The 576,716-nt window shown below is 38.2% G+C and overlaps 31 protein-coding genes, 2 long non-coding RNA genes, 2 pseudogenes and 5 gene segments (V, D, J or C); 22 read left to right on the forward strand and 18 right to left on the reverse strand.

Moving 5' to 3' along the window:
* Positions 1–17,097: 17,097 nt before the first annotated feature.
* On the reverse strand, positions 17,098–101,657 carry tmem104 (transmembrane protein 104). The gene is made up of 10 exons (XM_030142099.1): positions 101,417–101,657; positions 99,723–99,789; positions 96,657–96,778; positions 93,427–93,508; positions 89,403–89,496; positions 87,864–87,947; positions 77,115–77,214; positions 73,793–73,889; positions 37,728–37,821; positions 17,098–18,143 (listed from the first exon to the last, which is right to left on the reverse strand). The coding sequence occupies exons 2-10, from the start codon at positions 99,765–99,767 to the stop codon at positions 17,380–17,382; spliced, it is 1,482 nt and encodes a 493-aa protein (XP_029997959.1). The 5' UTR covers positions 99,768–99,789; positions 101,417–101,657; the 3' UTR covers positions 17,098–17,379.
* On the forward strand, positions 35,513–48,090 carry LOC115424703 (uncharacterized). Its single transcript, XR_003936123.1, has 3 exons — positions 35,513–35,523; positions 37,048–37,053; positions 47,897–48,090. It is a non-coding gene; the product is annotated as an uncharacterized LOC115424703 (long non-coding RNA).
* Positions 101,658–102,809: 1,152 nt separating the features above from the next.
* On the reverse strand, positions 102,810–113,714 carry LOC115424702 (5-hydroxytryptamine receptor 3A-like). 2 transcript variants are annotated; one of them, XM_030142101.1, is made up of 10 exons: positions 113,522–113,714; positions 112,129–112,350; positions 110,214–110,380; positions 109,093–109,137; positions 108,896–109,005; positions 106,566–106,738; positions 106,320–106,480; positions 106,030–106,240; positions 104,250–104,408; positions 102,810–103,228 (listed from the first exon to the last, which is right to left on the reverse strand). In XM_030142101.1, exons 2-10 carry the CDS (start codon positions 112,166–112,168, stop codon positions 102,951–102,953), a joined length of 1,344 nt encoding a protein of 447 aa, XP_029997961.1. In that variant the 5' UTR covers positions 112,169–112,350; positions 113,522–113,714; the 3' UTR covers positions 102,810–102,950. The 2 variants fall into 2 exon arrangements, with proteins under 2 accessions (XP_029997961.1, XP_029997960.1); XM_030142100.1 differs by lacking the exon at positions 113,522–113,714 and having other exon boundaries at positions 112,129–112,662.
* A 554-nt stretch (positions 113,715–114,268) lies between these two features.
* Positions 114,269–124,569, reverse strand: tsen54 (TSEN54 tRNA splicing endonuclease subunit). Its single transcript, XM_030142065.1, has 12 exons — positions 124,502–124,569; positions 123,468–123,626; positions 122,144–122,207; positions 121,966–122,049; positions 121,774–121,872; positions 120,170–120,222; positions 119,916–120,023; positions 118,343–118,805; positions 117,589–117,724; positions 116,115–116,175; positions 115,752–115,865; positions 114,269–114,822 (listed from the first exon to the last, which is right to left on the reverse strand). The coding sequence occupies exons 1-12, from the start codon at positions 124,555–124,557 to the stop codon at positions 114,672–114,674; spliced, it is 1,548 nt and encodes a 515-aa protein (XP_029997925.1). The 5' UTR covers positions 124,558–124,569; the 3' UTR covers positions 114,269–114,671.
* A 5,554-nt stretch (positions 124,570–130,123) lies between these two features.
* LOC115424795 (pentraxin fusion protein-like) lies at positions 130,124–134,931 on the forward strand (annotated as a pseudogene).
* Positions 134,932–139,849: 4,918 nt separating this feature from the next.
* LOC115424680 (pentraxin fusion protein-like) lies at positions 139,850–142,698 on the forward strand. Its single transcript, XM_030142066.1, has 3 exons — positions 139,850–139,901; positions 140,971–141,208; positions 142,287–142,698. Exons 1-3 carry the CDS (start codon positions 139,850–139,852, stop codon positions 142,696–142,698), a joined length of 702 nt encoding a protein of 233 aa, XP_029997926.1.
* A 2,751-nt stretch (positions 142,699–145,449) lies between these two features.
* On the forward strand, positions 145,450–150,176 carry LOC115424796 (Ig mu chain C region secreted form-like). The segment is given in 4 exon segments: positions 145,450–145,699; positions 147,488–147,637; positions 148,157–148,189; positions 149,630–150,176. Coding segments are annotated over 4 exon segments (769 nt in total).
* Positions 150,177–153,216: 3,040 nt separating this feature from the next.
* Positions 153,217–181,009, forward strand: LOC115425009 (uncharacterized). The gene is made up of 3 exons (XR_003936150.1): positions 153,217–153,739; positions 156,862–156,990; positions 180,251–181,009. It is a non-coding gene; the product is annotated as an uncharacterized LOC115425009 (long non-coding RNA).
* Positions 155,572–166,127, reverse strand: LOC115425008 (CD209 antigen-like protein C). Of its 2 annotated transcripts, XM_030142437.1 has the most exons (6): positions 165,902–166,127; positions 165,710–165,808; positions 160,364–160,549; positions 158,215–158,357; positions 157,118–157,218; positions 155,572–156,987 (listed from the first exon to the last, which is right to left on the reverse strand). In XM_030142437.1, the coding sequence occupies exons 1-6, from the start codon at positions 165,975–165,977 to the stop codon at positions 156,843–156,845; spliced, it is 750 nt and encodes a 249-aa protein (XP_029998297.1). In that variant the 5' UTR covers positions 165,978–166,127; the 3' UTR covers positions 155,572–156,842. The 2 variants fall into 2 exon arrangements, with proteins under 2 accessions (XP_029998297.1, XP_029998298.1); XM_030142438.1 differs by lacking the exon at positions 157,118–157,218.
* A 10,747-nt stretch (positions 181,010–191,756) lies between the features above and the next one.
* On the forward strand, positions 191,757–212,712 carry LOC115424797 (immunoglobulin lambda constant 6-like; the record flags this gene model as incomplete). The annotated part of the segment is given in 3 exon segments: positions 191,757–191,787; positions 192,657–193,100; positions 212,663–212,712. Coding segments are annotated over 2 exon segments (360 nt in total), but the record flags the coding sequence as incomplete, so codon positions are not given.
* On the reverse strand, positions 194,570–197,060 carry LOC115424164 (immunoglobulin lambda-1 light chain-like). Its single transcript, XM_030141268.1, has 4 exons — positions 196,989–197,060; positions 196,581–196,905; positions 196,129–196,163; positions 194,570–195,077 (listed from the first exon to the last, which is right to left on the reverse strand). Exons 1-4 carry the CDS (start codon positions 197,026–197,028, stop codon positions 194,749–194,751), a joined length of 729 nt encoding a protein of 242 aa, XP_029997128.1. The 5' UTR covers positions 197,029–197,060; the 3' UTR covers positions 194,570–194,748.
* Positions 200,276–202,800, forward strand: LOC115424161 (immunoglobulin lambda-1 light chain-like). Of its 2 annotated transcripts, XM_030141265.1 has the most exons (4): positions 200,276–200,361; positions 200,445–200,770; positions 201,189–201,222; positions 202,272–202,799. In XM_030141265.1, the coding sequence occupies exons 1-4, from the start codon at positions 200,322–200,324 to the stop codon at positions 202,598–202,600; spliced, it is 729 nt and encodes a 242-aa protein (XP_029997125.1). In that variant the 5' UTR covers positions 200,276–200,321; the 3' UTR covers positions 202,601–202,799. The 2 variants fall into 2 exon arrangements, with proteins under 2 accessions (XP_029997125.1, XP_029997124.1); XM_030141264.1 differs by having other exon boundaries at positions 200,283–200,770; positions 202,272–202,800.
* On the reverse strand, positions 203,816–205,712 carry LOC115424798 (immunoglobulin lambda constant 6-like; the record flags this gene model as incomplete). The annotated part of the segment is given in 2 exon segments: positions 203,816–204,416; positions 205,682–205,712. Coding segments are annotated over 2 exon segments (360 nt in total), but the record flags the coding sequence as incomplete, so codon positions are not given.
* On the forward strand, positions 212,188–212,547 carry LOC115424799 (immunoglobulin lambda constant 6-like). The segment is given in 1 exon segment: positions 212,188–212,547. A coding segment is annotated over 1 exon segment (360 nt).
* A 1,522-nt stretch (positions 212,713–214,234) lies between the features above and the next one.
* Positions 214,235–217,146, reverse strand: LOC115424165 (immunoglobulin lambda-1 light chain-like; annotated as a pseudogene).
* A 6,469-nt stretch (positions 217,147–223,615) lies between these two features.
* Positions 223,616–226,531, forward strand: LOC115424163 (immunoglobulin lambda-1 light chain-like). Its single transcript, XM_030141267.1, has 4 exons — positions 223,616–223,735; positions 223,819–224,144; positions 224,562–224,595; positions 226,025–226,531. The coding sequence occupies exons 1-4, from the start codon at positions 223,696–223,698 to the stop codon at positions 226,351–226,353; spliced, it is 729 nt and encodes a 242-aa protein (XP_029997127.1). The 5' UTR covers positions 223,616–223,695; the 3' UTR covers positions 226,354–226,531.
* Positions 226,532–228,008: 1,477 nt separating this feature from the next.
* On the reverse strand, positions 228,009–243,022 carry LOC115424802 (immunoglobulin lambda-1 light chain-like). The gene is made up of 6 exons (XM_030142220.1): positions 242,983–243,022; positions 242,574–242,899; positions 242,123–242,156; positions 240,838–241,082; positions 239,207–239,393; positions 228,009–228,080 (listed from the first exon to the last, which is right to left on the reverse strand). Exons 1-5 carry the CDS (start codon positions 243,020–243,022, stop codon positions 239,310–239,312), a joined length of 729 nt encoding a protein of 242 aa, XP_029998080.1. The 3' UTR covers positions 228,009–228,080; positions 239,207–239,309.
* Positions 228,011–230,152, reverse strand: LOC115424800 (immunoglobulin lambda constant 6-like; the record flags this gene model as incomplete). The annotated part of the segment is given in 2 exon segments: positions 228,011–228,512; positions 230,113–230,152. Coding segments are annotated over 2 exon segments (369 nt in total), but the record flags the coding sequence as incomplete, so codon positions are not given.
* Positions 234,999–255,530, forward strand: LOC115424801 (immunoglobulin lambda-1 light chain-like). Its single transcript, XM_030142219.1, has 5 exons — positions 234,999–235,084; positions 235,168–235,498; positions 235,898–235,941; positions 237,732–238,175; positions 255,480–255,530. The coding sequence occupies exons 1-4, from the start codon at positions 235,045–235,047 to the stop codon at positions 238,058–238,060; spliced, it is 744 nt and encodes a 247-aa protein (XP_029998079.1). The 5' UTR covers positions 234,999–235,044; the 3' UTR covers positions 238,061–238,175; positions 255,480–255,530.
* Positions 252,486–255,535, forward strand: LOC115424162 (immunoglobulin lambda-1 light chain-like). The gene is made up of 4 exons (XM_030141266.1): positions 252,486–252,605; positions 252,689–253,017; positions 253,436–253,469; positions 255,043–255,535. Exons 1-4 carry the CDS (start codon positions 252,566–252,568, stop codon positions 255,369–255,371), a joined length of 732 nt encoding a protein of 243 aa, XP_029997126.1. The 5' UTR covers positions 252,486–252,565; the 3' UTR covers positions 255,372–255,535.
* Positions 255,536–256,468: 933 nt separating this feature from the next.
* LOC115423470 (immunoglobulin lambda-1 light chain-like) lies at positions 256,469–258,992 on the reverse strand. Its single transcript, XM_030140302.1, has 4 exons — positions 258,873–258,992; positions 258,464–258,789; positions 258,013–258,046; positions 256,469–256,970 (listed from the first exon to the last, which is right to left on the reverse strand). The coding sequence occupies exons 1-4, from the start codon at positions 258,910–258,912 to the stop codon at positions 256,642–256,644; spliced, it is 729 nt and encodes a 242-aa protein (XP_029996162.1). The 5' UTR covers positions 258,913–258,992; the 3' UTR covers positions 256,469–256,641.
* An 11,987-nt stretch (positions 258,993–270,979) lies between these two features.
* On the forward strand, positions 270,980–277,028 carry tspan10 (tetraspanin 10). The gene is made up of 3 exons (XM_030142423.1): positions 270,980–271,235; positions 272,891–273,459; positions 275,876–277,028. The coding sequence occupies exons 1-3, from the start codon at positions 271,146–271,148 to the stop codon at positions 276,180–276,182; spliced, it is 966 nt and encodes a 321-aa protein (XP_029998283.1). The 5' UTR covers positions 270,980–271,145; the 3' UTR covers positions 276,183–277,028.
* A 718-nt stretch (positions 277,029–277,746) lies between these two features.
* Positions 277,747–279,348, reverse strand: LOC115424930 (retinal cone rhodopsin-sensitive cGMP 3',5'-cyclic phosphodiesterase subunit gamma-like). The gene is made up of 4 exons (XM_030142330.1): positions 279,257–279,348; positions 278,475–278,673; positions 278,348–278,388; positions 277,747–278,246 (listed from the first exon to the last, which is right to left on the reverse strand). Exons 2-4 carry the CDS (start codon positions 278,630–278,632, stop codon positions 278,170–278,172), a joined length of 276 nt encoding a protein of 91 aa, XP_029998190.1. The 5' UTR covers positions 278,633–278,673; positions 279,257–279,348; the 3' UTR covers positions 277,747–278,169.
* A 5,996-nt stretch (positions 279,349–285,344) lies between these two features.
* Positions 285,345–293,682, forward strand: ccdc137 (coiled-coil domain containing 137). Of its 2 annotated transcripts, XM_030141611.1 has the most exons (7): positions 285,345–285,520; positions 285,700–285,845; positions 286,528–286,753; positions 286,956–287,038; positions 287,882–287,961; positions 288,056–288,292; positions 293,551–293,682. In XM_030141611.1, exons 1-6 carry the CDS (start codon positions 285,450–285,452, stop codon positions 288,254–288,256), a joined length of 807 nt encoding a protein of 268 aa, XP_029997471.1. In that variant the 5' UTR covers positions 285,345–285,449; the 3' UTR covers positions 288,257–288,292; positions 293,551–293,682. The 2 variants fall into 2 exon arrangements, with proteins under 2 accessions (XP_029997471.1, XP_029997469.1); XM_030141609.1 differs by lacking the exon at positions 293,551–293,682 and having other exon boundaries at positions 288,056–289,086.
* LOC115424382 (G-protein coupled receptor family C group 5 member C-like) lies at positions 290,604–296,841 on the reverse strand. Of its 3 annotated transcripts, XM_030141608.1 has the most exons (5): positions 296,711–296,831; positions 295,614–295,615; positions 293,566–294,569; positions 291,689–291,789; positions 290,604–291,367 (listed from the first exon to the last, which is right to left on the reverse strand). In XM_030141608.1, the coding sequence occupies exons 3-5, from the start codon at positions 294,542–294,544 to the stop codon at positions 291,281–291,283; spliced, it is 1,167 nt and encodes a 388-aa protein (XP_029997468.1). In that variant the 5' UTR covers positions 294,545–294,569; positions 295,614–295,615; positions 296,711–296,831; the 3' UTR covers positions 290,604–291,280. The 3 variants fall into 3 exon arrangements, with proteins under 3 accessions (XP_029997468.1, XP_029997467.1, XP_029997466.1); XM_030141607.1 differs by lacking the exon at positions 295,614–295,615 and having other exon boundaries at positions 293,566–294,559; positions 296,711–296,841; XM_030141606.1 differs by lacking the exon at positions 295,614–295,615 and having other exon boundaries at positions 296,711–296,840.
* Positions 296,842–302,878: 6,037 nt separating this feature from the next.
* On the forward strand, positions 302,879–306,984 carry btbd17b (BTB (POZ) domain containing 17b). The gene is made up of 3 exons (XM_030141764.1): positions 302,879–303,125; positions 304,586–304,871; positions 305,209–306,984. Exons 1-3 carry the CDS (start codon positions 303,032–303,034, stop codon positions 306,281–306,283), a joined length of 1,455 nt encoding a protein of 484 aa, XP_029997624.1. The 5' UTR covers positions 302,879–303,031; the 3' UTR covers positions 306,284–306,984.
* A 3,495-nt stretch (positions 306,985–310,479) lies between these two features.
* map2k6 (mitogen-activated protein kinase kinase 6) lies at positions 310,480–322,399 on the forward strand. Its single transcript, XM_030141944.1, has 12 exons — positions 310,480–310,835; positions 314,472–314,541; positions 315,895–315,943; positions 316,023–316,136; positions 316,362–316,481; positions 317,058–317,174; positions 318,215–318,266; positions 318,376–318,503; positions 319,197–319,274; positions 319,457–319,596; positions 320,246–320,291; positions 320,460–322,399. Exons 1-12 carry the CDS (start codon positions 310,817–310,819, stop codon positions 320,535–320,537), a joined length of 1,011 nt encoding a protein of 336 aa, XP_029997804.1. The 5' UTR covers positions 310,480–310,816; the 3' UTR covers positions 320,538–322,399.
* Positions 322,400–347,812: 25,413 nt separating this feature from the next.
* On the reverse strand, positions 347,813–353,560 carry LOC115424212 (inward rectifier potassium channel 2-like). Its single transcript, XM_030141331.1, has 2 exons — positions 353,408–353,560; positions 347,813–351,254 (listed from the first exon to the last, which is right to left on the reverse strand). Exon 2 carries the CDS (start codon positions 351,017–351,019, stop codon positions 349,703–349,705), a length of 1,317 nt encoding a protein of 438 aa, XP_029997191.1. The 5' UTR covers positions 351,020–351,254; positions 353,408–353,560; the 3' UTR covers positions 347,813–349,702.
* Positions 353,561–356,200: 2,640 nt separating this feature from the next.
* On the reverse strand, positions 356,201–367,843 carry LOC115424803 (inward rectifier potassium channel 16-like). Its single transcript, XM_030142221.1, has 2 exons — positions 367,778–367,843; positions 356,201–357,360 (listed from the first exon to the last, which is right to left on the reverse strand). Exon 2 carries the CDS (start codon positions 357,332–357,334, stop codon positions 356,201–356,203), a length of 1,134 nt encoding a protein of 377 aa, XP_029998081.1. The 5' UTR covers positions 357,335–357,360; positions 367,778–367,843.
* LOC115424213 (5-hydroxytryptamine receptor 3A-like) lies at positions 367,024–370,979 on the forward strand. Its single transcript, XM_030141333.1, has 9 exons — positions 367,024–367,122; positions 367,199–367,341; positions 367,470–367,514; positions 367,598–367,704; positions 367,807–367,976; positions 368,302–368,417; positions 369,552–369,762; positions 369,852–369,998; positions 370,080–370,979. Exons 1-9 carry the CDS (start codon positions 367,059–367,061, stop codon positions 370,343–370,345), a joined length of 1,269 nt encoding a protein of 422 aa, XP_029997193.1. The 5' UTR covers positions 367,024–367,058; the 3' UTR covers positions 370,346–370,979.
* Positions 370,980–371,248: 269 nt separating this feature from the next.
* On the reverse strand, positions 371,249–377,347 carry LOC115424769 (Golgi apparatus membrane protein TVP23 homolog B). Its single transcript, XM_030142195.1, has 7 exons — positions 377,263–377,347; positions 377,019–377,092; positions 376,782–376,926; positions 373,465–373,554; positions 372,820–372,945; positions 372,612–372,740; positions 371,249–372,050 (listed from the first exon to the last, which is right to left on the reverse strand). The coding sequence occupies exons 1-7, from the start codon at positions 377,272–377,274 to the stop codon at positions 372,027–372,029; spliced, it is 600 nt and encodes a 199-aa protein (XP_029998055.1). The 5' UTR covers positions 377,275–377,347; the 3' UTR covers positions 371,249–372,026.
* Positions 377,348–378,700: 1,353 nt separating this feature from the next.
* LOC115424768 (proton channel OTOP2) lies at positions 378,701–382,297 on the reverse strand. 2 transcript variants are annotated; one of them, XM_030142193.1, is made up of 7 exons: positions 382,282–382,297; positions 381,336–381,706; positions 381,105–381,241; positions 380,939–380,997; positions 380,550–380,695; positions 379,598–380,445; positions 378,701–379,513 (listed from the first exon to the last, which is right to left on the reverse strand). In XM_030142193.1, exons 2-7 carry the CDS (start codon positions 381,703–381,705, stop codon positions 379,343–379,345), a joined length of 1,731 nt encoding a protein of 576 aa, XP_029998053.1. In that variant the 5' UTR covers position 381,706; positions 382,282–382,297; the 3' UTR covers positions 378,701–379,342. The 2 variants fall into 2 exon arrangements, with proteins under 2 accessions (XP_029998053.1, XP_029998052.1); XM_030142192.1 differs by lacking the exon at positions 382,282–382,297 and having other exon boundaries at positions 381,336–381,786.
* A 1,321-nt stretch (positions 382,298–383,618) lies between these two features.
* On the forward strand, positions 383,619–391,088 carry ush1ga (Usher syndrome 1Ga (autosomal recessive)). Of its 2 annotated transcripts, XM_030141849.1 has the most exons (4): positions 383,619–383,977; positions 387,193–387,646; positions 388,200–388,996; positions 390,247–391,088. In XM_030141849.1, exons 1-4 carry the CDS (start codon positions 383,814–383,816, stop codon positions 390,248–390,250), a joined length of 1,419 nt encoding a protein of 472 aa, XP_029997709.1. In that variant the 5' UTR covers positions 383,619–383,813; the 3' UTR covers positions 390,251–391,088. The 2 variants fall into 2 exon arrangements, with proteins under 2 accessions (XP_029997709.1, XP_029997710.1); XM_030141850.1 differs by lacking the exon at positions 390,247–391,088 and having other exon boundaries at positions 388,200–389,000.
* Positions 391,089–391,214: 126 nt separating this feature from the next.
* On the forward strand, positions 391,215–395,634 carry LOC115424523 (tripartite motif-containing protein 16-like). Its single transcript, XM_030141848.1, has 6 exons — positions 391,215–392,497; positions 392,695–392,790; positions 392,886–393,119; positions 393,440–393,611; positions 393,776–393,844; positions 394,820–395,634. Exons 1-6 carry the CDS (start codon positions 392,096–392,098, stop codon positions 395,353–395,355), a joined length of 1,509 nt encoding a protein of 502 aa, XP_029997708.1. The 5' UTR covers positions 391,215–392,095; the 3' UTR covers positions 395,356–395,634.
* Positions 395,635–395,757: 123 nt separating this feature from the next.
* amn (amnion associated transmembrane protein) lies at positions 395,758–397,300 on the reverse strand. Its single transcript, XM_030141852.1, has one exon. It carries the CDS (start codon positions 397,182–397,184, stop codon positions 395,787–395,789), a length of 1,398 nt encoding a protein of 465 aa, XP_029997712.1. The 5' UTR covers positions 397,185–397,300; the 3' UTR covers positions 395,758–395,786.
* Positions 397,301–401,906: 4,606 nt separating this feature from the next.
* Positions 401,907–404,029, forward strand: LOC115423950 (proton channel OTOP2-like). The gene is made up of 6 exons (XM_030140991.1): positions 401,907–402,288; positions 402,368–402,504; positions 402,600–402,658; positions 402,738–402,862; positions 402,969–403,759; positions 403,859–404,029. The coding sequence occupies exons 1-6, from the start codon at positions 401,949–401,951 to the stop codon at positions 404,027–404,029; spliced, it is 1,623 nt and encodes a 540-aa protein (XP_029996851.1). The 5' UTR covers positions 401,907–401,948.
* Positions 404,030–404,552: 523 nt separating this feature from the next.
* On the reverse strand, positions 404,553–414,847 carry hid1a (HID1 domain containing a). Its single transcript, XM_030140990.1, has 19 exons — positions 414,690–414,847; positions 413,857–414,006; positions 412,909–413,079; positions 411,616–411,732; positions 409,303–409,409; positions 409,106–409,222; positions 408,820–409,027; positions 408,658–408,714; positions 408,426–408,566; positions 408,247–408,337; positions 407,955–408,106; positions 407,774–407,852; positions 407,446–407,610; positions 407,118–407,345; positions 405,988–406,139; positions 405,825–405,911; positions 405,639–405,730; positions 405,367–405,525; positions 404,553–405,284 (listed from the first exon to the last, which is right to left on the reverse strand). The coding sequence occupies exons 1-19, from the start codon at positions 414,753–414,755 to the stop codon at positions 405,221–405,223; spliced, it is 2,403 nt and encodes an 800-aa protein (XP_029996850.1). The 5' UTR covers positions 414,756–414,847; the 3' UTR covers positions 404,553–405,220.
* A 29,226-nt stretch (positions 414,848–444,073) lies between these two features.
* On the forward strand, positions 444,074–512,870 carry bahcc1a (BAH domain and coiled-coil containing 1a). The gene is given in 32 exon segments (XM_030140749.1): positions 444,074–444,287; positions 447,343–447,667; positions 477,731–477,913; positions 484,440–484,565; positions 484,774–486,797; positions 486,800–487,082; positions 487,636–487,750; positions 487,838–488,037; positions 488,399–488,557; positions 490,020–490,288; positions 490,645–490,987; positions 491,947–492,897; positions 494,225–494,394; positions 494,578–494,714; positions 494,910–495,023; positions 497,958–498,072; positions 498,386–498,617; positions 498,739–498,933; positions 499,870–500,046; positions 500,181–500,464; positions 501,284–501,364; positions 501,865–501,997; positions 502,088–502,202; positions 503,962–504,037; positions 506,313–506,421; positions 506,538–506,654; positions 506,746–506,811; positions 506,814–506,897; positions 507,764–508,381; positions 508,384–509,003; positions 509,512–509,748; positions 510,715–512,870. Coding segments are annotated over 31 exon segments (8,715 nt in total). The 5' UTR covers positions 444,074–444,287; positions 447,343–447,495; the 3' UTR covers positions 510,925–512,870.
* Positions 512,871–539,670: 26,800 nt separating this feature from the next.
* Positions 539,671–549,768, forward strand: fscn2a (fascin actin-bundling protein 2a, retinal). Of its 2 annotated transcripts, XM_030140748.1 has the most exons (7): positions 539,671–539,825; positions 539,921–540,760; positions 542,870–543,026; positions 543,125–543,246; positions 543,365–543,532; positions 546,605–547,318; positions 548,102–549,768. In XM_030140748.1, the coding sequence occupies exons 2-6, from the start codon at positions 539,938–539,940 to the stop codon at positions 546,808–546,810; spliced, it is 1,476 nt and encodes a 491-aa protein (XP_029996608.1). In that variant the 5' UTR covers positions 539,671–539,825; positions 539,921–539,937; the 3' UTR covers positions 546,811–547,318; positions 548,102–549,768. The 2 variants fall into 2 exon arrangements, with proteins under 2 accessions (XP_029996608.1, XP_029996607.1); XM_030140747.1 differs by having other exon boundaries at positions 539,671–540,760.
* Positions 549,769–562,118: 12,350 nt separating this feature from the next.
* Positions 562,119–573,337, forward strand: LOC115425010 (transmembrane protein 235). Its single transcript, XM_030142440.1, has 4 exons — positions 562,119–562,798; positions 564,783–564,860; positions 565,391–565,528; positions 571,325–573,337. Exons 1-4 carry the CDS (start codon positions 562,624–562,626, stop codon positions 571,567–571,569), a joined length of 636 nt encoding a protein of 211 aa, XP_029998300.1. The 5' UTR covers positions 562,119–562,623; the 3' UTR covers positions 571,570–573,337.
* The last annotated feature ends 3,379 nt before the right edge of the window (positions 573,338–576,716 follow it).

The raw sequence follows: 576,716 nt of genomic DNA on the forward strand, positions 1-576,716 counted from the left end.
AAAAAAAAATGAGATTTTGGTCCAAAATTTTTTTTGCTTAAAAACACTTCTAAATAATCCCAAAGACATCAAATAGTCATATGTGAGGTATTTCAGACATTTTGAAACCCTTTTGAAGAAGGTAGTTTTCGACCACCGGTAAAAAAAATCGTAAGGACGCGATATGAAAAAATATGAGATTTTGGTCCAAAATTTTTTTTTGCTTAAAAACACTTCTAAACAATCCCAAAGGCATCAAATAGTCACATGTGAGGTATTTCAGACATTTTGAAACCCTTTTGAAGAGGGTCATTTTCGACCACCGCTACAAAAAATCGTAAGGACGCGGTATGAAAAAAAATGAGATTTTGGACCAAAATTTGTTTTGCTTAAAAACACTTCTAAATAATCCCAAAGACATCAAATAGTCACATGTGAGGTATTTCAGACATTTTGAAACCCTTTTGAAGAGGGGCATTTTCGACCACCGGTACAAAAAATCGTAAGGACGCGGTATGAAAAAAAATGAGATTTTGGTCCAAAATTTGTTTTGCTTAAAAACACTTCTAAACAATCCCAACGGCATCAAATAGTCACATGTGAGGTATTTCAGAAATTTTGAAACCCTTTTGAAGAGGGTCATGTTCGATCACTGGTACAAAAAATCGTAAGGACGCGGTATGAAAAAAAAAAGAGATTTTGGTCCAAAATTTTTTTTCTTAAAAACACTTCTAAATGATCCCAAAGGCATCAAATTGTCACATGTGAGGTATTTCAGACATTTTGAAACCCTTTTGAAGAGGGTCATTTTCGACCACCGGTAAAAAAAATCGTAAGGACGCGGTATGAAAAAAAATGAGATTTTGGTCCAAAATTTTTTTTGCTTAAAAACACTTCTAAATAATCCCAAAGACATCAAATAGTCACATGTGAGGTATTTCAGACATTTTGAAACCCTTTTGAAGAGGGTCATTTTCGACCACCGGTAAAAAAAATCGTAAGGACGCGGTATGAATAAAAAATGAGATTTTGGTCCAAAGTTGTTTTTTGCTAAAAAACACTTCTAAATAATCCCAAAGACATCAAATAGTCACATGTGAGGTATTTCAGACATTTTGAAAACCTTTTGAAGAAGGTCATTTTAGACCACCGCTACAAAAAATCGTAAGGACGCGGTATGAAAAAAAATGAGATTTTTGTCCGAAATTTGTTTTGCTTAAAAACACTTCTAAATAATCCGAAACGCATCAAATAGACTCATGTGGGGTATTTCAGACATTTTGAAACCCTTTTGAAGAGGGTCATTTTCGACCACCCGTAATAAAAATCGTAAGGACGCGGTATGAAAAAAAATGAGATTTTGGTCCAAAATTTTTTTTGCTTAAAAACACTTCTAAATAATCCCAAAGACATCAAATAGTCACATGTGAGGTATTTGAGACATTTTGAAACCCTTTTGAAGAGGGTTATTTTCGACCACTGGTACAAAAAATCGTCAGGACGCGGTATGAAAAAAAATGAGATTTTGGTCCAAAATTTGTTTTGCTTAAAAACACTTCCAAAAAATCCCAAAAGCATCAAATAGTCACATGTGAGGTATTTAAGACATTTTGAAACCCTTTTGAAGAGGGTCATTTTCGACCACCGCTACAAAAAATCGTAAGGACGCGGTATGAAAAAAAATTAGATTTTGGTCCAAAATTTTTTTTGCTTAAAAACACTTCTAAATAATCCAAAAGACATCAAATAGTCACATGTGAGGTATTTCAGACATTTTTAAACCCTTTTGAAGAGAGTCATTTTCGACCACCGGTAAAAAAAATCGTAAGGACGCGGTATGAATAAAAAATGAGATTTTGGTCCAAAGTTTTTTTTGCTTAAAAACACTTCGAAATAATCCCAAAGACATCAAATAGTCACATGTGAGGTATTTCAGACATTTTGAAAACCTTTTGAAGAAGGTCATTTTAGACCACCGCTACAAAAAATCGTAAGGACGCGGTATGAAAAAAAATGAGATTTTGGTCCAAATTTTGTTTTGCTTAAAAACACTTCTGAATAATCCCAAAGGCATCAAATAGTCTCATGTGGGGTATTTCAGACATTTTGAAACCCTTTTGAAGAGGGTCATTTTCGACCACCGGTAATAAAAATCGTAAGGACGCGGTATGAATAAAAAATAAGATTTTGGTCCAAAGTTTTTTTTGCTTAAAAACACTTCTAAATAATCCCAAAGGTATCAAATTGTCACATGTGAGGTATTTCAGACATTTTGAAACCCTTTTGAAGAGGGTCATTTTCGACCACTGGTAAAAAAAATCGTAAGGACGCGGTATGAAAAAAAATGAGATTTTGGTCCAAAATTTGTTTTGCTTAAAAACACTTCTAAATAATCCCAAAGGCATCAAATTGTCACATGTGAGGTATTTCAGACATTTTGAAACCCTTTTGAAGAGGGTCATTTTCGACCACTGGTACAAAAAATCATAAGGACGCGGTACGAATAAAAAATAAGATTTTGATCCAAAGTTTTTTTTGCTTAAAAACACTTCTAAATAATCCCAAAGACATCAAATAGTCACATGTGAGGTATTTCAGACATTTTGAAACCCTTTTGAAGAGGGTCATTTTCGACCACCGCTACAAAAAATCGTAAGGACGCGGTATGAAAAAAAATGAGATTTTGGTCCAAAGTTTTTTTTGCATAAAAACACTTCTAAATAATCCCAAAATCATCAAATAGGCACATGTGAGGTATTTCAGACATTTTCAAACCCTTTTATAGAGGGTTATCTTCACCAACGGTACAAAAAATCGTAAGGACTTGGTGTGAAAAAAATGAGATTTTGGTCCAAAATTTTTTTTGCTTAAAAACACTTCTAAATAATCCCAAAGGCATCAAATTGTCACATGTGAGGTATTTAAGACATTTTGAAACCCTTTTGAAGAAGGTCATTTTCGACCACCGCTACAAAACATCGTAAGGACGCGGTATGAAAAAAAAATTGGATTTTTGTCCAAAATTTTTTTTTGCTTAAAAACACTTCGAAATAATCCCAAAGACATCAAATAGTCACATGTGAGGTATTTCAGACATTTTGAAACCCTTTAGAAGAGGGTCATTTTCGACCACCGGTAATAAAAATCGTAAAGACGCGTTATGAAAAAAAATTAGATTTTGGTCCAAAATTTTTTTTGCTTAAAAAAACTTCTAAATAATCCCAAAGGAATCAAATGGTCACTAGTGAGGTATCTCAGACATTTTGAAACACCTTTTAAGAGGGTCATTTCCAACCAATCGTACAAAAAATCGTAAGGACCCGTTATGAAAAAAAATGAGATTTTGGTCCAAAATTTTTTTTTGCTAAAAAAAACTTCTAAATAATCCCAAAGGCATAAAATACTCACTTGTGAGGTATTTCAGACATTTTGAAACCCTTTTGAAGAGGGTCATTTTCTAAAACTGGTACAAAGAATCGTAAGGACTCGGTATGAAAAAAATGAGATTTTGGTCCAAATTTTTTTCTGCTTAAAAACACTTCTAAATAATCCAAAAGGCATCAAATACTCACTTGTGAGGTATTTCAGACATTTTGAAACCATTTATAAGAGGGTCATTTTTGACTACGGGTACAAAAAATCATAAAGGCGCAGTATGGAAAAAAATGAGATTTTTTTCCAAAATTTTTTTTCCTCAAAAAAACTTCTCAAAAAAATTCTAAACAATCCCAAAGGCATCAATTAGTCACATGAGAGGTATTTCAGACATTTTGAAACCATTTTGAAGAGGGTCATTTTCAACCACCAGTACAAAAAATCGTAAGAGCACGACAAAAAGTGAAAAAAATTAGATTTTGGTCCAAAATTTTTTTTGCTTAAAAACACATCTAAACAATCCCAACTGCATTAATTAGTCAAATGTAAGGTATTTCAGACATTTTGAAACCCTTTTATAGAGGGTTATCTTCACCAACGGTACAAAAAATCGTAAGGACTCGGTGTGAAAAAAAATGAGATTTTGGTCCAAAATTTTTTTTGCTTAAAAACACTTCTAAATAATCCCAAAGGCATCAAATTGTCACATGTGAGGTATTTAAGACATTTTGAAACCCTTTTGAAGAAGGTCATTTTCGACCACCGCTACAAAACATCGTAAGGACGCGGTATGAAAAAAAAATTGGATTTTTGTCCAAAATTTTTTTTTGCTTAAAAACACTTCGAAATAATCCCAAAGACATCAAATAGTCACATGTGAGGTATTTCAGACATTTTGAAAACCTTTTGAAGAAGGTCATTTTAGACCACCGCTACAAAAAATCGTAAGGACGCGGTATGAAAAAAAATGAGATTTTGGTCCAAATTTTGTTTTGCTTAAAAACACTTCTGAATAATCCCAAAGGCATCAAATAGTCTCATGTGGGGTATTTCAGACATTTTGAAACCCTTTTGAAGAGGGTCATTTTCGACCACCGGTAATAAAAATCGTAAGGACGCGGTATGAATAAAAAATAAGATTTTGGTCCAAAGTTTTTTTTGCTTAAAAACACTTCTAAATAATCCCAAAGGTATCAAATTGTCACATGTGAGGTATTTCAGACATTTTGAAACCCTTTTGAAGAGGGTCATTTTCGACCACCGGTAAAAAAAATCGTAAGGACGCGGTATGAAAAAAAATGAGATTTTGGTCCAAAATTTGTTTTGCTTAAAAACACTTCTAAATAATCCCAAAGGCATCAAATTGTCACATGTGAGGTATTTCAGACATTTTGAAACCCTTTTGAAGAGGGTCATTTTCGACCACTGGTACAAAAAATCATAAGGACGCGGTACGAATAAAAAATAAGATTTTGATCCAAAGTTTTTTTTGCTTAAAAACACTTCTAAATAATCCCAAAGACATCAAATAGTCACATGTGAGGTATTTCAGACATTTTGAAAACCTTTTGAAGAAGGTCATTTTAGACCACCGCTACAAAAAATTGTAAGGACGCAGTATGAAAAAAAATGAGATTTTGGTCCAAAATTTGTTTTGCTTAAAAACACTTCTAAATAATCCCAACAGCATCAAATAGTCACATGTGAGGTATTTCAGACATTTTGAAACCCTTTTGAAGAGGGTCATTTTCGACCACCGCTACAAAAAATCGTAAGGACGCGGTATGAAAAAAAATGAGATTTTGGTCCAAAGTTTTTTTTGCTTAAAAACACTTCTAAATAATCCCAAAATCATCAAATAGGCACATGTGAGGTATTTCAGACATTTTCAAACCCTTTTATAGAGGGTTATCTTCACCAACGGTACAAAAAATCGTAAGGACTCGGTGTGAAAAAAATGAGATTTTGGTCCAAAATTTTTTTTGCTTAAAAACACTTCTAAATAATCCCAAAGGCATCAAATTGTCACATGTGAGGTATTTAAGACATTTTGAAACCCTTTTGAAGAAGGTCATTTTCGACCACCGCTACAAAACATCGTAAGGACGCGGTATGAAAAAAAAATTGGATTTTTGTCCAAAATTTTTTTTTGCTTAAAAACACTTCGAAATAATCCCAAAGACATCAAATAGTCACATGTGAGGTATTTCAGACATTTTGAAACCCTTTAGAAGAGGGTCATTTTCGACCACCGGTAATAAAAATCGTAAAGACGCGTTATGAAAAAAAATTAGATTTTGGTCCAAAATTTTTTTTGCTTAAAAAAACTTCTAAATAATCCCAAAGGAATCAAATGGTCACTAGTGAGGTATCTCAGACATTTTGAAACACCTTTTAAGAGGGTCATTTCCAACCAATCGTACAAAAAATCGTAAGGACCCGTTATGAAAAAAAATGAGATTTTGGTCCAAAATTTTTTTTTGCTAAAAAAAACTTCTAAATAATCCCAAAGGCATAAAATACTCACTTGTGAGGTATTTCAGACATTTTGAAACCCTTTTGAAGAGGGTCATTTTCTAAAACTGGTACAAAGAATCGTAAGGACTCGGTATGAAAAAAATGAGATTTTGGTCCAAATTTTTTTCTGCTTAAAAACACTTCTAAATAATCCAAAAGGCATCAAATACTCACTTGTGAGGTATTTCAGACATTTTGAAACCATTTATAAGAGGGTCATTTTTGACTACGGGTACAAAAAATCATAAAGGCGCGGTATGAAAAAAAATGAGATTTTTTTCCAAAATTTTTTTTCCTCAAAAAAACTTCTCAAAAAAATTCTAAACAATCCCAAAGGCATCAATTAGTCACATGAGAGGTATTTCAGACATTTTGAAACCATTTTGAAGAGGGTCATTTTCAACCACCAGTACAAAAAATCGTAAGAGCACGACAAAAAGTGAAAAAAATTAGATTTTGGTCCAAAATTTTTTTTGCTTAAAAACACATCTAAACAATCCCAACTGCATTAATTAGTCAAATGTAAGGTATTTCAGACATTTTGAAACCATTTTCAAGAGGGTCATTTTCAACCACTGGTACAAAAAATCCTAAGGACGCGGTATGAAAAAAAAAGGAGATTTTTGTCCAAAATTTTTTTGCTCATAAACACTTCTCAAAAACAATTCTAAACAATCCCAAAGGCATCAATTAGTCACATGTGAGGTATTTAAGAAATTTTGAAGCCATTTTTAAGAGGGTCATTTTCGACCACCGGTACAAAAAATCGTAAGGGCGCGGTATGAAAACAAATGAGATTTTGGTCCAAAAATTTGTTTTTGCTCAAAAACACTTCTCAAAAACAATTCTAAACAATCCCAAAGGCATCAATTAGTCACATGTGAGGTATTTCAGACATTTTTAAACCGTTTTAAAGAGGGTCATTTTAAACCACCGGTACTTAAAATCGTAAGGGCGAGGTATGAAGAAAAATGAGATTTTGGTCCACATTTTTTTTGCTTAAAAATACTTCTAAACAATCCCAAAGGCATCAATGTGTGACAAGTGAGGTATTTCAGACATTTTGAAACCATTTTGAAGGGGGTCATTTTCAACCACCGGTACAAAAAATCGTAAAGTCGCGTTATGAAAAAAAAATTAGATTTTGGTCCAAAATTTTTTTTGCTTAAAAATACTTCTAAACGATCCCAACATCATCAATTCATCACATGTGAGGTATTTAAGACATTTTGAAACCATTTTAAAGAGTGTCATTTTCGACCACCGGTACAAAAATCGGTATGAAGAAAAATGAGATTTTGGTCCAAAATATTTTTTGCTGAAAAAAACCCTTCTAAACAATCCCAACGGCATCAATTAGTCACATGTGAGGTATTTCAGACATTTTGAAACCATTTTGAAGTGGGTCATTTTAAACCACCGGTAAAAGAAATCGTAGTCGCGTTATGAAAAAAAAATTAGATTTTGGTCCAAAATTTTTTTTGCTTAAAAATACTTCTAAACAATCCCAATGGTATCAATTAGTCACATGTGAGGTATTTAAGCAAAAAAAGTTTTGGACCAAAATCTCATTTTTTTTCATACCGCGTCCTTACGATTGTTTTTTTTACCCGTGGTCAAAAATGACCCTCTTCAAAATGGTTTCAAAATGTCTGAAATACTTCACATGTGACTAATTAATTTCTTTGAAATTGTTTAGAAGTGTTTTTGAGGAAAAAATTTTTTTGACCAAAATCTCATTTTTTTCATACCCTTACGATTTTTATTATTGGTGGTCGAAAACGACCCTCTTCAAATTGGTTTCAAAATGTCTGAGATACCTCACAGGTGACAAATGTATGCCTTTGGTATGATTTAAAAGTATTTTTAAGCAAAAAAAATTTTTGACCAAAATCTCATTTTTTTTTCATAACGCGACTTTACGATTTTTTCCCTTACGGTTTCTTTTATCGGTGGTCAAAAATGACCCTATTCAAAATGGTTTCAAAATGTCTGAAATACCGCACATGTGAGTCATTGATGCCTTTCGGATTGTTTAGAAGTGTGTTTAAGCAAAAGAAATTTTGGACCAAAATCTCTTTTTTTTTCATACCGCACCCTTACAATTTTTTTTACTCGTGGTCAAAAATGACCCTCTTCAAAATGGTTTTCCAAAATGTCTTAAATACCTCATGTGATTAATAGATTCCTTTGGTACCATTTTGAATTATTTTAAAGGCAAAAAAATTTTGGACCAAAATCTCATTTTTTAAAAAATTTTCCTTAGGATTTTTTGTACTGGAGGTACACAATGACCCTCATCAAAATGGTTTCAAAATGTCTGAAATTCCTCACATGTGACTAATTGATGGCTTTGGGATTGTTTAGAATTATTTTTAAGGCAAAACAATTTTAGACCTAAATCTCATTTTTTTTCATACCGCGCCTTTAAGATTTATGCTTCCGGTGGACGAAAGTGACCCTCTTCAAAATGTCAGAAATACCTAACATATGACAAACCGTTGCCTTTGGTGTCATTTAGAATTATTTTTAAGATAAAAAAAATTTGGACCAAAATCTCTTTTTTTTTTCATACCGCGCCCTCATGATTTTTTTTTTTTTTTTTATCGGTGGTCGAAAAAGATCCTCTTCCAAATGGTTTTAAAATGTCTGAAATACCTCACATTTGACTAATTGATTCCTTTGGGATTGTTTAGAAGTACTTTTAAGAAAAAAAATTTTGGAACAAAATCTCATTTTTTTTCATACCACGCCCTTACAATTTTTTTGTACCGGTGGTCAAAAATAACCCTCTTTAAATTGGTTTCAAAATGTCTGAAATACATCACATGTGACTAGTAGATTCCTTTGGTATAATTTAGAATTTTTTTTTTTTTTTTGGCAACATGTCCAGTTATTTTATTATTTTTTTTCCTGTGACGGGAGTAAACAAGGCTTTGCAGATCCTCAGTTAGTTCCCTCTGACGTGAGGGCCTGGAGCAGCTCACTCCCATTCAGCTTTGGAGAACCACATCATGTAGTTTAATCTGTGTTTAAGTTCTTGATTCCTCGCCAGATTCTCTCCCATCCAGCTCTTAAACTTACCCCCCCCCATCCAGGTGGCATCTCCACAAATACATCCATATACGTACAGAGACAAACAAAACACCAAAAAAAAAAAAAAAAAGACTCAAACCAATTTATGTTGATCATTTTGGTCATATCACCAACATTCTGGACCTCTTGCATAAGGAAAAACCAAAAAAATTAAAAAGTCCCAGCGGTCAAACTGTGGGCACTGAGAAGACTAAGATTGCAGTAAAAGAGTGAAGAAGACAAAAAAAAATGCATCAAGTAAAAACAAGAAGTCAGGAAAAAGGCAAGTTCCTGATATGATTTATAAACTGTGACCAGGTTCTATCACATTTATCCTCTAACCCGCAGACTGTATACCTAATTTTTTCCACGTCCAATCCCAACATCACCTCTCTAATCCAATGAACGTAGACAGGAGGGTTCTTCCCCTTCCAGTTCAGTAATATCAGACGGCGGGCATGTAACGATGCAAAGGCAATTGCATTTTTGTGGAGATGGGACAAGTTTAGATCATCCCTAACTACACCGAAGATGCCTATCAAAGGGTGAGGCTGCAGTGTTTTGCCAGGTATTGCTGAAAGTGATTGAAAGATTGAGTACCAGATGCTATACAAGGATGGACATGACCAAAACATGTGTCCCAAGGAAACAGGAGAATATTGACATCTAGGAAAGTCTGGTGCTACATTAGGATATAATTTAGACAGTCTGTCATTAGAATAGTGCAACCTGTGGATAACCTTAAATTGAATCAAACCATGTCTGATACAGACAGATGTATGTATACACTCTATGGTATTCCTCCAGGTGTCTTCTGGTATTGTTTCTCCAACGTCTCCTTCCCATGCTGCTTTAATTTTGTCCCAAGTTTGAGGACAGCTGTTCAGGATTAATGCATATATTTTTGATATTGCTCTTTTATTGAATGGATTTACATTATTTATAGAATTATTATTTATAGAATTATTTTTAAGGCAAAAAGTTTTAGACCAAAATCTCATTTTTTTTCATACCGGGCCCTTACGATTTTTTGTACCGGTGGTCGACAATGACCCTCTTCAAAATGGTTTCAAAATGTCTGAAAGACCTCACATGACTAATTGATGCCTTTGGGATAGCTCAGAAGTATTGTTAAGATATAAAAATTTTGGACCAAAATCTCATTTTTTCATACTTACGCTTTTTTTGCACCGGTGGTCGAAAAGGACCCTCTTCAAAATGGTTTCAACATGTCTGAAATACCTCACATGTGACTAATAGATGCCTTTGGTTTCATTTAGAATCATTTTTAAGGAAAAAAATTTCTGACCAAAATCTTGTTTTTTTTCATACCACGCCCTTACGACATTTTGTACCAGTGGTCGAAAAGGACCCTCTTCAAAATGGTTTCAAAATGTCTGAAATACCTGACATGTGACTAATAGATTTCTTTGGTATCATTTAGAATCATTTTTTAAGGCAAAAAAATTTTGGACCAAAGTCTCATTTTTTTTCATAAGGGCATTTTTTGATGCCCTTACGTTTTTTTTTTTTTTTTTTTTTTTTTTTTTTTTTTTTTTTTTAAATCGGTGGTCGAAAATGACCCTCTTCAAAATGGATTCAAAATGTGTGAAATACCTCACATGTGACTAATTGATGCCTTTGGGATTGTTTAGAAGTGTGTTTTAGCAAAAAAAATTTTGGGCCAAAATCTAATTTTTTCTTCATTTTGAAGCGGGTACGATTTTTTGTACCGGTGGTTGAAAATGACCCTCTTCAAAATGGTTTCAAAATGTCTGAAATTCCTCACATGTGACTAATTGATTCCTTTGGGATTGTTTAGAAGTATTTTTAAGCAAAAAACAATTTTGGACCAAAATCTCTTTTTTTTTTTCATACTGTGCACTTACGATTTTTTGTACCAGTGGTCAAAAGTGACCCTCTTAAAAATGGTTTCAAAATGTCTGAAATACCTCACATGTGACTAATTGATGCCTTTGGGATTGTTTAGAAGTATTTTAAAGCAAAAAAAATTTTGAACCAAAATCTCATTTTTTTTCATACCGCCCCCTTACTTTTTTGTGTACTGGTGGTCGAAAATGACCCTCTTCAAAATGGTTTCAAAAAGTCTTAAATACCTCACATGTGACTAATTGATTGCTTTGGGATTATTTAGAAGTATTTTTAAGCAAAAAAAAAGTAGTTGCACCAAAATCTAGTTTTTTTTTTACCGACGTGATTTAACACCGTCATTCACACGCTCATCCCGGTTAAAGGATAAATTTTGCGCCCAGTAAAAACAGGAGCAAAGTCTGGAAACGAACACAAGAAACAAGTCCTAAACCAAACATTGACGGTTAAAATCAGGTAAGAACACACCACCCAGGGAGCTGCAGGGTTAAAAACACTTTATGTTGATCTTAAACCTGTAAAATCATGTCACACCGCCTTCCTATCTTTGGTCCAGTCACAAATACAACACAAAATGGCGGCGGCGTCTGTCGGAGTGGAAATCATCGTTAAAACACTCGAGTGTCAGAGAATTAACCTTCAATTTACACCTTGAACGACTGTACAACCAGACATTTAAGTACAGTTCAACACACAAAAAAGACATTTAAGAAACAAAAAAGAGATGCAACACAAAGATCTGACCTGAGGAGTTAAATGTATTATGGGATATGTAGTACCAGTGCAGCGTTATTACTTTAAGTCAAATATCAACCTTTATCAGGTCCATATAATTACTAATTAAAGCCGCAATTGGATTAATTTATTAATAGTCAATATGCCAATTATTATTTTTATTTATCATCTTTATCATCTTCATTCAGAATTCAAGATTTTCACTTCATATGTGAAATGACAGACATACATAGACATCAAAACCAGAGAATGTTTGTGTTTTTGCTGAAAATAACCAGAATTGATTCAGATAAAAAAAACTAATTCCATCCACGTAATGAATAAATGTGGATGAAACATGAGGATTCAATCAATGGGACTTTTTTGGAGTAATTTCTGGACAATTTAAGAGATAAAATGTTTTTTTTTTTTTTTTCTCCTTCCTCTGCGTTATTTTCTACATGTAAACACTTGCAATGTGTTATTGCACTTATGCCTCGAAAATATGGCAAATAAAACCTGTTCTCAATCAGTGACACTCCTGTGTTATATTTAATCTTCAGTACTTTCGGAGCATCACAGCATCACTAAGCATTGCATTGTGGGAGTTTTAAGGGAAGTATTTAACGAACGACACAAGGCAAGAACAGTGTGGATGTAACAACAGGTGAGGAAACGAAAATCAGTGTTTTTTGACACTTCCTGTATAACAGACCCACTGTGAAATCCAAAACCAACTGTAAAGCTAGCAAAAAATTCTATTAAAATGCATTAATGACTCCAATTTTCATCATGAATCATGCACTTTAGAATAAAATTAATAAATCAAGACAAAAAAAGTGTTGACAGTTCGTGTCCTAAAAATGCTTCATTTTTGTGGGTTTAACCACTTGTTTTACTCTAAAAATCTGTAGTTCCTACAATTAAAAATGTTTAAAGACTTGAAAAGACTAAAGAGAGTTTTTTTTTTCAACATTTTTCCACAGTCAGAGCCAGAGAAAACCAGAAAGCAGCAGAGGAAGAGTCTAATCCCAGCTGGTTTTGGTCTTTTCAGTGGGTTTTGTTCGATTATTAAAGTCATTAAATCTTCTTTTAACATGACATCTGAAGACAAGTGTAGAAGGTACATTGTGTGAAAGGATCATGTGAACATAGGCACGACTCAGAGGAAGCTGCCATGTGTCGGTGAACGGTGTCTGTACATCACCGTTACCGTGTCAGGTGGCGGCGTTGTGACTGATCCAGTGGTGAACGGACGCCGAGCGGTGAAAGACAGGAGACGTGGCCTGTGCGTGAACCACAGGGTGATAAACACCGATGGAGCTCGTCCTGGACTCGTATCTGTCAGAGCATCCGTCAGCCTCCCAGCGCCATCGTTCACTCGGGGGGGCGGCGGGATCGGCGGCGCCCACTGGTGACGGATGACCAGCCGTGACACCCCGTCACCTCGGACCTGCTCGTCTTCTGCCGGTGGTTCCGCTTTGGTTGTTCCTGACTTCGACTTCAGTGTCTTATGTTTTACTGGATGGTTGAGATGTGCGAGAATATGAGGTATGTGAAAATAAAACTAAAACATGGACAGTCCACGCCATCTTCAGCCGTCAGCGCTTCAGGTCAAAAGTCTGTAACTTACCGAACAGAATCTGAAACCATCGCATTTATTAAATTACAAATCCTATGATCGATAGATGTGTAATGTTCTGAATCCACAATGCAAACACCAACTGTTTTCAGTGCCCAAAAAAACCAAACAAAAACAGAACTCTGAAGCAAAATATGGCTTAAAAACCAAGATCTGAACTCAAATGTGGCTCAAAACCTGAGATGTGATGCAAAATATGGCTTAAAAATCCAGATCGGAACCAAAACATGGCTCAAAAAAATAAGGAGATTTAACAAAAACGTTGCTCAAAAATGAAGATCTGAACCTAACCTATGGCTCAAAAACAGGGTTCTCAACCAAAATGTGGTTTTTAATCCAAGATCTGAATCCAAAATATGGTTCAAAAACCAAGATCTGAACCAAAATATGACTCAAATCTCAACATCTGAACTGAAAATTTACTCAAAACCTAAGAATGGAACTTAAATGTGGCTCAAAACTACAGATCTGAACACAGCATATGGTTCAAAAACTGACATCGGAACCAAAATGTGGCTCAAATCCCAAGATCTGAAACCAAAATACATCTCAAAACAAGATCCAATCTAAAACATGGCTCTAAAATCCAAGTGTAAACTGAGACGTGGGAGAAAACACAACATAAGAACTGAACCGTGGCTCCGAAACCAAAGTGGATTCAGACTCATTCCACCTCTACCATCAGATATGTGTGAATGTCTAGACCTCGTCACGTCAATATGGTGTGTTTCATATTAGATAAATGAGCCAAGGAAGGTCAGACTGACAGACAGATGCTTTAAACCAGTGGTAAAGTCATCGTTACGCTACAAACCGACTGCCTTCCCATGTGAAAAAAACACAGAAAAACAGCATGTGAGAGACTTCACTTTCACATTTAAAGTAACATTGTCCTTTAAAATGACTACGTTTACATGCAGTAATATTCCACATGTGATTCGACACGAGTAAATTACAAACCTTTTTATTCTGTTTATTGGGTTTCATTCTGAGGCGTAGGGTATGATGATTTTGGTCATATTTTAGGACCATTTTTGGACATTTATTGGGGTTCTTATGTGGTTTTTGTTTATTTTTGAGCAGTTTTTCCAAGTCAGAGTAGAGAATCATAAACACACCTAATGTTAAAAACCACAGAAGAGTTAGATATCAACAGGTTTTCCAACACTGGCCATGTAAACTATATACCGTACTTTCTGGACTATAAGCTGCTACTTTTTTCTCATATTGAACCCTGCAGCTCGAGTATAGATTTCTACAGGCTAACGGCCACCAGGGGGCGCTCTAGCAGGAAGCGCAAAAGTGAGACAGACGGGTGTAAGAGGTGATGCGGAGAGGAGAAGTTTTAATTTTAACTTTTAACAATCATTTTGCGTGTCGTGCACAAACCCTCATCATGGAAAACACACGAAGAAATGCATATTTTGCAGCTTTTAAGTTCAAAGCAATCGATGTGTCTGTCTAAGACCTGAACTTCAATCAACATCTGCTTTATCATTGTTTAAAAAGCATCTGAAAAGGACTTTAATTCATGAAAAAATGTAAGGTTGTATATCACTTGATGATTTGTAATGTGGATTACATTTTTATTGTTTTTACTTTAGTTTATTATTTCAGTTATATTGTCTTTTTTAATTCTTTTTTTGTGTATTGTTCATTTCGGGGGAGGTATTCATAGAAGCCTTTTTTCTTCTTTGGCTTCTAACCTCTCCTGCACAAATTTGTTACTTGTTTGAATGTTGTTGTTTTTTTCATTGCTGTTTTTATTTTGTGCAAATAAATAAATAAAATAAATGAATAAATAAGAAGGAAATAGAGCTGCTGCATGGAAGTGCCATTGAGCAACAACGGAGGAGAGATGTAGAAGGTGTATGACGGAGAATTTGAGGCTGTTCATCTCCGACACTGAAGAAGACGACTGCAGTGGTTTAATGAGCAGAAGGAAGATGAAGATACAGATCAATGACTTTTCTGGGTTTTTGAACCTGCCGTGTTACAGGCACTGTTTGGAAAAAAGCAGTGAAGGTATGTACATAAATATTTAAATAATCTTTCTGTTTACCATTTTTCTGTGTAAATATCTCTTGTCACAACATGGACACCTGCGGCTTATAGTCAGGTGCGCCTTATAGCCTGGAAAGTACAGTATATATTTTTAAATAAGAATAAAAACCTGAATATTTTTTGCATGTAAACGTAGTCAGACGTGTTTAACTCAACCAGAAATTGGTCAGAATGCAGATGAAAAAGCCTTCATCCCTTATAGTGAGAACAAATGTCTGCATCACAGTGGATAATCTTCATTGTTTAGATGCCGTTCCACGTGTTTGGACGGCCCTATGTCTGATGTGTAGTTCTAGTTGTGGATGACACATTCCGTTGATAAATGACTTTTCACTTCCCTTTCGGCGTCGCCATGCGTCGTCCCACCTCCTGCGATGGAACGTCAACACGTGACATTTGGTCCCTCTTAACAAATCTGATAAATTACTCTTAATTACATCGTATATACGCAACAAAAGTCCCATAAAAAGGCACACTGTCCAACCAGCAGCAAGTAAGGCCTCGTGTACTCGGATAAAGGAAACTGGCCAAATAGATTTTAGAGCCGTTCTACAGAGTTGGTGCAAAATGCAATCCCACAAAAAATAGATTTAAAAAGCAGGAACACAAGTTTAATGTTTGCTATAGATCTTTCTACTATTAGCTGAGACCCAAAATAATTGAAAAATTAACGTTTATACAGTATTTTCTGCTGTCACACAACATCTAAAGTTACATTTAAGATGATTATATTAAGAATTTTGGAGTTACATTCATCTTATTTTCCCCAAGTGCCACATTTTCTTGTCACTGCTGGAAAAGTTTGACTCCATGTGCAAAGCTTTACACATTCAGTCTGAAGTGTGAATGTATAATGTAATATTTAGTGCAATTAAGCAAGCTTTTTTTTTTTTTTTAGGTGTTGCTGTAGAGAATCTAAACAGAAAACAAACACTGAAGTCCTCACCGTGACGCCATGACAGAGAGAAAAGCAGGATTCAGAAGTGACATGAAAATGATAAATTACGGCTTCATTAGAACATCAGTTTTGGCTGATATTTGCCTTTTTTGTGTTCAACAGATGGACGATGTTCATCTGTTTTTGTACGAACAGGTTTTCTGATGAAGTGATAACTCAGCCAAAGTATCTGAGTTCAAATAGTTTCACACAGTTGTTAAAGTCTCGAATCAACAGTGTCCTTAGAAGTAACTGTTGATATTAAACAGTCATTGATGTCAACTGTGAGTTTAGTCAGATAGTGATAGGCAACAAAATAATAGGCTATCGGCCAAATGATCATTTTCACATCGATTTGATTGATTTCTCAAGCCAGAATTAATAAATCAAAGATGTAAAAAAAAATTTTAGTTCAAGGTTCTACATTCAATGCAATCTCAAGTGGGTCAGCCCAGTAAAATACTATCATAATAACATATAAATAATGACAGCTCCAAATGTTTCTTTTTGTTTTAGTGTATAAAAAAAAAAGTAAAATTACGTGAAAATATTTAATTTACAAACTATTCTTTCACCAAAAAACATGAACAACCTGAAATGTCTTAAGAGAATTAAGTGCAATTTTAACAATATTACACCTGTTACTAAATGTTGCAGAGTAAAAATGAACAGAATCATCAACAAATTGAACATAAATGAACAAATTAATCCCAAAATGACCAACAATCAACAAAAACTAATTTTATCAATATTCTGCCTGTTACTAAATGTTTGGTGTATTTGTAGATCCACTGTGATCTGTATGTTGTAACGCTCATGTGTAAATGACAAAGTGGGGGATAATATTGTTAAAATTACACTTATTTTTCTGAAATTTCAGGTTGTTCAGATGTTTCGTGATGTAATTTTACTTTTTTTCACTCTAAAACATAAAGAGTTTGGAACTGACATTGTTCATAGGTTATTATGTTACTATTTTACTGGTCTGACTCACTTGGGACCATATTGGGCTGAATGTATGAGTTTACCACCCCTGCTTTAGTGCTTCCTCATTAGTTTGGGTTTCAACCGGTGATAAACATCTGGACGCTTTAATGCTTGTTAAATTCGTTCGCTGTTTGTGGGACTGCAGTCGGCACCAACCTGGTCCAACGGCTCGTGTATATTTACTACGAGTGTCTGAGTGTCATTTCTTGGTATCAGTCAGGATGATGTTGGCTGTGACAAACATGAGGCAGGAGCCGGCCCACGCCAACACAAACCACACCCAGAAGGCGTGGCGGAAAGGAGACTGGTGCTTGTTGACAGCGTCTCTGCCCATGACCGGCTCCAGATGGCGCCTGGCGTGGTACACCAGGAAGGCCGGGATGATGTATTGGATCCCCGTGCCGGCGTAGGCCCCTGTGATGCCCACCAGAGACTCCAGGTTGTGGGTGCAGAAGGCCACGACGATGGGAGGCACCAGGGTGATGAGGGGGAACACGACGCGGTCCACCACCCACGGGTAGGTGCCTCCGTCCCGGTGGAAAAGGGTCTTCCAGTTGTTGCGGAGCGTGACGGCGATGATGGGGAAGTTGGTGCTGATGGTGAAAACGGGGAAGAGTCCGAGGAAGTAGCGCAGGACCGGGATGTCCAACACCTTGCAGTTGTCGGTGAAGTTCAGCGTGTACATGTCGTACAGGTACGAGCTGTTGAAACAGAAGATGGCGGTGAACGAGAGCAGGACGTAGAAGCCCAGGATGAGGACGTAGTCGGCGAACACCAGCTTCCCCACGTGTTTCTTGTTGGAGATGGGCGTCACCAAAGACGGCAGCGAGTGTTGGCACATGAAGGAGTAGACGCAGACCCCGAACAGGTTGGGAACGCCAGACAAGGAGGCGGCGGGGGGTTTTCCCTCGCTGTCGCCTTTACCGATGCGGATCAGAGCCAAGATGATCATCATGGTGAAAGCTGGGGAAGAACAAACAGAAGGCAGATTCAAGAACAAGTCGTCTCTAAATGATCACAATAATGCTGACACATTCCACTCAACAGGTATGTTTGATGCAAGTTCTGAAGTTTCATAATAGAAAATATTTATGGAAATGCAAAGACTTGAAAGAAAAAGCTCTCATTTGCCCGGGTCATTGTTTATCAGTAGTTAGACTGGTTTGATCTGTTGGATGAGAGATGAAACGTTTTCAAGGACAAAACCAGTCCAGTTGAACTTTGAAAACTACAAAGGAAAAAACTTCACTGATTTCACCAAAAAAAAAGTTCAGTGTAAGTTTTGTTCAGAGAAATAGCTGTCTTAATTTCCAAGAAAATGCAAAGAAGTCTCAGTCTCTAAAATTTGAGTGACAGACATGAGGGTGAGGATAATGATTATGGAGCAAAGGGCGAATATTCAAAGAAAAAAACACCAAGAATATTGTCATACATCTTAAGTAAAGTCAGCACAGTTAAATATAAAATAGTTAACCCTTTGCACGAGTGTCTGGACCCTCCACTCTTCCATAAATGGGTCTAAAATGACTCCTATTAAAATCAATGTGTTTTTATGCCACTTTGGTCATTTAGGTCATGTTAAAAATAGTCAATCGTATTATTTTTTAGTCCACAAAAGAATGATTTCATGTTTGAAATATTTTTTTATTATTATTTTTTGTTTTGTTTTACATTTCTAACCATTTTCAAATGTATTTTAAACCTTTGTGTTTGACGCTTGTAGGTGTACGTGTAAACCATCTGGTCCATTATGTCTACACCTCCTTTGGTTTTTGCTGAAAATGAATGAATGAATCAAAGTTTCACATGAAATTCCATTGGAAATGAATGCAGATCCATCTGACCCACCTTCAGAAGCTAGGGGAAGTGTAATACAAAAACTGCAATTTCATAAAATCTATGAAAGGCTAGTTAGAATTTAAATGGCATGATGTCGATAATATATTTTTGGAGGAATACCTCAAATATGAAATAATACCAACTTTTCATTACAAAGATATTGCAAAAAAAACAAACTCACCGGGTCATTTTTGACCCACTTATGCATCCAAGGGTTAAAATAAAAAATAGTATGTCTGAGGGGCCATATGTTTGACACCCCTGCTGTAAAGTCATTCTAAATGAATAGGAAAAGGATAAATCAGGATGTAGATGTTCTTAACTGACTGAATCAGGTTCTGCTTTGAGATGCTTTTAAGGAACATTGTTGTAAACTTTTAGTGTCTTTTAAATTATTGATGGTGTTTCATATGAATGTTCTTAGTTTAGTGATTTATGTATGTTTTTAGAACTGACTTTTATTGTGTTTTATGTTTATCTTTATTATGGATGTATGGCTGTGATTTCTATCTTGCATAACTTCTGCTGCTGCGAACTTGGCCAGGACACTTGTAAAATAAATTTTTAATCTCAATGAGGTATTTCCTGGTTAAATAAATAAATAAATAAATAAATGAAGTGAAGTCTGAAAACAGCTCTGACCGCCTGAGTTTATCCTCTTATTGTGGAACCACCCTCCAGCTGTTTGGCCTCAGACGTTAAGGGCATGAAAGCCGCCCGGCGAACACTTCACGGCCCCGCATAACGTCATTATACCCAGGTGAAGATGGAGGACCGGCCCCCGTCTCCACCTCCTGTTCACATCAACAATCGATTTCCCTCTGGAAACACTCCTTTAGACGCGCTCCGACTCGGATCCAGTCATGTGACCGTTAAGACCCCCCACCTCCACCCAACGTCAGGAACTTTCATCATCACGCCATCATTTAAATACGAGGTGACATTTACGATGCCAGACCCGATTCGACACACATTTGCAAAGGCAATTATCTTCAAACACACACACACACACACACACACAGATAGTGGTGTTAATGCAGAACTGAAATCGACTGAACTCCTGCTGCTTCTGGAGGAAAAACGTAAGCAGAGAGTCACTCAGGTGGAAGAATCAGGTGTTTTCCAGTGCTGGTTGTGGTGCTTTAAGAGAAGGAAGTTGGAGTTGGTAGTCAGGCTCTATTAATCAGACGCTGTGAACTCCTGCAGTGGCACTTTAACGCACGTCCAGGGGATAAGATTCATTCCAATTACCGAGGACAGACTGTAAAGGAGATAGGAGAACCTGATCAAAGGTAAAGACGGTGAGACTGGAGCTGAGTGAAGAGGATTAAGTAACAAACAGCAGGACATTTACGACTGTTTCCAAAAGTGTACAATGAACAATAACACTGAGGTAGAAAGCATCCCACCAGTCAGAGTTTAACACAATCCAACAGGTTTTTCAACAAAAAATATCAAACTTTCACAGGCTGAAACTTCATAAATGCGAGTATATGATGCTTTCCTGATATTTAACCAAATATTTTCAACTAATAATGGATTTAAAGAGACAAAGTAAGATATAAGGTATGCTTCTATTTTCAGACAAGAAGGTTTCTCTATTTGTACATTAAAACACGTATGTCATTATTATAATTAAATAATTAAAATAAAAAGGTAATGAACAGTTTTAATTACAAGTGAGTATTAAATTAATACGGAAATACTCAGACAATTGGCATTTCTTTTAAAAAGAAAAAAACACAAATAATGTAATTCCAGCCTCTTTAAGGTGAATGTTTTCTGGCTTTGTTCTTCCTCTGTTAATCCTTAATTAACATTTGGCCTCGCTGATAGAAAAAAATGGCAGCTTAGTGTGTGATCTACAGTTTAAAGGTCTTTAAGGACATTTTTGTCACGTGAGTTATTTGCACATACTAATACTTGCCTCTTAAGGCTTTTTAAATCATTAGTACTTTCACAGAGGACACAAATGACTTGCAACAAAGTCTATTTTTCCAAGGTCTTGGCAGCACAAATGAAGGCGTAAATGAAACATTTGCTTGAACTGATCATGTGAGAAAAATATGAATGCCGAAAGGCAAAAAAATGATAAAGATAATAAAGAATGTGTGGAACAACACTGGTAAACATATAAACTATGAGCACCGCCGGGAGTTTCTGGACACTGGACACATTCAGAAACTGAAACTCATGTTGAATCCTTTACTATTTCTATGGAAATGTCAATGAATTTGTCGTTTTCAGTTAACATGTCACAATTGTCAAACTAGAATCACAAGAAGAGTGAATAGTTTTGAAAGAACACGAAAGAGCAAAATATTCACAGGCAAATATTCTGCACTTCTGTGAAGGTCTTAAGCTTTCTCTAAGTACAGTACAGAGGCTTTTTATCCACTATATTCCCACCACATCCAGTAGTTATTTTTGGATTAAATACATTAGTTTCTACAATAAAACTTTGGTCAATATAAACTTGTTAGAATGTTTACTCTCCTCTTTTGAGGTGCTAAGTGGGAACCGCCCCAAAAGTAACACCATCTTAATTAAAATGACATTGTTCAAAGTGATTTTCACTGATTCCTGTAGTATTATTGATCATACTTCTGCTGTTCTTACTATCCTTCCAGCATGATTTATCCAAAATAAAATAGGCACAGAAAGTCAAAGCTAAATGAAAAATAAATAAATAAATAAATAAATGACTGACAGGATTTAAATGTGGGAAAAAGTCAGTGCCTCATTGTGAATAAACTCATTTGCTGTGCTACACGTTTCCCAGCCTCCTCACTTCAGAACAGTCTGGAAACCTGTTGCCAAGTATTCAATATTTAATGCATCTCTGGCTGACATCCAGCATAATCTGTGGCTCTGGGAAAAGCTTCAACTCCATTTTGACCTGAAGCCATATTGTGCCCAGAGGTCAGATGGATGGGCAGTAGACCAGCCTTCAAGGACGCACAGATGTATGGGAAAAACCATTCTATCTGTGCCATGAACAGTCGGCTGCGTTGGACAAACACGCCGTCCTTGGTCCGTCTGCTCTCGGTGAACTCTTACTCTACATTTCTCCTTCAAACTCTCATCGTCTTCCCACCTTCCCGAGTGTGAAATGCCGAGCTCGGCCACCTGTCTGGGAGGAGAAGGTGGAGGGCGAAAGAAAAGGAGCGTCAATGTTCACAAGCTGCACAGGAAGAGAAGAGGCATGGGGGGCTTTTAATTAAGAGAGCCTGAGGGTGGCCGGACGCATTACATAAAGCACCTTAAGATTAAAGAAGGACGACATGGATAATCATACTGGAAATCTTCAGGTTATGTGTGAACCAGAGGAAAAACTCCCAGGGTGAAGACGAACAACAAAAACTCTGCAATCGTCTTCATCTTCCTGGTTCTTCTTTTGCCTTGTGGGTTTCAGATTTAGGGGTTGGTCTAGTAATGGGTTTTTGACCGATCCATGTCCAGTGTGTTTTTGTCAATAATATGAATGTTAACAGTGGCAGGTGAGAAACATAGTGGATGCAGGCTCCCATAAAACTCAGAAGACGAGGGTGATGCTAGGTATGTGAACCATATTTTCTGAAAACTGTTCCAGACTACAACCCTATCCATTTTCTTCAGCCTTAGACTTCTACTCCAGTAGAAAAAATAAGTTTTAGTTGTGAAGTATTTCCACTCTTTACTTAAAAAAATGACCTGAACAATTCCTCTACCACTGCCCTGTCCATACTAATGCAGATATGTGGAAAACAAATAGGTTTCTCTACATTTACTCCACTAATCTACAGGTACACAGTGTTTTATGTCACAAAACATTTGATTTGTAAAAACTCTTTCCAAAATGCAGATTTTCTAAACTTGCTTTGTGTGCATCCATGCAGGTCTAAATGTAGATTGTTAATCGATGGTGTCTCACCCCATTCTGTGAATGTCTGTGTTTGTGTAATGAAACTGCAACATCGAATCCAAGTGTATAAATTAGTTCATGGCCTGTAATAGATCAAGGTCTGCATGGATATCTTTTGGGTTTCAAGTCACTGAACTCCTTATGAGGGAGATGTATGTAGTGTTTCTACTTTAAAATAGTTAAAAAATGATAAGTAGCTCAGTTACTTGAAATCATTAGTCTGTTTGCTTAACAATTCTGCTTATAGGTTCCAGGAGATCATCACTTCAAATGTGTCATCGTGTCATTTCCATATTTGGGTTGCGAAGCCTCTAAAGTATGGCTGTATTTCACCAGTAAAGACGACACTAGGAACATTTGCAACAGTTGCAGAGCTTCCATTATGACAAAGGGGGAAATACATCCAACATGCAGAAACATTTAACCACAGCACCCAATTAAACCGCACCAATTGAACGTCTCTGATTGGTTGCTTAGTGAAGGGGCAGTGACCCTAATGTTAACACCATTTCAACCAGCTTTCACTGTTGTTTACGAATAATCTCAGAGTCCTAGAATTACATTTAGATGAGGAGGCTGCAGTAGGTAAATCTCACACTCCTTTAACTACCCCCCTTTATGAGATTTGTTGCAATCAAATGCAAAATGTTAGTGCATATTTAACATTGAAGAGTTAATGCAAACAAAGCCATTTGTACTATAGTTTATTCCCTAATCCAATGAGAACTGATAGGGAATCAATTCTCATTCCTACTCAAAACCAACTACAACATGACTGAAACCTGAAACTAAACAGAGACCAATTCTAACAACTAACGCAGTAATTGAATGGAGAATCTGTGTATAATCAATAATCAGTATAATCAGTTTTTTTTTTTTAACAACTTTGAAGCAGTCATCTCTAACTAGAGCTGGACCACCATATGTTCCAATACAGTTAAAGTGCTGTCGCAGCAGCTCGACTCCCATCAAACTAGTCCTTGACCTTCTCACAATCATCAAGGAATGGCTCACGTGTAAGTGTCCAAGTCATTCTCTTGGCGGAGCGAGACCCTCCAACTTGTAGCGTTCTCGTGCTCCGTCGCGCATGAGATTGATCACCTCTCACCTTCTACCATTTTCTACTCATTAATTGAGTCCAGGAATCCCATCTCTTGTGAGATAGACGCTGGCGGTCCTCCTCCACAGCCAGTCAATGACTCCTCAGAGCATCGAACAGCGTCTGCCAGCCTTGGATTAACAGCGGCGGCTTTGTTTGCTCCCAGTCTGAATCCAGCTGAAGAGCCTCCTCTGGGGGGCTGTTAAGTTGAAGCATTCTCCACAAGGTCATTGTCATCCCCATCCAGGTAATATAAATCACAGGCGGCGAGATCGACAGGCGCTGGCAATGCAGCGGTTTGACATGTGCTCAATTCATTGCGGTCCTTTTGTGGAGTGTCAGGTGTAGATGGAGGCAGTGGAAAGGCCCAGAGTGTCAATTTGGACGTCTGTGTAATCACCATATGCTGACAGATATCTGCAGAGGTAAATGACTCATCTGGCTAAATGAATGAGTTTGTGGAGGGTCTGTGGGAAAGCTACAGGGAAACAGTCACACAGGAAACACTGAAATGAGAGACTTCATCTGGGAGTCAATGGCTTTGTCCTGCTGCCAATGAGAAAGGCCATAAAGGAAGTCTCAAGTAATAATGGATCCTAGCAGAGATGACAAGTTTACATTAAAACTGACTCTCAGGGTATGGGTTCTGTAGCCTCAAAACAATAAAATGGGTTGATGGTGTAAAAACGGGTAATCCATACATCCCTGACGTATGAATAAAAGACTTAAGATGATGTGAATCTGACCAGGTGATGTCGTGAAGTAGTAAATCTGAGAAGCAGGGGTTGTAATGGTACCAGTGAATGAAGGGAAATGTATTTATTTTTGCAACAACCATCATGTAAGATCCTTCGTTGATTCAGTGCATTATGAGCATATTGAAACAATCCTGCAACTCAGGGATAAGTAAGCTGATCAGTCATGTGGGAGCTTACTTGAAAAAATGTTGCATTAACATATAGGCTATTATATTTACACAAGCAAAGAAATCCCCCAAAAAACAAAAAAAAAGCAAAAATGAGCATGTTTCAGTTTCCACTGACATGTTCAAATGCTCGACTATATCAGAAATGCCTATGGAAATGAACTTATTGTCACAGAACACCATATTTTTAACGCCATCAAGAATAGTTCATGTCACTTATATATTTATACTGATATATTCCATGGTTGTGTTACAGAACTTGGTTTCTCATAAAGCCGTGCCAGTGTTTCACCTTTTAACTACAAAAGGACTCAGGAAAAAAAAACAAAAAACAATTAAAAAAATCATACGATATACAATGGTCCACAGCCTAGACTTAACCTTTACTGGATAATTACTGCAGTGATTAATCTGCTTAAGTTCTTTAACAGTTTAGGGAGATTCTCATTTCTTACACAACATGAAATTGATCAGTGTTTCAACAGAAAAAGGTCATGTGGTTTGATGAGTCCAGACTGATCCTATTCCAGAGTGATTACCCATCATGCATAGTGCCTACAGTACAAGCGTGTGGGGGCAGTGTTATGATCTGGGGTTAGCTTCAGTTGGTCAGGTCTAGGATCGACAGCATTAAGTCCATAAAACGTCACAGTAAATATGTGCTGTAATGAAAGACTAAATAACTCTAAGGCTGAATATTTGAGTGTGGAACTATTTTTTGTCAAGATTCTTTATTAGGCACTATGAGCACTAATACAACTTATATGACAAACAAGAGGAATAATTTACAAAAATGTCCACCAGAACACTTAGTCCAAACAAAGCCAATCAGACAATAATGACTCCTAAAAAAATATATATTTACTTTTATTAAGAAGAGAAGTTTTGTGGGAGTTTTTTTTCAGTGCTACCAATTAGTGACTTAGTGTTACTGCACATAGTCTTGAGTTTTTAGCTCTTTACTTCATGGCCTGACACCTGCAGCCACCAGCAGCTCACTGAAATACCACAGTGAACTGATCTGAACTAAACATCTAACATCGAACTTCATTTACTATAATTCTTTAGTAGCAGAAAAAACACAAACTCCTGTAGGTTAAAGTGGTACTTCCCTGAGAGAATCCAAATCTCTGGGAAACACTACAGGCATTGTTTAATTTATCTCATAGGTTGTTTTTCTTAGATATTTTAGTCATTTCTCTGTGACATACGGTTATAGAAAATACAGATATGGATCATGCCATGCATATTGTCATTCAGGTTAAAAACATAGATGTTTTTTTTTGGTCCGTATCGCTCCACCCTGCATATGGCTTCGAGTATTTTATCTGTACGTCAGAGGCTTCAGTATAATTTGAAACAGTCACTGAATAATGTATCTACATCATCTTTCTTGCATTAATCTGGTGACCATACAGAATTTACTATGTACATAAAGCAGATAGTGTTTCCTTGATCCTTTAAGGCAGTCAAGGTGATCAAAGCTCATATGCTCTTATTTCATGGCTGCGTACCGCTTCAGCATTGAGATTCATAGCTATACGTGCAATGAGTGTGATAAAATTGTCGCGGGCAGCCGTGATTTGCCCACCTCATGTAGCACGATGCAGCCGAGAGCCGGTGACAAATGAGCACATTATGAAAAGCTTCATTCTGGTGGCTTTGTTCCTGGTGTTCGGCTCCTCTCTACCATCTGATTGACTTTCAATTTCTTTGAAAAATAAGGGGTTAGTTCCTCCATCTTAAGTAAGACAAATGAGTCCTCCAACTCTAATTAGCATAAAACCTTTTGTGGGCAGGATAAAGAGATGTTATGCTGTACACTTTGCAATTTGGAGGAATTCAGAATAATATTTCCTTTTTTATCGTTATTATATTATGATGAAGACATAGACTGGAGACGTTCAGGTCACAGAGGGTTAAACAAGTCATAATATCTGCTTCAAAATTTACACTTTTAGCACGTTTTGTGATGCTGTGTTTCTGTAACCTGGAAATTCAACTTGCACCGTTGGAAATATAAATAATGTGCTTTTCTATAAAGTGGCTTGGAATGAATAATGGCATCAGAAGGAAGTGCTGTAGACGCTACACTCGAATAATAAACAGAGTAGAAGAAGCTGAGCATTCTGTCACTGTTTTCATCTATTTTTTTCTTCTATTGGATGAGAGAGGAAAAATTATGTCTTTTCATTAGTCCACCTGACCAATTGGACCAGACATGTTAGAATTTCAAGAAAGTTAAATCTTTGCAACTTTAGAATTTTTGTCAAAAATTTTTTTCTGTGTCTCCTTGATGCACATCTACTGTTTTTCAGGAAGTGATGTTAGGCGAGAGGAAAAAATAATTAGTGAAATTTGGTAAGTGTTGATGTTTTCATTAAAAACTCCGAATATAAATCCTCAAAATGCTCATTAAATATGTTTAATAGAAACCAAATGACATGGAGCCACAGTGAAAAGGAGGAACATTACAAGGGGAGATGAATTCAAGTGAATTAGTTTAACTCGATGATTTAGTTTAACTCTATGTCCAGCGTAGTTGTTAATGTCATTTCACTTAACGTATGTATTATTTGACTGCAGGTTTTATTCTTACTCTGTACCTTTCTATAATCACAAAGTGCTGTAGCTTTAAGGTCCAGCGCGTAATGAATTGATGACCATGAGCAGAAATACAGTAGGTAGTGGGGAAAAAATGATAAGATCTGTATTTTATATACTAGGTCATGTTTGTATATTTAGGTGGAAAAATATACATCTTGAAATGATCAGTAGTCTGTGTATTTTCCTTTATAACCAAATAAAAAACCTAAAATGACTAAATATTGAAAATATGTGCAAAGACTTTCCCCCAAAATGTAAAAGATTTCATGCACTATGATAACTCCAGTGTCTGTTATTTCCACAAAACAAGTACAGGTATAATCCTATCTGAATTCTGAATACATTTGTTTGGACTAATATAATGATAACAACAAAAATAGCTCAAAAGAGTTTAATTAATTAATTTAAGAGCTGATATCTAGCCATTTTCCATGTTTTTTTTGATAATAAACACAATCACTTAAGTTCTTTCTTCAATAGCTATGGCAGTGTACTTCCAAAAACAGTGCTTTCAGGCATTCCATGTATGTTTTTTCTGTCTGTTTTAGTCACATGGTACACACAGGAGTTAGCTTTTGATTGCATAATCTTTGTTTTTGATGACTTTTGATGGTCTAATAATTTTTTTTTCATGACTGCATATTCAATTTGTAAAGCTAACTGGATGCTTCTTGTTTTGTAAACATCTGAAAAGTGACAGTTTCAACATCATACTTGTAAAAGCTCCAAACTGGACCCTAAAACATATCTGCGATGTCCATAAAGAACATGCATTAAACACAGACACATTTCCTTCAGCAGCTGAATGTGGAAACATCTTGACAGTTTCAGACTCTAAATGGTGACACTTGGAGCGAATGGATGTGAATTTACACTTTCTGCAGAGGTGAACAATAACTGTCTGATCACAGCTGATGGAGCTTTATAAAACAGACACAAAAAAGGAAAAAGTATGAAAGGCCAATAAAGGCCAGTAAAAAAAGTGTCATAATTTTCATAACGCATCTGTCATCTCAGCCTTCAGTGTGCATTAGCACTTTGAATCTGCAGGTTTATTTAACAGACATGTCCAAAATGATAAGTGTTAATTAACATCATTTCAACTTTGCTTCTACGGCTTCTGAGGTTGCAGCGGAGTGCCTCATTGTGGACAAACATTTTGTATTCATTCACATCAAAAGAAAATATGTTTGACTAAAAGGGAAATGGGTATTCCAAATTACTGCAATTAAATATGTCTGAAAGCCTGACAACTCAAAACCTAAAAAACCTTTACTCTGCAGAACTTTTAGCATGTAAACATCTTACATGATACAGATATTACATGATATTGCTGCTTTATTATTATTATTATTTTTTAATATAAACCTGTACAGCCTGTGTCTACAAATACTAACAACATTCCAGTGTTTTCTCATTTATCTCTGGGTGTGCTGGTTATTTATTTATCATTGTAATTATTATTTGTCTTTTTTTACTTTTCCTCTGGTGGGATGCTCATTGTTTTGGTGATTAACTATAAACTTGCAGCTTAGACTAATATCAGGAGGTTGACATGTAATACATAATTTAGGAAAAAGGGGGTGGGATTAAGTGTTTACTTTATTTTTTACCTGTACTTTTTACTTTACCTTTATGGCTGTGTACGCAACACTACAATTGTATAAAGTGTTTCTTTTATATAATAGGATAAACTTTCTTTTTTCGTTTTGGTTTTCCACTGATAATTTGCTTTGGGCATTGACTTTGTTGGTGGTTGTATTGTGGTTCTGATAGGTCAGATTCACTCATTTGTACGCAGATCTGTCCCTCTAGTGCTTTTAGAGTCTTGCAATCACCATATCATTAATTAAGAGACACTCCTTCAGCTCTCTTGGATAATCTCTGCAGTAATTAGTCGTGCCGGCTCTATGCCCAGTCCTCAGCAGGGCGTCTTGCAGTGGCAGAGAACTATCCAACCTATGAGGACAAGGGCGGGGGGGGTGAGCGGTGGGTGATAAGTGGCCGCTGTGGTTCGTTACAGGTTCTGTGATCTAAGATAGAGCTATTGGTAAACACGGGACAGAGCAGCGCAGCAGTTGGCCTCGGTTAAAAACCACGTACTGCAGCTCCTGTTCACGAATTGAGACGCCAAAAACACCGTGACTCTTATCTAACAGTTTCATAAAAACATCAATTAGTCCAATCAGTCAGCCACGGATCTGGAAAGCTCTGAAAATGTCTCCCCCAATAAGAATGTAACAGTGTCTGTCCTGCAGGATAAGAACAATCAATACAATTCACATCTTTGGAGAAAGGTGTTTACATATGCAGCAAACAAACTCCAACGCAGTGTGATGCACAGGATCAGTTTCGACACAGCTACACTCACTACAAAGGATGAACTAAAACTACTGCAGAAAGGAAAAGAAAAAAGGGAATCTGAACTACGCTGACGCATCAAGAAGTTTAAGGCTGCAATGAAAATTTGTCCAGTACCACACCAGGATTACAGCTTCAACCTCTAAAATATTTACTACTTTAGTTAAGTATATATAATTAAACTGCATGAGGAGCATGAACAAGAGGTTGGCTGATAGAGGGTTTTTAAAGGCCAAAACTGCAAAACTCTTACCCAAAACTGATACCAATTCTTAAAATGACATTTTGACTGATATCAGCTGTTACTTTGTATTTCTCCTTTTGTTTTTATTGTTGTTTATCCATCACTTGACAAGGAAATCATCTTTACAAATACAGACATAGTTACTATATTAAAATCTTTCAGCAGTTCATGACATTATGTTGAGCGAACAGATTCAAAATACACATTTATGCCAATGTATTGGATTATAGAGATTAGAACAGAATTTATTTCCAGCAAAGAGTCAGGGTATTTATGTGACCACTAGAGGGAGTAGTGAGTCACTCTGTCAGTCTCTCATGGTGAGGTAAACTAATGCCACAGGGTCTTTGACCAAAGCATCAGAAAATGACTATATCCTCCTGAGACCCAGCAATGCATTTTTGTCCTCTGTAGGGGACAAAAGTTAGACAGTTTTACTTAGAAAATGCTGTCCATTGCAAAGGACATTCTCTTAAAAAAAATAAATGAATACAAATAATTTAAAACATGTATCTGAAAATAACTGTTGCATTATGCAGTTTCCAATCAAGACCATTGTTTAATGTAAAAAAAAAAACAAAAAACAAAAAAAACCCAAAAACTAAAATTTTCACTTTCCTGAATCTCAGGAGGATATGGGATGACATCCACTAAGAAACAACTTTTAGAGTCAAAGAAAGGAAGTGATTAAAATAGAAGCAGTTGTTTTCTCCACTGGACAAACCTCTAAATGAAAAGAATGGAGTTCGATGCTGAAATGGCAGCGTTTATTCAACACCAGTGAGTTTGATTCTGATGCTTACGGAGTTATAAAGTTATTGTGGGATGCTATTATTGTTGCTAAGTTGATGTTTGTTGATCCCTGGTTCAGACTAAACTGTGACAGTTCTGACCTTGTTTGTTGGATTCCAAATAGATCTTTAGTGCAGCTACTGACAATACAAACCATACAGAATACTGAGGTGATGTGTCATTTTACTGTGGCTGTTTTCTGTCTAAAAGCAGAGCTAAGCTAACAGAGCTATAATGTAAACTATCAGCTGATGCAGCACACGAACATTTTAAGTGTTACTACACAGTGTTATTTTGAGCAACTGTCAAAATAAGCATCTATGAGTTTTAGTTTAATGAACTTGATGATACCATAGTACAGTCATGTGTAAACAATGAGCTTTATACTTTATTTAGTGCCTGATACGGTCTGTGGAAAAACAAGGTTCATTTGTTGGTGGGTTTGGTCCTAAGTTTGTTCTGGTGCCAGACTGACCCCTATTGATAAGAGTTTGGAACATCAATAATGCATAGAACCACCAGAATTGTAAAATGACAGATAATCCATCAGTCAAAAGACACTTATTGGCCTATCAATCCTAAATTGCTGTAAATAAACTATGGATTGTTTAAACAATAGGTTTTTTTTTTTGTAGATGTACGAAAGGAAGACAAAACATGACTCAAAAATACTCCCTTTACTAAAATTACATGCCGTACAGGACTGGAGACAGATCTTAAAAATGAATATTGTATATGAAAAGAAAAAAAAAAACAGCTCGCATTTTGAAGAATCTCCAGTAGAATAATCATTATTTTAAGAAAAAAAAAACAACAACAATCAATCACATTATATTGACATTTAGCTCAGTCCTAATTGACTTTTTTTCCTGATATTTTACTGGGAAACATCTCACCTACAGATGAACAGTGTGAGATAATGATTACCTGCAGCTGAATAGGAACTTTCTAAGAATAATCGTGTCCGAGTTAAAAATAGAATTAAGACAGAAGCCGGTGTCAGTTGGGTGTACATATGCTTTTAACAGCTGGCTATAAATAGCACAGTGCGATGCATTAAGTGGAGAACATTAATACATAAAGGAGATTCCGGGTGGACGTGGTTTGTATTTTAAGACAAACAACCTACTTGAACAAACACCTTTAACGCTCGCTGATTAAAAAATAACGTCTGTGTGAAACAAATAGCTGAACATTTCTCTGAGCGGCCGAGTAATGAAGCCACGTCTGAGGTAAACACGGCGCCGAGGTCAGCAGCCATAATTAAAAGCTTAGTTAATGGATATAGATCTAATTGATCATGTCCGCTCAACATGCCCCTAATCACCCAGGAACTCATCTCAGCAGGAAGTCAAACCTCTCATTACGCCAAGAAACATCAATATGAAGCCAAGGAGGAGGAGACCAGGTCTGTAAGTACACCACAAGTTAAAGCAGACACGACCTGGTGCTTATTTAACTCAAAGGTCCGATGCCTTAGTCCTTGGCTGACAACAAGACTGTGATGTAAAGATAGACAGAAAAGAATGATGGTTTCTAATCTGTTCTTCTTTGGTGCTAAAGTGTAATTTTTCAGGACCTCTGAACTGTGCTTGTGCTGTACGGTTCATTAAGACCTGGTCATATTTCACTGTCCCCTTGTGAGCTGCACACGGCGGACTAACTGAACTTTTACTCAACCGGCCACCAGAGTCCACATGACCTTCACAAACAATATCTCCCTCCATAACCCGATTAAACTGGCACTGGGCAGCCAGGAATGTCCCTACGGGCACGCTTTTTCAGCTTATTATCCCATTTTTTTCAGAATTAAAGATGAAGCTTTTTCGTTTTTTGCAGCGGATGAAAAACTGTTTGATTTTACACAAATTAAACAAATTAACTGAGCATATTTAGATATAAACTGGTTTTGTGAAGGTGTAAAGTTTTTCACCACTGACTATGCTTACATGCACACCAATACTCGACAGTTCTTCAGAGTATGAGAATGTTCTGAATTTGTCAGTGGTATTATGCAGTCTTCCGTATCTCCACACTTCATTAGCTCTGTGTCAGTGCTGTCAGATACGTCTGACACTCCAGTAACATTTTGGAATATGGGTAAAGGTTATCTGAGTTATTTGGGTAGAGCTTTGGCAGAGCTGAGCACAGGATATTAAGACACTGCAAAATAATGATGATTGTAAATATAGGGTCTACTTGCTTTATTGTCCATGCAGGGAAAGTCAGTCTTTGCATTTTATCCATATTTTTAATACACACTTAGTCTCTAGCATTAGCATTAGCACATTTGGAGCAGTGGGTTGTTATTGAAGACACTCAGGGACCACCTGCAGATCTTCATCAGTACCATGGTCAGGGGAGCCAAAAGGAAAATTAACATATATGCACCTGTTTTCATTGGGGGGGGGGGGGCAGAGGACCCAGAGAAGGAGTGTCAAACTTAGTTTAGTTCAAGATGCACATACAGCCCAGTGTTATATCAAGTAAAATAATAGCATAATAGCCTATAAATAATGACAAGGCCAAATTTTTCTTTTTGTTTTAGTGCAACCCCCCGCCCCCCAAAAACATTAAATTCTGAAAATACTTACGTTACAATTTATCCTTTCAGAAAAAAGATGTAAACAACCTGAAAAAAACTGAAATTTCTTAGGAAAAATAAGTGCAATTTTAACAATATTATGCCTCCACTTATCATTTATACATATACGTTACAGATGGGATCTACAAAGGCACAAAACATTTAATAACAGGCTTAATATTTAAAAATGTTGGAGTCTGGAACTAAAATAAGAACAATTCCATTTATATTATGTATCAGCTTATTATTAACACAACTCGCAGATCACAGTAGATCTACTAATGGGCAGCTGTATGTCAGTTGGTAGAGTGGTTTGGTGGTTCAAATCCTGGTTCCGACTGTCCACATGTCGAAGTATCCTCGGGTAAGACAGTGAACCCTAAATTGCTCCCAGTAGGACCTGGCAGCGCCTTGCATGGCAGCAGCTGCCCACTGGTGTATGAGTGTGTGTGTGAATGGGTGAATGTGAGGCTTTGTAAAGCACTTAGAGCACCATGAAGGTGTAGAAAATACGCTATATAAGTGTATTTATCATTTTACTAATGCACAAAACATTTAGTAACAGGCAGAATATTGTTAAAATTGCACTTAATTTTCTTTAGACATTTCAGATTGTTCATTTTAGTTTAGGTTATTCACATTTTATTGTTAACGGTAGTTTGTAAGTGTTAACATTTTCATAATTTAATATTGTTTCCACATTAAACCAAGAAGAAAATTTTGAAGTTGTCAGTGTTTATAGGTTATCATCACATTGGGCTGTTTGTGGTTCCTGAACTAAAATGAGTTCAACATCCTTGAGTGTTAGTATCTTCACTGTAATTTTTGCACTTTGCAAATTCATCCCGTGGGTCGGATTGGAACCTTTGGCGGGCCAGTTTTGACACCTCTAGCCCAGAGTAAGAGGTGTAAATTCAACACAGAAACTGGGAATCAAACCCAGAACCTTCTTGCTGTCAGGTGAAAGTGCTAAGTGCTAGCCATTACACCATCCACTGCCTCAAATATAACATTCTTTAAGACAAGCTCTCGTGGACTCAAACAAGTTTTCCATCCAGTAGATGAATAACTGCCATTTCCACAGAAACCACTTCCTCTGAAGTAAAAGGGACTTTACTCAGGGGGAGCACAGGGTCCATATGGCACTTCCACAACAGCTAATACAGACGGTAACCCCTCGGAGGATCCATGGCTACCTATGCATCGCTCAGAAGATGGACAGAGGTGATTAATAGTCATTAACTGAAGGGGGGTGGTCTCCTCACTTATCTCCTTCTTTCAAACCATTCAATATCAATTAGGAAGCCCTCCACTCCTGTCAGTGTTGAGGAGGGGGCTGGGAATGGTTCCACACCGCAGGATGGCAGCAAAAGGGAACAGTAATGAGATTTTCATATTTTAATCAATGAAGTATTTACAAGAAAAAAATATTCATGTTTTTGAAAAAGGTAGATGAGAAAACTATTAGTGTAGAAAAATATTTAACAAGTGTTGCCCCGGACAACAAACCCCGCCCCTTGCATGTATTGTAGCTTATTTTGGCATGGATCCAGCTGATGTCATCATCATCAGCCTCTATATATGTACCAAGTCTGAAGTAAATTGAAACAAAATTGATATTTTATAGACGTGAAATTTCGCCCATTATAGATAAATTAGAGAAGAAAAAAGATTTTTAAAAATTCACACAAAATTTGAACTTTGACCTACTTTTCCCAAAATGTAAACCCATCTATTCTGGGTCACTGTAAATCTATAAATCAAATTTGGTATGAATTCAACCAACAGTTTTGCTGAATGATCTACGTCCCGCTCTTGTAATTCTACCATAATTGATTTTTTTCTACCTATCCTTCTTCTAATGCAACAGGCTCAAAGTAATAAACCTCATTGTTACCTAATTACTAAAACTTTATGTAATTTTTATACAAAGTGTTGGTTTTTAAAATTCTACTACTAGACTATTCCCCACACATTCATGTTCACCTGTTTAATTTAATTCTCAAACCTGTTTCATCATAGTTGTAAAATGCACCATTTTTCAGAGCATTACCAATAACTGACAGGTATCATCATCGAAAACACAACATCCACATGCGGTTTTTGACAGGTGGAAGCAGCAGGACTCATCCCTGCACCACTTTCTATTTCTGAAATAATTTAATAAATAAAGTGGCTGTAGTGACTGAATGTACACAGTCAGCTGCACACAATGTGTCACACTGACCTGAGCTAATGGCTTCGCAATTGAAAATCACAGCAGGTTACAGGCTCTGCAGCAGCAGGCAGCCGCACCATCATTCATGTTTGGTGTTAAAAAAAAAATAGAAGAAGAAGAAGAGCACAGCAGCGGACACGAGGTGACTACAGCCGAGTGTGACGAAGCCTGATCTGAGGTCAGGAGGCAGCAGCGACACACTGGCCAGATGCTAACCCCGACACCCACAGATCCACACACCAGGACAGGTGACCCACACAGGTGACCCTCACAGGTGACGGATAAGGTGGGAGAAGGGTCAGTGGGGGAGGTGGCAGTCTTTAAGTGTCACTGGTTACAAATAAGAGAGTACATCCTGAGAGCCAGACACATAAAAATAACCAAATGAAACCAGTAAGTAAACAATTTACATGTAAAAATAATAGTTTATGATGCGAAACACCACCAGTTGTCATTAATCCCACATCAGAAACAAGTAGGATGGGAATTTGAGAACAGGGTACTTCTCTGAACCAGAGACCTGGTTCCCAGTAGCTCAGTTCCTCGGAATCATTAGTCTGTTGGCTTAAAGATTCATTTTATCTGTTCAGCAATGTCGCATCACGTCAAATACGTCATGTTATTTCCATATTTTGGTTCAGACACCTCTAAAGTCTGGTGGTATTTGACCAGTAAAGATGAAACTGGGGCCACTTACAACAGCTGCAGAGCTTCTATTAAGACAAAGGGTTTAATACCTCTAACATGCACAAACATTTAACCAAAGCATCCAATTATACTGCACCAGTGGAACGTCTTTGATTGGCTGCTTAGTTGTGTTTGCACGCAGTTTTCAACCATGTTTGTGAGTTATTTACCTCCGTGTTTCCACATTGTTTACATCCGTGTTTGTGTGTTGTTTGCAGCTGTAATTACAAGTTTATCCGTTGTTTGCTGCTAAGTTTGTGCAATGTTTACAGCTGTGCTTGAGTGTTTATGTCCTGTTTACAGCTGTGTTTGTGTGTTCTTTACAGCTGTGTTTGCATGTTTACAGCTATGATTGCGCATTGCTTACAGCTGTGTTTGTGTGTTGTTTACAGCTGTGTTTGTGTGTTGTTTACAGCTGAGTATATGCATTGTTTGCAGCTGTGTATATGCATTGTTTACAGCTGTGTATATGCATTGTTTACAGCTGTGTTGGCGTGTTGTTTACAGCTGTGTTTGTGTGTTCTTTACAGCTGTGTTTTCATGTTTACGCATTGTTTACAGCTATGATTGTGCATTGCTTACAGCTGTGTTTCTGTGTTGTTTACAGCTGTTTGTGTGTTGTTTACAGCTGTGTTTGTGTGTTGTTTACAGCTGTGTATATGCATTGTTTAAAGCTGTGTACATGCATTGTTTACAGCTGTGTTTGCGTGTTGCTTACAGCTGTGTTTGTTGTTTACAGCTGTGTTTGTGTGTTGTTTACAGCTGTGTTTGTTGCTTACAGCTGTGTTTTTTACAGCTGTGTATATGAGTTGTTTACAGCTGTGTTTCTGTGTTGTTTACAGCTGTTTGTGCGTTGTTTATGTGGACCGTGCAGGTTTGGTGACGGCGGCGTGGAGGCATGATTCAGTGATGTTGTGATTTTAACAGAGGGCTCAGAGGAGGCGGTTTATTTCGGTCCATTGCTGTGTGAGTGACGGTCCAATCAGGCTGAGGACGGGCTGTCAGACCTGTCAGGCTGACGAATGAGTGGAGATGGGAATCAAAGACTCGGAGCAGGACCGGACCGTGATGGACGGACCTGAACACGACCGCCACACATTAGATAGGGAGCAAAGGATTAGAGGAAGGAGAAAGGAGACAGATCTTGGGAAAATGGAAATATGTGCAGAAGATGCAGAAAAAGACACCCAGTGCAAAGACAACAATTAGGGAACAGGTGTTACAGTTGAAACTAACCTTAATAATCTGGGTTAGTGAGAATATAAAGGTGGATTAGATCATTCTTACCAATCCAGCGCATGAGTGAAGTGAGAATCTGAAGATATTTGGTCTTCTGGGCATTGAAGAAAGTGAAAGGTCCCAACAGAAGAGTGAAGACACCCTGCAAGAAAGCACACACACGACATTAATTTCTACAACTAAAACAATCTATTCTTACAGTTAAACAAAATAAGGCAGAAGAACCTGTTAATGAAACTGACAGAACAATAAAAACTATGGGTAAAAAAATTATTCCATTAAAGAGAATTAAAATAAAAAGGTAACTACTTGAATCTGCATTATGTGTTTATGATAAAATTGTGAAGAAATCTGCTCCAATCATTTAATATATAAGTCTTGTATAATGTGTAGAGGTCAAACGGTTGTTGTATTTTGGGAAAACTACACTCAAGTAACAAACCCACATAAAAATGAATTCAAGCTAAAGTAAAAGTGAAGTCTAATAAATCAAAATGAAAAAAAAAACCAAAACAAAACCACAAACAAATGGAAAAATGAACAATTATAAGACTGTTTGGGACTTGGAAATGTCTACATTTACAAACTATCATTTTCACAGACAATGTGAATGTGAACAAATATGAACAACCTGACATGTTTTAAGAGAAGTAAATGCAATTTTCACAATATTCTGCCTGTTATTAAATGGTTTGTGTATATGTAGATCAACTGTGATGTGTGAGTTGTAATGCACATGTCTAAATAGCAAATAACATAAATAAATAATTAAAATTCTTACTTATTACTACTTACTTCTTATTTTTTTTAAAAGAAATTTCAGGTTCATCTAATTCACATTTTTTAAAGGATATTCTGTAGATGTAACCATTTTCATAATGTAATTCTACTTTTTTCATTCTCAAACATAGAGAAAAGTTTGGAGTTGACATTATTTATCAGTTATTATGTTATTATTTTACTGGTCCAACCCAATTGAGATCGTATTTGGCTGAATGTGGAACCTGAACTAAAATGAGTTTGACAGCCCTGATATAAAATGACATCAACACACTCACACCACTGTATAATAACTATGTAACGTACTAGAAATAACACTGACTGAAATATCAACCAACACAAAACAAGAGGTAAATAGAAAATGAAAGCACAGGAAATAGAACGGCACACACAGACCCATGGACTGAGGTGATAATAGACGATTATAAATGATATAAAAATATCAAAGACGGTATTTTAGCAAACCTTTAGTCTTAGTATTGAACAACTTTCCTTAATTTCAAAAATATCCCTTCTAGAAAAAAAAGCTAAATACTGTATAAACCAACTGGTGTCTAGATAGGCCTTTACTTTTCTAATATAAAAGGCTTGACATTGAACTGTAGTGGAATTCGTTTCCTGTTTAGTTGCTTTTCTGTCTTTATTGCCACCTCTTTCTTCATTCTTCACTGACCTCAGCTGCTTTCTAAGAGTGTGTTTATCCATGTGTGTTTGATGCTGAAACCCTGCAGACACTTCAGATGAAACACTACACCAATGACCGCCTCTGGGATCACAAGTCGCTCAAACTGTGCAGTTGGAGGGAAGAAATGGATGATGGGAATATGTTTGGAGGAGGAGGGAGGTGAGGTGGTGAGACTCTGATTGCACTTCTTGATAAAGAAAGCATGTGATGGGCAATCAGCGCTGTAGCCCGAGAGGATCTGGAGTTTTTAAAGGACTTTGGATGAGTCCACCTGATCGTCTGTTCACCTGTAACTCAGAGGGCTGATGGGATTTTTTTAAAGCGCTCTGAGAAGGATGGATCTCACCGAGGTCTCAAAGATGCTTCACAATAAATATAGAACAAAGAACTAACACATAAAGTGAAGCAACAGGAGGTTCTTTTCATTCCATCATATCATATCATATCTTATCTTATCTTATCTTATCTTATCTTATCCTATCTATCTATCTATCTATCTTTGTATACTATACTATGTTCATTAATGTGCAATGTCACTCCGAAATAAATAAAATGAATAATTTGTGAAATGATAAAAAAAATGTTCTCACATTAGGCTTTAATGACACTGTTATAATTTATATTTACCTATCCATTACTACATCTGCAATAACAACTATAATTAAAAAATTTCCCATAATGCACAACTCAGATTTACATTCTGTCATACCCTGTCTGCGCTTAATCCCCTTTTACACATCATGCATCCATCCATATATTCACATGTTATTTATTGTACATAGTTGTTCTTACTATAATTCATTCCAAGGTATATTATTTAATTTTTCTTACTTTATTTTCTTAGATTTCTCTGGTTATGTTGAAATTGTCCCCTGGGGACAAATAAAGTTTACTGAATTGAATAGAATTAAACTGAACTGAAAAGACTAGTAGGATTCACAGAAGTTAAGAATCAGGCAAGATTATCAGATTCAAGGATTTAGTGAATAAAATTCACAAACTACAGAATATTTTTTCTGAGGTTTCGCTCTTGAGAAGAAAAGTCAAGCATCCCAGATATTATGTAATGAGGTATTTAGTTGAGTGAACAGTCCTTCCTGCTGGGGGGACTATAACTGCCAATGATTTAACTGAAGAGGAAGATAAGCAGAATATTTGTAAAAATCCTCTGCAGACAGAACACACTCCAAACTGGACTCTGTTGAAATATTTCTGCATAAATCCAACCCAATAAACAGGGATTCAATTTCATTTATAGAGAAAGCATCCATTGGTTGACGATGGTCACATGACTGTTTGCACAATCCAAAACAAAAAACTTGTAGATTCTATCAAAACGGTGAGAAGAAACTGACTGAAAACAGGTCTGAGTTTTATGGCCATCTAAATAAACACCATTAGAACTCATAATTGCACTCTGATATGGGAAATCTGACTGATACTGAACTGCTGGAGAAGCTAGTACTCTTTAGCCTGCACTGAAAATGACTGGGATTAGCCTTTAAAAAGTAACTCAAAGTTATAGCCAGCAATTAGTGTTTTTTACTGTATGTCTGATCTAGTGAATGAGGGCACAAAGGAGCCATTCCAGCCACAGCTTGAGCGAACTCTCACTTCCAAAAGTACAGATGGACAGCTGGGTATCTGTGGGAGTGAGGGAGGAAATAATAGCCTTTAATTCTGCTGAATAATGATGATGCCTATGTGTCTATATATTAAAGTATTACCAGCTGTCGTCTTGGCAGAGTGCAGTCTAAGCTCAAGCCGAGCCAAAACATAAATCTGCAACACCTATTGGAGGCAACCAATGAACCATTATAAAGAAATATGTGTCTGAAAAAGGAAGTGAAATTAACAGTGGCTGGCTGACAGACAGCTGTATTTCAGTCCTAAATTGTTTTGTGCCGTCGGCCTTTGCTTCCTGTTTAAAGATTGGTTTGTAAACTACAGCCAGTCATCATCTGTGAGTCCATTTCAGCTGGCTTCAAAGCTTTTTTTTTAATACTTCATTAAAATGTCTTCTTGAGGCTAAATACATGAGTAAAACCACCAATTAACATTTGTGTTTGCAAGCATTTAGAAGACAAATCCGTTCTTTTAATCCCTCCCTTTCCTGCTTGGCTTTTCAGCATATCCGCTTCCCCAGAAAGGCTTAGGTGATGCACTTAAGACACTGCACTAAACCACTCAAAACAAAGTATTACCACAGCACAGAGAGGAAACAGGACAGATGCTCAGTATTCTGATAATCAAACCGCTGTACTGTTCACTCAGCATGGTAGTATCAACAATCTGTACATTTAAGGTAAAAAATTCAATTAAACAGAGCTAGCTCATGCTCTCCCAAGCCTTACAGTCTCTAAATAATACATGAATTATCCAATAAAAACATTACATGTGAAAAATTCATCGTTAAGGCCAGTTCTAATATTAGTCACACTTGTACCGCTAAGCACAAAACATGAGCTTTTTCAACACAAGCTATAAAAAATATCATAAATTAAGATTTTAATCTACTTTCATTGAGCTAATTTTTTCACCTACATCTAACCTAATTCTTGATATCGAATACTATTTAAAAAAAAAAAAAAAAAAAAAGAGTTATACCCTAAAAATGCTAAGTTTCTACACGACACCATGATTTTAGATGAAAAAAACAAAAAACAGAAAAAAAAATGCAATATATTACACACAAAGTAGACTTTTCTGTTGAATTATTGCACCCACATAAATTATCCAGATAGAATAAAGCACGTATTATGCTTTAATGGAGGTGAAATCAATAACTGCAGAATGAATGAGTCCCTATGACATATTTTGCACTGAATAATATGCGTAAAGCTATTGGTGCAAATAGGAAAATACAAAACAATGGCAAAAAAATATATATTAATGCAAACTTAAACCCACGAGCATAAATACTACAACCCCGAAAGCTGCTCAGCCCCATGAAAAATGTGAAAATGTAATTTAAAATCTGAGAAAGTGCAGAGATTTGATCCTACTATCATACAATCATAAGGATGTTGGTGTTTTGAGTGAAAACATGCAGTCAGAATGTCTCTTGTTCTTGATTTTACAACTTATTTTGCAATAACAAAAAGATGGAAATACACCATCTTGTTATGTTTTGCTGGGATCTGGATCCTGTGGATGTTTTGCTGGAGGAAATCAAACTATTTCCCTTAAAATAAGCATCTCATTTGTGTTTGTCCCATTGTTTTTTTTTTATGATGTGCTGTATTTCATGTATCTACAAAAACATGCCAAGTTTGTCATTTCCTTGCACCAAAATTCAAATAAAGCTACGCCCCCACACATGGAAACAACAATATTTGTCAGTATTTTTCTCAATTTAAACAGTAATAATGACATTAACACTAACTTTACTTCCTTTATTCAATGGGCGTTGAAGCTGTGCAGCTGTGTCACCCAGAGAAATAAAACTGCCAGACAACAACAGAGGAAAAGACGAATATGACCAGAATTTCATAACAGATTGAATGACACTTGCTTTCAATGCATTTATGCATTTAATATTTTGTTCAGGCTATTCCAGCAATTTCATCCTCCTCTTGCTCACAAGGCCAACTCACATTTTGTTTGCTTTCCACTTCCTCCCGCAGAAACTGCTTACGTTTCATGCTCGGTTTAATAAATGTCTCAACAAACAAAAACAAATCCTGTCAGGAGAAAAGTGGCATGAATCTATTTGGGCTCGATGCTTCCTCCCCCTCCTCCTCCTCCTCCTCCTCCTCCTCCTCCTCCTCCTCCTCCTCCTCAGCAGGCTGATGGGTTTTTCTCGTCCAGACCAGCACACTCATCAACTATGAGCGTTTCACTTTTGACAACAGAGACATTCTTAAAAATCAGCCATTTCTCCCCTTCAGTGCGAGACGACACTTTCAGCAGCCGCCACCTGTTTCGGTGCAATCACACACTCCAGTGAAACGCAATAAAGGCCGAGTCTGAGATGAGAAACGGCGAAGGTGACCACGGCGACGATGGATACAAGCACAGAGCTGTCCTATTAGGCCTCCTTACAAGGACCAGACTGAAGATGTATCAGCACATACTGACAACGAGGCCTGCAAACAAATTATGTTCATTAACATTTAATGTGCAGACAACTTTGACGATTACTCTACGAAATGTCAGATGATCGCAAAAATGGTCAAGGCCATTGTTTTATTGTACCTGCTTGTCCAAGAGTGAGATAATGACGTGTTATAGTTAATGAAAGCTGAGAGCATCAAGGAATCATCATTAATTTTTATTTACTTTCACACTAGATTTGACTGTTCAGTACCTTCACATGATGTTTGGTGTAATTCGGTCTAAAAATGTGGTAATGAAGTAGGTTAAAAATTCATTCTAAGATGTTATGTTCATCCTTCCGTCTATCCATTTAACCGCCATGAACACAAATGTTAACCTTTACAGCTAAAACTGATGAAACCCTAAAAACTACATTAATTTAACTGTTTACAGACACCTTTCTACTGAAGATCAACTGATTAGATGCAATTCACATTTGTTTTAGTTAATTCAATTATTTGTCATGTATTTGTTTAAAATATAACAACTTTTCATTCCATTACAACTTTTATGACGTTTTTACATTGATTCAACTTGCAGTATCTTTTACATTATTTTTGTCTCAAGTCTCATGTCATTGTTTTGTATTGTATTTATATTGTATTGCATCGTATTTTGTCATATCCTTTTCATCTTATTTCTTACATTTGTGTGTTACACTTTTGTCTCTGAACATAATAAATGTAATTTTTGTCTTTTTGCATCTTTGTATTTTGTCAGGTTATGCTGTTTGTTTTTGTCTTGCTAATTTTTTTTTGCAGAATTTTTTACATCTTTTTTTATCATTCATCTTCTGCAATATTTGAGCTGTTGCACCTTTTGGAGTAGTTTACATAGTCTGGTTATGTTTTAATTTGTTTTCATCTTGATCTTTTTTTTTTTTTAATTGTTTTTGTATTGCAATATTTTCATCTTGTCTTTAACTGTGCTTGTATTGTTTTATCTTTTTTATACTGTTTTCATTACATTTTTATGCCATGTTTTATGTTGTTTTGTCTTGTTCTCTTGTTTATTACCCCACCCCCTTGAAGGGGAGGCAAGGGGTATCACTTTTGGTTTGGTTTGTTTGTTTGATTGTTAACACTGTAGCAGCAAAACTATTGGTTAAATTCATACCAAATTGGGTTTAGAGATTGCCAGTGACCCAGAATAGATCTGATTACATTTTGGGAAATGTAGGTCAAAGTTTAAATCTTTTATGAATTTTTTTTAAATCTTTGTTTTCCCCATTTACTTATGATGGGCAAAATTTCAAATGTCTATAAAAAAACATCAATTTTGTTTCAATTTACTTCAAACTTGGAACATATATAGAGACAATTGATATGCTGACATCAGCATACAAATAGACATGATGATATCAGCTGGATCCATGCCAAAACAAGCTACAATATGTGTGAGGGGTGGGGTTTGTTGGGCTTATATCTTATTCTTCTGTCATATTTTTGTATGCATTTTTGTATGTTTTGTATTTGTAACTTTACTTTTTTGTACTGAAACAAAAATAAAAATTTGGAGTCATCTTTAGTTATAGGTTATTATGATACTGTATGTGGCACCTGAACTAAAAAATGAGTTTGACATCCCTTCTCTACATGGACAGATCAGCACAAAACTTTCCAGAAAAACTATTAGACTCAGGACGTTTTCTGACATGAATGACATCATTTGAAAGTAACATCACTTGTTTTTTCCCTGAAACTTCCCTCTGACTCGGCCAAGTTATAATTTGGAAGTGAGAGATTAATGCGGCTTAGATATGGTGAATGATCCCAATAACGGTAAAAACCTGCCATCAACTGGCAACCCGGAGCTGTAGCCTGTCAATCACTATCAAAGTCTATGAAAACCAATGTTTAGGATTTGTTCGGATGAGAGGACGCATGAGGGTACGGAGCAGCATTTAATTGGCATTAGATTGCATCACTCAGAGCTCACGAGCCAATCCGCCGCCGCTCTCATTAATCGGCGTTTCTCCTGAGCCACGTGTTGCGTTGGTTTTTCATCCATCACAGTTGGCCTACGTAAGCCCACCCCTGACCGAACATCCCATTTAAGTAATTAATCAACACGTTTTTCTGGTCTTTTCTGCGGGGTCAGCCAAATACAGGGATGGCACAGATGTCCTCCAGCTCTTCGTTGATGCTGGATGCGGGTTTGTACGTAGAGCGCCATATGACCGCCTTGTTCGTGAATGCCAAGCTGTAAAGACTCCCTGAGGATTTTAGCTTGTACAAAAAGAGGGTTAATGGTAAAGAAGCAGAGATCACGCAAAGGAGAAAGTCCAGAGCTGGAAATCATACATGCCCCGGTTGCTCCATGTGTTGGTCCAGCCTGAAAACTCATAATCCTCCCACAATCAAACAGAGAAGGCCAGATTAGGACTCCCAATCCCCGTGGTCCCAAGATCCCTGGCCATTTGTGACTGGTGTTAGGCTTTATTCCAAACAGATTCTGAACATGAAGCACCATAAATCAACGCTGATTTGTTTGTTTTTTTTACTCATCATTACCTCTCTCATTACCTAAAATAACACCACCAGCATAATGATGTATGAGGGTTCAACCGGAGTAAACTGTAACTTAGTGGAAAACAGGTTGGCTTTAAACTATAGGTCCATCTGCTGGTCTTTCAATCCCTTCTCCCAGAAATGTTTGTCCCTGAAAAAGAGCTCACGAACAGCTCAAAGGCAAGCGTATTTATCTTTTCTGAGTAATGCAATCAGTGCCTACAATATGTTCTGTTTCCTCATGGGGCCTGTATCATGAAAGAAGTTTAACATACACAAAATCTGTTTCCTGCCTCTGTAACGATGCCTAAAAATCCCAATCACAACTCCTTCAGTTTACCCATGTTTTAGAATCAACTTATGAGCGTAACAAAGGGCATGGAGTTAGATCAGAAACATTTCTCAGACGAAGAACAAATGTGAAGAATTTAAAATGATGATACAGCCAAAAATGTAATTCAGATTAATACTGTTAACCACTTGTTTTGAGGCTACATTAACCCATAAAGACCCAGAACTATATTTGTGGTGAAGTCCAAAGGAATGTCTCCCTACATTTAACAGCTACCATAAATGCAGTAATAATCCTTATATTATCTTTTGTATTTTTTCAGTGAAAATTAGGTATTTTCCTACATTTAATGTACTGATCATGTAGGTGTTAATAAAGCTCAGTAAATACAGTGACTGTTATTATTACATCAATACAGAGAAAACATGACTTTTTCATCAAAATATATCATTAACTGAACATAAAAACAAAAACAAGTGTCTCTTTCCAATGTCATTTATCAAACTACAGGGGTTTTACTGGTGAATGAACGTTGCAGAAGATGGTAGTTTCCATCTTCACTACAGAGACTATGGATGCATCCAAAAAAGAAATGTAATCTTGCTGAAAAGATGGCAAACTGCATTTTACCTCAGTTATTTACATGTATTGATAGGATTAGTGGTTCTGCAGTTATTAAAAATTTTAGATCAATAGATGCTTTTGGGTCTATAAGGGTTAACTGAAAATAAAACATAACTGAAAATTACTATCTTTACTACAGTTTTACACCATGTATAACTACTGAAACACATTAAAAATGTATATTTCACAAGAAGAAAACAGTACGCATTGTGGATTTTTGTTGAGCAGGTAAAGTCCCCTGTGGAATGTATGCATTTTTTTCCCTAGTTTTTCAGAAAGCACAACCTCAATAAATCACATTAATTCGACATATTGCCCTGTTCTATTCACGGTAAAAGCAGCATGAATACTGCAGCCAAAACAGGAATGAAACTTGGCAACAAACTGTACCTACGGTCAAAGTGAAACTTTACACTAATCAATATTAATATACAAGTGGATCTGACCAATTACTGTTGGGTATTCCATTAAATTAACGTGGTTAGATTATTTTTATAGTGTGTATGACAGTTTCATTCTTTAAGTTGAAAACATGTACAGGGAATAAGTAAACCTAAAAACTGAATATAAAGTGGTGGTAAGAAGGCTCTCTGTTAAGTCTTTAAAGGTCAAGTCCCAGGGTTTAGTGTTTTAGTCTGCTTTAGGTTTATATATTAGAATCTAGTTTCCTTAAAGACCCTCTTACTCTTACTTAATGATCTGAAGCATAACCTGTGGACAGTTAGTGTTTCAGTGTAAGTTACCGTGGACTTGGTCACCACAGTAAAAGCTAAACCACCTTTGTGACTGACTTTCATGATAAAGATATATTTAGGTTTACCCAACACAGTTTTTTTCTGCACTTAGATTATTGTACAAAAACGCCAACATTACCATTATCCCCTCTTATCTCCCCCAACATTTCCAGTGACTTTTACTTCCAGGAATTAATTAACCTGGGTAAAAGAATAGCTGTTAATCTGTGTGGTTGCATGCCCACCTCAAAGTTCAAAGGAAATTTATTCAAATGAAGCCATTTCGAGTGGCTGACACTAAGACCCACTGAATTTCTTTTGGCCGTATTTGCCAAGTATACCCTTTAGCATCTTTGGATGGACAGACAGATTATTGCAATGAACTAATACAGATGCCATCATGTGTCCAGTTTTTGTAGCTTCTCTATTTTCAAAAACAAAGTGAAGTTTGTAGAAATGGAATAAACAAGTTTGCAGCTCCCACTGGCTTAAAGTGGGTTTGCGTAAGTGCGGAACATTGCAAATGTGTTCCACCAATCAGCGTTCTTCAGCATACAGCCCCGCCCCTCAAGAATTCCAGGGAATCTGAAAAGCCCCACCCCCTTACTAGGAACTTTTGTCAGGTAAAGTTTAGGTTTGAGGGAAAGTTTTTTTGTCAGGTAATTTTGGTGGAAACGTGCCAAGGTTTTTCAAAAACCTGAGTAAGTCAGAAAAGTTCCTGCGGTGGAAAAAGGTCTATTTAATTCATTCTATAAATGTAGTTGTGTTGTCCATGTCTTCCTCCCTTTCACCTCCCTCCAGACTTCTCTACATTTGTGATCTGTGGTTCAACTTCTCGGTGTTTATGTTGTCCAGTCTCTGTGTGGTTTGTTTCTGTTTCTGCTTTTCTTTTCTGTCTCCTCTTTCCTTAAACTCCAGCAGGTCCGGGCAGATGGCTGGTTCTGTCAGAGGGTTTTTCTTATGTACAGGAGGTTTTCCCACCCTGCTGTTGTTTTGGTGTTGCCCTCAGAGGTTTTGCTTGGAGTCTTTTGCTGTGAGATAATCATGTTTTGTAATTGCTGGGATATGAATACAATTGAACTGAATCTATAACCCATTTTTTCTGTGCTGGAATGCTAAAAATGTGCAAACTAGTGTTAACCTCTGCATTGAAAAGAAAAAAACAAAACAAAACATATCACCCAATGCCAGGGTGTGATGTGTTGTTGATAATTTTCCACGAAAACAGATTAGATCTACAACACAGATGAATAAGATAAATTAAATCAGCTAGTGACATTTGTATACGCTAATAAAAGAATACAGGATCACAGTATTGTTTAGAAGTACATAGAGTTATCAGATGGACTGCTGGGAATCTGTGGGAGTGAGAAGAATAAAATAATAGCCTTAAATTCTGAAGTATTAATATATATTTATGTTTTACCAGCTGTCTTCTTGGCAAGCTCACATTACTACATTTGCACAAAGCTTCATTTATGTTTACCAAGGTTAATTTTCAACTTTATTATCTCCGAGTGTCCTTAATTTCAGTCTGTATACTCCTATATACATTTGACATAAAAGCCGTTGGTGTTAATTTGACAGTAAAAACATATGTAGCTGAAACGGAGCTGAGCCACCTCCTCTACAGCTGCAGTAACGGCCGCCGACTACAGCGGCATGCGTCATTTAACTTTAATTAAGACGTAAATGTGTAAAATATAAAGTGGAGCTCTTCAACGAGAGATGGTTCACATTAGTGGTACGAATGAGCCGCCACTTCACTTTCATTTCATTAGGGTCGACTGAAATAAATCAACAGGGAAAAAGAATTCGACACACGTATTCATACAACAGACAGAAAACAGAGATAGATTATTTAGTTTTCCCGCTTCTGCTTAATAATGCAAAACAAAATAAAATACTCTGTCAAAGCATGATGCTGAGGACAAACACCACTTCAGTGAAATCATATACACAAAGCAATGATGTATTAGGTGTTATGGGCCAATTTATCGCCTCGGTTGTGACATGTATGATGAAGGACTTGAGGGGGAACCTGACCGGGGTGGTATGGAACGGAACTGGCATAAAATAGGCCATAAAAGCCCAGGAGATACACACAAGCCCTTATGATGGCAATAACAAGTCAACTGATTCACTGAACACAGGCATCGAGGAAGAGGAGGATGAAGACGCTGGGGTGTGTGTGCCTGTTGTTGTGCGTCGGTGCCTCGGAGGCAGAGCTTTGCAGTTAAAATCATATTGGAACGATATGTTTGTCAGGATGAAAGAGAGTCCATCTTCAGCATCATTAATCACCGGAGAACGTCTGCATCAGGCCGGCTGCGATTAACCGCAAATATAATAAAATGATAAATTAAAGTGTCATGTATCACAGCCAATTAAGGAAGTCAATTAAGAGGTGTGGTTTAGGTTCCCATGGGAGGAGCATCTGCAGGAACATCAACATTATTCATTGATCAAATTAGTATCTCAATTTTTTGATGGTTTATGGTTATAATCAAATGTTTTCTGGCAACGTGAACTGAACACAAACCATGACTCTGAAATACTGTTTCTTTACTAAAACTAGCTGCTGTATACATTTGGAGGTGCACTTTCACACCTAATATACATATATAATCTGAGAAGAAAACCGGTTGCATGATCATGATTTTGTGATTTAGGCATTTTTCCACAATTTTTCGAAAACAAAACCTGGATTAATCAGATTATTGCGATATACAGTCATGGAAAAAATTATTAGGCCACCCTTGTTTTCTTCAATTTCTTGTTCATTTTAATGTCTGGTACAACTAAAGGTACATTTGTTTGGACAAATATAATGATCGTAACAAAAATAGCTTATAAGAGTTTAATTTAAAAGCTTATATCTAGACATTTTCCACGGTTTTCTTGATAATAACCAAAATCACTTAAGTTCTTACATCAATAGTTATGGCATTGTACTGCCAAAAACAGTGCTTTTAGGCATTCCATGTTTTCTTTTCTGTCTGTTTTAGTCACATGATACACACAGGAGTTAGTACGTGATTGCATAACTATAGTTTCTGATGACTTTTGATGGTCTAATAATTTTTTCCATGACTGTAGAGTGGTGGCCAAAAGAATTAGAACACTTATTTAAGAGGTTTCATCTGTTTGTTTGTTGTTGTTTTTTTTTTTTTAAATTTGCCATTAAAATACCCATGAAACAAATGAAATATCTACAGTCATCATTATGCTCTATAAACTATAGAATAAGGAGATTTAGGTAACTTTACAAAAAACAATCAGACAATCATGTTTGCTCACAGAAGAATCCAAATTCCTTGTGTGTTCATTGTAAGGTGTGATTGTGGTTAAACTTATGCTGATGTGAGTTTGAGGACACAGCTGTGTGATTCTGCTGAAAGTACATGGCCAATCCTGCTCTTTAAGGAAATATTAAAGTAAAAGTGGACAAAAACAGTTGTGCTCAGACCAACCATCTGTATGTTTCATGAACATTATGAAATGAAATCATGTTTTGGCGGCAAAAAAAGTCAATTTTGTCAGACCTGTTACAATAATTTTGGTCACCGCTGTGTATGAAAAAACCTTCAATATAAGATGAAATATAAATATCGGACACTGCTATTGGTGAAAAGACAATACAGATATGACCCAATATCAGCAAATATCAACTGATATGAATAAGTCAAAATAAAGACCATATAAAAGTTGGGGGTAACAGATAAAAGAATAAACATAGGGTTATTTTTATGAATCAGAAATCCAATGGAAGCTACACAGGACGGTTGAGTTGAGCCAGACTTTTACTTTATAGGCTACTAGAAGAAGATTTTTTTAAAGTAGTATGATGAAGAGATGAGTGTAACTCCCTCACACACCTCTTCAAATACCAAACTTTTTACATCTTCATCAAAAAAAACCCCAAAAAACACAACTTAAGACCAAACAAGGAAAAAAAACCAAAACCTTTTCCATACAATCTCAAAATACACACGAACACAAAAACGACTACAACCATCTGCCGCATCTGGTGACTTTATACAGTGGACACTATGGATCAGGTGATATTGGACAAACAGGAGCAGAGGCTTTTATCTGTCGATGAGGCTCAACACCAAGTGAAGATGTTAACATGTAAACTTGTAATTGCTGGAACCAACCAAACATAAAGAATCCAATAATCTTTACATCTGCTGGCCGTGTTGTTGTCGACTCAGGTTTATGTTCATTGCACAAAGCAAAGGTGGCCCACGTGTGAATCACAATGTGTGAACAAATACCTAAAGCTGGATACTTATAAACCAGAGCGAAAACCTAGTGCTGCAGGTGAACAAAATTCCACACAGAATAGAAACAAAACAGAACACCTTTATAGTCATTATATTCAAAAGATGTAAGATTGAGTGTGCTCTTCAAAAAGGTGCTGCAACAAAAACATGCATGTACTCCAGATGAATGAGTTCCATTACATTGCAAATAAAAAAATAGTTTCTGTCTCATACATATTGGTATATGAAATTGGTCAAAATTCCCTCCTTTAACATAACACAATAATATTTCTACCTTTTAATTGTCATAAATTGAAGAGGACACTGCAAAAAAGGATTTTTAAGAAAGTAAATAAAGTCCCTATTTCTGGAATTTTTTTCTTATCTTTAGCCCAAAAACAAAAATATCCTTGACAAGTACGTTTTGCACTAGAATATGCATTTTTAAGGAAATATATCTAATGCTTTTTTTTTTTTTTTTTAAGTCAATAGGACATTTCAGCTAATACTGAGCAAAACTGTCCCCATGACAAGCTCTAACAAAGGTTTGCATGAAGTTCTGCATTTGACAGCGTATATATAGTTTATTCAAGAAGTCCAGGAGCGTAAAGATAGCAAATGAGAAGATGATCAATCAGAGTCACTGAAATTAAAAGTGTTTCAACGGGACATTTTGATTTTATTTAACAGAATTCCCCCAAATGCTCTAGTTTCAGCTACATCAAGAAGATGTGTGTGGAAACAATAGTAGTCATATGCAGTTGAACTGAATTTCTACATGAGTCGGTTTTAACTTTCTTGCACAACGAATGCTCTCTGACATGAGAAGAGACTAATGAAAATGAGTTTTTGCCATTCTCTCTAAAAGCTGAGTTCTTGTGTTCTTTGTTTAAGACAAAAGATGAGAATTCCAGGATTTTTTCCACTATGTATGTATCAAGGTTATTGATGATGAGAATGGGGGTGGGATTAAATTAGTTTTTTCTTCTTCCCTCTCCTTTTCGAGTGTAAATGAATGATTTTGGAATTTTGAAGTTGCATGTTTTCTGTAAATGCTCAAAATAGACAAATAAATGAATGAATGAAAGGTGTGTGTCGCAGAAAAGAAAACTAAAATGCAACAACAGCAGATTAAAGCAGAATGAAAAAAGACAAGGTGAATAAAACAAATGCAAAAGTGATGCACTTGTGTCTTGAGCCTGCTTACATGACCTTAAAAATCTGATAACTGTTAGTAATCAGATAATTGTGATAATCAGATCTGACACGTTTACATGCACTTCAAAAATCTGATAATTGGAAAAACCCTGGTTTAGACGTTTCAGTCCATTATTAGATTTATTTCATACTTAAGCACCAAACTTCCTGTTACTGTCTTCCGCTCAAGTTTGACTACAAAATTTATTTTTCCTACAATTTAAATTGTTTTATGCATGCGCAGATGTAAAAGAACAAAATAAATTAACCTATATGCATGCATGAAGACGTTTGAGTATTGGGGAGAAATACAAGTGTGTTAATCCAATTTTGTGATCACATAAAGCTCCAGAAACCAGACAATAGTCAGAGTATTCGTATGAATGCAAATGGTCTCACTGGCTTCAGTGGCTGTGGGAGTGTCCACAGTTCAGCCTCTGTCTGGGTCCTTTTAGAAACACCTTGAAAGTGGATGAAGTGTTTGGTGAAGCAGCTGAAGAACAAGGTTTCCTGATACACAAATGTAGATGTATATGAGACTTCCCTCCGCCTGACGCTGATGAGCAGAAGACGCTTCAGAATACAATCATTAAATAATGACTGAAGGATTTAGTGTCAGGGTAATGAATGTGTGAGTATATTTTGGTGTTTTATGAGCTACACATAACTGAATGCTTATCTACTGGCAGCAGAAGCCCGCCCACCCTCCGGGTCAAAACCGAGCTACAGAACCCCCACCCCCACCCCACTTCCACAAAGGCACCCACAAAAAACCACCACACACCAACACATGAATATATATGAATACATTATCGACTCTGTCCGTGCAACAGGTTTTGGGAGGCCTGCGACCCTTCATCCACCTTGCACAAGTATTCATTATTTTGTGCCATAGATACCGCAGGCAAACTTACCGGAGCCAGGTTCTGGCCAGCTCAGATAATACAAAACAATTTTACACAGCCAAGTCATGAACACTGTGAATAATACATGCTAATGTGTGTTCTGTGAGCAGGTGGTGAAGTTTCAGGTGGGTCTATCACCCGATGTATGAATTCAGACCAAAGATTCACTGAAAACTTGTAACTGCTTGTAATACATCAGTCTGTAACATCCTGCAAACACTCTTTATATTTGCATTTCTGGTATTGATGAAAAATAGTGGAAATATAAAATGAAATGAGTAGGTCTGTTGGTGTTATTTTTGATAAGTAGGAGAAAAAAACACTAAACATGGAGACAGGATTTCACCAGGAGAACACCTGACACACCATCTATGTAACTGAAAGATCAACATACAACACTGTAACCTTCACCTGTTCCGTACAGAGGTGGTTTTATTTCAGTATTTAGACTTCTTATTTGGTGATCAGTCTTCTGTCATTTTATATTGTGTTACTCCTGTTTTGAAGCTTCACATCATAATCTCAAATAAAAAAATAGGACCAAGGCTCCTGTAGTCCAATGACATATTTAAATACATTAATTGACATTCATTTGACATTTCAAGGTCAGAGTAGGCCAAAGGTCATGGTGCCACATGAAAGCCCATATGTGACTTCCTATCTATTGCAAATAGTAATTATATCAGTATCTTCAACTGTTTTGAAGTTACAGCACTTTGAAATGTTTCCCATTATAAAACAATGGGGTTTTTTTAATTTAAAAAATCCATAAAAACATTCAAAAATCAATATTTCTCAATTCTTTGAACAAAATTGGTAGACCCTCCCCCAAGGAACCTCTGCTATGAATTTCAATTGATTCTGGCAGACAGTTATGGAGAAGAAGTTTCTAGAAATCTGGACATAGATGACCTTGGTTTTAACCTTTCAAGGTAACTCAAGGTCAAATGTAATGACACCAAATTAAAGCCCATATGTGACTTCTTATCTATTGCCAATAGTAATTATACCAATATCTTCAACTGTTTTTAAGTTATACCACTTTGAAATGTTTTCCATTATAAACCAATAGGGATTTTTACAAATTAAAAAATTCTTAAAAAAAAACAAACAAAAAAACCCCAATATTTCTCAATTCTTCGAACAAACTTGGTAGACCTTGGCCCAAGGAACCTCTGCTATGAATTTCATTTGATTCTGGCTAACAGTTTTGGAGAAGAAGTTTCTTCCAAAATTGTTTACAGAGGGACAACAACTGACACCAATAGTCCATCAGACCTTCGGGCCGTTGGACTAAAAACACCAGAGTTTATTATAACATACACTGTCCACCTGCACTGTTGTCCTTCTCCTTTCAGCCCAAATAAAAAACTAAATATAAATACAGATGAACAAGATGCGTGACGCCTTTTCCAGGCTTCCATATCAAAATGAGGTTGTTTCTGACTGAATCTAATAAGTGATTGGTTATTACAGCTGTTAATCACATACTTATTTACCCTCCTACCTGTCAGAAAACATGCAATAAGAAAACCTGTATCACAGGGTAGGTCTTTTACTGCCTGAAAGCACAGACAAGAAGTAGATGTAGAAGTCTTATGTCTTCTCAAACCAGGTGAAGGAATTTCTGCCAAATTATGCTTAAAAAAAACAAAACAAAAAAACAACTGACACTGCAGCTTTAATAACATGGACCAGTGTAACAACCCAATAGTGTTCTATGGTCTAATGAAAACTCTGCTACTTGGATTAATTGCTATATGCGTCTTTCTCATCCATAACATGACATGTAATAGATGAAACGCAATATGAAAAACCATTTATTTATATACATCAAGATGAAATTGATCAAGTTAAATGGTCTAAAATCTGAGATAGAACTTTTTAACCACATCACCCAGATCTAGGTGAAGTGAGATGATTAAAATACTCACTTTATATTTAACCAAGTCAAAAGTGCTGTTTACAACAACAAACATTGGTCTGAAAATAACTATATCTATTGTATTTTTTTCTAGAATAAAAACTTCATTACTGAGCTTTGCAAACAGCTGACTAATAAATACTCCATGGCTTATTATTCTAACTTTATATGCAAACCCTGACAACCTGTTGCTGCTGTATTTGAACACATACACTCTAATAAAAGGACAATAATATGTCAAAAGTAAACTCTGATGAGCATCTGTTTTGCCAATGACTTTGACCAGGCTGCTGTTTCCAAGACTAATTAAAACCTGCGATATGGATTTCTGTTCTTCAAAAAAGACTCCAGGTAAAATAATGAGCAACAGCACACAGTGAAGATTTATGACAGTGAAGGGACATATCTGGGCAGGAAATGAGAAACGATAATTTGCCTGTGATTTAATAGGACAATGGTTATTTCACTCTGAACTATTGTAAAAGCGAGACAGAAAAAAGGGGAGGAGGGAATCTGTGAGACACTTTCATCCCAAATGAGGCAGATGATGGAGCGAAATGAAAAATAAAGGAATCAATCAACAAAGAAGAGCTTTTGTGAATATGTCGTGTGTCAAAACGTAATTAGAAAGACTGGAAATTTATCCTCCACTCTGATGAAGGGCAGGGCGGGTCAGTCGGCCCCTAAGGAGCCACAACAGAAGCACCGTGACCCTTAACAGCTAATCAATTCAGGAAAGAAAGAACAAAAAGAAAAAAAAACATCGCGTTTGTGCTGCAGCAACAACCTGCAACGCACCAACCCACCAACAGCCGGACAAGTAATGAGCTCAAGGTGACGGCGGGTCTCGCTATGGACAGCTATTGTTAACCTGTCTGCATTTTAAATGTGGCTGCTAACATCTCAAGGAAACCATTTGGCTTCAGTCATTGAGACAGCGGCAGCATTTCATCAGTCCGAAACGTCCTTGGAGACAAGAAACAGCTCCGTACACAAATAGTACAGGGATGGAGGATGTGTTCAGGTCCTTTACCGGGGTAAGAAATACAAGTACACACTGTGAAAATACCCCTGTGTCGGTAAAATTACTATCAGCAAATTCAGTGTTCAAATCGATAAAAAGTCAATTTTCTAGAGACAATTCAAAATAAATCCAGGAGTTATTATGTCAAAACGGAGAAAACTGAAGAAAATGCAACTTCTTCCTGCACAATACATCCTTAACTGAAAGTAAAATCAAGCATCTATAACTACTGTTATTTGTTAAAGCACATTTGCTGAAAAACTTGTGCATTTGGTCCTCAGCAGCTGCCTCATGTTTTAATACAGCCCATAACATCCCTGGGCAGGAGTATTGTTACAAATTGCTCAAATATTACTTCATGCGGTGTGAGTATAGTTAGGAGACAATTGTTTGAGATATTCTGATTATTTTACATAACCGTGAATATTGTTTCCAATTAAATGGTAAATGGACTGCACTTCTATAGTGCATTTTATACACCTTCACGGTGCCCAAAGCGCTTTACAAAGCCTCACATTCACACACACAAATACACATTCACTCACCAATAGGCGGCTGTGGCCATGCAAGGCGCCGCCAGGGAGCAATTTAGTGTAGCCCATGGACACTTCCTCATGTGTCAGGATTTGAACCGCCGACCCTTCGGTCATTGGACGACCCACTTGACCAACTGAGCCATAGCCGCCTCTACTGACCTGCATACAAATCATTTAGTGACCAATACAAATAAAATTTATGATAGTTTGACCGATGCTTTTAATGACAACAATAATAATTCATTCCACATGTTCTATGCCAATAAATGCCTCCTCTTACGTTGTTTGTGTATAATTAAACTACTATTAGATATGTATGATGGTGACAAATGTAGTACAATACAACATATTGTTAATTGTAAATACCTATATGATAAACAGAAACAGATAAGTACTTTCAGGAAAAAAATCTGAGTTCAAATGCACATTAGACAGAATTTCCACTTGGTTGGATGATGGTTTGTTTTTGTCAGGTAAAGGCCACATGACAGGGTCACAACAAATCAGAGAAGGATACATCTTCTCAATTTCCTATTTTTCACCTCATCAGTTTCTCGATGCTTCATTATGACATGGGATTAGAGTTCGGCATCTCATCTCCCTGAAGTGCAGTATTTTATTTATTGTTGTAAAAGCCATTTTCAATCTCTATGGCGATTTCACCTGATGCACATTTAAAAATTAATGTTTTCTTCAATATTAAGTTGTAGTGATTATTTATACACATTAAATACATGATCAAACTTGTGTTAAATTAAAACATGTGTGACATCCCCACATCACCTACTGACACATGATGCCACATTGTGAAGAGAGTTGAAATGTAATAAATTTTCATGAACATGCGTCTGTAAATGTCAGCATGCTACATCCTTGTTCGAAAGCTTAGATGCTCTGCAATTGAGTCACTAATTTATTTTACAGCATTCCTGAACACCTAAACATAATTAGTAAAAGAATCACCTGGATAACAACTGAAGCCAATAGGACTTCTAAAAAATTAAATGTTGTGAAACTAGAAGTTACTAGCTTACCATTAATTAATTTTATTCTTGAGGTTCTTCATTTATGAGCTTTGGAACTTGGTAAATAAGAGAAAATTAACACAAATTACATGGAAGGAACAGGTTAAAGGTCTTTAAAATCCTGTGATTTTGGACGGAATGAAGTTCACTAATACGATCACACTGTCCTCCACCATCATTGCTAATAAACGTGGGGTAAAAACAATAGAAAAAAAATCCAACAGTAAACTTTTTGACCATTTCGAGTACTTACATTGTACTGTAACTGTTGGTGTACACACTAACATAGTCAGTGTAATTACGGGAGTATATGATCTGAGACAGTGTTGTTTTCTTCTGGAAAAGCCCAAAGCCATCTCTATAGTTAAACTGGGCAAACACTGTTAAGCAGACAATAAATATATCCATTAGTTTTCTTCCATGACAGATGTAACTGCCATATTAAAACAAACATGTTAACACAAACACACGGCGCCCTTCATCATGCTGAGGCAGAAGTGATGCCTGATAAGAGTGAAAAAAGCTCCAGGAGTCGAATAAACACACAATGCATGAGTGTTATCTAGTACCAACAAGCATGTGTAATGATTCACTCACTTTATCAAAATGTCTGAATAACAAAATAATAACCATCTACTGGGCCCGTCAGGTATGACCTCCCCGTCTCCTTGACAACCGCTCCCTCATCCCCGGTCGGTCCAGCGCCTGCCCCCCCCGTTCTGATCAGCTGCTCCGATGCAGCGTCCTGCTGTTGTGTGGAGTGGACTCCCCTCCTGTGGATCGCAGCTTTAACACTCCTTCCTGCTGTGATAATCTCTATTAAACCATCTGCACTGTCAGCTCCTCGCAGCTCCGCCTCTGACTGGGCGAGTCACAGCGTCTTCCTCTGAAACGTACGCATCACACGGAGACCAGGCTCCTCAGCTTGGTATAGTTTGGTTATTAAATTGAGTGAGGTCTGTTGAAACGAAGTTAAACCACACAGCTGGCAGTTTGCATTTGTATCTGCCCATATGTACTGTATGCAGTGAAGTAAGGCTGACCATGTGACCAATATTTATATTTGATTGTTTTTTTTTTTTCCTTCAACGTGAAGTTCTGGATCATCTTCAGCATTGGGAACTGACTGGTCCTGTTGGTAGATGTTCGAATCGAGGGGTGTCAAACTCATTGCAGTTAAAGGGCCACCTTCAACTCAATATGATCTAAAGTGGGTCAGACCAGTAAAATAATAACATAATAACTTATACATAATGCTGACTCCAAACTTTTCTCTATGTTTGAGTGAAAAAAGTAAAATTATGCTATGACATGTTTACATCTACAAACTATCATTAATGTGAAAAATGTGAAGTTGATCACATGTCAGATTTTCTTCATATCATCCCTAATACATGGTATAACAGGTTAAAACATCAATATATCAGTTGCATTTTTGTCTAAAGAGTTAAAGCATCAGTATATATCCTGTGTTTTTGTGTAACGGGTTAAAACGTCAGTATATATCCTGTGTTTTTAAGTAACAGGTTAAAACGTCAGTACATATTCTGTGTTTTTGTGTAACAGGTTAAAACATCAGTGCATATCCTGTGTTTTCATGTAATGGGTTAAAACATCAGTATATATCCTGTGCTTTTGTGTAACGGGTTAAAACATCAGTACATATCCTGTGTTTTTGTGTAACAGGTTAAAACATCAGTGCATATCCTGTGTTTTCATGTCATGGGTTAAAACATCAGTATATATCCTGTGTTTTTGTGTAACGGGGTAAAACACTGCATTAAGAGCCACTCGACACCTCCTCAGAGAGTGAGAACCAAGGTCAGTGAAACTCCTTGTGGAATAAATCTTCATCTGTCAGTTAATTAATCAATCAGCTCTATCGAGGGAAGTGGCAGGGTGGGTCATTTCTGAAATCTCTGGGGACGAGCCACAACTTTGCTGTACTTCAAATTAACTCTATTTCGATACATGAGGCTGCGTACGGCTTAATAGACACAATGTAATTGAAACATCTGCATGAAGATAAGCTGTGAACAATGCAGCGTAAGCATAAATCGCCTCTGAGCTCATATGCAGCATTGATTTTCCATCACTTTACACATACTGGGAGAAAAATAAATGAGCCATTGGCTGTCCAGCAGGGTAAAGGACACCCACAGCTGCTTGGTGTGAGGCAAATTCAGAAAGAAAACTTAGCAAGGGGACACGCAAGGACAGAGAGGTTTAATTGAGGTCTGAGTCACTGCTGGAGCAGAACAAAGACCCAACTGTTGCCTAATCTTTTCAATCAGCGCTGTGCAAAAGGCCAGGATCAACACTTAGAGCTTGGTTATGCAACAGCCTCACACCGAAGAAACCAACAAACATGGAGATTCGGGATCAAAAACATCCACTCAGACACCGGACGGGAGAATCAATCAACACTCAGACCAGACACAAAGGCCCAATCCCAATTCACCACTTGGCACTACCCCTTGAAACGGAGTTGCAAGGGGTAGGGTTGAAATATTCCCCTACGAAATGGGACAACCCTTCAAGACCTGTTATGTCATCAGCAGTCATCGATGCTGCTATAAACAGATGCAACAACTTTGTTGGTGAAAGTATTCACTATGCCGTCAGCAGCTGTAGTGTAGTCCTGAAAAATCTGTTTTGAGGGCCAAACAGCCCTCCCCCCCAGGGACAGCCCTACCTCTTCATGTGAATGTGCAAAAAGGAGGGATAGGGGTAAGGGGGAGGGCCAAGGGGTGATTTGGGATTGAGCTAAAGAGCTGATCTCCTGAGGAGTTTGGAGGCAACAGAGCTCCCAGTGAAGATACGAGGAGTCGATACTGAGCACATCACAGATCTGACCCTGTGAAACACATTTTGGTATGAGTAATTAGTCTGTGAAGTCAGAACTAACAATGTTATGAAGCAACCAAACTATGATACAATTTATTGTCTGGATAAACCAAAAGAATCTGACAAAATAACTTAGATTTTAAGAGGGTAACTAGTGATCTGTAACTTAATGAATGTCCTTTACCTTCCCATTGGCAGTATGGACATAGGTCAGGGGTCAGAGGTCAAGGGTCAGTATATCAGCAACAACGCTGCCTCAGTGTACAGTAGCTGTAAAAAGTTTTCAGAAACCCTTAAAATTTGACACAAATCTCAAACATCATCATGAAATATTTGCAGAAAAATCTTTTTTGTGTTACAAAAGGTGTGGTTGCATCAGACAAACACAAACAAAAGCAAATGATATTTTCAAATTTATTGTTAACATGAAAAAATAACCGAACTAAACTGTTGCCAATTTCAACAGGTCATGTCCGGGATGTGTTTCATTATCTGCTGAAACATCCAGTTTTGACCTTGATGGAACATCAACTACCGGTGTATTCACCCTACAAACAGACCCACAAGGTGGAGGTGGTACCACCGTATCACAAGTACCACACCTTCAAATGACTCATTAAAACCTCTACTCTGATCCATCTTATTCATCTGTGCAGTAAAACTCCAGTGAAAATAATTGACAACGAATCACTGAGCATCATCATTGCACTACATGAGATAAAAAAAAGGAGGGAGCACATCTCCGGTATAGAAACAGATATTGGTTATTAGACTCTGAAGATGTCTTTTATTTTATCTTTTTTTTTTTTTTTTTAATATTTGATCTTGTTTTTCCATTTTAAGGAAAACTAATCCTAGTTTTGGTCTATACTTTCACACACTTTCATTTTGGTTGAAACGCAGCTAAGTCTGGATCTTAAATCTAGGGTAATTGTTCTCCGTTCCTACTGTATATTCTATACATCTCTAGTACGAGATAGTCCTCGTTTTCTCCCAGGATTAGGATTAGAATGTAATCCCCATTTTATATCTGGTGGTGAAATTTAGTAAAAGTTAATCTGTTCTTAAGGGAGTCATATTTGCTAAACCCACTTTTATTAGTCTTTGGTACATTTATTTGTGTATTTGGACCCTAATAGTTCATAAAGTTTGAATTTGAACTCTCCAGGTGCTGCAAAGCTATCTTTATATTCATTTTGGCAAAAATGGAGTGGATTTCTACAACCCGTTTTAATTCCTGCTTAATTTTTCTGTAACTAGTTACGTCACGACATTTGTACATATAAGATCAAAACTTCCAAAGAACATTTCTCAGAGTACGCCATAATTGTTCGTCAGCAGCAGCGGTTGTAGTAAAAACTGAAAATACATCCAAACTTTGAGCCGACTACCAAAAATGTTCAGTTGTTGGTTGAATGGGACAGAGCAGCACAGCCAACAACCTGGGGGGTGGGGCATGAAGTGGCTCATTTGCATTTAAAGAGCCAGCGCTCAAAACGACCTTTCTGGTGTCATTACTCTGAAATAGGGTTGAAGATAGACCTGTGGAGTTGAATTAATGAAGAATTCAGACCCAAACATAGCATTTACAGTTTATGTAGACCACAGGGAAATGTTTTAAAATACATAATTCTATTTATAAAAAGCAAAATATCACTCCTTTAAAGCTAATGCAGAAACTGAAATAACGATCTTTAATGTTATTCCAGAAAACCTGCCTGTACTGGATCAACACATGTGTTCACCTGGAACTCTATGATCTTTAATAGAACCTGTTTTTCTGTTCACAATGAAAATGAAGTCTTCTGCAGTGATAAGTTTTATTTTGATCCAAACTTGTCTGAATCCTGACACGTTCTTTGACGCCTCAGTCGGGTTTAGAAATCCGAGTCCTTTATTGTATGTCATCGCCTTCAGGAAAGGGTTACGTCTGTTCTGAAGGGTTTAGTCTGTTCTGAAGAGTTCATTCTAGAGGCAGGGAAGCACAGTAGCTCTTTGTAAGATCTTAAGGCTCTGTCAGACTGTGCGATTTCACCAGCCTTACAAGTGTTCTGTGCAACATGGATGTAATAAGAGGAAGTACAACGCCGGCTGATTCTCAGGCTCCAACACAAGTCAAACTACAATGAACTATAGTGTTAACAATGAAGCTAAAATGAGGACTGTGCTGTTACAAAAGCAATATTTATGTACACAGAAAAACAAGTCCAATGTCCAGTTTGCAAAACAACCAAACATTAAAATAGAATTTTTAGCCTTCTCTAGCTTTTTCAAGAAGATAAAGGTTGTAGGAGCTTCACACTGAGACAAACTAAAATACTGATATTAATCTTATGCCATATTAGTGTTGTAATGTGCTACAGCAATAAATCTAAACTGTGATCTCTGACTTCACATTCATACATTACACATTTTAAATTCTCCCAGAGCCCACAATTTTTCAGCATTTTCACTATTTGTCTGCGCCTACTCAGATTCAGCACTTCATAAACAAACTTAAATCCAACTCCACAAATTTATGATCAGATCAGAAGTTAAAAACACTTGTGATTTATAAACTAACTTCTCCTCCTACAGTAGTTGTTTGGGCATCCTTTCACTGCTGTCCACAGTTAATATTTAGAGTAATGAACAAGAAAACAAACATGAGTCACCGGTAAAGTCACTGAACTTTGGGTCTTAGTAAAGAGCCAAGTAAGATCACAAAATGAGAAGATGCAGAAGTAGACTTATTTAGACAGAGAATAAGGTCAAGAGTCGGAAATTTGTCCCATGCTGATTTAGAACCAGTGTTTTTTTTAGTCTTTAACATGCTCTCATATTTTATCTGGAATAGAACAAAATAATATAATATGTATTCAGCTTTAAGAGTATTTTTTCCAACATCTCAGGTTTGCTTATGCCAATATTTTCACATTTTACATTGATTTACTTCATTTTCTAGCTGCAAAATTATTATCTGCAACATTCATTTAATAAACTATGAATAAGTTTTATTAAACAGAAGTGAAATTTCTGTGGAAAAAAAAATTGTCACCATCATCCTCATGTAGAGTCAGCTAAACAGCCTCGGGCTTTATAAAAACACATCACTTTGGACTGTAGGAGATTATCAGGAGCTTTTTCACTGTTTTTTTTTTTTTTACCTTTTATGCAAGAACACATTAATCCAGGAAATAATCTGCACAACTGAATGAAAACCATTGTTAGCTGCAGCTGAGCTCACTAATGAGAGGAGGAAAAATATACATTAATGTAGTGTGTAGGATAAATGTAGTGCTCTGATACGTCATGTTATGGGATGTGATATAAAAACAGTAGTAGAAAAAAAAAAAAACACTCGAAAGCAGCAGAGGTTTTGTTGAAATAATAGTTAAATCCTGTTTCCGCAGGCTGAGTGTAAATGTCAGGGCTGATCCTCAGTCAATGTGACGGACACTCGATGCAAAAACACGCCTGAGGTGTTGGACTAAAAGAAAACACACTAAATCCAATCACAGCCTCGGGCAACATGAAGCCGGAACAGGAGCAGGTCTAATAAACACCGGCCTGTTGACGTCGACAGGAAATATACTGAAAACACACAAGTACACGGCAGAACCTGGAGAACATTTTACAACTTCAGAGACACTAGTGTAAAGACAGGTTTTTATGAAAGAGAACTAATTTTGCTTATCAATGTGAAGTTTTATAACAAAATGAAACAAAACTCATTTTCTAACTTTTATTGAAGAGAAAAAAACTGTAATCTCCTTAAGTGGTCATGTGCTATGTTTTTTTATCGTATAATATTTTATCTATTTTATCATATTATCTGCAGGTTTTCATGTCAGCTTTTACTGTGGTTCTTAGTACTTCAGTGAAAAGAAACACTATTTATCTCAGATATTTTCTCTACATTGTCAGAAAATATTATCTTTAGATACATTTATTTTCATACTCTTGCTTGAATATTTATGATGCTAAATTAAGAAACCATGTGTGATGGTAACAAAGATTCTGTTATCCATCATTTCAGTGTTAAGAAGAGGTGGTGCTACGACTTAGGAAGGTCCTGCAGCTTAAAATGTAGTTTTGTACATTTATTTAATGGTTGTACATATATTGATATTCTAAACTCTGACCAGTAGGGGGCAGTCTGGTACCAGAACACACTTAGGACCAAAACCACCAACAAATCAACTTCATGTATCCACAGACTGCATCAGTCACTGAATAGAGAATAAAGCTCATTATTTCCACACATCTGTATTATGGTATGATCAAGTTTTCTTCTTGTCAAAATAACAGTGTCCTATAATCTTCATGTGGAGCATCAGCTGATAGTTTACATTATAGCTCTGTTAGCTTAACTCTGTTTTTAGACAGAAAACAGCTACAGTAAAACCACTAATCGCTTTCATTTTCTGTACAGTTTATGTTGTCAATAGCTGAACTAAAGATCTGTTTGGAATCCAACAAACAAGGTCAGAATTGTCAGTTTAGTCTGAACCATGGATCAACAAATGGTAAATTAGCAGAGATAATAACATCCCATAACTTTATACCTTCATAAGCCTCAAAATCAAACCCATCCATGTGAGGAAACGCTGCCATTGCAGCATCAAACTCCATTCTTTTCATTTAGAGCCGTGTCCAATGGAGAAAAAAAAAACAGCTTCTACTTTTATCACTTCTTTTGTTTGACTCTGACTGCTGTTTCTTTCTGGTTCTCATCTTCAACTTGAACTTGGCTGGTACATTGACTAAATACTCCCCCTAGTGGTCACATAAATGCCCAGGCCATCAATGAAAATAAATTCACTTCATATCTCTAAAATCCAATACACTGGCATTTTTGGCAGAAGTTCATACATTTTTATTCAAAACACTTCGATGAGAATTTAAGGTAATTTTTTAGTACTTGAAAATGGAATTATTACATACAGCCACTTCAACTGACAAAAAATATGGTATTTGAATGCAGTGTTATTCCCTATACACTCAGATTTACTACCTATGATTATTTTAAAATTCATCATTGTGAGTTGGATGTTAAAGCTGCGTGGCCTTCATAAACACTGGGTTTTATTTATTTGTGAAGCTTTTCCTGCCTCTTTACCTTCTAACATTAATATTATTATTATTATTATTATTATTATTATTATTATTATTATTATTATTATTATTATTAAGGGCCTGCATTATTATGTTTAATAGAAACCGTTTATCAAACACTCACATGATTGGATTACGCTGTCGACTGTTTTTAGTGATCAACTGCAACCAGGACGTGCAGAATAATCTACAGCGTGACATTTTACCCTTAATGAAGTCCAGTTTCATATGACAGGAAAGTCATAAATGGCAAATATAAAACACGAAGCAATGAGATATGAGGGTATTACGACAGAGAGGGAATAAAATAAGAAGGTATTATGATTAAAAAAGCGCAACAGTGATTCTAAAATAAAAGCGTTAGCCGTTAACCACACACTGGATCTGACTTGGGGTCATTTAAATATTTCATTCCATCCTGTTTCACTTCCAGCTGTTCTTGTTTAAGCTGATTCACTTGCTTGAATTTTTAATGGTTTTAATTATTCCTAAGGTTTTAGTATTTTACCAATTAGTCTTTTTTATTTTTATTTTCTACCATCATTGTTTATCTAAGCCTCTAAGTTCTTTCCTGTGTCTCCTGAGGACTTTTTGTCTATTATGAAACGGCCTCAACTTCAGAGTATTTTTAACTTAGAATAAAGTGATAATGATTTTTTCCCGCCTTTTCAGTAACCACAAACTGAGGAATATCACATCAGTCACACCTGCTATTTATAATTTACACCTCTGCAGTCTGATAGTGGAGTGAAATTAATTACTCAGACATTTTCCTTCATTCTACTGGTCTTTTATTTTTTATTCATTACTTTTATTGCTGAAACTGGAGAAAAAAATGACGTTCTTGAATTCTCTGATGTTCATAAACCAAATTCTAAATACTATGAGTCAGAATAAAGAGAATAGACAGTTAAAAATGACCAATGGGACTTGTTTGTAGAATTTGTGCTGTGACTAACAGATATAAAGTTTGATAACTGCAGGAGAGAAAAGCCTCTGAACAACACCTCAGCGCTCCTCACCCACACAGGGATTAAAACTGCTCACAAATACAACATAATCAGGCTGCTCTTTAATCTCTCCTCATTTTCTAAACTCTAAAACTGTTATGACTGCAGTAATGCCTCCACTGGATGCAAAAAAACAGCTCTGGTATTACAGCAGTTACACTCCACACAATGCAACACAACACATTTACTAGAAAAAAATGAATTAAACATGCAGAAGTTAGATTTATTTTGTTTAGAAATCCTCAGTGTAACAGGTTTGCAATGTGTTACCTCTTCTATAATGATGACTAGGGTTCAAAGGATGTTTATTTCATTGTTGCAGACATTCAAAAAAACATTTGCGAAGATTTATTTATTAGCAGAATTGTGTTTCCAACTTCATTTTTGCACTTTTATCAGTAGTTTTTAGTCAACCCAATCAGGAAGTGGACACACAGGTTAACCAATCGGTTCATTTGCCCATATAAGGAGTAAAGGAATCATTTTATCACTTGTGCAGAGAGGAGATGTTCACAATATTCAGTTCATTTCAGTGTTAAATCTTCTAAACCTTTAAACTGCAATTCCTCATATGATGGTGAAACCTTTATTTAATCCTCAAACAAACTGCTCACCCACTAATCCTATCCATACATCTAAGTAATAGATGTAAAATGACATTTATTTTATGGGTATTTTAATACCCAATTAACCCTCAAAAACCCAAACAGCCACTGACAACCAAAAGTGTCTACAGATGTAAAATGTTTAACCACTAATCCTATCAATCCATGTAAATAATTGGTGTAAAATGTAGTTTGACATCTTTTCATGGTCATCAGATATGAGCCATTTGGATTTTCAGAGGCTCCGAAGTGAACGTGGAAATACCATCATTTTCTACAACAGTGGTGTCAAACTCATTTTATGTCAGGGGCCACATTCAGCTAAATTCGATCTGAAGTGGGCCAAACCAGTGAAATATTAACATAATAATATATAAATAATGTCAACTCCAAACTTTTCTTTATGTTTTAGAGTGAAAAAAGTTAATTTACATTATGAAAAGGTTTACATCTACAAAGTAACCTTTCAAAAGATGTGAATAACATGAACAAACTGAAAAAAATAAGTGTAATTTTAACAATATTCTGCCTCAGTTTATCATTTACACATGTACATTATAACATACAGATCACAGTGGATCTACAAATACACAAAACATTTGATAACAGGCAGAATGTTGTTAAAATTGTACTTAATTCTCTTAAGACATTTCAGGTTATTTAAATTTTTTTGCAAAATTATACTTTGTTTTAGTGTAAATACATGAAAATATTTACATTTACAAAGAGAAATATTTGGAGTTGTCAATATTTATATGTTATTATGATGGTATTTTACTGGTCTGACCCACTGAGATTGAATTGGTCTGGATGTGGAACCTGACCTAAAAGGATTGTTAATATATTAATGTAATTTTGCATTTCACAAATTCATCCCTAGGGCCGGACTGGACCGTTTGGGGGGCCGGATTTGGCCTCCGGGCCGCATGTTTGACACCTGTGTTCTACAACATTGATTCACCAGTAAAACTCATGGAACAGGATCAGTTACAGTGGATGGAGACACTTGGTTTATGTTCAGTTAATGATAGATTTTGCTGAAAGTGTTTTTCCTCAGTTTTCTCTGATGTAATTGCCTTTGAATTTTCTCTGAGATTTTATGAACATCTACATGATTGGTGAATTAAACATAGGAAAATAACTGATTTCTGCTGAAAAATGCAAAATGCAAATGACAACGTTACAATAAATCATGTAGGAAAGAAAGGTTAAATGTAGAGAAATATTCATTTGGGATTACACCAAGGAGAGTAAGAGCAAGCAAACAAAAATGGGTTTTCCCGTGTTATTAGATTAGTAATTTAATCACAAGGTCAACCAGGCAGTGGTGAAGCCTGTTCAGGGGTTACAACTCAGGCTGGTTTTGTTCTGTGCATTTTTCTCAATTTTCTGAAAGGAAAACCTTGAATTAAGTCAATATATTGCTCAAAAGTTGCACTAAATATTAACTGTGACAGATCAGTTTGTCACAACATGATGCTTATTTGAAGGTGCATTAAAGAAATGTAACGTTTTCTGCCTTAAAACAAACTTCGGTGAAGAAAATATAACTGTCTAGTCTTTGGAAACGAATGCTTTAAAATTTGCAAAGTAGAGACAAAAGCTGTGTTTTTCTTAAAGATCTTCATCTAACAGTTTAGAGGATGGCCGACCTCTGCAAAACTTGTGTATTCCTGCCAGACCAGTGTAAAACTGGACAGAGGGGCACCTTGTCCTTCAGCTGGGTTCCGCTAACCCTGAGAATACAAAGGAGTCCAGGTGGAGCGCTCTGTCCACCGAGTGAAACACCAGCGCAGACAGAAACGGTCAATTATTTAGACTCATCATTGAAGCTGTGAGCGGTGTCTTCAGGCCCCTGACCCTCTGAAGACCAAGACAAAGACTGGACCGAGGACTCGGAGACACCGCTGGAAGCCAGCAGCACCTGAATGTTTCATCACAGCTCAGTGGTCTTTGAGTTATTTAAGGAGAGGATGAAAACTGGATAAAATCTACAACTACACACAGAAAGCGGAACACAGAGCTATGACTAAACGCAGGTAGAATCAATATCAGCTGAAGGTGAACATGTAAAGGATGACAATATCAGCACTGAAATGAAGACGTTTCACTACAGAAGTAAAAATATCCTCAGTCTCTTGTTGAACTTGAGCTCATGGGGTTTAAAAAGTCAAAAAATATTTGTAGTTTAAGACAATGGAACAGGAGGATTTTGTACCGTATGTGAATCTATTTAAGTTTACATGTCACTTTACACAAAACTGTAGTCAAGCAAGGACATTTTTTTTTTTAATATACAGTGCATAACATGAAATACTTCATAAATAAAACATATTAAAACCTCCAAATGGAGCTTTAAATAGAAAGAAACTTAATCAACAGATGAGTCAGCTAGTGCAGATACTGTTGCCAATGCTAATGATTATTGTTGAGAAGAAAAAACACACTTTTTTATTGCAATCTGTAAAGAAACTACTTCGAGTCTCATGTTTACGTCAGAGATAACACATATAAAAACCCCAAATCATCTGGGGTTTGAGCTTCTCAAATATGAGGATTCCTAGACTTTTTTGTTTTATATTATTGCAAAATAAAGACATTTAACTTTTGACTGCCACACTGTTACCTTAGCAAGTTTATTTACCATTTTCCAGTTCATTTCTGACTGAACAATTACAGTCAGGTCCATTTTTTATGTGTCTAATTAATGGAGAACAGGACAATGTCAAAAGATGTACTAATTTTAGTTTTTTTATATTTGTAAAATTAATTTATGTGTTTTTTTAAATACTCTAAATACAGAAGGTTTTAACAAAAAAGTCAACAAAATCTATTAATTAGTAGGAGTCCTTAATTTTACAAAGTCAGTGGGAGAAATTGAGTTTAAAGATGGTAATCTGTAAATGCTGATCACATTGTTGTTTAAAACATTTAAAGTTTTATGATAATTTGTATAAAAAAAACACTGTGACTCTTCCACATTCATTTCCCTGAGCATCATGATTAAAGTAAAATTAAACTCCAGGTGTAAATGCATCAGGAGTTTGTTAACGCACCGACAGAGGCTAATCCAAAGGGAACTAAAGGTATGTGAGGGGGGAAGATTATGTGGTGCTGGGGTGGAGGGGGTTCATTCTGTTAAAATATAAGAGAAGAGATGAGGAGAGAGAGAAGGAGGCTGAGAAATTATACAGGAGGAGATCAGCACATCTATCACTGTCTCTGTGCAGAGTTAAACCCCGGGTGGAAATCACAGAGTTCGAATCACTCAAGACTTCAAGGTCACTTCCTCTGGGGGTCAGGGGAGGTTTGGGTAAAAGGGGGGGTGGGTTTGGTCCTGAGGGAACAGAGAGTGACAGGAAGGGAGCTGATGTTTGGCACATCGGTCATGCAGAAGTAAAAACATCTGCAGAAGGTGTATTTTTATGTACTGTTTTATGCTCAGATCAGTCCATATCGAAATTATCTTGATAAAATGTCAAACCATTATTTCTTTTAAACTTAAAGGTTATTTTTTTCCCTGAGTGAAAAAAAGACAAGGATTTCTTGCTTTAAATTATTCAGTAGAGGAAGAAATGGCCCTGATTTGATAATTTACAGTATATCTATAGTCGGGATGTAACGATAGGAAAATTTCATATCACGGTTATTGTGACCAAAATTATCACAGTTATCATTATTATCGCACTATTGTTGAAATTGTGCTCAAAACGTTCAAAAAGTACTTATACACACACTGAAATAATTTAACCAACTTGTATTTAAAAAAAATAACAAAACAAATTAAATAATGGGTACAATGTACCTTCTGTTGGCAGAAACATTCAAATATCAACCCTTAGTGGTCTGAGACTATTTTGTCTGTTTTTCAGTCCTTTTGATTTTGTCTTTATATACTATATAAACAAATGTTTACTATACCCATGTTTGGGATCTGTTTTTTCAGCACAACTTCATCTATCTCATCTGCCTATTATTTTTTAACTTTAACCTACTATAAAGACATAAAAGGTCAGAAAAAAAAAAAAAAAAAAATCCTATTTGAAAAATGTATATAATTTATTGTATAAATTACACAAAGATGCTTAACAAACCTTTTCAAAGACTTTAAAAGTGAATATTGGTTCCAAATATTAGGTACAGAAAATCAAAATTGTAATAAATTAAAACTATACTCAAATATTTGACATAAAAGCAGATCTTTACATAGGGTTTTTCCCTTAAAAGTGCGGTAATCAAACTCGGTTATCATGATAATTAGAATTTAAACGGTAATACTAACCATCTGCAATTTTACCGCGGTTTATCGTTATACCGGTAATCATTACATCCCTAATCTATAGCTATCAAAATTAAATCAACAGGGCCTGGCTGAAGATGTAAAACTGAAATGGTGGTTATTTGTGGCTTCAAACTCCTCTTTGCGGACAGAACATGACAAAACACTTCAGAACATTTCGCAAATCTAGAAACAGAATAAAACATTATGATTTACAGAAACACAATGAAACATGCATAAAGACATAAATGTAAAAGATGCAATGACTGAAACATTGGAAGAGGCACAAACATGGAGACACAAACACATTTGTCGTTGTGAGTTTGTGCTTTGTCTGTGCACACACTTGTTTTTACACCATTCAATCAAAAATGAAGAAAATGAAATGAGCTCCCATTCAGCCACATAAACAATAGCAAAGAACGATGATGAGAACATGTCACAGTACTTGAAGAACATCTCTGAAGTGTGTGTCTAACATTGTAAAAACATCAGAGTTTATGTTCATCTGCTTCTACCTTCTACCAGCGTATACAAGGCTTAAAAACTATGCTAGTGAGGGGTTATTGTTCCAAAGCATGAGGGAAATGAAAACTAACCATGAAACTAACCACACAAATTTCATTTCACAATTTTACACCAATGTGCACTAAATCAGACCTTGAACCAGCAGCTTCTGAAATCACTAAAACAGAACCAGACCCTGAACCAGCAAAAACTTAAACTATGAAAGAATAACCAGACCCTGAACCAGCAGAAACTGAAACCATGAAAGAATAACCAGACCCTGAAACAGCAGAAACTGAAAACACGAAAGCAGAACCAGACCCTGAACCAGCGGAATCTAAAACCATGAATGAAGAACCAGAGCCTGAACAAGGAGAATCTGACACCACTAATGCAGAACCAGATCCTGAACCAGCAGAAACTGACATCACTAAAGAACCAGACCCCCAACCAGCAGAAACTGAAATCACATAAGTAGAACCAGACCCTGAACCAACTGAATCTAAAACCATGAATGAAGAACCAGACCCTGAACCAGCAGCCTCTGAAACCACTAAAGCAGAACCAGACCCTGAACCAACAGAAACTGAAACCATGAAAGAAGAACCAGACCCTGAACAAATTGAACCTGAATACATGAGAGTTGACGCTACAACAGAAAACTCAGTGAGATCAGCCAAACAGAAATCTTTCACTACTTACTGTCAGTATCTGATGTGTAGTTTTACAGTAACCTAAGCTGCTCCTCAACAGTAGCATTATCTTTTGAAAAATTGTTAATGTTCTTGACAGATCTGACATCAGATAATCAGCAAATGACGGTGTTTTTCTTAAATACAATGAACGAATTTACACGCACACTAATACTCTGATCCTTATCTGATTTCTGGAGTTATCAGATTATTCACGTGATCATGAAAACAGCATAATCTGATATACTTTATCAATAATAACAACAGTAAACTGATTGGGAGATATCAGATTACAACACCTGGATTTCTCCCCAAACCTACTTGTCTCATCTCAGGAACATCACAAAAGTCAATCTGTGCAAGAGTTTTCCAGTTGCAGTGTTAGACTGGATGCAGAAACAGCTGTGTTTGACATGTGATGACTTACAGACCTACAGAGGGCAGATAATGACACTGTCAGGGAGGAAAACTTACCAGAAACACCCTGTAGGCGTCTTTCCTTGTCACTGAACCCCAGCACGGGTCGGTATCGTTGTACTTGACACCTCCAGCACTGCATGAGTGGTTTCCACTGCACAGAGAAACAAACAAAGCCTCATGTTTTACCTCAGAAATGTGAGACCAAGCTGGTTCCAACCACTCCTGTTCATGTCAAATTAATGGACAAATCTGTCAAGTGTTTTGTACTTTTGTGAAAGTCAAGAGCCCTCAACTGTATCTGCATGAGGATTCATCTTAGCCATCACAGTCTGGTTAATATACCCAACAAAACTGAATGAATTACCTTCTTGTAGTGTATTTATTTGTTACATTTCATTTATTTATTTCTGTGTGTTGTAGACTTGGTTAAATTAAATCTTTTTAATTACTAAATGAATAAATTAATGCTCGATAAATAGCTTGATTTTTTTTTTTTTAATTCAAAATCTCAGCTTCTTAAATGTGAATATTTTCATCAGAATGAAATGTATGACTTTTTCCGTGTCTGTGATTATACTTGGTCCAAGTGGATTTCTGGAGCCAGTTGATTTTAAACATTTTGGGTGTTATTTATTCATCCTCTGCTCTTAGTGTCACACACAGATAAAGTAGTAATGATGAAAATGATGACCATTGGACGTTTTTCCATTGCAAAACAAGAATTTCTCTCACAAACGCCAACTATGTGTGCTCAGATTTAAGGAAATACTGTAAAATTACATGATCATATGAAAATCAATACACAGTTTTGACTATGTTAGTTTAGATTACCACATGACTCCAAAATGCTATTAACAGCTCCAATAACCAGCATTTCTTGTCTGTTTTTGTTGATAACTGATCATTTATGGTCTTAACCCATAAAGACCCAGTGCTACTTCTGTGGCAGTTCCAAAATATTTTTTCTCTATATTTAGTTTTCTTTAGAGATTTATCACCATTTATTATAATATTATCCTCTGTATTTTTTGTTTTTTCAGTGAAAATCAGGCATTTTTCTATATTGAATTTACCCATTAGGTAAATGTTCATTAAAGCTGAGATTAAAGTTGAGGGTTATATTAAAAACAGAGAAAACTGAAGAAAAGGTGATTTTTTTCAGTAAAATACATCATTAACTGAACATAAACCAAGTGTCTTCATCCACTGTCATTTATCAAACTCTATTGGTTTTACTGGTGAATCAATGCTGCAGAAGATGATGGTGTTTGCACGTTCACTATGAAGCCTCTGAACGTCCAAATGGGTCATATCCGATGACCATGAAAAGATGAAAAACAGTATTTTACACCAATTATTTACATGTATTGATTGTCAGAAGCTATTGAATATTTTTGATCAATAGATGGTTTTGGTCGCCAGTGTGTGTCTGGGTCCTAGGTCAAAGTTCCTTTTACAGATCCTGACAGACTATGAGAGTAAACACGTGGAAATAAGGCAGTCAGAAGTTGTGCAAAGTTGAGTTTTACTTGAAACCACTCAGCGGCCTTTTCACCAGCGCGTTGGTAAAACCATCCGGTCGCAGCCTCAGGCTCAGCTCGAGCTGCGTTTGAAGTCTCGGTTACATCTCATGCATTCTCGCTGGAAGGTTGGCGCGGTTCGGATCACAGAGGAGTCGAGTTTAATTTGATAAGACAGCGGCCGCCCGAGGACAGGGTGAGGTATGTTTGCTTTGTCACAACAACAATCAGCAGAGGAGCTTATTCCGACTTTCTCACCTCAAAATACCACAAGCGTGTTATTAGACATTCAGTCAACGATGCAGGAAACAAACTGAAGGTATGTGATTTGTTGTTCTGTGGACGGACGAGAAAGATTTTACAGTTTTGCCTTTTTTTTTTTTACTCCCAAATCAAAGCTCACATTACAGTCTAGGTGGAATTTGAGCAGGGTTTCCCAGGCTTTATGAGGCTGCATTTGGGCTCCACCCAAGCTGAATGAATGTAAAATCAATATGGTGGGCATCAAAAACCAACTAAATAAATAAATCTAAATTTAATAGCTGTAGCCTGTCACCAGTGGACTTTTAGGGTGCTGTGCATTTATTATCTGCTTCACCGTTTACAAATATTGAACACATACTGGTGGACCAAAATTAGGTGAATATATATTTTATTGAAGAAAAAAAAGACCACAAACTCCCCACCACTGCACCCAAGTGTTTTACAAACTTAGGAAAAACGCTCATATGAGGTGTAATAGACTCTTGACACTGAGTAAAAGGAGTGTTACCAGCTCTTTGATAAATGAAGTAACACATGAAATAACTCCTGAAAACCTCTGAAAGAAAAGAAGAACCCTACTTTGTTTTTTACATTCGTTGTAACAATGTGATCCTTTCATTCACATCTACAAATGCAATATACTGCAGAATTTCAACTCAGCAAGAAAATACTTTTCCACCCCGAGCAAAACCCAAATGTCAAAAAAGACCAGATGATACAACGACTGCCAAGCCCTCGACTGGTAAAACAATGACCAATCGGGTTTTCTGTACACATTCACCTCCTGATATATTTCTGCTGCCAAATCAAAACCAATACTTTCAACAATTTTCACACATTTTATGAACAAAAACTGATTAATAACAAAATAATCAGCAGATAAACCAAAAATCATCATTACTTACAGTCCTAATCTTCTTACCTCATGTGTAATGACTGATAAATCCACCTATTTATTTATTTATTTTAGATTTGTCAGACATCACAGCTCATCTGGTAGCAGTAAAAAAAATTACAAAAAAGCATGAACACAGTTTCGTCAAAAGCAATGATATGATAAAGAAGAGTTTTGCTGTAGTTCAGGTTCTAAATTGAGGAAGATCTTCACCGAAAAGCTCTAGTGTTGTTATAAATACCTCTAAATGAGTGTCATCAGTGAAAAAAGGTGAAGAACTCCCACTCTATCTTTTTCTGAACCGCTGTCAGACTCTCTAACCGTCACCACCCTGAGACGCTGAACTTCAAAACACTGAGGGGTGAAAGGCTATTTCTGTGGCGCAGGTTCTGAGGGGGCAGCGTCTGTAACTATATGAAAAACTTTATTCACACGCCATCTGGCCGACAGACTTGCAATAAAAACCTGTCTGGAAGCAAGTCCACGTGGCTGCGATGCCAGGAGGGTGGTGTGAGGCGGATCTGTCTACAGAGCTTTATTGTCACACGTCCGAGTTCAAGAGGTGACAAAGAAACCGAGAGGAGAAAGTGGAAACGATCTGGATGTTCCTCAAGCAAACGTCACTAAATCCCATCTATGTTTATTCTGCAGTACAAGCTGAATGGAGGAGGTAAACATGGTAAAAACAAAGCCTTACCATGCGACTTCCATCAGTGATATGGGCACAGCTGCAGCGTAGATGGCCAGGTCTCCATACAGATAAACGATGATGCAGATGTAGAACATGTTCACACCCACTGAAAGACACAAATATGGAAAGAGAAATGTTCATACAGTCCTGACTTAGTTTTACTGGAAAATGGATTTATCATGAATGTTAAAGGAGCAATTTGTAATATTTCACTAGCGCTGGGTAAAAAAAAATCGATTTGATTGATTTTATTATCGTTGCGTTATCAAGTAATAGTGGATGACATCGATTTGTCAGAGCAGGACCGCAAGTGCCTGACCCAGGTACTGCCGACAGCGAGGTGCGGCCGGCTCCATCTCGTGGGCCCCTGGGGGAGATGGGGCGTTTCGATCTCACTCGTGACAGTTCTGGCATGGAGGAAGGGTGGGGAAAACACCCCCGTGGGAGGTCAGTGGAGGCTCTCTGAAGTGGCTCGTGGAAGCCGGTCGTTCTGGGAATATTAACCTGGATCCACACTCAGCCTTAGGTGATAGTAATGCGCCTTAACACTAGAAGCCACCAGCCATAAAACAGAATAAAGATGAAGAAGTCCGTTCTGAGCCATTGTAGGAACATGGCAATGTTTCTGTCCTGTTCATCATTTAAGAGCAGATTCAGTTATTTACTGCTCAAATTTCATATTTATTTCCTTTCTAACATCAATCTTGATACCAGTATTGATGTGTTGCATGGCTGCAGTAGTCAAATAATCAGGTTTCATCTCAAAATTGTACTTTGGTATCACTAAATAAATCTGTATCAATCAATTAATACAGAATCGATATCAGATCAAATCAAATCATGATCAGTTGATTCAGAACCTTATGAATCGCATCGATTAATACCCAGCCCTATATTTCATATCATCAATAATGAACTAAAATTAGCGTTAGAGTTTTGTAGTTATTTTAATTGGACATTACAGCAGGGGTGTCAAACATATGGCTCGTGGGCCAAAACTGGCCCGCCAGGGGGTCCAATCCAGCCCATGGGATGAATTCGTGAAATGCAAAAATTACACCAATGTAAATAACCTATGAACGACCTGACATTTCTCAAGAAAAATAAGGGTTACTATATGTTTTGTGTCTTTGTAGGTCCACTGTGATCTGATGATGAAGATAGAGTGAGGCATAATATTTTTATGATATTTCAGGTTATTCATGCTTATTCAGTTTTTTTTGTCAAGAATAGTTTGTAATTATGAACATGTTCATAATATAATTTGACTTTTTGTACAAAAACAGATAAATATTTGGAGTAATCATTATTTATACTGTAATTTTCTTGGTCTAACTTGCTTAAGACGAATTTGAGCCCTTTGGCCCCTGAAGTAAAATGAGTTAGACACTACTGGTTTACTTTGATATTAATGAAAATGTCCACCCAGCGTTTTTGGTCAGAAACATTTGCAGACAGAAATTCATGGCCAAAAGGAGATGAAATGTAGTGTGTCATTATATTCTCTATAAAAACGATCTGGCTGTAATTATGTTCCTCTGGAGTTGAAATTCACACATATATGGGTGGGATTTCAACCCAAATCTGCAGACTAACGTGGCCAAAAGGTGACCAGGCAACACATTTTTCATCTTCATCACCTGTCCAAACACTTCATGGTGAAATATGGTTGGTGTGTCACACTTAACCACTGCTGTGCCATCTCTATTAAAATACACTCTCATCTACACCTCCGTCGTTACATCCCTCCATCACTGCAGCAGCTCAGTGCACAAAAAATATTAATAGCATTAATTACAAGACTAATCAGTCAATGAAGGAACTTTTCACCGTCAGCCCTCACTCGCTGCAGCGACAGCCTCTTAACCATCTGCCCTCCTCTGTCCGTCCAAACGGACCCAGCAGAGCCGGGACCGAGACAGATCATCACGGAGCTCCACACATCCATCACAGTCCTGAGGTCTCAGAAGGAGGCTCTGCCGTCCAACTGGACCCCTCAGCTAATTCATTACTGCCAAGGAAATTAGAGCAGAGTCCATTAAAGACGAATAAAAAGTGACAGATTCACAGCTTCACAGGCTGTGATGTTTCTTTAATGAATTAAAGGCTGCGGGTGACTATCAAACAGTTAAATTAAGCTGAAAACATAAGGACCTGGCAGACTGATAAACAGCAATTTATCTGACGGTAAAGAGTTATTAATGCGGTCTGGGTTCGACTGAAGTGACTGGAGGGTGGATGGAGTACGACGAAGTCACTCCAACACAACATCTATAAATGTATTCACTCTGAACCAGCAGTGTCAAAGTCATTTTAGTTCAGGGGTCACATTCAGCCCAATATGATCTCAAATAGCTCAGACAAGTATATTAATAATAGCAAAAATAGTAAAATCACATGATGAAAATGTTTACATCTACAAACCATCCTTTAAAAATGTGAATAAAATGAACCTGAAATTACTTAAGAAAAATAAGTGCAATTTAAACAATATTATGTCTCAGCCTCACATGTGCATTACAACTTAAATTCACAGTGGATCTACAAATAAACAAAACAGTTTATATTGTTTAATATTGTTAAAATTGCACTTACTTTTCTGAAGATATTTCATGTTGTATATATATATTTTTTCCAGTTATTCACATTTCCTGTGAAAGGATAGTTTGTAAATGTAAACACTTTCATGTGATTTTTCTTTTGTACACTATAATAAAGAGAAAAATATGGAGTTATCATTATTAATAGGTTATTCTGAGTTTACTGGTCTGACCCACTTGAGATGGAATTGGTCTGTATGTGGAACCTGAACTAAAATGATTTAACTTTGACTGTTAATATCATCAGAGTACTTTTCATCATCCCATGGTCTGGATTGTACCATACAGTGGCTGGTTTTGGCCCACAAGCCGTATGTTTGACATCCCTGATTTAGACAGCGCTGTTACTCATTTTTAATGATATGATCTGTACAATCCCTCTGAAAGTAAGATGAATCACAACACAATCAGACATTCCAACACCTTAGGAGACTGAACTGAACGATTACTTGTCCAATTTTTTTCTTCACTTTGCTTTCTTTTGTTTTCTGAAGACTGGGAACTCTACTACAAACCTCCTTAACCTTGTTGAAAACCCTTTGAACATTTTCCCTCAGTGTCTTTTATGGCGTTTCCTGACTCGACACGGATGAGTATATTAGAGGTTCAGAGGTAAAAGCAGAAGGCGGAGGTTCTGAATTCTGCTGTCAGTAAGCGATAGCGAGTGAAGAGCTCTGCATGACCACAGGGACACAGGCCTTCACAGCACTAACTGATATTTCTCAATTACCCAAAGCCGCAGGCAAAAACGCAGCAGAATGAGTCTTGGTGTAGAAGTGAAATGCATCACTATCCATCATGTCGTGGGTTCTGACTGACAGCGGGCCTGACGGGCTCTGTGAGGGGCCGCTGTTTAGTGCCGTACACAGCGAGAGGAGCCATTTTAACAGGAGGGATACTGCAGAGTAATTAGGATTCATACTGTACATAACAGGAACGGAAATGTCAGTTTTGAGTGGTGTGTTCCTCTTCGGACCTCTCACTGATGTATAAAATTGGCCTCCTATGAAGCTGCATTATCCCACCTGACAGTATCTGATATAAAGACGACAAAAAGTGAATGTTAACTCAGCTCCTTAACCTTCCTCTGCTTCTGCTTCTTGTGGGAATATGAGAGTGAAAAATTGATGAAGTGAGGTTATAGACGTTCACAAATCAAAACTAAACAGCCCCGAGACGGCAACCCCATTAACAAAACGGCACTAAAAATAAGTAAATAGGACAAAAACACCAGCTTAGTGCGATTCAGGTAACACCAACTGAACCTCAGCAATGAATTTGCAATAAAATGCAGATCATATTACATTTTTGTGGCTAAAGCTCTGTAAGATTCACAGATCTTTGATGCAACCACAAAGCTCTGATGCTAAAAAGCCTGTTATTAGCTTTTATTATTAGACATAGACAGACTTTGTCATTCAAATTTTATATTATACATATATTTACACACACACATACATATACACACACACACACACACACACACACACACACACACACACACACACACACGTTCTCCTGAGGCCCAGCAATGCATTTTTGTTGTCTGTAGGGGATGAGAGTTTTACAGCTCTACTTGTAAAACAAAACAAAACAAAAAAAAAAAGGCAATTGTTTAATGTAAAAAAAAAAGCTCAAACTTTTGCTTTCCTGGGTCAGGAGTATAATGATGACTAGAAATATATTTAAAAATATAATACGGGTGTATATTATGCAAATTTCACAACACAGCATTGCACTGTGACACAACATTAGTGCATTAAACTCCTGTATAATTTAAAAAAAAAAAAAAAGAGTTCCAGAAGGGCAGTCTCATGGAGGGAGGTTATTTTGAGTATTGTATTGTCACCATGTTAGTGTTAATGTTGTTTGAAAAGTCAGACACATAAAAACAAGTTATGTACATGTGATAAAAGCAATAAGCGACAGTATCTTAAGTGTTTAAAATCTCGTATGTGCACATCTTTCACTTTATCATGGCAGTGTAAGGTTGTTTTTTCCTACTGTGAATAATCCTTAAACCCAGAAATGTAAAACTTCAGTCTATTATTTTCTGTTGTGCCCTTCGAGGTGTGTCCCACCATTAGGAAACATATACAGTCACAACAAAACAGCCTCACTTCCTTTCAGAAACAAATTAAGCTTTCACACAGCGAGGCTCCTTCCTGGACTCAACCTGCGATATCGATCTGTTGGGTTAATCACAGTTAGCCACTGTAACATAGCCACTGAAATTAAAGTGCATCTTTTACAAAGACGCAGACACGGAAAACTATAGTCGCAGCGGCGTATAGGAAATGACTGCGCCGATCCATTTATCTTCTCAGCAGCTCAGGCACTTGTGGTGGCTGTTCATTTTGGTGCTGCTCTCAACACACAAGTATGACATTTAAGTAAAAGTCAGTGAAGTATTAAAAATGGATGTGCTCATGTTTGGCTCTCATTAAAGACAGACGCCCCAGTTACAGCTGAGTAAATTAGTATTCGCTGCCACGGTCCGCCGTATGTCAGGGGAAGGACGGCTCACGTTGAAGAAACAATCCTGCTGTTTGCACAGTCGCCATGTTAACCGCCACGTCACATCACAGAGGCAAGAAAAGCTGAGACAAGATGCTGATGCAAGGACAGGCCTCTGATAGTCTCCCTCTCTTTGTGACTTTAGCCAAAGTCGTCTTCTAATCAACTTTCAAATCATCAATGTGAAGGTTAGAGGAGCAGCTTTCCACAGTGGTGCAGATAAACCCGCCTCCATCAACATTCCTGTCAGAGGCGGCAGGTCAGCCTGATACGATACCCATGGCCTTATTCCAAGCCCGCCTCGCCGCTGCTACGTCAATTTCAGCCCAGGAGGAAGTCGAATGCCCTCTAAGAGTGCCTCCTCCTCAGCAGGACAGATGCTTTTTAATTGCTTGCAAAGGTGCAGGACAGAAACAAAGAGTTGATTCACTCCTATGGTTTATAATGTGTGACAAGCAGGGAGGCAGTGTTCAAACCATTTAATGTCCTGTAACTTTAATGGACTGTGATGGACGTGTGCACTCATGTTATTTACCTTTCAGGTCTTTAAATCAGTCAAAACACATAAAAGATGAGCCAAAAATTCCCATCCTGTTGGTCCAGACAGCGGTTTCACTGCGCTTTCCAAGAACAACAGACCACTCGCTACTGGATGTCAACATCTGATTCCTCACACTCCTAATCCTCTGAAATTTAGGATCATTCCCAGCAACTGGTTTGGATTCAGTCATTTCTATAGAATACATAGTCCTTCTAATGAGAAGGGAGAGACACCTGCTTGACAAATAACAATCAAATATATAATGTAGACTACTGTTGTTAATTCAACCCAATATTCCAGATTCATTGCTGAGTTGCTGTAACATTGTTATTAATTTCATGACTTTTTTTTTATTTTATTTTATTTTTTATGGTGGGTGGAATAACTGATCAAAAGCAGCATCAATAAAATAATCTACATATCTGAGATTAGAAAACATGGAATTTATCCAAATGAGGTCATGAGTAGAAACTTCAGTGTGATTAACTTATTACTGGGTGAAGTCTCCCAAATGAAGCCAGTATGAATTCTCTCAAAGTGTAATTCCACTGACTGCCACTAGATGCTGCTCCAAATGGGCTGCCTTATGCCACATTTCCACTACGCAGAACCAGCTCGACTCAATTCAACTTGGGTAGCAGGTACTATTCCAGGAGACCGTTTCCATTACAGGATACTACCGACTTTAGAGTACCTGGACGTCATAGCAACGCTGTGCATAACTTCAGTAACTTCAGGCAGTCTGCTCAGAGAGTTGCTGATAAACTCGCTCACTGCGTATTGCCCCGTCAAGCTCAAGCTGAATCTTTTCATCGGTCACCAAGGGCAGAAATTTCTGAACCTCCTCGACCAACCACGGTGTCGTTTTGTGGGCTGTGGGCTGGGTATCATGGATTAGCCTATCGGTATATTTACTGTAAACTTCCGAATCAGTTTTTTTTGGAATTGCGTGTCGCACATTGATGACGCAATGACAACTCTCTGACCAATCAGTGGTCTGCAGTGTTTACACATCACATTTTAGTATCTTTTCACCCACTTTGGAACCTCAGCAGAGCAAGTACTAGGAAAGTAGCACCGGGTACCAGATTCCAGGTTCTTTTACACAATGGAAACAAAAAGGTCGAGTTGAGTCAAGCCGGTTCCACGTAGTGGAAACGCGGTATTAGACTGTCATTAATTAGTTCATGTGACTATTATCCAGTCTGTTAAGCGTATGGTAACTTGTTTTAACCAGCGCCTAGTATCAGGTCCATCAGACATAGCAGGGAATGCTCCTGGTCACTGTGTTTGTCTGTCATTCAGCAAAATGCGATGGAACACAAGACCAGAAGTTAATTAATGCTGAAAGTGTGAAAGGGAAGCATATCAACTTTCACTAGACTTATACGTTGTTTTTAGTGAGAGAAGTCATTTTCAGGTCAACAAAGGTGAAGATGATGAGAATGACCATGATATACTAATGTCAGGGTCCAGTGTGAAAAATAAAGCAAAACAGTAAAAAACATAAAAGCTGTATAAAAAAAAAAAAAAAAAAAAAAAAAAAAACAATAAAAGAGAACACCTCAAACTGAGTTTAAAAAAACTGTTAAAGGATTAAATTAGGTGAACCCTGTCATTTTGTATCTAAGAAGGGATGGAGATGCTTTCAGTTGATTAACCTGCTAGAATTTTTTTCCTGATTCACATTATTTTTACCTTGGAAAAATCGATCAGCCTCCAGTATTGGTAGAACTGTGGCTCTATTTCACAGCGCTGGAGGTAAGTGGAAAAAAAAAATCTCTCCATCTACAATAAACACAGCTGCAACTTTAATTGCTTTGGTGATTAATCCCATTATCATCAGGTCATTAAAATATCACAAAAAGTGAAAAATGCCTGTGCTGCTTTTGGAGTTCTTAATAATAAGAGAATAATCGTGTTCGCTGATGAAGAGGAGGCTCATGGGTAATACGTCCGCCATTGTCAGGACAGATGAAGGGGCTGCATTCCCCCCCTCCTCGTGCATGTGCTGGGACTCGTGCCTCTCTAATTCATTTCTGATTAGAGTCACTGGGCAGCGTTCCCACAGCATGGGGAGAGCGAGAACAGGAGAGAAAACTCATTTCCTTATTACCAATCGATACCTGCACGTGTCTCACCTGCGCAGTGGGCTTCGTGGTGGGAAAGGTCGGTGGCAAGTTTTTTCAAAGCTCCATCTCTAACGGGCAGGACAGTGGAGCTGAGTGACAAGAGGAGGAGGAGGAGAAAGAGGAGGAGAAGGAGGAGGAGGAGGAGGAGGGACCAGCAGCTTTAACAGCACGAGCTGTACGATGGCATGCATGAGCGTGTTCACACGTGTGGGTGTGAACGCGACTGAAGGCGAGTGTGCCGAGTGCTCCACCTAGTGTCCAGATATGAAAGGACAGGACATGTCAGTGCAGATGATGTTGTCAGAGCTTTGACCTTTTGTTGTTCCTTTATTCTTGCGACAACCGGGACGCTGCAGACCATTGAGTCACCCGCATGTGGTTAAGACAAGGAGCTCACCGTAATGCAAGAAGACGAGACGACCAAGAGGGAGGCCGGGGCCGCGACAGTGAACCAATGTGAGAGGAACAAAAAGCTGCATCCAAGGTGAAAGTGATGCTGAGCAAGCACTGATAGAACTCGTATTCATGTCAGATACCAGAGCAATGTACAGACACTACATTACAATTAAATGTTATGTAAGAAAAATCCTATTTGAATAAAACTAGCCAAGTATTACCAGCAAAATGTAGTTAAAGTAGTGAAGCTAAAGGACTGGTTTGGCACTTCTGAAATATGTTTCCATCTGATCTTAACCCACAAGTACTTTTTGTTACAACTTCCAAATGATTTTTTTGTCTTTCCCATGTGATCTACCACCATTTATTACTATCCTCTGCATTTTGCCTTTTTCCATGTAAAGTACGTATTTTCCTATATTTCATTTACTGGTCATATAGATGTTCATAAGGGCTAAGAGTAAATTCAAAGGTTATTAGATCAAAAATAGAAAAAAAGGAAAAATATGACTTTTACACCAAAATATATCATTAACTGAACATAAATACAAGTGTTTCCATCCACTGTCATTTCTCAAACTCCATGGGTTTTACTGGTGAATCAATCCTATAGAAGATGACAGTGTTACCATGTACACTATGGAGCCCCTAAACGTCCAAATGGGTCATATCTGATGACCATGAAAAGATAACAGACTGCATTTTACCTCAATTATATACATGTATTGATAGAATAAGTAGATCATTAGTTATTAACAAGTGAATGTTTGGATCTATATGAATGAAGAAGTGAAGCACCAGTTTTAGAGCATCCTGTAACTGATGGAGCAACTGAAAGTGGACTTTATATTCATTTTCATAAAAGGTATAATATATGTGGGGTTGCAACAAATACAGTGGTTGCACACAGATTTGATCTAAGTCTCAGTTCCACATTAGAAATATCTGACAAACTCCTACTATATATAATACTAACTCTACATCAGCATCAAGGTTGGGAGTAGAGGTAGAATGGTGAATTTTATGTGTATCACCTTTTCCTGTAAATTTCCTGCACTGTAATCTTAAATTCAATAAACATATCAGCTCACATATTCAGTCTTGCTACTTTCACCTACAAAATGTCTCAAAATAGCAACTGTAACCATAGTCCACACCTCTGTATTCTACTGTTAAGACTCCTCCAACTCCCACCTGTTCTGTCGTAGCCAAGATACAATTAATACAAAACTTTGCAGCACCAGGTCTTCTTGTTGCTCTAATATCACCTGGATTCTAATATCACTTAAGTCAATTCTAAATCTATATCAGGATGAAAGGTGAAATCCTCCTTATCTATAAGACAATGAACAATCTAGACTCCAGCTCTTCACACTTATGTCCCAGCTCAGGTTTGTATACCATAAGACTAAACACCCAAGGAGACTGTCTGTTTCCTTTTCTGTAACCAGCCAGCGGAACAGAAAACACCTTCAAGTGTATAAAAACACAGCTAAAAATGTGTGTGTTACGTTCACTGTGGATGCTCTGTGGTCTTCTCTTGTAAAACACTTTGTAACTCAGGTTCTGAAAGGTGTACTGCGTGTCATTACACTGTATCCCAGCTAAACTTACAGATGTAACAAAAATGTCCAAGTGATGTAATCTCATTCACGGCATCGTTCAGTGTAAGTCTATAGGAGTCAGGGCCTCTTGGAGCAGCATCTAGTGGCCATGAGCAGTATTACAACTTCAAGATACTTTGCTTGGTGCCCTTCGATCCCAGGACTATGTGTTTCAGTAATGTTTTAGTAATGGCCTTTTTTTTTTTCTGGTGAAAATACAACATGAAACCAGAAGAGGTTTGTCTTTCTATCTGGGATTTTTGTTGACATGTTGGAGATTTACACATTTAATCAAACTAAACGTGATAAGTTAAGAATGAAAAGCTAGCTGTTGAAAAGTGAGCAAATACACATTACTCTATGTAAGATGTTCAGACAAAAAGCCAGGAAAACCACTGGTTTAATCTTTAACAGTGTGTTTTTCAAAAGGTTGGTGTATCATCACTGAGTAAAACCTTCACCTGGAAAGTAACTAAAACTGTCAAAAGAGATGTAGTGGATTAAAAAGAACATCAGCCCCTAAGATGAAGTGGAGTAAAAGTATAAAGCTGCAGAAAATGGAAATACTCTAGTCTTGAGCTTCAGATGTGTGCTGAAGTACAATGTGTGAGTACAAGTATTCAGTCACTGACGGTGACTTTGTGCTGAGGTTTCATCAGCCCCAGATCAGTCAGGTTTGAGCCTCCAGTCCAGGTTGTTCCCTCACCCACGCACATGCACAGCAGGGACATTAACAACCTTGATGGGTCTCAAACAGGTAATTACAACCAAAGGCAATTTATCCAAATATAATTACATTCAATTAGAGTGCCAGCAGTCTTTCTTTGTGATAAGGCATAAAAAAATCCACCAAATTATCCCACACAGCCTTCCATAAACGTTACACGTGGCTAATGATGGCAGTGTCTGTAATTAAGTGAATAATGTGCTGTGGGAGGAGGAGCTGCAGGCCATGAGGATATTACCTTTGTTGAAGAACATGGAGGCCATCTGACCCATCTCGACCCGCTCCACGATGTCGAAATGATCAACGTGACCTCCTGATCTCTCTGCGGAAACATAAAGAGTCCATCAGACATAAGCGCTGCAGGAAGTGGAAGTTGTTAAAGGTCAAAGAGCAGTTTGATTATAAGAATAGTATCAAGAAAGAGATCAGAAGTGCTAAAACATAAAACACACTGAGGAGACATGTTCTATCTTGGTAAGACACCTTGGGCAAACATGATAACAATAAAATAGAAAATACTTCAATTACCTTTTTAATGACATGTATTATTTAAGCATTTTATTCTTTTGTTCATGCAATAAAGGTATTCGTTAATGACATATATTTAATTATTAGTTCATGTTAAATGGTTTAGGTGCCATTTGTTCAAGGTATTTAGTCCAAAAAAACAAAGTAAAATAATTTTTTCATGTTAAACAACTATTTAGCCGACAAACATTTTCAGTATTAATATCTTTGTGTCCGTGTCTATGTCTACCTGTTTAATTTTACCAGATTGTTTTGTCTGTTGCATAGCTGCACAATTGACTAAATTGCAATCATAATACTAGCCTTTGCAATTATACTAACATACTATGCAAACACTAAACATAAGCCTCCCCGATCACCACCAAAATTTCATCATTCATTCCTTGTGCCAGTATCAACATTTCCTGAAATTTTCACCCAAATCCGTCCGTAAATTTTTGAGTTATCTTGCACACGGACAGAAAGACAGACAAACCAATGCTGGCAAAAACATAACCTCCTTGGTGGAGGTAAAAATGTAAAATTGTTTAATTTTAACAAATTATGATTAGAAAAAAACCTTTGCTGAGTATGTTTAGGTGCTGCACATTGAGAAAAACAACTTTCAGAATAAACAATTATATGAGAATAAATGTCCTATCTCTCCATTATATCAATAGGTTTAACTAAGACTTTTTTTAGCATATATTATATTTTTTACACACCACTGCAATTACCCTAGATTGATTAATTATTGACAAATAAAGCTATTCACGTCATCTGCAAAATAATTCTGCTTCATGCTCCATAATCCTGCAGAAAAATGTCAGTTTATCATACTGTTGACTGGTCATGATGTTGAAATCTTTGAGATGTAGTGGTTTACAAGTACAACTGTTGGCTGATGTACCCTTAAGCAAGGCATTTAACCCCTATTTGCTCCCCAGGTGCCTGACACAGCAGCCAACTGCTCCTAGTTTGCAGTGTGTGCTGTGTTTCTGCATTTTCAGCTGGTGATGGGTTAAATACAGAGGGTCAGTGTCAGCATGTGTTGCATATCCACATGTTAAATATATATTGACAAATAAAAATCCTTTATTCTTACAGTGGGCAAAGTGCTGACAGATTGGAAACGAGGGTCATCTAAATGATCTTTTCAGGAGGATCTATTCATCTACCTGCCTGTAACATAGTCTAAACCTCCTGCTTGGCGTCAGTTGTCACACTAACAGCTACAATAAAAATCTGTGGAGCAGACAGTGATACTCACGGACAGACAGGATGGGTTTGGTCTCCGGCTCCGACCGACCCCGGACCATGACGTCATCATCGGAGTACTCGGAGGTGGAGTCGCTGTCATCGATCTGCAGAGAGAACACGAGTGTGTAAACCTCGGATTTCGTAAATCCCCAAACACAAACAGCATTCGGTTTACAAGCTATTAACACAGTGTTTGTCTGCTGTGGATGTGACGCAGGGGAAGACAACATCTGGAAATTACCATCAACAGCTGGGACGACCTCACGGCTCACACCAATCACCAGCCCACATGTGGCTTTTTAATCATTTCACAAACTCTGTGCAGATTACTGTCAATTAGCCGTCAGCGATCGCCGACTCTGAGCGTCGCCGGCTGCATTAATGCAACGCTGGAGTCGAGGGACGGAGAGGAGATGAAGAGTGACAGGAACAGAACAAACCACCAGGATACAGATCAGGAGATGTGTACGACCACACAGGATTACAGGTAGGAAAGAAAAGGACCAAGAGGCCATTTACTGAAACACAACCTGACCTCAGAAGTATCAACATCTTCATCACAATCACATAGTGAACATACCGATACAACTGATAGGACACTATCACTTTTCACAGAACTTAGATCATGGCTGATGCAGATGTATAACAAGCTACATTTTGAGACAGAAACTAAGAGCTCAAAAAATAAAAAAAATGACTGGAATGATTTGGATTCTTTAACACTTTGATGTTCACACACCTTCAATTGGCTTGAGAAACATATTTTAGGGATGAGTAATATTGTACGACTGAAGAAAAAGACACTTAAGGCCTAAACAGTGACAACAGGGGTATCGAACATGCGCCTGTGAGCCAAAAGCAGCCCACCCAAGGGTCCAATCCGGCCTATGGGGTGAATTTGTGAAATGCAAAGGTTACAGAGAAGACATTAACAGTCATGGGTGTCACTGAGTCTTGACAAGTTGTTTGATCATAAAGTTAAATCCTATATTTTTCATTTCCAGATACCTGTTACTAAATATTTTGTGTATTTGTAGATCCACTGTGATCTGTACATTGTAATACACGTGTAAATGATAAACTGAGGCAAAATATTGTTAAAATTGCACTTATTTTACTAAAGAAATTCCAGGTTGTTCATGGTTGTTCAGGTCTTTCCCATTTATTAAGCATATTTTGTAAAATGTAAACATTTTCATACTTTAATCTGACTTTTTTTTCACTAAAACAAAGAGAAAAATTTGGTGTTGTCTTTATTTAAAGGTTTTTATGATAATATTTGACTGCTCTAGCCTACTTGAGATCATATTTGGGCTGCATGTGGGCTCTGAACTAAAATGAGTTTGACATCCATGAATTACAATTTGGTAACTGGTTACTAGATGTACAATGTGGGCAATTCAGCACCAGTAGGACATTTCAGAAACAGTATCACTAGAAGTTGGTACTGATATAGGCCAAAGGATAATCTTAGGCTTCTAAAAGTAGGAATATTGACTTTAAAAACAAAAATAGCCCAAATAAGCCCCTTTTAGCACTTTTTATAGTCAGTTTGATTTACTACTACTTTGACTAAGATGATGAGTTCAACAGGTTAATAATAAAGTGAGACATGAAGTATTTTCAACATCAAATTGGTGAGGGGTCAACTGTGGGCTTTTTTGTTATGATGCTCCATCATGTAAATAAATAAGGTATGCCAAAGTAAGAGCGACTGCATATTTAGTGATTATTTCACTATGTCCCTTTGTACAGTTTAAAACAGCACAGAATCAATATGGTGAAGCTCTGGTTTGGTACAGAACAAGAACGTTTATCCTGTTAAATCCTGGGCCATTTGTTCCCAGTTGGAATTATTTCAATGTAACACAAAACAATGGATTAGCAGATAGCTTTCGTATTAACATGTAAACCATGTTCTGATCAGAAAACAGCAAAGATAAGTGGTTAATAGTAGAGAAATAATACTTGAACTGATGGATCTGCTTAGTGTTAGCTTAGCGCTGCAAAGTTTGTCTCATTCATCTATTGTTTTATTAAATTATTCCTGACATACGCTGGTCTAAGACTGTTAGTTTTTTTTTAGATATTTGTCCATTTAAGGGGTTGTTGTTCGAGTTGTGTTGTTTTCTGAACAACATAACTTGAGCTTTTATCTCATGTTGTTCTTGTTACTTGGACGTAGAATGTGTATATTACGACAAGTGTCATGTAGCGTCACCATGACAACACAGACAGAACTAAAAACTACAGTTCATTCTTCCTCTTCTGTGGTTTTTCTACCACTTTTCTTGGTTAACTACACTATGATACAACATCACCCCCACTGTTTAAGGCTCTTAGAAAATGTGTTTTTTCCATGAAGACCCAGAGAACAAAAGAGGAACAGATGTACACAAGACTCTGATTGAAGTGGAAGAAGTCATTCTGCATTTTTACTGCAGTGAGAGTGAACAAATCCAAGCTCTGAAAACAACTCAAAGCCTAAAAAAAAATCTATGCACAAACTTATTCACTCCAGTTGCATTTGTTCTAACAGTCCAGCAGAGGGCAGTCACAGCTAATTGGTTACCTGTCTGCAGATGAAATGCTAAGTTTTTCCAATTTTTACATAAATTAATTCCAGATAATCGGCTACATGCTTCATTTCCTCCTGCAGCAGAGGGTCTGAGTTCCATACAAACTGATGTAAAGACATTCCTTCTTCCTAATAGACTTCTGTGGGATCTTTGCAAAGATACATGATGGAAAGCAGCTTTCATTGGCATTCTTGGCTCAAGCAGGAGAAATAAGAAGCTTTCATCAGTCCCAGTTTCCTCTCTCTGTTGTGTTCCATTATGCAGGAGGCGAAGGCAGCGAGCATCACAGCATCCATGAATCAAGGCCGAGCGTTTGAGGCGGATTTTTGTCCTCGGGCTCATAACTCCTTAGAGATGGTTTCTGTACCGGGAGGCATTTTCAAGCCCACAGTCTCTCGTTTTAGTCAACATAAAAATGAATAAGGACTCCCTTCTGTGATTACATACAGGGTGACGCTGACTGCTTCTGCCACAGTGGGGTTCTTATGGACAAGTGGCAGCAGATGCAACTGTAATATCTGTATTTATGCACTTCGTTGGAACCAAAATTAATAAATGTCATGATCGATGCTGCTGCTCCGTCAGCCATGTCAGAGCTTTCCACCACTTCCTGTCACACTTCTCTCATCTAAAAGCCTTCTGATGGTGTAGGACACCAATCTCACTGACATTTTCTCTACAGGAAACAACTAGACCCCTAAGAGTTATTATTGTCTGGCTCCTTCTTCATCAGTTGCCTTTTTCTTATCACTGTGACAGCTGAAATACAACAGATTAATATCATAGGACTAAATTATCAAATTGCTTCTTTTAAGGCTGGCAATGTTGCAGAAAACTCATGAGAACTTCTCCCTTCTCCCTTCAAAACACCTCAGAATGGGCCATATTTCTTAGATTTTGCTCTGGCACTTTACACCTCATCGTTTATCCCAATAAATGTTACTCTCTCGACTTGACAGTTCGCAATTACAATAAAAACTGCACAGATGGGTGTAAAATTTCAGTAAGATTTCCAGTAAAATTTCACTTTAACATTAAAATCCTTGGAGGTGCTGTGTCAACTACTGAACAGCTGGTGTTTTTTGTTCTCGATGTAAAATTTCCACCGAAGCTGAGTGTGTTTGTGTGAGTTTATGAGGCATGGTGCATCTATACCACCATAAACAAAGAAAACAATTTAAATAATTACAAAACACACTCACTGACTGAGAAGTTAATTTGACATGAATATTAAAATATGACTATGGTTGTTATTTTTAGCTGTAAAATCCTGCCTGTGGATGCCAGAATCAGCTTGGAAAGACATTTACACTGACATTAGTTCCAGTTTTCCTCCTGCTGGGTGTAAACAGTGTTGTGTTTACACTCGACATCTTTAATATTTGGTTTATGTGACTCATGCTTCTATCTACCGTTACGGACGTTTCCTCAGAGCCAGACTGAGCTGATTCTCACCTCCTCCTGCTCCCTCCTCTTCCATCGCAGCTGAGCGTTGGCCGCCGCCATCGCCTCGATCACGAACGTGGTCGTCATGTAGCTGTAGGAGCAAACACAAGTGATCACAGCATTTAGATATGTTTAATCATCGTTTTAGCACAGCAGAGAAAAGAGTGGAAACATGCAGGTAGATTCTGAAACTTTGCTGCTGACAGTAAAAAAACTGAATATTAATAAATACCCAGGAAGTTACCCATTTTATTTACAACAAAATAAACAACAAATTTTTGTACAGTACAACATGGAGGGAATCATTAAGATAAAGATAAAAATTGTTCCTTAACAGTTACAAAATAACCTGAAACTTAAGGATTTGCTCTTCCTAAATACTTTTAAAAGCATTTTTACTGACATTGAGGCAGAAAGTTTTGGCTACACATGTTTTACTAAATTAATTTAATATCATACTACTCTCTTTGCACAGATCATATCATACTTTTGTTGTATTTCTTATCTGTGTACATATAGAGTATGTTTGGTTGTCTCCCTGTCTGTAACCAGATTAACTTTGCTGCTGCTGCTTATCTTGTAAAATGCATTTTTACCGTCAATGAGTCTTTCAAGGTTAAATCAAGGGGTATAAACAATACAATACAATCATGAGTTACTAATACTGCAATTTTAGTTAGGAAGGATCAATGAAGATGTATTAATTCTGAAATTTGTGTTTTAACCCAAACTTACACTTAAACTAATATAAAAATATTTATGCAAATTCTGTGATCAGATTAAAATAAAATCTCTAAAATCTAGACTGACAAATTCTACCCTTTTCTGATTATACAACTGTACAAGGTATAATTACACCGAAGACAGAAACATTTTTATGGTTATGATCATGCCAAACTGACCAGAAATGTTCCCATCTTAACACTAAAAGAGACACATCTAAAAAAAAACAAAAAAACAAAAAACAACACACACACATACACACTGTGATCTTCATCAGCATGAATCGACATGAATCATCATGTTCAAAGATCTACAGGCCTGTCAGTTATTACATAATCACCTGACTGCAATAATTAGAATTAACTGCAAATAATTAGCATCATTGTGGTAATTGTTTTCATTCAGCTGTATGAAAGCATCTGCATGAAACTAACACAGGTCATATTTCAGTTTGTCAGTAACAGGTTGTTCTACATTCTACTTAGTGCTGGGTAATATGGACAAAAAGTTAAATCTGTTGTGGAATGTTAGGGATAATTTATCATTTCAATCAGTTGTTTTATGGCTAAATAAGCTGAAGATAAAACACAATTAAACAGTAGTCATTCTCTACTAAAACTACATGCTATATGACTGGAGAAACTCAGCAGATCCTGTCCAATTCAATCCAATGGGAGAAATGAACTGGATTCACAGATTTCAACCAATTTTTTTGTCCATAAGCTATGCATTTGCTGAATTCTTACATTAACATGACATTTTAAGACGCACAGATGAGAAGAAAATGAATTGTTTTTGAAGTCTGTTTCTGTCTCTGCAATCGCAACACAACTTATCTAGAGGTAAAAACAAGCAGAAAAATAAAATAAACAATAAATAAACAGCAAGTAGTTTTTTTTTTTACTACACTGGCTAAATTTAAGACTGTTCAAGGCCTTGTTAAGACTACTTAGAACATAATATATAGCTTATTTCACAGCCATACTGGCAAAAACTTGTGACTCCTAGAATTTAGCAAAATGTATTAATTTACCCCAACGCCTTGATTCCCATTGTTCTGAGTCACATCTCACCGGGGGCTGCAAAGTTAGCGATAACTGGTTCCTAATTTCAATATATATTGTTGGGTTGGAACAGATGGAACTAAGTAGAATAATATTACTTTCTTTGCAGCTTGGACATTTCCCAGACACATTTAAACACAACATAGTGAACAAGTTTATGGCAACATAACTTAACCTACCATATCAAATTTAATACGTTTTAAAGATAAAGATTTGCATATTCAAGACTTTTAAGACGTTTTAAGACCCTGCGGGAACCCTGGATTTAACTGTTCACATGTACACTAAATGAAGCGCTCCAATAAATAGTATGTAAAGAATCTAATCATGGGATAATGGTTTGGGCAAACACAAAGAGATTCTACCTGTTTGGAAGAATTGGAATCTGTTGTGTTAGTGTTATAAATGAGATTATGTCAGGGTTTGGAGTTTTTTAATCATTGTTAAACAATTCTTACAGATCTGATTTGGGAGTCCAGACATCACCTCTCTGTGGGTGAATATGTAGCAATGCTGGTGATTGTGCAGCTTTGTGTTCTTTCCCGCTATGTGTTTACAGAAGCCTCCCCTCAAACCAGTCTGCTAACAGCAGTGCATTTTTACTTAGCACTTTTATTGTTGAATGTAACAGAAAAGACTATGGGATCTGTTTGGAAGGGCAGAGCATCTGTAGGAATCCCCTCCAAAATAATACTTTTACTGTCCTGTCTTTTAAATGTGTCATCTGGTTATTCTAAATCATGGGCGTCAAACTCATCTTAGTTCAGGGGCCACATACAGACCAATATGATCTCAGTAAAGCAACGGTGAAAAGTTAAATTACATCATGAGAATGTTTACATTTACAAACTATCCTGTCAAATTTCTTAAGGAAAAATAAGTGCAATATTACCATTATACCTCAGTTTATCATTTACACATGTAAATTACAACTTACAGATCACAGTGGATCTAAAAATACACAGAACATTTAGTAAAAGGTAGAATATTGGTCAAGTTGCACTTCTCTTACGACACTTCAGGTTGTTCATATTTGTTCTGGTTATTCACATTTTCTGTGAAATGTAAATATTTTTAAGCAATTTTACTTCACACTAAAACAAAGAGAAAAATGTGTGGTTGTCATTATTTCAGTTATTATGATAGTATTTTACTGGTCTGACCCACTTGAGATCATATTGGTCTGTATGTGGCCCCTGAACTAAAATTAGTTTAACATCCCTGATTGTTAATATCTTCAGTGTGATTTTTGTATTTCCCAAATTCATCCCCCAGCCGGATTGGACCCTTTGGCAGGCTGGTTTTGGCCCACAGGCTGTATGTTGGACACCCCTGTTCTAAAATATGGATTTGGCAGAATTTGCACTGTGACCCAGTTTTGACATAGTGTGAAAAGCATCTATCATTAGCTTCAAACTGTCTGAGATTTTACCTGAACCAGAAGTAACTCACCTCATAAATCCTAAAAAGGAGATGAGTGTGATGCTGACCACCCAACCGGCCATGGCGAAGGCTTTGGGCATCGTCAGAGCTCCTGTTCCTACGATCAGGTTGAACATGTACACCAGCCCCACCTGCATCGAAGACCACAGGTTCATTTTCACACATTCACATTAACTCTAGACTCTGCCATATGTTTGAAACAGTTCTATGAAAAGTTTTAGTTGAGTAATGATGAGTGATTCCTTAAAAAAAAAAAAATCATATTCTTCTGACACAGCTGGGGAAAACAGTAATAAGATTGACTTGACGTATTATGAATATCAAGTAAAAAGTGTCAGGTGATTTTTTTGCAGTTTTACATTTCTTTTTTCTTGCAAACACAGTCACTATATTATTAATACAGTATTTTCTGGATAGTTCTCCATCATGGGTCTTTCGTAGGTTTAATGTTTGTTATATATTTAAGTCTGTTTATAGTGATTCTTTAGATTGTCTTTGCAGATTCACACATTAGGTCTCATGCGGCAGCCTTCTCCTTTTCTTATGTAAACTAGCTTATCTCTCATTTCCTGAGCTGCCATGTCACATTCAGGATATGCATGTAACTGTGTAAAACTGTGAAATGTGTGTGAAAACTGTGTAATTGCATTAATGACCCAATATACATGATGAATGAGCCTGTGTTTAAACAGAGCATCAATAAATTATGAAGTCATTACGGTTTGCAATCTCTAAATTACTTCAAACTAAGACAGAATAAATAGATTTGGGGGGCAGCCGTGGCCTAGAAGGTTGGAGAAGCTGCTTGTGACTGAAGGGTCGCAGGTTTGATTCCGAAGTTTGGACATACTTTCAGTATGGACAACAACCGCTGCTTCTGACAAACAATTATGGAGTACTCGGCGAAATGTTTGTTGGAAGTCTTGACCTTATATGAGCAAATGCCGTGACGTAACTTGTTATAGACGTAACAAATTAAGAAGGAATTAAAACGGGTTGTAGAAATCCACTAGAATTTTGCAAAAATGAATATAAAGATAGCCTTGCAGCACCTGGAGGGTTCAAATTCAAACTTTTTGAACTATTAGGGTCCAAATACACAAATAAATGTACCAAAGACTAATAAAAGTGGGTTTAGCAAAATACGACCCCTTTAAGAGTCATTGAACTCTGCCAACTATATGTTCCGTTCTCCAAACCCACATGCTCCCTTCTGCAGTGATCAGTTCCATCAAGGTCAAAACTGGATGTTTCAACAGATAATGAAATTCATCCAGGACATGACATGTTGAAACTGTCAAGAGTTTAGTTATTTTTTCTTGTTAACAATAAACATAAAAATCATTTGCATTTGATAGTATCTCATGCAGCCACACCTTTTGAAACACAAAAAAGATTTTTTCACAAATATTTCATGATAATAATTGACATTGTGTAAAATTTTAAGGGTGTCAGAAAACTTTTGTCCACTACAGTTTGTATGTTTGTACAAGAGGCTCTGAAAAAGGTCATTTGATTAGATTGGTAGAGAATAATGAAAGTCCATTAGAACTTAGCAGCAGTTTGATGGAGTTGGTTCTTAAAATGTCTAAAATTCATTCCATTATTTTATGTGGGGTTTTGAAAATGTGTCTTATTGTGTAGTGGATATTTGTGCATGTTCTGTAGCGTTATCGTATGTGTTCACCTTTCATTCATCTGACCTAAATTAACTCTAAACAACTGATTCTATTTTATATTTGATCATTGATTTGTTAAATGAGAAATCTCGGGGTCACACAGGTTACATTCAAGTACCTGGTTTTTCTCTCTAATCAGACCGTTAGGGATCAGACTCCGGTGTAAATGAATCAACGTATTGTCACATAAGACAGCTGGACTAATTGGACAGCACTCCGTCCTATCAGATAACACAGAGCTTTAATGATTCAAAGCTTCAGCTGCCTGGAAGGAAAACACTCAACTCGCAGAACTTAACGCTTTGTGGCCAAGTCATGCTGATGTCGGCAAAGTGTGGGGCTGATATGAGTACAGACCATAAAGAGGCTCGAAATAAAGAGGATGTGGAAGCAGGGGAGCTTCCTCTTTAATTCTCACTGCACTTTCATGAGCATCATCTCCACTTACTGCCTGATATGCTCAGCAGGGTTATGTTTCTGCACTGACACTGTTTGAAACATAAAGTCATATTAGAAGAAGCACAAATTTTTTACCAAAGATCCTCAGGAGAATGTAAATGTATACAGTATACCACAGCTTCATAGCCTTATAACATGAGTGTTGTTTTACTGAGGTCAAAGTACTAAAGGCACTGAACTACAACTAAAGGTCTGCATTTAAACCGTTCAGTAAAATATGTCTTGTCAGCAAAATGAAGTTTAAGTGGGAAAAGTCAAAGAAAAATGGTCTGTGTCAGTGTTTTACTCTTATATTTGATGTTCTGTTTCATTTTACTACTGTACACCAGTGAAGTTGGCAATTTTAAAGGAGTTTAAAATCTGTGTTTAATCTACAGCGATGAGTCACATTCTAGATCATCATCTGTCCTCTGAGAATCATGCATCTCTAAAAAGCTAACTTTTCATGAGCTCAGAACAACTGGCTTTGTGAAAGTGCATTTTCCAGTGAATACAAAGCACTAGTAGGTTAACTGTTTAATCTGAATCGCCCATAGGTGTGAAAGTGAAAGTGACTGGTTGTTCATCTCTACGTGGCCAGATCGTTATTGAAAATGAGAATCTGTTCTCAACTAACTTACCTGGTTAAATAAAGAATAAATTAAAAAAACAAAAAGATAATTTACATTTATATTTTACTTAAAATGGATTAGGATTGCTGCACTTTGTCCTTCAGTTTATCACAAACAAATAAAAAAAGTATGAAACAAAAAAAGCATAAAGATGCCAAAAATTGAACTACTCGCTTAACCTATGTACTTCAAGTATGACTAAAAGTAGTATGCAGTATTTGAATAAAAGAGCTTAGTGACTTTCTGCCCCTGTTTATGAATTGAGGGTTGTGTTGTTGACCACAAATGACTAAAAAGCCACAACAAGTGTCTTGACAAATACTCACAAAAGCGGAGTAGGGCTCCCCGGTCTCTGTAATTCCACCTGCCATGGCTGGTGTAACTAGTCCTCACCTGAAAACACAACAGACAGACAGCTGAAACCAGAGTTGTCTACATGGATTAGCAGTGGATTACTAAATACACAGTAGAAGAAGCAAAGCAGTACAAAAGCTCTGCTGAAAATGTCTAATCTAACACACAGCGCTGAAGAACTGCATTCACAGGTCACAATAATTGACAGTTTATTATTATCATGGTCATCAAAATACTAGAGATATATTTTTAACACAAGCACACACTTAACATTTGTTCTCTATGAATCATTGCTGAGTAGGTTGGTTGTAGTGACTGAGGGAGCAACAAATGACCCACTCTTTCTAGCAGTGTTATTAGTATTATTTGAATAGAGTTTTTATTCATCAGTTCAGATCTGCACTATTCCTTTTAAGCTAAAAGTTTTTATCTGTTTTATCTGCTCATCTCTTTTATCTGTTTATCAGTTTTACCTATTTATCTGATTTTTGTTTGTTTTTCTCATGCCTTCTGCTGTAATGCTTTTAATGTTTTATGTAAAGCACTTTGAATTGTCTTGTACATGAAATGTGCTATATAAATAAAGCTGCCTTGCCTTGCCTAGTATATGTCAAGCTGCAACAATTACCGTACCTTCATTTTATTCATTTAAATGACTAGGGTCAGATCTCTGTTTCCTTTTTTTTTTAAATTTTAGTACGGTTTTGGTGCTCGATCTTCTCAGTCTGTTGATATCTAAGACCTAGAGGTATGTCTAAAATTAAGGTTAACTCACTGTATTATTCCCACAGGGAAAACCATTCACCCCATCCTACTATATGCACACTATTTTGTGGCACTTCTGTATGAATTTCTCACTACATGTAAAGTGTCATAACTGATTTACCATATAATGTCCTCTGCAGTTTGCATTTATCGGTGACAATAAAGCATTTTACTATACTTAATTTACAGATCTTGTAGATGTTCATAAATGCTCTGAGTAAATTTGAGGGATATTAAAGCCTGTTATAAACAACCCAAGAGAATGTGACTTCATGCTACATGTATCACTTTAACTAATATAATAACTGAATATAGAACAAACACATCCATACACTGTCATTTATCAAACTCCACTGGTTTGACTGGTGAATCAATGTTGTAGAAAATGACAGTGTTTCCACGTTCACAACGGAGCCTCTGATCTTCCAAATGGGTCATATCTGATGACCATGAAAACATGATAAACTGCATTTTACACCAATTATTTACATGTATTGATAAGAGCAGTGGTTCACAAGTTATTAAACATTTTAGCTAAGTAGATGATTTTGGTTGTTTAGGTAATGTTTAGGTTTAACAGGGTTAAAGATGAAGTTACAATGATAAATCATTACATGTGTGGCATCTGGACTGGATTTTAACATTAGAAAAATTGCAGTTAAATTACAGTGTAGGCACATGTTTATATAAATGGCTAAACGCTGATTCCACAGTAGTGATAGTTTCATTTAAGGCTTATGGTGTATAAATGCTGTCATTTTGAGCTAACTAGCATGGAGAGACTCGCTTGTTAATATGGTCCCTGTCAGTGTAGATAATTAGCAATTAAGGTGAGTTTTAACATCTGTAAAAAGTGCTAAATATGACCCCGTGTCGTGTTTTGAAGCCAACCTGTGCTCACCTTACTTCAGTTCACTTAGCCGCTATGCTAGCAGGACGCTCCGGCTGTCAACGGGCTAGCTAGCGGGTTGAATAAACGTAAACCACCGTGGCCACCGGGATAACATGAGCCGTGTCCCAGATAAACAAAAGCAGGCAAGTCCGTGAACCAAAATACCGATGAAACCCGCTCTGCCATGCGATGACAGAGCTCCAACAGTTCGCTAACTAGCTGTAAACTAACCATCCAGCTGACCAGATTCAGTGGCCCAAGCTAACATTTATACAACACATACTTCCGGTGGAGGCTTTCAAAATAAAACTGCTCTTAACAGTTTATAACCTTGTGCTTTTATTGTGTACAGTAAGTAGTTGGTTATGTTATGATATATTAAATCTGATTTTACGCTCAATTTATGGGTTTGCTCGGTCTATGATCAGAGCAGGGATCAAATCACGGGGTCAATTAAATAATTCACTATATTAACGCTTGATTTTATTTTTTTCCACATTTATAACTATTAAAAATAACCTTCTTACTTTCTACAGGGCAAAAGAATGAGATAATATTTAACCCACACGACAGCAATAATTGTGTTTCCGCCCCTCTAGGCTGTCCGAGTTCACAAAACGACCGAAGTGTTTAGCAGCTCGGCCTGTCATATGACACGTACACAAGTCACATGATAACACACCTGTGATTTTTCCCAAAGGTGTCACTGTCACAAGGAGAAATCAGACCCTTTTCTGTGTTTTCAGTAATATATGTGCATTTTAAAATATTAAAAGTTAAAGAACACTATTTGTAGACTGTCCAGATATTCCATAACTCAACTAAAATTCAGAAAAAATCAACACAAATGTTAATAAACAATGTAAAAATTAAAGATTACAGAATAGTACATCCCTTTTAAAGACATTTTCATGTTGTAATCACCAAGCAAATAAAAGGCAAAACGTCTCTTACCTCATCATATATTTACAGTTACGATAAGTTGTGTTTACTTGATAAACAGGAGTTTAAACATTGTTTTCCTGTCAAAATCACAAAAGGCTTCCATTTCCATATATAATGATCTACCTCCTTCAAAAACACATATTTGAAGTGATTTTATTTCTATTTAGCAATGAAATTAACAAAAGTAAAAGTAGCAGTCAGTGTTAAATGCAGAAATTGGCACAACCCGCCCAATAACTCAACGTTATGCAATGTAATTCAACGTGATTATAGTAAAAAAAAAACAAAACAACCATATTTATTTAATTACAAGAAAAGTTTTCTATTTTACTATTGGTTACAGGTACAAAAACACATTTCAGTGTGCAATGTATTATATAAAACATTTTATCTTAAGACTGATTTCCAGTTGATCCAACATAAGAAAAACACAATAAGATTTCACTGTTGTTTAATCACAACAGTACCAGTTTTCATGCTTTGTATGTAGGTTGTTGTCTCGTGTTACAGGAATAAAATGGGGATAAAACAGGAATTCAATAAGAGGAAATGTAGAAAACATGCAGATGTAAAGCCTGTCATAAGGAAGAGGAGTGAATCAGCGCTCATCCTTCTCATTCTGTATATAAGCTTCTATCCACTTCACATACATGAATAACAGAAAAATGACGACGGCTAAGAAGTAAAGGATGAAGAACAGACAGTCGATGACGTGAGCTATCCTTCTGAAGCAGCCAGGCTTCCTCCTGCCTTCACCTCTTGCTCTAGTCTCCCGTCGAAGCGCCTTCAGCTCCTCCTGGATTCGTCTCAGCAGGGTGCGATCTCCGTGGCGGTTCAACGGCGGAGAACAGTTCTCTGAATTTACATCATCGGTCACTGCAGATACATGGGTGAGACAGACCTCTTCAACATGTCTCACCTTTAAACCCTGATCACATCTTTCTTTAATGTGATTTTCTACACTTTTATTGTTGTCAGACTCACATCATAACTCCAGTATTATCCATGTTTAAGGAACCTGCTTGATGTTATTCAGCCAGAGTCAGGACTAAACAAGGTGAAGCTGTGTTTCAGTTCCATGCAGCTAAACAGTGGAACAGTCTTCCTGATGATGTGAGACAGGCCTCTACTCTGACAATGTTTAAGTCCAGGCTGAAAACAGCTCTGTTCAGCTGTGCACAGAACAACTGAAAGGGTTCCATCTGCACTCTTCTCTTTTACTTTATTTTAATAGATTATTATTTATTTTGTTGATTGTTTTAATTGTGTATTTTTAACATGTTTCTTTTCCATTTTTGTAAAGCACTGTGAATTGCCCTGTGTATGAATTGTGCTACACAAATTAATTTGCCTTGCCTTACCTTATTCACCCAAACTGACATCCAAAAATGATTCAAACACATAATTCAGCCTCGTCGTTGCACTGCCTGATATGTTTCTCCTTTATAAGCAGAGCTATATAGTTTCAAATAATCCAGCCCTAATGTTTTAAAAAGTCAAATAGTGTTTTGAGGGTTTTCAGTGGAACCACTTTAGTCTTATTTGGACTCTCAAAGACAGCATCGATTGATTTGAATTTCTTAACTTTCCAGGATCCAGGTGAGCATATTATGTGCACTTCACAATTCATGTTATAAAAAGTCATATTATTTTTCACAATTTGTATTAGGTCAGAATTCAGATGTTTTTCATTTTTTCATGATTTTTTTTTTTAAATTCTGACCTATCCACATCAGCACATTGTAAACAACAGAAAATTACTGCACTGGCACCCTTCTCCAAAGTGAGTAAAAAATGCACATTGACACATGTTAGCATTTAACATTTGACCTAGCACAAAAAAATAATAATGCACATTAACCAGTGTTATACTTTCGAGGCTCCCTTACAAACCCACCTTCATCATGTTTGACCTCCAGCTGAATGTCCACGCCAGCGTCTCCAGAACTATTTGCATCTTTGTCTTGTTCATTGTCCAAACTGATGAGGAAACTGACCAACATGGTCTCCAGGACACTGATCCCCACCATTGCGAAGATTCCAACACAGTAACTGGCTGAAAGAAAACGGTGCTTTGATCAATCAGTGAGTTAATTAGTCATTTAGCTTACAAAATACAAATCATACATGCAAATAATTTAAGGTTCTTCACATTAGGGCTGAATGATGCAGCCAAAAATATTATCGAATTAATAAGAAATAACAATAATTATGGTACATGTCTTTACAGTAAATAGCAAACAGCTCTAGTATAATATAAAAAAGATGTGATGATGATATGCTGAATGAAATTGACATCACCGTCATTTTGTTGTCTGGCCCCATTTCATAAAAATGCAAGATTAAATAAATTCCCTAAAAGAATAAAATATAAAACGAGTAAAATTGTGAATTAAATGATTAAAAGCTTAAGCAAAAAGTTGAGTTTTGACTCATTTTTACAGAAGTTCAATGAGTAAACAAAACTGAAAAGTTCAGTTTCTTCTGATGACTTATTGTTGCAGCTTTAAAAATCATAATAGTTAATACCAATAATTTATTCAACTCTGCATACACTTTTGTTGTATTTTTCATACTTTGGTTTTTGGTTTTGGTTGTTGTACCTGGTTAAATAATACATCTACAGTCATGGCCAAAAGTTTTGGCATCAACACAAACGAACTCTTTGCATAAATGTGATTTATTTGCAAATAAAACTCTTTGAAACTTATAACACAGGGGTCAAACATACGGCCTGTGGGCCAAAACTGGCCACCAAAGGGTGCAATCCAGCCAATGGGATGAATTTGTGAAATGCAAAAATTACAATGAAGACATTAACAATCAAGGATGTTAAAATCATTTTAGTTCCTTCGTTTTAGTGTAAAACAAGAAAATACACATGAAAATGTTTACCAGAAAAAAATGGGAATAACCTTAACAAATATGAACAATATGAAAAGTCTTAAGAGAAGTAAGAACAATTTTACCAATATTCCACCTGTTACAAAATATTTTGTGTATTTGTAGATTCACTGTGATCTGCAAGTTGTAATGCACATGTTTAAATGATAAACTGAAGCATAATATTGTTAAAATGACACTTATTTTTCTTAAGATATTTCAGGTTCTTCAGTGTTTATGTTATTCATATTTTTAAAGAATAGTTTGTAGATGTAAACATTTTCATAATGTAATTTTACTTTTTTCATTCTAAAACAGAGAAAAGTTTGGGGTTGTAATTATTTATATATTATTATGATAGTGTTTTACTGATCAGACACACTTGTGATCATTTTGGGGCCCTGTATGTGGCCCCTGAACTAAAATGAGCTTGACATCCTTGTTACAAAATGTTTATAATTGTTCTTATATTTACCAAGAAACATGGAAAAATTAATCCTCTTTCAGACAATGTGATGACCCCGACTGCTCCATTAAATCCAGTGTTAAATCATAGCAGACACTTGTTTGAATCCAAAAACCTGCTTTTTGTCATCATATTTTCCACTAAGCATGTATAAAATTCATATTGCCACGCTCAGATGAATCTCCTCTCCCTGAAAGTGAAAACGTTTTGAAGATATGAAGAACTGTCTGTGACTGAGGTGCCTCTGTTTGAGGACTACCCTGATCCAGATTCCTGTCCCTGAAGAACTTAGGGAAATAATATTTTTGTATGTTTGCAACAACCTCACCGATCAGAGGTAGGTTGTCTTCGGTGGACGGCAGCATGTCCTTGAGGATCAGCAGTAAGACGGAGATGGAGAGGAGCACGGTCACTTTGAAGCTCAGCTTTTCACCTCCAGCTTCGTCGATGAAGAACGAGGCCAAATCCAGGATGATGAAGTACAACAGAGGAATGATGAAGTTAATCAGATAAAGCATCGGCCTCCGCACGATCTTCACCTGAGAGAAACCAATCAAACTGATGATGATGATGATCCAAACTGTCTATCTGAGATGTTGCTTCATTTCTTCAACTTACCAAGAATAAAACATTGCTCTCAGGCCATTTTTTTTCAGCAGAATAATAATGCCACGTCTTTATGCTCTTGAGTTCCCATTCTCCCCTTGTTTTCATCACCCGATCAGTGAAATTGTTAAGTTGTGTGTCATTTTTAAGCGCTTTCAGTATCATACTGCGGGCTGAATGAACAGAAAGAAATTGTATTATTCACTGGGAAATTGTGGATGAAATAGCAAAAAGTGTGGAGGTGAGTGGTGTCATTACCGCTGTGGACCATGGATGAAAACGTGATGTTACAGGTTTGAGAATCAAAGGGAAACAAGGACAGGTTTAACTGGCAGGTGAAGGTCAGCCGCTGACGAAAGGTGGTGTACAATAAACCCGCAGGAACTAAACTAACGAAGGGGCTCATCTGCAGACTGCCAGTGTCTGAAGCACTGATGGGAAAGAGGGAAACGGCAATCAGACAAAATGGAGACAAAGTGTTGTTCATCATCACAACAGAAAACTTATCAATAAATGGCAATCACAAGGATCATGATGCCCGTTTCTCAGCCCAGCAGCTGAAAGTCACCTTCCCAAAATGAAGTATAGTTCATAAACAACAATGATTTTCTCAGTAAATCTGGGTTTAAAACAAAGGTAACACCTGTGAAGTTAATGTAGATGGGTCAGATTCATTAATAACCCTTAGATACAAAACTGAACCAGTGAGGTTGTTTTCTTGCATTATCTCTTTGTAATGAAAAGTTGTTATTATTTCATATTCCAGGTATTCCTCAAAAACATATTTGTGACATTATGCCATTTAAATTTTTAACTTACATTTTATAGATTTTATGAAATTGTAGTTTTCATACTACTACCACAAGCTTCTATAAGTGGGTCAAAATTGACTTGCATTCATTTTCAATAGAATTTCATCTGAATCTTTGATTCATTTATTCATTCTACAGCAAGACTAAAGGAGGTGCAGACACCATGGACCAGATGGTTTACACCTACACCTGCAAGCATCAAACACAAAGGTTTAAAAAAAAACATTTTAAAACTGTTAAAACATGTTAAAAAAATGAAAAATAAAATTTTTAATCCATTTAGGGTCCAGACACTTGTGCATCAAAGGGTTAAATGTACTGTTTCAGAGTAAACACAACAAAGAAAAAAATCAGTTCTGCCAATAAAAACCCTTTAATATGATGAAAACCACCTGGAAATCAAGGATTAGAAGCAGAAATGTTTGTTCTGAATGGGTTAAATATTAATATGACCCTGAGGATACACTAGGACTGGGTGATGTAGACAAAAAATGTTATGATGATAAAAAATTTTCATATGTTTATACAACAAAAATCACAATAAATGTAATTTCTTTCAAGTTTAGAGGCAGATTTTTTGACCTGAGAAAGTGAAGAAATGAGGTGATTATATGTTACAGTATTTGGGTTTTATCTGTTCATTTGTAGGTGAATTACCGGAGCTAAAACATCTACGAAGGAGAAAAACAACCAATAAGTATTTTTTAGACCATTATAGCTACTAAAAGGTATATTTTAGTAATAATAAATGTGTTTGAGTTTCACTTGTTGATTAGCAATTTAAGGTTCCATTAGACTTGAAATGAAGCAAAATTTAAGTTTATACCAGGGGTGATAAACATGTGGCCCATGGGCCAAAACTGGCCCAGCAAAGGGGTCCTATCCAGACCACTGGAATAAATTAGTGAAAATTACACTGAAGATAACAGTAAAAGGTTTTAGCTCAGGGGTCACATATAGACCCATTCAGTCTCAAGTGGGTTGGACCAGTGAAATACTATCATAAAAAAACCCATTTATAACGACAACTCCAAATTTTTGTTGTAATTTTAGTGTAAAAGAGTAAAATTACATGAAAATATTTATTATCAACTACCCTTTCATAAAGAAATGTGAATAAGATGAGCAAACACTGTATGAAAATCCTGAAATGTCTTGATTTTACCAAAATTCTGCCTGTTGCTAAATGTTTTGTGTATTTGTAGATCCACTGTGATCTGTACGTTGTAATGTACATGTGTACATGATAAACTGAGGCATAATAATGTTAAAATTCAGGCTGTTCATATTGTTCACATTATTTTAAAGGATAGTTTGTAGATGTAAACATTTTCATAATGCAGCTGTACTTTTTCCGCTATAAAACATAGAGAAAAGTTTGGAGCTGACATTATATATAGGTTATTATATATTATTATTCAACTGGCCCAGTTGAGATCATATTGGGCTTAATGTGGAACCTGAAATAAAATACATTTGACAGTCCTGAAATAAATTATATCACAGCATTTATTATCATCCTTTTATCACCCAGCTCCAGGACAAGCTCTAAATGTTGAATAATAACAATAATAATAATAATAATAATAATAATAATAATAATAATAATAATAATAATAATAATAATAATAATAATACAGAACATGATGTAAAAACACTGTTTCTGATCTAAATACAGGAGCATTATTAACATTACCAGTCATATAAATGTGTCTGTGTGTTGATCATTAAACCTGGAGACCCCATCGTGGTCATCGTGGTCTAACCAGTACCTACTCCTCTTGGATGACCAGGTCCGGGATCCAGAGCAATGACCTTGGTACCGTTATCAAGTCGATCTCACAGAAAAGCATCGGATTCCAGGTGAGGAACTCATTATTCCAGATCTGTCACAAGTAACATAACATCAGTATAGTTGTAGATAATCAGCTGATCAATAATCAATAAGGTGTTAAAGGTTGGTTCAGTCTCACCACTTTGGTCCAGATGTTGCCAACAATGGTCTGAGTCTTTTCATCCTGAGAAAAAATACATATTTATCAGCATTCACAATAAAAAGAACAATTTATATAATGAAAAATTAAATATGACTCTTATGAAAATCCATTTAGCCACATTTTACACTGATTTTCACTGATTTTGTTCATATTTTATTTATTTTTATTAATTTTATAAACTATTCTGTTCATGACTATTTTCTTCATTGATGTTCATTTTTGTAAGTATTTTGTTCATTTTCTTAATTATTTAGCTAATTTATGTTCATTTTGTTGATTAATTTGTTCATTTTTTTGTTCATTATGGTTCATTTTACTATTTGTTTATTTGTATATAATTTTGTTCAACTGGTTAATTTTCTTAATTATTTTGTTGATTTTGTTTACTTGCTTGATTATTTTCTTCATAGTCATCATTATGCTCTTAATTTTTTTCTTCATGTTCTTATTTCCCTAATTTTTGTTAATTTTCTTAATTTGTTTTAGTTGATTTGTGTACATTGTGTTACATTTTTTCATTATTTTGTTGATTTTTAGTTATTTTGTTCGTTATTTTATTCATTGTCATGATCACTTTCTTTATTTTCTTAATTATTTTGTTAATTTTGTTGACTGTATTGTTCATCGTTGTAGATTATTTACCTTATTTGTGTTTGTATTGTGCATTATTTTGTTGACTTCTGTTCACTTTCTTAAACATTTTATTAATTTCCTTGATTTTTTTCTCTTTATTCTCCAATGGTAACAACACTGAAAACGCTTCTTATAATTATGACAATATCTCTAATTATGCAGTAATCAAGTTAAATTGCATTTATTTCTAATATTTGTTCCTTTTACTGACTAAATATAATTCATTACCTGTAAATAAGTTATTTGAAGGTGTGATTTTCCTAGTATGTGTTTCATCTGTTTATTCTAATGTTAAATTGTGCACATGCTGCTTTTTATTACATATAATTTACTTGTTTTAAAGTGTTACAATACATTTCACTCACTTGCTGAAGTTATTTCTTTTTCCTTTTCTGTCTTTTCTTGAGTGTTTTAACTATCCAACATTTACTTGATTTTCTCAGTTTTATGTGAATAACACTTACCACGTCTAAAATACCATATAACATCAGGTCGATCCAGACCTCAGTGGGTTTTGTCCAGTTTTTAACAGGACGCACCGTGGCCAGAAAGTCGTTGGACGTTGTGAGTCTTAAATGATTCCAAAGTGCCAGGTATGAGCAGTTTGATGACTCGCTGGAGGAAACACCAACTGGGAAAGAAACAAATCTGTGAATAAACCTGCAGCATCTTCACCCAGTCATATGAGGGAGAGTCAAAAAGTTCTCAGACAAATGTTATATTTTTTAAATGCACAGTATTTTACAAACAAGAACATGCTCAAACTTTTTTTTGATGTCTTGTCTTCGATAACTTTCCTCATTCTATCTTTTGGAATAGGTGTGTCTAAGTTGTGTTTTATTAAAACTGTCTGTTCAACCTTTCTTAGAATGACAAATCTTGAAATTAGAGCCAACACTAAGTTTTTCACCAAACTTGACTGGAAGCCTGTTATGATTATTGATGCTTTACAAAAGGTTTATGGGACTCTTCATCATGTAGAGCTGTAGTTTACAATTGGATTAACCCATAAAGACCAAGTGCTATGTTTATGGCAGTTCCCAAATTATTATCTTCTCTTTGTTGAACCTTTCTTAAGTAATTTATCACCATTTATTATAATATTATCCTCTGTATTTTGTGTTTTTTCAGTGAAACTCAGGTATTTTCCTATAACTAATTTATTGATCATGTGGATGTTCATCAAAGCTCAGATTAAAGTTGATAGTTATTATATCAGAAATAGAGAAAACTGAAGAAAAAGTGACTTTTTCAGGACAGGTATCATTAACTGAACATAAAAACAAGTGTCTCCATCCGCTGTCATTTATTAAAGTCTGTAGGTTTTACTGGTGAATCAATGTTATAGAGGATGACAGTGTTTCCATGGTCACTATACAGTCTCTGAATGTCCAAATGGATCATATCTGATGACCATGAAAAGATGAAAAACTGCATTTTACACCAACTGCATGTATTGATAGGTATTAAACATTTTAGATCAATAGACAATTTTGTTCAATGGTGGATGTTTGGGTCTTTATGGGTTAAATGCTTTAAGGACAGCAGAGAACAACTTAAAGACGACCCATGGGAAGGGAGACCCTCCACTGCAAAAAATCAAGAAAATGTTATTATTGTGCAGAATCAAGTTGAAGCTTTCAGCCCGCTGGGTTCCAAAGACCAACTGACTCAAAGGGCTGACCTTTCTTTAGTCATTTTCACCAAAATTGATGCAAATAAAGACTTTTTTTTTAGCTATCTGTCACTAGGGATGTAACTTGGATCTACCAGTCTGACCCAAAGAGCAAAATCAAAGCAAAAGAGTGGCATCCAAACCAAGCAGCTGGATCTGTGAAATTCAAGGCAGAAGTCTGTTAAAAAGATTACGGCCACAATTTTTTGGGATTCAAAATGAATTATCCCAAAAAATTTTCTAGAAGAACACTGTTACTGCTAGTTATTATGAAGGTGTTTTAAGAAAGCTGAAGATCACACTGATGAAAAAAAGTCAGATTTTGTTTCATCATGACAATGCCCCAGCACATTCTGCAAAAGCTGTCAGAGCTAATTTGGGAGAATTTCAATGAGAAATTCTTCCACATTCTCCTTATAGCCCTGATTTAGCTCCATCAGACTTTTTTTCTGTTCCCAAAATTAAAAGAACATATGACAGGCATTTGATTCGAAGCAAAAAAGCAGGTTATGACTGGTGTCAAAGACAGTCCCAGTAATCCTACAAAGAAGGAATCTACCGATGGAAACATATAATACAAAAGTGTTTAGACTCTAATGGAGCTTACGTAGAAACATAATTTAATTATCTTGAAAAATAAACTTTTTATTACATTTGTCTGCAAACTTTTTGACTCTCCTGCGTATATTGTTTTTAAAACTCACCGATGAAAGTGAAGACGGCGACAGTCCGGAGCAATGACATGACTGTTTCCCTTCAGCTCAGTGTGAACAAAGTCTTTTAAGAGCAGCAGAATAATCAGACATCATTAAGTCATGTTAATGGGCTGTCACAGATGGAGAACAGGCGCTCTTCGCTCTATTGTCGTCCTGCAGCTGATGCACAAAGTCAACATGGGTGATGAGGCAGTTTTCAGTGTCAAACACCTGCATCAACGTCAAACACATGACACATGACCTGAGATAATTGCAGCCTTTAATCAGAGGATGATGGAGGGTTTTCTATTGTTAAAACAGACAAAGTCTGAGTTCCTGTTTGTGTGTGATCCAAACAAAACTCCAAACCCTGAACCGAGTCACACTGTGGACAACACAACTCACTTTTATCATGTAATAAATGATATTTAACTGGTTTTAACACTTTTACTCATCAGACCTGAAGCACAAATCCTTCATATAAAAGTATTTAACAGGGTTTGTAGAACTGATGTCAATTTTCTTGATTTTATGTTCATGCTCTTCATTATTTTGTCCTTTTCTTGATTCATTTCTTTATTATTTGTTCATTTTTATTGATCATTTTGTTGATTCTGTTTATATTTTGTGCATTTTCAAACATTTTCTTTATTTTATGTTCATTTGTTTTCACGTTTTTTATTATTTTGTCATTTTCTTGATTATTTTCTTCATTGTTTTTTCCTTTTTGGTAATTATTATTGATCGTTTTGTAGATTTTGTTTATTATTGTGTGCCTTTTCCTGATTTCATGTTCATTTGTGTTAATTTTCTTAATTATTAGTTCATTTTCTTGATTTTGTTGATTATAACTACTTGCAGCATTGTACCTGTGGTGCCACTGTACGATAGCTTGAGGCTAAAATCGCCCAGCATACCTCACAACATTTGAATACTGACATAAAATTGTGCCTAGTAGATAGTTAGGTAACGTTTCTATTCATTTGGCGGTGATCAGGCCTGTGAAGGCTGAGTAAAATCCGTACAAACGCCCTCCTGTGCTGCAACATCGATCGGACGGACACAGAACATGCATTATATAGGATTACTTATTGGGCAAATTTTCATCCATTGTTTTTATTTAGTTTATTTTTGTTGACACTCTTGGTCATTTTCTTAATTTGTTCATTCTTTTTAATTGTTTCAAATATTCTGTTAAGTCTGTTTATATTCTCTACATTTTTTGTCCATTTCCTTGATTTTATGCTCATTCTTGTTCATGTCCTTGGCATTTTTGTGAATTTTCTTGATTTAATTTTCATTTTGTGTTCACATTCTTCAATATTTTGTTCATTTTTGTTAATTGCATTGCTTATTGCAACTTGCTCATTTTTAGGATCATGTTTCACTTATTCTTCATGACCTGACCTGACTCTCCCTGGACTTGGAAAGACTGGCTCGGAGGGCAGATTTTGAAGAGGGGCTGCATGCGGGGCTTATCCATAGTTATTGTGTTACCTGGAGGCACCAGTTTAGAACGTAAGAACTGCTCTGCTGTGGAAAAGGCAAAAACAAAACACACTTTAGACGCCTCAAGTTCAGTATTTTCTGTCAGACATCATGTCATTGAAGGTACCAAGTTCCTCTTGGTACATCTTACAGCAAAAAACAGAAAATGGTGGTCATACGCTACCATAAACAGTTTATTTCTGTTATTGTGCCAGTGTATTGATCCATAATAACATGTTAAACACCAAAATAAATACCTACTGTATACAGTCATCATTTATCCCACTTTAATTCATCTAAATTTACCCTTTAGTGGACTCAGATCCAAAGTGAATCCATTTACATGCACACTAATACTCCAATCACTATCCGATTTCTGGAGTTATCAGATCAAATGATTAGTGATCATGTAAACAGTATAATCTGATCTGATTTATCAAATAATTTCTCTCCAATACTCCGATGTCTCTGCGCATCTATACCTGATAATCGGATTTATTTCATTCTTTTACATCTGCACGTGTGAAGAAATAATTAAATCATAGAAAACAGAAGTGACTTATTCAAAAGTGAGAACAAAACAATAACAGGAAATCTGATTTGACCATAACTACGTACGTACATACTCTGAAAGAAATTCAATGGATTGAAGTGTCTAAACCAAGGTTTTTCATTAAACATATTTCTTAAGTGCATGTAAACATGTCAGATCTGATTAATACAATTATCTGAGTACTAACAGTTATCAGAATTGTATGGTCATGTAATGATGTGAATGAAATAAAAGTCATCTCAAAATATGTTTCTAAATGAATCAAACAGCTGATAGAATCTGACTTGCGTGCAGAAAAACAGATAAACTTCAGGAGGCTGACTGTACTAACTTAAAGGAGGAAATGATTTATTATTAATCATTTGTTTTACAAGCCATATTGGGTTGATCAGTGAAGTCTGCCATCCCAGCATCCCTCAGAAGGTCCAGTCATCTGCTGACGTCTGGAGACACATAAATTAACTTTGACATATTATTCCAGCAGACGTTTATTTGGTCCATGCTTTGTGTCTCAGGGGAACACGTCTGTCGGCAACTGGAAGTCTTTAAATGTGTAGAAAGAGATGTCGCCGTGATCCACCACTGCAAAGACCACTGGGATATCTCCGCTCTGAAACGCCAGCACTTTCATCACTTGGAGATCAGGAACAGGACTGTTGAAACTGACGCAAAACAGGAAGTGGGCTAAATTAATTCAATCAAAATTCAGACAAATACAGCTGCAGCTAGTAATTCATATAAATAAATTGATGATTTTTAACGCATATAGAGACACAAACGTCCACCACCGACCAAAAGCCTCTACTAATCTAAAGTGTTTAAAACCTGTTGATCCACTAATCCTATCAATACATGCAAATAACTAGTGTAAAATGCAGTTCGTCATCTTTTCATAGTCATCAGATATGACCCATTTGGACGTTCAGACTACACAGTGACCATGGAAACACTGTCATCTTCTATAACATTGATTCACCAGTAAAACCTACAGACTTTAATAAATGACAGCAGATGGAGACACTTGTTTTTATGTTCAGTTAATGATATCTTTGCTGAAAAAGTCACTTTTTCTTCAGGTGTCGCAGTTTTTTAATATACCCTCGGCTTTATTCCGAGCTTTTAAGAACATCTGCATGACCAGTGAATTAAATATAGAAAAATACATGATTTTCACTGAAAAAAAAAAAACAAAAAAAAAATACAGAGGATATTATTATAATAAATGTTGATAATTCAACTTACAGGTGAAATACAGAGAAAAATTCATTTGGGAACTGACACAATGTAGCACTAGGTCTTTATGGGTTACTGCAGAAAATTTGTGAAAAAGCCACTTGTAAATTCCCAGCATGTATGAAAAGGATCACATATAAAATTGAAATGATTTCTCTGATAGTCTAACATTTGTGGGTTCCAGATTGTCAAAGTGCATGTTTGCTGCTGCAACTTTTCTATTGTTGCTCCAGTTCTGCAGATTAATTAATATGACAATAACTAAAGGAGATAATCTCAAACTGCGCTGATGTTTACTCAAATGTCATTTCCTGTAAGCGAATCTTGGGTCAACACGCTGTCAGGTGGCGTCACTCACCTGCAGACACACATCCGCGAGTAGGGTTTCCCTGGATTACTCTTCTTGAAGTCAGCCACCGTGTCGGGTTGGTAAACATTGAAACTAATCCTCCACTCGTCTGAGCTTTTTAACCTGAGAGGACAAAGCACAGTGTCGTCCATCCATAACCCAAACCCAGAAAGTCCATAGTATAACACACATCATCCTGGGATGACAATGGACACACACTGAGCTGCAGCTTGTTGCCTCTTTGTTCCACTGACACTGAGACATGCAGACTTCACATAATGCCCTGTTTATTTTCCTCCCTCTGGGTGTTCAGTTGTTTTTACACCAAAAATAGACTCTTCTGAGTGTAATTAAAATAATAGTGAGTGGTACCTGGATGCCCCTTCAAGCAAATTCGTTGATTTAATCACACTGATTTTCTCCAGTAGCTTCCCTGAGAAAATAGAAATGAACAGAAAAGCATTTAAAAGAGAAAACTCAAACCAATAAAGCACATTCCATCTGTTCAGTTTGTGTCAACATTTTCCTTCTTCTCTGTTTGTACAAAACGTAGTCAATTCCTAACATTTTCTCCCCTTTTTGCTGTAGGAAAATGTCACATTTCCATTAGTTTGCTATTTGCTAGAAATTGGAAAGTCTTTTTTTGTAGTGTAAAGTCTGGTTTAGAAGGATAAGTCTACATGATAACTCTGAATTTGTATCTATACCAGATTTATCTTATTTGTGCAAAGAGCAGGTGTGTCAAACTCACTTTAGTTCAGGGGCCACATACAACCCAATAGCATCTTAAATGGGCCAAACCAGTAAAGTAATAACATACGAACCTATAAATACTCGTTTTGTAAAAATTTTTCAATTTGTTTTAGTGTGAAAAAAATAAAATTACATTAAGAAAATGTGAACAACCTCAACAATCATGTACAACCTGAAATTCTTTAAGAAAAATAAGTGCAATTAAACAATATTATGTCTCAGTTTATCATCACATTACAACTTACAGACCACAGTGGTTCTGCAAAGACAAAACATTTAGTAACAGGCATAATACAGTTAAAATTGTACTTATTAAGTATTGTAAGTATTATATTCTTTGGACCTTTGAAGTTGTTCGTATTTGTTCAGGTTATTCACATTTTATTTGTGAAAGGATCGTTTGTAAATGCAAAACTTTTCATAATGTAATTTTACTTTTTCATATTAAACAAAGAGGAAAATCTGGAGTTGTCATTATTTACAGGTTATGTTATTATTTCACTGAAAATCATATTGGTGTGTATGTGGCCCCTGAACTAAAATGAGTTTGACACCTTTGATGTTTAATATCTTCAGTGTAATCTTTACTCTTTGCAAATTCATCCCACTGGCGGGTTTGGACCCTTTGGTGGGCCACTTTTGACCCATGGGCTGTATGTTTGACACACCTGGGATACAGTATCGTCTCCAGTTTTGCCAGAAGCTGATTAAAAACACATCACAGCTCATGCACCTTGTTTTTAATTTTACCTTGTATATATCCTTTGTTCCCTGTTTATATCCTTATATGTTATATATATTTCTTTTATCTGTAGTGTAAAGTCAGCTTTTTGTGTAGTTCAGAATTTCTTTATAGTTTTTGTATACGTCAATATTTTTCAGTATAATTTTGTTATATTTTTATACAGTGTTTTTGAAGTTTAACTCTTTGCTGCTAAACAGAAACAGAGCTGCTAAACTGATGTTCATTGTTCCTGCAACAGTGACAAAAAAAGATCTATTCTATTCTATTCTATTCTATTCTATTCTATTCTATTCTGCCAGAACTCTATCAGCCATGAGTTTACGTAATAAACCACATCATATGACTCACCATGAGGAAGCGGTTCCGTCGGGTCATGCAGAGGAGTGACCTCTCTGTTCCACAGGTGATCTGGTTGATTTCTAGGCTTCGCCTGACGTCTCGCCAGAAGTTCCCGGTACTCAGACCAGTTTCTGCACCGTCGGACCTTTAAGGAGCACAAAAAGTCATACCCCATCGAACCAACTACAGACAAGGATGTTATTATGAGGCTTTTCTAGGGAAGATTCCAAAAGATTTATAGTGAAAGGTCATTTTTTATGCAACTGGATATTCGAAACACAACTATAAATACAACTTACATGATGAACAATAAAAACACTAGCAGCCAATAAGAATATAGTTGAATTCACAATTATGTTCAGGATGTCATGTTACCATTGATTTAACTTTTATTATTACAAAAGGTTCTCATCCCATCTGGGCATTTTCTGACACTTTGGCCAAAGGTCCTGGGCGTTGGTTTTCCTCACCATGGGAAACCAGCAGAGGGATTCACTACTCCCTCTAGTGGTCACATAAATCCGCAGCGTAAATAACTTCAATTCATATCTCTACAATCCAATACATTGGCATCTTTGACTTAACAGTTCTTTATTTTAACCACTAAGGATCATTTTAAGTAATTATTTGATATTTGAAAGAAGAAATACTACATATAGATCCTGTTTAGCCTTTCATTGAAGGAGATGTAGTGTTAGCCTAGTGGAGCAAAGATGAAGAAGTTGTCTATTCCTATTAACAACTGAAAACAGACCAAACACACCTCTCTGTCTCTGTTAACATCCCAGTGACGCCTCCTCTTGTCCTTCTCTCTTTTCTGCTCCTTTGCCGACATCTTCACCTTCTGTAGGTTTATCCTCTGCCTCCAGGGGGCAATGTCACACACACCTACAGTCAAAGCCCTGGGCAGCAGAGCAGGGTCCGGGGAGGAGAAGCAGTCCGACTTCTGGTCTCTGGAGCCCACGTCAGGGAAGCAGATGGACCTGAAGTCCCAGCGTGAGGAGCCAGAGGGGGGGCCAGGGTCTGAGCGACGGCCCGAGTCCCTGAGATCATCCGTCATCCACCAGGTCCGGCTTCTGCCGTCAACGGCTGAACTCACAGTGGCGGTCTGAGCCTCTGGAGTCCCAAGAGAGGCTGATTCTGGTTTTTTATCCTCCTCTCCTCCATGGCTGCATGGTTCCTCCTCCATCCCCTTCACTGTGTCTTTATCTGGAGCTTCAGTAAAACTACAAATAAAGAACAACAAACACTCAAATGTGTGTAGATGCACACATCACAGTTTTTTGCACTTGTTTTAGATATTTTCCTATTTACATAATCCCTCCCTTTTTCAGTCCTACAGTATTCACTACTTTATATCAACTGTGATGAAGAACTTTGCTTCATCACAAATTGCACTTCCACGGATAATGAATAATATTGATGCCCCATATAACCATACTGACCACAAGAGGCCGGTGAAATCACATTAATTTTGGGGGGTGTCAATAATCATGGCCGGTTTCTGTTTTGCATTTTTAAGGAAAGAAAATAATTACATTAGAACTGCATTTACCCATTTAATAATAACATTTAATAGTGAAAATAGAATTAATTATTGAGTCATGATACATTCAGTGACATAGTGCACAGGTTTTGTCCATGCACTTAATTCTTCTTGGTTTTTCATAGAGCTCTCCTGTGTGGAAACACTGCTGGTGGTGGCCCACCTATTATGGTCCAATTCACAGACTGACACTATGATCATTTTATTTGAAACACTCACCTTTCATTATAGCAGCCGCTCAGTGTAGAAAAAAAATCCCTTCACATGCTAATCTTCCGATTACCTCAGAAAGGTGCAGTGTCATTTTTACCCCCGTATTATTTTTGTACTTCCGGTGTTTTTGTACATGCATTTGGTACAGCAGGCAGCATGGTGGTTTTACACCTGTATTTTTTTTACCCCCATTAACTGTGTAGTTTTGAATATCCAAATAAAGTGAAATTTACTGTAGTAAATGATAAATAAACAGGCTAAATTCAGTACGACAGATTTCACTACCGGATCACAACCAGATGTTTACATCGAAAAGAATTCAGTTGCACATGCCCAACGGTTTGGAGCATGCGCATAATTCTTAGGGGACAAAAACTGTTCAGCGGCACAGAGTGCACGCCACTTATTGAAAATAGTGAGCATTTGTACATTTGTTTCAAATGTATGGTGTGGCGGCAAGGATTTAGCCATGGCGGTGTGCCACGGCAAAACCTTACCAACGGAAACCCTGACAGATATATGTGAAAATACGAAGAGGCATAACATTAATGTGGGGGTGGACTCAGCTTGTGTTTACCTGGAGGATGACAATGGGCTGGGGCTGCGCTTCCTCTTCAGGTGCCTTCCTCCTCGGTCACGTGACTGAGGCAGGTTCAGCTGCCTCACATAAGGCGACGGCTCCGAGCTGTAACAAAACAACAAATATAACTATCAACCTCATACAGTCATCAAACCTAACCGGATCACCAGCACCAACAGGTTTCATGAGCAGCTTGAAAAAACAAACAAATTACGTTTAGGTGTATGAATGTGGCATTCAGGTGTTGTTACCTGGGATCAAACCTGTGCACCACATAACCAAGCCTCTTCAAATGTGCAAACACCTCAGTGGAAGAAAAACAAAGACCAGTTAGACCAATGTTTGTAAATAGGGATGCACTGATACCGATACCAGTATTGGGTGTTGGGTCCGATACTCAGCGTTTGTACTTGTACTTGTTAAAGTACTCCGATACAACTGCACCGATACCACTGAAGGCAGTGTGACATTCGCAGTTAAGTGCAGCAGGTACGCGGTGGAGGAGTAATAATAATAATAATAATAATACATTTTATTTATAGGCGCCTTTCAGGACACTCAAGGTCACCGTACAAAGTTGTAATGTAATGTCAGCAGTGTGGAGATTTTTCAAAATAAATGACAGTGACAAAAGTAACACTGACTCCAAGTAACGTTAAAGACACAGACAGATACGGATGGAGCGTTCTGTCCGTCCTCTGCCTACATTCCATCCATTTTTCAAGTGCTCATGGATGCGTATCCAGATAGAGAATACCACCAGGAACCGTGGAGGTAGAGGATCTTTTCAAAGAACGACTGTGTGAGTTAGTGAAAAAGTACTGACATATTTATCACAACTAGTACCCTCATCAATATCAACATTAGTATCCACATTAGTGTTACCTCTGTCGTCTCCATGTTTGTTATTACTGACTTTCTTCTTCTCAAAAAACTTTACTTTTCTTCATGGTATTTGTCCAGTATGGTTAATTAAGAGTGGCGCCCCCTGGTGGATTAATTGAGAAACACTCATTCCAACGCATTAAATGTCAGTAGCAGCACTTTGTTACAGTCAGACTAATGACAATGACAATAAAGCACATTTACAAAAGTAACTAAGAACTGTAATGGTATTATTAAGTACTCATATTGGTACTCGATATCGGGAAGTACTCAAATGTTAATACTTGTACTTGTACTTGGTCTAGAAAAAAGTGGTATCGGTGCATCCCTATTTGTAAAGACAGGATTCCCACAGATTCAAAGAAACAAAATGTTAAAACCTTTCCACGACCTTCCCAGGACCATTATATTATTACTTCCATGATCTCTGAGGTCATGGACAGATTTAGGCTGGCTGCTTAAAGTATGATTCTCTGTTGATGATCATCTAAAAAGGAAAAACAATGAAGCTAATGTTTTAATAATACAGACCTTAAATTCTGCTTTGTTTTCAGTCAAATAGCAACAAAAAAAAAGAAAATCTTGAAAATAATCAGCTTTAAAATGTGTCTTTACAAGCCCATCCATGCATCAGGATCCAATTTTTACTGCTCCAAACTTGCTGTGATTTATTTCAGTGAAATGTTTGACATTAAACTCAACTTTATGACACGATGCATCCTAATTTCACAATGTTTTATTGAAGGATCAGCTATAGATCCACATTTATGAGCTTTAATTTTTCAGTTCATCTTATATTCTATTTTTTTGACTTTATTAACATCCTTGAATCTATATGAAACTCACATATGACCTAATTTGGTTCAAAAAGCTAATTTAACCATCTCAATTTCCAGACCTGTAAAATTACTTCTGCAGGGTTTTTTTTCATGTGTGAACATTGTAAAGATGTTCAGGATTTGAGTTATACCTGATATTGCAGGAGGTTCATTGTTTTCGAGGACAGAAACATCTCATAACCATCCTGGATGGACAGCGGCAGATCCTTGTAAAACACTTGCACGTTCCCCTGTCCATACAAATACAAAAAAAAAATAAAAAATACAAATCAATATTTTATAGGACTCCGTATGTGTTATGGAAGTGAATAAATGCAACTCACACACTCCATCAGGTAGAGAGCTTCTTCAGGGAGGAGGTACTGTTTGCCCTCAGTGGAAAAACCCATTGTCTGCCAAAACTTTCCCTGATCAGACCAGTAGAGGAGGATGTGTATGAGTGAGTATTTAGATTATTGCCTAGTGTTTGTGTTATTATTACTGGTCTCATAACAGACTCACAGCTGGAGTTTGAAGCTCCACAACCTGGTTGTCTGGAATCCATGAGGCCTTCACGAGGCTCCCTCTGCAGCAACATTAAGACACATGATGTACTTTACAGCTGATTTACAACACATGTATCAAAGTTCCAAATGTTAAATCAATTTTTATTCTATTATAATGTTGTCATCGGACACCAAAGCTTATCCCATTCTGGTAAAATCATTATAAAAAAGTAACAACGCAAGTACAAGCTGCTTAAAATAAGGGATGTTCAGGTTTGAGGGAGCCAAATTACTTTTTAAGATGTTTTTCCAAGACATCATTGGTCAGATTTCAGTCCTTCCATTCATATAAATAACAGTCCAACAGGCTTCATAGTTACTGTGGTGAACCAGTCTTACCCATGTTTCAATCCACTAACATTACATTTCCATTTGTCCATGACTAATGTTTCTGCTACTGATGTTCAAGCTGCTAAAGTTCATACCTGAACCCCTCCACCCATGAATGACTATTGGAGGCTCCACTCATTCCCATTTCCGTTAGGATAAAATGATCAACATTAATTACAGATTTGACAAACTCTTTACAAAGATTTCTAAAGCAAATAGAGCAATATCATTTATTGTGTCTGAGGAATTTTTAAGACTTTTGAGTGTCAGATTTAAGGATTAATTATCAATTTTAAGGATAATTGAGGCCTCGATTTAAAACACTCACCTTCAATTCTTTTTAAAAATCTCTGGACATGCTGTAAGAATCTCTTTGTAGATATACATTCTATTATGTTTCTGTTGGTTCTTTTGGTCCAATGTGTGATATTTTTATTTTGATCTCCAAATTAATGTTTAAGTTGTTTTTAAAGCAAAGAAGTCAACAGATTGCAGTGACTTTAATGTAAGAATTTTATATTTTTCTTTTGTTATTTCAGACTTTACAAAGAATGAATGACAAAAGTTGAGAATACCACTTGTACTTGACAGCAACTACAGTTTATCAAGTCTCTGTCTAAATAATCAGCAGATTAATTGGAAATCATCATAAATAACCATTTGTGACAGGTCTAGATTTAGAGATCTTCTTGCCTTCATTTAGTTGTTCATATCTATTGTGTTGAGTTATTTTTTTTGCCTGGGTTGGCAAATTTCCTTTTGTTGATACTTTCAAGAACAGTTAATTAACATTCTAACAGTTCAGAAACTGCTGAAAAACTATGAAACACACCTACATTTCCACATCAACCTTGTTTGTATTTACTTTGAATCATAGTTTTTATTACAACACGCCAATCCAATCTCAAAGCTCTCATGTCCTTGATCACAGAAGGATGGACAATACTCACAGCCGCTCCACTCTCTCCTCTGATACGAGGCTCCAGTGTTCATTCAGACTTTCCTCCAGACACTGCCTCTGCTTGTCTGAGTCATCAGGGAAGAAGTCCTTCTGTCCTCGCATTGGAATCTTGTGGCTCCTGGACCGGGCTGCGAACAACTCTGATGGTCTGGGATGTGAATTAAAGACAATTAGATTACTTTAAGTTTAATAAAGTAATTTCATTTACTTCATTTATTATTGAGTTCATCATGGTGTTTGTTTACACTATCTGTTAATGGATTAATTTTCTTTAATTTAGTTTACTTATGCATACTTTCTTTCTGGTTTGGTTACTTTTTGGATCATTTTGTTGCTAATTAGTTGATTATTTTGTTCATGTGGATTTGTCATTGCAAGAGCCAGATTAGTAGCAAGGAAACAAGAATGAAGGACTACTGTACCTCCTAAATAGTTCTTTGCATGTTGTCAAATTGTAGCTGTGGACTGTCACTTTAATCCAGTTCTCATTTTGTTATTGAAATGTTCTGGGCTGGGCATGACAGTGAGTCATAGGATTATGACTCACTGTCATGGGTCCTTGCCTTAACATGTTATATTAACCCATAACGTACCATACGATATACTGTCCATGGAAGCAAGAAGTCTATTTATCCAATTATTTCTTAAATGACTTTATTACCAAAACTGTTTTTCACCAAAAAATACAGCGGAGGGCGACAAAGAGACAAATAAAAATACTGCTACTGGTATATAAAGGATAACAGGTTTAAAAAGTCACCCCTACACCTCTGAATAAAACTAAGACTACAGTTACATGATAAATAAATGGGTTTTAAAGGTGATTTGAGTGATGCTGATGCTACAGTTCGCTGCTAACTGTAAACTAGCATTTAGCATTAACTTAACCATGTGTGGACATAAAACGAAGCGCTCAACAACATTAAATAAGTGACACACATCTAATGAACAGTAAAATGTATACAAGTTTGTTTTCAGTGGTGATAAACGGGCTTACGTTTGTAAAAAGAGACAGTTACGTACGTTAAAATTTCATTAAAGAAGTTTTCTCCAGTGTGTGTCTTGTTTTGGTCCGCCATGTTGGACAGCCTTCCGCCACCGCGGTGTCTGCTGGGTCCTGACGTCCGTCGGGTTTGGTACCTGACGCAGCCAGCAGGGGGAGGTAGAGCACTCATGTTTTCAGTCTGTCACATTTTACTGCAGGAAATGATGAGAACTGAGCTTGTTTCAACAATTTTAAAAACTTCTGAAGGTTGAATCTACCGCAATGATTAAAAGTACAGCTGAAATCCTCATTTTGTCTGAGTAAACCTGCAGAAAATATTAAAAATGTCTGTTTATTCCAGCTATCTTCTTGCATTTATCAAATTCATGTTTGATTCTACGAAGAAAAGATGCCACTACGTTGAACCGGCTTGACTCGACTCGGGTACCAGGTCCTATTCCTGGAGACCATTTCCAATACAGAATACTACTGACTTTACAGTACCTGGATGTCATAGCAATGTGGCGTGTTACTTCCGTGGCGTCTTTTTCGTAATGGAAATGCAAAAAGGCAGGGACGAGTCGAGTCGAGCTGATACCACCTTGTGGAAACGACGGCAATAGAAAGACGTTCAAGTGAATACTTGCAGTGAAGATGTCGAGAACATGACAGAAAATCTGAAAATGACCTCTTTGGTTGTGTAATGTAATAATTTGAGGTTTGAACAAACAAAACAGAGGATAAACATGAACTTACAGTCAACATGTTGTGAAAAGTATTTGATTAAATTGAATTCATTTCAGAGCAGTAGAGGGTATGCATTTACAGCATGTCCCCACCAGTCAATGCTCCTCTAAGTTGGACTGAGTGGCAAAAACCAACCTCGCTCAACATGATGGAGTGTTGCAGTAAATACAGCAAGAAAAATGTGGAATATGAAATGAAACTAGAAAAGCACTTAGAGAGCGCAGACCTCCGCCAAGGCAGATCACCCCCCCCCATCACCACCAAAATGTAATCATTTGTTCCTTGTGCCAGTATCAACATTTCCTGAAAATTTCATCCAAATCTGTCCATAACTTTTTGAGTTAATAATAATAATAATAATAAACTTTATTTGTATAGCACCTTTCATACAGAAATTGTAGCCCAAAGTGCTTCACATTGATTGAAAAAAAAAATACAATATTAAAATACATTAAGATTTGATTAGAAACACAATAAAATAAAAATAAATATAAAAATAGCGCACATTAAAATATTTGATTATGCATAGAATTTTTGAAGTGCAAGAAATAAGATAAAATTTGAGAGAAATACAATAAAATAAAAATAAAAGCAGCGCACATTAAAATATTTGATTATGCATAGAATTTTTGAAGTGCAAGAAATAAGATGAAATTTGAAATACAATAAAATAAAAAAATAAAAACAGAAATACAATAAAATAAAATAAAATTTAAAAAAAATAACACACATTCCTGGGTACTGAATTGTGACCCCATTTTTATCTCCTTTCAAAGGCTAATGAGAATAAAAATGTTTTTAATTTGGTTTTAAATATATTCAGTGAACTGGCTTCTCTAATGTCTTTTGGAATTGTATTCCATAACTTTGGTGCATAGTTAGTAAAGGCTGCGTCCCCCATTTTCTTTGTAATATTTCTGGGAGTCGCTAGTAAACCTGCGTTTGATGACCTCAGTGTTCTAGTTTGTACATAACTGATCAGTGAGTTTGCAATGTAACTTGGTCCGGTTTCATTTAGAGCTTTATACATGAGGAGTAGTATCTTAAAATCAATTCTGTAGGTTAGCGGTAGCCAGTGCAGGGAAACCAACACTGGAGTAATGTGCTCTCTCTTCTTGGTTTTGGTTAATAACCTAGCTGCAGAGTTCTGAATCAGCTGAAGTCTGTCTGTGCTGCTTTTTGGGAGACCTGTAAGGAGTGCATTACAGTAGTCCAGTCTGCTGGAGATAAAAGCATGGACCAGTTTTTCAGCATCCTTTCAATTTATAACCGGCATTACTTTGGCTATGTTTCTGAGGTGGAAGAATGACGTTTTAGAGAATGACGTTTTAGAGTTCTCTTGCTAACAAACAAACAAACAAACAAACAAACAAACAAACAAACAAACAAACAAACAAACAAACAAACCTGGATGAAAATATAATTCAGGACAACTGGACTCAACATTGATCTGTACGTGCTACCAAAGAACAAGCGGTCCATGAACATTGGCACTTGGCCTGAAATTGCATATCCTTACATCCAGGGTGTAGGGGATCATTGCTCTTTTTACCTGAAACCAACAAATACACATGGTTTCATTAGTACTGACAACCAGGGTCCAAAACTAGGGCAGAGAACCAGCTGATCCAAAGTCCATTTACAACAGACAGTGTACTGACCCAAGTGAATATTTATCTACTTGTACTTTTGATATTTAAGTACAGTTAATATCAAATACTTTATACAACACAGCTACAACTGTTTTGGATGAGCATGGGTACGACTTTATTCTTGTAAGTTCTGATATTTTCCCACCTGTTTTTAAATTATGACATTATTCTTGTAATATTATGGCTTTATTCTTGGAATATGATGACATTAATCTCATAAAACTATGCCATTATTTTTTGTTAAATTATGAGTTTTTCTGTGACTTTATTTTCATAATATTACAGCTATATTCTTGAATTATTACAACTTTATTCTCGTAAAATAGTGACTCTTTTTGTATTCAGCTTTATTTTCATAAAATTACGGATTTTATCTGCATATTTTATGACTTCATTCTCTTAGTGACAAGTGTTTTTATTTTCTTATGTGGCCCTAATATGCCACCGTAGCTTTGTGCCCGAGTACCCCCTTATTTGTAAAACTGGGTCAGCCTCAGTTTAAGTTAGTTTATAGATCATGTAGGAGCACAAGGTTCAGAAACGCACAAATGAAGACAAAAACCATGAAAGATGCTAATGAGCTTTACTAAGAAGTAACAATATGTAATTCAAGGTATGATTTTACCCATAAATACAGCATAAATTAATGTTATCTGACATGAAATGGGATCCACAAATCCAGGCAATAAAACCATCTGCTTCTCTTTTCTTTGGCTTTCGGTACCCTATAAGACGATAGCTCCAACTGCTTTTCAAACCTGTTCGTACAATCAGTTGTACAACAGCTCTTCCCCATTTTTATTGAATATTGTTTTTAAGTTTAAACAGTATTGCAGCCAAACCTGTCACTCATCTCCATCTTTCTGCCACTCGGTGGGCGTAACCGTGGTGACTTCCGCTAGTTGTGAGGTCACGTGCATACTGAGTTTCTGACTTTATGCTTTTTTTTTTTATGAAGTCTTTGGATACCACTAAGAGTTTTATCAAGGACTTACTTAAGTCCATCAGTATTTATTAAAAACATTCAGTTTAATTTTAGGAAAAAAATACCTGCATTGTACTGTTTTTCTTGTATAATTTCCAACTGCATAATTAAATCACAAAAAGGTAGTTTTTAAGTTTGATGACCTTAAACAAACTGTTTTCAGTTTGTACCAGGTCTTATACCATGTCTTTGCTGTAAAAACCATTGTCTGGATGGAGCATATACTGATCAAAAACCTGTTGATTCTTTTCACACTGATGTTTTTTTTCCAGATGTTCAAGCTGTTCATTCCGTAGACACTCATGCAGTCCCGTACTATCACCGATGCAGGCTTTGGACCTAAACACTGAGAACAAGTCGGTCCCTCCACCCATGGAAAATCTGATTCTGAGGTCAGACCGATCAGAATATTTCACATTGTGATTGGTCTGACCTCAGATCAGTTTTCCACTTTGCCTCAGTCCATTTTAATGAGCTTTGGTCCAGAGAAGACGGCAGTGTTTCTGGATCATGTTCACATTTGGCTTCTTCTTCACTTGACAGAGTTTTAACCTGTATTTGTAGATGTCACAATTGTTTCTGGAAGTGTTCCTCCATGTTTCATCACAGAATCATGTCTGGTTTTAATGCAGTGTGGCCTGAGGACCTGAAGATCACCCACAGTGTTGATGTTCTTGACCCTTTTCTACAGATTTTTTTAATCTTTACATCACATTAACCCATAAAAACCCAAACATCCACCGTCGACCAGAAGCATTTACTGATCTAAACTGTTGATCCACTAATCCTATTAATACATGTAAATAATTGGTGTAAAATGCAGTTTGTCATTTTTTCATGGTCATCAGTTATGACCCATTTGGACGTTCAGAGGCTTTGTAGTGAACGTGGAAACACTGTCATCTTCTACAGCATTGATTCGCCAGTAAAACCCATGGAGTTTGACCAATGACAGTGGATGGACACACTTGAATTATGTTCAGTTAATGATATATTTTACTGAAAAAGTCACTTTTTCTTCATTTTTTCTGTTTTTGAAAGAATAACCTTTGAATTTAATCTGAGCTTTTATGAACATCTTCATGAACAGTCAATTAAACATAGGAAAATCGATGATTTTCACTGGAAAAAAATGCAATATTCAGAGGATATATTATAATAAATGGTGATAAATCACTTAGGAAAGGTTAAATAGAGAAAAAAATTCATTTGGGAACTGCCACAAAAGTCACACTGGGTCCTTATGGGTTAAGTACTGGCGCAAGGTATCATATTCTATAAGGGCATTAGATAGATGATGTTACTGTTTACTTTACATCTAAATGAACATCAAAACTGGACCCAAAACATGTTAGCGAGAAACATCGATACACTGTGTTCTATTATTATTGTACTTTTTAATTCTTTTTGCATTTTTACATTTACTGTCTGACCAGAGCACCTGAACATTGTTTGTTGTTTTTAACAATGTTTTTAAACAATGACAATAAAGTTTTTATCTTATCTTATCTTAGCTTTCACTACCCAAATTCTAAAGAAGAGTGGGATGTTATGTAAAACGTAAATAAAAACACTGACAATACTTATAATCAGATATTTCCCTAACTTGTTTGTTCTCAGTTACATCACTTGCAATGAACAAATACAGCCCAGATACTACAAATATGCTGTACATTCTATTCCTCACATTTTCTCAAAAGACATGTTAGATTATTATCTGAATGCATTTCAAAAGCATCTCAATTATTTTTGCAGAATTGTATGCCTTGCCAACAAAACAATGATGAATAAAGAGGATTCTATTGTGACTATATCAGTGAATATTATACACAACTAGAAATAAAGGAGATGGCAGGACAAAAGCCACATAGCCTAAAACTGTAACAAGATGTAATGTAATGAAAATACAAAACATATAACAAGGTGAAAATGCATATATCCTACTTTTAATACCAAACCTATTGTACATAATAATTTCCCACCTTTCCATAGACTTTGATCCATTCGATTGCAGGAGAAAAACAAACACATTTCTTAATATGTGGACTCTGGCTCTTGTTTTGTTTGTCAGTATCATTCTGAAATCATTATGTAAACAGTTGAAAGACTTTTAAAGCGTCTGGGTCAGATGTTGAGTTTCTCCTACTGCTGAACAGTACGTATACACCTTTATGTCTTTGTAATTATATCTCTAAAACTTACATGTATTAAATGCATGGAAAAAATGTGGAATAATCAAATATTTTCACCATGTTGTGCAGGTTTATTCAGACAGAATGAGGCTCTCTGTGGTCGTTTTCCTCGTTGCCATCTCTGGGGCGCTGGCTGGTAATACTGGATGTTTACATTGTCTTTAAATGGAGAATACTGACTTTTTCTCAGAATACTAACTTTAATCTCAGAATTCTGACTTTTTTCAGAATAATTCTTTAAAAAGTCAGAATTCTGAGACTGCAGACTTCTTAGAAAAAAAGTCCAAAAGTCAGAATTCAGAGAAAAAAGTCCACTGTTAATGCTGGATGTCTATATTGTCTTTAAATGGAGAATTCAGACTTTTTTCTCAGAATTCTGACTTTAATCATAGAATTCTGACTTTTTTTTTTTTCCCGCAGGATTCTGACTTTAATCTCAGAATTCTGACTTTATTCTCAGCATAATTTTTTTTTAAAAAGTCAGAATTATGAGATTAAAGTCAGATGAGAAAAAAAAAAAGTCAAAGTCAAAGAAGAGGAAAAAAAGTCAAAATTCTGACTTTTTTCCTCAGAATTCTGACTTTAATTTCAGAATTCTGACATTTTTCTCTGAATTCTGACTTTTTTCTCAGAATAATCATTTAAAAAGTCAGAATTCTGACTTTAATCTCAGAATTCTCACTTTTTTCTCAGAATAATAATAAAAAAATATATATTGGACCTTATTATTATTTTTATTTTCCAGTGGCCTTAATCTTCTTCTCTAAAAAATAGTGGAAATAATTCAATACAAAAATTTGAATACATGGTGACTCCATGAAAAAAACACCCTGACATTTAAAGGGTTACAATATTTAAAAATGAATAGCATTTGATATTGATAATTGAAGACCCTGGAGCTAAAAGTACTGACGTCACAAAAAAGTCTGTTAAAAATATTTATAGAGTGGACTTGGCTAAACAAATACAAAATGTTTATATGCTCAACTTGAATTGTCGAAAAGTGTGACTTAAGCACCACGGTCTTCATTTAGGTCAAATGTAGGGGGAAAATTAGCTCAGTGCAAGTAGATTATAAGATTAACATATATGTTTTAAAGCTACCATATGAAAAGCATGTTTTTTGTCCTTATCGGTATGGGTGTGACTAATATTAGACCCAGCCCTAAAGGATGGCATTAAAATGGACAAACCCTTGCTGTCATCCTACAGACAGATCCCTGATCTTTCCATCTGAGACCGACAACTCGTATGTGGAGCTGACCCCGAAGCGACCTTTGAACCTGCAGGCCTTCACCCTGTGCATGCGCGTGGCCACCGAGCTCAGCGGCAACCGTGAGATCATCCTGTTCGCCTACCGGACCACAAACGCAGATGAGCCTGAACTTTGTGGCGGGAGGCGGACGGCAGGTGACCCTTTAGCCCACAGGTGTCAAACATGCGGCCTGGGGGCCAAAACTGGCCCGCCAAAGGTTCCAGTCTGGCCCGCGGGATGAATTTACAAAGTGCAAGTTAGGGCATCAAACTCAAAAATAATATTATAATAACCAATAAATAATGACAACACCATTTTTTTTCTCTTTGTTTTAGTGCAAAAAACTTAAATTATGAAAATGTTTACATGAACAAACTATCCTTTAACAATAAAATGTGAATAACCTGAACAACTATGAACAACCTGAAATGTCTAAAGAAAATTAAGTGCAATTTTAACAATATTCTGCCTGTTACGGAATGTCTTGTGCCTTGTAGATCTGATCTGGAATGCATATGTATAAATGACAAGTCAAGGCATAATATTGATCAAATTGTACTTATATGTCTTAAGAAATTTCATTTTTTTCCAGGTTATTCACACCCTTTTTTTTGGATAGTTTGTAAACATAAATATTGGCATAACTGACTGTCATTTTTTGCACTAAAAAAATTTGGAGCTGTCATTATTTATTGGCTATCATCCTATGATTTTACTGGTCCTGCCCACTTCAGATCAAATTGGGCTGAATGTGGCCCCCAAAAGAAAATGAGTTTGACAGCCCTGCTTTAGCCTGACCATTAAACAGATACTGAATACTTGTAAAGAAAAGTACTGATTCATTACACTGAAAGTTAAAGTTTGTTTATGTAGGCCACAGGTGTCAAACATGTGGCCCGGGGACCAAATCCGGCCCACCAAAGGGTCCAGTTTGGCCCCTGGGATGTTTTTGCCAAGTGCAAAAATTCCACAGTCTTGAATTGAATTAAGCAAAAAAAAAAAAAAAAAAAGAAAATTAGCTTGAATTAAGGAAAAAAATCTTGAATTAAGCCAAAATAAAAATCTTCAATTAAATCTATACCTACCGATGTGGCATTTCTCACAGCACTTAGTAAAAGTTTGAACATGAACAACCCGCCTCCCTCCAAAGCCCCGCCCACTTCCCCTTGCCTGAGCTCTGATGCTCACCTCCTCTAACCTGATGCGCGCGGAGGAAGGTCCGGTCCGGAGGCAGGCCCGGTCCACTTCTGTGTGTCCGCAGACCCCTCCCTCAATAATCAGATGCATCATCCACCTGCCGCGGGCCCGCGGACCCTGTTCCATCAGTAGACCCTGTATTTAAGGGTCTGGTCTGTGCGGTACTGGGTCAGGGTCTTCACTGCACCACGGAGATGAGGTGCCCAGGCGACGGGCGCGCGCACTGTGAACGCGTGGCCTCCGCGAATTTTTCCGTGGACATTTGAGGTTTCATAGTCCATACATTTATCATCCTACATAATCCTACACTGTGTGACACCATGTACATGTACCTGTATGAGTCCCACCGTCATAAAAGCTGAGCTTTGTGCAGACCTGTTCAGTCCAGTACAGCTGACTTCCGGACTTTTATCTCCATCCTTCATTCATCGGACTCCTGTTTGTTCTCCTAAGTTGTTGTTTCTGTTCATAAATCCGTTTATTCCCTTCCACATGAACATTTGAGTTCTGTCCATACACATCCTAGAAAGACTGTGGTCAGTAACAGGAGGAGCAGCGCGAGTGATGCGTCAGATTCAGAGGTACCTGTATAGGATGTGGAGACGGCGATAATGGACTGGATGCTGGACGGCCGTAATGGATGATTGACAAGAGGCTCAGCCAGGTTCGGCCAATTATTTTATTCGGACCGAATAAAATGATTGGTCAGACTTTTATCAGAAATATAGGAGAATTAAACATTTTTGAGTTTCAATATCTGGTGGATTTCTTTTACATTTTAGTTTAACACACGCTTATTAGGAGCATTTTAAGATGACAAAAGAAAAGTGTAAAAATGCCACATCATACAGTATAGCTTTAAGTAAAAAAAAATAAATAAAAAATTCAGTTAAGCCAAACAAAAAAAAATCTTCAATTAAGTAAAAAAAAATCTTGAATTAAGCCAAAAAAATCTCAAATTTTGCAAAAAATCTTGAATTAAGCCAAAAAATCTTCTATTAAGTAAAAAAAAATCTTGAATTAAGCCAAAAAAGAATCTTCAATTAAGTAAAAAAAAAAGTCTCCAGTTAAGCCAAAAAAATCTCAAATTTAGCAAAAAATCTTCAATTAAGCCAAAAAAATCTATCTTCAATCGAGTAAAAAAAAATCTTGAATTAAGCAAAAAAAAAAAAAAATCTTCAATTAAGCCAAAAAAAATCTTCAATTGAGTAAAAAAAAAAAAAAAATCTTGAAATGAGCCCAAAAAAAAAAAAAAAAAATCTTCAATTAAGTAAAAAAAAAAATCTTGAATTAAGAAAAAAAAAAAATCTTCAATTAACTAAAAAAGTCTTCAATTAAGCCAAAAAAAAAAAAATTCTAGAATTAACAACTATTTTTTTTCCTTTGTTTTAGTGCAAAAAATAACATTAAATTATGAAAATATTTACATTTACAAACTATCCTGAAACAATTAAATGTGAATAACCTAAACAAATATGAACAACCTGAAATGTCTAAAAGAAAATTAAGCACAATTTTAACGATTTTTAAGTGTTTAGTGTCTTTGTAGATCTGATCCATAATGCACATGTAGAAATGATAAGTTGAGGAATAATATTGTTAAAATTGCACTAAATTTTCTTATGTTTTTTAATTTCAGTTTTTTCAGGGTTTTTTTTTTTTTTTTTTTTTTTTTTTTTTTTTGGTAGTTTATAAAAGTAAGTATTTTCATAATGTAATGGGTTTTTTTTTACACTAAAACAAAGACAAAAATTTGGAGTTGTCATTATTTATAGGTTATTATGTTATTATTTTACTGGTCCGGCCCACTTCAGATCAAATTTAGCTGAATACGGCCTCTGAACTAAAATGAGTTTGACACCCCTGATGTAGGCGGTGCTGCAAGATAGATTTAGACACATTGAGCTAAACTTCTAAAAATTCAGAAATCAGATAATGATCGGAGTATTAGTGTGTATATAAACAGACTCAATGAATAGACAGTAGATATCTGCGTTGTTCTGACTCACATTAACTCCATATGTGCATTTCCAGATTGTCCCTGTACCTGAGTGCGAGTTCAGGTGCTACCTTCCAAGTCCCTGACCTCGGAGCCCTTCAGTCCCACCTGTGTTTTACCTGGGATTCTGGGTCAGGTGCAACCGCCCTCTTCATGAACGGGAAGAAGAGTCTGACCAAGATCTACAGGAAGAACCACAACGTGAGTTCTGGAGGCAAGACCATCCTGGGACAAGACCCTGACTCACTTCTGGGGGATTTTGAGGCCGACCAGAGTTTTGTTGGAGAGATTAATGATGTGAATATGTGGAGCTCAGTCCTCTCAGATCGAACCATCCAGGACATGTTTTCAGGGATGAGGGTTCCAAGACCAGATGTGTTAGACTGGAAAACCACCCAGCTGCAAAAACATGGAGGGGCTGAGATACTTACCACTGAGTAGTAGCTTTAACACATTTTGCACATTCTATATTTTCTAAAAATGCTGAGATAATTTAAAATGTTTAATGATTTGTGGATGTAAATGCCATTAACGCTTCAAATTAAAACCATTTTCTGTCCAATAAAAGCTGGATTTTGAATGAATTAAATGGGCCTAATAGACCTAGAACTGTCTCCTGTTATTTGTTTCCTGTATATTTTTTTTTTTCTCCATCAGTTTGTTTCAAGGGTCACACAGCCTCACATTCAGGTAGAACCCATAGCAGGAACCATAACATCAGAGTTTTTAAGACAAGAGTTTGTGTTTTGTTATGTTAGCTTTAATAGAGTCCCAAGTGATCATATTTAGACATAAAGGCGTAGAGCCCATGGGTAAACTAATGCTAAACACTAGCTTACTTACAAAAACTGTCAATTCCATCAAGCACTGAGTAACAAACTGATTTTCCGTCTTTTGAGTCGAACATATAAACCCTGAAAGGCAGAATCAAATATATACTCTACTGTAAAACAACTGCTGAACCACTAATCATATCAATGTGCTTGTAAAGTCAGGTCAAATGGAATTTATCTGCTTCTTGTCTCATTTGGATCTTCACAGGCTCTGTAGTGAATGTGCACTTTTTTTTTTTTTTTTCCTTTATGGGCTCAGCTGGCTGACAGGCAGCTGTCTGTACCGATAAGGCAGCAACAGACACCAACTGTACTCCCAGTCATCATTGCCCATTTTTCTAACACCTTTGCTTGTGTATCCTCTTTTATTTGGACATTTTACCAGGGAGTATCTCACACTACTTTTTTTTTTTTTTTCCTACTTGTCTTGTCCAGCGTTCTAACAGCAGAATGGTAGTCTGGTTCCTTTTGGTGCTGAACAAATTTGATTTGCCAAGTGTAACTTCATAAAGTATATGAAGCGCCCTTTGATATTCTACTATGTTTATTATGAGTTTTGTTGAACCACATTTCGATGCCGGACCTGACATGCGGGGTGGGGGTGGGGGGGTAGAAGAAGGGGAGAGAACAAGAGAGAAGAAGGTGGCGAAGACCCTCACAAGAAAATATCAACAATACAAACAGCAACAACCATGGAGACAATTATAATGGTGACAATAACTACAACCAGAACTGCGTAAACTGGGCAGAAGAGAAAAAAAACAAACAAAACAAACAAAACTACAAAAAAAGCCAAAACAAAACACAACAATGAGATGCATAAGACCTATGAAATGAAGAATATAAGAAAACATGAACAAAATATCGTATACCACGTTCGCACAAATAATACCTATAACAAATAATACCAGAAACAAATCCACACAACATCAGTTGTTCACATTCATCTGCTGTGACAGAGTGAACCAGGCAAACAGACTGAGGTGAAGAACACAGGCATGCAACCGCACTCCCTCCAAGGATCAGGGACCGACCCAGAGGGCCCCAAGGCCCGGCCATCCAGCAGACACCACAGAGAGGGGGGATCCAGCCCCCCCCCCCCCGAGAGGCAACAGTGTGCCCGCCCCGAAGATGGTCGAGGGAGGCCCCCACCAGAGGCCCCACTGCAGCCGAGCACAGGCCCCAGGAGGGCAGGGACGCTAGCCGCCCCCCCCCTCCGCCGGGGGCCGGCCACCCAGGGGCAGGCAAGGCGCCGGTCCCCGAGCCCCACGAGCCCAGGAGCCACCCGTCTCCCCGGGCAGGGGTCCCACCCAGCACACCGGGCGGCCAGGCCGGCCCAAACCGCCACCCGCTGCAGGCCAGTGTGCACCCCGATGCCACAGCCAAGCGCCCTGGGGGCCCGGAGGCCCACCTCCCCATCCCACCAAGCCCAACCCCCAAACCCCACACACACCCCAGTCCCCCACTCACCCACACAAGCATATGTACACACACCCACTGACTCCCAGACATACACACCACCCATCCCACATGTTCGACCATTCACACACACACACACACACACACACACACACACACACACACACGCACACCCACAAACACCTCCACCCATGCCCATACACCCACATGCACGCCCACACACATCTACATGTACACACATACCCACACATGTACCCACATCCATCAACAGCCCCTCCCACCCACCTGCACACACCAGACACGCGTATCTGGAATGCTGCCCCCCCCAGCAGCGAGCAGCACCGTGAGTCTCCCCAAGGCGTGGCACCCGAGCGCAGCCCCAGCACCAACCGCAGCCCAGGGAGGCAACACCAGCCGCCAGGAACCCCACCGCGGTCCACCACCCCACCAGCAACTGCCACACCCCGATGCCCGAATACACACATCTTTCCCGGTCCCAACACGACCTGCGGCGGGCAAGAGAGCAGCCAGCCCAGCGCCGCCCCCCCCTCCCCCCGACCACAATCCCCATGCACACATCATTCATCAGAGGACGGCAACCCACCCGGCAATGCAGCCAGGTGAGCCCCAAGCCAATGTTCCAGCCCCCCTCCCCCGGGGCCCCCCGCCCCAGACGGCATCCAGGAAACAGGGGTGTGGGAAGACCCCCCCCTCCCCCTCGCCTCCCCACCTATCAGTGTTTTGAAGTGTGAGGTTTGTATGCAAGCAATTAAAATTGAGGAGCATAACTGCGCATCACTGAGGGCGACACCACACAGGCAGCCTCACCCACCGGCACGGCACCGCCCACCAGGCGCCACGCAGCCCGCCCCCCAAAAGTGAATGTGTGGTGTTAGTGTTTCTGTGTGTTGTGCTGTGGGTGGGTGTAATTAAAATTGAAGAGTTAGCCACCCCAGGGTACCACAGAGGGAGGCCGTTTTAGTGACCCCCCCTGCCGTACCCCCTCAGGATGTGCACCCTCCCCAAGACCCTACGTGCTTTGCGTGAGGGGGGTGGGGAGGCGAGGGGTTGGGGATAGTATGACTGGGAGGAAGTTTCCTCCCAGAAGACGAGCCAGCCGGCATTCGGCACCCCCGTTCCCCAGTACCCGTCCCCAGGCAGGGGCCGCCAAGGAGCGGGGTAGCCCAGAGACCCCGGGCACCCAACGACCGCAGCCAGAAAGCCACCACCCCCCCTGAGGCCACTCACGCACTCAGTCATCCTATGCAGCAGAGGGAGCACGGACCTGGGACCAGCCGCCCCAAAGCCCCCCAAACAAGCGCGGGGACCCACCACACTCCACACCTCCCCAGTCTTACATGCACTAGGCATGCAGCGATCACCGGCACAGTGCCACCCCGCAGCACGAGACCCAGCGACCAGCGCCCCCGCCCCAGGTCCCAGTCGCCACCACGGCCGCACCCCACCACCGCACCCCGAGAGAACCCCCAGCGACGCCCCCCACCCCCCACAGGGGCCACAACCCCCCAGGCACCCCTGCAGTCCCCCTCCCCCACCGCCACCACACCACAACCCTCTCTCATTCACCAAACATACATGTACATCCACACCCACACACCTGCTCCATCAGCTCCCCCACACGCCCGCACACACAGACTTGCACGCACAATCCCTCATTCATACTCTAATGCACACATGAGCACTCGTTCACACACACCAACACACACCGACACACCCACCCCTACACACAAACGTGTGCACACACACACACTCACACACATTCTCTCTCTCTCTCTCTCTCACACACACACACACACACACACACACACACACACACATGTGTACATTATTTATAACATTTCATTTGTGTCACTGTTTGCATTCAGTCAGTTGATAATACAACTCTTTATGGGCACATGTGTATAGTCAGTTAATGAATATAAATAAACACCCTGAAAAACAACATCAGAATATAAGGTTTCAAGTTGCTTATGTGGACAAAAAAATTACTTGAAAGCTGAAAACATGAAATTTCTTTAAAAAAACAAACAAACAAACAAAAAACGCAAACTTCAGTATCAGCTGCATATATGCCCATTGAAAAAAAACAATTTTTTAATCCAATGCAAATGTATTAAAGAACCATATATGTGTACTACTGAGCATTGTGTTTCATGGAGTGGACGATATGATGACTAGTTGCCTAAAAGTATTGTAATGGTGAAAAAAGTCAGGTGCAATAGATCACGTGATGGAATGGTATATGCTTATACTTCTCATCCCACCACAATCCAATTCACTCTGTCCGGATGGTGTGATTTATCTGGATGTTTTTGTTTTTTTTTTGTCTTTTATTTGAACAATGACAAGCTAGAATGAAAACAAGCTGAAATGAAATAGGAGTAATGAGGCTATTTTTAAAATATAAGGGGTAAAAGTAAAAAGTTGGCTGAAAAATCTATAAATGTATAGATGACAAAAACTTCAACTTAAGTAAGGTAACAAAGTATTTGTACTTTGTTACTTGACACCTCTGATGGCTTCATAGTAGAAGAGTCCTGGTCCTGAACTGGCCCAAAGTCCAGACCTGTAACAAACTGAAAACAGTTTGTTAAAGGTCATCAAACTTAAAAACTACATTTTTTGTGATTTAATTTTGCCGTTTTTAAGAGAAACAGTGCAATGCAGGTATTTTCCTAAAATTAAGCTGAATGTTTTAGTAAATACTGAGGGACTTGAGTAAACTTTGATAAAACATTTAGAGGTATCCAAAGACTTCATAAAAGAAGCATGAAATTAGAAAATCCCAAATGGACCAATTGCTTGGAAATGAATTTGATTTTAACCAAATACTTCTCACATGTTGACTGAAAGTTAATGTTTATCCTCTGTTTTGTTTGTTCAAACCTTGAATCATTTCGCTATATGACCAGAGGTCGTGCTCAAATTTTCTGTCGTGTTTTCTACATCTTCACTGTAAGTATTCACTTTAATGTCTTTCTATGAAACCTTTTCTTTGTAGAGTCAAACATGAATTTAATAAATGCAAGAAAATTGGTGGAATAAACAGACATTTTTAACATTTTCTGCAGGTTTACTTGGACAAAATGAGGATTTCAGCTGTAGTTTTAATCATTGCCATCTCCGTGGCATTGACTGGTAAAGTTATACTTTTCATTTGTATTTTTGTATGTTTAGATTTAATATTAGTTTGTTGTATTATGAGTTTTATCTGCTTATTTGTAGATGAATTACCTGAGCTAAAACATCTACTAAGGAGAAAAACAACCAATAAGTATTTTTTAGACCATTATAGCCACTATAAGGTATATTTTAGTAAAAGATGTGTTCGAGTTTCACTTGTTAATCAGCAATTTAAGGTTCCATTGGACTTGAAATAAAACAAAAGTTTAGTTTACACTAGTAGAGTCAAACATATGGCCAGTGGGCCGAAACCCGCTCACCAAAGGGTCCAATCCAGCCTGTTAGATGAATTTGTGAAATGTAAAACTTGTGCTTAACATATTATCAGTTCAGGGGCCACATACAGACCAATATGATTTCAAGTGGCTCAGAGCAGTAAAAAAATAACATAATAACCTATTAATAATGACAACTCTAAAATTTCCTCTGTGATTTAGTATAAATAAATAAAATGACGTGAAAATATTTACATTTACACACTATACTTTCACAAAACATTTCAACAACCTGAACAAATATGAACAACCTGAAATGTCTTATAAGAAGTAAATACAGTTTTAACAATATTCTGCCTGTTACTAAATGTTTTGTGTATTTGTTGATCCACTGTGGTCTGTAAGTTGTAAGGTACATGTACATGATAAGCTGAGGCATAATATTGAAAAATATCACACTTATTTTTCTTGAGAAATTTCAAGTCATTCATGGTTGTTCATGTTATTCACATTTTTTAAAGAATAGTTGGTAGATGTAAACATTTTCATGGTTTAATTGTACTCTTTCACTCTAGTTTGGAGCTATCATTATTTTTAGGTTCTATTGGTCTGGTGTGTTTGAGATCATTATTGTGCTGAATGTGGAACCTGACACCCGTGGTTTATCTCTTGTGTGTTGCATTAGAAACATGAAATTTAATATTATGCAAAAAATGAGGGGTGTATCTTAATTTAAATATTGAAAATGTGTGAAAAATATAAAAGATTAAATGCAATGGTGAAGTTAAAAACCCGCTCCTCTATTCCAGTGAGTATCACCATCAGGTCCATGATATTTCCTCTTGACAGCAGCAGCTCTGGTGGCCCGTCCAGTACCGGTTATGTGGAGATGATCCCACAGAATCCCCTGAACCTGAGGGCCTTCACTCTGTGCATGCGTCTGGGCACCGAGCTGTCCATGACCACCACCGAGCGCTCCATCATCCTGTTCGCCTACAGGACCTCGCAACATGATGAGCTCAACGTATGGCAGGAAGTGGACGGCAGGTACTCCTTCATCAGTATGCAACGTCATGAATCATCATTTATAATAAATACTGAGGCTGAACTCACCACGATTTAAGAGGATCTACCATGTCTCAGTGTGGACAAGTTTAGACAAAACACATTCTTTCACTTTCACATTAACCTTCAGGTAACATTAACGCATCACATTAACGCTCTATTCAAACTTTGTGTCAATCCCCCCCCCCCACCCACCCCACCCCCAGCAGCAAATCTATTAGTTGATACCAAATCATACCAAATTTGGTTTGTAGATTGCCAGTGACCCAGAATAGATATTGTTACAATTTGGGAAAAGTGGGTCAAAGTTGACATTTTTTTATGAGTTTTTAAAACCTTTTTCCCCCCATTTACTTATAATGGGTGAGATTTCAAATGTCTCTAGCAGCAAAACTATTGGTTGAATTCATACCAAACTTGGTTTATAGATTACTAGTGACTCAGAATAAAAATTATTACATTTAGGGAAAAATAAGTCAAAGTTTAAATTTTTCATGAATTTTTAAAATCTTTTTGTTTTTCCATTCCTTATAAGGGGACGCAATTTCAAATGTCTGCAGCAGCAAAACTACTAGTTAAATTTCTACCAAATTGGGTTTATGGATTTCCAGTGACCCAGATTAAATGTGTTTACATTTTGGAAAAAGTAGGTCAAAGTTAATATTTTTTATGAATTTTAAAATATTTTTTCATCTCCCATTTACTTAAAATGGGTGACATTTCAAATGTCTATAAAAACATCAATTTCGTTTCAATGTACTTCAAACTTTGCACATATATAGAGGCAAATGATATGCTAACATCATCACATGCATAGACATGATGACATCAGCTGGATTGATGCCAAAATAAGATACAATATGTGTGAGGGGTGGGGTTTGTTGTGCCTGGCACCACTTGTTTTCGTCCACTTTTGGTTCAATTCTTGTTTAACCCTAACCCTAAAACTATAAATGGATTAAAAACCAAATGTTTTGCACAGGTTAGGTGTTTTCAATGATGAGGAAGGGGCCTCTCTGGGTGGGATATCAGAGGGTTAACTCCATATGTGCATTTCCAGATTGTCCCTGTACCTGAGTGGGAGTTCAGATGGCGTTCTATTCCAAGTCCCTGGTCTCGGGGCCCTTCACACCCATCTGTGTTTGACCTGGGATTCCAGCTCAGGTGCAACTGCCCTCTTCATGAACGGACAGAGGAGTCTGACCAAGATTTACAAGAAGAACCACAATGTGAGCTCTGGAGGCAGGGTCATCCTGGGACAAGACCCTGACTCACTTCTGGGGGATTTTGATGCCGACCAGAGTTTTGTTGGAGAGATTTATGACGTGAATATGTGGAGCTCAGTCCTCTCAGACAGCACCATCCAGGACATGTTTGCAGGGAGGGCAGTGCCCAGACCAGACATATTGGACTGGGAAACTGCAGAGCTGCGAAGGAATGGGGACACAACGATGATTGAACATGAGCTGTAGCTTTGACAGGTCGATTACATCAAATTATCACAACACTATCACATGTATCACCATGTTACAGGCCAATAAAGGTTATTTTGTAACAATGTTTGGCTTATACACTTCATTCAACCTTTAATTTTCTTTGCATTATGACTCATTTATTGGTAAATTAAATGTAATTCAGAGAAAAACAACATGAACTGTGAAATGTTTTTTTCCTGGTTAAATCAAGTTTATATTAATAAATAAATACATAAATACCAAATGTCAAGATGTTGGTGTTAATTTAACTGGGCTTAGAAATACAACAGATACAAATCATCTGACATGATTCTTATTGAGGAACTTTTATATATTGTCACCTTCTTAAAATAATGGCATAATCATAATTTTCAAGTGAAAAAACAAAAACAAACAGAATTAAATTGAACCAAATATATGTGTAATTTTAAAACAAAACAAAACATGAAAATCATAACTTAGCCCCTTATTTTAAGACTATGACAGTATCATGTAATATTACATGAGAAAATGTTGTCATTACACACAAAACCATTTTCAGGCAGAAACACTGATGACTGTTATTAAAAATAATTGTTAGAAATAGGTGGAATTTACACACTTTTACAGTGTTTTTTTCTTCTGTTTTGGAGACATAGAAAGCTAAAAAATTTTTTACTCTCTATCATTGTGTCTTTGTTTAAATTCAGGAGCTCTGCTTAGATTTAAGTTTTGATTCTTTTTTAAAATGTGTTTCTGAAAATAAATAAATCAAGTACACTTCATACAGGACGATGATTTATCACTAGTTCACTCAACCATACCAAGTTTTTTTTATTTTCTTACTTGTCTCAACACTATTCAAAGGTAACTCAAGTGCTTTATGAGTGCATCAGTATCTTTATATACTGTATGTATAAAGGACCTGATTGTATATCTTTGTAAAACACAGAGTAATCTTCAGTTTCTTTTCGATCTGTTTCCCTGATTCACGTTCTCATTATAAGAAGATGATGACAAAAACTTGATGTCGTTCTGTATCAGTGGTTTCTGACCTTTATTTGTGTCATTTTGTGCACTTATAAAACATTACCTCTGAATATGATGCAACAAGCCATAGATTTTCAACATAAAACTTCATGAAAATGGGCATAATTTTATTGGAGTCATGTTGTAGTTCTCAATATGACCAGTAGATGACGCCAAAGTTTTACAGTTTTACAGTCAGACAAACGTGTAGAAAAGCCCGTTGACATTATTATTTGGTTGTAACAGGGTGAAAGTTGGTCATTATCACCCATGAACCAAAGGTAATTTCTGTCATTAATACGGCCCGAAAAAACTTTTATTTTCACATCATAATAAAATGTAAAAAAGATCTTTCTGCACAGTTTCCAATAAATGTATTTACAGTTTTTCACCCTATACTTGTTAAAAGTGTTGCATTTTCAGCTTTTTCTACTCCACTCAACTACTTTGTAGACATTAAAAAATAAATAAATGATCACTCCAATATACATTATAATCCAATTCATTTGACGTATGTCATATTTGATTTATTTACTCCGAGATGTTCCTCCAAGAAAACCAATAAAAAATTACTGCTTTTAAAAGACAGACGTCATACTTATAAATATATATTTGGCACCTATGTTACTAAAGTACTTTGATTCTTTAACATTTTTATCTATGTTTAACAAGTATCTCTGAGGTAATTAGTGGTTAAAACTGAAAAAAAAAACAAACAAACATTAAAACGCCTCAATCACTGTTAGAATTCTGAAATGTATTTACTTTTGATCGGGACTGAAAATTATTAAAAGATTTAAGTCAGTATAAAGTGGAACATATAATTATATAATTAGTAATATAATGATTTTGTATAAAACAGTTGTTTTTAAAATGATGCTGAAAAAGAAACTAAAACTGCATCAGAGTCGGTGTTGGTGCCATCACTGACAATATTTTTTCCATTTCTTTTTCATTTTGTCAGTTTATTTGTTTACTTTCACCACAATTCATGTTGTTAAATTGTAAATCTCTCTGTCTTGTTCTTGCTGTATTCACTCTTTTGGGCTTTTAGCTGGACGGGCTGCATTAAATCATTATTACCATCAAAATAACAGGTCACTACTGAACAGTGTAACAGTAAATACATGTTACTGACTTAACTTCTTCCCTGGAGTCTCTGTACTTTATTGCCTCACAGGTTTTCCCTGGATCATCTCTGGACCTGCTGCTGTGGTCCTGCTTCTCTCCTTCCTCCATCATCATTATTCATTTATCCATATAGTTATTATAGTGTTTATTATACAGTCACTGGGATGGTAGAGCTCTCTAATGATGGAAGCTAACATCTGCAGTAGTTGTATATCCACTACTGGAGTAATACACTGCAAAAATCAAAATCTTACCAAGTGTATTTTTCTAATTTCTGGTTAGAATATCTCATCACACTTAAAATAAGACATAATCACCCAAAGAGTAAATTGTAAGTGAGATATAAGAACTTATTTTTAGACAATAGATCTTGAAAATCTTATTTCAAGAAATCTTACCAAGAGAATTTTCACTTGATCAATTGGCAAATTTTTTTTTGTTTGAATTAAGCAAAAAAAAAAAAAAAAAAAATCATGAAAATTATCTTGTTGCCACTATCATGGCATCGCCCATTTGTTTGCAGGTAGACCTCTCCTCCTCAACTCAAACGGAGTGTCTTCACTAACACTAGCTTAAGAAGGACATTTTGTGGAGATAAAGATGTCAGCCATGGTATGCGGTGCCGTGCTGGGGTACCTGGCACCGAGCTGTGGCACCGTGGTGCCACGGCAAGTGGTTGGCACTGAGCCGTGGCACCGAGCCGTAGTACCGCGGCACCTCGCGGCCCCAACCGAGGTGCCGCGGCGCCAGCCGTGGTGCCATGGCACCTCGCGGCACCAGCTGTGGTGCTGTGATGCCACGGCTTGGTGCCAACCACTTGCCGTGGCACCGCGGTGTCGCAGCTCGGTGCCACAGATCGGTGCCACAGCTCGGTGCCACAGCTCGGTGCCAGGTACCCCAGCACGGCACCGCGTACCATGGCTGACATCTTTATCTCCACAAAATGTCCTTCTTAAGCTAGTGTTAGTGAAGACACTCCGTTTGAGTTGAGGAGGAGAGGTCTACCTGCAAACAAATGGGCGATGCCATGATAGTGGAGCTCCACAGGAAGCTCCTCTTCTCCTCCTCTCAAAATAAAATAATTTTAGAACTTCTTGTAGTGAATATTCGTCAAAAATGATATTGAATGTCAGGCAGTTGAACAATTCAACACCGAAATCACACAATTGTTTACTTGCACTGGTAGTTCACAAAGTTGCCGTCAACTTTTCGCGTTAGCATTAGCTTAGCAACGAACCTTCACACAGTGCACACAAGGGGCATTTACCACTGTAAACTAACCCCAACCATACCCTAACCCTAACCTTAACCATTTAACGCCCATGCCGAACCTTGAGCAGACACTGGAACCGTATTTAATCATTTAACTGCTTTGCAAACTATATTAATGTAAATATCTATATTTTAAAATAACTTTATTTTTTAGCGCACGACCTCCACTTCCGGTGGGGTACTTCCTTAGCATTAGCCACATTAGCCGAAAGCCTTAAAATTTTTCAGCCTATCCTTTTATTTTTTGTGGTGGCCTTAATTTTAAAGCAAGACACCTTTCGCGTAAACAGCGTCCCCGTAATTGAAAAGGTGGATGATGTTTTTTTTTTTCTTATAGTGGATATTTTTTTGGGCTGCTCTCTTTTTTTTTTTTTTTCTCATAGTAGATAATTTTTTTCACCTGTTCTTTTTTTTTTTTTTCTTGTAGTGAATAATTTTTTGGGCTAGTAGATAATTTTTTTCGCCTGTTCTCTTTTTTTTTCTTTTAGTGGATAATTTTTTTGGCTGGTCTCTTTTCTTTCTTATAGGGGATTTTTTTTTTCGTCTAGTGGATAATTTTTTTTAGGCTGTTCTCTTTTTTTTTCTTGTAGTAGATAATTTTTTTCATCTAGTGGATAATTTTTTTAGGCTGTTCTCCCCTTTTTTTTCTTATAGTGGATAATTTTTTTGGGCTGTTTTCTTTTGTTTTTATTTTTTCTTGTAGTAGATAATTTTTTTCATCTAGTGGATAATTTTTTTAGACTGTTCTCTTTTTTTTCTTGCAGTAGATAACTTTTTTCATCTAGTGAATAATTTTTTTAGGCTGTTCTCCTTTTTTTTTTTTTTTTCTTGTAGTAGATAATTTTTTTCGTCTAGTGGATAATTTTTTGGCCTGTTGCACCTCTGGGCCACCGTAGCATCTTGTTCAGCCTGGTTCACATGAAATTAAATTAGAACCTAGACATAACTACCAAAATGATTTATTTAATATTAAACAGTATTTCATTTCATTCATTCAAATGATTTTATAACACACTGATAGATTAAAAAAACTAGATTAAAGAAGAGGAAGCAGCAAAACGTGAAGGATTTACTATGAAACAGAAGTATATCATTTGTGAATAAAAACTGTACTGAATATTGTAACTCCTCCTCCTCCTCCTCTTCCTCATTTCTCCTCAGTCTCTCTATAAGCTTCAGTCTCTGTTCTTGTCACATCTCTGTTCACGTCTCATCTGGACAGTAAAGGACGTTTACTCCACACACTGACAACATGCTGGTGACCCTCTGCACTCTCATCACTGCTCTAACATGTAAGATATTCTCCTGCTTCTGTTATACACACATATGATCAAATATAAACCCTTCATTCATAGATTTTTCTGTTTGTTGACAGATGTTGATGCAGTGATAGTGCTGACTCAGACGCCTGCTGTCCTCACAGTTTCTGCAGGACAAGAGGTTGTTCTCAAATGTAACATTCAGAGATATGATGGGAATTATGGCTATGGAACAGGATTCTCCTCTGATCGATTTAACTCTAAAAGTACATCAAACATTAATTATCAGTTAATCATTAATCGTGCAGAGGTAGGAGACTCTGCTCAGTATTTCTGTCAGACATGGGACGATTCTGCTAATGAACATGTATCACAGTGAATCACACCATGACAAAAACCTCAGTGACAGAGTCAGTACAGTTTGGAGGAATTACAAAAAAAAGTAACCAACTAATCTGCTGTAAATTAAAGAAAGTTACTTCAAACATTGAAAATGAAAATAATAATTATCAATTAAATAAACTTTCCTGGACTTTGTGAATGATGAACATATGCAGAGCAGTGTCACTACAATCACAATGAATTCAATGGTCATTAAACATAAGAGTTAAATTCAAGCAAACTGTGAAATATTCACAGTCAGTCCTCAGGTCCATCAGTGTTCTGGATCATAAACACACAGGAAACACAGAAATGAGATGTTTTCAGTGAAAGTTTGTGTTTAAAGGATGTTTCAGTTTCAGGAGGTTTTTGTACGAGCGTGTACACAAACTGAATCACTGTGGTATTCGGACCAGGCACCAAGCTGACTGTGACATGTAAGTACCTTTAAAATCATCAAGAAATCCGATTGATTTTCTATCTCTGAAGGATTGGAACAGAAAATATCTGCATTAATAATGTATTTAATGCTATGGTAATGATAAGTTTGTACATGTTGAGTTTTAAATACATGTAACATTTTCCAAAAGTAATGTTACAACTTGCTATACTATATGATTTCATATTCATTAATTGATTACATTTTTTATTCTGTAATTTTAAGTTTGGATTTAAGACATTTTCAAATTATCAATTCATTTTTGCAATTTATAACAACTTTTTTTAACATCTAAAACCATCTGTCAAATAATTTTTATTATAACGTTCATTTACATTATTCTACCAAAATTTACTCCAAATCATTATCATATACTTTAAATTCATGACATGATGTTTAAGGTGACTGAAACCATTTTTTTTTTTACTCTTTAGTCACTTTAACCTAAGGAGAATACTGGTACTGATATAAAGCAATGATTATATTTACATTAATCTGTTCAACTGGAGATATAAAAATAGAAACAAATGGTTAATTTATGTGAATTGAAATGTTTGCATGTGTTTTTGTCTAAACCCATAAAGACCTAGTGGTATTTTGTGGCAGTTCTCAGATGTATTTTTCTTTCTATTTTAACTTTTCAAAAGTGATTTATCACCATTAATTGTAATATTATCCTCTTTATTTTGCTTTTTTTTCAGTGAAAGTCATATATTTTATTATTTATAATTCACTGATCATGTTGATGATCATAAAAACCTCTAATGAAAGTTGAGGATCATTACATCAAAAACAGAGAGAACCCTAGAAAAAAAAAAAAAAAAAAAAAAAAAAAAAACTTTTTCAGCTAAATATATTATTAACTGACTATTAACCAAGTGTGTCCATGCACTGTCATTGATCCAACTCTATGGAATTTATTGGAGAATCAATGTTGTAGAAGATGACAATGTTTCCAAGTTCACTACGAAGCCTCTGAACGTCCAAATGGGTCATATCTGATGACCATGAAGAGATGACAAACTGCATTTTACACCAATTATTTATATGGATTGATAGGATTAGTGCATCAACATGTATTTATTATAAATTATCAGATCAGTAGATGGTTTTGGTGGCTGTTTGGGTCTTTATGGGTTAAGACAGAAATATGACAATCACATTTTTTTTTTACATTTTCAGTTTATTTGTGCAGAATAGCAGTCAAATAAAAAAAATTAAATGTGGTTTGTGCAAGTAAAATAAATATATGAGACATGTAAATGTACAAATAAATGAAATAATCATGAAGAATCTCAGCTGCTCAATAAATACCAGTGAGAGAAAATAAACACAACCATCAACCTGTAGATGTTTGACTCCTGCTTCCTTTCTGTTTTCCGTACATGTCATTGTCGTCCATGTATGATGTATGTTGGTGTGGTGGGTGTATTTTCAGGCTCCAGCATCCCTCCTCCTGTCCTGACAGTCTTCCCTCCGTCCGCTGCTGAGCTCCAGTCCAACAAAGCCACTCTGGTCTGTCTGTCCAGTCAGTCTGTGGCTTTTGCACATGTGACCTGGTTGGCTGCTGGGAGTCCGCTGAGCACTGGGATCTCTACCAGCACTGCTGTTCAGCAACCAGACCAGACTTTCCAAATCAGCAGCTACCTGTCCATCCAGACGTCAGACGTCAGACTGGAACACGGATCAGGTTTACACATGTCAAGTGTCTGTGGGCTCCCAGACTTCCGAGAAAAACATCAACAAGTCAGCGTGTCCCACTGAGCAACAGTAGAGGAGCACAATGACCATCTGAAACCTGCTTCTGCACCGTCTGTGCTCTGTGCTCTGTACAAGGTTTACATGATACACAACATTACACACAGCAGACACGAACACCATGACGTCACCACCACCTAGCCGGTTTGGGTTACTAAATGCACGTTCCATTGCCAATAAATCCTCCTCCCTAAATGAGCTTTTTACTAACAGGAACTTGGACGCATTATTCCTGACGGAGACGTGGCAGAGGGATGGGGAGTTCATTCATTTAAATGAACTGTGCCCTCCTGGCTGCTCTGCTGTTGGTCAGCCCCGCCCCTGTCGCCGGGGCGGTGGCCTTGCTGTAGTGCACCAAGACAAATACACATGCAGAGGGATGAGCACCGATGACTTTCCCTCATTTGAGTCACAAATGATCAAGATTGGCTCCTCCAGTGTGTTTTACTGTTTCTTAATCTACCGTCCCCCTGGCCCTGCTGGTGCCTTCTTAAACGATTTTAGTGATTTCCTTACATCAATAATAAAACTGGAGAAGGTTTTAATTCTTGGGGATTTCAATCTGCACATCAACAACGATTCATCCAGCCCAGCAATGGAACAATTAGCCATGACTGACACTTTTAACCTCAAACAACATGTATCTGGCCCCACCCACAAGAAAGGACATACCCTGGACCTGGTTTTCTCATTGGGCTTACACGTCACAAATGTGTGTGTTGAGGATGTCCACTTGAGTGATCATTGTGGTGTGTTTTTTGACCTATGTGTGCCTCTTGAGCCCAAGCCTGCCCCTAGAAGAGCCAAGAGGAGGATTATTACAGAGTCCACAGCCCAGGATTTCCGTGCCCTGTTTAACCCTAGTCTTCTTAATGAGTGTCCCGATGTTGATGAGTTTATCCAGTGCTTTGCCACACACTGCAGCTCTGTTCTTGACCAGGTGGCTCCCTTGAAAACCAATGTCACTCGTAAGTGGTCTTGTCCCTGGATAAATGAAAACATTTTAAACCTAAGGAGAACTTGTCGTAAAACTGAGCGTCTTTGGAAAGCAACCCAGTTGGAAGTACACAGGTTACATCTTAAAGATCTCATAACCTCATTAAATAAAATGATTAAGGAGGCAAGATCCAGCTACTTCCACAAACTTATAGCCACAAACAAGAAAAACCCCAAAGTAATCTTTGACACAATCCAGTCCATTGTGTCCCCTGCTGTCCCTGCTGCCCCTGTGCTCTGTAAAGCTGACAGCAATGACTTCCTAAACTTCTTCACAGACAAGATCAGGGATATTAAACACAATATCCCACCACCCTCTGGCCGTCTGACCCGAGCTGATCCCCCTCTTCAAACCTGGTCCTCTTTCGACCCTGTGACACTGGAGGACATCTCAGCACTTTTATCCAAAATGAAACCCTCCTCCAACTCTGCAGACATCCTCCCCCATAAGCTCCTTGTCAGTGTCTTTGACACAATTGGACCATGGGTCAGAAAGCTTTTTAACCTGTCGATCTCAACTGGTTTGTTTCCCAGCTCCTTCAAACAGGCCATCATAGAACCTAAACTAAAGAAAACCACACTGGACCCCACAGACTTCAAAAGCTACAGACCCATTTCAAAGCTCCCCCTATTGGCCAAAATCCTTGAGAAGGCAGTGTCTAAACAACTTACAGCTTTTCTGGAGACACACCAGATCTATGACACTTTTCAATCTGGGTTTAGACAATGCCACTCAACAGAAACCGCACTATTAAAAGTGTCTAGTGACATCCTGATGGTGGCTGACTCCGGGAAATCCACGGTCTTGGTCCTGCTAGATCTCTCCTCGGCCTTTGACACAGTGGACCATAACATAATGATTGAGAGACTGAAGGACCTGGTAGGGATGTCAGGTCCTGTGCTAGACTGGTTCTCCTCTTACCTGACCGGCAGAAGCTTCACTGTGTCAATAAACAACTTCCAATCTGACTCAGCGGATCTACTGTGTGGTGTGCCCCAAGGCTCTGTCCTGGGACCAGTGCTATTCTTACTCTATGTCCTCCCACTTGGCCACATTATCCGACAGTATAGTGATGTCTCCTATCATCTATTCGCGGATGACATCCAGATATACTGCTCCTTTAACTCCTCTGAGCCCCACAAACTAAGTTCCTTAATCAACTGCTTGTCAGAGCTGAAGCAGTGGCTAAATGATAACAGCCTCCAGCTGAACTCCAGCAAAACAGAGACCCTCATCATTGCCCCGGATAGTGCAATCCCAGGGATCAAACATCACCTTGGAGACCTGAGTTCCTTGGTAAAGACCAAACTGAGGAATCTGGGTGTCATCTTTGACCAGGACATGTCTTTAGAATTCTACTCCAAACACCTAGTCAAAAACTGTTTCTTCCAACTACGCAACATCTCCAAACTCAGATCTATGGTGTCCATCAATGAGCTCCAGATGATCGTTCACGCTTTTTTGTCTTCTTGCTTAGACTACTGCAACAGCCTGTTTACATGCTTAAACAAGAAGGAGCTGGCCCGTCTACAGTTTGTCCAGATCTCTGCTGCCAGGCTTTTGACCCGCACAAACAGGAGAACCCACATCACTCCCATTCTTAAATCTCTCCACTGGCTCCCTGTTCTATATTGTCTTCATTTCAAAATTCTTGTGCTAACTTTCCGGGCTCTACATGGCCAGGCCCCTGCATACATTGCTTCCCTGATCCAGCCCTACAGCTCGACTCGTAGCTTGAGGTCTTCAGGACAGCACCTGCTGATGGTTCCACGCACCTGTTTTAGCACACGTGGTGACAGGTCTTTTAAAGCTGTGGCACCACGTCTATGGAATGACCTGCCTCTACACCTACGGTCCATGGACTCTGTAGAGAGCTTTAAAAAACACCTCAAAACCCTCCTGTTCAAAAAGGCTTTTTAGTCTCCCACCTGACCCAGGGCCACCACAGACTGACTACACTCTATGTATTCACCATAAAGTACTCCATGTGCCCCCCCCCGCCCCCCTCTCCCCCAGTCTCTCTATATCTCTATCGCTCTCTCTTTTCTCCTCCTTTACTCTCTCTCTTTAACCCCAACTGGTCAAGGCAGACAGCCATCCTTCAGGAGTCTGGGTCTGCTCGAGGTTTCTGCCCGTTAAAGGGAAGTTTTTCCTCGCCACTGTCACCAATCACAAGTGTTTGCTCCTGAAGGACTCTGTTGGGTCTCTGTAAACTTGATTTGATTTTGATTTGAATTGATTTGATTTGATTTGAATTGATCAAGCACTTTGTGACTCTATCTGTGAAAAGTGCTCTACAAATAAAATTTACTTACTTACTTACTTACTTAATGTAAAACATACTTTATTAAATCCGGATCTGAGGAACTAAATCTCTGCGTTAAACACAGGAGTATTTCCTCCACTCCATCTGTCTGACAAATTGAACCCCTTACACAATTTTGACCCCTCTGATCAGTTGAAACCACGTATTTCCAATGTGTTGATGTTGAAGGAGGAGGTGTTTCCTTCATATGTTTAGTCTCCTTTTCTCCTTTTTGAGCTCATGAAAAGTTGAGTGTTAGTAGTAACATTTCCATTAGGATGATTCAGAATCACTTGCCTACATTATTGTTTTAGTTCTATTAAGATGTGTTAAATTATTTGCTATATAGATTTGGACAGTCAAAGCAACTTGCCCAAGCTAAAATATATTGGTTTAGATTTAATATCTGTTTTCAGCCCACAGTGACTAACAGAGGTGGAGAAGAAATGGATTTGGTTCAGCCAGACTGAAAAAAAGCAGTAGTTTTGGTGAGTATAATGTATTTAATGAACATTTGTGTTTTTGTCTTTTTATTCAGTAAATATTGCCGATTGTGTTACGATGATGTACATGGTACAGCTGTGGCTCATTGGCTTTCTTGGTTAAGTATTGATATTCATTTTCATGTCAGTTACCTGTCTGTGATGCAATTCCCTGTTAGATTGTGTGTTTTTTTTAAATATAGTATTAATGGAATAGTATTGACATTAAAAGGTGGATTAAGTCACTGAAGGCCTAGTGTGAAATACACGGATCAAGACTGGGTTTTAGAAATATGTGGTTGTCACAGAACATTGACTAAATATAGGTCTCTGATGATTTTACAGAATATGATGCTTTGCTGTAAATTAAATGAGTCAACAGTAGATAACAGTACAACATAATAGTACTAACGTAACAGTAGATGCCTTTTGGTGCTGAACAAATTTGCTTTGCCAAGGGAAACATCATAAAGTATATGAAGCTCCCCTTGATGTTCCACTGTGTTTATTATGAGTTTTGTTGAACTGCATTTCCATGCTAGACCTGACATGGCACCACCCTACCAGCAACCGCCACACCCCCAATGCCCACATGCCCACACACACACATCTTTCCCGGTCCCAGCACATCCTGTGGCAGGCAAGAGGACAGCCAGCCCACCCCACCCCCCCTGACCACAATCCCCATACACACACGTCATTCATCAGAGGGCAGCACCCCCCCAGCAATGCAGCCAGCTGAGTCCCAAGCCAATGGACCAGCCCCCCCCGCCCCGGATGGCATCCAGGTAACAGGGATGTGGGAAGACCCCCCCCCCCCCCCTCGCCTCCCCACCTATCAGGGCTGTGAAGTGTGAGGTGTGTATGCAAGCAGTTCAAACTTAGGAGCAGAAACTGCGCACTGCTGAGGGCGATGCCGCACAGGCGGCACCACCCACCCAAACGGCCCCGCCCACCAGGCGCCACACAGCCCGCCCCCCAAAAGTGAATGTGTGGTGTCAGTGTTTCTGTGTGTTGTGTTGTGGGTGGGTGTAATTCAAATTGAGGAGATAGCCGCCCCTGGGTACCACAGAGGGGGGCCGTTTTAGCGACCCCCCCCCGCCGTACCCCCTCGGGACATGCACACTCCCCAAGACCCTACGTGCTTTTTGTGAGGGGGGTGGGGAGGCGAGGGGTTGGGGGATAGTATGACTGGGAGGAAGTTTCCTCCCAGAAGACGAACCAGTCGGGGCCAGTCGACATTCGGCACCCCTGTTCCCCAGTACCCATCCCCAGGCAGGGGCTGCCAAGGAGCTGGGCGGGGCGGGGCGGTCCAGAGACTCCAAGCACCCACTGACCGCAGCCAGAAACTGCCCCCCACCCCAGAAGCTACTCACACACTCAATCATCCTATGTGGTTCGAGGGGGCATGGACCCAGGACCAGCCGCCCCAGAGCCCCCCAAACAGGCATGGGGACCCACCACACTCCATACCTCCCCAGTCTTACACGCACTAGGAGTGCAGCGATCACTGGCGCAGTACCACCCCGCCACAAGAGACCTGGCGACCAGCACCCCCGCCCCAGGCCCCAGTCGCCACCATGGCCGCACCCTACCACCACACCCTGAGAAAACCCCTGGCCACATCACACCCCTTGGAGAGGCAGCAGTGCCCCAGGCACACCTGCACAGCTCCCCCCCTCACACACACACACACACACCCACACCCACACACCTGCTCCATCAGGCCCCCACCCACCCCCCGCCACCAACACACACAGACATGCACTTCACTTACTTCATTAAAAATTACAATTGGTTAACAGTTTAGTTTAGTTTATTGTTTATTTGTCAGGGACACTGTACAAATACATCAGTCTCAAAGAGAAGAGGTGCTTTGCACCAGAATTAGCTACAAGCTACTTTCATCTGTGGCCCCCGGGCAGGTGCACACACAATATAGAACATTTACATTACATACAAGACACAACTAACTTTAACTCATAATTACAATAGTTTAAAACTTATGTATTTATTTCAATTTCATGTTTCAGTCATCAGTATATCTTAATTATTAAAATAGTCTATTAATAAAATATTGAATAAATTCTTTAGTCAGTGTTATTTCAGTGGGTAAATGTAGCTAAAAATGTTTAACTTCAAATATTTATGATATTTATGATCATATTTTACTGATCTGTACGTGGAACCTGAAGTAACATTTTAATGAATATCTTACGTGTAATTTTTGCATTTCATAAATTCATCCCACAGGCTGGATTGGAACCTTTGGCGGGCTGCATTTGGCCTCTGGGCCTCATGTTTGACACCTCTGATGTATATGCACAGTTCATGTGTTGTTGTTTCAGTTGCTGTTGACCAGAATTTTGTGTTTTGTTTTTGGGTTTCTTTGCATCATATTTGCATTATGCCGTCAGCAAATCTTCCCGTTTAATTTGAATTTGGAAAAGAGGATTTAAATGTTTGTGCAAAGTTCATGTGTTGATGTTTCAGTCACTGCATTTCTGTTGAATTTCATGTTTATATTTTATTAGATTTGCATTGGAATATGTGGGGTATTGTAAGACTTGTTGGTCCTTTTTTCCTTTTTATTTGAATTGCAAACTGCAAAAATACAGCAAACAGAAAAAGGGTGAGTGGACTGTTTCCACTTCCTTATTTATCACTGGTTTCACGCTCTACTTAGGGAAAGAGGATGAGGACGATGAGATGAAGATGAGATAAACTAGGGTGACCAAATGTCCTCTTTTGCTCTGTTGGTTGGTTGAAGGTCCTCCAGTTGTGGCACCATATATTCAGTTAAAAAGTTAAAGTAAATATTTGCAGTAACTGATCTCTCTGAAGAAAAATGGACCAGTGATTTGATTGCACACAATCCCACAATGTGATTTAAACTGTGATATCCACTAAGTACACAGAACAAATCTGATTAACATATCTAATCAATTACTTTTATAATATATTTTTTTAAATTATAGAGACTTTCTTAGTGGACACCCTGTGTTTTATTTATAGATTTGCCATTCCAGTTTCATTGATCTTATTCTAACCTAATTTTGCATATGTCAGAGCAGTTGTGCAGTCATCGGTTTAAAGCTCCAGATTCACTTTAGTTGTCTTTTTCACAGATCCAGTGCAGTTCGTTGTTGCAGCTCACATCATTCCATGTGCCTTTGGAAAAGATCTCACCACAGTTCTGTTGACCCAATACAGGTTTATTGGCACCGTTGTTAGGCTGCCCTGGAGTCCAGAACCTGGTAAGTACGGTAAATGGTAGTGACAAATGTCAGAAATGAATTTTATTCAATTTTATGTTATATTTATCTTATTCCATAGAGATACCAATACATCATATGTCTGAAATGAAAGAACATTCTTCCTCACGACAGAGTGAGTGGAGATCCATCAACCCATTTCCAGATTCCCTCCTTTTCTTGATCTGACAAGCCAATCCATGAGCCTCGCTTGAACCCCGCAATGAATTTCTGTTTCATGTAAAAGGATTATATAGTTAATTTGTAAAAGCATGTTATTATTTATTGTAAAAGGAAGAAAAGGTTAAAAATAATTTCACTTAATCACCCAATAGGAAAATTCAGTCCATCCCACATCACAATTCGCAATTTTGCAATGCAATTTCAACAATATTGTGTCTCAGCTTATTATTAACATAACTTACAGATCACAGTGGCTCTACAAACAGCTACAAATTGCACTTCTTTTAAGACATTTTAGGTTGTTTATATTTATTCAGGTTATTCACATTTCACTGTTAGAGGATAGCTTTTTAAATGTCAACATGTTCATGATGTAATTTAACTTTTTTCACTTAAAACCAATCAGAAAATTTGAATTTGTCATTATTTATAGGTTAATTTTGTTGTATTTTACTAGTTCAACCCATTTGAGATCCCATTGGTCTGAATGTGGCCCCTGAGCTAAAATGAGTTCATCACCCTCGACCTTTAATATCTTGGGTGTAATTCTTCCACTGAAGGGCTGGTTGGACCCTGTGGTGGGCCAGTTTTGACCCGTGGACCATTTGTTTGACACCCCTGCCATATTGAGAATATGAATCAAACCAGGATCAGTCTCATAACTGGGATACTCGTCTGCATGTAAACATAATCAGCGGTGTTGGCAGCCAAAACCTAATCACTTCATTCTTGAGTGTTTTTACAAAATCTGGACAAAAATCTCAAGGTGTTTGTGACATTATCATGTTCATAAGAATGGAATGACATGAGGTTCCTGTGACCTTTGACCTTTGTGACCTCATGGATCACACTCTGGCCAACAGTGGTTACATCTGACTGAACTTCATTTGACACAAGGCATCAGAAAGAAATGAGGAGTTTCCATCTGAATCTGTTTTGACTCCTGACATGACTGTCACTGAAAGGATTCAACTAATGGTGAAATATTCATCAACACAAAACTAAACAGGAATGTTTTTAGTTTTATGTATTCACACAGTGTACCTGTTCTTCTTTACTGTTTACAATCACCAGATCTCCTCCACTGTTTCTGCAGTAGTTTCTTCCAGTTTTCCAGGACGCAATGTCATTGGAAAGGAAGTAACAGCTGCCACCGAACCGCTTCCATCCTTTACCACATGGTTTCTCTGTAAGGTAAAGAATCACACCAAAATTATTAACAGCATGCAGAAGGATTAATCCAATAAAGACCCAGTGCTAATTTTGTGGCAGTTCACAAATGAATTTTTCTCTCTATTGAACTATATCACCATTTATTACAATATTATAATGTTATCATATGTTGTTTGCATTTTTTTCTACTGTAAATCGTATATTTTCCTATACTTAATTTAGATTCCCATGGAAACTCAGAGTAATCTCATTTATAATAATAATAATAATAATAATAATAATAATAATATGAAAACTGAAGAAAAAGTGACTTTTACAGCAAATCAAATCAATAACTAAACATACAAGTGTGTCCATCCACTGTCATTGATCCAACTCCATAGGCTTTACTGGTGAATCAGTGTTGTAGAAGATGACAGTGTTTCCATGGTAACTACGGAGCCTCTGAACGTCCAAATATGGTCATATCTGATGACCATGAAAAGATGAAGAACTGCATTTGACACCAGTTATTTACATGTATTGATGGGATTAGTGGATCAACAGGTATTAAACATTTTACATCAGTAGATAGTTTTGGTTGGCAGTGGATGTTTGGGTCTTTATGGGTTAAACTGAGTTTTGCTGAAAATTACAAGAACAGAAAATTGACTCTTGAAGCATAATTAATCCAGAGGAAAGATACGACCTACCCACCCAGTGCTGGGAGGTCACCTGCATTTCACTGCAGTTTACCTAATGCATGCACTTATTATATATAAGTGTATAAGTGTATATTTACTGCCATTAACCCCTTATGACCTACTATAGAACAAGTCCTTCAGATCTTTATATTTTTACAGGCTTTAGTATCATTTTCTGGAACATTTTAATTTGTTATACATCAATACAATCCTTATATCCCAAATGAAAATTTAATAATATGTATGGAATAACTTAATATTTATTTATTAAATTAAATTAAATTAATTTATACTAAAAAATAAATTGCTAATAATGGCAAACCACCGAAAATTTTAATTGTTTTTCTTTTTTAAATCGTTTTTACAATTGTTTCACATACTTTTCTACATACAGAAATGTCATAGCTGTATCCCTCAAAATTGTAAATGTAAAAAAGATGCAAAAATTCCTTTTGAACCACTGTAAATGAAATGTTTAAAATCTGTCTTCAGTGATCATTCTAGTGATAGACACTATTTTAAGAAGCACATTAAATTAGAGGTCGACTGATTTTGGTTTTACTAAGGCAGATGCCAATTTTTAAAAATTTGGTCAGCCAGTGGCTGATATCTACAGCTGATTTTTGAGGCCGATATTTAAGGCAGATTTTATTTTTTTAAAGCACATTGACCGTAAAGTACAATTGAAACAACCAGATAATTAAGAGCTTTATGCAGCAATATAAATAAAATTATTAATACACGTACACATAGTAGTCTTTTAACATTTTTTGAACTTCAAGTGCTGCCCACACAGGTGCCTGATCAAATATAATTTTTACTAGTGATCAAATATTGGCTTTCAAAAAAAAATTAAGGCCGATGGCTGACACTGAAAAAAACACTATATCGGTCTACCTCTTTGTTGAATGCCGTAGTAAACTCATATTTGAAACAAGTGGTTCCAGGCACAACAAACCCCGCCCCTCACACGGATTGTATCTTCTTTTGGCATCGATCCAGCTGATGTCATCATGTCTATGCATGTGCTAATGTCAGTATAGACAGACAGCATAGACTAATTCAGCCATTATAAGTAAATGGGGAAAAAAAGATTCTAAAAATTAATAAAAAATTTTAACTTTGACCTATTTTCCCAAAATATAATGACATCTGTTCTGGGTCACTGGCAATCTATAAACCCAGTCTGGTCTGAATTCAACCAAAAGTTTTGCTGCTACAGTGTGATCAAACAAACAAAGAAACAATCCGAACCAAAAACAACAGCCCTTGCCTCCCCTTTGGGGGGTGGGGTCATAAACCTTTGTGTATTTTTTGCCACCCAGGGATGGACTCACCTGCCCTCAGCCTCTCCAGCTCCTGTCTCACATTATTGAGTGTGATGTTGAGTCGGGCTCGGCCTTCAGTCAGGTTCGATATTTGGATGTAACTGGCCCCAAGATGGTTAATCAGAGAAAGTATTTTGTTGTCACTGATCTGGAGACTTTTAGTCAGATTGGCTTTAGCAGAAGACAGTCCTGCAGCTGAAGAAGAGGGAAAATAGCGTTTGTCACAAATAAAAATACATTTACATTAGTGCATTTTAATTTTCTTCAATTAGTAGAAAATATTCACAAAATAATGGATTTTTCACTTCCACCTCTGTTCTAAAGTCATCTTTTCCAGCAGATCAATGGTTAACTCTCCTGTATCCCACCCATAGAGGTCCTTCCTAATCGCTGAAAGTGCATAATATGTGCACCACTGTAGTAATGTCACATTTGTTTTCATACAGGCTCTTTTTAACTTTTTTTTGTTTTTGTATTTCATGAACTTCAGCTGTAAACAAAAATACCAAATACCCAATGTTTGTCAGATTTTTTAACCCTTCAAATACCATGTTTGTGATATAAACAAACCATATTTTTTGATACAAAAAAGTCTGTTTTTTTATATTACATAAAATTTAGATTACTTTTTTTTATTTTTGCAGCTTGGCATATGTCAGTGATTAACAGCAACATTGGTTAATATTAGGGATGTCCGATATTGGCTTTTTTGCCAAAAACCGATATGCCGATATTGTCCAATGCTTAATTTCCGATTCTGATATCTACCGATATCGCTGCCGATATCTGTGGGATATTAAACTAATTTTAGGTAACATCACATATCTCCTGTCATGGAATTAACACATCATGCCTAATTTTATTGTGATGCCCCATTGGATGCATTCTCAAATGCAACAAGGCTTTTAAAATGTAAACACTGTCTATGCAAAGAATACATACTTCAACTTAACTCTTTCCCCACCAGAGCATTTTCCAGTGAGTTGGGAGCCAGCGCCAGCCTTTTTGGTCATTTTCACTAATCTTTGGAGGCTGACTGAAAATGTTGTGTTAGGAGTATGTGAACACTGAATACACCAAAAGAAAGAACAGAACTTCAACTTTTAAACACAAGAAACGATTTTATTCTATCTTCATTTGTTCGTGAGATATGAACATTTGAATATTGGTCATTTTCAGGAAAAAACTGAATTTTGAGCAAAAAACTGAGAAAACTGCATTTTTTTCCAAAGATATTGATTTTCAAGATAAAATTGATTTCCTATTTACATTTTTGACTCTTTCTCATTTACCAACAGTAACACTGTATTCTAAATCACAAAGTAAAATAATAATAACAACAATAATAATAACAAACAGCTCTAAGATATCCCATCATTCCACAAAATATTAGAGGAATCTACACCAAACTTTAGACCAAAAATCTTCTAAAGCACCAGGTTCCTTCTAAACTTATCACATTTACATACATCAGTTATAAGTCTTCCACATAGTCGTTTAGTTTTTTGATATAAACACTTCAATTTTCCTCATTTTCAAGAAAAAAAGAAATAAATGCACTAAATACTGTAGATTTCTGGCCTTTGCTTGGCTGCACCAGGTCCTCCTGTTGGCGTACCTGCTGTGTTTGATCTGTAAATAATTATATGGACATCTAGTTATTTATCTATGTATGAATTTATGTATTTATTTATTTCATACTAAAGCCAAATTAAACAGTGTCTTACCTGTGTCCCTGCTGACATTATACAGCTGAATCTGTTCTGTGTCCTCAGTCTGAATCTGAACTCACTCTGACAGATGAACACTAGCTGTCCTTTGTCTTGTCCCATGTCTGTGTGTCTGTCTTCTCCTTGAATGTCCTCTAGAAATGTCTGTTTTCTCTTCCTCCTGTCTGTCATTGTCTCCGTGTCGCCCTCCCCCCCCAATTCGTGTCGGACCTGAGCCTCTCTGTGTTTCCCATGTTCCGTGTCCGTCTCCCTCACCTTCTGTGTCTCCGTTCCTGTCTCTAAATGGTTCTTCTGTAACTCCATCACATATTGAACTGTCAGACTCTGTCTCCATAATCATCTTTAAGGCTTTTGAAACTGCGCGCGGTTCCTGCACAGTCTGCATTTCCTCTTTCAGTGACTGCCGCTGGATGCGTTGCCATGGGATACGGAGACTCCAGTGCGAAAATGTTAAACCCGGTCATTTTTCCAAAAAAGCTGCTTAATTGTTTGTTTTTGGACTAAGGAAAGTAATTCACACGATCCGCAACAGCTTCAACTACAGTATAACAGTGAAAACACGGAGTGACGGAAAATCTAGTCACTGGCGAAGAAAGAGTTAAGTTGTGGAAAAAATGCCATATTTCTTTATTTTCTCTCCCTCCCTCCATGAGTCTGTTACAGTGTGGCAACTCTACTGTACAGTTTTGAAAACTGCACATTTCTTTCAGCTACAAACACTTCATTTACGCATCGGTAAATGCCGGTGAAATCAAGGCATTATTTTATCGGTTTTAATGATAGGCAAAAAAAACGATACCGATATTCACCAATATTACATTTTTATGCCAATATCGGGCCGATAATATCGGTGGGCTGATATTATTGGACATCCCTTGTTAATATACATTATTATTTTTTATGTTAGGTCAAATATGTCAGTGTGCATTTTGTCCTCACTCGGTAGAAGGGTGTTAGTGTAGTGGTGTAACATTGTTTACATTGTGCTGATTTTAGTGGATGGGTCAGAATTTAAGAAATCATGCAAAAATGAACAACTTTAGAATTCTGACTTAAAACAATTTGTGAAAAATAATGACTTTTTATTACATGAAGTACAAAGTGTGCATACTATGCTCACCTGGATACTGGAAGGTTCATGTAAAAAGAACTTTAAAGTTAATATTTGAAGAACTAAATCTCGGAGGTGAATATAGGAGTATTTCCTTCATTCTATTTATTTGACAGATTTGACTCCTTTTATGAGACTGATCTCATGAAATCGTGTCATGCCAGCTCTTATGGCATTTGGTGTGCCATACATATGCGTCTTCAGTGTTTCGCGTGTTATTCAATGCCATTTAATTGCATGTCAATTTACATCAAGGTCTCTGCTTCACATAACCCAAACTGCTAACCCTCAGTAAGTGGTATTTGATGCATGGATTCAGGTTGGACAGGGGGCTGGTAACAGCGTGAACATACATGCGAAAAGCGTATAATGTGTTCTGATACTTAGCACCACTCAGTACTCAGTTCAAAGTGGCTGGGCTGAATGTGGCCCCTGAAATAAAATGAGTTTGACATCATTGACCTAACATATCGATAATGTCATGATCATAGATTACAGATGGATACCAGATGAATCCATGCTAAACTAAGGTCCAGGAGCTTATAATGTGAATTATTTTACTAATCTAATTCATCTGTATGTAAGCCCTGAGCTAAAATGAGTTTGACACCCTTGACTGTTCATATCTTCAGTGTAATTTTTGCATTTCACAAATTCCTCCTTTGGATTTGGCTCTTTGATTCGCCAAAAAGCCATGGACCCTGGGTGAGTCCTCAGCGACCTGCCCCTGTTCAAGTCCAGGTTAAAGACACACCTGTTTAGACTGGCTTTAACCCTTAGCACTGAGACACTATTAGGTTTGAATCTGTGCTCTTTTTCATCACTGTGGATTGTGTCCTATTGTTTTATGCATATTTATGGGACTTGACTAACCCATTTTTATCTTATAATTTAATCAAATCAAATATATATATAATATAGAGCGTAAACTGCTGTTTTGATGGGCAACAGTGCTACTACGGGAAAGCAGTGACTGTGCATATATATACACACACACACACACACACACACACACACACCCACACACACACACACACACACACACCTACACACACATATGTACATACACATATACATACACACATAAATAACACGCATGTATACAACCACTTCTGAATGCTTATTGCATTCAAAGCTTAAACATGGGACTCCATCTCTTTATAAATATCTCTCCCTGAATTCTAAGTACATACTGTATGTAATTTGCTCCATCTGATAGATTTCCCTCACTTTCTCAATCCTAATGTTATACATTAGAGGTTCAGGTTTCAACCACTTGATAATGATGCATTCAATGGCTGCTGTCAGCAAAATTCGCAGGAGGCATTTTCAGTTATTTCCCTCTAAACTTTCTGGGATTACACCTAAAATAGCAAATTTTAAATCTTTAGAAAATGTTTGGTTGAAAACTGTGTCCACGGCGACAAATATATCATCCCAGAAAGGTCTGATCTGAGGACATGTCCAGAATATGTGGGTGTGGTTCCCTAAGTGAGCCCCACAATTTTGCCAACAGATATTAGGATTCAGGGGGTTCATTTTTGAAATTAACTCCGGTGTCCTGAAAAATCTTGTGACAACTTTCCATTTGAACTCTCTCCATGAACTAGAATTAGTGACCATATGGGCTTCAGAGCATATACAGGGGTTGGACAAAATAATGGAAACACCTTAAAAAATCAACAAAATATAATTTAATATGGTGTAGGTCCACCTTTTGCGACAATTACAGCCTCAATTCTCAGAGGTATTGATTCATACAACTTGTGAATTGTTTCCAAAGGAATTTTAAGCCATTCTTCAGTTAGAATACCCTCCAACTCTTTTAGAGACGATGGCGGTGGAAATCGACGTCTTACTTGAATCTCTAAAACTGACCATAAATGCTCAGTAATGTTGAGGTCTGGGGACTGTGCCGGCCATACGAGATGCTCAACTTCATTAGAGTGTTCCTCATGCCATTCTTTAACAATTCTAGCTGTATGGATTGGGGCATTATCATCTTGAGGTGAAGGTGTTTCCATTATTTTGTCCAACCCCTGTATCTGCCCACACCTCATCTGGTATGAGTGTATTAATTTCCAATTCCCATCTACATTTTAGGTTAGAAGTGTTATTAAGTGTAAAATTTTAAAGTGCTTGGTAAAACCTGCTAATTGCTTTTGGAAGTCTGTTCCGTTGTTGAATTTTTACCAGCAGTTCTTCAACTGGTGAGGGATTCAGGACTTTCTTCCACTCTTTATGTTTTATCAAAAAGCTCCTCAGCTGAAGATACCTGAAAAAATCTGTATTGTAAAGCTGAAATTGATCCCTTAACTGCTCAAAGGATTTCAAACAACCATCTTTTATAATATGGTGCACTTCACTGAGCCCAAAGTTACATCATTTCCCAAAGCCTGAGTCTAACATAGCTGGCTCAAAACCTTGTTACAGAAAGTGCCATATAAATAAACGTTGATTTGATTGGATGTGAATAAGCTCCTGTTTATTGTGCAGAGTTTGATCCAGACTCACAGTGGACTCCGAGGCTGATGAGTCCAACCATCAGAAAACCACAGAACAACCCCAGCAAGATAACAGCTCCATGTAAGCCCCTGTTTGAGACCTGAAGAGCTGAGGAGAGGAAACAGACCAGAGAATAAAACCACAGTAACACTGAGACCAGTCTGGAAAACACGTGTATGAATCCAGGATCTATACTCTCACCTTTCTCATTCACTGAAGGTTTGGAGCTCTCGAAACTGACCTCGTCAATATTCTCATAGATTTCCTCCATCTCCATGTTGGTGCCGTCAGGGTTCCACGTAAATGACCAAACTCTTTCAGGTCTCCGCAGTTTAATCCCCTGATGATGCACCTGTATGTGTGTCAGGTATGACAGTACTGAATAACAGTTGTATTACTGTGGTGAATGGTGGATATTTTGCATCCTTGTTTCCACGTATTGCCTTAGGTTACACCGGGCATAGAGACCTACCTTTATTTGACACTAGTCTATTTGCATTGGAAAGAATGTTCTAAGGATGTCAAACTCATTTTAATTCAGGGGCCACATTCAGCCCAATATGATTTCAAATGGGTTGGACCAGTCAAATAACTGTGAAAAAAGTACAATACATTATGAAAATGTTTACATCCACAAAGTATCCTTCAACAAATGAGAATAAACAAACAACTTGAGAATTCTTAAGAAAATTAAGTGCAATTTGAACAATATTCTGCCTCAGTTTATCACTAACACATGTGCATTACAATTTACAGATCACAGCTGATCTACTCCATGCGGCCCACAGGCCAAAACCGGCCCACCAAAGGGTCCAATCCGACCCACCAAAGGGTCCAGTCCAGCCCGTGGGATAAATTTGTGAAATGCAAAATTACACTGAAGATGTTATCAGTCAATGATGTTAAAATCAGTTTAGTCCAGGTTCCACATATAGACCAATTTAATCTGAAGTGGGTCAGACCAGTAAAATACTACCATAGTAACCTATAAATAGTGACAACTCCAATTTGTTCTCTTTGTTCTAGTGTAAAAAAAAAAAAAAGTAAAATTGCATGAAAATGTTTCCATCTACGAACTATCCTTTCACCAAAAGGGGCATAATATGAACAACCTGAAATGAGAAATCAGTATAATGTTACCAATATTCTGTCTGCTACCAAATGTTTTGTGTATTTTTAGATCTACTGGGATCTATAAGTTGTAATATACATGTGTTGATGAATTGAGACATAATATTATTAAATTTGAACTTTTTTTTTCTTAAGAAATTTCAGGTTGGTCATATTATTTACTTTTTTAAAGGATAGTTTGTAGATTTAAACATTCTCATTATGTAATTTTACTTTTTTCACCCTAAAACATAGAGAAAGGTTTGGAGTTGTCATTAATTATTGGTTATTATGTTATTATTTTCCTGGTCTGCCCCCCTTTTAAAGTCCAGTTTGGGTACAACTAGTGCAATTATTTGTTTTTTAAAGTGTCATTTAAACCCACAGAGAGTCTTTTTTTTTGGCCTGAAGTGTAGAAATGTGCATTCATGCTTGTTGATATTCCTGCAAATCCTGAAAACCAAGTTTAAAAAAAACATGCTTCTCATGTTGGATGTGGTTTTCCTTCTACTCACTGTACACTGACCATCTTCAACTTTTCTTTTACAACCCAAACAAGTTACCATTGAATTGATAATAAGACCCTGGGTGACTGACGTATTGGATTAATTGATTTCGAAAATTACACATCATATTGGTTTACATTTAATCAGTACTTACACACTGGCCATTTGAGAATCAGTTGGAATGATGAGTGAAAGTAACGCGTTGACCCATGGGAACCACGAGTTCTAGATGTGGTCATTTTTATGCTGGAGAAAGCTGACATTTGGGAAAAGATCTTCCACCTCCTGGACTTCATCATTGTCAGTATTGGGGGTGGGATTCGAAAAGGGGGGTTTGTTTCAAAATCCACATCCCAACCCTGAGGGGCAACATCCTGGTCCCCCAGCATAGGTATTTGTTGTGTATTTGTGCATGCTGTACCGCATTTGTCCAGCAGTCACCACCAAAGCGTAATGTTACCCCATTGTTCAGGGTTCAAGGAACATGATTCTGGGCAAAGCAACGTGGTTGTAAGGCTATTGTCTTCCAAAATTACTAATATCTCCCAAAATATGAGTCCTATCAACTTGCCATTTTTGCTACTTTCTTCCTTGACCAAAAATACAGAAGTAGCTTACGCCAAACTGCAGCAGTCAGCTCTTTCTGGATTTTGTGCGATGCCCGAGACACACACAAACACACAAACAGAGTCCACCTCCCTTTTTAAATCTAAGATAACAGCTACAGAACATTAAAACTACAGACAGTTTTCTACTCCAAGGCATACAGTCAAGTCACACAATGATTAAGCTGGATTTATTTAATGGAGGTGAAATCATTTTTGTCGGAACATGAGCATGCTGCACCTTATTTACTTTATTTACATAACCACGGACTTAAACCATGAAAACACAACAGTGACAACAAGCATAATATTTATGATGGATGGAACTTTTACACACACACATATTTTTTTTTTCACATATGAAGCATTTGAGTCCAGATTATACCTGCACGTTTTATGCCATATTGTTAAATATCCCATTTTATTTCGACCACATGTTGCAAAGCTGACTATCTTTTAAAAGCAGTTGTAAAATTATTGATCAGTTCATTCTACAGTGCAGCTATTTCTCACAGATCCAGCGCAGGGTTCTGTCACACCTCAAATCATTCCATTCTCCTGATGAATAGGTGTGAACACAGTTCTCAGCCCCCTAGTCTGGGTTATTATTGTTGTTGTTAGGCTGTCCAGGATACTAGAACCTGCCAGGGACACAAAAGTATAGGTGTTAAAAACTCCACTTCCTGGTTGGGGAGGGGCAGGACCTCGCCTCACCTATCAGGCCACACCCAACCATTTAAGAGGAAGGATCAGGCCCAGACCATCCTCTTTTCCCTTTGTTTGACTGGGAGCATGCGGCCTGAAGAAAAGACAAAGACTTATATGCACAGACTGGATGGATGCATACCTGAATTCAGAATCATCCTATCCATGTCATTACCTGAACTATTCCACCTGTAAATAATCTGCCTAAAGAGAAAATAAAGCATTAAAGGAATCCCTGACCAGTTTTCATATCTGACCGTATGCCAATGCAGAAGTTTTAATTATTCCAACACAAATCAGCCCATCAACATCAGCCTTCATAGTTTTTACAATAGGTTTAAACAATAACCAGGGTTCCTGCGGGGTCCTTAAAAGTCTTAAAAGTCTTGAATTCACAAGTCTGTATTTAATACTTTCAAAAAATCTTTAAAAGGTATTAGATTTGATATGGTAGGGCTTCAGTTATATTGCCTTAAACTTGTTGGCTGTATTGTGTATGAATGTGTCTGGGAAGAATGTAGGACGTTTCTGACTTGGACGTTTTGGCCTAGGACGTTCCGGACTAGGATGTTTCAGACTGCACTTTTTGCAGAGTAGGACTTTTCGGACAAATCATATTTTCAAAAACAAACACCATAAATTTATGTTTATTTGCATATAATTTTAATATTCACTCGATCACATATTAAAAATGTATACTTGATCACATATTAAAAATGTATACTCGATCACATATTAAAAATGTATACTTGATCACATACTGTATACAATATACTCAAATTAAAGTATCAAAATTATACAAATTACATTGCGAGTCTATAACCTCACATTATTTGAAAGAGTCCATAAGAATTTTACACATGATCACACATTACAAATGTATACAATACACTCAAATTCAAAATTATACAAATTGAGCATTTTACACATTGGGCCTTCCTCCTCTCAAGTTGTGACTGACACCCCGAAGGAGTTCTGGAATGGATTTAGTGCCAGAAGCTCTATCCTCACAGAGATGCTGCAGCCTTGATTGAAGTTCCTGGTAGGCCTTCTTTGTTCTCTTCTTAGGTTGAACCCCACGTTCATCTTGTAGTAGGACTCCAGTGACACGTGCACACTCTGCCTGTAAACACTCAATTAGTTTCCAAACTGTTGGGTGTGCATGTCCAACCAGGGATTGGAATTTATTGTTCCATCCCTCTGAGATGTTATTTGTACGAGGTCGATCACTTCATACGTGGTCTGAGTATATTGTATACAATTTTAATATGTGATCGAGTGAATAATAAAATTATATACATACATTTATGGTGTTTGTTTTTGAAAATATGATTTGTCCGAAAAGCCCTACTCTGCAAAAAGTGCAGTCCGAAACATCCTAGTCCGGAACGTCCTAGGCCGAAACGTCCTAGGCTGAAACGTCCTAGGCTGAAACGTCCTAGGCTGAAACGTCCAAGTCCAAAACGTCCGTCCACCGTCTGGGAAATGTCCAAGCTGCAAAGACAGTAATGTTAGTCTACTCAGTTCCATCCGTTCTAACCCGATAATTCATATTGAAATTAGGAAACAATTATCACTAACTTTACAGAAATGATCACAGAACATTCAGCCCAACACATGTGCTGCCGTTTGTCTGCTGACTTTGGGAACTTTAAGGGACAGCTCACAAGCGAAAAGCAAACATGAGGAAGTGCACGAATAATAATGCATTGGGTGGAGAAAGGATCATTCTCCACCTGGTTGACACGAGTGGAAGGGAACGTGTTTGAAGTTCACTACACCTTGTGCAAGAAATCAGTTCAACTCAGAACGGTGGGAATCAAGGTGTTGGAGTCAATAAAAACATTTTCCTAAATTCTAAGAGTCATGAATTTTTGCCAGTATGGCTGTGAAATGGGAATAAATTCTAAGTAGTCTTGAAAAGTCTTAAATTGAAGTTGTAGGAACCCTGAATTATTATTGATGGTGGTCTAAGTTATACCATGGAAATACCCATATATAAGGCACTGAAATAAAGCGCATTTCTTCCTTACGACACAGTTAGTGGAGATCCATCGACCCATTTCCAGGTTCCCTCCTCTTCATTATCACTCAGGCCAATCCAAAAATCCTGGTGGAACCCTCTGATGAACTCCTGTTCGTCAAAGGAAATAAGTGTCAGTCCTTGTTAAGGCTGTTAATAAAAATATAACTAAACTTAACAGTGTCTTTGCCAGAAAAACTAAGATATTTGTTTGATGCCATAAAAATTACATGGTGGAATGAAAGGTTTCATGTGTACAGTGTGCATGTGAAAAAGGTCCTAATGATGTGGCTTTTCCAACATCTCCAATGATGTGTGCAGCCCAGAATGCTCTTGTGCTGTAGTAAACTTCAGTACCTTGAATGTCCACTGGGGGCTGACTCTAAATCCCAGTCAGTCCCCATAGATCCTCATGTTAGTGTGTCCAAATCTGCAGCAGAAATACACATTTACAGCCCAGTTTTGGTCTCAAAACCACCAGTGTGTTTGACATTACTCTTCGTGTAGTGATTAATTTACTGGCTGTTATTGAGTTTATCAGGTGCAAGATAATGTGAAGTGATGAATTTACATGGACCTGTTCTTTTTCACTGCTAACGGTGATGAGATGCGCTCCTCTGGTTTTGCAGTCGTCTCTTCCTGTTTCCCAGGGTCTGTTGCGCTCTCCGCCCGGACGTTCGAGGGAGATGACTGCGTTGAATGTGGTGTTGAAATAACAACGATCACGCTGCGTTTTTCTCACTCGTACGCTGTTTATTTAACAGCCGCCATTACAACACTCACCTTCACTGTGCACATGCGCACAACAACTTCCTTCCAGACAACACGAATCGATCAGGCATGAAACATCAAACAAACTGTATTTTACTCGTTTTAAATAAAACCTTTTCTAAATGCATTTAATTTTTAAACAAAATATGTAACGATTTTAATTACTATTTTTTAAATGTGAAATTAAATTATATAAACCTATATTTTCCCTTATTAATTAAATATAAATGTAATTATACACTACCTGTGCAGTTCAGTAACAACACATATAAATCTATAATAATAACTGAAAACAAATAAATGTATTAATGACCTATGAAGAACATTTCAAAAAAATAATGCGCCAAGGCATTTTAACCTGTCACAGGTCCAGCTTGACTGGAAAAAAGGAAACAGCTGCAGCTGAACAGCCTCCATCCAGCAGGACACGTTATATCTGTAAGACATGAACCCAAACCAAAATCATTTACAGCATGCAGAATGTCTGAACAGTATGTGTCAGAGTTTTACTGTTGATTTTTTAGAATAGAATAGATTGTTATTGTCACTGTCACGGGAGCAATGAAAACTTGTTTGGCAGCAAAAACAATCAGTGTAACAAAGGACTGTATAAAAATATCAGAAAATACTGAAAAATGTACGCAGTGTTCAAAAGCTACGAGATAAAATATTAAATGTGCATATTAGGGGTGTGACAGTACAGAAACATTTTGGTTTGGGACAGGGGTCTTGAGTTCGATACTTTTTTGATCTGTTTTCAGTACAGTGAAGGAGACCCGTTTCATTTAAAAAAACTTAACCGATAACCGATCTTCGTGAAACAATGCCGTCACACCGCTCTTGTTTTGTCGACTTGTCTCTCTCCATTGACATAACTGACAGGGAATCTGAAAAGCTCCCAAATCGGAGACCTTAGACAGGGGTCTTCCAGGTCTGGCTTTGTCCCTGTGACACTGCTCTGAGCTGCCATACAGGGGCTCCTTTCTGCACTAACTCGTTAAATCGTTAAGCCCAGCGCAAAGCAAGATACGTCCATTTAACGCATTTTGCGCTCTCCTGTTTCTGGGCTTGCTCTTTGTTCATTAACAACTAATGCAACGCAAAATGCGTTCTTGTGTTAGTTTGTTAACCCCAACACAACGCGAAATGCGCTACCTGTTCCTGGGCTAGTTCGTTAAAAGTGTGTGCTCGCCCAGTTCCTCACTACAGGGCTGATTCGTTAGAAGGTGGATGTATTGTTGTAGCTTCATTTCACTTCATTTCTGTCATGTATTTACTTTGAAATATTATTTACATTTGAAAAAGAAGATTTTTAACACAAGTTTGACAATATCTTTAATGACATCAGATTCTTCCCATGGACATTTTGCACAAATGAATTTACTGAGTGAGGACTGATCTACTCACTGTGGCTTTGAGAGATGAATGAATGAATGAATGAATGAGAACCGTATGGGGCCAGAGCTAGTGAACTTTTACGAGAAGAAGTGTTAATTCTGACTGTCTGCGATCGAACAAGCATTTGTTCATCTTTGTGCCATTTGCCCGTACAGAGCTGGGAAAAAGGGCATTTGTGTACTCTGCTCCGTCCACATGGAATATGTTGCTAAAAGACTGGAAACTCTCTGAATTGATCTCCCTGAATGCTTTTAAATCCAAACTCAAAGTGCTGGAGAAGAACTCAATGACTTGCACGTGTTTTTCATAGGTTGAATTGTCCTGTAAATTATTGTTTGTTGTAACTGTATGGGGTAATTGTATGTTGTAACTATGTGTTGTGTTTCATGCTGTCTCTTGGCCAGGACTCCCTTGAAAAAGAGGTTCTTAATCTCAATGGGATCCTTTTCCCGGTTAAATAAAGGTTAAATAAAAAATAAATTAAAAAAACTGGTGCCACACACACCAGCGTGTGTGTGTGCGTGCGTGCAGCCACACATTTAGAAACACAAAAAAGATTTTCCTGCAACTATTTTATGATAATATTTTAGATCATGCAAAATTTTAAGGGTGTCTGAAAACTTACTTTCACAGTACAGAACAGTACTTTCAAGTATTTGGTCGTATTTCCTCCATTGAGATGTTTGATTTTCAGTTTAGTTTATGAAACATTTATCAACCCCAATGTTTTCATAAATACTAAATAATGATTTTTTTGGATAATTTTTAGTGCGGATTTTCTGATTTCCAAATATTCTAATTTGAGTTTGACCCTTTTCAGTGATGACTTGTCATTGCTGAACGATCTATAACTAGAAGCACTCGGAGAGCGCAGACCTCCGCCAAGGCTGATCAGTGGGCCCCCCCGTGGGCCCCCCCACCCCCGATCACCACCAAAATTTAATCATTTCTTCCTTATCCCATTTCCAACAAACCCTGAAAATTTCATCCAAATCTGTCCATAACTTTTTGAGTTATGTTGCACACTAACGATCAGTGGCCCCCCCGTGGGCCCCCCCACCCCCGATCACCACCAAAATTTAATTATTTCTTCCTTATCACATTTCCAACAAACCCTGAAAATTTCATCCAAATCTGTCCATAACTTTTTGAGTTATGTTGCACACTAACGATCAGTTCATCACACAGCTATAACTTCTTTCATACAAAGGTGGATTTGTCAACATGTCACGTGTCTATAACCCACATCAAACCACACAAACACTGATCAGATGTTACAGTATGACCACTGACAGAAGAAGTGTGAACAATGTTATATTATCTATATCATAATACTGGAAGGGCTCAGAGTGTCTGTTTGTGTGCGTCAACACGATTCTGACAAATGTAGACATTTTTAACTGGCCAATTTGGTACCTACAGTTGAAGAATAGTCCCATCTCCACATTAAATATCTCGGCAAGTTGATAGGATCAATATTTTCAGAGATATTAGTCATTTTGGAATATAATTGCCTTACAGTCACAGAAGCGCAGTACCATGCTGCATGACAGGAAATGAAGTTATGAAGTTAAAACAGGAACGCCACATTTACAAGCGAAAGTGTGCGAAGAATCACTGGGAAATCACAAAATTTGCAATCTACGCGGGGGGATATTTTGAGCCCATAAAATCTCTCTCCAAGGATTTCTGAAAAGTTGGCAGCCCTGCCACTATGTGTGCATTTTGCAGTGCCTTAGGTTTGTGTTGTTGTTTGTGCACCAGAGGGAGAATGTGAGAGCGAATGAATAATGGGTCAATAATGTAAAGCACTTTGGGTGTCTAGAAAGGCGTTATATAAATCCAATCCATTATTTTTATTATTATTAATAGAAGTCATTTTAAAGATACAGATTAACTTTATTTATCCCCTAAAACAAAGCCAAATAAAAGTAAAATTAAGGCTTGAAATCAGACTGAGCTGTTGTAGACTCTGATGGCAGTGGAAATGAAGGATCTTCCATAACCTTCAGTCCTGTATTGTAATGACTTTAGTCGTCCACAGCAGCTGCTTGTCTGGTTTGTCAGATTAGGGTGAAGGTGATGATCTGGATTTTGTAAGGTGTTCTCCACTTTACTCTGGAGGCAGCTCTGCTCTTGTCTCTGCTGAAGGACTGTGATGGACAACTGTGTGAACCTCTAAGATCTGTAGCTTGAGTCTGAGCAGGGGAGGGTTCCAGCTCTATGGAAAACATCATGTATTACACCAAAACCGGTGTAATACCAGGTCAAAACTGACCCACCAAAGGGTTCAATCTAGACCCATGGGATGAATTTGTGAAAAGTAAAAATTACACTGAAGATATTTTCAATCAGTGATGTCAAACTCATTTTAGTTCAGGTTCCACATTCAGATCAATATGATCTCAAGTGGGTCAGACCAGGAAAATACTATTATAATAACCTATAAATAATGACACCTCCAAATTTTTCTCTGTTTTAGTGTAAAAAAGTAAAATTCCATGAAAATGTTTAAATTTACAAACAGTGCTTTCACAAAAAATGTGAATAACCTGAAAAAAATATGAACAACATGAGATGGCTTAAGAAAAATAAGTGCAATTTTATCAATTTTCTGCCTGTTACTGAATGTTTTGTGTCTTTGTGGATCCACTGTGATCTTACATTGTAATGCACATGTGTAAACAACAAACTGTGGCATAATATTGATAAATGGATATGAAGTCTTTTTCATATAAATGCTGCTTCTCCTCCTGTTGTTGTTCTTAGTTTTCTGTTAAATCCTATTGTCATGTGAGTAAGTGTGTTACTGGTCCTTTCCTGATCTGATCTGATTTGACTGATCTATTCATGAGGGAATGGATCTCAAATAACTATTCTGGTCCGGTCTATGAAGGATGTGAGGACCATGGAAGGTTCCTAGAGATGGAGAAGCACTTTTTAGCTGTGCTTATGAATATGGAAAATACACTGTGTGAGTGCTCCTGTGTGATTGGTGTCCACTCTGACGTCCATCTCTGGCCTCCAGCTGACTGACTGGACCAGTGCTCTGGTCCTGTAAACCAGTCAGGCTTCACCATTCGCTGGCCCTGAAGCTCCAGTCAGCATGGCTTTGATTTCCACCAATCAACACCCCTTTGTGTGTCCTGTTTGTGTGTTTTGTGTATAACTAATATTTCTGGTTACTGTCAATGCATGAGTGTAAATATTTAGTCACCATTCAGAAACATAATATGAAAGTGTTCATTTTATTGTTTATATAGTTACTTGTTCATTCAAAAAAAAAAAAAAAAGTATTCCAGATAAATCCTGTAGGTGAGGGTCAAAAGTTATGACAGAAAGCTCCACCCCTTCTGTGTGTCTGTACGAAAGTGCACGAGACCTACTTGAGCAAGAGGGAGAAGGAAGAGTTTTCCGAAATTTGACGAAAATATGTCATAATTTTATAGAACACAGAAAAACCTCACCTTTTCGGATTGAACCGCTGACTGCATTCAGTGAGTGAAATTGTCGACAATATATTTGATAATATGCAAAAAGACTAATGCTAGTGACACGTGCGGCTAATTAGCTGAACAACGGTTAAAAATAGCTTTAACTTAAAATGTCCTGTTCTTAGATCTGCAGTGACACTGATACTGCATTTTAATGAACTCTACAGTTCGTTACAATTTAAAGAATTTAAAGAATCTTTGGTACATACTTTTAAATTTTATTGCTTTTTGTGAGTGTACCAGGTGCAAAAAATGTCAACAAATTATGGACTCACGTAATTTTTAAACTTAAGTTTATGTATATAAATATGAAATTTTCCTTATGAAATGAAAAGATTGATTGTAAATGGTATTTTAGAATTAGCGTTGTTATCTGTAGTTCTGTAGTGTTGATGCTGGTTTTTCATGTGAGATGTGGTGATGGTCAAATGAATCACAGACTCTGTCTAGCCCGTTGCTTCACCAAAGAGTTCATTACCAGAGGCCTCATTAAGCATTGTTCAATACTGCCATCTGTTGGGTAAATGACAGAAGGACAGGCAATGCTGATATTTCAAACATGACCTGAGCTAAAACATGAATTAAATTTGTATATAGTAACAATATACAATGGATATTGCTATGGAATGTGCATGAATACATATACGAACACTCACACAGTTTATCAATTTGTTTATCATTGAAACCATAATAAAAGCAGAACATTTGCATTTTTATTTATTTTTATTAAAAAGCAAAGGCTACAATGGAGGAAATAATCTACATTACTGGTTCTCCTACATCACCAGCTATATCTCCAGCTACTTCCTCTATTTCACTGGCTGACACCTCCCTACAAACACTCAAGACACCCTCAGTGTGATGCAAGATGTGAAGCATTTTTATGAAGAAGCAGTGTCTTGAAAGAACCGAGTCCTCGTTTATCATTGGTCACAGGATTTTCTCATCAGTGACACAAGCTTTGAATTAAAACTTCATCTACAATGGCCATTTTAGTTCGAGGCATACATTAATGGCATGTTCCAAAGAGTGAGTCTGCTAAAATCCACATAACCTGGGAGGTTTGTGATGATTTTTGACTTTCCTCTTTAAGCTGTGATATTTATGTTCATTCCTTAACATTATTTTATATTAATAGATTTTGCATTTCAGTTTTGTGATTTCAGCAAATGTTATGAAGCTTAATATACTTCACAGTATTTTCAAAGTCATCAGTGTAAAAGTCATTACACAAGTGCAACTATTTCTCACAGACCATTGAAAGTTTTGGTTACAATTCCAATCATTCCACTCTCCTGATGAAAAGGTGTGTGCACAGTCCTCTTCACCATAAGCTGGAATGCCATTACCATTGTCAGGCTGTTTTCCATCCCAGAATCTGGACAAGGACAGGTAGAACAGGACAAATGTTCCTAGTTTGGTTCATTTCTTGTAAGAAGTGAGGCAGGTGTCATATTAATGAACTTGAATTTTACCATAGAAATACCAAGAAATTATGTTGAGATTAACCAAAGTGGTGAACATTTGTCCTTACGACAGAGTGACTGCAGATCCATCAACCCATTTCCAGGTTCCTTCATGTTCACCATCAGTCAAACTGATCCAATAGGTGATCTTGAGCCCTGTGATGAACCCCTGTTAAATGTAAAGGACTGTGAAGAAAATATATAAATATCAGAATAGATCAATAAAAAATCCCCACGCATCCCTTTTAGCAGTCTATTCAAGTTAGTGTTAAGGGTTAAAATACATGAAAACACTGGTAAAATTCACCAGGAATATGTACAAGTCTAAATAAACAGTTAAAAAGTAGATGTATACATTATGTAAACAATGAAGTTAAACCTCTATATTTTTTCAGCCTGTTTTTTGTTTTGTTTTTTTGATTGATTGATTGGATTACATTAGTTCAGTGTAGATAGAAGTTTATTGATCAGGGCTTGGGCAGGGCCTTTAAGGAAAATAAGGTTCTAGCAGCAGCACAACACTGTATTTGCAGAATAATTACCAAACGAATAAGAAAAAAATAGAAGAAACTGATAACAAGAATAGAGAAACAGAAGTAGGAGATAGCACATCAGATATTGTATTAGTTATTACAATAATAATAATTATTAAAAGTAAGTAATAATAATAAGCATTAAAAAAACTATAATTACAACAACAAACATTGTGCTCATATCTTTTCCATATAAGAGTAATATCAAAAGACATGAGTAGATGGCTCGGGAACACCATAATACCCCTTCGAGGCAGTTTGCAGCCAGACGGTTAATATTCTTTAGTAACACTTGTACGGTACCTCAGTATAAATGATAATTTTAAGTTAATTACGTAATGAGAAACAAAGCAGGTTTCCATCGTCTACCAGACTGAGAAATAGTTAACAGGTTCAAGTATATGTTTACAGTTTTCAGTGTAACTAACTGTTTCTTAACCAAGCTGTTGGAACGAGTACATCGTATAGTCATTTCACAAGAGCCTATGTGTTATGAGTTTTGTCTTAAACCACCCCAGAATTATCTAATTTTTCACATCCCATGCTGATTTGAGTTTAATGTTAAAAAACATTTGATGTTATTAGCTACAGCTAGCTGAACTGAAATGAAGCAAAGCTGGCAATTAATGGAACTGTAGATGATTAAGATATGAGATATCTGCTAAAGTGTGTGGTTTACTGCTGAACTGGGTTACACATGTTTATATCTGGTTTACTGCTGGTTGGCTAGTTTACATATGTTTCTATCTGGTGTCCATATGTTTCTATATGGTTTACTGCTAGTTGGCTGGTTTCTATATGTTTCTGTGTGGTTTATATATGTTTCTGTCTGATTCATTTATGTTTCTATGTGGTTTACTGATGGTTGGCTGGTTTATATATGCTTCTATGTGGTTTACTGCTGGCTGCTTTATGCATCTCCTCTCATGCTTCATGTATCTCCTATTCATGCCCCCCCCCCCCCGTGTGTGTGTGTGTGTTTGGGTGCATGTGTGTGTTTTTTAAGGGGGGGCGACAAATTCATATCTTGCCTAGGGTGCCAAAATGGCTAGAACTGGCCCTGCGTGCGAGTGTACTTGGTAATTAGGATTTGAAGAATGTCAAAGAAAAGAAAACTGGACATAAGACACTTCTTTAGGAGCCGAAGTGTAAGTTCAAGGGCATAGAACTGTAGAGGCTCAACAATACAGATACTGAATAAAAGACACTATTTAATGCCAAACAGATACACTTTTTTAAAGTTATTTTTTTTTTACTTATTTTCACATATTTGTATGGAAGACAACTGTTTAAAAAACACAAAGAAAATTTGTGGGGAAAATACAATAAAACATCAGATTCTTGATGCTCATGTGATTTTATCCATATTTTTGAGGAATAACAATAAAAATAATAATTGAAAGTAAAAGCCTTTTTTTGCTCAGGCAGCAACTGTACCATCAAACTCTATGATCATTGTATTCATAATCTGTTCATATGTCATGCATCAACATATTTATGTCAGGTGACAGACAGTAGAGAGGAGGGATGAGGCAGAGGAGGAGGTAGATTAGGCGAAGCAGGAGGAGGTAGAGGAGGAAAGGCTGTGAATTCACAGGTGAGGTTAAATAATGAAGGATATGTTAGTCATGAGAATAACTTTGCAGAAGGCAGTAAATTCTTGTATTGTCTTTAGATATTCAGATATGCATTATAAACATGTTAATTACAGAATTTTTTTCTGACTATGATTGTTTGCTCATTTGATCAGCTCTACATGATGTGAAATTATGATCGCAAATGCAAAAAAAAAAAATCAACTTTCAGGAGTGCTGCCTTGGAGCACTTTTGTGTCCCCACCAATGTCAAAATCAAACCTACTCCCTTGATGAAATGTATTAAACACCTTGTACACATCCATTAAAAAAAAATTTCAGGTTTGTGTTTGTGGACTCTGCAGACATGTGGGTCTACATGGCGAAGAGGTGAAGAGGTGAAGGTGCTGAGTCTGCTCTGGTCGAAGATGCTGAAGCCTTGCCAGAGATGGATGAAGATAGTGTCGCCTTCCTCCAGCTGCACCGTCATGCTGTTAGAGCCACAGCCGGTTGATCCCCATGTGTCGTGGATCTCAAAGAGGAATTCGCTGTTCTTCACCAATGTTGCATCCAATTTACCTGATTTTCCCATGCAGCCAGTGAAAGAGAAGTAGTAGACACCCTTTGTGGGGGCTGTGAAGATGCCTGCAGACAAACAACAGAAAATACTCAAACCTAAATCTAAAATTCAATACAGACAATTACAACATCAGACAACAATGTATCCACTGGACATTGATATTACACATGTAATGAGAACATGATGGGTCATTAAAGGATGGTCAGTGGACAGGAGGAAAGAGAGGGAAGGGGGATTAACAAACTCAGAATGTAAAATGGAGGATTAGGACCACACTGAGGGAGGAACACCACATATTTGAAGAAAAAAAATCATGGTGCAAGAAGAAAGTCATACCTACAGGAATAAAGTAAAAAATATTTGAGTTTAAAATATTGTGTTAATGTGCTCTGATACTTGTAAAACACTGTAAATATGTCTGAAGACTTATACATATATGCACATTACAGCTCATTATATAGGTATGCTCATAATTGATTCTAAACATTTGCATAAGGAGTTGTGATTCATGTAAAATGTAAATCACTATGGCTATGACTTTACAGCAGGGCTATTCAACAGGCGGCTCGTGGGCCAGAACCGGCCCACAGCCCCTCTACCCACAGAAAGTAAATAAATAGTTTAACAGCTGCTAAACCAGGTGTCTCCAACACGTCACTTGCGAGCTGCTGGTGGCTCACCAGGCCCTTTCCAGTATCTTGCCATGGGTCAATAATATAACAACACATTTATTTGTGTATTTGGACCCTAATAGTTCAAACAGTTTGAATTTGAACCTTCCAGGTGCTACAAAGCTGTCTTTATATTCATTTTGGCAAAAATCGAGTGGATTTCTACAACCTGTTTTAATTCCTTCTTAATTTGTTACGTCTATAACTAGTTACATCATGACGTTTGCGGATATAAGGTCCAGATTTCCAACGAACATTTCTCCGAGTACACCATAACTGTTTGTCAGCAGCAGCGGTGGTAGTAAAAACTGAAAATATGTCCAAACTTTGTGTTGATGTTCAGTTGTTGGCTGTATTAACGAACACAAGTGGTTGCATTTAAAGGGCCAACGCTCCAAACCACCTTTCTGGTGTCCTTACTCAGAAAAAGGGTTGAAGGGGGACCTGTGGAGTTGAATTAATGAAGAATTCAGACCCAAGCAGAGCAGAGTTTATGTAGACCACAGGGAAATGTTGGAAAATGCATAATATCACTCCTTTAAACCGAGGCATCATTTGAAGTGGTTCACATCCTGGACAAGCACAAACAGCTCCTCACTGATGGTGGTAGAATTAAAGAGTCTGTGACTGCGGTGGTGGAATCATTATTCTGACCGGGACCATATACATAAGACGGAGACTTTATCCGCTATTACTGATGCCCAGTTTGGTGTGTGTGCTATCTGTGCATGTGCTCAGACAGCTGCAGTCGGACCTGAACAGGTGCCTCTGGGTTTCAGTCCAGTGTGATGAGTCTGTAGAAGTGATAGGGTGATGCTGGATTTATGTGCACAAAGGTGTTCTGTTTTTAATTAATATGTTTTGACAGGAAAAGGGAATTTAGTTTTATATTATACAAATATGTGTATGCATGAAAATGAGCTATGTAAATACATGTTGCTAAATTTGAGTAGCTCTCCGGCAGCTTCACTATGAAAAAGTAGCTCAGAGGATAAAAGGTTGGAGACCCCTGTGCTGAACAGTAAAAATGGCTATTAGTGACACTTAACGCCACTAAAAACTAACAGTTACTGTGACTGTGATGGTGTGATATGTTAAAATTTAACACAACAGGCCAACAGTTAAAAATGTTGAAAATGTGATGGTAATGGGAAAATATAGTTGAACAGCCCTGCTTTACAGCCTATGGGTGCATTATAACATAGGGCTGGGTAATATGGAGAAAAAAAATCACATCACAATAATTTTTTTCATGTCAGACGATATCGATATGTCTCATGATATAAATCAAATCACTATTTTTGTCAAACTTAAATTTTCCGTTACTCATAAGTGTGAAGACATAAGCGGGGGTGGGGGGTGGGGGGTGGGGGGTGGGGGGGTGTCATACCTGTGTCAGAGTTGTATCTGTTGCCAACATTAGTTACCACTCTCTTAAAGATCAGTGTAACGTAAGTGGTAAACGGTCCTTGGTATGTCAAGTCAGAAGTGGTGACCAGTGAAGCCGAGAACACCACATTAGATGGACCTGGAGATTGGAAAGAACATCATTACATCCCCGACAGACTGAACCATTGGTGGACCCACAATGTGTCAAATCTTCTCTGTGTTTGAATTAAATAACTTGAAAATGTGTGATTATCTGGCAGGGGCGATTCTAGAATCAGAGGTTTTGGGGGTGCTGAACACCCAGAGTGCTGGCTGGCCAGGCAAGAGAAATTTCACAGTTTTGTACATTTTTACGCAATGTCGGACCATCATTCCCACATTTGTGAAAGAAAAGGATAGAAAAGCGATCTGGTGTTCAACTTTCTCAAGCATCTCTTTCTCAACTGACATGCCATTCAGATGCTGGAGTCTGCTTTGACCCATGGTCCTCCTCAGCCAGGTATGGAGCCAACGCATGGCACTAAAAGACCTCTCACTGCTACAGCTGCTAACTGCTACTGTCAAGGCAACCTGAAGAACAGCTGTCAGTGAAGGGAACAGCTCAGAATCCAGGAGATTGTACACTGTCAACATGTCCTGAATGTCACCAGCCTCACTTTTGCGCTCCAGAAAGTTTTTGGCAACCATCACTTCCTCTGATTTAAGGTCAATATGGTAATGCACTGCCAGTGCTGACAAATGAGGCTCAGACAAGAAGTGGTCTGAGGTTGGACTGCATGCCTGAATTCCATTAAGCAAGTCCTGATTCACACCAGAAAAACAGTTCTCAAGTTCAGAGATCATTCTGTCCAGACAAGGAAACAACAATTTCCTTTTGAGTTCTTCTGACTCAGAAGAACCACAGACTTCGCTACCTGCCCCACAAGTTGACAACAACAAATCCATCCCAGACTGCTCTCTGCCTCACATATAGCCATGGGCATTTTTAGCCAATGGCTAAAATTTGGATTGGATGGATTTGTTGTTGAGTCAACATCTCCTGGATTCTGAGCTGTTCCCTTCAATCAAGACCCCAACTATGAATTATGAAAGAGCTGCAGCATCAGAAAGCAACCACAAGGAACATTTGACAGATAAACAGTACCGTAGTGCTTCAGTTTTAGACCCACAATTTGTCATGTCTTTTTATATTGTGAATGTCTCTCTCAACTCGCCATATATTTTTTATTTGTAAAGTTTTTTTTTTTTTTTTAAATTAAATACTAGAAATTTCAGGCAACCCCAAGGCTGAAAAACACTGCTTTAGACGGTGACGAGAGAGTGGAGCGTTTTTAAGATTTTCACTCTAGAAGGTGGTTTCATTTTTTTGTGTTTTCAACCCCAAAAAACACAGTTGCCATCTAAACAAATGGCGCATCTGATAAAATATTTTGTCGTTTTCACCCGAGAGCGTTGCCGTCCTCAGCCTCTCTAGCTCCTGAGTTATGTTGATGAGTCTGGCATTGAATCGGTCTCTGTCTTCAGTCAGGTTAGTGAAGGCACATGTTGAGAAGATATCCGGAAAAAGAACAATATATTTGTTGTGTATTTACATTATAATGCCCTTCATTGATTAAAAATGATTATATATTTTTGGTTATTGTAAAACGTACCTTATTAAATGTGGATCTGAGGAACTAAATCTCTGCGTTAAACACAGGAGTATTTCCTCCACTCCATCTGTCTGACAAATTGAACCCCTTTCACAGTTTTGACCCTTCTGACCAGTTGAAACCACGTATTTCCAATGTGTTGATGTTGAAGGAGGAGGTGTTTCCTTCATGTGTTTAGTCTCCTTTTCTCCTTTTTGAGCTCATGAAAAGTTGAGTGTTAGTAGTAACATTTCCATTAGGATGATTCAGAATCACTTGCCTACATTATTGTTTTAGTTCTATTAAGATGTGTTAAATTATTTGCTATATAGATTTGGACAGTCAAAGCAACTTGCCTAAGCTAAAATATATTGGTTTAGATTTAATATCTGTTTTCAGCCCACAGTGAGTAACAGAGGTGGAAAAGAAATAGATTTGGTTCAGCCAGACTGAAAAAGCAGTAGTTATGGTGAGTATAATGTATTTAATGAACATTTGTGTTTTTGTCTTTTATTCAGTAAATGTTGCCCATTGTGATTCCTCCATCGCTGTCTTCAGATTGTGCAAAATGCTGCTGCACGTCTTTTAACCGGCACACGTAAACACCAGCACATTTCCCCCATTTTAGCCTCACTCCACTGGCTGCCCATACATTTTAGGATCTTAGGATTTAAAATTCTTTTATTTACTTTTAAATCCCTAAATGGCCTTGCCCTGCCCTACCTCTCTGAGCTGCTGCAGCTTTATTACCCCCACCCCCCCGCTCTCTCAGGTCAGCTGACCAATTGCTCCTGAGTGTACCAAAAACTAGGCACCATTTCAGGGGTGACCGTGCGTTTGAGCAGCAGCTCCTAAACTATGGAACCATCTGCCTCTCCATATCAGACAGGCCTCCTCTGTCTGTTTTTAAATCCCTTCTTCAAACCCATCTTTTCTCCTTGGCTTTTGAAACCATGTGAGATGTTTGAAGGTACTATCTTTATTCTATTGTTTTTATTTGATAGGGGTTTATTGTTCTTATTTACATTTTTATTTATTTTTGTTTTTTTTTAATTGTATGGCTTTTTAATCTGTTCTTGTATTTTATTCTTTTATTTGTGTTTTATTTATTCTTCTGTATAGCACTTTTTTCTTTTTTTGTACAGTTTCTATGTCTTTAAATCTATTCTGTATTTTATCCTTCTATTTTGGTTTTAAATTATTCTTCTGTACAGCACTTTGGTCCACTGTGGTTGTTTTAAAGTGCTTTACAAATAAAGTTGGATTGTGTTGGGGTGATGTACGTGGTGCAGCTGTGACTCATTGGGTTTCCCCCAATGAGAGAGTGGAGTATTTTTAAGATTTCCACTCTAGAAGGTGGTTTGATTTTTTTTGCGTTTTCAACCCCAAAAAACGCAGTTGCCGTCTAAACGAAAGGCACATCTGATGAAACATTTTGTCATTTTCACCCGAGAGCATTGTGGTGTAAACAGGGCCTTAATGTGAGCTATTTTGAGGGTTACTTTGTGTGCTGTGGTGCATGGACTCACCCGTCCTCAGCCTCTCTAGCTCCTGAGTCATGTTGATGAGTCTGGCATTGAATCGGTCTCTGTCTTCAGTCAGGTTGGCTTTTATCGAAGACAGTTCTACAGCTAAGGCACATGTTGAGAAGATATCTGGAAAAAGAACAATATGTTTGTTGTGTATTTACATTATAATGTCCTTCATTGATTAAAAATGATTATACCTTTTTTTTTTTTTTTCAGCACATTGGTGGTTAATGTGTGTCATTGTGTGTCAAAATCGATGCCACAATGAATATGTTGTGAAATCTATGTGTGTGTGGCTTGTTTTTGACCAGGCAGTGCACCTATGCTGGTAAATATCTACATATTTCCACAGTGTATGATGTTTATAGAATGAAATACACTAAAAAAAACCATACATCTGTTCCTCTGCATTGTGTTGAAACCACTCTAGCAGAAAAAATAATGTCTTACTTAGAGAAGGTGATCAAGTGTGTTAACTTGTACAACTGCAGTTTGACAGGGGTTTCTTACACTGCCGTAAATCTGAATAATATGAACAAATTAATTTTTTTACTTTTGCTATAGGTTTATAATACTAATGATGTCATCTGTGTTAGTTTAAAATTAAATCAAACCAGTGTGTAGAGATAGTTTATGATTCATATTAAAAAACTTTACTCGGTGAAAAAAGATGAAGCTGCAAAACTTCTGAAAACTTTCACTGATGTTCTGACTTTATCACACTGACCCTCAGGTTACTACTGTACATAGAAATGTATCGTCCCTCACACATATCCCATAAACCCACCTGTCGTAGTTGACTGATATAAGAAAACCTTCCTCCAGTGGTTCAGTTCAGTCCAGGTTCAATGTGTCCTTTCACGTCTCATCTGGACGTTTACTCCACACACACTGACCACAGGATGGAGACCACCCTGACCATGGAGAAAGGACACACAGCCACCATGGACTGAAACCTGGACACTGGTACTGATGTCCACAGGGGCCTCTAGGGATTTGGAGACTCATGAAAATTACCATGTTGAGCTGCATCACTTTAATGCCACAAACCCTAAAAATATAACAGAATTTTTGTTTTCAATTGATTTTACCATTTTATACAAGACTGATAATAAAAGTGTAAGCCTGTCTTTTACATTTAAATAATATTTTTTAATGGTAACAGTTTAGAATTGTTATTACTTTGATGCACAAACACAAATAAAATATACATTTACTTTTTGGATGGAAGTAAATTTCACTTTGTCTTTTTCTCTTCTCTCATATGCTTCTTCTTCATCATCTGCTGTTCCTAGTGTTGTTGTCCTTTAATTTTTTTCCACTTCCACACTTCTCCACAGCATAACAGTGTCACCCACACATGGTCCTGGATCAGTAGAATCCAATTATACCCTTGATAATATACAGACCTGATCAAAATCTTAAGACCAGTTGAAAAATCGCTAGAATTTACCTTTTGCACATTTGGATCTTAATGAAGTTTTAAGTAGAGCTACAATATACAAAAGCAAGAAGGGGGAGTGAGACAAAAAGCACTTTGAAAAAGTAATTTATTGAAAACAACAAGCAAACTGAAATAGGCTGTTTATCAGCTGATCAAAAGTTTAAGACCATCGCTCAAAAAATTACAAAAAACTCTCCAAACCAGAACAAAAAATGTTCTCAGTAGGACTCAGTAATGAGTAGCTCCACCGTTCTTGTTAATGACTTCATAAATTGGTTTGGGCATGCTTGATGCGAGTGTTTCCAGGAGGCTGGTGGGAACATTGCTCCAAGTGGTGAAGATGGCTTCACAAAAGGCATGAACTGTCTGTTACTGATGGCCATTTTTATAAACTTCCCTTGCCATCCATCCCCAAATGTTCTCTATGGGATTTAAATCAGGGGAACATGCGGGATGGTCCAAAAGAGTGATGTTATTCTCCCTGAAGAAGTCCTTCGTCAAGCAAGCATTGTGAACTGCAGCGCTGTCCTGTTTTAAACCCAGCTGTTACCACACAGACGAGGGCCCTCAGTCATGAGGGATGCCCGCTGCAACATCTGCACGTAACCAGCCGCCGTTTGACGACCCTACACCACCTGAAGCTCCAGTGTTCCACTGAATGAAAAAGCACCCCAGATCATGATGGACCCCCTCCACTGTGCCGGGTAGAAAACATCTCAGGTGGGATCTCCTTGTCATGCCAGTAACGTTGGAAGCCATCTGGACCGTCAAGGTGAAATTTTTTCTCATCAGAGAATAAAACTTTTTTCCACCTTTCAATGTCCCATGTTTGATGCTCCCTGGCAAAGTCTAAACGGGCAGTTTTGTGGCGTTGTAGGAGACGAGGTCTTTGAATTCGTTTTTTGTTTTTGAAACCCTTTTCCCGCAGATGCCATCTGATGGTTATTGCGCTGCAGTCGGCACCAGTAAGGGCCTTAATTTGGGTCGAGGACCGCCCTGTGTCTTGACGGACAGTCAATCGGATCCTCCGGCTCAGCGCAGGTGTAATTTTTTTGGGTCTACCACTTGACTTTTTTGTTCCATAATGCTCAGGATCTGTCAAAAAATTTAGAATGACTGTCTTACTGCGTCCAACCTCAGCAGAAATGGCACGCTGCGAGAGGCCTTGCTTATGCAGCTCAACGATCCGACCACGTTCAAGAAGAGAAAGCTTCTTAGCTTTAGCCATCAGGAGGGCATGACCGTGTGAATGCCCGACAGAAAATGAGAATTTTGAGCAGATTTTGGCTTTTATAGCCTGCGGGCATAAACTTTTGATCAGTTGATAAACAGCCTATTTCAGTTTACTTGTTGTTTTCAATAAATTACTTTTTCAAAGTGCTTTTTGTCTCACTCCCCTGTCTTGCTTTTGTATATTGTAGCTCTACTTTAAACCTCATTAAGATCCAAATATGCAAAAGGTAAATTCTAGCTATTTTTCAACTGGTCTTAAGATTTTGATCAGGTCTGTATTTGTAATAGTGTTCAAAATAACATCACGACTAAAACTGTTCAGTGTCCAATGAGTCATGTAGGTTATTTTGGTTTAATCTATGGATCATTATGGGGAATATAATGATAATTTATTGTTATAAATAGTGTGTAGAATAGTACATTTCCTCCTGCCATTAGAGATCTTGACATAAATGAACTGACCTCCTTCTTCAGGAGTGTGGGACAGTTGGACCTGTTTGGACTGACACCAGGTCAAAAGATGCAAAAAAAAAAAAAACAAGAAAAAAAAAAGTGATTTATTTTACATCTGTACAAACGGTCTGTCTGCACTGATCAATTATTGGATAAAATAAAACAGAATCACATCATTTTATGTTGGAATAAAGTAAGTTCACTAATACTCTGGGAGTCAGATAGTTTATTTGATGTGGACTTGGCCCAGTTCAGTTTCCACCACTCATGAACAAAACCCTCCTGGTTAAAAACTGTGTCACATACTGTTGTCCTTGCTCTGCTTTGTTCTGTCTCTTTTTTTCTCTTTTCTTTTTTGGAAGTCTGACTTTTCTTAACCCAGACTCATCCTCCAGTCTGTGTCTTCTCTCACTGTCTGACACTCAGCATCAGGTAGAAGCTCCAACATCTGGACCAAACCATATCTGAAATAAGAGGGGGGGTAGAGACTGACTGGATTTTATTCTTTTGTGCCGAATAAATAAATAAACTAAGATAAAGAAACACATATCATTTGCTTAATAGTATAACTGCCTAAGTCCTATTTTTTCAGGGCATAGCCAGTGATGCAAAGTGAAGCAGCTGTGGTAGGAGAATAAAGTTACACAGATATCACAGTCTGACCAAATATATGACTTTGGCAATTATACTCTGAAGCTCAATAACATGTTTTATAATACCTCATGAAGCTTTTATGGCACGACACTCGGCGAGGACCCAAATGCACAAGACTCTCAAGGGTCAGTGGTTAAAAGGATTTATTTTAACAAATAAACAAAAGGCAAAAAACGAAAGAACAAAGGGAGGAAGCACAACATGCTCATTAATAAACTAAAAAAACCTAATGCACAAAAGGAGAAGCACAACATGCTCTATACTAAACTGAAAACCTGATACACAAAACCCATGGATCAAGATTCAAAATACTTAACAAAAGGAGTTCTTCTCATGGACACAACACACTGACAACAGACAAAGGGAGAGAGTAGAATATGCAGGGGAAGGAGGAATCACATTCAGGTGTGGGTAATCACAGGAGGAACACCAGGTGCATGAAATGAGGGAATTAGGGAAGACAATGACCAGACAGACAGAGTGCAGACAAAAACAGGAAAATGACCACCATCACCAAAAGAAAACAGGAAAAGACGAAACAAAAACCCTAAACTAAATCAACACAAATGACAACACATGACAGAAGCAAACATAGTGTTATGGTGATGGGTTGTTCATCACAGCTGTAGCTCTGTAAGATCTGAGTTTACATCCTCTAAATACACATCTAATCACAAGTGAAAATCAGATTACTGTTTTAACATCAACAATGTGAAGGAAATCAGTTTATTACTGTTTAGTGCGGGATGAATCTGATCAAAATAAAATATTAGTGTTTTCAACTGTGACAAAAACCTTTTCACCAAATCCCTCTGCTTTTTTCCTTTTTTTTTTTTTTTTTTTTTTTTTTAACTTCATCAATGTTCCAAGGTATACAACATACAACATCAAGCAACATACTATCTACAACCACTACTTCAATTTTACTGACTAAAGCCGAAAGTAAAAGACAAGTACAAGGACACACAAAGCACTGTCATGTGTTGAATGAGCAGAAGAAAATAAGACATTTATAAGAAATGATTGTTAAAATGAGTTGGTGCACATTCAGTACTAATACAGTACAAATTACTTAACAATGTTAATGTTACCTGAAAAAAACACATTACACTGGTGTGCAGAAACTAACAAAATTTCCAAAAAAGAAAAATGAAAACAATTAAATGAATAACCAACAGATTACTTCAATATAAATGACTGAAGTTAAAAGGATGAAACTTTAGTTATGTTCAATGAAATGCAATATAAGTCAAATAAATTGTAACTGGAAGTTGTAACTCCTCCTGCTCCTCCTCCTCCTCCTCCTCCTCCTCCTCATTTCTCCTCAATCTCTTTATAAGCTTCAGTCTCTGTTCTTGTCACATCTCTGTTCACGTCTCATCTGGACAGTAAAGGACGTTTACTCCACACACTGACAACATGCTGATGACCCTCTGCACTCTCATCACTGCTCTAACATGTAAGATATTCTCCTGCTTCTGTTATACACACATATGATCAAATATGAACCCTTCATTCATGGATTTTTCTGTTTGTTGACAGATGTTGATGCAGTGATAGTGTTGACTCAGACGCCTGCTGTCCTCACAGTTTCTGCAGGACAAGAGGTTGTTCTCAAATGTAACGTTCAGAGAGATGATGGCCAATATGTCAGCTGGTATAAACAGGTTCCTTTTTTAGCTCCTCAATATGTTCTGAAGTTTTATCATAGTCACAGTTCACCCAGATATGGAACAGGATTCTCCTCTGATCGATTTAACTCTAAATCTACATCAAACATTGATTATCAGTTAATCATTAAACGTGCAGAGGTAGGAGACTCTGCTCAGTATTTCTGTAAGACATGGGATGATTCTGCTAATGAACATGTATCACAGTGAATCACACCATGACAAAAACCTCAGTGACAGAGTCAGTACAGTTTGGAGGAATTACAACAAAAGTAATCAGCTAATCTGTTGTAAAATAATTAAAGGTACTTTAAGCATTAAAAGTGAAAATAATAATTGTCAATTTCATGAACTTTCCTGGACTTTGTGAATGATGAACATATGCAGAACAGTGTCACTACAATCACAATGAATTCAATGGTCATTAAACATAAGAGTTAAATGAAAGCAAACTGTGAAATATTCACAGTCAGTCCTCAGGTCCATCAGTGTTCTGGATCATAAACACACAGGAAACACAGAAATGAGATGTTTTCAGTGAAAGTTTGTGTTTAAAGGATGTTTCAGTTTCAGGAGGTTTTTGTACGAGCGTGTACACAAACTGAATCACTGTGGTATTCGGACCAGGCACCAAGCTGACTGTGACAAGTAAGTACCTTTAAAATCATATAGAAATCCAACTGATTTTCTATCTCTGAAGGATTGGAACAGAAAATATCTGCATTATTAATGTATGTAATACTATGGTAATGATAAGTTTTTACATTGTCTTCTATGTTGAGCTCTCAATAAATGTAAGATTTTCCAAAACTAATGTTGTAACTTAAACCATTTACAATTTGACTTATCAATTGATTGATTTATTTTTAATCTGTAACATTTATTTGGCATTTAAGACATTTTCAAATTCATGGTTATTCATTTTTGCAAATCAACTTTTTTAAACAGCTGAGACCATCTGGCAAGTTTCATTATAAGGTTAATTTACATTATTCTACCAAAACTCATTTCTGATCAGTATTGTTTTAAATTCATGACATTATGTATCAGGTGATTGAAAACATCCTTTTAGTTTTTAGCCACTTTAACCTAAAAAGAATACTGATAGTGAAATGAAAAAAAATGATTATATTTATATTTATCTGTTCAATTGGGAACATAAAAATAGAAATATAAGATTAATTTGTGCACATTGAAATGTTTACTTGTGTCTTTTTGTGTTAGGATAGAAACATCAAAATTATGAAAAAAATTCTGTTTATTTGTGCAGAATAACAGTCAAACCAGTAAATAATTAAATGTGGTTTGTACAATTAAAATAAATATGAGGCAGGTAAATGTAAAAATAAATAAAATAATCATGAAGAATCTCAGCTGTTCAATAAATACCAGTGAGAGAAAATAAATAAACACAACCATCAACCTGTTGATGTTTGACTCCTGGTTCCTTTCTGTTTTCCGTACATGTCATTGTTGTTCATGTATGATGTATGTTGGTGTGGTGGGTGTATTTTCAGGCTCCAGCGTCCCTCCTCCTGTCCTGACAGTCTTCCCTCCGTCCGCTGCTGAGCTCCAGTCCAACAAAGCCACTCTGGTCTGTCTGTCCAGTCAGTCTGTGTCTGTTGCACATGTGACCTGGTTGGCTGCTGGGAGGCCGCTGAGCACTGGGATCTCTACCAGCACCGCTGTTCAGCAACCAGACCAGACTTTCCAAATCAGCAGCTACCTGTCCATCCAGACGTCAGACTGGAACACGGATCGGGTTTACACATGTCAAGTGTCTGTGGGCTCCCAGACTTCCGAGAAAAACATCAACAAGTCAGCGTGTCCCACTGAGCAACAGTAGAGGAGCACAATGACCATCTGAAACCTGCTTCTGCACCGTCTGTGCTCTGTGCTCTGTACAAGCTTTACATGATACACAACATGTGTCTGCATGTTTGGAACAAATGTTGGAACAGATGGAGATAGATTCTATTCTTTATATTAAATGATGCATTCAATAAAACTGCTTTGATTAAACTTGTTTTGTATTTGTTTGTTCCCATGAAAATAACACTATTATATACAGCCGGTCATGACACAAATAACATTTACAATAACATAACATTTAGAAATGTTTAAATTATCAGTAACGGATTGAAATTTCTTTCTGATGTAACAGGGTCTCATATTGAACCTGAGGAAACAATTGCAATATTTGACATTACATCACATTCATTTCATTTTGACCAAAAATCTAAAAATCTAATTGCCTTCACCACTCTTCTAGCTTGTAGACTAATACTACTGAAATGGAAAGATAAACAACCTTCAACATTTAAATTTTGGTTTCTTTTCTATCATGTAACATAGAAAACATTAGATATTCTATAAGAGGATGTGCCAATAAGTTTTTCTGTATCTGGTAACCTGTTCTGAATCACATAAACATGGTAGATCCCTCACTTATTCCACAGTAGTCTAATTATTAATACAAGTCTGTGACTAATATCTGTGTTCCTTATTTTTTATTTATTATTATTGCCAATTATCATCTTTTTTTTTGGTGCAACAGGTTTGAAAGTTCATGGGTTTGGGTATTTAAAAAAAAAAAAAAAAACAGTGACTGTATTATGCTTTTCTGGAGAACTCAAAATGTGATAAAAACATTTTGAACAGAAATAATTAGTGACGGAAACTGATGTTTCATCCTCCCTCAGTGAAGCATCACATCTGTACTGGCCTTCCTTCCCAGAATGCACCTATATGTCTCCACTCATTACTCATAAGTTCATGTAAATGAAGGGGTCAAAGGTCAGCTCTTCATCAAAGTCAAGGTATTGCTGCTTGATTTGTTGAATCTTTGTGCATTTGTCATATTCATGACTCTTTGGTCTGGAAACTTTACATTGGAACAGATTAGACATGAAAATGGGATTTAACAGTATTTTATAATCAACCAAGATCAGATTCTCTTGAAGTGTTGGTTTTACAAACGTGACTCTAACTCATACATTTCATGTAAGAGATAAATCACCTGATGAAAACATTCCACTTGTTTATTTATTTGTGATTCCAGTCAAAGACAGTTTATTCTCTGTCTAAAGATCAGACACTTGACATTTAAATCCAGTTCATTTACATAGAGTTAAATATAAAGTCAGGCGTGCAGGTGCATCCTGGGAAAGAACAGAGGGAGGAGCAGAGAGGAGACGCTTCACTGATGAAGGATGAAAATACAGTTTCAGTTACTGTTCATTTAAACTGATTTGGATTCAAATAAAATGAAACACTTTTCTTTCGTGTTTTTATTGTTAGTGTGATTCTGAAATGTGAGATACTTTGAGAATAATCTATTAATTCATCTTTTATTGGATTATTTACATTTTAGGAAATGAGATGGAGTCCATTTATTCACTTTATCAAAAAGAAACTCAAACATTTTTGATCACAGAGATTTTATTGGATTGAAAATGTAGCGATTGCAAAGCTGATACAACATCTAAATGAAACTGTTCCAACATTTGTTCCAAACATGCAGACACATGTTGTGTATCATGTAAAGCTTGTACAGAGCACAGAGCACAGACGGTGCAGAAGCAGGTTTCAGATGGTCATTGTGCTCCTCTACTGTTGCTCAGTGGGACACACTGACTTGTTGATGTTTTTCTCGGAAGTCTGGGAGCCCACAGACACTTGACATGTGTAAACCTGATCCGTGTTCCAGTCTGACGTCTGGATGGACAGGTAGCTGCTGATTTGGAAAGTCTGGTCTGGTTGCTGAACAGCGGTGCTGGTAGAGATCCCAGTGCTCAGCGGACTCCCAGCAGCCAACCAGGTCACATGTGCAAAAGCCACAGACTGACTGGACAGACAGACCAGAGTGGCTTTGTTGGACTGGAGCTCAGCAGCGGACGGAGGGAAGACTGTCAGGACAGGAGGAGGGACGCTGGAGCCTGAAAATACACCCACCACACCAACATACATCATACATGGACAACAATGACATGTACAGAAAACAGAAAGGAACCAGGAGTCAAACATCAACAGGTTAATGGTTGTGTTTATTTATTTTTCTTCACTAGTATTTGTTTAACAGCTGAGATTCTTGAGATTTATTGAACAGCAATTTTCTTCATGATTATTTCATTTATTTTTACATTTACATGCCTCATATATTTATTTTAATTGCACAAACTATATTTAATTATTTACTCATATTACTCCTTTTCTGCAACTCTTAAAAGAAAAGAATAATTCTTTTCATTCTTCTATCATAAGAAAAAACACACAGATAAACATTTTAACAATTTGATTCTATTTTCATATCCCCAATAAAAAGGATTAATACAAACATAATAATTTCTTTATATCAGTAACACTATTGTCTTTAAGTTTTGGTGACTAAAGCTAAGAAGATGGTTTCAATTCCCTCAAACATACTGTCATGAGTTTAGAATAATTTGAAAAAGAATAATTTGCAATTACGTTTTTGTTGAATAACGTATATTAACCTTATAATAAAACTTGAAGATGGTTTTCAGGTGTTAAAAAACTTTTAAATTGTAAAAATGACTAAACATGACTTCAACAATGTCGATGATCTGAAATAAATATTGCACAAAGAATCTAATTAATCAATGAAAATGAAAGAATAAATGGCCTGAATGATAAAATTACATTTGAAAAACATCTCCTCATGTCATTCCAAATAAATATTTAAGCAATTGTACAACCTTATCAATATTATATTAATCTTTAATGCCAAATTAATCTAATAGAATAAAAAATGTGATCAATTAATGAGTATGAAATTATAAAAAGTATAGCACATTATAACTTTTCTTTTGGAAAATGCTACATTGATTGAAAACTCAACATAGACACAATTGTACAAACTTATTATTACCATAGTAATAAATACATGAATAATGCAGATATTTTCTGTTCCAGTCCTTCAGAGATAGAAAATCAATCTAATTTCTTGATGATTTTAAAGGTACTTACTTGTCACAGTCAGCTTGGTGCCTGGTCCGAATACCACAGTGATTCAGTTTGTGTACGCGCTCGTACAAAAACCTCCTGAAACTGAAACATCCTTTAAACACAAACTTTCACTGAAAACATCTCATTTCTGTGTTTCCTGTGTGTTTATGATCCAGAACACTGATGGACCTGAGGACTGACTGTGAATATTTCACAGTTTGCTTTCATTTAACTCTTATGTTTAATGACCATTGAATTCATTGTGATTGTAGTGACACTGCTCTGCATATGTTCATCATTCACAAAGTCCAGGAAAGTTCATGAAATTGACAATTATTATTTTCACTTTTAATGCTTAAAGTACCTTTAATTATTTTACAACAGATTAGCTGATTACTTTTTGTTGTAATTCCTCCAAACTGTACTGACTCTGTCACTGAGGTTTTTGTCATGGTGTGATTCACTGTGATACATGTTCATTAGCAGAATCATCCCATGTCTTACAGAAATACTGAGCAGAGTCTCCTACCTCTGCACGTTTAATGATTAACTGATAATCAATGTTTGATGTAGATTTAGAGTTAAATCGATCAGAGGAGAATCCTGTTCCAAAGTCTGATGAACTGTGACTATGATAAAATCTCAGAACATATTGAGGAGCTCCACCAGGAACCTGTTTATACCAGTAGACATATTTGTTCTCATCTCTCTGAACGTTACATTTGAGAACAACCTCTTGTCCTGCAGAAACTGTGAGGACAGCAGGCGTCTGAGTCAACACTTTTGCTGCATCAACATCTGTCAACAAACAGAAAAATCCATGAATGAAGGGTTCATATTTGATCATATGTGTGTATAACAGAAGCAGGAGAATATCTTACATGTTAGAGCAGTGATGAGAGTGCAGAGGGTCACCAGCATGTTGTCAGTGTGTGGAGTAAACGTCCTTTACTGTCCAGATGAGACGTGAACAGAGATGTGACAAGAACAGAGACTGAAGCTTATAAAGAGACTGAGGAGAAATGAGGAGGAGTAGGAGGAGGAGGAGGAGGAGGAGGAGGAGGAGGAGGAGGAGGAGGAGGAGGAGGAGGAGGAGGAGTTACAATATTCAGTACAGTTCTGATTCAGAAATGATATTCTGCTTTTTCATACTAAATCCTTTGGCTTTGCTGCTTTTTTAAATTTCTGTTTGTTTTTTTTAACAAGTTCAGTTTGTTATAAAATCATCACTGCTCTTAAGGTCAGTATGTAAATAATTTTATATGTGATCAGTTTTAATGTAATTTCTTATGAACCAGGCTGAAGAAGCATTCAAGCATTTCATAATGTTGACCTGAAACAAAAGTCAGTCTTTTATGCTGCATTAGTCAGTTGTATTTACTTTAGTTTATATATGTTTTACAGAATAGTGTATTATTTGTGTATTCAGAGGATTCATCAGGCTCCAGTTGTTAAAGAATTTTTCAGAGACCATAAGACATCACTTTAACTCATGGATCCACTACCACAGAGTCCAGACCTGAAACCCCACTGTCAATCATTGGGATGCAATTGAAGAGATTTTACACAGTGGTCCGACTCTTCATCATCAAAACAAGACCACAGCCAAAAATTAATCCAACTCTAGATGTAAATAAATGTTGTGATATTCATTGTGATGTTGTATTTGCATTGTGTGGCATAAATGTTTCAACAATGAATATGTCATTAAAGTCTAAACTACAGACCATGTATGTGTTCATGTGTTTGATCAGACAGTCCACCCATGCTGTTCAATATCTACATATTCACACAGTGTATGAAGTAAATAGAATAAAATCTACCTTAAAAAAAATACATTTAAACCTATAATGTGTTGTGTTGAAACTACACTTGCAGAATAAATCATGTGTTTCTTAGAACAAGTGATAAAGTGTTTTAACTTGTACACAGATTATAGTTTAACAGGGGGTTTCTGACAGTGCAGTACATAAGAAAATATACAAAAACAATCTTGTTTAGTTTTTTTTATAGGCTTTTGAATATGAACAAGGTCATGTGTTGGTTTTAAAGTGATGTCCACGGGGGCCTCTAGGGATTTGGGGACTCATGAAAATTTTCATGTTGGGCTGCATCACTTTAATGCCACAAACCCTGAAAATGTAACAGAATTTTTTCTTTAAGTGGATTTTACCATTTTTTACATGATTGATAATAAAAGTGTAAGCCCTTCTTTCCCATTTAAATAATATTTTTTAATGGTAACAGTTTAGAATTGCTCTTACTTTGATGCACAAACACAAATAAAATACACCTTAACTTTTTGGATGGAAGTAAATTTCACTTTGTCTTTTTTTCTTTTCTCATACACTTCTTCTTCATTGTCTGTTGTTCCTAGTGTCATTGTCCTTTGATGTTTTTTCCACTTCCACATTTCTCCACAGCATAACAGCGTCACCCACACATGGTCCTGGACCTGTAGAATTCAATAATACCCTTGATAATATATTTGTAATAGTGTTCAAAGTAACATCATGACTAAAACTGTCCAGTGTCCAATGAGTCATGTAGGTTATTTTTTTTTAAATCTATGGATTATTATGGGGAATATAATGATAATTTATTGTTATAAATAGTGTGTAGAATAGTACATTTCCTCCTGCCATTAGAGATATTGTTGACATAAATGAACTGACCTCCTCCTTCAGGTATGAGTGGGGCTGGTTCAGTGTCAGGAGTGTGGGACAGTTGGACCTGTTTGGACTGACACCAGGTCAAAAGATGCAAAAAAAAAAAAAAAAAAGTTTTATTTTACATCTGTACAAACAGTCTGTCTGCACTGATCAAATATTGGATAAAATAACACAGAATTACATCATTTTGTGTTGGAATAAAGTAAGTTCACTAATACTCTGGGAGTCAGACAGTTTATTTGATGTGGACTTGGCCCAGTTCAGTTTCCACCACTCATGAATAAAACCCTCCTGGTTAAAAACTGTGTCACATACTGTCGTCCTTCCTCTGCTTTGTTCTGTTTCTTCTTTCTCTCTTTTCTTTTTTAGAAGTCTGACTTTTCTTAACCCAGACTCATCCTCCAGTCTGTGTCTTCTCTCACTGTCTGACACTCAGCATCAGGTAGAAGCTCCAACATCTGGACCAAACCATATCTGAAATAAGGAGGGGGGGTAGAGACTGACTGGATTTTATTCTTTTGTGCAAAATAAATAAATAAACTAAGATAAAGAAACACATATTGTTAGCCTCAAAGCATAACTGCCTAAGTCCTATTTTTTCAGGGCATAGCCAATGATGCAAAATGAAGCAGCTGTGTTCGGAGAATAAAGTCATGCAGATATCACAGTCTGACCAAATATATGACTTTGGCAATTATACTATGAGGCTCAACGACATGTTTTATAATACTCATGAAGCAAACATAGTTTTATGGTGATGGGTTGTTCATCACAGCTGTAGCTCTGTAAGATCTGAGTTTACGTCCTCCAAATTCACATCTAATCATAAGTGAAAATCAGATTACTGTTTTAACATCAACAATGTGAAGGAAATCAGTTTATTACTGTTTAGCATGGGATGAATCTGATCAAAATAAAATATTACTGTATTTTAAACTGTGAAAAAGATTTTTCACCAAATACATCTCTTTTTTTTTTTTTACTTTCTCTATGTTCCAAGGTATACAACATACAACATCAAGAACAACCACTACAACCACTACTTGAGTTTTACTGACTAAAAGCCTAAAGCAAAAAACAAGTACAAGGACACACAAACCACTGTCATGTGTTGAATGAGCAGAAGAAAATAAAACATTTATAAGAAATGATTGTCCAAATGACTTGGTGCACATTCAGTACTAATACAGTACAAATTATTTAACAATGTTAATGTTACCATAAATAACACATTACACTGGTGTGCAGAAACTAACAAAATTTCACAAAAGAAAAATGAAAACAATTAAATGAATAACCAGCAGATGACTTCATTATAAATGACTCAAGTTAAAAGGATGAAACTTTAGATATGTTTTATAAAATGTGATATAAGTCAAATAAATTGCAACTGGAAGTTGTAACTCCTCCTCCTCCTCCTCCTCCTCCTCCTCCTCCTCATTTCTCCTCAGTCTCTTTATAAGCTTCAGTCTCTGTTCTTGTCACATCTTTGTTCACATCTCATCTGGACAGTAAAGGACGTTTACTCCACACACTGACAACATGCTGGTGACCCTCTGCACTCTCATCACTGCTCTAACATGTAAGATATTCTCCTGCTTCTGTTATACACACATATGATCAAATATGAACCCTTCATTCATGGATTTTTCTGTTTGTTGACAGATGTTGATGCAGTGATAGTGCTGACTCAGACGCCTGCTGTCCTCACAGTTTCTGCAGGAAAAGAGGTTGTTCTCGAATGTAACATTCAGAGAGATGATAGCCAATATGTCAGATGGTATAAACAGGTTCCTGGTGGAGCTCCTCAGTTTGTTATGGACTTTTATCATACTGACAGTAACACCGACTATGGAACAGGATTCTCCTCTGATCGATTTAACACTAAATCTACATCAGATATTGATTACCAGTTAATCATTAGTCGTGCAGAGGTAGGAGACTCTGCTCAGTATTTCTGTCAGACATGGGATGATTCTGCTGATGAAGACGTATCACAGTGAATCACACCATGACAAAAACCTCAGTGACAGAGTCAGTACAGTTTGGAGGAATTAAAAGAAAAAAGCAACCAACTAACCTGCTGTAAATTAAGGAAAGATACTTCAAACATTGAAAATGAAATTAAGAGTCAGAATTTAATTAAATTTTCCTGGACTTTGTGAATGATGAACATATGCAGAGCAGTGTCACTACAATCACAATGAATTCAATGGTCATTAAACATAAGAGTTAAATGAAAGCAAACTGTGAAATATTCACAGTCAGTCCTCAGGTCCATCAGTGTTCTGGATCATAAACACACAGGAAACACAGAAATGAGATGTTTTCAGTGAAAGTTTGTGTTTAAAGGATGTTTCAGTTTCAGGAGGTTTTTGTACGAGCGTGTACACAAACTGAATCACTGTGGTATTCGGACCAGGCACCAAGCTGACTGTGACAAGTAAGTACCTTTAAAATCATCAAGAAATTAGATTGATTTTCTATCTCTGAAGGATTGGAACAGAAAATATCTGCATTATTCATGTATTTATTACTATGGTAATAATAAGTTTGTACAATTGTGTCTATGTTGAGTTTTCAATCAATGTAGCATTTTCCAAAAGTAAAGTTATAATGTGCTATACTTTTTATAATTTCATACTCATTAATTGATCACATTTTTTATTCAATTAGATTAATTTGGCATTAAAGATTAATATAATATTGATAAGGTTGTACAATTGCTTAAATATTTATTTGGAATGACATGAGGAGATGTTTTTCAAATGTAATTTTATCATTCAGGCCATTTATTCTTTCATATTCATTGATTAATTAGATTCTTTGTGCAATATTTATTTCAGATCATCGACATTGTTGAAGTCATGTTTAGTCATTTTTACAATTTAAAAGTTTTTTAACACCTGAAAACCATCTTCAAGTTTTATTATAAGGTTAATATACGTTATTCAACAAAAATGTATTGCAAATTATTCTTTTTCAAATTATTCTAAACTCATGACAGTATGTATGAGGGAATTGAAACCATTTTCTTAGCTTTACTCACCAAAACTTAAAGACAATAGTGTTACTGATCAAAAGAAATTGTTATGTTTGTATTAATCCTTTTTTTGGAGATATGAAAATATAATCAAATTGTTAAAATGTTTATCTGTGTGTTTTTTCTTATGATAGAAGAATAAAAAGAATTATTCTTTTCTTTTAAGAGTTGCAGAAAAGGAGTAATATGAGTAAATAATTAAATATAGTTTGTGCAATTAAAATAAATATATGAGGCATGTAAATGTACAAATAAATGAAATAATCATGAAGAAAATTGCTGTTCAATAAATCTCAAGAATCTCAGCTGTTAAACAAATACTAGTGAAGAAAAATAAATAAACACAACCATTAACCTGTTGATGTTTGACTCCTGGTTCCTTTCTGTTTTCCGTACATGTCATTGTTGTCCATGTATGATGTATGTTGGTGTGGTGGGTGTATTTTCAGGCTCCAGCGTCCCTCCTCCTGTCCTGACAGTCTTCCCTCCGTCCACTGCTGAGCTCCAGTCCAACAAAGCCACTCTGGTCTGTCTGTCCAGTCAGTCTGTGGCTTTTGCACATGTGACCTGGTTGGCTGCTGGGAGTCCGCTGAGCACTGGGATCTCTACCAGCACCGCTGTTCAGCAACCAGACCAGACTTTCCAAATCAGCAGCTATCTGTCCATCCAGACGTCAGACTGGAACACGGATCAGGTTTACACATGTCAAGTGTCTGTGGGCTCCCAGACTTCCGAGAAAAACATCAACAAGTCAGCGTGTCCCACTGAGCAACAGTAGAGGAGCACAATGACCATCTGAAACCTGCTTCTGCACCGTCTGTGCTCTGTGCTCTGTACAAGGTTTACATGATACACAACATGTGTCTGCATGTTTGGAACAAATGTTGGAACAGTTTCATTTAGATGTTGCATCAGCTTTGCAATCGCTACATTTTCAATCCAATAAAATCTCTGTGATCAAAAATGTTTGAGTTTCGTTTTGATAAAGTGAATAAATGGACTGAATCTCATTTCCTAAAATGTCAATAATCCAATAAAAGATAAATTAATAGATTATTCTCAAAGTATCTCACATTTCAGAATCACACTAACAATAAAAACACTAAAGAAAAGTGTTTCATATTATTTGAATCCAAATCAGTTCAAATGAACAGTAACTGAAACTGTATTTTCATCCTTCATCAGTGAAGCGTCTCCTCTCTGCTCCTCCCTCTGTTCTTTCCCAGGATGCACCTGCACGCCTGACTTTATATTTAACTCTATGTAAATGAACAGGATTTAAATGTCAAGTGTCTGATCTTTAGACAGAGAATAAACTGTCTTTGACTGGAATCACAAATAAATAAACAAGTGGAATGTTTTCATCAGGTGATTTATCTCTTACATGAAATGTATGAGTTAGAGTCACGTTTGTAAAACCAACACTTCAAGAGAATCTGATCTTGGTTGATTATAAAATACTGTTAAATCCCATTTTTATGTCTAATCTGGTCCAATGTAAAGTTTCCAGACCAAAGAGTCATTAATATGAAAAACGCACAAAGATTCAACGAATCAAGAAGCGTTACCTTGACTTTGATGAAGAGCTGACCTTTGACCCCTTCATTTACATGAACGTATGAGTAATGAGTGGAGAAATACAGGTGCATTCTGGGAAGGAAGGCCAATACAGATGTGACGTTTCACTGATGGAGGATGAATCAGTTTCAGATACTGAATATTTAAAAATTTGTAATTCTACAGATGAAGTATTAACCTACAATGTTCTCTGTTGTGACATTTTACATGTAAACGGAATAAAAACATTGAGAAATTAGAAAACACATTATATTTGTCATGACTGACTGTATATAATAGTGTTATTTTCATGGGAACGAAAAAATACAAAATAAGGTTAAACAAAGCAGTTTTATTGAATGCATCATTTCATACAAGGAATAGAATCTATCTTCATCTGTTCCAACATTATTAGAATTATTCCAGAATTATTTATTAATTCATCTTTTATTGGATTATTTACATTTTAGGAAATGAGATGGAGTCCATTTATTCACTTTATCAAATAGAAACTCAAAACATTTTTTGATCACAGAGATTTTATTGGATTGAAAATGTAGCGATTGCAAAGCTGATACAACATCTAAATGAAACTGTTCCAGCATTTGTTCCAAACATGCAGACACATGTTGTGTATCATGTAAACCTTGTACAGAGCACAGAGCACAGACGGTGCAGACGCAGGTTTCAGATGGTCATTGTGCTCCTCTACTGTTGCTCAGTGGGACACGCTGACTTGTTGATGTTTTTCTCGGAAGTCTGGGAGCCCACAGACACTTGACATGTGTAAACCTGATCCGTGTTCCAGTCTGACGTCTGGATGGACAGGTAGCTGCTGATTTGGAAAGTCTGGTCTGGTTGCTGAACAGCGGTGCTGGTAGAGATCCCAGTGCTCAGCGGACTCCCAGCAGCCAACCAGGTCACATGTGCAAAAGCCACAGACTGACTGGACAGACAGACCAGAGTGGCTTTGTTGGACTGGAGCTCAGCAGCGGACGGAGGGAAGACTGTCAGGACAGGAGGAGGGACGCTGGAGCCTGAAAATACACCCACCACACCAACATACATCATACATGGACAACAATGACATGTACGGAAAACAGAAAGGAACCAGGAGTCAAACATCAACAGCTTAATGGTTGTGTTTATTTATTTTCCCTCACTAGTATTTGTTTAACAGCTAAGTTTCTTCATGATTATTTCATTTATTTTTACATTTACGTGCCTCATATATTTATTTTAATTGCACAAATTATATTTACTTATTTACTCATATTGCTCCTATTCTGCACCTCTTAGCAGGAAAGAATAATCATTTTTCTATTATTTTCATTCTTCTATCATAAGAAAAAACACACAGATAAACATTTTAACAGTTTGTTTCTATTGTCATATCCCCAATAAAAAGGATTAATACAAACATAATAATTTCTTTATATCAGTAACAGTATTCTCTTTAGGTTTTGGGGACTAAAGCTAAGAAGACAGTTTCAATCCCCTCATACATACTGTCATGAGTTTAAAACATATAATAATAATTTGTAATAAGTTTTTGTAGAGTAACATATATTAACCTTATAATAAAACTTGACAGATGGTTTTCAGGTGTTAAAAACTTTTAAATTGTAAAAATTAATAAACATGAGTTTGACAATGTCTATAATCTGAAATAAATATTGAAAAAAGAATCTAATTAATTAATGAATATGAAAGAATTAAAGGCATAAATGATAAAATTACATGTGAAAAATGTGTCTTCATGTCATTCCAATTCAATATTTAAGCGATTGTACAACCTTATCATTATTTAAATAATTTTAAATCCAAAATAAATATTACAGAACAAAAAAATGTAATCAATTAATGAGTATGGAATTGTAAAACGTATAGCACATTATAACATTACTTTTGGAAAATTTAAAACTTATAATAACGATCTGAAATGAGTTTTGGTAGAATAATGTAAATTAATCTTATAGTGAAACTTGACAGATGTTCTCAGTTTTTTAAAAAAGCTGATTTGCAAAAATGAAAAACCATGAATCTGAAAATGTCTTAAATGCCAAATAAATGTTACAGATTAAAACATGTTATCAGTTAATGAGTATGAAATTTTAAAAAGTATAAGTTATAACATTAGTTTTGGAAAATGTTACAATTCTTGAAAACTCAACATAGACGCAAATGTACAAACTTATCATTACTATAGTATTAAATACATTAATAATGCAGATATTTTGTGTTCCAATCCTTCAGAGATAGAAAATCAGTCGGATTTCTTGATGATTTTAAAGGTACTTACTTGTCACAGTCAGCTTGGTGCCTGGTCCGAATACCACAGTGATTCAGTTTGTGTACACGCTCGTACAAAAACCTCCTGAAACTGAAACATCCTTTAAACACAAACTTTCACTGAAAACATCTCATTTCTGTGTTTCCTGTGTGTTTATGATCCAGAACACTGATGGACCTGAGGACTGACTGTGAATATTTCACAGTTTGCTTGAATTTAACTCTTATGTTTAATGACCATTGAATTCATTGTGATTGTAGTGACACTGCTCTGCATATGTTCATCATTCACAAAGTCCAGGAAAATGTAATTAAATTCTGACTCTTACTTTCATTTTCAATGTTTGAAGTAACTTTCCTTAATTTACAGTAGGTTAGTTGGTTACTTTTTGTTGTAATTCCTCCAAACTGTACTGACTCTGTCACTGAGGTTTTTGTCATGGTGTGATTCGCTGTGATACAGCTGCAGAACTGTCCCATGTCTTACAGAAATACTGAGCAGAGTCTCCTACCTCTGCACGATTAATGATTAACTGGTAATCAATGTTTGATGTAGTTTTGGAGTTAAATCGATCAGAGGAGAATCCTGTTCCATAGCTGGGTGAACTGAGACTATGATAAAAGTACAGAATATATTGAGGAGCTCCACCAGGAACCTGTTTATACCATCTGACATAATTCCCAACATCTCTCTGAATGTTACATTTGAGAACAACCTCTTGTCCTGCAGAAACTGTGAGGACAGCAGGCGTCTGAGTCAACACTATCACTGCATCAACATCTGTCAACAAACAGAAAAATCCATGAATGAAGGGTTCATATTTGATCATATGTGTGTATAACAGAAGCAGGAGAATATCTTACATGTTAGAGCAGTGATGAGAGTGCAGAGGGTCACCAGCATGTTGTCAGTGTGTGGAGTAAACGTCCTTTACTGTCCAGATGAGATGTGAACAGAGATGTGACAAGAACAGAGACTGAAGCTTATAAAGAGACTGAGGAGAAATGAGGAAGAGGAGGAGGAGGAGGAGGAGGAGGAGGAGGAGGAGGAGGAGGAGGAGGAGGAGGAGGAGTAGTTACACTATTCAGCACAGTTTTTATTCACAATTGATATGCTTCTTTTTAGTAGTAAATCCTTTACATTTTGCTGTTTCCTTTTCTCTAATTTTTTTCATCTACGTCAGTGTTTTATAAAATCATCTCTGCTCCTGATGTAAATATTGTCTAATATTAGATTAAATCATTTTGTAACTTATGTCTGCGTTCTAATGTAATTTCATGTGAACCAGGCTGAACAAGATGCATTCAACCATTTCCTATTCTATGGTTTCACCTTTGATACAGGAGCTGGAGGATGAAGGTGGTCTTGACAACAGAAGAAATCTGTTCGTCAAATTTAAAAGCCCGATTAAAAAAGATGCTAAGGGTGTTTTTTATACAAGTGTATTTAAAAGGTTTATTAAAAAGTTCATCTGTTATGCTGCATTAGTACATTTTTAATCACTATTTAATCAGTGGTATTTCCTTTTGCTCACATATCTGCTGATATTAAATGAAGTATTTGTTTATTCACAGGATTCATCAGGCTCCAGTTGTGGGGGCAGTGTTCTGATCTGGGGTTGGTTCAGATGTTCAGGTCTATGTTCAACAATGTTATGTGTCGATAAAATGAGGTCACCTGAACCTGAACACACTGAAAAACCTAATCTGAACATCAGTGGATTCATTCTTCTCCTATAACACAGACATATTCCAAGATGAAAACACCAGGATTCATCAGGCTCAAATTGTTAAAGAGTGGTTCAGTGACGATGAAACGTCATTTTTTCACAGGGATTCGCCACCACAGAGTCAAACCTGAAACCCACTGAGAATCATTGGGATGCGTTCAAGGTGAGTTTTCACAGTGGTCCGACTCTTTGTCATCAACACAAGATCATGCTGAAAAATTAATGCAACTCTGGACGGAAATAAATGCTGTGATATTTTTTATGATGTTGTGTTTGCATTGTGTGTCATAATCAATGCCACAATGAATATGTTGTGAAATCTGTGTGTGTGTGGCTTGTTTTTGACCAGGCAGTGCACCTATGCTGGTAAATATCTATATATTTCCACCGTGTATGATGTTTATAGAAGGAAATCCACTAAATAAAAACATTCATCTGTTCCTCTGCATTGTGTTGAAACCACTCTTACAGAAGAAATAATGTCTGACTTCGAGAAGGTGATCAAGTGTGTTAACTTGTACAAATGCACAGGCAGGGGCAGGGGTTTCTTACACTGCAATAAATCTGAATAATATGAACAAATGTTTTTTGTTTTTTTTTTAATTTTGCTGTAGGTTTATAATACTAATGATGTCATCTGGGTTAGTTTTAAATGGAATCAAACCAGTGTGTAGAGATAGTTTAAGATTGATGTTAAAAAACTTTACTTGGTGAAAAAAGATGAAGCTGCAAAACTTTTGAAAACCATCACTGATGTTATGACTTTATCACACTGACCCTCAGGTTACTACTGTACATAGAAATATATCATCCTTTTCACCAGTGGTACCCAACCTTTTTTGTCTCCTGACCCCATTTTAACATCACAAATTTCTGGCGACCCAAGACATTCAAAATGGAGACATTTTTTTGCTAAAATTAATTTGTTTTTGATTATGTAATAGTTTGTTGTACTATGTTGCAAACAAGGTTATAATATTTTTGGATTTTTAATTATAGTTTAGTTTTAATTAGTTTTGACTTTTTTTTTCTCCAATTCAGTTAGTTTTAATTAGTTTTTAGAGCAGGTTTGCTAGTTTTTATTAGTTATTGTTTTGTTCGGAATGCTTAGTTTTAGTTTAGTTTAGTTTTAGTATTAGTTTTAGTTATTTCATATGTTTTATCTTCCTCACCATCCTATTCAAAAAAATTAGTGAGGCACGGATCAGTGGGTTACCCTGGACACTTTATTTGGGGGTCGGGTTAGGGCGGCTCATTGACTGAGCAGAGACACAAACACATGTACATTATGATGTATAAATTCCCTACAGCAGGTTGGGGGAGGGTGTGCGATCCATACACAACGTCACTTACGTGAAAACAATGCAAAGATGTGCAAAGTGTGAGAGGAGATGCACAAAGCAGCCAGCAGTAAACCAGATAGAAACATATATAAACCAGCTAACCAGCAATAAACCGCATACAAACATTTATAAACCAGATAGAAACATATCTAAACCACTTATAAACATATATAACCCAGTTCATCATCAGTAAACCACACCTTAGCAGATATCTCCTCTCTTAATCATCTCCAGTTCCAATATTAGCTAACTGTGCTTCAGTTCAGTTCAGCTAGCTGTAGCTAGTAACATCAAACGTTTCTTAGCATTATAACAGGTTCCATACCTCTGTAATTGGATTAGTTTTCATCCTCCTCTTCTCTCCTCTTCTAAACTATGCTGTTAAGGCCTTGGAAGGCCTTTTCATGGTGATAAACTCTCCAGTTTTTACCTGGATGCTAGTCCTGTCTGACTGTCATTTAGCTCCACTCTATCTCTGTCACTCACGCGCACACACAGTGAGCAAAAAAAAAAAAAAAACGACCCGCGCATCACTAAAGTAAATCCCAGACAGGACTGTGCTGCTGTGTCCCAGCTTTAGTCTGTATGTTCCAGGTAGAGTGGGGACCAGAAGACAACTGGAAACCACCAGTGACCAGACATGACAGACTCAAGTGCTGTATGGTGCTGCAGCTAAAACTGCTGGAGCGAAATAAATCAATTTGATATCAATCTGACATTGACAAAGAAGAAAACAAAGGGAATTTTATCCATAATTTTAAACGTTTTAGTTAGTTTTGTAAGCTCACAATACAATTTCAGTTAGTTATCACTTTTTTCTTTTAATTAGAGTTTTTATTTATTTCAGTTAACGAAAATGTTTTTTCAACTTTAGTTTTCATCATTTCGTTCGTTTTTGTTAATGATTATGACCTTGGTTGCAAATAAACATTAATTTTAGACAACATTTAGTCTATATCATGTATATTATTATGGACAGAGGCAGAAAAGCCAGGTGTAGATTACTGCACAAAGTAAGAATTTGATTTTCCTTGGTCAGGATATGTACAGTCAGTCCGGCTTGGATTTACAAGGCTGACAATTAATACTGAACAATGAATTATGAAAGAGCTGCAGCATCTGAAACTGACCACAATGAACATTTGACAGATAAACAGTACCACAGTGCTTCAGTTTCAGCTTCACAGTTTGTCATGTCTTTTATGGACTGGGATTGTCTCTCTCAACTCACCAGCTATTTTTTTTTTTTTATCAATAGGTTTTTTTTATTTTGTTTTGTTTTTTGTTTTTATATCAATTACTAGAAATTCCAGGCGACCCCACGTGGGCTCCCCACCCCAAGGTTGAAAAACACTCCCTTACACATATCCCATAAACCCACCTGTCGTAGTTGACTTATATAAGAAAACCTTCCTCCAGTGGTTCAGTTCAGTCCAGGTTCAATGTGTCCTTTCACGTCTCATCTGGACGTTTACTCCACACACACTGACCACAGGACGGAGACCACCCTGACCATAGAGAAAGGACACACAGCCACCATGGACTGAAACCTGGACACTGGTACTGATGTCACTGCTCTCTGGTTTAACAGAGTCCAGGAGGAGTTCCTTAGAATGTGCAGAAGGTTCATCACAGCTGGAGCTCTGGAAGATCTGGGTTTACATCCTCCAAATTCACATCAAATCAGTCAATCAAATTTCATATATAAAGCACCAAATCATAACAAAAGTTATTTTATGACATGTTACATTTAGAGCTGGTCTAAACCAGACTCTTCAGCCGATCCACAGACACCAACAGAATCCTCCAGGAGCAAACACTTGGTGACAGTGGTGAGGAAAAACTTCCTTTTAACAGGCAGTAACCAGGAGCAGACCCTGACTCCTGGAGGATGGTCATCTGCCTGGACCAGTAGGGGTTAAAGAGAGAGAGGGTTAAAGGAAGAGAGAGAGAGAAAGAAAAGGGGGGGGGGGGGCACATGGATGCACAGCAGACTGAACCAGAACTGTTAAAACTACAACAGCTGGCACTAGTATAATCTAGTATAATATCAGAATAATCAGTGAAAATCTTATTATTGCTTTAACATCAACAATGTGGAGGAAATCGGTTTATTATTGTGCAACATAGGATGACTCTGCTCAAAACAAGATGTCACTATGTTTAAACTGACTAAAACTTTGATTAGATATATCTGCTTTTTACAAGCTTTGTGTTTTAAGGTCGACAAAATCGTGCAACATTTCTGTATATGTCTAAAACCATTTATTGTTCATGACCAATGCTTTTTCTTGGATTTCCACATTAATCTTACTTAGTAAAAGCTAAAAGTAAAAGACAATCACAATCACAATCACACACAAACCACTTTCATATGATGACTGAGCACAAGAAAATAAGACATGTATAACAATACAGTGGTTCTCAATTAATACTAATGAAGTGAAATTTATGTAAAGATGATAATATAACGCGAGGAAATATATCATACTTATACTGAATAGTACAAAAACATTTCACTGGTGAGCAGGAAAAAATAGATTTCCCAAAATGAAATAGAAAACAATTATATAATTGAACAACTATTTCTATATAAAGTACGGAAAATAAATGAATAAACTTTAGCTATGTATTTATAATGAGTGACGTAAGACATAAAACTTATTCTTGGATATTATAACTCCTCCTCCTCCTCCTCCTCCTCCTCCTCCTCCTCCTCATTTCTCCTCAGTCTCTTTATAAGCTTCAGTCTCTGTTCTTGTCATTTAAAACATCCATTTAGTGTTTAGCTGCTTTAACAAAAAAAAAAAAATTATACTGATACTGATATTAAATCATGATTATATTTATATGAATCTGTTCCATGGGGATAAAAAATAGAAATAAATGGTTAATTTCTGTATACTGAAATTTTTACCAGTTTTTTTTTTCCTATTTATTTGTGCAAAATAACAGTCAAATCAGTAAATAATGACATGTGGTTTGTGCAATTAAAATAGATCTATAAGTCATGTAAATGGACAAGTGACAAATTCACTTTAACTGAAAGAAAATGCTGGTTCTGATATAAAGTAATGATTATATTTATAATAATCTTTTCCATTGGGGATATGAACACAGGAGCAAATGGTTGATTTGTGATTAGGAAAATGTTTACCTGTGTCTTCTTGTCTAATAATAGAAACTTAAAAATTACTGATTTTTTTTTTCTGTTTAAATGTGAAGAATTGCAGTAACACGAGTACATTAATAAATGTGGTTTATTCAAGTAAAATAAATACATGAGAGATGTAAATGTATAAATAAATGAAATTATAGGGAAGAGATTTAGCTGTTCAATAAATACCAGTGAGAGAAAATAAATAAACACAACCATCAACCTGTTGATGTTTGACTCCTGGTTCCTTTCTGTTTTCCGTACATGTCATTGTTGTTCATGTATGATGTATGTTGGTGTGGTGGGTGTATTTTCAGGCTCCAGCGTCCCTCCTCCTGTCCTGACAGTCTTCCCTCCGTCCGCTGCTGGGCTCCAGTCCAACAAAGCCACTCTGGTCTGTCTGTCCAGTCAGTCTGTGGCTTTTGCACATGTGACCTGGTTGGCTGCTGGGAGTCCGCTGAGCACTGGGATCTCTACCAGCACCGCTGTTCAGCAACCAGACCAGACTTTCCAAATCAGCAGCTACCTGTCCATCCAGACGTCAGACTGGAACACGGATCAGGTTTACACATGTCAAGTGTCTGTGGGCTCCCAGACTTCCGAGAAAAACATCAACAAGTCAGCGTGTCCCACTGAGCAACAGTAGAGGAGCACAATGACCATCTGAAACCTGCTTCTGCACCGTCTGTGCTCTGTGCTCTGTACAAGGTTTACATGATACACAACATGTGTCTGCATGTTTGGAACAAATGTTGGAACAGTTTCATTTAGATGTTGTATCAGCTTTGCAATCGCTGCATTTTCAATCCAATAAAATCTCTGTGGTCAAAAAATGTTTGAGTTTCTTTTTGATAAAGTGAATAAATGGACTGAATCTCATTTTCTAAAATGTAAATAATCCAATAAAAGATGAATTAATAGATTATTTTCAGAGTATTTCACATTTCAGAATCACATTAAGAATAAAAACATTAAAGAAAAGTGATTCCTATCATTTGAATCCAAATCAGTTCAAATGAACAGTAACTGAAACTGTATTTTCATCCTTCATCAGTGAAGCGTCTCCTCTCTGCTCCTCCCTCTGTTCTTTCCCAGGATGCACCTGCACGCCTGACTTTATATTTAACTCTATGTAAATGAACTGGATTTAAATGTCAAGTGTCTGATCTTTAGACAGAGAATAAACTTTCAGTCTTTGACTGGAATCACAAATAAATAAACAAGTGGAATGTTTTCATCAGGTGATTTATCTCTTACATGAAATGTATGAGTTAGAGTCACGTTTGTAAAACCAACACTTCAAGAGAATCTGATCTTGGTTGATTATAAAATACTGTTAAATCCCATTTTCATGTCTAATCTGGTCCAATGTAAAGTTTCCAGACCAAAGAGTCACTAATATGACAGATACACAAAGATTCAACAAACTAAGCAGCGTTACCTTGACTTTGATGAAGAGCTGACCTTTGACCCCTTCATTTACATGAACTTATGAGTAACGAGTGGAGACATACAGGTGCATTCTGGGAAGGAAGGCCAGTACAGATGTGACGTTTCACTGAGGGAGGATGAAACATCAGTTTCCGTTACTAATTATTTCATTTCAAAATGTTTTTATCACATTTTGAGTCCTCCAGAAAAGCATAATACAGTCATTGTTTTTTTTTGTTTTTTTTTAAATACCCAAACCCATGAACTTTCAAACCTGTTGCACCATAAAAAAAGATAATTGGCAATAATAATAAATAAAAAATAAGGAACACAGATATTAGTCACAGACTCGTATTAATAATTAGACTACTGTGGAAAAAGTGAGGGATCTACCATGTTTATGTGATTCAGAACAGGTTACCAGATACTGAAAAACTTATTGGCACATCCTCTTATAGAATATCTCATGTTTTCCAATGTTAAGTGATGTAAAAGAAACCAAGATTTAAATGTTGAGGGTTGTTTATCTTTCCATTTCAGTAGTATTAGTCTACGAGCTAGAAGAGTGGTGAAGGCAATTAGATTTTTAGATTTTTGGTTAAAATGAAATGAATGTGATGTAATGGCAAATATTGCAATTGTTTCCTCAGGTTCAATATGAGACCCTGTTACATCAGAAAGAAATTTCAATCCGTTATTAATTATTTAAACATTTCTAATTCTACAGATGAAGTATTGACCTACAATGTTCTCTCTTGTGACTTATATTTTAAATAAACTCAATCAAAACATTAAGAAATTAGAAAACATATTATTTATGTCATGACTGGCTGTATATATGAGTGTTATTTTCATGGGAACAAATTAATACAAAACAAGTTTACTCAAAGCAGTTTTATTGAATGCATGATTTAATATAAAGAATAGAATCTATCTCCATCTGTTCCAACATTTGTTCCAAACATGCAGACACATGTTGTGTATCATGTAAAGCTTGTACAGAGCACAGAGCACAGACGGTGCAGAAGCAGGTTTCAGATGGTCATTGTGCTCCTCTACTGTTGCTCAGTGGGACACGCTGACTTGTTGATGTTTTTCTCGGAAGTCTGGGAGCCCACAGACACTTGACATGTGTAAACCTGATCCGTGTTCCAGTCTGACGTCTGGATGGACAGGTAGCTGCTGATTTGGAAAGTCTGGTCTGGTTGCTGAACAGCGGTGCTGGTAGAGATCCCAGTGCTCAGCGGACTCCCAGCAGCCAACCAGGTCACATGTGCAAAAGCCACAGACTGACTGGACAGACAGACCAGAGTGGCTTTGTTGGACTGGAGCTCAGCAGCGGACGGAGGGAAGACTGTCAGGACAGGAGGAGGGACGCTGGAGCCTGAAAATACACCCACCACACCAACATACATCATACATGGACGACAATGACATGTACGGAAAACAGAAAGGAACCAGGAGTCAAACATCAACAGGTTAATGGTTGTGTTAATTTATTTTCCTTCACTGGTATTTATTGAACAGCTGAGATTCTTCATAATTATTTCATTTATTTATACATTTATATGTCTCATACATTTATCATATTTCTCATATTTAATTATCAACTGATCTGACTGTTATTCTGCACAAATAAACTGAAAAAAAAAAAAAAAAACAAAAAGAAAAAAACATGTGTTTGTTATGTTTCTATTTTAACCCATAAGGACCCAAACAGCCACCAGAACCATCTACTGATCTAATAATTTATGGTAATTAATACATGATAATCCACTAATCCTATCAATTCATGTAAATAATTGGTGTATAATGCAGTTTTTCATCGTTTCATGGTCATCAGATATGACCCATTTGGACGTTCAAAGACTCCGTAGTGAACTTGGAAACATTGTCATCTTCTACAACATTGATTCATCAGTAAATCCCACAGAGTTGGATCAATGACAGTTGATGGACACATTTGGTTTATATTCAGTTAATGAAATAATTTGCTGAAAAAGTATTTTTTTCTAGACTTTTCTCTGTTGTTGACATAATAATCCTCAACTTTAATTAAAGGTTTTATGATCATCAACATGATCAGTGAATTATAGATAATAAAATATCCGACTTTCACTGAAAAAAAAAAAAAAGCAAAATTCAGAGGATAATATTGCAATTAATGGAGATAAATTACTTTTGAAAAGTTAAAATAGAATGAAAAACACATTTGGGAACAGACACAAAAGTAACACTGGGTCTTTATGGGTTAAGAAAAAAAACAAAAAAAACAGGCAAACATTTCATTATGCACAAATTAACCATTTATTTCTATTTTTCTATTCCCAACTGAAGAGATTAATGTAAATATAATCACTGTTTTAAATCAGTACTAGTATTTTCTTTAGGTTAAAGTGACTAAAGAGTAAAAAAAAAAATGATTTCAGTCACCTTATACATCATGTCATGAATTTAAAGTATATGATAATGATTTGGAGTAAGTTTTGGTAGAATAATGTAAATTAATCTTAAAATAAAAATTAGTTGACAGATGGTTTTAGTTATTGAAAAAAGTTATGAATAGCAAAAATGAATTTATAGTTTGAAAATGTCTTAAATCCAAACTTAATATTACAGAATAAAAAATGTAATCAATTAATGAATATGAAATCATAAATAGTATTAGTTATAACATTACTTTTGGAAAATGTTACATGTATTTAAAACTCAACATGTACAAACTAATCATTACTATAGAATTAAATATATTATTAATGCAGATATTTTGTGTTCCAATCCTTCAGAGATAGAAAATCAATCTGATTTCTTGATGATCTTAAAGGTACTTACTTGTCACAGTCAGCTTGGTGCCTGGTCCGAATACCACAGTGATTCAGTTTGTGTACACGCTCGTACAAAAACCTCCTGAAACTGAAACATCCTTTAAACACAAACTTTCACTGAAAACATCTCATTTCTGTGTTTCCTGTGTGTTTATGATCCAGAACACTGATGGACCTGAGGACTGACTGTGAATATTTCACAGTTTGCTTGAATTTAACTCTTATGTTTAATGACCATTGAATTCATTGTGATTGTAGTGACACTGCTCTGCATATGTTCATCATTCACAAAGTACAGGAAAGTTTATTAAATGGAAAATTACTCTTTTCATTTTCAATGTTTGAAGTAAATTTTCTTAATTTACAGCAGGTTAGTTGGTTGCTTTTTTCTTTTAATTCCTCCAAACTGTACTGACTCTGTCACTGAGGTTTTTGTCATGGTGTGATTCACTGTGATACAGCTGCAGCAGCAGAACTATCCCATGTCTCACAGAAATACTGAGCAGAGTCTCCTACCTCTGCACGACTAATGATTAACTGGTAATCAATGTCTGATGTAGTTTTGGAGTTAAATCGATCAGAGGAGAATCCTGTTCCATAGTCGGTGTCACTGTCAGTATGATAAAAGTCCATAACAAACTGAGGAGCTCCACCAGGAACCTGTTTATACCATCTGACATAATAACCACTATCATCTCTCTGAATGTTACATTTGAGAACAACCTCTTGTCCTGCAGAAACTGTGAGGACAGCAGGCGTCTGAGTCAACACTTTTGCTGCATCAACATCTGTCAACAAACAGAAAAATCCATGAATGAAGGGTTCATATTTGATCCTATATGTGTAACAGAAGCAGGAGAATATCTTACATGTTAGAGCAGTGATGAGAGTGCAGAGGGTCACCAGCATGTTGTCAGTGTGTGGAGTAAACGTCCTTTACTGTCCAGATGAGACGTGAACAGAGATGTGACAAGAACAGAGACTGAAGCTTATAAAGAGACTGAGGAGAAATGAGGAGAAGGAGGAGGAGGAGGAGGAGGAGTTACAATATTCAGTACAGTTTTTATTCACAATTGATATGCTACTGTTTAGTAGTAAGTCCTTTACATTTTGCTGTTTCCTTTTCTCTAATTTTTTTCATCTACGTCAGTGTTTTATAAAATCATCTCTGCTCCTGAAGTAAATATTGTCTAATATTAGATTAAATCATTTTGTAACTTATGTCTACGTTCTAATGTAATTTCATGTGAACCAGGCTGAACAAGATGCATTCAACCATTTCCTATTCTGACTATAAACGTTAAAGATAAGTTTATTCATATAGCACATTTAGAACATCACAAGCTGCCCAAACTGCTGTACAAAAATTTAAGTAACATACATATTATGGTAAAAGAGTAAAATTTGAAAAAAACCCCAAAAACATTGAGACTGAAAAAAAAAAAAAAAAAACTGATACAAAAGATATGATAGATAGAATAAAGATGTTTCAAACACAACTGGTGGATAAAAATGACTTAAAGCCACACATTATATTAAATCCAGTCCAAATATGTTCATTTTAACAGAGATTTAAAGTGCTGAATGGACTGTGCAGATGTATTTTCTTGGGGCAGAATGTTTCAGAGCCTTGAACCTGCCACAGAAACAGCTCTATTGCTGTTACTCTTTGGACGCAGCCACATCTAAAATCAGGTGACCTGAGGACTGTGTTGTTCTGGCCACAGTGAGCCCAGTTAACAGCACTGAAAGGTCCGGGGATGTCAAACCATTCAGCCACTTCTAAACATACAGTCAAATCTACAACTGGATCCTGGAAGTGACAGGAATCCAGGGGTGATGTGTTCCTGTCTTCTGGTTCTGCTGCATTTTGGACCATCTGGAGCTGGTTCACAGAGAACTGGTCCAACCCACTGGTCCTGTGCAGATGTAATAAACATATGGACCACAGACTTGAACTGGTTTATAAGCAGGTATGGTTTCACCTTTGATACAGGAGCTGGAGGATGAAGGTGGTCTTGACAACAGAAGAAATCTGTTCGTCAAATTTCAAAGCACGATTAAAAAAGATGCTAATGGTGTTTTTTATACAAGTGTATTTAAAAGGTTTATTAAAAAGTTCATCTGTTATGCTGCATTAGTACATTTTTAATCACTATTTAATCAGTGGTATTTCCTTTTGGTCACATATCTGCTGATATTAAATGAAGTATTTGTTTATTCACAGGATTCATCAGGCTCCAGTTGTGGGGGCAGTGTTCTGATCTGGGGTTGGTTCAGATGTTCAGGTCTATGTTCAACAATGTTATGTGTCGATAAAATGAGGTCACCTGAACCTGAACACACTGAAAAACCTAATCTGAACATCAGTGGATTCATTCTTCTCTTATAACACAGACATATTCCAAGATGAAAACACCAGGATTCATCAGGCTCAAATTGTTAAAGAGTGGTTCAGTGACGATGAAACTTCATTTTCACACATGGTTTCACCACCACAGAGTCAAATCCGAAACCCACTGAGGATCATTGGGATGCGTTCAAGGAGAGTTTTCACAGTGGTCCAACTCTTTGCCATCAACACAAGATCACGCTGAAAACTTAATGCAACTCTGGACGGAAATAAATGTTGTGATATTTTTTATGATGTTTTGTTTGCATTGTGTGTCATAATCAATGCCACAATGAATATGTTGTGAAATCTATGTGTGTGTGTGGCTTGTTTTTGACCAGGCAGTGCACCTATGCTGGTAAATATCTACATATTTCCAAGGTGTATGATGTTTATAGAATGAAATCCACTAAAAAAAAACATCCATCTGTTTCTCTGCATTGTGTTGAAACCACTCTTACAGAATAAATAATGTCTTACTTCGAGAAGGTGATCAAGTGTGTTAACTTGTACAAATGCACAGTTTGACAGGGGTTTCTTACACTGCAGTAAATCTGAATAATATGAACAAATTAAATTTTTACCTCCTCCAAGGAGGTTATGTTTTTTCCAGGGTTTGTTTGTCTGTTTGTTTGTTTGTTTGTTTGTTTGTCTGTCCGTTAGTGTGCAACATAACTCAAAAAGTTATGGACAGATTTTGATGAAATTTTCAGGGTTTGTTGGAAATGGGATAAGGAAGAAATGATTAAATTTTGGTGGTGATCGGGGGTGGGGGGGCCCATGGGGGGGGCCACTGATCAGCCTTGGCGGAGGTCTGCGCTCTCCGAGTGCTTCTAGTTTAGTATTGCTATAGGTTTATAATACTAATGATGTCATCTGTGTTAGTTTAAAATTAAATCAAACCAGTGTGTAGAGATAGTTTATGATTGATATTAAAAAAACTTTACTCGGTGAAAAAAAATGAAGCTTCAAAACTTCTGAAAACTTTCACTGATGTTATGACTTGATCACACTGACCCTCAGGTTACTACTGTACATAGAAATGTATCGTCCCTTACACATATCCCATAAACCCACCTGTCGTAGTTGACTGATATAAGAAAACCTTCCTCCAGTGGTTCAGTTCAGTCCAGGTTCAATGTGTCCTTTCACGTCTCATCTGGACGTTTACTCCACACACACTGACCACAGGACAGAGACCACCCTGACCATGGAGAAAGGACACACAGCCACCATGGACTGAAACCTGGACACTAGTACTGATGTCCACAGGGGCCTCTAGGGATTTGGAGACTCATGAAAATTACCATGTTGGGCTGCATCACTTTAATGCCACAAAGCCTAAAAATATAACAGTATATTTGTTTTCAATTGATTTTACCATTTTGTACAAGACTGATAATAAAAGTGTAAGCCCGTCTTTTACATTTAAATAATATTTTTTAATGGTAACAGTTTAGAATTACTATTACGTGGATGCACAAACACAAATAAAATATACTTTTACTTTTTGGATGGAAGTAAATTTCACTTTGTCTTTTTCTCTTCTCTCATATGCTTCTTCTTCATCATCTGTTGTTCCTAGTGTCGTTGTCCTTTTATGTTTTTTCCACTTCCACACTTCTCCACAGCATAATAGCGTCAATCACACATGGTCCTAGATCTGTAGAATCCAATAATACCCTTGATAATATATTTATAATAGTGTTCAAAATAACATCATGATTAAAACTGTCCAGTATCCAATGAGTCATGTAGGTTATTTTTCTTTAATCTATGGATCATTATGGGGAATATAATGATAATTTATTGTTATAAATAGTGTGTAGAATAGTACATTTCCTCCTGCCATTAGAGATATTGTTGACATAAATGAACTGACCTCCTCCTTCAGGTATGAGTGGGGCTGGTTCAGTGTCAGGAGTGTGGGACAGTTGGACCTGTTTGGACTGACACCAGGTCAAAAGATGCAAAAAAAAAAAGTGATTTATTTTACATCTGTACAAACGGTCTGTCTGCATTGATCAAATATTGGATAAAATAAAACAGAATCACATCATTTTGTGTTGGAATAAAGTAAGTTCACAAATACTCTGGGAGTCAGATAGTTTATTTGATGTGGACTTGGCCCAGGTCAGTTTCCACCACTCATGAACAAAACCCTCCTGGTTAAAAACTGTGTCACATACTGTCGTCCTTCCTCTGCTTTGTTCTGTCTCTTTTTTCTCTTTTCTTTTTTGGAAACCTGACTTTTCTTAACCCAGACTCATCCTCCAGTCTGTGTCTTCTCTCACTGTCTGACACTCAGCATCAGGTAGAAGCTCCAACATCTGGACCAAACCATATCTGAAATAAGGAGGGGGGTAGAAACTGACTGGATTTTATTCTTTTGTGGAAAATAAATAAATAAACTAAGATAAAGAAACACATATCATTTGCTTCATAGTATAACTGCCTGAGTCCTATTTTTCAGGGCATAGCCAATGATGCAAAATGAAGCAGCTGTGGTAGGAGAATAAAGTTACACAGATATCACAGTCTGACCAAATATATGACTTTGGCAATTATACTATGAAGCTCAATGATATGTTTTATAATACCTCATGAAGCTTTTTTGGCACGACACTCGACGTGGACCCAAATGCACAAGACTCTCAAGGGTCAGTGGTTAAAAGGATTTATTTTAACAAATATACAAAAAGGCAAAAATGGAAGAACAAAGGGAGGAAGCACAACATGCTCATTAATAAACTAAAAAAACCTAATGAACAAAAGGAGAAGCACAACATGCTCTATACTAAACTAAAAACCTGATACACAAAACACATGGATCAAGATTCAAGATACTTAAAAGCAGTTCTTCTCATGGACACAGATACAACACACTGACAAAAGACAAAGGGAGAGAGTAGAATATACAGGGGAAGGAGGAATCACATTCAGGTGTGGGTAATCACAGGAGGAACACCAGGTGCAAGCAATGAGGGAATTAGGGAAGACAATGACCAGACAGACAGAGTGCAGACAAAAACAGGAAAATGACCACCATCACCAAAATAAAACAGGAAGAGACAAAACAAAAACCCTAAACTAAATCAACACAAATGACAACACATGACAGATGCAAACATAGTGTTATGGTGATGGGTTGTTTATCACAGCTGTAGCTCTGTAAGATCTGAGTTTACATCCTCTAAATACACATCTAATCCCAAGTGAAAATCAGATTGCTGTTTTAACATCAACAATGTGAAGGAAATCAGTTTATTACTGTTTAGAGTGGGATGAATCTGATCAAAATAAAATATTACTGTGTTTTCAACTGTGACAAAAACCTTTTCACCAAATCCATCTGCTTTTTTCCTTTTTTTTTTTTTTTTTTAGCTTTAACAATGTTCCAAGTGTGGCAAGAGAGAGTGCGGGGAAAGTCGGGTGACAACGCCACCTGGGGAATTAGTAAGAGAGGTTCACAGGTTCAAATTTGAAAAATACCACAGGGGCATACACGGTTTCAATTTAAAACAGTTTATTAAACAAGATATAATATTATTAACCCTTTCATGCACAAATTATGAGAACCTTAATCAAAATTTTTTCCGGAGTGTTTTTATTCGTCTTTCGGCATGAAAAAAAAAACAAAGTGAAAAATTTTCTTCTGAAAAATAAATTAAACAATAAATAAATTAAAAAAAAAAAAAAAAAAAAAAAAAAAAAAATACATTAAAAAAATAATAATGAAAAAAAAAAAAATTCTTATGAACCTATTTTTCATGAAGTTGCAAAAATGTCCACTCAGCTGAACACCACACCTTTACTTTTTGATGCACAGAAACATGTATTTAGTGATAAATTGTGTGAAAACTATGGGGAGGGCTTGTGATTCTGGGGGTTTATGCTCAGGAGAGATCTACAGAATATTACCAATTAATGTCAGAAAAGATATGTAGTGTCTTAAAACTTCAATAAAGATATGTGTAAAAAAAAAACCCCAAAAAACCAAAAAAACAACGAAAAGAACAACAAAATTCATGAACGTACAAGAGAACAGCTGAAGAATAGCTGTCCACTGTAGTGACCAGTATGCATGAAAGGGTTAAAAAGACTGAAGCTATTAAAAAGCTAGCACGTGGCCCATAAAGGTGAACAGGGCCTAGGGTGGCAGCGTGGTCCCTGGTGGTGGATTTTTCTTCACAGCTTCCAGTTTTCTTTGGTGTGCAGTTTCACGGGTGTTGGTTTGCGGTCCCCTTTTTATATTTTGTTGGATCCCTGCCATAGTGGTAAGCCCCGGCCCTGTTCACCTTTATGGGCCCCGTGCTAGCTTTTCAATAGTAGCAGTCTTTTTAATAACATAATATCTTGTTTAATAAACTGTTTTAAATTGAAACAAGGTATACAAGTAAGTAAGTAAGTAAGTAAATTTTATTTATAGAGCACTTTTCACAGACAGAGTCACAAAGTGCTTTATCAATTCAAATCAGAATCAAATTAAGTTTACAGAGACCCAACAGAATCCTTCAGGAGCAAACACTTGTGATTGGTGACAGTGGCGAGGAAAAACTTCCCTTTAACGGGCAGAAACCTCGAGCAGACCCAGACTCCTGAAGGATGGCTGTCTGCCTTGACAACATACAACATCAAACAACATACTATCTACAACCACTACTTGAATTTTACTGAATAAAAGCTAAAAGTAAAAGACAAGTACAAGGACACACAAAGCACTGTCATGTATTCAATGAGCAGAAGAAAATAAGACATTTATAGGAAATTATCGTCAAAATGAGTTGGTGCACATTCAGTACTAATATAGTGCAAATTATTTAACAATGTTAATGTTACCTGAAAAAAAAACATTACACTGGTGAGCAGAAACTAACTACATTTCCACAAAAGAAAAATGAAAACGATTAAATGAATAACCAACAGATTACTTCAATATAAATGACTGAAGTTAAAAGGATGAAACATTAGTTATGTTTCATGAAATGCAATATAAGTCAAATACATTGTAATTGGAAGTTGTAACTCCTCCTCCCCCTCCTCATTTCTCCTCAGTCTCTTTATAAGCTTCAGTCTCTGTTCTTGTCACATCTCTGTTCACGTCTCATCTGGACAGTAAAGGACGTTTACTCCACACACTGACAACATGCTGGTGACCCTCTGCACTCTCATCACTGCTCTAACATGTAAGATATTCTCCTGCTTCTGTTATACACACATATGATCAAATATGAACCCTTCATTCATGGATTTTTCTGTTTGTTGACAGATGTTGATGCAGCAAAAGTGTTGACTCAGACGCCTGCTGTCCTCACAGTTTCTGCAGGACAAGAGGTTGTTCTCAAATGTAACATTCAGAGAGATGATGGTTATTATGTCAGCTGGTATAAACAGGTTCCTGGTGGAGCTCCTCAGTTTGTTATGGACTTTTATCATACTGACAGTGACACCAGCTATGGAACAGGATTCTCCTCTGATCGATTTAACTCTAAAACTACATCAGACATTGATTACCAGTTAATCATTAGTCGTGCAGAGGTAGGAGACTCTGCTCAGTATTTCTGTGGGACATGGGATGATTCTGCTGATGAACATGTATCACAGTGAATCACACCATGACAAAAACCTCAGTGACAGAGTCAGTACAGTTTGGAGGAATTACAACAAAAAATAACCAACTAACCTGCTGTAAAATAAGGAAAGTTACTTCAAACATTGAAAATGAAAGTAAGAGTCAGAATTTAATTACATTTTCCTGGACTTTGTGAATGATGAACATATGCAGAGCAGTGTCACTACAATCACAATGAATTCAATGGTCATTAAACATAAGAGTTAAATTCAAGCAAACTGTGAAATATTCACAGTCAGTCCTCCGGTCCATCAGTGTTCTGGATCATAAACACACAGGAAACACAGAAATGAGATGTTTTCAGTGAAAGTTTGTGTTTAAAGGATGTTTCAGTTTCAGGAGGTTTTTGTACGAGCGTGTACACAAACTGAATCACTGTGGTATTCGGACCAGGCACCAAGCTGACTGTGACAAGTAAGTACCTTTAAAATCATCAAGAAATTAGATTGATTTTCTATCTCTGAAGGATTGGAACAGAACATATCTGCATTATTAATGTATTTAATACAATGGTAATGATTAGTTTGTACATGTTGAGTTTTTAATACATGTAACATTTTCCAAAAGTAATGTTGTAACTTATACTATTTATGATTTCATACTCATTAATTGATTACATTTTTTATTCTGTAATATTAAATTTGGATTTAAGACATTTTCAAACTGTCACTTCATTTTTGCAATTTATAACAACTTTTTTCAACAACTAAAACCATCTGTCAACTAATGTTTATTTTAAGGTTAATTTACATTATTCTACCAAATCTTACTCCAAATCATTATCATATACTTTAAATTCATGACATGATGTATAAGGTGACTGAAACCATTTTTTTTTTACTCTTTAGTCACTTTAACCTAAGGACAATACCGGTACTGATATAAAGCAGTGATTATATTTACATTAAACTCTTCAGTTGAGGTTAGAAAAATAGAAACAAATGGTTAATTTGTGTAAATTGAAATGTTTGCCTATTTTTTTTGTCTAAACCCATAAAGACCCAGTAGTACTTTGTGGCAGTTCCCAAATGTGTTTTTCTTTCTATTTTAACCTTTCAAAAGTGATTTATCACCATTAATTGTAATATTATCCTCTGAATTTTGCTTTTTTTCTACAGTAAAAGTCAGATATTTTATTATTTATAATTCACTGATCATGTTGATGATCATAAAAACCTCTAACGAAAGTTGAGGATTATTATGTCAACAACAGAGAAAAGTCTAGAAAAAATTACTTTTTCAGCAAATTATTTCATTAACTGAATATAAACCAAATGTGTCCATCAACTGTCATTGATCCAACTCTATGGGATTTATTGGTGAATCAATGTTGCAGAAGATGACGATGTTTCCACATTCACTATGAAGCCTCTGAATGTTCAAATGGGTCATATCTGATGACCATGAAGAGATGACAAACTGCATTTTACACCAATTATTTACAAGGATTGATAGGATTAGTGGATCAACACGTATTAATTATTATAAATTATCAGATCAGTAGATGGTTTTGGTGGCTGTTTGGGTCTTTATGGTTTAAGATAGAAATATGACAATCACATTTTTTTTTACATTTTCAGTTTATTTGTGCAGAATAAAAGTCAAATAACAAAAAAAATTAAATGTGGTTTGTGCAAGTAAAATAAATATATGAGACATGTAAATGTACAAATAAATGAAAAAATCATGAAGAATCTCAGCTGTTCAATAAATACCAGTGAAGGAAAATAAATAAACACAACCATCAACCCTTTGATGTTTGACTCCTGGTTCCTTTCTGTTTTCCGTACATGTCATTGTTGTCCATGTATGATGTATGTTGGTGTGGTGGGTGTATTTTCAGGCTCCAGCGTCCCTCCTCCTGTCCTGACAGTCTTCCCTCCGTCCGCTGCTGAGCTCCAGTCCAACAAAGCCACTCTGGTCTGTCTGTCCAGTCAGTCTGTGTCTGTTGCACATGTGACCTGGTTGGCTGCTGGGAGTCCGCTGAGCACTGGGATCTCTACCAGCACCGCTGTTCAGCAACCAGACCAGACTTTCCAAATCAGCAGCTACCTGTCCATCCAGACGTCAGACTGGAACACGGATCAGGTTTACACATGTCAAGTGTCTGTGGGCTCCCAGACTTCCGAGAAAAACATCAACAAGTCAGCGTGTCCCACTGAGCAACAGTAGAGGAGCACAATGACCATCTGAAACCTGCTTCTGCACCGTCTGTGCTCTGTACAAGGTTTATATGATACACAACATGTGTCTGCATGTTTGGAACAAATGTTGGAACAGTTTCATTTAGATGTTGTATCAGCTTTGCAATCGCTGCATTTTCAATCCAATAAAATCTCTGTGATCACAAATAGTTTGAGTTTCTTTTTGATAAAGTGAATAAATGGACTCCATCTCATTTCCTAAAACGTAAATAATCCAACAAAACATGAATTAATACATTATTTTCAGAGTATCTCACATTTCAGAATCACACTAACAATAAAAACACTGAAGAAAAGTGATTCATATTATTTGAATCCAAATCAGTTCAAATGAACAGTAACTGAAACTGTATTTTCATCCTTCATCAGTGAAGCGTCTCCTCTCTGCTCCTCCCTCTGTTCTTTCCCAGGATGCACCTGCACGCCTGACTTTATATTTAACTCTATGTAAATGAACTAGATTTAAATGTCAAGAGTCTGATCTTTAGACAGAGAATAAACTGTCTTTGACTGGAATCACAAATAAATAAACAAGTGGAATGTTTTCATCAGGTGATTTATCTCTTACATTAAATGTATGAGTTAGAGTCACGTTTGTAAAACCAACACTTGAAGAGAATCTGATCTTGGTTGATTATAAAATACTGTTAAATCCCATTTTTATGTCTAATCTGGTCCCATGTAAAGTTTCCAGACCAAAGAGTCACTAACATGACAAATGCACAAAGATTCAACAAATCAAGCAGCGTCACCTTGACTTTGATGAAGAGCTGACCTTTGACCCCTTCATTTACATGAACTTATGAGTAATGAGTGGAGACAAACAGGTGCATTCTGGGAAGGAAGGCCAGTACAGATGTGACGTTTCACTGAGGGAGGAGGAAACATCAGTTTCTGTTACTAATTATTTCTGTTCAAAGTGTTTTTATCACGTTTTAAGTCATCCAGAAAAGCATAATACAGTCACTGTTTTTTTTTTTTTTTTTATACCCAAACCCATGAACTTTCAAACCTGTTGCACCATAAAAAAAAGATGACAATTGACAATAATAATAAATAAAAAATAAGGAACACAGATATTAGTCACAGACTCATATTAGTAATTAGACTACTGTGGAATAAGTGAGGGATCTACCACGTTTATGTGATTCAGAACAGGTTACCAGATACTGAAAAATTATTGGCAAATCCTCTTATAGAATACCTAATTTTTCCTATGTTAAATGATGTAAAAGAAACCAAGATTTAAATATTGAAGGTTGTTTATCTTTTCATTTCAGTAGTATTAGTCTACGAGCTAGAAGAGTGGTGAAGACAAATAGATTTTTAGATTTTTGGTTCAAATGAAATGAATGTGATGTAATGTCAAATATTGCAATTGTTGCCTCAGGTTCAATATGAGACCCTGTTACATCAGAAAGAAATTTCAATCCATTATTAATTATTTAAACATTTCTAATTCTACAGATGAAGAATTGACCTACAATGTTCTCTGTTGTGACTTATATTTTACACATAAACTCAATAAAAACATTAAGAAATTAGAAAACATATTATTTGTGTCATGACTGGCTGTATATATTAGTGTTATTTTCATGGGAACAAATAAATACAAAAACAAGTTGAATCAAAGCAGTTTTATTGAATGCATCATTTAATATAAAGAATGGAATCTATCTCCATCTGTTCCAACATTTGTTCCAAACATGCAGACACATGTTGTGTATCATGTAAACCTTGTACAGAGCACAGAGCACAGACGGTGCAGAAGCAGGTTTCAGATGGTCATTGTGCTCCTCTACTGTTGCTCAGTGGGACACGCTGACTTGTTGATGTTTTTCTCGGAAGTCTGGGAGCCCACAGACACTTGACATGTGTAAACCTGATCCGTGTTCCAGTCTGACGTCTGGATGGACAGGTAGCTGCTGATTTGGAAAGTCTGGTCTGGTTGCTGAACAGCGGTGCTGGTAGAGATCCCAGTGCTCAGCGGTCTCCCAGCAGCCAACCAGGTCACATGTGCAAAAGGCCCAGACTGACTGGACAGACAGACCAGAGTGGCTTTGTTGGACTGGAGCTCAGCAGCGGACGGAGGGAAGACTGTCAGGACAGGAGGAGGGACGCTGGAGCCTGAAAATACACCCACCACACCAACATACATCATACATGAACAACAATGACATGTACGGAAAACAGAAAGGAACCAGGAGTCAAACATCAACAGGTTGATGGTTGTGTTTATTTATTTTCCTTCACTGGTATTTATTGAATAGCTGAGATTCTTCATGATTATTTCATTTATTTGTACACTGACATGCCTCATATATGTATTTTAATTGCACAAACTGTATTTAATTATTTACTCATATTACTCCTTTTCTGCACCTCTTAACAGAAAAGAATAATTATTTTCATCCTTCTATTATAAGAAAAAACACACAGATTAACATTTTAACGGTTCGTTTCTATTTACATATCCCCACTAAAAAGGATTAATACAAACATAACTAGAAAAGCACTCGGAGAGCGCAGACCTCCGCCAAGCGCAAAAATTCCCCACATAATCGGTGATACAAATCCTACATTTATGTTTTAAAATAAAATCCGCCTTCTGGATCAGATCCGGATCAGCCTTTGAAATGTGATAGAGGACCCCATTGTCAATTCCTGAGTTAAATTTCATGAGTTTTGGTCAATAATTAAGCGAGATATTGGGAAACGAAAATTTTGGCCCCATTTACCACAATGTTAACGAAAATTTCAAAGTGATCCAGAATCCAGTATTTCTTCCGGATCACCCCCAGAAGTTAATCATTTCTTCCTTATCCCATTTCCAACAAACCCTGAAAATTTCATCAAAATCTGTCCATAACTTTTTGAGTTATGTTGCACACTAACGGACAGACAAACAGACAGACAGACAGACAAACAAACAAACCGTGGCAAAAACATAACCTCCTTGGCGGAGGTAATAATCTTCAAAAAGTTTTTGTAGAGTAACATATATTAACCTTATAATAAAACTTCACAGATGGTTTCAGGTGTTAAAAACTTTTAAATTGTAAAAATTAATAAACATGACTTTGACAATGTCTATAATCTGAAATAAATATTGCAAAAAGAATCTAATTAAATGAATATGAAAGAATTAAAGGCATAAATGATAAAATTACATGTGAAAAATGTCTCCTCATGTCATTCCAATTCAATATTTAAGCAATTGTACAACCTTATCATTATTTAATTAATTTTAAATCCAAAATTAATATTACAGAATAAAAAATGTAATCAATTAATGAGTATGGAATTGTAAAAAGTATAGCACATTATAACATTACTTTTGGAAAATTTAAAACATATAATAATGATCTGAAATGAGTTTTGGTAGAATAATGTAAATTAATCTTATAGTGAAACTGGCCAGATGGTCTCAGTTGTTTAAAAAAGCTGATTTGCAAAAATGAAAAAACATGAATTTGAAATGTCTTAAATGCCAAATAAATGTTACAGATTAAAACATGTTATCAATTGAGTATAAAATTTTAAAAAGTATAAGTTATAACATTAGTTTAGGAAAATGTTACATTTATTGAAAACTCAACATAGATGCAAATGTACAAACTTATCATTACCATAGTATTAAATACATTAATAATGCAGATATTTTGTGTTCTAATGCTTCAGAGATAGAAAATCAATTGGATTTCTTGATGATTTTAAAGGTACTTACTTGTCACAGTCAGCTTGGTGCCTGGTCCGAATACCACAGTGATTCAGTTTGTGTACACGCTCGTACAAAAACCTCCTGAAACTGAAACATCCTTTAAACACAAACTTTCACTGAAAACATCTCATTTCTGTGTTTCCTGTGTGTTTATGATCCAGAACACTGATGGACCTGAGGACTGACTGTGAATATTTCACAGTTTGCTTGAATTTAATTCTTATGTTTAATGACCATTGAATTCATTGTGATTGTAGTGACACTGCTCTGCATATGTTCATCATTCACAAAGTCCAGGAAAGTTTATTAAATTGACAATTACTCTTTTCATTTTCAATGCTTGAAGTGACTTTCCTTATTTTACAGCAGGTTAGTTGGTTACTTTTTGTTGTAATTCCTCCAAACTGTACTGACTCTGTCACTGAGGTTTTTGTCATGGTGTGATTCACTGTGATACAAATTCATCAGTAGAACGATCCTGTGTCTTACAGAAATACTGAGCAGAGTCTCCTACCTCTGCACGATTAATGATTAACTGGTAATCAATATTTGATGTAGTTTTAGAGTTAAATCGATCAGAGGAGAATCCTGTTCCATAGCTGGATGAACTGTGACTATGATAAAAGTACAGAACCAACTGAGGAGCTCCACCATGAACCTGTTTATACCAGCTGACATAATTCCCAACATCTCTCTGAATGTTACATTTGAGAACAACCTCTTGTCCTGCAGAAACTGTGAGGACAGCAGGCGTCTGAGTCAACACTATCACTGCATCAACATCTGTCAACAAACAGAAAACTCCATGAATGAAGGGTTCATATTTGATCATATGTGTGTATAACAGAAGCAGGAGAATATCTTACATGTTAGAGCAGTGATGAGAGTGCAGAGGGTCACCAGCATGTTGTCAGTGTGTGGAGTAAACGTCCTTTACTGTCCAGATGAGACGTGAACAGAGATGTGACAAGAACAGAGACTGAAGCTTATAAAGAGACTGAGGAGAAATGAGGAGGGGGAGGAGGAGGAGGAGGAGGAGGAGGAGGAGGAGGAGGAGGAGGAGGAGGAGGAGGAGGAGGAGGAGTTACACTATTCAATACAGTTGTGATTCAGAAATGATGTTCTGCTGTTTCATACTAAATCCTTTAGCTTTTTCTGCTGCTTTTTTTAAATTTCTGTTTTGTTTTGTTTTTTTTAACAAGTTCAGTTTTTTTTTATAAAATCATCACTGCTCTTGAGGTCAGTATGTAAATAGTTACCTCCGCCAAGGAGGTTATGTTTTTGCCAGGGTTTGTTTGTTTGTTTGTTTGTCTGTTTGTTTGTTTGTTTGTTTGTTTGTTTGTTTGTTTGTCTGTCCGTTAGTGTGCAACATAACTCAAAAAGTTATGGACAGATTTTGATGAAATTTTCAGGGTTTGTTGGAAATGGGATAAGGAAGAAATGATTAAATTTTGGTGGTGATCGGGGGTGGGGGGGCCCACGCGGGGGGCCACTGATCAGCCTTGGCGGAGGTCTGCGCTCTCCGAGTGCTTCTAGTTTTATATGTGATCAGTTTTAATGTAATTTCTTGTGAACCAGGCTGAACAAGAAGCATTCAAGCATTTCATAATGTGACCCTGACACTAAAGTCAGTCTTTTATGCTGCATTAGTCAATTGTATTTCCTATTGTTTATATATCTTTTACAGAATAGTGTATTATTTGTGTATTCAGAGGATTCATCAGGCTCCAATTGTTAAAGAATGTTTCAGAGACCATAAGGCATCACTTTAACTCATGGATCCACTACCACAGAGTCCAGACCTGAAACCCCACTGTGAATCATTGGGATGCAATCAAAGAGATTTTCCACAGTGATCCGACTGTTCATCATCAAAACAAGACCACAGCCAAAAACTAGAAGCACTCGGAGAGCGCAGACCTCCGCCAAGGCTGATCAGTGGCCCCCCCCCGTGGGCCCCCCCACCCCCGATCACCACCAAAATGTAATCATTTCTTCCTTATCCCATTTCCAACAAACCCTGAAAATTTCATCCAAATCTGTCCATAACTTTTTGAGTTATGTTGCACACTAACGGACAGACAAACAAACAAACAAACAAACAAACAAACAAACAAACAAACAAACAAACAAACAAACCCTGGCAAAAACATAACCTCCTTGGCAGAGGTAATTATTTAACAATGTTAATGTTACCTGAATAAAACACATTACACTGGTGTGCAGAAACTTACTAAATTTTCAAAAATGAAAAGTGGAAACAATTAAATGAACTAGAAGCACTCGGAGAGCGCAGACCTCCGCCAAGGCTGATCAGTGCCCCCCCGTGGGCCCACCCACCCCCGATCACCACCAAAATTTAATCATTTCTTCCTTATCCCATTTCCAACAAACCCTGAAAATTTCATCCAAATCTGTCCATAACTTTTTGAGTTATGTTGCACACTAATGGACAGACAAACAAACAAACAGACAAATAAACAAACAAACCCTGGCAAAAACATAACCTCATTGGCGGAGGTAATTAATGCAACTCCAAATAGAAATAAATGTTGTGATATTCATTGTGATGCTGCATTTGCATTGTGTGGCATAAATGATTCAACAATGAATATGTCATTAAAGTGTATACTACAGACCATGTGTGTGTTCATGTGTTTGATCAGACAGTACACCCATGCTGTTCAATATCTACATATTTACACAGTGTATGAAGTAAATAGAATGAAATCCACTTTAAAAAAAGAAATACATTTAAACCTATACTGTGTTGTGTTGAAACTACACTTGTAGAATAAATCATGTGTTTCTTAGAACAGGTGATAAAGTGTGTTAACTTGTACACAGATAATAGTTTAACTGGGGGTTCTCACAGTTCAGTACATCAGAAAAATATACAGAAATGATCTTGTTTAGTTTTTCTATAGGCTTTAGAACATGAACAATGTCATGTGTGCTGGTTTTATGGTGAAAGGAAACCAGTGTGTAGAGATAGTTAAGATTGATATTAAAAAACTTCACTTAGCGACAAAAACTTTCACTGATGTTATGACTTTACCACATTGACCCTCAGGTTACTACTGTACATAGAAATCTAAATCACAAGTGAAAATCAGATTATTGTTTTAACAACAACAATGTGAAGGAAATCAGTTTATTACTGTTTAGTGTGGGATGAATCTGATCAAAACAAAACATTACTGTGTTATAAACTGTGAAAAAAACTAGTGCTGGGCAGCAATTGAAATTCTAAATCGCAATTAATCGTGTGAATTTCTGTGATTAATCATGATTAATCGCGTACTTATATGCGGGGTGGGTGGTGGGGGGCATCAACAGCGTGTATTGCCTTTAAGTGATATTTCAGACTGGAAGTACTCCTGTGATAAAAAATAATTCCACATTGCAGTGCTTACAAACAAATTTGTCCTTCTCAACCCCACCATCTGAAGACATTTAAAATGGAAATGTCCACGTAAAAGACCAGTACTTTTCTCCATGTTTATGTCCCCACCAGTTCATTTCTGGTTGTGAGTGATTGACAGGAGTCTTAAGCCCACCCCAAATGCTGTCATTGGTTGAAACGCATGATGACACCGATTGGCAAACCTACCCTGACCAACATCCCCCTGTTCCTGTGACCCATGGTTTACTTACGTGTATTCACAAAGCAAAAGCAAAGGACTTTCAAGATAATTTGTGACGTTCAGTTGCTAAAAGTAAGCAAAAGGGGCCCTCTAGTGGTCAGAATAAGTTGCACTAACATATGTTTTGTCTTTTCGGTGTTCCCGTAGTCAGTTCGGACATAAGAAGGAAATAACAGACACGTTTCTGTCACTCTGTTTGTGTGGCCTGAAAAACGTTTGCCTATGAGTAATTTATGTTCAGTTGTTGTAAGAATGAATAGTATAAAATATCTCTGATGTGAACCTTTGTTGCTGGATAAAAAGACGTTGTAAATCTTAAATTAATTTGTAAATGTTAATCGTTAGCGTGTCTATGGATTTTCCCATTCAAGTTAGCATCGAGCTAGCGATCTTTTTCCCATTCATTTAAATGCATAATGCCATGTAAATGTACTAAGGCAATGAACAGAACTGAGACATATTTTGTATGTATGTTGCAGTTTTACAGTGAGTCTAGATTTGGAGAGAAGTTTTCAACATCCGGCTATTCGTGGGAAACCTGTTGTCTATCTGCCGAGCTAATCGCCACACGCACACAAGCAGGGGCAGAATATGAGTTATGATAAAACGGTATTAACGTGAGATAAAAAAAAAAAAAAAAAATTGTTGGCGTTATTTAATGAATGCGTGAACGTGGTAATAATACGTTAACTTGCCCAGCCCTAAAAAAAACTTTTCACCAAATACATCTCCTTTTTTTTTTCACTTTATCTATGTTCCACGGTATACAACATACAACATCAAACAACATACTATCTACAACCACTACTTGAATTTTAGTGACTAAAAGCCGAAAGTAAAAGACAAGTACAAGGACACACAAAGCACTGTCATGTGTTCAATGAGCAGAAGAAAATAAGACATTTATAAGAAATTATTGTCAAAATGAGTTGGTGCACATTCAGTACTAATATAGTACAAGTTATTTAACATTGTTATTGTTACCTGAATAAAACACATTACACTGGTGAGCAGAAACTAACTAAATTTCCAAAAAAGAAAATTGAAAACAATTAAATGAACAAGCAAGAGATTAGTTCAATATAAATGACTGAAGTTAAAAGGATAAAAGTTTAGTTATGTTTTATAAAATGCCATATAAGTCAAATAAATTGTAATTGGAAGTTGTAACTCCTCCTCCTCCTCCTCATTTCTCCTCAGTCTCTTTATAAGCTTCAGTCTCTGTTCTTGTCACATCTCTGTTCACGTCTCATCTGGACAGTAAAGGACGTTTACTCCACACACTGACAACATGCTGGTGACCCTCTGCACTCTCATCACTGCTCTAACATGTAAGATATTCTCCTGCTTCTGTTATACACACATATGATCAAATATGAACCCTTCATTCATGGATTTTTCTGTTTGTTGACAGATGTTGATGCAGTGATAGTGCTGACTCAGACGCCTGCTGTCCTCACAGTTTCTGCAGGACAAGAGGTTGTTCTCAAATGTAACATTCAGAGAGATGATGGTTATGTTGTCAGCTGGTATAAACAGGTTCCTGGTGGAGCTCCTCAATATGTTCTGTACTTTTATCATAGTCACAGTTCATCCAGCTATGGAACAGGATTCTCCTCTGATCGATTTAACTCCAAAACTACAAATATTGATTACCAGTTAATCATTAGTTGTGCAGAGGTAGGAGACTCTGCTCAGTATTTCTGTGGGACATGGGATAGTTCTGCTGCTGCAACTGTGTCACAGTGACTCACACCATGACAAAAACCTCAGTGACAGAGTCAGTACAGTTTGGAGGAATTACAACAAAAAGTAACCAACTAACCTGCTGTAAATTAAGGAAAGTTACTTCAAACATTGAAAGTGAATATAATAATCAACAATTTAATAAACTTTCCTGGACTTTGTGAATGATGAACATATGCAGAGCAGTGTCACTACAATCACAATGAATTCAATGGTCATTAAACATAAGAGTTAAATTAAAGCAAACTGTGAAATCTTCACAGTCAGTCCTCAGGTCCATCAGTGTTCTGGATCATAAACACACAGGAAACACAGAAATGAGATGTTTTCAGTGAAAGTTTGTGTTTAAAGGATGTTTCAGTTTCAGGAGGTTTTTGTACGAGCGTGTACACAAACTGAATCACTGCGGTATTCGGACCAGGCACCAAGCTGACTGTGACAAGTAAGTACCTTGTTAGGACAGATAGTACGAGTACTGGACCCAGATGCAAGACCCTCAGACAGCAATACAGTTAAAAGGGATTTATTAGTTATAGTCAGAGTAACAGGTTCACACAGAATAGTAATGAATGTATCTTCAGCTGGACTGAGTTGGGGAATCGTCTCGGCTTCGAATCTTAAGTGAACCACGTTACGGCCCAGGTCGGGAGCACACGAGGGGAACCCGACTAGGAGAGAGCAAAGGAGAGTCAGAGGGCAGACCAGGTCATACACGGGCAGACAATCAGACAGGCAAACGTACATAGGGAAAGGCAGGCTCACGTACCGATGGTCCAGGCAGGGGTCAAAACCAGGATAAGGCACCAAGGCGGAGGAACAGACAGGGGTCAGGCGTATACTCGGGTGTGATGGACAAACCAGGTCGAAGGCAGACGAGCAGGCAGACAAGGAACAGGCAGAGTCGGTGGTCGAAGGGCAAAACGGGTCACAACAGGCAGGCAGGATCAAAAAACGCTGGTACGTTATCACACCGAGGGTTGAAAACGAACTGGCAATGGACAGGGGAAAACACAGGGTTTAAATACACAAGAGGGCAGGAAGACAATTGGACACAGGTGGAGACAATCAGGGAGGAGTCAGGTAATCAGAGCAAAGGTGAACACAAAGAGGAAGTAAAGACACCAGACAAGACACATGAGGGAAACTTAACAAAATAAAACAGGAAACAACACACAAGACAGACAAAACAAGTAAAAGTCCGGGGACTGATATGACATACCTTTAAAATAATCAAGAAATTAGATTGATTTTCTATCTCTGAAGGATTAGAACACAAAATATCTGCATTATTAATGTATTTAATACTATAGTAATGATAAGTTTGTACATTTGCGTCTATGTTGAGTTTTCATTAAATGTGACATTTTTCAAAAGTAGTCATAACGTGCTATACTTTTTATAATTTCATACTCATTAATTGATTACATTTTTTATTCCGTTATATTAATTTGGCATTTAAGATTAATGTAATATTGATAAGGTTGTACATTTGCTTAAATATTTATTTGGAATGGCATGAGGAGATGTTTTTCAAATGTAATTTTATCATTCAGGCCTTTTATTCTTTCATATTCATTGATTAATTAGATTCTTTTGCAATATTTATTTCAGATTATAGACATTGTCAAAGTCATGTTTATTAATTTTTACAATGTAAAAGTTTTTTAACACCTGAAAACCATCTTCAAGTTTTATTATAAGGTTAATATACGTTATTCAACAAAAACGTATTACAAATTATTCTTTTTCAAATTATTCTAAACTCATGACAGTATGTATGAGGGAATTCAAACCATCTTCTTAGCTTTAGTCACCAAAACTTAAAGACAATAGTGTTACTGATGTAAAGAAATTATTACGTTTGTATTAATCCTTTTTATTGGGAATATGAAAATAGAAACAAATTGTTAAAATGTTTATCTGTGTGTTTTTTCTTATGATAGAAGAATGAAAATAATTATTCTTTTCTGTTAAGAGGTGCAGAAAAGGAGTAATATGAGTAAATAAGTAAATATAGTTTGTGCAATTAAAATAAATATATGAGGTATGTAAATGTACAAATAAATGAAAAAATCATGAAGAATCTCAGCTGTTCAATAAATACTAGTGAAGGAAAATAAATAAACACAATCATTAACCTGTTGATGTTTGACTCCTGGTTCCTTTCTGTTTTCCGTACATGTCATTGTTGTCCATGTATGATGTATGTTGGTGTGGTGGGTGTATTTTCAGGCTCCAGCGTCCCTCCTCCTGTCCTGACAGTCTTCCCTCCGTCCGCTGCTGAGCTCCAGTCCAACAAAGCCACTCTGGTCTGTCTGTCCAGTCAGTCCGTGGCTTTTGCACATGTGACCTGGTTGGCTGCTGGGAGTCCGCTGAGCACTGGGATCTCTACCAGCACCGCTGTTCAGCAACCAGACCAGACTTTCCAAATCAGCAGCTACCTGTCCATCCAGACGTCAGACTGGAACACGGATCAGGTTTATACATGTCAAGTGTCTGTGGGCTCCCAGACTTCCGAGAAAAACATCAACAAGTCAGCGTGTCCCACTGAGCAACAGTAGAGGAGCACAATGACCATCTGAAACCTGCTTCTGCACCGTCTGTGCTCTGTGCTCTGTACAAGGTTTACATGATACACAACATGTGTCTGCATGTTTGGAACAAATGTTGGAACAGATGGAGATAGATTCCATTCTTTATGTTAAATGATGCATTCAATAAAACTGCTTTGATTAAACTTATTTTGTGTTTATTTGTTCCCATGAAAATAACACTATTATATATATATTTTCTAATTTCTTAACGTTTAATTCAGTTTATATGTAAAATATAAGTCAAAACAGAGAACATTGTAGGTCAATACTTCATCTGTAGAATTAGAAATGTTTAAATAATTAGTAACAGATTGAAATTTCTTTCTGATGTAACAGGGTCTCATATTGAACCTGAGGCAACAATTGCAATATTTGACATTACATCACATTCATTTCATTTGAACCAAAAATCTAAAAATCTAATTGCCTTCACCACTCCTCTAGCTTGTAGACTAATACTACTTTTCATATTAATGACTCTTTGGTCTGGAAACTTTACATTGGACCAGATTAGACATAAAAATGGGATTCAACTGTATTTTATATTCAACCAAGATCAGATTCTCTTCAGGTGTTGGTTTTACAAACGTGACTCTAACTCATACATTTAATGTCAGAGATAAATCACCTGATGAAAACATTCCACTTGTTTATTTATTTGTGATTCCAGTCAAAGACAGTTTATTCTCTGTCTAAAGATCAGACTCTTGACATTTAAATCCAGTTCATTTACATAGAGTTAAATATAAAGTCAGGCGTGCAGGTGCATCCTGGGAAAGAACAGAGGGAGGAGCAGAGAGGAGACGCTTCACTGATGAAGGATGAAAATACAGTTTCAGTTACTGTTCATTTAAACTGATTTGGATTCAAAAAATATGAATCACTTTTCTGTAGTGTTTTTGTTTGTGTGATTCTGAAATGTGAGATACTTTGAGAATAATTTATTAATTCATCTTTTATTGGATTATTGACATTTTAGGAAATAAGATTGAGTCCATTTATTCACTTTATCAAAAAGAAACTCAAACTATTTGTGATCACAGAGATTTTATTGGATTGAAAATGTAGCGATTGCAAAGCTGATACAACATCTAAATGAAACTGTTCCAACATTTGTTCCAAACATGCAGACACATGTTGTGTATCATGTAAACCTTGTACAGAGCACAGAGCACAGACGGTGCAGAAGCAGGTTTCAGATGGTCATTGTGCTCCTCTACTGTTGCTCAGTGGGACACGCTGACTTGTTGATGTTTTTCTCGGAAGTCTGGGAGCCCACAGACACTTGACATGTGTAAACCTGATCCGTGTTCCAGTCTGACGTCTGGATGGACAGGTAGCTGCTGATTTGGAAAGTCTGGTCTGGTTGCTGAACAGCGGTGCTGGTAGAGATCCCAGTGCTCAGCGGACTCCCAGCAGCCAACCAGGTCACATGTGCAACAGACACAGACTGACTGGACAGACAGACCAGAGTGGCTTTGTTGGACTGGAGCTCAGCAGCGGACGGAGGGAAGACTGTCAGGACAGGAGGAGGGACGCTGGAGCCTGAAAATACACCCACCACACCAACATACATCATACATGGACAACAATGACATGTACGGAAAACAGAAAGGAACCAGGAGTCAAACATCTACAGGTTGATGGTTGCATTTATTTATTTTCCTTCACTGATATTTATTGAACAGCTGAGATTCTTCATGATTATTTCATTTATTTTTACATTTACATGCCTCATATATTAATTTTACTTGCACAAACCACATTTAATTTTTTTTCTGTTATTTGACTGTTTTTCTGCACAAATAAACTGAAAAAAAAAAATGTTTTTTTTATGTTTCTATATTAATTAATTATCTATATTATATTTACATGCCTCATATATTTATTTTACTTCCACAAATCATATTTAATTATCGACTGATTTGACTGTTATTCTGCACAAATAAACTGGAAAAAAAAGGTGTTTTTTATGTTTCTATATTAACCCATAATGACCCAAACAGCCACCAGAACCATCTACTGATCTAATAATTTATAGTAATTAATACATGATAATCCACTAATCCTATCAATTCATGTAAATAATCGGTGTATGATGCAGTTTTTTATCTTTACATGGTCATCAGATGTGACCCATTTGGACGTTCAAAGGCTCCGTAGTGAACATGGAAACATTGTCATCTTCCACAACATTGATTCACCAGTAAATCCCACAGAGTTGGATCAATGACAGTGGATGGACACATTTGGTTTATATTCAGTTAATGATATAATTTGTTGAAAAAGTAATTTTTTCTAGACTTTTCTCTGCTGTTGATAAAATAATCCTCAACTTTAATTAGAGGTTTTATGATCATCAACATGATCAGTGAATTATAGAAAATAAAATATCCGACTTTCACTGAAAAAAAAAAAGATTTCAATCCATTACTGATAATTTAAACATTTCTGATTCTACAGATGAAGTATTGACCTACAATGTTCTGTGTTGTGACTCACATTTTACATGTGAACTGAATAAAAATTTTAAGAAATTAGGAAACATATTATTTGTGTCATGACTGGCTGTATATAATAGTGTTATTTTCATGGGAACAAATAAATACAAAAAGAGTTTAATCAAAGCAGTTTTATTGAATGCATCATTTAACATAAAGAATGGAATCTATCTCCATGTGTTCCACATGTGTGATGTTTTTCTCGGAAGACTGGGAGCCCACAGACACTTGACATGTATAAACCTGATCCGTGTTCCAGTCTGACGTCTGGATGGACAGGTAGCTGCTGATTTGGAAAGTCTGGTCTGGTTGCTGAACAGCGGTGCTGGTAGAGATCCCAGTGCTCAGCGGACTCCCAGCAGCCAACCAGGTCACATGTGCAAAAGCCACAGACTGACTGGACAGACAGACCAGAGTGGCTTTGTTGGACTGGAGCTCAGCAGCGGACGGAGGGAAGACTGTCAGGACAGGAGGAGGGACGCTGGAGCCTGAAAATACACCCACCACACCAACATACATCATACATGGACAACAATGACATGTACGGAAAACAGAAAGGAACCAGGAGTCAAACATCTACAGGTTAATGGTTGTATTTATTTTCCTTCACTGGTATTTATTGAACAGCTGAGATTCTTCATGATTATTTCATTTATTTTTACATTTACATACCTCATATATTTATTTTTCTTGCACAAACTGCATTTACTTATTTACTCATATAACTACAATTCTGCATATTTAAACAGAAAAAAAAAAAAATCTTTAATTTTCAAGTTTCTATCATAACATAAAAATACACAAGAAAACATTTCAACATAAAATATTAACCATTTGCTTCTATTTTCATATCCCCAATGGAACAGATTAATATAAATATCATAACTTTATATCATTACTAGTAATATCTTTTGGTTAAAGTGAATTTGTACATTCACAGGACATAGATTTATTTTATTTGTACAGACTGCATTTAATTATATTACTGATATTCTTTACTGTTAAACAGAAACAAATAAATTAATCTTATTTCAACAAAAGTCAAAAAACCTTTGTAAACATTTCACTCGGTACAATCTCACAAACAATTTCTATTTTCAACCCCCCCCCTTCAAAAAAAAAAAAAGATTAATATTATTCTAATCATAACTGAATGTCTCTTGACTTATGGTGATAAAACACTAAAAAGATGGTTTCAGTCCCCTCATATATAATGTCACAAATTTAAAGCATAAAATAATGATTTAGAAAACGTTTTTTCCGAATGATGTATATTAACTTTTCAATAAAACCCGGAAGATACTTCTCGTGAAAATGAATAAACATCACTTCAAAAATGTCTTGACAATGTACATGTTATAAATGTACTTTGAAAATATCTAATGTACTGAACAGTCAACATAGATGCAAATGTACAAAGTTATCATTAACATAGTATTAAATACATTAATAATGCAGATATTTTCTCTTTCAATGCATCAAAAATGGAAAATCACTGTGGTTTATTGATGATTTTAAAGGTACTTACTTGTCACAGTCAGCTTGGTGCCTGGTCCGAATACCACAGTGATTCAGTTTGTGTACACGCTCGTACAAAAACCTCCTGAAACTGAAACATCCTTTAAACACAAACTTTCACTGAAAACATCTCATTTCTGTGTTTCCTGTGTGTTTATGATCCAGAACACTGATGGACCTGAGGACTGACTGTGAATATTTCACAGTTTGCTTTAATTTAACTCTTATGTTTAAAGACTATTGAATTCATTGTGATTGTAGTGACACTGCTCTGCATATGTTCATCATTAACAAAGTCCAGGAAAGTTTATGAAATTGACAATTATTATTTTCACTTTTAATGTTTAAAGTACCTTTAATTATTTTACAGCAGGTTAGTTGGTTACTTTTTGTTGTAATTCCTCAAAATTTTACTGACTCTGTTACTGAGGGTTTTGTCACGGTGTGATTCACTGTGATACAGCTGCAGAAGCAGAATCATCCCATGTCTGACAGAAATACTGAGCAGAGTCTCCTACCTCTGCACGATTAATGATAAACTGATAATCAATGTTTGATGTAGTTTTGGAGTTAAATCGATCAGAGGAGAATCCTGTTCCATAGCCGGGTGCACTGTTAGTATAATGTAAGTTCAGAGCATATTGAGGAGCTCCACCAGGAACCTGTTTATACCAGTAGACATAATTCCCATCATCTCTCTGAATGTTACATTTGAGAACAACCTCTTGTCCTGCAGAAACTGTGAGGACAGCAGGCGTCTGAGTCAACACTATCACTGCATCAACATCTGTCAACAAACAGAAAAATCCATGAATGAAGGGTTCATATTTGATCATATGTGTGTATAACAGAAGCAGGAGAATATCTTACATGTTAGAGCAGTGATGAGAGTGCAGAGGGTCACCAGCATGTTGTCAGTGTGTGGAGTAAACGTCCTTTACTGTCCAGATGAGACGTGAACAGAGATGTGACAAGAACAGAGACTGAAGCTTATAAAGAGACTGAGGAGAAATGAGGAGGAGGAGGAGGAGTTACAATATCCAAGAATAACTTTTTTGACTTACATCACTCATTATTAATACATAGCTAAAGTTTATCCATTTATTTTCTGTATTTTATATAGAGGTAGTTGTTCATTTATATAATTGTTTTCTATTTCATTTTGGGAAATGTATTTTTTCCTGCTCACCAGTGAACTGCTTTTTTACTTTTCAGTATAAGTATGATATGTTTCCTCATGTTACATTATTATCTTCACATAAATTTCACTTCATTAGTATTAATTGAGAACCACTGTATTATTATACATGTCTTATTTTCTTGTACTCAGTCATCATGTGAAAGTGGTTTGTGTGCTATTGTAATTGTCTTTTACTTCTAGCTTTTACTAAGTAAGATTAATGTGGAAATCCAAGAAAAAGCATTTGTCATGAATAGTGCTGGGCAGCGATTAAAATTTTTAATTGCAATTAATCGTGTGGATTTGTGCGATTAATCACAATTAATTGCATAGTTATATTGTGTGTATGTGTGTGTGTGTAGTAGAGGTCGACCGATTATCGGCCGGGCCGATTATCGGCGCCGATATTTGGGAATTTGACATATATCGGTATTGGCCTTTTTTTTTTTTCCAACGGGCCGATATTAAGAAATCAATTTAAAACTGGGTTATTTGGGCTCAGATGCAGCCGCGCCTCTCTCTCTCTCCCTCTCTCTCTCTCCTGCACTATCCACTCTGCGCCCTCTGACTGGTTGACCCTGAAGCTGTCCTCACACTGGGACTGACTTAGGATGAGACTGTGTTCTACATACATGTTCTCTCTCTCTCTCTGTTTCCATCTCCATATTATCTGCAGTCTAATTCACACACATGTCAGGAGGTAATCTGAGTTAGCAGAGCTGCCGCTAATGTTTACTCTGCTCTGGCCTTCTTCTGAAACATTAGTAGTAGTTGTGAGATGTAGAGCACAGGGATGTTTAGTACAGTTTCAGAAGAGTTGTCTGCGTTTACCTTTGACACATGTGTTTTCTCTCCGGGGCTTCTCACACCAGAAAACTTCACCTCTCCGCGGTGCGTACTCCTTCCGCGTCGGATTTCGACACGGAAGGGGTACACCCCCCCCCGCGTCAAATAGTGCCGCTACGGGGCTCTGACCGCATGCGTCGATTTCTGACTATTTGGGATGAGACTGTGTTGGTATGTAATGTAATAGTGTGTGTCTGCGTTAAAGTCACATGAAGAACTCTACAACTCACAACTACTAATGTTGCTGTGAGCTTTCTAGTCCTATGATCTGAAAATTAAAGTGAAGATGAGACAGAGTCAAATTCAGAAGTGATTTATCTGAACATGGTGGAACATTTGAAATCCTGTGTGTGCTCATTAAAGCCCTAAAGGCTGTTTGTGTTCTGTCAGGAGTTTAATTGTACTCATAGCAACTATTATACTTTTTTATGTAGCTTTTGTCATATTAATCATTAATAATGTAGCAGCATAGTTTTCAATGACAACGTCCCTACTATCGAATGGTAAAATACAAAATTTAATAATGAAATCAACTTAAGGCGTCCCAAATGCTGTAATAAATGAAGCATGATGAGTTGAGCAGATGTCAGCATGTGGCCCAAGAGTTTACAACAATCTCCCTGTACTTTTGTTGTGTTTGAACTTAAAACAAAGATAAGTCATTATACTTATATTTAAATTTTACTTTATTTACCGTGGAAAAATTTCAGTGAGCTATTTATTTAAGCTTTTATTCAACTTTATAAGAGATGCTTCTGAGTCTAGGAAATCCATGCACTTCTGGAGCTATTATTTTCTATTTATTTGATTAAATAAACATGCTTTAGGCATTTAAACGAAGTTCAGTGTTTGCATTATTCAAAATTTTTCATGCCAACTTTTACATTGTTACTGCAAATGAATATCGGCTCCAAATATCGGTTATCGGCCTCCTCTAGCTACTAATAATCGGTATCGGTATCGGCCCTGAAAAACCCATATCGGTCGATCTCTGGTGTGTAGGGGGGGTTTACTGGCATCAACAGCGTGTATTGCCTTTAAGTGATATTTCAGACTCGAAGTACTCCAGTGATAAAAAATAATTCCACACGTCAGTGCTTCCAAACAATTTTGTCCTTCTCAACCCCACCATCTGAAGACATTTAAAATGAAAATGTCCATGGAAAAGACCGCTACTTTTCTCCATGTTTATGTCCCCACCAGTTTATTTCCGCTTGTGAGTGACTGACTGGAGTCTCAAGCCCACTAATAAGTACTAATATTAATAAGCCCAATAATTGTTGAGTTCAGCACCAAAAGGAACCAGACTACCATTCTGCTGTTAGAACGCTGAACAAGACAAGTAGGAAAAAAAAGGAAAAAAAAAAGTAGTGTGAGATACTCCCTGGTAAAATGTCCAAATAAAAGAGGATACACAAGCAAAGGTGTTAGAAAAATGGGCAATGATGACTGGGAGTACAGTTGGTGTCGGCTGCTGCCTTATCAGTACAGACAGCTGCCTGTCAGCCAGCTGAGCCCATAAAAGAAAAAAGAAAAAAAAAAAAAAAGCCCAATAATGTGTGACGTTCAGTTGTTCAAAGTAAGCAAAGGGGGCCCTCTAGTGGTCAGAATAAGTGTCACTAACGTACGTTTTGTCCTTTCGGTGTTACTGTAGTCATAAGAAGGAACTAACAGACACATTTCTTTCACTCTGTTTGTATGGCCCGAAAAACGTTTGCCTGTGAGTATTTTATGTTCAGTTGTTGTAAGAATGAATAGTATAAAATATCTCTGATGTGAACCTTTGTTGCTGGATAAAAAGACGTTGTAAATCTTAAGTTAATCTATAAATGCTAATCGTTAGCGTGTCTATGGATTTTGCAATTCAAGTTAGCATCGAGCTAGCGATCTTTTTCCCATTCATTTAAATGTATAATGTAGGGCTGCTCGATTATAGAAAAAAAAAAAAATCACGATTATTTTAGCAATAATTGAAATCACGATTATTAAAAATGATTATTTGTTAACCTTAAAGTTGTTTATTTTTTCTTGCAAAGCAATGTAAAATATACTCTTTAAACATAAATAAAGCTTTTAACCACTAAAACAAAGTATGTTCACTTTTGTATGAAACAAAAAAATCTTTGAATGCAAATAAGTGTACTGTAAATTCAAGTATGTTTCCTTTTGTAAATAAATAGTGCACTGTAATTAAACTGCTATAGACTTGCCATAGAACTGTAGCAATAAAAAAAAAAAAAACTCATGTAAAGTGCAAATTATAAATTCAAGTATGTTCAATGTAGTATGAAACAGTAAATTTAGTGGTGTGCTGTGAGGTTTCAGTTCAGGCCTTCTGTATACATCAGCCATCTAGAAAACGCACATTAGGGTTATACGGGTTAGGTTAATACGGGAGTTACAGCATAAAGAGATTCGGAGACTGAAGATTGCATTGCGGACGAAGTTGTTTTTATGCGTATTAGTTTTTCATAAGATTATGATAAAGGTGGCGGTGGTTAAACTTTAGATGGTTACAAAGGTTTGTTGTGTTAGCGGTCAGTGCGGACACAACTACGAAACACTTTTTGCACGTGATGTGTTTTTGCTCTTCGTCTTCTTCATCAAACCCAAAGTGATTCCATACAATTGAATTTGACTTGCCTTTTTTGTTTACCAAGCACTTCTGCTGTGATTCTCCTGCCGTTTTTCCAGACCGCTAGGTACAACTTTCCTCTTGGGGTGGACCTGCTGGTTAGCTGGAAGCAGTAGCTTAGAGGGGGGCGGGAATAGCAGCTCATGGTAGCTTGCGTGCGCGTGAATTAAAACAACTCAAAATTAATAATCATTTTTTCTCGATAACATAATTTTTGTAATCATTGCGTGTAATAATCAAAATCGTAATTGAATTTCGATTAATTGCACAGCCCTAGTATAATGCCATGTAAATGTACTAAGGCAATGAACAGAACTGAGACATATTTTGTTTGTATGTTGCAGTTTTACAGTGAGTCTACAGTAAAAGATTTGGAGAGAAGTTTTGGGCATCCAGCTTTTCTTGGGAAACCTGTTGTCTATCTGCCAAACTAATCGCTACACACACACAAGCAGGGGCAGAAGAAAAGGAGGTATAATTGTACTGTCCTCGCTAAGACGTCTGTACTTAGTCTGAGCTAGACAGCGAGCTAAACTCTGAACTGACGATGCAAGATATGTCCTCTTAGAAGTTTGCAGCTTTAATGTACATACTTGACATCATGCAGATTGACAGAATGAAACTATAAAATAAAGACAAAATAAATCAGTTATGTCTATTAATGATATGCACATGCACAGAGAATGCATAGATGTAATTATTATAAACTTAAATTGACTGCTAATACAACAATCACATTGTAAATAAGTAAAGGTTAGTTCAAAGGCTGGCATATTAAACACAAGCAATTAATTTACAAAACTTAACATGAGCCTGCATAAAGAATTAGCAACCCATCTGCGACTGCTAGCATACACGAATTAGCTTAAACATGTTAATAACACACTGTAATAAACACATCCAAAATAACGTCATAAACATGTTTCTAACGGCACGTTTGCATGTGAAATTATTTAGCAAACAACAGAATGATTGATACATACAGGCGTTGAACTGCAGGAGTTACACAAAGTTTGATTCAGCATTACTTGGAAAGTTGGCTAGCTTTTCTCCTCTCAGCTACAGCACGGTGCTTGGTGCGTGTGGAGCGCCAAAATAAAAGCATGAGTTTCGAAATAAGAGTCCGTATATATAAATGAACTAAGACTTGCTTGAAAGGCAGAACAATAATAAAACGGCATTATTGGAAAAAAAAATTGTCGGCGTTATTTAATGAATGCGTTAACGCGGTAATAACGCATTAACTTGCCCAGCCCTAGTCATAAGCAATAACTGGTTTTAGACATATACAGAAATGTTGCATGATTTTATGGACCTTAAAACACAAAGCTTGTAAAAAAGCAGATATATTTAATTAAAGTTTTAGTCAGTTTAAAACATACTGACATATTGTTTTGAGCAGATTCATCCCATGTTGCACAATAATAAACTGATTTCCTCCACATTGTAGGTGTTAAAGCAATAATAAGATTTTCACTGATTATTCTGATATTATACTAGATTATACTAGTGCCAGCTGTTGTAGTTTTAACAGTTCTGGTTCAGTCTGCTGTGCATCCATGTGTTGTCCCCCCCCCCATTCTCTCTCTCTCTTCCTTTAACCTTCTCTCTCTTTAACCCCAACTGGTCCAGGCAGATGACCATCCTCCAGGAGTCAGGGTCTGCTCCTGGTTTCTGCCTGTTAAAAGGAAGTTTTTCCTCACCACTGTCACCAAGTGTTTGGTCCTGGAGGATTCTGTTGGTGTCTGTGGATCGGCTTAAGAGTCTGGTTTAGACCATCTCTAAATGTAACATGTCATAAAATAACTTTTGTTATGATTTGGTGCTTTATATATGAAATTTGATTGACTGATTCGATGTGAATTTGGAGGATGTAAATCCAGATCTTCCAGAGCTCCAGCTGTGATGAACCTTCTGCACAATCTAAGGAACTCCTCCTGGACTCTGTTAAACCAGTGAGTGGTGACATCAGTACCAGTGTCCAGGTTTCAGTCCATGGTGGCTGTGTGTCCTTTCTCCATGGTCAGGGTGGTCTCCGTCCTATGGTCAGTGTGTGTGGAGTAAACGTCCAGATGAGACGTGAAAGGACACATTGAACCTGGACTGAACTGAACCACTGGAGGAAGGTTTTCTTATATCAGTCAACTACGACAGGTGGGTTTATGGGATATGTGTAAGGGAGTGTTTTTCAACCTTGGGGTGGAGAATTTCTAGTATTTGATTTAAAAACAAAACAAACAAACAAACAAACAAACAAGCTTATTAATAAAAATATATGGTGAATTGACAGAGACCATCCCAATCCATAACAGGCATGACAAACTGTGAAGCTGAAACTGAAGCACTGTGGTACTGTTTATCTGTCAAATGTTCATTGTGGTCATTTTAAGATGCTGCAGCTCTTCCATAATTCATAGTTTGAGTTATTGTTTTTTCAGTATTAATTTGCAGCCTTGGACTGACTGTACATATCCTGACCAAGGAAAATAAAATTCTCTCTTTGAGCAGTAATCTACACCTAGCTTTTCTGCCTCTGTCCATAATAATACACATTATATAGACTAAATGTCATCTAAAATTAATGTTTATTTGCAACATAGTATAACAAACTATTACATGATCAAAAACAAATTAATTTTAGCAAAAAAATGTCTCCGTTTTGAATGTCAGGGTCACCAAAAATTTGTGACGTTAAAAAGGGGTCACGAGCCAAAAAAGGTTGGGAACCACTGGTGTAAGGGATGATATATTTCTATGTACAGTAGTAACCTGAGGGTCAGTGTGAAAGTCATAACATCAGTGATGGTTTGAAAAAGTTTTTCAGCTTCATCTTTGTTCACCAAGTAAAGTTTTTTAACATCAATCTTAAACTATCTCTACACACTGGTTTGATTAAATTTAAAACTAACATAGATGTCATCATTAGTATTATAAACCTATAGCAAAGTAAAAAAAAAATCATTTGTTCATATTCAGATTTACTGCAGTGTAAGAAACCACTGTCAAACTGTGCATTTGTACAAGTTAACACACTTGATCACCTTCTCTAAGTAAGACATTATTTTTTCTGCTAGAGTGGTTTCAACACAATGCAGAGGAACAGATGTATGTTTTTATTTGGTGTATTTCCTTCTATAAACATCATATACTGTGGAAATATGTAGATATTTACCAGCATAGGTGCACTGCCTGGTCAAAAACAAGCCACACACACACAGATTTCACAACATAATAATTGTGGCATCGATTATGACACACAATGCTAACTAAACATCGTAATAAATCTCATAGCATTTATTTCCGTCCAGAGTTGCATTAATTTTTCAGGGTGATCTTGTGTTGATGACAAAGAGTCGGACCACTGTGAAAAATCTCCTCCATCACATCCCAGTGATTCTCAGTGGGTTTCAGGTCTGGACTCTGTGGTGGTGAAACCATGTGTGAAAATGAAGTTTCATCATCACTGAACCACTCTTTAACAATTAGAGCCTGATGGATCCTCTGAATAAACAAATAATGCATTTATTTTTATCAGATTTTCTATCAATAGAAAATACAAATGATTAAATAGTCATTACAAGTTCAGTAATGCACCATAAAACAATAACTTCTATTTCAGGTGTAATGGCAAAATTACTTATATCTATATATTCATATATATTTTCATATATTTCATGTATCATATAGGCTTCTACCTCTATTTCAGATATATTCATGTCACTGTGTATTATAGAGCAGTTTTGACCTCTTTTGTGTTTTGTCCAGAGTAGAAGGCCAAACCAACATTTCTCACAAGGGTGTTATCTCTAAGTTCCTGACACTAACCAAAACACTTTCGACACATCATAATTTTCTCATGGGAGACAGAAGACTACATTGTGATTTGTATTTTTGGGTTCAGACCATCTCAGTCTTTTGTCTGAGTGATATCTCTTTCTATGGAGCTCCAAATAAAGGGATTTCTTTGACACTGATCGCTTGAACTGACCCTTCTTTTTTGAAGATGAATTAGTAGAGTATTATTTTTCCATAACACAGGACTACATTATGAAGTGGTTGAATCCATCTTGTTCAGTCTGGTTCACATGAAATTACATTAAAATTTAGACATCACTTACAAAATTGTTTATATAATATTAAACAAATCTGACCTCAGGAGTAGTGATGATTGTATCGTAAACTGAGGTTATAAAAAAAAAAAATAAAGAAATTAAAAAAGGTGCAAAAGAACCACTCTTTAACAATTTGAGGAATCCTGGTGTTTTCATCTTGGAATATGTCTGTGTTATCAAAGAGAATGAATCCGCTGATGTTCAGATTAGGTTTTTCAGTGTGTTCAGGTTCAGGCGACCTCGTTTTTTTGACACATAACATTGTTGAACATAGACCTGAACATCTGAACCAACCCCAGATCAGAACACTGCCCCCGCAACTGGAGCCTGATGAATCCTCTGAATAAACAAATACTTCATTTAATATCAGCAGATTTGTGAGCAAAAGGAAATACCACTGATTAAATAGTGATTAAAAATGTACTAATGCAGCATAACAGATGAACTTTTTAATAAACCTTTTAAATACACTTGTATAAAAAACACCATTAGTGTCTTTTTTAATCGTGCTTTTAAATTTGACGTACAGATTTCTTCTGTTGTCAAGACCACCTTCATCCTCCAGCTCCTGTATCAAAGGTGAAACCATACCTGCTTATAAACCAGTTCAAGTCTGTGGTCCATATGTTTATTACATCTGCACAGGACCACTGGGTTGGACCAGTTCTCTGTGAACCAGCTCCAGATGGTCCAAAATGCAGCAGAACCAGAAGACAGGAACACATCACCCCTGGATTCCTGTCACTTCCAGGATCCAGTTGTAGATTTGACTGTATGTTTAGAAGTGGCTGAATGGTTTGACACCCCCGGACCTTTCAGAGCTGTTAACTGGGCTCACTGTGGCCAGAACAACACAGTCCTCAAGTCACCTGATTTTAGATGTGGCTGCGTCCAAAGAGTAACAGCAATAAAGCTGTTTCTGTGGCAGGTTCAAGGCTCTGGAACATTCTGCCCCAAGAAAATACATCTGCACAGTCCATTCAGCACTTTCAATCTCTGTTAAAATGAACATATTTGGACTGGATTTTGTGTGGTTTTAAGTCACTTTTATCCACCAGTTGTGTTTGAAACATCTTTATCCTATCTATCAAATCTTTTGTATCAGTTTGTTTTTTCCAGTTTCAATGTATTTTTTATTTATTTATTTATTTTTTCAAATTTTTGCTCTTTTACCGTAATATGTATGTTACTTAAATTTTTGAACAGCAGTTTGGGCAGGTTGTGATGTTCTAAATGTGCTATATGAATAAACTTGTCTTTGATGATCATTGTCAGAATAGGAAATGGTTGAATGCATCTTGTTCAGCCTGGTTCACATGAAATTACATTAGAACTTAGACATAAGTTACAAAATGATTTAATCTAATATTAGACAATATTTACTTCAGAAGCAGAGATGATTTTATAAAACACTGACGTAGATGAAAGAAGAAATTGGAGAAAAGGAAACAGCAAAATGTAAAGGATTTACTACTAAACAGAAGCATATCAATTGTGACTAAAAACTGTACTGAATATTGTAACTCCCCCTCCTCCTCCTCCTCCTCCTCCTCCTCCTCCTCCTCCTCCTCCTCCTCATTTCTCCTCAGTCTCTTTATAAGCTTCAGTCTCTGTTCTTGTCACATCTCTGTTCACGTCTCATCTGGACAGTAAAGGACGTTTACTCCACACACTGACAACATGCTGGTGACCCTCTGCACTCTCATCACTGCTCTAACATGTAAGATATTCTCCTGCTTCTGTTATACACACATATGATCAAATATGAACCCTTCATTCATGGACTTTTCTGTTTGTTGACAGATGTTGATGCAGCAAAAGTGTTGACTCAGACGCCTGCTGTCCTCACAGTTTCTGCAGGACAAGAGGTTGTTCTCAAATGTAACATTCAGAGAGATGATGATGGTTATTATGTCAGCTGGTATAAACAGGTTCCTGGTGGAGCTCCTCAGTTTGTTATGGACTTTTATCATACTGACAGTGAAACCGACTATGGAACAGGATTCTCCTCTGATCGATTTAACTCCAAAACAACATCAGATATTGATTACCAGTTAATCATTAGTCGTGCAGAGATAGGAGACTCTGCTCAGTATTTCTGTGAGACATGGGATGATTCTGCTTCTGCAGCTGTATCACAGTGAATCACACCATGACAAAAACCTCAGTGACAGAGTCAGTACAGTTTGGAGGACTTAAAAGAAAAAAGCAACCAACTAAACTGCTGTAAATTAAGAAAATTTACATCAAACATTGAAAGTGAATATAATAATCAACAATTTTCCAAACTTTCCTGGACTTTGTGAATGATGAACATATGCAGAGCAGTGTCACTACAATCACAATGAATTCAATTGTCATTAAACATAAGAGTTAAATTAAAGCAAACTGTGAAATATTCACAGTCAGTCCTCAGGTCCATCAGTGTTCTGGATCATAAACACACAGGAAACACAGAAATGAGATGTTTTCAGTGAAAGTTTGTGTTTAAAGGATGTTTCAGTTTCAGGAGGTTTTTGTACGAGCGTGTACACAAACTAAATCACTGTGGTATTCGGACCAGGCACCAAGCTGACTGTGACAAGTAAGTACCTTTAAAATCATCAAGAAATCAGATTGATTTTCTATCTCTGAAGGATTGGAACAGAAAATATCTGCATTATTAATGTATTTAATACAATGGTAATGATTAGTTTGTACATGTTGAGTTTTAAATACATGTAACGTTTTCCAAAAGTAATGTTATAACTTATACTATTTATGATTTCATATTCATTAATTGATTACATTTTTTACTCTGTGATATTAAGTTTGGATTTAAGAGATTTTCAAATTATCAATTCATTTTTGCAATTTATAACAACTTTTTCAATAACTAAAACCATCTGTCAACTAATGTTTATTTTAAGGTTAATTTACATTATTCTACCAAAACTTACTCCAAATCATTATCATATGTTTTAAATTCATGATATGAATGTAATAAGGTGACTGAAACCATTTTTTTTACTCTTTAGTCGCTTTAACCTAAAGAAAATACTAGTACTGATTTAAAACAGTGATTATATTTACATTAATCTCTTCAGTTGGGGTTAGAAAAATAGAAATAAATGGTTAATTTGTGCATAATGAAATGTTTGCCTGTGTTCTTTTTTTTTTTTTTTCTTAACCCATAAAGACCCAGTGGTACTTTTGTGTCTGTTCCCAAATGTGTTTTTCTTTCTATTTTAACTTTTCAAAAGTCATTTATCTCCATTAATTGCAATATTATCCTCTGAATTTTGCTTTTTTTTTTTCAGTGAAAGTCGGATATTTTATTTTCTATAATTCACTGATCATGTTGATGATCATAAAACCTCTAATTAAAGTTGAGGATTATTTTATCAACAGCAGAGAAAAGTCTAGAAAAAATTACTTTTTCAACAAATTATATCATTAACTGAATATAAACCAAATGTGTCCATCCACTGTCATTGATCCAACTCTGTGGGATTTACTGGTGAATCAATGTTGTGGAAGATGACAATGTTTCCATGTTCACTACGGAGCCTTTGAACGTCCAAATGGGTCACATCTGATGACCATGTAAAGATAAAAAACTGCATTATACACCGATTATTTACATGAATTGATAGGATTAGTGGATTATCATGTATTAATTACTATAAATTATTAGATCAGTAGATGGTTCTGGTGGCTGTTTGGGTCATTATGGGTTAATATAGAAACATAAAAAACACCTTTTTTTTCCAGTTTATTTGTGCAGAATAACAGTCAAATCAGTCGATAATTAAATATGATTTGTGGAAGTAAAATAAATATATGAGGCATGTAAATATAATATAGATAATTAATTAATATAGAAACATAAAAAAAACATTTTTTTTTTCAGTTTATTTGTGCAGAAAAACAGTCAAATAACAGAAAAAAAATTAAATGTGGTTTGTGCAAGTAAAATTAATATATGAGGCATGTAAATGTAAAAATAAATGAAATAATCATGAAGAATCTCAGCTGTTCAATAAATATCAGTGAAGGAAAATAAATAAATGCAACCATCAACCTGTAGATGTTTGACTCCTGGTTCCTTTCTGTTTTCCGTACATGTCATTGTTGTCCATGTATGATGTATGTTGGTGTGGTGGGTGTATTTTCAGGCTCCAGCGTCCCTCCTCCTGTCCTGACAGTCTTCCCTCCGTCCGCTGCTGAGCTCCAGTCCAACAAAGCCACTCTGGTCTGTCTGTCCAGTCAGTCTGTGGCTTTTGCACATGTGACCTGGTTGGCTGCTGGGAGTCCGCTGAGCACTGGGATCTCTACCAGCACCGCTGTTCAGCAACCAGACCAGACTTTCCAAATCAGCAGCTACCTGTCCATCCAGACGTCAGACTGGAACACGGATCGGGTTTACACATGTCAAGTGTCTGTGGGCTCCCAGACTTCCGAGAAAAACATCAACAAGTCAGCGTGTCCCACTGAGCAACAGTAGAGGAGCACAATGACCATCTGAAACCTGCTTCTGCACCGTCTGTGCTCTGTACAAGGTTTACATGATACACAACATGTGTCTGCATGTTTGGAACAAATGTTGGAACAGTTTCATTTAGATGTTGTATCAGCTTTGCAATCGCTGCATTTTCAATCCAATAAAATCTCTGTGATCAAAAATAGTTTGAGTTTCTTTTTGATAAAGTGAATAAATGGACTGATTCTCATTTCCTAAAATGTAAATAATCCAATAAAATATGAATTAATAGATTATTTTCAGAGTATCTCACATTTCAGAATCACACTAACAATAAAAACACTAAAGAGAAGTGTTTCATTTTATTTGAATCCAAATCAGTTTAAATGAACAGTAACTGAAACTGTATTTTCATCCTTCATCAGTGAAGCGTCTCCTCTCTGCTCCTCCCTCTGTTCTTTCCCAGGATGCACCTGCACGCCTGACTTTATATTTAACTCGATGTAAATGAACTGGATTTAAATGCCAAGTGTCTGATCTTTAGACAGAGAATAAACTGTCTTTGACTGGAATCACAAATAAATAAACAAGTGGAATGTTTTCATCAGGTGATTTATCTCTTACATGAAATGTATGAGTTAGAGTCACGTTTGTAAAACCAACACTTGAAGAGAATCTGATCTTGGTTGATTATAAAATACTGTTAAATCCCATTTTTATGTCTAATCTGGTCCAATGTAAAGTTTCCAGACCAAAGAGTCATTAATATGACAAGAAGTATTAGTCTACGAGCTAGAGGAGTGGTGAAGGCAATTAGATTTTTCAGATTTTTGGTTCAAATGAAATGAATGTGATGTAATGTCAAATATTGCAATTGTTGCCTCAGGTTCAATATGAGACCCTGTTACATCAGAAAGAAATTTCAATCCATTATTAATTATTTAAACATTTCTAATTCTACAGATGAAGAATTGACCTACAATGTTCTCTGTTGTGACTTATATTTTACACATAAACTCAATAAAAACATTAAGAAATTAGAAAACATATTATTTGTGTCATGACTGGCTGTATATATTAGTGTTATTTTCATGGGAACAAATAAATACAAAAACAAGTTGAATCAAAGCAGTTTTATTGAATGCATCATTTAATATAAAGAATGGAATCTATCTCCATCTGTTCCAACATTTGTTCCAAACATGCAGACACATGTTGTGTATCATGTAAACCTTGTACAGAGCACAGAGCACAGACGGTGCAGAAGCAGGTTTCAGATGGTCATTGTGCTCCTCTACTGTTGCTCAGTGGGACACGCTGACTTGTTGATGTTTTTCTCGGAAGTCTGGGAGCCCACAGACACTTGACATGTATAAACCTGATCCGTGTTCCAGTCTGACGTCTGGATGGACAGGTAGCTGCTGATTTGGAAAGTCTGGTCTGGTTGCTGAACAGCGGTGCTGGTAGAGATCCCAGTGCTCAGTGGACTCCCAGCAGCCAACCAGGTCACATGTGCAAAAGCCACGGACTGACTGGACAGACAGACCAGAGTGGCTTTGTTGGACTGGAGCTCAGCAGCGGACGGAGGGAAGACTGTCAGGACAGGAGGAGGGACGCTGGAGCCTGAAAATACACCCACCACACCAACATACATCATACATGGACAACAATGACATGTACGGAAAACAGAAAGGAACCAGGAGTCAAACATCTACAGGTTGATGGTTATGACTATTTATTTTCCTTCACTGATATTTATTGAACAGCCAAATTTCTTCATGATTATTTGATTTTTTTTTTGTACATTTACATGCCTCATGTATTTATTTTAATTGCACAAACTATATTTACTTATTTACTCATATTACTCCTATTCTGCACCTCTTAACAGGAAAGAATAATCATTTTTCTATTATTTTAATTCTTCTATCATAAGAAAAAACACACAGATAAACATTTTAACAATTTGTTTCTATTGTCATATCCCCAGTAAAAAGGATTAATACAAACATAATAATTTCCTTATATCAGTACCAGTATTCTCTTTAAGTTTTGGTCACTAAAGGTAGGAAGATGGTTTCAGTTCCCTCATACTGTACATACTGTCACAAGTTTAAAACATATAATAATAATAATATGGAATAAGTTCTTGTAGAATAGTGTATATTAACCTTATTATAAAACTTGACAGATGGTTTTCAGGTGTTAAAATACTTTTAAATTGTAACAATTAACGAACATGAGTTTGACAAAGTCTACAATCTGAAATAAATATTGCAAAAAGAATCTAATTAATCAATAAATACGAAAGAATAAAAGGCATAAATGATAAAATTATATGTGAAAAATGTCTCCTCATGTCATTCCAATTCAATATTTAAGTGATTGTACAACCTTATCATTAATTAATTAATCTTCAATCCAAAATTAATATTACAGAATAAAAAAATTAATCAGTTAATGAGTATGAAATTATAAATTGTACAGCAAGTTGTAACATTACTTTTGAAAAATGTTACATTTATTGAAACCTCAACATAGACACAAATGTACAAACTTATCATTACCATAGTATTAAATACATTAATAATGCAGATATTTTCTGTTCCAATCCTTCAGAGATAGAAAATCAATCGGATTTCTTGATGATTTTAAAGGTACTTACTTGTCACAGTCAGCTTGGTGCCTGGTCCGAATACCACAGTGATTCAGTTTGTGTACACGCTCGTACAAAAACCTCCTGAAACTGAAACATCCTTTAAACACAAACTTTCACTGAAAACATCTCATTTCTGTGTTTCCTGTGTGTTTATGATCCAGAACACTGATGGACCTGAGGACTGACTGTGAATATTTCACAGTTTGCTTTAATTTAACTCTTATGTTTAATGACCATTGAATTCATTGTGATTGTAGTGACACTGCTCTGCATATGTTCATCATTCACAAAGTCCAGGAAAGTTTAATAAATTTCCAATTCTTACTTTCATTTTTAATGTTTGAAGTAACTTTCCTTATTTTACAGCAGGTTAGTTGGTTACTTTTTGTTTTAATTCCTCCAAACTGTACTGACTCTGTCACTGAGGTTTTTGTCATGGTGTGATTCACTGTGATACAGCTTCATTAGCAGAACCATCCCATGCCTGACAGAAATACTGAGCAGAGTCTCCTACCTCTGCACGAATAATGATAAACTGGTAATCAATGTTTGATGTAGTTTTGGAGTTAAATCGATCAGAGGAGAATCCTGTTCCATAGCTGGGTGAACTGCCCCCATGGTAAAAGTACAAAACATACTGAGGAGCTTCACCAGGAACCTGTTTATACCAGTACACAGTATTTCCTGGTAAACCCTGAATGTTGCATTTGAGAACAACCTCTTGTCCTACAGAAACTGTGAGGACAGCAGGCGTCTGAGTCAACACTTTTGCTGCATCAACATCTGTCAACAAACAGAAAAATCCATGAATGAAGGGTTCATATTTGATCATATGTGTGTATAACAGAAGCAGGAGAATATCTTACATGTTAGAGCAGTGATGAGAGTGCAGAGGGTCACCAGCATGTTGTCAGTGTGTGGAGTAAACGTCCTTTACTGTCCAGATGAGACGTGAACAGAGATGTGACAAGAACAGAGACTGAAGCTTATAAAGAGACTGAGGAGAGAAGAAGTGGAGAAGGAGGCGGAGCTTCAAGTCCTACATACAAACTCTTTTTCCCTCAGTGAAAAGGAAAAAGTCTTGAATCTTATCAAACATTTACTGTAATTAAAATGTATATGAACACAGAATCTCAATACGAATGACGGGTTTTATAAAATAATCACAATTACAATTAGCCAGTTTTCATTTCTAAATGTTCATTCATTCATTTACTGTAACAACGGATTTCTTTACAGGGTCCAAAGAAATCCTTATCAGTATTGAATCAAACCTTTCAATACTGGGCAAAGGTAGGGTGCACACAGACAGTTTATTGAGCAGCTGAAATATACAAACAACAAACATTAACAACTATGATTGATTTAGAGTGACTACTTAACCTGAACCTAACCTGTCTTTGGAACGCATGATGATGTAGCGTAGTAGTAAGCGGAGATATTGTAGGCTGCGTACAGAAAGTATCAACCCTGTCAGCTTCGGATTTGAACCCAGGACCTTCTTGTTGCAATGCCACATGTTAAACCACTGTACAACGTGCTACTTTCTCCCACATGTGCGCCACTGAATCACCGCAGTAGACATGATACTCATCAGTCTTTACATTACAGTTGAGACAAGAAAAGACATGCAATACAATGACTGAAGCTCATAAATGCCTAAGAAGAAAATCAGCTGTGGTAGGAAAAAGAGTTTCAGCACTGATTTGTACTACTTTTTATTGCAAAAAAAACAAAAACAAAGAAGTTTCATAACTTCATAGTCAAATTTTCTTCAGCAAAAGCAGTTTTTATGTATAAACTAATATAACAATGGGGTCACATATTATGCTGTATGTAAGTAATGATTCATTTATTCCATTTATATTTTACTCAGTTTTCTTTTTCATAGAGTCATGAACAGAAATATCAAACCGATAACAAGAACAACAAGTGGACAGGGGAAAAAAGGGAAAAAAAAAAACTGCAAACATAATCAAGTATGTGAGCTTAATAAATATATAAATAGATGAGACGTTCAAGGAGCAATTTAATACAATACTGAAACTGAGGGTGACTGAGAGGCAGAGCTTGAAATTTACAGGTTTTCATGATTTATTCCTTCCAAAAGTCTGAACTGAACTTGTCTACTTTAAGTACCTTTTAAATTATTGGTGGTTTTCTATATGTATGTTTTAGTATGGTGTTTTATTTATGCTTTTAGCCCTGAGTTTTACTGTGTGTTTTATGTACGTTTTTACGGTGGCTGTATGGCGGAAATGTCTACTTCCTGTAACTTCTGCTCCTGTCTTGGCCAGGACATTCTTGCAAAACAGATGTTTAACCTCAATGACTAATTTTTTTCCTGGTTAAATAAAGGTTAATAAAATAAATAAATAATAAAATGAAAAAAATAAAATCATGTAAGTCTGCTGTTTCTCATGATCTAAGACAAAAGGATTGATAAGGGAGAAAGATCTGGTTGTAGATGTTTTGGCTAATTTGTTTGAATGTAAAAGAATTCTTTGCAATGATAATATTTTCGTGTTTTCACCTGATGTCTTCTTCATTTATATAGGCCTATGTTCTACTCTGCCTGTAAACTGGTTAACTGTGCTGCTCCTCATCATTCTTGATATTTTTTTTAAATCTAAATTTCCTAGTCTAATACAGGTTAAATGAAAATAATATATATACATATAGTGCATTTGACTTCACTGTTTAATTCCACAGTAAAATGAAGATGCCACCATTCTGTGCAACTTCCTGTGCTGTTCATGTTTTATGTTATTTGTTAGGTGTGCTCAGGGAAAATATTGAATCTTGCAGCTAAATGACTTTAACTAGTGTAAAATTATCTGCTGCTGTCACTATATTACAGGTACAGTATATTATTTATTGCCATTGGGAAATTTTCACTTATTTATTTCTGATACAAAAAGGCATTAGTGTACATCAAATGTTTTTGTAACTGTCTTTCATCAGGAAAATGGTTTTGCTTTTTATTCATCCATGAAACACTTTTTTTGGGGGGGGGGGGGGCTAAACATATAAAAACTTGATACAGGCTAGATACTGCTGGGTATATGTGGCATATGTTTAACTACTATACAGTAAAACAAAAGTAATTTTACACATTTTCATGAATTTGAGAGACATATGATAGAGAATTGTGTGAGTAAATAAAATACAATCAGAAGTAGTTTTGAAAGAATTATATATATTGTGTTATGTCACAATTGTATAGTACATTTTGTAAGTTACAGCTCTTTGCAGCCATGTCCAGCTATGGATGACGGTGAGATTATTTCACATATGCTGCCACCTAGTGGTATGTATAATATATACATTTTAAGACAAATGTTCTATCATCTGTGGTTACTCATCAGTAAAATAATATACACTTCTGTTCATTATGTTTTCACTGAGAAGTAGAGCAGGTCTAAGGTCTCTGTGGGCCCCTCCTTCTTGCTCTTATGAGTGCTGGGCCTGTGATAATCCGTCTTTCTGGAGCCCTCATCTGTGCTCTCAGTGGAGACCTCAGGCCAATGTTGGGGGGAATCCTCTGAATGGGCCGTCGAGGCAGAGTGAACCTGCCCTCTTTGACTTCATCCACAAAAGCCTCCACTTTGTCAAACTTAGCGGTGAGACTCCCCAGCTCGTCTTTGAGAGAGTTAAACTGCTTGTACAGGTCTCCGAGGGCATTTGACAGAGGCTGGATCCTGGAAACACACACAAACATTTACTACTACTGAATCAATGATTTCAGCGCTTGAATAGCCTGTCATAACTCTGGCTCCGTAAGGCCTCCTTAAACCCATATTAAATCAAAATAGTATTCTTTGGCAGAACAAAACAAGAGGCTCATACAATAGGCATCATGAGCAAAGTCATGATATTCTGTTAATCAGAAACAGCCCCAGAAATGAGAGGAAACATCAGGATAACAGACATAAAAAAAGGTTAAAATAGATTAAACCCTAAAGATCCAGTGCGATTTTGTAGCAGTTCCCAAGTGAATTTTTCTGTCTATTTAACCTTTCTCAAGTAATTTATCACCATTTATCATGATATTATCCTCTGTGTTTTGCATTTTTAAGTGAAAAATCAGGTATTTTCCCATATTTAATTTACTGATCATGTAGATGTTCATAAAAGGTCAGGTTAAGGTTGAGGGTTATTATATGAGAAACAGAGAAAATTGAAAAAAAAAAGTGACTTTTTCAGTCAAACATATCATTAACTGAATATAAACCAAGTGTCTCCATCCACTGTCAGTGATCCAACTCCATGGGTTTTACTGGTGAATTTTGTAGAAGATGATGTTTCCATGGTAACTATGGATCCTCTGAACGTCCAAATGGGTCATATCTGATGTCCAAGAAAAGATAATAAACTGCAATTTAAACCAATTATTTACATGGATTGATAGGATTAATGGATCAACAGGTATTAAACATTTACTTTCAGTCTACTTTTACTTCTGCTACTACTCCTATTTTTTACTTTTTTGGTTTTTTTTGGAGTGTTGTCTACATTTTTACATCTACATAACATCAGAATGACTTGGTTGTGACAGGAATAGCAAAATGTGTAAAAAGTCTACAATATTCATTTCCATATGTTTTTAACAAAGCCACATGGGACCACTTGAAAAGGGCCTAAGATCAAATGTGGCCCCGGAGCCACAGGCTGCCCACCCCTGGGTCAAACCTTACATCAGGCTTCTAGGAAGGGGCTGATCACATAAAACATACTTCTACACAAGTTGGCTGTTTGTGTAATGAGTGTGTTCTCTACAGAAAAGGGTCACTGACTTAAAGTAATCTGCCAGAAACACTGTGTTCATCGGAACATGAGGTTGAAACATTTCCTATTTTCTTTTGGCCCCTTCTCCATAGTGAAGTCATAAGCAGAGCAGGCCTCGCACGTACCAGCAATCATGTGTCACATTAGTGGAGTGAAATGAGTTGCACAATTTCTAATATTGCAAGAAAAGTTCACTCACGTCATTGTTATTCTTAAACTTTTCACCCCTTTCTTACTCAACATTTAGGTTTTTGTTTTCTGCTGGTGTCTGTCCCTATAATCCAGACGCCAGTGGGACTCACCTGGTGTATTCAGGTAGGACAGCGGCGTGGTCATTGATCAGTAGGTCTTTTACTTGGGTTAGAATTGCAAACTTCCAGTTGTCCAGTACCTGGGTTAGGTTGGAGCAGGTTTTTCCGTGGCTCTGCTCTGCTGACAACAGGAAGAACAGTTGGAGTATGTGTGACAGATCTTACACTGCGTTCAACCAACAAAATATGGATTCAAGGGCATTTCAAGTGTAATGGTACTGATGATTATTTACAGACTGCACAACATATGACGCCCCTGACCTTTGGGATCCCAACGTGAGGTTTCCTGTTTCCATTTCTGAGCACCACACACTGAAAATATACAGAACAGGACCAAAACCTCCTTCATCTTCATGCTCCTCAGCTGATGAGAAATGGAAATACAAGATAGAACATTGATACTGTTATGAAACAGGTGGACAGAGGTGTGAGTTCACTTTAACCCTTTCACGCACGAATTATGAGAACCTTAATCAAATTTTTTTCCTGAGTGTTTTTATTCCTCTTTAGGCATGAAAAAAACAATGTGATTGAAAATTTAATAAAAATGAAAAAATAATAAAATAAAAATAATTTAAAAAATTTAAAAAATGCATAAAAAAAAAAAATCTCATGAACCTATTTTTCATGAAGTTGCAAAAATGTCCACTCAGCTGGACACCACATGTTTAATTTTGGACGCACAGAAACATGTATTTACTGATAAATTGTGTGAAAACTATGGGGAGGGCTTGTGATTCTGGGGGTTTATGGTCAAGAGAGATCTACATAATGTTACCAATTCATGTCAGAAAAGACATGTAGTGTCTTAAAACTTTAATAAAGATATGTGTAAAAACAAACAAACAAACAAAAAAATGAAAAGAACAACAAAATTCATGAATATACAAGGGAACAGCTGTAGAATAGCTGTCCACTGTAGTGACCAGTATGCATGAAAGGGTTAATATTATATTGATATTAATCATGAAAAACTTCTCAAAGATAGAATGTTAACTACTTTAAAGCCCTAGAAGTACTTTTGTGGCGATTTCCAAATTATTTTTTTCTACATCTACAACTTTCTTAAGCGATTTATCACTATTTTTCAGTTAATCATCTACCTTTTTCAGTGAAAAGTGTTTTGCTATATGTAATTTACTGATTATGTAGATGTTCATAAAAGCTCAGAGTAAATTCAAAGAATATTATAGCAGGAAATTTAAGAAAAAGTGTCTCTCAGCAAAATGTACCATTAACTGAAGCATCTGCACCCACTTTGTCATTTGTTGAATTACATGGTTTTAAGGATAAATCAATGCTGCAGAACATGATGATGTTTCAAAGTTCAACACAGAGTCTCTGAATGTCCAAATGAGTCATATGAAAAGCTGAAAAATTGCATTTTATCTCAATTAAAAAAAACAAAACAAAACACAACATATTAATAGGAATGATAGTTTAAAAGTTCAGTAGGTGTTTTTGGTCGCCAGCAGCTGTTAAAGTCTCTGAGGGTTAAACTTTATATATTAAAATTTTTAGATACACATAATCTACAAACTTACATTTCTCTACTTCAAAGAAGAATAATTTGTTGAAGTAAAACCAAAGGATTCTTCACATCCTCAGCTACATCCACTCTTTAGTCTTGTTTTCAGAAACAAAACTGAAGGATGCTTGTGAATGAGGACATTGTTTTTACTTTAACATTCACTTTATTGTGCAGCATTGTAAGAAATTTCAGCCTGGGGCTTCCACAAAATCCACTAAGTAACACTTCATATGCACATAAAACACATAGTAAGAAAAACAAAAAAAAAGGGAAATCTAAAAATGTAAGCATTCAATAGAAAAAAATATTAAAGAGGTGCAAAAACTGAAAAATTAATCATCATCAGTAAGCTAAATATACACACACACATATAATATAGGTTCATCAGTGTTCACCCCTCTCTTCCTATCTACATGAATCATTTTAGTAATTTTTTTTCTATACCTTTACAGAAGTGCCAGATGTCCTCCAAGGCCACAGTGGTCCGTGGTTTGATTCTTCAGTAATGACAAACTGAGAAAACTTGACCTGTGAAGCACACTCTTATAACCACCTCCTCAATCTCCTTGAGCCTTTCCCCCACCGCCCACTTCTGAGATAAAGGGCGGTGACGTTCGCTCCTTTCACATGCCATCACATCACTTTGCTGCACTTAAACGCAGACACATGACACAGCACTTAAGTTAAATCTCCCTACATGCAAACACATGATGCTTCTCATGCAGCCTCACTTGTATATTCCAACTTGTGAATGTGCTACACTGATAAATAACCCACTGAGTCCAAATGGGAGGTCCTGATAATCCCCTGTCCATGCTCCATCTATCCTCCACATGTCTTTTGGTTGCTTTGAACGGTGTATGGCAACTGTAATCTTTACGGGCTCCGGTCCAGATGAGGTGTTTGATGTAGCAGTATGGCTCCATCACAACATTCTTACTGCCTACTGTAATACAATCTGCTCCACATCTGGCCTCAGATGGACCCGGCCAACACTGGTCCCGTTAACTGTCAGGGGTGATCAAAACTTGGAGAGCTATGCACAGTTGATGGAGTCTAAAATAAGAGACAAAAGCACATGTTTGGTGTCAAAGATTTCAATAGAAATGAGTATTTTAACCAGATTTCTTGTGGGATTGCAGCAGATATTGCTAAGTTTCTATGTGGCAATCAGGAAAATAAATAGCACTCATAACATTTTCTTAACTTAAAGTCATAATTCAGATACAGTTCTGTCTGATTTATTGGCTTAGTGATGAATATCATGCCACAGTTCAACCAGACTGACATTATTCCAATCTTAATGAGTCCAGCTAATTTATTTGACAGTAATCTCAAAGCTGATAGATGATGAAGCGACAGGTTTTCTTTTTTTTTTTCTGCGTAGACAGATTTTTCCAATAAATAATCTGGACACTTTTGGATGGGCAACTGTAGCCGGACCCAAAAGAAGCAGAAAAACCATCTATCACTACAGCTAATTTTCCTTCATCTTTAAATACCAGGCACAGGGAAGGCTTTTCCTTAAATACCTTTTATTTCAGCTCTGATTCATTCCAGGTCTGACTTCCTTATTCCAGTAGAGGTTCATTTTAAATGGAACCATTGTGAATTGATCTCCATCCGGTGCAGACAGTTGTATTGATAAATGAGTTCAGGTAAATCCGTGCATGACTGCAGAAAAAGGCATCTGACTGGGCAGTAGTCCCGACCATCTGCACCCATCAAGATGATATTTTATAAACTGTAAGTAGGATGAACATCATGTCATACCATACATCTTTGGGGTTGATAGCACAACTAAATGACTTGGATTCTATTCAAAAAGAAGGATTTAGGAGAGAGGAAGTGATCAGATGTATGATATATGACACTCTGTTCACTCTGATAAACCATCTGTTGGGAACCACTCATTTTATGTATCTTGGGGTTTCTCTTTGGTTTAATCTGAAACATCAGTGATGATAGCCACAAAATACAGTTTGTTTTCCCCTTAAATACATGTCATTATGTAAACAGATTGATGGTAGGAGTAATTCCCAGTCTTATAGTCTTTCCTGGAGCCACTGCTTGTCAGCTGAAGACTCTTTCTGCAATAGTAGACTGACTTAGTTCCAGCTCCTGCAGTTAAAGCCAGCACAACTGGAGGAAAGAATGACAGCAGCAGAACCTCTGAGCCAGAGAGTGAGATAACCAGGCCTCTGTGTTTCTGTTTTTTAACTCACTGTCGTATGTGCTCCCTCATGTGCCACTTGTTATTGACTCACAGCAGCACACCACTTCATAACGACTTTATCAGAGCATTACTAAAAAGGTGGTTAAACTGAAATATTATAGCTTTTGTATTTGTTAAACAGTTCCAAACAGAAGGTGCACCATGAGGATTCTTATGTTTCCTACTGTGTCACATGAGTGTTGGCCTTTAGACTGAGAGGATACTGCTGTAGATTATTCTTGACTTACCATTAAAAAAATCTGACAGGAGGGCAATAATCATTCAGAGTCAATTCTATATGTGTTACTGCAACACTGATTTTAACCCATAAAGACCCAGTGCTACTTCTGTGGCACCTCCCAGATTAAGTTTTCTCTCTATTTTAACCTTTCTTGAGTGATTTATCATTATTGTAATTATAATATTGTAATATTATCCGCTGCATTTAACGTTTATTCAGTTAAAATCATGTATTTTTCTATATTTAATTCACTGATCATATAGATGTCCATTAAAGCTCAGAGTAAATCCCATGGTTATTATATCAAAACAATGAAAACTGAAGAAAAAATGACTCTATCAGTAAAACTGAACATAAACCAGTTGTCTCCATTCACTGTCATTTATTAAACTCCATGGGTTTTACTGGTGAATCAGTGTTGTAGAAGATGATGGTGTTTCCATGGTAACTACGGAACCTCTGAACATCCATATGGGTCATATCTGATGACCATGAAGAGATGACAAACTGTATTTTATGCCAATTATTTACATGTATTATACATTTTAGATCAGTAGATGCTTTCGATCGATGGTGGTTGTTTGGGTCTTTATGGGTTAAAAGAAAAGAAATGTGCCTGTCAGTGAGGTTAACACATGTGAAACTGCGTTGAACATCCTGAATATAGTCCTTGAATGTCTTCCTGTCTGGCTGCTAACTTAGAACATGTAGCACATGAATAAATCCACTGCCTGTATTAGAAAAATGTTTTCTCTAATGTTACTGGCAAGCAGTTTGTTCTGTCTTCCATGCTTGAGCTGAGACTAAACAAAATCAGGAACAACTGCAGCAGTAGAAAATGACACAAAAAATGAAGAAAAAATACAAAATTATTTGCAAAAGACAGTGAAAATCAGTCACCCAAAAATTAAAACAGGGTATTGTTCTCCAGACACAGGGGTGGGTCTACAGGGTGTTCTTAGAACTGCTCTTATAAAACCAAACTCCTTATGTCCACAGGCTGCTCAAACACTGAAACACACCACAGGTTGACCAAAGGGATTTAAAAAGTCTCTTATTCTGCAACCCCACTACATTTTATGCATCATTTAGCCATTGATACCACTGTTTTTCAAGAGCTGCATAGTTGTTTTTGGTTGAACACTAGTGCATTTTGTGCATTATCAGCGCTTGGGTAGTGTGTTGACACTGGCCATAGTATAGCAATATATAGTTAAAAAACACTTTTGCTGATCTTTTGTTGATTCTATGTTCATGAGAATTACCGTGTACCATCCTCCTATGTCACCCTGTTACCGACCCACGTTTGAGTTGCAACCCACCAGTTGATGATCCCTGCTCCACAGGTCCTGGGCCGTCTGGGAATTCACAGGCTGCAGTGGTTAAGAGTTGTTTAAAACATCTCAGAGGTGGAAGTAATGTCACCCACTCTAGCTAAAGACAGGAGACTTGAGTTTGTTGCCTGGATACCAGTTGGGGGTCGATCACCCTTGGCTGGGTCGCTGATGTTACAGACCCAGAACACCCAATGACCCCTGGAAATATCACTGACAATATGTCCAGGTTGCACACCAGGTCCAAATTTACAACAGAAGAAGCAGAGAGACCAAAACTGTACACTCATGTGGTATGTCTTATGGTATAAAGGAGAAAATACACACAGAAATTACACCATTAATGAGGGCAGTCATATCTGGATTACATCTTTAAAATTTGGAATCAAACACTAACATGACCTTCCTCCATTACGTAATGCCTTCCTGTAAACCCCTTTGTTGACTGCTCTACAATGGTCAAAATAAGAAACAACAGTACTGCAAGCATTTAACTGCTCTGGTCCCAATTTGTACAACTATTTAATAGTAATTTAACATGATTAACAAAACAAACAATTATATTTGGAACTCATTATCAGACACAATTACTAACATGTGACCACCTATTCCATGTAAATCCTGAATTAAAATGTTTTACTCAAGCCTGCAGCTGTGAGATTTGTTTTTTTTTTTGTGCTGGGAGTTTCTGTGCATGTACATTATGTATAATTTATATGCATAATAATCCACTTTAATCAAAACAAGATGGGATATTTAATGTACATGAGGCAATTCCACTGGGCAGCATTTGGTTTCTTTGATGCACCAGAACTCATTAGCTCTGCTGAGAGGGCTGGTGGAAATTTTACACTTTAGAGTTGTATTTTCAGACTCCAAATGACAAAATAACTTCCATTTCATCATCATCATACCAGGACCAGCTGACTGTTCTGTCTGTCTGTCTGTCTGTCTGAGCCAGCCAGCACCTGTAAAGAGAATTCAGGATAAATAGTTCAAGAAAACTCAGGATAAACAACTTGCTTGATAACAATCATCATTCTTCTGGTGTTTTATCTGATTGGTGTCCATGATCTTGGAGTGTTTGAGTATTTAAAGGCAGTATCTTCGTACTAATGGCCATTTCATTTCCAGGAAACTGGAATGAGTGGAAACAATGAACAGCCAGTTATGAGGAAGAAAAGACAGCTACTTGGATTTGCACTGTAACAAATAGCAGGATTAGTGATTAAGTGTAGATGGACAGCTATGAATTTGCTGCAAACTTCTTACAGTGGGTTGAGTTCTTCTTGTTCAGTCAGACTTATTGTTTATCACCACGACGACTTATTCCTTGCTTACATATAAAAACAAAGGCTAGAAATGGTCATTTTTAGCATATATGTGCATACTTACTAACAAGAACATACTTCATATTTCATAAAAATACTGAATTAAAACATATAAACACAAAGAACTATTTTTGAAGAGTCTTCCAAATATTTTTTTCTCTACATTAACCATTCCTGAATGATTTATCAGCATTTATTCTAACATTATCATATACATTTTGCATTTTTAGTAAATATTTTGTGTTCTCATAAATTTAATTTGCAGATCGTGTAGATGTACATAAAAGTTCAGCACAAATTCAAAGGTTATTAAATCAGAATAGAGGAACTTAAGAAAAAGAGACTTTTTAGGCAAATTATATAAAAAGAAGTGTCTGCAACCACTGTCATTAGTCAAACTACATGGGTTTTACTGGTGCATCAGCGGTGCAGAAGATGACGGTGTTTACGTGTTCACTCTGAAGCCTCTTAATGTCCAAATACAACACATTTGAAAAGCTGATATACTGCATTTTACCTGAATTATTCTAACCCTTTATAGAGCACTCACTGAAATACTCTGAAATTCAAAGTTTCAATCTTAGTGCGTTATTGGACATCGTCATCTACCTCCTTGTCAGTTGGCACGACAACACTCTACCTCATCTTGCCATAAAATATCCAAACACCACTTACTAAAAAGTAAACACATGCAATAAAACAACCGTCATAAGGTCATAAACTGACAAAAATGACTCATATTCACTATTTACAGCTTTAAAATGTCTCTAAAATCTCTCTGAATCACTGTATAATGTTAGAAAAACCAACATGCTTCCTGATCTCACTCAGGCATGGGATTGGCACTGAATTTAATGTTTGCAGAAATGACCAAAAACAGTCACTTGCCCGATAAAGGGTTAATCTATTAATAGGATTAGTGGTTCAATAATTATACATTTTAGGTCAGGAGATGCTTTTGGTTTGAAGTTAATCATGTTTATGCACCATGAATAAACGCAACAATTACACTGCCTTGGTGTGAAAAATACTTAATCTACGCTCTGCTCATTTTGCTGACTCTCTTTTTAAGTGTGATAATTATTGAAATCCTTGATGTATCAATGAGCTCAGTGAGCAAACATGACCTCAAGAGTGTCTTGTTGAAATCAGAGCCTTATTCTTCTCGGTGCACACAGAAAACCACCTAATCCCCTCACTGTGACTCTCACATGATGAAGAAATCCCACGCCTCACAGCACTGCAGAACACTACATGACTACACCACATCCACTCACATGCTCCTCTGTTCATACTGTTGCATTTACTCCCCCTATGTTTTACAATACTTTCTGTCATTCACACCATTCTAAAAGCACATTGAAGATAGTCTCACGGTGGTGGACAACATGAAGAAATATTTGATGATAAGAAGGATCCTTTTACCGTGGCAGAGGAGAGACTCTACACAGAATGAGTCCAGTCCGCTCATTCCAAAGGTAAACAGTCATTTTGAACCTTTGTCTTCAGATTACAGTCGCGGAAAAAAATATTAAACCACCCCTTGTTTTCTTCAATTTCTTGTTCATTTTAATGCCTGGTACAACTAAAGGTACATTTACTTGGACAAGTATAATGATAACAACAAAAACAGCTCGTAAGAGTTTAATTTCAGAGCTGATATCTAACCATTTTCCATGTTTTCCTGATAATAAAAATCACTTCAGTTCTTGCATCTATATCTATGGCATTGTACTGAAAAAACAGTGCTTTTAGGCATTCCATGTTTTATTTTCTGTCTGTTTTAGTCACATGATACACACAGGAGTTAGCACTTGATTGCATAACTATTGTTTTTGATGATTTTTGATGGTTTAATAATTTTGGTAACACTTTACTACAAGGTCTAGTTTATAATGCATTAAGCGCACATTCGTAAGACATTATAATGCATTTATAATGCATTATAAAAGTCATTACAACAGTTTATGATCATGTACAACAACTTATACCAAGTTTAAGTATTATAAGTGTAGCATTATGTCTTATAAATTCAGCTTTCATAATGTTTTATGCATCCATACCAAAGCAGTGTGAAGGAATTTAGTTTTTTAGGTGGGGAACTTTTGTTAGGTTTTGTCACTGGTCCCTATAACCATCTATTTTAGGGATTTCATATTAAAAAAAAAAAAAAAAAAAAAAAAAAAAAAAAAGTATGTGTTTGAATTAACAAAGATTTAGAGCTGCCACATTACTTTTTATTTATGTACAAATCAACATGTAACACTTCTATTTACTGTCTCTGTTCTTTTAATGTTTTTTTTTTGTTTTTGCAAAATAAAGAGTAATTAAGAACACTTTGATGTATAATTTTTGATTTACACTTTACTTAGAGCCAGCAGATACTGCTCATACATCATCATACTTGTGTTATAATATACAATTGCTAATAACCTTATACAGCAGGGGTATTCAAATCCGGTCCTCGAGGGCCAGTACCCTGCATGTTTTAGATAATTCCTTCTTCCAGCACACCTGGTTCAATTAATGATCTGCTCATCATCAAGCTCTGCAGAAGCCTGATAATGAGGTAATGGCTTCCAGGTGTGCTGGAGGAGGGAAATATCTAAAACATGCAGGGTACTGGCCCTCGAGGACCGGATTTGAATACCCCTGTTATATAGTGTTGTCACTTTACTAAAAGCTCTCAAAGTCATCCTGTAACTTGTTATTGATGTTTATAAGGCATTATTCAGTTTCAGAAACTACATGTCAGAGCATGTCTTTATAACTGGCTACAGTTATGATGGTTAGAATGTGTTCTGTAACCCAGGACTTGAGATTCACTGACAAACACTGTTGTCACTTTGGTATGGATGTATAAAACATTATGGAAGCTGAATTTATAATACATTATGCCTACACTTGTAATACTTTATTAACCTTGGTATAAGTTGTTGTACATGATCATAAACTGTTGTAATGTCTTTTATAATGCATTATAAATGCATTATAATGTCTTATGAATGTGTGCTTAATGCATTATAAACTAGACCTTCAACTAAAGTGTTACCATCATTTTTTCCGCGACTGTATGCGCTGCCTTGTAATGTGGTGGAGGTGTGATGTAAAGTGCATTCTCCTGTGTCTGAAGGCAGGATCTGGGAAAGGGGATGTTGAAGAGGAAATCACAGAGGAGACAAACAATGGACTGGACAACAACAGCCCTGCATTCACAAGGATCCAACCTCGTTACTCTCTGATGGACTATTTCCTAAAATACCTCCTATTCCTGTGTAACCTGGTCTTCACTGTTCTGGGCCTTGTGATTCTTGGTCTGGGAATGTGGGGCCTCATCAGTAAAGAGTCATTTGCTCAGGAGAAGATTAGCAGTATAGGTACAGACCCAATGCTGGTACTGGTGACCCTGGGCTTTGTGTTGACTATACTTTGTCTGTCAGGATGCGTGGGTTCTTTAAGGGAGAACTGCTGGCTACTCAGGCTGTTCTCCGCTCTGGTGCTGGTGCTCATTTCAGTCCAGGTGCTGGTTGCCATTTTGGCCTATACTCTACAGGATGAGGTCGGAAACTACCTGAGATCAGGGATGTTGGCTGCCATGGTGCGTTACCAGGATGATCTAGATCTGAGATTTATAACGGACGAGATCCAGTCGAATCTGCAGTGTTGTGGAGCAGATAACTACCGTGACTGGGAGATCAACATGTGAGTAGAGTGACTGACTTAGATATGTAAAAGGTCCAATCAACTTTAAAGGGGTTCTATGTAGTAATGATACTGCAAACCCTCAACGTCAGGGGAAGTCATGCATTAGATTCAGATTAAGAAAACTTTATTTATCTCATACGGGCGATTCTTTTGCAGCTTACCACAGACATCAGCCCACATCCAAAGTGCAATGTGACAAACATAAATAAATCAGTGTGCAAATACAAGAACACTGAAAGCAACTATGAATAAATGCATGTAAATAATCAACAATAAATACCAATGCAGACTAAAAGACCCTATTGGTTCTACTAACATTAACAAAAAAAAAAATCTCATATAAAATGACCAGTACATGATCAGTACACACTTAGAACCAAAACCACTAACAAATCAACATTATGGATCCACAGGCTGCATCACTCATTGAATAAAGTATAAAGCTCTTTGTTTACACACATCTTCCTCTAACTGTTGTCTGTTTACCTGCCCAGGGACTGCAGACGCAAATTAACTTTTAGCTAACTCTGGTGCAATCATGTGACTGCACAATGTCCCTGTCAAATAAACAATAAACTAAACTAAACTAAAACTCAGAGCCAGTCATTTTGACAGTTGATGGAATAATCTTTACGTTCTACATCAGCTGATAGTTTACATTATGGTCTGTTAGCTTAGCTCTGGTTTAAGACAGAAAACAGCCTCAGTAAACCCACGAATAACCTCCATTTTTTGTACGGTTTGTGTTAAAGATCTAACAGCAACTTAGCAAAGACAATAACATCACATCATCATAATAACTTTATTCCTTCATAAGCCTCATAATCAAACTCACCCATGAAACACTGTGATTTCATCATCAAACTCCATTTGTTTCATTTTGAGCTGTGTCCAGCGGTGGAAACAATAACAGTGCTTGTAGCTTTTATCACTTTATCACTTTCTATGACTCTTAAAGTTGTTTCTTAGTGGTTTTCATCACATCTGCTCACTTTCTGCCACTTTGGTCAAAGGTCTTGTGGTGTTAGTTTTCCTCACCATGGGAGACCAGCAGAGAAACTCACTACTCCCTCTAGTGGTCGTTCATATCTCTGCAATCCAATACATTGACATCTTTGCTGTAAGTTCAAGGCTCTTTATTCCAACGATACTTTTAGGAAATTACCCCACCCACTGAAGGGGAGGCAAGGGGTGTTGTTTTTGGTTTGGTTTGTCTGTTTGTTTGTTAACACTCAAGCAGCAAAACTACTGGGTGAATTCATACCAGATTGGATTTATGGATTGCCAGTGACCCAGAATAGATGTGGTTACATTTTGGGAAAAATAGGCCAAAGTTCAAATTTTTTATGATTTTTTTTTTTTTTTTTTCTAATTTCCCATTTATTTATAATGGGCGAAATTTTGTGTGTCTGTAGCAGCAAAACTATTTTTTGAATTCATACCGGACTGGGTTTATAGATTGCCAGTGACCCAGAATAGATGCAGTTTCATTTTGGGAAAAGTAGGTCAAAGTTCAAATTTTTTATGAATTTTTTAAAAGCTTTTTTTTCTCTCATTTACTTATAATGAGTGAAATTTCAAATGTCTATAAAAACGTCAGTTTACTTTTCGTTTCAGTTTACTTCAAACTTGGCACATATATAGAGGCAATTGATATGCAGACATCAGCAAACACATAGACAAGATGACATCAACTGGATTGATGCCAAAATAAACTACAATACATGCGATGGGCAGTGTTTGTTGTGCCTGGCACTACTTGTTAACCCTTTCATACATTGTGGTCACTCCAGTGGACAGTTCTTCTCCAGCTGTTCTCTTGTATATTCATAGGTTTTGTTGTTTTAGTTTCATATGAGCCAACACAGTGGACACTTATGCAACATCCCATAATACACTGCAATTCATACCATTACTATAACTTTGCTGTTCTTGATAAACCTGATCTGCAGTAACATGTTTAAGTGTAAATCAGTTGTTATTTGTTAGACAAAAAGAGTTGTTTTTTGCATATTATATGAGGTAATAACTAGCATTAGAGTATGGTAAAATGTGAGAAAACATCAAATTAGCAGCCTTAAAAATGTTTTTATATCATTGTTTTCATGTTACTTTCTGATATTGGGTTTTAAATACATATTTCTTTACTTAAAAAATTAAATGCATGGACATTTTTGTAACTCCATGAAAAAAAAACTCAATCACAATTTTTTTTTTATGCCTAAGGAGGTATAAAAACACTCCAGAAAAAAAATCTTGACTAAGGTTCTCATAATTCATGCATGAAAGGGTTAAAATACAAATTTCAAAGTAGAAATACAACATATAGCTCCTTTAACCTATTGCATTTTCTGAAAAAAGTCATTGTAGTCTGCGGTGGGTTTCTGATTCTGCCAATCGTCTCTTCCCTCAGATATTACAACTGCTCAGCTCCTGGAGTGTTGGCCTGTGGCGTACCTGCTACTTGCTGCGTGGACCCTTTGGAGAACGGCACTGTGTGGAATTCACAGTGTGGTGTAGGAGCCCAGCAGCTGGACGAGTTCACTGCTCAGAGTGTGATCTTCCTGGGAGGCTGTCTGGGGGGAATCTCTCGCTGGGTTGAGCAGCATCAAGGCCTGATTGGGATAGTCAGCATCGTCATACTGGGGGTCCAGATCCTGGCTCTTTTTATCAGTACACGACTACTGGAAAGCATCCAGTGGCACAAAGCTTATAAGTAACATCAGCTGAAGAATGCAAACACATAATGGTATTTATTTTGTACAACACTGACTTTGAACTCCAGCTTTGTGTAAAAGTAACCCAAACCATGACAAAATTTAGACAAATATTCATTTCAAAGAAGCAAATTCTGGTGATTTATGAATTACTTTGAAACACTGGATCCCATTTTTTTTAGCCCACGACTCAAAACATAAATGTAATGTTTCCTTGGAATCCAATTGTACAGAATGACATCTTCAATTATGCATTTTACATCATTTATGTCTTTTATGTCATTTTCTCTTTTCTTTTACATCATTTTCATCTCATCCTCTTTTATATCAGAGGCCTCTACATTTCACATAACTTTGTTAATGCCGACATTTATAAACTCTTAACGCTCATCCAGGAAAATTAGGAAAATAAATTAATGTATCATATTATTATGTATTTTATTTTGACAAATGGCAACCCATTTTGGATCCTGACCCTTTCTGTGGTAAAAGTACTTTTAAAATAATCTGTCATAATCTCTCAATTAACCTTTAAAACTTAGACAGTTGGTTGTGATTGCTGTAAAACCTCATCTACATCTATAGGTCTATAGTTTAACTTGTTTTATATAATTTTACGCTGGTACAAAAAGGTCACTAACTGCTTCATTTGGTGCTGGTTTAAAATTAAAAACTGAAAGGTGATAATTGCAACTGACCATTTGATTAAATATCAATGAACATTTAACTATTAGCTAAATACATGCTAATATACTGCCTGCATCATTTACATATATCTCACTGATTTTCTTTCAGTTTGCATATCCTCAAAAAAGGGACAGTTAAAGTATGATTAGAAGAATTGCTTAATGCTGGGGTGTCAAATTCATTTTAGTTCAGGGGCCACATTAAGCCAAATTTGATCTGAAGTGGGCCAGACCAGTGAAATAATAACAGAATAATATATAAATAATGTCATACTCAACAAACAAAAGTAAAATTATGTGATGAAAATGTTTACATCTACCAACTATCCTTTAAAACAATGTAAATAACAGGAATAAACTAAATGGGAATTTTAGAAAAATTATGTCTCAGTTTATCATTTACATATATAAATTACAATTTACAGATCACAGCGGATCAACAAATACACAAAACATTTAATAACAGGCAAAATATTGACAAACTTGCACTTCAGACATTTCAAAATGCTCATAATTGTTCAGGTTATTCATGTCTTAGTGAAATGATAGTTTGTTTTAGTGGAAATACAGTAAAATGACATGAAAATGTTTATGTTTACAAAGAGAAAAATATGGAGTTGTGAGTATTTGTAGGTTATTATGATAGTATTTTACCGATCTGACCCAACTGAGATTAAATTGGTCTGTATGTAAACCCGAATGAAAATGATTAATATCTTCAGTGTAAATTTTTGTGCTTCACAAATTCATCCCACAGGCCGGATTTGGCCCCTGGACCACATGTTTGAGACCTGTGGCTTAATGTTTCAAATACTATATTGTTTTGGTTTCTCAGTAAACAAATTGATGTAAATTAGGAGAAAATAAAGATTTTCTGGAAGCTGTTTTTACAAAAATACAAGCTTTATTTCGTTGGATTGAACTTGATGCTGACAAATGTTGAACTCACATTTCTTCTGTTAAGCGGTGCTTTAAAGCCCCTAATGTGAGGCGAACTATAAGTTACAGCTCCCGCAGGAAAGAAGAGCACGTTAAGCATCAGGAGATTATGGATATTTAAATGGCAGCTTGAGAGTTTTATGAAAACAGACTCACAACAAACTTACAAAAGAGTTCATGCAAAGAATAGCATCCACTACATTCACTGTCCTAAGCTAATATGATGATCAGTAGAGGTGGATGAGTGTTGAAAAGCTAAAATGTTAAAAGCTGATGGACTTTTAACATTTATTCCCTTTGGCAGAAGAAATAAACTGGTAAAAAAAGAATAGTATAAAATTTTAAAAAAAATCCCACGCAGAATGTCAGATGATGCCATACTGAGCCAACTCGTGCAGCTCTAGATGGCTGTAAGCCTCCCAGGGGCAGATCACGTTGAAGTCTATAAAGAAGGACAGAACAGTTATTAATAGACAGAAAAACCTGTGTTATGTGTTTCATATTTTAATGTTCAAGTCAGCAAACATTATAAAATCTGCTTACCCGTGCCAAGACCTTCCATTCCAGGGATTTCCTCACCAAAGCTGAGAAAGAAGAAAAGATCATCATCCGCAAGTTCTGAAGATTTTTTTTTTAAAAACTCAAATAATTGAATGAATACAGGTCTTACCCAATGACACCCCTCTTGGGCGGCTTGCTCTTGAACTGGCGAGAGTTCCTCTGCTTGAACTTAGGTGGACCTTTGTTTGGTGATCCAGGACAGGTGGGCCTGGTAGGAAATTTGTTTCCTCCTGTTTTAGCCTCAGGTTTGGGCACATCAATATTCATGTCCTTGTAGTTTGAACTGGACTTCGGAACTGGACTGAAGACTGAAGAAGAACATGAATAAATAAAAACTGTAAATACTGTCCATCTGTTTGGATTTCCTTTCCATTACGTTTTGTGTCATTATTAGAAATTGTCATAAAATTAATCATCCACACGCCTACAAACTTATGTTCACACAGTAAAGCCTGTAATCCTAGGCTTACATTAGATATTAACTCTCCATAATGCACAAAGCTTCACTGCACTTTGGTAAGAAGATTACTTTCTCAATGTGCTGAATTGGCTTTACTCTTAAATTAACAAGAGCTCATCAAACTAAAAAAAAAAAAAAATAAGTCTATAATTTTTACAATCAGTATGTACATTCCAAGTATATAGGATAGTATAGCAACAGTCTATAGACTTCTTGGGTTTGTTTGTCTCACCTACAAATAAATAAATAACTGAATAAATAATCACATTATTAGATACATTGTTGATTTTATTATTTAAAACAAATTGTACATTACAGTATTTCTCTATAAATATTATATACCTTACATTGCATATATAATTTGACGTGTATTTAAAATCCTATGTGCATCACATTTAAGGCTGCAGCTAAAGAACAGCAGTTATACTCACCACCTGAGTTGTCAGTATCTCTCAGCTGGAAGCGTTGAGGAGATCAGAGCTGCTGTGGCATGATGGGATGTGTTAGTGAAGCCCTTTTATACCTCAGTCCTGAGAAGATTATGACGTTACCAGACGATGTCCCAGAGCCCTCATCACTTGGACATGCACAAGTCTTTTATTTGGTACAGTACATTACTTTACATCATGGAATGCCTGACAGGTGTCAATCTCTGTCTGCAGACACTGACCTGAGCTGACACCCAAGCCCAAATTAGACATGGTTGGAACAATATGGAACATGTGACGTCAGTAGGAATATCGAAATTTACTTTGATTTGTATTTCATTTTAGCCTTTATGAACACAATATATTTAACCTATAAAGACCCAAACATCCACCATCTACCAAAATCATCCACTGACGTAAACTGTTTAATCCCTGTTGATCCATTAATACATGTCAATAATTGGTGTAAAATACAGTTTGTCATCTTTTCATGGTCATCAGCTATGACCCATTTGGATGTTCAGAGGCTCTATAGTGAATGAGGAAATACTGTCATCTTCTATAACATTGATTCATCAGTAAAACCCATGGAGCTGGATAAATAACAGTGGATGGACACATTTGGTTTATCTTCAGTTAATGATACATTTTGCTGAAAAAGTCACATTTTCTTCAGTTTTCTCCATATTTTATATAATATTCCTCAACTTTACTTTGAGCTTATATGAACATCTGCATGATTAGTAAATTACATACTTGATGTTCACTGAAAAAAAAACCACAAACACATACAGAGAATAATATTAGAACAAATACTGATAAATCACTTAAGGACTGTTAAATATAGAGAAAGATTAATATGGGAACTGCCACAAATGTCACACTGGGTCCTAATGGGTTAATGTATGGTAAGGTTCACTTGATTTTTTGTGTAAATGTACATCCATTTGTCACACATTCAAGAGCTTTCACACTATAATGAACAGTTGGACGTTCAGGGACTGAAGAAACCAAGGAAGTGTTTCAGGACACATTTTGTTCCATTTAACAATGCAACAGTTGGTGAATTTTCTCCACACTTCCTCTGTGAGTCCACCCACCCTCTGTTGCATTGACTGGTTAAAATAAGGTGGATGGATGGATGGATGGATGGATGGATGGATGGATGGATGGATGGATGGACGGATGGATGGATGGACAGATGGACGGACGGATGGATGGACGGACAAATGGACGGACAAATGGACAGACGGATGGATGGATGGATGGATGCACAGACAGATGGACAAATGGACAGACAGACGGATGGATGGATGGGTGGCTGGATGGACAGATGGACGGACAGATGGACAAATAGACAGACGGATGGATGGATGGATGGACGGACGGGCGGACGGACAAATGGACAGACAAACGGATGGATGGATGGATGGATGGATGGACGGACGGGCAGACGGACGAACAGGTAGATGGATGGACGGACGGACAGACAGACGGACGGACGAACGGATGGATGGATGGACGGATGGAGGGACGGACAGACAGACGGACGGAGGGACGAATGGATGGATGGATGAACGGATGGATGGATGGATGGATGGATAGATGGATGGATGGTTGGATGGACAGACGGATGGACAAATGGACAGACAGACGGACAGATGGATGGATGGATGAAGCAAACAGCATCCATTTCATGGGATGCAGTGAAGAGGATCAGTGTCCATAGATTTGCATGTGAAAGCCTTTAATCAAAGCTTTGAGGACAAAAGTTAGCCAGGAAGAACATCAAGATCTGATAATGCATGGCTCAAAGAAAGGCCTTCTTAAAGTTACCATCGAGCACAAATATGTTAAAGTTTTACAATTATTTGGGTTCAGAGCAGATGTCAATGCCCTTATATGTCCATCTTGTCAGTAGTGTTTACATAAGTAATGAGTATGTGGAGTTTATTAATGATTTATGACAGACCTGCAGGAGACAAAGTTAATAACAGAGTCCAGTGTCAATGATGAGTAAAGGGTCAGAATGAGTACCATCGGGTACCATTCATGAGATCACACTGTAAACTAGTATCACTGTTATCGCAGCACAACGTATCACTTACTTATTTTAATCAAGTTGTTGTTGCAAGGCTTCATTTGATGTGATGTTAAATTGCGTCTGAACATGATAGTCCACTCTTCCCTCAGTTTATTATCAGTAATGAAAGGTTTGACTGTCTTGTTTCTATGTGTTTATTAACTGGTGCCTGAGCTGAATATTGCACTTGTGTTTTTTCATTTATTGCCGATTTTGTTAATGATAACTGAATATCTTGTTTGTTTTTGTGTGAACCCTGGGAAGAATAATGAATACTATGTCGATAATTAATGGTTTTCCTGAGTTGATAAATTAATAAGAATTAGAAAGTGGCTGGCTTGAGCCCCAAAAACTGATGTCTCTCCTGGTCGCCAGTTGACATAATACTTCCTTTTGTTACATTAACCCATAAAGACCCAGTACTACTTTTGTGTCAGTTCCCAAATGAATTATTCTCACTATTTAACCTTTCTTAAGTGATTTATCACCATTTATGACAATATTATCCTCTGTATTTTGTGTTTTTTCAGTGAAAATGAGGTATATTCTCATATTTAATTTACTGATCATGGAGATGTTCATAAACTCTCAGAATGAAGTTGTTATAATATCAGAAACAGAGAAAACCAAAGAAAATTGGACTTTTTCAACAAAATCAATCATTAGCTGAACATAAAACAAATGTCTCCATCCACTGTCATTGATCCAACTCCATGGGTTTTACTGGTGAATTGATGTTGTAGAAGATGATGGTGTTTCCACGGTAACTAGGGAGCCTCTGAACGTCCAAATGTGTCATATCTGATGACCATGAAAAGATGACAAACTGCATTTTACACCAATTATTTACATGTATTGATAGGATTAGTGGACCAATTGTTATTAAATCGTTTAGATCAGTAGATGGTTTTGGTCGCCAGTGGCTGTTAGGGTCTTTATGGGCTAAAAGTTTGCCTGGTATTTGTGAATGGAACTCTGTATTGCAGTGCTTGACAAAGGTTTGTCCCATTAATCCTGAGCCCTTCTATATTATAAAAGCCAAATGGCCTCAGTGTGTGTGTGTGTGTGTGTGTGTGTGTGTGTGAGAGAGAGTGTATGTGTGTCTCAGGATTCACACAAAATCTGGAAAGAGCTGACTGCTGCAGTTTGGCATACTTATGTATTTCTGTCCTGAATCATAATGACACCTCTTCACACCATTTGCAGTCACATCATTATTAGCCATAAATTTCCTCCGTTCCAACTTTTTCTTGAATTATCGCAGCGTGAGTGTCAAGAATGGATGCGTATTTACAAACTAGTGCGTTGACCCGTGGGGACCCAAGGGTTATGTGATAATTTTTATTACCTGTTGTGTATGCTGTATGCTGTTGTGTGCATGCTGTACCACATTTGTCCAGCAGTCACCGCCAAAGTGTTCTGGGTATAGCAAAGTGCTTGTAAGTCTATTGTATTCCAAAATAACTGATATCTCCCAAAATATTGGTCCTATCAACTTGCCGTTTTCGCTAGTCTCTTTGTTGACCAAAAATACATAAGTATGCCAAACTGCAGTATTCAGCTCTTTCTGGATTTTGTTTGAATCCCCGGACACACACACATACGCACACACATACACACACGCAGAGGTCACAAGGTTTTCATAATATAGATGAAGTGACAAGACAAAACTTAATATGAAAAAAATGTCACGTTCATACTATCTCTAATGAAATGCAGGTCATAGTACATTTTAATGTTACTGCGTTGTTGTTTTATTTACATTTTCCAGAGTGTTTAAATCATTTTCATTGGGGTTGTATGACAGCAAAGTTAAACGCAGATGTTTGAGAATAACAAAACAAATGTGGGGTGTCCTACAGGAGCTGTTTAAATGTTTTTGTTACGCAACATGCAGTAGGGGGATAGAGCCGTGGGATATGTCAGAATATGTCTCATGTGCTTCAGTATCCTCTGATCATATTATGCAAAGTCAGTTGGCGGAGAATACACCTGCATGAATGGCGGCTGCATTCTCCTTTCATCAGCACTCTCTCAGATTGAATTGTATTATGTCTCACAAGTAATCCCTCCCACCTCCCCACAAGCACACACCCGGTTCATTCATGTGATGGCTAACTCCAGATTGTCTATAATCTATACACATGCACACACACGAGAGGTATAGCGCATGTATGTAACAGACATTTCTATAAAATAATCAGCACCTCATTGGCAAAACCTTGTGACAAGCACATTCACCTTCATGACATTATTTTGAGATGCTTTAGCTCTCTATGCAATAATCCTCCAGGTGCACTGAAAACAATGCAGGCTCAGGAGTGATTATGGTGTTGGAAACATGAATGGAATACTGCATGCTCCATGTCTACTCGCTCAAAGACAAGCTGCTGAATGACTCACGTAGAGTTTCACAGCAGTGGCCACTAATGACTGTGAAGTTTTAACAATTACTGACATTATTTTTGAAGCTGTATCTTGGCTCAAGAGGAATTGGCTAAAAATTGGTAAATGCTGATGAAGTGCAAAAACTGTAAAATGCCCAACGTGATTTGGAACTTCAAATTTCCAGGCATACATTTCTTCAGACATCAACAAATCCAAAGCACTGTGCATCAAATGAATATTTTTATTGCTAATATGTTATTTAAAGTCGACTCTTATTGCCATACTTCAACTTCAATCAAGTTTTGCTAACATTTCTAAAATCTGGCACCAAAGCTGAGACTCAAAACAGCTAAGAAAAGTACACTGCCCTAAAGTTTAGCACTAGCTCAAGGTTCAGTCATTTTGGAATATTAACATGTTATTATATCCTCATGTGTATTGGCTTGATCAAACATTCCTTCAGCTGTATTCTGCATGCATCACTGTTTTTTGCTATGAACTGAAAACTTGATGTCAGAGGTGTTTTTGTTTCTCCACATCAAAGAAACACTATATGGATGAAAATATTAGGACACATCACACCTACAACTTGAAAAACTTCCCATTATTGTTGGTTTGAAATAGTACCATGATAAAAAAAAAAAAAGAATCAGTTTTCATCTATAATTATTGTAATAAATGCCACATTATTTCTAAGTTCAAAAACAATTTTGTCTCCCTGGTTGAGAGCTGAAAAAATGACTTCTGCTTTAACATGATAATTTGTGACCACAATATAAACTATCATTTCAAAATATAAAGGCAGAACATTTAAAACTATTACAGTTATTTAAAAAAAAAAAAAAAAAAAAAAAAAAATATATATATATATATATATATATATATATATATATATATATATATATATATATATATATATATATACCAAGTTAAGTACAATGAAATAAAAATTAACTCATAGGCATTTTGTAATAGTTTTTTTGTTGTATATTGTTAACTTTTTTCCACTGTTTTTTTTTTTTTTTTTTTTTTTTTTTTTTTTTAATCGGCTCTTCACAGCAATGAATATTGTTACACTGTACCGCTTGTGTTCTGCAGTGACAATAAACCTAACTCCATTCTATTCTGAACAAAATATGTCTGTCCAAGTGATGTTTATATCAGTAAAAAATTAAATTATGGCATTTTATATAATTATTTTGTAGCTCAGCTAGCATTTAGCAATGGAAGATCTAAATAAAGTGTGTTTCAATACTTCTTAGTGTGTATGTGGCCATTTACCTACAAGTTACACTGTAAGTAACGGCACCATCTAGTGTTCAAAATAGAAATAACAGCATGGATTTAGCCAATGAGATCAACGTTTTTTTTTTTTCTTCAAAGATCGTCTATAGCATAATGTATTACTCTGGCGCACAATTTAATTTACATTTTTAGGACTCATGTTGTTCGGTTTCTCCTCGCATTTTCAGTTTTCACCACCATAACCGATCTAAAAAACTGTTTCTAATTCAGGGACATAAGCACAAATGAATGCTTTAATCACTACCGCAGCGGAAAATTATACTACAACATGACACAAAAAAATTATGGAGTGAAAGCTCTTCCTACATTTCTTCCTGCTGGCGAGGTCACAGTTCGTAGGTTGAGGTACTCTTCGCTGCCCCACGTGTGTCATTGTTTTGTTAACATAATCGAAATGTGTTGGAAAAAACTACAGTAAAAATGGGGAAGAATAAGAACAACAGTATTTCACAGCCGAGAAACCAGGCTGAGAAAGCCGGGAAACATTTAAGGTAACAGCAGAGGAATCTGTCAGCTAGCTCGTTAGCTTTAGCAGCTAGCTCTTACTAGCTTAAAAGTTAGATTCAGGTTGTATCAAAGTAACATTGGTGTGTTTGCTTTGCAGTTGTAAACAAATTACTGTAAGGTTTGTCTCTGTCTTTCTTTAATGCCATTCTTCAAAATACATCAGCGATAAGAAGCTCGATCGACATGGAAAACCTAAGAAAGCTTCAGAAGACCATCTCAAACACATTCCCTTCAAACTTCGAGAAATAATGAAGAGCAAACAAGAAATGAAGATGGGATCCCGCAAGAAGAAGAAGAAGCTAAAAGAAGGTGAGTATATTCTCTCTGTTAACCCTTTCATGCATGGTGGTCACTACAATGGACAGCTATTCTACAGCTGTTCTCTTATATATTCATGGGTTTAGTTGTTTTAGTTCCATATCAACTAATACAGTGGACACTTATGCATCATCTCATAAACTGCAATTCATACCATTACTGTAACTTTGCTGTTCTTGATTGGTTCTTGAGTGGAAATCAATTGTTAATTGTTATTTTTTGTATATTATCTCCATGAAGTGAGTAATAACTAGTATTAACTAGTATTACTAGTATACTAGTTAATACTAGTATTAACTAGTATTAATACTAGTATTAGTATTATGTTAAAATGTGAAAAAAAACATCAGATTTGCTGCATTAAACATGGTTTCATTTCACTGTTTTCATATCACTTTATGATATTGGGTTTTAAATACATGTTTCTTTGCTTCAAGAATAAAATTCATGGTGTAGCTGAGTGGACATTTTTGTAAATCTATGAAAAATAACCTCAATCTCATTGTTTTTTTCATACCTAAGGAGGAATAAAAACACTAAAAAAAAAAACAAAAAATAAAACTCAACTAAGGTTCTCATAATTCATGCATGAAAGGGTTAAATATGTTAACTTTTCCTTCTCACTTGTGGATATATTTATGTGTTAATGCTGGGAATCTGATCATATTTCCAGCCATTATCTCTAAAAGTAATCAAGAGGGCACAGACCCCGGAGATATACCTGTCCCACAGTTCAAGAGGAGGAAGGATGAAACTGAGAAAGCATACTTGCGACGCATGGACATTGAGACAAAACATGTCCACTTCCTCAGCAAAAACCAAATTGACAGAAAGCCTGAACTGGAATTAAACCAACAAGAAAGTCCTGCACACAAGGGCAAATCTGAGAAAAAGAAAGAGTGAGTACACATTGTCTTACCTGTAAATGTATTGCATGTTTTCCTTCTCTTGTTGGCAAGATAGTAGGATATTTGGGGATAATTAAAATAAATGCATAGTACAAAGTGTTTGCACTGTGTAAAAATTCTAAAAAGCATCAATTTAAAAATATTGAATGATTCTTTGTCTAATACTTGCAATTCATTTGATGTCTCTCTCCAGGCATGATAAGGACAGACTATTGAGAATACACCAGAAAAAGCTTGATAGACAAGAGGCCACAGTGGAAAAAGAAATGTTTGTAGGTAATGCAAGCATGTTTATTTTTCCTCTACAATGTTCATTTGCAATTTGTGCTCCCATTATTCAGTATAAATTAATTAAATGCCAAGTTATGGCTTCGAAAATGCACTCATTACTTATTAGAGCTGCAAAGATTAATCCAGTGTCAACTCATCTTGCACATCCCAGCCAAGCTTGATACTTTGTTATTGTTAGACTTGTGCTGGAGGCAGGTTTAGTGGCATCCACTGTCTGTATGAATGTGAGGAGGCAAGTTGTTTTGGTCAAATGTGTGCATAAGGAAGCATGCTTTGGCATTATAATGACTGAATTCTTATGAAAGAAAATGCCACATAAAGAAATGTGCTTCCAAATTTGCCATTTTTACCATGTAGGTGCAGTTCAGAGTTTTTTTTGGTTTTTTTTTTTCATATATCAAGGGAGACTTTTAAAATGGCAGATGGCAAAGGAGAATATCATAAAACATGTTCTCAGATTACAGCCTCTTAAATATTTTCCAGTTTCTTTACTGAGAGGAGTGAAGAGTCCTCCTCCAGAACATTTGAGGATTTCATCTTGGACTTTATGTTTTTCCACATTTTCAACATTTTACACAAAAAAAAAACTTGTGATGTAATCAAGAAATGTGTCAGTTCAAACCAAATAACAACTACATTAACTGACAGTGAAGGTTGTTAGTTGCAAGCCCTGTTGTGTGCATTGTAATTGTGTCTTTTTAACTTGTGTCTTTTCCATTGTAAAGCACTGTGAATTGCACTGTGTATGAATTATGCTATACAAATAAATTTGCCTTGCCATAATATAAGAAGAAGTTGATTCTAAAAAGTGTGTATTTTATGTTGTAGATGATGTTCCTTTTGGTGAAGTAGCAATGGCCCCTCCTTGTCTAAGTGCCAAACCGAAGAAAGCTCAGGTCAAATCACAGGTAAACATGCCGTAAAGTGGTCATGTGAACTCTGTGGTCTAGACCTCTGAGTAAATGGAAACGTGGTTTCTTTCTTTCTGCTCCATCCTACCAGAAGTCGTCAAAGGATTTGCTTCTCAACTCTCTGCTGGGCCACACAGCAACTTCAGCAGATAAACCCTCCATGGCCAGGCAGAGGATCATGGAGGAGGAGAGGGAGCGAGCAGTGGAGGCTTACCGTCACCTTAAGAAACAGAAACAGCAGCAGCTGGAGGCCAGGACTGCCGGTCTAGAAAAGCTCAAGAACCTCCAGTGATATTTTACATCATGGAAGTTTAATTCAAAAGTGATGGTGAGAAATGGAAATAAATATTAAGGTAACCCTCAGTGGACTGTTGTACATAAGCACTCCAGACTACACTGATGTTTACTACTAGATGGACTTCCTCCTCACCACAGTGTAGCTCACATAAGGACAAACCAAACATTTCCATCCTCAGTGCCACAGTTCAGGTAAGTAATACACAACATCTGGTGGCCACTTAGATGATATAAATGCAAAACATGTAGACATGTGACAGTTTTTGCTTTCTTATCTTTCTGTCTCTGTGTTAATGTGTAATGGAAAGCACTCGTTTTTATTTAAACTATGAATTTGCATTGTCAAAACTGTTTGGACAGCTTGTGTGTAAGAACAAAAACCAGTGAGGTTATCTAATGTCACAAATAAATGGTTTTTTTTTGCTAATATCCACTAGATGGCAGTTGTCCTGTTGAAAGCTGGTATCAAACTGTTGGTACAAAGAGCTTCCAACAACTTAGATTTAACTGAAACATTTTGTATTAACACTGATTCATGATAATCTGTGTAAAATTATCCAGCTTGTATCATAATCAAGCTGGTGTCTACCAAGTGAAGGTATACTGCCACATGAGCACAGTCATGCTATAACATTACTAAACTTTTCTGAGTGTTGAAGCCAAGAATAAATAGGTCATTTCAGCCTTTTTAAATGCAGAACTCTTATTAGAACTTGGCACGGCTATATGCATTTGTAATCCTGTCAAGGTTTACCCCTGGTTCATTCTGGTTATGAACAAGGCCTTTGTTTGTGTACTGAGGATAAATTAAGGTTTATCAAAGTATCCTGGAGTGAAAAAACAGTCTGTGAGATTGTAGCCATTTCTGTATGTTCAGCTTGACCGGCAAAACCCTCTTTTTTTTTTTTTTTTTTTTTTTTTTTGTCTGTTTATCCACCGAGGTTGTCACAGTGACAAGAAAATGCATTAAGTGGGGACAGCTGCCTGTGACTGGTAGTGGTGGTTCCCTTGAGGTGAGCTTAGCCACAGTTGGTCACGTAACCACTCGGTCCATGTGCACAAGACAGCTACTGGTATCACCGAGGGGTTTATGGTTACGGCTAAAGAGACAATGCTTTTGAGTTAAGCTCCAATCACTGACTAGGAATAAAAGTTAATTAAAAAAATTATATATATATATATATATATATATATATATATAATCAGAAAAAATCTAAAATAGCATCTGGAAGGTTTGGAGTATTCTGGAATCCAGTTTCATTAGTTTAATAGGTATTTTTATATGAGATTCATAGGTAAAAGCTGAGGATCTCATTAATCTGGAATTAACTCGCCCTTAAATATCTAATAATTCTTGGTTGCACAAAACAGTCATAAAATAAAATGTCTGAAGAGCCTGTTTTGTTTAAATTTACATGTGTTTTTTCGTTGATGTGTGCTACCTGAGGTTGTTTAACAAGGTGAGATCTCATATCTGCATGTCTTTGCAGCCCTTTGCATCTGTTTTTACATCTCTACGGAAGGTACAAAGGCTACAGACATGTCATATTGAAATCTTTGCGATCGCGTGTGCTCTGTTGTAGTTTTCATGTGTTGACTGATTTCCAGTTTGTGAGCAATTTCCTCCCTGAGAAACTATTCATACAGTTGCTCCTGACAGTACAGCATGGTGGGTGTAATTGGGAGAGAGCCTACTCAGCCTGCTGCTAGGCAGCCTGGCTCACTCATAGACTCTTCAAGTGTGTGTGTGTGTGTCTGACAAATGACATGAGAATAATTTCACCTTGTATTGTAGAAGGGGAGAAGAAATTATAATTGAAAGCAATTTTCTGTGTCTGAATGTGTTTGTGTGAATCTAATCTGCCCCTTACAGTTTTGAGTGTTTCTTTTTAAAGCTGTCCACACACTATAGCATTTAAAAAAAACTGCACTGTGGGAGTGTGTGTGATCATTTTAAGCCCACTCTGCTTCTTATGTAACACACGTGCATACAGAATAGGCCACTGGCAGCCTTTTCTGTGCTGCTGCTGCTGTCAGATAAGGCCGTTTATATCCCCTCAGTGCCACTAAGACTGGTACAGTCCTAAATTCAGATTGGAAAAAAAACATCGCCACAATTTATTCTTGAACTTGGTCTTGTAATATTCCCAAAATAACACTTATTTGTGTGACGGTGTGAGAACCTTCAGCACAGGGCTCCCTGTAGAGCTGTTAAAGCTTATCAGGTCCACATGTAAATACGTGCTCTGTGCTGTGTACATAGTATTCCTTGTGACACTTCCTCTTGCAGTATCCCCCATCTGCCTCTCCTTACAACCCAAAGATAAAACATTAACGCGGGATCTTAGTAACATTTCTAGTTTTAATAAGTTAAAATGAACAATTTTAAATACAATTACACTTTTAATATATTTAAGCCACTACACTCAAACGGCTGTCAGGGGTGGAAATATATTCAGCAGATAAACATATTACAGTCAGCAGATGACAACAACCAGACTAACATTTATAACACAACTGTGCAAATAAGCAGCACGTAACAGCTGAATGAGTGCAGAGCTGTGTTTTAGACACTTTGTGTGGATTTAAGATTCTGTCTGTTTCTTAACTTGGTCAGAAAATTTGACAGTTAAAGGCACTATTTGCTAATATTCAATGTAAATTAACAGCATTGCTTTAAGCACATTTTCCATATGGAAATCTTCATTTTGGTTAAGTATACATTAGCTCCTACATGCAGTCCTAATGAAATGTTGACAGCTTCATAATGATCCCATCTATGACACTCAAATCTATGTAGAGAACATCTAAGTATCACGTGAAGGTTGAAATTTAACAGAAAACCAAATGAGGAAGGATGTAAAATGAGCTGGCTCATATCATTGGAAATTTGCCAGAGTAAACTAGTAACTCTAAGAGTCAAACAAACCCCTGGTTTTTGTAACAACAGCATGTAGGTATCAGTGCAATGTGCTCTCGGTTCATGGCGCAGCCTGCATGTGACAGCTGCTTGAAATGGTTAGGACTCTGCAGGACGAGGCAAGGAGCTGCTACTGCCTATATTTGATGGAGTTGTGGCTCTAGGGATCGTGAAGTCCTGGTCCCTCTGCAAAACAACAAAATAAAGTATTACCATAGATAGATTGGTACTTTATTTATCCTGAGGGAAATTCAAATATTCAGCAGCTTACATATAACAAGAAGACAAAACAGGCAGGTTAGTAACCACACTAAGTTTAGTATATACTCTGAAAAAACCTCTGTACATTACTATAAACAAAACACTTCTAATTTAAAAATCTGCAAAATACTAAATGTATTAAGAGTCAATGCACAGTATTTATAACTTTCAAAGCACAGTGATTTAAAATGATCTAAAGTGATTTAACAGATGCTTTCTGGTTTTAAACAATGTGAACACACTCACCTTAATTAGCCCTTTAGCAATCAGGGCTAATTCTGTGGGCTGGTAAAGGGCACTTCTTAGTCCATTATAGATCCCATATGAAGATACTGGCTTTGTAGGTGCTGGTAAAGAAAAGGGTTGAGAAAGTGTCAGAGTCTCTTCAGCTACATCTGCCCTTTCATTGAAGAATACAGTTTGTAGCAACTAGCATTAAAATACTGTTTGGTCTGTCAACATGTAATAATAAACCTAAAATTGAACACAGTTGTAGTCTACTTGGCTTCTGTGTGTATGAACATGTAAAAGTCAGACATTTGCATTGTCTGACTTTTACCACCGTGACCAGAAAATCATTTTGCTGTTTCCATTTCCCTTTAATTACTTTCCGTAAAGTGGTGGCTGCTGTTTCCAAGTAAACGAGTGATGTAACTTCTTCTTAATATTGGCCAAGGGCACAGCTTTCAGAAAGTAGATCACACTTTTGTCCTAAAAAAGGACATGGTGTCTGAGTAGCACATATTTAGCTTTATCCTATAAGTAGATTGCTGTAGGCTCTGTTGCACACTAATACAAATCAGAAACTCAAAATAGTCGCTATCTCAGGTGAATAAACCCAAAGGAGTGTGTCAGTGAACACAGTATATTGTACACTTCTGACAGAAAAATTACTTCTGTTTTATTCAATAAAACCTGCCACTTATGACAGTTTTTCATATACGGGGACAGCATGTGGAATAGTAACATTGATATAGATTTTTTTGAGCATAAATACAGTGAGCAGATATTTAACTCAAGTACTGTCCTGCTGATTCCTTTTTAGTTTCATTTCAGGGTTTGGCCAAAGGTTGCAGAATACTAGAAGAACTGACGTTACAGCATGTTTTTGTGCAATATATAATGCAAAATACATACAATTTTCACCAGAATGGCTGTATTTGGAAAGTGTTAATGCTTTTAGAATGACAAAAGTTATTTTGTAGGTGATTGGATGTGAATAGAAAACAAAACTATTAATAGGTTAACTGCTGGACTTGCTTTAAAGGGGTCATATTTTGCTAAACCTACTTTTATTAGTCTTTGCTACATTTATTTGTGTATTTGGACCCTAATAGTTCAACAAGTTTGAATTTGAACCCTCCAGGTGCTGCAAAACTATCTTTATATTCATCCTGGCAAAAATCGAGTGGATTTCTACAATCCGTTTCAATTCCTGCTTAATTTGTTACATTTTATAACTAGTTACATCACAACATTTGCACATATAAGGTCAAGACTTCGGACGAACATGTCTCTGAGTACGATATAATTGTTTATCAGCTGCAGATCTTGTAGTAAAAACTGAAAATATGTCCAAACTTTGAGCCGATTATTTAAAATGTTCAGTTGTTGGTTGTATTAATGAACACAAGTGGCTGAACAGGACAGAGAGCACGGCCAACAACCTGGAGGGGGCGGGGCATGATGTGGCTCATTTGCATTTAAAGGGCCAGCTTTTAAATCGACCTTTCTGGTGTCATTACTCAGAAATAGGGTTGAAGATGGACCTGTGGAGTTGAATTAATGAAGAATTCAGACCCAAGCATAGCATTTACAGTTTATGTAGACCACAGGGAAATGTTTTAAAATGCATAATTCCATTAAAAAAGCAAAATATGCATCCAATGTATCCAGTATAATTCTATGAAATTATCAGTGTTTTTTAATTTGCAACTTAAATCTTATTCTTTTATATATTGCTCTGGTTCTTCACTTGTTTTCAACTTGGGGTTAGTTTGCCTTACTTGACCATTGCACATTTTGTCCAGTCCTTCGTTCCCATTTCTATACATGAAGCTGGTTTGTGTTTAATAATTTGGACAACTGGGATTTTTTTTATTCCACAGATTTCCATGCTGTACCTGTTGGAGGTTCTTCCATGGAGAAGGCCTTATTCTCCACATACATGTTCTGTTGAGGTGGCTCTGGCTCCTTAAGGTTGTTGTCATAAACTAAGCTCCTTGCTGGATAGACGTGGTCTCCATCAGGGGGCTGCTCCTGGTCTGGGTCTTCTTGGGTCAGTAAGCAGATTTCAGGGATGGTATAGAAGAAGAGGAACACCCAGGCGTTTGTCACCACAGCTACAGCCAAAGTGGGATCGTCCCAGCTTGGATTTCCTACCACTCGATTTCCGTGGACGTACATGACGATCCATGTAACCCATATAGCCGTAGTGAAGAGACCCGTGACCAGGATGAAGGCTCCATCTTGACGCCACTGCTTGTGCTTGTGTTTGAGCGAGGGCGCGGCCATCAGCACCACGGCCAACAGCAGGGCCATCACATAGATCAGTGCCATGACGAAGTCTTTGTTAGCGATGATGCAGGACACATCAGGGACAACAGGACCTCTGCGTGGGCTCTGGGCCACAGTGATGATGAGCCACTCGGTGTTGATGATAACCTCAACCAGCCACAAACCCAACGCCCCCAGGCACAACATCCAGCTCCTGGGGCCTCGACCACGCCGCTGCAACAGCACAAGCCACAGCCCGTGCATCACCAGGCACGCCAGACACCCAGAGAACAGAACCCCGAAGAGAAACCTCCGGGCAGCACAGGTCGTGGAGTATTTGCCCACAATGAAGGCAAAAGTTAGGGCGAACAGTCCCAGAGTGAAGACCAGAATGCCGGCCTGCAACGCCACCATACCCTTTCTCCTCTTGTTTGTTACAAATGGTAGGGAGCTTATAAGGATGATTAACAGAAGAAATGAAGTCACAACACCAGCAGCAGCTACAGCCTCCACCACAATCCCCCAAACTGTGGTCAGGTCACACAGGTTGTAGTATATGGAGCTGATACTGGGACCGCATCCTCTCGGTGCGCCGGTCGGGTCCATGTCTTCGCCACAAACCTACAGAACACTGCAACCCAAATTAGTATTTAAACATAAGTAAATAAGGTTATAATGAACAATATTATTTCAACAGCCGGTCAATAAAACATAAGCTACTTTAAATGCAACTGTGACAAATAGGTTTCCAGACACTTTGTCACAAAGAGTAATTGAGAGCTTAATACAGCTGATATGAGGCTACAGCAAAGTTACGTACCATTTGCCTCATAGTATAACTGCCTAAGTCATGTTTTTGGCCATACTGTGATATGTGCGTAAAATGAAGCAGCAGTGGTTTTTATTTTGTTTGTTTTTTTTTTTAATCTCTTCTTAAAACCCATCTTTTCTCCTTTGCTTTTGAAACCATGTGAGATGTTTGAATGTATTATTTTTATTCTGTTTTATTTGGTATTGGTTTATTGTTGTTATTTTTTGTTGTTTTTAATTGTACAGCTTTATTATGTTTTTATTAATCTATTGTATTTTGTTCTTATATTTATTCTGTACAGCACTGTTTTTTTTTTTTTTTTGTACAGTTCTATGTGTTTTAATCTACTCTTGTATTTTATTCTTTTATTTTGTTTTATATTTATTCTTCTGTACAGCACTTTGGTCCACTGCGGTTGTTTTAAAGTGCTTTACAAATAAAGTTGGAGTGGATTAGAGTAAAATTTTCCAGATATGACAATTTGGGCAAAAAAATGACTTACTCAATTATGCTACGAGGCTAACGTTATACAAGTCTCTGTATAACACGATATCCTCTTTGTCTGTAGTTATTCTGCAGGGGATTTTAACACAGCTCAGTCTCAGTTTCATCTTATTAAACTGAATTGCAAAGGCATCATTTAACATTTTTCTCGAAACATAATGAGTATTCCTTGTGCAGTAACAGCTCTGTGCTTGTCATTTAATGCTCATATTGTTTTGTGTTTAGAAATGTTTTCTTTTCAGTCCCCATAGTCAACTTTATGATTCCTTTATTAAAAAAAAAAAAGTGGTGTTAACCTGTACTCAGACAAAACTAACAAAATCCAAACTACTGATCTGAAATGTGTAATAACTTTTGAACCACTAATCCTGTAAATACACTGAAATAATTTAGGTAAAATGCAGTTTCTGAGTTTTGTGGGTGCATCTTTCTGTAACACATATTGACCAATAAAACCCTTGTAGTTTTATGAATTACTGGGTGTAGATGCTTGTTTTTATGATTAAGTTAATGATACATGATATAGTCAGCTTTTCAGTTTAGTTTTCTCAGTTTTGATGTACGTTACATAAATATACATACATACATAAAGTTGGCATAATTTAGTTTTTAGACACATCCCTCTTTTTATTCATATTTATACACACCTGTAATCACCTGTGACTAGTAGCAGTGTTTACAGACTGAGTCACAGTTACACTTTATTAAGAATAAATCACATTGTCACAATCATTTTCATGAAAAGAGGCAAAAATATTGTATTCCAACTTTATGGGCAACAACCTTCGCACTTACTCTGAGCTCATCTGAACATTAAATAAAAAAATGTATGCTTTTCATCATTGAAAGAAAAGCAAAAATGCAGAGGACAATTTTTTTTTTTTTTTTTTTGAGTCCTGTATTACTTTTATTATTAAATATATTTTTATTTCACACAAGAGAATCCTCCAGATACAATACAAACATAGTCATACTGGGTCTCATTCTTCCCATCTCCCATCCCTAAAGAAATAAATCAACTAAACACACACAAAAGTAAAAGTTTTCTAAAGAAAAAAGAAAAAAAAAAGTGTATATATACATATATATATATATATATATATATATATATATATATATATATATATATATATATATATATATATATATATAAAATAATAATAAAATAAATTTAAAAAATCATCATCATCCTCACAATAACATTAATAAGGACAATATTAAAGTAAGTGGTGATGAATCACTTAGGAAATGTTAAACTGAGGAAAATTCACTTCACTTTAATGGTCTACTGTGTCATTAAAGAGTCGCTCCTATGCAGTATTGATATACTGATTATTTTATAATGAGAGATGAAACATGCCAATTCCATTTCTGTTTTTTTTCCTGACAATATTTACATGACAACATTACAAACTAGGATTATCACCGGAGTATAAGTGATTTTCCATCGGTCTTACCTGGACCAGGAATCAGCCGTTCAGACAGGTGAGTCTACTGGGTATCTGCTCCGATGAGATTAAAAAAAAAAAAAAAAACAGCCTTTCCAGGAATATATAGATATATGTGCAAAAAAATTATTAGACTCTGGCAGATAGTTTGGCCAGTTCTTTTTTTTTTTTTTTTTTTTTTTTTTGCGCAGTTTGAGTTCACTTTCTAAATCCACAGGTTCTCCGTGGACTGTTCTCCATCCGCCCACTCCCTCCGAGAAGTTACTGAACCATGTTATGATCGACTCTCCTGCAGTCACATCCAAGTAATTATCCTGCAAAGTTATTCTGCAAATACTATCGATTCAGCTCAAACCATCCCGTCCGTTTTTTTTTTTTTTTTTTTTTTTTCCTCCCTCGCCTCTCTGGTGTTTCCAGCTTTGCATATCTATGAGATTAAAACCAGGCCTACTTATTTGGTTCTGGCAGCTTACAGCCAACAAAAGGGCCACTCACCTCAAACATTTCCACTAGTAATCCACAAATATATGTGCTGTGACCTATTTGATAAACACAGTCTCTGATTCAGTCACATTATAGTCACATTTTGCTGCAGTGATGAATGGTTGTCATGGGTTTGGTAATTAAATCTAATATATTTACATGTCAATTCATTAAAAGCATCTTTTAAGCTGCTCACTTTGCAGCTCTTTTACTTTTTACAGGTGACATGCACACGGGCACTTCAACCGAACGTCATCTAGTGCATGTAATTTTCTATAATTTATACTTAAAAGTACACAACCTAAATCTGAAAATATATTTTAAATCCATATGTTTGTTTCAAGGCATCATCAATAAGCAGAAGTACATCCACTTTACAGAGCCACCTGGTGGAGACAACTGTTACTGCAGAAATGGACGCGTTCAGAGACTGCAAAACATTTTACAGTCATTTATTAACCCTTTCATGCATAGTGGTCACTACAGTGGACAGTTATTCTATAGCTGTTCTCTTGTATATTCATGGGTTTTGTTGTTTTAGTTGCATATCAGCCAACACAATGGACACTAATGCATCATCCCAAACACTGACATTCATACTATTACTGTAAGTTTGCTGTTCTAGTTAAACCTGATAGCAGTAACATGTTTGACTGTAAATTAATTGCTTGTTATTGTTATTAAACTGCAATTATAAGGGTTATTTATTTATTTATTATTTTGCATATTATCTCCATGAAGTGAGTATTGACTAGTATTAGAGTATGTTAAAATGTGAGAAAACAGCAGATTGGCAGCATTAAAATTGTTTTTATTTTGTAGTTTTCACACAATATATCAATAAACACACGTTTATTTGCTTCAGTAATTAAATGCATGGTGTCTGTCAAGCTGAGTGGACATTTTTGTAACTCCATGAAAAATAGGTTCATCAAAGAATTTTCAACTGGATTCTTTTTTTCATGTCTAAAGAATAAAAACACGTAGGAAAAAAAAAACAAAAAACAAAACAAAAAAAAAACTTGATTAAAGTTCTCATAATTCATATATGAAAGGGTTAATTTAATCTAATTGATATGTTTTATGTCATGCCTCTGTGCAGGTGTTTAGTCAATAAGACATTGTGAAATATATGTGAAATATATTCACAGCATGGCCATGTGTTGTGTTATGCTATAAATCTATGAATAAATTATATATTTTTTAATTATATTTGTGTCATAAAAGGTTTAGAGACAGACTGATTAATTATTTTGGCAGAGTAATAGGATGATTTATAAACTTTAGATGTGTGATAGATATTATTAGGCTCCTTAACCAGAAATACTAGCTGTAAGATAAAATAAAAGCTCAAAAGAAACAAAAGCTCCCCCCAGATTGTTAAGAGTCAGTCTGTTGATCAATTCAACCTCAGTGATTAAACTTTGAGTTTAATATTCAGTGACTTCGGTTTTTGTTATTTAGCCTCAGTGCTCATTGAGCAGTCATTCAGTTTTTAATAAACTGAAAAACAGTTTCAGAAACCTATAATGTGCTGTCATTCATTTTTTGTGTAAAAGGTCGATGGTGATATTGGCCAAATAATTTGCAATCAGCTTTTTTCCCCCTCTATAAACTTTTGTCACTATTTCAGTATCTAAAAATCCACTGTTGGTCGACCTCTAAAATGGTTAAATGTGTCCCAATATTCTATTATAAATGGAGCATTGTGGCACTGCTGAGATGCCCCAGACTAGAAATCAAACTCTCCAGACAAAAGAGAACATGCCTGTTTTGTACAGACTGCAGGAAATATCACATCATCATCTGCCCTAGTTGGACTCATAATATGATCATTTTTTGTAATCATTTTTTACTGCGACTGCCCAGGAAGACGCTACAAATTGTTTTTCATTGGAGTATAACAATGACAAAATTCTATTCTATTCTATTCTATTCTATTCTATTCTATTCTATTCTATTCTATTCTATTCTATTCTATTCTATAGTCAGTATTCCAAGGTGTGGCCTCTATTTGACCTAATTATTGCAATTTAATTGATCCCAGCATGTGTTACAGGTTGTAACACGGAAATGTTATGTATTTGACATTAAGTCGTGTTGATTGTGATGTTCTTTCTGAGTTTGGATTGTTGCCATTTATTCAAGGGGCAAGGGAGTATCTATCCTACAGATGTAGTACTGCTGACCACCACTGGGTTTTGCTCCAAAAAGCCCTGGCATCCATAAATATACACTGCACTTCTGTCTAAAAATAGTACTATAATAGTGCTCAATATTGTCTTTGTAGGGATCACTCTGGTCTCATCTGTTTTATTTGGACCCGCTTATAAGTGCTTTGGTAGTCCATCTTTAAATATTTCCTCCCTTAATCAGATCTCAGGGTAAGTCAGGTGTTGACATCTGTTGGGTTGGGCTTTGATTGACAGCAGTGGACTGCTACCCTGCTGAGTCGAGCTTTTGGATTTTTAATAAAACATATTATATATTATTTCTTCACTGACAGTTTGAAGGTAGTGGTGGTTAACGGGTTCCACTAAACAAGAATGTAAAACAACTTTGTTACTCGCTCCTTGATGAGGTCTAATGTTTTACAGTCAGTGAGGTAGCACTTAGCACTAGTTAGTTCTGTCCTTTTCGTCGATATATGGTCATTTCTGGATTCAAAAGTCAACAGTTTGACAATACTCTGTGTACTAACTATTTACAGTCTATGCATTTATATTACTCAACTATTAAAATACGAGTACTTTCTGTAAAAAATTAAGAGCAGTATCTTCATGCTAAAACAAAAAGTGCCATTACCAGACCCAGTATTCTCTTTCATCACAATGTAATTAAAAAGTTAATATTGACAAAATCGTTCATAAGTAAAAGACTTGCCAGTTGACACACAACAAAATCAACCGTAATTGTTTCTTGTCTCTTGGCTAATGTTAGCCTTATGTTCCCTGCAGTTATATATTCCATATATTGAACAGCTTTTTGCTCTTGCCTTTTAATACCTTAAAGGGTCATACCTAGCATTGATATTCCAAACTCTCAACAGCAAAGGGAGGTTTCCTACCAAAACACAGTTAGGATTACAAAAACTGCCAACAGATCAACACCATGTAGCCACAGATAGTATCAGTCACTAAATAAAGCTATATGTTTTATTCCTGTATGGTTTGAGTTTTCAGCAGCTGCACTAAAGATCTGTTTGGACTCAAACAAGGTCAGAACTGTCACAGTCTAGTCTGAACTGTGGATCAACAAAAAGCCAGTTTAGTAATGATAATAACATCATATAATGACTATACCTTCACAAGTTTCATAATTAAACTCACCCGTGTAGAAGAAACTCTGCCATTTCCGTTCTTTTTATTTACAGCTGTGTCCAGTGGTGAAAACAACAGAACTTCTAGCTTTTATCACTTTGTCACTTTCTTTAACTCTAAAAGTTTCCCCCTCTACTTGTCACAGAAATCCCCAAACCATCTGTGTGAATATTCAGTTCATATCTTTACAAGTTTATACTTCTTCCTACTCCTTTTCGACCATGCAATATTCAGGCTTGTATGTGCTTGAGGATAGATTCTGTCCATTTGAATTTTATTTTGTTTATGTCTTGATTCGCTTTGTTTTGTCTTATTTTTCTTTGCATGTTTGAAATAAAATAAAAAATAAATAAATAAATAAAAATAAGCAATCCAATTCATCAGCATCTTTAGCATGAATTCAAAACTCTTTATTCTAAACACTAATAATTATTCTGGTACCTTTTTGAATATTTGAAATCCTACATGTAGCCCCTGTAAATGCTGTTGTGGTGTTTTGGAGCTGGCACATCCCCTCAGGGTTCAGTCAGTAAGGTCATCCAGGACATCTTGCTAAAACTTACTGTCGCTCAGCCTGCAGTAAACGCCATGTTTATTGTATCTGATCGAGTTCCCTGTGGTGAATCGATCTCTCAATGGACCTCATTCCGGGGACGCTCTGCAAATCCAGCAGCTGGTCAATCCACCCCTTTTCATTGTGGTCCTGTTAGAGGATTCTTTATAGGAGCTGATTGCAAACGAGAAAGCAATGTGACCCTAGTGAAGGGCATGCGTTTTTCAGATAGATACAAATTGTGTTTGTGCTAGTAAACCAATCTATATTCACTATGGAGAGCATTATTCTAATGTAGTGTGTGTTCACAAAAGGCAAGTTAATTCATATATGCACAAAGGCTATTCAGTGAGCTTTACACAAATGTCTTTATTTGCATTCACATAAACTCCTGAGTCTCACTTGTGTGTCTCAATCAACCATCCTGAAGTTCAGCAGATACAGAAGATGCTCCTAGGCCTCATCTATTAGTCTTATTGTCTGGTTCAGTTTGTTGCAGCAGGCTTCATTAGGCCACTTCAGCAGCACAGCGCTCCTCTGAGAACCTGTCAGGTTATTCATAGCAGTGGTTCAGGTTGGGGTCTCACAGGACGTCTCTTCTCCTGCATTTTTACTGCAGCCTGGCAGCCCTCAGGACTTCAACACAACCCTATTCCCTCTGAAATGTCTCTCCTTGTCTATCTCATTGGTAGAATGGTAGATGTATTTTAAACCCATTTATCATATTGCAGCATGTTAGGATAAATATTTTGAATGGACTAATGGCCTTGTCAGATGCATTGATTTTTTAAGTATCAAATCTATGCTGAGCCTGTGTTTTTGAGTAGATTTTAACAGTGATCTCAGTATCGATTGACCCATCTCGGACTGGCAGATCAATGATAGTGGAGTGGTAAATACAGACAAATTTTAATGGTGCTTTTAAACATCTATTTCAAGCTGAAGGTCATAACCAGAGATGTCACTGATAGTTTTTATTTAACTTATGTTTTGCTCTTTGAATTTTTTGCCTAGGTCAAACACATGAGGATCTTGGGCTCCCTCTGATTTTATTTTAACAAGATTAAAGGTTAGTGTGTCCCCTGCCAGTTGGAAACCATTGACATTTATCAGGTCCACTGCACTTAGCAAAGACTACAACAATGAAATCTGAAGGTATGATGCACGGGATGCATTTCAGATTGACAATTATAATAAGCTGATTTGAAGATCACTTAACTTTGTCTCTCCATATAGAAGCAAAATCATGATTGGCACTTGAATATTTAAACAGAGCTTATGTTAAATTGATGAGAAGACCTAGCACCAATGAAATTATCATTCCATTCGTTAGATTAACAAGCCTCCCGAGAAATAATTGCTCTTGACTCAAAAAGTGTCACATGAACTGTTTATGGCATTTGATTGACTGCAGTTAGTCACACTTATTAAAACCTGAATTACTTTTGACGAATAGTCTCAGTGGGAACCTACAGTCATTAATTGACTAATTACACAGCAGTGATTGGACTGGATATCAAGAATAGAATAAAAATGTAGTCGGTTAGGAATCTGATACACTTTGAGTGCCATCAAAATGTGTTAAAGTGTTTTTATTGGTTTTTCATAGTGTCTAACCCCCGATTTTGAAATATAAAAAAGGGGGTAAACATATAATCTGAGTCCAGAGCTGGCTTGGTGCCGTTGATCAATGCCATGTAACATCCAAAAGGGAGATATTCACAATCAAAGCTGTCGCTATAGCAACGCCCCTGCCAGATTCCACCAATCAATGGAGTCTGTGGGGTTGCGAGATGCGCCAGGGAAAGGCCAGCGTCCTACATAAAGAGTGCGGGACAGGGAGTCGGGCAGCACACGGGGCAACACACCTTACTACAAGCAAACGGCTGAGATAGCAGCAAGAAGAAGGGTCAGGAGAAGAGAAAGGAAGAGAGGGGGGACAAAGGAAGAGAGGCAGGGAATAACTGAGAAGATATGGTACGCTCATGTGAACAAGGGATCCCTGCCTGGGTCTTTGTGGGCACCATGCTCCTCTCACTCCAACTCAACTCACTTACAGTTAGAGGAGGTAAGAGAATATACAATATTGATACTTTGAATTGTTTCTATCTCATTTCTGTGTCTTTTTTGTATCCTACATTTTATGGGAAGCTCTATTGTTCTATTTCAGTCCAGCTTCCCCCATACTGTCAGTGGGTAGTAGGGCACAGCATGAATGTGATGCTGTCGCCCAGCCTCAGGGCAGAGGATGGGTATTTATCTGTTCTACTCATCCTGTCCTCATCTATCTGTCTGCTGGGTGCAGGGAAAGACAGGCAAGTCCATTTGCTGCCTGGCTTTGTGCCGGTGCAGCGATACAGTACAGAACAAGCAGAGACAGAAAGGTTTTCTCACTCTTTCGAGAAGATGTGACTTTGACTGATTTTGACCAAAGTCTTTGAAGGCCTCATTCCTCTGCTGACAGCTGAGATTTCATTTGAAATTCCTTGTGAACTCAGATTCATCTAATCACAGATATTTAGGGACTGTGTTTGAAATGTTTTATTTAATGTTTTCAGCCCCCCCATAGCTCTACTGAAAAAGACACAGAATCATTCTTTATTCATAACTTGTTTCATGCACTTGGAAAATAATCTTTCAGATCTCTTTTATTTAAAGAATGTAAAAAATATGACTTGTGTAAAAGATCCATGTTACCCCTTGGAAAATGCTGAATTTTCATTTGTGCCAGTGCCATTTGTCAATACTCACTCCACAATGCTCAGCTGGTTCTGGGTGCTGGCTGGCTAATTGGAAAAAGATTACTTTGAAGTGGGGGGCACTTAATTGTGGTAGAGAAATGAAGACTGTGAGGCATCCCAGAGAGCCAAATGTACTCCCCCTGTGTCTCATTAAACCCCCAGAAACAGGCCAACACGGCTGCTGATGGCTGTGGCAGAGCAGCATGGAAACAGCAGCTTGTCATGCTGAGTCTTTCATGTGTGACTCTCCAGTATGTGCCACTTGTGCTCGCCCTCAAGAGCGCCCATAGAAGCAGGGATGATTCTGCTAAGTCAGAATTCCTTTCAGAACACCCCGGTTCTGGTGGTTTTCTGAGTCAGCCACCTGGTGGTTAGAAAGTCAGGTTCCTTTTTTTTTTTTTTTGTACAGATGAACTGAAGCAAAAATAATTAAAGGATGTGCAAGGCGACGCTTGTCTGATAAATGTCATCAGCTGCGGTTTTGCTGAAGGGTTAGAAAGCCCTTTTCCCTGCTCATGTGGTGCCAAATCTGATTTATTTTAGACAAAATGCACATGCAGAAACTCAGCTAACATGAAACACTGTAAAGAATTACAAGTTTGACATGACTATGATGATGGAAATTGAAAACAACAGTATTTTGTGTAAAACATTTTGAATCCTGGAGTGAATGAAGGCAATAGGAAGTAGCTAATAATTACAGCTACATGAGACCAAGTCATATTCCTTTTGCTTGCATATAATGAGGCTTGTGTTATCATTCACTATCTTGAACCATTTTCTACAGCTGCCCTGAAGCAGGAGGCAGTCTTGGACAGTGGTGCCACAGTGCTAAATCACTCCATGAGTTTGGTGCAGCGTATGGAGTCCCTGCTAGCCATGGGGAATGGTAGTGATGTAACTCTGCGGGTCCAGACTGTCAACACGGATGAGATAAAGGTGATCCAGGCCCACACCCTGGTGCTCACCCTGCAAAGTGATGTGTTTGAGGAACTGCTGATGAGCCGCAACAACAGCGTTGTGGTTTTGATGGAAACACCTGAATGTGCAGCTGTATTTGACAAGTTCATCAGGTAAGAATTACTCACTTTGTGTTCTTTATTGTTGTTACTTTGTTAATCAAATACTACCTAGAGATTTCAGAGCTGCTTTTATGTGCCAAAATATTAATTCACACAAGCATATTTGCTCTCAGCCCTCTTTGACTTTCCCTTTTCATTGGTAGATGTTCTACCTAGTGCAATATTTTAAATTATACCGGCTGTTTGAGGCACAGTCTAAAATTGAGCAATGTGGGTTCTTTCAGTGACTCATAGGACTCCAAAAATGTGCATGTAGCATAAACAGTTTTTTTTTTTTTTTACCATTATTGATTTTAATAGATGAATACACAAGCTTTCTATCTTGCAGGTATCTCTACTGCGGTGACATTTCAGTGCGCCTTGATCAGACCATTTCCCTGCATAAGCTAGCCAGCAAGTACCATGTTTGGGCTTTGCAGCAGGGTCTGACTCAGTATATGACCCAACATCTATCCAGTGATTCCCCTGCAGGCCATGTGGTTGGCTGGTACAACTATGCACTACAAATTGGGGACACGGCCCTGCGAGACAGCTGCCTGCAGTACCTGTCCTGGAACCTGTCCTCTGTGCTGCAGAGCGGAGAATGGGGTTCCATCAGTGAAGACCTGCTCCTCTCCTTGCTCCAGCGTTCTGACCTCATTTTACAAAGTGAACTTGAGCTCTATGAGGCTCTGGAGGCCTGGATTAACCAGAACCAACCTGTCAGTACGTTTGTAGAAAATGCCCTAAAGGCCGTTCGATATGGTATGATCCCCCCTCAGCACCTCTTCCGTCTTCAGAAACAATCCTTTCTCATACAAAAGTATTACGAGTCTATCCGTGATCTCCTATACCTCGCTTTCCAATTCCATGCTGCCTCACCTATCCAACTAGCCAAATACTTTGATGTCAACTGCAGTATTTTCACTCCACGTAATTACCTGTCTCCCTCCTGGGGTTCCCACTGGGTCATCAATAATCCCACCCGCGATGACCGCAGTTTCAGCTTCCAGACGCAGCTAGGACCCAGTGGTCACGACTCCAGTAAGAGAGTGACGTGGAATGCCCTGTTCTCCCCTCGCTGGCTCCCACTCAGTGCCAGATCGACATATACTGAGCTGGGTGCCATGCAGCCCACTCGCACAGACGGAGGCCGACCTCGTATCATTGTTACACCTGCCACTTCAAGCCCAGACTTTGCCGGTGTGAGTTTCCAGAAGACGGTAATTGTGATGGCAAAGCAGCAAGGAAAAGTGGTGGTTCGTCACGTCTACAACTTCCACCAAAGCACAGAGGAGGCTGGGGATTTCCTGTTGGACGCCGACCTGCAGCGTCGGGCCTCAGAGTACCTAATCGACAGCTCCCTGTATCTGCACATTGTAATAAAACCTATTTATCATACACTCCTTGTTGCACGGAAATAAAAGCAGGAATTTAAGTGTCCTAACCACCATGGTTTGACAATTCCACCCTCCACCTATAAGATCACATGCACATACTCCAGAGTACACTCATATCACAGCACATATTTAGTCATCAGATAAGTTTTCATTGTTTTGTGCATTTTCTTGTCTTCCAACCATTAAGAGAGGAAATGTGTGGTACAATAAATAAGACATAATTTATCAACAGAGCTGTGATTATCATATAACTGATGGTGGGTTTTGATGGATTTAAAAAAAAAAAACACTTCACTGTACTGTATTTGTTCAGGTATTTTTGGTATAGTCTAACAGTTTATTCCTTGAATTTATTAGATGGTTAATGTCATTAGTATAGGTACTATAGTACAATTTTGCTTTATATTAAAATGTAATTGCTCTGAATTTTATGCATTTCATCATTCCAAAGTTAAATGTAGATTTAGTTTATCACATCAATATCCTAAGATGTGCACTGACTGTATATTGACCATGTTTACATGTAAAATTGTGGAAACTGAAGCGCCATTCCATTTCAAATGTTCCTTTGTATTTTGTAGTTGATTTTGTAAATTCTGCCCTCCATTTTTTTTTTATTTAGTATGATACATTTTGTTAAGCTTTTAAATAAACTATATGTAATACACAGTATGTAATATTCACCCTGAATAAAAAAAAACAATAATAAATGTGGAAAAAAATTGCTATTTATTGGTGTAATTTTTTTTTTTATGTTAATTGATAATAATGAATATAATGTCACTTTGAGTTTTGTGACTTACAATTTCTAAAATCTACCCTAGTATTGCACTATTAATAAAATATAAATCAATACACTAGATATTTTGCAGAACCTGTACTGGTCAAGAAATCAATATCAGCAATGACAAATAAATAGAATCTTTGTATCAGATCATTTATACAAGTTACGGCTATTCAAGTGCCGAAAGCAAATCAAATAAAATCTATAGGGTGTCCCATAAGTCTCCATACATAGGAAAAATAAACGTTTCTTGACATAAACCATTTTTATTTATATTATATGCTCTATATGACTGCCATTTTGTCAGGAACACATTTCAATGCGTGTCTGCTGAAGAACTATAAAGAAGAAATATAAAGAAATACATGTTAGAACCATATATGTTAGGAATGTATTATGTCTCCTATGTATGGAGACTTATGGGACACCCTGTATAATGCAAATCGCAGTTTTGATCTTCCTCTAAGTAAACTCATACTGTTCTTAAACCATACATGAAAACTCATTTTTAAAAAAAAAAAAACAAAAAAAAAAAAACACAAAACAACAACAACAACAAAAACAAAACAGGAAGATCTTATTTACTGGACTTTTTCCACACTGAATTCAATGGTTCTCAACCTTTTAGTGACCAAGAGTCAATGCAGAATCACAGACTCAACTGATAAGTAATAGTGCAGATTGTCTCCAGCAACACAATTTCCAGACATTTCTGCCACATTCCATACTGACAATTCATTGGGCATCAATATCACTCATCAAAAAAATATTTAGTCTTGTAAGAATCAGTAGAAGAGTACATAGGACAAGTGTGCTCACTCTGTTCATTCTTCATAAGACTGACAAAGAATGACAGGAATAACTATGATTATTTTAATAAAGCAATTTATCATTAGCAGTATAACAGTGGCTAATGAAATAAGACAGACATGAAGTAACCCATACCTGATATTTATAACAAATTAATAATTGATCTAGGATTTAATCAGTGAGCTGTAATGTATGAATATGATGGACGAATATCGCAGCTGCATCAGAATGCTAAAATCTGGTATCAGATCAGTAACAACGGGCTGATCTAAACCCATGTTAAATGTATTTGTATAGATCTGTAGTGATATCATCATTTCAATGGGACATGTTGTTATGACCTTCATAACTTCAAAAATAAAAGCAGTTAACAAGGTTACAAGTTATGCCTTCAGCTTGTGATGGAGTTAACAAATAGCCAAATAGTAATAGATACTAGAATAAAAAATAGCATCAAATCATAAAGGGATGCTGAGGTTCCACTGTTCTTATGGTGTTGTGATGATATGTCTCCATTCCGCTGTTTTTTAGAGATGCTGAAATACCACAAAAACTTTTAGTAGAGGTGTTAAAGGTGGTGTAGTGAGTAGTGTCAAATGTGTGAGTCAAGAGAACAGGTCGGTCAGAGACCTCTGGTTACTTCTATCACTTCATCAGTTTGCAGATTGCAGCTTATTGCATGAAATAAACAACAATAAGCCTACAACAGTAAAACCTGAAATCCACTTTACATTGACCTCATGTTCTAATAATTGTTCTTGTTTTATATGCCAGCCATAAATGAGACTATTTCAGTGTTTACTCAAATGGACAGTTAAATGGACAGCCATCCTGGATAAACCCTCCTCATATCTGTGCAGCCTGCTGTCTCCAGCTCATTGTGTTCACCTCTGGCTTTTCTACATGGATTCCATACGGAACTTGGCAGAGCAGCTTTCTCCTGTTCTGTTCCCTGGTCCTGGAACCACTTTCAGAACTCATTACAACTTCCTGGACTCATTTCCTTGGGTGAATTCAAGGCTCTTTTAACACATAAATTATTCTGATTGTGCACTTATTATACTGAAATTGTGTTATAATTTTGTTGTGTTGTTATCCCCAGTGGGCTCTATGCACAGCCCCACGACTTCCTGAACTTCAGGTGGCTCCTTTATTTCCTGTTTTTCATTACTGGACACACTGATTAATCCAGGTGTGCCTAATTAATCAGTAGTCACAACAAGAAGCAGCAGCAGACACACCTGGGTTAATCAGTGTGTCCAGTAATGAAAGGCAGGAAATAGATGACCCACCTGAAGTTCAGGAAGTAGTGGGGCTGTGCAGAGAGCCCACTGATTTATTATTGTTATAGCTTTAAACTGGACATTGCACTGCACACAGGCACATTTTTACACATGCACCTTATAAATATATAACAGTGTTCCTTTTGTTTATCTGACTTATTTATGTATATGTATATGTTTTTAAATTTTTACACTTTTTCTATTGAAACTGGATGCAGGTACAAAACACATTTCACTGTGCATTGTACTGTGTAGAATTGTATATGTAACAAATAAAGATTATCTTATCTTATCTTATCTTATCTTGTTGTTGCATCAGTTCAACCTCAGGATCAGGTATCCTAAAGGTGTCCAAACACCAAAAAGTGACTTCCTCGTAAAATCAAGGTAAAATACATACATACAAACAAACATACATATATACATGCATGCATACACACATGCATACATACATACATGTATAAATAAATAAATAGATACAAACAAACAAACATACATACATACATACATACATACATACATATATACATACATACAAACATACATACATACATACATTAAAGCATACAAACATACATACATACATTAAAGCATACAAACATACATATATACAAACATACATGCATACAAACACACACACATACATACAAACATACATACATACATTAAAGCATACAAACATACATATATACAAACATACATACATACAAACACACACATACATACAAACATACATACATACATTAAAGCATACAAACATACATATATACAAACATACATGCATACAAACATATATACAAACATACATACACACATACATACATACACACAAACATACATACATACACACACACACATACATACATACATACACTAACAACAGGCTTCTATTATTGGTGTATACATACTGATCATAGAGGCGCTCAAAAGTACTATGAAACTTTAATGAGGCTGTGTCATCTGCTCTGACTCACGTTTTCCCTTGAAATCAATGAGCGGGACGTGAGATAAGACTCAGTCCTGATCCTCCTACCCCCAGCTCATACATGTGTGAACAGAGTTTCGTTTGAATTATCTTGCGCCGAAAGTGCAGCCATCACTCCTTAAAGGCAAAGCCGACAGACCTAAAACAGTCGGCAAAAATCTAATACCTTAAGACCCGCCTTTTTTGATGCAGAACCAATCATCTGCCACATATTTTGAGTAGCATTATAACAATCCAATCATCTTTCAAAGCTAATGCTGGCTAATTCGGCTATCCCTTTAAAACCGTTTACGTTTGATTTGTAATCCTTGCACGATGCTAACTACATTTCCCATCGTGCTTCACACTTAGCAGGAAATACGTTATTACGTCGCTGGAACCTTCAGCTGTTAGACTTTGGCCACCCTAAAAGTGCAGGTTTTGTTAGCAAACTAATTCGAACTGTATAACTCGCACCGAGTGATTTTAAAGTCGTGCATTCGTCTGCTAATCGATCTTTGAACGCGTGAGCGAGGATTTGAAGCACTTTGGCTGCACGAAGAAGCGCATTTGGATATATATTTTTAATCGCTGCTAGTTTTTGCACGACAAGCCAGCGATCCTGAGCGGGTGTAAGGGTAGATGCAGGGAGGGAGGGAGTAAAAAAAGGCAAAAGTCTTTGTGCTTCCCTTCCCCTTCATCAAAGCAAAGGGGAAATGTCTCTGTCTAAAGGAGGTAAGTGTTTTTTCTCACGCAGCCGTTTGCGAAAATAGTCATGCATTTATTTTAAACAACGAGCTGCAGTTTGCGAGGAAGTAGTTTGGCTAGCCGTGTTTGAGAAATGTAACCTTGCCAGGTGGAAAGCTGCATGTATGAGAGCAGGAAAAGAAGCTAACCAGCATGTCTTCCTTGCTTTCTAGCAGGGAACACAATACCTTACAGGAGGTATTCATCACCGACCTAGTGTTTACTACTGGACTGAGGAAGAGTTAAATAAGGGGATGTTTTAGCTCAATTGCTGTACTCGCGTTGCATTCGTGTTAAGTTCCCGTGTTGTTAGCTAACAGCCTTTTAGGACAATAAAGGACTTCGGCCAAGCTGCAGTTAACATCCAACTTGTCCCCCAGATGGAAACATCTCTGGGTTTAGTTTGTTTCTTTGGGTAAAGTAAAGCAGTGAGACTACAGGTGTTTGTATTTTTCGGCCTCATGACTCATCGATTATGTTGGGTCCTTTAGGTTTGGACAGTGTGTTGGCGCAAACAGAATTTTAGCACCGCGCATGTTTAGATGCATTTTTTTCCCATAACAGAAATACCTTTATTATTATTAGTATTATTAGTATTATTTTTAACGGGCCGTGATGCCAAGGAGCCGCGGTGCTATTACACAGCAGCTTCCGCCACTCAGCCTGTGAATGTGTTGTGTAATTACAGTCCACTGATGAATAAAATACACACCTTGGAAAAATCAAGGTCCTTCCTTTGCGTCACACACACACACACGGCGTGATGATGATGTCAATTTACATTTCAAGTTCACCGCTTGTGCTGTTACACAATCATACTAGCGTTACCATGGTCAGGAGTACACACTGTTTTGAGAGGGCTGTGTAGATTGGCTGGGTGCTGCTCAGGCAATCACAGCCTTTGGCCTACCATGGCATGTTTTGACTTGCACCACCAATACCTAGTGCAGCCGCTCTTTGTTGACAGTTCACTGGCTGCAAGCAGATACTCCAGAGCTGCTACACTGGTTCTGTGCTGTTATTATTGTATGCACCAAAGCAGGCCTGAGGTGCTTTTTGTGTAAGTGTTTTTTTTTTTTTTCTTCTCTCTCTCTGCCCACTGCAAAGAGTTGTACTTTTCCTGGTCAAAGGGGGAGTGGGCCTAAGTGCATAGTTGTGCTGTTCATGATATTGCTGAGGCATGTTTGGAGATTGGGCTCTCCCTAACAGTACTGATAGGGTGGTGTGGAAGATTATCTGTGCATGAGTCATCATTGTCTGTATATGGACCCACTCCGAGGCTCCAACTTCCTGATGGTGACTCGCCACATAGCTATTGACACTTCTGATCCCATACACAATCCAGAAATTCTTGTTCACATTACCTACGTATTACCATGCTTTGAATATTTTCCTCCAAACATCACAGTGATTCTAACATTTATAGAGTTCCCTCTTAAGTGCACAGGCCTTGGCTTGGAATGCACTGCAACTGTAAGACGGTGTCTTGTGACATATTTAGATTGCATTAAGTTTGCAGTGCACACCTTAATTTAATTGCAATATTTCTTTAATGTATCCATGACTGCAGCTTGAATGACAAGTGCAGGTATTATTAATCTGCACCACACCCTTAAATGTCCCTCTGAGGTTCTGAGAAAGCGGTATCTTTGTACATGTGCTGGTTTGCCTCCGTGTGCTTTATCTGCAGCTGTGGCTAATGTCCTAGAATTGTTGAGTCCTATCAGGCCAAATTTGAGGATCAGGATCATGCTGCATGAAGTTGAAATGAAGCTGGCCTCAACTGACAGGGACAGCGAGCAGCATGTGGGCCAAGTGAAGTGACATCATATTTCCCAAAGGGTCCTGACAGTTGTTGTGTTTTGAGCGGATGTGTCCAGTCTGACAGGCTGTGAGTCATATCCCACCCTGCAGCCTTGGCCACCAGGTCACTGAACACACCACTTACTGGATCCCCTAACGGGCCTGTTACCTGAGAGGGGCTAGTATTTTGAGGTCATTATTCCATTACAGTAAGCACATCCAGCAAAATCCAAGCATAATAATTAAAAACTTAATGTGTAAATCATAATTGCGGCACCTTTCCTGCAGCTGCAAGGCATTGTTAAATGCAGCTAAGGGAAAACACATTGTTACGGCTGCCTGGCATGGCAGATGTTTTTGTGCTGCAGCCTTGTGTGTGTTACCCTAGATTTGTTGCCTGAACAAAAGGCTGTCTTATTTGTCAGGTCATCAGAAGGCAGTGAGTGCTCTGTTCTTGGGCCCTCGCAGAGGAAAAGCGAAATCTATTTTTGACTGAGCATGTGTGAGTAAATCACACCTCAATCACTCCTTACCACATGAGACTGTCATAGTCTGTCCAGTCACTGCAGGCTTAATGCAGCACTAACTGGACCTGCCCAGTGATTTCGTTAAGGCCTCTGAATCAAAGTTGAACTAAACTTCCCTTCCAGCTTAATGTAGCACAGAGGGGTTTACCCAATCACACTTCCTCTAAGCTAGAGTGGTGTGACTCACTAAACTGCAAATGCAAATCTACAGTAATAATTGAAGAGTAAAACTGACTTGTTAGAAGTTTTAAAGAGTATTTTCACGATTAGAGTGGCATGCTGTACAATTGAATTTCCAGAGAACTGAGGGGAGATGATTATATTACCCAGGTCGAGCATTACATGCAGCAAGAACAGGAAATAACCAGCCAGGTCTGCACTGTCAACTGCACATCCAGCAGGTGAAAATCTGCTCTAGTCCTAGCACACAGAGATAAAGGTCAAGAAGAGTGTTTTGCTTTTCCTGTTGACCTTGCAGCAAGAACAAACATGCAGAATATGAACGTCCATGTGAAAAAAAGTTGAGCTGTTTTTCCTGCATAGTACTTGTAAGCCCAGTAGCTGTGTCATTCTGGCAGGGACTCGAAGCCTCTTGTGGGAAATCCCAGAGGCTGCTGGTAAACTGTGTTTATGAATGGATGGCTGTCACTGATTTAACACAGAAAGGCCCCAGAGCTGTACAGTTTACAGTACCGTAACATTTTAAATATTAACAAACTGTACCTTAACATAAGTTTATCAAAGTAATTTGATAATAATTATTCTTAACAGTGAAGAAAAAAGTAATGACAGGAAGAGAGGTTTTATTTCCCTGCATTCCCCCCACCCCCTTGTGTCCATTTGAGTCATCATACCAATGTCGATTAGTCATTTAGTCCACCTTCTCTGTGTAGCAGGGCCTCAGCTTTGAGAACACCTAATCTCCAGTTAGATAACAAATCACTGGCGATACTTTGAATCTGTGACAAATGCAAATTGATTGTTATCAGTAAAACACTCCTTTCCACCAGAATGGAATAAAACTCACACTATCATCAGGCCACTGCAGAGATAAAAAAAAAAAAAAAACAAAACAAGAAAAGTCCATTTAATTTGTGCTATAAACGATCTGTGTTAAGAGTTCTGTGGTGTGGAAAACCTCTGCTGTAATGGCACATGTACGAGTCCATTTGCTGTAGTGTTTTTGCAGAACCGTGCTAATCATACCAGTTTGTGGTTGCAGCTAAAAACAGCAATACGCAATACTAACCACTTTAAAAAGGTGGAGCTGATATTAACTTTCTCTTTGTCGCAGGGAAGAAGAAGAACCCTGGGCTGAAGCTGGCCAAAGAAGTGTTTGTGCCACCCCCACCAGCAGCAACAGCGTAAGGCTCCTTTTCATAACCAGATACTGGAGAGTAGAGACATCAGCCTGTCTCCACAGTACAGTTTACATGACAAAGGCATAGAGATTAAGTTGTCTGGCTTGCAGTTTGCAATAACAAAAGATTATTCGAGGGGGCAGGAAATGGTTGTTCTCTGGGAGGGTAAGGGTGACAGGGGTGTGTAGATGCTTCTTCCAAATCATCAGAAATTTGTTCTTATTCAGTGCCTTCATCACAGTGATCTTGACCAGGTATCAAAACAAAAGTCGATACAGATACATGAGCTGAAGTATTGACAGATACTAGCTAATTGTAGATGTCACTATGGGTGTGTATATTAGCCAGTAAATACCAAGAAACTGTAGCTAAAATATGTCACTGATGTAGTAGGCAAGTTTATTGTTTTATTGTCTTCTGAGTAAATATGCTTATTAAAATCTTTTATTTTACTGAAAACTTTAAGTACATATATAATATTCTGTGATATTTTGAAACTTATATTATTTTCCCCACTGGCCCATATATTAAGTTTCTGCAAGGACCATTTCACTGTCAAATGCTTCATTAGCAGCAGAGTTATATGCATACACCATAAAGAGTGTTACTTAAAGGGCTCATATTTTGCTAAACCCACTTTTATTAGTCTTTGGTACATTTATTTGTGTATTTGGACCCTAATAGTTCAACCAGTTTGAATTTGAACCCTCCATGTGCTGCAAAGCTATCTTTATATTCTTTTTGGCAAAAATCAAGTGGATTTCTACAACCCGTTTTAATTCCTGCTTAATTTGTTGCATCTATAACTAGTTAAATCATGACATTTACACATATAAGGTCAAGATTTTCGACCAACATTTCTCCGAGTACCCCTAAAATGTTCAGTTGATGGTTGTATTGACAAACACAAGTGGCTGAACGGTACAGAGCAACACAGCCAACAACCTGGAGGGGTGGAGTATGAAGTGGCTCATTTTCATTTAAAGGGTCAGCGCTCAAAACGACCTTTCTGGTGTCATTACTCAGAAATAGTGTTAAAGATGGACCTGTGGAGTTGAATTAATGTAGAATTTTGACTCAAGCAGAGCATTTACAGTTTATTTAGACCACAGGGAAATGTTTTAAAATGCATAATTCCATTTTTTTTTTTTTTAAAGCAAAATATCACTCCTTCAAGTAAGAGATAACCATGCTTTATTTGTGAAAGTTCATCTAATTTCTGATGTTTTTTTTTTTTTTTTTATGGATTGCTGTTATAAACTTGCCTAGTTTGTTTTTAGTATGCCTATGTCAATACTGTGATGTGAAAATGCATGTCTTTTGGGCGCAGATTAAATGTTTTTTTTTTCTCTGCAGGCCCCCTCGAGATCTTGACTCTAAAGCTTGTGTCACAATTGGAGATCAGGTACAACTCAGTTCATTTGAGGCCTGTTTTACCAAGCTGGATACACTTACAAATGCAATATCTTGCTTCTCCTGTCCAGAACTTTGTGGTGAAGGCAGATGACTTGGAGCAGATCGCAGAGCTGGGCAGGGGTGCGTATGGCGTGGTGGACAAGATGAGACATGTGCCCAGCGGTGTTATTATGGCTGTCAAGGTGAGCTGGCGAGCTGCTATTCAGGTTACCCGATACGACTTCTCTGTAAATGCAACGTGCTTTTAAAATAGTGCCATGACTCATCGACGTATGCAGCCTAAAATGCATAATGAGCATACTTTTTGGATAGATCTGTCAAATCTATGACACGTTACACTGAGCGAGGAGATGGGTAAGAGGACACAGGGTAACTACAGCTCAATCTGTGATGTTTCGTTTCGACAGAGGATTCGAGCCACAGTCAACACCCTGGAGCAGAAGAGGCTTCTGATGGACCTGGACATTTCCATGAGGACAGTGGACTGCTTCTACACTGTTACCTTCTATGGCGCCCTATTCAGAGAGGTGACGCCCAGTATCTAACATTTTATTACCCAATAGGCAAAGCGGGGCATTGTTGTTGCTCATTTCTGTCAGTGTCTATAACAAGTATAACTCATGAACAGATGCATCAAACCCCGTAGCTCATGATAAAGTGATCACAAAAGACTGCCTGAAATAAAATAAATCAGAAATGTTTAATTTATACACAACATGCATTCACAGTCAGCAGTGTTTGCCCTGTCAGATGGAGCCCTCAATACACAGACCATGCATTCATGCAAGTTGGCCAATCAGATAAAGCCCCAGCTCGCCATCAGCTGCCTATACATTAATATGGTATCTGCAATGTTCCTTTTTTTTTAAACAAAAGTCATACTGTTATTGCACTATGGAACAATGTTATCACATGTTGCAGATTTTCTTCATATTATGCAGGCATAGTTTGTCAGTGGCTGAATACGCTGAATATTCATCTAGGTGAAACTTTCAACAAAGCAGTTTGGGAAAAAATGGTTTTACCCAAAAGATGGGTATTTTTACACACACACTGAATATAGATTTCTCTCTGTATTTTGCAAATGTTTACCTGTTTTTCAGGGAGATGTTTGGATCTGTATGGAGCTGATGGACACCTCTCTGGATAAGTTTTACAAGAACGTTATTGAGAAAGGCAAGACCATCCCTGAGGATATCTTGGGCAAGATCACAGTAGCGGTACGTATCGCTCTATGGTTTCTGCTACACAAGAAGTAAAGCCAAGATGTCGGTGCATTTATGTGCAATTGTAAACATGAGCTTCATCTAAGCTATTGAACAATACTCGCTTTGTTCAGTCTGAGGCTATGTTTGTACATTTATAAAATGCCCCAAAAAAGCAATCTTATTACATTGTTGCCCATAAAGTTGGAATAATTTCACATTCCTCTTTTTATTCCTTTTTATACACTTTAGTAATAACCTTTGATCAGTTGCAGTGATTACATACTGAGCCCCAGTTACACTCAGTCTATTAAGAATAAATCATATTGTCACAATCATTTCATGAAAAAAGGTAAAAATATTATTGTTCTAACTAGTGCTGTATGATTTTGGCCAAAAAAAAAAAAATCCAGATTTTTCTTTCCTCTAAAAATTTGATTCTGATTTCAATTTGGGGCAGTGGTGGTATTTTAGCCGGCATGTCATTTTCGTGTGCAGCCTGCAATGCAACTCACTGCTCCTACTCTGGCGTGTGATGAAGTTTGAGGTTATGAAATAAGTTGCTGCTGTTTTTGACTGATACCGCCTTCAGGCTGAGTTTGCAGTGAGGAACGGTTTGGTCTTCATCGGAAACTTCGAAGCTGTACCAATTCCACACAGCCGCCTTGCTCTTGGTATTTTTACCCATGAGCTTCTCACTCTTCTTAGCAAACGGCATTTTTGTACTAGTGTGTGGAGACCAAAGACTGTGGAGACCGCTCTCACAGTTAGGGGGAGGAGCCTATGGTAGCCTGGAGACACGAGAGAGATGAAATTCAATTTGACTATTACCCTTTTTTTTTTTTAACATTGTCCTAATTAAATAATCTGATTTTGATTTAAAGTCAATTAATCGTGCAGCCCTAATTCCAATTTTATGGGCAACAGTGTCTTTAAGAAGCTGATAATAACACTAATGCTAGTATTGTTCTGGTTTTGTGTTAGTGCATGCATTCTTAAGATGAAAAGACTCCATATTTGTCATAATGTGTCTTTTTTTTTTCTCCACTCCACAGATTGTCAAGGCATTAGAGCATCTGCACAGAAACCTGTCAGTTATACACAGAGGTAATGAAAATCATTAGACCACTGTGCATTATTCTCAGCTTCCACTTGTTTTTCTACTAATGGCTACTATCATTTCTTTCATCATCCTCCCAACAATGTCCCTCTCCAGATGTGAAGCCCTCAAATGTTCTGATCAATGCTAAGGGCCAAGTGAAAATGTGCGACTTTGGCATCAGCGGACACCTGGTGGACTCTGTGGCCAAAACAATGGATGCGGGCTGCAAGCCCTACATGGCGGTAAGTGGGGACTGGAGAAGATCAGGACTGAGACTCCTGGTACTGGCCAGATGAGATTTCAGAGAGCATTCTCTAGTGTAGTTTACTAATGGACTCTAACGCTCAGAGAGGCCTGGTCCGTATCAGTGTCTGATGCATCTGAGACCCTCATTAACAGGAGCAAAACCAGAATCCCAACCTGGAGCATCATATCCTTTATGAAATATTTGAAAACAATTTGACTTTACAAAACTAGAAGTATTGATATTTACGTACTTTTCTCACACACTATGACTCTCCTCTAAATTCACATCTTAATTAATAATCTTGAAATTGTCCAAACAGAAGTTGGATGGGGAAGATTTATCAGGAATGGCATAAATATCCACAACATTTTCTTGAAATATATAAAGGAAATGCTGATAATAAGAGGCACCACTGGAAGTGAAACACCTTAAGGAGCAATGAGTCATTAAACGAGGACCAGTCAATCCTGTACAGTTGAAAATGATATGGAAATAATGATGAAATTTGACAGTTCTGTTAGTTTCATCTTGCTTTTTTTTTACACAAGTTAACTGCTATAAAAGTTAGCTGAAATAATTGCATTTAAGGTGATTATGTAGTAATACCAACAGGCCTAAACAGCACCCTGACTAATATTTGTTTGTTTTTTCTCTGTGTACTTACTTGTTATAATTCTTCTCTTTTCAGCCTGAGCGGATCAACCCTGACCTCAATCAGAAAGGCTACAGTGTCAAATCAGACATATGGAGTCTTGGCATCACAATGGTGAGTTGGTTTGTGGGTAGAAACCAGTTTGTAACAAAGCTGCTATGACTGAGAAAAAACACCCCATGAATGTCCTCAATCTTTTAGTTAAATGTATAGGAAAAGACCAACAACGAAGCCCAATATCATCAAATATTAAATTCAGGTCGACTGAAGCGTGCAATCCTGTGTGTTTTGCATAGATCGAGCTGGCCATTTTGAAATTCCCCTATGACTCATGGGGCACCCCGTTCCAGCAGCTCAAGCAGGTGGTGGACGAGCCGTCTCCACAGTTGCCCGCGGACCGTTTCTCCCCGGAGTTTGTAGACTTCATCTCCCAGTGGTGAGTGTGTGCAGACATTTACACTGGTTCTGCTCCTCAGACACCATATGATGCAGGAGGAGCTGCTCTTACGGCCAGCAGGGGTCAGTGTTCACCCTGTGATTACTGAAAAAGCCAAGGCTGCTGCACTACCCCCTTCAGCTCCATTAGGACCAAGTCTGTCCACTTGTGTTACTTTTTATGCATGAAGTTCTGCTGCATACATACTGTAAAGTGTAGATGCAGGGTGTCTGCAGGTCCTGAAAAAGTAGTCAGTTTTGTAAATATTAGGCCACAGAAATTATTGAATAGTCTTACTTTTGGATTTGTGACGTCTTAAATGACTCAAACAATTTATCTCATATAATTTGTCTTTTATTGTCTTTTTGGTGCATTTTTATTCATTTGTCTTTAATTTAAGTGAAACTTTTCTGCTATCAAGTCGTTTTCATATGTTATGAAACATTAAGTTTACTACTGTGTCTTTTTACTGAACTTGTTGGCAAAAAGTAGATGAACTTCACAGGACCACATACTACTTACTTTTTTTGTTTTAATGTAATATAATGTTGAATGAGAAAAAGTTTGATGCAAACGTCTCTTCAGTGTCTTTGAAGATATTAAATATGTTATGTGTGTAATTATCTCACTTTTGTCTTTATATTAACAGCCTAAGAAAGAAGCCAAATGAAAGACCAGCTTATACAGAATTGATGGTGAGTTAGTTTATTCATTTATTTATTTTTTTGTCGCTCATCTTTTGCTTCGGTTTGTGTTTTTGTCCACAAGAGGCCACACTCACCCATTTGATTCCCAAGATTTCTGTCCCAACAACACAACAGTAACATATTTCTAACCGTGCTCGTGTCTTTCTTTTGATGCAGGATCATCCGTTTTTCACCCTGCATGACTCCAAAGACACAGACGTGGCCAGTTTTGTCAAGGACATCCTGGATGACTGATGGACTCCTCCCCATCAGGGTGGGCTGGACCTCAAGCGAACCGACAGCCTCCCCTTTTTTTTTTAAACTCACTGGAATGAAAAACTCTGATGCACCCGCATACAACAGGGGGTGACCCAAAGACTGACAGCGCCACTGGAGTGGAAGAGTGGCGGTAACATGAACTTGTACGGCCAAACCCAACTGGAGAGGTTTAATTCACCAAGCTTCCTCTGTGTGCAGTTACAACATAACGAATATGAACTGAACGTGTTTTGTTGTTTCATTCTGTTCTTTTGTTGTTTTTTTTGCCCCCATCCCGCCTTTCTGAACGGACAGAGCCAGCCATTATTCATTTGTGACACATTTTATGAATACTTTGAATTTCATCTGCAAAATCATCAGTTAATGTGTATGTTGTTGTGTACTGAAAGCTATATTTGCATATGCGTTTGTATGTTATCTCATACAGAGTTTTGATACTGTATATCTTCGACAAGTGTGAATTTTACCAGACTAGGGCCTTATTTATCAGATCCCACCAGACGAACAGTTTGACCTGGTTCTGTTTCTCGCCCTGAGGTGACTGATCAGTGCCATGTTTGCAGTTGTTGCGGGTCGGGCCACGGGAGGCTCCAGGGCCGAGGCATGACATGCCACACAGTGGCAATGAAATGTTAAAGGTCACTCCCTGGACTTGAGTTGCAAATCATTCCTTGATCTCTTGGCATTGTGAGGGAGGAATGTAAGGCGACCTAAATCATTTGAACCCGGAGTGATCTAAAGCACAGCCCCTCATGCAGTGACCCCTCACTCAGCATTTGCTTCTTTTCTCTTGGGTATTAAATAGTCAGCTCTAGTGCTACCATTGTTACTACCTGGAAGTATTCAGGGGTGTTTTATTTGTGCCATTTTGGAAATTGTTCAATGAATTACTGCATTAATTGTTTTGCATTTTGATTTTATTTCTTCATCTATCCTCACGTTTGCTTACATTTCTTAATTTTGGAGTCAGCAAAGTCTTTACACCAGAAACATACACTTCATATCTCTTTTTTCCTCCAGAGACCTTATTATGCCTTACACAGACAGTATGTTAGGGAAGTAATTTATGTGTTGAAGATGTAAATACTATCTCCTTTTTTAATGTACCAAGGCACTGTCATAAGTTGACAGTGTAGCTGAGTGGTAGAGTGGTTGGTTTTAGTTAGTTTTAATGCAGTGTGACACATTTATGTACACACAGACACACACACACACGCAGGGCCAGCTGACTATCGTACACCTATTTTGGATTGATGGCCGTCAAGCTCCACCGCTCAGGTTTCTGCGCTCTCCTTCAGGTAGAGACGGCCCCTTTTATGTCTCTCCAGGTCGTACTCTCCTTGAATGCTGGAACCAGAAACTCTTCAGTCCCTGGTTGGCAGCCACTATCTCTTCTGTCTGACCATACTATGCAGAGCCCCTTGCCATGTGGCAGTTTCCCCGCTCCAAGTGTTCAGAGAGACTGGCGACAGTGAAGATGGTGAAGATGACTGCCATGCCCATATTCATGTGTAGCACTCAGCGCCTCCTCGGTTTACACTGTAGTGCGACCTTTATTAGAAGTCAGTGAGTTAGGAGTATTTATGATTGTGAAAAATAAGGGAAAGCTAGCAACACCGCAAAGAAGCTGCTGTTGTTTTTATTTTATTCTATTTTTTTTTTTTACTGGCCTCCTTTGGATGGCCATTCCCTTGGTGTGTAAGTTTTTACGCTGATCACAATGAGAATGGAACACTTGCTCTACCTCTTACTCCTTTACTCTATGTGCCACCTTTTCAATAGGTGGAAATGACAGACTTGAACTATGGAAAGACAAAAAATAAAGGCTTTGACGTTCACTGTGTGTTTATAACTTTTACTTCATAAGTAACTCCAACTTCTCAATTGAAATCAATCTGTGTTATCCACAGTAATGTGCAGAAACATGAAAAGACCACACATAAGAATAGATTAATGAGGTAAAGCCTGATGTTTTTCATTCCTCTGTGCAATAGTGCTCCATTGTTGTCCAAGAAATCTATCAAAACCACATAATTGAGCTCCATTAGTAAAACTAATACAGGCATTGTTTATGAGTCTATCCCCAACTGTCACTTGACACAATAAACAATAGGAAAAGTATCATTCCACTGTAAAAATAGACCCCCAGCTAATGTACTATACTGTGTATGGTTGTTGGTGTAACATTTGCTGTTTCTTTTGGTTAAAAATTAAATTTTTTTAATTGTTTTTAAAGAAGGACAACATCCTCTGCAGAAACAAATTAACATTCTTGCCTCCGGGCACAGAAATTGGAAGGTACTTACTTGTCTCTACTTGTATAAGGTCAAGCCTACAAACACTCCTCAGCCTAATTCTTACTTCCATGTCACTAACAGTTCCACTTAAGAGTCTCATTCCCAAAACCACGCTCTCTAATCGAGACGAGATACTGGAGCTGACTGATCCAGCTGATAAGGAGAAGACAAGTCTTTGGGTTTCTACCAGTGTCTCTGTTGAACTCTTTACCTAAAACCTATCCCATCCTCTTACATGTGATACTGTAAAGAAGGTATAATGTAATAGGAGTGTGATTGAAGTGAGTGATGGAAATGGTACACCTCGCCTCGACACGTGTACACACACAGTTGCAGTAACTTAAACCCCTTTTGCAGAGTTGATACAAAGGCATGAACCTTTCACCATTTGTGATACCATCGCCTCCAATTTGTTTGAAAATATAATTACAACGATAAGAGTTTGATAACACAAAATGCCTGTTTCTCTGTGTGTAAAAACTCTTATGCAATTGCGCTGAAGTGAACACACTTCCTAGCGTGATTCTTCACAGTGTGCGATGAATAAAAAGAAGAACTCATTTTGATGGCTCTTTCTTAGTGCTTTTCTCGCAGTGAATGTTAACAACAGAGGTTAACAAAAGCTCACTTTGAGCAGCCTACTCCACTCTGAGAGTGTCTGTCAAAGACAGATGACTTCATGCCAGAATGACAAAACTCAAAGCCAGTAGACTGCAGGCTGTGCTCCCGTGTTGTGCAGAGGAGGGAAAGGCCAGCCAAACCAAAGACACTCTTTTTAGGAAAGAAGGCCTTTGATGAGACCTTACATAAAGCCGTTCAAAGGATTGTTGTGTGAGGAAAACAGCCGGCATCCAGTTGAATTACTGTCCCAGCTCAATTCAGTGTGGACTGTGATGCAGAAGTGAATTACAACCTCCCTGACGTGCAAATGGGCATTTTAGGAGCTCAGCAGGAGAGCAGTGAAAGTAAGTGGTCAGGCAATTGCTGCATGTTATGTACAAAGTAAGAAATTGTTATGTCTGTCAGACCAGAGCTATAAAAACAGATGCAAATCAAAAATAAATACAACTATAAACCATGTGTTGCTTGTATCATGTATTTAGTGCCATTTGTCTGAAATCTTTACTGACCACTAAAAAGGTGACTCTTACTCCCCCAGTTGTCAGACATTATATCATGATGGACTTTTAATAAAATGTGTATTTTAGTTGATTGATGTTTTTTGTCACAATATGAGTGTGTCCTTCAACAGATAGTCTTGTAACAGTCCAAACAGGTACATACAGAACAGAGAAATGATGCTTTAGGTTGTTATTATCTCAGATTATCTCAGACATCTAACCTTTATTATTTCCTAACCAAACAGATTCCTGGCACAGTATTCTAAATTCTTGCTGTACTGCTGTTTTTCTCAGACAGGTTTCATCAAACAGACAACAGTAATTAAATTCATGCCTATTTTTGCCTGGTAAAATGAAGTTTGGGAACTCTGTTTTGCATTTCCCCCATGAGACCCACAGATGGACAGAAGAGTACCAGGCAGGACATTATAAATATGTGCACTTCTTATTTATTTCTTAATCTCGTGCCAGCTCTCACGATCTCCTGACCTGGTTACATCCTGGAGATGGAAATCCAGTGGCGATGGTTGGACCACCATCCTCCTACAGCTCATTAAAGAGTAACACACACAATGTTCCATACAATCATCGTACTGATGACCATAATGCTCTAATTTTGATAATTATGCTTTAAGATCTTTAAGTAAATGGACAAAATGAGACTTGTGGGAGAACCGTGCTATGAATTGGCAACCCCGTCACTCTTCCTCTCCATGACTGGCCAAGAAAAACGTGGTCATCAGAGTGGCCTTACATGGAGCAGCAGATGACTTAGTACAACAGAGTCTCCTTTACAGTCAGACGTGACACTGGACGCTCTGTAGTGGAAAGTTAGAATGGGGTCTCTTTTTTGGGGAGGGTAAGAGAGTCTTATGGAACCAGATCTGCTCAGGCTCTGGGCTGATACTGAAAAACCTTACGCAACACTCTGTAAATAGACCCGTATTGCACTGTGAGTCTAGGTCAAAGGAGACGTTAAGGGAGGGGTAATTATTGTTGACATGGGCTTGGATGGATACAACAAGGTGCACAGCCTTAAGTAGCCTCTGTGAGGAAAAACGTTATGTCAGAACCACGTTCAGAGACATGAGATGCTGCCGTTTTCTTGAACTGAATATTCAAGCATCATTTTATGTCAGCAAATGTAAATATGATGATATGAAATAAATATATTATTTCAGTTAAAGGTCATTGCACGCGACCACAAAAATGTGTAATACATTATTTGCTTTATTACAACAGATCAACTTTTTAGAGCAAATAATTATCAAAAATGTTCATATACGTCATGTTACATTTATGTGCTGCACATGTGTAAGCCTACTTCTACAGAGCTGGATGTAAACTTTCCTTCTTCTATAAAAAGCATCCCCCACAGGGGAGTGCTGTGCTCTGTGGATTCAAAGGACTGGGTGACAAAGCAGATGTAACTTCATGAATACATCTACTGCAGAAAAGAAAACGTCTCCAGAGACTTGTATAACACAAGCAAATTACATAATTACATTTGAGTAAAATCTCCAGATATAAAAAGGACCACTGTCTGCTGCTTTTTTCTAGCTTCTCAGACTTATTAACCCAGTTGGGATCTAGAATTACTGATATGATAGAGCACTTTACATGACATCAAATACACGGTCATAGTGCAGGATATCAAATATAAGGGCAAAGCTGGATTAGACATTGAATAGAGGCAGTGAAGGGAATCATGCATCAGAAGTAGCATCTGCTTGTTGGACATTTCTTAACCTTGAGACTACAACACTTTTTGTAATCAGAGTTTAAAGCAGGCTGCTGAAATCAGTGGAGATACAGCACTCTAATGTTACACCCTTACAATTTACTGTAGCAGCTTAGCTTCACTTGCTTGTGCTGAAACAATACCTCTGTGGATGTTAGATCTTCTCCTCTGAAGGTGATACCTGGACAGATTAGTGATTTGATAGCTGAGCCTGGATTAAAGCATGTCGTAATTAAACCCTGAAGCACTGTGGCAGACATCCATCACAAATCACAATGCTAAAGCGGAGCCTGAGGAGAGATCTGCCGCCACGGCTGTATCGTATGTGCAGACTGACAAAGCGTGTGTATGAATAAGCAGATGCACCATATTAAAGCAAATATTTGTGATCAGCTCTCATAAAAATGCGGATGACAGCTTATGATTCTGGTAAAGGTGAGAGACATTCTGTGAGCTCTTTCCTGACACAGATGCATTTAATGGACAGGACAGTCTCATTTCAGTTCTCATCTTACAGCTTTATTTGTTTTTTTGTGTGCGTGCTACTTTATGCCTTCGGTGAAATGAAGCCACTGCTGAGATGAAAAACAGATGAGTGATAGGCAGCAGTATTCTGTGATGAGCATTTGGACTTTCATCACTTTATTTAATGATTAAGACATGAATCCTCTTGAGAAAAGCAGAGTCTTGAGCTACCATATACAGTATGGAACAGTTGCACAAACCATAATTATACATCAGTAATAGCTGGTAAGATTGCTGATGAAGGATTCCAGCGATAACATTCACAAGATGGGGTGAACAAGGAGGGCATGTGTTGTTTACTGTATCATTCGAAATATTTGGACTATTTTAAAACTGGTGACTGTCAAAGAAGGTGAAATGTAATATCTCCACATTCATTACTAGAGAAGAAGTGTTGTGGGTCGATGTCAGTGAGTGGAACAGCTGCAGCTGCAGCAAGGCAACCTCTGCTGTCAAACCACAACTGATAGCAGTGGCTTCACCATCTAAATCTGGTCATATACTGTACCAAGTTTACTGCCTTACTTAGAGACTGACTGATGTGTCTTTACCCCCTTTTTATACCTGTGTCTTTAATTGCAGCCAGACCTAATATGGTTCTTTTTTTCACATCTCACATTCGCCTGATTACATAAATGTGTTTCCGTGTTTCCATTGATGACCTCCAGCATTACTGACAAGCATCTATTGATCTACCAGTTCGGCTGTGGCAGGCAGCTGGGCAAATGCGCAGATGGGCTGGTCACATCAATGCGACTACTACTCTAACTACTAGAATATTCTCCAACAACACAAATGAATGTGCAGAAGTGCAAGGTGTTTGATGGCGGGACACAGAAAAAATGTAGGTGATGGATGAGGTTGTGGAATTGGATTGTGCAAACAGGTGACAAATTAAAGGAAAAACTTGTTGGCGTGGTCTTTTCCAGGGTGGTAATGCTTTGATCAATAGGGCATCAGGGGTCACTGAAGGGTGACGTGGCTTATATGCTACTATATGGCCTTTATGGTCCGCATATCTTAAAGGGGTTGTATTTTGCTAAACCCACTTTTATTAGTCTTTGGTACATTTATTTGTGTATTTGGACCCTAATAGTTCATAAAGTTTGAATTTGAACCCTCCAGGTGCTGCAAAGCTATCTTTATATTCATTCTGGCAAAAATCGAGTGGATTTCTACAACCTGTTTTAATTCCTGCTTAATGTTTTACGTTTTATAACGAGTTACGTCATGACATTTGCACATGTAAGGTCAAGATTTCCAAAGAACACTTCTCAGAGTACGACATAATTGTTTATCAGCAGCAGCGATTGTAGTAAAAACTGAAAATATGCCAAAACTTCAAGCTGATTACCTAAAATGTTCAGTTGTTGGTTGAATTAACGAACACAAGTGGCTGAACAGGACAGAGAGCACGATCAACAACCTGGAGGCAGTGGGGTATGAAGTGGCTCATTTGCATTTCAAGGGCCAGCGCTCAAAACGACCTTTCTGGTGTCATTACTCAGAAATAGGGTTGAAGATGGACCTGTGGAGTTGAATTAATGAAGAATTCAGACCCAAGCAAAGCCTTTACAGTTTATGTAGACCACAGGGAAATGTTTTAAAATGTATAATTCCATTTAAAAAAGCCAAATATCACTCCTTTCTGGGGCATTTTGGGTTGATATGACAAAACACATCATCAGTAAAACACATGTAATATGTCAAATGACAGTGGTTGTAGACAATTGTTTTCATGTTCAGTTAATGACATTTGTGGCTGAAAAATACATTTTCAGTTCAATTTTCTCAATGATCTAATTTTTTTAAAATTTTCTCTCAGCTTTTATCAACATCTACATGATCAGTCAATTAAATTCAAATTAATAACTGATTTTTACTGAAAAATGCAACGTTCAGAGAATAATATAATTAATTAATCAGAATAAATGACATGAAAGGTTACAGGTAGGGCAAAAATCAGTTGTAAGACAAGACAAATCCTTTGTACGTATACCCTAATGCTCATTTACCACAACATAAAAAGCCAGGCTATGGAAGTCATCCTACTATATTTACTCATGATATTAACATACAGTAATGGTTTTACTGTTATTGCCTACAGCTGGTTAATATATTACATTTAGAGGATCCCTCATCAAATTTCATTAAGTCTAAACAGTATTTCTCTAGCCTCTGCACACCTGTTACTCTTGACACTGGACAGAGTTCAGAGAATAAGTATTTTCTTTGCCGCCATCACGTGGCTGTGGGTTTCTCATGGTGTAGAGATAGGAGATGGCAGCAGAGAACAGTAAAAGCAAAGAGCTGATGCCCCCTTAACCTTGGCTGTTTTCCTGAAGGAGAGCCGATGTGCTTGGAGACCAGCTGGTTTCATGGAAACATACTAGTCCCCAGTGAGAGAGAGTGTAGAGAGATGCTTCTCATCAAGCCTGCCTCACTGCAAGTCTGTGCCTGTTAATGCAAAACAACCAGGACTAAAAATGAACATGACCTTTGAGACTTTATTTTACATAGAAACTTCCACTAGTCTTTAAAATGTGACGAAACCTGATCACCTCTCCCTCTGAAACCCTCTGAAGATTACATCCAGCGCCTCTGAATATACAGTCGTAGCTTTCTGTCACGATAAATGTTTAAAAAGTGCAGGCAGTTCAGAAGGACATGTGATTATTACTCAACAGGGACACAGAGAAAGACTGAGGGACGTAGTGTCTTCTGTTGAATAGCTTCTAGACACTTCGAAATTCAGCAGGGCGGATCCAAACAACAGTGCTGAAGAGAAGAGGAGATGCTTAATGATGCTTAAGTGTGTCTCAGGCAGACTATAGAGTATCACAGCAATGGAGGCAGGTGTACAGTATGTTGAGGATTAAGTTCCACACTGGAAAAGTGGACGGTTTTCTTTCCAATCATATGATTCACTTGCAGGAAAAGAGCCAACCAGGCAGCACTCCTTCCAGGGCCTCCGAAGAGCCCCAGGACAATGATTAATGTCCACATCCCTATGCCCCATTCATTTTTTTTATTAGCATTGGAAAGTAATTGTCCACATGTATTATTCCTGAAATAGACCTTGCTAAGCATTTGACTTCAGTCCAGATTATTTCCAAGTCTGCCAATGTTTAAATGACACGAATAATCCTGGCTTCTGGGAAAGGGATGATGTGTTGTCTCTGCTTTTCGAAGTAATCTTTCAAGTTGGCAAAACAGTGCAGAGTATCGCTCCATTATGTCCGTGCACATGCAAATGTGCGTGGACATACAAACAACAAAACACACCTCACAGTTAAATTCTGTGGTGTAGTCATGTTACATTCAGGTATTGCAATAATTTGTGTTTCATTTTCTGCTTGTTTTTTCTTCCGTTCCATTATTTTGGAAGCAGACAAAGTATTTTAATTCACTACATTTTCACATTTCATACTAGTTACTGTGCAGAGTCATATTGGGATAAAAATATAAATTAACCCATAAGGACCCAGTGTTACTTTTGTGGTAGTTCCCAGATGAAATTTTCTCTATATTTAACTTTCCTTAAGTGACTTATCACATTTATTGTAATATTATCTCCTGTATTTGGTGTTTTTTCAGTGGCAATCAGGTATTTTCCTTCATTCAATTTACTAATTATGTCGGTGTTCATAAAAGAGTAAAGCTGAGGATTATTATATTAAAAACAGAAAAAACAAAAGAAAAAGTGACTTTTTCAGCAAATCTATCATTAACTGAACATAAACCAAGTGTCTCCATCCACTGTTATTTATCAAACTCCATGGGTTTTACTGGTGAATCAATATTGTGGAAGATGATGGTATTTCCAAGTTCACAACGGAGCCTCTGAACGTCCAAATAGGTCATATGTGATGACCATGAAAAGATGAATAACTGTATTTTACACCAATTATGTACATGCATTGATAGGATTAGTGGATCAACAGATATTATGCATTTTGCATCAGTAGATGGTTTTGGTCTACAGTGGCTGTTTGGGTCTTTATGGGTTAACTAATAAAAAGCGTAACAATGTAACATAGACTGAGTTACCCAGTGAGCTCTACTCTTACTAACCACAACTCCACAATGAACATATGAATCCATCAATAATATAATCCAATAATATAAATGGGACATATAATTGGATGGTAATATTTCTGTATTTTCACTTAATATGCAGGGCTTTTACTTGTAACTAATTATTTTCCACTATGATATTGTTAATTCTACTTACAGTAGCTGAAAGATCTGAGTACTTCTTCTACTAATTTAACTAAAGCTCCAACCTGTCACCTCCTTTATTACTCTGTCACCTATGCAGGTCATCTTGTCTTGATAACAACAACTTGACTTTTAATGGCCAGGTCCTGAGGCCCTTCGTCTGGCGTTGTAAGCAACGAGGAAAGTCAAGAGATCAGAGCACAACATTGATTACCTGAACCCCCGGGTGTAACACTGAGCCCTGTCTTTGGCGCAAAGACGTTCTTAAGTGGCGTGCGGCTCCTCTCCTGTTACTCGCTGTACCGACTGGACATGGAAAACTTCACCTTGTTTGCAGCGCTCTACTAAAGTAGCATTGGCTCCATTACACTTGTGGTTCTTGTACATTGCATTAATTAGACCACACTGGAAAACTGGTCCTGTGTTTGGCATCATGCCAGGAGACGTACTGTATGTCTGCTGTTTCTAAGGTGCACAAACAAGTGTTTGGGCTCCACATCATGCTTGTTTTGCTTAACTGCTTCTCCAGACACTGATTTTCTTGTATATCGTTTACACACTGAACGCACCAGCAATAATGACAACATATATTTTGATCCGTGAAAGAGAGTTATCTGTTATTTTAACCTCGTCTGCTGTTTTTTTCTGCCTCTTCCTGCTAAGGAGTTTCTAATCAGTACTCACATGCCAACCCCTGCAGAACTCCTGCCTCTTTGTTTTTCTTTTTTTTTTTTCCTCGTGGCAGACCTGCTTAAACCAAACGTAAGCCACCTCTATAATCTCAGGCAGGACAGGAGAGAAAATTGTGTTGTGACGTCAGGAATAATCTTCTTGTTGAGAAAATTGCATTCGGAGCAGAATGAAGAAATCACTTGTTATTTTTAGAGAAGCTGTTTCCTTATTACCAAATGAAAATAACAAATAAATAGAAAAATGATACCACTTTACATTAAATATAGCCTCATAAAGGGTTAATAAAATCTAATAAAATTCTAAAATAATACAAAAGATCATTTATGTTGTTATGTTGTTATATGCCATTATAATGTTATGATACAGTTTACAGTTTGTACATCAGCTAGGACTCACTATTTGGCAAGTTTTGTCTATCAGTTCCAATCTCAGATATTGAAAGTGAAGTAACCAATGAGATCTGAGGTTAACAGGAAAGCACCGGAAATCTGAGCTCAATATCTGGCAAGTACTCTGTTTCCCATTTACAGCAGCTTATTAATGATTTAATAAGCTTAAGCATTAAGCAAATAATTCATAATATTAAAAGTGTAAGTGGTAACAGAAAAATTAGGTCAAGAATATATATTTTTCCAGTGTTTAAGGTAAATAATTGTATTCCTTCCTCAATATCAGCATGAATTTTGCAGTTTTACAGGTTTTTTTTCTCCTCTCCCTTTGCTGTGAGGAGAATAAACCCCTCTTCTGTCGGTGCATGTTGGGTCTCCGGTTGTTTGACACCAGTAGCATCAACATCAGCATCAACATCCCATAGCTGAATGGCAGAAAGGCCACCGCGGCGGTAAACATCTCCCCACAAGGTCTGAAGCTGAGGAGATAATCTCACCTAGGAAAGGAAGAAAATGATATCGACCATCTGCTTCATCTGGAGGGGATTTGATTGGCTTGCAGCAGCAGAGCGGAGCAGTGGGGATGATTAGGCCTCCCTGGTGTCCCATTCCACTGGGTGCCAGGCTCAATGTCACCGCTGATTGGATCCTCTAATCTTGTTCTTTGTAAATTAAATCTAAAGTGTGTGTGTGTGTGGGGGTGATTACATTCACTTTGCCTTGTGCCACGATTCTGCGCGTATGTTTGTGTGTGTGTGTGTGTTGCTGTAACTCCTGCTTCCTGTCTCCCATTAGCAGATCCAGTATGAGCCCTCTACCCTGGCCCTACACAGGGATCTGTATCTTTGACACCATTTCTACCTGACGTTGACAGATATCTAGGGTGATCTTAATTGCAAATGCAGCTTCCATGCAACCTTAACGATGCAAACACACAAACCAGGGGCTCAGAGTTTTCCAATGTACAGTACAATAAACCTAATGGAGAAACTAGGTCAAACATGCCTTTAAACAATAGAACTCTGCTGTTCAATAACATCCCAGAATTTAACAGCACAGGCTTCCATTTAAGATGTGTATTCTCATGTTCTTACATGAAGTTTGTGTTGGAGTCTGTGTTCTGGTGGAAGCCAGTTACGCACTCCATTTATGAGGTACTGCTGAGTATAGGAAGTTGGGGTCCAGCATCACTGAGAAATCACAGTAATTTCCCAGTTTGGGATAAATAAAGTACATCTATCTATCTATCTATCTATCTATCTATCTATCTATCTATCTATCTATCTATCTATCTATCTATCTATCTATCTATCTATCTATCTATCTATCTATCTATCTATCTATCTATCTATCTATCTATCTATCTATCTATCTATCTATCTATCTATCTATCTATCTATCTATCTATCTATCTATCTATCTATCTGTCTGTCTGTCTGTCTGTCTGTCAGTAGATCAGTAGAGCTAATACACAGTGGCGGCACCAGGATTTTAGAAGTGGGGGGGCAACTGGAGGGCAAAGAAAATGTTGGGGGGGGGGGCGAAATTAACGCTTTGCGCTCTAGTGACTGCAATATATATATATATATATATATATATATATATATATATATATATATATATATATATATATATATATATATATATATATACATATATATATATATATATATATATATATATATATATATATATATATATATATATATATATATATATATATATATATTCAATGTATAGCCTATCCATTACACTTTATATAGAGGACAATTTTAAGTAAAATCAGGTAATACTTAATGTATTCAAGGTATTTGTTAAAAACTACAGCTAGAACAACTCAGACTTTCTGTTATGGTTATTTAATAGGTACAATCTACTTTCACATATTTCTCTCGTGGGGCTCTGGACAGTGACCAGCTGGCCTTTGAGAGAACCTTCTATGGATGCGTGCATGGGGGGGGGGGGACGACTGTCTGCCTGGTTGTATTACAATTGCATCAAAATGTGTTATGTACGCTTTCATTGACGGATTTTTCATATTTCTTCATTGCCCAAATTTCCCAAAGATTTGCACAAATCTGGATGGGGGTGCAAAGGTTGCCCCCCCTTGGTGCTGCACTGCTAATACAGTAGACTTAGTTGATCTAACATCATCTCACAGATCAGTGGTGTGCACTTTTTTCAACTTGAGAGCTACTAAAATGACCAAGTCAAAATTAGCTACCTACAGCAAAAATAGCTAAATATTTACTACATATGGGTGTTTCTATGAAACTGGCCATGGGGAACAGGACATGGGGACTAAAAATTCAAACCAAATGTAGACTAATGTTATGAAGCAAGTTTGGAAGCACTTTGGGTCTATTTTAAAAATAAATATTTACTGAGATAGAAGGAAACTATTTTTTTTTGCATTTATCTGAGGTCATCATTAGGTACATCCTGGGGTTAAATATGTCTAAATTTGTCTTTTATTATTGGGGCTAAAAAAGCTGGCAAAGTGCCCGATACCAAAATGTACCCAGTTTCATAGAAGCACCCATATACTGAGTATACTTTATATATAAAATATAATAGGTGTACCTTGCATTACTGTATGAACCTTCATATATGCAATACAATACAAAACATCTGTGTTCAGTCCATTACTCAGATGACTTGCACTGAATGGAGTCATCCAGGATTGCTTATTCCAGACAGTAGTTTCTGGTACGGGCCTCAAGCAGACTTCTAAATGATCATCAGTCATGGTGAAACAGTATTTGGACTTAATGATCTTCATGTGGGAAAAATGAAAAAAATGATGTACGATTTACTGTGAGTTTACTTCCTCACTTTTATCTTTGTCAGTTCACTGTTTGAAGGGAAGTCAGTGTTGTAGTTTCAGTAAACAGTTGCAAAACACCTTTCCACATTTCCCTTCTTTGGAAACGGCAGTGATATATTGACAAATCAGAAAAACAGACACTGAATAGGACACAGTGAAATAAAGTCCTCCCATTCTGCATGGAAGTGGTGAGTTTTTGGTTTCTCACATGGTCTTATTTTTATAGCCCTTCTATGGCAGATACACATCAGAAGGTTAACTAGTTCATGTAGTTCACTGGTGTTTTGCAGAAGCTCACACAGTTCACATGTTTAACAGCACATGCATCGTCACTCAGTGTTAGAAAATGAGAGATCTCAGACTGGATGCCCTGTGCGTCAATTATGTTGCAAATGCCATAGAGAGGATGGATGATTTTTTGAATGGCGTATGATCAACCTGCACTACATTTACAATCTACTGGTTTGACCGCAATTCACGTATTTGGCACCTTTGCCCTAGATGTACATATGAGGTCATGTGTGGTCTCGATGGTGGAATATAAACTGATGGGGTGTAGATTGGGCAAGTCTCATGTTCCATGACACATAGACAGAGGAAACACTAGTTTAATGCTCTGAATTAGCTGAAATTAGATCATGTAAATTGAATGTGTTAAAGGTTTGTGATGCGATACAGTAAAACTCAAGTGTAAGTTTTGAGTGTTGTTGACTGTCTTTTCTTTGTCTTTTCTATTGCTGTAGAGGTTGATTTGGACCATTTCTCAAGACACATGTCTAAACCTGCCTGAGTTGTGTGGGCTTAACATTTCTAGTATTTGAGCAAATGTATATAACAATGAAAAGTGTATGCATATTTACATTTATGTTGCATTTTTATCAACTTGTCATCTTTTGTCCAGTATATTGGCAATGATCTACAATTATTTTTTAAATTGTGTGACATGAATTTGCTTTTTCTAATCTAAATACTGGTCCTTCTGTTTCTCTTCTTGGTTGCAGCCAGTTGTCACAGTTGCTGTGATGTTGTTTGAAACGACATATGGTTTAGTGGAGTGACATGTGGTCGTAACTGTGGGTGGTGACATATTTTCAGTGAGTGGTGAATTTATTTTGTCATGCTCTGTGCTGTAACCGCTGACTGTCTTCTCTTTTCTGCCCTGTTGTTTTAACAAGACCAGTTAAGTTTTTTTTTTTTTTTTTTAATCACACTAACTTAGAAATAGTTTTAACATTAATATTACTATTATATTAATTAATAAAACTGCATCTAACTGCACTTCATTTGATGATTGCTCCGTTCATTTAAAGGAAATATCACCCTTTAAGCCTATAACCCAAGGCTGCACTGGCTTTAGTCTGTGTAAACAGATTTTTATATTGAGTACTCTTGTAGGTTTTGTGCATAAATCCACACACTTGCTCCTCAGTACTTCAGTGCCTCTGTTTTTCCATTGTGGCAACACTTGACACTATTAACTTGGAAATGTCGATGCATGGCGGTTAGCACTTCTACCCTACTGCTAGAAGGTTTACAGCTTGATTCCCAGTCCCAGGCTTTTCCCTGTTGAGTTTACCTGTTTTCCTACATTTCCTCTGGTTTTCCCCATCATTAATCATACATCATCATCATCATTATTATCATCATCATCATCATCATCATCATCATTTTGGCATGCAAATGGAACTGTTGTGCTGTTTTTCTGTCTAAGATTGTTAGGATTGTTGATATTTGTATTATTATGTATGTTTTGATTGTTTGCATACATGTTAAATTTCATTGCATGTTAGGAATAAATCACTAGATAAAAATAAAAACATTCACACAAGGGGTAATTCTCCTATCAGTGCCCTCGATGAAGATCTGGAGTTGGCCCTAAAGCATCTTCAATGGCAACTCACTGCTCCTAATTTGCTGTTTCTGTATAAGATAAGATAAAATACGATATTCCTTTATTAGTCCCATAAGGGGAAATTCCACATTTACAACAGCAATAGTGGAGCACAAACAAAGCACACAAGAACAAAAAAGAGCAAAATCAAAACTACAGACAAATCAAAAAAGCTATAAATACTATTTACAGCTTTGCACACGCTGATGCTTGTTCAACTGGTGCTGACTTAAGTATAATAGCAAAAATTTCCGTGTGTACATAACCACATGTACAGGGGTTGGACAAAATAATGGAAACACCTTAAAAAATCAACAAAATATAATTTAATATGGTGTAGGTCCACCTTTTGCGGCAATTACAGCCTCAATTCTCCGAGGTATTGATTCATACAACTTGTGAATTGTTTCCAAAGGAATTTTAAGCCATTCTTCAGTTAGAATACCCTCCAACTCTTTTAGAGACGATGGCGGTGGAAATCGACGTCTTACTTGAATCTCTAAAACTGACCATAAATGCTCAATAATGTTGAGGTCTGGGGACTGTGCCGGCCACACGAAATGCTCACCTTCATTAGAATGTTCCTCATGCCATTCTTTAACAATTCTAGTTGTATGGATTGGGGCATTATCATCTTGAGGTGAAGGTGTTTCCATTATTTTGTCCAACCCCTGTACAATATATACCGCCAAATAAAGATTCTTCTTTTCAAAATGAGTTAACATTTAACACCAACATCCCAGCAATACACACACTGAACCTGTAACGTCAAACAAGCATGAGCCCCATGTGGTTTGCTTCCTAAACTCAACAAAGCTTTGGCAGGAGACATGATACAACTAATTTGGAGGTTGTATCTCTCATGATAAGGGAGTAAAAATTCAGTAGAATAGAACAGAATAGAATAGAATAGAATAGAATAGAATAGAATAGAATAGAATAGAATAGAATAGAATAGACTTTATTTGCCATTTGCACAGATACATCGCAGTATAGGTACATTGGAATTCTTGTGCGTTTCCCTGAGTCACAGAGTTAAAACAGAAACAAAACATAAACACAGGTAAAACAGATACAAGCAGTTATTGCACAGACAAACACAAATACACATTTGTAAAATAGAGTACTGATTAGAAAAAAGTAATAATAATAATAATAATAATAATAATAATAATAATAATAGTACTGAAAGGTAAAAACAAGTTATCACACATTCAATGAAAATACTGGGAGGTAGAGCAGGTTATTGCACATTCAGTTAAGAACACGGTTAAAAACTCTGGAATATCCCACTGTTACCATGCATGTGAAAGTAACTTTTAAAGGGTTGCAATTTTAGAATAACAGGGGTTACTGAGGAGTTATACTGAGGAGCAGTGAGGGCAAAGATAGAGCAAGGAAGGCTGCACATTTCTGAGTTGGCAGCTAAAAGTACCCTAAAAATAATAAAACATGTCATACTGTCATCATCCAGGCTCCAACATAACAGGCATGGAGTTGAGATTGCCACTGCCTGTTTTAGTAACCCTGACTGCTGGCCTTTCTTGGCTCTTTTAGGTGCAGACGTTGCTTCATCTTTGAAAGGTTAATGTACCACACATTCAGCTGAAAGAGAGGACTTCCATTCACAAAAACAGGTTTACAACAGTGTGGAGTGAGCAGTGTGGTCCTTTTAAACTGGAGCTAGGCCAGTAGTAGTGTTACCGAAGCGGTCCTGTGGTCTGAACAGTTTCCCAGGCAAAGCTGAATGTGTGGCTGGGAATGAGGTGAATGAATATGTCCCCTGTTGCCTGACACTAATCAGTGCACTGTATAAAGTCCCAGGTGTCCATGTGTGTAAACGTATGAATGGAAAGGTACATGTGAGAGCAACCGATTCAAAAGAAAGTTCAGGTCGGTTATCTGTGAGGAAAAATAAGCATCTCGGTGATTACAGCTGGTTGGAATGGCATCAACAGAAATAAGTGCAGTACTGACCGGGGACTTGGAAAGACAGATGGTGGTCCTCAGTGTATAAACATATTGGCTGACTGACCAAGACCGGTTTGGTGGTAACCTTTATCACTGAAGAGCTGGACACAGTTCAGATGTATCGTATCTTCACAGCTGTCCTCATAAACAAGCCCCTCTCAAGTATCCCCTGTCCTTTAAATTCCCCATTTGTGGAAGCGCGCTTGCTTTGAAAAAGACTGTTGTTGCAATTTGAGTTGATTTCATTTATTTGATGCTGTGCCAGAGGTGATATGTTTTTGGGTCGCCTACTTATTAGACTTTGCTCGTCAAAGGTCCAGTGACTGTGACTTACATCTGCCGCATCCTCGTGATTGAGATATCTTAACCACCTAAGACCCAGCGGTACAAGAGTTTCACAGCTTTATACAAAAAACACAATCAAACAAACAAACAAAAAATGTCCACCGCAAAAAAACATTCCATAAAAAAAAAAAAAATGCATTTGAAAAAACTGTTGCTTCATGATGTTTCTAATATAGGCAATTATTTAATAATAATAAAAAAAAAGCCCAAATTTGTACTTTCCTGGGTTTCAGGAGGTTAAGAACGCCTCTTCACTGATTCAAACTCAAAGATGAACAATATAGTTTATGGTAGTCAAAGACCGTAAAACACAGAATACATATTGTTAGCCTCATAGCACAATTGCCTAAGTCATATTTTTGGCCAAATTGTGAAATCTGCATAAAATGAATCAGTTTTGTTAAGAGAGTAAAGTTATGCTAATTTTACAATTTACAAAAAATGTACAATTTTAGGCAATTATGCTATGAGGCTCATGATTTGTCAGTATAGTGTGTGCTTTCAGTTATATTACACATTACATTGCTTCAGCCTTTTTTCACAATGTTGATGGAGGCACACAACCAGAAAGCATTTGTTCTAGTTTTTTTTTTTTTTTTTTAATTATTCAAATGTTTATTCAGAACAGTCTTATAAGATACTATACATGACATCAATCATTCAAAGTACAATGTTCTCTTTTTTAAGAAGAATAAAAGGTATCAACAATGCTCATTAAAAGGAAGAAAGAGAGAGGAAAAAAAGAAAAAAGGGTAGTATAAGCAATTTAAATAAGTATGTAAAAAAAAGTGGATAGTATAAATGATATTAACAAGCCCGCACACTTAGCCAACCACACTTTCAGGAAACAAGACAAAAAAAAAGGATACATAAATACATATATATGTATACACACAAAGCAACATTCATAATCATAATACAAAGAAAGAAGAAGAAAGAAAAAAAAAGAGCCTATTTGTTCTAGTTGTATTTAATTTTTGTTCTTTTTATATATATATTTATATATATATATATATATATATATATATATATATATATATATATATATATATATATATATATATATATATATATATATATATATAGGGTGGGGAAGCAAAATTTACAATATTTTGAGGCAGGGATTGAAAGACAGTGAATGACCAATTAGTTTATTGAAAGTCATGAGAACTTATTTGCCACAAGAAAATTTACATCATAGAAAATGTTTTTATTCTGTGTCCTCCTTCTTTCTCAGTAACTGCCTTCATACGCTTCCTGAAACTTGCGCAAGTGTTCCTCAAATATTCAGGTGACAACTTCTCCCATTCTTCTTTAATAGTATCTTCCAGACTTTCTCGTAATAGTTTTGCTCATAGTCATTCTCTTCTTTCCATTATAAACAGTCTTTATGGACACTCCAACTATTTTTGAAATCTCCTTTGGTGTGACGAGTGCATTCAGCAAATCACACACTCTTTGACGTTTGCTTTCCTGATTACTCATATGGGCAAAAGTTTCTGAAAAGGTATGGATAATAGTGTTAGGTATGATTATGACATCAATATATGTTTGGTTTCAAAACAATTGACGTAGTGCCTGCTGAGAAAAAACAACTAAATGTTCGTTGTAAATTTTGCTTCCCCACCCTGTGTGTGTGTGTATATATCTATATATATCTATATATATGTATATATATATCTATCTATATATATATATATATTATGAAGAATTAATGACTTATAATGGGCAAAGTGTTGGATTAAATAAGTTTGCTTCTTTCTACTCCTTGTTGAGTACAGAGTTGGTTTCTATTTAAGTTTTATTTTGATTTTATTGATTGATTAACTGATCGTGTGATTGAGTTCTTCTTCCTACATGTTCAAAATCAATCACTGAATCACAAGCAGTGTAAGAATGATTTGTTTAAACTGTTTTCTGGCATCTGATCCATGTCGCCTGTGGTTCTTGTTATCATGGGGGCTCCTAAATGGAGTCCAGGAAGCTTTGTGTTCAGTGTTGCGGTTCACTACCTAATGCACCACCATTATAGGCAACAAACTGCGGCCCCACTCCGAGCCAAGTCCTCCCAGTAGAAGGTGGTACTGGTCTCGAGCCAACAATGATCATAAAGTAGGTATCGCTTTTGTTTCCTGGCTCTGTGTTGTCAAGGTCAGAGGAGCAGAGCCAGAGAGGCAAGGTCAGCGGTGTGAACCAGAGACCAGTTACTGACAGGTGTAAAGCAATGTGGATGTAAAACTGTAAATATAGTCTGGACCGAAGAAAAGCTAAGAAAAGATAAGCAGAGCACATGCAATTCTACGTATGCAAATGGATAAAGGGCATCTGAAAAAGAAGGAAACGTCTACAAGAAGTGTGTAAAGCTAACAGCTGTGAGGTAGAAAAACACAGATACTATGTTTGCATGCAAGCTGCCATGTGCTGGATGCCTTTTTGTTGCTGCGTGTGAGTGACCAGACACACCCTCTGCGAATAAATATACATATTGTCTTTCAGCAGGCTCTGGGAATGGAAAAAGCCTGAATCCTGTCCAACATATTGTACCTGCTGGATTCTCCTATTCCTCCCCTGAGTGTCATGAGACACTCAGCTGTCAAAGATAGAGCCAAAATGAGTGTCAGCAGGTGTGTGTGTATGTGTGTACATGTGTGTGTTTGAACATGTGTTTGTTATTGTAGTTCAAAAATATGAAACTATAATTAACTCAGCCAAGGAGGTTATGTTTTCAACCCTATTTGTTTGTCTGTTTGTCAGCAGGATTATGCAAAGACTATTGGTGGAAGGGCACGGGGCAGGGGTTAGAGCGGGTTCGAGGACGAGTCGAGATTCTATTATTTATTTATGGCTTTTTCCAACGCTGCAAGATGCATTTGATTGAATCAGTGGGGCTTTGGTGAAGGTATACACTTTACTGATTTCCTTAATAATAATGCAAAGGAACAACAAAAAAACCCTCTGGCAGATATTTAGCCATGTAAAGGTTTGTGATCATATAGAAAATACATCAAATCACAAAAACATGAACAATTAAAGTGAAAAAACTAACAAACCTATTATCAGTTTCTAATGAGAAGGAAAAAATGAGTATTGTCTCATGAGAAGACAGATGACTAAGGCAAGAAAATATAAGTTTTGCAATATTAAGTTTTACAAATTTTATTGATTTGATTGATTTATTGAACTACAAAGCTGCAGCAGATGGACCACAGCATCTTTTACTCAGACATAAGTCTCTGTGAAAGCGGTGACGACTCTGAACATAGTACAATAGCGAGGGACTTAAATGACTGAACAACAAAAACAAAGGAGATGTACAGTGATTATAGGAGAAATCACTCAGACATCTTCCCTGTGATATGACAGTATCCAAATACTTGGATACAGGTTGATGCTGCGTGTAAGAAAACACATCAGCACATGGGTTTTTACTGATAACTTCACTGTTTTAATGTTAACACCAGTTTTATGGAAATGTTTTACTGAATCTCTTGTCTTTTATCAGCTTGCACAGGTTACTTTCTATCTCTAGCAGGGTGTTATGAAGGTGTGCAGCAAAATGGTGGTAAATCACAGATCACATATTCCTACTGTCATTAGGCTTGCAAATGACACAGTAGAGTTTGGATTTGTGTCGGTAATTGTTGTTGTTGGACGACTGATGTTTGGTTCCTGATATGTATATTTTTTTCAATTTTAAATCAAATTACCCTTCTAGGATAATAAAAGTTCCTTGAACCAAAGTAGGAAAACTCTGGATCTCACTGCCTAGTCATCTGAAATCGACTGAACTTTGCCATTTACAAGAGAGCCATTAAATCCTGGTTTATTCAGCAGCAAATCTGTTGTCATGCCTAATTATAAATGTGATGTGTTTTAAATGTGTATTCTACGGAAGAGTATTAGGGCCACTGGAAAAAAAACCCCTCAACATTAAGGTCCAATATATATATTTTTTATTATCATTCTGAGAAAAGAATCAAAATTCTGACTTTTTTCTCAGAATAATGATATAAAAAATATATATTGGACCTTAATTTAAATTTGAATTTTTTCCATTGGCCCTAATACTTTTCCATAGTATTCACTGTATCCTGCTGTACTCACTTTTATGAGCATTAAAAGACTTTGCTGTATTTCTTTAATGCATATTTTTACCTTTTTGATTCTGTAAAAACCATGCAAGAGACAAGTATCACAAATATGATTCTTACATGCAACTGATGTTTATCTCTGTACATGCATGTGTTCGTACCAAATAAACCATGAATAAATAAATAATAAAGTGGTTTTAATGTCCACAAGTCCATTTCATTTCTATTCACATACACACTGTGTGCAGCTTGAGGCCACAGTTTCAGGTCACTATTTGGTGAAGTAATTTGTCTGTGACCTGACACCTTAATCCAGTTAAATCTAAACATTTACGAATGCAGACCAGTCCAGGATTACAACCATGAGTCTTTTGCAGTATCTCAAACACACACATCAGCTTCCAGAAACTCAGGTGAATTCACAGAATGTATTCATTAAAAATAAGGGTTTTACGGTGCATAAAGGAGACAGATATCTTGCCAAGATCCTCCTGGTGGCCGGGAAGAAGGCCATAACAAAGAACTGGCTTAAGACTGATGCTCTGTCTTCCAAACAATGGCTTTCAATTATAGATAGTATACTTGTCATGGAAAATCTCACATATAAACTGAAGTTGAAAGAAAATCCCTTTATAAAAAAACAGGGAAAATGGCTGACATTCAGGGAAAAATGTGTCTATTATTATTATTATTATTATTATTATTATTATTATTTAGTTTTTAAAAATTATTTATTTATTTCTTAATCTATTTGTTTGTTTGTTTGTTTAAATCCAGATTAAAGACTCACCTGTTCTCAGATGCATTTGAATAGAGTTCTTATTCATCAGTTCAGATCTGCACTGTTTCTTTTAAGCTTAAAGTTTTTATTGGTTTTATCTGTTTATCTGTTTTATCTATTTATCTGGGGGGGGGGGGGGGTATTTTTTTCTCATGCCTATACTTTATATTGCTTCCCTGCTGTAATGATTTTAAGGTTTCATGTAAAGCACTTTGAATTGTCTTGTACATGAAATGTGCTATATAAATAAACCTGCCTTGCCTTGCCTATTAAGGGACCTAAACATATTCTGACACAAACACAGACTGTTCTTTTCATTTGTTTGTTTTCTGTTCTTTCATTTCTTTTCCTGCTCTTCAACCTGAGGAGATTGGATTGTATTATACTGATAAAAAATGAGAAATAAACATAAATTGTAAAAAAAAAAAAAAAAAAAAAAAAAAAGGGTTTTAGATTTTATCAAAGGAGGTAGTTCTTATCCAAGCTTCTATAAAGCCTTTTTCAAGCATTGGAAAAAATTAATAAAATCTTTAAATACAGTATATTTCCAGGTGTGTTTGCATCCTCTATCACTGTTTGCAGCATACAGGCTTGCACACAGCTGCTGAAATATGTGCATTTCTTTGCAAAAAGAATGAGCGTCCCTGCAGGTTTAGAATCAATGGAAACACGACGTAGAAGTTTAAAGAAGACGTCATCCTGGTGGGATCATTGACTGTCTGGCTGCATGAGAAAGCAAGTGTCCACTGCACTGTCACACTAGCTATAACTCTTACGTAACTACCATGTCATCAGAATTATATAAATACCTGATTTCACCCCATTGCACTCGGTGATGGTGCATGATGCGGTTTTGCGTCTCTCAAGTTTTATCAGTTGACATTCAAAGCTTTTGATTAGCTGGAAATAACAGTGTTGTAAATCAGAACTACAAGTAATAACTTTTCATTTCCCAAATACTGTGGACATTTCGGGTAAAGTGATCCGACAGCCCATTAACCCATAAGGATCCAGTGTTACTTTTCTGGCAGTTCTCAAAGGAATTTTTCTCTATATTTAACTTTCCTTAAGTGATTTATCACCATTTACTGTAATATTATCTTCTGTATTTTGTGTTTTTTCCGTGAAAATGTGATATTTTTCTACATTGAATTTACTGATCATGTAGATGTTCATAAAAACTCAGATTACAGTTGAGGATTATTATATCAAAAACAGAGAAAACTGAAGAAAAACTGACTTTTTCTGCAAAGATATCAATAACTGCACATAAACCAAGTGTGTCCATCCACTGTCACTGATCCAACTCCATGGGTTTTACAGGTGAATCAATGTTGTAGAAGATGACGGTGTTTCCACGTTCACTACGGAGTCTCTGAACGCCCAAATGGGTCAAATCTGATGACCATGAAAATATGAAAAACTGCATTTTACACCAATTATTTACACGTATTGATAGATTTAATGGATCAACACATATTAAACAGTTTAGATCAGTAGGTGGTTTTGGTCGCTGGGGGTTTATGGGTTAATAATGACCTTAAAATGAAAAGAAAAATATATTACATGAATCATATTCTTGTCAAAACCAAGATTCCATCAAAGATGCTCCTCTGACTTCTAGCCTATTGGGTTTCATTCTCAGAGAAAAGTTTACCGTCTGCAGGTTCTGTTCCACTTCCACACACGCTGAGGCAATAAGTCATTTTGACTGAATGGTTACAATTTGTGGACGTCACTGTTAGTACAGCTTCACTTTTCCGACAAGATTATCACAACACTTTCTCGGAAGCCTCAGAAGAAGTAGAAGCTGGGAGTAAAACAGATGTCACTTCTGTTCGATGACTGGAAACAAAGTCCGGGCTGATGGACTGCATTGATATCTCTTCTTATTTGGCACCACAGAATTGTTATCAATGAAGATTTTCCCAAATGTTTTCTGGAAATCTACAGGGACAAAGGACACTTAATGTAACCCACTTCTTTGACTAAGGTTTAGAATAGAAAACTAGAACACACTTTACTGTCATTGTGTAAACATGTTTAGCACAGTGAAATTGTGTGTGTGTGTGTGGGGTTTCCCTTGAAAATTGTCTCCACAAAGTGTAATCTCTAGAAACTGTGTGTAACTGCCTTGGCAGACTTGTAAAGGACAACTGTGTGGATAACAAATAGCACACTTGCGAGAGAAAGTACTGCAGTTGCTGCAGAGTGGACGGTCCAACAATACAGCTGCTCGGGTCATCTCAGCAGCATTCATATCATTCTTAAAAACAGAAATATAGGTTGGTTCACAGGTTGATTCATTTCATAGTCTCTTCTCATATAGAAAAAATTATTAATGGTATGAATTTTTCATGTTTAAGCATTTCAGCGATGTCCGGTGACCCCACATAGCACACATAAGTCATAAATTCAGGCCAAACACATATAGTTACAGTTATTTATAAAGTCGCAGGCTGCGGACATGACCCAGATAAGATCAAGGGATCAGTGAGTATCCCTGATATATAATACCTTCTCTAAATATGTTCAGGAAAGACTTTGTCCAGACTGCACACACTTCCTCTTGAGTGATAAATATGCCAATGATTTTAACACTCCCTAAAATTATATGTATAAACTGTCTCTATGTGACAGTCGGTGAGATAAAGCAGGGGTGTTTCTGAGTTTCAAGTGGTAAAAAGAGGACCAAAATTACATTTACGCTTGGTCGTATCGTCATGTTTTATTGATTTATGCCAGTTTGGAGTAAAACGTGTCTGCTGACCTTTTCCAAAATACTGCGATTAACAGGACATGAGAAGTTAAAAAGTAAATTATAAATAGCATGTGTAGACAGGGTGATTCTTTCCTTAGCCTTATCTAAAACTGTGACCCTGTTTAACATTAACCTGACACTTCTATTCTAATGCCATGTGTTGCTATACGCTGTTGATTAATTGTTTATGTTTATACTCACCTACCTAATCTGAAGGTCAGGTTGATCGTCCTGCAGTTGAAAAGCCAGTCATGGGGAGCTTGCCAGAGACACGTCATCGCCAACATTGACAGGATTTCTCTGGCCCTACCCATCAAATGCTAATAGAGTGCAGCAGCCAACACTGGTTGTCAATTTTTTTTTTTTAAATGGTGCATCCATTTCACAGTGGACAGCCAACCTCTGAGTTTAATGTCACTGCAGAGGGTTCATGGGCTTAGCGATGACAATATGGAAATCAAAATTGCTTGTTAAATCACATGCTTCTTGATACAAACTCACTGCAGTAAAAATAAATCACAAGAAAATGATTTTTTTTTTTTTTTTTTTGCACCGTAAACCTAATTATCAACAGAATTAATCACTGAGAGTTCACTTAAATTCACCAGACAGCCACTATTTTAACTCCAAGCCAGAGCTTTGTGGCAGTTTCATTGGCTAATGTGGAAAAAGCCCCAAGGCAGCACCCACTTCCTATGTAGAACCAAATCAAATCGGCTCATTGCTTTCCTGCGGACATGTCTGATCAATAGACCCCCGACTACGTCTCATGATGGCAGAAACTCTCTGGGAATGGAAACTAACTAAATTTGTCATACTTCAAACATATATTCCCCTCTGAATAGATAGAAATGATTATGTCTCATTGAATATTTTGTTGACGCTGTAATTATTAGCCTGTTACACAATCTGTGAGGTCTCAGTATTGATCACAATTAACATGATTTCTATTGAAAATCTGTGAAAAGAAAATAAAGAGAAAGCAAATGAAGTTGATGACTGGAACTCAATTAGGGTGGATTTATTTCATGTGCTTTTTCATTCTTGTTGTTGTTCACATACGTATAAACAGCTGCTAATTTAACGCTATAATTCCTCATGATGATCTTTAATGTAGACTACATCTACCCTTATTTTCCACATTTTACTGAAAGACTTGGGAAATGAGCATGAGGCATTCTTTCCGTAGCTGTGATTGAAAATGACTTCCAGCAGAGCAGACTGATAAAGCATGGGGTCTCTGTGGGCTTTCACAGAATAGGACTGACTCAGTTTGCTGAATTATAGTAAATGATGGTGTGAGCTCTGACAGCTAGCAGCCTGGAATTTGGGCCACAGCTCCAAATTAGAGGAGCACCATGTGTCCACAGCTAAAACAGTCAAGCAGACTTCAGCTCTCTGCTCCAGATGTCACACATTTCGGCTCAAAATGCAAATCCTTGGAAAATTCTTGCACGGAAGATGTCAGATATATCCTGAGCTCATGTAAACAAACCTCGGATATTAGAAGAATGGTCCTATTTGTCAACCTGATCACGGCATACTACAACAGCATCAGGTTGACACTGTTGTGCTGTTAAAAATAAAGGCCTGAACCTCATGTTTTTTCCATTTTTATTGAAAAAGAGGACATAAACAGTTTTCAACAACTGCAATATCAATATACAGTATTTGCATTCTAATTTACAAAAGATAAAAAAATCTGTACATTCTCACTGGAAGGTGGGAAGACCCTGGTAGAAAAACAAAGACCTAAGACAGGAGAAGTGTCAATGTCAGAACAGAAAAGCTGTTTTAATAGATTTTATGACCAGAACGTCAAAGCATAACACTGTACTGTTATGCCCGACATTATTGAAGCATGAATGTGTAACAGTATTACTTAGAGTAAGAGTTATAAAACAACAAAGCTCAATCTTGTGTAAGACTGAAGTGTTTCCTCCATTTGGGATAGTTGATCCTGACTAAAATTTGTACTCAATAAATCTGATTTTATTCAACTAAGACAAAGCAAGGGCCCATTCAGAAATAACAAATAACTTCACAAGACCCATGGTGATGGAGTATGAAGGTGAAAAAGTCCAAATTCTGATCTCAAATACTGATCTCAGTATCAGATAGACTATGTCAAAACCTTCTCAAATCGAATAGTCGACCACAGTCGGATGAGGAAAGGTTTAGGTTTCAAATTAACATTAGCTAACAGACTGTCTCTTATATACATAACATTTGGCTTTGGGTAATAAAATAGCTTCTGCTTTAAAGGGGAAAGTGTCTCGCGAGGAGGAAAGTGCACTAAAGCTTCGGAAAACACACTGATAGACTCATGCTTGTCTACATCTAGAAATAACATTATAGGCTGGATCTGCAATCTTCAAAATGGATACTTAAATAGACAAATAATACCTTTTGGCTCCTAGATTTTTTTTTCTAAACATATAATATGTAACTTAGCAGCACTTATCGTCAAACATTCATAACCTCAGTTGTTTCCAGCTCAGGGCTGAGCCTCCTGTCACATTCTACCACTGAACTGTATTGCACATTAGAACATGAAGATCTGCAAGTTGTAACAGTACTCTGCATAGTGAATCACCTCTTAATGCTTGTTCCTGTGACATCTAATGCAGTGTGTGCTCAGTCGAAGCCAAACCTCCTGAGTGCCTCCTCTGGGACTGAGACTTTTATTAAGGCACACGTTGCAAAAGATGCGAAAACTTAGACAAAATGATAGGTTGAGGAGTAAAATGTACGTGTGTGTGTGTGTAATCTGTGCAAGATATCGCTTTTTCCTGCCTCATGTTAGGAGAGTAACACAAAGACCACCACACTGCAGGACTACAAATCTACTTTTGCTAAGAGACCAGCTCATTAACAAACAGAAGTGTCATGTATGCAGGCGGTTTAACACGTCTAAGTGTTATTAGTAAGTTTTGAAAGTTAAAAGAAAGTTGTTCAAATTTCAGTTGGCATCTAAAATGAGGCTCACAGCTTAGGGTTACATTTCAATTAGTTATTATAAATGAAATGTGAAGGTGTTTTTAGTCACAAGCACATGTGATATTCAGAGGTTGTGATGAAATTACTCCTTCAATACTTTTTTCATCAAACTGATGCTTATTGCAGACGTGTAAACCTGGAATAAACACGATTGTACCACAATAAAGTAGCAACTAGTTCAGTCATTGTTCTGAATCCAATTGGCTATTCTGCTAAAATGCATTAGCTCTAATGGGGCAGTAAACACAGAATGACTACCCTCTGAGTGTAAGTAACTTAGTACAACCCATGTTATTCTTTTTGCTTCACCAGCCTGTTAAACAACATAAAATGTTTGCATCTCCACAGTGTTGTGTGCGTGAGCTTCTACAGAGAATTCTACTCTCAAATCACAGTCTTGTACAAACTGCCATGCATCATCAGCAATCGGGACCAAAGTTAAAGCTAATTTTAGCATTCCCTGTGGTAGTATTTAACCTCTCAGCCATCATATTTCTGATTCTGCTGTCAAAGGCCTCTCCTCTAAATCCATGGAGTCCAGATTGTGCTGAGAACCAGACACTACCTCTATATTTGTGTCATCAAGTGCACCAATTTCAACGCACCTCATCTCCCTGTCTCCCATCTCCTCAAACTCCTCCTCCATCTCTACTTTTTCAAGTGCCACCTCGTTCTCGTAACAAAAGGAGTTTCTCAAGCTGGAGGCGTTGGACTTCTTCTCTGCCAGTTCCCTGGCACTACAGTGGGGTGTGCTGGGCACCTCGTAGGTGTTGTCAAAGCGAGAGTAGTCCACTTTGTAATAGTTCTTTTCTTCAAAGAGCACAGGCTCAAAGCGGTAGCCCCAGAGGACTTCGCTGGCTACGTAGGAGCTCCGACACTGAGTGGTCATGGCTGTTGCCTCGACCATGCCCTCCAGAATCACAACAATCTCAAAGTCTGATGTTTCCAACTCCTGTTTGCTCATCTCATAGAAGGGACTGTCCTCATCAATCTCATGAACAATAGTGATTGGAGAGACTAGGAAGATTCTGTCAATGCCACTGTCGAAACCTACATCAATGTCCACTTGATCTAGAGGGATAAACTCTCCTTCTGTAGTGGTGCGGGACTTCAGGAGCTGGGCCCGGACATGAGCCTCCACCAGGTGACTCTTCCTCAGGTTCCCCACACGCCACATTAGGCATAGTTTACCGTCCCTCATGGCCACCGTAGCATAGTGGCTGAACACCAGGGTTTCATTTCTTTTTTTGGGCTTGGCCATCTTGGCCATGACAGCGCCAATGATGAAAGCATCAATGATGCAGCCCACAATGCTTTGGAAGACGACCATAAACACAGCGATTGGGCATTCCTCTGTCACGTAACGATACCCATAGCCAATGGTGGTTTGGGTCTCCACTGAGAATAAGAAGGCAGCAGTGAAGCTGTCAACATTAGAAACACACATCTGATTCTCATTCTCTAAGTCCCCATACGTGAGGGCTACAAGCCAGAACACGAAGCCGAAAAACAACCATGACAGCAGAAAAGAAAGGCAGAATATGACCAGCATCCAGCGCCAGCGAATGTCCACACAGGTGGTGAAGATATCTGCCAGGTACCGCTGGCCCTTCTCACTCATATTGATAAACTGCACATTGCAGTGACCATCCTTTCTGACGAAACGGCTCTGATGTTGGTGCTCTGTGTGCACCTTGTTAACGTTGCCGTTTCCATAGCCATTCGGGACAGCAATAGTGGCCAGCTTCATGCCGTCTTCCTCAGAGGACACAATGCTGTAACGGTGGCTTCGCACACTCCCCATTGCTTCTGCCTGGGAGGGCTGGGCCAGTTCTGCTTTGGAAAACAGTCTAAGTTTTTGGTAGAAGCGTTGGAGAAACAGTTTTGAATGATCCCAGGGACAAACTCAGGCCGAAAATGTGGACAGCAGGACTGGGGAATGGGGCCTGTGCTTCTGCAGGCGTGTGCGCTTCTGGTGAGGGCAGGAGGGCAGGTCACTCCTCTCCGACAACTGTTTTGGACCTCATCAGTAATGTGGTCTGCGGAAATTAGACAGAGAAACGGACTTTTAAAGTAATTGGCAGGAAGCAGAGCAAAGATCAGTGTGTGTGAGTGTGTGGTTACCTGCTGTTTAAATAATGCATTATACACTCAGGTCTGTGGCGCTATCCTTAAACAGACCCACACAGACAGTAAACAGCAGTACACTGTATGCTGTACAGTCAGGAGTAAAAAAAAAACAAACAAACAAAAAAAAAAAAAAACAAGGAATGCATTATGCAGCTGTTATCAGTAGTAGATTAAAAATATCCAAGCACTCAGGTAGCTGACAAAGTGGGAAATAATGTTTACCCTGCTTAATGTAAGTATTAATTAGGCAAGTCAGTCCATAGAGAGCTGAGTCAAGTTACAGATCAAGTTCATGTTAACCCAGTGAACAACTGGAACAAAGATACATTATATGTACCTGCTTCTGGTAGATGAAAGAAGGAAAAATGATTATGAACATGCACTGGGTTTAAATTCTAATTACAGTAAGCTCACACATTTCATGCTATCACCTTTCTGTTGTTAAGTGCTCTGTTGTGATTATTTGGTGCATATGCAAACCCAAAGCTATTTCACAATTACTGTACATCACTAAAACTCATAAAAAAAAATGAACCTCACAGGGGATGGGTCATTTTCACAGAAATCAGCTGTAACCTTGCATAATATGTAATAGAACAACAAGGACAACTAAATTAGAAAACCTATTGACTTGGTGAGTGCGGTCTGAAAGGTCCATTAAAATCTAACACCACAGGCTACAAAAGGCCATGGTCAGCCAGACGGGTTGTGTTTGTGCCAAAATAACCCCCCCCACACCAACAACCTCACCCCAGCATCTTGTGAAAAATACATTCACATGCTAATGTTTTTGTCTCTTTCTTTTTGGAAATGTTCTAAAGTCAGTCAGAGTAAAATGCGCAGGACATGGCTGTAAATCCCAGTGCATCGTCGTTTGTTTTCCTCAACTAATGATGTCATTGTTGGGTCGACTTGAAATAGCAACCTGTCACGCACACTACTGGGAATATGGGGCTTCATTCATTCACAGCTCAAGCCAGCTATGACAAATTTTGGATAACAAACCTCTATGACTATCTCTTCATCTTTTATCAACACGCAAATTCCTCACTTAGGCATTTTTAATAGTTGGAAAATGCTTATCTGCTCTACAGGAAACTATTTCATGTCAGCTTTTCACATTTTAAACACATAAACATATTGGTTATTTAGACTAACTCACCAAATTCTGAGTCCTCCTGGTGTGTTGGAACAAGGCAAACACCACATTGCATAAAATCCTAGACTGCACACAGTTTACACTACATGACTGGAATATAGTAAACATCATATCAAGATGGATTTGATGTTTTTCCAGTATGAGAGTCCAGCTGTTAACTTTGTTGGTGAGTGCTCTCTCTTGTCCTCTCGCTGCAACTGTCACAATTTATTGGCCTGTTTCCATTGAGCTTTTATCTGCGCACTATATCACATCACTTATTACTGCAGGTTGGTACATGGTGACAGACCAAGGCTTCCACAGGCTGCACAACCTGCGATTGTTTGTTTTGCATGTGTTCTCAATTTGAGCAACAGCTGAGGCAGATGGAAACTGGTTACATAAAGCTGCTCTATTTTTTATTACACAAATCAATAACTTTACCCAGTCATTAAGCAGGTTTCTTTGGTCAGAATCTTTGCATCTATTTGTATGTGTTTTTTAAACTATGATGCATTATGTTGATTAATAAGATTTTATCATATTATTCATTGACTTTAAGCATTTGAAAATTCATCATGTGCACTAACATCATGAGCTAACTGCAGGAGAGTGAAGCTCAAAAGGCACACTATTATTATTATTATTATTATTATTATTATTAATAATAATAATAATAATAATAATAATAATAATAATAATAATAATATGAGGAAGAAAGAAGGAGCATTTGGTTATTTAGAGCAAAACAATGCGTTATGGAACAGTTTATTTGAGCATCTAGAGTAAATGTGTCATGAAAGCATTACTTTTTTCATTTGCCTCTGCCCCTTCACATCAGGCACTAAAGTAAGTACCATTATTTTTCCCACGCTAAAACATTCTACTAAACACATCCAAATATCTGCAGCTTATTACACCAACCTGTTGGTCCTCGAAGCGTAAATCAGCCGTGTTTGGTTATAAAAAGTCCCATAAGCCTGCTGTACATGTCTTCTACTGTCGCTGCTCTTTTATTGTGTTCTCTGGAGGTCCCGTCTAGCGATGTAAATTGTGCCATAACCCTCTTCAGCTACACTGAAGATTTTAACGGTGGCAAAGACGGACTTTAAAACACGTGCGCTGGTATACCCACCCCTCTGCAGTTCTGACCAATAGGAGGCTGAAGCGCCTGTTCGAGGCTCTGAGCTCACACTTTTGTATTATTTGCATGAGTGAAAGGCAAAAGCAATGAAAGCCTGTTCATCTAAACACACCAGACAGGGTTTACATCCAAAGTGAAAGCAAGATTCGGGCTTGAATGTGCAAATATATGTGTGTGAAATATCATTTGAGGTGCAAAAAAAAACCTGTAGATGTCCAAACCCTAAGGACTGTGAAATCTGTAACCATGCACATGTTGCAATGGTTACAATGTATGCAATGTTTTGACTTCTGGAGTGACTTTCAGTGTTGTTAGTGAACACAGGGTGGTGCTGTAGAGCTGCAATGACTGTAAACAATGACTTTAAAACCTTAATAGTAGTTTGACATTATTTTTTATTTTACATACATGTATGTTTTGTGAAGAATTTAAGAATATAAATCACAGGTTATAAACACAACCTGAAGTCACATAAATATATTTACAAAAATCTGTCATGGTTACATACAACAATAACATATATAACATATACACTGTTGCCCATACAGTTGGGATAATTTCATTTCCATGGATATTTCTCTTTTTATTCCTATTTACACACATCAGTAATCACCTTCGACTGCTGCAGTGATTACACACTGAGTCCGACGTGCAATTTATCTATCAAGAATAAATCACATTTTCACAATCATTTCATGAGAAGAGCTAAAAATAGTTTATAAAACTTTATGGGCAACAGTACATATAAGAAACAGGTAATAACCCTTATGTTTGTACTTTTCTGGTTTTGTCTTACTGCATGCATCCCTAATCATGCACAAATGAATAGACGCCATATTTTTTCATAATGTGTCTTTTTTTTTCCCCTCCGCACATTGTCAAGGCATTCAAATATCTGCACAGAAGCCTGTCAGTTATACACAGAGGTGATGAAATGAAACTCAGTAGACCGGCATGCATTACTCCTCAGCTTCCAGCTGTTTTTCCACAAATGATTTGCAATCCTTTGTCTCATTTTCCTCACACACATTGTTACAATCATTTCATGAGGAGAGATCAAAATATTTTATTCCAATTTTAACAGCGCACACAGGCCTATAAACCATTCATTTAATATGACCCTCTTAACACCTCTAAACCCATAAAGAACCAGACTGATCCTCTGCCGACCAAAAGCATCTACTGATCTGAACTGTTCATCCACTAATCAATACATGTAAAAAAAAAAACTGGTGTAAAATGCAGTTTGTCATCTTTTCATGGTCATCAGATATGACCCATTTGGACTTTCAGAGGCTCCATAGTGAACATGGAAACACCGTCATGTTCCACAACATTGACTCACCAGTAAAACCCATGGAGTATGATCAATGACAGTGTATGGAGACACTGGGTTTATGTTCAGTTAATGACATATTTTACTGAAAAAGTCACTTTTTCTTCAGTTTTTTTTCTGTTTTGATACAATAACCTTTGACTTTGCTCTGGGTTTTTTATGAACATTTACATAATCAGTCAATTTAACATAGAAAAAAAATATGATTTTCACTGGAAAAAAATGCGAAATTCAGAGGATAATATTATAATAAATGGTGATAAATCACCTAGGAAAAGTTAAATAGAGGGAAAAATTATTTTGCAAACTACTACAGAAGTCACACTGGGTCTTTATGGGTTAACATAGAAGTTTTCACACACATAGTTCTTTCTCATGCATTTCTGTTGAATAAATGTATTGTTAAAAAAACAGATCCTGCCACAGCCCTTATTCAGATTTGCAATTTATACATAAGATTAACTTTTTGTTTGCTCTAGACCAGGGGTGTCAAACTCATTTTAGTTCAGGGGCCACATTTACCACAATTTGACCTCAAGTGGGCCGGACCAGTAAAATAATAACAGTGAAAAAAGTAAAATTATATTATGATCAGGTTTACATCTACAAAGTTTCGTTAAAAATCTGAATAACATGAACAACTTGAATTGTCTTAAGAAAAACAAGTGCAATTTTTAACAATATTCTGCCTCTGTTTATCAGTTTATCATTTACACATGTGCGTTACAATCGCACAGAACATTTAGTGACAGGCAGAATATTGGGAAAATTGCATTTACTTTTCTTAAGACATTTCCGTTTGCTCATATTTGTTCAGGTTATTCACAGTTTTTGTAAAAGTATAGTTTGGTAATGAAAACATTTTCATGTAATTTTACTTTTTTTACACCAAAAAAAACAAAGAGAAAATTTGGGCTTGTCGTTATTTATAGGTTATTATGATAATAGTTTACGGGTCTGACCCACTTGAAATTTAATTGGACTGTATGTGTCTGTATGTGGAACCTGAATTAAAAGGATTTTGACACCACTGATTGTTAATATCTTCAGTGTAATTTTTGCATTTCACAAATTCATCCCACGGGCCCTTTGGACCCTTTGGCGGGCCGGATTTGGCCTCCGGGCCGCATGTTTGACACCTGTGCTCTAGATGTTTGTATAGAGTAAGTGAACATGTATATGAATAGAGTATGTCATGCAGAGTTATAGCAGAATGTGGGATCTTTTTCTTCCACAGCTACAGGCAGGTTTGGTGCATCACCTCTTCAGTACTGTCTGGAGTCACTGCACAGGTGTGTCTGCTCCTCTTGTCTGGTTGTAAGGATGGAGTGTTTGGCTCTACTGGGCGCCTCCTCCTGTCATACTCCTCTGCACTCATCAAGGGCACCGGCACCCATATAGTCTCATTAAACAGAGCGTAATCCACTTTGTAGTGCCTCTTACCCACTTTCAGCATGTTCTGGAATCGTTGCCCCCAGCGGATGTCTGAAGGTGTGTAGGAGGTTCGTGTCTGGTGGAGCATGCCTGTAGAGTCACCAGTGTAGGTAAAAGACACCACCAGCTCAAAGTTTTCCTCCAGTAGGTCATCAGGGCCCAGGCCATAAAGGGGGCTACCAGGCTGCAGTTTGTGAATAATGAGGGCGGGAGTGGCTAGGACAATTTCCCGCTCTTCAATTTCCAGGTTCTGGTATGAAATCACAACATAGCCCATTGGTTTTTTCACATAGCGAATCAACTGGGCTGTGGTAACACCCTCCACGATGTGATTCCTTCTGAAGTCCCCCAGACGCCATGACAGACACAGCACGCCATCTCGCAAACTGACGACTACAAAGTTGCTAAAACCCACCGTTTGAGCTCTCTTTCGGGCAGATGCCATTTTAGCAATAACAATACCAATGATTATGGTGTCAATGAGGCAGCTGAGTACGTCTTGAACTGTAACCACGATGATAGCCACCATGCAGTTCTCAGACATCCCTCTGAAGCCGTAACCGATAGTGGCCTGGGTTTCCATTGAGAACAGAAAGGCTCCAGTGAAACCACGCACATTATAAATACAGATTTTATCATCATCGTTGCTATCATCCCCATTCACATAGGCAATAAGCCAATAGCAAAGGCCAAAAAAGATCCAGGAGAGAATGTACGACAGGGAAAACACGAGGAACATCACCCTCCATCGGATTTCAACTAAAGTGGTGAAGATGTCCATCAAATACGGGCTCCAGTCAGAGGCCTTGTGGAAAACAACCGGAAACCTGCCATCTTTCTGCATGTAGCGTATCTTCCTGGCATCCTTTGGCCCCAGTGTGTGGACGGTGGTGGAGCTGGTGTCGATGACAACCTGCTCAGCCGTCTCTGTCTGCATTTTCACCACAGCTACCTTTCAATCTCCTGTGGGAAGAAATAGATAATCAAATGAGACAAGATGGAAATGGATTCTGTCAGAAAATGAATGGTTCATTGTGTAAGATGAAGTGACATTTGTGTATTGAAGTTGAATATTGCAACCACCATCAACTCATCCTCCAATAAGATGGCTGCTAAAGCACAAAAGGCACCATTAGAGCCTTTATTTGCTGTGTTTGTTTTAGGTTTAATTAGGTATAATTCCAATAAAATATTTATTTATTTATTTATTTATTTATTTATTTATTTATTTGACAGGGACAATGCAGTCAAACATAGTTACAAGTTTGCAGCTGATGTGATGCATATAGATCTTACAGCTAGTGCTAATTCTCAACTCCAGTCCCCGACTGGGCTCTTCCACAACATTGCAGTACAAGTATAAGATATAAATCATTTAAAATGATCATACCATGCATAAAAATATAATATATATATATATAAAATACACATAATTTAAAATGGTCATACCATACAATTTGATAATCCAGTGTTGCATTTATATATGAGGCGTTCATTCACTCACTCTCTCTCACAGACAATATACACAATATTTACAGACATGTGACAGAAATACATCAAAAATACTGGATACTACTAGTTATAAAATACAAAGATGAAAATCCTAACAAAAACATAGCAATTCTTATTTCCAGATGACTATTCACTGATGAAAACATGCGTTAGATCCCCTACATCTCAAACATTGAGTCTTTATGTTAATTTACATAAGCTGTGTACTCATTGGCAGGAAGGACAGTGTTTTACCAAATGTAAAATACTCTCTGAGTGTTTGTTAAGCTGAATCCTTCATGTTTGAGCAAGCATCCTAGGTCACTGTGAGCCCCAGGCGATAAGTGGTAAGTGTCTCGAACAGCGCCCACCCATGAGTGTGAAAAATACACTTCACGAGCAGGTTTCGCATTGGTTGATCATTTACCAGACGTTCCATTACAGTCTGGAAACCATCCAAATCAGTCATGCTAAAAGCTCTCTGCAAACATTTTAAAGGACATATTTTAACCAAACATAATCATGCAGAGATTTTCCCCTTGGTGCTTCTGGAAGTTTGATGATTGATCATAAAAAATATAAAAAAAACAAACAAACCAAAAAAAGGCTATCTTGACCTTAACAGATCGCCATTTTAAACAGACACAGTTAGACATCTTGTGTGCTTTTTGTCTTTTATATCAACTATGCAAATATTTGCCCTAAAAAGACTTCACCTTGTCCTCCATTGTGTCCTTGAGCCATGGACTTTTGTGATGCATTAAGTTTTTAATTGTCAGTGTGCTCAGATTAATTCATTAAATTCTTCAGTTTGAAGTCCAGCTATGTGTAGCTACAGTAGTTTTCAGACACTCTTAAATTTTACACAATCTCAAATATTATAATAAAATATTTGCAGATTTATTTATTTTTTGTGTGTTTCAAAAGGTGTGGCTGCATCAGACAACAAATGAAAATTAATATTTTTTGAAAATGTTAACAAGAAAAAATAATTAAATTCTTCCTAGTTTCAATATGTCATGTCCTGGATGTGTTTCAAGGGGCGTTATCTTGTTGAAACATCCAGTTGTGACTTTGATGGAACAGAGCACGTGTAGAAGGGATCATGGGGGTTTAGAGAATGGAACAATACTTGGCAGAGTTCAATGTTTAAGAGTGATACTTAATAAAATATATTACAGATGCATGGGACATCCAAAAATTTTTTTCTCCCCATTTGTCCCCTGGGCGCCTGATGTGGTGAGCCCACTGCTCCTAGTATGTAGTGTGTGATGCATACATACATACATGATCTAGTGATGGGTTAAGGGCAGAAGACATGTAGGTGTGTGGCGCATGTGCATGTTTACATGTGTGAACCCCTACTGACAAAATAAAGATTCTTAAAAGATTCTTAATTGGAATATAACACAAATCATATTCAAAGCCAAAAATAACCTACTACCAGGAAACATGTGTGTGGTGTTAATGTCTGGAATAGACTGAGGGAGGAGCACAAGGAATGTTCAAACATAAGACAATTCAAAAACATTTAAAAGAACATGTTTTTCACAAAATATAGGGAAGAGGGTTATATGTTCACTGTTGTTTATGTATATATTTCCTTCCTTGAGTTAGTTATTATTTGTTTATTTATTCACTAGCACAACTAAGAAAGGCATTGGTAAAAGCTTATATGTGTATTTGTATGTGTGTATATGTATAAACGTAAATATGTGTATATGGATGAATGAATGTGTGTGTATGTGTGTTTGTGTGTGTGTGTGAATAGATATATAAATATAGAAGAGTAATGTAAAAGGAAGAGGGACATATATTATTAATAATATTGCAGGGAGAGGGGGTGGGATTAAATAAGTTATACTTCTTCCCACCCCTTTTCGGGCATGTAAATGAAATTGTTGCGCTTTTCTTCTGACTAAGATTGTTATGATTCTTGATATTTGTATTATTATGTATGTTTTGAAAGTGCATATATGTTAAATTTCATTGCATGTTCGGAATAAATCGCTAAATCACTAAATATATTGTAATATATTCTGGTTGTCTATTGTATTCTATTGTATTCTATTGTATTGTATTCTATTCTATTCTATTCTAGTCTAGTCTAGTCTAGTCTAGTCTATCAATAATGATAATTTTACTTTTACAAATCTTCTTTTTTTTTTCTTTTTTTTTTTTAATCACTCAGGTCTCATGTTCATTTTGGAAATAAACCAAAGTTGTTCCTGGTCACAGATATTTACTAGTTACGGAGAATCATATGTTTGGTCACACTACACACTGTGCTCAATAAGAATCTCAGGATACTGCTGTGTTGTGTATTTCATGTATTTCAATGGTCTGGGAATGGAGACTGCACCCAGAGTTACCCACACATTCAACTTGGTTTGTTCTCAACAAGATTTATTAAAATCCTGAGTCAGTGTGTATTTTTTTTTCCTTCAGACACAGATAAACGTCCCTAATTCTTCACATTGTTTGGGTATTGATCTTGGCCTGTCGCGATATAAATAGATTTGCTCATGAGATTAACAAAGGCTTTGGGTCAGGACAAAACTAATTTTAATCAGCTTGGCTTATACGTCTTTGGTTTTGAGTTTTGGCCAAGTGTGCTGCCCTCCCAGATGTGACCTAGAATAATAGCAAAGAGGGAACACTGTGCACATGTAACATATGACAATGGTCCTGAAATGTCCCAAATCGAGAAAGTCATACTCTGTGCTTTGTTTCATACAAGAGCTGTGTGTTATACTTCCAAAATGTTGAAAATTCTCATGATTATTATGTTTGTCTATATTGAATCTATTCTGCTCTAGTTCTAAGAACGTTATTTCTCGGTTAATTAAGCACAACCTCAACCTCAGTGTGGTTCGGTTATGCCTACTTTATTCTTTTTGAGGGTAAATTATTATCCTCTAACTACCTCTAGCAGCTCTAACCTCTAAATATTACCTCAAATGTCAAACTTTAACCGTGTGTACCACCGTCTCTTCTCTCCATCAAAATACAGTGTCAAATACAGTCTTCAAAGCAATGTTCTTCTTTGCCAAATGTGTGTCAGTCTTTTACTGAAAGTTTTATGACATAACTGAGTCACCTGAGAACACGTAGGCGATGTTTATCTCTGTTTATGATAAACCGCTGCTTAAGAGTCTGATTTTACACCTCTGGTGCTTTAATGATGTATATCTCCAGTTTTATCACTCATATAATATTTCCACTTTAAATACAGATATGGTCAGATATGTCAACCCTAGAGAGGTTATAGGTTACTTTGAGTGAGCTTCTGATGTTAGGTGAACAGTAACTGAAGACGCAAGTAAACAAAAATAAAGACTGGAAATATGCAGTGTCATGCATGTGGTGAACGGACAGCTGGGTAATACATTAAAGCGTCGTCCAGTTACAAGACTTCAATAAGAAGTCCAGACAGGTGATGCTAGAATTGGACATACTGGATAAAATGCACCAATAATAGTCATTTAATTTTAAGAACCGTCTTATATTTCTTGTGTCATAGGTTTCAGGCTGATTTCCAATAGCAGCCACTAGGTTTGTTCCCTGTGAGTCAAAAAACAAGGACAAGAACAGTTACAGGACAACAGGTCGACTGAAAGGACCCTGGGGCTTGAATGAACACAAACCAGACAATGTTGAGGTACGGTCATTTTAATATCTGCTATACTGTAAAACTTTATATGCTTTTTATCCTTTTAATCTAAAATGCACATCAGAGTGTCGCTAATTTGTCTATTGTAACCCTCCCTGTACTTAACACATATGCCGAAACTTTTTTTTTTAAACTTTTTGTCCTTTTTATTTCCTTTTTAGGTATTACACATGAGCATATTAGGACCTTCCACCACCAAAATTAACTTAAAACTAAAATTCACTTGTGATTAATCTACATATATTGAGGATTTTTCACTTAAATTTTCAACATAATGTATAAGGATTCATTTTATTTTTCTTTGCAATCAGAGTAGAGGTGTCATTATGTAAATGTAAAGACATGGTTAAAAATAGCAAAGAAAAATAATAATAATAAGACAAATCACTTGTTTCAAAGCCACACTGTCTCTGTGCACTACTTTCAATAACTGCTCAATGAATAACAGAGAAATTGTTTTTCTGCAGAGAAATGGTTGCAACTGTTTTTTGTTTTGTTTTGTTTTGTTTTTTTCATTCAACAAAAACATCACATAATTCCAAACAGGTAATGCTAGTATTTGACAGTATTTGACAGCCTGGATAAAATGCACCAATAATGGTATGTGAGCTAAAGCTGAGGTACAATCATTAGGGAATAATTGGCATTCTGTCTGTCAGTCACAATTTTAGGATAAATTTACAATTATAGGATTAACAATTAAAATTTTTCTTCTTATTTTGAGCACAGAGATGAGAAACTTATTTTTAACATTCCTTTGGATCATAGTATTAAAATATGCTTAATAGTAGATAACAAAATCCTACTGAAACAGCATTATTATTTAATATTACTTACGTAGAGGTCGAATTAGAGTGTGTCAGGTGCGACATAAGCCCGTTAGTTGATGTGTCGTTGCAGGTGAAGTACCCTCTGACTTCAGGAGGTGTTAAAGTGTTAAAGTGTTGGGGGCAGACCGGGTCCTGAGGCAAAGTCCCATGTAGTTCTGATATCACACCAATCACTTCCTTCTGAGAGCTTATTGGACTATCAGGAGGAATTTATGACCTATGGAATATTTTGAAGGTTCCTTGGGACGTAAACATCAGAGTCATGTGTTTGGTCGAGGACGGTGAAACACACACACATTTCATAATTTGTAAAACTCTTTCACTGGGTGATAAAAATAGATAAGTCATTCCTATACAGATATTGAGCAGATGTACATTTAAATCATTCTCTCTTTGGATTTCCATGATTCATTAGACAGAAAGTTAACCTTTGCTTCATCAGGTGCAGAGGCTGTTATTGGCACAAGGGTTTTCTTTGTCTTGCTGATCCGCTATTCAGCTCTGATAAGACAAGGGAGATCACAACTCACCGCCAGGCCTCACTGACTTTAAACCCACATTTATGGCAGGTATAACAGCATCCGAAGTGGGTGACAACACTAAAACAATGTAATTGTGTTCTCAAAAACAGAACACAACAACTTGTCCTTTTGAAACAGCCTTGATTTCGCACATATTGTTTCTTTTTCCTTAAGGTGATGGACATAAGCAGAGATAAGAAACATTCCTCTGAGAGATAACCTGGTGAGAAATTTATCACCTCGGCCATTTACAAGAAGCACCTATAATGTCAAAATGAAAACACAGACAACATCCGCACACTGTAAAAGTAAAGGACAGATATTGATTGATTTATTGATTTTTAAGGGTCCTGCACCACACGCTGCCCAGCCCAAAATAACATCCACATAATTCAGTGTTAATGTTTCATGAGATCTACAGTCGTTACAGGGTAAGGATAAAGCATTTGCATTGTTTCGGTCAAACTTTGGAAAATAAGAAGTGTAATGATCATTAACCCTTTCATGCATGAATTATGAGAGCCTTAATTTTTTTTTTCCTAGGTGTTTTTATTCCTGTAGGCATTAAAAAAAAACAATGCAATTGACTTTTTTTTTTTTACCTATTTTTCATGGAGTTGCAAAAAAGTCCTTTCAGCAGGACACCATGTATTTAATTTTTGAAATGAAGAAACGTATTTATTGATCTACTGTGTGAAAACTATGAAATAAAAACACTTTTAATGCAGCTAATCAGATATTTTCTCACATTTTAGCATACTCTAATACTGGTCATTACTCACTCCATGGAGATAATATGTTTTTTTGTTTAACCCATAAAAGCCCAGTGCTATTTTTGTCATCATTTTGTTTTGAAACCCCCCCCCCCAAAAAAAAAAACCCTGTTAATTACAGTCTAATAACAACAACAAGCAACTGATTTGCACTCAAACATGTTAGTGCAGATCAATTTTATGAAGAACAGCAAAGTTACAGTAATTATATGAACTGCAATGTATGGGATGATGCATGAGCGTCCACTGTATTGGCAGTTTTGGAACTAAAATAACAAAATCCATGAACAGAACAGCTGTAAAACAGCTGTTCACTGTAGTGACCACTGTGCATGAAAGGGTTAATCAGAGTCTTAAAGACAGTGACACGGTGGTCAAATTATGTAGAAGAACATTGGACAGATTACAAACACTCCCATGGAACAAAAATAGACTTCTATGCCCTTTTGTCATATAGAAAAAAAAGAGTAGGAAAAAAAGTGCATTTTTATGTGGTGTGTATGTTTGTATATGTATATATGTGTATGTATGTATGACAGGTATGCATGTTAGTTTAAGCACATATGTATTTATCATTGTAAACATGTGTTTGTGTATATTTATCTGTGTGAGTGTATATACGGATATTTTATTTATATTTATTCACTATTGCGAACATGGGCAATTGTATATATATTTTGTGAGTGGGTGTACATAAATATATGGGTGCAGAAATATGTGCACAGTTATTAGGTACTGATGGGTATATTTATGTGGGGTGGGTTTAGGGCAAGTGTTTTGTAATATTTTGTAAATCTCCTTCAATTAAATAAAGGTCTTAAAAAAAAGAAAAGATCAAGGACTTGGCTTCAGTAGTTACCAAACAAACTAATAAACATAATACGATGGCACATAAATCACTCATCCTTCAAAAATCAGAGATATATTATGTAATGCCTCTCAAAGAAAAAAGAACAGATATACAAGTGATTAGGAAGTAGAACAGTTTTGATGTCAGCAGGAATAAAAAAGAAACACAACAAAAGAAGCTGTAGGTTTTACATGCAAGACATACTTTGCATCCGTCTGGATAAAGGGGTCAGGGGGGTCACTGGGGCAAGGTTTAGTCAGTAGGGCGAAGGTTTACAGCATATATAATGAAAATATGACACTGTGGCTCAGGAGGTAGAGCGGGTCCTGCAATAACCAAAGGGGGGGCGGTTCGAGTCATGTCCTGTTGTGTCCTTGTCCTTGTGTATGAATGTGTGTGAATGTTTGGTGGTGGTCGGGGGGGGCCGTTTGGTGCAGACTGGCAGCCACGCTTCTGTTAGCATGCCCCAGGGCAGCTGTGGCTACACATATAGTTTACTACCACCAGAGTGTGAATGAATAATGGATCACTGATGTAAAGCACTCTGGGTGCCTTGAAAAGCGCTATAGAAATCTAATCCATTATTATTATTATCATTATCATTAATTTTGAACCAAGATCCTGTGTTGACACTGGAGAGTTGGACCACTGGGTGAAGTCTTCTCCATCATGTCCCAAAGACTTTTAATGGGGTTCATATCCGGACTCTATGGTGGCCAGTCTGTGTGTGAAAGGGATCTCTAATGCTCCTTGAACCACTCTTTAACACTAGAACCCCCATGAGGTCCTTTTGACCTGTCTTGTCTATTAAAATACACGTAACTCTGTTTGAATAAAAACCCAATGTCTCTCGGTTGATTACTTTTCCTAAAAGTGTGTAATACATCACCATAAGCGTTTTAGGTATTCTAGAAACAAAACAGAATTACAAAAGGAGAGGTTTTACCTAGAACTGCCATGAGGTCATTTTGACCTTCATATAGATCAGGGGTGTCAAACTCATTTTAGTTCAGGGGCCAAATACAGCCTAACATGATATAAATTGGGCCAGACCAGTAAAATAATATAAATAATAGGATAAGAACTTATAAATAATGTCAGCTCCAAAGTTTTTTTCTCTGTTTTTGAGTGAAAAAAGCCAAATTCCGTAATGAAAATATTTTACATCTACGAACCATACTTGAACATAACATGAACAAATGTGAACCTGAAAATTCTTATGAAAAATAAGTGCAATTTTAACAATTTTACACCTTAGTTTATCATTTATATATGTTCATCACAACTTACAGATCACAGTGGATCTACAAATACACAAAACATTTAGTAAGAGGCAGAATATTGGTACAATTCCACATACTTCTGTTAAGAAATTTCAGGTTATTCACATTTTTTGTAAAAGGCTGGTCTGTAAATGTAAACATTTTTGTGCAATTTTACTTTTTTTTTTTTTTACAGAACAAAGAGAAAAATTTGTAGATTTCATTATTATTTATAGGTTACTATGATAGTATTTTACTGGTCTGACCCACTTGAGATTGAACTGACCTAAAATGATTCTAACATCCTTCATTGTTAATATCGTCAGTGTAATTTCTGCATTTCACAAATTCATCCTACGGGCCAGACTGGACCCTTTGGTGGGCCGTTTTTGGCCCCCGGGCTGCATGTTTGACACCTGTGATATAGATAGATAGATAGATAGATAGATAGATAGATAGATAGATAGATAGATAGATAGATAGATAGATAGATAGATAGATAGATAGATAGATAGATAGATAGATAGATAGATAGATAGATAGATAGATAGATAGATAGATAGATAGATAGATAGATAGATAGATAGATAGATAGATAGATAGATAGATAGATAGATAGAGAAAGAAAGAAAGAAAGAAAGAAAGGCATAGATGGAAACAACCATATGTGTTACACCATCACACATGAGTCTTTAAAGGGAAATAAATACTCTGCTTGTGAAAGGAGGTTCTATATCACCCAATACGCTTGTGAATCAAATGACAAAGCCACATATCCAGCTGTAAAAACAGTTTTTTTAAAGGCCATTCTGTGAAGAGACACGCCTCAGTACCTTGAAAATGGTCTCGTGTCTTTGTCGTGCATCCGCCTCTGTCTGCTAAAGTCTCACAGCTCCTTTAATGGTTATGGGTCATGCAACTACGGTCTCATTGTAGTAGACAGAATCATAACAAACAGCAGCTGGAAAGACCTGATTCTTCTGGCAGGTACACAGACAATTAGACTAAATGCCCCTGATTCGACTGTTTGCACAGGGTCACAGAGGGATGTACTAAACTCCAAGTATAATTAATCACACAATTGTATTTGGATAAGTCTCATTGTCTTCTTGTTGTGTGGCTGGATGCTCTGCTGAGTGTTTTCTTTCTGTGGTTGAACGTCACAGACAGATCTATTTAATTGTCATGCCAGGCTGAAATTGAATAAAGCAGAGGGAACAGGGTGAAAGCTGTCAGTTCCACAAATCATATTCCTGCGGTGATGCTCTTAGAAATGTCACAGTTTTGTTCGTGGAGAACTCTCCTCTTACTACTTTCAACAGTGGGTAAGTGCAAAGCTTTTATTTTCTGAGGAATCATCTGGAAAGCTTACAAAATATTCATTTTTGTATCCATTTTTAGGTTATGGACATGCATCCAAGTGCACAACGCGCCGATGTCTGGCTGAAATGCTAATCAAGAAAAAAATGACATCTCAGCCACAGTATGAAAACTGTACCCAAGAAATAGATATTCCACTCATTGAGTACCAAACATTAGCAGTTGTAAGTATTGTCTGTTCCTTGTTTTTTTTTTTTTTTTTTCTTATTCTTTGTGTCTTTGTCTGCAAGACATTACATATTTCCCCTCCTTCACTGCTCTACCTGACCACACTTATGTTTTCTCTCAACAGGACACAAAGAATCTCCATTTAGTTAGTTCTCTTAAGGTCACAATGGTAAGATTCAAGAAACTTTAATATGAGCAAAGACCAATAAATAGTGTTATGGCTACATTCATTTTTTTGATTTTAATCCACAGGTTTGGAAAGATCCTGAGCTGCAATGGAACACATCTGAGTACGAGTACAATCAGGTGGTCGTACCGGTTAATACAGTCTGGACGCCAGTGATTCGCATAACAAATGGGTGAGTCTTGTACATCAGACCCATAAAAACACATGAATTCTGTCAGATTTTACACTCCTTAACCTTCACCTACCTGATCCATCTAATTTGTGGTATGTGCAGAGTTTCAACGACGACAAAACACAGTTCCAGTGACCTGCTGGTGCACAGTAACGGCAGCCTGAAGCACAGTTTGCTCATATATACAGAGGTGAACTGTGAGGTCAACCTGTTCAACTATCCGTTTGCTTCTGATGCATGTCCTGTCGCAATCCACACCTGGAGCAGCAGCGGTAAGCTCAGCAAACACCGAGGCCAAGGTCACAGTTAGAGCCAGAGAAATTCCTTTTCAGCATCCACAGATTTGGGTCAATCCTCTTCTGGATCAACAAAAACACCTTATTGTAGTTTTTGTAAACTAAAAGGATGAAGTTTTTCTTGTGTACAACCAGAAAACTAGCCTGGTAATGAGCATTTCATGCAGGAAAATGAAAGACAGTTCAATGTAATCAAAAGTTTTAATTATATTTCTATCTTGTTATGTAGTAAACCATCACTTCAGTCTGTTGGAAATTTACAACCATTAGTGTCATTATAAAAATGAAAACTTTCTTTCAGAATGTGGTACAACAATGAATCTGGATAAACTGAAGATGTCTGATAGTTCACATGGAGATTGGCAAACTGACTCTGTGGCCTTTGACAAAAAACCAAATGGCCAAAATTACATTTTGGTAAGTTTACACACCGAACTAATAATAATATGTTAGCATAATATGTTTAGAAACTATAAACATTTCCCTTGTGTCTTGACTGTACATTCTGGTGTTAACTGCTGTTCCAACAGAAATTTAGCAATAATTTATTATCCAAAATGACATTATTTCATTATAGTGGCAATAGTTCTGGTTTATAATATTTTCACAAAATTAAAGCAACAAGTTTCCTTTTCCACTGAAGTGGAAAATATTAAGAATTGGAAAATATTAAGAAACTGTCCTTTTTTCTATAATCTAGGAGTTTTTTGTTTTTCTTTTTTTTTTTTTTATTACAAATGCAATCTAATGTAATAAATTTTACTTTGTTTAAATAAGATATTAGAGCAGATGTTGTGCTATAGATTCAACTGGTGATGAGTTAAAACAGTGGTTTGCATAATATCCCAACAGAGGATCATGACTGTTTGCTCATTTGAAGAGTGAGATGACTTGCAAAACTTCTGAATTTAAGAAATAATTGTGCACAATCAATTTCAGTGGTGATATGTGTGTTTGATCAGAAATGTAGTCAATCACTCTGTTTTTTTTTTTTTTTTTTTTTTTTTTTTCATTTTTATCTCTCAAAGACCTAAACAGCCCCTGGCTATGATACACACCTAAATGTCCAAAAACTTTTGAAGCGCTAAATAAATTATTCAGATAAAATGGAACATCTCAGCTTTTCAGTGGCATCAGATGTGTCTTATTGGACATTCAGAGGCTCAACTGTGAACATGGAAAACCAGAATATTCTGCAACATTGATTCACCAGTCAAATCAGTGTAGTTTGACAAAGAACACTGGTAGAAGACATTTGTTTTTATATTCAGTTAATTATATATTTTGCTGAAAAAGTAATTTTTTCTTTAGGTTTCTCAGTTTTGATATAATAACCTTTGAATTGACTCCGAGCTTTGATTTACATCTACAGGGCCAAAAAATACCTGCTTTTCACTGAAAACTGCAAAATGCTGAGGATATTATTATAACAAAAATGAAGAAAAAATAGAAAAAAAATATTTGGGAGTTGTTTTAGGTGTTTTAGGGCTTAGAAGTTGTCTCTGGTGAGGTTGTCTATTGCTATAAACTTCTCTTTGCAATAATCCTCAGGTGAAACTGAGAATCCGATTCCTCAACCCCTTCATAACCTTGATGATGCCCAGTATCCTGATTATCGTGGCTGATGTGGTGAGTTTTGCTCTTCCTCTGGGAGGTGGTGAGCGCAACTCCTTCAAGGTGACTCTGGTGCTCAGCTTCACCATGTTCCTCATCATCCTCAACGACGAGCTCCCTGGAGACAGCTACTGCCGGCCCATCATCCGTCAGTCAACTCACACGTATCACAAACAAATGTATTTCTCCAAATGTAAGGTCACAGTTTGAGTCATTAACCATGTTTCTGTGCTGCAGGAACCCACTTCTGCATTTGTCTGGTTACCCTGGTAGTGAGCATGTTGGTGTCCATGGTGCTTACACGAGTGGCCAAAGAAGGAGGCATTATGTTCTGCTGCAGATCCAAATGTTCAACAAGAAAAAAAGACAAAAAAGAGGACGAGGGTAAGAAAGACTTTCTTGTTAATGAATGAATGTGTTTGCATATAAACACTTTGATGCCCACAGACATGTTATTCATTGTAGAAGATAAAGCTGACATCAGCGTTATCCAGCTGAGCGCCTCGGAGCAGAACAGTCACGTGATCAGAAAGGTGGTCAGCTTCCTGGATGCTCAAGATGCCAAGGAACAGGAAAGTGAGAAAAAACAGAAAATTGCCAACATGGTGGACAAGACAGTATTCTGGATGTATTTTGTTCTTGCCCTTTCTTACTTTTGTGGAATGTTTTATGTGTTGGTGAATCGTGTGTGTAGTATCGACCACTTTGACTTTTATTCTGATTACGATTAACTTCCTTTTCTGATGCTGCATGTCTTTACTATAATAAAAATAAAATGGCACAATTTCAGGTCAGTAAGTTGATGTAAATATAAGCATTCTTTCTCTTGTTTCTCTTACATTTGTATATCCTCTGATAGTGATACTGATTTTTTCCAGAAGAAAATGTGTTACCACATTTATGAAAATCTCATCTGATTTTTACTTCCTTTTAGACTTTTTCAGTCAACAGAATGACGTTTACTCAAACACATAGAAGTAGTCTAACCTATTGTGACACTTGTTTCTTTGCATGTTTGCATTTTGATGAATGAAAGTAGGTGCCTTCATTTTAGTACAACCACAACATCTGAACAGATTTACTGCAAAAAATCTGATAAGACAATGCACAGACATTTAATACAGATTTGTACAGATTTGACTTCAGGTCAATAAAAACATTGCCTTCACTACTTACTGTTTTTTTTTTTTTTTTTGATACATCCAGGTGTACTAGAGATGTTATTTTACTCACTGATGTGTGTCTCGGCGTGGATGACTTACTTAAATCATCCCTTAGTTACTGAAGCTGCAAAATACTCCTGTTCATTTGTTGCCACCTAGTGGTTAAACAATTCCCTGCAGACTAAGAGCGCTTGAGGCCATGTTAATCATGATAGATTTTAATCAGGAGAAAACCACAATTATCACCATTATAAAAACAAATCTGCTGAACAATGGTTAGAGATATGCAAATTTAAGATAATCATACTAAAAGACATGAATGATACAATTACACTCAACGTTTAACATTAACAACCTGCGTTATACTATTCTTTATTAGTATAACTATTCTTTATACTGCATATATTACATAACATGACTGAATTGTTGGCAGTTTGCCATCAATTTAATAAATATTCCAGTCAGACATAACTGTTTTGACTTTGACTTTATTATTCCAGTTGTAAAATAAAACTTCACAGACATCAAGGGTAAATGACCATTTTTTTGTCTAAAATCACACCCAAGTTTTAAAGCAGCAATCATTTAAAAAATAGTGTTCATTTCTTAACAATTGCACTCCTCCCCACTATTTAATTGTGATACAAATACATTTTTATTATTGACAATAGTATAACTCAATAAAAAAGGAAAAAAAAAAAATATTGGAGGCATAACAGCTGATATGCACTTAAAGAGTGAACTGCATTCATCATTCATTTAAAGTAATAGTAATCCTCAATATGTGCAAAGGAATGAATCATGTTTCCAGAAGTACCCTGTTCACAACATTTAATGCATTTATTAGATGCTTTTCTGCATGACTACCCTTTGAAAAAGCACAAAAGTGGCTCCTTAATTGCAACAGGCACATTGAAGCTCACTTAACTTACAAGTAATGGGATGCATGTTTGTCTGTATCAAAGTATCTTATATCAAAAAATACTTTGTCATACACTTATACAATATCACATAATGCAACAAATACCAGCAAAAAATTAAACACATTTATTCAATATTAGAAAAAGTTGGAATTTATTTCTGAATTCTTTAAATTCAGAGGATACCTACAAATTTGGCTTTTTACCAAAAAGTGTTATTAGAAAACCTGCACACCCTTCGAAAAGACCAGCCACCTTTTCACCAGGAATCAAGTAAATGTCCAGTGTTGTGCTTCACTGCAGAGGGAGGTCACTCATCATCTTTAACTTCACGGTTCTTCCGTCTTCATTGCCTTTTGTTAGAAATGAAATGTTAATGCAATGTGACATGAAAACAAGACACATACAGGGTGCTTGTTCTTTGTCCAAATAAGAATTCTAGACTTTTTCAAAACTGCAATTTTTCCCCCAAGACCTTAACTATATGTACTTTTATACTTGCTTGCGTGTCTACTTTTTTGGTCAAAACTGTACCTGCTGTGTGTAGTAGAAAAGTTCATTTTAATAAATGCATGAATAATTGAATAATTTGCAGTAAATTATGTTTTACTGATAGAAATGTTTTCAAAACATATGAAAATCACAAAAGTGGATGGATATCACACAAACAAGTTTCACTAGAATCATTCCTGTACCGACCGGTTAATGAAATCATATCAAGATTTTTTTTATATCCTTTCCTCATGTATTTCTTGTCTTAAAGATTTTGTGCCTTTGAAAATACTCTAAATTGGACTGTAAGAGAAACTTTTTTCCATAGTTTATTAAGACTTTCAGACTCAATTCCAGACTTTTCAAGACTTTCAAAACCTGCCCATGCACCCTGCATATAAAGTTCTTTTCACATACTATACCTGTTTAAATAGCTGGGTACCCAGGTAGTTCTTTGCCAGGTCTCTCAGGTCAGACTTTCCACCCACTTTGCACCTGATGTAGCCGTAGACATTGGCCCACTGTAAAACCAGGCCCATGATAACCACCGCCTACGAGAAACAAATTTGCATTTAAAGACAAAACAGGAAGTGAAAAGGAGACATACAGATAAAAGAGTGCTGAACTGACCAGCCATTTAATCTTGAAAGAGAAGATGGTACTGAAGACAAAAATGATCCAGAAGATGGGACACACGATGAGGCCAACCCAGAAGATTCGTGACTCTGCAGTGGATCCTGTGTTCTGACTGTTTCTCTGTTTACCAAAGAGAAAAGGTTTCATTTCCTTCTGTTCAACAAAGCTTGCTAAAAACAGGTTTGGGAAAAATAATGTCAAGTGTCCCCAATGTGCTATAAATCTCAAAGAAAGGACAATGCCACTGTGTTATGATATACTATCTTCACGTGGCGATCAAGGTCATCTAGCTACACTATACCAGAAATATGCACTCCGCCACTTAAAAGTACAAAAAGATGTACTAAGTCTGTGAAACAGTAGATGAAACATATTTTCTCCAAACTGCAAAATCGCCTTTGTGTATATCCACAGCTCTCAGTTACATTAGAGAGCTGAGGTTGCATGCTGCAAAAGTCACATTATTTTTCAAAAAGGTAACGTGATGAGGAAAAGCATGTTTTTCTCCACCTTATTGTTTGTTTTCCACGTGACATCATAATGCGCTAAATTACATCTGATTACATCTGAAATGGTAGCTTTCTATGTCCAAAAAGAACATTGTTTATATCATTCAGAATTTATACCTTATGTACATACCTTCCTTGACTCAAAAATCCAGTGACTTTTTCCATCTCCATCAACTTGATTCCACCATCGAAGACCCACCAAAAATCTTCCAGACACATTCTAGGGATTAAAAAAACACACATAAATGAAAACCTATGACATGACAAAGGGTTTACGTGTCTCATCTGGCCTCGGTGTCCCCCGAGAGGAGCTAGAGGAGGTGGTTGACCAGAGGAAAGTTTGGGCTTCTCTCCTTAGGCTGCTGCTCCCACAACCCAGATGCAGAAAGAAGATGGATGAATATATGGATGTACAGTCGTGGAAAAAATTATTAGACCATCAAATGTCATCAAAAACAATGGTTATGCAATCAAGTACTAACTCCTGTGTGTATCATGTGACTAAAACAGACAGAAAAGAAAACATGGAATGCCTAAAAGCACTGTTTTTGGCAGTACAATGGCATAGCTATTGATGTAAGAACTGAAGTGATTTTGGTTATTATCAAGAAAACATGGAAAATGTCTACATATCAGCTCTTAAATTAAACTCTTATGAGCTATTTTTGTTGTTATTTGTCCAAACAAATGTACCTTTAGTTGTACCAGGCATTAAAATGAACAAGAAATTGAAGAAAACAAGTGGTGGTCTAATCATTTTTTCTGCGACTGTATGGATGGATGTGTGGATGGATGTAAATGAAAGTTTGGCAATTACAATTGATTTAGAGTTGCAGATGGAAGGTGTCCATTTACAAACTCTGCCATGTCTTCCCCCTGATTTCAGCTTAAAATATGGTCACGCCATTGCACAACTCCATAGAAAGGTTCTGAATACATGCATGCAAATCTGAGCATACATGTCCTCTGTTTTGGTATAGTTGTATGCTGTATGTAATTTGTTCTTGTGTGTTGCCTCACAGACAAACACACAAATGAGCACAGCAAAGAAAGAAGTAACAGGAGTAACTAAATTTTTACAGACTGCCATCTGATCACCCTCCATGACACTGATGAAGGAGGTACACTGTAATGGGCTTTTAACTTCTTTGTCTCATCTCCTTCCCCAACACTCCTCACTGTTGCTTTTCTATGGAACCTACCAAAGTGTCTACCCTCTCACAGGACATGTATGGAAATGTATAGACATGGGAAAACGATAGAGTCTAGGAAGGTGTCGACTTTACTGCATATGTAAATACGCAGCAAAAAAGGTGACTGTGTCAGTTCCTGACTAGGTGTAAAACCCGGGGTCCACCACTGAATCAAAAGGCCCTTTGAAGGCCCCTGTAGGTGTCACCTGAGAGACAGTATCCACCAGAGGTGGGAAGTAATGAAGTATAAGTACTTTTTTTACTGTACTTAAGTAGATTTCTTTTAGGTATCTGTACTTTACTTGAGTATTTATTTTCTGGCAACTTTTTAGTTTTACTCCCTACATTTTTGCATAAATATCTGTACTTTATACTCCTTACATTCTCAGAAAAGGCTTGTTACTTTTCCAATTAAACAGATGTGACAGTACATAAAATATGTCACTTCAGAGGGAAAATCAGTGTGGTGGAGAGAAGGAGCACAGACTGTGCACAGGGTCAGTACCAGAGTCCTGCACAGGTCCACTTTTTCCAAACTTTTTCGCCCAGACCCACAAAGCCGATCTGTGATTAAATGCATTGTCTACTTAGTAACTCACTTTAAAGGGGTTTATTTTTGGCTAAAACGCATGCCACCAATAAATCTCTAGTATGTGCTGCTCAATGACATCTGTGGCCAGATGTAAACAGAGATGAAGCTCACTTCAAAATAAAACACACCGGCTGTGGATCAACCACGATGAAATTACATGATCAGCATCATTAAATGTCCTGAAAATTATTTTCATCCATGAATCTTCTTTTATTTTTTCATTTCCTTGCCCGCTACCTGCCCACATTTCGTGAAATTTTACCCATGCAATTCTTTTTTATTTATTTATTTATTTATTTATTAACCCATCCTTGCATGTTTTTGTGGGTTACCTGTCAGGAACCCAACCTGGTGCAGGACTCTGGTCAGTACCATTCACTGTGGAATTAGAAAACAGAAACTTTTATGATATTGCCTGGTTATATAAGTATTGTTTCATTCATGGTAAAAAAATGCATTTTTACTTTTTGCTTTTGTACTTTATTACAATTGAGAAGCGGCACTTTTTTACTTTTACTTAAGTAAAGGAGTGGAATCAGTACTTCTGCTTTTACAAGAGTATTTTTTCCACACAAGTAGCTGTACCTCTACTTAAGTACAGAATGTGAGTACTTTTGCCACCTCTGGTATCCACCCTATAAAGGTGGATCTTGCCAGAAACTCTGGGTCTTTTCTTCACAATCACCGCTCGTGTGCAGACTGACCTTTCTTTACAAAGAAATTAAAACCTTGTCAGCCAGCAGAAGTCTCTATTTCATTATTCACCAGCAGCACAGAAAAATTTCCACAACAACACCGACTCACAGAATGTAGTCTACTGGAATAATCTTACCTCCTCTCTGTGTTACTGATTTCAAAGTCCTACTTGCAACTTGAAGAACAGCTCTGAGCTGCAACTACATGCTGAAAATGGCAAGTTTTAACATTTTCTGTTTTCTATTGCATGAATTTAGTACATATTATCACAACAGTAACCCTACCCACAAGCAACAAAATAAACTTTCCTCAGAAATCTTTAGCAGATAACCTGTCACTGTATCTTGCAGCTAGTGCTGGCCAAGATGAGTGCAATTATGTAAATGAATACAAACTAGGCCCACACAAATGGGTCTTCCTTCCTGTTCCAGACCAATCTCCAGCATTGACACAGCGTTAAAAGAATGAGAAGATAGGTCAAGCAGCAGATCATTTTGTAGGCTTACTGCACACGCACATTTATGCATTTTAATTGAAATTAACAAGGATAATAAATAAATAAATAAATAAATAAAAAATAAAAAATAAAAAATAAAAAAAAAACCTTTCTGCACACGAATGTAAAAAGATGCTCAAGTGACCTTGTCAATAACCAGGAAAAAACTAAATAGGACACCTTATATCTTCTCTGTTATGATTAATACACTCTCCTGTTCCTGATAGTGATCCTCTTACAGTCAGTTAACAGACACGAGGAAGTCACCTATGAATCTTCAGTAAATGTGAGCTAACATTCCTTGACTGATAAAGTGTGTACATATAACCAGAATAACTTTACTCATTAGTTCCTGGTGAGCAACAGGAATTGTTACTCATAGGCAACACATTAACTAGAAGTCAACAGGAGGAAAAAGACAGGATTGTCTTGTCACAAATTCGTCTCATCCTGGCTTTAACAACACCCACCTTGACAGTCCAAAAATCGCATGACAGCAGGAGGATGATGGTCACCATACAGGGAATGAAACCACCGCCGACAATGTCACTAAATAAATAGACCACGATGGCACTTGCTCGGAAGAAGAGGTGGAAGAATGAGACCAATGGATGCCTGAAAACAAAGACAATACCAGATCCAAAATCCTAATATTAAGCACAAATACAAAGATAGAACGCAACTGAAACAAAAGCGGTATATCTTACTTAATTTTGGATTTGCTTAGCCTACTGGTATCGTCATCTTCCCCAAAAAGCGGAGCCTCTGTGTCCGTAGAGTCCTACAAATATTCACCAAAAAAAAAAAAAAAAAAAAACCCATCCTGATATGGCTAAAACTGCACAAATTACACTATAGCTCTAAACGTAAATGTCTGTATTAATTATAATCGTGCGTAGACCAGACAAACTACGTTTAAATGCTTCAAAAAGCAAGAATACAATCGCTTACCTGTCTTAGCATTTTCACACTTTGAGATGTATATTTCTGATGACGTGGATGTAAACAAAACCGTGTGTGAAGGACCCCGCAGAGGGGTGGCTTTTTATCTGCCTGACTTAAAAGTTTGCCTAAAATACGAATTAAGGAGCTTTTTATTTGGTTATTGTTATGTTGAATATTATTCCAAACACCTATTCTTCCAGAAACTCAAGGAGAGCAGTTCTTCACAACATTACGTGGGGATACGTAACTTTTTGGGGGGGAAATTACGTCATTGTTGATCTCTCTAAAATGCTACAAAATACTGTTATTATATTCTTCTTCTTCTTCTTCTTCTTCTTCTTCTTCTTCTTCTTCTTCTTCTTCTTCTTCTTCTTCTTCTTCTTCTTTTCTTTTTTATTGGTTCTTTTCCCTTTTTATTGAGTTATACTATTGTCAATAATAAAATGTATTTCTATCACAAGTAAAATGCCTCCAGAATAAAATTAGTGAAACTTTTCCCAGAAAAATTAAGTCAGAAATGATGATTGACTGTAGTTTCTAAAATACAGTCCTAGGTCAAAATGTGAAATTCTGAGAATTAATGACAGAATGGGTTTTACTCAAGAGGAATGTTTCTCTTATAGCTATCAGATCAACTTCAAAACACTGCCTGTAAATTAAAATACATTCAAATTACAGGTTCTAATATAAGATTTCTACATTTCTAAATTCATTGTATAAATGTACATAAACCAATATATTTGTAATATAGATAGAGTGAAATCCTTGGAATCAAGGCTGTTGGTGTGTAAATGTTTTGATTGATTGTTTTATGATTGTGTGTGTGTGTGTGTGTGTTTGCAAATGCTTTTATTGTAAAATGTAATGATGTAACTGTATCATTGCCGTCTTGGCCAGGTCGTCCTTGAAAAAGAGATCCTCTAGCTCAATGAGACCAACCTGGTTAAATCTAATCAAATCCAATCAAATCAAATTAAAAATTAAATTAAGTTAAATTAAATTAAATCAAAATAAAATTAAGTAAAATAAAATAACACTTCATCATATATTGAAAACATCAGCTAACCAGCATTTCTGTCATTTGTTTTCCAATTTGTCTTATTAAAGCAAGATTTAGCACATTTAATCTCTGAAGAAGATAATTTAAAAAAAAAAAAAAAAAAAAAAACCTGAATTGCAAATAGATCAGTATTATTGTTGTTATTGTTATGGTAACATTTAATTTGTCCACTATTATTAGTTGACAGTCATCATTTGGTAAAGTAGACAAGTCTCTCTGACTAGCAGTGCATCCATGTGTCTCCCCCTACTTCCCCCTTCTCCCTCAATCTCTCTCTCTCTTCCTTTACTCTCTCTCTGACACTCCACCTGGTTAAGGCAGATGACCATCCTCCAGGAGTCGAAATCTACTCCAGATTTCTGCCTGTTAAAAGGAAGTTTTTCCTCGCCACTGTCACTAAGTGTTTGCTCCTGGAGGATTCTGTTGAGTTCTGTAAATTGCCTTGAGAGTCTAGGTTCGACCAGCTCTAGATGTAAAATGTCATGAGATAACTTTTGTTATGATTTGGCGCTTAATAAATTAAAAGTTGATTAATTGAAATTTGGGATTTATTCCCTTGAAAATAAAAACGATTCATCAGTTTTCTATGAGCAATTAATTAATTCAGTAACTAAACAGACTAGCCTTTTAAATTCATGGGAGGAGAAGTACCACTACTACTAATGATGATAATAATAATAATAATGATAATAACAATAATTGTCACACAACTCACAGATCTCTTTCTGTGAGCTTATTTTATTACTTGTAGTCATTTTGTGCATACAATGTTGTACAATTATAACTTTACAGTAACTTCTGAAAATAATATTTAATATTTAATATATTCACAGCGTCCAATATACACGGTTCAAAAGAAAAGAGAGAGAGATATTCTACAGTGAAGACATTTGTCAGTTCAAATGCTACGTTACAATTTTTAAAACAAAAAACAAAGCATCATGAAAACAAACTACAGTTTATACAAAATAGCTTTATGAATTTGAAACAGTCATGACTCGGCTGCACATTAGTCCACCTTCATCATTATGTAGTCAGAAACACCTCAAATAGACTGGCAACTGAATGCATCCTGTAAAAGATGCCAAAAGGTAGCCCAATGTTGACAACAGCAGCCCACATGTTAAATTTGTAGAATTCAGTCTCGGTATCGTGGTCAAACTGTGGACGAGCACCAAAGGCAGGCATGATCCATAGCTGTCAAAGAAAGAAAAAAGTGTTTAGTATTTCATGAATTTTAAAATGCTGTATTGAAAAAAGAATAATAATAATTGTACTCACTATGATGTTTCCCATCAGCAGAAACATGCACACTTCCTTCAGCACCCGTCTCTTCCAGGACAGTTTGTGGTTGTGCTCAATGTTCAGGCCGTGCAGACTGTGCTGCACTGTACCCACCGGGTTGGATTTTATGCCCATTTCTGCTGCTTCAAAGTTCAGCTCTTTGCCAGACTGCAGCACATACGGATTTGCAACCACAGCGACCTGATGGTGCACCTCATGGAAGGGCTCCCGGTGGAGGCCTTCAATGATGAAAAAGTTCTGCAGACCGAGCTGGATCACCATCATGATCGCCCAGGTCAGATTGAGCCTGTTCAGGTGGCCCTTGGCTCCAGTTCCCACCATAGCTACAATAGTGAAGTAGCTGATGATGAACTGTCCCAGTGAGGCTCCCACCAGCAGGCCCACATCCAGATTGCGGGTGGGGTTTTTGTCAGACACACGCTCCCTGTGGTCCAGTTTGTAGACAGCACAACCAAGCACAGTGGCGACGGACATCAGGGTCACAATCACTATATTCACCGCAAAGTGCATCATCACTGCTTTGTCGTGGTTTTTGTGATTGTCATCATCTTTCATGTCCATCTCATAGACGATGAATGTCGCCAGACCTGCCACCACCAACAAAACTCCCGCCACAGGACCGAGAAATACATCCTTCAGATTAAATTTAAAACTGTGGTGGCCGTGTTCTTCTGTCAAACGTCCAACATTTTTCCACATAACATAGGCCATGGCCGAAGCAAAGAGACTGTACTCAATATTGAAAGGGTACAGGTAGTAGTATGCCTCCTTGAACATTTTGCATGAAGTATGGCTGCACTTGCAATCATCATCTCCATAACTTGCTGTAAAGCATGACAGGGCACAAGGAAAAAAAAAAAAAAGTTATGTTTGGATATTTCATTTGGATTGTATTTTTCAGTATCTTTCACTAAAAGTGCTAGATTACCTTTATTGATGTACAGAGTTCGTCCATGGATTTTTGAGGTGTTAGTGTGTGGATCTTCAGGAAATTCTGTTTGGTGTAGCGACTCCTCTGTGACTAAAGTCATCCATAAAACTAAATTTGTGGACAGTGTCAGCATTATCCCACAGCTAAATAAAGAGGGAAACAAGAGGAAACAATAGCAATTGTAAAAGAGTAACTTAAGTTTGGCTGTCAAAATCAGCCTACATTTTATGTTTTGTCATTTGATTTCATCTTAAAGCAGGATTATAGTATTATAATTAATTACACACATGCAAGAGAAGGGCCTGGTTTGGTTAGAATGACTACTAAAATATATTATTTTAGCTAAATCAATGCATTTTCACAAAGGCAGTGAGTTAATAACTTACCGTGAGATGTTCCTTTGTAGATGCACACAGTCCTTTGCATGGACCCACATGAAGTATGTCTGAAAATTGATTCCAGAATCATCTTAATATTATGTACCCATAAACACTACACAAAAAAAGTTAATTTAACACTGGTTACAGTGTAACCATTTTAAGGCATTGTTACCTGCACAATTATGAAAACAAACTGCACCACAGGGAAAGCCACTTTAACAGCAGAATCGCAGTGGAGGTAGCCCACGTAGCTGGCTATCTTGAAAATATCCATAATAATACTGAGTAGTCCAAACAACACAAGTCCCCCTGAATGAAAAAGGATATCACATTATAAGTAAAGAGGTTACAAAACAAAATTGCCTTGTAAAGGAAAAAGTTTCAGGTGAAAACATTTACATACCCCTGAGCCATATAGGTCCAGCGTGGTCATCCTTGTACACCACTGCATCCTCTGTTCTGGATGTGTAGATGGCATAATAAATCATCCAACCAGTGGTGAGGAGGAGGAGGATGATGAGGAAAACCTGCAGATTAGCAGGGCTGATGTTCACATTGTTGTAGGCACTGCCACTGACCAAAGCGCAGCCCAGGATTAAAATATTGACACAAATGATCTCAGACAGCATCCATCCCCAGTTTTGTTCCCGCTCCCTCGCAGCTCCATTGATGGAGGTGTGCAGGTTGGGTTTGCATGAGTTCTGTACTTGACCCGCTGCACTGATGTTGTTGGACAGGTGGGCCTCCTCTGTCTCCATGTCTTTTACCGTCATCCTACAAGGTTCACAAAGACTTCCATAAATCAAGCAATTGCATGGATAGGCAGTGTTCAAACACATGATTCTTCTCTCATTTCCCTGCTTACAAATGGCCTCTATGCTGTATTAGGTCATATATGAGCCATTGCCGGTTTAACAGCTACACCCACTCTGCTTTCTTTAAAGGAAGATCCCGCCCTAGTGAAACCTTTCCATCAAGAAAGTCAGCAATAGGTGTTACACAAAGGCTTCAAACAACAATTAGAATTTAATATCTTCCTCTTTTGAGCATGGTTTTGCAATGTTTGTATCCAACTGTTCTTTTGTCTCTAATATACGCTTTTTTTTCCCTATTAAATAACTATGCAACTTTCTGGAAAAAAGTTTTCTTGGAAGAATGCCATCCTGGTTAATATCTAACAAAATCAAAATCAAAAATATCATCAAGATTTGTTAAATGTCTGTGACATCTAAGTAAAATATTGTGTGTAAAATAAAAATGAAATATAACTGCACACCTCAGTTGCCAAAACTGAAATCAGGCGACAGTCATAATGACTCACTGAAATTAAACAAAAGATTTCATAATACCTGTGAGCCTTCCTGATGCAGAGGGATTCTGAGATGTGCCTCATCTGTCATGGCTTTTATATGCCTTCAATAACACGGAGGTTTACTGTACAGAGTCATAAATGTCAATAAATCTGTTATGAACAACACTGTTATATTACCAAACACACAGTGTTTTGCATACAGGATTCATGTAAAGTTCAAAAGCTGTTTCCATGAAAAACCTTTTCTTTCAAATTCCAAAATATTAGAAACCGGTTCCTTTTCTGTAAAACAGCAGTTTTTTTGATATCATACCACACATTTTTAAAAGCCCCACATCTGTTTGCATTTATGCACTGTAGAGGTTTTTCTCAGTTTTGTTGGAGTTGCCCATATTTTTATGCAGCTCTGCCCTTCAATCAAAACACAATTTAAATTGTGTGAATAGGCATAACGTGTTTTACTTGTCTATCTTTGAGTCTTTTTCATACAGAGCTCGAGGGGAATGCTTTCAGGTCTTTAATGTTATTCATGACTCTTGAAAAGATGTTCCACAGTCTCTTGTCTCCATAAAATCCCTAAGGTGTAGTTCATGAAAAGCCTGACCACTATCTGCCTATTGTCACAGGTTTCAGTTGGGTAGGAGATCAGGTTTGTGTCTCCAAGCCACAGTAACTTTGCTTATTTTATCAGAATTGAGTTTTTCTACAGTATTTTCCACTGAGTGATTCTGAAAGCACATTTTTACAACACGCCAAGGCACTGATGAAATCCTTCTTTGTACGCAGTCACCTGTTTCCTTACTTTTGTTGCAGTAATGGAAAACAAAGTGAAAACAATAGCTCATTGAAAAGGAAAGAACAGGTTAAATGGCAGAATGACACCAGATTCTTCCTTGTGTTAATTCCATAGAGACAGCTAGTTTTACATACATTCATCGTCTTTTTTCTGTTAAAATGCAATTGACAGACAAAGACTTGAGAGGGAAAATGGAAAAATGTAGTATTTTTCTTGTGCTATTAATGTGAGAGCATTCAGAAAGGTTATTAACTGTTGAACTGTGCAAAAATTACACCAGTATAGCAAATGCACATTTCATTGCTACTCTTGTTTCTTTTTCTTAAAATGTCACAACCATTAAAATAATACATGTTACATGCATGGATAAAGGCTGTATCAGAATAATAAGAATAATGTATTTGTAACTACTCATCTTCAGACAAAAAATGGTAGAGTCATCTTTTGTCTGAATATGATGGTGGTTTAAAATGCAATGGAGTTTTTATTTATTTATTTATTTATTTATTTATTTATTTATTTATTTATTTATTCCAATCAGCCGCTGAGGACAGCCTCAGTCTGTTTTGGACCACCTCGGCCACCGGGAGCAGTGCTAACCAGCTCGTGCGCCTCTGTGCGTCCCTGGTTACCGGAGACGCGCTGTGCGTCCGTCCAGCTGCTCCGGAGGGACTTGAGCCGGTCTGCTCTGTTCGCTCTCCATCGCCGGATGACGACGATGATGTTTTTGGTGAAACAGAATGGAGTCAAGCATGGCGGATTAACTTTGCACCATGAATGACAGGTACCACAAGGCGGCCCGGGACGGCTACCTGGACCTGCTGAAGGAGGCGACGCGGAAGGACCTGAACGCGCCGGATGAAGATGGCATGACACCGACGTTATGGGCCGCTTATTATGGCAACCTGGAGGCCCTGAGGCTGATCGTGGGAAGGGGGTGGGTACAAAGTTTGGTAGACTACCTGCATGTCAGAGAGTACGGTTTAGTGTCCTCCTCGTCAACATAAGGGTTAAAAAGTTTTGTACATATTTAGTGACTTAAAGGCTGTTTTAAAGCTAAACGACACTAGGTCCAACTGGCCCCATCACTAGTCATCCTTTTTTTTTTCTTTTTTTTTTTTTTTAACCCGCCATCACTAGTCATTCTTAATTTAACATGCAGTCTCTTTTACTACACTGAAAGTAAAGGACACTGACACTGTTTGTTCTATATTACATGGACCAGGTCTGAGCACCAAAAGCAGAGAAAATAAGTAAATGCCAATATTTTTACGATAAGATAAGATAAGATAAGATAGGACTATTTATCCCACTGTGGGGAAATTTCAGGTAGCAGCAACATACAACAAGCAAGTGCAGAGAAAAAGGTAGAAAAACCACAAATGAGTGAAAATTAAAAAAAAAAAAAAAAAAAAAAAGAGGAAAACTAAGAAATTTGGTGTTTATATAAATATAGAATTAGAATTAAAAATTAATTATATTTACGTATTTACATTGTGGTTGTACATGCCCATGGTGTAGCAGGTTTACATTCACCCTTATGGTGTTTTATGATGTATGTAAAATGAATGCGAAACATCTTGACCTGTTTTTCTGCAGATTGTACTACCAGTTGCATTAACAGTCCACAATTTTCAAGAAAAGTCACTTTCAAAGCCGTGCACCATAGAATTAGTGTGTAAAACTGAACACCCCTTTGGCATTTACCATGATGACGCTGTTGAAGGTCAACTGATCTCAGGACCACTTAGACAGATGAGTCACATACAGTAGGTGTTACCACAGCACATACTGTACAACTCATCAAATATTCCATGGTTCCCCATTTACTCAGGCTTTAAAATATTTACCTATACTCCCTGTATGAGCTATAACTCATGTCTTGACTGAGTTATAACTCATATTGTAATAATTATGTAACATGGTGTTCAGGTTTTTGGGTTTTATGGTTCATACTTGATAGACAGTTGCCTTTTGTTGCATAATTTGTTTTTCATAACACACTTAAGGAGAAAACGTATTACATAAAGTGTATATATATATATATATATATATATATATATATTTTTTTTTATGTTAATCATCCAATTATAAATTGGAAGTACTAGTCTGAAAGGTTAGACTGACTGTACAAAGAAATGTCAGACTTATTTATCACAGTCTGCAAAGTAATAATTCTGGACAATTGATGAGAAAACACATGGCAGTCCATTCCTCATCTTTTCTGGTTGACCTGGTTTGTCTGTCAACCGGAAAAATGGGCCCATTATGCATCCCCTTAATTGAGTGAATGGTTTCCAGCTCTCTTTTTATCTGGTGCATATCCATTTGCACACTCAAACCATTAAAAAATAAAGAAATCTTCAGACCATTTATTTTTAAGTTGCACTCCTTAAATACACAAATAGCATATACAACAGTTTAATACCCAGTGTTCATAACGAGTCCACTTTTCCCACAGAATAAGTGTAAACAAAGCCCTACAGGCGTTTATCTGCCAAGGACATAACATTCGTCTATTGATAGCAGAAAACATTCACTCCTGATTGACATGTGGTACTAAAATGAAACATTAATAGCTGCTATAATGATTCACAGCGGTGCCAAACTCGTGAGACCCAGGGAAATAATGAAGAGAAGTTTAATGCTGCTTGACATTATCATGGGAAAGATACCATGCAGTGCTATATTTGGCAAGTATATTGCATTGGGCAGCCTGGTGTAACATCAAGCTGTCATAGCGAGTAAGAGGCAAACAGCCAGTAATGAGATAAAGAACAGCGGAGGCGTCGGTGAGCAGACCTCGCACTGCTGTGGTCAGCATTTTATCGGAAAATACATAAATTATGACACATAAAGCTATCATGTAAGATGGTCCCTACTGAGAGCAAACATATTGTACAATCTGAGTTCTACTGGTAATAAATATCTCACCTCGGAATAGATACTAGACATTGTGCTGGGCTAATTACTGTTTATCTTTTGACTTCGGTTTATGGTATTTTAAGTTTGTCTATTTAGCTGTGTGTGTTTGTTTCAGGGCGGTGTTAACAGTGTCATTCCTTTGTTTGAAGACTGATTTATCTTTACAGTCTGGGCTGTAATATGTTGCACAGTGATGGCATTCACAAGCAATTTATTTCTCCATTTGATCATTTAAAATCCAATCATGTCCATGCAAAGAGCTGAGGGGCTGAAATCAGAGTGGGTCTTATCGAATGGGATAATCGCCGTCCAGGTTCGGTCTGGCAGATCTGACACACATTCCTTGTGAAAACCCTACAACACATTCCATCAATAATAGATCTGCACTTCCACACAAGCTTCATGTCCACAGCATCAAATATTCAGTAGTCTGTACATGGCCGCATTAGAGGACACGGACAAGATGCATGTTCAGTAAACAGTTAAACCCAAAGGTCTGCAACCTACTGCAGGATTTCATACTGGGGAAAGAAGAAACCAGAAAATTCATATAAAATATTCTAATATTTAGTTTCAGATAGGACAAAGAAGCCAGGTATCATCTGATGCATCCAAGTTTTTCTTTGAACAGCCGTCTATTCTGTGCTTTGACTTGAGGAATTCAGCATGACATCACCTCAGCTAACACATTTATGCTTTTTGAGTCAGGCGCTACCTATTCGGCCTCCCCTGAAACTGGATCCAGGTAGTGTAGCGGAGCTGCTAAGCTTGTGCTCACATTACAGACAGCAACAGTCCAGCTCACGACAGGGTAACCCTAAGGTCGAGGACAGTCAGCCAAGGGTTATTGCTTTTCAAATTTTTTTAGGTCTGGCATCAAATATTGGGTCTCTGCACATCCCTTTAGGCTGAGCTTCTTATTTAACGTTTAACACCCTTTAAAAAGAATAGTTACATAATAAAGAAATGAGGTTGTTTTTGCAGTGTTTAGACATTGAATTATTAATCAAGGCCTCATTAACAACCCACAGCGGCAGCTCAGTGTGGAAAACATAATCAAAAATCACTTGCTTAGTTAGGAGTGAGTCATTCAGGCAGTAGATAGAGAGCAGGTGACCCGAGGCTGGCATCTGTGAACAGCTTGAACATGGATGAAAGTATGCATTTGAGAAATCTGATAGATGTCAAAAGTCCAAGTGAATCTTTTCTGTTTCTTATGACCTACAGTGGAAACCCTGACAAGTGTGACATTTGGGGGAACACACCTCTCCACCTGGCAGCTGCCAATGGTCATCTCAACTGCCTTTTCTTCTTGGTGTCCTTTGGTGCCAACATATGGTGCCTGGACAATGACTACCACACCCCCCTGGACATGGCTGCCACGAAGAATCACATGGATTGTGTCCGATACCTGGACTCCATAGCTGCCAAGCAGACAGGCCTCAACCCCAAGCTGGTCAGCAAGTTAAAGGATCGAGCATTTCGAGATGCTGAACGGCGAATCAAAGAGTGCATGAAGATGCAAAAGAAACACCAGAAACGCATGGAGAAGAAATTTCATAAGGAGGTGTCTGAGGCTTCAGCATCAGATGTCATGAGTTTTTCAAGTTACAACAGTAGCTCTATCAGCCACAAGATGCGGACCTTCAATGCAGCTCCTGTCAGTGTGCCATATTCTCAGGTTAGCATTTGCTTTATCTGTTATTGAAGAAAGAATATGTTTTTATATTTTATTTTGTTTATTTGTTAATGTATGAAGAGTTTTCAAAGTGTCCCTGTGCCAAAAATCATAATTTTGGTTTTTACTATAAGGGTCTGAGCTTACTTTGGCCATCTTTGAATACCTCTGATTTTGGCTTCATACACCACATTAAAACATATTTACCATATTTATGTTTCAACTATATGATGTGATGATCATTTAACTTACTTTATTAATATGCTGGGCCTAAAAATGCACAAATCCACATTGAAAAACATGTACTATTTATTACAATAAAAGCCACAAACATGCTCAGTGAACTTATACACTATGCACAGTGAACTGTTTTGGAACTTGAGACAGTAAATATAGTTTCCAAATAAGAACACATAAAGGTAGAACTGAATAGCTTCATCTTATCTCCAGTTTTACATGATCATAAACCTTGAATACCACATACTGTTGCTAGTAAGTAAATGATATCAAAGTAATCACTGGATGTGACTCATTTACTATGTTTGTGTACTGTTAGGCTACTCTCCACGCCACAAATCGGGGAAAGACAAAGATTCAGAGGAAGCTGGAGAGGAGGAAACAGGGAGATGGGACCTTTAAAATCTATGAGGACGGAAGGAAGAGCGTGCGCTCCCTTACTGGGCTCCAGTTGGGCAACGATGTCATGTTTGTCAAACAGGGAACTTATATCAACCCGAAGGATCGCGGCCGGCGTAACGTTCGAGATATGTTCCCCAGAGATGATGATGCCATTTCACGTGCCATGAGTGAGCCAGATCTCCATGGGCACGATGTGGACTATTCTGAGATCAGCACAGACTCAGGGCATGACTCACTTTTTAACAGGCCCGGACTGGGAACCATGGTTTTCAGGAGGAACTATGTGAGTGGGGGGATGTTTGACCTTGGTCGTCAAAATGATAATAGTGTGGGTCGGCCAGCCAACACTATGCGTTTACGCAGCAGGATGCAGCAGTACCCATCCAGTATAGATGAAGACAGCATTGGCAGTGCACGTAGCCTGCAGGAGAGAAATATTGAGGAACTACCCTGGGATGAAGTTGAATTAGGGCTCGATGATGATGATGAGCCTGACTCAAGTCCATTAGAGGTTTTTCTGGCCACACAGAGTATGAGTGAATTTTTATCCATCTTCAGGAGGGAGAAAATCGACCTGGAGGCTCTGTTACTGTGCTCGGATAATGACCTAAAGAGTATTCACATCCCCTTAGGGCCCAGGAAAAAGATATTAGATGCCTGTAAAACACATCTGGAGACAATAGAGGACCCAGACTCCATTGAGGACACAGAACTGTAAGTACTGGTTCTAGTGATGGTCCAATGGCACTTTTCCACCACATGGTATTAACTCTACTCAGCTCTGTTTGCTTTTGCTACTGGGTACTTTGATTTCTGGAGCTATAATACCCCTCACTGTAGTTAAGACATTGAAGAGATTCTGTTTATAATATCTTTCTTAATTCTTAATGTGGCTGCTTGTCACAGAAAGGAGATAAAATTTGTATAGACTAGATTGAAGGCAGCAAGACAAAAGATAGGAGAGTGCAAAAAACACAGAGTTCAGACAATTAGATGACTCTGATGGTGGGTTTGATGTAGTGATGGTGCACAGAGGATGATTTTCTTAGACCAGTGGTTCTCAAACTTTTTACAGTGGAGTACCCCCTGAAATATACTTTTTTAGCCAAGTACCCCCAAACTCTCGTTTCAGCATTTTTGATTGATAAAAATCAGGCAAAATTTTTTCCTGTGCTAAAGGTGTCTGTTTATGTTTTCAAAACTTTGTATACAAACACCATATATTTAACTATAATATATAAAAAATTAAAAAAAAAAACTTTTAAAGTAAATTTTGTGTGCAAAATATAAACTGAAAAGTGCCCTCTTTCATTGATAAGAAAAATAAATAAATTGGTCATTTATTAATAAATGAACCTTTCATCAACAAAAAATAATTATGTAGCTCAAATAAACTCATCTTGAATAATATAAAATAGAAATGTTCTTAAAATGTTGCCAAAGCTTCAACAAGATGATTGACAATAAAACTATTGTATAAGTGTATTTATTGTGTTTTATATTTCAGCATTAATTCTCATTATTTATTTTGTATTCGGTACATGATGACTTATTTAATGTATGTAAATTTCAAGTACCCCCTGGGCTTCTTCCAAGTACCCCTGGGGTTACATGTACCCCACTTTGGGAACCCCTGTCCTAGATGATCAGTAATCTGCAGTTAGCCCATTTCAGTAACTTAGAAGTAATACCATAAAGGGATCAGGTCTATCCACAACTTTTGTCCAATTGACAAGCAAAAAGAGAAGTAGAATTAGTCAAGTTGATCCGGAACCATATGGTGTTAAAGAGCCATAAATCTGAAACCTAAAATGCCAACATTTCTGCCATATAATTGTATTTTAATTCAATCCAGTCGAGACGTAACAGAATGTTATCATCCATATATTTATGAGACCACTACAGATTTTATTTCTAAATGTTACAAACATGGGTTCATTTCTTGTCTCCTCTGTGTTCTACAGATAATAAAGGTTGCTGTAGATGGTCCTTCCGGCATACGCTCATGCTTAAAGGTCAGTGGAGTATTGTGGTAAATGTCATGTATGGAGACCGGGGGCGCTTGATGATTTACCACTCTTGGTAACTCACTGCTAACAAAGCAGAAAGGACACTGTCAGAATGGACCTGTCGTGCAAAAGGAGACAAGTGAGATATAAATTCTCAGTGATGGTTGTTAGACATGGGAGAATCACTGATATGTCTCTTTGTGTTGTGCAGTTGTGCAGATGCATGGAAAACTACCATATGTGTCCCCTGCGCTGCATGGTTAAACAAACTGAACGAAAGTTATCTGTGCAGTGCCATGCTTTGTCACTGTATGCCATGTGGCATGGTGAACAGAGAGCTGATTGTCTGTGTCCCTGGAATGTGTTTGCCCCTGTGGGGTAAATCCTGCCACATCATGTGCCTGCATTGCTAGTGCCGAAGCATTTGCTTAAAAGCATCTTTAAATATAAACTTCATTTTGTTAAAGAATATCTTCCTTTCACTGTTTTATTGCTCATGTTTTACTTTTGCACATGTTTACATGCAACAAGCCATGTCAGTCCAAGTGTGGGATCCTGGGGGAATATGAGGGCCAATTCCTTGTAGTAATTTTATAGGTGGATTAAGCACTATAAAACTTTAATATACTTTTTTTTTTTAAATGAAAGAAATACTTAAGTAGGTTCATAAGTCTTCCAAGAGTATTTATCTTTAGTGGTTTTTATTTACATACTGTAGATATGCACAGGGACAGTGTTTAATATGATAGAGTATTTTCACACATTTAATTTCAATAAAAATTATGAATTAAAAGCTGTATCTGTGTCGTACCATCCTCACTTTGTTCAATATTAACAGTACTTCCTCTGCACAATGAAAATATGCAGAGTGTGTTATAAAAAGAGTCATTACCAAACAGTTGTCAGTGATGATAGTAAGGGAGATTCACACTGTTATGAAACTTGTAAGCCATTGTTCAGGAACAAGTATGTGAATGAACAGGAGACTGTTCATTGAACTGTTTACAGAGACATTTCCTGTCCGTTACGCCTAGACTTGGAATGCACATCTTATGTTTTGGCATCTTCCGCCAATGATAATCGTCACACACTGACTGCTCTGACGGAACACACAACGGTTATTGTTACTACATGACATGAAATCAGGAAATACTTTATATAAGCATCATTATCTGGAAGCTCCAAGCATCTGACAGGACACTGTTATCTGAAGGAAACACTGTGAGCCTCACACTAAAGTCTATGACCAACATCTGAAAAAGTAATTTGTGGTAATAAAAACTCAAACAGTTTCTTTAAATAATATTTGTATAATGAATTATGTTTGTTTGACATAGAAGTCAGATTGAATTGTTATAATTACTATTTTTATTGATGTCTTTTTTGCTAGAAAAAGTGCAATCTGTAAAATAAAACTAGGTCACTGGCTTGAAAAATAGAGGATGTTCACTCCCCTTCCTGATTGGGCCATAACACAGTTGTCATTTCCGTCTCATTGCTCCTCATCGCTCTGATCTACTTTGTGTCTTAAACTTGTTGAATGCAAACAGAGAAAGGCTGAAAAATGAGTAAGCTTCAGCTGGATTAGAACAAAATAGCTTGGGCGTGGCTCACAATTCACCGTTTATTCATTCAAGATGTGGACTTGAAAAGGAAAAAAAGGCTGCTTTCTGTGCAGAATCAGGTCTTGTAACAGTCCAACACAAAGCTCAGTGGGTTCATGTTCAAACTGATTAGACGACTCGTGGTTTAGGATTAAGATTCATCCCGACTGGAACGACACGACAAAAGGTCACTCTCAAACATGGCGACTATCAGCAGCGGCACCAGTGAAGAGGATCTGAAAGAGAGTGTAAAGGAGGAGCTGATAGATTCCACTGGCCAGACTTGTCACTCATTGCTTCCTGAAGATGTGTTGTGTGACTCCTGCATGGACACTCCCAGCAAAGCCCTAAAATCCTGCCTGACTTGTTTGGTTTCCTACTGTGAATTGCATCTGAGACCCCATCTGGAAAAGGTTAAGTTTCAGAACCATCGACTGGTGGAGCCCCTCCACGACATCGACTGTCCGACTTGTGACATTCATTGTCTTCCTTTCGAGTGCTTCTGTCTGATGGATAACTGCTGTCTGTGTCTGGACTGTGCGAAAGAGGCACACGAAGGGCACATAACTGCATCTGTGGGGGAGGCGCGCGCAAAGATTGAGGTTTTTACAACAAAACACACACAGTGCAATTTATAACCAAGAAATTCTAGCTGTGAAATGATGGTTTAAACGTCAACTGCTGACAGACTTCCAGAAAATATGTGTCAGATGTTTTAGCATGTCTTAGCCACATATGGTCTCATTGGAAAACCTGACGCAGCATGTGTTGCCCTGGGTTTTATTATGATTGTTCGCAGACTGAACTACAGCAGAAACACTCAGAGATCAGTCAAAGTGTGTCAGCAACTGAGAAAGCTATAACAAAGCTACAGAGCAACCATGATACAATTAAGGTATGCAAAGTATTACTCCATAATCCATTTTCTGCAGATACTGTTATTCTGATGATTTTAATGTTCTGCTGTGTTCTTTTTCTCTGTCTTTTCAGTCTTCGGTGCAGGAGGTTTGTGCTGTCATTGAACAACAGTTTTCCAGGCTGCAGACAGCTGTGCAGGAGGCCAAAAAAGGGGCAATGGCAGTTCTGGAGGGAGAGCAGAGGCAGGCCTTCAGACAAGCAGAAGGCATACAGGCACATTTAGAGCAAAGAAAAGGGGAGCTGATGAAGATTTTGGCTCAAATGAATAAGCTACCAAAAGCCAAGACTGATATTGACTTCTTGCAGGTAATGAAAAAAGAGGTAGTAAGTAATAGCAGATAAGTACAGATTTTATTATAGACTAGCAAATTGGGCAAACTGTCTCACATGATGTTAGGATTAGCACAGGATGCTCTTTGAGGCCCAGTTTATTTTGGAGGCTGCTGTGTTTACAGTGCACACAGACAAGGCATTTTCGACAATTTCACTGAAAAAAAAAAAAAAAAAAAAAAAGCTTTGGAACGGCGAAAAGGAGCAGCATCTAATCTTCTCTTCCTGTCACGATGCAACCATGTAGGGTTGTTATGAGTCACAACATATGGCTACATTTGTTGTGTCTACTTTAGGAGTACTCCCAGTGGAAAAAAAGAGAGGCAGACGTATCCCTGCCCAGCGTGTACGTCAACCAGATGGAGCATCTAAGGTCTTATGCCCAAATAGTGACGGATGCAACACAGGAACTGTGTGACCTAATGCTCTCCAGCTACAGTGAAAAAATGAACTTGATTTGCAAAAGTGGTGGGTGTATATCAGATTTTATGTTTTATTTCGAGACAATTTGCTTTAATCCTTTGTAAAAAAAAAAAATAATAATAATAATGTTTTTATTAATTTATTTCACTGTGTAAATCAAAGCTTGTTACAAATATGCTCATTAATGTCTCTATTAAATGATAAACCAGGGAATAAGATGCCAGAGTCTCAGCCTTCACCTCTTCCTGATCCACAGACCAGAGAGGACTTTCTGAAATGTAAATGCAATTTTTTTATATGCATGCAGCATGTTATACAGTTGTGGAAAAAATTATTAGACCATCAAAAGTCATCAAAAACAATGGTTATGCAATCAAGTACTAACTCCTATGTGCATCATGTGACTAAAACAGACAGAAAAGAAAACATGGAATGCCTAAAAGTACTGTTTTTGTCAGTACAATGTCATAGATATTGATGTACAAACAGAAGTGATTTTGGTTATTATCAAGAAAACATGGAAAATGGATAGATATAAGCACTTAAATTAAACTCTTATAAATTATTTTTGTTGTCATCATTATATTTGTCCAAACAAATGTACCTTTAGTTGTACCAGGCATTAAAATGAATGAGAAATTGAAGGAAACAAGGGGTGGTCCAATAATTTTTTCCGCGACTGTATTTGGTCCTGTCCATTTCATTGTGCCCCACTGGACCTAATACTGGAAAAAACATGAATGGCGTCAGTGGTGACAGATAAACCACTGATTGATCCCATCAGAATTGCGCTGATATATACAAGTATGATGTTTGTCCATTTAAAAACTGATTTTACAAGGCAAGGTAGTCTGTATTTTTTGTGATACACGCCACCAACACCCAAATGGCTGCTACTTTGGCACATTTTACCTTTCTTTGAGAGCAAAGTGAAAAAGTATTGAAAGAAATGGAAATCCTTACAAGTCTGGTCATGTTAAACAGATCATGGAGAGAGAATGTTACGATACGGTTTATAGTTCATCGTCTTTCTGTTTGCGTATTTTCACAGTCTGACAGTTCAAAAGATTTTACACAAATTGTGACTTTCTTGGCTTGTAGAATTATGATTTAAATGAACAAACATTATATGTATAAATCACGGCACAATTCACTGTCTCTTGTCATTGACTGTAATACAAAAACCTGATGGGCCACAACTGAAAGGAACAGGATTTTGGTCTTTATATAACTGTCTTTCCCCTGTATGGTAGATGCCAGGAGTTTGACCTTTGACCCAGACACCATTCATCAGTTCCTGCGAGTAACTGCGGACAACAGAAAACTGACCAACACCAGCCCCTGGCAGCACAGCTACTCAGACCACCCCAGTCGCTTTGAGTATTGGCGACAGGCGATGACTTCAGAGAGCCTTTACCTGGGGAGACACTATATCGAGGCCGAGCTGAGCGGGGAAGGTGCTCACGTAGGAGTCACGTATAAGAGCATCGACCGCAAGGGAGAGGAAAGCACCAGCAGCATCACAGGGAATGACTACTCCTGGTGTTTGGGGAGAAACAGCAGAGGTTTCTCCGTCTGGCACGCCGCTGTAGAGACTCCCCTGGAGGTCACTGATATCCCCGTGATTGGCTTATATGCAGATTTCCACAAAGGTTCAGTGTCTTTCTATAATGTAACTGATACCATGACACTCCTTCACAGCTATAAGGTCGACTTTTTAGAGCCCTTGTATGTTGTGGCATGGCTTAAGAAGAAAGACAATATTATTTTCCTGCTCAATGCAAAATGATTCCCTTTCCTTTGTTTACTGGTGTTAGTGCCCAAAATACCAGCTGCCTTCCATGTGAGCTTGTAAAAGACGAATGTGGGCACTGTAAATGTTGGTTGAGATTGCATAACAAGCTTCAAAAAGTCATAATACTGTACATTTCTTGTCAAGAAAGTTAAATATACTACCATCTAGTGGTAACAATACAACATGAATGTTCCCTTTGCACGAAATGGAATTTATTGTAACTTTATTGCTCTTAAATGTGATGATGAGTAAAAACAAAGTACACATTTGCCAGCCAGTGATTTTTTTTTATTTGTCTCACACATTTAGTTTATTATTCAAAACTGCAGTGTCTGTCAGCAATTACACGAGTACATTTTGTTTCCTGAATCCTTATAAACCTATCAGATTGTTTTAAAAAGCACTTTGGGAAATCATTAACAATTTCAAACATTAAAATCAGTTTCATGTTCATCATAAACTGGATTTACGAAGTGTACACCTGTCTGCCTCATAGAGATTGAGTTGGTAACTTCAGTCCCATACAGACTAGGAACTTCAGGCATCAAAGAGGGTTTGTCAAACATGGGATTATCAAAGCCACGATCAATAGGTCCACCGAGTTCTCCAATGTCACTGCTCGTATGAAACATGCTTATGGATGGCATTTGAACAACCCCCTTACGGACCAGGACGACTATGGTGACAATAAGTGAAAGCATTATTAAAACTCCAAACACAGCTCCAATCACCATTCCAGTGTTGGTCTGTTTGCTGTTGTTTCCAGAAGAGGTTTGAACTTCAGCTCCAGTGATTCCCAGGATAGAGCCCTGAGAATTAATGTCTTTCATTAGGTCCTGAACCAGAGCCTCTGCCTGAGAACTGCCTTCTCCATCTAGAATGACCACCTGGATTTCTGCTGATGTCCATAAAGGGATTATATTAAGTAACCTCTGTGACTGGAAGACTTTAGACATTCCTAGCTGAACTGATGTGTATTGTGTGAGAAATCGATGCTGGATTCGTTGCCTGTAGGTCTGCAGGTTGAAACCAGAGTCATAATGTACAGTGAGAATTGCACCACACACATCACAGCAGTGTCCTGAAGGGCGAAGGGGCTTCTTGCAGGTTGAGGGAGTACATGTTACGGTGTTACAGATCCGTGGGAGGTTTGCGGAATTCCCACAGATGCAGCCAGATGGATCATCACAGGCTGACATTCCAGGAGCAACATCAGAAGACCCATGAAACTGCAGTCGGCCTGTGTGGGACTGGAGGTACTCGTTAAACTCAGTTCCATCAGAGCTATCAAACTTCTTCCCCAGCACAGACACAGACTTAACAGGGATTTCCTTTTCACTGGAGCTGGTATCCACTCTGAAGGAGGAGCTGGCTTTGAAGACCACATCGTCATGCTTACAAGGAACACTCTCCTCATGGACTGAAAATAGGAAGTTTTTCTGCTGCAGGTCGTCCAAAGTGGCAGCGGCCTGCCACAGGGCTGGGTTATACCACACAAGAGAATCTGAATTTTTGAATTTGGTAGTGACACCTGCTCCACAGTCTGGATCTTGTCCACTAAGAACATAAAAACCAGCTCTGGAATTCAAGATGAACTCTCCATCAAGTGGTAGCTTCATCTCCCGTACAGCATGTGCAGATTCCACAAACACAGACACCTTCCTCTGGGCTGAAAACTGGACTACGTCGTTGCCACATGGAACAGCTCCTCTGTCCCAGTTGGTCTTATTCTCATAGTTAGTGTCAGGAATCCACTGCTTGTACAGAGCATTTGCTGCCCCGACAAGACAGAAGAGAAGAAGCATGTCTGGTGTCTTCAGCATCCTGAATATTTGTGACGGACCAAGAGAGAATTAACTGACCTTTGTTTCCCACCTTGTGACAATCATAAGTGCAAAATGGTCTAGTAAAGCTGCACTGAACCACATCAGCAGGTGATCTGTCAAAGATTGACGTTTGCAATAACAGACTTGCTTAGACAACATGTTTGAGTCTCACAGTTTATGTCTGTTTTTTTTTTTGCTAACCTTAGTGTCAAGATGACTTAAAGTCAACCCGTAAAGTACATTTGAGGCACATATTTGTTTTCCTTTTTTGCATAATTTACAGTTAAATACTTACTTGACAAAGTCATCCTGGCCTGTAGAGCAAACCCTTAGCTCAGTCTGAGTTGTGTTAAAAACTCTAGATTCTTTCAAAACAGTTAGAATGGGCGATGTCTTTGCAGAACTGAAGACTTTAAGTCTGCAGTGTCAACTAAAATCAAAATGATTATAGTTGATTGTTCATTTAGATTGTTTGACCTTGGGTTATTTTCTCTGAACATATAAAATAAATCATTTCCAATTGCTGCAAAAGTTACACCCACCTACACATTTGTACTAAATACAAGCTGTTTGTGTCCACAGGACCTGAAAAAAATACAACTGTGCAAATTGTATGACTGTAGGTGCTGTATACCTCCACTCTGTTCTCTTCTTACCTTGGCCTGCTACCTGGGCTTTAGAGTCTGTAGGGTGTGTTTGTGCACTGGGTTAAGGTTAGAGGTATAGAACTATTGTATATTTTCTCACACTGTACCTCAGGTGTAAACTGAGGCTGGGACACAGGAAATAAAAAGCTTTGTGTGTGTGGCTAGTTGTTACAATTGTTAAAGATGTCAAAAAGATCCAGTCGACCTAGAAATTACTTTAGACGAGAAAGAATCTTCAGAGAATAATGATGAAACCATAATCTATAGAATCTGAACTAAGGGTGGGATGCTGTTGCTGTATAAAATACACACTTACTTCAATATATGTCTGACTCTCCTTGACCAGCTATAGTGTGTGTAGGCGAGAGTAAAGTAAAATTCCTGATCCAAGTATTTTCATCATTCTAGGTTGTGGCCTGTAGCAACAAAAAGAAGTGCTGGAATATTTGTTGAGCAGCAATAAATAGAGAGACACAGAATACATGTAGCAAATACAAGAAATACATGCAATACACATACAGTAACACTCTGCCCATTATTTTGTATGAGCTTGATTGTTGTGCACATACAACGATCAGCGATCAGCCATAGCATGTCCACAGACAGGTGAAGCAGTGATAGTATCTTTCTATGGTGGCACCTTTTAGTAGGTGGGCTATAAGAGGCACAAAGTGAATTTTAGCCCTCAGAGTTGATGAGGGAAAGGTAAGGGGACTTTGACAAGGATAATACTGTGATGGAGAAATAACTGAACCAGAGCATTAGGCGTTCACAACTGGAGTTTATGTAACTGGAGTTTTGCTTTAGAACTATATTACATCAAAAAAAAAAGCAGAGGTAAATAGTAAATATTAACCCTTATATGTTGTAAACATCTGTATCTTTACATGAACTGTTGGCTATATCTATCTTATTTTTAAAAACCGAATAATACAGTAGGTTCACCAGTCTCATGAATAAAAAAACAATAATAAAAAAATATAAATAAAAAAAGATATTAAAAAATAAACATGAAAGAAGAGTTTATTAAAGATTGCATCACATAAGCACCTAACCTAACGTATTTATAGTTTGAACGAACATGTACATGTCATGTTGTACAAATAAAGTGATAGATAAATTATTAATAAAACATGATTTTTTTAATATCTCTTAGTCTTTTAAAGACTTTTTCACTGGGTTTATTTCCCTGTTTGGGACGAATAATGTACTGCATGTATTTTTGACGCTACACTCTGATTGGCTGGTGTTCTGTGACGCTGCTCTCTCATTGGCTGACGTTCTGTGATGCTGCGCTCTGATTGGCTGGCGTTCTGTGACGCTGCCCTCTCATTGGCTGGCGTTCTGTGACGCTGCTCTCTCATTGGTTGACGTTCTGTGACGCTGCGCTCTGATTGGCTGGTGTTCTGTGACGCTAGTCTCTCATTGGCTGGCGTTCTGTGATGCTGCGCTCTGATTGGCTGGCGTTCTGTGACGCTGCGCTCTGATTGGCTGGCGTTCTGTGACACTCCGCTCTCATTGGCTGGCGTTCTGTGATGCTGCACTCTGATTGGCTGGCGTTCTGTGACGCTGTGCTCTGATTGGCTGGCGTTCTGTGACACTCCGCTCTGATTGGCTGGCGATCTGTGACGCTGCACTCTGATTGGCTGGCGTTCTGTGACACTGCGCTCTGATTGGTTGATGTTCTGTGACGCTCTGCTCTGATTGGCTGGCGATTTGTGACGCTGCACTCTGATTGGCTAGCGTTCTGTGACGCTGCGCTCTCATTGGCTGGCATTCTGTGACGCTGCGCTCTGATTGGCTGGCGTTCTGTGACGCTGCGCTCTGATTGGCTGGCGTTCTGTAATGCTGCTCTCTCATTGGCTGACGTTCTGTGACGTTGCGCTCTGATTGGCTGGTGTTCTGTGACGCTGCGTTCTCATTGGCTGGCGCTCTGTGACGCTGCGCTCTCATTGGCTGACTTTCTGTACCGCCCCGCTCTGACTGGCTGGCGATCTGTCACGCTGCGCTCTGATTGGCTGGCGTTCTGTGACGCTGCGCTCTCATTGGCTGACGTTCTGTGACGCTGCGCTCTCATATGCTGACGTTCTGTGACGCTCCGCTCTGATTGGCTGGCGTTCTATGATGTTGCACTCTGATTGGCTGGCGTTCTGTGACGCTGCGCTCTCATTGGTTGGCATTCTGTGACGCTGCACTCTGATTGGCTGGCGTTCTGTGACACTGCGCTCTGATTGGCTGGCATTCTGTAACGCCCCGCTCTGACTGGCTGGCGATCTGTCACGCTGCGCTCTGATTGGCTGACGTTCTGTGACGCTGCGCTCTCATTGGCTGACGTTCTGTGATGCTGCGCTCTCATATGCTGACGTTCTGTGACGCTCCGCTCTGATTGGCTGGCGTTCTGTGACGTTGCACTCTGATTGGCTGGCGTTCTGTGACTCTGCGCTCTGACTGGCTGGCGTTCTGTGACGTTGCTCTTTCATTGGCTGGCGTTCTGTGATGCTGTGCTCTGATTGGCTGGCGTTCTGTGACGCTGTGCTCTCATTGGCTGGCGTTCTGTGACGTTGCACTCTGATTGGCTGGCGTTCTATGACGCTGCGTTCTCATTGGCTGACTTTCTGTGACGCTCTGCTCTGATTGGCTGGCGATCTGTCACGCTGCGCGCTGATTGGCTGACGTTCTGTGACACTGCGCTCTGATTGGCTGACGTTCTGTGACACTGCGCTCTCATTGGCTGACATTCTGTGACGCTCCGCTCTGATTGGCTGGCGTTCTGTGACGCTGCCCTCTGATTGGCTGGCGTTCTGTGACGCTGCGCTCTCATTGGCTGACGTTCTGTGATGCTGTGCTCTGATTGGTTGATGTTCTGTGGTGCTGCACTCTCATTGGCTGGTGTTCTTTGACGCTCCACTCTTATTGGCTGACGTTCTGTGACACTGCACTCTGATTGGCTGGTGTTCTGTGACGCTCCACTCTCATTGGCTGACGTTCTGTGACACTGCACTCTGATTGGCTGCTCAAAACAAATAAATGAAAGAATGAAAAAAATGCCTTGTTCTGGGTAATTTGCAATTACCCATGTTCCTTTGACTGTATTGAAAGAAGCCTCACATTATCGCAACTTTCAGCAAAAATTTTTGGAAAAGCTGCCGCAAAATCAGGCATTTTAGGCCGCAGCAATCAAAAAAAAAAAAAAAAAAAAAAATCCGGCGAAATCCTGGCGGGACTGGAATTACAATTTACACCTCAGTGTCGAATAACTTTAGCTACCCACGAAGAAGAAGAAGAAGAATCATTTTTATTCGCTTTCTATTCGTGATTTATGTAGGAACGGTAATAATCTTCAACTACAAACATATATTTACTTGTGGTGAAAGTATGTAAGTGATGAAAAACGACATTATTAATCACCTGAAAGTAACTACACCTGTTTCTGTGCGTCACATTGCGTGATGCGCGTGCATTTCCTGCGTGGTTCACTGACGGGGACACAGACCAGCTCCAGTTCACGGCGGTGTTTAGATGAAGTTTTCCTCTTAAACATGTCAGTGAGGTTATAAAAAAGAGCTCGGAATATGAAAAATAGAACTCGACATATGCCACGGACCTGCAATAAACTCTTCTCCAGGTAAAAAATCGGGGAAAAAAAGTGATTCATTTCTAGCTAAAAGGATTTTACATTTACGTTTATTGCTACTGTTAAGGCTGTTTTTTTTGTTTGTTTGTTTGTTTGTTTGTTTGTTTGTTTTTTTAAATCTAACTCTACTTCGAGGATGATTAGGGTGAAACAACAGTGACCCCAGTTAAGAAAGAACTGTATGCAGCCTGTGAAGTGTATATTTTTTTTATGTACTACTCTTTTATATTTTTTCTGCTGCTGCTGCTGTCTTGGCTAGGACATTCTTGAAAAAGAGATTTTTAATCTCAATGAGTTTTTTTTCCTGGTTAAATGAAAGTTATAATAACAATAATTTTTTTACCACCTTCTCAAAAGCAACATATTACCCAAGTAGGCACACAACTATATGGTTTAATGTGTCCTTTCAATAGCAAAATGCCAAATGATAAAAGGGAGGCTGCTGAGGCCCATCCATCAAATATTGAAACAGCAGTAGAGATGGACAACATGCAGTCTTCTTTGAGTCCCACTACCAATGTGGAAAACACTGGAGACGACTGTGTCAGACTCAAAGAGGTAGTGAGGGAGAGGGCCCAACGTGGGACTGGACAGCTACTTTCTGGCATAATCTGCATCAACATCCTGTTCCTGGGCTGTGCTATAGTCAGTGGAAGTGCCTTTAAGAGTGTGACCATCACTGCTGTGCAGCGACAAATCTTCCTCATCATCCTCCTCCTCCTCACAATGTTATGGATGCTGTTTTACATAGTCTGCACCTACAGAACGGATCAGTCTCCGCAGTCCAAAGATAGCCATGCAGCTCCTGTGTGGCTCAGAGGTGAGACCTGTCTATCTAGAACATATCTAGTGCATCTGTTTAGATGTTTGTATTACTTATATGCATGTTTTCATTGCAGCTGGACTAGTGTTGTTCGGGCTGCTCAGTTTACTCATGGACGTCTTTAAGATTTGCACCAGTGTGGGCTACCTTCACTGTGACTCTGCTGTTAAAGTTGCCTTTCCAGTTGTGCAAGCTGTATTTTTGTTTGTCCAGGTGATTATTTTTGTCTTAAAATACCCTTAAATGCTCTAATATGTTTTACTTGTTTGCATTTTGTACCAACTGTGAAAAAAAATGATCTCTTATAGACATACTTCTTCATCGGTCATGCAAAGGACTGTGTACAGCTTCAAACAACAATTTCTCGGTAACTGTCTTTTTCCTCATTATCTTAAACTACTTATTCACAGTATTTGTACTTTAATCCAACTTGTGAACTTTGTCAGTTGTGGCCTTGCAGTAACACTTTCAACTAATCTGATGGTGTGGATCGCAGCAGTGACTGAGGAATCAATTCATCATACTGAGGTTCCTGAAATAAATATTAGTGTCTCATACAGGAAGTACATAGGTATTAAACGTCATTTGTTTTAATGTGTAACCTGTCAAAATGTTGGTATAATAAGCATTCAGAACAAAATAACTTAATTCTGTCCTTCTTTTCACCTTCATTTCAGCCAGCCAGAGCTCTCACAAGGAATGTAAATGCAATCTGTCAGCTTGTGAGACTTTCAAAGAGGCCTATTGCTTCCTGTACCCCTTTAACATAGAATACAGCCTCTTTGCTTCTGCTATGGCATACGTCATGTGGAAAAATGTTGGTCGACGTGCTAAGACCCACAGCCACCACAGTGCTAAATTTCATGTAAAAGATGTGTGTTTGGGACCTCTGATGGGAACAGGGCTTGTGCTTGCAGGGCTTGTAACATTTATACTTTATGAAGTGGACATAGAAAAGGACATTAAGAGGAGAAACACAGCTCTGTTCGTTCACTTTGTAATGAATATAGTGATAGTGAGCCTGATGTCTGCGTTCAGTGTGGTTGGGTGTGTTATTTATAGGCTAGACCGCAAGAAAGCTGTGTCTGAAAACAACCCCTCAAAAAGGCTGGATGTAGGACTGCTGTTGGGATCCTCACTGGGTCAGTTCTTCATCAGCTACTTCACTATTGTGGCTGTAGTGGCAACTGGAGCTAGAGGCGTGCTCAATGGCTTAAACCTAGCCTGGGGTGTGCTGATGGTGCTCCAGATCAGCTTGCAGAACTACTTCATCATTCAGGGTTTGGATCAGGAGCAACATGAAGCAATGCCGCTAACAAACGCTGATACCCCCCAGGAACATGCAGAGATAAATGTTGTTGAAGTTGGCAGCTGCACCAACTATTCCCCAAAATCAAATCTGCACAAACACTGGAAAAGAAGAGTGCTGAAAGAAATCTGTGCCTTTTTGTTGCTAGCTAATATAATCGTAAGTTTTGTTTATCTTACCTTCATGCAGCAATGGACTCTATCTCCTCTATCTTACAGCTTATAAGACTAATGTTTTCTTTTTTTTTCTGCTTAACAGCTCTGGATCATGCCTGCTTTTGGTGCTCGTCCACAGTTTGAGCAAAACACTGAGATAAAATTCTACAAATTTACCATGTGGGCCAGTATTGTGAATATTGGACTTCCTTTTGCCATTTTTTACCGAATGCACGCAGTTGTGAGTCTCTTTGAAGTGTACCTAATCTCTTAATGATTTGATATTTAGTTTTAATTACCCTGATTTAATAATAAATAAATTGTAATGAAATAAATATTAAATTACACATTTGCCCATCATTTTTGTGCTACACTGCAAATCCTGCTCACCTGACATTATAATAAATGAAATACTAGCTTAAGGCACCTCATGATAAAGTAATAAAATGGACTTAAGTGAACTAGTTAATGCTGAACAAGGTGTTCCATCCTAATCCCATTTATGCTGTTTGTTTTACAAAGCTTTCTTGACAGTTGCATTTCCAACATTTTTTTAATTCTAGCAAGGAAGGGCTCAAATCTGTACCATATTTGTTGCTGACTTGGTGCCATCTAGTGGTCACAGTGTAATATTGACATTATTAATAATAATATTAATATTGTAACATTGACTCTGCATGGCACACTAGCATGATGCATGCAAAGTGAACAAAGCAAAAAAAAATAAAAAAATCAGTTCATAAATCCTCACTTAAGACCCATTGACTAAGTGCACATTGAGTAATGCCAACACAGAATTCACAGATGCATATCAATATATATATTTAGAATAATTTAAGGAAAATACAGTTTTCAACATCAAGCATATTAAGCATGGCCAACTACATCAAACCTCCAACTTGCTTATACACAACAAAACATACAATTTGTCTTAATGTTAAAATCCTGTAAGTTATACTATCACAAACTACTACAATAAGTGCAAAATCACTTTGAAGCAGGTCAAGTACAACAAATGAACAACATGAAACACCAACACTGTGCCCTCCAAGATATGTTACAAGCTCTCTGTTGGAAAAGCACCATGTCCATATCTTTGAAAAACAAGTCTGGCTGATATATTTGAACAGTGTTTCCCCTTCATCTTCTGTTCTGTCAAGTAAGGTGCATAACTCTTCTGCTAATGCTTCAGTCATGTCAGTGCTATGGATGACATTCTGTGGTCTGAGAAAATGTACAAATACAGTTTCTTTATAAACAATATTGACATTTTAACGTTTCCCCTCTCTTGATCTGAGTTGTATCTACCTCTCTTAACCCAATCAGGGCATCAGGGACAAGCATTATGATAATGATTATGAGGCAAGTTCAACACAGTGTTTTTTTTTTGCAGTAACCAGAAGATACTGAAGGAAGAGGAATCCTGAAGGTGAACAGTCCCCTTTTCCCTTTTGTGTCAAGAAGTTTACATCCTCTGAATCTCAAAAAGGCGTACATCAGTGTCATACCAGATAGGAGGGTCCACGTTGCTAGAAAAACAATAAGATGAGAATTTTAGTCGATGTGTAAAAGTAACTGTCAAGATTATTTTTATTAGCTTTTAGAACTCACCGTAAATAAACTACCCCCCACATGTAGGTGCGAAACCACATGGCAGTGCCTGCATTGGCCTGGTATTTTCTGATGAGGATAGGGTGAGGAACTGGCAGCAGGCCTACCAGTGTACCATGTTGGAGAAACTTCAGGATTTCTGATTCATCAGTCAAACCTCTGAAATGAAACACATGAGCACACTTGTAAAAGGTTTTTTGTACAAATCAAAGGGATTTCAGGTGATCTATTTTTGTACTTGGTGATAAAAGGAGAGAGATTTGTTCACATACTTGTCAATACAGATCTTCTCCACCTGGGGAACCAGAACTTGTAACAGCCGCATAATAGTCTGCAGGGGTAGCTTACATTTCCAGGACATAACCTGAAAGACAAAATGTACAACCAGATCACTTACTCAGAAATTACCCAACATTCAACACCAAAGGGGTGGCTCAGAGGTGAGAGAGGTCACTGACCCAATCTGGTGTGGGAGCCCAGAAAGACGTAGAAGATGCACTTGATAAACGTCTTCTCTCCATTTCCGCTTCAGTGTAGAAAACATCCTGATGAAGTGAAGAGACAGAGTTATGAGCAGGCTTCAAGTACGTTTTATTAACGAATGTGTGCAGTCACACTCACTTCATTGTCTCTGCCAGAGTTTGATTCGGTGTCACTGGTTCCAGCAACTGCACTTTGGTCTGGGGGGACTGTATGTGGAGAGTCCGTCTTTGGAACTGACACCATGGTGCCATCCTCTGATACCTGAGATTTCTCTGTCAGTTTATCAATGCCTGCAAGATACAATGAATTAGCAAAACTAAAATTTCTATGTAGTTTTTAGCTTACTGGCTGATAGGCTCGTAAGCTATCCTCATCATGCAGCGTCCAGCGTCGTCTGTCGTCATCTGTCGTCATCTGTCGTCCATTACAAAAATTTCAATCGTCTTCTTCTCCTAAACTACAATTCCGATTGACTTCAAAATTGGCATACAGCTTCTTTATGATGATGTCAACAAAACTTAGTGAAATTATTTGGGTCTGGACCTGATTCTGGATTTGGTGCGACTTTGAAAAATTTCCCCATTATAAGAGATAGGAAGTGGATGGATGCAATAACTGTAAAACTCTAACTCTAACTGTAACTCTGTAAAAATATGAATGATATCAAGTTGAAATTTCTACAGTCCAGCCCTAATGGGGACATGACCAAAACATAATGACCACATGCAGATCAGGATCTTCCTCTGGATCCAGGAACTTACGGAAAATTTAACATGGGCTCTTATGGGGAAAAAATTTCAATCGTCGTCTTCTCCGAAACTACACTTCTGATTGACTTCAAACTTGGTATACAGCTTCTGTATGATGATGTCAATACAACGTATTGAAATGATTTCGATCCAGATCTGATTCTGGATTTGGTGTGACTTTGAAAAATTTTCCCATTATAACAGATAGGAAGTGGATTGATCCAATAAATCAGTAAGTATCAATGATATCAAGTTGGAATTTGAATTTTTTACAGATCTGATTGGAATATGACCAAAACATGAGCTATTTCTGTAATATAATAAATACACATAACTGGGTGATAATAAATTGCATCTGGATACATTTCCCAAAACTTTCAATTTGGCCGGTAAGCTACAGGGCCATTGGTCCTATTTTTTTCCATGTAGGCATTTGAACAGTTTTTTCAGTCAGTAGGTTCCGTATCTTAAAATTAAGTTCTCCAGAATGACTCTATTAAATTAGAGCACAGTTGGTACCTGGCATAGCCACCAGACTGGCCTTCAGTGTACCAGGCTCGGCTGGAACAGCAGGATGTGAGCCCTCCATGGATACAGTTTCCTGGGAGCTGGTTCGGGAGATGACGTCCGGTGATTTCTTCTTCCTCTGCAAAGCCTTTTGTATGGAGGAGGGGTCAGAGGGCAGGTTGGCCAGCTGGTGGAACACGTTACGTTTACGGATGATGGCATAAACCAGGTTGCAGTTTCCTGTAAACAATAAAAAATGGGTCATTCTGAGAGCTGCAAGCACATTTATTAAGATAAAAAAAAAAGCTGTATCAAATGTGTCAAAGCTTAATCCTCTCACCATCAAACTGGTATTGGATAATATTATTGAAAGCCTCAAGTAGGAAGAACACAAGGTGATGATTCTGGGCTGCAGAGAACAAAAACCAGCTGGTGGAGAAGGCCTCCAGCAGGTGGAGCAGTTTGTTGGCTGCCACCATTGATAGACTCTTCAGATAGGGAGACACTGAAATGGAAGCAGAAATGTTAAAAAGATAAATGTGTAATTGAGTACAGAATTACTTTACTGAAATAGAAAGTGACATTTATTTCTTATGAGATGTTTAAACTTCCAAAAATCCGAAATATGAGGCGTTTAGCTGTCAACAGATGGCGTCAAAGCTGCTCACCATTAACAACAATGGTGAGTAAGCAGTCAAAGAGAGGCTGGAGACGCTGGTGGCCTGTGGTGATAATCTTGTGGAAGACCTACAAAACAAACACGACAACAGCTGTGAGCATGGAATGTTTTTACCATTAAGTAGTAATCAAGAGCATTATTTCAGCGACATAGCCGAGCAGGCATCTCACCACTATAAGCAGGTCAGCGTGAGTCCCTGTAAACACAGGGATATCCATAGGCACATGGATGGAGTAGGGCTTATTCAAGCGAACGCCAAAGTTTCGCTCCCCACTCAAAAGCAGCAAAATGAAAACGCCGATGTGCATGAGTCCAACACGGGCTGCAGCAAGGACACAATACATCAGATGACCAACAAAACTGAAGCCTGATTTTACATGTAAACAACTACTATCAATGCACATGTGAGGTTCAGGCTTGTTGGATACAGGAAAACTAACCAACACAATGAATGATACTCACACTGATCAGCTCTGGCATCGTTTAAGTAGTAGAGTATAGGAACCAGAATATCCAACACATCACTACTCTTCAGCACAAAAAACAGGAACTTCTGTCATGGGAACACAAATGTGGATTTCACTAAGCAAAAGCAACACTTTCTCAGAGTATCTTTTTTTTATCAATGTATATTTTCTAACCTTATTGAAGTCACAAAGCTTCCAGAAAAGCACCAGCAGCTCTTGGTGGAACTGGATCTTCTTAGTTGAGTTGGGAAGGTAAGTTTGAGCCAAAGGATTGGTCAGTAGACGAGCTAAACCCTTCAACACAAAGTCAAAATCCTACCAATGGAAAAACAAAAAAAACACGGTTGGTTTCAAGTGATCTAAACAGGGATGGTTGTGTATTTCATAGAGCTGGTAACAGATGTACCTCCTCTCTGTGAATCCTTGACAAATAATTAACAAAAAGATTTTCCGGACCTGTGGACTGCACAAAGACAGGAGACTTGAATACAAAATTACATCAAAATACACTGTAAATGGACACGCCTCCAGCTGACTGGTTTCTTTTGATTCTTCTTGGGGGGGTTACCTCGTGTTCCTCTATGCTGGATGGAGAAGCAGGACGCTGGGGAACCCCTCCATCGTGCTCCAGGGTGACGATGAGGATCTGCACCGCCTGCTCCACCAGCTGCTCCCGGTAGTCGGAGAAAAGCAGGTGATTGTATGGAATGCCGTAACCCACCGGATCATAGGCACACACCACATTCAGCAGAGAGGTGAACAGAGGTAGAGCATGTCTGCAAAAAAAGCACAGTTTTAACTGATGGACAGCTGCGTGGATGATCATCACATATGGAATACATTTGTTCCTTTACCTGTTTTCTGTGGAGCAGAAGAAAGTCACCCAGGGGTTCTGGATGGTGTGGTCTGATGAAGGAGGCAGGTACATGGCCTCAGAGAAGCAGGTGAGTAACAATCTCAGCAACTCTGTCCTGAAGAGGGTGAGGAAAAAATGTGTTAGTCACAATGAGAAAGAAAAAAATACATGTAGTAAAGCAGCAGCCTGACTCACCTATTCAGGTCATGGATGTAGTTGAGAGGGGGGGACTGCGCAAAGCCCACCCCTGCCTCCCAGATGTATTCACAACTGTCTATAGACTGCATGCTCTCCACTGAGTCCTGGAAAAACCAGAGCGATTCATTACTGTGCCTTATTCTGTTATCAAAACCAAAATGAGCCTTCCTTTGCATATGTATTACTGACATTAAATATCTATCAACACAAATCAGCCAAACACAGTCAGATTCATAAGTATTTGGACAGTGACACAAACTTGGTCATGTTTCCTGTACATACCACTGCAGCAGATCTGAAATGACAGAATCAGGATGTGTCATGTCGGCTCCCAGACAGTGTCTGGATTTTGTCTGTCTTGTCTGTCTTTTATGTTGTCTGTCATTTCCTGTTTTATTTTGTTAAGTTTCCCTCATGTGTCTTGTCTGGTGTCTTTACTTCCCCTCCTTGATTGTTTCACCTGCTCCTGATTGCCTGACTCCACCCTGATGTGTTCCACCTGTGTCTAATTGTCTTCCCGCCCTCTTGTGTATTTAAACCCTGTGTCTTCCCCTGTTTGTTTGCTATACTCGTTGTGCTTACTCACCAGCGTTTTTGGATCCTGTCAGTCTGTCTGCCTGTTGTGACCTGTTTTTTTGTCTCTGACCACTGATTCTGCCTGTTCCTCATCTGCCTGCTCGTCTGGTTCTGACCTGGTTCGTTCATCCAACTTCCAATTCTGCCTTTCCCCTGATTGCCTCAACCTCCAACGTTTTACCTGTGTGTTTTGACCCTCGCCTGGACTTTAAACGTGAATAAGCCTTCTCCTCATGTTCCGTTGCCACCTGACTTGCTCTCCTGTGTATGACCTGGCCTGTTTTTTGACTCTCCTCTGTTTTGCCCTAGTCAGGTTGCTGTCGGGATTTCTCCTGCTCGGCTGTGCTGACTGCCCGCTGTCCCCGCTCACAGCCTGGATGTCGAGTCCTGTATCACATGCCTTCACAGACGTGTTAATAATTCTGAGCTGTGTTTTTCCTCCTGTGATTGTGTTTAATAAACACACTCAATTCTTATTCTGCGTACTGGTCTTGCATTTGGGTTCAGGCTTTGTACTCAGTCTGTTACAGGATGTGATTGGAGTGTGGAATTTTTGCTTTAACTCATGAGGTTTAACCATTTAGGAATTTTGTAGTCCCTCCATTTTAGAGTCTCAAAAGTAAGTGGACAAACTAAGACAATTATAAATAAAAGCATTCTTTCTCATACTTGGATGAAAATCTTAGTTGTTCACATACTTTTGAGAGTCTGAAAATTACCTCCTTCAAGGGTTCCAGCCTTGACATGGCAAGGAGGCTCATACATTCCTATGATCCGGTGAGTGTTACTGCCTGGAACTTAGCTCCTTGTAGGTCACACCTTTGGCAGGCCGGTCACCTGGGGGGGTTCCAGCACGTCACTAAGATGGCAGCCCCATCATCCGACTAGCGTGCTTAGGACCAGCAACCCACTCAGGACAAACTCACCTTGTTACAAAACCGATCAGAAGATGACTATAATTCTTAAATTGTTAACAAAATCTTTGTTAAAACCCTTGAATTAAAGTTCAAAGTCCACAGTTTGCTTCATTTCAAATCCACTGTGGCGGTACACAGAAGCAAAATTATAACATTGGAATCGCTATCAATTACAGAACTGGCTGTAAGTGCATTCTATGAGCCCTTTCTGAGATCTGTAGGTACATTTTAACAATGCAAGCTCTTGCTAAGGAACACCATGTAAACTCATGTTGACCTTTACCCGAGCCAAGTGTTTTACACATCACCTTACTTATCACTGTGCCACTGGAAAGTCAACGTTCTTCCTGCTTTAGCCCTAACAATAAATAGAATTTGTTTTATGGAACAAATGACTAGTGTTTTGCTAGTTCAGTCTCATTTTCCTTTTCCTTGATAATAGATATCTCAAGACCTTTTTCCATGATGTGATGATACAGTGACAGTGAAGTGTTGAGACAATTCATTGTGATCTGCGAAGGTGCTGTTTTCTGACATGCAGCATTCCTTTCATGGTCATGAGAAACAAGGAATTCTTCCTGGTGAGGCTGACACTACACTACTACGCTCTTATTTTACCCTCTGTCATCAGAGTAACTAGTGTAACAGGTTAGTTGAGTAAACAAGGAAGAAGGGAACTTTGCAAAGGCAATTAACCTTTGTTAAACTTCAAACTTCATTAGCTAATATGTGTTTCTATGTACTGTGATATAAATTTAAAAAGGCCTGATGACACTGAACTGCACAGTGATAGCCTAATAGGACTCTGGGTACTCACTGGACCCCTCTTGTGGCTGTGTACTGTAAAGTCGGGGCAGAAGAGGAGGTCAGCGATAGCCAAGAGCAGCGACTCAGCCAGTGGTCGAGCCCCGTCATCATCATCCAGCTCGTCTGCCTGGAAAACATAGACACAGAGTCGGTTTAGGACTAGACCCAGATTATGAAACGTTGTTCTCTAGTCGCTCAAAAAATGTTAAATGGTGAAACTGTGGAGTACCATCCTAAAACTGTCTTTACTGCATTGTATCTCCTGCTCTGTAGGGGAAAGGACAATATATCTCCTTAATAACCACACCAACCCACTTTTTCTCCAGTCAGTAGACTTAAAATTATTAGATCTGGTGGATTACAAAACAGCACAACTCATGTTTAGGGCATCAACAAAATGTCTTCCAGGTAATATTAAAAAAATATTCAAAGACAGAGATTCTCAACATAAATTCAATCTCAGAGGTATTAATAAATTGTGCCAACCAAAGGTAAGAACTACTTTAAAATCAATATGCATCTCAGTAAGGGGAGTAGTACTGTGGAATGGTTTAGCAGATGAATTAAAAGAGTGTGCAAACATTTTTCAGTTTAATAGAATGTTTAAAAAACAAATAATGAAGCAGTACTTGGAGGAGATGCAGTGACATTGAGGCTCTAAACAGTGTGGGTTCCACTAGGGGGAGTGGGTATGGGGTCAGAGTGTGTCCGGGCCTGTTTATGTTTATGTTCCTGTCTTGTGAGGATGTGATATTGTAATGTTCTGTGTTGATCTATAATGTCATGTATTGTTCTGTTTTGTTCTGTATTGGTCTGTATTGTTCTGTTTTATTCTGTACTGTTCTGTATTGTTCTGTTTTGTTCTATAATGTTCTGTATTGTTTTGTTTTGGTGTAGTGAAATGTTGTGATGGGTTGTGTGTGGTGTGAGGGGTTGGAGTTTTAAAAGCAATACTTCTTCTATCCCCTTTTCAAACCATGTGTTGTCCAGTCGTCATCTGTTACGTGTATAAATGTGGTAGGAGGTTTGAAATAAACATGTGAAATGAAATGAAATTAAATGACAGGATGAAGAAACCAATTGAACTGATGAACAAAGCAAAACAAGTCACATTTCTTTAGTGGGTTCAATAGAATACACCACTGAAGTCAGGATCAGCAGATAAAAGAAAGATGATGAGAACAGTACATTTTTGTATCTGGTTTAGTAAATATTTTAATAACTAACATCTTTTTCTGTGTCTAATAATAAATAATTAAAGCCCATTTCTTGATGCTTTTTATAAATCCCTGTTCTGACTCACCCCAGCTCGTCCAGCACCTGGCACCGTCGACCAGAAGAACCCCCTCCAGTCCTGGTCTTCGAAGATATATGGAAGGATACGAGTCAGGATACGTGTGCAGTTCAGAACCACCTGCTTCTCCCTCTCTGTGGTGCAGCCAGATTCAGCTCCCTGCACCAGCTTCTCCACAGCCTAAGGAATCAATGTTGCATGTAAATGAGTGCGGCATGGAAAATGTCACCAGGTAATCTATACAGCCAAACATTATGTTTAGCTCAGTGATTTAATTAAAAAGATGGCTATAGCATGTTTGTTCCTGGTGATGAATCCAGTTGCGTCAATCAGACTTGTGCTTGTTTTCTGTTTGGCTTGCCCTGAATAGATTAACCAGTACAGACAGTAGATCTTATTAAATGCTCTCCCATTCAGTGCCATTAACTGGATTTTAAAGATTCTGTTACTGTAAAACAAAATTACAACATATCACAAATTGCATGATAATGAGATACCTTCACTGAAAGTAGTTCACTGTTGTTTTGGGTACTTTTAGATGTAACTTGTCCACAATTAATCAGTATGCAACAGCATACTGTCTAAAATAGGTAACAAAACCCTTTGAATCAGCACAGCTTCAAGGGCCCTCATCCCCTCCTTTTTTATTTAATGAAGCTGTGAGTACCCAGTCTGTTTTCTTTCTGATAGCCGGCTTCGAACGGAAGCAGGGAACTGGAGACGGGAAACCGAGAGAAAGGAAGGGGAGTTGACTCACTTGTTCCCTCATCTGAGTGTATGGGCCAGTGCCATGCTGACAGATGCCAGTCCACGGCTCTAACAGAAAATCCTAGATTGTTACATAACAAAATAATTCCAGGATGCAGCCTAAATTCACCCACATCCTAATGTCCCTCAATGTCACTGCAAATCACAAATCAACAATACATCAATGCAGGAATTACATATCATGAGTACCTTGTAGCAGAGGGTTGCTAGATTTGAGGGGGACTCCTCTCGAACAGCTCTTATCTCTGCAGCTGGCACCAGTGCAAAAACATCCTGGACTGTGGTGGTGGTGTCTGCCCAGAACTGGTCCCAGAAGGCATCATCTGTAGCTTCAACAGGCTGTGCAAAATACGTAGATACACAAACAGTTAATGTCTGAGAATGACTGAAAATACGGAGATGTGGAGGAGGGGAATGGTCAAACTGATCTGTCAGTGCTTTAAAATAGGCTATCATATTCTCTTTACTATAAAAACTGATGTAATGTTTTGCTTTTATATAGCTCATCCTTGGTTTCCCATATGGCGACCTGCAATGTAAACAAACCTCTATTGTTGCAACAGTGAGGAAGCATTTTCTGGCTGTTATCTCAGCCCAGTCCACCTGCCGCATCTGCAAACGTTGTTATATTCAACCCTACGTCATCAGCTTTGATTTCGCTACGCCATCATTTATGTCTCTGTCAAAATTACAAATGATCAGCTTGGATGAATATTCCAATGCTTAGCGGAAAACATTACATTGAGATTATTGGATGGATGGCAATTCTGCTATATTGTGTGCATGCAATCAGCTGTGTTTACATAAAAAAATATAATCAAGTCTAAGTGCAAAATATTTGATCTGAATGGATGTGTATGAAATGTGAGGCTGTGTTTTTCTTTTGCTACATAATAAACGTGATCGAAGCGTCATCTCCCCTATGATGCTCTGCGCTCCTCGGCTGCCTCTCTCTCCTCTCTCTTTCTCTCTCTATAGATATACATGTAATGATTTGTTCGTTTATATGGAGGCGCATATACCTGTGTTTTGGTTGTCAGTTGAATCACTGCTTTCCTGAAGTTGAGTTTTGAGTCGGAGCTGCCCATTGCGGTTATTTTTCCCTTTATACTTGCGACACCGCTCCAGCTAAGAATCCCTGATAATCTCACCTCCGTCCTTCGCTTGAGTCATTGGCGGAGGCGTCTTTTAACACTATTGGTTGGCTGCACAGACTACGCTGCAGGGTGTAACTTCCGGGTTAAGAACCATTTAGTCAGATTTGCTGTTTTGCGTCCAGCAGTGTCTCTAATACAATACAACAATTTGTGTATAATTTATTCTATTGTATAATTATCCGTATGTTGCATTGCGCTGCTACAGTATGTATAACCATAAGGCTGCATATGATAGTGTTAAGTCTAAATATCGCAGACCGACACGAATATTGAGTATTTTTTATTTTTTATTTGTAAAGAGACTGGTATTTTCAACCCAATACTCTCTGTAATAAACATGATGGGACTGTACCACCCTGTGCATTACAGCGACATCTTGCGGGGAAATGAGCCCCCCATGGTGAACTGCTTATTATTGTGGAAACTGTCTACCCCAATCAAGACTAAGGTTTTTTGCTGTCTGAAATAACTGCGTTAACTTGTGCTGTTTAATAAACATTGGTGGGCTACATTAATGTAAGACTGCGTAGCAAAATGTGCGCCGTTTCTTAATGTTGCCTTTATGGTTACTTGTAAATGTGTAATTCACTACAAGTCTAACCGTTTAAATAGGCTATCTAAATAGGTTAGCCCAGTAAGGCAAATCAAATTTGATTAACTTAATTACCCTACTATCACTGAAGCTCATATATTATCGTATTTTATATCTCTCATGCCAAGATAATCAATTTTTTGGCTGGTTGTTCGTATATCACACTAGAATTGTATGGTATTTTCCTGCGACAGTAAAAGCATCATTACCGCTATCTGCGCAGTCGCAGTGCCATGTAAACACAACCTCCGCGGTTGGTTCTGGATGTAGCTTGCTGGAGCCATTGTAGCTAACTAGATTGATTCAAAACATTTCTAAATCTTGGTAAGAATTCTAGTCTTGTGTTAAAGAAACTGGGCGAGTTTTATGCTGTACATTTTCTGATTAGCATCAGTTAAAAGGGTTAGCCTGCACTGACGTTAGTTTGTAGTACACGTAAAGCGTATGGGGCTGACTTTGTTAACTAGCACTAGCTAGCCTGTTATCACCAGATCCTTTTGCTCTATAACCATCGAATAGATAAGGGACCTGCGTAGTTAGTGAGATTAGAATGGTTTGCTAGCATTATAAAAATGCCCCATAGCAGTACGATATCATCCAGCCTTAAAAGCTAAACGGGCAAGGTTCTTCTTCGCAAATGAACAGGCCATTGGCTGAAAGGAAGACAAGCTAACAAGCCGATATCGTCAACAACCACCCGGACCCTGTAGTGTGGACTGAACAGATAAAAGGATACTCCTACTGATTGATGCGTTTAGTGCAGTCATATGTTGACGGGAAACAGGTGAGTGAGGCCTACATTATTTTATGTAAGGAAAATGATCAAACACACTGGAATACACTATGAAATGCTTTAAACAATATTTAGTCTTATGTAACCACTTTCAACCGCCATATGTGTATGTATATTATAATAAGTGTACAGACTGTCTATACACCCTAAACTGTATATGAAGATATATACAATACCTGAGACCTCAGTGTACTGTGGTTTATAACACACAAGAAATACCATGTTATGTACTGACTTTTGTAAGACGAAAGAGTTTGACAAATTACCACTAGTCTTTACTAGTGTCTCAGCTAGCTCGTCTGGGGCAGGGCAGTGGAAGTTAGAATTTCAGTAAGAACGATTTTGCTTATTATGTCAACATTACATTTTATGAACCTGTGCAGTGCATTAAGAGTGTATGTCTGTTTCAACTACATACTTTCATTTTACTGATTTCCATCTATCTCCCTGACACATTGATCTCAAGGTCTATGAGAGGGTCTGATTTACCTAATGACAATATTTTACCTGCTACGTATCATTTTCCTTGTATCTAAACAGGAAACGGCAGTACAGTGGTGGTGATGAGGAGAATGGTCACCTGTTGCCCCAAGCCAAAAGGCAGAGCAGAGCTCATCCTCTCTCTCCTGAACCAGGCAGGGATGCCTGGGACTCTGAGGTACAAACACTGGAAATAAAAACAAATGTGACTTTGAGACTCGGTTTCACCTGACACTGTCCATAGACATAGAAATCTATATAGATACATTTTAAAAAATCAATCATCTCTCACTAGTCTTTGTTGGTTGCACACTAACTTTAATTCCCGTACTTCAGTCCTCTAACAGTGAGAGCAGCAGTAGCATCAGCAGTCCAGAACATGCGGCTGGGAGCTTTAGCAGTCAGTGTGTTGTGGGCCCCTGCAGTCCCCTCAGCTCGGGAGACTCCTCAGAACTTGCTGGGCCTTCAAACCTGGTTTCCTACCAGCAGATCAACCGCATCCTGAGGGAGGCCCACTTCCAAAGCCTTCAAAGCCGATGTCAGCTCAGAGACACACTATGACCTAATGTCGTGTTAGCCACCAGCGTGCTGAGTCCCTCAAGCATGTCAGAGCATCACATGCTGAATCACTTCACTCTTCCCTACCCATCTCCAGTTAAGATGGTCATCTCTGCTCTTTACTTGTCTGTGAATGGAGATGTGTCAGATATCTGGAGGGGTTCATCATTCAAACAACTGAAAGTGATAATCATTTTAGCAATAATAACTGTCTGATCAAGTACAACATTTTTGTGATCCAGTTGTTTTCTGACCAGTCTGGTTTACATACCACTCTGAGAGCCTGAAGTGACTGACTGATGATGAATCCATGTTTTGTCTTAAATGTTGTATGAACACATTGTTATTGGAGCTGCAGAAATGGCACCAAACATGATTTTAGGCCAGTCAGTGTGACTTGTTTAGTGTGCTAATAGGCTACATGGGTTGTTTTATGCTGAATCTGACGTCCGTGTTAGTACATGGACCAGTCTCAGGGAGGATTTGCACTTGTCTTGGAATGCTCATTTGTTGTCATTATCAGAGACTCCTTCACAGGGGGCTGTAAAGGCCATGGGTGATACATTCCCAAGGAGTTGTCTTCCTGTTCTGAGTAGAATATCTCACTCCTATCAACTGATTCACACTAAACCTGCATGTTAATGTATATCATTGTAAGTATTGCACTTACAGTGATATATGCAGCGTCTAATTATCTAAATGTCAAGTGTGTTTTTAGATACTGTTCAGATTCCAGGGGCGCTTCTAAATTCCTCAAAATATACCTTTAATAAAATACATCGCATTGTTTTCTTAGTTCAGTTGATTTAGTTGCAAATAAAAATATTTACCATAGCTGTAATCTCTGTAGAAGTGATTATTTTTTGCAGTCTTTTTAGATGAACGGTAAAAAAAAAAAAAAAAAAAAAAAAAAGCCAGTTTGGTTTTCCCTGAAAGTTGCGAAGATTTAAGAATTATTTGGAAATAATAATTTTCAGATGATCTGGCATTAGTATTTTATCTATGTTTTTCTGATCATGGAAACGTGGTATTTTGGTTGCAACCAACTAGCTTTGTTTTCCCAAGACCACAAACGGGAAATGCACCCATGAACTCTACAGTCTTTAATTTTCAGCGTGGAGTGCTGTTTGATGTGGCATTTGAGCATGTAGGGAAATGTAGTTCTTTCTGTCTGGAGAGGATTACAGCCTTGAGGAACAAAAAGACATTCCCCCGACGCTGTTTGCAATATTACTAGAGCCACTAAAATGCTGTTGTTGCAGAGAAGCCTTTCTGCCTGTGCACTATTAAATGGTTGCTGTATGAGTGTCCTGTGCACTGAACATCCAGGTACAAGCGCTGACCACAAAGGCTGTGCGTCTCCTTTTCTTACAACGGGATTGGTTTCATTGCTGGATCTTTATCCCGGGAGTAAGCTCAGCTATACTATGTTCTGTTTTTTTGTTTTTTTTTTAAGATATGTGTGTCAGAAATGAAAACATTTTGAAGATGTGGTTTATTTTTTTCAATTATATATTTTTTGTATTTAGTGATGTACATGACATTAACCTGCCATCGACCTCTTCTTGTAAATATCCCCTCATTTGAAAAATAAAAATTAATGTTTTTTGAACAAAGGTGCCTCTTTCTTTCATAAATGCGGAGCTTTATTATGCTTTTGTAATTACCAAAATGAATATGTTAACTTTCTGATTATTTGAAATTACATTACATAAAAAAATTAACACAATACAGGTTTGTTTTGTGTGTCAGGCAACATTATTTGCATGTGACGTGGATGTGTTAATGTGTATTTTAGAACAGAACAGGCAGAAAATAACTTATTTTATTTACGATTCACTCCTGTGTTTTTGTTCTCTAGCACTATCAACCATTGCCACATGCTTATATTAAACAAGGATTTTAATCTGAAGTGACTGGTTTTTGTTGAATTTACATAAATAATGTGATTTTTACATTTATATATAGATTATTAGTACTTGTAAGAAGAACAAATTGGATATATTGGAATTTTTTAAAATTATTTATTTAATTTTCACATAGTAAAAAATGTACACATAATACATGTTGGTTAAAAATTGTGATGGATGGTTACCAAAACCCCTCAAGGCGCTTAACAAGTGGCAACCTCCAGATTTCATAGATTATTTACAACTGCAATTAAAAATCTAAAAAATATATAAGCAAGCTGCACAAAAGTACATTTTCAACAAATAAAATTCCATGATATACAAAGCTTAGAAATGTATCCCATGTGGAAAATTACAATGACTCAGGAGCAGAGTTTTCACAGCTTTTTAAAACTGAATTTGAGGAAGCTCTGTAAAAAGAGTTATCAGATTATTCCATATTTAGGGTCCTCTGTATAGAACACTAAACTGAGTCTGACTGGTATGAGCAAAGAATGCTCTAATAAGACAGCGACTATGAGTTGAATACTTGTGGATTTCCATGTTAAAGGAAAAAATATTGAAATGTTGAGGCAGTAGCTTATTAACAGAGCCAGAAATTCATTCAGAATTCATTGCAGCAAATTATGCAAACAGTTATTTTTCATATATGTATATATTTAATCCAGTTACAGCCTAGTTTTTTTTTTTTTTTTTTGGTTTAGCTGAAGTTGGCATCTCATAACAACACTTGGCCCTTTTTAAAGATGGTGTCCATGGCATTACTGGGTTTATTCATATTGTGCTTTAATGAGGAAACACTATGTACTCTATATACATATCGGAATTCCCTCTATACCCATAACCTCCCTTTCCCCCCCAAATAGCCAGTAATAAATGACTCCCCATGCACGGAGACCATCATTAATGAGATATGACCTGTGTCTAAGGGAGGAGCAGTGAAAGGTTTCTTTAATTAGCACACTACATGTCCTTGTCTTGTCACAGACAGAGTAACAGATTACATACATTAATGCACCACACGTAACCACGGTTACCTTGCTGCTATTGTGGGCCCTCATTACTTGCCTGCTTTGATTCTCCTACTCCACCTTTATTCAGTAAGAGATGACAAATGGGGCAATGATAATTGAGGATTAGAAACCCTTCTGCATCATGACAACCTGGCTCCTCTTCTTCTGTGTTGTTCCCCTTCATCTTGAAAAGTGGGAACCAAACATACAGTACAATAACGTATAGAGACGGGGCAATTAGTGAGCCAATGATTTTGTCATATTAGCCACATTTGAGGTATTCCACTATTGAACAGGGCTTGTATGCATTAAAACAAACATCACATTAAGGTGGAGAGAGTGGAATTAGCAGCATTTCTGATATTTCAAATATTTCTTTAAAAAAAAAAAGTCAAACACATATTAAAGAAATAATTTACCTTAAAATCCATCCCTAGAAATATAAAGGCTAGATAGTACTTTGTAACACCACTGCTGTTTTAACATATACACATTGTAGTCATGATTAAAAGGGGATTAAATATGGAAAATTCACCATATTTGACATTTGGACGACTTCATGTATTCATAAAGCATTAAGCGCAATTAACCCCTTCATGCACAAATTATGAGAACCTTAATCAAATTTTTTTCCTGAGTGTTTTTGTTCCTCTTTACACATGAAAAAAACAATGCGATTGAAAAATTTCTTCTGAAAAATTAATAAAATAAAATAAAAATAATTCAAAAAATTCAAAAATACATAAAAAAAAAAGTAATAATGAAAAACAAAAATTCTTGTGAACCTATTTTTCATTAAGTTACAAAAATGTCCACTCAGCTGGACACCACACATTTAATTTTTGATGCACAGAAACATGAATTTAGTGATAAATTGTGTGAAAACTATGGGGAGGGCTTGTGATTCTGGGGGTTTATGCTCAGGAGAGATCTACATAATGTTACCAATTCATGTCAGAAAAGATATGTAGTGTCTTAAAACTTTAATAAAGATATGTGTAAAAAAAAAAAAAACAACGAAAAGAACAACAAAATCCATGAATATACAAGACAACAGCTATAGAATAGCTGTCCACTGTAGTGACCAGTATGCATGAAAGGGTTAATAATGCATAAACTGTCTAAAAAAACTGCATTTTTGTGTGTGTACATTTCAGTGCATGCAGATTTAGGTACATATAGATGTCACTGCCAGCGAATAGTTATTAAAATATCATTTAAGTGATGGAGAGTTGATGAGGAGAAACACAAAGCAAGAAAACAAATGTTCTGTATGTGCATAGAAAAGGCAGTAGAGGGCAGCACACTCTGAGTGTTAGCTGGACACAAACTGTATTCCTCCCAGACTGGGTCTCATAAATGCTGTGGAATTCTACAACAAGATCCAAATGTGTGGGCTTTGTAGAAGATATTTATCTTTAATCTGTTTTCATACAAATACACACAAACACACACACACATACACACACTGCCCTTTCGGTAGAGCACAAAGATATGGAAGTGGGCGGTGATGAATGGCTCGTATCAGTTGAGTGGAGAGGCAGGAGAGAGTTAAATGAACTGTCCTTGTTCTGGGGTCTATGTATGCGCATATATTGTTATATTTTTACCATGGCCAGCAAAAAAATCTGGGTTAGTCTACGGCTCCTTTTCTGTGTCCTCTCTGGTAAGATTCCCATCTCCCCTCGAAAGCAAAGGCACAGTGAGCATCAGCAACACACAACAACACAGACAAGCAGACAAACTACTGTATGTTCGCTGTTTATCAGTGTCCAGTTCACCTTCAGCTTCCGGACTTGCAAATATGAAATCTCCATGCATAATATCATGGACCGTGTTGCATCATTTTAGGAAACAAAGTGGAAAGAGAAACTAATCATGAAGCAGCACCTTTTTTTTTTTAAGGATAGTGGCTTTGGTATGTTTAGAAAACAAATATCTATAAGCTCAAGGAGCAAGAGAAAAGAAAGCAAAAGTGAGTTAAGGATGATCCAGACACCCTTGCTTCTCTTTGCCAGAATTTGGCTTAAATGTATTTGGGCAGCTGTTGCCTGGCATGAGATGGTGATTGGGTTGGCATGGGCTATACTGCTTACCCTCAACAGCCAACACAAACATCTGCTTTGCCTCCCCATCACCATTTCACTCCGTATCAAACAACAAAGCTTGTCTGCTTTGCTGCCCCCATGGCCATCCTAAGAATTAATGACCCACCAAGCACATTAGCGGTGCCCTATTGCCCCGGCCTGGCTGGAGCGGGGAATAGGGAAAGCCATGGCAGATGAACAAGGAGAAGGTAGGGTTAGTGGGTCAGAATGATAAAGTACCTCACAGGTCAGGATTTAAGATGGAAAAAATATTCAGGGGATTCAGATGAAACTAATATCTGGATATATCTACCGATCAACTAGTTATATGGAGCATTATATCTAATTGAATTACAAAATCTAATCATAAAATCATCACGTGTCAAGTTACAGTGTCTTTACAAAGTTATTAAACAGTTACATTACTTTTTTTATATTTTAAAGGTGCAATATGTTAAATGTAGCTGCTTCAGAGGAGTATTAGCCTGGCTCAGTGGAAGTAATTTGCCAGAATAAGGGTGAATATTTCCATCAGTCTGTGTCAGCGGAGTCAGGATTTGATCATTTTCCTTCCTTCCTCTTGCTGTGTATTATCACTTCCAGCGTCCCCCTCTCTACATGAAAGAACAACAACCTCCTAGGTCCAACTACCCCCTCAAAGTGGCAAGTTTTGACAAGGACACTACTATTTTATGTGTATGAATTTAATGATTTTAACACCACAACATGCTTTATGCACATACCAAACACCAAAATAACTCATCTAAATGCACATTGGAGCATCCTGCAAGAAGTAGTTAACAACCTGGACAACTTTTACCTCTACTCCAGGATGTTAGTGGATTCAGACAGACTTATCTACAGTACTAGCAGGGGAATAATGTGGGGATACTTTTGGCCATGCAGAAAAACCTCTGTGAGTCTTCAACATAGAATTCAGTCCATACGCTGCTATATTGCAAAAATTGTTTCTCAAGCTCGCAAAATATTTTGAAACTGACATTTTGAAGAGGAAGTCGACATACTCTATTACCCACACTCCCTCTTAACAGTACAGCAGGATTCCAATAGACTGGGCGAATGGTGCTTGACTTCAAGATCACACTCTCACGTCCCCCACAGAGGTCAGAAATGAACTGCTGGATCTTAGGAGAATCTGTATCTCATTATACAGCTGATTGAGCACCTACTGGAAAGCACACAGAATTAATTAGAGAAATTTTAGATGCGCTGACAAGATTTTGATCTGTTGTGCAATGTTTTTAACCCTGTAAAGCTTGAACCATTAAATCACTGACAGAAAATTCCAGTTCTTTGAAACTGGAACCTTTATTGGTCCTTCCGAACGACCCAAAAAGTTTTGGTTTTTTTTAAACATCAATTTCCATGCATGAGTTTCAATTTTGTGTCATATTTGGTACATCGGGTCTGAATGCTGAAATATTATTATTTGTGAAAAAACAAAAACACAATATAACACAAACATGTCTAACAAATTGGTAATTCCTTTTAAAATTGGCAAAGTTCTGCCTCCTTCATTAATGACAGTCTTGTAGTGTCATTAGAGCACAGGAGTCAAACATGCGGCCCGGGGGCCAAAACCGGCCCACCAAAGGTTCCAATCTGGCCCGTGTGATGAATTTGCAAAGTGCAAGTTAGGGTATCAAACTCAAAAATAATATCATAATAACCTATAAATAATGACAACACCATTTTTTTCCCTTTGATTTAGTGCAAAAAACATTAAATTATGAAAATGTTTACATTAACAAACTATCTTTTAACAATAAAATGTGAATAATCTGAACAAATATGAGCAACCTGAAATGTCTAAAGAAAAATAAGTGTAATTTTAACAATATTTTGCCTCTTACTAAATGTTTTGTGCCTCTGTAGATCTGATCTGTAATGCCAATGTAGAAATGATAAGTCGAGGCAGAATATTGATAAAATTGCGCTTATATTTCTTAACAAATTTCTTTTTTTTTTCAGGTTATTCAATCCTTTTTGTTTGGATAGTTTGTAAATGTAAATATTGGCATAATTGAATGTTATTTTTAGCACTAAAACAATTTGGAGTTGTCATTATTTATTGGCTATCATGCTATTATTTTACTGGTCCGGCCCACTTAAGATTAAATTGGGCAAAATGTGGCCCCCGAAAGAAAATGAGTTTGACACCCCTGCATTAGAAGAAAGGCCTCTGATGAACAAATGCCTCCTCCCCCCTGGTGGATTATCTGTGTGTTACATGTTTCTAATTGAATACATCAGGTCTAAAAAAAAAAAAATCACACTGATCATGTAGAGGGCTTCAAAACGGATGTTTCAAATATAATATGCTTGGCGTTATAGGGTTATAGAAAACACAGGATTATTATTTTTGTTTTTGTTTTACATGTCTCGTGCTGGCGATGGAAACAAATCAGCACAGAGAAAAAAAAACTAGGGTGTATCTTTTTCTTTATCCTCTATAAAGTAACCTACTGTGCTCTTGAGAATAGTCACTCTTTCCTGAACCGCTGCTGTCAGGGTGTGGAGAGGAGGACTGGGTTATCTCACTGACTGTAGCCTAAACATGCTGCCCCAATGCAGCTGAGAAACACTCGTCATTTCCCTCAGAAAACTAAGTAAACAGTCCAACCACTCTCTGCCAGTCATGTCTGCAGTTTGAATGCTTTGAACTGACTGCAGTGAGATAACCGCCGTGCTCACCATGCTCGGGTCAGTGTCTCCAGTTCCACTTTATGGCCTCCATATTCAATTTCACACAATGAGCTCCAGAGACAATGTATAGTAGAGTGTTTTCATTGCACAGCGATGTTATAGTCAAGGCCCCGATCCATCATAATAAATGTTGAACCCAGAAGACAGAAAGGGAGGTTGTGAGCTGTTTCTTGTCCCACAAGCCACAATCGTCGCTTCTTTAATGCTTGTGAAACAGCCCAGTTAAAGCGGGGAATCTTCACACACCCTGTCACGTATTTGTAAAATACAATGCTTACATAGTTTTAATTCGCCCAGTTCGGCTGTCGACACTCCCATGCTTTCAGCCCAGAGAGTGCCCAGGAGTAGAAGTGCAACAGTTTAGAGAGAGTTGCTCTAAGTGGGACTGTTTAGGGGTGGCTGGGTAGAGCGTGCACTCAACACAACATCATATAGACCGCTGTTTTCTAAATGGCCACTATTAAGTGAATGGGAATAGGCTCCACTCAGGCCTGTGTTGTTAGCTCAGAGAGGACAGGCTACATGGCTCACACAGCCTGGTGTCGTCTTCGCACGGCTGACCTGTCACACTGGCATGTTTCATCACCAGAGGACTGATATGGCGCCTCTCACAGCCGCCAAAGTGCAATTTGTTGCATTTGGACTATAACTGTCAGGAAGAGATATACCCTCACTTAAATAGCTGCCCATAATCTGCCCCTCTCCCTGTATTATCCTAATTGAACCCATGGGTGGCCAGCGCCATCAATAGCTGAGCTCATCTGCAAATTAATAAAACATGGGCCCTCACCAAATCTATGCCTGTGATAGAGCTTGAAGCTACTTAGACACACTAAAAGAGAGACTCTCTGTGATTGTTACTCACAAAAGAAATGGATGCACGATAAAATGTTCCCATTTTGTTTTCCACAGTGATGAGAATGAGCTCTAACTGCTCCCATGATCCTACACGTATTCCCAATGAGCTCCTGTTTTCCTTCTGCCTTCTCCATCCTAATTTTCAAGCTTATCATAACCATCATCTCAGAGTTATTAGAATTTTGAGGTTTTCATTAGATTTTATGTCTATTTTGTCTTTCAGTTTTGCTTTTGCATTTAAGTGTCAGGTACTTTTTACAAGTTTATTTTCATTAGTTTGAGGAATTGACTGGTTTTATCTGAGGTTTCATTTTGTTTCAGAGTTAGTTTTTCAGTAATTTTGTGTAAAGTTTTGATTTATAGAAGCTCATGAAGGAAATATTAAGAAATAGACAGAAAAATGACTTATTAAAAGCCCAATATTGTTCACACAAACAATTTAAGGGGCCTCATGCAGTATTTCTATTAAAAATGTTCAAATATGACCTAAAAGTGTCATCAGAATGTTCACAGTAAAGAGTCATGAAGTTATATGGCAAAGTATTGGATTGTAGAGGTATAAACTGAATATATCTATTTACTTCAGCAGATTTATGTGTCCACTAGAGGGAGTAGTGAGTCACTCTGCTGGTCTCCCATGGTGAGGAAAACTAATACAGCAGGGCCTTTGAGCAAAGTGTTAGAAAGTGACCTAATGGGATGAGAACCAATAAGAAACAACTCTTAGACTCAAAGAAAATGACAAAGTGAAAAAAGCTATTAGCACTGTTGTTGTTTTCACCACTGGACACAGCTCTAAATGAAAAGAATGGAGTTTGATGCTAAAATCAGAGTTTGATTACAACGCTTATGAAGGTATTAAGTTATTACATGATGTTAATATGTTCGCTGAGTATCACTGTTTGTTGATCCACAGTTCAGACTAAACTAGGACATATCTGATCTTCTCTGGACGATTCCAAACAGATCTTTAGTGCAGCTATTGACAACACAAACTATACAGAAAATAGATTGAAAGTGAAAATGATTTGTCATTTTACTGTGGCTGTTTTCTGTCTGAAAACAGAGCTACGCTAACAGAGCTATAATGAAAAAATATTGGCTGATGCGGCACATAAAGATTATATGACAGCGATTTTTTTGACCCACTGTCACAAAAATCAGCTGTGAGTTTTTATTTGAAGGAGAATATCTTGTAATACCACGGTACAGATGTACGTATGTAGCATTAAACAATGAGCTTCACACTTTATTCAGTGAGTGATACTGTCTGTGGATGTATGGAGTTGATTTGTTGATGTTTTTTTTGCTTTTAAGTGTGTTGAGAGTTTGGAATACCAATACTACATATAACCCCTTTAACAGTGGGAGAAAACAATACTAATTTAATAAATATATTTTCCTGTATTGTTTCATCCTACATTGTTATTTTTTGTGTCTTTTAATCCGTTAAGGCAGTGGTTCCCAACCTTTTTTGGCTCGTGACCCCATTTTAACATCACAAATTTCTGATGACCCCAGACATTCAAAATGGAGATTTTTTTAATTTTTTTTTTTCTCAGATTAATTTGTGTTTGTTCATGTAATAGTTAGTTATACTATGCTGCAAATAAACATTAATTTTAGACGACATTTAGTCTATATAATGTATATTATTATGGACAGAGGCAGAAAAGCCAGGTGTAGATTACTGCACAAAGTGAGAATTTTATTTTCCTTGGTCAGAATATGTACAGTCAGTCCAGCTTGGATTTACAAGGCTGACAATTAATACTGAACAAACAAGAACTCAAACTTTGAATTATGAAAGAGCTGCAGCATCTGAAACTGACCACAATGAACATTTGACAGATAAACAGTACCACAGTGCTTCAGTTTCAGCTTCACAGTTTGTCATATGTCTTTTATGTTTTGTGACTGTCTCTCCCAACTCACCATATACTTGTTATTAGTATTTTTTTTTTTATTATTAATTACAAGAAATTTCAGGCGACCCCCATCTGAATTCCAGGCGACCCCACATGGGGTCCCGACCCCAAGGTTGAAAAACACAACATTAAGGACTGTTCCTTGCTGATATTGTGGTATACCTTGTAACAGGTGATCAAACTGGATGTGTTTTTTTTTTTTTTAGTAATAACTGCTGACTGCTGTATTTCCTCATTAGGGAGTGAGACCTGCCAGCGCCATCAACAAGTGCCACATCAGCAGAAGTACAGGGGGCGTTTGGCGTTGTGTTTGTTTTGACTGTCTGGCCTGACACCCTCTGTGATGTGGGAGACATCGAAAGGGGTGGTCATCATAATAAGGCCTAGATCTTAATAACAACAAATCCTTGAGGACACTAAAAAAGCAGCCAGAGGTTATTAAAGACATCTATCATGTCTTTTATTCCAGAGCCACTCCGTCACTATCCCCACTCCTCCTCCCACTGCTGATGATCACTCCTCTGTTGAACGTGAAATCAGGTTCATAGTCACCAAACTTCTTCTTACTTTACTTTTTCCTCTCTCATAATCTTGTGTTCACAAATCTCTTTGTATCCACTCTCACATAATGGAAGGAAGACTTAACAAAAATGTATGACCTCCTGCTGTTCCTCCCAAAGAAGAGAAAAGTGGCATCACACTCCGAGGGAAGCCAAAACCCTCCCAAAATCAACATGACATACCTGGCCTTGAGTGCACCTCAAAGCTCTTGGTCTATTCATGAGCTTATTTTACAGCGCAGTGTGCAAGGATAAAAAAAAAAAAAATGCCTCTCAAGACATAAAGAAAGGAATGCTGTAAAAGCTGGAAGGCCATGACAACTTGATGAGCCATCAAGACTGACTGTGAACAACCAAAAACACGGGGAGAAAAGGCTGACATCACACAGCTTGGTTATATGGAGCCACGGCGCTATGGCCTAAATAGGAAAAACAAAGTGACTCTCCAAAGACAACAGTAAGTAATCCTTGAACAGAGTATTGTTTGGGCATGCTCGTGATTGTTGAAACACCTCAATGCACAGTGAATGATGCTGCACACTTGTCTACGCTGGACCAGTTACAAAGTGGGGGGGTGTAAAAACATGGGTAATCATCAAACCAGAAGAGAAACGAGTTCCCATGAACACTATACACAAAGAAATGCCTTTTTTTTTTTTTTTTATCTACACAGTCTTGATGGTTGCGCTGGAGAAGAACACACATAAAACAAGAAAAAGCTTTTGGGAGTGAGTCTTTCTTTCTTACTCTGTTGACTGTTACCTCAAAGAAAAGTCACAGCAGTTGCTAAATAAAATGGCTGGTATTAGGTTTTTCTCATAAGTATTTACTGTAGTTGGATTCTAATGAAGAGCTGTGATTGTGGTTAGTGCAGACAAATGATTAATTATGTCTAGCCACAGAGACTTTCTTTTATTCTAATATATTTATTAAAGTAAATAATGTACTTTTAAGTAAACTGCTTAGTATATCTGGCTGCTATATACATTACCGTGCATGAAACTATCAGGAGTAAACTGAGTGGTTTGATCACCTACATTAAAATACTCCTTTTACATTAATAATTCACCTCTTTAAAAGGCCCCGGTCTTTGCAAAATCTGATGCTTAACCCATAAAGACCCAAACAGCCACCGACGACTAAAACCATCTACTGATCTAAAATGTTGAATTCCTGTTGATCCACTAATCCTATCAATCCATGTAAATAATTGGTGTAACATGTAGTTTGTCATCTTTTCAGGGTCATCAGATATGATGCATTTGGAAATACAGAGGCTCTCTAGTTACTGTGGAAACACAGTCATCTTCTACAACACTGGTTCACCAGTAAAACCCATGGAGTTTGATAAATGACAGTAGATGGACACACTTGGTTTATGTTCATGTAATGATATATTTTGCTAAAAAAAAAAAATTAAAAAGTCACTTTTTCTTCATTTTTCTCAATTTTTGATATTATAAACATCAACTTTAATCTGAGCCTTTGTGGACAATTTTCACAAGAAAATGCAAAATACAGAGCATAATATTAGAATAAATGGTGATAAATCACTTAAGACAGGTTAAGAATTGAGAAAAATTCTATTTTTTATATAATAACCCTCAACTTTAATCTGAACTTTTATGAACTTCTACATGATCAGCAAATTAAAAATATCAAAACACCTGATGTTCATGGAAAAAACACAAAATACAGAGGACTTTATCATCATAAATTGTAAGAAATCACTTAAGAAAACATCTGTGTAGATTCTCATTTGCCCAGGTCATCATTCTTCTTGTTAGTTCTTCTTGGTTCAACTGGACTAGTTAGAGCTGGTTAGAGCTAAGAAGAACAACAATGAAAAACACATAAGGAAAGTTAAATATAGAGAACAAAATATTTTGGAAGTGACACAAAACTAACACTGGATCTTTATGGGTTAAGTACTACCTGTGTTGTTGTGTGGCCTTCTCACCAGTACCCCATCATGTATAGAGCCGCATAAAACCTATTTAATGATTTACTCTTTCCAAACTTCAGTGGAAACATAATATTTTACATCCCTTTGAATGTCTTGTGTAGTTCAATAGAGCGTAATGTCGACTTTCATTACTGGAATGGGAGGTTTTAGAAAGAGGAAAACCTTGGAGTTTGCCCAGACAGCCTTGTTGAAATTTTCTGTGTTGATTAACTTTTTTTCTTTCTTTTTTTTTTTTTTTTTTTTTTTTAAAAGAAGTCACTCACTGTCATTGTCACTAACCATAAAAAGTGGAGCCCAAAGGACATTAAGTGGAGGATTTATGGCAGCTATATATTTGAGTGGAGGGCTGCTAAACCTTATGAAGTCTCTCCTGGCGCTGGAAGGTTTTGCTTTCTCTGTCCCGCTCTGTTGGTTTTTTCCCTGTTGCTTCAGAGGGCCTACAATTTCCCTCTCTTTATTTTCATTGGCATTTAAAGAGCACTGTGCTCTGTTGAATGTAGTCATTCAATAGTAAGCTTTTCATCGCACACACAAATACATTAGAACACACACTCATGCACACATACAAAGAAAGCTGCCGTGAACATGCAGAGAGTAGACCCTGACTCTCCTGTTCAATGCCACGGGATGTTAGAACCCAGCAAGTTTCAGACATACACCAGGTCTGAAAGCATTTTTCCAAGTCTATGCTCTGCGTTCTTGGGGGGCATTAATTGATTGGCTTGGTTTCTATTCCCTTTTGTGAAGTGGCTTTAGTCCTGGCGTTATGAAGGTTGCTAAAATCTATTCAGACCATTTTCTTAGTCTGGTGGAGCGGAGCATAGCGGTAGAGCTGCCGCTGTCTCCACCTTTATTGGTGGAAATCACCCTTGCACATTTTAATCTGCCATCTCCTGGGGTCTCATAACACTTTATAGCTTTATATGTCTCATCAGGTTTTATATTCTAGGATCACACAAAAGATGACTCTCCTTTTTTTATTCCTTCGATTTCCCTTTTTGGCTTTTCAGTAGACATCACAGTTTTAGTGCTTCAGTATTTTTCAGCCAAATGAATGAACAGAGGAGTTTTAAGAGGAGTCTGAAAGAAAAGATGGATATGTACCATTAAATTAAAATAGCAAAGTATATTGTTCACACTGTAAACTCTCCTCATCTGAATGTCATCTCTGAATCAAAGTGGATCTTTTGATGGATAGAAGTAGTTTTCATGACATAAGTAACCTTACATTAGATCAGCGTACAGCAACATTTCATACATTTTATTGCTGAAATGTAACACTATGCTAAAAGTCTATGTACGCACTCTAAGTATGTTCCAGTAATTAAACATTTAGCTGTTTTTCCTTCCATAAAACAGCCCGTCTGTAGCTCGAAGCCATCGGGATCTGCAGTAATCCTGACGGGGAGAAACTGGAGACGTAGGTGTCAGAATCAAATCATTGAAAATAGTGGTCGTACTCAATTTGAGTCATGTAAGCAGCACTTTTCCATGTCTGCTTTTTAAAAACACGAACGCATTCACACATATGTGCAGAGTAACAGCTTATGCAGATGGCCCCATATTCGCATCTGGTAACAGCTGGAGTAGTGTGCACATCTGTTCCATCCTAGGTGGAATCAGAGTGGGCTGCTGTGTCTTTAAAGCTGACCTTCGCTTAGATATACTTTCTGTATTCTAACTACTCGACTGTGACACAACAGCCCAAATCCAGCTCTAGTGGGGCTTTCTTATGTTTCCCTCGATTCAGACAGAATGGCCTATCAAGCTTGCCCAAGGGGAACAAACGTCTGCCCAAATCACATCATTTACACTCTCATACACATTGGTTTCCCCACCGTCTTTGTGTTCCTGCTTCTACGACTTCACTCACCGCCTTTGTGTCTTTGTACTATACTTCTTCATTCTGTTTTCTCACATCTCCCACCTTCTCATGTTCACAAATTATAAAGGCGCCTTCTGAATCACCTTGAACCGCTTTGTTCTGTGGACCTCAGAGGGCTTGGATCAGCTACTGTGTGGGAGACACATGCCAAGCTGCAGGCGTTTGTGGTCATTTTGTCAACCATTTTGTTGACATCTTTCCTTGAGTAAACACCCTTGCGTCTCTCTATAACCGCAATGTCTCCTTATGATCTTAATAGGGGCTTAGCAGGTGGCAAAAGAGATTAAAAAGATGCAAAAATTCTTGAATTTTGTGTTTGGAATCTCAGATACGGTCAAAGACACATCGCCTGTCTTGTATTCATTTAATTTGGCTTTCCCATTCTTCTTACTGGAGATCTGTGAGACCTATTTCCTTTCTCTTCCATCACCTTCTTCTTCTCTACATCTTATTTTTTACTCGCCCCATTTTGCAATCAATCTGCTGTTCATCTTATCTAATGAGTTCATTAGGATGTCTTAAGCAATGGTGATTGATAATAATGGCTTAGAAATGTCCCATTGATTCACTTCTATATCAGGCCTGTGAAGCGAAGGCTCTCTGAATTAAAATCATATGAGGTCAACTGAGCCCCCTCAACCATCTACGTGTGTGGTACATCCTTTGTTTTCACGCCACCACCCCTCCCCCACAATACCTGATGAGTGTTGCTGTTTAGTAATTACGTAACTTACACGTCTGCCCTTCCTTGACTAAAGTAGGAAAATGTATTACAGCTCAAAGCATATGTGAATGTTTCTGTTAAAAATGAGGTGGTTTTGTTTCAACAGGGTTGGATTTTGTCATATTTTATGTGTTTACAAAGGCAAGAAAGTAAAACAAAATGTTAACAGTAGACATCATATTTTTCCAGCCAATCAAAACAAAGGAGACGTGTTACAGTTGGTCAGATTGCTGGAAGTCTTTAATTTTTATGTCTGGGCTTCTTAACAGCCATGACTGATGGAGCCATTTGACTTTAAAGCTGTAAGAGCTCCTGTTTGTAATGCAGGCAAGTTTGCGAGGCCACTGGCAATATGTCAGTAAATATCCTACAGCTTTATGTATGCAGTTTGTGTGTTTGCATAGAAGAAAGAGATGGGGGAAAAAAAGGAAGGAGGGGTTGCTAATGATGATTTGGAAGTGGGGGGGTGGGACAGAATTTGCACCCACATGAATAGCGCACAGTCAGCATGCAAGCTCAAATCACTTCAATAGTTTCACATCAACCAATTTAATGGCACAAGCCCGACCAGTGAAGTTTTTATTCCAAATCCTGTCCATAATCTAATGGCCTTTGAAAGTCTGCCACTTCCCCCTGGCTGACAGGTTGTGCATTTGGATCTAATTGAATCCATTTACATCCTGCACAAATGGAAAGCACATGGAGGCCTACCCACCTGGTTCTGATCAGCTACTGAGTTGGGAGAACCGCACTCTTTGGAGTATGCCCAGTGCCAGCAGGGGATACACTCAGCACAGTGAAAAGAGAGAGAGAGAGAGAGAGAGAGAGAGAGAGAGAGAGAGGAGAGAGAGAGAGAGAGAGAGAGAGAGAGAGAGAGAGAGAGAGAGAGAGAGAGAGAGAGAGAGAGAGAGAGAGAGAGAGAGAGAGAGAGAGAGAGAGAGAGAGAGAGAGAGAGGAGAGAGAGAGAGAGAGAGAGAGGACACCTTTTGATTTTACTGTCTCTAATTTAATTCATTTTAAGCTCAGTTACCCACACACATTTTCTGCCTTGCGATCCTCTCTTGCAGACTGGTATTTTAGAGTTGTGTGATGTCTTACCACAAGGGGGAGTCCAGCCATGTACAGTCAATATCAGTGTGTCTGCTGATGTGGACATCCCAGTGTTCAGCTGCAAAAGCCTGGACATCAACCTTAAAATGAATAAACTTCTTTAAAGTAGGCAGCCTGGCATCTAAGTAGTTCCTGAATTATGTAATTCTTGCTGACACCTGTTAGTCACATAAGAAACTAATATGTGGCACTAAAAGTCAAAACACTGAATTGTGTAATTAAAGCAATTAATTCATTAATTGACATTTATGTGTGGGCACAAAGCTGAGGTATATTAGACTGAAGGCTGATTAGTAATGTTTGTCAGTGAAAGGGATTTGACAACATGGGCAAAGATCATTTGGACCCAAAGTGCAGCTGTGTTGAAATAATAATAAAAAAAGAGAACTATTTCCATGTGATAAATTGTATTAAATAATGGCACATTATGACAAACAGTGGGAAAAAGTCTCACTCCAGAAACAAATCCATAGGGACTAACTGACCTAATGATAATGAAGTCCTTACAGGGTCATTGTCCATATAATAGATGAGTGTCCCTGTCTGCTGGGTCGTGGTGGTATAAGGTGTATTTATGTTGCTCTGTGTGGCTAAGCATCAGTATATAGAGTATTGTGTCTGGACATGGCTTGCATTCATGCGTGTCTGCCATACCATAAACGAGGGCAGCAGGTAACATCATGACCTTCATCAAGTCCTCCTCGTGGTCCATCCAAGCCCCACCTCACGCCACATCTGGTTTGACCATCTCCACCCCAAACCCCTGCTAGCCACCCCCGCCTGCACCTCATCAATCCTCTGTGTCATCATTGCCACATTTCTGGCTATTGCCAAAGTAAGCCATGACACGTAGACGTGAAAATGATGAATGTACTTTTCCGGACAGGAAACGGCGATGGTCGAAGAGACACCCCACCCTCACTCATCCACCAGGCCATTTTTCACTTTCTTTCCTCTGCCACGTCTCCCTGTTGTGCATCCTCGTTGAGTCAATAGGAACGAAGCGATCATGTTCAACTAATATAGCTCTCCAAAAAATATGTGGTTACAGTTTTTTTTTTTTTTTTTTTTTTTCAGGTTCTAAAGTCAGAAAGTTGAGTCACCACAATGACTTTAAATGACCAGTCTGCTACTTCGGATTCTGTTGTTCAGGGGAAACTAGCAGACAATTACATATGCATATTACACTAACATATAACTCATTGTGCTTTTCATTACAGTATTTATTTTATTTCACCCATCTGTGTCCCAACAGAAACACTGAACACAGTTTCATCGGCATTAACTTCACCCCTCACAATCGCCACTTTTGTGAACCTTGAGACGTCCATCGTACCATCCATTGTTGTGTCTGCCAATACACATAGCATGCCCATTCACTGCTGGACAATACTGCCCATTAACTATGTGAGTCGCTGTTCTTTTATGGGGCTGTGAATAGAGGTCCCACTCTGTTCCATGAGAGAAATTATTAATCTTGACCGCTATTGGCAATAACTTGTGCTCTAAGGCTACTGTCCAACAGTTGTCCCTGAATCCTCTAGGGGATCCGATATTGGCTCATAACTGAAATGCACATCTTACTCTTTGGTCAGACATGATTATTACCTCTTAAATCGCAGTAATTTTTCTGACATATGTCGTATGATTTTAATGTTTGTGTCTGGGTGTGTGTTCAGCCTTGAGGAGGGGGCTGATGTTTTTGAGCAGATCCAGCTCTTAAAAAACCTTCAATAGTCATCACTTGCAGTTCACCCTCATGAACTCTAGCTTCCAATATCAGACCGAAGAAACACCCCCTTGTTTCTATGCTCCCTCGGGGCAAAGTGGCACTGGTAGATATTTAAGAGATTTAAGCCTCTTTTGTTTAGGGATCTTTAGCCACTCCTTCTCTAGTCTCCTAAGGCACAGCATGGGAACAAAATCACTGAGCTTGAATGCAAAATATTCAGAACCTATACATCTAATTTAAGACGTGAAAAGAGTTTTGTTTCTGTTAAAGCAGTGATGAATTAAATATCCACCAAAGTTAAATAGAACTTTTCTTGAAATCATTTGTTTCCCCCAGCTTTTCAAAATAATTCTCCACGGAGTTGCGCATTTGTCTGACATCAATTATTTCAAACAAGACAAACTGCTCTCATTAAAACCCACTATACACAGCAGGACAGATGTGAATATTCAATAGAAGACATAAAACTGCAGGTTAAAAACTCCCCGAAGTGGAAGTTTTCAGTTTCTCATATTTAATTTCAGACACATCGAACAGACATATAGAATATAATTTCTCCATAGTGTTTCAGTGTGAATACTTGTATGTTCAGACACTCCCTTTTATGTAATTTGATTAGTAGACCAGGATTACAGCCAACCCTCCCTCATTTACTATCACTGAGAAGAAAAACAATTAAGCTATACATGTTAGCTATCAAGAAGACGACACACATGCACACAGACATTCACACTCACACATGCACAAGTCTCATTTAATCCTTTATGATGCGCCTGGAATTTGTAATGATTTTAATTAGTAAAGGTGCAGTAGGAATCTACTCCGTGGCAATGCTGACACTCCAGGGTGCCTGGAGCCAATTAAAAATATGTGCTGATCAAACAGCCTGCCCTCGCCGTGCACGACTATCCCCGGAGCCTGTGCTGCTGCAGAGGGATGGCCAAGCTCAGGGCCTCCTGCTCCCATCGAACAAGCTGCAGAGGAGCCAGTAGTGCTACACCTGACACTCTTCACATTGAAATCTGGTTCAAGGCTCAGCTATTCCCATTAGCTGCATATCACAGTGGGCAACAAACGGAGCCGGGAAGCATTGAGTGGAAGCCCCCATAAGAGAAATCTCTCAGTTCACAATCAAACGTCTGTGAGGAAGTGTCACACAGATCCCTTTTTTCCCCCACAAGGGAACTATCTCAGCCCAATTTTCTCTCAATTTGAATGAACAAGTTGGATCAAATTAGAATTGTGTGACAATTTAAGAATGACGATTAAGCTTGGTATTAATTACACTGTTCCTTTTTGTTTTAAGCAATCGCTTCAATGTTGCCAGGCCCACAAGTGCCCAAAATAGATACATTTTTGTGAATTATATTTTCCAAATGTTAATATTCTGGTGGAATCCCTCATCTCTGTCACATCCTTTTCCTCCTCCCTCTGTGAAGTCCCTCCTCCTTAGGCATCTCTGTCCCTGGTGATTAATGATACTAATGAGCATGTGCAGCCACTCACTCTGCCATACATTATTCTATCCTCTGGCCTGGGCCATGTGTCACGTCCTCATGAGAGTGAAGAACGCGTCTCCATGGTTATAATCAGCCAAACAATAACATCAACATATGTGTTTTTTTTTTTGTTTTTTTTTTGCAGTATCTTTCTCATTAGGGCATACACACACGTATAGTATTTGCACCCGAAAATGAAGATACACAAAGACACTGAACTTTGCAGATGAAAAAGATAAGAATAAATTACAAAGATTGCATATAGCTGCTGAATTTAATACCTGTAGAACATGTTATTGTATGTTTATATTACAGTAAAACCATCCCTATATGAGCTGTTACATCTTCTCTCACCAAGTGTCTAGTATTTTAATCAGATTTAATACACTGCTATGGTGGAAGAGCTGAAAGATACTGAATTAGTAGTGTGGAGGCAGTGATTCGTGCACCACAAAGGATGCATTTCTCTGTGTCTCTTTCTTTGTGCAGGTCTATTTGTTTGAGAAAACAGATATCGAGGCTCAAACTGTTCTAAAAGATGTCCTGAAATCACTTGTGCATGAACCTAGAACTTCTGCCTCAATGGTGTTTCAGAGGATTTTAGAGCACATGTTGCTCTTTGAACTATAACTGTGTCTGCTACTGTTTCTTCTTTTTTTGGCAGCCATTATTGCAATGATCAAGCATTGTTAAAGTTTTATCTTTGACAGGCGTTGCCGGCTTGTCAGGTGGATAGCGAGAGTGATAACTGCATATTTGAAGATCCATAAAAAGAGGCCCATATCTTTGGAAGTCATATCAGCCACCACATTGAAATACGGCTCATCACTTTTATGTCGGAACCACAATCGGCCATTGGGATGTGAAATTAATATGAGAAAAGGACCATCTGTTATAGGGGGCAGTGGCAACGATGAAAACTGGTTTAGGCCCTACAGAGGACATTTTTAATTGGAAACTTCATGTGAAAAGCATATACATGTCATATAAACTGATTCGATGGTATGATGGCTGCGCTGGATTTATGGCAGCGACAGCAAGCAGAGACATAGGGAGAGGCAAGGGAGCAAGGAAGAGAGGCTTGCAAAAAAAAAAAAAAAAAAAAAAAAAGGAGAGCAGGGAGACAGACACCTAGACCCTTAAGTTATTACATTAAAATCAATGCACAACATTAAACACTATGAAGGAATGTTAGGCCTGACTTTACTTACTTTGCTGTACAGATGACACTCAGCCTCAGCATCTTCTTGATTCAGAGTTTACAGTGAAGTGGACGATCCGAGGCTGCTGCTACTGTTGTGCTCTGGTTTCATTTTCTATCCTCAGACATTTTCAGCTGTCCTGTTTTTCCACTTTGAGGTTCACAAATTTTATTGTTACACCGACTATCAAGGGCTGCAATAGCCACAATAGAAAAGTTTTTAAAGTGTAAGAGAAAACCTAGGTTGTATAGTGGATTTACAGCCTTCTGACTCTTTTTTTTTTTAACATTTTTATTCCAGTGTTATTATTCTTACATATAATATGTTGAATTGGTAGACTAAAAAGACAGTAATGCAAACTGTATTTACAAGATAATCTAGCATCTGTGATTTATGAATCCATCTGCAGTGTTTTAGTTGTGAACCTTAAGCGTGCTACAACACACAGCCTTTTCAATATACTGTGTTAACACAAAAGCATAAACTTTGCACCATTTCTCTGCCAACAGAAATCCTGCTACATGTTTTGTCTCCATCAAACTGGTGAGAGAAGTCAAAATATCCTTTAAAAAAAATCTGCCAAAATACATGTGTGGTGTCATACAGTACAATGAAAAGCAGAAACAAATGTGTTGGCTCTGTGAATGAAAAGAGGAGGCCCATTGGACGGGTCTGGGTCTGCTAGATACTGTACTAGGCCTGTGTCTGGAACCCCGATCTGATCTTCATGACGACGGCCTAGTTTAATCATGTGATGCTTATGCAACGCTCCTCTAACCTGCAGCTGGGAGAGAAATCAATCACATCACAAACCCCTCTTTCTTCTCTCAAACAAGAGCGTTTACTGAGAACAGCCATGTTGGTCACATGACCATGGGAGCGTCATCCAAACCCCCAATGTCCTCCAGCACCCCTCACTGCAGATGTTGGGGGAAAACATGGCAGTTGTGTTAAATACATGAATCATAAAATAATTCTTGTGTGATGTTCAGCCTTCATCTATTATCAAGACTCAAAAGACAAAAAGCATAATGACTTTATGTGTGATACACTTTGAGTTCAGGATCAATAAGGCCATTTGATTGGAGAGTCAATTAAAGCTCTTTTGTGCTTGTTCAGTATTAAAGTTACAGTGGGTGGTTACATTAGAATGGCACACAAGAGAGAAAAAAATATAAACAGACCTACCAAAAGCGATGACTGAAGTGCTTCAAATTCATTTGATGGGTTGAATTGTGAATAAAAGGCTGGTGTTGAAGTACAGTTCATGATTTACAGTTGCAATAAAAGTGTTAGCACATAGGATACAATGCAAACATTGCCAACAGCAGCTGCACTTGCAACCTCCAACTGGTGGAAATGTTGTCATTTCCATTGTGGGTCCATTGTGCAGAGCTGAAGGGAAAACAGTGCTCCTCCTGTAACCCCACTAAGGTAATGAGGGTGTTATAATATGACGTCAGGTTATCTATGTGTCCCTTAACATAAATGTAAAGGAGGGCAAATGTGCCAGATGATGTAAGAATCTAAATCGGCTGGTCTTCCATTTAGAACGCTTCAAAATCGCCTATTTTATTTCATTACTTACTTATTCTATAAAATCTTAATTTATTATGCGTTGAGTTTTGTTGGCATCGACTAATGTGGATAAAATTACACTAAATCTCCTCCGTGTTGCATGCTCTGTTGGCCTGGTGAGTGCATTATGTTCATTGTCTCTGTCCACTCCTTAACACATCTTTACAATCATCACCTAATTTTTCAATCTGTGCAACCAAAATTAAAATTAACGAGACTGCTTATTTTATTTTTTTTAAATCTCGGGGTTGTTACTAAAAGTGTGTTTGTGCTGCCCTTTAGGGAAAGTAGCAGCTCAGTGAGACGTACCTAAAAATAAAATGAATCATTTTATTATTGTGGCGAGATCAAGATTCTGTGCTTGAAGTGAAGGTAGATCTGTGTAGGGTGCAATTTTAAATACAGTGCCAGCCTTCGGAGGGCTTCTGGTTATGCCATATGCCACTACAATTCAAGCACACGCGCACAGACGCACGCATGCGCACGCGCGCGCACACACACACACACACTCCATAACAAACACACACTTACCTCCACCCTTTTCCCAGACCTGGATTATGCCAATACTACTGTAACCGTGACAAATATGAAGAAAAGTCACATGTGAGAATTTCTATTGATTTATTTTTGATGAAACAAGACGTATTTTGCAGCAAAAACTTTTTTTAGTGATATATTTCAGCATTAAACTATCCTGTTTTATTTCCCCCTGCAGCCTACAGCTCCACTCCCCAATCGTTTTAATTTAAATAATAATAATACATAACTAACTGTTTTCCTATTTTTTTCCCCAGAATTGCTCAGATGATTAACCATGCTTATAATAAATGAGAATTTCACATGTTGAAATGAAGGCATATAAAAAGTGCCCATAGGCTACATCCAAAGGCTCGTTCACCGTCTGTGGGTGGGAGGCACACACTGTCAATCATCAACGCTTCATTGATCAAGGACAATCCTCGTCGTAAAAATGGTCTTTTTCTTAAGAAATCACTCACTCTGCATTATCACTCCGTCTGCCGCGTGTGTGTGTACGTGTGTGCGCGCATGTGTGAGCGTGTGTGTGTTCGAGTGTGTGTGTGTGTGTGTGAGTGTGTGTGGAACAAACCACCTCTTTTGACTATTTCTCATCGCATGCACTCACTTGAGAGGAGCCCATGACGAGATGAAGTAAATTCCAACACCTCATGTTAAATACAAGTAAGTATTCAGGCAAAGCAACCGACCTTTTGTTAAATTTCACACAGGGAAAATAGTGTCAGCTGTGGTAAATGACATTATGGTCACACTGAGTGGACGCTGAAAAATCCATTAAATTCAGCTTGACATTAATCTGTGCAAGGCAGGATAATTTCAGAAATATTTTACACTGTATTTTTAACACAGGCTGTATAAAATGATAAACATCTGGCTAAAATTCTAGAAATAAAAATCTAGAATTTATATTTATCCATTAAAATATTGAGCTACATTGCATTTTTGTCAGAGCATTCTGAGTGCTTTAAAATCCCACCAGGGTGAAAGGGTCACATCATATTCTATTTTTCCTTCCCTTTTCTATAAAACCCTGCTTTATCCTCCTCTGGTCATGCAGTGAAATTAAACATGTATCCAAGATAAAATTGTGTAGAGAAAATAATAATAATAATAATAAAAACAAATGAGTCATTGTTCTTTATTATTAGGCATGTACATAAAAAACAAAATAAATAGAAAAAAGGGGGAGAAAAAGCAATATGTGGCATGAGAATACACCTATTTTCTGGGTCTGTGAAATGTATTTATACAAAAGTAAATTGTAATGGATGTGATGACTAGACAACACAGATCATAAAGGTGGAATAATAGCCTATTAAAAGACATTTCAGCTGCACTATATTTGTTATGGTCATTACAGTTACACGTCGAAGGTCTATGTTTGCGAATATAATATAATATTTAACACTCTAATGTGAATTTACCGTCCAATCCAGACCAAACGGCATGCATCGCCATCATCCGTTTAGCTCCATCTCCAAATCTGCATCAAACACAAATTGCATCGGTTTTTATTTCCACCGCAGTTTCCCCCCGCTATGACAAACCTCATGCAGCCACACTTTAACACGGTGAAAGACTCCTCGCAGATTTTCTCCATTAAAGAAGCGGACTTCGGAGGGTCGATCCTCAACCGGAGCCCCCTTTTTCCCCCCTCACGTGCAGCCCCGTAACCTCGCGCGGGATACTTTCGAGGCTCGTTTCACTTGTTTTCATAACTTTTCATCATAATCATGCATCGTCGGTGTACATTCATCCGAAAACTAACCTCGATTATTGTAAATATCCAACATATAATTCCCCCCCCCCTCTGCAGTATTCCCTTTGATTCACGCTTGACTCATATGGCTTCGGGGCCAATAGGGGTCCGCCTTTGGGCCGCCTTGAAACCGGCTCGTCTTATCCCCTTTCATCATCTAACCCGGGTCGCCTTGAAACCGCAGGGCTAGTTATTGGCTTTTTTTTTTTTTTTTTTTTTTTTTTTTTCTTCTTCTTTTTTTTTTTTTCCAGACAGCCCAATGCGGACTGGCCAACAGCCAATCAGAGTCTTGTTTACACTCTGTGACTGACAATGCTCTGGCGCCGTGCCAGCCAATAAAAACCCTTCATACACAGGGATTCATTTGTAAACATTTAGCATAATGTAATAACCCAAGTCTATGGTAATAACATGAAGGGGATATTAGAATTACTGTCTGGTCCGCACGAATCAGTGTGGAGGCTCAAGAAATTGGTTTTGTCAAAGAGACGAGTATGTGACTGTCTGATTATGTGTATACATTATTTGCAAAAAAAAAAAAAAAAGTGTTCATATAGGCTACTACATATTCAGATGCTTGTTTATTTTACTGTATTTTCACATTGCTATGAATAAACCAGATAAAATAAGCACAATAGTACCCCACAGTCATATTTTGTCACAAGACTAAAGTTAGAAACCTACAATATCAAGGTGTTATTCTTCTTTTTTTTTATTTAATTATCCTATTTTGGGACGTTTTAAATGCATTTACTCAGCACATTTTATGTTTTAGTTTTTAATGATTTGATGATGTTATCTGCAAACAAGTGTTCATATAGGCCACACATATACAGATGCTTGTTTATTTATTTTTTATTTTTTCACATATAAATAATATTACCCTTCAGTAATATTTATCACAACCCTAATGTAAATGCCATACAGAATATCAAGCCATTTTAGGGTTTTTTCTTCTTTCAGATGTTTATTTGTTTATTTTCTCACATATGCACACCCAGATTATTATTAATCTTTTGTAAAATTTGCCATGAGCCTGAAGTTAAATGCCATATAGAATATTAAGCCTCAATGCAAGTGTTATTTTTCTTCTTTTTTTTTATTTAATTAACCTAATCTTGGACATTTCAGAAGTATTCTCTTAGTCTACTTTATGTTTTAGTTTTAATTGGTTTTGTCAGAGAGGTTGTAGGCTTTAAAATTATGTCACTGGTGATGCATATATGTTCAGACACGCGACTACACATCCTCAGATGCTGTTATTTTTTTAGTTTATTCACATTTGTACATGGCCCTAGATAATATAGGCCTATTATCATTATTAATGTTTGTAACAAGCCTAAAGTTAAACGCCATCTAGCCTTATTTTATTTCCTTACCTATTTTGGGATGATTTAAAAGCATTCACTCAGCCTCTTTCAGGTTTTTAGTTTACTCTATTAACATAATTGTAAGCAGTATCTTACCAGTGTTCACTAAACCGTGCTCATGTTACTCTGACTCCTATTATAAGTGTTTAGATCATCCTGTGCTTTAAATCTGGCGCTTTTGCCTGTGTTTAGCGTTGTCAGTCTGCACATCATTGGCCTGCCTTCTCAGCCAATCAGAAGCCGTCTTTATCTCCGGGCGGGCGGCACAAACTCATTAACATGCAGGTATCCGACCAATGGGAGGGCGTGTTTACCCTGCCCGAGACGCGAGGCACGCAGTTGCACAGGGAGAGAAACCGCTGCTCGGAGATCCGAGCCGCGATCCAGCCAGGCCGGAAGCCCCAGTCCCACTGCTTCCATAGACTGAACCAGCAGGCTACTGCACAGCCTCAGATGGAAATACTGTAGGATTTCACTAGCCACATGGTTGATCTCATATTTTTATTTTAAATGGGCGTCGTACTTGGCCTTACACCTTCCCTCCCAGTGATTTGTGATTTTATAAGTTATTGTTATGCAAGGATTTAACATACCAGTAAGTAGTGATTTTATATATTATGCTTGTTTTTTTTTTTTGTTTTTTTTTCCCTCTTTCATTTAATAAAGTATTTGTAGGTCTGGTTCATCGCTGTAAAGTGACATTAGCTTTATTTATTTCACCTGACTATTTGTAAAATGCTGTGCACATAACACCGTACAATTTATAATTTTCATGGTAATATAAATGGATGGATGAGGTGTAGCCTCTCCTATGTGCGATTTAATGCACTGAGATATCAAAAAATAAGACTTAAAATCACCACAAATTATTATTATTATTATTATTATTATTATTATTATTATTATTATTATTATTATTATTATTATGCGTACAGAAGTTTATATTAAATAAAATATTTAATATACGATTGACTAGTATTTGCCGATGATATATTTTTTAAATCGTTGTAGTCAGATGCCAGGGTTGTTGCCTTTTTTTTTTTTTTTTTTTTTTTTAAATTATAGGTGATATAAGAGAAAATTCCACGATCGATCTGTGGTCAATTCAAGGGCCTTTTAGAAATTCCTTTTATACATTTATATTATTTTTGTTGCCTACCGTCGATGGGCTGCAGACTACGGCTCCGGCTCGGTGTTGTCTATCCTGGGAGTATTTGCAGGGAGGAGGGGAGGCGCGTTCCCACTCGGCCGGCCCGAGGTGCCTCCCTGTCGGCCAGCTCAGCCAGAGAGGGCCGCCTCTCTCGCAGCACGATCGGAGCCATAAAGCGTAATTAGATTTATTATCTGCGTTTCTGTTTTCGATTGAATCCTGCAAATGAAGTAGACAGCTGCTTAATGAAATGCATCAGGGGCGTCGATCATTTTAGCGTTTTTTTGTTTTTTTTTTAATATTATAGTCGGTTTGAGGAGCGAATCCGCATATTTAAGGCTACAAATAAAGGACGCACGAACCGCTGCAGACGAACCCAAGAAATGTAAATAATGATGTAAAGTGCAGCAATTTGCAAGTAATGCGGATGATAAATATTTTTTATTCTAAGGTGTAAGTGGACACAGAGTAGGTGGAATTCAGCAGCATGGCGAAGGGAAGGTAATGGCTGACTGCTAAGCACTTTCTCAGCATGGAGACAAAGGCAGTCCTGACGGGCGGCCATTCACCTTGGATCTCTGTAGCCTTACAATCCACAAACTCAAGCCTCAGTTATCATGTAAACCAAAGCAAGGCGTCTTAAACGTTTTCCGGACCCACGTGCATGACACACATTAACTGACGAAGCCCCAGTTGATAAGATTTTTGTCCCATAGACCTCAGTGTGGAGGGATTTTATTGTTGTTGATGTAGCAGTGGCTGAGTTGTAGGCTAGGCTGTAACAGGCTACATGGGGAGATAATAGTGCTGAGAGTGAAACAGACTATATGATTAGAAAATGCCTGGTCACCCCTGGATCATTTTATAATTTGGCCGTTTTTCTGTAATTTCTGCTGAAATTATACTTTTCCCCTGCAACCCATTTTGAGCCCCAGATATATTAAAAGCATTCTGTGTTGGGAGGGAAAAAAAACCCAAACTGTCATATAGGATCCTTTATTTATTCATTTATTTGCAACTATGACATTAAGCTGTCCTCTGCTAGAGCTTGTTTAATTTTTAATTAATCAAAACCAAAAATGACTACAAGGGTCTGTTTTGTTCTCTACAGACAAACACACATTTTTACTGTGAATTACATTTCATTTTAATTTATATGAATGGCATTTTTCCATCTCGACTAAATAATTTTGTTTGTGGCATGGCAGAGGATGTAGTGTATAATGTATTACTCTATTTGATTACCTGACCTGAAATAGGTCAAGGCAGATGAAGACAGTGAGAGTGCAGTTATTCACATGCGCGCACATACACAAATGCGCGAGCACGTGCACACACATACATAGAAAAAAGGAGTGAGAGAGAGAGAGAGAGAGAGACCATCTCTTTCGGGATCTGATGCATCTCTGTTATGGAGCGGTATTCTGCTCTTGTTTTAAACATCACATCTTCTGTTTTTGTTTCTAAACTTTATCAAATGTCTCCTCATGTCTCTTTTGCACATACTAGTCAATACAGTGATGCTTTTTTTTTTTTTTTTTTTTTTTTTTTTTTTCAATTGCCAGAATAATTCTAAACTGGGTTAATTTGCAGTTGTAAATGGCGCAAAACACATTTGATATTTGCTTCTGTTGTAGTGCATGTAAATAGTGTGAGGTGTAAAAAGAGCTGGATGGAGGTGACAGAGGCACAAAAAACAAACAAACAAAAAAAAACAAAAAAAAAAAAAAACGCCTGTATCAATCCGAGACAATAGGACGAGCTGTAGAAGGCAGGCAATGCAATTCACCTTGAAATGTAGGCAGCCTTCCATCATTTTAACCCATCTAAACAGGACAACACACCCTCCTACGATAGAACTGCAAAGAATGTCATATAATTCCAACCATCATGATATATAATAATAATAATAATAATAATAATAATAATAATAATAATAATAATAATAATTTTTTAAAAAATGCATGTTTTATGATGATCATGCTTTTGGGACAGAGTGACAGCTGGTATTGGTGACGTTGTGGCTGAATTAAACGATTAAAGAAATAATTTTTGATACGTGCATTATTTGGCAGAAAAGACAGGATAATATAGCACAATATCTGTCAATCTGCTCATTGTGCTGGAGTGTGTGCGGGAGTGCTCCTCTCCATTTGATGCATATTATAGGCCTATAGGCTGATCAATATAGGGCTGAATCTGAGCCGGGCTCGGTGGGCTTTCAGAAGCCTCCCTGGCCGTTTGCATCCACGATGACTTATTTAGCAGCATTAGTTTAAGGTCGGAAAGGTTGCTTGTAGGTTTATGCAAAAAGAAACCTTGATATGACAGATAGGTTTTTATTGCAAAATTCAATAGAGCGTTAGTAATGATTTGTTTTCTTTCATGTTTGTTGCAGGACTATGCACTGCAGTGTGAGTGTTTTGCACCGTGTGGGTTTATAACAGGGCTTTATTATTGTCTTGATAATGCAATGTGCTTTGAATTTCCTCTTTGACAGAAAAGATGATTGGGGGCTACGTTTTTGGCTGGAGAAGCCTGCGATCGACTGAATGCAACACATAGATCTGACGGAAAGGATTATTATATGGGTTGCATTTGATTTTCCTGACCTGCCCTATCCGTATTTCGGATTACTCTACATTCTTCGGGAATGGAAGGACGGGATTTCGCTGCTCCGGCGCACCTCCTATCAGAGCGGGGCGCCCTGGTGCACCGAGCCGCCTCTCGGATCGCTCCCTCCGGTCACAGCTCTGTGCAGCACGCCGGTCACTTCCCGCCGGGGAAATACTACCCTTCGCACATACCAATGGCTCCCCACTCAGGTTAGTCAAATACCTACGTGGATTTTGTCCCTGACGAAATGTTTTGTTCCCAGTATACGCCTGAATACTGCTGTTGTCCCAAATGCATGTCTTATAATATTGCGCAGCTTGTGCATTTAGACTATCTGCGAATATGGGCTTTGGCCTGCATATGTGTGCCGTACAAAGGGTGTTTTTTTTTCTTTCATAAGAAGAATAGACGGGGCCCTTGTTTTAAATAAATGGCTGCTCAGGTGTGGTTGTTGACAGAGTCGCACTCTTCAAATATCAGCTAATAAATCAAGAGAAATTTGATTTACACTAGGCCTTGGAGCAGGAATTTTGATTAAGCTGAATCAACATTTATAGCTTAAATATCTCAAAGGTAATAAAGGCATCTTAGTTAAACAAACAGCATTTGATAAGTTAGGTAAATGTCAAGGTAGCCTATTTTAAAATGCCATTTAAGATCTGTTTTTAGTTTAGTCTACACATATCTGGACAGAGAACCCTGGCATTGGTTTCCCACTGGCAATGGAGGTGACTGTGAAATGAGATTTTGTCACCTCACGTCAAATTGATAAGTGTCACACTAGCCTCACGACTTAAACAAAACCCTGGGTCTTCCTGGAGTCACAGGCAAGTAAAGGTGGAAGCAGGATGAACAGGTCTGCACGGGTTACAGTGAATGGAAGTTAAGGACAGGAGACTAGGGAATCCTCCTTCTGCTGGGCTTCAAAGTGCTGGGGTGCCACTGTGTTCACTGTGCATACATCAGGCTTTATAAGTCACTTGTTTTTTGTTTTTTTTGTGCAACCAAATGTGCACGTTTGCAAACATGACTACATATTTGTGTCTACACAATGCAGGTCTTCATGCACAACTTCACCTTAAGTCTAATAAGCAGAGGCAAGTGCTTTATTTTAGTGATATCACATTTATGATGCTAGGGCACAATAAAACAACTGGAACAACACTCGTTCCTGAAATAACCTGTTACCGTGGAGAAAGTGATGGTGTTTAGTTGTTGCTAAGGTCCTGACTTAATTCTCAAGTCAGTGTTGATGCAATATAGGCTAGATTGATTTTGTTCTTGTGTCAGGTTTATTTATTACACTACTCGCCCTTACAAACAACTGAAAAAAGAAAAAAAAAAATGCTGCTTCTTTTATTTTATATTCAACAGCACAACAAAAGAGACCTAACTGAGATAAGTCACATTAATGCCACACTGATTGAATTGGGTGCTTTTAAAATATTTCTCCTGAAAACACAATGATTTGGTTTTTCACTACGAATATTTTCTGCTGTAGCAGCTGCAAAATGTTGGATCACTGTAAAGTCAGCGATACGTCTGTTTTTACATTTTATAGCTCATGTAATATAAGCTAAAATAATTTTTAACCCCATCTTTGTGCTCATTGGTGCAACCCATGCAACAAATACAGCCTCCAAGTGTTTTCTATTTTTATTTATTTCTTTATTTATACGTCTTGATGTCTTTTTCAAATGATTTGCTAGATGCTGTATTTTGTGGTAATCAGAGATATTTTTTGAAATCATTGTGTTTATAAGGGCTCTGAATTAATTTGGAAAATCATGCCAAACATGAGGTATAATTAGTCATTCAGTGGAATTCATGGGCGCTGTTCACCATTCATCCCAGCTTTCAGTTTGCTTTTGGCAGCATTCACACACACACACACACACACACACACACACACACACACACACACACACACACACACACACACACACACACACACACTGCTTGAGTCCGTATGTTTTTTGTTTTTTTTTCCTCTTAAAGTTGTTTTGTCGAGAGCATGAAGGCTAATGCTGGCTGCAGAGTATAGGTGCTCCCCCAGCTACATATGATTCTTTTGTATTGCTGTGCTACATCAACGTGAAGACCGACCCCCAAATGTCATCACCATTCAATGAAAAACACAGGTGGATTATTGTTCTCACCGCTTGCATCAGTAACACACAGATAAGCACTGTATGTAAAAATCTCTCCAACATCTGAAAATGACTTCATTCTTTGCATTTCACATTATTTGATTAAATTAACTAAAACAATTTCACATAAATTCTAAATCCTCAGGGCTTTATTTTGCAATTATTTTGTTATTGTGCTCTGCAGATGCACGGGCGTTGATTTATTATTTTAATAATATTTGAAAATGTCAAGCATGTCATAATGCAAATACGTGGATGAGACATGAAGCATAATTCACTCTTATTCATGGCATTAAGGTGGCGATTTAAAAGCAGCACACAATGCAAAATTGTAAAGCATGATATAACATTAAAAATGTTTTTGTACTTTTTCCAATGACATTTGTGTCAAAGAAAAAATGTAAGTAAAACACACATGTAATAGTTATTATTGACAGTCATTTTTATTAGTTATCAAATTAATTAAATCATTCAATTAATAGTATTATTTTTATTTTAAAAAAAGTAACATGTAAAAAGTCCAACACTGTCCGACCAGAGAGTTTCCTGATAGTTGTTCATCCAGACAGAGCAGGTCATTAGTGTCCCCTCAAGTGTCCTGAATGTTAGCAACATTAGCACAAGCAGAGTATGTTGTTTGTGGAGTGTGTTGGATCCCTTCAGTTTATCTGCACTTTCTCCCCGGGGACTAACTTGCACACTGGTTCACATGAATACTTTACAAAGAGCATGAATATTTCAGTGTTGATGTAAAAATGCATTCAGAGGCAGGTTTCTGATGTGGCTCCTTGAAAGAGCTCCTCCGACTTTGCAGAGGTATTTATTGTGAATGTTCCCTTCACCCTTTCTGCTGAAAAGAGTGATGGCGGTTGCAACACCCTCCCTTGGCACTGTTCTTGCTGGGTTACAGAATTTAAACATATTTTGCGAGTAATTTTCCTTTTCTTTTTCCTTTTTTTGCCCGCGCAGACTAGTGAGTTTGGTTGCCATCAGGCATCAACAGACGCAAACACACTCTCCTACCTTCTTGCCCACTGAACCATGTTACACAGCACTGGTAGAGATTCTGTCAGTGTGCATTTGCCTCTGTCCATCTTCACCTACTACAAGCCAGTCATTTGTAATGCATGTCAGGTGGTCGATTTATAGTTTGCACTTGCACTGTGTTCTGGGAATGTGACATTGGAGCAACTTCAGTGTGTGTATGTGTGTGGCTGAATGAGACGCAGACCTGTAAACTCATCTAATGCTGTTTAATTCAGCGAGTTCATTTACAAGGACTTTGAAATAGTAATTTTATCTGCTGCTGGCCCCGGCACAGAGTTGGAGATAGTCTTTGCTTGGCTGTGAGGCTGGGATTCAGATGTTGGATAGTGTCAAAGCAGGAGACACAGTGGAGCTGTCTTTACTGCTGGCATTTATGGCTGGGGGCTCATCTTTCAGCCATATTGTTCTGATCAGTGCGCTCGGGCTGAAGGTGTGGCTGTGTGAAAACAGCAGGGGGGTTCAAGAGGCTGCCCATGGCTGCTCCAAACACCCCATGTAATCAGAGGTCATATTTGTGTCATCTTGCTCACTCAGCCTCCCCTTCCTTCACATCTCCTTTTTCATAAGCTGTCCTCTCTCTCCTCCCCTCCATTTCTCAGTCTCCTTTCTTTCCAGCAGGAAGACCCTTGTGTCTGGGAAGCAGTGGTCTTCCTGCCACTTCTGTTTTAGCTACCCTCCCTTGCCCTGGGCCATTGTTGCAGACCCTCGCTTTGTGTGTGTTTTACGGCTGCTGTTAAAGATAAAAAACAGTCCCTTCCACCCCCTTTATTGTTTTCTGGTAGGATGTCCCTGTCATTCCCTTGGTTTTTATGTCCTAGCTGGATATCCGAGCAGCTTCCCCCTTCAAAGGTTAGCTGTGCTGTCTGCCTTCTCCCATTTTTTTCCAAAGGGGAATAAATAACTTTACTGAGACTTTTATTGAACGTCTCATTGCTGGAATATCCCATGGGTCTGTGGTTGTTGGGAAGACTCTTCAAAGACAAACACAGGTGTTTGGTGGAGTTAGCAAAGGGCTGGTTACAACCAGGGTCTTTAAAAGAATAAACATCAGTGAGTGGGTGATGGTTGTTTGTGGGAAGGGAGACTTGTTCTCCTTCTTGGCCTTGTAGCACTCACAGTTCGTACTCCCATTAGCTTTTACCTTCCCCCCATTATTATTGACCTCAGACAAGATCAGTAGCTGGAGCTTTGTTGCATGCTCAAGGTAATTGTTTAGCAGCAGAGCACCCATCCCAACTTAAAGCCAGTGCCAGTCCTTTCTAACACTTTTATGATCTGATGGTGCAATTCAGGAGGGGAGCCATTCCTGAGTGAAAAGATAAATGACGTATTGAACGGTCTTTCTTAAATATTATATTAAAAGGCTCTTCGTATCCAGGAGTCACTGTGGTGGAAGTACAGTGACAAGAACGCGGGTCTTAGGCCAAGTTCCATTTGGCTCGAGGTTCTTGCCGTTGCTCCCCCCCCCACTACAGCGCCGCAAAACAGAGTGAGAACCTTGGCCTGTTGTCGAGCTCGTTTGTGGATTGTTGTCGGTTCAGACGCGATGTTGCAAGAGTCCCCCTGTATGGCCGAGGTGTTGCTTGGCATCCTACACCTGGCTGTAATAGCACCTTGCCTAGTGCTGCTGCCATCTGTCACCTTCCCCTGACACTCCCACTGGAAACCAAAATGACTTGCAAGGGCACTCAACTGTCTTTGAACGGGGAAGTTCCTTGCATATTTGCAAATAAATCTGGCCATGAAGTAACATGCACCTATCATGTTTTGAGAGGATTATGGCTCCCTTTTAAAGCTGCAGCTTGCACCATCCCTGGATATTTATTGTCATGATTAGGTCATCATTCCAGGTGTTAAGTAGTAAAAGAAAAGCACAAGAAATTCTTAAGGGTGTAAGGAAATATTAATACACTCTTGTAGTGGAATTTTTATGATTTGTGATACTGTATTCTCTAAAGCACTATCAGTTTTTATTTAATTGCTTGCATGCAAAGATTTATAGATTTTGTATAGAAGTAACAATTGCTCATTATCAGTATTGGAGTCTGTCTTCAGCCTGTCCTGCAAATTTTTCTTAAAATCAGTTTTAAAGTTACAATGTATCACCTTATTTCAAGTGCAATATACTGAATTGAATCCTATGTATAATTATATAGTACATCTTGTATCATTCTATACTTACTTCAATTTATTCTTTGCATTTCTTTATATGAATCTGAACTCATTATCCATCAGTAATGGCTTAAGCTGAAAAGAGGAAAAAAAAAACAGTCCAGAGAAGTTTGGCTAGCCAGTGGCTGTGCTGCCTCAGAGACGGGCTCTTCAAACAAACCGCCACCCACACCACACCGTGTGGCATGGTGCCACAGAGCCCTCGCCTCGAGCACGGGGCGTGTACACAGGGCAAACACAAAGAAGACCCACGGGTGAGAACGACTGGCAGGGTAATACCTTCCTGTATCAGATTTCAGGGCATTGGATTTCAAAACCTTTCCATCTATTTTTACACTCAACATGAGGAAGTGAGAAGTTGCATTAAGTATACAAAGAGGCATTGAAAGTCTTTTGTCCACTTCCCATGATGGACACAAATACACATACTAAAAGTAAAAAAAAAAAAGAAAAAAAAAAGCTGAACCAGAATTACATTGTTGAGGGCTACAATAGTCTGATGTATTTGCCCAAAGTCAACCACTGATGTTTTGTTTGTGATTTGGATCTCCCTGTTTTTGCTCTCTTTTTTCTGTCTCTCTTTCCCCCCTCCCCTCCCTCCCTCTCTCTCCCAGTATCAGGCTGCTTCTCATCAGGCAGCCCCGGGCTCACCTCAGTGCATAGCTGTATTGCATGTGACAGCTGTTAGACATTATTAACGGCTCAAGCAGAAAATCCAGATTACTTGTTTTTAAATTTCAATTTTATTGTTGTAATCGTTCAATGAAAAGAACAAAAAAGGACTGTTGCCCTATTGTTGTAAGCAGATTTCTGGACAGTGACAACACTGTATGCATGTGCGTGTGTGTTTGTGTGTGGTTGTGTTTGGGTGGGTGGGTGGATTTTGCATGCATGTGAATGTGTGTGATGGGCTGTCTTCTCCAGACACCCCCCGCCAGAGCTGAGGCTCCCTGTGGTTGGCTGCGAGGCCTCGACAGGTGCATTGTTAACCCTCTAACGTCTAAGTCTGTCTCTGCTGGATCTACCGCTAGTCCCACTGCCAGGATTGTATGTTTTCAATGCAGCCTGGGTGGCAATCCCACATTTTTTGTTGCATTTATAGCAACCAATACCACTAACAGTCCTCCTTTTCTGCACATACAGAGTTTTAAAAATATTCTTTTTCTGTCAGAAGAAAGTTTAGCAGTTTTGCAAAATATACCCCACATAACAGTACATGGTCTACAATTTGGACATGACAGTTTGGTAGGAGTTCAGTATATCTTGGAAAAGCAATGGAATCCCCAGGATTCAGACATCCAGCAAGGTTTCATTTAGTTTGAAACGACAGTAATGCAAGTTACAGTTTGTTCTACCAAGTGTCATACAGTAGTTAGTGGCAGCTGATGCAGCCTGTAAACAGTAAAATGTGAAGCAGTGAACAGAGTCTTATATATAAGTATTTTTTATGAATGGCTGTATTACTTGCTAAAGAATACAATAGGCTGAATTCAGCTGTAAAACTGAAAAGCACCTATTATGTCATAAGGATAGAAAATAAATTGAATAGTTTCAACTAAAACTTGTGGATTGTTTTGAGCACCTGAATTTGTCACAGTTAGATTATATTGAAACATTTATTTAAAAGTTAAAGCCCAACACCCTTACTAGTTGGGAGAGCCTGAGATAATGTGTAAATTATGTCCATAGAAAACAGTATACAACCTACATAAAGTTTATTAATGGATCCTACACTTTAAAAATTTGGTTCCTCATTATCACCCATCAATCTTCTTTCATAAGTTACCATGTATTGTAAGTTCAACTGCATTTACTGAAATGTAACATCCATATTTTGATGATAAAAATCATAATGTTTACATAAAAAGTATAAGGTCAGTTTTCCCCTGATAGTATCAGCTTTACTTCCATTGACTCAGCACGACTTATTTTTCCATTCCCACTACAGGGACCACCATATACGACTTCTAGTACCACGTTCACCAACGTTTCAAGTGAGTCAAGGCAATATGTGGTCATGATGTATAATTTTATGCAGATCACAGACTGGTTGAGCCAGAATCATTACTGTCCAAGTACATATCGTGTCATCATGTTGAGATATGGGATACCCAGACAAGCTAGCAAGAAAATTCAGTGAAAATCATGTCGCACATAAGACGATGCCACAATAGTTTGTGCAGTGTTGCATTGAACAGGTACTACATCACCAGTGCAAATACTGTGTACTACTGGCCAAACAGATCTGAGCCACACAGAGTTGAGTTAAGTTGGGGTGAACAAAGCTGATACCTGCAGTAGAGAAGCACCATTAGGATTCCAGGGTGTTTTTTGCAATGGAAACGCAAAAAGGCCGAGTCAAGTCGAGTCAAGTCGAGCCAGTACCACGTAGTGGAAAGGCATTAGTGGCATTAGGGACCAAGAAGGGAAGTGATGAGGATACAGGAGTTCTACATAAAACCCTGGGTTTTGGAATAAATGAAGAATATTGTCCCGTCATTTGCTTGGTTTGTCACTCCTGATTGTGTTGAAAATCAGTTTTCTCTGCTATTTAAAATGGATATGTGAAATATAATTACATTAAAAATACTGAGACGGGTCACTTGAAAACTGTGGAATGTCGATATTGTGGCTAATGCAGGAACTTTATGTAGGCTATTGTAAGCATTGTAATATAGGAACCATGAGACAGGTACCTAATCACAAATGAAATGTGGATGAATCATTGAACTTCTGTTTTTGTTGTTTTAAGAAATGCAAAAATAATACAAACCAATAAGTTAACAACTATGGCTGTAGAAAAGAAAGTACTCATAAGCCCAATTCGCACAGGACTAGTACTACCTGGTAATGTCTGGTCTGTAAACCTACTGTACTTGTAATTTGGTGAGAAAAAGTCCTCAAATGGCCCACCCAGCAAACAGAGGGGTCCAGTGATGATAATAGTCCCATGAAAAATTCTCTGTGATTTGATGGGATTTGGAACAGTTTTTGTTTCTTCGTGTATTTTTTCAGCCTTTTTCCTGGTCTGCAACTATGGGAACTGGTAAGGGTAAATGAAAATTTTACAAGTGTTTTGGGAGGAAATTCAGGAGGTGCATATTGGAACATGGATAGTCACTGAAAAAGCAAATGTAGATCCTGCAAAAGAGTGATGTCTCAAAAGATGATGAGATAGATAATATGCATGATAGCTACAGTTAGGAGTGTTTTTCTATGTTTCAGATGTTATCGTTAAGTGATGAGCCTGCCCTTGAGATTTGAACCAGGGAATCATGTCAGTAAACTTGAGTAAAAAAGCTGAATTTGCTTATCCTGTATGAATTCACTGCATGAAACACAGATGTGAGAGGCTGATTTCCAAATCACTGGTCGTTCACAAAATATACTAGTCCAGTTTCAATACTGATTGGACTGATGAGCTTCTCAACATATTTGCTGAAGATGCTCAAAAGAAAATCAGCGGGACTTGGAAATGACCAAGGCTTGAATAAATTTCCCAGAAATTCCCAGATAATCAAGACTTTTTTTTATACAGATAAATAAATTCCTGGGGGCTAGGATAGCTTTGGTGCATATTCCCCTAGTGGCCACTTGTGGTATTGCAACAAAAAATCCTATTCACCCTGATGATCAGCTATAAAACTATAGTCAGTTGTAATAACCCATCAGTTACCCCAACAAACCACTGTAACCCAAATACAAAGGCATATATTATTAACATGATAGATATTGTATTGTCCATGTGGTAATGTGTGCACCTAATATACACCATGGAAGGCTGAAAGCAAATAAACAGATTCCAAATGGAAGAAACTGCATGATTTTAATTAATAACTGGGGTGTGGTTGACCAAAAACCAGCTTGTGGAGGTAGTAAACTAATCTGTGGTTGTAGAGTTTTTATTGTTGCAGCATAGTGTTATCATATGGGATTAATGGGGAAACAGGTATAGAGTTCAGCAGTTGTTCGTGTGCGGTTCTTCCTCCTGTTTATTAATATCATGTATTTTCTATACTCTCTTCTTCTGTGATTTAAATGGCAGTCTATGATCCATAAATGTGGACTGTATGTTGTGGATGACGCAGGACTGAGAGCAGATAAACTTAAATAATGGGCCACATCTTGATGACTGTCAATGGAACAGCAGGAGGTGGTGACACAGTACCAAACAATGAGGTGCGATTTTAAATGTATGCAGAGATTTGCCATTAAATATACATGCAGTGTTCCTCTCAAGAATGTGTCAGTCCTTTTGTGAGAAAACAAAGATTAGCATCAGGAATTCCATTTTAATAAGCCTCTCGGGACCATCCGACCAGCTGCCTAGTCCTCAATCCAAAAGGGACTTGTTGCTCTCTCTTTCTCTTTCTCATTTTTCTTCCTGTCTCTTACACACTCTCACTCTTGCATGGATTTCCTGTGCCCCCTCTGACATTGATTAGAAGAAAAAAATCCAACCCTGTCTGTCCTTTTATGCTTTTTTGTGTCAGATCACTTGTTTTATGTCTACATGTTTTTACATTGATGATCCATGTCCATGTCCTGTCAGCTTCTATCTGCAGTCTGCTCTTCACCCTGTCTCCTTTACATTCATTGTCCCCTGTGTTTCTCAGACTGAATCCCCTGTTTTTCTTTTTCTTTTTTTTTTTTTTTTGGTCCCTTCTGCCTGGTGTGACCACTAGGCTACACTGCCTCCTCTCTCTGATACAGTACGTGCCCTGAGGATCTGGGGCAAATGACTGGCTCCTCAGCAACAGATGTGTGTTTGTCTGCCAGTGCTGCATGCATTAGCTTTCTCTGCTTGCTATGCATGGTCACTGACCTACCCTCTGGTGAAGGTGGGGGAGGGGACCGAGTGAGTTTGTGTGTTCACACATGATAGACAGAAAGAGACAGACAAACAGAAAAAGGGAGGAGAGCGACAGCAACAGTAGATGCACACTGTCACATGCTGTCATACACTTACTGGTGCATTTCAAGCAGATGTGTACAATGACACATACACACACACAGTCATCTTGCACACAGACACACACACATTTTGCTTCCCAGGAGGCCATGGGGCCAGTGGGACAGAGCACGCTTGAGAGTTTGTCTGTTTACATCTAATTATAGAAACAGGACTATTTCTGCAACTACTACTCCTACTTTTTATATTCTTAGGAGAGAAAAAGAGAGAGAGGGAGAGAGAAAAGTGAGAGCGAGAGAGGGGAAAAAAAAACAAAGCTCTGACAGTCTATTCTCACAATGGTGAGCGGTTATCTCATCCCCTCGTGCTGCTCCAGTCTGCAGGCAGTACAGTACAACAGGAGACAAAGGGGGAGGGGGGAGTGTCTTGTATGGTAAGCCCTCTCATCCTCATGTAACATGAATGTGCAAATTTACGAGAAGCAGGCAATGCTGAACAAGACCATGTATTTTCCCTGTTAACCTAATTGAAACACGCAGTTGACAATTACCCCGATAAAAAGACAATAATTCCTCCAAGACTGTCCAAAAGGTGCTCACCTTTACTCACTGGAAAGTCCTATCCATTACAACAGTCAAAACAAAAGACAGAAAAAGATGATGTTGTTTATACTGGTTAAAATGAATCTAGTTTTAAAGAGACAGGCCTAGTGAAGTGGTTAATCCTCAGGCTTGGTGGCTGATATCCAACGGAGGAGCTGTTGTTAGCCAGGGGGGCCCGAAGGAGGGAAGCTGTCAGGGAAGACTCTGAGCTGCCTGTCGGCTCGCCTGGGGATGCCAGGTGAGAGCTGGATCAGGGAAGGGTTGGGCCTGTGTGGGTCTTGGCCAGACTGGCTTCTACCTCTTGCAGGTGCTTTCATAAAGAACCCTGTATACTGAATGCACAGTCTGCTGGATGCAACCTGAGCCAGGTGCATCCCATCCCCCACCTAAATACATAAACCGCTGGAAGTATGCACATACACCCCACCACCACCATCCATCCCACCTCCTTTATTTGGAGACATGGCAGGTAAATTAATTAGCCATGAGTATATAATGTATAAGCCGAGATAAAGGTGTACTGTCTGGCCGAGGTGTAGCGTAACGGCTGTAATGATGGCTCCATTGTGTTGATGTTGAGGGGGGTAGTTAGCGGCACAGCCAGCGGGCCCTTGCTGGAGGGCTGGATAGCCTCTGATTAATAGTGGGGAATGCTTTGAAGTGACACCCAAGTGCACTGACTCACCGGCTAATAGCAAAACCATCAGTATAGGGAGCGCTCCCTCTTCCTCAGTCTTCATTAGCTAACGTTTTCCCAGCACTGTCTCAGCACCCGCCCCTCACACACCTGCCTCATCTACAGAGAGCCTTTAGGAGATATCTGGTTTTTATTTTTGCAATTGTATAATGATTTCACTGTCATTTTTCTCTGTCATGTTTGGTAAAATGAGATATTATTTTCCTGAAATCACCAGAGAGGGAGGGCAGACTGGAGGCCTGTATTCACAGAGCTGCGGCACACAGGTGAACTGTGGCATAGCCTAAAAGACTCATGGGATTCATGTGGCACAAGTAGGACATGGCTGGGGACTATTCCCAGGATTCCTTTTGATCTCTCATACTGAAAGACAAGCCACAGCTGTGGGTGTGTCTGAGTCTGTATGTGTGTGAGCTGAGGAAGCTGAGGTGGGAGCAGCAGAGTTGGGTCTGTCAGCTGTTGGACTAAAGTAAACTATTAGTGGTGGGAGAAGGCAGTGTTTCCAGAGAAGAATTAGAACCACTTCTAATTGCAGTGAGGTTGGGCTATGATTACATGCTGGCTAATGCACTGACAGGCCTCTCACTTGGCTGGCTCTCTGAACACTGCTGAAATGGCTGAATGCCTTTTGGTTATACAGCATAATGGGAGGGTGTGTGAACACACGTGTGTGTGTATTTGCTGTGTGTGGGTGGCTGGCTGTGTGTGATTAAGTTCCGTGCTATTTGCATGTTTTTGTGAGTTATGCATTTTTCTTGCACACATGTGTGTGGGTTTGTGTGTGCTGTTTGTGTGATAACTCTGTGCTCTGCTTGTTTCTTGAGTGCTTGTCATTATTTGTAGTGGAAGCAACTTTTCTCTCCAAATCAAAACTCAGCTGGTGTAACTGTCTGAACAGTATCGAAGAAGTGTGTGTATTTGAATATGTGTACGCATGAGTTGTGTGTGCGTTTATGTATGCCCACGGGAAAGAGTAATCAAAGGAGCTGTGTGGTGGAGAGATTTTCTAAAAGGAGAGGAAACAGAGTGGCAGGCAGCTGAGAGGGCAGCATGTGGGGGTGGATGGGGGGCTGATGCAGGTGCCTAATTCTACCTCAGCCCGGGGCGCTGCATATCCCATCCATTTCTTTTCTCCACTTCTGCTCCTTACTTTTGGGGGATGTAGAAAATCCACCTGCTTCAATTACCTTGTTGATTAGCCAATATATCTGTGACAGTTATCAGAAAAATAACACAGGCAGATGGATTTCTACAGAATTATACTGTAAATCTGTTGCATAAATAATCAGGTAAGAATTTTAAGAAGCTGTGTTCATTTTTCACCTCATCATTTTAATTACTCATTTTTTGCTTGTGGAACAGCTTGTTCTCAGGTGTGCAGACGCCCCCATTTGTGAGAAGCTGTGGTTTACTGTTTTGCTGGCAAGCGCTGTAAATCACATCACATTCCCAGCATATGGGATGACAGTTATGGGAGTGTGTGTGTGTGTACTATTTCTTCATCAGGCCCTTAAGCCCACGTTATCTCTCTTTTTAGTAGACAGAAGGAATACAGACATCGTTGTGGTTGCTCAAAGGGCGAGGAGGTCAGAGTGAGTTTTCAGCATAGTAACATGACCTTTATTGTGCACTTCTCTGCTGGTTACTTTTTGGGTTAGGCGGGGGTCAAAGATAAACTGAAGGGTTTAAGGTCCACTCAAGGGATTATAAGAGAGACTTATCGGACACATGACACAAAGTTTTGGAGGTCAGCCAAGGTGGCTAATAGGTCATTACTAGACTACACATGTAGATTTGTGGACTTTTCCTAGTTGTGTTGTGTGTCTGTGAGAAGAAACAAAGCATGTTTAGTTTCTTTTGAGGATGTCAAAGGTCTGGACATTCGTGGCTAATATGTTATGAAGTAGTAAAGCATGAAGAGAGGAGTGGTCACCCTTGGTAAAAGGACAGACCAGTGTTGTCTCTGTACATAGAAACTGGAAGGATCAATACCAACGGCATTGTGAGTAAACTATGCAGCTGTGTTGTGGGGGAAGTAGTGGATAATTGAACATACTGCTTTTTGTCATGAATTTGAACATGTGATGGTGCTGCAGATGTCTGTTATTTTAGAGGTGGAATTCTATTCATGCTATGATGTCCACATTGTATTAACACCATATTTTTGGTTTGTGTAAATGTGTGTATCCCCATTTGACAGATCTTCTTTCAGAAAGTTGAGCTGCTTTGAGGATCAATACTAACACACTGTCTGCATAAGTACACACATAACACACATACACACATTTACGTTCACTGTCTCATCTGTCAGTTGACAGAGTTTTCTCCAGCTCTGTGGGCTCTCTTTCCAGCCAAGCAGATGGCGAACATTCACAATGAAAGCAGATCCTAAGTCCTGTTGGACTTCCATCAATCTGCCAGTCTCTGGGATCGTCCTGCACGGGGCTCAAGTTTCTCAGCAGTGACTGAGCTTTTCCAGTTCTCCAACCAGGCCACAGTCACCACCTTCCATCCACAGTGCACATATGTCCAGTTGAACAGCAGCGGTGTTTAATCTCTACAGTGGTCCACATTTACAGACCAAAAAACAGTACAGCTGAAAAAAGGCTGCGGCAGTTGCTTGCACTTCTCACTCGTTTGCTCTCCACCAACTCAGCTGATATCTTCAAACCCAGCAGGGGATTTCGAGCTTTGCACTCCCACGTTCTCACCCACTCTTGGCACCCCACTGTGCACACCCAGCACACACTCCAAAGAGCTCATTTCCCCATATTCATGTGTCCTGATTACCTGTAGAAACAGCTCCAGCACCCGACCTGCCTGTGTTAGACCTGCACCTTCAGTGTTTTATGTGACAGAATGAGTGAGATTTATTTCAACACACATGCTTGGGCTCTTTAACAGCACTGATTTCAAAGAGCTCCACTTTAAAGTCTGTGCCACTCCTTACTGTAAGTGATTTTTATGAGACGTGCTTCTGTGCCAGTCAGCAGGCCGCTGCACCACAACCAGATTGGTGGAGAGCAATGGGGATGCCATTCCAGCACACACCATCTGGGAGAGTGTGCAAGAGTGAAAAGGGAGAGGAGAAAGTGTGTGCTCTTGTGTATGCGAGTATAAGTGAGAATGCACATATGTTTGTGTAGGTGTGTGTTTGTGTGCATGTAAAGGGAGAAGGGTGGTTAGCGCTGGCTGTGAAAGGGGGGAAAAAAAACCTTTGGCTGTTTGAGGGAGGCCTCATACTGGCCCTGCCTGTGTCTACTGATTTATGGGCTTGTGAAGGAAATCTCTCATTTGTCACTTTTCATCTCTTTTCTCCACGTCATCCCTTTTTTTTCCTGTCTTGCTCCTCTGAATGGAATTCAGCTTTTCTCCAATCTTCCACTACTTCCAGAGACAGAGGATAAGTACAGAAGGAAAGAGAAAAGCACAGATAGCAGCCAATTTCTCTCTGTATCTGGTTAAACTATGCTGAACAAAAGGCTTGCCGTAGTGGGTATGTTTCAGTTAATATTCATAGGTGCTGACAAGCCAACACAATGTATTTTGTTTGTGGTGAGGATGTGTCATTAAGCAGTGTATACTTTCTGCCTGTAAATAATTCAAAGCACTTGTTACAGTGCTTTTCCAGCTACACCGTGATTCGACCAGAATTGGTGGGAAAAAAATCAACATCAGGTCTCTCTGTACAGAACTCTGTGTGTGTGTTTGGCTTGTGGAGAACAGGTAGATGTACACACAGGTTTGCTTCTAATACCTGATAGCTGGTACATTACCACACTGAGGTCACAGTCAGGTCAACTGCAGTCTGGATCTTTAGTGTGTGTGTTTGTGTGCACTCATCAACTGTTTATGTGCACCTTCCACACTCAGTTGCTGGCTATAAATCTGCCTCACCTTTTCCTGGCCCGCTGAGGACACAGCAGGGGTGTTTGGGGTTTCACCTTTGTTCAAAGCAGGTGAGTAGAGAGGACAGGGAGGGAGAGGGGAAAATGTTAGAGGGGAGAGGAGATAAATGAGGGAGGGGGCTTAATGAGAGCCCTGGCTCACATGATTATGGGACTGGCTGATAGAAATCAGGATCTTTCTCAAAGAAGTCAATTAACCCCCTCTCCCCTTAATTATGCATAGATTGCTGCACTGGCTCTTTACTGATAGGGCTGCTCAGCTCATCTGAGCTCAATATGCAGACTCATGCTGCCTGAGTCTACTAGGGTTTATACGAGTTGTGAGGTGCATTCGTCAACCCTTTTTTATGAATCTGCCTACAGGCTGCTTTGACGTTAGTTTTTTCAACATCATCACTTATCCCCTTCTCCTTCATCTGTCTTCTCCCCTTACAAACAGAGACACTACCAGGTGAATCCAGGAGGGGGCTCTACCTCAGGAGGTGTCTAGTCATTAGTGCATTAGAGGCTAGCTGATGGCTGAACTCTGTGGTCAGAGTAAATAAGCAGCGTTGTAGAATGTCAACATGACCAGGCGGCTCCTTCACAGCACCCAGTGTTGACATAACTGCTCTCTTATCTGAGGAGTGCAAAGCCCAGCCCCACAATAGAAGTCTGTGCCAGAGCAAATACAGTATGGAGATAGAAACCACACTCTGCAACACACACACACACACACACACACACACACACACACACACACACACACACACACACACACACAGACACACACACACAGCTGTAAGGGAATGTGCCACATGGCGCTGCAGGTCAAAGCAGCTGATGCTAATGATGCCAGAGTCAATACAAAACAAAACAATATAACAGATAATTCAAGACATCAGGGGTGTAGCTGTGGTCTCAGTACAGTCTGTGAACATGGTTTGTGTGACCCCACTGTGGCCATGTGTACTGTCAGTGTGTAGACCTACATACCCACAGTTGAGACTTTGCAGAAGCTGCCATCACACTCTGCAGTAAACACACATTATGGCTGCAAGACTAGAGATAGGCTGCATGAGATGGGATTTTGTTTTATGTTTCAAAAACTGCAGGAATGTTATTGTTTTATCTAGACTCTCAATAGCAATACCCACTTCCTGAATGTGTGTTTCTTGAAAAGTAAATGATGTAAGGTTGGGAAAGGACAAATACAAATGTAGAATACTGATCAATGAACCAATCACCAAAGAAGGAGTCTTTGGTGGAGACTGAGCGCACAAGTCAACATAACAAATATACAATAAATGTACAGTATTATTTCAGTGTTTAAGTAACAACCTGAAGCTTGATCTGCAACATATGTGTGCTTGTCCCATCAAGTAGAAGGTGGCAGTATCCACTAAGGAGAAGAATGGCAGGACCGTAAACTTTGACTCAGAAATAAAAAGAACTAAAAATCGGATGTTCAGTACAATAAGCATTGATTGACTTTACCATCGCCCTGTGCTTCTGGGTTTCCAAACTATTCCACAAGCGGCATGCAGCTGCCCTTACATTGCCAGACTTCTTAGTGTTCATGTGAGCTCATGAAAATAATGGGGTGTTTAGGATCGCAGTAATCTGGGTGAATGTCCTGACCTGGACCGTATTCTGCTCCACCTGGCAAAGATTGAACACCAGCTTGACTGTCATAAGACAAGTTTTGCCACCAGACTAAAGTGTTGGCTAAAGCATTTTGTTGAAGTTGCAGCTGCAGCTATCATTTGTGTGAATGTGTGACAGACTGAGCAGGAAAAAAGAAAGGGAACAGGGGGAGACGGCACAGAAAGTAAGGCGCTGGTGGTTTGTTTCTCAAAAGCCACATTTAAGTACTTCTGTCACATTTGCTATTTTTCTGTGTCAAAACATTTCAGTAGGTCTACTACCCCTCATTGCCTCAAATCACCCTAATAACTCTTCTTTATTCTCTTTGCTGTCTTTCCCCCTTCCCCCTCCACCCCCTGCCTTTCTCCATTATGGCCTCTGCCAGATCTAGGCTGAGCTTGGCTCGTGGTTGTTGTGATAACCTGCTGAAAGCTGTTGCTCTCCTGTGGATAAGAGGACACCCAGCTGAGGTTTCTCTGTGCTACCTCTTCCCTGTAACTCCACGACTCTGACTTTATGGCTTGCTGTCTTCCATCCAAAGATTCCCCAAATCATTTCACTGGTCAGGCCCGTCACATAGTTTGCGGCATTCTGGCCCATGCGTAGGCGCTGACATGTTTTATGGTCAGTAGAGCTAAGTGTATATTAAAGAAAAATAAGAAAAGCCAACATGTGCACTCATAGGCACAGTGTTCAGTCAGTTTAATGGTTACTCTGGGATGTAGGGTTTTTATTTGAGACCCAAAACTGCCAGTGGTGCACGAGCATGGCCAGTTGGAAAATATATGATTTTAATTTTAATCCCAACACATACTGCGTATATAGTGGTTATTTTGTGTGTTTTTTTAGTCTCCGTGTGTGTGTGTGTGTGTTTTAGGATATGAACGAAAGCAGCTGCAACGCATCTGTTAACTCTGATCAGATGCTGTAAACCTTTTGTACCCCTGCATGGCCTCTCTCTTCCGCCTTCCTTCCCCTTCTAAATTCAACCTGCAGACAAATACTGAAGAAGAAGGTGTGTCACATGACTGCCCGACCCACCCACCTGTCCAGTGTACTAGATGTGATCACCATGAGGGAGATAGATGGCTGCAATGGTAGCGGTGCAGCCAACCAACCAGACAGACAGGACGCGAGTAGTTGATCAAGATGATATCCCCCTGTCTCTCTCTCTCTCTCTCTCGTTTGACCTTGGATTTTCCTTTTCTACTCCTAGCTGTTAAAGCCCACATCAATCGAGGAGAGGAGAGGAGAGGAAAGGAGAAGAAGGGATTTTTTATTCTCTGCTTTATGTTTCACTTCATCTGCTTGTGTTTGGGTGAAGATGACCTTCTCTGTGCAGATTGCAGGAAATGCTCCTAATTTTACTCATCTCTGCTCAAGTGTGTTGCTGCAGATGTTGAGCAGGCCCCGGCAGCAGCATTCCATGGATGACCAGTGTCAGCGGTCGGTAGACATAACTCAACTTTAAAACCCAGCTTGTCAGATGAATTTCAGAAAAAAATTTACTGTGTGATTTGGCTGACCTTGTATGAACTTGAGGCCGCTGCAGTGGGAAAGAAGGTGGTTATCTGTTTGGGCTGACTGTAATATTGTCTCATTGTCTGTAATCTTTGTCTTGAAGGAGGTGCTCATGATTATACAATGTGTTCTTTACAAAGAAAAGCTGTAAATTGCCTGGCCTTGAATGCCCAGGTGCCTTCCCTCCCCTTGTCTTGTAGGTTATCAGACCAAAGTGCTTGCATTTGTCTTGGCCAGGGTTACAAGAATTAAACATTTCTCCTTTGTTCCCCTTGTGAACCAGTGGCAAATTATATTCAGGGCTGCAGAAAGACCTTGGGCTGGCTGGGTTTGCGGCTCTAGGCTCCGTTATCTGCACTGTTCTGTCTCTGCGCCTCTGACAGGCTACATCAGACAGAGAGAAGCCAGAGCAGGGAGCTGCCTTCTGTTTCTCTCTCACACATCACTCCAGGACTTTATCATATTACAGGGCAATCGAAGAGAAGTCATAGGACAGCAGCAAAGCAGTCTCTTATGTCCAGCACTGCTCTCCATGACCTAAAGGAGGTGTCAGGCCACAGATGGAAGAGGGAGGAAAAGAGGATGGGAGGACAAGAGAGAACAGGACATTCCAGCAAGCCCCAGTTGCCAGTTGAATGTTGGGATGCTAATTTATGGGCGGCTCTGACGAAGGGAGGGTGAACCTGTGACTCCCCATAAAACAAGACTTTCATTACACTCTCAGGCCTAACGAAAACTGATGGACAAACAAGAGCAGAGGAACAGAGCACAATAAGAACAAGGGAGTGGGAGGGAAAGTATTTTTTTTTAAAACCCAAAATATGGAGAAAAAGCGTTTCCATTTTTGAAGCATCCAGATGATGGCAACTGAAAAGAAAGAGCGAGCTGATGAGGGAGGACAGAAATATGGAGCTGAGCAGCAGGAGGAAGAAGGGAGAGTGATGGAGGGATGATGGAGAGGGTGTGAGGACGGAAAGGGAAAACTGAGAAGGGGAATGAGTGATGGGGCCCAAAGGAGCAAGAGGAGAAGAGGGGATGAAAGTGAAAAGGGAAGACGGCAAGCAAAATCTGCTCCTATGAATCGAGCTGCTTGCAGATTTATGTGGTGTTGTGGGTATCATTATACATCAAGCAGAGGAGATGGGGAGACTCAAGCAATGTGACGCCTATGGGGTTGTGTGTGTGTTTATCTGTGTATGTATTGAACCACACTTTTATTCTCCCTCCTCATGCTGTTCATGTCTCCTCCAAAGCAAACTGACTTCTGAATTCGACAGAACACACTTGCCTGTGGTGAGGTAACATCCACCCACATCCACTCTCTCCACTTTTCCGAAGCCTATCTATCTAGCACCGCTGGTTGAGAGAAAAGAAGGTTAGACCACCCAGGTCTGGGTAGTCAGAGAGCTGCTTTGATGTGGCACAAGCATATGTGCAGTCTATGGGCACAATCTCTGCGAAAACACTCTCGCACAACACAGTTTTACAGCCTCCTGTGCGGCATCATTACTCCTCGTCACTGGAGCGGTGGGATGCTAAAAAAGAGAAAAGAGAGAGTGTGTGAGAGAGAACCAGCCACCTCCTGTGCCAGGCAGTGCCAGGCTGAAATACTGGAGCCGTATGGTCACCCTGAGGGAGGGGAAACCTGCCCAGTCTAACCACATCTCAATTAACCAATTAAGTTCAAAAGTTAACAGGGGACTAATTAGAGAGCATAGTGCTGAACACTTGTTTTAATCTGCCTTTTCCCACTACCAGGCATGTCTGTGTCCATGACCTGGCTGGCTGAGCTTTGGCTGCGTCGGCTGAAACATGGCACGCAAGCCGCCATTAGTCACCCATCCATCCCCATGGCCAGAACATAAAACCAATGGATTTAGACAGATCAGTCATCAGCTGTAAAACAAACCAGATCCAGTGCATTCCATGTGATATTTCCAGTGGAAAAGGAGAACCACGAAAATCCCATTTTTGGATGTGAATATTGAGGGACCTGTGAGAGAATGTTCAAAAGTAGAGGACAGTTTTCAGTCATATCAGGCCATTTCCTGTCCGCCTCCTCGTATTCAGTCCTGCAGATGGATTTTAATGGATGCCAAATGGGAGGTTTAGTGCCTCGCTATTGGCCTGGTGGCGTCTCTTTTTAACACCGTCATATTAAATGACTAGTGTTTAGGACTGGAGGCTACTGCATGCTCCTCTCGTTGACAACATGCCTCGGGCAGAGAGTGTTTGTAACTTACCACTAAAAGTACAAATTTTTATCCCTGTGTTCAAGAGGAGGAGGAGGGGGCTTCACTATATTGGCTGCTAACACCAATAAAAGATATGTGGGCTGTATGACACAATTGTAGTGGGACTGCTTCTAGCCCTGGAGCCAAATGCAGCATGTTTGGAATCAGGCTGACAGCTAGATAGAGAGAGAGGTGAGAAATCCCTCTTTGACTCTGCTCATTTTCCAGCGGGGATATCTTTGTGCTTGGATTTTTTTTTTTTTTCATTTTATTTTTTATTTTTTATTTTTTATTTTTTTTTTTGAAGGGGGGTGGCTTTATTTTAAGGCCATGACAATTGAAGTTCCTACACGGTAGATTAGCTGTGTGCATGTGTTTCTGAATTTGTGTGTGAATGAGGAAAAGGTTGACCGAAGTCTTAGATGTCAGGATGCAGTTTGAGGGGTGAAGGACTCCCCAGTTGTGTGTGAGACCCTGGGGGATTCCTCCCCCTTTCCTCTCTTCCTCTTCCTCCTTTCTTCACCCCCTCACACTCATCTCTTCCTCTGTGAGATCCACAATGCTGGGAAGAAATGTGTCATTAACAGGGGAGACCAAAATAATGTTTATGGGCTCAAGCAGCACTGAAATCATTTTCCATATCAGTGCAATTGCATGGGCCCTGTGGGGGAGTAAATCTGATTTTCTCCTCCCTGTGCCAATGGGAAACATCATGGGAAAGAAAACAGATTGGATTGTTAGAGAGATGGCCTGACGCAGCTGTGGGCGGCTCTTTTTGTGTTGGGGTGTGTTAGTGTGTGTGTATATCAGGAGAGAGGAAGACTGAGAGAACTGGAGAGGAGAAGAAAAAGAGAGAAAGTGAAATAAAAATGCGGATGTTTAGCGTCCGTGTGTGGATGTGAGAATGAGATGGATGAGCCCCACTATGGTAATCACAATTTCATGCCTCGGGAATAAATAGCCAGAACGCAACGAACGGCCCTGAAACCCTCCCCTGTAACAATGGGTCAGTTAACAAGCACACTCACCAAAGTTTGGACAGATAACAAATGGTTCTCCTTGAGGAGAGTGTAACTGCCCTGTATACAAAGAACAAAGTGCTTTTGGCCCTGCAAGCTCTTAACAAAATGTCAGCCCTTTATTGGCCATTCCATATGAAACACTTACATTTTATCTGGACCAAGATACAAGAAAGCAATTTCTTTAGTTGGTAGCAATGAGCAGATTTAGTAAGGTAAAATGCTGATGGAAATAGCAAGGTGGTGCTTGGAGAGAAAACATTTAGTAATGAGAGTCTACTCCAAGGAAAACAGTACTGGTCTGGTGTAATATGCATTTCCTGTTACATTATGAACATTTAAACTCATGGAGTAAAGGATAGATTAAGTGAAATCGACACCAGAATTTGCGTTGTGACACTGCTTTTCTTATGTGTGCTATTAAATCTGTGTTGTGGGAGTAAGGAATGCGAATGTGTATGTGTGGGTTGGTGTGAAAGGAAGGTAATGGGCCCTGAGCTCATTTGTCCTGGCTTGGTCCTGTTGCAGCTTCAGATCCATCCTCCCACATCCTGTGTCCCAACTTGGAATGTCTGTGTGTTCTTCTACCAGACCGGTGACATGGCACCCTTCTGCGTGTCCGAATAGATCACGTTTTGCACTCCCAGGCACAGAGCCAAGTGACAAATCCACCTGACCCACAGTAACGGGCTCTACCACCCTAGACCTTGTACAACCATCAGTGATGCTTCTCTGAGTCCACAATTAGACTTTACCCTTCACCTCTTTACTTTTGCCTCAACTTTTTTCTCTAGAAACCTTCACCCACACTAGTCAGCCTCTCACTTTGAGCCCCCATTGTCTCTTAACAACACACTTCCTGTCTCTCTGATAAATAACAATGCCTCTGTTATGTGTCCATCTCCTTGTTGGCTGTGTCCATAAAACACCTCTTTAGTAAGGATACTTCATGACATTGCTCTTTCTTCTTGTCAGCACCCCCTGTATTGCACATAACTGTCAACATATGATCATTGAAGGAGACCCTTTTGTATCTAACAGTCCCTCAGCTTTATGAATTAGTAATTGTCGTAATAATGAAGGCACATACACCTTAGGGAGGCTGGCCAGGTAGGAGAGCAGTTACCTTAACCTTCCATGCCAAGAAAGTTTTTGCAGGCTGAGAATAAGTAACGGAACATTATGTTGGGTTATATGCAAGAACAAAATACCCCTCAGAGACATTTTCTCTGATCTGTTTTTTCTGTAGCTCCATGGCCTGTTTGGATCCATTGTTGTTCTCGGGCTCCCTGCCAAGTCAGGACAAGCCAGTTGGACTAATTTGTTTAGGATTAGAATCTCTTATCCCTATCATGTCAACTTGTATATTGTATGAACAGCTGGGTGAAGTGGGCGGGGTGCTTTGGCTGTCCTCTTCGAGACAATTTTATTTGCATAGCACTTTCGGGGAAAAAAAAAAAAATTCCCAAAATCGCTTTCACCCAGTTACTGCTTCAGTCGCAAGCAAGTGGCTGACCACGAAGCCACTCTGCAAACACAGGCTCTCAGCTTCAGTGAGACGATCATCATACACATGCACACACACACACACACACACACACACAAAAGCGCAGGCTCGCATATGCTCACCAACACACACTCCTACACACTCTCAGCTGCTCTTTCACTTTCTGAATCCCTCGCAGTTCCTCACACCCTTATCTACAATTCAAGTCAGAACTCTCGCCCTTATCCCTCCTCTGGATGCTGCCCTGTAGTAAAGGCCATATTTCTCACTCCTCCATCCATCTTTCCAACTGCTTCTTTTGCTCCCTTTCCACTTCTCCCGCCCCCGCACTGACCACATCCACTAAACTCACTCCACAGGCACGCAGTGTGGAGAGTGTCGGAGGCGTGCGCTGCTGGCACTTTCCCCCACCCCTGCACTGGGCCCAGCTCCAGGACCGGCCTGCCTTCTCTTTCTTCAGTATGATTCTGATGAGACCAACCTCCCACTGGAGCTGCAGAGGGGGCCCACTCCCTCAGCTCCGTCATCCAACCACCCACCAACCAACCCCAAAAAGACAAAGTCAGGGAAGGAGTTTGTGAAGTGGGGGGGAAAGTAACCAAAACACACAAAAAAAATGCGTCTTACTACAGTTGTTTCCAAAGTGAGGAGGAATTTGGCTACCAGTTGTGCTAATGTTTTCAAGATGACTTTGACTGTTTAAAGGAAATCCCCCCACTTTAGTAGCCATTTGAAATTCCTTTTGTGTTTTATTGTGAGGAAGTAGGCGCTGGGTTAGTCAGCGGCCCTCCAGGGTAGCGTGTGCAGTCTGTCTGGGGCCGCTGGTGTGTACAGATGCCCAGGCCAACTCAGTTTCCCTGTGTTACCGAAGAAGGTCTAAAACCTTAGTTGTGTTTATGAGTGAAAATGTGTGTGGAAAGTCTGGCTGGCTTCTTCTCCTTGGGCGTCTGAATTCCTGGGCAGAACATGGAACTGGATCGGTAGGAAAGTCTGATGAGAACGACACTGAACTGGGAGTGAAACACTTACCGACATCCTTCTCAATATGTTTTTACTTGGTGAGTAAACAATCAGAATGCTTTTTTCTTTTGTCGCTGTAGTCTTTTAGGTATCATTGCTGTATCAGCCGAATGTTAATTAAGGCCACAGAACTAAGATTCAAGAGTCAGACCACATAGTGTAAGCACAAACATTTTTAATGTCCTAAAGATTAAAGCCAACCTCATCTAAAATCTTATGATATGTTGTTACATCATGTCTTGCTGTGTCAGGGATTTAAAGCAATGTCAACATCAGATTCTGTTGCCAGCCATGGATTTTAAGCAGCTCTTGGAATAAAGATGTAGTGTGTCTACTCTGATCGTGTAACTCTGGCAAATATTGATTTAATTGAGAGGGGAAAGGGAGCATGTGTTTTGTCACAGGACACGATAGCAAGAGAATAATCATTCAGGATGTGTAGTGAGAGGCTGTAGTCTGGTTGCCACATGGCATTGACCGCTGACTGTGCAACCTCAACTGGTTTGTGTTCAATGACTCTTACAACTGCGATAGGCGGTCTTATGAACTAGAAGTATGTGTGTGTGTGTGTGTTTCTATTTCCTGAAATTTCATCTTCTTTCGTCCCTTCCCTGGCACTTGCTGATCACTGAGCTGTGGAGAACAGGTTGATGCAGTCACACCTGCAATTTTCTCTCTGTCTCACTTCCTCTCTTGTCACCATCACTCTCATCCCTCGTTGTTTGTCTGGTGTCCTTGTCTAGGCGACACGTCCATCCGTCCCTTCAGGCTGCCGTCTACAGATAAGACAGAGAGTTGAAGACTACCATGGCTCATTTTTCAAGAGCAGACAGCGAAATATGATGCACAGCGAAATAATTGTACTTTATCTTTCTCTTAGACAATAGGCATAGTCATAGATCTCTGCTGGTGTGTGTGTGTGACTGCTTGACTACTCAACTGCATGTGAATGGGTGTGTATTTCTCCAGGAGGAAATTTTGATCTGATTCCCAGCATTCAAAAGAACAACGAGTTGTGGGTGGGTGCTTGTTGTCTTCTCTGCCTTTTTCCCATTGCTGCTTGGCCCATATGAATCCTTATACATCCTATTATTGTATTATTCCTTGTTAAGACTCCAAACAACTGCTCAGCCTGGAGATACATTAATAGCTAAGGATGCTCAGTGGAGCAGATTAGTAATCTAAACAGGGCAAAGATTATGACCATTCAGTTTCACGCATGAAACCAGATTAGATTCAGGTGAAAGGTCTGTGTGATTATGAGATGTAGGGGGTCTTCAGTGAGGTTTCAAGGTAGGTTTGAAGGGCTGTTGTTGCTGAGCAGTACACTGACCGACTGCATCTGCCCACTGCTGTTGTAATGGCTAGCATTCAGACTCCTTGCCTCAAGCGCTGTTTCTCTTTCGTTCCCATGACAACTGGGCCTTCATTCTCCCTGCTCCGCCTCCCTGCCTTCTGCTCACTCTGGGCCGTCCACAGGGGCCTCTGCCTGGGCCTACGTTACTGTGTGAGTACATGTGCGTGCATGAGTTGTGTACATGTGTTGTAGCTGTGCACAAACCAGACTCCTTCACCCTACACGCCCACACTTCAGCAAAACAGTAGCAGCAGTTGACACCTCCACCTCCAGAGGTTCAGGAATATTTCTGTGTGTTTGTTTCTGTGTTTGTACATTTGAACCCATTTGAGCACAATGGTATGTTTGTGTGTGTCAGGTTGGGATGTTTAGATGTCAGGGAGGGAGGTGGGGTTCCCCCATCCCTGTGCTCCCCTCTCCTTTAATTCTCTAATAGGATTAATCTCCATCGCTGTCAGGGATCGGCGCCGATTAGGATGCACATGACCCGATTTTCTTAAGAGCCCATACAAGTGCACCACTGGCACCACTTAAGAACCGAGGAAATAAATAAACATGGTTTCAAAAAACACAAGCTGATCTGAGAAAATGCATAACTTTTACATGGAGCTGGCCTAGCAGTGGTAGGCATCGTGGATCCATGTCCACCTTTAATAAGCTGCTAAGTAAATAGGTATGGCAAGTCCAACACTGGCGCTCTAATGCTGCAGACCTTCACTCCTCTTGTTCTGCCCTGCTTTAGTTGGCATGAAACTGTATCAACACCACAGCAGCCCGGCCCACTTTTATAACCTGTGCTGTCTCACCAACACCTCTGATTCATTAAGCATTAAATTAGTTCAGAGAGGGCATGTTGTACAGTCTTGAGTGTAGTTCATGGTCGTAGAAGAAAAAGTAGGGTTTTAATAGAAGGCAAACAACATAACAGAAGGAGAGGTCTAAAGTAAGCCTGCCCTTTTCTCACCAACACAAACCTGGTGCTACTTCTAGGCGGGGTGCACATGCTGGTTTGAAGTCGGTTCACTTGTGAATATCATTCATCAGAACACAGCCGACAGAACCTTGTCATTGGGAATGTATTAGAGGTCAGTCAATAGTGGATTTTTAAAGGCAGATAAAAAAGCACTGGTTTGGAGCACAAAAAAGTCTCATAGCCGATTAAGCAGCTGATATCACCACTGAACATCCCCCAGCATTCTGACACTACCAATGCATTACACAAATCTGAAATTATCTTTCTTTTTATTAGAAACCAATTTACTGCTGAACTGAACATCCAAGTAAAACTGAAAGAAACCAAAATAAATAAACCAGAATCACTGAGCACAAAGTAAATAGTAAATGTGGAACTGTACATCAAACTAATCATAAAAAAATCTAAGTAAGAGCATTTTACTATTTTTGAGCCATTATTCTGCCTCAGTCTCAGTGATTTCAGTTTAGGTGCCTAACAGCAGTAACTTATGCAGATACTGATATTTGTAAAACATATTATGCTGTATACACTGATATGAGTTAATTTCCATAGAAAGAAGAAGCATGTTATCACACTGGCTGACAATTAAGTTTTAATTGTCAAAATATTACTGCTGTTGAGTCATGGCATGTAGTTTAGGATGCTTTTCAGATCCCTGCTACTTCAGTGTGATTTCTTATTATTATTAGGCAGACTATTCATTACCTTATCTTTATTTTTTTGTCATACCCATAGAGGTTCTTGGTCAAGAATGGTCTTTTGGAACCAGTTTTCCTGGTTGAGAGATGGGTCTTTGCCTGTTGAAGCACAAAAAACTGTTTCTTTACTAGATGCTATCTCTGGACGCTGGTGCAGCTGGAGGGGGAAAGGGTTTCTAAGTGACAGACTGTGGAGTCAGCACAAACCAATGTAACATTATTAATCTGTACCTACTGTAGCTCAGATTGGTCACATGGTCAGGTCCTCCCCTGGTCCAGACCCCATGGTCAAACTGGATCAGTAAGACGTCTGATCTAGTCAGGTTGTTCTAAGGGCTTTATGTGAGTTCATCTCAAACTCACCTAATGTACCTTCATTTCCTTTCTCCCCTAATACCAGCTTAAACTTCAAAGATCTCCCTGCCTGACATTCTCTTTTTTATGTATTGTCACTCTTTTTTTTCCTTGTCTTCTGGCAGAGGCTCTATCCACTCTTGGTGTGTGGAAAGGGGCTTTGCGGACTCTGTCTGTCACTGTCTATGTCTCTCTCACTCTTTCTCTCTCTCTGGGGCGAGGCTGTTAATAATGCAGGAGGATTAGCTGATTTATGTGAGCCGGAGGCGCCGAGGAAAGCTAGGGTTCCTGGGGGTGACAGTTGGGAAGAGGGGCAGAGGTGTGTGCAATGTGGAGGGCGACGGCGTACAGAAGTGGGTAGATGATGGGGCCTGGATGTGTGCCTGGCAAGCACACTGGTCGTAATCCACCCCCCACTGCCCGCAACCTCCACCCCACTCTGCATAGAGCTCTGCCAGGAGTGCTCCATGGGGACAGGGGTGATAGGAGGTGGCAGTGGACAAGGAGGAACAGGAGGGAGGGGGTCGAAAGGATTTATGCTGTAATATGTCATCAGGTTATCTCACAATACCTCCCACTTACAGACATTATGTTGCTCCTTTTTTGCATAAGTGACTGCTTTATAGAAAGTCTTGTGTCAATGTTTGTGGAGGTTAGGGATGGTCTACACTAGTATTCTATAGTTTATTGATAACACTCGAAAACAGACCTGGAAAACAAAATGACAAAGAAAACAAACTATACCAGAAATCACACAAGGAACATAAGGCTCATTGATTGTGTTGCTTTCTGCTTTCTGACCTGTGATGCTTCAGAGACTATTTTGTGTTACACACAATTTTAATTTCATTTTCATACTGATGCCATAGTGACAGAGGAAGAAGTGTGAACAGACACGTCTGATTATAAGGTGTTTTTCGAGGTACTTTGGGAACTGTTGAGGTTGGGGATTGTGGGGGGTTTCCGTCAGTCTGAGGCTATGGTGCAAGAGGTGTGCTTGTATGTGTGTAAGATTGCATGTACACACCCATTTCTACATGTGAGAAGAAAAAGTGTGTGTGTCTACATGCTCCTGTGCTTTGGTCCATGAGCCACAGGCTAGTCGGAGCAGGAGCCAGCAGCAGACTGATGGGTTTATCCCTGCTGTCAGCCCAGAGGATGTGCTCACTCACTGCCTGGCTGATTAAGACTTCCACGCCGTTGTTCTCACACTCACGGAAAAAAGATCGATTCATGTTTGGACTGATGCATGTTTAAAGAAAATCAAATCACACAGTGTTCCTTGTTAGATCAGCTCGTTGTGAGGGGCAGATAATGAATTTTTACAATGTTGCTCTTGCCTGTGTTTTTTTGCGTATCACGTATGATATGAAAGTGTGTGTGTTTGTGCGAGTATGTGCATGTGTGCTCACACCCATGCATCTTCATACATATGCATGAGACTTCACGGCAGTGTGACTTGGGGGAAATGAATGTGCGAAGAGCCAGGCACCCGGGCCCCTCGCTCAAGTGCACTGGCGGGCGCGTAATGGGAATGCAATTTAAGCAGTGGTTAATCAGTGTGTTTTCTCCAGCTTGCCCAGCAATGCATAATAGACAATCAGCCCCCAGTCACACGGGCGTTGCTACGAATGGTCAATTACTCATCATAGTCTTGTTAAACACACAGTTCAGTCAGCCAGGGACAGATTGCTCTACTGGTGCCATCATTATGGTAAAGAACAAAGCAAAGCAATGTCAGAAAAAAGCAAGGGACAGAAGCAGGGAAGCTGAGGGCTGGATATATTTCACTGGAGATTGGACATAAGAGGAAAAGAGAAATGAGGAGAGGGATGTTATAGTGAAGCAGACGGTAGAAGGAAGAGGAGCAAATGCTAAAATAGAACCAAAGAAAAGAAGAGGAATCCTGGATCATCAAAGTAATGCAGAGAGGAAAGAAGAATGAGAGAAAGAGGGACAGAGAGAAGGTGAAATGGAGCAGAGCAATAAGAGAGATTGAGGGCATGAAAGTGAGAGATGGAGAGCATAAGATAATGGAGGGAGGGAGAGAAATTGAGAAAGGGACACTAGGGAGCAGGAGCAAAAGTGTGTGAGAGCGAGAGGGAGAGAGCCTGAGAAAGTGTGTACTCAGCTGTGAGATGAGACCTCTGTCTGCCCATGGGGAGAGGTGGTGTGAGGGGAGAGACGACGAGGGGAGAGGACTGTGCTGTCAGTGAGGGGGAGGAAAGTCTCACACTCTTTCTCACTCACACACATGTACGCTCACTCATTCACCCTCTCCCAAGGGCAGCGATCAAATCTGCCTGGCTTAATGATTCAACCTAGAAGGCCAGTGGGCTCCATCCTTTTACATCTACATCTGGCTCTGATACAGTTTTTTTTTTTTTTTTGGTCATACTCATGGTCACAGTGTACAAGCACTCTAATTCTAACCATGTTTCTCTCCTTACCTTTGTTCCTGTGGGAATGTAGGCAGTGGATTGATGGGCAATTCCTCCGCCTCCTTCATGGGGACCTTTCTGGCCAGTAGTCTGGGTTCCCCCCCTTCCCACCCGTCTCACCCTTCCCGGCCGCCCTCCTCGCCTTCCTCACCGTCCTTCCGGGGCGGACCCCACTCCAGCGCCTCGCAAATCTGGTTTCCACATTCGCATGAAGGTATCTCAAATCACACATGTACACAAACACACAAGCCAACAGCCTCTATCCCTCATATGACCGCATCATCTGGATGAGGATATTCATGTCTTGGAAGTACTTGGGAGTGAGCTTAGCAGGGTGTATTGTTACTCTGATATTGTACATTTTCAGCTCATTTCCACTATAGCATGGCTTCTAATTGTCTGGCAGGAACGAGGCTCCCACCCTTTTATTTGCGCTCCAAAATAGGCCCAGGCTCAGTAAATTTGGGGTGAAGCACTGTGCCATGGTTTTTGGAAGGGGACACAGGGTCAAAAGTTCAGCCAAGGAATCTTGCGGTATTCGATTCACGTCAGCAGGAATGTCACTCAAGACTCTGTGAAGCGGCACATGCGAATGCAGCCCAGTAAAAAGTTGCAGTGATAGCAGAGCTTTCAGATGGTGTCTCCCTCACAACTTAATAGGGTGGTTCCCGCCCAGCGCTCAGTCTTGCAAAACTGTGGCCACACACACGACAGGCAAATACAAACATACTACAATACTTCACATTTCTTTTCTTTTTCTTTTTTTTTTTTCCTTATTTTTAACTTGTCTTGTCCAGCATCATAACAGCAGAATGGTAGTCTGGTTGCCTTTTGGTGCTGAACAAATGTACTTTGCCAAGCGAAACTTCATAAAGTATATGAGGCTCCCCTTGATATTCTGCTGTTTTTATTATGAGTTTTGTTGAACCACATTTCGATGCCGGATCTTACATTTTGGGGGGGGGGGGGGGCAGGAAATAAGAAGGTGGTGAAGACCCTCACAAGAAAATATGAACAATACAAACAATAACAACCATGGTGATAATTATAAATGTAACAATAACTAGAACCAGAACTGAGTAAACTGGGCAGAAGGGAAAGAAAGAATACTTCACATTTCTGATTAGACATGGACTCAAAGACACACAAGGTTAGATTACAGAATTTCATCTGCATAGGTTATATCTGGTATTCAACAGATAAAGATGACAGATAAATACAAAACCCATCAAAGATCACTGGTTTACTCCTGTCAGATTTATATTTACATGCTCATAATCTCAACATAATTACACAATGTAAAGTCCACCTAAAGCTATTGCATGAGCTACAGTCTTTGAAGTTGATGGCTTTTTGTTATTTCAGCTCTTGTGTATTTATTTAATTTCCAAGAATAGCCCAGCTGTTGTTCTGTGAGGGGACGCCAGTGGGGAGTGTGCGTTATTTGTGGTCACTGATCAGCGGCGGCCCAGTTGCATGATGTGTGGCTGGGGCTGGGATGCTGTCTGTTGCTGAGTTTGTTAAGCCATCGGATGCCTCCTAGCCACATCCTCCCCTTCCCCTCCTCTCTTGTGTCCTGGCCATCGAGGGTTGAATCAGTAGACAGCTGCTGCAGTGGTGAGAATAGGTGAAATTCTAGTCGTCTTCAAATAAACATGCAGATCGGAGGAATGGCTTTGAATCAGATGTCGGCTTTGTAAGAAACACTTTCCCTCAAACCTCATTTTGTTACCATCAGTGTTTCTTTTACCTTATAGTTTCAGGGTTTCATTGTCGAAGATTTTGTACTTGTGGAAAAGTAGAATAATATTAATAAGAGTGATGATGATAATGCCAAGCCTAATAAAAGTAATGGAGGTGATTATGACTAGGATTATTACTCAGTTGGCAATGGAGGCCATTATCTCTATTGCAGTTTAATTGCATATAACGCACTAAGAGCATGATTGAATCCAGACTGTTCATCAACCACATTCAGCTGTTCCCTCCTCAAGATAATTGCATATTGTCTTTTTCCTGTTTTGCATAAAAAGCAAGTCATCAAAATGAGCGGCACAATTACCCAGACTCTCGCCTCTTCTCTCCGGGTGTCAGCAGAACCCCACCAGCAGCAGAGCAGACGCTGACTTGTGCATGTGTGTGCGTCGGAGCATTAGTGTGTCACTTGTAACCTTAAAGATACTCTCTGGATATTTTTTTCCTGTGAGGGTGTTTTTAAAGTGGCTGCTTGAATGCAAATCCAAGCATACCAGCTCAAATTTGTATTCAAAGATTATTGTATGATCCTTGTGTGTCTGGCACATACCTGTCGAGAGGCAGAACGTCTTTGTCCCTGCTTTTCGTCTGACACATTTTCCAGTGATTAAAAGGCTAAAATCTGCCATGTATCAACAATGATTTCATTAGTCACTTGCTAACCAGTCACTTACTGTGGATAAACACTTTTGTAGTGTGTGGGCCGGAGAAGCACCTCATCACATATAATAGTATTGACTCCACCTTTTTTAAGCCAATTAAGAACAAAATATCTATGCAGTGGTGGTCACATGATTTTAATAAAGAGACTAAATAAAAAATATAATTAGAAGGAGCAAGCTTCTCCATTAGGCCGATCTATTTTTATTATGTTTAAGGTTTACATTTCTAGGATATAATACTAAGCAACAAAAACATACCTGAAAAGATTAAATGAAATCAAGTTTAGAAGTGATACAGTTTATTAGCAACAAGATCTGAATCTTGAGTGTTAATGAATGATCACGGTGTGTTTGTTTATTGCACATTTATGTATCTTTTTGTTTCTTTATCACACTACTGTTTTGTAAGATAATTTGTTTATTGACAGTCATAAATGCCATTGTGATAGTAAGGCTGTTAACGCAGATAACATCAATCAAATTACTATTCTATGGTCATGTTTGCATGTGTTTTTTCAGCAGAAAAGAAAGATGTGTCAACACCTTTAGTGTATAATTGGCTGCTTAAACATAAAACAAGCCATAAAACATACACGTATAGCTGGCAGTCACAGAATAATCACACCCTTATTGTATACTACTACTAAAAGCGCCATTTCTAATTCATCCAGTCGGGGAAAAGCTTTCATAGGTTATTTTGTGGGGTTGGGAGAGAGCGGGGGAACAATATGAACATTATTAGTGTGAGCATGGTCTTGTTGGTTTTTACAGGTTTTAGCTATGCATGTAAACCTAATTCCCATTGGGAGTATCTGTGACAAACCATTAGCTGAGCGACACAAAAAGCAAACCTATAAATAACATCAACATATCACAGTGGTGGCATTGTCTTTTAGACTAAAATTACTTTGACATAGAGAGTGAATGAATGTGATGCTTGTAAGCCAAGTCTTGTGGTGATTTTACAAAAAAGATGCCTTGTGCTGGGAGAAGGAAGGAGTATACTGTCTTACAAATGCTGAGGTATTTGTATGAGGTGACAGTGCCAAGAACTACACCATTAGTGGCTGTGAAGATGTCAGTGTGTATGATAGATTAAAGGAGACTTTTGTTTCAGATTGGATACAGAATACAGTTAAAGTTACTATACATGCCACACAGGGGATTGTCTTTTTACAGGGGAAGACACTGATGCACTGTCACATCCAGAGAAACAAAGTGAGAGGAGTTGTAGCATACGATTCTGGGTCCAAGAAGACAGGGAAAAACAGGGACAGATGTGGTGTGCTGACCATGTTAATAAATGCAATCTAAATTGTTTTTTATAACACCTGGTGAAATGGATTGGGCTCACTGAGCTTGTGAAAGATTTTTTTTCATGTTAAGAATGGTCTGAATAAACCGCATTGAATGGAAAAATTTAAAAAAAAAAAGGCAAACATACAAAAAACCCTGCAGGCTCCTCACAGGCCTGAGGCCAGCTGGCTACAGTTCAAATGACTTCTTACGTTATGCCAAAAACAATCACAGCCTCATATCTCTGTCCACACATGGACACACATGCATGCACACACACAATTGCCAGCATACACCTGTCTAATCCACTTCTGTTTGATACGCCTTTCCAAGCCTATCTTCAGTTGTCCATCTTTCCTTTTGTGAGCAGTTGTGAGCTTTTCCTTTTGTGGGATTTAAGCTGCACCCCCTACCTCTCCTGTCTTCCATACTCCTGCCTCTTTCATTCTCTCTCTCATGCCAGCCTGCATCCCTTCCTTTCAATTAGTCAAACCTGAAGAGATCCACCGCAGTACTGCCCCTCCTCCGCCAAACATCTCGTCTGCTCTTCTCCTCTCCTCCCTGTCTGTGTCTTGATGGCTCTGTCAGTTTTTCTCAATTAGCGGACCTGACAGGCAGCTCAGCCTGCTCCTCCTCTCCTCTTGGTCTTCCTCTGCCATGCTCTGTCCCTCTGAAATAGTATAGCCATTTCCTAGAAACGATATACAATGAGGCATTTAAGTTACTTTGCCTTTTGGCGAAAATGAAGTAATTGCTCGAGTTGATCTCTTTTGGTCCGAAAAAGGAAAAGATAAGAATAAGAAAAGAACCATTTTGTATTATCTCTCACTTGCCTCTAATTCTTCAGGTTTATATATTGTACTCTTAAGTGCTCTGCTATTATCAAACCCATTTTTGTCCTTCTCTCAGTCTTTTTCTTTTAACCTGTCATGCCATGAGAAGCATCTGCAGAACTTCCCATCCCTGGGATATAGCTCTGTTTGTTCTGCCTCTTGCCCCTGCTCTGCCTGTGGAAAGGAGGGCATGCGCTGTGAACTGCTCTCCGTCATTCACTTGCTGATGCAGTCTTGTTTGTGTGTGGGTGTGTGCGTGAGTGTGTTGAGGCAGCATAAGAGAGCGAGGCTGCTGTGCAGTCAGCAGACTGCACTAAGACCCTGCTCACGTCGCCTGCAGCAGCAGCAGCAGAAGCAGCAGCTTCCCTTGTCCTGGCCAGATTAATGGCTGAATGGGCTCTGCCGTGCCCAGCAGTCCCCCTCTTGCCGCCCCAGTGGAGAGCATGCTGAAACTGAGCAGGCTGGCATTATCGGGCACAGCCAGACCACGCTGTAAAAAGGGATTACGCCGTCAATCGTCATGCTCACAAACAACATGCTGCTGCAGAAAAAAAGCCCTTCTCCCAGCTTGGATAAAGACTGCCAAACAGCTCTCTGCTTTTCTGCCTTCCAAAATCACAGAAAAAATGTCTTGCTTAAACAAAGGGTCCCCCCTCCTCTCTCTGTAGATGAATTGGCATAAATGTGCATGCTTATTAATCATGACAGCAAAGAGAGACAGAGACAAAAGGGGAGCGAAGGAAAAGAGTAAGAGAGGTAGAAAAAAAGGTGCAAGAAGGAAAAAGAGGGAAAAAGTAAGGGTATGTAATTATCACCCCATTGCCCTCCTCAGAAAGCAGCACCTCCTGTGTTATTGTAAAGCTGTTTGCCCTCTCTGTGCATTTCATTAATTAAGATGGGAGGCTGCGGAGGCCGCTCTGAGACGAGGTCATTAAGCCCACCACAACACTCCTCCCTCCCTAGAGCCAGCTCACAGCACCGGCCCCATTGTTTTACCGGCAGAAAGTGAGACATTCAACACTTGGAGCTGCTGTAAAAACCACGTTGCTGTACACACAAACACATGCATACACACACAAGGCCAAATGAACTGCATCTGCGCTTTCCGGGATCAGGTCGCATGCTTGCCAACACAAATACGTCTGTCTTTCATTTAGCTTGTAGAGCCATGATTTCCTCTCTTTCTCCCCCTCCTCCTTCATTCAGTAAGTATATGAATTATGTTTGAAAGAGAGACTGGAGAGTGAGACAGGTGCAAAAGCAGGGAAAAAGAGACGTGAACCACCTGGACTCTTCTAAGTTACTCACAGGTCGCACAGATGCTTATACACTGTACAGTCCTGATGCATAGAGGACCAAACAGAGAATACATGAAGCACACTGTACTACCACATATGTGTTTCTTTTACTCTCCCACTGGTTCCTTCTTACTTAGAATACAGATACAGTTGTTAAAAATTTGTGTCAGTGTTCATTTCTGAGGGCCGTATGTACTAGAGATGAGTTGTTTGATTTATAATTAAATGCCTTTTTAATTAATACATGCATTTATTTAATTTTGTCATGATATGATAATTTGTTTAGATGGTATAGTTACAGAAGAAATGAGCTACCATGATGATGTTGTTTCATTGCCCTGAAATTGTGATGGGCTTTCATCTCCATCCATGTTTCCTCTCTGTTCAAACTTCAAAGTCCTTTATGTTTTTCAATGTCCTAAAGCAAAATGAGGTTGGGTGTAAATTCCCATTGGACTTTGTACAATAAGCTCAGGTGTTCTGGTCTCCAGGCCCAACATACAAATGACTTTTGACCCCTAATACAGGTGAGTAAAGGTCAGGTGCCCAGCTCCTTCATCTCTGTAAACAGAAGCCTCAAATCCATCTGTATTACTTCAATCAGAGATGTGCCACTGCCAGTCCTGAGGAGATAAAGAAAGAGCCATATGTTTCTAAGACAAATTTCATACATAACCGCAATCCCCAAGACTCAGCTTGTCTTGTATTGTTTGCATTCCAAACTCGGATTGGAAAGGCAAACATGACAGGCAGAGCCAGTACTTATTTGCGTATGAACGACACCAGCTGCATAGGACCTGAAGGATTATGCTGGGTTAGTCTGGATAACTGGATCTTGGTGGTTATTGTCCTGTCTTATCAATTCTCTTTCTCCCTCTCTGTGCTATCCCCCTCAGCAGCTCCAGGGTATCCTCGATTCTCAGGGAGTCTGGCCCACACTTTCCTTCCAATGAGCCACTTGGATCACCATGCCAACAGCGGTGTTCTCTACGGGCAGCACCGTTTCTATGACACCCAAAAAGGTGAGGCACTGGATGATTAAAATTTAATCAGACAGAAATAAGACATTTAAATCCAATTCATACAATATAGTATGGTGTAATTTGATTTGGGATATTGATATGAGGATGCCTTGGGACACTATGATGAAAGCTGAATAATCTAATTCTGTCATTGCCTTTTCCTTTCTTGACTAATGTCTTTACTGGCCTTTCTTCCTCTTTCCTTTAGAGAACTTCTATCTCCGAGGTCTCCCTTCTCAACCTCCTCTCATCTCAGCCAATCACAGCCTGCCACCAATGTCCAGGGCAGTGTCAGGACACTCTCAGGGGTCCTGCAGCAGAGACAGAGACTCAGGGGTGGGGACAGGTCTGCATAAGGGTCTTAAAGAAGGGTCTGTAGAGAGAGGAGTAGTATCTGTCAAAGACAAGGAGCGATCGAGTAGCAAACACGAAGCAAAGGAGCGACAGCAGCAGCAGCAGCAACAACAGCATCACAGTCACCAACCACAGCCACAGCCCACACACCATCACCATTCCCACTCACATCAGCAACACCACTATCAACAGCACCCACTGCCCTTGGAGGAGGTCAACAGTCGGGCCCTGGAAAGGCACAAATCATCACTTGCCATGGAGCACCCTCAGAGTATGGGAAAGCCCCTCAGTGCCTGTTTGCACAATGGCAAGATGCAAAACGGTGATACAGGAGCTGGGGTAGGGGCTAAGGCATCCATGTCCAGCTGTGGAGGGGAGGGCACAGGCCTTGGGGCGATGGGAGGTGGGGGAAGCAGCCAGGGCAGACATATGGGGTCTGGTGGTAGTAGTCGCTGCACCAAAGAGGGGGTAAGTGGGGAGATGAGGATCAGTGAACAACCTTCAGACTGTCTAGAAAGAGGTCAGGCGCCACTGCACCACTCTCTGTCCTACTCTGTACCCCCACCCTTACACATGGGTTCTGCTGCTGGAGGGGCACACCCTCATTCACATCCTCACACCCACACCCATACACATCCACATCCAGGGGGCTTCCACTGTCTTCAGCTTCACCCCAGCCACCCACACCACCCACATCATTCCCACCACCACCCAGACTTCTTTTGCCCACCTCCTCCAGCCCCTCTAGCCAACCCCACCTCACATGAGAGGGGGCCAGCCAATGTGGGGAGACAACCTAAAGTGACAGGACCTACATTTGTGCCATCTGTGGCAGATCTGGGGGACAAATCTGGTGGACCATTCCAGCTTGGTAACCCTGATTGCCAAGGAGTGGGTGGTGGAGGGGCTGGCAGCAATGCCAAGGACAAGGTAATAGAAAAGAATGGAGGTGGTGGGCACCATAGTAACTGGCACAGAAAACAGCAGCAGCAGCAGCAACAACAACAACCACAACAGCAGCACCCATACAGAAAAACAGAGAAGGCTCCAGACTGGATGCAGTCCCACCACCAGCATCTTCAGTCCTCACAGCTTGCTCCACCTGCTCAACAACAGCAGCCTCCACATCCCCAACAGCAGCACCAGGTTGTGCGTTCCCGTAGTGCTGAGTGCATAAACAGTGGGGTTGACATGGATGTGTTCAGATCGTCCCTGCCCCAGGGGCCCAAGACTGGACACTCTGTTCCCCATTCTGTTAACACTTCTCCTTACAGAGACTGTTCCCATCCAGGACCCCCGCCAAACTCCTCTCCACTTGGAAATAAAAGTATGAGTCAACACAATGGGGCTGGAGCAGCCCACGGCCCTGGGCCTGGAGGTAGCTGCTCCTTACAAAGAGATGGCCAGAAGGTAGCCAGGATTCGCCACCAGCAGCATGGCCGACCTGGCCCAGATGCCCCCTCTCCAGCTGAGCTGAATCAGGGGGGTAATCAGGAGTTAAAAAGAAAGATGGACATGTCCCCTTATGGTTATAACAACAGTGGGCAGCAACACCACCACCAGCAGCCCCCGGTTCCACCCTGGGCTATGAGGCCTCAACACCACATGTCAAAACCTGAAGAGGAACAGAGGAAGTCCTACATGGAGTTAGGGGGCACTGGTGCCCAACACTCACAACAGCAGCAACAGCAGCAGGCGGGAATGAGCCTGCCTCCTCCCCAGCCTCCCCCAGCACCTCCCCTCAGTCAGCAGCAACAACAGCCACAGCAGCAACCTGAGCCCCAGGGTCCGACTCAGGGGGAGAGCAGTGCCATTAAAGGCTTACTGAAGTACAGCAACCAGCAACAACCCCTGCTCCTGTCCCAGAAGAGCCCCTTTGGGGGGGGCTGGGAAGCCTTAAATCAGGTCCTGCTGGGGGGAGCTGTGCCCTACAGGGCAACAAACACACACTACCTTCCAGGAAGGGCCCAGCCAATGACAGTGAACGCTCTGATTACGGTGGACGGAGCAGGGAGATGGGAGAGGCAGGCCATGGGGAAAGTGAGGTACGGCAGCCACCAGTGGGAATTGCAGTGGCTGTTGCCAGACAAAGGGATCCACCATGTCGTTCTGCAGACAGTCATCCCAACAGCCGGCAGGGCAGGGTACACCCCTCAGTGAAAGGTAAGAAGTCGGGAGCAGAGACCAGATTTTTTCTCCCAAAGCAATTAATGACCTAGCTCTGAAGAGGATAAAGCAGGGAAAAGTCAAAAGCTGAAAATGAGAGCACTGTGAACACTTTTCTATTTATTACAGCCTTCCAAATAATAAATCTAATATAGATCCAAATAATTTGCGTTGTACCAAACTGCACAGATGTGTAGATCTACAGAAACTGTGGTACTGCACATCAGAAACATGTGACTTACATTTTCAAAGCAAACAGTAGCGAAAGTCTCCTGGGGTTTCTTCAAATTTAATATTATTTATTACTGAATAAATATTTGTATAAATAAAATAAGAAGACTAGTAAACAGTGAAGTATTTCAGTTGAGATGGCTTGAAAAAATATGAATAGAAATCTTTATAGTCGGGCAGACCAATGAAAGCTGTAGGTACTCCAAGTCTCTTGTGATTTGTGTTAGTGTGTGGAAAAATGGTGAGAGACTTGGGAATATGTTGCCACCAAGAGACATAACAGTGAAAGCAAATGGTTAAGCTAATGTTTGTCTCACAGGACCGACCCGCTCCATGTATAACTCAGATCCCACCACAGAAGAGGAGAGGAAAAGAATGAGCGGAGAACAGATAGGGCTGACATGCTTGGACAGGGAGAGAGATGCATATATCAGGTACTGCATAATACTCTGTTTAAGTCTGTATTCCAGAATCCTTCTCTGTACTTGTATTGAATAATCCTCACTTTGTCCTGATGCCAGGGATAATAAGGAAAGGGTAGAATTTGCAAGGATCCACCCCTCCAACAGCTGTCACGGAGACCTCACCTCTCATCTCATGGTCCCGGGTGGAACTTCCCTTCAGTCTGGCCAATTAGGAGATCCTGCTGCACATTCTGCTCACCATCACTGGATGCCAAGAACTGGAAGCCCATCTCTCTGGATGACAGGACATTCATATGGTAAGATAATATTATATTGCAAATTATAATGTCCAAAAAATGTATGACTGATTGGTTTCAGGAATTGATCAGTTGTTGCTATTAAAGATAGTTACTATAATCAACAAATATGCTCCAAAAAATTATGCATTGTTTCATCAACGACACATGTGAAGTTTTATTTAATGTCCTTATAGCTAAATAGCTCTAAAATGTCTTTGTGCATAATTTAGTGCCCAGGATTTTATGTAATAGGGAAAAGAGCATGACTAAATCTGTAGCATTTTTTCACTGGCAGCCATATTTCATGATCTAAAATAGCAGCATTAGGATATTTGCCATTTTTCACATAATCTAAACTGATGTCTTTTCTATAAAGCAGGTATAGGTCACACAGCCCTGCATCAGAATCTGCCCCCAGGTTTCTCGGCAGCCATGCCAGGCCCTCTGCAGCCAGTCCTGCCCCTACCCCAGGATCCCTCCGCCCAGCTGGTGGTCCTTCCCACTGAGCCGTCAGCTCATCCTGCAACACATCACCTGGGTATGCCATAACCTTGCTTTCTCCTCTCTAAAGACAGGTGTATTTATAAGGCCATGCATAATGTGTATGTACAGCCTCACACATACACATTAATCCTTCATAATCCTATAGTAGCTCAGATATTAGCCCCCACATATTCACGGTATTGAAATTACCCTATGACCTGTGTTCAATGGTTTCACCTCCCATTGATGCATCATTAACACTAAGTAATTTCAGTGGTCATATAATCTGAAGCTAACGTTAGATCACACATTGGTAATTGCGTGATGACTTCAGACAAACTTTCCTTTAATAGGCTCATTCAGAAACACACATTCACCACACAGATACAATTCTGTCACGCTTCTAGCTCCAGCTGCCCGGAATCTTGCTGTCAGTGGGTCAAAGTACTGATGCAAAGCCATATGTGCATGCAACTCTCTCACACACACACACACATACACACGTAGAGATATAGAGTACCGCAGTACAGAAAGAGGAAGTGTAATTGTGAGGGAAAAATCACTTCTCAAAAGTCTTTGTAGACATATTCAGTGAACAGACTGTGAAATTTAATAAGCTCACGGACTTCAACGGTACATTTCCTTCTGTGCTCCACAGGAGTTTCATCCGAGAAAGGAAGTGCATCCACAAAAGCTTCCCCACAGGAAACATTAGCTTAGCCATGCTTATCTGTCTGACCAAAGGGTCTTTGTATGTCAAGGAAAAACGAGGTGGAATGACAAGTCCATTTGGATGTGACTTTTAATGATCAGTGTGTTAAATATAAAAGGATAGAAAAAACAGTCTGTTCTTTGAGTGTGAGGCTGCTGTACTAGACTTGTGTCATTGCACATCACCCACACCAAATTGTACCGTTTTGTAAAGCCACATAAGGAGAAGTTGTCCACCCACAAACATGGGAACTTAGCTCTCCTCTGGCTCCTCTCACAGACCCCCCTCTGTGGTTTGGCTGGGCAGGTGGGACTTTTCAGCGGAAAGGCCACGCTGATGGCTCCAGTGAGACAAATACACATTTCCAGTCCAGTATTATGACCGCTAATCAACCTATGACCATCATCATCTGCTCGCATTTCATCATTGTCATGATATTTTTCCAGCATTCCAGCAAATTCTCAAGGCAATATTTAAGAGACAGTTTTTTCTGTTTGGTGTGGGAGAGAGTGTAGGATTGCTTCTGCCAGGGGAAATGTTGTTCTGTGATGTCAGAAATCGTTTTCGAAGAGATTTATCTTTGTCAGTGCTATAAAATGTGAATTCAATGATTTTTAAATGACCCATAATGGTTTCACTGTTTTTAAATGGGTATGTGGGAGGTAGATAATGAGAGATAAGGAATCTTCAATGTCGTGTGTGTGTGAATCTGTAGAAAAGTGTTGCTCGTGTGTGTATGTGCATGCCTGTCTTTTTGTTCTAAGGTAGCCCCCTCCGTCACTTTGCTTCTTCTGTCTCTCATTAGATGTGATGGAGCAGCCTGGGCTGTGGCCCCCTGTGTATGGCGCCCGGGGCCCACCCTCCCACATGCAGCATCCTGCTGTGTACTCCCGATCCCAGTTTCTACGGCAACAGGAGCTGTATGCTCTCCAACAACATCAACAGCTCCAGCATCAGCATCAACATCAGCACCAGAGTCACCAGACACAACAGACGCAACCACAGTCTCAACCCCAGCAGCAGCACAGGGCACATAACATGGACATGCAACACCAAACCACTCACAATGTACAGGTGAACAGAAGGTCACAATGTAACAAGAAAGTTCTGATGATGTTGATGATTATTATTATGACAGCAGCTTCATGATTCCATCAATCTAATCGACAACTTAAAACAGTAATTCACTCTAGCGGTGTGAGTCATGAGTCATCTAAGTTCTCACATGAGTATTTTTAACTTTGCTATTTTTTCTGTGATTTGCTTTTTTTTTGGATGGAGTGAATAGTTGAATGTGGCTTGTGAAACAAATAGCATTTTGTGTCAGTGTTCAGTTTTCCAGAGATAGGTTTGTATATGATTACATCCACCTGAATGAGATGTTGTGTCATACATACTGATATATAAATCTATTTATTGTAATGTTGCAGATGCAGAAGAGGCCAGAGGAGCCTTCTGTTGAACTGGAGGAACTCATTTCTCAGCCCAGGACGTCTAAACCGGCTAAGCCCTACTCTTACAATCCCCCTCAGAGGAATGCTTCTCCTGCTGGGGCTTGTGCTACCCACCTGTCCCCGTGTTGCCAGTCGCCTTCATTAAGACCTCATCCCAAAAGCACTCCCTCCACCCCCTGCCCTGCTCCGAGCCCTGCTGCAGCAGCTCTTCACTCACCTGCAATCAGCCCAGCGCCACCTCAGATGCCAAAGGGTGCTGAATCCCAGGACAAGCGAGAAGTACAGCCGCCACAGGATTACCCAGAGTCTCTGGAACCAGGTACACAGAAGCGTTTATATGTATCAGTGATGATAAGTTGGCATGTACTGATTTATCTTTATATAACTCAACAACAAATAATAATCATAAAGTCTGGAAAGTAAGTAAAAGTACTAAAACCAGACTTTACTCCACAAGAAGTACAAGTTCTGCATTATCATTAATATGCACTTAAGTGAAAAACAAAAGTAGTTGTTGTCCAATGAATAATGTTCATTATTATATGTTATGGTTAATTTTTAGATTAATTTTGCTGCTGCATTAATGTGTATGTTGCATTTTACTGCTGTAGATATTTAGTACTGGTGTCTTTTGCATAACTGTATTTCTATAAATTGATAAAGTAATGGCTCTTAGTGTCTTTGAAAGATTCATATTTTTATAAGATTCCCCTTGTTCAGAGACCAATCAAATAGGAAATGACAGCCATGTGACTGTGTGCAGAAAATGGCTGCTAGCTGAAGTTAGGTTGTCCACTACTGTTACCTCGATAATCATTGAGGAACACCTCAATTCCACCCCTCGCCTTTTTTTCCGCCCCCACAGGCCTTACACTCTCTTCATAATCATTAATGTCTGGCTCATGGCCACCGCACGCCAGAAGAATTGTGTCAGGCACTCTGATAAACTAAAGGCCTGGCCCACTTCAAACAGCACACAGTTGCATGTGGTTCTCTAGTTCTTGCTGGGAGATCAAGGCAGAGTGGCACTTCATTTTCTCTCCCTTTTACTCTCCCTTCACTCTCTGAAAAGTAGCAAGGGACTGAAGTGAAGAGTGGGCCTGATATGTATAAATCTCTAATTATGTGAGAAGAGTGTTTTCTCTTGTATTTAAAAATGTAATAAAATAACACAAAAAATGACAATTTTAAGAGAGATGTTTTGTTAGTTTTCATCTAAATATGGGTGACAACTTCCGATGGTCTCATCTATTCCTGTCTATTTCCTCTTCTCTATAGACCTGCCTCCTGGATACACCTATCCTGGTATTGCCATTGGCTACAGGAGTGGACCGTCCCCTGAGGATGTTCATCTCGTTGAGCCAGCAGACCTGGAAGCGGTCCAAGTGGAGCCTGCTGAGCATGCTCCCTCATCTCTCTCCACCCTAGGGGAGGAGCTGGACTGCCAAGCTGTGGTCAGACCTCTGCCGGAGCCACTCCCACCTGAGGATGTGGTTCAGGAAGAGGAGGAAAGTGTGGTTGAAAGAGTTCTTGAGCAGAGGGAGGAGGTGGAGGTAGCAGAGATAACTGCCACCCACTATGTGCCTGGAGAGAAGGAGGTGGAAGAGCAGGGGCCCAGTGAGGATGAGGTGCTTGTTTGCCCCCCTACTGAAAGCCCTGTGTGTGAGGCCGCTTCCTGTCCAATCCCCCTTTCCACAGAGGAGCCTGAAAGGCCAGATGCTGTCATCACCTTGGATGAAGAAGAGGATGATGAGGCAGTGGAAGAGAAGAGCCAGGTGGAGCATGCTCAAAAGGTCAACATGCCTGGAGAGCAGGAACCAGAGCTGGCCGCCATCACTGAGCTCAACCCCGCTTCCCCTGCAGTCCCTGAGCCACAGACCTCAGCCCCCGAGGAGGCAGAGGACAGCGGGCATCGGCACGAGAACGAGATGACCCCTGACGACGCCTCGGTGGATTTAGTGTGTCTTTCTCCCGCCACTACTTCTGCCCTCAGCCCTAGCAAGGCGACCGATGCCATGCCCCACAAACCTCTTGTGCCATGCTACTGGAGTCTGGAGCTGCTGATTGCTGCTGCCTTCTGCACAGACGTGCCCCCTTTTCCTCTGTTCCCTTTCAGCGCCCCATCAGTGCCCCCATCGCAGCCCAACCCCCACCAGGGTATGGAACTTCTGAGTGAGTTGGCAGATCTGGAGCTGCAACAGCAACGGCACACCTGCGGGAAAAGCCAGGGTGAGGGACAGTGGGTCTTCCATTACTCATACCCTTTAACATGCACACAGAAGCAGTCTCACATCAGCTGAATGCACTCCGTTTTCGTAGTTTACCCTCCTTTTCCTCTGTGTCCACTGAGACCAACTCCCACTCCCCCCTCAGGCCTAGCCTCCGTCGCTCTGTGTTCCCTCCCAGATACTCCACTCTTCCTCCTGGTCTCAAAAGCCTCTGGTGGATTCTAACACATCCCCAGAGAAACTGTCTGTATGCCTGCTTGCCGTTCCTCTTCTTTGGTGTGTTAAAGGCACTTTTATTTCCTAAAAGGCTGTTCTAACGATGCAGAGGCCTCAGGAGAGGGAGGAGAAACAGGAGGACAGGGCTGAACTACTAGTGACGGGTGTACACCTCCCTTTCTCACTCCCTCTTTCTCTCTCCCCTCCAGTTTTCCTTAGGGAGCTGTCTCTCCATCCTGCCGCTGTTTGATCCACACATGTGCAAAAACGCACACTCACAACCAAATACACTTAAAATACACACATTTGGAAATGCACACACTTTAACAGAAAGGGAAAAAAAGAAATGCACCAATTGGCTTTCCTCTCTCCCAAACACAACATGTTACTGAAAGTTAGCGTGTAATCACAAAAGCAGTCGATGTTTTCAGCACCCTGGAGCATTGCCTGGCTAATTAGACCCCATTGTTTTAAAGTGCCTTTAAAAGCTTCCTTGTTTTTCAAAGCGCCATGTATTTTTTTTATTCATGCAAAAGGATGTTTTGTGTTTACCACAGCATCCTAATGCATTTAACTGCTCCCAAAAGAGGCTTCTATAAAAAGGGTATCATCAACTGATTCCAGAGTCAGTGATGTTGTCTTCGTGATGTGATACTGTTGACAGCTCAGGGAAGTGGCACATGTCGTTTCAGAGTCACAACAGTAGTCTTTACAAAAACAACTACTAACACAAGTGAGGATGAAGATTTCTTGATTTATTCATGTAAGGATGTAAGTTAGAGTGTCTTTGTAAACAAAATGTCACACTTTTCCATCTTTGTGACCTAGACTGTAACCCTGATATTCCTGACTCATTCAGGGCCACTGTAACTAATACTAACAGAGATTTGATGAGTCTTCATTCATACAACCTCAGAAACTATATGCTGCTGCTTACTTATTCTGTCTTATCGTGCCAAATTTCCCTCATATCACTTAACCCCTTAATTCTTTCCCTGTTTATTCATACATCAAAACAGAATTTCCAACATGTTTTACTGTAAAGTCCTCAAAAAACACGTTTGGGCATAAGATGAGTTTTTTTTTTTTTTCAATCTTTTGCTCCGTAACAGAAGAGGAGTTGCTGATGTTCGACCTCCAGAGTCTTGCTACCTTAGCCACAGCTCGTGCACTGGAGATGAGCTCCCAGGAAGGAAACAGTACAGGTTCAGGACGACACTCCCCAGCCCGCAGGATTCTCAATTTACGTAGAAAATGCAGCTGGACCCCTCGAAATGAACCAGTAAGTCTGGCAATCTGATGTACCATTGTTAATGCCACAAAAGACTAATATTCTATCGTATTTCTTAATTTATTTATTATTTAACAGTAGTATGGATCATTTAGTCAACACAGTGTTCATTTAGCTGAGGTTCATCAGTTATTTTTGATGTTAAAAATAACCACTAATGATGGTGTTCTTCAGGTGTGCCCGGCCAAAGGTAGCATGGAAACAATGGACGCTCCTGAGCTTGCAATGCGTGTGAAGTTGGCGGAGCTACAGCGTCGCTACAAAGAGAAGCAGAGGGAACTGGCCAAGCTTCAGAGAAAACATGATCATCAGTGCGTTTGACCTTATCCCCCTCTCACAATTTCCTTTCATACATTTGACGTACAATTGACACACTGATGTATAATTTAAAAGAGGAAAAGTCTTTGTCATTAGAGCCTATACAGACCCACACAGACTGTATATATGGGTGTAGTATCTCAATATTCTTGCTTGTTTGTGTGTTTGTTTTATGCATGTGCAAGCAGGAAGGAGGAAACACCTCGCAGCCCAGCAAGACGAGGACCAGGGCGGCCAAGGAAGCGGAAACCCACCCTCACTACAGGTCCACTGTCCTCTACTGAGGGCCAAAGAAAAGTCAAGTGAGTATCACTCAGCCCATCTCCGCTGCTGGCTCTAGTCCAGCCTTGCCTGATAAGCCTCTCTGTATCGCTGGTATACAGGGACTGCCTCTCATTGGCATAAACAGGAAATGGGAGAACACAGCTGAACCTTTTAAGAAAGTCAACCTTAACCCTATCTAATCTAATCAACACTGGCATTAATTGTGTGATATTATAATCCCTGTGAGGTGCCTGCTAGAATAATTATCCTTCGTGTATTGACTGCACATATGTTCAAAACCATTCAATGGTTTCAGCCGTGCATAAAGTAAACCTCAGTGACTGTACTGTAGTGCATGTTAAGCATTGCTGGTTTAGGGTATAGCTGGCTGCCAGTGGGGTTTAGGAGGTGGGGCAGGGGACGACAGGCAGAGGATGTAATTAGAGTCCTGTGAATTCTCCTGTAATCTGTCCCAACAGCAGGAATGTGACACACCACTGCCATTACAGTCCCGCAGGGTCACCGGGGGTCCAAAGGATAACATGACTGTCACACAGTCCAGGCACTCAGAGATAAGCTGACATTTAGTGCTTTCATGCAATGTATGTGCATGAAATAAACAATTAGTGGACTACAGTTAAATATAAGGAAAGAGGGTGATGGGGATTGGGGATGTTTGACAAACACGGACCATACTCATCACATTAAAGGAGTATGAGCTTCAGGCTCTGTCCAAACAGGGGTACCATTGCTCTTTGGGGTTAGTGGTGCATGGGGGGGTTGGTGGGCATGGGTGCCCGGGGGATAAAGGTTTGCTGTCAGGCTTCAATTAGTGCTGTCATCAGGGTTTGGAAAGGCTTAGTGGACTAAATGTCACCTCGCAGTGTCTCTCTCTCTCTTTCTCTCTCTCTGTCTCTCTTTCTCTCTCTCTCTCTCTCTCACCATTTCTCTCTCTCTCTCTCCTCCTCTCCCTTTTGCTCTGTGGTTTCTGGGCAACAGTCCACAGCCTTCCCAGCTGCTCCTCTGCCATGTCACCTCCACTTTCCTTCCACCCGTGTACCCCTGCCCTCTCGCCAAGGCCAGCCCTGATCCAAGTAGGGATGCTGATTCTGGGTGACAATGACACCCAAATGAAAGGGTAACAGGCCAGGACCCTGCAGCAAAGTGCAGCAGAGGGAGGGTGGCTGCAGACATGGGGGTAGTGATGATCCAAAGACCACAGTACACATAAGCGAGAATTCTTTCTTTTATGTGTCAAAATTTGAGCAAAAGCTGTGGTACTTCAACTTTTTTTGCAGAGGAATTCAGAGAGCGCTCTGTGTTTTTGGCTGTGTGTACAAACCAGTGGAGTATGATGTGACGCTGCTGAACAAGGAGCAGGCGAGCAGACTGGGGACTGATTAGCCCCATGTTGTGTTACATGGCAGGGTTATGTAAAAGCATGTACTGCACCTGCCATTCATGCCACTACAAGACACTGATGCTTGGGTGCTATGATGGAGGGCAGTGGGTCAGTGGGTAACAACGGAGCCTTTAAATCTTGGCTCTTTTTCCTTATTTTGCTCAAACAACAATGACTCTTTCCGTTAGCATTTGAGTAAGTAATTCATTCAAGCCTGCCTTGCATTCAATGCATCTGTGCAATTACATATGCATGCAGCTGTGCACTTATGAGGCGTTATGCAGGCATTGTTTGTTTTTTGTGCGTGCCTCTGTTATTCCTGTGGGTAGAGTGCTAGGGTCCTTCGTGGAGTGTTGATTGGGAGGGGGAGCAGTAGAGAAGTGCTGCACGCCAGCAAACCCTGCTAATCAATTCTGTTTAATTAGTCACTGTACGCTCAGCCTTACCAGCCCCCCACAGAGGGGAGGGACTGTCACATTGTGTTTGTCAGCAGCGGAAGGCAAGCCGTGGCGGGATCTGCCTCGCAGGGACAACTCACACTTCACTGTCACCTCTGTCACTCTTCTGTCAGTCAGTGGGAAGACAGTCCCACTGCCCGACAATTGCCTTCATTCTATTCATGTTCTGTTACAGATGCACACTGACACTGTATGTCTGCTGATGAGATCTGCAAACAATCAAGGCGTACATACAGTCTTTATTCATGCACTGGTATATGAGGTGCACACACACAAAATGTACAAAAATAATCACTATATCAATGTTTAATTTTGTATGCATGTTGTGATGTGTTAAAGATCCTGACATATTGTCTTTCACATAGTTACAGTACAGTCAGTTGCAACCTCTGTGTTATAAATTTTGTAAAATTCTTGACAATACACAGGCCTAGTAAAATACATGAAAAAAAAAAGGGAATTTGGATGCACTGCATTTATCAACTGCACATTTAAACCCTGCTTACTCTGTAAATGTGAGTGATTTCCTAGGCTGTATGCACACTAGGAGAGGGGAAGTTAATCTTTTGTTTGAGCATGGCCTGGCTCACGTCAGTGTGGTCTATGGGCAGGCTTCCAGAGGGAAATTCAAGGGCATTTTGAGTGGTTGGCCTGTGATGCTGCTCAGCGTAGGGGAAAGAGTGTGCCACAGTGATATGAAAATGCAACTGCAGAGCTATGATATTCACTGAGAACAATAGAGCTGCATACAAATGCAATGCCTTCCAACCATTCACTGTATCTTTCAAAGCGATGCAGTGCTTCACAAGCTGCAAAGACACTCCCTAGATAAAGCATTAAGGCTTCTTATGCCACACTGCCCTCAAACAATCCCAGGTTCCTTGTTAGATCCCAATTTTTCAAGTGTGTGGTTCAGGCATTTCGCCCTCATTTTCCTTTTTTTTTTTTTTTTTTTTACATTCTGTTCATCTGATGGAGAAAGGAGAGTTATTAGATCCCACAGAGAGGTGACTCAACTCTGTTTTTCCCCTGTGATCACCTACCCCCTCTTTTTCTTTCAAACCACCGCCATTCTTCTCTAATGAATGCCTCTCCCTTGTTTTGACTGGCAGGTCCATGGGGGCGGGGCTTGCCCTATCGCCTGAGCACCTAGCAGGGGGCGGAGACAGCCAGAGAAGGAAGAAGAGGCTGTCCAGTCAAAGCTTTGAGAGGCTCAGCAGCACGCAGGTCAGGGTCCCCCTGTCCTCTTCTCCTTTGTCCTCTGTGCAAGTAGAAATGAAAGACAGCACTCTTTGTTTCTCTTCGTTTGCTTCATTCCTTCTTTGCATACTATTTATAATTAGGTGCTAACCTCAGGAGTCAAATCCTATGCCTCACATATTAATACCTTTTTCATTGAGGGTGCTACTATTCCTTTTTCTTCTCTGTATGTGAGCAAATGAGAGCCCCTTACCGCTGACGTTTTGATGCTTTTGCTGCTGCTGTGACCGGGAGAGTAACCGGCTCTCTCTGACTCTCTCATCTCCTGCTCTTGCAACAGATAAAAGCGCAGGGCTGCAGAAAAAGCAGTCTCCATAGTGTGCTCAGCTCAAAGTTGGCCGGTGATGTGGCTCAGTTGAAACAGAAGGCCCCGGGTAAAAAGAATCTCTCAGGGACTGGCTCCAGGGACAAGGAGGTTTCGCCTTGTAATGTCAACCCCAAGCATGGACACCGAGGTCAGGGCGCAAGCAAAGCTGAATCCAGGCGAGAGTCTGGAGGGCAGAGTGACACAGGTAGATACTGGAAATAATAGTATTGATTCTGCCTGATGATGCACTGTTTTAGTGAGTACTGTCTCTGAGAACAATGCACAAATTCTTAATCTGTGTTTTCTTTCTTTTCAAAATCCCTCAGCAGCTAGTGTGGACAGTGGCCCCCAGGAGAGCTGGACTGGACTGGGGCGTCGTGGTCGGAAAAAAGGGTCTACCTCTCTGACACAGGGTTCATCCCATCTGAGTCGGTCTAGAGCAAAGGTTTTCCACGGGCAGAGACAGGAAACAATGGAGGAGGGAGAGAGCTCCCCACCAGGCACCGACTCCTCCGATCAGGGTGAGGCAACAACTTATGAGAATTAGTAGTAATAGGGTGATGAATAAAACTGGCTTCAGCGTTTGTCCTGCTTATTTGAAGAAAGATACATAAAGGCTAGCTACAGAAGAGCAACCACTTACAAATATTCTGGGTGGTTGGATAGACCCCTTTACAGTAACCCTGAACCCCTCTCAACCAGTGGGTCAGTTTATTTATTTTTGAAAGTTAAGTCATGTTTTTCTCCTCATTTATTGAAACAGGTGGTCCTCTGAATCCTGTGAACAATCACAAGTGAGCTTTATGTTACAAAAGAACTCCTGCGGCACATTATTGCACATGTCAAGCTTAAACACACACAAAAAAAACATCATATCTTAAAGAACCACAGAACCACTGACACTCAATCAGGTATCCTCTTAAGGCCTCCACTGTCAAACTCAAATGTGCCTTTTGTAAATTTGTAAATTACTTTGAAAGCAAACAGAGGCGAGTGAAAAGGTGTTGACGAATGGCTAGTAAACGACAGTGGAGCTCGTAGATATTCAACACCTCACTGATTGGTCTAGCTGGCCGACCTAGACTAGAATTGCAGCCACAGCTGTGGACATTTGCCTGTGAGAGATTTTGACAGTCCTGGAGACTAGCAGACTGGGTCAAAGAGGTGCTTGAGAGAGTGCAGTGACACACACAAACCGACTCCTACACTCCCTGAGCACACTATTTTTGAAGCAAATGGGGTCACACCAGGAAATACCACAGAGGAAAAGCACTTCATACATCATTTCTATGAACAGTTAACTATTTACTTAAATGCTAATGAAGTGCTTGCAACATGATGGAGAGTAAGTTTAAAGAACTTCACTGGTTTGTAATTACTTTAGGAGATGGATCTGATAAAGCCGCATAAGTTCATGTAACCCTAAATTTCTATTGTAAAATGTTTTCTATCTCCAGTAGAAGAGGAAGAAGAGGAAGGCAGTTACGACACTGATGAAGGACAGGACTTCAGAGCCCAACCCCCCAGAGATGTCACTTCTAGCTCCTCTGTGACAGGTCCGAGTCCCTCATCTGTTGTAAAACTGGAGGCCAATCAGAAAGCACGGAACAAAAAACAGAGACAGGAGCTTTATGGTAAGACTGTCCTTTGAAAATGATTTATAAGTCAACAAAGCTGCCCCACATCTTCATGGGAAGCATCTGGTTTGTGTTTCTTCTCCTGGGTTGTTAGCTTACTCTGAATCTGTTTCTCTAATTGAACCGCAAAGGCTCCCACAGTCTGTCTGGAGCAGAGGGGGAGGTCAAAGTGAAGAAGAAGCCCCCGTGTAAACTGGGCCTGGCCTCTACAACTAGAAACTACCATGAAGATCATCGGCCTGAAGGGGTTAGCAGGTCATGCGGACCCAGGTCCAAGGAGCCTCGGTGGGGCAGCCTTGGGACCCGAGGCAATCGCTACAGGAGAAGCATGGGATTGGCTACTTTCCCAACCACCACTGAGAGGCTGAAGAGGGCGACCCGCAAGAACACCATGTTGAGAGGCGCAATCAATAAGGTTAGCGAAAAGTACTTCAGGATATCTATGTATAAAATTTAGACTTGTTTAAATCACTTTTTTACATTTCCTAGAATAAGGAAACTGTAAAATTAGCAGCACAATAAGGGAACAAAAATAAGTAGGTTCTTTTTTGTACTGTATGTCTATAAATAGGCTGTACTTCAAGTTTTAATGATGTGCAGTGCAGTCACGCCACATATAGCGCTGTGACGGCACTGCATGTAGCCCATGAGGAGTCCTATCATCTCATCATACCCCTAATGTACATGGGTTATGGATGAATGTGAATATATGTGAAATATATCAGATGAATTCAGTGAATCCTCATTTTTCTCTTGTAACAATGTGGAAAAAAAATCCCTAAATGACAAAACTAAGAATAGGAATGTTTTTTTTCTGTTTGTTTGTTTTTTCTGTTTTACTTGACAGAAATTCAGAGCACAATCTGTTTAATAGTACATAATTAAGTTTCACAGTACAGTAGTGCTCTCTATTACGTAAAATTATTTGTATCTTTTAACAAATAGTGCAAACAACAACCTCGCACATCTTTTTTCTCTTTTGTTATTTTTATTGTGTATTGATATCAACACATGCTTTATTGTTTCGATAACAAAAACTAAAAGAAATTTATATTTTGCTCTGTTTTGTCTTTAGTGATGAAAAAAAGATGAAACACTATAACACTAATACTGTCCATATTGCACGGGCTTACACTTTAAACATGTAAATTGCACACACAGTTGTACACAAATTGCTCAATGGTGAACACACTTTGTTGAATCATAACCTCTATGCTTCTATTCACTTCGACAGAGGAGGAGCTGCTGGTCAGTCGGAGCTTCGTCTCCACAGAGTGAGCAGGGAAGTAAAAGTCGAAGAAACAAGAACCAACAGGTATGAAAAAAATAAAAATAAAACTCACACACACACACACATACTGTCCTCTGCAGAAAACAGTTATATTCAAACCAACAAACAGGTTCTTCTTCAGAGAAAATGCCAGTCCTTCTTGTCTTCTACTTATTCTGGTGATGTGTAACCGTCCCAGATTTCCATGAAGATTGTTACAGTAGAACTATTAAAAGTACTTAGCACATTGCACGTAGATAGTCCAACCTCCTGCTGAGTAATCTTAGGGGAGCAGAGGATGGGAGAGTGGAAGTGGGAAGCAGGGCGACTCGCACCTTCTGCTGTGACAGAATAAAAAATGTTTGAAGAAAATGGCTACTGATAGGAGATGGTATAGGCACTGAAAAGCCCCCTGTGGATAATTGCAGCTTTAAGTAGCATGCTAAAGGAGTTCTTTCTTCTGTCACACGTTCTATCTGCATGTTTATGTTTTCACCATTCCTGCCTCCATTTATGTTTCTGTGCCTTCCTTCTGTTGTGTTCAGCAGCCAAAAGGACGCGCTGTGAGTCGACTATTGGAGAGTTTCGCAGCTGATGAAGGCTTTCAGATGGATGGCAGCAGCTTCTCAGAAGAGGAGGAGGATGGCAGCCATCCATACGACAATAAGAGTCCTGCAGGTAAAACATAACCCTGAAAAGAGTTTCAGTGTACAGGAGGTTTCAGGTACATTAAACTTTAAATGTGGTCTTTGCTTTTTTGTTCTGCAGTTCCTAACTGTGTCCTGACCAAAGAACTCTTAACTGATGGGCTGAAGGTGCTGATCTCTAAGGAGGATGAGCTTCTTTACGCTGCCAGAGTCCACAGTCTGGAGCTGCCAGACATGTAAGTACATAGGCAGTGGTCCAAATGATCAGTGTAAATTTATTAGTAGTACTTTTACTCACATACATGTAAACTTGATGTATCTGGTAGAATGGAACTCATGCAAAAAGGCATTTTTACAAGCCGATGTAGTGCACATGGTTGGAAATTCAATTAATCAATTAAATTAACCCATAAAGACCCAAAAGCATCTACTGATTTAAAATGTTTAATAACTTCTGAACCACTTATGTTATCAATACAAGTAAATAATTGGCGTAAAATGCCGTTTATCGTCTTTTCATGGAGATCAGATATGACCCATTTAGACGCTCAGAGGCTCTAAAGTGAACATAGAAACACCATCATCTTCTACAACATTAATTCACCAGTAAAAAACCCATAGGGCCTGATTTACTAAAGGTTTGCGCATGTAAAAACGTGCGCAAACTTGAGTGCGCACGCAAAAACACGTTGAAGCTTATCGACTAACAGAACACACCAAAGGTTGTGTCTCTCAAATGGCACAAAACAGCTGACACAACCCATTTAGCGAGTTTGCCTTGATGAATATGCAACATGGGCGTTCCTGCCAGAGTAGATGCAAATATTTATGTAGTGCACAGAATGTGATTTAAAAACCTGAAACTGATTGCAGTGGCTGATTTTGCGTCTATGTTTAGCACGTCTGAAAGGCAGGTTTTAACTGGCACAACTTTGTGCAAAACTGGCTGCAGTTGTGGCGAGGAGGCGACATAGGCACAACCAAAGTCAATGCAGAGAATGAATCTTTTCTGCTCACCTCAACATTTTTGGAATGATAGAAGAAAAAATAATTGAGACATATGGCCTACCCACCAACGCCATTTTAGAACTTCTAGATGAACTAGGGGATGATTTGGAGGAGTCATGCAATACCTTCTATGACAAAACTCCTCCAACGTTACATTTCCTTGCGTCTGGATCATTCTAACGCACTGTTGCCATTAGCGCTGGTGTATCCCAGAGCAGTTTTTCCAGCCTACTGTCTCCACGACAACCACCAGTAGCGCACGCAAAATCCTCATTTAAATAGGGTGATCTCCAAGACTTTGCATCTGTTGTCATTTACGCAGGCAATCTTAGTTGATCACCTGTGACATGCAAATCAATAGCAAGTGCATTTTTAGCACGAGCAAGCAAATTTGCGTCCATTATTTGTGATCTTGGTAATCAGGCCCTTAGAGATTGATAAATGACAGTGGATGGAGATGTTTAGTTATTGATATATTTGCTGAAAAAGTCACTTTTCCTTCAGTTTTCCGTGTTTCTGATTTAATAAGCTTTGAATTCACCATTGAGTTTTTATGAACATCTACATGATCAGTAAATTAAATGTCGAAAAATGCATGATTTTTACTGAAAAAATGCAAAATACAGAGGATAATATTGTAATAAATGATGATGAATCCCTTTAGAAAGGTTAAATCTACTGAAAATAATGTTTTGGGAACAGTCACAAAAGTAGCAGTGGGTCTTTTTGGGTTAAAGGTTATCATACAGTACATCCTTCCAGATATCAATGAATGAGAGCTAGAAGTGTCATTCGTCCTTATATAATAAATCCCACATCTTCCTATACCTGGCTCACAGTGTCAGTGCAGCTGTGGCTCCAGCAGCAAAGAGATACTATAATAACAGCAGGAGTGGGAGTAGTATATGACACAGAAAGACAAGAATAACACAAAAAGCTGAAAATAGCTTCATCTTTTTCTCTCTCTCTGCTGTGCTTTTCCTTTAGCTTTAGCATTGTTATCGATGGCGAACGAGGAAACCGCCCAAGAATCTATTCACTGGAGCAACTGCTGCAGGAAGCTGTAAGTTCACCCGGCTGCATGAAAACACTTAGTCTTCTCTTTGTCACCTATTGCCTTTCACCCTTTTTGTGTCCTCTGCTTTCTCTTTTAACATCCCCTGCCTGTCTCTTGGGGTCACTGAGGCCATCTAAGCCTCTTAAGTGAATATGAGCAGATGGAAGGCAGGATCTTTGGGTTTGGTTGTGATTCTGTAAATGTCCGTTAAAGCCAGTTCTGTGTGTGGGTGGGATAATCCTACTAACACCTGGATCCATTCTTGTTGTTCTTGGGAGAGATGTTCTTAGGCTTTAAACAGGAGGTGATGTGAACTTTACATCCCTGCTGTCTGTAAAGTAATGATGTTGTTTAAGGTCTCACATCAGCAAAGACACAGAAAAACCTTTTCCATATAAAGGCATTTAAAGAGAGTTTTAAATAATGGTTTAAAGATACAAAACTGATTAACCAGCTTATTGTATATTGAGGCATTTTTATAAAAATAAGGTCATCCTTTTTAACTATTTCATTAGAGACTGAAGAACTTAGACTACAAGATCATTTTAATTAGTAACCCTTGCACAGTTTGATATACAGTCATGGAAAAAATTCTTAGACTATCTAAAGTCATCAAAAACAATGGTTATGTAATCAAGTACTAACTCCTGTGTGTATCGTGACTAAAACAGGCAGAAAAGAAAACATGGAATGCCTAAAAGCATTGTTTTTGGCAGTACAATGCCATAAATGATTTTGGTTAATATCAATAAAACCATGGAAAATGGCTGGAAATCAGCACTGAAATTAAACTCTCATGAGCTATTTTTGTTGTTATCATTATATTGGTCCAAACAAATGTACCTTTGGATGTACAAGGCATTAAAATGAACAAGTAATTGGAGAAAACAAGGGTGGTCTATTAATTTTTTCCATGACTGTATATTTAACAGACTTAATTATACAGTGCATCACAGACAGCACATTCACATTCTTGGCTTGTTTATTCCCATTTAGGTAAACCATGCTGTCTGGTATGCTTTACATCACAAATGGAGTGTTTCTGTTATCACAGCAAGTGACTTTTGTTCCATTTTCTGAAAGAGCGCTGGTCTTTGTACTAATAACAGCTGGGTCACCCAAAGCAACGCTGTCATACCCACAGGTTCTTCAACTGTGGAAATCAGTCAGCACTACTGCCAAAGAGGGCACAGGACATTGTGTTTACAGACAGAGGAGTGTCCAAAGACTATATGTATGAACTCTGAAATAGATCATGGTTGGACTTATTACTTGCTTTGGCTGTGATCCAAGTAGAGTAAAGGGAATGAAAACAAAGACACAACCAAATCAAATCTTAATCAGTTTGATTAAATTTTATCTTGATGATTATTTTTAAATGAGATGCAGCCAAGTTCCTGTAGGTTATAATGCAGTGCAGAAATTAAGGGATTCTGGTTATATAAATAGTTCATCCAAAATTGCAAGTAACTTTATTCAGTAAAACATGATGGTGAAAATAGTAATGAGCAGTATGAGCAGTTTTTTTTTTTTTTGGTCTAAGACAATGTTGAGTGTGTTTGAATGAACAGAACAAGTGGTATGTCATACTGTTAAACTATCATTTCCTCAGTAATCCCCCTCCACAGTGCTTCCATCAAAGGCACTTCCACAGACAGGACACTCTGCAGCCTTAGTCTTATCTACAACCTCACCAAACAAAAGATGGTTTTTACTACACCATGCATCCACTTTCTTGTCCTTACATTTGTCCAATAGCCAGTTATTTGACTGTGACACCAACACCCTGATTTTCACCTAGCACTGTCTCCCTCCATCATGAACACACACACACACCTATATATATGTATATACACACTTGCGGATATGCACACCCACATCCACACCTCATCAGTCAAAGGGTCCCTCGCCATGGCAACAGTAAATGGAAGCAACCTGAAAGAGCCCCCAGTGAGTGGCGGATGCTGGGGCTGCCTGCATTGTTGGAGGGAGGATCTGGCAACCTGCAATCACAAGCCCTCTATTCAGGGCCTCTTTAGTATTACTCAGCAAGTCAGGATTTACTGCATCACGGCTTCCGCTCTTTTCAGCCCTGACTGGCACATTGGCATGAGATAAGTGCCGCTTGGAAACGTGGCACAGTGGCTGCCCCTGCACAATGCCTCATTGCTCTCACACGGTTTATATGGGTGTGTGTGTGGGTGTGTATGCATGCATGTCCATGTGTGTGTTTTTGTGTTGCCTGTAATGAATCCTAATTATGTTTTGGTCTGACTTTCAGGTCCTGGATGTACGTCCAGAGTCAGAGGCTGTACTCACTGAAGGGACAAGGGTGTGTGCTTACTGGAGTGAACGATCACGCTGCTTATACCCCGGCTACGTTCGCAGAGGTGAGATACCAGTTTCTAATCCCTATTTTTTCTGTGCATCATACACATGTATGGAACAGCTTATAATTGTGCCTCTTAAACATATAAACATGTTTTGTTTTGTTTTTTTCTCATAGGTGGTTCATCTGAAGAGGGGAAGCCAGGAGGAGTGATGGTGGAGTTTGATGATGGAGACCGAGGAAAGATTTCCCTCCAAAACATTCGCCTCCTACCTCCAGGATATCAGATTCACTGTGAGTGCCTCTTTTCTGAAGACAACACTGCTGCATTCTATTGTCTCTCTGTAGCTAAAACACTAATAATCGCCTGCCCCTTGACCTTTAGGTGGGGAGTCGCCTCCTGCCCTTCTACCCAGTGGGACAACAGCCAAAAGAAGTTCAAGTCTGGAGCAGGCCCCATTAGTGAAAGACCCTCTGACAGACTCAGCACTATTAATACTGTTACCAGCAACCAAACTGTTCACAAAAGGAGACCAGGTAAGAATTCTTCTCTGAAACTCTTTCTACATAGGGCTTTTTCAGATGTGAGATTTTTATGATTCGATCAGAAATGGACAGCTCTAATGCACAACCCAAGACACAGTTAGGATGCATATCCACCACATGTAGTCTTATTCCTGTAGCAGTGTTAATGTGATTACTGGGCCACAATGAATGACTGCAGGCCCAAGTGACATCCCCTGTACAGGCAAAGCAATGCCTACCGCATGATATTTTAGTGTTTTAAAGACTTTAAAGTCAATTTAGATATTGTATTGTAGTCCTTCATGGGTGGTGTGCTGTGGAAAAAAAAGAAAATTAATAAACATTTTTATGCACTCAAAGATCCTGGCACCATGAAAGGGTATATCATGAACAACAAACAATAAAAAACAAAAAGGAAAGGGCATTGACATTTACATCATGATTCACATCAACTCATGGATTAGCAGCTTAAAAGTTGCCTTGGTAGCTTTTGAGTTGAACACTGAATCAAATTTGCAAAGAAACATTACAAAGGCAGTCTGTTAAACTTGGACAGCTTGTGCAGCATCAGTACTGCCTGAAGGAAATGAAAGCTGGCTTAGCTACATTTTAGGCTATAGATGAGCTTTTTTATTTGCATATAGAGCGGGGAAGTGAAATTGAATCAGGAGTCATCACTCAAGAAGCATGTGGAGACACATTGTAATGCCAGGTGTGAAGTGATGTACTTAAAGCTCTCCACTTGTGATCGAATCACAAAAAACAATTGCCAATTCCTGATCTGAACACAGCCATAAATACTCAAGTAGCTGAAAAAAAGTTTTAAAAACTCTACTGTTTTTAAGGTTTTTTTGTTGTCGTTGTGTTTCTTATTCTAGGCAGACCAAAGGGATCTGGAAAAAAACAAAAACAGCAACAGCAGCAGGCTGAGAATAAAAATCCTTCAGCTTTTCTGGGTTGGCCTTCAGTAGCTAGCACCAGGAAGAGGATGTCTGACAATCTGTTTCAACTAAATGGGGCACAGAGGAAGGCTTTAAGAGGGAAGGAGGATGACTTGTTCCCGTTGCCTTCGATGCAGCCTCTGGCCTCCCCTCCATCCAAAGGCCTTTTCAGCAGCAGCTCCTTTGAAGTGGACTCCTTCAGCAGCATTGCAAACGGTTACTCCTCCTTCTGTACCCATTCTACAGGGCCAGGTTCAGGGTTATCTCTGGGACCAAAAAGTGGGCTTTATGGCCAGAGGCGGAGACAAGATGAGCAAGGAAGCAGAAGCAGGAAGTCTGGACAAGAGTTCCTGGTCAAGTTAGACCATGAGGGTGTGACCTCCCCCAAGACGAAGAACAGTAAGGCTCTGCTGCTGCGAGGTGGATCTGCTGGCATGAGTGGTATACCCAGGACAGAAGCCTACTCTCATCCAGTCTTGCTGGTCAAAGACAATAAAAAAGGTGGCGCCTCCAAAGTAGAACTTCTCCTCAAAGGAACCCCAGCCCAAAGAAAGCCCTCCCTTCTCTTCGTCTTGGGGACTATGGCGACTTGGGCTTCAGCTCCCATCGAGAGTGTCACAGCTCCTATTCTGATCTGGATTATGAAGAAGAGGAAGAGGAGGAGAGGAGGAGGGCTGCACTGGCTGCAGCTACAGGAGGGCTAAGGACAGCAGGACGTTTCCTCTCTCGACTCTCGGTCTCCTCCTCTTCTTCCGGTTCTTCCAGCTCCTCCTCATCAGGCTCTCTGTCCAGTTCCAGTGTCTGTTCATCTGACAATGACTCGTCCTATAGCTCAGAGGACGAGGACAGTTCCACACTGATGTTGCAGAGTTGTCTGTCTTCCCACCCGAGGCTCTTACAACCCTCTGAACCTTCCACGTCCTCCAGGTCACACCAGCACTCCTTTGTGGCCAAAGCTGTGGCTGTTTCCAATGCAAATAGAGGCCCTCCTGACCATGTCCAAAATAGCAAATCACTGAAGAGGAAGGAATGCAGCAGCTCCATCTCTAAACCATCGAAGGAATTCATGAAGAAACCTAGGATGCTCACAGATGAAACAGCATTTATTCCAAGGCCGAAGATGTCCACTTTTCTAGCAGGACGACAGATGTGGAGGTGGTCAGGAAACCCTACACAGGTGAGAATACTTTATCCAAGTTTTTAGTGCATGCTATCTATACTGCCAAGGTCTACCGATCCTAACTTTACAGATATCAGAAAAGTTAGCACAGAGTACTTGATTAAAAGGTTAAAGGTATGTAAGATATTTGCATTCTTGTGTCCTTACATGAAGATTGTGTTGGAGTCTGCGTTGTGTTGGGAGCTGATTGTTTATTGAATTTTGTTGACTTTATTTCTAAGCTAACAGAGGCTAGTGTTTTGTACAGAAGAAAGCAAAAGAGAGGCACTGAAGAAGACAGGAAGTGTAAGGATTTCCACAGAGAAATCTAGCCTGTGACAACTGTGACACCGGTTAGCTTTGGAACACAGTTAGCAAGCATCAGCAACAAACCAACCAGCTCACACCCAACATAAACTTTATGTAAGTGCACAAGCATGTGCAAAACTTGCCTATTTAAATCTTTAACTTTAATGCTAAATATAACTATCAAGTAAGATTAGTCAAAGTGTCTGGTTTTCCACAGAGGCGAGGTCTTAAGGGCAAGGCCAGGAAGCTTTTCTATAAGGCCATTGTACGAGGCAGAGAGACAGTAAAAGTGGGAGATTGTGCTGTGTTCCTCTCAGCTGGACGCCCAAACCTCCCATATGTAGGTCGTATCGAGAGCTTCTGGGAGTCCTGGACCTCCAGCATGGTAGTCAAAGTCAAGTGGTTCTACCACCCTGAAGAGACCAAGCTGGGCAAGAGGATTCGAGATGGGAAGGTGAGTTGCGACGGCAGTTATTCAATAATTTTTACAAATTTTTCTAACTTGTCTTGTCCAGCATCATATCAGCAAAATGGTGGTCTGGCTGCCTTGTTACAAATTTGTTTTTCCAAGGGGAACTTCATAAAGTATATGAGGCTCCCCTTGATATTCCATTGTCTTTATTTTGGGTTTTGTTGAACCACATTTTGATGCCAGATCTGACAGGAAGGAACAGGGGGAAGAGAGAAGGAGAAGGAGTAATTCAATAATTTAATGGAGATTATAGCTGTGCAGTGGTGTGGAAGTTACTGTTGACAAGTAAAAGGTTTCAGATTTCTAGTGATCTTCTTAAAAATGTAATGAAACTATTTTAATTACTTACTTAATGCAAGTACATGTGATATTTTACAGTACATTTCTGAAACATTTTACAATGGGTAAAGCTGTGTACACCTGACAACAGTATTCAATCCTAATTACTGTCAAACTCACGAAACAGCTTCTTCTTCAGTCTGAATTGAATAATTTGAGTGTTGTCATTTTAAAACACCATCAAAACAAGTCACGAGTACAGAGATCACACACTGCCTCTTTGTGGCCGGCTGTTTGCATCCAGACATGGCAGACTCAGGTTGCTTAAAGCAGTAAGCATTGATTCAGTTAACAAATGAGAGGCAATTCAAGAGAACCAAACAAAAACCTAAACTAAAAGAAAGCATTTGTGCAAGGGGAAAAAATGCAAAGCAGTAGTATGAATAATATTGTGTATTAGAGAACAAATATGTTAGTAATATGTTAGTAACCCCTTTTCAATCAGCATTTGAGTAACAGTTATTTTAACAGGATTACATTTATTTACATTTTGTAATTTAATTATGTAATAGCCTTACATATAATTAGTTACTCCTCTAAAATGGTGATTAAACTCTAGGTGCTTTTTTGTACTTTTATTACCTACTAACACTCTTTTTTTCTGTCCAGCATGGCCTGTACCAGTCATGTCACGAGGATGAGAACGACGTCCAGACAATCTCTCATAAGTGCCAGGTGGTGAGCAGGGAGGAGTATGAGTGTCTGACTCGTAATCAGAAGCCGAACAGTCCCTCCCCGGACCTCTACTACCTGGCTGGGACATACGACCCCACCACTGGTCAGTTAGTCACTGCTGAAGGGGTTTCTATACTGTGCTGAACCTCTGTGAGGATACTACTGAAGGACTCCCCTGGAGGAACGATTGAAGTCATGACAAAGACCCACCACCCTTGGAAGACACGTTTTCCCTGGGTACGCCTCAAGGACCGGCGGACTACATGCCAGCACCAAAGCGGGACTGTCTGAGGTTACACACTGGAGTCTGATGGGGTCTAATATTCGCTGAAGTGAAGGGGATGTCCAGAACTAGTTCATCCTTTCAAAAAAAAATGCTTGACAGTCTGGGTCTTCTTGGGCATCACAAAATTCAATAAAAGGCATTTCATGGGCTTTCACTGGTCTAAATAATCTCTTTTTAATAGATTGTATGTGATTGACAGCTTCATAACTGGTTTCGGACTCCTTGGGTGACTTATGAAAGGTCAAAGTACCATGAGACTGACTGGTCTCTGAGGACCAATTCTTTAAAGGTAGCCTTACCAGGGGGAATGAGAGCAAAAAGTGAGGTGGGGGGCATCTCCTAAACCTCATCATTCCAGGGAAGTTGAAAACATGTAAAGGATGTAAAGTTGATGTCTGTAAATATTTGGAATTTTTCTCAATCAAGCCATACACTTCAGTACCTCTCACCTGTCTTAACTGTTCAGGTGTACATTGTACAGTTCAATTATTGAAATGTTGTCTGTTGTCTATATGTACATAAAAGCTATTTTATATAGGAGTTTATTGTATATATGAGATGTATCTTTCCATGTTTGCGATTGAATTATTTTTATATGGGTGTAGAATATGTTTTGTTTTTCATTTGCTTCTGGAAGTCAAGATTAAAGATGTTAGTGTTGCACTGCATATGCCCTGCTGAGACAGAGACAGACAGAGCACAGACAAAGTCAGAAGGATTTAGTCTATAACAGGTCAAAACTGGCTTTCTAAGAGAAGGCAGTCAGCCTGTTTAAAAATAGGTCAAGTGGCTTTTTGTATAAGTGTTCTGTTGCATATTTTTTGTTATCCTATTTAAAAACACCTTTTTATTTATGTACGTTTCAGTTAGTCATCGTCACAAAGCAGATCCCAGTGGACTGCAATCACGGGTCAAAAATGATTTAAGATGAATTATATGAGTATATCATTTTGACACAATATTTGTGTGTGATGAGTGTCCTGGCATCACTATAATCATGTCCATACAAATCAGTTCAAAACAAGACTGGGTCTTATTAAATGAAATTGTGTTAAATGTGCTTTATGAATGCATAGTCCAGCACATTATGACCTGCAAAATACCAAAGTGTCTTTAATATTTTTTATTTTTCAGTTATTTAAATTTAACATATGTCAAGCACCTGTATTGAACTTAAATCAGAAATCACTGGTAACTTATAGAGTAATTGTCCTCCGCTATGTGCATAAATATTGACATTACTTTGTGACAATGGTGTCTTGCACATGTACCTGCAGTTTTGTTAAATGCAAAAATATGCAGCAAAAGGCCACATGGAAGTGTGACTATGAAGGTCAAGGTACTGATAAAGTATGCGGTTAAGTACTGACAATGTATTGGAAATTGCCTATTATAGTTTCATCAGCCATCTGTGTCTATTTTGTACAGTACATGCACATACTCAATGCTAACTGTGAAGGACAATCAGATTCACAAAGCAATGGACATAGAGTAGCTTCACTCAATCTTAAAATTACTTAAGTGTATTTAATTTGTGCCAAGTACATTTTGTCTATTTTTTGTCTTGTTTGATATGCAACCCTGAGTATTCTTTGTTCACAAAGTTTTATTTTGTTGGCCAACCTTTTATTTATTGTCAATGTTGCTGTTTCATGCCAAGAGCGCTTTATGAGAATGTGACATTGTTTTTTTCTTGGTGTGATGTCGCATTTGCATTTCTTAAATAAAACCGGTCTTGTAGAGACCATCTAGTGAAAAGAAATAAAGCAACACTGGATTCTTCTCATCCACAAACCTCTGTGAATTAATTCTATTATTTTGGCTGTGTCCCCTTCATCGTACTGCACCTGCCATTCCCATCAACACATTTATGTTAAACTCAGCTCTTTAGCAGCTTCATATTTTCAGTATTTGTGTAGCATTATCAAACTGCAAACCAATTATTTTGTTCCGGGTAATACAGAAATAGCAAGATCTTCACACATTATTATGTTTGTGTGTTTATGTGTGTGTGAGAGAGAGAGGGAGATGAATGTGTCGAAAACATTTAAAGCCGTTGTGAAGTGGAAACCAGGGTGAGACATTTTGGAGGGTCTTTGTGGAATAGTAAAATAACCAACATTTATTTATTTTATTTCTATTGTTTAAGCAGGTAAAGCACTGAGAACAAACCTTCCTTTAAAATCCTTAAATGGCTAAGGGAAAGACAAACAACACAGGACAGAACCTGTGAAAAACAATGAATGAAATTTTCTCCTGCAGTTCAGACGGACCGATATTGACTGAGTTACTTTTGTCACACTATGGGGGTCAAATATGTGAGCTTATTGTGATGCCATTTAGCTAATCAATAACATTTAACTATAAAACTACCTAGATGGTGTGTCAGTAAATCAATAAAATGTCTATACGGCGAGACATTCACTTTCCATATGTATGTTATGGTCATTGTTTCTCCCATTGGTGCTGCTGGCGTTGTTTACTCTATCCTGTGTCACAGCTGATTTCTCCCTTCGCCTCCATCTGTTCTAGTTTTATTTCTAGATATAGTGATGGCGGGGCTTGTCTGGTTGTTTCTTTGTGTAGATCACATATCTTATTTGTATCTGCGTGCTGGGCTGGGTTCTTAGGATGTTTTAATGTGCTCCCCTTAGGATTTTTGAGGCTACTTGGATTCATGTGGAAGGTACCATGAAACGCAGAGCTCTTTTTTCTTGCCAATTCCTTTTATTTACTGCAATAAATCCTCTGATGTTAGTGTCTCTGACTGAACTAAGTTTTTGTACGATTTGAGTTCCTTAGCAAACAGATAAAGATCTGTCACAGCATCAAATAAAGCCTACTGGGTTTAGCTGCCAAGCTCTGTAAATATAATGTTGAGTAATTCAGAGATAGATGTGAATTTTTATGATTCATGATGGAGTATATTTGCTTATTTTCTATTTTAAAAGAAGCTGGTTCTTTGTTTTTGAAGACCTAAAAACTAACTAAAGCTACCATTTGTCTTAAGCCTTTGAAGAAGTCTGTCAGCGTTCAATGTGGTAACGTTTTCAAGATCTGTAAATGTGAAAATTCTGTATTTGTGATGTTTTTTTTAAAGAAAACATACCTGTTATAGGTCAGGGTTTTTATAGATTCTATCAGTAAAGACGGTGAGAAAAATGTAAGATTTTATTTAAAATAAATGTTGGTTTCTGATCAAAATAAAGACATTTTTTGCAAACATTTTGCACATTTCCTAAATTAAAAAAATCTATTTTATTTTGTATTTTATTTAACCTTTATTTGACCAGGTTGGTCCCAGTGAGATGGGGGATCTCTTTGTCAAGGCAGGAAACAGCAGCAATAAATAAAGAGTAAGGGATAATGCCCATTAGCAGAACACAAACTCACCTCACAGAAAGATTTCTTTTTTCTATTTTTGACTCAGCTTGGTGTAATTTTTCTGTCTACTTCAATGTTTCCCTGAAGTAAAAAGTTATAATCCTCCTGTCGCACCTCAGCACCCATAACCTACAGCATCTGTCCATTTGCATGCATGCTCATTAGCATTAACAAAGCCAATCTTTATAACCTAAATTAGTAAAATAACCACTGGCTCACCCCAAAGGAAGCACAATATGGGTCAGTGACCTTTCTCTGCAGGCCCAGGGGTCTTTTTGTCCCGCATGGAGCACTACCCCTCCTCCTAATGCCCAGTCAGGGGCTAATGGGCATATCAGTCATCTCCAACAGCGGTCCAGTGAACACAAACAGTGCTGTTTACCACCACAACCTTTTGTGTTGACTATGGCCACTGCCCCGTGTCCAAGCCATGGCCCTTCCTGCATGAGCAACGTGAGGGCGGGAGAGACTGTCCTTTTCACTGGAGCTGAGGTTCGGCTTAGGAGTGGGTGTGTGGTGTGTTTAGGTTATTACTGTTTTGAAAAAGCATCGCTTCATTACCCATCTGTGCTTAGACGGTCAAGATAAGACTTGTCAGGGATCTAATGAGAACAATTTGGGTTGTACTTAAGATATTTTTAACAAATTAGACCTTCTGAATTCTGCCAACTGAACATGTTGCATCTATGGGAAAGATCAAGTCATAACACTTGTTAAGTTTTGGGCTTTTCTCATTTCAGCCACATTTTAAAGTCTAAAAACTAGATACTGTTACTTCTCCAGCCCGTCTATACCTTACTTTTCAGGCAGTCTCTGGTTTTGCTCGCTCAGCATCTAGGCTGTGTTGCTCAGTGTCAACACGCCGAATGCTTTCCTGCACAAATATCTACACATCATAAATGTCTCACCCTCTGCTTGACCCTGTCTGGCCTCTGACTGTGAGGGGGTTGAACCAGGGACAGACAGCCTGGTGTGTGTGTGTCAGGAATCAGGGTTGAGGTGAGGTCTCGGGTCTTAACAGGGTACTGGGAGACGTGAGCAGGACAAACACATCACTCAGGTGCTGACTACTTCGTCTTAAATGGCACTAAAACCCTGATCATTTGCGCCTGAACATATCGACTATTAGGCTTTAACAGCATGAAGAACGACCCCAACCAGGTAAAAAAACTATACAAAGTGAAATAAAATATAACTGCAAGTAAAAGCATACTCGGTGTTGGTTCATGCTGCACAACTATAAAATGACCACTGAACAGTATGGGACATTTTTATAGATAATATTTCATGTCAGGATTCATTCATGTCTTTTTCAGTTTATATATATCAAGGGTTTCCTCATAATACCTGAAAAATCAAAACTAACTAAATCTACTCAATTCTTTAAACTGGAAGTAAAACTACTTATGCACTCATAATAAAAAATGAAAGACTAAATAAAAATAAAACATCAAAACCATATTAAATTTGGCCCAAACCACATACGTTGCTGTACCACTACAGTTTCTCTAAGGAGCGGAGCTTCATAATGAAAAGTATAGAAAGTCTATGAACCTAAAGACTCGCTTATTACATCTGCTGCTGAGTGTCTTTCTGCACTTTATTACTAACATTTGCACTATTGCCAAATCTGATGCTGTTGGTCATTTGCACCACTGTCCATACACCTCATAAACTGTTCCAATATCCACCTCCTCACCTTCTGTTACTGTTATTTCCACTACCACTACTACTGTAAACAGGTTAGATTTAGAGTCCAGACAATCAAAAATCATCAAAATGAATGGTTATCCAATCAAGTACTGACTCATGTGTGTATCATATGACTAAAAAAGACAGAAAAGAAAACATGGAATGCCTAAATGCACTGCTTTTGTCAGTACAATGCCATAGCTATAGATGTAAGAACTGAAGTGGTTTTGGTTATTATCAAGAAAACCATGGAAAATGACAAGATATCAGCTCTGAAATTAAACTCTTATGAACTACTTTGGTTGTGATCATTATATTTGTCCAAACAAATGTACCTTTAGTTGTACCAGGCATTAAAATGAACAAGAAATTGAAGAAAACAAGGGTGGTCTAATATTTTTTTTCCACGACTGTATATCTGTTATATTGTATTTTACTTTATCTTTTACCCTTCTTTATTTATTCTTCTTCTATTTTGATCTCCTTTGTAATTACATGGCCTTTATTACCAAGGTGAGAGAAAAATAGCATTTCAGTTCTCTGTATGTCCTGTGTGTTTAGTGAATTGACAACAGCAAAAAAAAATCTGCTCTGGTTGCCCTGTCGAAGAGGTCATATCATTTATTGAAGTTGTTCATTTTTGCATGAATATGTTCACTTCCTGGTTATATGGTCCTGGGAAAATAAGTATGTATATGGCTCCTAAAAGTTTAGGAGAATAGATGACATAAGGCAGTGCTGACATTGGAGGATACGTCCAGCAAGCAGTAATATGGAAGTCACATTGTAACCATGGCAACAAGAAACGCCCATAAGAAGCACTATGAAAGAGAGGTCGTGAGTGCCTCCTGCGCAGAAAATGGACACACACCCTAAAGATTCACCATGGGGTACAATATGTCTCTTATGCCTAATCAGACTTTTAGACTTGTTTTTATTTTCCTGTCTTTAAGTGACTCGACTCCTCTCGCTTGAGCGATATACCGATGCTTCCACAACCCCAGAATGAACACGAAGCAGATGATTAACCTGCACTAAATGTCACAGGTCACAAAATGTAGTCCTGTCCAGGCAGTCCTTGTCTCTGTGTTTTCTTAGAGACTGTAGTTTAATGAAGTGTGAAGTAAAATATTGTTCAACTATTTGGCTTAAGAGTTAATGTAGAACCATGTAGGTCATATAAGAGCCTGATTCCTACAAGGAACAAGGTTTAATTTCTGTTTTCCTTTGTTTGTACCAGGAAAAAAGTTAAAATAAATAAATAAATAAATAAATAAATAAATAAATAAATAAATAAAACTGCTGGTGGAATTTAATCAAACATTAAAAACAAAATAAAATTTAAAAAAAAGATCTTTTCACATTAATTCATGCCTTATATTATTTTGCCTTCATTCCTGTTTCAGACCAGTCATAACTGGTCTGGACTCACACACATATTAAAAAGTAAGACATGCCAATGTGAGAACAACAATTTCTAACTAAAAAAAGAAGAGAGAAACTGTAGGGCCTGAGTCCTCACACACCTTTAAATGCATGAGGTGTGGGTGCATTTTCAGCATGTGTAATGGGGGGGCTTAAAGAGGTGTGCTAAATGCTAAACCACCTGCTGTTTCCAAATACCTATGGCTCCTCATTGGGATATGTCGGACTAAAGCATCTTCCTGTGTTGCACCGACACATGTGCAAACACACATTCGACTCGCTAACCATGCTGTGTGCTGCTTGCTGTGGCCCAGATCCAGCCATGCCACCCATAATCCATTTCTCTGTTGCTCATTATTAGTGGCTTGTAAAGATTCTGTATCAGCTATGCTAAAAGAGCTTTTCACAGTATTACATGGGATTACTGTTGCTCCTCGCTACATATGTTGCTGACAAACTCTGATGCAATATTGCCACCCAGTCTACATGGTGCTGACAAAATTACAAACCCTCTATTTGTTTGTGGGTTTGTGTCACGGGGCTTGTGTCACATTTATCCATAACTCTATCTTCAGCACAACCCACATGTTTTGTAAAACAGTGGCATTATCTCATCTGTATCCATTAATGATATAATCAGGGAAATGAAAAGGGAAGGTTAGAAAAATGGAAATGCATGGTCAGAAGAGTCAAAATTTTTATGATAATAGTGTAGAATCATAGTTTAGGTTTCAATGACATTTGATGATATAAAAGCATCTCAGAAGGTTGTATTTAACCTGTATCTACCCAAAACAACTCATATTTATCCAGCTGACAGCAACCACAAAATACTGGGTAATCATACTCAGATGAAATTTATAACTGGGCCTCAGAATCCAGAAACCAATCTTTCCCTGCATCAGTTTAGCACAAATAATCTAGCTGTGGCTAAAAACCCGATGATGAGTGGATTTCAACAGACTGCTGAGTTTATCTGTACAGTCAAAGGAGCTGGCTGTCACTGGGACTCCTTACTGGGCCTCAACAACTCCATGAATCTGAGTCTAATCTAACATGTACAATACAGATGCTTCCCTGGACGTTTTCATCACATTATAAAACAGTCCTGTATTCTCAGCGCTGTACTGACCTTACACTGGCAAAAATCATTACAGACATTAACTGTCATAACACAATCAGGCCCCTTCATGTATGAGAAAGGCTTTTGGCACTTTTTAGGGGGAAAATGTATTAACAAAAGACTGTCAATCATTTAATCAGTTCCATCTAAAGCATGTCAAATTAAAGCTGCAGTAGGCAGAAAACAGGACAAGGAAAAAAGATGTGAAAACAGACGCCCTCCTCTTGTAGTTCTTCCCTCTTTTGCTCTTTCATAGGGCCCTCCCACCAGACAAACATGGACATGTGCATGTGTAGAACAGCCAATAGAACGTCTGCTAAAAAGACCTATGATTTGCTAAAGTCTGCTGTCAACGGCTTGAATTTCTAAAGCCTGAAAACAGAGCCAAGAACAGACACATTTACCTCTCAGACCACTTGAATTACAATATGCTGAGAGGTAATTATGGATTTTTTTTTTGCCCAATGATGCAAACAAAAAACAATCTGCCTAGCACAGCTTTTAGCTATGTGGTTAATAATCATCTCATATTTTCCAAGATTTTAGACCTGAGAATTTATGACTTGGACATAATTATTGTCTCTTCACTTCTGTATTTTTCTGTCACATTGAATAATACGTGTAAAGAACATACAGATCAGGTTTTGTAGGGGAATTTAGACTGGAGTAAAGCATCACTCTTCCATTGTTTCAGAGCACATCCGCCTTTCTTTCCACACCTTCCTGTGTAGTGGTGTTTGTGCATTCCTGTGTCGACAACCCCTCTGTCTAGTTCTCTGGGGTGTTTACCCCCTTTCACGGTAGCAGGGAAGCAGCTCCCACCATCCCATCTCTGTTTACATTGCTCTTCTCCTCTATTTACTCTGTGCTCCAGCGCCCTGGCGCACCGCGCTCCAAACAGCTGTTCCATTATGAGGAGAGCAGCCGCTTTAACACAGCACTGCCACACAGCCCCCTCTCTCTCTGACAGCCCACCCTGGTTGCTACCATGATGAGTGCCTGGCTCCACTGGCACGCCTGCCATTGTTGCCATAAAGCTCAGTCTCCTTCAGTGCCACGGTGGCCTCTGGGTATCGACTCAGCCAGGGCAACTGTCAGAGATTGTCTTTAAAGCACAAGGCAAATTTGCTGAGATCAGCTTTTGATTAAGTGTTTCCATATGAGATGCAGTTCTGTGGTGATTCACTACATGCAGCAACCATATCAAGATGATGACGACTAAAGCAGAGCAATATTGTTTTAAAGGGTAGGATTTAGTATCATTGTCATAAGACATAGCATTTTGTTTGTAACCCATATGTTTATTTGCTGTTACTACACAGAGCATGATAATCATTCCTTGGAAACATCTGTCAGGTAAGAATATTGTCTGACTGATCGCCATTGGGTCACACTACACCATAAATCTCCAGTGAATTATTTTTATCCTTCGCATGTTATTTTTCCTGCTGGTGTGCACAGCTGCTGCTGAGTCAGGAGACAGGAAAGCTAGGAGAAAGGCCACCAAGCATCCCCAAGCTCCCAGTGGACCACTGCGAGGCCCTGTGGCGAGAGGGACAGCAGACACTCCATTTATCACAATACAATATCCACGAGCTGGTGCAATATGGACCTATCTGAATCCATATATTCCTGTACATGTGCTAAATGTGACTTGACATCTGTGTGCGAGTGTGGGTATGTGTGTCTCTATTTTTCAGGAGTTTTTCCCTTAGGTTGAGTTAGTGTACAGGTAACAGGTGGTCTTTTTATAGGGTGCCATATAGGGTCTGAAAGATTGGTTGAGCAGTGAAAGAAAAAAGATAGGGACTTTTGAACCCTTCAACGGTCTATGCTCTCCTATAAGAATTTTTGGGGAAAACCTGTTAAATCTCAAATTGAAGATAAACAACAACAAAAAAAAATAGAAATGCCAACTACAAAACAATTATGCCCTGTTTTAATTTAGGACAGTGTGGTACATTGGCAGACACTGATATTGTCTGAACTCCTGGGAGAAGCTCTAGATATTGTTTACACAAACAGTAGCTCCTCCTCCCCCAGGAAACAACAATTAGTCTATTAATCAACTTATAGCAGTGCTCTATCCATTATCCACAGACAAATAACAGTGAAAACAATATTACTGAACATGTTAACAGAGTAAACGTCCCGCCCTTCAACCATACCAAATTTGGCATATCCTCCAGGAACTTGACCATTTAAAGAGTCCAAATGGGCGGAGACTGATTTGTCAGTTTCTGATTCTAATTCAGATGATCTGCACAGTTTAAAAACCCCTCAAAATCAAAGCCTCAATATTTTTATCAGTCTTAATTCAAATCCCTGTATGACTGTCACAGTGATGCACAGACAATGTCAAATACTTAAAGTGAACAAGTTTCAGTTCTTAATTCAAACTAATTATACACTTGACAGTCTTACATGTATGTAAAAGTGATTTCAGTCAACATACAATGTGTGTTGTGTTTTATTGGTAACTATTATTTAGTTAGAAGATACATGAACAACAATAATATAGTTGAATCCCCCAGAGACCTGAACAGCTACAGGTGACCAAAAGCATCTACTGATCTACTGATGTTGAATAACTGTTAACTGCAAATCCTTTCAATATATTTTTATGATTCAGATAAAATGCACTTTCTCAGCTTTCCATCAGCATTTAATATGTTTTATTTGGATATCCAGAGACTCCATAGTCAATATAGAAACACCATCATGTTCTGCTACATGTATTTTGACAAATGACAGTGGTTGTTGACACTTGTCTTTATGTTCAATTAATGATATATTTTGCTGAAAAAGTCGCTTTTCTGTTTCCTCTGTTTTGATATAATAACCTTTGCATTTACACTAAACTTTTATGACTGTGCACACAATCATTAACTTAATTCTAGGAAAAATACTTCTTTTCACTGAATATGCAAAATACAGAGGATAATGTTCTAATAAATGGTGATTAATCAGTAACGAAACGTTAAACGTGGGGTTACATTCCATTGGAAGTCACATCTAAGTTATGACAACATTGGTGCTTTTTTTTTTTTACTTTTGTATGAACAACAATTTGATAAAATAACCGCATTAGTCACAGTTAAGTCTTCCTTAAATCTCTAATACAGTATTCCCTTTTATTCAGCATATCAGTCATTATTTAAAAATATGAATATGGGTGAATAAATTTAAAAAAAAACTATTGATGAGGCATGCAGTGAAACAATTCTGATTATTGTACAAAGTCAGCTAATGGTGCATTTCACAGTCTATTCACTAATCACTTGCCCTATCTTCCCAAGTTGTGTATGAGAAGAAAAATTAAAGACAAAGAACAGACTTTTCTGTATCATGGGATGCAAGCGGTCAAAAAACCCCCTGATAGAACCATCACTGTGGACCTCAGGTTGAGGAAGACATGCAGCCACATACCCAGGATCTTGCTTCCGTAACAGCTTCACCCACAAAGAAAAGGGATATATCAGCATGTGAAATGGCACGAGTGGTGAGTGAACGTATTAAAGAGAGAGACGCCGAGAGAGAGGCAGAGCATGAACTAATGCACGCATGTCTGTGTCTGTGTATAAAAGTGCCAGTCATTGCTGGATATAAAAGAATCCTGCCCAGCTGCCAGGCCCCCAGCACTGGTTGCCAGAGCCCTTAAACACATCCATGTCCTTCACTGGATGGCTCCGCTCCCCTCTCCTCCTCATATATATCTAGCACTTTAAAAATATACAATCTGTTTAGATACTAGGCAGTCATAAGCTCCATGACTGGCACTTGGACATCTTATCAACATGAGTTGAAGCCCCTAGGCAACTAAGCCAGGCTTTGATCAGACATTTTGGAGACATCTCTCATTTCTTCAAACAAATCCATTGGGGTTGGTGTGCTAAATTTGAAACAAACTCAAAGCACTGAATGTACCTTATGATTCAGAACGCAAAAAAAAGTCTATATATGGTTTGTTTAATAAAGAGACGAGAGGCTGGAAAACAATCTGCATGTGTGACTGAGACGACGAAAAAGAGAAGAAAAGAGTAAGTCAAAGAGAGGTGAGGCCATGAAAAGGTAAAGAAAAGAAATTCAGTCAGTGAGACACACAGCATGCATGGGCCGCACTATGAGATCAGCTGACAAACATCTCTGCAACCTTAGCAGAGGCAAATCACTAACCATCGTCTGAATAGCCTGTGACAGTTGTTATGTATGGAGACCCAATTTCACCTTATATCTTCTCTTGAATTTTGGCCCTGCCACCTGTCAGTGGGAGAGAAACAGAAAGTGAGTGAGTGAAAGAAATAGATAGAAAAGTCAGGCTCAGGCCCCGCTGCTGAACAGTAGGGGAGAAAGTGAGAGAAAAAGAGAAAGAGAAAGATGTAGACAAGAAAGAAAATGAAACCTAAATGGACCAATTCAGCTGGCGGAGCCACACAGAGAATTCACCTGAGGGCAGTCTCATGCCCTGTTTGTGTCTCCATGGAGACAGGCCTCCTGAGTGTGTGCTTCTGTATAGACTGACAGTAGTCCAGCTAGCTAGTCCTGCTATTGATTTCCACACAATTTCCCTGACCAGATCAGTGGAAAAAGCAAGCCTGTGGTTAGGTCCTCTCCTGCAAACTGAACTGATGTGGATGACTGCAGAAGGCTGTTTTCTATTCTTTCCATCGTTTTAATTAACCTTATCAGATGTGTTTCAGGTGGAAAGTTTTACATGAAATAAACATTTTATATGTGCCAGATGCATTCCTTTGCCAAATTCCAACATATAGCTCCCATTACATCAGATAAAGTATTTTCTCAGCTGCTAACAGGCATTTGCCCAGGAAATCTCCAGCTTTGAATACATTATGTTTTTAAGACTTCAACCAACTGGGCTAAAGGCTTGATAACATCTTACAGTCTGGTGCCTTGAGATATAAATACATCTACAGTACGGGGCCTATCCATTTCTTATCCGGCATGGTTTCAGCCCCTGAGGCAGTTGTCCTTAATGACAAGGCTTTTCTATCATCTCTCCCCACTCAGCTCCACTTCCCCTGCTATCCTGACCATAGGAACCAGATCAGAGGCTCAAGAAGGCCTTTATCTGAGGTCTATTGGTCAGTGTCAGCTTACAGGCCCCACTCTGTACACACGGCACATTATGGAAGTTTTAATAGGTGATCAGAGCAGCTGTTGTCGGCACAGCGTTGATTTACTGTGGCTAAGAGAGGGCTTAATGACTATAGAGGCAGACAGCTCTTAACCCTTTGATGTACGCTGGATAATGTAATAGGATCAGGTGGCCCATGGGAATATTACATGTATGCTCATGCACTAACATAGGCGTGTACTAGCCAGTGCTTTTGGAACACAATTACACTGTCTAAAAGCTTAATAAGACAGCCCCGATCTCTTTCTGCTATACAGTAGACTTAAAACAACATATGGGTTTAATTTGTACCACCAGTTATGGCTTGTGACACGCTTGTAAGTCCACGCATGAACACTTAAACACACAAACACAAATCCACACGCAGTTGTGTTACTTGCTGACAGGTGGTGCATGCTCAAGGAAATACAACCTTACCCAGCACAAACAGCTCCAGTGAGCTTAGCACTTTAGCAGAGAGCAATTGGAGCGCTTATGTAGAAGCTAGCACTATTCTGACCGTGCAATATCCGACTCAAGGGTTAAAGGCCTAAAATTGTGTTTGCACCTTGACGACACCAATATCCTGTCTTTTATAATGTGTCTGTTACCACAGCTGGGCAAACAACAGGAATGTGTCTGGTCAAACATTAATATATGAATTAAACTGATAACTTTGGCTAAACATAACAATAGAGACACTTATGTGCAACACAAATTTAATGTTTGCACAGGCACACACACACAAAGCAGAAGTCCTGCACATTTCTAAGCAATAATCATTGCAGTAACAACTAAAAATCTCAGCCAACCTACTGTTTTGAACCCCAGTGTAAACCTCCAGCCCGGGCCCCATTAACCCATCTAGGAATGATAGCTAAATTGTACTGCTAGCTCTCAGAGGCCAGCCAGAATGTAATCAAAAACAGACGGAATAATCAACAAAAATGCTCTCTATTCCGGTAAGGATGTCTCCCAATAGCACATGAATTACATTGAAGCAGGCACTGGGACTGTGAATGATGTTGGGCTACGAGCACCAGCCAAGTCACTGTCTCCCAATGCCAAGTGAGAGGATGCCAGGCACTTCCTGCTGTAAACAATCTACCCACAGACGGAGAAAGAGGGGAGGAAACCTCTGAATGAGAAACAACACGAAACATAGAGAAGACCCAGTTGCTCAATGAAAATTTCTCCAGTGAACAAATGTGCTCAATTTGTCAGACAAGCTACGGTAGTCTCTTTGAGGGCAATTTGTGTGTTTGTATGTGTGTGTGTGTGTGTGTGTGTGTAAGGACAAATGGCATCTCTCTGTGTGGATGAACACATAGCAAGTGCTCAGGGCTTACGGAGACAGACACTGGATATACAACTTGGCTGAGTTCACACTACATAATAAAGGCTCCCAATCTTTTCTTTATCTCTCACTCGTCTTCCACACATTGTCCCCTCTGTTCTAAAGGCTGGCCTAAACTGCTGTCTTCCAGCCAGTTTCATTAACTGTCTAACCGACCACACCTGTTGCCTCAAGGAACTGCCATAGATGTTTAATTTTAATTTAATTTTAATTTACATGAGTCATGTTGCCTTTCTGTACCCCAAATTTATTGGCCTATATGACTGTATTTAAAAATTCCTGTTTCTAAGCTCCCAAATCAGTATGTAAGGGGTAAAGTGGGTAGACAGTAAAGTGAATAGACTGCATCACCAGCTCACTGTATTTATTCACTTGTGTGTAAATCAATCTGTTTTCCAGTCTCTGCGTGTGGGAATGCAGTAAAAAGCGAGGGAGGAGAAATGCAATTCAATGCATGTCTGATTCTTTCAGGATGGCGGGACTTGTATATAAACCTTGGAGTAAACACAAGACCTACATGCAGAGACCCTGAAACATGTGTTTGCACATAAATTAGCATGTATGCATGCACATTCATGCACCGGCACAAAGAAAAAACACACACACACACACACACACACACACAAGGACAGCGAGGGATTGCTATGCATGCAAGCTCACATCCTTGTGGATATTGGCTTGGACACACACACACACACGCACGCACGCACGCACGCACACACACACACACACACACACACACACACACACACATACACACACACACACACACTTTTTCTCACTAACAGACGTGCTTACCTGACATTGCAGCTCACATGGTCATTCACTTCACATGAAAGGGCCAGGGAAGCTGAGGTCTCATATTAGGCCTCCTGTCAAAGCAATTGAGCAGAGGTTGGCATTAATATGTACACACTCCTGTCCCTTAAAGCTCACACTGTCCAGTCTGCACACGGCTGAACACAGCGCCCACCTGTCTGCAGCTCAATCAATGAAAAACTGCTTTTAATGCAAGCTGCTTTCCTTGAGAGCAGGGGGATCTTATATCTTCTAAGAATATATTGCACTGACAGCAATGCAACCTCTAATTAAATTATATCAGTTTCTCTCTTTGAATGGCCAGATCTCTGTCTGCACTTCTACTAAAAAGAGAAGAAGGAAAAGAATGGTTTAACAAGTTTGGCTCACTCTAAAAACAAATGACAGCCTGCAAAACAAATGTGGCATTACAACTGAGTATTAAAAGGCTTGACATTTACCAAAGCTCATTTATATGGCTGCCCATACTTAGTTCATTGGCAACCCCCCCCCCCCCCCCCCCCCCCATTTCACTGGGTAAAGCAGTAGTGAGAGGGCCTGGGCTGGACTGGGCCAGGGCTGGGCAAACACAGTGGGGCGAGCTGTTAAAGGCCTGTGGGAGGATCGTCCTGTAGATGAATGAACACCTGGATTAATGGGGTCAGTGATTACCAAGCTGCTGAGGAAGGAGAATCCCAGCCAAGGCAGCCATTTTACATTTTACTTTTACTGCATGTCTCACAGACCGTTTTCCTCTACTGGTTTTAGAGGGTGCAAAAGGGGGGTCCCACTGGGGCTTCAGACATTTCTGAACCTTTGTACTGGATGTAGGACATAAGCAGCAGGGGTGTAGTTATGCAGTTATGATTTTGATACCTTCAGCAAACTCAAGGACATTCCCAAAGCGAAAACTGCATTTGTTTTTATCCTGCTGTATACGCATTGTGGACGCAGCTCTGAATCCCACCTAAACTGGTTTTCCATAGATAGAACATGAGTTTTTATTAGCATTTTACTGTGATAAGATTTAATATGTTAACTTTAGTGTAATTTTGGGGGTTACATGGGCTTGTCTCTTCTCTAAAAGCTCTTTCCAATGCTTTACTTTGGTTTAGAACCTAAACAGGGAGGCTGCTGGCCCTTTAAATGGAGCTCTGAGTGCTTGGCAGGCTAATAGATGCAGTCTTAGGTGCTAATGGATGGCAACCTGAAAAATGGTCTTATCTGAAAAGGTCCAGGACAGTTATAAATGAAATAATCGCGCTGGGCACATTAATCCATGTTCATGCCCTAGGGGGAGACCTTAGCGCACCATTTGATCTGTGTGTGAGTGCAGGTATACAAAATGTGCACATGTTCACGTGCATGTGTGAAGAAAAAAAAACCTCTGTCACTCTTTCGTTTTCTTTTCCCCCCATTCAGTAATTTTCTTTGAGCTCTAACAGCAAATGGTTTTATTATTCTTTTTGATTTGCTTTTAACCAGTCCCCAACAGAGAATATGGAACAAGGACAGAGAGAGAGAAAGAGAGAGGGTAGAGAGCGAAAGAGAACAGTAAAAAGGCAGAACGATAAACAAGGAAAGACATAAAGGCAGATAAACTGGAGCCATTTAGTTCACAGTTTGGGTTTGTCACTAGACCACCATAGTGACTTATGGCTCAGGAGATTCCCAGATTGCTGGGAAACACTGATTTAAGTGACAGTGGAGCCATTTGAAGGACAGGAAAAAGACTGGTCTCATTAGTAGAATATTAGCTCATCATTAGACACTCACAGCACATCAGTAAAAGTACATTCACCAACCAACCTAGTCCTACCCACAGGTTCTGAGTAACTGTTTAATTGCCCCTTAGCTTATGCTTACAGGTGTAAAAGTTGCTTAAGTGATAAACTGTTGGCATTCTGATCGATACACTCTCAAAAACTATGTCATGAATTAATTCAGTGTTCCCTTTCTGTGCAACCAGCAACACAACTCCGTTCTACTTGGAAGCTTGAAATATTTCCCATTAAATAAACCAGGATAACCTAGTAAGCAGTGGCTCTAATATATGGTCAACACTGCCATCTATTGGATAGGAATAAATTCAACCAAGCAAAGAAAAAAAAAAACTAAGTAAATTTCTTAGTAAAAGTGTTAGGCTACTATACAACACCGTCGTTGTACCTTGACATTGATTTTGTAAGGTTGAACTCTATTCTCCCTAAAATATATTCATGTATTTGGTGTTTTGATGATGAAGGTGAGTGACATCAGTCCAACAGGTGTTCAGTTATTTCAGATTTCAGTGACTGTGAAGGCCATAACATCTGCTTCATGTTATATTCGAAGCCATTTAGCGACCCCTATTGTCATCCTGGAACAGACCACTTCCAAATTTTTCATTGATGGTGATCACTCAGAAAAACTGCTTTGATTTCCAAACCTTGAACTGAGGAAAAAAAAAAAAAAAAGAGCCACCACTGCATTCAGAACTACACCCGTTCATTTGCCCACTGTCAAGAATATGTTACATGACTCATCTGACCATACCGTTTTTTTCCCCCACAACTGTGTAAACCAGTGCCAGTGTTTCTTGCACCACTGAATGCTCAAAAGTGCGTTCATCTTTGTAATGAGGGGTTTATGCACTACAGCCCTACTGTAATATCCCTCCCTATGTAACTGCCGACAGACTTTACTTGCTGATGCAGTCTGATCACGTCTTGCATTGACATTCTCGGTCGCCTGAGGAAAAGTTACTCCTCTTTTTTTTTCTTACGTATCGCACTAATGCACAAGCATCACAGTCATCAGATGTGTGCTGTCGACCACAATTTCCGACCCTATTTCCTGATGCTTTTCCCATGGATCTAAATGCATGTGTCTTTTGAAATACCAGCCAGCTGAGTGGTCTTAGTGTCTGGAACCCCTGCCATCCATGCCATAATAAATCCTCCTCTGAAGTCAGTTAGATCTTTCCCTCTTGTCATCTTTTAAATCACTATCATGTATCATTTCCATGTATAATTTTTTTAGACATGCTACGGAGCATGACTGAATGCACCTGTTCAGAAGGATGTGCATTAGTTTCTCCACTTGTTTACTGAGGTTTTTCCTTTAATTTGTCACCTGTCTTATTAAAATGCCCTTACAGGTACATATTATGGATATTTATTAATGTATTGTGAGAGGGTTTAGCTTGTAAATTGAAAATTTGATTGATATATTAGAACCTTGATTCATCTCATAGGTACAGATACTGGTTGTATAAGCCAGGACACAGAGGATCTTGGGATGCTTTTTTTTTTTTTTTTTTTTTTTGGAACGTAGACAGAGTTGGTTTGAATAAGGGATTTTATTTCCACCTTGAGCTCAAACAAACTGAAGCCCTCACATACATGTCCTTCCTTTATATGTTTGGCAAGTTCACTTTTACATGTGTGCCTTTTTCTTTCCTTTTTTGTTTTTTTTAGCTCAAGTTATTCTCAAGTTATCCAAGTATCAAGGATATCAAGTTATCCTTGATACAAAGAATGAGCAAAAAAGATGACAAATTAACTTCGCAGAGGGTTCAAACTTTACTGTCCAACTTCACATACTGTGATAGACTTCATACCAACAGTCACCTCTCCTGAGTCCTGACTCCAAGATGTTTTTATATCCAATCAGGAATAACTGCATAACCAATCCAAGAACCACCATCAAAGCGAATCTCAAGACCACATCAGCACTGAATCTGTAAATATATAAACCGTAACTATATAAACATGAATGTGTACATAGTATAGAATGCAGGTACTTTATAAATTAACTACAGCAAATATTAAATACATGAATTGAATGAATTAACTCATAAAGACCCAAACATTTACCTGTGACCAAAAGCATCTATTGATCTAAACTGTTTAATCCTGTTGATAATTTAATCCTATCAATACATGTAAATAATTGTTGTGAAATGCAGTTTGTCATCTTTTCATGGTCATCAGATATGACCCATTTGGACATTCAGAGGCTCCGTAGTGAACATGGAAACACTGTCACACACCAGTAAAACCTATGGAGTTGGATCAATAACAGTGGATGGAGACACTTGTTTTATGTTCAGTTAATGACATATTTTGCTGAAAAAGTTGTTTTTCTTCAGTTTTCTCTGTTTCATGTTAGGGATGCACCGATACCACTTTTTTTCCAGACCGAGTAGAAGTATGAGTACTGACATTTGAGTACTTGCTGATACAGAGTACTGATACGAGTACTATGTAATCTCATTCCAGTCCTTAGGTCCTTTTGTAAATGTGCTTTATTGTCATTGTCATTAATCTGACTGGAACTAAATGCTGCTACTGACATTTAATGTGTTGGAATGAGCGTTTCTCAATTAATCCACCAGGGGGCGCCGCTCTGAATTAATCATACTGGACAAATACCACGAAGAAGAGGAAAGTTTTTTGAGAAGAAGAAAGTCAGTAATAACAAACACGGAGACGACTTAGGTAACACTAATGTGGATACTAATGTTGCAGCGTTTCCGCCGGTAAGGTTTAAAAGCTGAGCTTCAGGAGGTGCACAAAAGATAAATGAGCGATAAGTTTCATTTTCACTTCGTTAGCGGCACTAGGGATGTAACGATTACCGGTACAACAATAAACCGCGGTAAAATTCCCGACGTTTAGTATTACTGTTTAAATTGTAATTATCATAATAACCGTGTTTGATTACCGCGCTTTGAAAACTCACAGTACTGCTCATTTCCTAGAGAAGCAGCAGCATTCCAGGTGCGCATCATTGGTTGATGTTCTGTGACACTGCACTCTTATTGGCTGACGTTCTGTGACGCTGCACTCTCATTGGCTGACGTTCTGTGACGCTGCACTCTCATTGGCTGATGTTCTGTGACGCTGCACTCTTATTGGCTGATGTTCTGTGACCCTGCGCTCTCATTGGCTGACATTCTGTGACGCTGCGCTCTCATTGGCTGCCATTCTGTGACGCTGTGCTCTCATTGGCTGACGTTCTGTGATGCTGCGCTCTCATTGGCTGACGTTCTGTGACGCTGCACTCTCATTGGCTGCTGTTCTGTGACGCTGCGCTCCCATTGGCTGCTGTTCTGTGACAGTTTGCTCTCATTCGCTGACGTTCTGTGATGTTGCGCTACCATTGGCTGACGTTCTGTTACGTTGCGCTCCCATTGGCTGACGTTCTGTGATGCTGCGCTCCCATTGGCTGACGTTCTGTGACACTACACTCTCATTGGCTGACGTTCTGTGACGCTGCACTCTCATTGGCTGATGTTCTGTGATGCTGCACTCTCATTGGCTGATGTTCTGTGACGCTGCACTCTTATTGACTGATGTTCTGTGACCCTGCGCTCTCATTGGCTGACATTCTGTGACACTGATCTGTCATTGGCTGACGTTCTGGGTAGCTGTCTCTCTCTCCCACTCTCTCTCTCTATCTCTCTCTCTCTACCAGTTGACATGTTTAATGCACATTTGTATGTTTGATGTTTACATGTTAATATTTGAATGTTTCTGCCAACAGAAAGTACATTGTGCCTATTATTTTTTATTTATTAATTTTCAAAATACAACTTCGTTAAATTATTTCACTGAGTGTGTAAGTACTTTTTGAACATTTTGAGCACAATTTCAACAATATAGCAATAATAATGATAACCATGATAATTGTGGTCACAATAATTGTGATATGAAATTTTCGTATTGTTACATCCCTAAGCGGCACTGTCAGCACCGCTCCGTACCCCCATAGTATAGAGCAGGGATGTCAAACTCATTTTAGTTCAGGGGCCACATTCACCCCAATTTGATCTCAAATGGGCTGGACCGTTAAAATAATAACTGAAAAAAGTAAAATTATGTTATAATCAGGTTTCCATCTACAAAGTTTCCTTAAAAATCTGAATAACATGAACAACTTGAATTGTCTTAAGAAAAACAAGTCCAGTTTTAACAATATTCTTTCTCAATTTATCAGTTTATCATTTACACATGTGCATTACAATCACAAAAAACATTTAGTAACAGGCAGAATATTGGGAAAATTGCATTAACTTTTCTTAAGATATTTCCGCTTGTTCATATTTGTTCAGATTATTCACATTTTTTGTAAAAGTACATAGTTTGGTAATGTAAACATTTTCATATAATTTTACGTTTTTACACCAGAAAAACTAAGAGAAAATTTGAGATTGTCATTATTTATAGGTTATTATGATAATATATTACTGGTCTGACCCACTTGAAATCTCATTGGACTGTATGTATCTGTATGTGGAGCCTGAATTAAAATGATTTTGACAGTATTGATTGTTAATATCATCAGTGTAATTTTTGCGTTTCACAAATTCATCCCACGGGCCGGATTGGACCCTTTAGCGGGCCGGATTTGGCCCCCGGGCCCAGCCCTGGGTAGTTGTCATAAATCTGTCAGTAGTTTTTCACTAATTCACACAGTCGCTCTTTGAACAGATCCTCTACCTCCATGGTTCCCGCTGGTATTCTCCGTCTGGGTACGCATCCGCCAGCACCAGCAAAACGTATGGAATGTACGCAGAGGACGGACAGAACGCTCCATCCATATCTGTCTGTGTCTTTAACGTTACTTGCAGTCAACGTTACTTTTATCACCGTCATTTATTTTGAAAAATCTCCACACTCTTCACACTCCCCACATGCTATTCCACTGCTGCGTGCCTGCTGTCTGCTTGTCAACTTGTCACACGGCCGTAAGTGGTATCGGTGCAGTTGTATCGGATTACTTTTACGAGTACGCACACTGCGTATCGGAGCCGATACCCGATACTGGTATTGGATCGGTGCATCCCTATTTCTTTTATGATAACCATTAACTTTAATCTGAGCTTTTATGAACATCTACATGATCAGTGAATTAAATATAGGGAAATGCCAGATTTTCACTGAAAAAATGTGAAATACAGAGGGGAAAAAAGGCAAAATAAAGAAGATAATATCACAATAAATGGTGATAAATCACTTCAGAAAGGTTAAAAATAGAAAAAAAAAATCATTTGGGAACTGCCACAAAAGTAACACTGGGTCTTTATGAGTGAAATTGACCTTTGAACCTTACACATGCAGTAAAACGTAAGTCTGTGATTTGTTGATTTGTTTGAAATTTCATTAAATTGACAGAAGTGCGAAGAAAAGATTTTCAGTGTTTTCACCAACTTAATTGCAGTTTGTTAGACTAACTTACATGTGCAGCACACTCAAAAAAAAAAGTAGGGACAAATCCATTTTCACCACTGTGTTGTATTCTTTTTAGTTTTTTGCGTCGTTATCATTTATGTTCGTGTTATTGCACTTTTGCAAGTGCAGTTTTTGCCCATTCTTGTAGTTTACCAGACTTACTGTTTGCAGGACTGCTCAGGAGTCTCCTCCACCTTGATCATCACACATTTTTATTGGGACATAGATGTGGACTGCAGACATGACATTCAAAAAAAATGCACTTTTAGATTATGAAGCCACACTGTTAGAACGTATGCAGAATCAGCCCTGACATTGTCCCACTGAAATAACCTCAGATTTCATGTAAAAATGATGTCTAGTGAATGGAAGCGTATGTCTGTCTAACATTCCGAGTTATGCTTTCAGTCTAGTTTTACACATATCATATGCTGGTCAGCCATGTCATGGACACATCTGTTTTTCATTTCACCTCATGAAATACAACATCCAGATTGTCCAAAATAAGCTGAAACTAGGACTGGTCTGACCACAGCACACATTTCCACTGTCTCTCAGTCCATCTGAGGTGAGTTCAGGCTCAGTGGACTCGGCACACTTTCTGCACATTGATATATGGCCTCCTCCTTAAGAAGTAGAGTTTCAGGTTGCATTTCTGGATGCAGCAGCAAGCTACAAGAAGTGACAAGGGTTTCATGTGGGTATATTCATCACAGTAGCATGAGGGTTAGTCATACAATATTACCTGAGGTCTTAAAGGTCATGCACATTCAAATGTTTCTGTCATTAACCTTTATGAACTGAGATGATGTTCTGGGGAAAGATACAAAATTTTGCAGGTTTTTTGGAAATGACTGACAGTTCTCTCATGACATTTGGCGCTAAGTGTTTAGACGGAATCCATCATTGCAAAGACTAAACCTCTGGTGGATGCTATATTTATACCCAATCATGATCTCCTCGTCTAATACTAGATAACTTATAATTCTTAAATCTGACTGTAATACGTTACTTATACTCTGTAAATTTCTCATTTTGTCCGTCCCACCATTTTTGATTGTGTTGCAGACTATAAAATCCAATAGAAATCTTTTCCTAGCGTTAAATAGTGTCACACAAACTATCAAATCACACATTTTGGCTTTTATTATATTTTAGAAAATGCCCTAACGTTTTAGAAGTTATGTTTGTAGTTGTGTCTGTTCTGCATTTCTAAAGCAACTGTAATTAATTTCACTGGATTGCAGTACTCAGAGAGAAAAACATATTAGCTTTCACTTACATTTAGCCCCTGGTTTGAGTCAGATTCCAAAATTACGGTTGTCTTTCATTACAGCCCCTATGCCCATTTTGAAAAAGCTTCTCTGAAAAAGAAAAAAAAAAAGAACTTAGTCAATATTTGGGAACCAGAAAGAGTCACTTCAGAGTTGACAGACAAAAGGCACTGAATGGCTCTTTCACAAAGCTGCTGGAAGTGCTTTTTACGAGATGCATCAGATGGATCTGTTTGTATTTGGAAACATTTAGTGGACTGCTGGAGCAGATGTTGTACTGACAAACAGATATCAGAATTTTGTAAGCATTTATTTGGCACTCTACTACCTTTAGACGTACTCTCTAACACTGGGAATTAGTTGCGGCAAACATGCTAATTAATTCAGTAACAATCTTTCCATGTACCACATCCATAAGTATTTCAGAAACTGCCAACATGATTCCATTGGAAAAAGTATGTGGCAATGATGACCTTAAGAATTAGTGTTACACTGACTTGTGCTGGTGAATTACAACCCTTGTACAACCCTTTAACAGTAAATGCAATACTTCCACCTAGTGGGAAATGAGTGAAAATACACAAATTCATATATATCACCTATCCAAAATAATGGGGTATATTAATACTAATACCAATACAATCTAGTAAAAGAGACAAAAGTAGAGGAAAGCTCAGCAAACTTAAGTGTCCTCATAGTTCAAGACAGAGCGCAGAAGGAGGTATAGAATTGCAATATATAATATAATATAATATAATATAATATAATAATTAATTCTAATTGCAATGTACTAGCTCTATTCTACACCCTACTTCATTTTAAACCAAAGAGAGACTGCAAAGAACATCTAAAAAGAAAAAAGTCTGGAAAAAAACCCCAAACTGTTACTGAATGCTTGATTACCAAGCCACAGTTGCATCTTAAATAAGATTTTCCAATTAATATAACAATTCTGCAGATATGCACAACATATTGACTGCACTTCCACCATGGTCAAAAGTTTTGTTCATATTATGTGAGAAGAGTTTATTTACATCACTTTAATTCCAGCTCTCTAAAATGTCCAGCTGTTACTGGAGGCTTCTGTGGCCTCTATGTCCATCTGTCTGGATATGATGCAGCGCGTATTAAAAGTATTAATCCATTGAATGTTTTTCCTTTTTATGCCTTTTATAAATAGAATCATAGTCAGTACAAATTTGTACAAAGTAATGGTAGTTAACCCTTTCATGCATAAATTATGAAATAAAGTATCTAAATTTTTTAAATTTTTATTTTATTACTCAAAATTAGGCTAAAATTGAAATGCATTTTGATGTTTTTTTTTTTTTTAAATATGGATCTATTAAGAAGATATTTAAACTCCTGAGACCCAGGAAAGTACAAGTTTTGGCTTTTTTTAATTAAATAATTGCCTGCATTGGAAACATCATGATGCAACAGTTTTTTCAGATGCATGTTTTTTTTTGTTGTTTTTTTTGTATGGAATGTCCTTTGTGGTGGACAGTTTGTTTGTTTGTTTGTTTGTTTGTTTTTTTGTAAAGCTGTGAAACTCTTGCCCACAAATGTGGACAGAAAACCCATAGCTGGGTCTTAGGAGGTTAACTTCATGAGATCACAGAGCAGTCCAAATTCTAAAACTAAGATGATACTTTTTTCATTGGATTGCTTAGGGTCTATAGAGACTGCCCCCATGTGGTTTGAAGAATATTGCCATTATAACCCTTTGAAAAGTGAGCTTTAACTATGTGTCCACAAATGTGGACGTCATGTATGAAAGGGTTAATTTAATATATCCTGTCTCATCAGTATAATACATCATGTAAAATAACTGATAGCATACATATTCATTTTCTTATAAGTGACTGACCTAATTCAACAAAGGTGGTGTAGTTGTCCCACCTGAGTGCAGTGAATGTGTTTGAAGTGATTGTATTATAAAGACACCTGTATCTGGAATTCAGTAACTGCTTAAACAGTATCCCTGACTTTAATTACACTAACAAAAAAAATGTTGAAGTCACTGAACATCTCCTGGACTATGACCGTGAAGAAGCAGACTAGTGGGGGAGGACACCGAACCCTGAAGACCACTCTGAAGGAAGTAGAGCTTCAGTGGTTGAAGACAATTATTTCTTGTCCTTCATCAGCCAAAGCTTTATGGAAGAATGGGAAACAGGAAGCTACTGCTCCACTACAGTTCAACCAAACAAATATGGGACAACTGGAAGAACGTCATATGGGCTGATGAGACTAAAATGGAGCTTTGTGGCCATCAGAAACAAAATACTGCAAATCACCATAAACACACCATCCTCACTGTGGAGCATGGTGGTGGCAGCATCATGCTATGGAGATGCTTCTCGGCAGCAGTTGTTGGAAGTCTGGTAAAATGAAAGCAGCAAAATATGTAAAAGTCCTGGGAAGAAAATCAAATTCAGTTTGCATGAGAGCAATGACTTAGGAGAAGATTTATTTTCCAGCAAGACAATGACCTGAAGCACACAGTGAAAGCAAAAGAAATGATTTACAGACAAACAACAAAGTGAATGTTCTAGAGTTGTCAAGTCAAAATCCAGACCTCAATACAATAGAGAATTTGTGGATGGACTTTAAAAAGGCTGCTAAAGACAGATCCATGAACAACCTGATAGAGGTTGAACAAATTTGCATAGAAGAATGATGTAAAATTGGAGTGCTCAGCGTGCAGTCAAAGATGCATCTACTGTATTTGAATATATCTAAATAATACCACTACTAATCTAATACTATCTAAGGGGTTGATATTAACCCATAAAGCCCGAGCATGACTTTTGTGGTAGTTCCCAAATGAATGTCTCTCTCTATTTAACCTTCCTTAAGTGATGTATCACCATTTACTGTAATATTACCCTCTGTATTTAGCAGTTTTTCAGTGAAAATATTATATTTTCTTGTAATTGATTTACTGATCATGCAGGTGTTCATAAAAGCTCAGATTAAAGTTGAGGGTTATTGTATCAGAAACAGAGAAAACTGAAAAAAAAACCTGACTTTTTTTTAGCAAAGTTATCAATAACTGAACATAAACCAAGTCTCTCCATCCACTGTCATTGATCAAACTCTGTGGGTTTTACTGGTGAATCAGTGTTGTAGAACAGTGTTTTTCAACCTTGGGGTCAGGACCCCACATGGGGTTGCCTGAAATTTCTAGTAATTGATTTAAAAAAAAATGAATTGCTAATAAAAAATATTTTTTAATTCAATATATAATTCATTGTAATTAAAACACCACACATTTTTCCTAATATAAATCAAGTTCAAATAAAATACAGGATAAAACATCTGAGAGGGCATATCTTGATTGGCCTGATCATGTGACCGCATGCGATGCTACACTTCAAGCTGCCCGGACACAGTTGCAGTCAGAAAACTGGACCAAACAGAGGATGGAAAGATTTCTTCACCCCAGCCTGGCCTCACTATGACATCTCCAAGAGAAAAATGTCTCAGTTTTGAATGTCTGGGGTCGTCAGAAATTTGTGATGTAAAAATGGGGTCACGAGCCGAAAAAGGTTGGGAACCACTGTTGTAGAAGATGATGGTGTTTCCATGGTAACTAGGGAACCTCTGAACGTCCAAATGGGTCATATCTGATGACCATGAAAAGATGACAAACTGTGTTTTACAATTATTTACATGTTAGGGTTATTTTACATTAAATACTTTTAATTAATTGATATTACATTGAATTATATTTTCACTTTGACATTAAGGAGATTTTCCTGTAATTGCTTGTCAAAAATTCACATCACAGTGACTTTGATTCCATTTTTGAAGGGGAAAATGCAAGGAGTTGCAAACTTTTCATAGCTACTGTTTGTAACATTTTCAGTCTGATCAGTTACTCCCATTTAATTTATAGAACTAAACAACACATAAGATTCTTTTCTGCAAGCTGGAGCAGAGAGCATAAAACCTGTCAGTATTTGCTGCAGTAGTGGCTCTACCATGACTTTAACGTAAAAATAAGAACTTTATACACACTATCCACTATACACATATATATTCTAATACAAGATCAGCCAATGAAAACATTCAGCTTGGGGATGTCACTAACCTTTGTCCTAGGTCATCATGCCAACCCCCCTACCTATTTTCAACTGTCAAAGCTAATAGATGAGGGGCAACTTGACATTAAAGAGTATTAAGTTCAAATAACTGCCTAAGCAATTTTCCATGGAGTACACTTAGAAATACTGAGTTTGTTGGTGGATCTGTATTCACAATAGACAGCTTTCCTCGGCATTCTCACCAAATATCACCCACAACCTTAGAGGGAACGCGTGGTAATGCTCTTACAAAAATCTTGGCATGCACTGTGACAAAGGTCACTGAGCATGAAGTCATGTCCTCTATTGTCAAATGACTGACAGAATAACAGAGGAACATCTGAGAGGATTGTAAAGAGAGGCTGAGAATTATCCGAGGCTGAAGTGAAGGAAATGCAAATGATTTCACATGCAAATGTGCAGAATTCAAATTCTTCTGAGCTAAGCCTTGGCTATATGTCTGAAAGTTCCAGTAACCTAAATGTTGCTATAGCTGTGGGCATGCACACAGTAAAACTGGGGTAATACCTTCCATAAAGAAACCTTTGTACAGCTTTGAGAATTAAGGATATTCTCCTTAGTCAGTGAACCATGTACATTTACTCAGGTTCAGTTTAATCTCAACAAAGTTCTTTAAGTTCTCTAAGTCTTCTATTAGGAGAAACAACATGAGTTATACTTAAATCAACTTAAACTGTGACCCATGAAAAGCACAACGAAACAAAGAAGAGAGGGAAAGGCAGCGGGTAGCAACCAAAAGCACTGTTAAACTCTGGACGTTTTCCAGTTAGGCAGTGGCTGTCCAGCAGATCAAAGCCAGGATAATCCTATAGTTGGATGGTGTTGCTACAAGCATAGATATAGGCCTAAATATGTGAGTGAGAACCAATAGGGAGTCAGGTTGACAAATGAGTGTGTCAGTGTGAGTTACAGGGAGGGAAGACAAGGGCAGAGGTGAATAGGAAGAGGTGAGAGTCGAATAAGATATGGAAGACAGAGAGAGAATGAAACTGCACTGAGTAAGGTGAGGGAGGAGGGGAGATTTGTGGTTGGTGCACTGACATGTGACGTCAACGGCTTCTTGGATTGAGGTGCTGTGTCCTGCTGAATTTAATCCTAACTCATTAAGGAACAGTGAGCATGTGCCTGTGCAAGCCCTCTGGGGAGAGACAGAGAAAGTGACAGGAGACGGAAGGAACATTAAACAATCCATCAAGGGAGATAAGTGGAGCTAATTTACGGCTTGAGAGACAAAGGAGAAAAGGCGAGCATTTTAGTTTTTCTTCTCAGTCTCATGCCTGCTTTACCTGATTACCCTTTCCTTTGTGAGTCCTAAACCTTTTTAATTGCAATCCTAAGGTGTGGCCTGGTAAAGCATGCCCACAAACGGAATTAACAAGGCCTTGAAGCTGCAATTTGGCCTCATCAACTATGAGAACCGCTACTTGACAGCTGAGGCCTTCGGCTTCAAGGTGAATGCCTCTGGCATTAGCATGAAGAAAAAACAGATCTGGACGTTGGAGCAAGAAGACCAGGATAGTCAAGTGGTGTTCCTCCGTAGTCACCTGGGACGGTATCTGGCCTCCGACAAAGACGGGAAGATCACATGTGGGGCAGAGAAGCCAGACCCTGAGTGTCGATTCCTTATTGTGGCCCAGTCTGATGGTCGCTGGGCGCTTCAATCAGAGCCTTACCTGCGTTACTTCGGTGGCTCAGCTGACTACCTGTCCTGCTTCGCCCAGGCTATTGGGGAACAAGAGCTGTGGGCTGTCCATTTGGCTCTACACCCACAGGCCAGCCTGCTTAGCGTGGCACGCAAACGCTATGCCCATCTGTCTGCTACAGATGGAGAGATCTCAGTGGACAGCAACATCCCCTGGGGAGTGGACTCTCTGGTCACCTTGGTGTATACTGATGGCAAGTACAGCCTGAAGACCTGCGACAGCCGTTTCCTCAGCAATGATGGAAAACTGGTGAAAGAGCACAGCAATACGACTAGTTTTACACTGGAGCTGAAATCTGGCAAGCTGGCCTTTAAGGACTGTGATGGGAAGTATCTGACCCCAGTAGGTCCTACAGGTACACTGAGGTCTGGCCGATGCTCCAAACCTGGAAAAGATGAGCTGTTTGATCTTGAGGAGAGTCACCCACAAGTAGTTTTTCAAGCTGCCAATAAAAGATTTGTCTCAGTCAAACAAGGTAATCAGCTCAAACTGTCCCTAATGTGAGTTTGATATGACTGAAATGATGCGGTTGTTTCTAGATATTGAATCAGAGCGCTGCTATCATGTTCTCAGTTGACTGGCAAACACACTGCAAAGCTTTAAAATAACAATTTCACTGCTGAAAGTAGCACAGTAGTTCAAGAAGATTTGATTATTTGCAAATGTCTATACAAAACTTGTTACTATTTAAAGTGAGGCAGAGAAGCCATGGCATAAAGAATGAGCCTGAAGCCAATGGGGCTTCCATCTGAGTTGCTGATTACACTAACAAATGAAGAAAGTGATTGTAAATCTGCATTGCATCTCCATAAATGAGACACAGCAAGCTTGAAGGTTGTTTTTAGATCCTTATACAGGTACTAAAAGTCTAAATGCATTATTGCGTTAGCCTTAGCCTTAGTCAAATAATGACACAACATGACAGATTGTCCTTTTAGAAAATAGAATATACTGTGAGGAGTGGAGTGGTTACACATAAGTGGAGTCAAGCTAAGAACTGCTATTATATAGTGAAGCAAAATGTACTTTAAATGCCCAGATTCATTGCACTGTACATTTAAAATGTACCTGTAAAACGGAAATGGAAGAACAGCCCTCACTTTCTGGACTACATGCAGAAGCCATTATGGTTGACAGACACATTGAGGAGGTATTTGTGGTAATGGGCTTTGTCATTTCCACTGTGTGTCCATTGAAGATTAAGCTGCGTGCAAATGACTTTGGGGCAGGTCTGAGCCCCAAGGGTGTCAATTGCCACAAATGGCCTTTAAGCCTTGTAGTTACAAGCTCTTTACCATCGTCCCTGAGAAAACTCGTCTGTATATGTAGCTGTATATGTGTTTAAAAAAAAAAAAAAAAAAAAAAAAAGACTTGAATAATAAGTAACAAGGTCTTTCTTCTGCCTATAATCTGTTCTGCTCTGGCCCTCATAATTATTAAGGAGTATATAATAGAGAAACATATTGTGTTAGTGCTTTAAAGCTGTAAATTTTTTTCTTGTGGAAGGAAGGTAACATAAGTTATGTAGTTGTAAAGCCATAAAGCTGGCAATGAAATTCACAAGCAGTGTATTACAATATGACATATGGCTATGCATGAATAAAAGATGTATTATAAAAGGTCACTTTCAGGCCAGTAGGTTCCATAATATGACCCAAAGAATTTAATTTCTGACAGTAGTGTTTGGCTGGTGGTGGTTCCTTTTTTTTTTTAAGGTGCAAGGGACTGAAAGCTGCTTAGTGGGCCCTGCAGTGCAGATTTGCATTTCACCACTCAGGGAATTACAGCAGCCGAATGAACAGGAAGGGTGGAGGGGTGACTGTGGGGGATTAGGGTTGTAACAGGCTTAAGAGAAAGGTTGAAGGATATTTCTGTGGCATCTAATTTGAACTCCAGTAGACACAGTTCAGATATATGTGTCTGTATATTCGCCGCCACCTGACACACTCTACCAGACGGAGTTAATACTGGTGGATTAAGTAACATAAGATCGACTACAAGCGAGGCACTCAGGTTTGGAAAACACCGGAACTGACAAAGAGGGAAAATGAGTGCAATTTAGGCTCATTTACAGTGTTTAGGAGGATAACTAACTAAAAGGCGCTAAAAGCTCCAAAGAACAGCAGAGGGGTTTTATCAGTATGAGCAACCTGATTTACACAGTTTATGTTTATATTAACAGTTAGCACTTGTTGATGCAGTGCTGATGCATTTGTAGATAAGGTCACATTTTAAAGGTCCAACAGCTGCCTTGATTCAATACAAATCCAAAGATTGCGACATTGCCACTTATGTCACTTGAACTCAAGTAAATTGTTGCAGTTTTCTTTAATATGGGTGGAACTAATGTGGTAGATACAGAATAGAAATGTTTTATTGACCTACTAAGTGCTGCTTATATTAGGGGACAGAAACTTTGAATCAGTGTTGTGTGAAGAGATGGCATGGTTGTAATTAAATGCCAGATGAACATTATGCACACAAATGTCTAAAAGTTCTACAATTCTACAGAGAGATTCTAATGGACACCAGTGGTAGAGGGATTTTCCAGTACTAAAGCTGTCTTTCATTCACCTCTTGCAAGGGGTGAGTATTTCAGCCAATCAAGATGTGGAGACAGACATGGAGACCTTCCAGATGGAAATTGACAAAGAGAGCAAGAAGCCTATGTTCAGGACCAATGGCGGATCCTACTGGACTCTAGTGACTCATGGAGAGATCCAATCTACTGCAACAGAGGTGTAAGTAGCTCTGATAGATTTCCAAGAGGAGCTTTCATGTGCTTTCACTGCCTCTTATCTCATCATCCATCTGCCCATTTCTATTTGTTTTATCCTAGAGAGGTCAACACTATGTTTGACATTGAATGGCAAGGACAGAGGGTGGCACTCAAAGCAAGTAATGGGAAGTATGTGTGTACAAAGAAGAATGGCCAGCTCTCAGCAGTCAGTGATACTGTGGGTAAGTGCATGTACTTGAAAATCAATGTGGTGTTGGGTTGGAAGTGCCATCACAGCAACAGATTGAACAGATTCAAGACAGATTTTCTTTTTTAAAAGCCTCTTTTCCTTCACTGTAGGTGATGATGAATTATTCCTGATGAAACTCATCAACCGCCCGATGCTTATTCTTCGCGGAGAGAATGGTTTTGTGTGCCACCACAAGAACTCCAACACTTTGGATGCTAATCGATCAGTCTATGACATCTTCTCATTGATCTTCAATGATGGCGCCTATCACATAAAAAGTCAGTATTTATTTTGATTTTTAAAGATTCCATATATTTGTGGAGTATGTGTTGTTGGTTTTTGCTTATGCTGGCAAAGATGGTTAAGAACGGTTCAGCAGGAATGATGTTGAATGATGTCCTGCCCCTTAAGGAGATTAGTGTTCTATCCTTCCCCATTCATTCCAAAGGTGGAAGTGAATGTGACTTACAAATATCAACTAATTCTTCTGCCCCAAAATCACTAAAGAAATAATAATTTTTCACAAACCACATATTTCCTGAGCATGCTGATGTTAAAATGACATTTCTCAGACACACACACACTGATAAGGAGAAAGGGACTTGGCTTGAGGCCTTTCTCTGTCTCAGGAAGATCTTGTAACAATCTTGTAATCTTGGCTGGAGCTGGAAAAAAGGAGCAGGGAAATAAAATTACTGATCATTTTGAGAAAATAATGTCCATTATCAGCAAAAAAAGGAAACACAAAACAAAACAAAGTGATATTAGTTAATTTGCATTGTATTACAGGTCATATTAGCCTATATTCATATATCTACAATGTTCTCAACAATTCTGACCACATTCAGGTGACAGGAAGTGAACATAACACTGGTAAAGTATAGGCTACACTAGACCATCTTGGTAAATGACAGATCTTTGGCATTTGCCAACTCTATTTCTACAATGGTTCTCTACTACTGTAGAGGAACTGAAGATGCTAAAGAAGTGAGCACAGAGCTTGGATATGGACAAAATATGGACAAACAGGAAGTATATTTAAGCATAATGACAAATATTTTTCGAAAGTGAGATTTAATACAACCATTTGAGAAATGACAAAGCACTATTTTTTTTTTTTAAACCTACCTATCTTTTAAACCTATTTTTTCTAAAAAACAAAAATCTGCTTTCCAATTGCACATATTGCACATATTGCTGCGGTTTACACTGAATATTTACATGTCCATGTGTACATTTTATATTTCATATTATGTTTTATATATTCTATGTATATTTTATCTTCTGTGCTAAGCAGTTTGCACAGGGGTGCTTGTTGCAACTTCATTTCACTGTGAGTGTGCCTGTACATCCACATGTGACTAATAAAAATCTTGAATCTTGAATCAAGGTAAAAATTTGAGTACATGGCAAATAAATATTTAACTCATCATTATGGTAACACACAATAAGATTGCATTTAATAATGTTCTCGCAATAATACTGCATACATATATTATGAAATAGAAAAAGAGGACTGGCTAAACAGACAGAATGATGAACTGTGGAACACAACATAACCCATAATAAGTACATTTGAATTTTCTTTAACAAAACATTGTACAGAACTGTGAAAACTCAATGTCAAGTTTATTTATATAGTACATTTAAAACAATGCAAGCTACACGTAGTGGTGTACAAAGATATGAGCAAAAAAATGCATGATATGGTAAACTATTAAAATAAGAATAAGATATACTAAAACTGATAAAACAGATACACTATAATAGGATAAATAGGATAAGAACATCTAAAACACAACCAGTAGATAAAACAAATAAAAGTCACACTTGTGTTAAAAGCCAGTGCAAATAGGTGTGTTTCATGAAGTAACTTGCCAGCGTACTGCAGCCAGTCCTCTCACTGACAGTTCAGTGTCTGTTGTTTGTTTCATGTGTTATCTGTGCTGTTTCTGCTGTAAGAACATTGTGACATGATCTGAACTCATTTTTATTTGACGTGAACTTGGCGCCGTATCAACACATGCCTGCAGGGTAGTACCCCAGTATTGGGGGCAGCTGCGGTCCCGTCTGTGTTGCCATGGTAACAGTATTCTACACTTGTATCAATATAAATGTGCATGTATCGGAAAAAACATCAGCTAAAAGCTCAACAAAGCCAACTGTCAGACAACAGAAAACAATCCAAACAACAAGGACTTCAACAGGCCAATATGTAAAACAATCTGACAGGCTGAGACGTTACCTTTGCTGCCTCTCAGCTCTGCTGTTTTTGGATCATAACTTAAGTTTTACATGAATGAAACTAATGTGATCAGCTACTCTACATTGAAATGATTCAGACTGGAAACAAATAGCCCAGGGCTTAAAAGGTTGAAGTGGATTATTCAAATACTCACTGCTGTAGAGTCTTTAACCCATAAAGACCCAAACATCTACTAGAAACCAAAAGTATCTACTGATCTAAAATGTTTAACACCTGTTGAGCTATTAATCCAATCAATACATGTAAATAATTGGTGTAAAATGCAGTTTGTCATCCTTTCATGGTCATCAGATATGACCCATTTGGACATTCAGAGGCTCTTTAGTTGCCGTGGAAACACCGTCATCTTCTCCAACATTGATTCACCAGTAAAACCCATGGAGTTGGATCAATGAGAGTGAATGAACACACTTGTTTTATGTTCAATTATTGATATTGTTGCTGAAAAAGTCCTATTTTTATTGAGTTTTCTTTGTTTTTGATGCAATAACCCTCAACTTTTATGAACATCTACATGATCAGTAAGTTGCATTTAGGAAAATACATGATTTTCACAAAAAAAAGCCAAATATAATGGATGATACAAATAAATGGTGATAAATCATTTAAGAAAAGTTAAATATATTAAAAAAAAATTCAGAACTGCTCCAAAAGTTATACTGGGTCTTTATGGGTTTAACTTGCACTAACCAAAAAGATATTAATGCTACAACCCATAATGCAATGCTGTCCGTAAAATACAGTGGTACTCAAACCATTTGCATTGAATTTGTGTGTGTAAGAAGCAGAGGATTGTAGGAGAGGGTGAAAAAAGTCAGGCTCTCAACACCGATTCAAACAAATTACCTATATGTACTTGATGTTTGCAATGCTGTCATTTTCTACAAATATATTCCAGCCTTTGTCCAGATTTTTTGGTGTAAAAATGCTTGAGTCCTTTATATGATAAGTTGTAACATGGATAAAAGTAACGAAGACAGTCATTATCTTCAGCAAACAAAAAAACCCATTTAGCATAAAAGCACTTGTTTATTTGATCAAACTCATGGCTAAGATCTCCAAAACTACTTATATCTTTGTGCAGGTGTGAATGGAAAGTTCTGGTACGTCTCCAGCAGTGGCCTAGTGTGTTCAGATGGAGATAAGTCAGAGGACTTCTTCCTTGAGTTCCTGGAACACGGACGCATCGCCATAAAAGGCTCCAACGGCAAGTACCTTCGTGGAGACCAGGGGGGCACGCTGATGGGCGATGGCACATCTGTGGATGTAGCTTCTCTCTGGGAATATTAACGTCTGTCATCGCAATCCTTAAAGAGTGAGCTCGATGACAGGGCGCAGGACCCACAACGACCAGCATCAACTTGACGTGAACTTTTTTCTGCCTGTTTTTTTTCTAGCTGCCATTTGCCCAAACCCTTTTTTATTGGAGACAAGTGAAAATCTTTAGGAAGACATGTGTGACTTATCTCTTAAATGCTAAATGTTTTATCTTTGAAATGACAATGCCAACATTGAAGAATCCACACTTTGTGGAAATTTGTAATTTTCAAGAGCATAACAACAATGGCGGTACCACTTCTTTCAAACATATATTGTTCAGTATTAGTAGAAGAGGGCAGCGACACTGATCAGTCACTATTTAAAGCTTCCTACTATTCACCATGATGACCTAAAACAAAGCTGCCATGTCAGTTTTTTTTTTTTTTATCTCCCCGATCTCTGCAAAGATTTGTGATTGGGCAAAATCTCCCACCAGACTTTGTGAAGTTTGCAAACAGATCCAAGATGAGGTGCAAAAGTCTGCTTCCAGGGTAGGGCTGCACAATTAATTGTTAAAAGATCGCGATCTCGATTCACACATGTGCATGATCTCATTTCTAAACACAGACGAGTCTTGAACATTTTATTTCAGGGGCTGCATTACAAACAAATGCCCACAAATGCAGAACTGCCGCCACCTCCTCCCTCAACCAATAGTAAAGTGTCTTTACAGCACATGAGCCTGCTGCTGTCGGCTGGAGTTGAGTGAAGAAAGAGTGAATGATAGTGGAGGAACGTCTGTGGTAAAGAGAGTGAAATGGATGAAAACCCCAGTGGTAGTGGGAGAGTCACCCACCCGAACTCGTGCCCAATAAAGGTTCACATTCGGCGGTGTTAATCTCATATCGGTCTTCTTTTCTGTTGTCCAGATCCAAGTGTCTTTTCACTTTCACTTCTCTGACTTCTGCACTGTTCTTCTTCTCCTTTTTCTTTTCTTTGCTGGTGAGGATAACTCAACCTTTAACCAAGAATCAAAAGTCTCGCCCTGTCCAAAAATTTTATTTTAAAAAAATTCCATTGTACCGGCTGGGAAGTTTCTTTGCGCTGCAAATTTTCACAGATCAGCTGACGTCACTTAGCAACCGGGACCATGAGTGACCGGACTACTTGTAGAGCGATATGAAAAACGCGAATCAGAGGTAAAAGAACTGATTTTCCTTGACAGCGGTGCAATAAACATTTAGTGAAAAAAATTGTGCCAGAGATTCGTGATCTCAATTCAAAGCAAAAAAATCGTCACATTTTTGCCAGAATCGTGCAGCCCTACTCCAGGGTTAGACCACTTGAATTTAAACATGTGGGAAGCTTATTGCAGATTTTTTTTCCCCAATGATGCCAAGTCTAATGAAGCTTTAAAGTGCTTTTGCCAGTCTGAGTTCTTTTCTGAATGCTTTTGGCACATTTTCTCTTTGGCCTATTTGAAAAGCATCTCCATGAATGGCAACAAAAGGATCTTTATTCCTTCTCCTGCTGATAAATGGCACCGACTAAATTGCCTAAATATTTTCCAGAGTTGCAAAAGCCTATGCAATGTTTTTGTCATTTAATTAAAATATGGCCAATTCTGGTAAAAAAAATAGAAAAATATAAACACTCCAAAACAATAGTGAAAAATAAAAATAAAACAAATAGACACGATCAGTGTGGCTGCTTTCTGAGGATCACCTCACAAACAGGTACACACACATACTTCCAAACTTCATTTGGTTTAGGTAACATGTTCTTCATATACTGTCGTTATCAGGATCTGTCTCGAGTTAATTCTGTCAACAACCCCTCCATGTTGCAGCTCTTAGATGATTTTAGTATCATGACATTTTCTTTGGTGTCAGTCTAAGCAAAACTATTGAACCACTGTACCAAGGCACCATTCACAAAGAGTATCAGGAGCATTAGAGCATTAGAAACATTAGGGACATGCAAAAAACAGTAGAGGAACATATTTCAATAGACTACACATCATTTTTAATGTACCAGGTGTGAACTCAGAAAGTGCTTCTCTGGTGTTCTGCCTAGGGGCCTTAAATCATTCTGCACGCTATATCCCTTTATACCCTGTTCTCATTTTCAGAGTTAGAAAATAGATATTTTTTACAAATTATGTGTTGCTTAGTAGGACATTTTTAAAGTGGAATCATAAGATTTACTAACCACACTCCAACTGAGGCATGGAGGAAATGTATTTCTTTTAATACAACCTTGAAATTAAGCGTGTTTCTTCTGTTTATCCATAGCCAGATTAGAGAACATTACACTGATGTTGGAAAATGAGTGCACTCCCAAACAGCTCCTTCTGGCTGTTTTGGAGAAAACATTTCACCTGACAGAGCCGGGCAATCTATCCTCCCTCTGCTTCCAGCCTTTCAAAGCTGAAGCCAAGACTGTCTTCTCATCAACGTCTGGATAGGAAGGCAAACATATTTATTTCACCGAATGAGAGTTCCTTATGGAAACCTACCCAGCTCTGTATATTTCTAAAAAATGTGATCAGTAGCCTCTAACTTTAGCTTAAAAGGAGAAAATTAGTATTTTGACTGTGTCACATCAAGGATCAATGTCCCGCAGATGCCCATCAGTTTACTAAGGGCACAAGCTGTTCAGACTTGATTGCTACAGATGCTGATGACAAAGAGGACAAACTGAACAGAATATCACTTAGCCTGTAGACTTACATCGGTTCAGGGAGATCTAAAATTCACTATAGGTCGAGTAACATGTTTAAATCAATTGTTTTGTGATGTGTGGAACTTGCAAGTAGAAAATCATGGTAGAAAGCAATGTCTTAAAGGTCACCTGAGCATCCTGTGTCAGCTCTATAGAGAGCCTCCAGCCATATTTTAGAATGTATCTAATATTTATAGATGTCTATTGTGTTCTGTTTTTGGAATTACTAATGAAAATAAAAAAAAAAACTGTCAAAACACTTTTGACATTGGAAGAAGACTTTTATGTCAAATTTAAATCTACAAGTACAGTTCTCCAGGGTAATCAGCTGATTACATTTGCATGGAAAGAACATTTAGGCGTAAAGAATCCTTGAGGGAGACATTAAACCCATGCTTACCCTGAAGCAAAAGCATCACATAAAGGTTGGTATGGTTCCAAAACATCTGATGCCAATGGTCAAGTATTTTTTCCCTCTAAATATAATGTCTTATTACTGGCATTTTCAACTCAGCCACTAAAGATATGATGAACAGATGCTTTGTATTTAATGACACTAATGACTATATTCCCCTTGGGTCTCACAGTTCCAAGTTCTAACTGCTGAAAATGGGTGAATTTTATTTTATGAGCTGACCTTTTGTTACTATAAAATGGTTTCTACAGCAAAAATATAAAGGGTACATGGCTGGCAAATTCAAGCCAGAGCTCAGTCCACCCATGACAGCATTTAATCATTAACAAAAGGGAAAGCAGAAAGCTCCACCAAGGCCCCACAGTCTTTTATTCAAAAAAATGTTCAGAATGTGCAAGAACTTTGAAGCCTCAGGGAGTCTTATGATCCCATTCAGTACCACTGAACTGCAGTTTTTTGGAAATTATCTACTACAGAGACAAAATGTGCTTACATGTGTTTTTACGCACATTATATGGACAAAAATACTGAGACCTGCAGCTCATAGAGTTTCCTATTCCCAGTTACTTTAACCCTTTCATGCATGATGTTGACACATAGTTTAAGCTCATTTTCCAAAGGGTTATAAAGACAATATTCTCCAAACCACATGGGGGCAGTCTCTATAGACCTGCAGCAATACAATGAAAAAAGTATCATCTTAGTTTTAGAATTTGGACTGCTCAGTGATCCCATAAAGTTAACCTCCTAAGACTGAGTCATGGCTTTTGTGTTCACATTTGTGGACAAGAGTTTCACAGCTTTGTGGGAAAAAAACAAAAAACAAAAACGGTCCACCGCAAAAGACATTCCATTGGGTTTTTTTTGTTGTTTTTTGTTGTTTTTTTTTTAATTTAAAATGCATTTCAACTTTAGCCTAATTTTGAGTAATAAAATCAATCTAAAACCAAATCTACATCCTTTTTTTCATAATTAGTTCATGGTAGAACATTTTTAACAATTATGATGATTAGTAATTATGGGTTTCTAACCTTACGCCTTTTGGTGATGGAAGACCTGATTGCTGTATGTTTATCCGTACTGTATATGTGTATAAGTTTGTGTATATTTATGTAACAGATTAATAACTTGCAGACTAGAGGGAATCTTAAAGTGAATGTATATTGATGTGTTTTGAAGTAGAACTGTTGGAACAGAAACAAATTTTCCTTTTGAGTAAAACCCATTTTCTCAGTAATTCATAGAATTTCACATTTTAACCCAATACTTTATCTTAAATTATGGTCAACCAGCACATTTCACTTATCTTTTCTTTATTAATGACTCTCCTGTCAACAGTTCATATGCAGATTTTTTTGCATCTCTATGTATTGCATCCTCTATTCTTTATGACATACAGTTATTTATTTAATGTATGCTTATGTAATATAAACAGCTGCATTATTTCCATATGGTGGTCTATATCTAGTATGTCAGTGACTCACTTCCAACCCTTCTGGAGTGCCTTATAAGAAGTTATGAATATTCAGTAGCCTCCCGATTTGATTACACTGTCTACATCACCATGCATCTTTTAATCAACATATTTCTACCCCTGCAGGATCCAACAGTTTTGCAAAATCTGCTCCCAGAGGTGTTTGTCTTTGGCCCATTCCCTATTAATCCAACACAAATGAAAGCATAAAAAGGTCGATGTGGTGTTACTAAGAGGATTTTCCCCTTCACTTACACTGGGTGGCAGTGTGTACCTCTCTTTCTTCATTCTCAAATAGTCAAGGACAAGTAAAAATGCCATTCCCATTAAAGCAATCAGGACAAGCACATCCACCTGCTAGAAATCCACCACACTGCAAATGACCTCCTGATGTCTGTTTGCAAAAAAAAAAGGGGGAAAAAATCAATTATTGGTCCTCAAAAAAGGTGTTTTTATGTTTCAAACTATTTATCATCCATCAGCAAAGAAGGATAATTCTTCCTTTGACGTCACATAGATCTATGCACCCAAGCACATAAACTTTGTACGGACAATTTAAATACACAAAGCTTCTCTGTTTGATTCAATAATTGTACTGGCACAAGTTTTGTTTGAGAATCAAAGCCCATGAATGTTGCGCTATCTAATTGTTGATCAATATGCACTACTCACTGAGCTGGAGATATTTGGCAGATTTAATTTAAAAAAAAATGCATTTCCTTTAGCGTGGAACAGATGTTTCATTCAGTGGAACAGATTAATGGCACTGCAAGAATAAAATTAAAAAAAAAAAAAAAAAATCAAAGGTTTATGCTTGGCAACACTGAAACTAAATAAAGAACATATATTCCAAGTAAACCTTTCAGTCTCGAGTTTCCCCTTCTGTCTGTCTCTGAGAAATGGACAATTACAGAGCTCAGCTGAGAACGGACTGAGATATGTAATATATATCACTAGCTCAGAATTCTCCATACCCACTGCTGCAACAATATGTTAGCCTGGAGCCGTTGTTATTCTGGAAAAACAGTACTGTATTATACAGGTACATGATTTATTTATGAAATCAGCAAAGGAGGGAATAAAAACAAATAAAATGATTAAAAAAAAAACAAACAAACCACAACCTCTTGTTATTAGCTTTTAGGAAATTACGTATGTTGGACAAATAGCCTGTTGGCAAAGTTCAACCCTTAGCTCAGTGACAAGTCATACAGCCAATAATATGTATGAGGACTATGGACCTGGTCATTTTTATGCTTCTTCAATTCTTGAACAGAATTTCCACACAGAGCGGAAAAAGAGCAGTGATGCAAATTTAGACGAAAATGTGAAAATGAGAGACACTCAATATAGTCACATTAAGCAACACAATAGAGTGATTATTTAACTCCAATCTGAAATAATTAGATTGACCCAAAAACTACTGAGGGGCCTGGATAAATTCATCTGCAGCATCACTGTACAACTTAAACTCCCTTATTCAACATCAAATCCTCAACATGACTGGGGGCAGCCGTGGCCTAGATGGCTGGAGAGTCAGCTTGTGACCGAAGAGTTGCTGGTTTGATTCCCTGAACTGGGAGAGAGTTGTCGGCTGATGTGCCCTTGAGCAAAGCACTTAATGCCCCCATTTGCTCCCTGGGTGCCTGACATGGTGATACCACTGCTCCTAGCATGCGGTGTGTGTGATACACGATCTAGTGATGGGTTAAAGGCAGAAGATTTATTATTAAAAATCTAAGGCAGATTTCGGTGTGTGGTGCATGTTTACTACTGACAGAATAAAGATTCTATTCTATTCTAACTAAATTCAGACTAGTTTTACACTGTATTACTGAATAACAAAACATATTGCTCCTGAAAAGCTTTTTAAGGGTTTACTAGTTGCAGCTAAATACACCTCACCTCATCCTGCCCTTTCAAATATGCAAAGAGACCTTGTAAAAAATGTGAAAGGTCTTTACTAAAGCTAGTGTATGGTTGGAAACATGGCAGCACAGCCAGGCAAAATCTAAAGTACTATTAAAATACAGTATTTGGCTTGATTTAACCAGGTAGGTCAGTTGAAAACCTGATCTCAATTACATTAACTTGGTCAAGAGGAAGCAGACAAATACTGCAGACAATATAAAATACGTACAAAGTCAACCAATCTCATATAAAATACACCCATCAGCTATGATGTTATGACCACTGACAGGGGAGGTGGTAATGATAATGATTATTTCATTACAATGGTACCTTTCACTGGGTTGGACAGATTAGGCATCAAATGAACATTTAGTCCTTAAAGCTGATTTGTTGGAAAAAGCAAAATGATCAACATAAGGAACTGAGTGGCTTTGACCAGGTCCATATTGTAATGGTGATGATTCGGTCAGAGCATCTCCGCCACTGCAGGTCTTGTTGGGTGTTCCTGGTCTACAGTAGTTAGTACCAAAGAAAAATGGACAAAGGAAGGACATCCCAATCTCAGGACTATTGATCATCTGTAGGAGGTGTTGGACAAATAAATCTGATCCATGGAGGTCCAGATCTCTACTTCCAGGACTTCAGGGAGAAACCTTCAGAGGTCTGGTGGAGTCTAGGCTTCAGGTCAGAGCTGTTTTTGTGGAAAAAGGGGAACCTACACAATATTACACAGGTTCTGCTCCCATAGATACTTGATTGGTTGTTCTTTAGACCCTTTTTGGTAGGTTCCAACCCAGTTTTTCCCAACCGTTTTTAGCTCGTGACCCCATTTTAGCATCACAAATTTCTGGCGACCCCAGACATTCAAAACAGAGACATTTTTTTTGCCAAAATGAATTTGTTTTTGATCATGTAATAGTTTGCTATACTATGTTGCAAATAAATGTTCATTTTAGATACATTTAGGTTATATAACGTATATTATTATTGACGGAGGCAGAAAAGCCAGGAGTAGATTACTGCACAAAGTGAGAATTTTATTTTCCTTGGTCACTCAAAGTATGAATTATGAAAGAGCTGCAGCATCTTAAACCGACCACAATGAACATTTGAAAGATAAACAGTACCACAGTGCTTCAGTTTCAGCTTCACAGTTTGTCATGTCTTTTATGTATTGTGATTGTCTCCCTCAACTCACCATATATTTTTTATTAGTAAGTCTTTTTTTTTTTTTTTTATCAATTACTAGAAATTTCAGGCAACCCCATTTGAATTCCAGGCAACTCCACATGGGGTCCCGACCCCAAGGCTGAAAAACACTGTTCTAACCACTTTACACTGGGAATGAACAAGAAAATCTGGAGATGCTCTGACCCAGTGATTTGTCAAACAAACATATCTCTCCCTTGTCACATTTGCTCAGATCCCTACTCTTGTCCATTTTGCTGTTTCTAACGTATCAGCTTTGAGAGCTAAATGTTCACTTACTGCTTAATGTATCCCACCCACTGATCGGTCTAATACCGCTTAATAATTAATACCACTTTACCTGTCACCTGGTCAGAACATTATGGCTGATCAGTGTATGATAAAAACACTGTAATATACAACATACAAGATTGTTACACTAGGGCACAGGTGTCAAACATGCGGCCCGGGGCCCAAATCTGGCCCGCCAAAGGGTCCAGTCCGGCCCTTGGGATGAATTTGTGAAATGCAATAATTACACTAAGATATTAACAATCCTTTTAGTTCAGGTTCCACATTCAGATCAATTCAATCTGCTGTGGGTCAGACCAGTAAAATACTATCATAATAACATAAAAATAATGACAACTCCAAATGTTTCTCTTTGTAAATGTAAATATTTTCATGTATTTACACTAAAACAAAGTATAATTTTGCAAAAAATGCAGATAACCTGAAATGTCTTCAGAGAAGTAAGTACAATTTTAACAATATTCTGTCTGTTATTAAATGTTTTGTGTGTTTGTACATCCACTGTGATCTGTAAGTTATAATGTACATGTGTAAATGATAAACTGAGGCATAATATTGTTAAAATTACACTTATTTTTTCAGTTTGTTCATGTTATTTACATCTTTTGAAAGGATAGTTTGTAGATGTAAACCCTATTCATAATGTAAATTAACTTTTTTTGCTCTAAAACATGAAGACAAGTTTGGAGTTGACATTATTTATATATTATTCTGTTATTATTTTACTGGTCTGGCCCATTTTAGATCAAATTTAAAATCTGGCCCCTGAACTAAAATGAGTTTGACACCCCTGCACTAGGGCAACAATGAGAGACATGTGCAATAATCATGGTCCAATGACTGAACTGAGTTTTTGAAAGAGGAAAACAGAATGAGTGAATGGGGTTTAGCTTTTGATGTGATTGGGTCCAGTCAGTGGAAGCAGTAAACTGGAAAAAGACAGCTAAAGGAAGTGCAGCTTCAGGGATAAGCAAGTGGATAAAACTGCTAGACTGCAAGGTACGGCTGTTGTCTCAGGTGTTGAGCATTGAGCGGAGATAGACGGGGGTTTTACCAGTAAGGGTTTTATAATAGAGCAGTCAGCCTCGTAAGAGTGATGGCCAATTGACCAGAGGGCATTGGTGACAGGTGGGTGTTGAAAGGTGCAGATAGCAGTGTGGTAGGTGACAGCCAGTTTATTAACCCTTGAAGACCTGCAAGTATTTTGATGGTGAATTCCATGTTAATTATTCTCTACATTTAACCTTTCTTTTGTGATTTATAGCCATTTGTTATAATTTTATACTTTACATTTACCATTTTCCAGTGAAAATCAGCTATTATTTAAGTATTAAAGGGGTCATATTTTGCTAAACCCACTTTTGTTAGTCTTTGGTACCTTTATGTGTTTATTTGAAGACCCTAACAGTTCAGAAAGTTTGAATTTAAACCCTCCAGGTGCTGTTAAGCTATCTATATACACCCTAAGAAATATAATGTTGGAATTTGTTGGAATTAATTAAAAATGTTATGCAACTTGTTCCACGAAATATGGTTATTTAAATGTAAAAAGATGCTGCAGTTAATCGCAAAAATAACCTACTAATGAATCCAAAGTAATTGTGTCAATGAATCTAAAGTAAGGCGTTGCTTTAATGCTACAATTGAAGAATTACATTTTCTAATCAACAGTGTTGGATTGGATTTACACAGATTTTGTTGTAAATTTAATGATGGGAAGTCCAATTCTTTTAACAAACTTGATTCGTTCTATTTGTTTGTTGCGAATCAATTCCTAATCTATTCATTAATTAAAAAAATAATAATCCTGCATCGATTAGGAATCGATTCGCAAAAGAAGAACAAACCGAAAGAATTGAGTTAGTTTAAAGAATCGGACTTCCCATCACTAAATTTACAACAAAATGTGTTTAAATCCAAACCAATGTTGTTGATTAGAAAATTTAATTCTTAAGTTGTAGCATTAAAGCAACACCTTACTTTAGATTTATCGACACAATTACTTTGGATTTATTAGTGGGTTATTTTTGCGATTAACTGTAACATCTTTTTAAATTTCAAAAACCATATTTTGTGGAACAAATTACATAACTTTTTAATTAAATCCAACAAATTCCAACATTTTATTTCTAAGTGTATTCATTTTGGTGGATTTCTACAACCCATTTTAATTCCTGCTTAATTTGTTATGTCTATAACTAGTTACGTCCCGACATTTGCTCATATAAGGTCAAGACTTCTGAAGAACATTTCTCTCAACACGCCATAATTGTTTATCACCAGCAGTTGTAGTCCATACTGAAAATATGTCCAAATTTTGAGCTGATTACCTAAAATGTTCAGTTGTTGGTTGTATTAATGAACACAAGTGGTTGAACGGCACAGAGCAGTGCAGTCAACAACCTGGAGGGGGTGGGGCATGAAGTGGCTCATTTGCATTTAAAGGGCCAGCGCTCAAAATGCCCTTTCTGGCGTCATTACTCAGAAATAGGGTTGAAGACGGACCTGTGGAGCTGAATTAATGAAGAATTCAGACCTAAGCATAGCATTTACAGTTTATGTAGACCGCAAGGAAATGTTTTAAAATGCATGATTCCATTTAAAAAAGCAAAATATCACTCCTTTAAGTATTTAAGTCACTAACCACATAGATGTTCAGAGGCACAGAGTAAAGTCAAAGGGTATTGAATCAGAGCAAAGGAAACTGACTTTTACAGCAAAGTTTGTCACCAAGGTAGAAACATGCATCTCCAATCACTATTATTGATCAAACTACACAGGTCTTACTGTTTTATTGATTATTAAAAGGTTAGAAAATGATGGTATTTCCACTTTCAATACAAAGTCTCTGAACTTCCAAATTGGTAATAGCTGACATTGCTAAAAAGATGAGAAACTGCATTTTAGCTGAATTATTAAAATATATTGATAGAATTAATGGCTAAAAAGTCATTAATGATATTAGATCAGGAGACGCATTTGGATGCCGGGGATTCTTTAGGTGTTTGAGGATTTTTTTGAAGTCGACCTGGAGATTGTATCACCATTTTTTAATATTAGGACTCTGATAACTAGATAGAAAATATTGAATCATCATTGTAAGCCGACAGGTGATTATGCACAAATGAAAAGATAATTAATTTCCATTTCTGTGATCAGCTTCTTCTAAATCTTATGCAATCCACCACAATACGCAGTATGTTCTTCAAAACAAGGAGTCCCTGTGAATCGGCACTTGCTATGTACAGTTCTTAAAAGTGGCACCTCAAAATAAGAAAAGTAAAAATAGGAACACTCAACACAGCCCCTTTAATTTAAATGGGTAAGAACTGCTTCAGAAACAAGAGACCCAGCCAACATTAGAGGCCTTGTTGAAAAAGACCAATTTCCATGTTAAATTAGGACTTTAAAAAAGCTATTAACAACATTAAAGCCCAGGTCTTATGATTACAAAGCACAAAGAGGGAAAAAAACAAACCCCTTGAGGTGTTCAGGAGGTTTACCTCCTTTTACATGCACAACGACGCAGGCTTCAGACAATCTGGACAGCAGAAAAGAAAGATGTGACTGGGCATCGAATAATAACAAAGGCATCCAAACAATTCTGGTGGACTGTACCGAAGCATAGCAGTCCCAAACGTTAACATCAAAAGCACAAATGCTATTTCATTGAATGTGTTATGCTCATAAATTTTATTTTTTTGATATTTTGGCTTTTGTTTAGTAGTAGAGTCACAAGAGAAAGAGGGTTGTGCAAGACAAAGGCATCATGGACGCTTTGATTTGACATCGATCCACAGTGGTGACCCAGCTAACAACAGCCTGACAACCTCCAAAACATATAGAACCGAAATATCATTATTCTCTCGCCCATGTGTGCAGAGTTCTGAGTAATCATGAAGGATGCTCATAATGATATAATGTGTATGCCACAGAGAGGTCACCTGCCTGAGGAGCTGGATATTAGTCTTCAGTCAAGGCTGATTGTCTCCTGCAGAGAGGAGGTTAGTCCATAAGGTCTGAACTAAACATAGAAATGTAATTAATTCTGTTTCACTCCAGGATTTATTGCTTTGTGTTCTTGTCTAACATGTCAACATGTCGTCATGGATATGCTGGTAAACTGGAAGGAATTACAATTACAAATAGGCTGCACAAGTCTTCCTGTGTTTAGTCATCAAGATTGAAAAGAACTCAACTTCCACTTGACAGACAAATCCTCTCTTGTCCTTGTAAATAAAAAAATTAACCTATTTTATGAAGATAGCAACTATAAGGTACAAAATACTTGAAGTCCATCCAGATTCATCAATTTCTGCCAATGGAAACTTTTTTTTTTATGAAAAATGCTTGGATTTTTTGGAGGGAATGGAAATCAAACTCCCCACCCTGTTGTAAGAAATGGCTAAATGATATGGTGTCTTGTCTTAAAGACTTACAATTCACAATGTCAGACAACTACACTAAATTTCTTTAAATCTGGGGTCCTTTTATTAATTCAACACAAACAAAGCTACAGTGTCAAGCTAGACACATCTTAGTATTCTGTAATGTACCTCTCTGTATGGCTGCTTGTTTTCTTGCTTTGTCCTTTGGATATAGACAGCATTTTAGGACCTTCCTTCAGACACTCTTGTGGTCTTCCCCTCATGGACAGTTCCTGACACCTACTGAACACTTTCACTATCACATGGACTGACTTACTGAAATCTTTTATGGACTGGCAATCTTTATGGTTATTTTGTTGTCTTGTCTTGGTGTACATTTGGACCCTGTCTACTGTGTCGTGTCTGTACTCGTATCTTATGTTATCAACAAAAATCCTCAAAATAAAATACTTAACCCATAATGACCCAGTACTACTTTTGTGGCAGGTCCCAAATGAATTTTTTATCTAGATTTAACCTTTCTTAAGTGATTTATCTCCAATTATTATAATATTATCCTCTATCTGATTGTATTTTTTAGGTGAAAGTCAGATATTTCCCAATATTTAATTCACTAGTCATGTAGATGTTCATGAAAGCTCAGATTAAAGTTAAAGGATATTAAATCAGAAACAGAGAAAACTAAAGAAAAAGTGACTTTTTCAGCAAAGATATCAATAACTGAACACAAAAACAAGTGTGTCCATCCTCTGTCATTCATTAAACTTCATGGGTTTTACTGGTGAATCAGTGTTGTAGGAGATGACGGTGTGTCCATGTTCACCACGGAGCCTCTGAACGTCCAAATGAATCATATGTGATGACCATGAAAAGACGACAAACTGCATTTTACACCAGTTATTTAGATGTATTGAAAGGTTTGGTGGATCAACAGGTATTAAACATTTTAGATCAGTAGATGCTTTTGGTCATCGGTTACTGGTTGGATCTTTATGGGTTAAAAAAAAAAAATGCTTGGATTTGTGGAGGTGGTTTTCAAGGCTGCAACATGTTCAAGTCACAAATATTGTGTGTTGGCAGCTCCTACAGCTTTTTTAAGGAAAAACATGGAAAACAGCACATTGTTTATGTTGCCATGTCTACAAAATTAACAGGACTGCAGAGCATTGTGTCAACTAATTGTGTAGATGTACTTCTTGGCACGACTGGTGTTGTTAGCAGATGGATTTATATGTATTGTAGATTTGCAGTACTCAATAAAAACACTGACTGTTACTATGCATCTGTATAACTGTCACTGCAGCGTCTAACTGCACTGACTGTCTTTAGACGTGTCAGGGTTTTCTTTCGGTTTTCAGTAGGCTTGTGTTTGAGGATATTTTAAGATTCTTCATGTCGTAATTTGACTATAATCCTGACCTATTCAGGGTTTTTTGGGGGTTTTTTTGGCTTCTGGAAGACCTGGTGTTGAAGGTTTATCTTGCAAGGATAATTTTTTTTAAATAGAAAACCTTTAAATTCCATTTTGTCACATTTTGGACCAATATTACCCTATTTGGATGCAAACACAATGCCAACAGGAACCTTCTACCTTTGTTTTGAGTGAAAAACAGAGTACTCACTCGAAACTCCAAACCCATTTCAGTGTTATCAGATATGGCAGAGAGTTGTCAAATCCAATCCATCACTTTAGAGTAACTACAAGGCAAGGTTTTTTTTTGCATAAATATCTGATCAAAACAGAATAGATGATAAATAAACAAGCAAATTTAGTCTTTAAGTGTCTCTGAATGAATTTTAAGGACTTCAACCACTAGCTTATGCTGTCTATTCTGTTTTTTTTATTTATTTTTTTATTTATTTATTTTTTATATTTAATTTTTTTTTTTTTTTTTACATTAGTTTGATTAAGTGGTGCCCAAAATACCCTTAAAGGAAAACCCTGCTGTTAAGGAAATGTTATTGGTAGAGAACCCAGTAAGCCGTCAGTTACCCACTGTGATGATTTCATGTAAATTAGGAAGCTATTATGAAAATTTGTGGCTGCATGACACCCCTCCACAAACAGTTGTGGGTATTATCTTACCACCACCTTCCTACATCTTTCGGTGAACAGCTAATACCTAGAGCAGTCTGTTCAAGGACCTTGTTGATGTATCTTCCCAGCGAGACAACATCCAGTATAGAGCTATAAAAAAAGCCTAAACAGGAATGGCCTCAAAGTGTGCCGGAGTGATGGTAGAATGAGTCCAGAGCTCTGTCCAATTGAGAATTTAGGGGAAGACTTGAAAATTGCCTTTCACTCATGGTCCCCACGCAACTTGACAAGCCTGGTTTTACAAAGAAGGATGGAGGGAACAGAACAATGCACAGGTTTAAGTCTATTCACAGACTTGAGAAAAGAGTCTTGACTCTATAGACTGTATAGGCTTTTACATTTAATTATTCATCACACCATCTGTAGGAACCTCAGACAAGTGTTATGTGCACTCACCACTGTATTTATCTTCATTTATGGCTGTAATGGTATGTAATTGCCTTGGTGATGCCTTCCATTGGTCATTTCCAGACCAGGTTGTAACCACATTTTTTTTTTTTTATTTAACATTTATGTAACCAGGAGATAACCCACTGAGATAAATATCCTCTTTTACAAGGGAGTCCTGGCCAAGATAGACAACAGCAAATACAACACACAGATACAAGATTACATAGTTAAAACACATTTGGTATTTTTCATACATGCACTCATTCTGCTAGATCTCTCTGTTATTAATAGGAGCCAAATGCATGTAGATAATGCACAGATGCAGATTATAGACTAATAGTTAGTAGAATAAATTGCTGAATGCATGTAATACTTGCCTTGTTATGTTTCATTATTTCGTTTTTTGTGTAGTATTTAGACAGAGACAATACAGGCAGGTGTCGGTGAAGGGGGGCAGATATGGCACAGCTGTTTTCACTGGAGGAAAAAAAGTGTCAAGTACGCATTGCACAAAAAAGACCAAACCGGATGTGAGTAATTTTGAGAGGAAAAACGAATTGCAGCGGATGCACTGACTACTACAACGTTTTTACGATTTATTAGTTTTATTTTGAAGCAATTTTTCGGAAGTTTATTATTTCATTTACGCAAAATAACGCTGCTTAAATCCAGGAGCGCTACAGCCGCGGTCACATACCAAAAGGAGCGCATACCTTTTCGTGTGATTTCTTCTTTATGATAAAACCGAAAATTGGATTGTTGTGTTACTATTTTCATTTTTCCAGTCATACATAAAGGAGGAGGAAGCAGTAAAGACCCGGCACATTAGGGAATGACCCAGCTGGAGAGCTTTTACGCACCGCGCACCCTGGAGCGTCGATACGGATCTAAGTGGAGAAAAATCTAAAAAGTCCTCAGAGTAGCAGTGCACTGTGGGCTGTGTATGATGAGGTACGGGCTGGTGGTTGTCTCTGCTGGGTTTACTGGTTTGCTCAGTTTTAGCCTCCTCGCTGTGGCAATTGGAACTGACTACTGGTATATAATCGATGTGAATAAACCTAACGACACAGGTTCAGATGATCTGAGTTCACATTCTGGACTCTGGAGAATAAATGAAGGTAAGTCCACCCAGTTTATGCTTATATTAAAATATGCAGATTCATGACTACTCAACCAAAAAAAAAAACAAAACAAAAAAGAGGCTCTTATAATAAATGCTTCTGCAACTTTTGTGCATCCTCTCGTCGGGGTTATTTAGAAAATCTGGTACGAACAGTTTTGCGTAAAACAAACCCTGAATGGTGATTTAGAAGATTGAGCACTAATTAAGTTATGTAATGTAATAATGCGTACCAGAACTGATCGTTTCGGAGGTTGACCAAAAAAAAATAAATAAATAAATAAATAAAAAATAAAAAATAAAAAATCGATACCTGGTGCTGGGATCTGACACTGCCATAAGTGACTGTGGAAATCCCTTGCTGCGTTACTGTGTACATTGTCTATAACAACGGCGCAGAAGTCAAGTGCAAATATTTCTGTGCATCAGTATCACACTGAGGTGCACTGGAGAGGCAGCGCTTCGGTTCTTATCTTGGACTAACCAGAAGCGTTTAATCGGAATAATTTGATTTGATGAAATAATGGCTCCAAAATAGGATTCTTAAAAATGAGTTTTCACCCTTAGGATGTTGGGTGATTAACCACAAGGGTTGCGCACATTTATAAAACATCTGTGGGATGACTGTATCGACTATTACATCCATCAGCTCCTTCAGCACACAGGGAAGAGATTGCAGAGAGATTCTAAAGGATAGTTTTCAACACAAGCACAGCTGCAATATAACCTGCACAGCTCCAGGTCCTGTTACTGTCCAGCGGTATCCCTGCAAAAGTGTCCATATAGGTCACATAGAAAACAAGTAATGAAACACACAAGTGATGATGACTATCATCACCTGTGATTACCTGTGATGTCGGTCACCACCTGCGTCACACAAAACCTTGGCACACATGCTGAGAAATGCACATTAGCAGTTTTGTTTTTTGTTTTTTTTGTTTGTTTGTTTTTTTTTTTACTTCTTTTACTGAAATGATTGTGGCGATGTGATTTATTCTTAATAGATAAAGTGTAACTGGGATTCAGTATGTAATCATTTCACCAGGTCAAAGGTCATTACTGATGTGCATAAATAGGTATATAAAGAGGAATGGGTCTAAAAAGCTAGAATAGAATAGAATAGAATAGAATAGAATAGAATAGAATAGAATAGATCTTTATTGTCACTGTCACGGGAACAATGAAAATCACCTTAGCAGCTCAGTTCAATTTAGCAGCAAAACACTTAGTGCAAAAGGGACTGTATAACAAAAATGTCACACACAGTATTAAGAAAATGTAGGACTGTGCAAAGGCTTCAGGATAAAATATGAACACGCATGTGGTAATAAAGTACTACTAGAACTTCTGAAATAAACAAAATATGCAAAAAGAAATATACAAAGCTAACTGTATAGTACAGATGAGAGGTATGTATTTATTATTTGTTCAAACTTTATGGGCAACAGTGTCTATACAATGAATTACATATATTCCATCATATTTGGGACACTACAACAGCATATATGGATATGGGTCTGACTATGTAAAGAGCTCTATGCACAGCCCCACTGCTTCCTGAACTTTAGGTGGCTCCTTTATTTCCTGTCTTTCATTATTGGCTATTCATTATTGTTTAATTACACCCATGTATGTACAGCACGTTGTGATTTTTATCTGTGAAAACGCTTTATAAATAAACTTTACTTACTTACTTAATTTCCTGTCTTTCATTATTGGACACACTGATTAATCCAGATGTGTCTGCTACTTCTTGATGTGACTACCATGGTAAGACACAAATGGATTAATCAGTGTGTCTAATAATGAAAGATAGGAAATAAATGAGCCACCTGAAGTTCAGGAAGTAGTGATGCTGTGCATAGAGCCCATACTGTTTTTTCAGAGAAAAAGTGTAACTGCTTGAAGTAGTAATTTTCTTGCATCCTACAGCTCTGTCCTCATGTCTTGTCATATGTAACCTTTTCCTCTGACATTTTCAGGAGCAAACGGGAGGTCAGTCATCCCTTCTTTCACAGCAAATATGTCAAGCCTGTCAGAAGTAGAAAGGCACCTTCTTGGTGAGTGTTTGTGTTTATCAACCAATAAAACTTTAAGTGGCTTAAAATCAGAAGACTGCCAAATACGATGGATTTCAAAAATACAGCGTGTAGTGTTTTGTAGTACACAGAAAGAAGATATGTCTGAAGTATGGTGTTGTGTTAATTACTGAAATGAGAAATGATTGATGTAAGTGGGTATTAGATAGTCCTTAGAGTTTTCAAAAACAACTATCTGCGCAGCCTTGGCAATAAGAAATAGTAATAAATAGTCCGTCGTGACAGAAGGTATTTCAAGCAAGTCTCACGACACTGCAAGTAGATTTTCATCCACTACCCTGACGCTGGAAACGAAAACAATAGCTCCCTAGGTGGTATGAATCAATCTAAATTTCAGGAGCTTTCACTGTTTGCACTCAGTGGTAATTTAATGTGCAGGAAATAATACAGGTAAATAGGGAACTGAAACATGGCTCATAGTGTGTTACAGTGTTAAAGCACAGTAATCTTTGTGAGCGCACTCAGATATTATGTGTGATTTTTTTTCATAGGTTTGCACAAAGTGGTTGTCATCATTTTGCCTCTCAGTTTGGTCATGTTGGTATTTGGCTGGATCTTCGGGCTTGTCAGTTCGTTGGCGTGCAGTCCCAACTTACTGGCCAGATCAGCATTCTACATCCTCTTCTGCAGTAAGTCTAAACTAAATTTTGTTTTTTACAAGTCTGTAAATATGTCATGTCGCACAGGGGCTGGTCTGACGCACATCTCTTTCTCGGTTTGTTACTTTATCTGACAGATGTAGAAGTGCAAAAAAAATGAGCATGTGTGGGCTTGTACGGTAACAGGTGCATTCGTGTTCATTTCTCAAACTGGGAAACGCTCCTGGTGGATGTTATGAAGACTGTAAATGCCATCCGCTCATTCACTGATATGCTTTACTCTAGGTTGAATCCATGCTTAGACTTCTCTGTGTACACATTAAAAATCTAATTTAACTTAATTGTGTTGAATTAGTTAGTGATTTTTCGCTTGAGCAGTTATTAGAGTTCAGATTTTATGGTGATGAATAAAATGAACAGTAATAAATATGGACGTAAAGATCAGAACACTTGTAAACCACAGTGAGCGTACAGTGCAAAACACTCATTTCTGTGCTTGGTCTTTTGTGAAGAACCAATACTTTACTGGTTTGACACTTATTACTATTACCTCAGTGGTACTGTGAAAAATGGCTGTGCAGCTCTGACAGGGGTCTTCATATATTGAATGAGTTTTGACAGTCTTCTGGAATAAAATAAATAAATTCAGACTTAGATTACATGAATAAAAAATGTTATGCTAATGACTTACAGAGCATCTTTTTCCCTACTTGTGATGCGTCTGATTCTGCCCTCTAACGTCAAACATTCTCAGTATGGATACGGACATGATTAACAATATTGATCACAGCATTAGGAATGATTGCTGATCATGGTGAAGTGGCACAAAATTGTAGTGGAGCTTGTCCTCGATTGATTGAAGATACAGACAGGATTTTATCCAGAAAAATCAGCATGCTCATTCATGTCAGATTCACAAAGATGAAATATATAAAAATACATTATTTTCTTGATGTATAAGGGATCCAGGATTAAACCAATCGTCCATTAGACGTTCATCCATTTTTTCATTAATTCATTAATTCATTGACAGATTTTTATTTAGATCTTCAGGGTTAATTGAGGGGAAACCCCCTCAGCCTATTTTGGCTGATGTCAAGAGAACAATTAAAACAAAAATGGAAGCAAAAGTGAACAATGAGCAAAAAAAAAAAAAAAAAAGCCGCACTCCAAAGCAGAGCTGTCTTTATTCACAGCTGACCCACAGGTTCAGTTCCATTTTCTGTTTAGTTGTGAAGTGTTCCAGTTTTTTTTTTTTCCATATTCAGTCTTTACTTGGGCCATTGGCCAATAACGTGAATGTGTTGAATAATGATTATGTAGCTTTTGTTTTCCTCTGTTTTGTTTTTGGTGCCATTTCACCATTTAAGACTTTCTAAATAAATAAAACCCATACCTGTCAGTGGTGCCCATGTTCCTGAAATATCACTGTCATTCAACATCTGGAAGAGACATTCTGTAAGAACTCTAAGTATTCTGAATGAATTCCAATGAATTGTGATGCCCTGACCTTTTCCAGACACTTCATCTGTTACCAGGTTGAAATGCAAATTAGTTGATTGTTGGAAAAAACAATAAATGACATTCACGTCATTCCTAGAGTTAACATACTTTCAAGACTGGTGACTGATAGAAGAGTATTACAAGATGTGCAAGGTGTGTTAGTAGTATGCATCTTACAGGTGTATAAACAGTGTTCCACTAGCCATTATGATGCCAAATCCCACAGTATTTTTTATTTATTTTTTTAAAGATTGGTTTTATTAACGGAAGCTTTTACAAGATGTTTATGGTGTTTAAGTAAACATCTATAGTTCATTACTGTGAGACAGGGCACATTTTACAGATGGAACATACATATAAACTTACAGATACACCACACAGGCATGATTTTTAAATAATACAAGAGAAAAGAATAAACAAACAAACAAACAAACAAATAAATCAAAAATCAAAACAAAACAAAAATATTACATGAACTTTTCCCATCCCACCCCCCAACCGCCACCCTTGTATGGCTCTCAGTTTCCTTTCATTTATATACCTACGCAGTCTATGTACATAGTTTATACTTACACCCATCTGTACACAGTCATATGTGCATAAATCAACACTCTACTCAAAACAAATACATCAATGAAGAAGTTATACAAGAAGAACCCACAGAGGGCTAATTCAAAGTCGGTCCAGGAAAGCTCACATCACCATGGTAAACCAAGTCCAGAGTATTTTTACGATAAATAGTTCATCTTTTAAGAGGAGACATTAATAGAAGTTCGCATAAATGTGACGTAATCTGAATTTCAAAGACACATAATCTCAAAGATGAGTGTTCAATCCTTTTTGTCTCCGTCTACTCAATGATCTACTGGTTCTCTAAATGGTAGGAAGGACACTCACCCTGCCACCATTAGTAACTCAAGAATGTTTTTTTCCCCTCTCTCTCTTGGCTGTGAGAGGTTCAGTGGTTCAGCAGTTAGAAGTGGTAGAATATCCATGAGAAATGCACTTGAAAATGGGTGAACTTGATAGAATGGGTTTCAGGGGTAGGATATAGTTGAGAATGAAAACATGAATGTCTCACAGCAGTAAAAGGCCTTATTATATCCTTTACTGTCCCCGCTGACAGCCATAACCCCCTGTGTCAGTCAGAAGAGACAGCTAATTTCATGCCTAGCACTAAATGTGCTGACCACATCACTACATCAAGGCTGGCATGCACTGAGCTTTTACACCACTTCTGATGGCAGGTAAACAGAACAGGAGCAAATGGAGTGCAATGGAGTTCTTACATGTTGCATTAGGAAACCTTCGCTGACTTTGATGCTATTGGAAGATACAGTATATTCACAGGTTTTATGATGGGCTGTGTTGATGCTTGGTTTTCAAAATCCTGTCCATACATCAAGGTCATGCACTGTAGTATTGACAAGTCTATCACGTATGGCTGGAAAACAGACATGAATATGTATTAAGGTTTATGGATTTCTTAATTTATAATGCACACCCATGTTCTAAGATTAATTCAGTTTAATATAGTATTTCTTACTTATCTGTTTTGCAAATTCTTGTTCTTAACATTACAGGAACTTCTAAGATGTCACATTAACAGTGTTATATGTAATATTTCTACTTTAGAATACTCGAATATGACCCAAAATTACCATAAGAGTGTTCCGAATAAACACATCTGAAGCTGCACCAAAGATGCCAGTGTATTGGGTTGTACAGTCACAGAAAAAATGATAAGACCATCAAAAGTCATCAAAAACAATGGTCAGACAGAAAAGACAACATGGAATGCCTAAAAGCACTGTTTCTGGCAGCACAATGCCATAGCTATTGCTGTAAGAACTGAAGTGATTTTGGTTATTATCAAGAAAACAAGGAAAATGGTCAGATATCAGCTCTTAAAGTAAACTCTTAGGAGCTATTTTTGTTTTTATCCTTATGTTTGTCCAAACAAATGTACCTTTAGTTGTACCAGGCATTAAAATGAACAAGAAATTGAAGAAAACAAGGGTGGTCTAATCATTTTTTCCGCGACTGTAATGTAGTCATAATGACAGTTCAGTGGATTTATGTGTCCACTAGAGGGAGTAGTGAGTCACACTGCTGACCTCCTGACCCCACAGGGCTGAAGCATTAGAAAGTGATAAGATGGGATGAAAACTGACAAGAAAAAACTTTTAGAGTCAAAGAAAGTGGCTTGGGGATAAAAGCTAAAAGCACTGTTGCTGGACACAGCTCGAAATGAAATGAAAAGTAATGAGTTTGATGCTGAATCCGCAGTGTTTCTTCTACACGAGTGAGTTTGATTATGAGGTTAATGAAGGTATAAAGTTATTATGGGATGTTATTATCTTTGAGTTCATGGCTTGTTGATCCTGGGTTCCGACTAAACTGTGACAGTTCTGACCTTGTTTGGACGATTCCAAACAGATCTTTAGTGCAGCTACTGACAACTCAAACCATACAAAAATGGAAGTGATTTGTAGTTTTACTGTGGTTGCTTTATGTATAAAAACAGAGCTAAGCAAACAGAGTTATAATGTAAACTATCAGCCAATGCAGTAACATGAGTGAGAAGAATGTAGTATGAATGTTATTTGTTTTTTTATGTGGGGGGCATTTGCAGTTTCATTGTATTTATTATGCAATGACAAATAAAGCTTCTATTCTATTCTATTCTATTCTATTCTATTCTATTCTATTCTATTCTATTCTATTCTAACATGCATGAAAATTTAAGACACTGTTATTTTGACTAACTGTCAAAATATGCAGCTACTGAGTTTTTTATTTGTAGAAGAAAACTTGATAATACCATAATACAGATGTGTGTAAACAATGAGCTTTAGTATTTATTCAGTGACTGATACAGTCTGTGGATATATAGTGTTGATTTGTTGTTGGTGGTATGTGTATATGCAACTTCCTCGTTTGTTTGTTTGTTTGTTTATTTATTTATTTATTTATTTATTTAAAGGGGTAGTGCATATTAATGTACATGTAAATGTAAATATGCCAGAATTACCCAAGGCTACTTTCCATCTGCAGTCCCAGGCAGGTTAGAAGAAATAACATTATAATGGCAAAATTACAAATAACAAATACAAAAAAATGAACAACACAATAGAGGAACAGGACATTTTTGCGCATACTAATGGCAGCAACAAAGAACACTGAGAAGACGCAGAGAATCAGAATAAAATTAGTGCCAAGAGATCTGATTTCTTTTTAGAAACTTTTTTAGATTGTCTTTAAAAGTGTTAAATGTGGCACAATCTCTTATTGGAGATAGATTCTCATTCCAAACCTCATTACCTTTGACTGATAACACCTGTTTATTGTATATTAAGACTGCACAGTCACCTCTCGTGGAGGCTCTGGTTACCTCTTGCGGTTCAGGGTTTGGAATATCAATACTATATAATGTACAGCTCTTTTAACTGCAGTCACACTAGGATGTATATAAACCACATGCATGTTAAGAAATATGAAGGGAAAAATATCAACAATAAGCTGCAAACTCCTTGAGAAGACTCCCTAGGGTATTCACGTCTGAGTAAATAAAAGCCTGTTTCTTTCTATATTGGCTTTTATTACTAAAATATACCAATATTATTTGGCAGTGTTTAGTCTAAACAATAATTCCATAGTTGCCAGAGGGTGCCAGCTGCCAACCTTTTATTGAAATCCAGTGTATCTGTACCTACCTTTCTGTCTCGCTATCTTTGATAAACAGAGGTTAATTGCAGTTTAATAGTGAATTGTACAGGTTCTCCCTTCAGTGTGCCACAGGAAAGGTCAGCCAGAAATGTACATGTGGTGGTGGATAGTCAGTGTTTAAGGTTTGGGGGGCTGACATTCAAGGATACGTTATTTTTGTTCGCTCATTTCTCCTTTAATTGTTATGCAACACATCTGATCATTCTGTACAAGTGCTGAAAGCTAAGATTCTATACACTATAGGTGCCTCCTATATAAAAGGTGACGTGTTTAAATGCAAGAACACTCAATCTATGTTCAGTATATGATGTATTTCATTGGAGATTTATTTTGTAATGTGCAGTATGTCATCTAAGTCCATCCATGGTTACGTAAAGTGATGTTGCACAAGGCATATTAGCCAGCAAATGCATTATTACATTGAATCTGTAAAAACTGCCATAATGGATTGTAATGTATCATGGAGAATATGTTGATTTATTAGGCATCCCAAAGCCTCATACTTACAGATGAATTCAGTTCATAGAAGCATTTATGTATTTCTGTGTTTTTTTTCCAGATGAGCCAACTTAATGTGTATTTGTGCGTCAACAGGTCTTTTTACCCTCACTGGACTCAGCATTTACATAAGATATTCGAACCAGGCTATGGAAGAGTTCCAGCGGGTCGTGTCCCCGGAGAACCTCGCCTATGTGGATGCATCATTTGGCTGGTCCTTAGCCGCTGCCTGGCTCTCCTTCAGCCTGGAGGTGGCCACTGGCCTGCTGGTCATGCTTGCTGCGAGAATAAGCCAAATGAAGGGACACTACGACTCTGGTGTGACTATCGCCATGTTGTGAGCTGCTCCTGCTTCACATCCAAAACAAACTAAAAGCTGTTTACAAAAAAAAGAATGAAAAAAGAAAAGTATTGTATTCTCATACAATAGTGTACAATTGTACTTGGTAAAAAAAAAAAAAAAAAAAAAGAAATGTAGAAGCACACTCAGCCGAGTTGTATGTGCACCCATAGATACAGTGATGGCAAAGATGTTGTTGTGACGGCCGCTACCTTTCATCCTCACTGTGTCATTTTCTGCCCATTGTCCCAGTCTTTGGTGTTGTTAGAAATGTGTTTCAGCAAACAAAAAGGAAAGAGGCTAACCATCCACGGTGTAATTACTGCAGACAGCATTTAATTGAATTTATGCATTTTTCCATTACTTTAGTTCAGTACATACAAATTTGTTGGTAGAAAGACCATGTACTTGAAGCATTGCATTTGATTCAACATTTCTCTGTAGTTTTTTTTTTTTAATTTTTTTATGTTTTTTGAGACATATTTATCTTCTAAAGCAAACAACTTTATCTGAAACTCAAAGCCCTACAACATGAACAACAGCACAAACCAGCAGATAGGGATGCAGTTGTAATTGAGGGTTGCCATAGAAGCTTCCTGAACTAAAAGTGGACTTCTGCACTTCCCCTCCATTTATTTGCTATTCTGTATTTAAATATGATTCACACCAGTGGTTTGGAGTATTTCATTCAAGTGAAAACATTGCTGATACTGCAGCAGTTCACTGGAAACACACCATGCAGCAAACTTAAATAAATGGTGGTTCTAATATTTTTCCAGTACCACATCTGCTGCCTTTTTACTTTTCATGCCAACTATAAAGAATCATCCTGTAGTTGATGCATATGTTAATTACAGCTGCAACTCAGCTAAATAGACATGTAATATGTCACTTTGTGCAACCTGAAGTGTACGTCTCACTTGTACTGCATTAATTATGGAAAGATAAGCCGACTCCTGCAATCTAGAGCTACAGAAATAGTGTCGATAATGTGCATGTGTTGCTGCTTGTTTTGCAGTAGTAAACCACTCTCTAGGAATGACACTCCCACGTCATTGCATGGTGAACGTTTAACATTTCACAGCTGTTAAATTGTTGAGCTCCTCACAGCTGTACAAATCTTGCCCATGCTGTTAAAACTGAAAATCTTTAACATTTAATGTAAATCAATCAAAAAAAAAAAACAAAAAAAAAAACATTAAGTCAGCCATTAAATCAAATGTCCTGTTTTAAAAAAGCTGTGTGTACAAGAAATATAATACCTTCTTCAGTACTTCTTGACCAAATGTCCTGAAGATATTTATGCTGAAGGATAATGGCATTATCTAAAGTATTATATGTTCAGTGTTTGCTACTGTGTTCTTCAACAATAACCTGTTTTTTTGTTAGAGGATAGTGTCAATGTGCCTCAGGTCTTTTGAACTGTTTGTTTCTGAATGTAAATGAAGCACACTGGGAGTTAGGATGATAGAAAAGCAATTCTGTAAAGAATTGTCACAGACTGCTTCAGGAGAAGTCAGATAAGTCTGAAGAAACAAGTTGTAACAATGCTGTGCAAACAAATCCCACACAGAGAATATCTTTATTTAACATGGAAGTTGTGAAAACAGCAAAGTGGATTCTTTTATGTTAAACATTCGAACACGACAATGTAAAAATGTAACAACTGTTTTTTTGACTAATGCTTGATGTGATAAAAAACAAAAGATAAAGTGTGTTAAAGAAACAACAAATGATGTTTTGAATTTCAATAAACTCAGTAACTTTAATGGGGTAGTTGACTTCCATTTTTCCACCAACTGAAAAAAACAGTCCTATTCAGTGGTGTATGGTTTTTGTGTAAGTGCAAATTTAGGACATAAAATCTGTGCTCCATTATTCTATTTTTGATAAAGGTAAAGATCTTAATGAGAGGGCAAAGACAGTGGAGAATACAGCACAAGTGCAATGAGGGAACTGTTTACCCGGTAAGCAATTTTGATCATGATTGGAGGAGTCATTTACAGTCCAAGACAGGTCGGCGTCGTGTATAATTTCACTTCATGACAGCTATTTTACAACCATGTGATACAGGAAATTACAGCAGCCTTGCTAACCTGAACTGTAGCACTACTCTCAACTATAAGAAACTGCTGTGTGACTTGCCTGTTGTCTCTTTCCCATTGGTGTTAAAAAAAAAAAAAAAAAGAAAGAAATGTGTGAAATCACTGTATTTTTTAAACATTGTGAACTCTCATTTAGGGATTTAGCAACAGGAATTACAGACTCCAACCTGCTATATCACAGTTTTATATGGAACTGCTCTGCACTGTACTCAGAAAAGCATTGCACCCAGAAGTGTGTGTTCCTGATGCAGAGATAGATGCAGTACTATTAAAAGGTGCATTTATCGTTTACCTAAATGTGATTTGCAACATGATTTACTGTGCTTCAGCGAGTAAATCAAAATCTAAACCCTGAAACACAGTGTCCACTCAGCTGTTTGTTTGCACCAACCCAGATGTGAGAGAGAGAAGCGAGAGCTATAAAGAAGGACCACAGCACAGCAGCTCACTCTTGCAGCTCTCCGTTTATATATTAGGCCTGCTGAAATCCCATTAAACTTTCATGGAACATAATAATTCAATCCGCACTGGCAGAGGAACACCAAAGTTGGGGCTAAGCTATTATTCTTTGGGTTGTGCCCTTGTCCTTGACGGAGTGCTGTAATTTTGACTTGGACAACCTCTAGGTCCCCACTTTCACAAATTTATAGAAGAAACACAAGCTATTTTTATCAGAATTACTTTTTGTTGCAGCTGTATTTCTAATCTCAAACCATCAGTCATCCAGTACATTTATAAATCAATGCTGTGACATGGCCTAAGTTCCCTTGGTGACGTTTGTCCATTAAATGGCATTTGGTTGATGCCAAGCTTGTAGGTGAGGCCTTGCTTCCGTTTTCAATCTATCTAAGGGCAATACAATTATCCAAATAACTTTTGTTGTTTTCAAAGGGTTCAGCACAGTAAATCTATTACAACCGGAGATACAAATGGATACTGAGATCTACCTTCAAGCAAAGCCTACCTTGCAGACTCAAAAACAGTTTGTAATCTCATCATACCGCCTTTGTGCTGCTACTGTTCAGGACACATGGTGCATTTGAAAAGACAGTACAACATATCAAACAGCTCAGATACAACACTGGACTAGACAGTGAACTACAGGAAAATAATGAGGAAGAAAACATGGGGGGGGGTCCCTGCTTCACTACATAAATAAAAATATAATAAAAAGAAATAGTGCAATAGAAAACTAGTAAACATAAACCCTCACATCTTTTTACACTGAATGCTCATGAAGTTAATTTCTATATCCTGATGTGTGCATACGCTACCGGTCAAAAGTTTTAGAACACCCCAATTTTTCCAGTTTTTTATTGAAATTCAAGCAGTTCAAGTCCAATTAACAGCTTGAAATGGTACAAAGGTAAGTGGTGAACTGCCAGAGGTAAAAAAAAAAAAAAAAATGGTAAGGTTAAACAAAACTGAAAAATAATGTACATTTCAGAATTATACAAAAAGGCGAACAAGAAATGGGTTAACACCTTAAAGCAGTTCTGCAGCAATTGAGGTTGATCAAGTCTCGAAAGTTAGTGCTACCAATTCCCACAGGTGTCCCAACGTTTCTAAATTACTCACACCCCCCTCTGTCTGCATAAAAGTAGCAAGTCTCAGTTTCAGCTGTGAAGAAAAGACTTCCAGTTGCAGGTTTGATGGGTCGAGTTGCAGCAAGAAAGCCCTTGCTGAGACTTCAGAATAAGAAAAAGAGGCTTGTCTGGATCATGAAACACCGCCAGTGGACTACTGAAGACTGGAAGAAGGGGTTATGGACTGGTCAAACCTGCAACTGGAAGTTTTCTCTTCACAGTTGAAACTGAGACTTGCTTACTACGACCACTATTGAGCTGTGTTTGAAGCTTTTGTCCTGTGAGTCTCCTATCACTCCAGCTGTTGAATCTCAATAACTTGTCTTCTGATTCTGTTGTGGTTTTGGCTCTGCCAGACCTCTTCCTGTCAGCATTTCCCCCAGTTTCTGAGTGCCTTTGGTGAAGGAAACTGGACTTACTGACACCTTGACTTTCTTGGCAATTTCTCTGTAGGACAGACCTACATTTTTAAGTGTTCTGATGATCTGTCTCTCTTCTATCGTTAATTGCCTTTTCCTCTTTTCCATTTTTATAGTAACACACTACTTTCTGCACTACAATACTGTTCAAATAATGCTCACAATGTTATGGTACCAAAGTGTGTTCCAACACTGCTTTTATGCAGACACAGGGGGTTGGAAGGAATTCAGAAATGTTGGGACACCTGGAGGAATTGGTAGCACCAACTTTCGAGGCTTGATCAACCTCCATTGCTGCAGAACTGTTTTAAGGTGTTAACCCATTTCTTGTTCGCCTTTTTGTATAATTCTGAAATGTACATTATTTTTCAGTTTTGTTTTAACCTTACCTCTTTTTTTTTTTTTTTTTTTACCTCTGGCAGTTCATTGCTTACCTCTATACCATTTCAAGCTGTTCATTGGACTTGAACTGTTTGAATTTCAATAAAAAACTGGAAAAATTGGGGTGTTCTAAAACTTTTGACCAGTAGCGTATATCCTAAATATGAACGACCATACCATTATGTAAAATGATTATCATGATAATACTTGTAAAATTTGTAAAATTTTGGTGGATTTAGGAAGGTCTACACTCATTGGTTACTTTATTAGGTTTGCTCATTCAACTGCAACTCGGTGCATTTAGGCATTTAGATATGGGTAAAGCATCCCATTGACGTTCAGTCATCAGAATGGGGAAGAAATGTGATTTAAATGACTTTGAATGGGGCACTGGTGCTGGTCTGAGCATTTCAGAAACTATTCATGTACTGGGATTGTCATGCATAACCATCTCTGGGGTTTAGAGGGAATGGTCTGGGGAAAAAAAAGAAAATATCCTGTGAACAGCAGTTCTCTGGATGAAAATGCTTTGTTGATGCCAGAGGTCAGAGGAGAATGGCCAGGCTGGCTGAAGCTGATAGAAAGGCAGTAATAACTCAAAGAACCATTGGTTTTAACCAAGATATGCAGAAGAGCATCTCTTAAAGAACAACACAT

The sequence above is a fragment of the Sphaeramia orbicularis genome, chromosome 8 (genome assembly GCF_902148855.1).
Source record: "Sphaeramia orbicularis chromosome 8, fSphaOr1.1, whole genome shotgun sequence".
Taxonomy (NCBI): Eukaryota; Metazoa; Chordata; class Actinopteri; order Kurtiformes; family Apogonidae; genus Sphaeramia; species Sphaeramia orbicularis.

Coding starts and splice junctions, on each gene's coding strand:
- tmem104 (XM_030142099.1), bottom strand. CDS start 99,767: ATGGCAGGTGGAATTACAGAGACCGGGGAGCCCTACTCCGCTTTT. Junction 87,948..89,402: donor CAAACCCATCCTGTCTGTCC/GTGAGTATCACT, acceptor ATGTTTCCGCAG/AGAGATCAGGAGGTCACGTT. Junction 77,215..87,863: donor CTCCATGTTCTTCAACAAAG/GTAATATCCTCA, acceptor TGTGTCTTTCAG/TGGGTGTGAACATGTTCTAC.
- LOC115424702 (XM_030142101.1), bottom strand. CDS start 112,168: ATGTCATTGCTCCGGACTGTCGCCGTCTTCACTTTCATCG. Junction 106,739..108,895: donor GACCTGGTCATCCAAGAGGA/GTAGGTACTGGT, acceptor CTTTCCCATCAG/TGCTTCAGACACTGGCAGTC. Junction 106,241..106,319: donor AGAGCAATGTTTTATTCTTG/GTAAGTTGAAGA, acceptor GGTTTCTCTCAG/GTGAAGATCGTGCGGAGGCC.
- tsen54 (XM_030142065.1), bottom strand. CDS start 124,557: ATGGCGGACCAAAACAAGACACACACTGGAGAAAACTTCTTTAATGAA. Junction 123,627..124,501: donor TTCTTTAATGAAATTTTAAC/GTACGTAACTGT, acceptor TTCACATCCCAG/ACCATCAGAGTTGTTCGCAG. Junction 116,176..117,588: donor GACGGAACCGCTTCCTCATG/GTGAGTCATATG, acceptor CTATTTTCTCAG/GGAAGCTACTGGAGAAAATC.
- LOC115424680 (XM_030142066.1), top strand. CDS start 139,850: ATGAGGATTTCAGCTGTAGTTTTAATCATTGCCATCTCCGTGGCATTG. Junction 139,902..140,970: donor CATCTCCGTGGCATTGACTG/GTAAAGTTATAC, acceptor CCTCTATTCCAG/TGAGTATCACCATCAGGTCC. Junction 141,209..142,286: donor TGGCAGGAAGTGGACGGCAG/GTACTCCTTCAT, acceptor GTGCATTTCCAG/ATTGTCCCTGTACCTGAGTG.
- LOC115425008 (XM_030142437.1), bottom strand. CDS start 165,977: ATGGAGATGGAGGAAATCTATGAGAATATTGACGAGGTCAGTTTCGAG. Junction 157,219..158,214: donor TAAACAGTAAAGAAGAACAG/GTACACTGTGTG, acceptor TACATGAAACAG/AAATTCATTGCGGGGTTCAA. Junction 156,988..157,117: donor GGATCTCCACTCACTCTGTC/GTGAGGAAGAAT, acceptor CGTACTTACCAG/GTTCTGGACTCCAGGGCAGC.
- LOC115424164 (XM_030141268.1), bottom strand. CDS start 197,028: ATGCTGGTGACCCTCTGCACTCTCATCACTGCTCTAACAT. Junction 196,906..196,988: donor TCTCATCACTGCTCTAACAT/GTAAGATATTCT, acceptor GTTTGTTGACAG/ATGTTGATGCAGCAAAAGTG. Junction 196,164..196,580: donor GATGATTCTGCTAATGAACA/TGTATCACAGTG, acceptor CTGAATCACTGT/GGTATTCGGACCAGGCACCA.
- LOC115424161 (XM_030141264.1), top strand. CDS start 200,396: ATGATCAAATATGAACCCTTCATTCATGGATTTTTCTGTTTGTTGACA. Junction 200,771..201,188: donor ATGATTCTGCTGATGAAGAC/GTATCACAGTGA, acceptor TGAATCACTGTG/GTATTCGGACCAGGCACCAA. Junction 201,223..202,271: donor CACCAAGCTGACTGTGACAA/GTAAGTACCTTT, acceptor GTGTATTTTCAG/GCTCCAGCGTCCCTCCTCCT.
- LOC115424163 (XM_030141267.1), top strand. CDS start 223,696: ATGCTGGTGACCCTCTGCACTCTCATCACTGCTCTAACAT. Junction 223,736..223,818: donor TCTCATCACTGCTCTAACAT/GTAAGATATTCT, acceptor GTTTGTTGACAG/ATGTTGATGCAGCAAAAGTG. Junction 224,596..226,024: donor CACCAAGCTGACTGTGACAA/GTAAGTACCTTT, acceptor GTGTATTTTCAG/GCTCCAGCGTCCCTCCTCCT.
- LOC115424801 (XM_030142219.1), top strand. CDS start 235,045: ATGCTGGTGACCCTCTGCACTCTCATCACTGCTCTAACAT. Junction 235,085..235,167: donor TCTCATCACTGCTCTAACAT/GTAAGATATTCT, acceptor GTTTGTTGACAG/ATGTTGATGCAGTGATAGTG. Junction 235,499..235,897: donor GCTGCTGCAACTGTGTCACA/GTGACTCACACC, acceptor GTACACAAACTG/AATCACTGCGGTATTCGGAC.
- LOC115424802 (XM_030142220.1), bottom strand. CDS start 243,022: ATGCTGGTGACCCTCTGCACTCTCATCACTGCTCTAACAT. Junction 241,083..242,122: donor CACCAAGCTGACTGTGACAA/GTAAGTACCTTT, acceptor GTGTATTTTCAG/GCTCCAGCGTCCCTCCTCCT. Junction 239,394..240,837: donor CAGACTGGAACACGGATCAG/GTTTATACATGT, acceptor AACACGGATCAG/GTTTACACATGTCAAGTGTC.
- LOC115424162 (XM_030141266.1), top strand. CDS start 252,566: ATGCTGGTGACCCTCTGCACTCTCATCACTGCTCTAACAT. Junction 253,018..253,435: donor ATGATTCTGCTTCTGCAGCT/GTATCACAGTGA, acceptor TAAATCACTGTG/GTATTCGGACCAGGCACCAA. Junction 253,470..255,042: donor CACCAAGCTGACTGTGACAA/GTAAGTACCTTT, acceptor GTGTATTTTCAG/GCTCCAGCGTCCCTCCTCCT.
- LOC115423470 (XM_030140302.1), bottom strand. CDS start 258,912: ATGCTGGTGACCCTCTGCACTCTCATCACTGCTCTAACAT. Junction 258,047..258,463: donor ATGGTTCTGCTAATGAAGCT/GTATCACAGTGA, acceptor TGAATCACTGTG/GTATTCGGACCAGGCACCAA. Junction 256,971..258,012: donor CACCAAGCTGACTGTGACAA/GTAAGTACCTTT, acceptor GTGTATTTTCAG/GCTCCAGCGTCCCTCCTCCT.
- tspan10 (XM_030142423.1), top strand. CDS start 271,146: ATGAAGAAATATTTGATGATAAGAAGGATCCTTTTACCGTGGCAGAGG. Junction 271,236..272,890: donor CCAGTCCGCTCATTCCAAAG/GTAAACAGTCAT, acceptor CTGTGTCTGAAG/GCAGGATCTGGGAAAGGGGA. Junction 273,460..275,875: donor CGTGACTGGGAGATCAACAT/GTGAGTAGAGTG, acceptor CTCTTCCCTCAG/ATATTACAACTGCTCAGCTC.
- LOC115424930 (XM_030142330.1), bottom strand. CDS start 278,632: ATGAATATTGATGTGCCCAAACCTGAGGCTAAAACAGGAGGAAACAAA. Junction 278,389..278,474: donor CCCAAGAGGGGTGTCATTGG/GTAAGACCTGTA, acceptor CTTCTTTCTCAG/CTTTGGTGAGGAAATCCCTG. Junction 278,247..278,347: donor AATGGAAGGTCTTGGCACGG/GTAAGCAGATTT, acceptor CCTTCTTTATAG/ACTTCAACGTGATCTGCCCC.
- ccdc137 (XM_030141611.1), top strand. CDS start 285,450: ATGGGGAAGAATAAGAACAACAGTATTTCACAGCCGAGAAACCAGGCT. Junction 285,846..286,527: donor GAAGAAGAAGCTAAAAGAAG/GTGAGTATATTC, acceptor TCATATTTCCAG/CCATTATCTCTAAAAGTAAT. Junction 287,039..287,881: donor GGAAAAAGAAATGTTTGTAG/GTAATGCAAGCA, acceptor TTTATGTTGTAG/ATGATGTTCCTTTTGGTGAA.
- LOC115424382 (XM_030141607.1), bottom strand. CDS start 294,544: ATGGACCCGACCGGCGCACCGAGAGGATGCGGTCCCAGTATCAGCTCC. Junction 291,790..293,565: donor CATGGAAGAACCTCCAACAG/GTACAGCATGGA, acceptor TTTCTTTACCAG/CACCTACAAAGCCAGTATCT. Junction 291,368..291,688: donor TTGCTAAAGGGCTAATTAAG/GTGAGTGTGTTC, acceptor GTTGTTTTGCAG/AGGGACCAGGACTTCACGAT.
- btbd17b (XM_030141764.1), top strand. CDS start 303,032: ATGGTACGCTCATGTGAACAAGGGATCCCTGCCTGGGTCTTTGTGGGC. Junction 303,126..304,585: donor CTCACTTACAGTTAGAGGAG/GTAAGAGAATAT, acceptor CATTTTCTACAG/CTGCCCTGAAGCAGGAGGCA. Junction 304,872..305,208: donor GTATTTGACAAGTTCATCAG/GTAAGAATTACT, acceptor TCTATCTTGCAG/GTATCTCTACTGCGGTGACA.
- map2k6 (XM_030141944.1), top strand. Junction 317,175..318,214: donor TGGGCAAGATCACAGTAGCG/GTACGTATCGCT, acceptor TCCACTCCACAG/ATTGTCAAGGCATTAGAGCA. Junction 318,267..318,375: donor CCTGTCAGTTATACACAGAG/GTAATGAAAATC, acceptor GTCCCTCTCCAG/ATGTGAAGCCCTCAAATGTT.
- LOC115424212 (XM_030141331.1), bottom strand. CDS start 351,019: ATGGGGAGTGTGCGAAGCCACCGTTACAGCATTGTGTCCTCTGAGGAA.
- LOC115424803 (XM_030142221.1), bottom strand. CDS start 357,334: ATGCAGACAGAGACGGCTGAGCAGGTTGTCATCGACACCAGCTCCACC.
- LOC115424213 (XM_030141333.1), top strand. CDS start 367,059: ATGCTCTTAGAAATGTCACAGTTTTGTTCGTGGAGAACTCTCCTCTTA. Junction 367,515..367,597: donor GTTCTCTTAAGGTCACAATG/GTAAGATTCAAG, acceptor TTTAATCCACAG/GTTTGGAAAGATCCTGAGCT. Junction 367,977..368,301: donor CCACACCTGGAGCAGCAGCG/GTAAGCTCAGCA, acceptor ACTTTCTTTCAG/AATGTGGTACAACAATGAAT.
- LOC115424769 (XM_030142195.1), bottom strand. Junction 373,555..376,781: donor GCGATTTTTGGACTGTCAAG/GTGGGTGTTGTT, acceptor TTTAATCCCTAG/AATGTGTCTGGAAGATTTTT. Junction 372,946..373,464: donor GGATTTTTGAGTCAAGGAAG/GTATGTACATAA, acceptor TTTGGTAAACAG/AGAAACAGTCAGAACACAGG.
- LOC115424768 (XM_030142192.1), bottom strand. CDS start 381,771: ATGTGTTTGAACACTGCCTATCCATGCAATTGCTTGATTTATGGAAGT. Junction 381,242..381,335: donor TGGACCTATATGGCTCAGGG/GTATGTAAATGT, acceptor TTTTTCATTCAG/GGGGACTTGTGTTGTTTGGA. Junction 380,696..380,938: donor CTACAAAGGAACATCTCACG/GTAAGTTATTAA, acceptor CTCTTTATTTAG/CTGTGGGATAATGCTGACAC.
- ush1ga (XM_030141849.1), top strand. CDS start 383,814: ATGAATGACAGGTACCACAAGGCGGCCCGGGACGGCTACCTGGACCTG. Junction 383,978..387,192: donor AGGCTGATCGTGGGAAGGGG/GTGGGTACAAAG, acceptor TATGACCTACAG/TGGAAACCCTGACAAGTGTG. Junction 387,647..388,199: donor TCAGTGTGCCATATTCTCAG/GTTAGCATTTGC, acceptor GTGTACTGTTAG/GCTACTCTCCACGCCACAAA.
- LOC115424523 (XM_030141848.1), top strand. CDS start 392,096: ATGGCGACTATCAGCAGCGGCACCAGTGAAGAGGATCTGAAAGAGAGT. Junction 392,498..392,694: donor AGGCGCGCGCAAAGATTGAG/GTTTTTACAACA, acceptor GATTGTTCGCAG/ACTGAACTACAGCAGAAACA. Junction 392,791..392,885: donor GCAACCATGATACAATTAAG/GTATGCAAAGTA, acceptor CTGTCTTTTCAG/TCTTCGGTGCAGGAGGTTTG.
- amn (XM_030141852.1), bottom strand. CDS start 397,184: ATGCTGAAGACACCAGACATGCTTCTTCTCTTCTGTCTTGTCGGGGCA.
- LOC115423950 (XM_030140991.1), top strand. CDS start 401,949: ATGGACAACATGCAGTCTTCTTTGAGTCCCACTACCAATGTGGAAAAC. Junction 402,505..402,599: donor CTGTATTTTTGTTTGTCCAG/GTGATTATTTTT, acceptor GATCTCTTATAG/ACATACTTCTTCATCGGTCA. Junction 402,659..402,737: donor CTTCAAACAACAATTTCTCG/GTAACTGTCTTT, acceptor GAACTTTGTCAG/TTGTGGCCTTGCAGTAACAC.
- hid1a (XM_030140990.1), bottom strand. CDS start 414,755: ATGGGCAGCTCCGACTCAAAACTCAACTTCAGGAAAGCAGTGATTCAA. Junction 408,107..408,246: donor CGATGCCAGAGCTGATCAGT/GTGAGTATCATT, acceptor TCCTTGCTGCAG/CCCGTGTTGGACTCATGCAC. Junction 405,912..405,987: donor ACTCTGGCAGAGACAATGAA/GTGAGTGTGACT, acceptor TCACTTCATCAG/GATGTTTTCTACACTGAAGC.
- fscn2a (XM_030140747.1), top strand. CDS start 539,938: ATGCCCACAAACGGAATTAACAAGGCCTTGAAGCTGCAATTTGGCCTC. Junction 543,247..543,364: donor AGCAGTCAGTGATACTGTGG/GTAAGTGCATGT, acceptor CCTTCACTGTAG/GTGATGATGAATTATTCCTG. Junction 543,533..546,604: donor TGGCGCCTATCACATAAAAA/GTCAGTATTTAT, acceptor ATCTTTGTGCAG/GTGTGAATGGAAAGTTCTGG.
- LOC115425010 (XM_030142440.1), top strand. CDS start 562,624: ATGATGAGGTACGGGCTGGTGGTTGTCTCTGCTGGGTTTACTGGTTTG. Junction 562,799..564,782: donor ACTCTGGAGAATAAATGAAG/GTAAGTCCACCC, acceptor TGACATTTTCAG/GAGCAAACGGGAGGTCAGTC. Junction 564,861..565,390: donor AGTAGAAAGGCACCTTCTTG/GTGAGTGTTTGT, acceptor TTTTTTTCATAG/GTTTGCACAAAGTGGTTGTC.